The sequence below is a fragment of the Lathamus discolor genome, chromosome 1, assembly GCF_037157495.1.
Source record: "Lathamus discolor isolate bLatDis1 chromosome 1, bLatDis1.hap1, whole genome shotgun sequence".
Classification (NCBI taxonomy): domain Eukaryota; kingdom Metazoa; phylum Chordata; class Aves; order Psittaciformes; family Psittacidae; genus Lathamus; species Lathamus discolor.
This window is the reverse complement of record NC_088884.1, coordinates 36,422,576-36,860,050: the sequence shown is the minus strand read 5'-3', so window position 1 is coordinate 36,860,050 and position 437,475 is coordinate 36,422,576. Positions and strand designations below refer to the sequence as shown.

The window sequence follows — 437,475 nt, the reverse complement described above, 5'->3', positions numbered from 1 at the left end:
TTAGGTGGACCCGTGGGAGAAATGTTGTCCTGCTGCCAGAGCACAGCAGAAGGGAAACGTGCTGTTTAAACCATGTAATTGTAGAATCACAGAATGGGTTGGAAAGGACTTCTAAAGATTATCTAGTTCCAATCCTCTGCCACAGGCAGGGACACCTTCCACTAGAGCAGGTTGCTCCAAGCCCCATCCCACCTGGCCTTGAACACTGCCAGGGATGGGGCATTCACAGCTTCTCTGGGTGACCTGTTCCTGTGTCCCACCACCCTCATTATTGAAAATTTATTCCTTATCTAATCCAAATAATCTATTCAATCTAAATCTACCCTCTTTCATCTTAAAAGACCTCTCAGACCTTCCAGCAGGACTGGTGCAGAGGGGCTGGGGCTTCATCCAGAGGAGTTTGCCTAAGTCCCATCAAGATGCAGGTGGGATGTGCACCACTTCACCACCAACTATGGCCTCGGCTTGGACTCCATTTTGCTTCGGATCCTTTGTTTTTTGAGGTTCCAGGCACTTGCTGATGCTGAACTGAGGTTGGTTGGATGTGGGAGCAAAGCAAGCAGCTCCCAGGGAGAAAAGCAACTGTTCAAGGGGCAAAACAACCTCAGCAACCCAGATTGCTTTGCCTGCTGGGAACCAGAGGGTGGTGATGAGTGCTGCTGCAGCTGCTTCCTTTTCCCCTCCACAGGGTGACACACAGCCCTCCAGGTCTGTCCCTGCCTCTGCTCCTTCTTCTGCCCCAGGAGTATCCACTGATGAATGTCTAGTAAGGATCCATTTAACACGTCTGAATTACTGGTTGCTGAAGTAGAGCTGAATCCCACCCTGGGATCACGCAACCAGGCACCCAAAACTTGAGCTAACAGGAAATAGAGGTTTATACCCCAAATTCCTCCCTTGAGAAACACGCACAATGTCAGCAAAGCACTCTCAGGGCTGCGGGTGAGGTGCCCTGGAAGAGGCCACGTGTCCGATGCAACCGCTTGTCTCTGCAGCGATCACTGCTGTACAATGGTGTCTTTTTCCCTTTGGAAAAGCAAAAGTAAACCAAATCCCTGAGCAGGGGTTCAGTGGTTTGCTCTCCTTGAGGGGCTGAATGTGAGCTTGTTACCATAATAGTCTCACAGGGACCATCAGTGGAGCTGCCAGGAGGTGAGATCTCTCTGATGGGGCTGGATCTCCCACCATGCTGGGACATGTGGATGGATGGATGGATAGATGGATGGATGGATGGATGGATGGATGGATGGATGGATGGATGGATGGATGGATGGATGAAGGCACTGGGGCTCCCTGCAGCCTCTGCACCCCCATATGCAGCCCCGCACTGTGCATTCATGCCCATGTCAGTGAGGAGTGCTGCAACGTGGTGGTGCACATCCTCTTTAAGAGCTTTTTTTCCAGCATTTAGAAGAAAATAACCCACCAAAACACAGAGGGACAGCAATGATCACGCTATTAAATCTTCCTATTTATCCATCCCCTGCATCCCACTGCTTTCCCATCCCCTGCTGCAGCCAATTCCAAATGTTTTTCCCCAGGACTGGCATAAAATAAACTTGCCTTTGCAGGACCTCATGCTTGGGCAGCAGCATAATCCCATGGACAGAGGCGAATGCCCAGGGGCAGCATGGGGATCCCCGTGGATGGATATCCCTCCAGGTGGAGTATTGTCCTATGCAGATGGGAAGGCAAAGCTGGCTGCGGGGCAGTGCTTGGGGGAAAGCAGCAAAGCAAAACCCAGCAAACAGCCCCAGTGCCAAGCTGCTTTGATTTCCAGAAATGCAATTAACACCCGCACTGATGCAACTCCGTGCCTGAGAGCAAAGCAGCGGGAAAGAGCCGCTCTTCCCAAATGCAAAGCATTGCCCCAAGCCCCATCCACCGCTTGCTCGAGTGATGCCTGTGGAGTCCAAGGAGTCACTGCAGAGCCAAGTCTGAGCGTTGTTTTTAACTCAGTTACTGCATTTAATCCAAGCTGTAGAGCCAAACCTTGCTATGACTAATGTTCTTAGCACTATTTGTGTCTATGGTGTAAGTGATGGGTCAGGGAATAGACGTGGGCTCCGAATAAATGGGTCCTCTGCCCTTTTGGGGGGTTGGTTTAATTTAGGTGCTGTGGAAGCTGGAGAGTGAAGATAAGCTGTGGGATGGGTGGATTGCAGCAAAGAAACAGGGGGTTGCTGGCAGGTCTGCTTGTGCCACCTACACTGCCACCAACCACCACTGAAATTGCCACCAGGCATCGGCCTCATGTGCACCTCCTGATACTCAGCAGATAGCACCAGAGACAGAGCAGTGAACCCAACCCAATCTTACCACTTTGGACAAAGACTATAAGCACTGGAATGGCTCTTGCTTATAGAATCACAGAATGGTTTGGGTTGGAAGGGACCTTTAAAGCTCATCTAGTCCAACAGGGACATCTTCAAGGACATGAGGTTGCTCAGAGCCCAGTCCAACCTGGCCTTGAATGTTCCCAGTGATGGGGCATCTACCAACTCCTTGGGCAACCTCTTCTGGTGTTTCGCCACTCTCATCATAGAACATTAATTCCTTAAATCTAGTCTATCATGCCCATGATGATCTTGGTGGTGCGTAACACATGCAGGTCAGGGTGGTCCTGTACAACTGGTGGTGCTGTCCTGAACTGCATCCCCAGCATCCCACCCAGGGGCACCATTGGCATGACTGGGATGGGCACGGTTTGCTCCAAGTGACTCCCCAGTGCCCACAGACCCTGCAGTGCTCACAACATAGAGTCCAAAAGTCCTTGTTGTGTGAGTTGACTGCTATTAGAAGCAAAGATAATACTTTAGAGGTGATCTCCTTGAACGGGCACCAATATTCCGGTGAGTTCTAGACCGAGGAGGCAGAGTTCAGGGTAGAAAATTGCTTTTAAATTCAGCCATTTAAGATATCAGTATTAGTTTCGCTTCTAAAACTTCCCGAGTGTGAGCAAGAATCACCTCGGCCACCCACATCCGCTAAATATTTAGTCATTTTTAACAAGTTAAACAAAGCCCTTTGATTGGATTTATGCTAATGGCTCCTCCGTAGGCATTTCTGATTCATTTCCATTTCATTTTCAAATTGCCTGTGTACACTGCTGATTCTCACCAACACCATTAGCAGATAAAAGGAACACGTAACGGGTCACAGGCGCCACAAGATGGCAATAGTTGAAGAGCAATTTGTTTCTGGAGGAAGAGATCTGGCATTCACCAGCACACTCGGCTCTGGAAGGGCACGACGCTGCCTGTGCATTAACCTTTGCTCTTGCAGAGGGGTTTGTGTCGGACGAAAGCAAAGTAGTTTGTGTGTGTGGGTTCATCTTCCCCACAGAGACAGGGATGGAGGAGGATGGAGATGACAAGAGCTGCTCGAGGTCGGCCCAGCAGCGCTCCTGTTTCTTGGAGTAAAACTTGCAGCCTGAAACACAGCCCGGAGATGGATCTTCTGAGTCCTGGCTGTGGGTGCAAAGGTTGGGCTTTCCTGGGACCGAGCCTCTTGCAAGGCAGGTGTGAAGCTGCATGCACCTACCAACACCTGATGTGTGGGGTCAGGAGAAGAGATCTCAGCCCCACAGCACCCCTAGACCCAACAGGGAGTGGGTTACAGTGGCGTGAAGCACTCCTGACCCCATGACAGGGATAGACAGGGAAAGACAGGTTGCTACCTGATGGCTCTTCAGACAGTGTTAGATCCTACAAACCGCAGTGATGGGGTTCAGGACTTCTGTAAGGCCTCTGATACAGTCACCCCCCAACACTTCTGCTTCTAAATTGGAGAGATACGGGTTTGATGGATGAGCTGTTAGATACATAAAAAATTGGCTGGGTGGCCAGGCCCAAAGAGTTGTAGTCAACATTTCAATGTCCAAGTGGAAACCTGTAACAAGTGGTGACCTTCCATGATTTGTACTGGGACCAGCACTATTTAATATCTTCATCAATGACACAGACAGTATGATTGAGTGGGATTGATTGCACCTTCAGCAAGTTTGCAGACGACACCAAGCTGCGTGGTGCAGTTGATTTGCTAGAGGGAAGGGATGCCATCCAGAGAGACCTTGACACACTTGAGGAGTGCACATAATGTGAACCTGAAGTTCAACAAGGCCAAGTGCAAGGTCCTGCAACTGGGTCATGGCAATCCCCAGCATCAATGCAGACAGGGGGATGAATGGATTGAGAGCAGCCCTGCAGAGAAGGACTTGGGGAGGGATGGACAAAAAACTGGATGTGAGCTTCCTCACCACCCTCACAGTAAAGAATTTCCTCCTTATATCCAATCTAAACTTCCCCTGTTTAAGTTTTAACCCATTACCCCTTGTCCTGTCACTACAGTCCCTGATGAAGAGTCCCTCCCCAGCATCCCTATAGGCCCCCTTCAGATACTGGGAGGCTGCTATGAGGTCTCCACGCAGCCTTCTCTTCTCCAGGCTGAACAGCCCCAACTTCCTCAGCCTATCTTCATACAGGAGGTGCTCCAGTCCCCTGATCATCCTCGTGGCCCTCCTCTGGACTTGTTCCAACAGCTCCATGTCCTTTTGATGTTGAGGACACCAGAACTGCACACAATACTCCAGGTGAGGTCTCACAAGAGCAGAGCAGAGGGGCAGGATCACCTCCTTCGACCTGCTGGTCACACTCCTCTTGATGCAGCCCAGGACATCATCATCCTTGCTGCAAGTCCATCACACCTGCAGACAGAGCTGCATCCTGGGCTTTTCCCTGCCACCCCAAAGGGGCAGCCCATCTGCTGTGGGGAGGGATGGGGAAAGGAAGAATGTTGCCGAAGAGCAGGAGATGGGAATAAAAACCAAGGGAGAGGGGAGACAGCCAGGGGAAGGAGGAGGTCCTCACTGCCTGGCCCTGGCCATGGGGGTGGATGGGCACCCCAGGGATGCCACCCCACTGGGATGGGTGTTGGGAGACCTGTGGTTGAAGCAGGAGTCTCCACTGCTCTAAGGCTTCTCCAAAGGGACATTAAATGAGAGGTGGGAGTGATCCATCACACTCGGTGAAGGGCAGTGAGGGAGCCACGCAGGAGCTCATGGCTGTAATAAACGTTAAATGCAAAATCTATGTTAATGCACTAGGGTTGGCATAATTTATGCTCTCCAGGTGATGAAGGTGGGAAGCTGATGCTCTAGTGAGCAGAGGAGCCAGGAAATGGAAGAGGTCTTGCAGCAGTACCCAACACTCCATCCCTGTGGGATGCAGAACATCCGCTACCATGTCCTGGCTCCCCTCCCTGGGGACTGGCAGCACCCGGGTTATTCAGGGCAGCCACAGGCCATTCACCAGCCTCTGCCTGTGTCCCCGTAGCTCAAGGGAAAGGAGCGAAGGACAACAACATCCCTGAATAGAGCATCTTCCCATGGTGTTGGACCACGTGGTACCCTGAATCAGAGGGACAGAAAGGACACGTGCATTGTGAGTCACCTGGTGTCACCAATGCTGTCCTGTTGCCTGGCCAGACTGTGGTGGTTGGGTGTATTTTATGCAGGCAAAGGGTGTTTCTAACCTGAAGACAAACCCCATTCCCTGCAGTGTCCAGCCCAGCCTGGCTGCCTGTGGCTCTCTCCGCAGCATCAGTAAAGGCAGGGAGGATGGAGATGCAAAATGTGAGTACCCCACCAGCATCAGGCAGGACAATGTGTGCTGCAGGGAGATGGAGAGGTCTGCAGGCTTTGGGCACTGAGCCATCACCAAGCAAGAAGTCAGGAAGACCAAGGGTGTATGGTGTCCCCATTCTCACCAGCCAAACAATGGGTCGGATGCTGCAGGCAGGACCCACCACCCCTGTGTGCAGCTGGGGTCTGAGCACACGTGCAGGAGCTCAGGGAAAGGGAAAGCAGAAGGGAACAGAGGTCCAGCTAAGCGCAGAGCAGTTCACACACGTGCCCTGTGCCATGGTGAATGGAGACATGAGATCCAGTCTGTGAATCCTGAAATCTCTCGGGATTAAATGATTACATTAATCTTTGCTTTCCCTAAGCCGTGGTAATGGCAATAGCCACATGTTGGGTCCTGTCCAGGTCTCTCCCTGCTAACTTCACGTCGGGAAGCTGGCATGGGTTCACAGTATCCTGACACACGAATGTCCCCCTCATCCCCTTCCAGCCTGCATTTGCTGTCACCTGGTGCCTCCAGCACAATGCTGGGCATGGGGTGAAAGCAGAGCAGGGATGCTGTGGGGTGGAAGCGTTGCTGCCAATGAGATGTTTTGGACTGATCTCCTTTGCTGGAGTGCAGTACCACCTCCCAGTGTGTGCATGTGATGTCCATATGATGCTTTGATGATCCAATCCAGGGCAGAGAAGGTCCTCGAGGCCACCTGAGTGCCTGTGGATAGCAGAGCTACACGGGTTGGCCTTTCCCATCCACCCTGACCTGTCCAGGCATCACCTGAAGGTGACATTTCTCTTGGGTGTGGGTGATGGACACAACTAGGGGCATCCCTGGCCATGGTGGTGGTTGCCACCTCAAGCTGCCTCCATGGCCAAGCTCCAGCAGGAGCCATGGGCCACCATGGTCCTTCAGCTGTGATGGCTCTTGCTTGGCAGAGGTAGATGAAGGTCTTCACCCCAGTCTGTTTGGTATCTTAAGGGGCACTGTGGCATTGTGAACACTTTAACACAAAGATGGGCTGGGATGAGCTCCGTGGGAGAGCAGCCATCAGTGGACCATTCACCTCCCCAGACCTTCATGAAAGATTATGGACTAATTTGGCAACACCATCTGCACACTGGTTCTAATCCTTGGCAAAGGTCCTTCCAGAGGATCTCACAGGGCAAGGGTGACCCAAAGCAACTCCTTCTTGGCCTAGGCCCAGTGTTTCCAGCCACAGGGCCTTGACGGCTGAACTTGCTCTCCAAGTGATGCTATTGCCATTTGCCAGTTGCACCTTCCCTGCTCTGCTGGAGAGCCACAGAGTCAGCTTGAGGTGGGCTTGGGGGCAGTTTTGGGGTAACACAGCTCATCTGAGGGCAGCTGGACAGGTCAGATGGGTGCGACGTAGGCAAGCTTGATGTCTGCATCCACTTGAGGGAGTGAGAGGAGCAAAGGGGAGAATGCAGCCTCTTCTCCTCTTACACCCATCCCTCTGGTCAACAGTTACCTGCAATTACAAGCCAGAGTGACATCTTCAGCCCTAATTAGCTGCCTCGCTTGTCCTGATTCCTCTGTACCTCTGAGGATCCGGGTGGAGGAAGGAGCCAGTGCAAACACACACGAGATGCGTCTCCCTGGTTTCTGAGTAACCTCCGTGTTAGCTGTTTTCTGCTTCTGTTGGCAGCAATGGCATCTGCACGGAGAGGAGGGGAAAAAGCTGATGGGATTATTTCATATTTTAAAAGCCCAGAGTCAGTGTTTGCCCACTGGAGCTAAATTATTTATACACATAATGTTATAGGTTTCACTCTGGTGGCTTTTATTAGCATTCAACGGGTGAGAAATCACACCTGACCCGCTTGTACCAACCCCTCTTGCACCCCAGTGTGGTGGGAAGGGTGAAGGTGCTTGCTCCAGCCCTGCTGTGGGATGCTGGAGCAGTGGGAGGCAGTGGAGGGAGAAGGGATGTCTCAGCACCTCCTATGAGGCATTTTGCTGCTTTAGCTTTGGGGGGAACACGCACAGGGGGTTTATTTTTGAGGTGCCTCTGTCTCTCTATGTGCAGGATGTGACCCCACGGGTTTCTCCTAGTACCATCCCTAGTGAAGGAGGGATGCGCTTCCCAGTGAGGCATCACGGCCTCCACAGAGGGTAGGGTTTAGGGGAGAGGGTTTCTCTCCAAGAGGAAGTGGCTGTGTCAGGACACCCATCCGCATCCTTTTGTTTCCCCAGAAGACTCAGCCATCCCTCCTTAAACCAACATGTCACAGGCACTCGAGATGACTTTCTTCTCGTCTCGCAATTAATGCATCTTTTATAAAGCCCAGGCTCCGGTTTCCTTTCATGTTGCAGCAGGATATCCTTTTTCCTCTGAAGCTTCAGAAGGGTTCTTTTTCACCCAAAGCACTAATCTCTAGTGTCCTGTGCACAGCACAGAGGGGTGCAGTGGCTGAATAGCCCCGTGAGGATGCTGGAGCTCAGCTGGAGACCACATGTGGGTGCAGGTGGTGTATAAACCTGTCCCCTGTTTTAAAACCCAAGCCAAACAAAGCCACACTTTTGGGCATGACTTGGAGTGCAGAGCAGGTGAGTCAAAATACTTGTTTAGTAAAGGATGGATTTGTTCCATCCAGCTGGAAGATCCCTCATTGTGTGAGTAATGGGCCACATTCAGATCTGAAGCCAGTCTGTAGGCACATGGAAGGTGCTGGCAATCACTGTTGACCTTGTGAGGCTGAAGGAGCAGGCCCATGTGAACCTCATGAGGTTCAAGAAGGTCAAGTGCAAGGTCCTGCATCCCTGTATCAGTAAAGGCTGGGGGTGAATGGATTGGGAGCAGCCCTGTCAAGAGGCCCAGGCAGCCAAGAAGGCCAAGAGCATCCTGGCCTGTATCAGCACCAGTGCGGCAGCAGGGCCAGGGCAGTGATTGTGCCCCTGCACTGGGCACTGGTGAGGCCGCACCTCGAATCCTGTGTTCAGCTCTGGGCCCTCACTGCAAGAGAGACATTGAGGTGCTGGAGCGGGGCCAGAGAAGGGCAACGGAGCTGGTGCAGGGCCTGGAGCACAAGTGTGATGGGGAACGGCTGAGGGACCTGGGGGGGTCAGTCTGGAGAAGAGAAGGCTCAGGGGGGACCTGATCGCTCCCTACAGCTGCCTACAACCTGGTCTAGAGTGAGGTGTCCCTGCCCATGGCAAGGGGTTGGAACTGGATGAGCTTTAAGCTCCTTTCCAACCCAAACCATTCCATGATCTATGCGTTAGTAGCTCTTTCAGTACTCCCTGAAGGGGATGGCTGTGCTGACTCATGCCATGTCACACCAATACAAGATGTTCAATTGGCTTCAGTAGATTCGTGCAGCCACCAAATTGTAAAGGAAACTCTCACTAGACATTTTACCAGCCATTTATCCCTGGTGCTCTTTACATAGAGCACAGAGGTGTGCCGAGCCGCTCTCACACTTCACTGGCTCCTTGTAATTGATGGAAGATTACCAGGAACATGTTTTTTGGAGGAAGTATTTTCCAGGGCTAAACAGTGTTCGATAAGGGTGTGATAATAAATTACCACACATCCCTCTATGCAGCTACTCCAAATTACGAGTATTGGTTTGTCCTTCCTCTGTGTTGTTTCCATAGAAGCAGAGCTTAACCTTTTAAGTGCAGATTATAAAGACACCTAATTCAATTAAAATTAGACTTCAAGCATATCAGCACTTAATACTCGAGAGTTATTATGCGATTGGATATAGACGTTGCTGTGATTGGCAGGCAGCATGGTTTCCCTCTGAGCCAGCTGGGAAAGTAGTGTTGTGGTGGTAAAGGTTTAGGGTTTTCCACCCACTAATGGGTGGATACTTCCTCTGGAATATGGGGATGCAGCACAGAACACAGGAACCCACGTGCAATTAAAGTTATTTATTGTAGTTTGCTTTCCTTGAACTGACAAAGAGGGTTTCCCAGAGATCCATACCACGCCACGACGTCATACACCATGTCACAACTAGTCCCTTGTCGCTTTATTAAGAACATAGTCATTTAAAAATAGCTAAATATTTACATATTAATAAAACATATATACAGAAGATTGAGACATTTTTACCTAAATATGGAATGATTCTTCTTTTTTTCTCTAATAAACCCTATAAAAAGATTTCTGAAGAAAGTCTCAACAGTAGTCACAGGAAGGAAACACAAACGCAATCTTCCAAAGGTACAAAACGCTGATTCCTTTGCTGAAGGGTTACGATACGGACACAACGGAGCAGTGCCCCCTGCCCAAGACAGGCAACTCCAAGCCACGAAGGAAGGAAAAGACTCAAATCTTAAGGTTTGCAGTGCACATTCAATCTATTCCACAGCTTCAGAGAGAACACAGGTATTCCAAAGAGTCCACAGGAGGTGTGTGGGGAAGGGCTGGGAACCTGGTTTCTCAGGTGCCAAGAGACCAAAGCGCTCCTGTTGGCTTCGGTGTTATTTGTGGGCACTGGGTGACATCTGAGAAGCAGGCTTTAGGATTGCTAAAGAAAGAGATTCAATATTTTGACAACCATCCCACTCTGTAATAGCACTTCTGTTGAGACACTCAAAGGCCAAACAGTTTGAAACCCAAAAAAGATGCAGCTAAAATATCCACAGGGAAATGAAGCACAACGGTGAAGGCTCCAGCAGCTCTCCCTTGAATTCCAGGAAACACGCTCAGACTACCTGGTGATGGATGATGCAGGTTAAGACCTGCCAGACTTTTTCCCAACATCTTTAAAGTGAATTTAGTGCTGATGAAGGTGCAGAAGTGAAGGTTTGCATGGAGGGCACATACGATTTTACCTTAGCCCCAGCCCGAAAGGACTGACCCTTTCAGCGTCTAAGAGGATAGTGCAATGTCTTGATCGATTTACTCATCTTTACTGCTGAGGTATCAATCGAGTGCCAGGGGAAAGGTGACTTGAGCTTCAAAAATGGTCGAACATTGTCACCAAGGGCAGCGGCTGAAAAATCACAGTGTGCAGCCCCTCTTCCTGGAAACCAGCAAACTGATATGGTTTGAGATTGAAGTACAGGTGAGCGAGGGGAGAATGACCACCTCCAGCCATCTGCACTGCAAAGATGCTCAAGAGCCATCCCAATAGGACCACATAGGAGAAATTGTCTGAGGAATAGCTTCTCCTTGCTACAATTAGGAAACTGGGCACTGCTGGGAGGAATCCTGGTCATTGGTAACACAGCAGCCAAGAGAGGAAAAGTGAGTCTGTAAAGAGCTTGGCCACGTCAAATGCTCATTGAGCCCCTGGGGCTCCTGATGGAGAGAGATGCCTGGAGACAGGAAGAATCACAGTGTATGGAACACTGCTGGCAAGCTTTACAACCACGTGGAAAAACACAATCATGGAGGAGAAACAAAGGCAAGAGGATGTCTTCAGAGTGGATGCCCTGCTAATTAAATAGTGCATTGGATGCAGAGGGAAATCATCTTTAATTAAGATGAAGAAGAGTGAAGCGATCTGGTAGCTTTGTGATTTGAGGTTACATGGAAAATGCATGAAACGACACAAGCATGAGATGAAAGCAGTGTGGATTGTCCATGTCTTCTTGTACACTGAAGCTCTCGTGCCGATCTAGTGGGAATGTTATCCAAAGGAGAGGACGCTTTTATCCGCGACAAACACTGATGCGGGATGTGATATTCAAGGGGAAAAATCCAGGTTTGCATCTATCAGATGATCTGTTGTGGTGTCAAAAAGGCAACCTGAGGGGAGAAACAGTGAGGAAATCAGTTAAAAATACCAAAATTTGAAGCAATCAGTCAATTATCCCCCCAAAGGGAAAAATTAAACTGATGGAAATTACGTATTTGAGTTCTAACATGTGCTGGAGCTGAGCAGCTGGTGTGTACACAAGCAATGGCTACTGAATCCCATTTAGAGTAGGGCTCAGTTGGCTAAAGAAAACCAAATTAAATAGTTTTTTGACTCCGTATTTGCCAGCCAAGTTCCTCATGCAACATCCAGTGCCCCCACTTCAGGTGTCAAGCGCTGCATTAGAGTCCAGAACAAACTGCTCTGCGATGCTCACCCCTTTGAAGTTAGGTTCTGAAGAAAGGAAAAGGCACCACATGAATTTTAAACCTCGAGTACGTACTTTGGGATCTTCTTTGCAGCAGTCTAAATGCATATGGGAGAATACATATATATAAATATCTATCTATATTATATAGAGATATGAAAAGGTGCACGGTATGATTATATCCCATCTTTTTTAAAGCACTTTAAGAATGTGCTTTTTCTAAACAGAACAATGAAAGATGGACAGAAGAATTACCAGGAGCTCACTAAGAACACAGGGCAAATAGGAGACAGACATCAATCAGCCTGAGAGGCAAATGCAACCCAATGAAAAGGGAAGACTCACACAGTCATGCACTGAAAGGATAAAGATTTATATTACAATAAAGGATTTGTATTTAAAGTTTCGAAAAGGTTTTTTCATTGTTTGAAGTTTCATTTTCTTGATATTGTATTTCAAGAGAAAAGCAGACAACCTGCATAGAATTGCCTCGTTGCTGTTTTCTTATCATCTGGTTCTTTACCAGGAGATTGCTCTCATCTTCTCACAAAACTGTGTCACCCCTGGCCCTGAGGATTGGGATGACAGTGTTGTGCCTTCTTTTAGGGATATCAGAATTCTCTCTCATCTGGAAATTAACCCCAGTGTGGAGAAACTACACAAGCTCTCAGCACAGCTGTGGCCCAAAGCAGGGGTATAAGGAGAGATCTGGCATGGTCCTGGGCTGCATGTAACTTACAAATCCAATATTCAGGATGAGGATTGCAAGAACAGGGTGGTGCAGCTGCCTTGCATCTGTTTCCACATGCAGAACTTAGGGGTTACACATTACACCTTCCTGTTGTTTCTCTTTTAAAACACAACATCCAGATGCTTTCTGTAAACTGCAGACCAAAGTAAGATGAGCCTTTCTGCAATATCAGCTTCTATAGAAAAGACTCTAAAAGCTGCCACATCTGTGAGATAAAGACCTATCTCCCTATCTCACACCTTGCAGGTGCCTGTATCATAGAACCATAGGATGGTTTAGGTTGGAAAGGACCTTAAGATCATCAAGTTCCAACCCCCTGCCATGGGCACCGAGAAACTAATCAGTCTTTCTACTTAGTGAATGGTATTTACCACTGGAGCTGTCTGACCCATCTCAGCTCTGCTCTGGACACAGCCTTCAGCTTCTGGTAGGTGCTGGGGAAGACCTGAGCTTTGATAACATTTGTTAGAGACAATTCTAGTATTTTCTTAAGATTTATCTGTTGATGCAAGTTTAACTGCCACAGTGTTTCCAATTTCCTTTAAACACCCTTCAATCAATGGCTTTTAAAGCAAAGGCCCTCTCAGCATTGATGGTGATTTTAAAACAGGAGCACGATTTCTGCTCTCAAGTGCTAAAATCTAATTGGGAAAAAATGTCCCCCTTAAGTTTTATGGGGATGAACCAGCTCGGATGTTTTACAAGGCTTTAGAGTTCCAGAAGAGGGTTTAGAAAACAAAACAGCCCCTGTGCTCCTCAAAGCCCAGCACTTTGCTAGCAGTAAGCAGGTTCAGACCCAGCTGTAGGCACCTATTACTGCTCACAGAGCCCAGTCCTGCTGGCACCTCCTAACAAGACCGGAGCAGACCTGACCTCTCTGGAAGCAGCCCTCTTCCCACCAGTGATGAAAAGCGTTAAGAGCAACCACACTTCTGAGTGAGGTGTCTCCAGTGAAGTGTCAGACAGAGTCTGTGATCCAAAAACACAAGGGTTGAGGCATCGCTAGTTCACATACAGCCAGATCTTGTGCACAATGTCACCAGTGTCACAGGCAGCACGGACTGAGCAGCAAAGGCTGATTAAAGGCATCCTTCTTCTTAAGCACCAGCACTTACCACTGATTCAGATCATCCACTTTGGGTGCTTCTGCTTCACAAGTTTGTTCAATTCTTGAAGACCAAGAGAGCAACCATCTGATGTCTGCCACAGACAGCTTCTGTACCCCTCCTTTCCCCCCCCCCCATCCAGCCTCCTGCAAGACCCACCTCCATCAAGCAGCCCAATCTAATCTGGTTTTATTCTACCAATACACCAGGTTAATCACAGATCATGGAATTATAGAATCATTTAGGTTGGAAAAGACCTTTAAATGAAGTCCAATCCAGCACTGCCAAGCCCACCACTAAACCATGTCCCTAAGTGCACATCTGCTCATCTTTTAAACACCTCCAAGGATGGTGCCTCCACCACTTCCCTGGGCAGCCTGTTCCAATGCCTGACAACCTGTTCAGCAAAGGAATTTCTCCTAAAAGCCAATCTAAACCTTCCCTGGTGCAACTTGAGGTTGTGATTTATTTGCTATTAGCTATCACCGGCAACCAAGGCCCACTGCACCAGGCACTGTACAAACACAGTCAGAGAGACTCTTCCCCAAAGATTCTTCAAGCTAAACAAAGAAGACAGCTGAATAAACCACACAAAGGCTCTCTTTAAAGAACTTGCCAGTGACCACCCCTTTACAAAACCAGCTATGCTGACAGGCAGAGACCCCTGTGTAAAAGTTATGTTCCACCTCTTTTGCTACAGTCCTTAATAAAAAGCATCTGTATTTTGGCTATCATAATTCCTGTCATTACACTGTCTGAATATCACTTTAAATCCCTTGCTTCCAAGAACAGTACGATATTACACGGATACGTGCTATAAAGAGGCACTTGCACACATATAATAATGGGTGGGAACCAAACATTTGGCTTACAGCCGGTGAGCATCGCCTCCCCCAGCAGTGCATACTGCAGCGTGGTTTATTTAGGTGTCCTTCCATGGACTGTATGAAGTATACACTGCAAGGAAGCATGTCAGCCCAAAAACTGCATGCATGGATGCTCAGAGTCGTACAGGCAAACAGAACACAGTGGTGATCTGTTGTGAAGCGGAAAGGGAGTTGTCTTCACTACCACAACCACCTCAGCACACCATTAGAAATGTACAACGTGAGTAGTAACTACAGACACCGTGCTCGAACAGCACAACAACCTGGTAATTCTCCTTAACACAGTCACCAGAGCAATGAAAAGATAACGCTGCATCGCATCAGCCACCTTTATTAGGGTCCTCTTGCACCAGAATGGCTTCCCTCCCTGATAAAAACAACGAACAGGATGTCACTTGGAAGAGACCTTTCAAACCAGAGCTTCCTGCATCTATTATCACAGCCGTGCCCTGAAACGCTATTCAGTGCCTGGCCAAGAAAGCAGCACGGCGGCTCCCAGGCAGCGCGTGCTCCCAGCCCCCCCTGGGCCCATGCCAGAACTAGACTATAGCTGCTTGTCCTCCCAACTGCTTCGCTGGTCCTATTCCTTAGTAACTGCACGTGCTCCGACAGCGGGATTGCAACCGGCAGCGCTCCACGGCTGGCAGCTGCTGCTCAGGCACACAGCAGCAGTGTATGAGAGCTCCTTCTCTCCAGCCCCTACGTAAGAGATTAGGAGGCCCTTGCACAAGATGCTGTGACAGTATTACTACTCTCCTGTCCATCCCTGTAGCCTCCAGGTAGCATGGCCTGAGCTCAGCGATGCTGTCCTGCTCTTCACAGCAAGAGCACTGCTGATCTCCAACCACCCTTTGCTGTTATACCTTAGAAACATGATAAGAATGCACCATAATCCATGATATTGTCTGTGCAAGATTCCCCCTCCTTTTAATTTAGCTTTGGGGATAACGTGTAAAGCACAGGGAAATGACTTTGCAATGCAGGGAAATTCCCCACTCACTGTCCCCACACTGCGGCCTCACTGTATCTTCAGAGGACGGCAGCTCAGCTCCTACCATCAGGGCGCCTGTTGATAGACTGACTCTTTAATGAGGCGGTGCTTCAAATTTCAGTCTCAGCCCATCTTGATTTCAACACCATGTGCAACAGCGTGCAAAAACATTCTTTCCCAGCCCGCCCAGCTGCCCAGCTAAGCTGCTGTGCAGCTGCTGTCAGGCTTTTGAGGGTGGCTGCACTTCAAGGAAAAGCAACCCAACACTTAACCAGCACATAACCATCTCTGCAATCCTTCTGTGAACCCAACATGATTGCTAATACCTTGGACAGCTGAGCACATGCTACAAATGATTGTGTTTGTCCCTAGCAAAAACCTCCCAGAAATACCAGGGATGAGCACAAGTCTGGCGTAAGAAGGGTAACTTATTAGCTTAGCTGCTGCCATGAACCTTGAGGTTTTATGGATATGAAATAGAGGGGGGAATGGTAAGATTCTAATGCATTTGTTTTTTAACACAGGCCATTGAAAACTTAAAGACAGCTGGGTCCTGTGTGCAATTACCTGCCTGTATGTGACATGCCAGGAGCACTGAAAACTGCTTCTGTGCCATAAATAAACCGATACATTGGAAGCTGATAAAAATGTGAATGCGTTTTACCTGTTTGTAGGAGAGAAATGTCCGGCTTCTCATCACAGTCAGGTGCCTCTGCTGATTGCAAATATAAACAAGAAATCTCATTACTTTGACTGAATACGAGAAGGCGATTAAAAAGCTGCATATTCTAAAAGTGGTTTTGCATTTTCTATCTACTTTCCTCCACTGCAATTTGCTGTTGCTCTGTTTAAAACCTCACTGCCTGCTCGGAGGAAAAGGTCATATAATAAAAATGCAAACTTAGAAGAGGGGAGCTGGGTATTCAGGAGCAGTTGTGCCAGCAATAGGATGGAGAAACGCTTGTTCTTGTTAAGGTTTCTGGATATCCAGATGATAAAAGGAGTTGGGATCATTTGATAAAGTCATGTCAGGAATGTCACCAGCAGTCCTTGGAAGGCTGGATCTCCACCCTCTGACAGCTGCCATCATGGGGAAAGGCTGAACACCCCCATTCCTGCACCGTGACCACAGATGAGCTCGTTTTATGGGGCACAGATTTACAAGGGCAAAGTGTCTTCAAAGATGCGGTGATTAAAAAAGCACATAAGCAGCCAGAGACACGGGCAGTTACAGTGTGTGCACACACACGTGCTTTCAACCCACAGCTTATGCAAGATCAGTTGGCTTCATTTAGCCCACAGTGAAGGAAGGCTAAAAGCCTAATTTGTTCATCTCATATTTGCCACAGGCCAAGGGTATGCATAAAGATAACTGATTTGGCTCAGTGGATGTGCAGCGACTTGTTAGACTGTAGTACCCTGGAGTGTGCATGTAAACCCCGAGTAAGTTATAGGCGTGTAACAGGAAATCAGTGCCTAATCTACACAAGCCTCATTCAGAATCCTGTTATCTTTGTCTTTTGGCACTTCAGCAATGGTATTTAAGGCCTATAAAACACAATGAGATCTTTGAAAGGACTTCAGCAAACTAGGTGTGGTTATAAAGGACCAGCCCATTACACTGTACAGGGTCAGTGTGATGGATATACACCTACTCACATCCATTATTGCACAATATCTACAGGGATCAAATCTGACCAAGGCTACAGATGCACTGAGCAACTTAGTTCAGCTCCTACTTGGAATGAAGCTAATTGTCCTGGTAATCTTTATCACTGCTCTACACATGAGGATGTTAAGTTGTTGCCTTTTTGATGATATCATAAGGACTAATGCAGCTCCTGATCTATGTTAATTTCCTAATGTAGATCCACCAACCCTGGACCAAGAGGCTGCTCTCTCTTTGACATGCATGGATGTCAGTTGAGTTTTCACCTGTCTGCTCCCTACTCAGTTCAATTAAATGAACTAAAGGAAACAGAAATCACCTAAAACTCCTGATATTAAGCAGCTTTCCTCCCACAGAAGGTTTAAATGGAGAGCACTGAAAAGTACAAGGCACAGACCTGCAGGTGACCCTGTGCCTTGCATTGATACATGCTTCTGCTCTCTGTGAGAAGGTGTCATGCTGGGCAGAAACAAATCAGGTGCTTGGTACAGCTTACTGTGAAAATGTTGAATATTGGAAGGAATGGGTGGCTCAATAAATAGGAAGAGTTTGGCTGGTTTGGACGTGGACTGGACTCCCAGTGATGGAAGGACTGGATGTGCAAGGGAGGAGACAGCACAGTGAAACGAACAGCTGAGAAACAGCCAACAGGACAGACACAGCTTTAAAACTGACAGTCTGAGGCCAACTTCTATGTTATGAAGAACCTGCACCAAGTGATTCTGTGGCACAGCTACTCAGCAGAGACAAAGCTGTAACTGGCCCCTTGGGTTAAAGGGACCCAAGCTATGCAAACGGGGAAGACAGATCTGAGCGCTTGCAATGGGTTGAAAAGTCTCCCCTCTATCAACACCAGGGTTGGAGCCAATCAGGCTGTCCACTCAAGTGATAACTCTCTGCAGCAACCCTTGAAGTAGCTCTAGAGATGGAGTTACCTTTCTGCCTAACTGCTCTTCTGACATATACTGAACTCAGAGAAAAACAGCGATTCAGAAAGAAACAAATGGAAGCTAGGAAAGAAGATAAGGACTTGAGCCTCCAACTTTGCAGGACCAGTTTTGTGCCATTTTAATGTGGCACAAGACTGACAGGTGAGGTCCAGCTCTCCACCAATTGTTCCAGTCCTGTTCCTCATGCCAGCACAAATGTTTATATGGTCACCAAGATGAGATCTCATTAAAAACTGACAACATCACCACGTGAATGCTTGTGCCAGCACCAGAACGCGAGTGGGAGCACAGCAGATGCCCAGAGAAACTACTCTCTTCTCAATAGCTGCCTGAATTTGTTTTATGAACCTGGATGTGTAACTGCAGCTCCAGGTGAAGTACGACACAAAGGCATGACAAACACCTCGACCTCCCAACATGGATGTAAACCACCACCTTTCCATATGTCATTCCAAGCAGGAAAGAAGGTTTGCCTTTGACAACCACACCCAGAGACCGCCAGCCAAGCTCTGCCTGTCTTGAGCCAGGTTGCAAGACAAGGCAAGCAGGAATAGAGCCTGCTGTGAGAATCTGGGGCCTCTTTTCTGTCCTTTGCTTAGATGGAGCTCAGAAGCTCTTGCAAAACAATCCCAATAGTAATTTCCTTAGAACCTTCCCCAAAACAACAGTAAAAATAACAGCTTAGCTTCTGATGTACATGTTTGTTAAGCACAGAGCTGCTGGTTTGCTCCTTGCTCCGTATCTGAGGGCTGGGAAGATGAATGCAGCAGTCACTCAGTTTAATACTGCTGGTTTTGTCTAAGATATCAGCCACAAAAGCACTGTAGCACGTGTTGGACTTGTATCCTCCATCATTCCTGGCCCTGTGTGTACTACTAAGCAAAAAACCATCAACTTGATCTCTTCAACATGTGGATATTGTATTGAAGACACAAACCAGGGAAATCAGAAAGATGAAGAGAAAGCAAAAAAACCCTCATACAAAACAATGGAAGCAGCAGTTTGAACAAAGACGTGCTTATTTCCAGAAAAGAAGGTAAGCATCTTTTCTTCCATCATTCCCACTGTTTTACACTGCAACAAGATGATGTTAATTTTAAACAACAATTCAAGGATGAAGTGGCACAGCATGTAATTTATTTAAATTAATCCTGCCTGGAAAATGTCAGCATGTTTTCTAACATTGCCATATTTTCCTTTATGGACTAGGACAATCAAAATCTTCCAGGTTATGCACAAGGTAATCACTTTGCATGAACAGCTCTTACACTTTGTACTTTGGGCATACTACTCACACAGTATCAGCTTTCCTGTCTATGCAATGGACTATTACTGCTGAGTAACAGCTTGGAGGCTCTTCAGAACATAAAAAGGGAGGAAGAACTTACTGTGAGAGATGTGTGGCCCCTGACCTACTGCTTATTAATGGATGGAGAGTTTAGTAATCAAAAGGCTTGGATGCTATGTCTGGCACAGAGGTGACTGGAACAGCCAGTCAGTTCCTTCTGATTGTACGTTGTTTAAGATCTCTATGCTAATGGTCGACTGTATCCCTCTGTGCTGCCACTGGCAAGGCCACGAGCCACCTACCCATGTGCTCTTCTGCAGGGTGAAAAGACCCCACCATGGGAAACCCACTGCTGTAAATCACGAGGCAATCTGCATTGTAATTCATGCTGCTTTAAGAGAGGAAACCTTCGCACATGCGGTTTCCTTTGACTCCTTCTCTTACAGGGCCACTTTGTATCCCATTCCAGCAGCCACAAAGGTTCAGCTTCTCTGCTGGGAGAAGACAAGATCTGGCACTACGAAGTCATGCCCCCATACCCTGTGCTGTTGGCATGACATGGGACCAGTAGTCAAGGCTGAATATTATCACCCTCTTTAATTTTAAGCATAACATCTGTTTGTAACATTAACCTACAGTCTCTTCCCTCCTTTGTGACAGCCAACTTGTGAAATTCTGAAGAGACTGAACAAGGCCAATAAAAATTTAATGGCAGTGACAGCTTTATTCTCAGATCTAACAAATAAAAACCCTTACCCCAGTCTCAGATCTCAGGCAAAGAACTAACAAAAAACCCCAAAGCAAAATAAAGAAATGAAAAAGAATATTTCCAGCTATGAACAATATTGTCACTGATTTGGAAGTTAAAGGAGTTTTTATTTGGCTTAGGATAACAACATTTCCCAATCTGCACAGGGGAACTATTTGCTAGAAAGCAGCGTTTTTTTGATTAGCTTTCAAGTAGGGAGCTTTTCTGTCCTTAATTCTAGGAGATGAGGCAAACATCATAAATAAGGTTGAAGCTGGGCAGCATCTATGTCCAGCGATCATGATTTCATTTAACCTGGAAACACTGTTGAGTACACCGTATAGAAAGGGGTACAAGAAGCAGATCCACCCCACTCACTAGAATCCTCTGAAATGATGCGTATCACTGAAAGCAAGAGCAGGATTTATGTTATCGGTCTGAAATGATGTTTCACAGGATAAAGCAGAGAGGGCTGCTCATGAATGCAGTGTCTTACTGCCTGGTTTGAGATGAAACACTAATCAGAGGATGTGCTAAGTGGCTCAGGGGAAGGCAAACAGGATGGAAAACCTGCCCCTCCTCTCTTAAAATACTTCTGCCTTTACAATTTAGCCCAGCTCCATGGTGACTAAAATGTTGTCTTGTGGCTTTGGTAAAATAAATGGAGCTCAGATTTGTTCTTTGGGCACCTCAGTCTATACCCACAAACTGAGCCAGCACATTTCAGCGAGCAAGTGGAGACAAAACTAAAAGAGAATGACCTCAAAGTATGCACACGAGGACACTTGTTCAGGAGGACTCAGCCTCTGCCCCATAGTCCACACACAGACTGGAAGAGCTCAGGTGGAAGCGTGCTGAATCCCACATCTCAGTGGCTGCAATTCCCATGGTTTTCAGATTCTCAAAAGCTAAGTTTCGTAACATGGGGTCCTGGGACACCTTTCTCTCCATAGTAGATCTAACCTTGCTCCATGCCTGCCCTCCCCTCCTGTTTTGGTCTCTGTAAGTTACACAAAGCTGTAACAATTTTGGTATGGTTTCACAATGAATAGTTAATATGTGCATAGTTTCCACACCACCACTTTTATATCAGGATAAAGCTGCTGTGGGTTGTGAGACTGTGCTAGCAAACATTCCAACATGCTTCCCTCGGTCCTATAGACTGCCCCAGGCATCTGCTAACATCCATGGCTGGAAACAAAATACAGGACTAAATGGATCTGTCGCTTGATCAGCTCTACATCCCTCATATCAGAAGCTCATGGTTGTAACAGAAGTACTGACAAATCTTATTTCAACAAGATGAAGATGTTACTGTCTGCTCCTGCCTCTCTCTGCTATCACATAGGCTGGGGAAACCTCTCATTTGCTTCAGTGCAAGGGCAGGTTGGGTTGGTTTCGGTCACCAGTGGATATGGCAGTGGAGGATATGGTGCAGATGGCCATTGGGGTGTGTTCAATCACTCCTGCACCACCAAAAAGGACATGTATGCTTGTGGCCTACGTCAGAGAGAAACCAATGCACTTCAAATAATGGCCAATAAACTAAACACAAAAAAGAGATCTTCTACCAATCCAGGTACTACGTACTTTTCAAATAAATAATTATTATAATTATATATAATATTATACATTTTATATCTATTGTATATAATGTGTTATATTTTATATATATAACAATATTATTTATAAATTATTTATTAATTCAAATAAATAAACCCAAGGGGCTGACAGGTTCATTGCTGCTCACTCCTCATCCACTCACAGTGAGTTACCTTCCCTCTGCAGGCAAAGACAGGTATTGGAGCCTATCTTATTCAGTCACCCCATATTCAGCTTCACTTATTTCTTCCTAGTCTTGCTAGCTTAGAAACAATATCCTCAGCTTAACTCTCTCCTCCTGAGAAAGGACCAGAGAGGGAGATGGCCCCGTTTGAAAGGCAAAAGCTGAACATCATTGTCATTTTAATTAATATCCTGCAGAGGCACCAAGAAAAGCAAATAAAAAGGGAGGAAGGAAAATAAAAATCAAAACAAAATTAGGTCAATCCTCTTTCCCTAGGGATCTTCCGCAGTCAGCCCAAGGACCCTCTGCTCCCCACAACTCACACTGCACTTGTACCTTACTGAAGCCTGGCATCCCACTTCCACCCTCCTGCCCTGGGGGAAGAGAGAGCCTTGGAAGGGGCAGAACTCAGTCCTGTTGTACACCACCAGTAATCTGACACTGTCTTTAGAGAGATTATCTCCTATCCCTCTCTCTTCCCTCCCCCTGAACATAAGAAACCCTTTTCAAGGCTAGTGCTGGTTCACTTTTACCCAGGGAAGCTTATGCTACCAAATAATGTGCGCTTTTTTTCTCCCCCACGTTATTTCTGTCTCTGGGTGTTTCCCATTTTCTTCATTCTTATGGTTTTTCCTCCTGGCATTAATAACATGTAGAATGATTTCAGATGCTGGTCTAAGTCTGTGTTTCAGAGGCACAGCTTTGGAAAGAAAACATCATCTCTTGAGACAGGGAGCTGGAGAGGACATCTCCTGTGATCCTGCTCAGTCCTCCCATAGCCACGGGGACCACCAGCATTCCCTGCGGAGCCATCAGGTTCACCATCCCGTCAGCCTGTGGGTGCTAACAGGCACTTAATTGTGGCAATGGGCAGAAGGGAAGAGGGGAAAAGGCAGGCAGTTTTTATATGGTAACAAAGAAGGACCGTGTTTAAGGACACTGGCACACGTGATATGCCTCAGACAACAGTGTCAGATGCTCGAGGGAGAGATGGGCAAGAAATACGACCACAAGACAGCATTAAGAAAACACTAGGATAAGGTAGGGTAAGTGAAGCTTCATATGAAGAAAGTCCCTTGTAGGACAGAAGAGAAGATAGGAATGGACTAGTTAAGGTTTATAAAGTAATTACATGTCTCTTAACCAGTGATACTGCTTTCCCATGAAAGCTACCAGGGATTTTGAGACTACATGTTGCTGTTTGTTGCTGGAGCTGTGTCCTGCTGGGGTGAAAGCTTAGTGCAGAGCCCTCACCACAGGCTGGTCCTGGCCTCAAGCATGCAGGTTACCCCAGCCCAGCTTGAGCAGCTCTGCTGCAACCTCCTACCTACATTATCTGTTACTGGAGCAAGCTCCCTCCTGTGTATTACAGAACTTTGCTGGCACAACCAGGGTGGGCATTTGTGGGTGCTTTTTGCTACAGTGATGTTTCACAAGGAATGTGAGAAAACTCATTCATCCTTCCAGACACACACAGTTTAAAGGGAAAGGGCATTTGGGTTATGCATTTGGGTTATGTCTTAACAGTACAGTGAGGGACTCGTCACAGTCTTTAATTAAGACTTCTACTTGCAAACCTGACTGGATCAGCTAGTTTAGCATTCAGATTTCATAAACACTGAGAAGAAGAGTTTGGGTGCTAATGGAAATGTGTTAGAGACAACATTTGAGAAAGACTCAAAGTTAACTTGCCTGCAAAGACAGTTCCTAAACTTCCTACTATCCCAAACATAAGGAAACACATACTTTACACAGAAACCTGCTCAAATCTTCGAGGTCTTATTTTCATAGAGTGAACATGTGCAACTCCACAGTCAACAAGAAAACACTTGTGTGGGTACAAAGGCTCTAAGCTTTTAACCTTACACTCGCATGTTGCTCTGTATATTTTTACATACCTGAGCCTCTTTTTAACCGTCTTCTTGCAAGTTTAATTTGATCCTGAAGAATCTGGACCCAGTCCCTAGGACCAGGCAGTTTATCCACATGGTTAGCAGTGCAGTATTTTTCTGTAAAGACTGAAATAAAAAGATACCATTTTTTTGAAGTGTTCCACCAGGATGGACGAAAGGAGACTGGAGAGGATTTGAAACAAAATACATCAAATTAACCACTCATCAAAAAGCGTTTAAATGGCCAATCCAGGATTGAAAGAATCAACTCCAACTCAGCGTTTCGTGAGTTCATCATTCAGATGTCATTTGTGTGTATAAATATCACAATAATACCATAGTTACTCCTTACAAAAGCCTATTCCAGAGAAACAGTCTACACCTGAGCTCTTCCATTCATGAGTTTCACACAAAAACATCATAGAAGAATAGCAGTGTACTTCGAAAAGAGTCTCCAGATGTGGCAGGCACTTGTAAATGCTGCCTCCCGTATGGTACAAGGAGGGAGTTGAAGATCTGCTCATTCAATGGCCTCTTGGTCATGTTCCTAAGGCTTCAAGCAAACAGATGACAGATAGAAAACCTACCTCTGTGCAAACCTTTACAGTTTTCATACTGCCAAACTAACAAAATTTTTACAAAGCTACTAAAAAAGCCTTTTTTGGGAAAAAAGAAGTACCCTACAGGTCCAATGTCATATTTGGTAAAAATGATAAACAGGGGCTAAACATTACAGAATCATAGAATCATAGAATAGTTTGGGTTGGAAAGGACCTTACAATCATCCAGTTCCACCCCCCCTGCCACGGGCAGGGACACCTCACACTAGACCATGTCACCCAAGGCTCTGTCCAACCTGGCCTTGAACACTGCCAGGCTTGGAGCATTCACAGCTTCCCTGAGCAACCCATTCCAGTGCCTCACCACCCTTACACCCTTACAGTAAAGAACTTCCTCCTTATATCCAATCTAAACTTCCCCTGTTAAAGTTTGAACCCATTATCTTTAATTCCATATTTATGTCAGCTTCAGCAATGTTATACCCAAAATACAGGATTATAAATGGAGTGAAACTGGTGCAATTGATATTCATCACACAACTGAGAGGTGTGCAAAAACTATGTAAGAGCAGAAACAGAAAAATAATGCATTATTTCTGTTGGCATTGCTATTGTAGTCCTGGTCAGAGGTCTCAGAGCCCAGTGTCCCATTATGGCTGGGAAACAAAGAGAGAAAAGTGGTCCCAGATGAAGGAATGTGTAAACCTTGCGGATGAATGTCACACAAATGGAATGGGGAAGCATGAAACAACAAAAAAGACAATTGCAGTATTTTACACACACCCTCTGAAGCAGTGCCAGCTGGTCAGTGTAAGGGGGCTGAAAATAATCCCACCCTCAAACTCCATGCATGTTAACAGCTTCACAAAACCACTGCATGAAATGCAATAGCAATACTTTCCTCTGTAGACTGATCAGCAAGGATATCAGACCAAATGTGAGTTGACTTCCAGAGAAGTCAATGCAGCTCCACATATTGCCAGTGTCTGATTTGCAACAATTATGGTCTCTCTAAAAGCAGAAATAATGCTTCCCTTCTGAATCAATATGGTACCTGACACAACAGGAACCTGATCATAAGACTTAAAGGCTCCTACTTACTTCAGACATGCAATTGCAGTTCCTGCTTGTGACCAGGGCATGAGGACAATCTGTGACACTAGGCTGTACCCAGTGCTGCAAGTGCCTACAGTGGGAATTACAACTACTGCTTACTCTTGCCTGCATAGGAAGCCAGAGTCTGGCTACGTTAGAGAGGCAATGTGTTAACTTGCTTCTCTAACTTGCTGCTTCTTCTGAATGAAAGTCAAAATATTGCTCAGTGTGTGGTTAGGAAACACCAAGGTAGGCAAAAAGAAATGGGAATGCGCTGGGAAGGAGGCAGGAGAAGTGGGACTTCCACCTTCTAGTCCACCTAACAACCCCTCTGTCATAGAATCCCACACTGGTTTGGGTTGGAAGGGACTTTTAATAATAAATCTCAGACTGGTTTTGGGTTGGAAGGGACCCAACCCCCTGCCATGGGCAGGGACACCTTCCACTAGAGCAGGTTGCTCCCAACCCATTCATCCCCCTGTCTGCATTGATACTGGGGAATGCCCCGACCCAGCAGTAGGACCTTGCACCCAGCCTGTGGAACTTCAGGTTCACATTATGTGTACTCCTCAAGTCAGTTGAGGTCCCTCTGAATGGCATCCCTTCCTTCTAGCAAATAACAGCACCACTCAGCTTGGTGTCATCTGCAAACTTGCTGAACGTGCACTAGAAACCACTGTCTGTGTCACAGATGAAGATACTAAATTGTATTGGTCCCAGTATGGATCCCTGAGGGCCACATCACACCTACATTTGAACACAGCTTACTGAGCTCTGCAGGGAGGGACTTTACTGCCTGGATTTCCAGTCAACCACATAAAGGAAAAATAACAGCTTCTGATATTCCTTTTTCATCTTTTTTTTCCCCCCAGTTCCAAGTGAAAGATAGATGCAGCTCACAAGGGGACCTGACTGCCTGGGAGAAACACTGCAACTGATTCAACAAGTGCCATTGCATCCCCAAGGTCAGAAGAGGATTTCTCCCTGGCTAATCATCCTATTGCAGGAGCCTTAAATTACTTGTAAGGACAGCAGCTAAAATATTTTCAGACAGGAAGAGTGATTTCCAAGCAAACAGATCCCTCCTTTAAGTTCTCTGCTAGGTTTTAGCATGAATGTAGCCTTTTGTATTGCTGTCATGGAAAATGATTCAAAGTGCCACTAAAAGATATCTGGGCACGTGGTAGAGGAATGTCCTAATGATAATAATGCAAACAAGATGATGTTGTTCTTGTGGAGATTTCATACTGGCTCAGTTATTTATTGGAATAAATGAAACCACAGTGTCCTATAGCTCAGCTCTTGGGGGGGAAGAAGGGTTCTATTGGAACCAGGATGAGGAGAGATCCACAGGATGTCAGCCCTTGGCATCTTATTCCATCACAGATTGCAGGCATGGGCTCTCCTATCAGGAATCACTAGCATTTGGGCAATACTGTAAATACCAATAAAGATCACTGTTACTAAAGTGGTACCTAGTAGTACCATCAGAGATGAAATTTATCTGTTGGAACTACAACTCCCCTCTTTCTTCTCCCAAACTCAAGGGAAGAGGTTAAACCAAGCCTCAGAATTTGCTCCATTACAAGCTTAGCTCCTGAGAAACATTGATCTCTGCAGTGGGTGATGATGCTATTTTAATAGTGCTGCTGCATCTACTGAAAAACATTGCTTTTATCACCGTACTGCTCAAATTAGAGTTTGTTGGGTTTTTTTCCTAAGTAATTTTGAACTCCTTTTCCTTCCACTTATTTATGAGAGCTTTTAAGGAAGAATGAGAGAAAGACAGAGGGAACTCACCTTCAGATTTCTGAAGATTATTGAGCTCAAGAAAGGAAAGTATAAGAAAGTGTTTGTTATTTAAACCGAATGATAACTGTAAGAAAGTCTACCAGCAACTCCGTGTTAGGACTATGACACAGCCACAATATAGACTTTATCACACAACTGCACAAGTTGGAAGGATCATCTGGTGGTCTCCATGTCCAGCCTGCCGCTCAGAGCATGGCCAACGAGATCATGATGCTCTGGACTTGGAATATTTCCAAGGGTGGAGATCCTGCAGCCCTGTTCAACCACCCTTACGCTGAAAAAGCTTTTCCTCGTATCACATGGAAATTTTCCATGTGTCCAATGCTTCTTGTGCCTCTGAGAAGAGTCTGACTCCATCTTCTCTACACCATCTACCATCTTCTCTAGGTAGTTGTGGACAGCTGCAAGGTTCCTCCTGAATTGTCTTCTCTTCCAGTTCCCTCTGCCTTTCCTCACATTTCACATAAGTAAGTACTTCATGACTTACCTGCTTCGATACCGTAAGTCTTGGTGGCTCTCCACTGGACTCAAGCCAGTATGTCAGTGTCTTTCTTGCATGGTGAGAGGGGCCCACAGAGGTGGTTGCAAAAGGTTCCCTGCCTCCTTTTGCTGTCAACTGACTTACTTAAGATCTTCTCATTGCTAAGGCAATCCTAGATTGGCAATCTGTATCTCAGGGCAAGTCACAGCCTGTCTTTTGATAACTTGGGTATTTTCCCTGCTATCTCAGATTTCAACAACAGAATCCAGTTCAGAACCTTTGGCCTAATATTAGTTCTTTGCATGTTGTGATCGGAGAGTTTGAAGGTACATGTGTTCTTCTGGAAGTGAGAAACTCTGACTGCTAACAATCCCACCCAGCACAGGGTCCTCACACTGACTTAGGAAATCTGCTTCTACAAGAGGACCACCACCATTCTTATAAGCATCAAACTCATCTCAGTCCCAGTGTTATCTTCCTCCATCTCTCCCCAGTCCAGCCATCAACAGCTCAACTATTTACAGAGCAGACACAATCAGATGCAGTGCAAGCCTCAGAGTTTTGGCTGAAGATGATCAGTTACACTGTCATTATGTTTTCAAGAGTTCTTTGCATCTCTGCTATCCGGAAAAGAAAAATAATTACCTTATAGGAACACTGAGTTTCCAGCCTTAGAGCCTGACTTCACAAACTGGGATCACTGGCTTAAAATTAACACAAGCTCTCCCCGTAGAAGCTATTTTTAACAAGTGAATGAAAGGGAATAAAAATAAGGCTGCATATTTTAATAGATTTAACACACGTCAGAAATTCTAATCCCCTTACACTCTCTGTAGATGAGAATATGTTCTAATTCCACATATGAAAAAAAGCAAAACCCATACCTTTTATTGCACCCACAATATTTTGGTCTAGTCCTTTCCGGTTGTCATTGAGCCCTCTTTTCCTTTTGCCGTTTGGTAAAGAGTTAGCCAAAGTCTTGTCATCAAAAAATGCACAGACCAGCTTCCTAAAGAGCAGACTTCCTGAGCGAGTATAGTTTGATAATATAGAGTCCAGCTGAGATTTCGGCATGAAGACGTCAAAGCCTTCTGCAAGTTGCACTTCTGGCTACCAAAAGAATACAAATGGTTTAATTAAAGGAGCATTCAAAGACGTTATTTTACTTCAATCATGCACTGGTGAGACTTCACAATCACTTAATCAAACCCTGAAGCTTTTGCCAACTATTCAGTACCACAGCAGCCTACTTCATTGAAATCAAACCCCATCAGTGAATAAGCACCTTAAAAGGCAAATCAAATAATCATACTCCTGTCTCGCCACTGTAATAGGTGACAATTACTGACATTATTTCTAAGGGTGCAGCTAACAAAAAGAACAGAGATACCTTTCAATATTGGATAATAATGACAAACCAGAGGATCATCCCAGAGCAATATTCCTATGCAATGATTTTTGGATATTTATCTAACCATTTTATGGACTTGTTTCATTGCCAAATGATGGGAACAAGTGGGCTGTGGGGCAGCCAGGCACTTCCAAGAAGCACAAATGCAGGGTTACTGACTGTTCCACATGGGCTTCCAGCACAGATACAGTCCATAGGAGTAGATTATGAGTTTGAGGTTGCTTTTGGAGTCAGCACCTGCTGATCATCCATGTTTCCCTCCTTTCCACATTCCCAAAATGCAGCCTTAGAAAAGAATGATGTTAGGTAGACAGCTTATTTCAGCACGGTGGGAAATCACAGGGATTACACAACTGCTAGAAAATGAGATGGAAGGGATGAAGAGGAAACAAAACCATTCTGTATTTCACAAGAGTCTCAAGTGCATTGTGGGCCAGAGCAGCCGAAGTCCTGCAAGGAAGTCCCCTTATTAAGAGTCTTTTTGCTGCCCCTGTCTGTACATACCAGAAATTACACAATCAATATTTGCAGTATTTTCTTCTGTGACTACACAAGATGTCTGAATGAAACAATTATGTATCTAGAACGGAGATACATCATGAATAAACTACGCTTTTTCAGGTATTATGGGGAAGCTGGGCGGAAGAGGATAACAGTGGTCATGATGTGAGGAATAAGCTTGCTCCTAATAACTTGCTCTTTTTTTCCCCTTCATGAAAATATATCCATCAGTGGTGGTGCGTTGTCAAAGCTGTTTACAGAGCAAGAGCAAATGCCATCTCCCATCAAATCACCTGCAAATGTCTTGAGTCTAGACAGAAGAAAGGGCTGCCAATCTCTGGAGGATTTGGCTGTGTAACTCTTTTCACATGGATGTTTAAAACCCGGTATCAAGAGAGTTACAGCAAGCAGCATATTTTCAAAGCATGTTCTATGACTGGCTATGGTTCTATGACATGCATGTGTGTTTTGCAATAAAACTGGAGATTACAATGCTTTGGGAAGCCAGGATGAAGGATTTTTAAATATTCAGATAACAATTAAAATCTAAAAAGCATATTTCTCAGCTTGTTCTAGTTGAGAACATTCAAAATGCTGGATCCAGCAAAACAGTTACTCTATTTGACATTTGACAGTCTTCTGATGTAGGTGGGTTTTTAACATATTACTTCTGAAGATTCTAGTGACAGGAATGATTTTCAGAAGTAAAAAACATGGGCCAAGTTTACAACTTGGGGAAGATTCTACTTCATAGTAATCAAAACAGAGAATGTAGTTGTCATGGTGATGAAGGTATCCTGTCCTATTATGCTATTTGGGTCTTGGGTCTCATGATAGCAATCTAAGATAACCTCGACTGTAGAAGATGCCTTGGGCAGAAAAACCATCTTCACAAGTCATAGAAACACAGAATCATAGAATTGTTTAGGTTTAAAAGACCTTTAAGTCCAACCATTAATGCAACATTGCCAAGTCCATGTCCCTGAGCACCACATCTACACGTCTTTTAAACACCTCCAGGGATGATGACTCCACCACTGCCCTGGGCAGCTTGTTCCAACACCTGACTGCCCTCTCAGTGAAGAAATTCTTCCTCATCTCCAATCTAAACCTCCCCTGGTGCAGCTTGAGGCCATTTCCTCTTGTCCCATCCCTTGTTCCTTGGGAGCAGAGCCCAGCCCCCTCCTGGCTCCATCCTCCTCTCAGGCAGCTGTAGGGAGCGATCAGGTCCCCCCTGAGCCTTCTCTTCTCCAGACTGACCCCCCCAGGTCCCTCAGCCGTTCCCCATCACACTTGTGCTCCAGGCCCTGCACCAGCTCCGTTGCCCTTCTCTGGCCCCGCTCCAGCACCTCAATGTCTCTCTTGCAGTGAGGGCCCAGAGCTGAACACAGGATTCGAGGTGCGGCCTCATCAGTGCCCAGTGCAGGGGCACAATCACTGCCCTGGCCCTGCTGCCGCACTGGTGCTGATACAACCACTACGAGCCAATTACCACTGTGGTAACATTTCTGACGCCTCCTGCTTAAAACCCTAAAGCCAGGAGGATCACGAGGCCCTGCTCTCATGGTCTGTATTTTGCCATTATGCTCCATGGGAGGTTACCTTCCTCCCTGAGTTCACCTCAGGAGACCTGTGTTATACTTTGAAGAGGTGTAACCCCCCACCAATACAACTGTAAAATACACTTCAGACCTTACCAGTGAACCAGCACGGAGGAGTCAATATTATTTCAGCTTTGACTATTTTGTTCTTAATATAGGAATCAATTTATATATCAGTGAAATAATTTGAAGGCAAAATACTGATTTATTCGTGCTTTCCTTTAGTAGTAAACTGTTTTCCAATCAAAGACCTAATTGAACTTTATGATCACTTTTGAATACAGTTTCTTAAAAGAAAAAAGCATTTGTTAGCAGATAATGATCATGGCATAAGGAACTAGTGGGTGAACTATTCATGTATAATAAAATAAATAAGACCTGAATGCCAAAGGCTTTTGCCGTGCTAAAATTAACAGGCAGTGAATTAGATTTAATCCTAGACATTTTAGTAGGCTGTACTACCTAGATTAGAAACGATTAGGTTATAAGTGAAATACTGTAACAGTAAAACAAACACAAGAAAGTTTAAGTAACAGATCATTACATCTAAAAAGCAGGTTCTATGATTCATGGCCCAGATCAAGAGCTGATCTCACAAAGACTTTTTACACCTCTGTAAGTAGCAGTATTTCATCTCAGCATCCGAACCGGTTTCTTTGGTTTCGGTAGCCTCAATTTTATACCCATTAAACAGAGATTTTTCTTAAAGTTCAATAAATGTTTTCAAAACAACAGCAGTGCCAGTGCTGTCATATGACACAGCACACACTAGGGACAACCCGTGCAATATTCTCAAGGGAACATTTAGTTATGGTGCTGTGTAAAATGTCTTTCATTTTTTTTCAGGCACACTGGTCGCGAGCACGCTAGAGATGCCTCCGAATAAATAGGAAAAGATAATACTGCCATTCATTGTGAAAGAAGAAGTGACTTTCTTCAGCCTTCTCTCAATGTTTAAGGTCACATTTTATTTTCTCTTTTAAATATATCTATTTTCAGAACTCAACTGTTTTCTTTCCAAAGATGAAACAAAATCAATTTGTTTGTCTCCGGCTTCTGGCTCTGTAAATTCAGTCAAACAACTACTGTGGCAAGCAGGGGCCAAAGCACGGGAGGGCAGATGAGGACCTGATTTATGAGCCACATGTTTTCTCTTCTTTTTTTTTTCTCCTTAGGTCAAATTGGCACCTTCAAAGAATTGTGTCCAGCAATAGAACACATTCATAAAGCCAAATTACATTCCATTGCAAGCACAAAACTCTTTTCAAACCCATGTTTCAAGCTGAAAAGAGTGCCACAAGCAAGGAAAAATTATAAGCACAAATTGTGTACTGGAGATAAATTACCAGTCCCTCCCCAGACCATTCCCTCAAACATTATTAAGCATGATACTACAAAAGGAAAACCTCTGAAAAAGCCTCAAACTAGTTACTCGGTATCACTACACAGACTCTATGGCATGAGACTGCAATCTAATTAGTGGCGTGGCTTGCATCTGTATAACTGAATTAGCATGACTGCTCTCTTTCATTATTAGTTCCCTTTTCCAGAAGGGTAGAATATTATCTGCTGCATTGTTTTCATTTACGCTTATTGATAATGAATTTAATTATGTTTTTCTAGCTCATCGTACTTGGGAAATTGGAAACTGCCTGCTCAAAATTAAAAATATATTAGAGAAATTAATGATCAGCTTACTCAATCAGTGAACTGGTTCAGATAGCATCATTTTGGCCATTAAACAAAGCCTATCAGCTACTGGATACATGAGATTTCTATCAATGTGTATGTATTATATGAACCAAGAGAATATGCTTATTGCAATTTTACATGTAAAAGGTACATATTTTTTTAGAAGGGCAAATGTTGGACCCTTTAATCACAATGACATCACCAACAAAGTCAAGGCCCTCGTCCAGCATCCGCAGTGATGAAGACTAAATAACTGTATTGAGCAAAGACTGAAGTATGAACTTTATAGAGGTGAGGAATCCCCTGAAGCCAGTGGGACCAGCCAGGCATGAGACACAGCATATAAATACACCTTGGCAGGATAAAGGCATACATGTAGACTACATGCACTCATCAGCAAATGACAGGGTTGTGAACGGCTTATACACACAGCACTTTTCACAGCTCCTGATCTCATGGTGGCTCTTGGCATTAAGAGGCATGAAGAACAAGTTTCCACTGCAAGCTCAAACAACAGACAGCCTTGAACTCAAGGGAGAACTACACACTCATGAAAGCAGAAAAACAAACCCCAAACCTTTGTAATCAGCACTTCTCAAGTCAAACCCCACTGTCTAACCCTACCCAAGATTCGCTTGTTTAACACAAAGCAGGAACACCAGCCTGCCTTGAGTACGCATTCTCCTGAATGAGTTTTAAAATCCTGTGATCCCACTTATTAAAATATTAACTTACATCTGATGAAGCTGATTCAAGGATAATGCCAAATCCTGAAACAGGGGTTTCTGGTTTTAAGGGGGTTTCAACTGCTTGTAGACTCGATCGTTCCGAGTTTGCTGATAGTTTCTTTTCGTTCTCTGCAGGGTTGGGTTTCTTATTCATGGTAATTGGTTCAACAGTTTTGAGGGGCAGTTTTTTCTTTTTATTTCTCTTTCTTGATATTGTTGACTTCTGTGCACAAATCAGAGGAGCAGGAGGCTGCTGTCTGTTTTGAGTCCCAACTGAATGAAAGAAAGCAATGAATTAAACTTATAGGCAAAAGTGTATGTACAATCACACAGACACATCATTAAACTACTGACATACTGAACTTATCCTCTGGATATGTGGTACGGTTTTCAGGGCTGTTTGTTCATGTGAAACAGTTACATTTTATCACCTTTGCATAATTTTCCAGTCGGTACAATGGGGAAAATGACACTGAGCTCCACTGTGAGGTTTTCCAAGACACGCTGATGAATAGCACATTAGGAAAACTAAGAATACGTAGTTCTTTTCCTAGTGACCAGCCTAGGGTTGGTGACACAAAGGACTTGAGCAATGATTAATTTGTGTACCTTCTTGAATGACTGAGAATCTCACCATCTTTGAGCATCTTTTCCTGATAACGTCAGATAATACAAGTGCTAATGCAATTACAGTTATTTTTCTGAACGCAGTTACCAAGTTAATTAGCTTAGCAAGAACATTTCAAGTACCATTATGTCAAGAACAAGTGAAAACACTATTAAATAGTTTAATTTCTAGGGAAACAAGTAACCCAAAGTTGCATCAGTTTGTTTCACTCAGACACAGAAACTGACAGGTCATGTGCTACCTCTGCAATCTAAGAGACCAGACTTTATCAGTATCTTGCATTTTCCACAATCATTTGTACAAATGAAGGCACCAATCCTGAACCAGTACTAATACAAACAAGTCCACCAGCAGAATGATCTGCAGATACAATTATATACCTGGATGAATCAGGAAGATGTAGGTCAAAACAAAAATGGCCAAAAGTGCTACACATGCTAATCAAACTGACTCGACTCACTCGAGCTAGGAGTGAACTACAAATAATCCTCATCTATAAAGCATGAGGAGAAACCCAACCCTTGGAATACTGTTTATTAAAAGATTTCTGGGATATTTAATTTCTGGCAAGGATTTACAAGACCGTAATTTGTAGTTTATGATTTAGACAGAAGGGTGTTTGAATACTAAAATAAGTGATTACACTTTCACTTACATGTTTGCATTTTAGGGTTTTTCGCTTTTAGCAACACATGTGCCAAACAGTGTTTTTCTCTCTACAAAACCATCACTTCATGCCTACCAGAAAATATCAATCAAGAGATCCACAAATTAACAAGGTATTTAAACTCTAGCTACATAATAAATAAGAAATATTCCTGCTATTGAGGAGCCAGCTTTTCTGGCATAACCCTCAGTTCTGTACCTCTCACCCCTAAGCTATTTTTAATCATGCTCATAATTTCAATGAGATCAGTGCAACTGTGTAAAGAATTCCTTGTCCCAGCAAAGACTGCAAAACATGTGCTTCTTTGCAAATCAGTGACTTTTAGAAAAGCATTTTTATGCATGTCAACTGATATTACAAAACCTGTCTGATCCTTCCTGTCACTCACTGAAACACTATACACCATGTAGACAAGGAGTTTGGTCAGCCCTTCACTCCACCCATCTGCAGTTAATTACTCAACACTCCCTCTTCTTAGAGGTCTTATCCAGCACTCTAAGAGAAAAACCTCCATGGCTCCACTCCGCATCACTCACACTGGAAATCTCCAACTTCTCATCAGCATTAACACTAATGTTTAGGAAGCCTGTGATGACCTACCTAACTCTTAGCTGCCATGCTCTTGTTATCTTGCTGTCTCTAGTGCTCTGTGCTGTTCTGTTTCAGCTCCTAACCTAGCAGAAAACTTGGACTCAATAGTTTTCCCCAATGAACACATTATTGCTGGTTCAGCCAGTAGAAGGAACTGGTAAACCAGCCTGAAGAAGGGTGGAGGCCGCAACATGCAGCAGCTAGCTCAGTTGAGGCTACCACGGAGCTGTAACTTGAAAGATCTTTGAAGTGCTATACAATAACTTTAAGTGGCCTTCCAAGTTTCTTTCCTTACCCTTAAGATTAATGAACTGGCAAGCAGCTAACAGGTAAGGTAGCATTTTGCACCTCTGTACAAATATACCCTGAGAACAAACTGGGGATAGTTGTAGCATATTGATGTACCCACCCAGTTCCCATTAGGAATAAATTTATTCTCATTAGGAACAAAACACATTACATTTATTTATTTATTTTAGCCTTAAAAGATTCCTACAGGTAATATCCCATGTTACAGGCAAGGATCTGAGAAGTAAAAATGACATTTCCAAGAAGCTTGTGAAAATTTGACTTTGAACAATGTGTCAAGAGACCAGGAAACAGCTCAGGTTTTCCTGGGTCTCCACATAAAGTTCTGTCTTACTAGGCCATTCCTCCTAGCAAGAAGATCATGGAATCATAGAACAGCTTGGGCTGGAAGGGACCTTCAAAGATCATCTAGTCCAAGCCCCTTGCAATGAGCAGGGTCATCTTCATTTGAGATGCTTGTCATGGATAGGCACATCTGGGACTGGCCATTGTACCTGCTTGAATCTGAATCAATTTTCGCATGGTCTTGAGCTCCTGAAGGATAGCCTGCAGGGTTGACTGGCAATTACATGTACAGCAGTTTGGTCCAATTGAGGAATTCGTCATTGGGATTTCTCCTGAAAGAAAGTGGAAAGAAACAGGGGAGAGAGGATGTAACCCACAAAACCCACCCAAACAATGATTATAAGCAGGCATTTGAAACTATTATCAGTACACCAGATCATGAAATTAGATCCAAAGCAAGAAGCAAATGATTTTCAACATGGTCCCTTTTAAGAGAAAGGGACCACTAGATTTTATCCAATTACTAATATGTGCAATTATATACAGTCGGGAATGCAATGTTACATGGGCTGAAGAAGACTGAGCATGAATACAATGCACTCTTCACAGCAGGGCTGTCTATTGTCAGGCTAGTTCATCTTGAATAACAGTAGCACCAAACCTCATTATAAACATACTCACTTTATCACACACACACACAAAAGCCCATCTCCCGGAACAGCCTTACAAAGAATTAAGACAGACGGCATAATAAAGGTTTACGCTGTACATTAAATGAGGGCCTAAGAATTTTAAACTGCTTGAATGTTACCTGTGATACTTTATCATGTGAAGAATTGAGAATGAAAATAAAACACCCTATTCCAAGGGAAAAATACCCACAAAAACCCCAAACAACACCCTCTCAAAACAAACAGGATGGAAAAGAACCACAGCAAGAAAACCTTTCAAATCTGCTCTTCGTCTTCCTAGGCTGGGATTGTTTTCTATGTCACGTTTTCCAGCACTGTGACCTACAAGATGAGCTTTCCATAGTTTCCCTTTGAAAATGAATAGATTCGACAGGTACTTCTTTTCCTGTAATTCTTACAGTGTTTATCTGAATTTACATACTTCTAGTTCTAGCCCTTAGCAATGCTTTTATTACTGCCTTGCTTCCCAGATGCTTTGCATTGTAGGTCCCGAATTAGGACAGGCTGTAACAGCTGGGAGATTTCAAGCTTTACTTGAACAGTTGTATCCTGGATGTTAGTTTAAAATAGTTATATCTTTAGCTTTACTGCTGCAAATAAAACATTCAATATTCAACAGAACACCAAGCAGTATCTGCTTGAATCTGAGGCCAGTTGGCATGCACCCCCCTTCATTTCAAAATGTGCTTACAGTCATTTAAATTGATGGCTGTTTTACTGCTCATCAAAGCATGCAAGAGGAGGGATGATCATTTTATGAAGATAGGTACAAATGAATCCAACAAAAATCATCTTGCTTGGTGTCTCATGTGGTGGACTTCAGAGTGTATTTCCCTTTTTTTCCCATAGCCTAACACTTATCAGGTACCCTTTAATCATTACCTAGCTAAATTTAATACCAGGCAACTCATTTAATCTTCGTTCATAAATCCTCCCATTTTTCATTTGCTTTCCTCTGAAGCCAAACCAGTTTATTAATACCTTTTTAGGTCTGGTCTGTGTTCTTTCTGATGTCACACCCACACAGATCCCCTGACTTCAAACCCCATTTGAAATGGATGAAATATGGCCACTGCTAAATTGCTCTGTCTCTTTCCTAGTTCTTCCAGTGTCTTTCCTCCATCCTCAAATCTCTCTTCCCAGGCACATGTTTTCTATCTCTTTCCATTCAGTCCTTCAGCTTTAAAGAAACATCTATCAGACTTCAGCAAACTGGTGGTTGTTCTCCAAAAAGAAAGCTACTTGTGAAGCCAAACTGATGCATTACTTAAAGGCTATTGGCATCTTCTGGGTGTCTCCTCCTTTCCTGACAGACTTAAGACTGTCCACACTACTACAATTACACATTTTGGTATTTTAAAATAGCACCTATGGACAAAACCTGTTAATACTGCACTAAGATAAATGGAGTAGTTTAAGAATCCCTGCAAGTCTAGCAAATATGAATACAATAGTTCCATTTGTGGCTTTTCACCAAGGTTTCAGCTGTAAATAAAACAACTTTTTCAAAGTAAAAAGTGATCTGGAAAACAGGCTGAGTCTCAAATTAAAACAAAAAGAGGTTACTGACTCAGCAGGACTCTGCCCCGTTTGATCTCACCCTTCCTTTGTGCACTGTCTATTCACTGTAAGTTCCTTGGGGCATGGATGGGATTTTATCTTTTCAATGGTCCATAAAGTGTTCAGCCCATTGTTACAGGTACAGAGGGAAACAAAATATATGTTATCTTTAGCTTTGCAGCAGATTACTCAGAATCCCTCAACTTGGCTCCACCAACACCCTTTACCCTAAAGGGTAAGACAGACTTTAAGGGTTAAAGGTAGGGTATACTTTAAGGTAGAAGTTAAGGGTGCTAAAGGTAGACTTTTAGACAGATGAGGTTCAAGGCTACTTAGAATTTAACAGCATCAGCATAACCCTGTACCTGTCAGTAAGACAAACAGGCACCCCAGAAATGGGGTCCTAGGAAATGAGGAGAGTTTTATTAATCGAAGACAAATACATAGTAAGAATAGAATTCTCTACTGCTTTTTCAGTTGGTTTAGACTAATAAGATCCTCAGGATAAAGCCTGTTCTCTCTCTTGATCAGAATCCAATATTCTAGTGGGCTTTTGGAAATGCTACCTGAAAGAGTACAGCAGGAGACAGGGCTGGTGGGCTTTTGTTTCCTTCTTAATGAAGACTTCACATAGTGCTGAATTGCATCTGAAAACTCAGACAAGTTATAGCAGTAAATACCTGTACATCTTTCCTGTTGCAATATAACATGTTCCTAATGAAAGTACGCAGGCACACAGGCTCCTGATGGAAAACCAAAGGGTCTATTTTCCCATTGAGGCGTAGGGGATTTACATTATGATCCCCATTAGCATTGATAAAAATTACCCATGTAAATCTACCATAGGTACTGGTAATGGGAAAAGAGACCACCAGTATTTCATATCAAAGCAGGATTCTACTGACTTCATACATATTCATGAAGGTTTTTTATTTTCTTTCTTCCTCTGATCAGTTATTGTGTTATAAGAAACATCTTGTAGAGTGTTCTCAGTCATTGTTCCAAGCACTATCTTTATCATTTTTAGAGGACAAAAGCAACCCTTTTCAACTTGTTATAAATCATTTTTTAATTTTAAAAGGAGAACAGACTTATTTTTATGAAGGAGTCTTTAAAGAGCCATCTCCCTCTCTTTGGAAGCTAGCCAGCAGGCAAATTTGATACCAGCTTCCATAGTTGAGAGAAGGAGATGACACAAGTGCAGTAGTTGCTTCCCCAGTGTGAGCAGCAAGTAGCCCAGGACAGTGGTTCTCAGCTGGGTCTGCTGAGAGTGAGTTTACCTAGTGTAACATTGCTACCATGAGTTTGTATTTGAAAAGCATGCAAGCACAGTCCATTGACATAACTTGACACAACTAAAAAGCAATTCAGCTGCTGCATCACTGCCAGATTTGTTATGGAACATGAACTCAAATGCTGCAGACAGGCTCTATGAGTTTGTTGTGTCTTAACAGGGCAGACAGGCTACTCACTATTAGTAGCTCCAAGAGGCTTCCACTAAATGCAGAAGGTCACAGGCTTCTAAGTAATGACTTGTGGAACCATTGACTTAAATCTGGTTCAGAATAAATCACTCTGCTTTTTGAGTATGTTTCTACTCTTCCCTCTGTTGCAGCAATGCCCAGGCTCCCCCCATTCCTCCTTTTCCCTCTCTACTTTTGGCAATACCCTTTTCATAACAGCTTTCTAAACCAGCACCTATTAAACATCCACTCTAGCCTCTCCTTGAACCACCTTTACCATGTGAGTAGATAACTAGTTAGATGGACTTGGCATGCTTGTTACAATCAAATTTGAGTAATTCAGACAGCCTAAACCATATATCTTGGCTTCCTATATTGTATGTATCCACAATGGACAGAAACAGTTTCTGCACTCATCTGTCTGCCAATGCCTGGACATCTCCCAGTGATGACTCAGACCTGACAGCCCTACATAATAAGCTTACACCCCACCGGAACAGCTTTCCCCTGATGAGTTTAAACACCATGGTAAGTACCAAGGAATAGTATCTTCCTTGAAGTACTGTTCAGCATTTCTACACCCAGCTTCTAAGGACTTTGTCCATCCTCTGAATAACATCTAAAATACTGAGTTAGATGCTCAGGCCTCCAATGCAAGGGATGGGGGAATGGCCACCCAGAAAAGCCGCATGCTGGGTGAGGAGCAGTTTCAGAGCTTGCTCATGGCCCAGAAACACATCAAACATTTTCCTTACCCAGAGACCAGGCTTCGGAGCCAAAGCAGCAGAGGTGCCTGGCAGGATCACAACACCGCACTGGAGGCAGACACCTCTAACCAAAGAGCCTTGCAGATCATCTTTGCAAAGGTGGCCAGAGGAGAGGGCTCACACCCATGTTTATGTAATAACCTAAAAGACTGCATTCCTTTCTGCAGCAGGACAGCTGCAGAGGGAGGGGTGGAAGGTGCCTCCTGGTGCACTCCCCCAAGAGCTGGGAGCCTGGGCATTCCTCCTCTCCAGCCCAGGAGGTCACTCAATCCGACTCTTCTCCTTGTCTCTCACAGAGCATTCTAACCTATAAGAGATGGTAGATGAGCCGAACCCTTTCTCTTTGTATGAAAAATCAAAGCACTGACATTTTCTTGCATATGTGGCCAAATCCTGTCAACACGTTTTAGTTCACATGCTGAATCAGGCCCCTGAGGGGACAGAGGTGCTGCTCCACCCACTTTCTAGATGCGAGAACTAGGCATGTGCAGGCTTGGGCACTTCTGTGCATGCAGAGAACTGTCCCTGCCAGTGCCCAGGGACTCTCAGGACAAAGAGAGAGATGTGTGATGAATTTCGGGTCCTTCCACACTTTCAGAAGGACCTGAAATGGGTGGGATTTTGAAAGCACACCTTTTTATTCTGTCAGTAAAACCTCCATACTGTGGAATTTTAAACAAGAGAAAAGCATTTTAAGGGCACACTGCCACCTACTTCATGGCAGAATCCTCTGGCAGCAGAAGATGGACCATGCTCTATACACGCTGTTCATAGGTAGCCTCCATCATCTCTTCTCTCCAACAGTCCCATAGGAAAAAAAGCCTAAGGCTGTGGATGGGACTTTGTACCTGTTATAAGGCTGATGCCATCCCCTTCTGAAAGTCAGTAGGATCCTGCTCCACAAGTGGTGTCACAACAGTGCTACATTACTCATTGCAAAGAGGAGTGGTAGAGGTTGGCATTTAATTAGCTATGAATATAATAACAATGGCAAAAGCTGTTTTAGTAAGTACTGTATAGAAATTAAGCCTGCAACAGCATTGAGTAATTTTGTCCTATCACCAGGAATCCATTTTAAAAGCTAAGACAGATGGTAGCAGAATGCACCGTGCCCACTTTCGCACCGTTTCAAAGTGATAACTATGTGCTCATTTGGTAGACTCTGAACTATAAAGCTGCTCTCAGTGCAGCGGTACAATATATCATCACAACAAAGGCAGAAATTTAGTACAGTACAAGGAGAGAGGGAAAAAAAAAGTAGCATTCTCAGTAACTAATGCAGATCATACCATTGGATGCCACGGTTCGTGTTTGATTTTGGAACGTTTTGGATCGAGTTCCGTATTGCCCTGAAAAATGGCTGGCTTGAGGTGATAATTCATTCCATGCACCGCTCTGTGAAGGATGAAGGCTCGCCTGGGACTCTGCAGGGGAATTCAGGCGCTGGGCCCAGGCTAAGTCTAAATCTTGGGGCTCCTCCTTTAGTTTTTCTCCTTCTTTGCCAACCCGTTGATAGATTCTTCCAGTGCTGTCATTCAGTAATCTTCTCATCCCTGTAATTTGTTTTTTAATTTCCCGGCTTTCATCTCCTAATGAAAACAGAGCCACAGTTATCACTGTAAATTAGCAAAAAGGGTAATGGGTAGAGATTAGAGATTTTAGATGCCAATAAGAGTTGGAGTATAAAAAGAAATAAAGACGAGAAAGAAAAAGAGATGGTTGGGCGGCCGCTGGTATGTACCAGGCTACGCTTTAACACAGTGATGGTTGACATCTCCCACGGCTGAAAGACCTGCTGAACTTGGCTTTCTTGATGCTGTTTCTAAAGCTTTGATGAGTAAGATTATTTTTTCTGCAGAAGGAAATAATAATAGCTACCGCAGTTTCAAATAAACCATCCTTTTAAGAGACTGATCCTATTCAGCTGTTGACATCCGTGGCTATTTTCCCCAAGCGAAGCCTAAAGGATCAGATCTTCTACGTATCAGTTTGCTAGATGCAGAAGGTTAGATCCTACAGAGGAAAAATAAACCACAAAAAGCATCATGCCACACAGACACACGGAACAATGCTGCATCTATTGACTTTAATGAGCAGGATCCGTTCTACAGGCCACAGAATTGAATAATACTGGATTATACAGGAATAAATTAAAAGGCAGCTAATACACATATAACCATATACAGCCTAGCATATACTGCTGGAGGTCTTAAAACTGTAGATTATGAAAACAAAATGAAACTCTAAACAAGAAAAATTTGCCTGTTCCAAGTAAATTCAGGGCATTTAAATAATCACAATTACATACTTTAATACTCCTGGCACCATTTAAGTATTAATTTTACATATGAAACTGCTGATTGCACAACGAATATATGTGTTTTGGGCAGATAGCAGCTATTTGGCTCATTAAAACATACATTACATCTCACTAGTAATGAGGAAGTGACCACAGCCCCTTCTGAAATAGGAAGTTTCTATTTTTTTACTGGTAATAGAAAAATCAAATATCCTAAGCAAATAGAATAAGTAGAAGAAATTGCTGAATCAGCCTTTCTTTATAATGCACTTTATACAGTAATACTTGCTATCCTTTACTGAGTTTACATTTGCACGTCCCAAAGTAAACCTATTTCTGGCAAAGCAATAGTGTAAGGGAAACTTCAGAAGGAAACATCAACCACCCAAAACCCAAGATGCAATGTGCATCATAGACTCATGCAATGGTTTGGGTTGGAAGAGACGTTAAAGCTCATCTAGTTCTAAAGCCCTGCCACAGGCAGGGACACTTTCTACTAAAGCAGGTTGCTCCAAGCCCTGTCCAACTCTGGTTCAACAAGACATTTGACAGTGTGTTAATGCCAGGCACATGAGCAATTTTATCAACTCAACAGCACTATTCAATTGTCTAAACCTAGGAGCACGCTTAGGTAGCTGGCTGAACCAGACAGCTAAAGAGCAGCAACCCCCTCCACAACACAGGCCAAGCTCAGTGTGGTTGGGAATTGCTGTGCAAGCCCAGCATACCCAGGGAGGCACCTTAAAGAGGGAGGTTTTGCTGTAGGAGGTGAAGCAGAAGGGGACGCAAGCTGTACAATCTGCTCCAGCCTCTGCTGAATCAGAGCATCTCCTGCCTGACCCGGTGCACTGGTTCCCTGGGCCAGAGCCAGCTGGCTTCAGCCCACCCTGATCCAGTGGGAAAGTAGGTGGTTTGCAACAAAGCTTCTAGTACAAGCTTAGAGAAATATGTGTCAACCCTGCACACAATACTCTAGCACTGCTTCCACTCCAGCTAGAGCAGCGAGAAACCCCCTTTGCAAGGAAGTTCTGCATTGTGTTTACTTTGTCAGTTTGCCTGTGGATTTGTGTGTGGGTGTGATTTAATTAACAAATCACAGCACCAACTCCTCTAAAATGACACTTTCTGGCCCTGACCCAACTAAGGGTTGACTGTTTGTAGTTCCCAACCTCAAAAGGCCACAGAGTACCACCAGACTCCAATTATTGAGATACTTCACACTGCCTTTCCCCTGTATGTGGCTGTATCTGCCCATATCCACGCTCCAAACGCTGTTTGCTACAGCAAAGCATGAAGCAATCCCTCACCATCACATCATTTAGTAGTACACCAACTTTTATGTTGGCAATTTGGATTTGTATTCAACAGCAAAATGTATCTGAATATCAAACAAGCTTCCCACCCACCTCCTCCTGTCGGGAATAGTGACTGTGCTACGTGGCTGGTCGGGTGACACGTTGTTGGAAAGATTAAATTTCCCTTTCCCAATTACATGAAATATTAATGTTAATTGAGCTTGTTCAGCCTTGATTCTGCTCCCTTGTTCCTCCATATAGAAGTCTTCCCACTCACGAGCACACTTATCTCTAAATAGAAAAAAAACCCTACAACAAACAATGTCACAACAAACCCTGAGCGTGCATCCTACGTAAGCATGTATTTGTGTTTAGGTAGCTCCCTACTTAGAACAGGGAGATTCAACCTTTGTGAATTTATTTGTTAGGTTTTTTTTTTTTTTTGCTGTGTTTTTTTTTTTTTTTTAGGGATTTTTCTGCTTGGGGTTTTGCTGATGGTGGTTTTTATTTGTTTGACTTTTGGGGTTTGTTTTGGGTTTTTGAAATGTCTTCTGTTTTGTAAGGAAGGACATAAAAAACGTGCAGGCTATAACTACAACCTTGACTTAGTCTTCAATGCAAGTTTACAATCCCCCTCTCCCAATTACGACTTTTAATCTGTAACTGGCCGGTGACAGCAGCATCCTTCCTGACACTCTCTAAATCTGCAGGCAGGTAGGTAGTAGTAACAGATTTAACTTCATGCCCCCTGGTTCTCTCATCTGGCTATTAGCTCTAAAGCCCAATGATAGCATTTTGTCATCAGCTATCATCAGCTGATGATTTTCACACATAATAATCATGTAATTTTAAAAAAATTAAATAAGAAAAAGGAAGATGGGGCACAGAAAAAAACCAAAGAGCTCAAGATACTGTGTGTTACAGAGGAACCGGCCTTGCTGTTTAAATGCTGAATAGGATAATCATATCGTTTAATACAGAAAAATCTGCATTACCTATCTCTAAAAGCCCTCCTGAGATGGATGTTGAGGCCTGAGAGGAGTGCTGCTTATTTCAGCTTCTCCCTGTGCCAGGGGTTCTCACCACTTCCGAGGGAATGGGGACACCTCTGAAGGGCAGGCTACAGGATTTGCTACTTGGATTCCCTATGTAAACCCTTTAGTTTTAGCTGAAGCTAATGAAATTACTTGCGAAACACTAAAAGACTTAAAAAATACCGCCCAAAATAGAGAAGCTTGGCAAATGACAGCTCTAAATAGGGAATAGGAATTTATATGTAAAGATGATAATGGTCATAACAAAAACATATGAACCATGTTTTAAAATTACTATTAGAGTTGCTTCTATGATGGCCCCTTATATACAAACTGTTTCTTCCACATGAAGAAGTGCTTCCACATGCTTCTAAAACAAGTAAAAGCAAAACAAAGCCCTTTCATAAATACTACCTTAAATCCTCATAAAAAGCCATTTCCCCAAAATTCATTTCATTCTCTTTCCTTACTGAAAGGGATAAAAACTTCCAGCTTTGGAAGTTGTAAAAATGTTTAGTTACAAGCGCACAACTGTAAACCAGAACTGCCCTAGGATGAAGCAGCATCCAAAGGCTAAGTGTGCACCAGTCTGAAGCAACAGACCTGCAAACAGCTCCATTTAACAAAATGTTCTTGATAATTCCTTAATTCCATGCTTTGGCCCTAAGTGCCTGACCATATTTTCACTATCATGCTTATTAAGTTTGATACAAATGAAGCACACTGCCTGCAAACAAGTCGCTCTACTTTTGCCAAATAATCTGTCTAGTTATCACAGTGCTACAAAGAATTAGCAAACTATATGCAACCATAACAATATGGTAAATATAGATTTTATTCCAGTATTAGAGAGCGGTAACCACATCGTATTTAATGTGTGTGTTTTAAGTGCATAAATGAGCGCATAGGGCTAAGGTTGGACTATTGTGTGTGTTTGAGGTTTTCTTCCTTTGACTTATATAAACAAATATGTTTATATGTTCTCCCGGCCCAATATTTAGCAAATAAGTTCTTTATCTTTTAACATTTATGTTTCTTGTACGTTTTGGGAAATACTAATGAGTAGTTGCCTTTTTTAATGCAGTTTCATTGTCTATGAATTAGTGTCTTCATTTTCTGTTGTGTTTGGGCAGATGAAACTCATGCAGAAAGTTCTCCTTTCTTGGTTGTACAAACAAGGGCTTTTCCTCCCACAGGCTGCCTATGGAAGATACTTTCTATCTCAGAGATCTGTGTCAAACTAAGCTGAAATTGGTGGATGAGATGAGAAGCTATGGGGAGGGTAGGAACAGCAACAGACAGCTAGACAAGCACATGTGAAGCGACAACACTAGCTTGGTTTGTAAGGAAACAAGAAACTCTGAGGTGAGAAACTGGAAGTTGAATGCATAATGCTTGAAAGCTCAACAGAAAATAAATAATGGCAATGGGTTATATAATCAAAGATATTAAATGTCAGTTTATTAGACACCACTTGAATGTTGCCCTTCCTGGACGAGGGCCAGCAAAACTTGGCTGCTGTGTCTGAAGATTTTATAAGGGCTAATTCAGACCAGCTCCAGGAACCAGGAGGCACGTGCATGCAGGGCACGCGTCTCTGCTGCACAGCCAGGCTGAACTCACCAAAACACCTTTCTGAATGTTACACACTGGGTGACGACAGGCTGAAAAGTTGGAGCTGTTCAGCCTGGAGAAGAGAAGGCTGCGTGGAGACCTCATAGCAGCCTTCCAGTATCTGAAGGGGGGCTATAGGGATGCTGGGGATGCACTCTTCATCAGGGACTGTAGTGATAGGACAAGGAGTGATGGGTTCAAACTGACACAGGGGAAGTTCAGGTTAGATATAAGGGTGGTGATGTACTGGAACAGGTTGCTCAAAGAAGTAGTAAATGCTCCATCCCTGGCAGTGTTCAAGGCCAGTTTGGACAGAGCCTTGGGTGACATGATCTAGGTGAGGTGTTCCTGCCCATGGCAGAGGGCTGGAACTGGATGATCTTAAAGTCCATTCCAACACTAACTATTCTATGATTCTATGGTATTCGAGTACTTCCTTCAAAGACAGTTATCCCAAAAGGGAGCTACTACGCATCCGTTCTCAGCCAAAACTATACCCACATCACACTGGAACTTGCAAAGCTCAAGATATTTTTGCCACTGTCATCTTGTATTGCAAGTGGTCCTGAAATAGAAAATTGTGAAGGTCAGTATGGGGAAAATAGAGGAGCCATGTGCATGATTCCTTATCGGATCAAAGGTTTCCTAAATCAGATGGAAACTTGTGACTGCTCTGTGGATAATTTGAATCTGGCATCTGTGTATCTAAATCAGTGGGGTAAGCACACATTTCTCAAATAAGGGATGCCCAGTCCTTGCTGGGGGTCAACCTTGTCAACCTGTATTGATCAAGTAACACAGGCAACAACACGCTTTGCAAATTAAAATCCCAAGTCAGCAGTGAGAGCAGTGGAACAATGTCACAGAATCACACAAGCAACATGAGTTACGCGCTGGGGAGTTTGAGCAGCCCGAGTTAATATATAGGGACATTTAAGCTGTCTTTGTTAAGGCATCTGAGTAGTGCACTAAAACACCATTTAAAAGCACTGACCCATCCCCATGTCACCACCACACAAAGCACAAAGATTGTATCTGCAGGAAAACTGTATTACCCTCAAATTAGACCCCCTACTCCCAAACCAAGCATGGAAGTACATAAATTGTTTGACACCTCTGCCTGTGGAGAGACAAGAAGTTAATAAGCATCGCAAGCACTAATGTAAGCAAAGCAGAATCAGACCCTGGGAACACTGAGAATCTGGAGGGGGGGTATTTCCCTGGAAGCTGGATCAGCCCAGGTGGTCTGGCCACTACCCCTATGAAGTAACTGTTGTGAAGAGTTTGGTGACACAGCGTCAAAACACGCAACAGGAGCAGATACAGAAGCTTCACACCACACTGAAACAGGTAAATCACTCAGGAATGGACAAGTGAGCAACTGTTCAATAAATGTATATATTACTGGGGTCATAATTGAAAAAGTAGTAGTAGATATGCAACAACTTCCCCCAGTTCTCAGAAATATCCCAGGTCAAGATCATGCTTCAGCCCCAAAGGGAAGGTTCACAAAGTGAGATCACTAGACAGCAGAGATACATAAAATAACCTTTTATGCAGTCTTAATTACGGAAGCTACTGGTGCAACAGTCAGACTTGGGATACAATTCTATTAAAAGTAACAAGTAACTTCAGAGACTTGCGTTAAGTCAACTTTTTCTCTGTGAATAACTTGCAAAGGCTATTATTTCTGGGACAGAATAAATTCTTGATATTAGTGAGTAACTTACACATTGCTCCCCTGCTCCAAGAAGACATTATTTATTTTTACCATATCATAGAGAAGTTATTAATCTGCTGCCTTCCATTTCAACAATGCGAAGTGCTGTAAAATGCACAGACACCTGCATTACAGTACATTTCAGTTCCACTTTATATCAGTCATAAACATCTCTGCTTTGGACATCTCTTCAAAACAAATGCTCCAAGCACATTGTGTGTAGCATTGGGTTTTATGAAACTATAAAAGTTCTTCACTGTTAATTACACAGACAAATGTCTCATCACACGTTTGATTACCAGGATAATATAATTAGTTTTCTACATTAACCTTTCCAACACAGAGCCTGAATTTCAAGTTGAAAGCATTGTAAAAACACTCAGGCTGGGGGTATATTATATTTCTGCTTTTTTGTGGTGACAATAAAATACTAAGACTGGAAAAAAAAAAACCAACCTAACCCAGTGTGGTGCATACAAAAGACAGATATATACACACAACCTAGGTTTGATCAGCACTGTCCACAAGACATGGGTTTACAGTCCCCTCACGGGCTTGTATTTCCAAGCCTGGGCTAGCAGCCCTGCAACAGAAGGTTTAAGCTGATAGCTGGTAAAAGCTGAAGTCAGGTCTGCCTTAAATCTTGCCTGTACTTGAGGTTTAAGCACTTCACCCTGGGCTGCTTCCTCCTTTTCAGGCTGAGCAGTCTCTCTTACAATCAGATAACTAAGCCCTTCCCTTCCAAACAAAAAAGATGCCAGTCCTCATCTGCAAAATACAGCAGTGACATTCCTCCCACCCAAAGGCTGTGTTTAGTATGTCCTTTGTCTAGAAAGAAGTTCTTGTTTATCATCTTATCAGAACAGAGAACTGGAGGAGAGGACAAGCTACAACATCTCCCAGTCCAACACTACACCACATGAGCAGACTTCACAAGCTTAACAAGCTCCATTCATCATAACCATCAGAGGTCACATTCAGTACCTTGTCCACTAATTCTGCTGAAGCTTCCTCCAACTTTCAGCCTACAAAGCTGTATTTATGCTGGTGCAAAAAAGACCATCTAGGTTCAACAGGTCTTTGCTGATATTTAAACTTAATTTATCTGCATGTTAAACAAACTGGATTCTTCCTACTTACTCATTCACCCTAGGAGCTCCCCTCTTCTCAACAGTTCGAGTTCATCCTTCTTAACTGTAAGACCAAAACATATGCACGTCCCACTCCTGATAGAGCTTCACTCGTTTATATATTGGCATTAACATTTCACCTTTTCTAAAGCTAATAGTTTCAATGATGTATCTCAGCATCCACCCACATACTAAAGGCTGCATCACACTGAGGTTTCAGCAGCTGACCCCATGAACCAGTTAGAGAACAAACCTGTACTGGAGAACAAACTGAACTCTAAACCAACAAATTGGAGTGAACATCCTTCTGGGATGAATTTTGGCATAAACCAGTGAAAACAAGTGAAAAAGAAATTATACCCTGAAGCTCCTTATTAGTGGACAGGACACTGAGCTGGGGAAAGCGTTGTGATGCCACCATCCATGAAGCACAACGAAATACTACTCCACGCGTTGTGACTTTTTTTATAGGAAAGCTGGAATGCCAAACACCACTCATCCCAGATCCCCACTGAACGGTGGGAACCCAGATTTCAAGTGCTTTCAGCTGAGTTCAGTCCCTGCCACTGCTCTCCCTGCATTTCAGATCAGTGTCTTTGTCACTAGGAATCTCGATGAAAGCGGACACCAAAGTAACCTATTGAAGATAAAGTGAGAAGATTATGTGAGCTCTGAGTAAGTTACTGAATTGAACCCAATCCCCAAGGAGGGGGAGGGAAAAGTCTAGTCTACAAATCTCACACAGTCATTTGTCATTCAGCCTTGTCAAAACCAGCATGCTTTGAGGAAATCTGAAAGTTGGACACTTAGGATATTGCCAGGAAACAGGATCTTTTCATAGCAGCTGAAGGTGGGCCCCCAGGACTGCAACACCATGCTTCAGTACCCGATAAGGAAGATCCTTGATAGGACTTACATTCTTAAAGGTTAAATTCTGACTGGCTCTTGAAATAGGTGAACTTTAGGCACTTAAATGCCAGAGCACATTCAGTCGCAATGAAAAGCTGGGCATACTCAAAACAAACCCCAAACAAAACCCAAAGACAACACAGCCAGAGCAAAATCAAAATCAACTGGTCTAACTCACAGTACAGATGTCAAAACACAGACTCCTGCAGATTCTTAGAAGCATCCTGGCTTAAGCAGATAGATGCCTAACTCCTGCCAAAGCTTTATCATGACTTAGGGTTGGAAGACAAAGCATTCAAAGTAAACTTCTAGTGGAGCTCACTCCATCAGGTTTATCAGGCCCCACCAAAAGTGCTTAGAGAACATGAAATCCAAACACAAAGCACAGCAGCCATATTTGCTGCTCTCTGGCAATGGGTGCAGCAAGAAATGTTTGCTCAAAACCCTAATGGTGAGAAGCTGAGAATTTAACACATCTCTCACCCTCATGGAAATACTCTAGCCATCAGAAGATTCCACACTGCCCAGGACATCCTCCTGTTCTCTCCCCATTTACTTCTGACCTCTAGAAAAGATTGTGGCACTATAAATTAAGGAGACAAAGGCATTTTGCATGTAATGAAGACTGACTTCAGGTGCTGATTCACACACTCCAATGCTTCTTGCTGGCTCCAGGAGGCAACAGCCACAGATTACAGAAACCTTAAATCACCCTTCAAAACATTTAGCCTCCTGGTGCACTTAAGGAGAGGCAGACACCCCTGAATTCCTTGCTGCAAAGGCACTCCAAAACCTGAGCAAAGTGCTCAAGAACTTGCTTTATACAACAAGATTCATTATGGTAGCTCAAAAATCTGGCTCTTGCTCCTCAGAATTTGGCCTGCTAAATTTTTGCCAAGGAGGTGCTTTACCCAGGTGAGGTCCTACATGAGACAGGAAGGGGCTGGAAGCAGGGAAGAAAGAAGCACTCTGCAGCTGGGACAAAAAGAACACAGACAGGAAAGATAAAGGTTTGCTGATGACCAGTCCTACCATGCTGGAGTTGTATCTTTGGTATAGACACCATGCAAAGTATATACACTTTGCACACTGTATACTACTACTTTGTTTTATTTACACATTTTTAACTGTTGATTTAATTTCATTTTGCCATGGCAGGATTAGCAGGCAAGCTACAGAGGTGAAAGGACATTATTACATTAAGACAGCACATTAATCCTTTATCCCACCCAAGGCAGAAGCAAAACCAAACAAATAGCAGCTTCCTGGAAATTGAATTTCTGTTATCCAGATGTCAAAGATGTAATACCCCAATTACACAAACTATTGCCAGTGAACCATGCCAGCGAATATGCAATGTAAATGGGGTGAGCACAGAGCTGCAAAACTGCAGAGTCAGCATCTGGCTCTCTGAGTGAGTGATAATTAGCACTGTGTGTAGACACTAATAAACATTTATGTCTGAAATTACAACTTTTAGCAGTGTTAATAAAGGATATATTGGCAATTCGTAGAATAAAAGGGTCTTGAAAAGAATGTCATATTAAACAATGGCAGGCTCTTCCTGTGCTTGCACAGAGAGTTTTTTCCTCCCTAATTGCAAATGGCCACGCTATGTTGCTCAGAAATTAATCAACACAAGCACATACCCAAAAAAAATGGTTGTGTTTCTTTGGTCTCCCCATTAACATCATTGCTGTAGTCAGAGATCTTATATATCTCAGGGTGGTAATCTGGAATGAAAAACGATAAAAAAAATTAGAACTCAAGTGATCTGGAAAAAATGAACACTGAACACATTGCTACAGTTTTACTACATAATTTATCAATATCTCTGCAGCTGATTTCATGTACATCAAATTAACCACAGAAAATGTGCTCTGTATCAGCACCTCCTAAAAAAAAACTTTGCTCACACTGGAGAGACTCAGCTCCGATATTTCACAGATTTTAGGGAATAGCTATGCCTGCCCTAAATTACTGTGTTCATTTTCACAGCAAATTATCCCACCAGATGCCAATTATCTGGCTTCTTGCTTTACAGATGGAAAGCAGATTTATAACAAAAACTTTATCTTCCCAGAGACCAAGGGGAACTTTCAAACTTCACCTCAATCAGAAAATCAGCAGCGTACATTAGGGCTGCGTCACTCAGCTACACTGATGTGTATTTGTGTCACCGGCCTTTGCATTCTGAAGACAGGAAGATCAGGGACACCTTAGGATATTCACCTAGAGAAACTAAGGATGGCCCTAAGAATAAAGACCAGCATCTCTTATTCAGAGATGTTACACAATTAAATAATAATAATAATAAACTAAAAAATTCACCATTGCATTTCTATTTCAAATGAAAAACAAGAGTATTTTGCTGTGAAGGTGCCTGCTGTAATCCCAGGCAGGTGCTCTGTAAAACCAGAGCTGTGTTTACACGTGTGTACAGAGGGAATAGTAAGTCCAAGGAACAAACCATGTCTAAAGGCAGCTCTCCTGGATGCTATTTCTGCCTCTGCTATTGGCACACACTTTGTCCTTCGGCAAATCACTCAAGACTGAACTATCTATTTGGTGTCTTGAAACAGCCACCTCCCAGCCTCACTCCCTTAATACCCTCTGAGTTCCCAACGCTCTCAGCTACTCCCTCTGTAAACTGGTTTTTATGTTTACCCCACAAAAAGCAAGGCAGAGATTAACTCATGGAAGAGCACTTTGGGGGATTCACTTAAAAGGCACAACAGAAACACAGGGTGGCAGAAGCAGCTCCTCCTCCTGCAAGCAGCACACCTGCACCGCTGAGAAAACAACTACAGGATCAGAAGGGTCTCCTGGAAGCTAAACCTTTTTGTTAGGTGCTGTTTATTTGTGCAGCACGACTGTCTTGAGGTTGCAAGAGGAGGAACAACCCAGTAAGTAAATGAGAATTGAGCCTAACACAGTAATGCAAAACCAGAAAAGGGCCTGGAAAGAAAATGAGGGGGGGGAAAAGCACAACAGGGAGTTGGAGAGCTTAGCAACGAGGTGCTACACCAAGGGCTCCTCTGCCTACTGAGCACACCCAGCAAAGTCAAACGGGTAAAGGTGAAGTTTGAGATACGACACCAAGGAGTAAAGGCTCCTTTCGTAAGGCTGAAACTATGGGATTTATGCTGACTGCCTCCCATGGTCATTAGCTGTCCTGCTGAGGAGGCGAGTGGCTTGGTGGGTACCTGGTGACCAGCCAGGGTCAACCTGCCACATTCAGCATTTTCATCCTCTCAAAGGCCTCCAAGATGTGTTGGGAATGAGTACATGAGAACTAGGAATTACAAGACTTACAGACTCATGAGCCTTAGATCTATAGAGTCCACGTGGTTTCTTCTCTAGCACTTCCCTCTGTACAACCAGCTGCTCACAATATTCTTCTGATCTACAGCTTCTACCTTTAAGTCACCACATTTCACCTCAGAAACAGCTGCATTTCAGTGCAGGAATGGATTTCCTCTCGATCTGGTCATTGATCATCTGGATAAGGTGCTCTGAAGTTTTTTTTGGGCCAGAATAAGCACTATAGGGGCACACATCGTTAACAGATGGTGTGTTACCAGCGAACTGATACAACATACCCTATTCTCTTTGGTTTTCTTCTTCTGCCTCCGACGTCACAGTCCAGGCGCTGTGAAATCTGTATCAATTTCACAACAGTAAACACTAAACTGTGACATTACAGAATGACTCCTGCAAGCGGCAAAGGCCAATTACAAGAGACAACTATTTATACATAATTATCTTTATAATCAACTGTGATAGAAAAAGAATATGTGAGTGCAGACTCACATGCAAGATGTGATTTTTATCTCCTCCATTCTTAAAGTACAAAGGCGTAATTTTCTCTCCAGGATACATTTTAAGTAGAGATTTCTATAAGCCTTTCTACATCCAAAAAGAGACCCCAGATACAATGAGAATTACTAACAACCTACCATCATAACTGAATTTACCTATTAAAACAAGGTTAAATAGATTGCCTTATTCACTGAGGCATACCTAAACCTGTAACAAGTGGCAACTGAGAAATGGCAAAATAGTTATCTGTTTCTGATAGTGCACTTATTCTTTTCACAGGTCTATTAGGGCAGAAATAAAACCATGTCTTCAATTTCAGTTTTACTTTTCCACACATTTCGCTTTCACCCCCCCTGGCTCCTGCGCTAATTCTGCTTCTGAGTCAGGAGCAAGTTTGATATCAAAACCTCACAAACAAAACCTGTTCTCCATAGAAATCAAACCCTAGATAGGTTTGCTAATGCACACAGACCTCCAATACCTTTCAGACAAGTCTGACAGGTCGCTGCCCTTCTAGTTTTAACAGGGAGTAAGTGCAACGCTCCAGACCCCCCTATGAGGATATGACAGTCATTATTTACTATTCCTGCCAAGCGAGCCTATTTCCTTCTTTACATTTCCTTGCATCAGACATGACTATGCCAAGCTCCTGCAAAGACACTGCTCTTCAGACAGCAAGTCTTGACAATCACATGTGTGTGTCCCCCTTCCCAAGTGTGACATTACACCCAAGCAGTCGCCTGCCTTGAACTTGGCATGCAGGACACACACAGCCGTTTCATGGAGATATCCTCATCCAATACTTGGAAACACAAAAGGAAAAACAAGATCTCAAGTCAAACGCACCAGGGCAAAAAGATCTCATTGGCCAGAGAAGGGATGAATCCCCAACCAAAATAAATACCTAGGGCTGGGAAGTCCACCTGTTAAAATGCCCACCAGCGGCTGCATCTTCTCCTATCACTATCATAAGAAACCCCCAACCAAACAAGAAGAAGACTGAAAACAGAGCTGTGCTCCTTCCCTGACATGAATCCAAGTTCCCCCCGCGGTGCCTTTTCAAATAGCTCCTTTGCCAAAAGCAAACACACCCCGAGTGAACAAGTTACACGCCAGCGGCTCTCCCCTGCCCACGTACGATTAATTACCTGCGTGGATTGCTAATAAAGCAACCTCTATTCGGCTTTTCTTTGAAACACGCGGATGTACACAGTCGAGGGGAGGCAAAAAAACCCACCCCAAACACAATAAATCCACAGGAGTTGAATACTAAGAAGGTCCGTTGCTGCTCAAGTGTCATTATTTTTCTGCTCGCTTCCTGATTTTACCTTTCCTCCCCCCCCCCCCCCATTCCAAAAGCAGGATTTACCACGAAACACGATCCAACTTTATTTTGTGCAAGGAAAAAAAAAAAAAAACCAAAACCACGTCCACCTTTCTGGGGTGCTTGGGGGTGTTGCAACAAGACGGAACACACATGCAGGAAAACCCGGTTAAAATAAGGAAAAGAGGGTTAAAAGCAAAGAAAATACAAGGCGTGCAATGGTTTCGGGGAGTTGAAGCACAGGATTGCGGAGTTAAATAACAGAGCCGGGGAAGGGGGGAGCGGCGACTCGGGGCGCGGAGCTCGGGCGTTTCATAACGCCCCGCTCCCCCCCGGTGCAAAACTCCGTCTGCCCCCGGCGAAGGAACAAAGCCCCGGCCGCCCCCGGCCGCCGCCTTACCTTCGTTGATCAGTTTAAAGCTTTGGGATTTCCTGCTTCTCTTCCTCTGCGTGAACTCCATGGTGCGGGCAGGAAGGAGCGGGGCGGCCGGGCGGCCACCCGCCGGTGGCGGCAGGACCGAGGTCCGTGTCTTTTAATCAGCAAAAAACACGCGGGGGTTGGGAGACAGCGGCTCCGGAGGTGAATAAAGGGCTCCGGGACAAGTTGGCTCCGCTCTCTCCCCTCACACCCCCTTTACCTCCCGCCCTAAACTTTGAGGGAAAGCGGGGTGCGGCGGGGGCAGCCCCGAGGGGGCGATGCCGGGCAGCGCCGCCGCCGCCGCCTTCTTCACCCCCCCGCCGGCTGCGCGGCCGCGGCCCGGCGGCGAAGGGCGGCCCGCAATGGCTCGCCGCCGGCTCCGGGACCCCGGTGCCACCTGCTGGGGGAAGGCGGCGCGCAGCCCGGCGCGCCCCGCGGCGGTTCCGCCAGCCCCGGCCGTAAGCCGCCACCCCGAGGCCGGCCCGCCGCCGCACGCCGCACGCCGTGGGGGGGGAAGGCGGCCGGTGCCGCCGGGCCCCGCCGCGGGGGTGGCGGGGAGAGGGGCTGAGGGGGCAGCGCCATTTTGTGTGCCCCCTGCCACCGCCTCCACAGCTCCCCGTCCCCGCACGCCCCATCCGCTCCCGGGCACTTTCGGGCTCCCCCTGCCGTGCCCCGCCGCCGCCACAGCTTCCCCCAGCGCGGCCCCGGCACGGCTCCGCGGCGGGCAGCGGGGGTGCCCGGCCGAGAGGGAGTGGCGGCCTCTCGGTGCGGCCTTGCGCTGCCGCCGGGCGCTCGGGGCCGCGCCGCTGCCCGCGGGCCCCGGCCGTGGCTGTGGGTTCCCTGCGGGGCTGGAGGGGGAACTGTCAGTGTTTAGCGGGGCCGTTCCTGGGACAAGGTCCGGAGGGGATGGGGCTGCGCAAAGTAGGGAAAGCCGAGAAACGGCGCTCGGCTGACGCCAGCAGCGGCTCGTTACCGGGCTCTGCGGTCATTATCGCAGCGGTGTGCCCGCTCGCGTCGCGGACCGAGGCCTGGAGGAACACACCGGGCTGGCGAGTTAAAGGTGGGGTCGCTGTGCCAAGAGGGAAAGAGCCTCGGTCCTCCGGAGGAGTGCGATTTAGTGCTTCTCTGATGGTCACCGGGAGGTCACCGCAGCCATACGGATGGCCCAAAGGCTGCTTGGATTTATTCACCACTTGACACTTCCAGCAATACTTCCAGTTCTAAATTCGTTTCTGGTTAGTGTGTTTGTTTTTACAGTCAAGAATACTTCTGCCTGTTGCCTGTAGTAGAGGAAGGACCCAGGCTTTTACAGTTATGACTACCGATAACTGAAAACACAGCTCCCGATCATCATCTTGTGTTTTACGTGCAGTCAGGCTGTGTTGTGACAGGGAGAAGAGTATGTGATACTTGCAAACGCCTACCCGAACAGATGCAAATGCAGATCTTCCCTTGGTCTCGTCAGAGTACCCAGGAGAATCCCATTGGCTCCAGTAATAGCGACTGACCCTAACACTCGGAATAACAACATAAAATCAGTGTGAGGAAAGCAATTTGAATATTAACAATAGTGCTTTGTATCCTGACTGCGTGCGTGGACACAGCCAGACCTGAATCCTCTTGTGCAAGGTGCTGTCCAGACACCACAGACAGAGCATACCTGGGTCTGAGAAGCAAGGTAGGGAAATAGGCTTCATGGTGAAGCAATATAAGAAAATATGCCTAATGGTGAAATTTATTAGACTCTGGAAAATTAAATTCATGAGGGAGGTTATTGAAACCTCACAGATTGGGTAAGGGTGTAATTTTCTATTAAATTGCTAAGTGGAAAATCCCAGAGGCAATCAATATGCTACTTTTGGAATTTTCCTAAACTTCGTTGTAAGACTTTGTGAAAGGAAACTGGGCTAATGTACTATTTAAAATCCTGCTTTATATATTTTTGGGAAGATGCTGAAGCAGCAAAGGTAGATGGATGTCATATGCTGTTTGCTAAATTGTGTGGGGCCAATTAATCTCACGGTGAAGCTGGGTCTTAAATGCAGCAGCACTGTGTCTATATTTTGTGTACAGAAAGAGTATTTTCTATCTTTTTTTTTTTTTCCCCTCCCCAAGCAGTCTGCTGATTCCTGCCTGCTAACTTTATTTGCAAGACTTAAAGCATTGCTGAAACTGCTATGGTTGACTCTCATCCTTGCTGGGACAATAGGAGAATTTTTGTAAAGCATAAGGCCTTCATTTGCTGTTGGACTCACATGATGGGCTTTACCCTGCATTTGCCAAAGGAATGTGCCACAAAAAGAAAAAGGTCCTTTCTGTTTTGCTCTGTTTTCTTCAATTTTGTGAATTATAAACATATAATTTATGAAAAAGCAATGGCACTGTTCTACCAGCTGCTTTCTCCTTTTAGTTCTTCCTTCTCTAGATTTTTTTGCATAATGGGACACTCATGACATGAAATGACTTTTCATTCTGAACACTGAACGTTCCAGTTTCAAGTAGGGGTTTATGAGAGTTAGCACATCCCCTTTCATTAGTATTTCTCATTTTGCTTCTTGTGAATTAGATTCATTCTTTTCTACATGCAGAATAACCTTGATCCCTCCAAGCAAACCTAATGATGGTTACTTGAGTACATCTTGGGATTTTCATTTATGAAAGTATCAGCCAGTTTGGGTACCTCGGTCCCGATCCTGTCATCTCATCTGTATAAAAGTGAATTAGAAACTGGGACAAGGTGACTTTAGGTCAAAATCTTCTAGTTATCCACATGACATGTAGCAGGATCCGGTGGCTGAAAATCAAGCTTTCCGTCCTGTACTGCTACAGTTTCTCAGCCATCACTTAGAAATGACCGCTTCCAGCACTCAAGGCTCCCATGTACAGTAATTCATGAGCCTGCTGTAGGGCATTTCGGGGTCATCTGTCCATTTGTCAGAGGCCACTGTTGCATTGTTTTAGCTGGGGACACCCAGAAATGAAACTTGTCTTTATCCCATTGGAATGGCTTGCTTTATGTCACCCTGGATAGTCACCGGCTGCATCACTGTGGCAGCTGAGGGGCTTACGATAAAGTGCACTGGTTCCAAGGGGCAGCTAGCTTCTAATTTCATCTTTTATTTCAGTTCGTGTCTCAGTATCCCATTGTTATTATTACATATTAAGAACCCACCGTTCCTTTTTTCTGGTGAAAATACGGACAATTCCGAGTATTTTGTATATATTCATGAAGAGTCGCAAAGAATTTCCTCAATTGAACCATTAATTGAGTAATTGTGTTTTTCGAAATGCCATGAAATTAGCCAACTAAATAAGGGCTTTATCTTGCAACATACCCTAAGTCATTATGATTATCCCTGACTATTTCCTAGTTACCATTTTATTATGCTGCAAGTTACTTTCCCCCATTCTAACTGATTTTCATTTTCCCAACAATCTTCTCGTATGTAAAATGCTTCTTTTTTTTTTTTTCCGTTTCAGCTGCTAGATCCCAAACTTACCAATTAAATATAATTAATCCAGTAATGCCTCAGTATTAACAGTAGCAGTGCTCTCCACATCAGGATGTTACAGACTTTTTCTTTGCTTCCAGACTCACAGATGTGTCCAGTTAATTGCAGTATTTTGATTATTAGTCAGAGAGTAGATGGTGCAGGACAAAGAAGACTGAAGAATCCTGGAGCTGAGGAGAATGATACTGGAAAAAGTTCACAGACTAGATGATTTGATCTGAGGCTTTATGTCTAATGTCAAGGAATCCGTGCAAGATCAGGTGAAGTAAGAGGAGGCTGCTGGCAGTCACATTAATAGCACCATGATTACTACTCATCTTGGGGCCTGGAGAGGTTCCGTGTTAGGAGGCAGAAGAAGGCTGAAGAGGTAAATTGGAGATCAGGAGCTGCCCAGGTGACAGGTTAATCGGTTAGCTATTTTGGTTAGTTATGTGTAATGAATGTCATTGAGGATTTAGGTGCTAAGTGTGGTAGCGCTTTTCCCTTGCAGGTTTTCAGTGCTGTTTTTGTGGTCACATGAAATACATAGGCAGTGTTTTTCTCAGCTCCCAGCATGAAAATAGGTGATGTTGATGCTGTGTCTTACTACAAACCTTCCCTTTCGGGAGGCTTTCATGTTGGCATATCCAAGGACTGGGTCATTACAGAGGTAGGTTTCTGGATGTCCTGAAGCAGTCTGAAGCTAGGAGCGCAGTTTAACTTTTCTGACCACACTTAAGTTTTTCCTGTACCATTCCAGTTACAGTACTCAACATCCTTCCAGTACCTAAAGAGGGACTGCAAGAAAGCTGGAGAGGGCATGTACAAGGGCATGTAGGGCATGTACAAAGGCATGTAGTGACAGGACAAGGGGGAATGGCTTTAAACTAAAAAGAGGGTAGATTTAGATTAGATATTAGGAAGAAGTTCTTCCCTGTGAGGGTGCTGAGGCACTGGCACAGGGTGCCCAGAGAAGCTGTGGCTGCCCAATCCCTGGCAGTGTTCAAGGCCAGGTTGGATGGGGCTTGGAGCAACCTGCTCCAAGGTGTCCCTGCCCATGGCAGGGGTTGGAACTGGATGAGCTCTCAGGTTTTTTCCAACCCAAACCATTCTATAATCTTATTATGTCTCTATAGTTACTCTCTGTTTCCTTCAGGACACTGTATTGAAATGGCTTCTTGTCCATTCTGCTGCTCATTAATCTTCTCCATATAAATATAAAAGAAAAAAACCTACAGGACAATGTTTTCATCTGTTTGCCAACTCAGGGAGACCAAAACATTCCAGAACTGTTTCAACAATAAAAAATATAACTGACTGTATGTACAAAGTGTTCTTTGTGTGTGTGGTTACAAACCCTCTGTATATTTCTGTGTCGGAATGCAAACCCCGCTGTAAGGCTGGGCTTTTCTTCCTTTCTGTCTTTTTATGTGTGGCCTGGACTAAGACTGCAAGGAAGGGCAGCGTAGTCTAAAAGTCAGAGTTTGCTCTGATCAAATACTTGTAGGATAACTGGATATTAAGGTATTAATTCTTCCCTAGGACAAACCAGTTTTCAGGTTTGAATTCTGGGATGAGTGGGTGAGTGGGTGATGAGGCTGAGCTCTAAGCAACAGATGTGGTTGGAGGATAAAGAAGAAAAGGGCTCTCTACGCTTTTATGAAAGCTAATGTGGAAGAGTAAATGAAGTCCACCCATATACATGCATGCCCTGTGCTTCTCTGCAACATGGAAAAGTCATAAGCTGCACAAATTTTGCCTTGCCTCCCACTTACAAGGCAATGTGCTTCAAGGGAACTGAGGGCAACGTGGGTAGGGCTCATTATTTTGCTTGGAACACTTTTTCTGTGCTTTATAAAGAGTAATGGTGCTTAAAATTTTAGTCTGGATGTGTCTTTACACCACTATCACCTGTGTCTAAAGAGATGAAGTATAAAGCCAGGCTGGCATTCCAGGAAGGGGCATGTTCGAGCTGTGGGTAGCTCAGGAGTTAATCACAGTGGCCTGAGCACAGCTAGGGTAAGCAATCCCATTTCTGATGAATTCTACAGGCACACATTGCAGCAAGCTCAGCTCAGGGCCCAGCAGCCCAGTGAGTCCCCTGCTAGGAGGAGTTCAAAGAGGTTATGCTACTAATCTTACCTACATTTTTGTGTCAGTTTGCTTCAATCACAGCAGCTGAAGGCAGATGTAAAAGTGCAGCAGTGGAAAGAGTCAATCACTGGAGCTACGGATGGAAAATGAGTGCAGAATCAGCTTCAGGAACAATAGCATTTAGTAATGTTAGACAGCTCCTTGAGGCTGCAGGATGAAGAAGCCCAGACAACAGCCATATTCCTTTAAGTCCTGACTGAGACTGATGTGGGGACATTATGCTGCGTGTCCCCAGCCCAGCCTTCTTGCTGTTCCCACAGTCTCTGTGTCTCAATTCTGCCTTGATCCTTTTCCATTTCTCTTGCCACACATTAGTAAATGCACTTGCACTAAAATCAATGGGAGTTTGAAAACTAAAAGTAATGCGTGCTTTGGTATGCTACTAATCCACTTATTTGGATCCTCTTATTGCTCCTCTGGGCTGCCCTGATCCTCTCTATCAGCCCACCCAGCTGCTCTGATCTGCTCTCTAAACTTCTGCTGTGGCTATATTAGCATCCCTGTCAACTCACAGGGCTGCCGCCTTGATGCCTTCAATCCCCTCTCCCAATGAGAGTCTCTCTACTAAATTATAATCCTTGTAGCTCAGAATACTGATGTAAGCTAAAATAAATTTATGAAAAGTTGCTACAGTTCCTACTAAGATGTTCTATTTCCCTAAATGTTTTCAAACAGTCCTTACATTTCAGGCTGCAGAAATAGCTTAAGACACGTTCATAACCACCTGCCTGCTCTTCAGGTCTGAAAAAACATGAAATCTCATTGCAAGGTACAATGTAGTTCAAAATCTACTCACACATGCACTTTTTAAAGAGAGATTATGTGAATTTAATATCTGTGTCAGGCTGGAGACTGACAACATCTGAAAATGCTGCTTTTATTCAGCAGTAAGAAATATGCAGCAGCATTTTCATTAATGTGCCCACCCCCGATTTCCCCTCAGAGATGCGTAGATACTGAAGACTCCATCACCCATTCAAACTTTGACCTCTCTGCTGAGGCAGAAGGGGTATTTTCTCTGAGATGGACACATCCTGCAAGGATCAAACTGACAACACAAAGTATGATCATTTAGTAACATCTTTGAGAGATTTCTTGCCTGAGTTGAATAGAAGCTAATGAACTCTTAGAAGTACAATACTTTACACTCAACCATTTATCTTCTGTACACATAAAATTGAAGAATGATAGATGTTTTAATGAGCTTTTCTACCATCCATCGAGATCTGTTTGGCATTGGGGGTGGAGCGGGGTGGGTGTCTCTGTTATGTTTATTCTCCTATAATTTGAATACAACTAAAACGTCTCAAACCCCAATGTTTCTGAAGCGTAGACCTTGCTTTGGGGAAGGCTGAGAAGAGAGACAACTGTATGGATCTAAAACTCGGTGCACAGAATCTGACAAACCTGTGTGCGTTTGCAGGGATCGTCTGTCGTAACTAGAAGTTCAATCATCTCCCACAAATCCCAGTAAGCCTCTTTTTCTCACCTGGAACATCCTAAATGGTGCATGACCAATTACTGATGCTCAGATTAAAAAAATTTCCTTTTTATTTTTATTTATTTATTTATTTTTCCAGTGTAGACAATCTCAAACATAAAAGGCTAGAATGTTTTACAGGTCTCTTACTCATTCTTTGACACTTCAGGGTAGTCTTGTCAGTACTACGGGATTTTATTCCACGGTTTTTCAATGTTTCAAGTCTTTTTAAAGTTACTTTATCAGTATTCTTTACTCCCCTCAAACTCTTCTTTCCAAAGGAAATGATCTTGACTCATCTGAATCTTGGGTATGATTGTTAAATTAATGCAGAAACATCTTGATAGGATGATTTGGATCTTTGGGACCTTCAGTCTTGTTCAACAGGAGGAGGATATTGGATTGGTATTTGGTAATGGACAAGGGAAAGAATGACACTAATACATTTCACTGTCAGCTGTAAAAAAGTTGAACAAACTGTTTTGTCATCTTGCAGGGATTACTCCTGCATCCTTCTCCTAAAGATTTTGCTGTAGTGCAGACTGATGCTGAGAGTAAGTATGTTCACCGCTTAATGTGAACCTACTGCTGCCGTGTTCTAGAAAGAACATCAACAGAAACATCAACAACAACAAAAAGCAGCATGATCATTTTCCTGGAAGGTGTTTTGAATTCTTTAACAGTTACAAATGGCCACTGCTGTCAAAAGAGCACAATCTCCTTAGTGATGGCTTGGGACAGATTCATTGGGTGCTCTAATGACACAGTGCCATAGGCTGAGTTACCAATACAACAGAATTTTCCTAAGGTATCTCCTGTAGCAGCCAGTTTGGTCATAATTAGCTCTTCTTAAATGTAAAGCTTTTTAGAAGCAATAGTGAGGTTTTTATCCCACCTCAGTTTTACAGATAATAAAGCTGCTGGGATGGGAATTGACCCATGCATCCTATAGACAACCTAAACAATTCACCTAAACATCCCTTTATCAAAACCTGCTCTAGTGGAACGTCCCTACCCATGGCAGGGGGTTGGAACTGGATGAGCTTTAAGGTCCCTTCCAACCCAAACTATTCTGTAATTCTATGATTTTATGAAAACCAGAGGATAATTATCATTCAAATTGTTACTTCAAGCATGTTTCTAAAAGCCATACTAGCCTTACTAACCAGTAACATCCATATGGATGTCACTACTTTCCTAAGTCTTTTAGTGGTGCATTACAGAGGTCTCTCCTGGCAGACAGGAACTGTTAAGGGCTGACTTACCATGAGAACTAAGTGATACTTCAAAAGACAAAACACACTGAATTACACAATGCCACCTGCTCCTTTCACCCCTAACAGTACACAGATATCACATACCCTTTTGAAGACTTCTGTTAGAAATCTCAGGAACTTTTTTCTGCCATTGCTTACCCTGTGAGCTTTTCTTGTCTTTGCTAGTGGCTTTTGGACACCCATGGTGGAGTGCTACCTCCTACTTCTTCCTCGGTCTTCCCTCCGACTGAGTGTTTCTCAGCCTGTGACCAGCAGATTGTGTGTTACTGTTTATGCAGCTCTGAAATTCGTGGATGATACCAAGTTGGGTGGGAGTGTTGATCTGCTGGAGGGTAGGGAGGCTCTGCAGAGGGATCTGGACAGGCTGGAACGATGGACTGAGGACAATGGTATGAGGTTGCCTGACAAATGAAGTTGCTAAGCCACTGTCCATCATATTTGAAAAATCATGGCAGTCAGGTGAAGTTCCCGATGACGGCAAAGAGGGAAATATAACCCCCGTTTTCAAGAAGGGGAAAATGGAAGACCCAGGGAACTACAGACCAGTCAGTCTCACCTCTGTGCCTGGCAAAATCTTGGAGCACATTCTCCTGGAAGGCATGCTAAGGCACATGAAAAACAGCAAGGTGCTTGGTGACAGCCAGCATAGCTGTTCTGGTGTCCTCAACAGAAGAAGGACATGGAGCTGTTGGAACAAGTCCAGAGGAGGGCCTCAAGGATGATCAGGGAACTGGAGCACCTCCCGTATGAAGGCAGGCTGAGAAAGTTGGGGCTGTTCAGCCTGGAGACGAGAAGGCTGCGCGGGGACCTAATAGCAGCCTTCCAGTATCTGAAGGGGGCCTATAGGGATGCTGGGGAGGGACTCTTCGCTAGGGACTGTAGTGATAGAACAAGAGATAACAGGTTAAAACTTAAACAGGAGAAGTTTGGATTGGATATAAGGAGGAAATTCTTTCCTGTGAGGGTGGTAAGGCACTGGAATGGGTTGCCCAGGGAAGCTGTGAGTGCTCCATCCCTGGTGGTGTTCAAGGCCAGGTTGGACAGAGCCTTGGGTGACATGGTTTAGTGTGAGGTGTCCCTGCCCATGGCAGGGGTTGGAACTGGATGATCTTAAGGTCCTTTCCAACCCTAACTATTCTATGATTCTATGATTCTATGAAATGCCGGGTCCTGCACTTGGGTCACAACAGCCCCATGCAATGTTACGGGCTTGGAGAAGAGCGGCTGGAAAGCTGCTTGGCAGAAAAGGATCTGGAGGTGCTGACTTATGGAGCTGAACATGAGCAGCTTGTGCCCAGGCAGCCAAGAAGGCCAAGAGCATCGTGACCTGTATCAGCACCAGTGCAGCAGCAGGGCCAGGGCAGTGATTGTGCCCCTGCACTGGGCACTGGTGAGGCCGCACCTCGAATCCTGTGTTCAGCTCTGGGCCCCTCACTGCAAGAAAGACATTGAGGTGCTGGAGCGGGGCCAGAGAAGGGCAACGGAGCTGGTGCAGGGCCTGGAGCACAAGTGTGATGGGGAACGGCTGAGGGACCTGGGGGGGTCAGTCTGGAGAAGAGAAGGCTCAGAGGGACCTTATCGCTCCCTACAACTGCCTGAGAGGAGGATGGAGCCCGGAGGGGGCTGGGCTCTGCTCCCAAGGAACAAGGGATGGGACAAGAGGAAACGGCCTCAAGCTGCACCAGGGCAGGTTTAGATTAGGTATTAAGAAGAATTTCTTCACTGAGAGGGTGCTCAGGCATTGGAACAGGCTGCCCAGGGCAGTGGTGGAGTCACCGTCCCTGGAAGTGTTCAAAAATGTGTAGATGTGGTGCTCGGGGACATGGTTTAGTGGTGGCCTTGGCACTCCTGGGGTAATGTTTGGACTTGATGATCTTAAGGGTCTTTTCCAACCTAGCTGATTCTATGGTTCTATGAAAGGTAATAAGAAATAGCAAGCCTCGTATGAGAGGCTTAAATCCCTAAATGGAAGAGAAGGGAAAAAGTGCTACCATGCCTGCTTAGAGCAAACTGTCATGCATGTGGAGGTGACCTGTGGATGTGACAAGCCATATACCTGTAAACAAAGTAAATATGGGGGTGAAGAATGAGAAACTGGATGGATTAACAACTGCCTTAATAAATGAAGAGTGAGACTGCATGTGGAGCTCCCTTTGCCAAAAGCAGACACATTTAGTCATAGTGTGAAGGCAATTTTATCAAATATCTTTCTTTTTATAGTAGTTTGAAGATGAATAAAAGGACCCATGTACCTATCTGAAAAAGGTTTCCAGGAGTGATCTGTGCCCTGCGTTACCTGAAATGAGTTCTTCTGCAATCTCAGTCAGCTGTAAGGCATCAGTTCTGCCTCCTGTGTACGAGTGAAGGCATATGCTGGCTGAGCTGGGGTTTTCCCGTTTTAATATCAAATAGAAAAGTGAAACTGGATACCCATAAAGTATTGAATACAACCTGAAAACATCTAAATATAAACTGAATGCAACTGAGCACAACCAAAATAATTCTGATAGCTTTACCACTTGGGCAAATAGATGACATCTGGGTTGTTTGACTGAAATGATGTATTTCTGAGCTGCCTTCAATAAACTTCCTGTAAGTTGACAGTTGGCTTGAAGCAGATAAAGCTGAGCAATCACTTAATCATCAAGAAACTGGAATGAAACACTTCATGTATGTTTTAAGCTTGTATTTCTATTACATACAAGGCTCTTATGAATGGTCCAAGATTTTCAGTAACTTCTAGATTTCCCTTTTCAGTCTTGGTTTCATATGGAATGTTGTGAAATGAATTACTTCAAAGTATCGTTGTGGTTAACTTTGTGGGGTTGTTCCAGAGGTCTGCGGAAACCTGGATCTAGGAAAAACATGGGTAACGGTATTGCTTCCAGACCCAAGCTCAGTTGCAGTGCACTCTGAAGACTCTGCAAGTGGTTTTGGGAGAGCTTAACAGCCCTAACAGCAAATATAACATTTATGAATCACATGTGAGACACAAATACGCCAACCAATACCAAACCAGCAGAATAGCCCTGAAAAGCAAAACAGGAGCAGTGGAAAACAAGCTAAGGATTTATAGCAGTGATCTAATGACTCTAATGAATAGAGTAATGCCATCTATGATAAACTGATAGTTTGAAATACAGCTTGGAAAAGCACCCATTTCACTTATTAAAAATATCTTGTGCTTGATATCAGCAAAAGCATCATTGCATGGATGAGGGACTGGCATAGGAGAGGAATTGTCTGCTTTCATAACACACTGCTAAGCAGTTTCCATAGTCTAAGGGCTCCTCGGAGCAATGGAGACTCGGAGTAACCCTATTATGGTGTGGAGGAACAGTTTCCATGGCATGGTCCATGGAGCACAGCTCATAGTGTGAGCTTTCATGGGCACCATGAATTTGTCCAGCAAGTGCTGCTCCAGATATCACCCTACAACCAAGAAGTGTGTGTGAATGGAGACAGTTAAAGGACGAGATCCATAACAATGAAGGCCGGGACCATAACGAATTGCCAGTATATATATATATACCCTCAGAAATATGTTCTGAGGAACAGAGGATGTTTTAACTGAGCCCAGCTGAGACCTGACCGAACCATCTCAACAATTCATGTCCCTCAGAAAATCTTGCCCTGACCCCAGGGCCAAGAGGACTCACACAGATTTGCCAACCTGGAAACCAGAGAGGGGGATCTCCTCATGAGTTGTCAGTGAAAGAAAAAGAAGGTACTACCACTTCTTTTACTTCTTTTGTCTTCAAAAAGAGAAATCTGGAGGATGGATAATGCCAAAGATTTTTTTTTTTCTTTTTTCCCTCTTCAGGGAGATACTGGTGAATACCCTGAGGAAAAACAGAGCAAACATATATATTTTTATATATTAACCCCTTTGGGAGATGTTGTACTTTATAGATTGTCACTTCTCTTCGACAGGACAAGACAACTGTCTTGATTACAGATGGGATTTACATTAAAGGATGCTTTGATGTGGAGGCAAGAGAGAACAGAACCAGGAGTACTGGGCACTAAACCGATCATGGAAGGGTTTGTCATTGTTAGTGAACTTTTAGACACCTTTTAGAGCTACGGTGTGAATTTCAAACCTAGCCAAAGCTGATTTACCAACATAAAGTTTTCATCTGCTTTCCTTGCCCATTCACTCCTCCCTGCCACCTTGCTGGTTTGCTTTGATTTTTATAAACTAGGAGATCTTTGGTCTAGGTGTCACCTCACAGTAACTGCATCATTCTGGTGAATACTGTGGATGAGCTGGCTTTCCTCCTTCATTTTGTACTGTCTCTAATTGAGATATAATGTGTGTTGTGGTTTAACCCCAGTTGGCAAATAAGCCCCACGCAGCCACTTGCTCATTTCTCCCCTAGTGGGATAGGGGAGAGAACTGGAAGAGTAAAAGTGAGAAAACTCATGGGTTGAGATAAAGACAGTTTAATGGGACAGAAAAGGAAGGAAATTATAATAATGATAATGATAATAATAATGGAATTAGAATATACAAAACAAGTGATGCACAGTGCAATTGCTCACCACCTGCTAACTGACACCCAGCCACTTCCCAAGCAGTGGCCCTCATCCAGCTTCCTCCCTAGTTCATATACTGAGCATGATGCCATATGGTATGGAATATCTCTTTGGTCAGTCTGAATCAGCTGTCCTGGCTGTGTCCCCTCCTGGCTTCTTGTGCACCCCCAGCCTCCTCGCTGGGCCATGAGAAGCTGAAAAGTCCTTGACTTAGTATAAACACTGCTTAGCAACAACTGAAAACATCGGTGTGTTATCAACGTTATTCTCATAATAAATCTAAGCCACGGCACTGCACCAGTTACTAGGAAGAAATTTAACTCCATCCCAGCAAAAACCATGCCAAACAGAAGAATAAAATGAAGCAAGGTCTAGGGTAATGTCTACACTACAGTTAACTGAGGGGGGCAGCTGTCACTCAGACACAACCATCCAGATAGATAAAGTTCACTACAGAGTATTCCTACAGCCTCCAAATTTATGCCTTTATCCAAGTGTGGGCACAACCCCCCTGGGTGTCTTTACTGAGACATTCCCAGATCCTTTCACCATCAGATGTGAGATAATTTCCTTTCAGAAGAGCTAGGAAAAAGTGTAGGAGGTCTGTTCCTACTTCCTCATTGCAGAGTGATGGCATTCAAGCCTGAGGTAAAGCAGGGAATGGTTTCTAAATCCATACCCCTCCAGCCTGCGTTTAAACAACACCCTTAATACAACAGGCCACTTTCTGCAAGAAAGAGCCATGGTGCGACCTAGAGATGCAGAAGCTGCTGTGTGCCATATACTATGAAACTAGAAGAGACAGAGGTGCTGCCACCAGCCAGGCTCCTCCTAAGCAAAGCAGAGGAGCTGGTTACAGTGATTTTCACCCTTCACTGTTCAGTGCCTTCATCTCCAGCGAAGGTGTAGCCCTGATGGATTTAAGCATAGTAAGAATTGGTAGTTCTTACTCATTCTTCAAAGCTTTATCTGGACCTCTTGGAGCTTACTAGCCACGGGATGGAAATTGATGGGCAAAACTAGATAAATAAGCAAACCAAGATTTCTTTGTGTTATTACCTTTTACCTTATTACCTTTTGTGTTATTACCTATTACATCACAAATGCTGTATGCCTGGTGACAAGGGCTCCAGCTAACAAAGGCAGTAGATTTTACTTCCAGGATATACATGCTAAGGGGCTCAGTCCCTATCAGCTACCTCAGTCATCCAGGCCTGAAGGAGGCAGAAAACAGGCACTGCAGTTAAATCTCAGCATGGTGTCTCAGGTACACAGGAGACAGGGAGTGCAAATCTCTCCCGTCTCAATCAAACCCTACACAGCGTAGCTTCACCCAGCAGGGCAGCATAAGAAGCTGAAAAGTCCTTGACTTAGTATAAACATTGCTTAGCAACAACTGAAAACATTGGTAAAAACACCTGAACCCGATGACCTAAAAGGTCTTTTCCAACCTAAGCAATTCTATGATATTGTGATTTCCTTTGGGGCCCTTCCCTCCCATGACCAGGCTGTGTACTCCTTGGGTACTCCTTGGGCCAGATATCAGTATAATGGTATCATGTAGGTTGGACAAAAACTTTAGTATCACTGGATCCAACTGTTAACCTGGGCAGCACTGCCAAGTCCACCACCAAACCATGTCCCTAAGTGCACATCTACACATCTTTTAAACACCTTACCATTCGCCCTCTTTAATACACCTCTGGGCCACAGAGTAGGGACATGAAGGGTATGGCCATTCTGTGAGATGAAAAGCAAGCTCAAGAAGGGGTAAACACAATCTCTACATCACTTCTCACTCTTACTACCAGCAGCTGGTAAGCTATAACTAGAGTTCCAAGCCTCCACCCTTAGCTTTATGGAAAGCTGAGTTCTGGTGCCTGTGGTGGATTCAGCAGGATGATCCCATGTCTGTCCACAGCAACACTGAGAGCTACAGCTCCACACTAAAGCTCTGCCCCACACACAGCTCTGGAGCTCTACATCTGATCCCTTTTTAATAAACTCCATAGTGGGTTTCTAGCTGGGCTGAAAAGAAGTGTACAGGAGATCTAGGGTGTCTTCTGTGGGGTGGCATAAAACCATACTGTCATTTTAGGTTGGGAAAGATCTTTAAGATCAATGAGTCCAGCCATTAACCAGCACAGCCAAGTCCGCCACAAAACCATGCCCCTGAGCACCGCATCTTTTAAGCACCTCCAGGGATGGTGACCCCACCACTGCCCTGGGCAGCCTGTGCAGTGCTTGACAACCCTTGTGGGGAAGGCATTTTTCCCAGTATCAAATCTAAACCTCCTCTGGTACAACCTGAGGCCATTTCCTCTGGTCCTGTCACTCGTTCCTGGGAAAAGATCCTGACATCCTGATGCCATCCCTGGGTCCAGCGACCAGCGCTGATCACTCCCCTGTCCCAGTGACCAGCGCCATTCTCTCCCTGGCCCCAGAGCACCCACGCCCACCTCGGAGCATCGCCCCGCCGTGCACAGAAGCACTGTCGCCATGTCGCGCCCTGTCGCACACTATCACCTCCCCGCCACCGCTCCTCCCAGCCACCAGGGGCCGCTGCGCGTGGCCTTGCGGCTCGCCCGGAAGCGACGCTGTTGTTTTGCTGCGGCAGTTCCGGCGGTGGTGGCGGGGCAGCCATGGATATCCTGAAGGGGGAGATCAGCCGAAAGCGGCAGCAGCTGGAGGAGAAGGAGCTCCTGGGGGTGAGAGGGCCGGCACCAGCAGCTGATGGGGTGGGGAGGGCGGCGGGACCGGCCTGAGGTGGGAGCGGCCCGGGAGGGGGCAGGCGCTCGGTTGAGGGGATCCGGAGCTGCGCAGGAACGGATTTGGGGGTGTCAGGAATGGGTCTGGGGGGTCACGAACGGCCCCGGGAGCGGTTTGGGGACAAGGAGCAGGAACGGCCCAGGATGGGGTGGGGAAGGAGTTGGGAGGAGTTTGGGGTGCAGAAGCAGCCTGGCCCTTGCTGTAGGGCCTCATTGTGTGCCTTTGGCTTTCGGAGGTGGTTTAGTTATTTATTTGTGCAGCTCCGTAAAAATGACCCTTAAACACAGGGTGAGTGGCAAAGCATCCGTATGAGTGTTTTCAGAATGTAAGTGGACGTGAAAAGGACACTGCCCCACTGCTGGCAGTGTTCAAGGCCAGGTTGGACGGGGCTTGGAGCAACATGCTCTAGAGGAAGGTGCCCCTGTCTGTAGCAGGGGGTTGGAACTGTGTGAGCTTTAAGGTCCTTTCCAACCCAAACTGTCCTGTGATTTGTTCCATCTCACTGAGAGATGAGAGAAGTCTGCGTGACTTTTGGTGAACAAAGCATGGTTCCCTTTCCTCAGCACTGCTGCGTTCTTGGCATAGCAACAGTCAATAACAGAGGGGTCTGTGTGTGCCAAGTGTGTTAACGGAAAGCACTCATAGTACTGCAGAGTGCTTTCATAGAATCATAGAATGGTTCGGGTTGGAAAGGACCTTAAGATCATCCAGTTCCAACCCCCCTGCCATGGGCAGGGTCTCCTCACACTACACCATGTCACCCAAGGCTCTGTCCAACCTCACCTTGAATACCACCAGGGATGGAGCATTCACAACTTCCTTGGGCAACCCATGCCAGTGCCTCACCACCCTTACAGTAAAGAACTTCCTCCTTATAGCCAATCTAAACTTCTACTGTTTTAGTTTGAACACATTACTCCTTGTCCTGTCACTACAGTACCTAATGAAGAGTCCCTCCACGGCAGCCTTACAGGCTCCCTTCAGATACTGGAAGGCTGCTTTGAAGTCTCCACGCAGCCTTCTCTTCTCCAGGCTGAACAGCCCCAAATTTCTAAGCCTTTCTTCATGGATGTCTTGAGTTTGGCTTTGGTGTTAGTGGTTGAAGTAGGGAGCTGTGGTTGGAGGCTTTTGCAGGCAAAGTGTGAAGGAAGAGCTGGAGCACCTCCCGTATGAAGACAGGCTGAGAAAGTTGGGGCTGTTCAGCCTGGAGAAGAGAAGCCTGCGTGGAGACCTCAGAGCAGCCTTCCAGTATCTGAAGGGGGCCTGTAGGGATGCTGGGGAGGGACTCTTCATTAGGGACTGTAGAGACAGGACAAGGCATGATGGGTTCAAACTGAAACAGGGGAGGTTCAGGTTAGATATAAGGAGGAAGTTCTTTACTGTGAGGGTGTTGAGGCACTGGAATGGATTGCCCAGGGAAGCTGTGAATGCTCCATCCCTGGTGGTGTTTAAGGCCAGGTTGGACAGATCCTTGGGTGACCTGGTCTAGTGTGAGGTGTCCCTGCCCATGGCAGAGGGGCTGGAAGTGGATGATCTTAAGGTCCTTTCCAACCCTAACCATTCTGTGGTTCTATGTCAATCAAGGTAGATGCTTCAGGGTGTCTGGGAGGTCTCCTCAAACACATTTCTGTGTGCTTGGTGCACCATCGAGCTTACAACATGCTTTATACGAAGGTGATTTCTCACACCTCCTTAATTTAGTATAAAACGGCATCTATTTTGTGGTTTATTTCAACAACTTTGCTGTGCTCCAACCTGGGCCTGGCTGTGCACATCAGCTTTGTGCTGGTAAGTACCATGGCCTTACATGGCAAAATACCTGGTTTGTTGAAGTGCTGGTGAACACATTGTGCTTTTAACTCTGCTCATCCACATGTACTACAAAGTCACTATATTGCTGATTTTCAGAGATGCTTCCAACTAGTCCCCTTTAGATGACAATGTAGCCATCTCTCTGAAAGGATGTAGCTGAATTCACCAAATCAAGTAAGGAAGTTCAAGCTGTTTTTCCCCAAGGATGTGAAACTAAATAGTTAACAGCTTTCCTCTCTTTTAGGGAAGTAAGAAATATTTCAAACGCAGTGAGTTAGCTAAAAAAGAAGAGGAGGCCTATTTCCAGAGATGTGGCTACAAGGTATGGCACCTGCTCTTCCAGGAGTTTGCATGTTTACTTTGAAGTCTACATTTGGTTATCAACAGTATAAATGTTGTTAATGATAATTGTTCTTTGTTCAATCTGTTAATGGTATGCATAAGCCAGTAAATGAGAAGCCACCTGGAGAGGTATGAGTTTCCAAACCCATTTTCAATGCAGGAAAAGATATGCATGATATACAGCTACTTAAGTTTGTGTTATGGTTTGGCTGTTGTTTCTTTTCTTTCTTTCTTTATTTTTGTGGAAAGCATGAACTGGCTTAGGATCAAAGCTTGTCTTCCTTTCTTTTTAAGCTGTGCTGTTAGGCATGAACACTGGATCTGATACAGCCACCTTCCCCTCTCTCCCTGCTCCCTTATCAGGAAAAAATGGATATCTTTGGATAGTTCTATCCATTCAGACAATTTTCACAGTCTTGTCAAATGTTCAAAAGAAATCAGTAGAGTGTGGGTGCACACTGAAAAGAGCTGCCAACTTTCCTACTGTGTATTTGGTTTTTGGCCATCAACCATCCAGCACTGAAACTGTGCAACAGCAACTTTTATTGTCTTGCTGGCAAAATATGAGAAAACAATTGGTAACCCAGGGTACACTTTGCAACAAATGAGTGATCTGGAAGGCTTTATCTGCCTTGTGACGGTGTCAGGGCAATACTGTCCTGGACTGGAAAGAATGTTTGTTTTTGTTTACCAGTGTGTGTGTCTGCCTGCTGCCTGATTATCTGTGTATGGGAGGGGGGGATGCATTCCCTTGGGGAAGATAAAGGCTTGTAATCTTGTTTGCTGTTACCAGGCACAAACAGGCGCTTTGTTTTCAGATGAACTTTACTGAGTTAGTGACTTATTCTGAAACCTTGATCTATTTGCATAATATTTGAACATCAAAGCAAAAATTATTCTCGGAATCTGCAGTATATAGTAATGAGAAAGTGTTCTGTGACTCCAGTCGCTCTTCCAAGTGGAAATACTCCATGATGCTTCTGAGCATTGGCTTGAATCCTTCAGAACCTTCCATGGTTGTCCAAATGGTGCTGTCTGTGCTGCTGCAGCACCAGGTTTGGTTTGAAATGTGACCCTGCAAATGGTTTTAAAATAAGTTGCTTTGTTTAGTTTAGTTCCTCTTTAGAGCCTCCCAGATTTCTGCATTTGATCTTTGCAATCTTCATGACGTGTAGAATACAGACTGATTTCTTTTTTAATTCAGGAGCTGTTTTGCTTTGCTTAGACTTAAGGAATTGTAATAATTTGACTTGCTTGAAGAAAGCACTGAAACAAAAATAACTGTGGTAAAGATACCACTTGGAGTCTAGCTGACAGAATGGATCAAATCTTTTCCCTCAATGCTGCTGTCTATGATTTCCAGAGTGTTTGTAAGTTAAACTTTGTATATATCCTTCTGCCATGGGAGTGTACTTCTTTATACCTATATATATTTGCACAGTTCTTCCTTATTTACTCTCCCCCGTCAATTCCTCCTTTCCTGCACTGGTGGAAATTTTCTTTTTGCCCGCCCTTTGTCTTAAGCATTGATTGGATTGTCCTTCCCTTGTTTGGAGAAACAGCCGTGGTTGTAGGATTGTTTCTGTGTTTGCTAGAATAGATTTGAATATAGATTTGTGGCCGCATCTTGTAGCTGGTGCCATGGGGGTGGATCCTTACAGCCACATGGGGTCATGCTGACACCTGAGTGCAAGCTTCTTTAGAACCAAATTATGTCTGATACCTTCATCAAACTGATCAGCCTGAATGCAGACTGGGAGTGACAGGGTGCTGCCCACACAAGGAGAATGCTTCAGAGTGCTGTAGGATTAAGTTTCCCTTTTAGCAAGTATGGAAAGGAAATAAATTCTACTAAGGAATTTAGGAAAAAAACAAGATATGAGTGAGCGCTGGAAGTGCTTCCTTATTAAAGGAATACTACGAACAGCAGTCTGCTCATGCTGTCAGAAGTGTCACACTTGAGCTTATAAAGGGATCTGTAGTTCCATGACAGCTGTCTCAAAGTTCCTTTGATCACAGAGTTAGTTTGCTTTGTTAAAATATGGAGTAATGAAGAAGGAAAGCTCTGTTTGATTCAGGGACCTGCTTTTAGATTAAGAGGAGTTGCTAATGAGATCCTATCCCTATGAGGAGCTATAGGTGTCTTTTTTTCCCTTTTTTTCCTTTAACCCGTAAGAAACTATGACAAGTTTGTTAGAAAGATGTTGTTACTGTATCGAAGCACTTCTCAAAACCTTGAAGAGGCCATGGATCACTGCTAATAGTACTCGCCTCACTGAAGCTATGGATAATATACATTTTAAGCTGCAATTGCCACCAAAAGAAGCAGTCCCATTCTCTTCCTGCCCTTGGATTTTCATTTCTGCCCTTGTGTCTGTGCATGTGCTGTGCCTGGTGAGCTGGATGAGGAGCTAAGTGGGCTGGGAAGGGTCCTTTCTTTGTGTTTGCCAGGTTGTTTTCTGTTTAAATCATTTCCCCCATCTGGCTCATCACACGGCGATGCAGATGCTTTTGCATGGGGAAGTAGGAAAGAGCAGGGGCAGGAATCAACAGGCAAAGGGTGGATTCGCTATTTTTGGCACCAGTGCTGACATCTGCCTGTTAAAGTGGTTGGCAAACTTTAGCAATTACGCTTTTCATTTGCTCTAGAGACTGCTACCTGCAACCTGCAGAAGTGTTAGTTTACTACTGATACTTGTAAAAGCTTTTGTTGTTCTGTGATAGACAACTAAATCTATGAAACTAAAGGTTTATATTGTTATATTGAAATCTGTGTTCCAGAGTTCTGAATCTTCACATTGCTAGTAATATATAGGATTATTTGCATTGACACCTTAGTAACAGTCTGTTGAATGTAGGTACAGGAGGAAGAAGAGGAAGAAAAACCACTGACTTCATCAAATCCAGTGCTGGAGCTCGAACTAGCAGAAGAAAAGTTACCAATGACCCTTTCCAGACAGGAGGTAAAATCAATTGTCACAGACCTCTTGATTTTACAGCAAGTGCATCTGAAATCTTTTGTTAGGGCTGGTTTTCCCAGTGAACTGTACTTCTTATGGCAGCTGTATTAAACAATGTCTCAATTGATTATCATCTTCACTCATCAAGGATCTGCTGTCCCAATTGAATGCATATGGAGGTACAGATGGGTAGAGCCTCTTTGTCATATGGATATGCACAGATGTGCTATAATATTTTACAGCTCTTTCAGATGGCTTCTGGATTAGACCCTAAATATCACTATTTTCTTTGGATAATACTGATACTGAAGATGGCATATCGACTTTTTCCCAGGAATCCCTCCCCACGCCCCCCAGCTTCTTTTTCTTCATTGGTCTGAACCTAAAAGAAACTAAGTTTTGGAAATTCACCTTGATTTCTGGAAGAAACATTCCTGAAGTCAGAGCAGCTGCTGTGTTCTTTGGGGTTTTTTTGTGAGGTTAAAAATACCTATGTGAATGTGAGCTCACAAACACATCTATACCCCAAAGCAGAGGAGAAGCAGGAAGCTCAGAAGCACAGGTTAAGTTCTAATCTTGGAAATACTGAAATTGATATCTGAGATAATCCAGTGATGTCACATGTCCCCTTTATTTTGCTTTTTTTTCCCAGGGGTGTATCACAAGACTTGCAATGTTGGCTGTTGGTTTCATGTTTGCTTTGAGGTTTGGTCTCTTATGTCCTGTGTAGTGCACACTGTCTCCCTGCTGTTGAACTACTTGGGTGGATGAGGTTTAGGTGTTGCTGTGCCAGCAGTCTCCATCCTTGGTTTTGTGATATATCAGTAAGCCTGTTGCCTAATACACTAAATGAATAATGGTGAAGTATAAAGAGGTTTAGCAGCAATGTGTAAAATAAGGAGTCAGGAGAATAAAGTTTAGTTTTTTGGCTCTGCCCATGACTTTGCAAATCAGCTGAGGGAGGCTTTTTCACTTCTCTTATATCTACTTTCAAAGTAATTGTCCCATTGGATTAGGGACTTAATATAGCAGCCTTCCAGTATCTAAAGGAGGCCTATAAGGATGCTGGAGACAGACTCTTCTCTAGGGACTGTAGTGATAGGACAAGGGGTGATGGGTTTAAACTTAAACAGGGGAAGTTTAGGTTAGATATAAGGAAGAAGTTCTTCACTGTGAGGGTAGTGAGGCGTGGAATGGGTTGCCCAAGGAAGTTGTGAATGCTCCATCCCTGGGGATGTGCAAGGCCAGTTTGGATGGAGTTTTGGGTGACTTGCTTTAGTGTGTGGTTTCTCTGCCCATGGCAGGGGGATTGAAACTGGGTGACCTTAAGGCCCTTCCCAACGCAAAGTATTCTATGATTCTATGATAAATCATAGAATGTTTTTGGTTGGAAGGAACCTTAAAGCTCCAGACCCCTACCACAGGCAGGGACACCTTCCACTTGACCAGGTTGCTCCAAGCCCTGTCAAACCTAGCCTTGAACACTGCCAGGGATGGGGCACTCACAGCTTCTCTGCTTAAGAATGAGAACTTTTAGCAAATCATCTTGCAGGTGTGCTGGAACAACCTTCAGCCTGGTAACAGAGTGGTTTTATTGCCCTCTACAAGTAGGTGAGTGAGATTATTGTCAGGCACCTTGGCGATTTTGAGAACAGTTTGTAAGCTGTGCCAGAGGGATGATTTTGTGTATTTGTTTAAACAAGTCAGAGCAGGAAGAAGTTAGGCTATATCAAACAGCCTGGGATTTTAGGCAAAACTGGTAATATTTTGAATGACCTTTCCCTGAAATACTGTGGGAATTTTATATTTAGATTGTAAAGTGTCTGGAACATTTTTCTACTGCTTAAAATATTGCCATTTCCTCTCCAGCCCAGCTCAGCTTGTTATCCTAAGGAAAGTAAATAAATTAGTAATTCTGGATTGTATTTTGCTTCCTCTATGAGTTTGTGTAAGGGAATGTTTTGATTCTTCTCAGGTTATCAGGAGGTTACGAGAGAGAGGTGAGCCCATCAGGCTGTTTGGGGAAACAGACTATGATGCATTTCAGCGCCTGAGGAAGATAGAAATTCTTGCACCTGAAGTGAACAAGGTAAGACTGGCTTGTTATGAATTAGTTACTTATTTGTAGTGGGATAACCAGTGAGGAGCCCTATGAAAGTTACTGAAAATCAGTTTCAGTAACTGACAATTTTCAGGAGGGAGGTGTAGTAAAGAGCAAAGGGAAACATCTGCTCCCTCTCATTTATTGCCTGAGAAAGTATGCTAAATGACATAATTTTGCTCACAGTTGCAATTTCTTCTGTTAAGAGTTCAACCCTCAAAACCTTTTCAGTTGAAAAATTAGCCTCTGGGTGGCAGTAATAGCCCAGCCTGTGCTGTTAACCTGCTTTTAACTAGCCGAGACAGTCATTTACTGTTAAAACTATGCTGTGTTTGTGATTATACGGATCTCTGAGAGGGTACAGGTAAGGAAGAGGAAGAGTGCATCCCATCTTAATTGTATGTGATGATTTTTCCTCAAAAACTTGTTATGGAAACTTCATTTCCTGCCCCTTCCCTTTAAAGTAGCAAACAAATCAAAAAATGACTAAAAGATACCATAGTTAACCTGTTTATTCCTTTTGTCTTAATAGATCAGTTAAATGAGGAGATGCAATTGAGGTTTGCATTCATGGTTAACCAAGTTTGCAACCCAGCTAAGAAAATGACAGTTGGGATTTTCTTCCCTAATTTGTGTCAAACTGAGTTGTTTGAAACATTTTAACTGTGGCTGCCCATAAAAGAAAAGCCTTTTCCTGTTCAAGTCTTAAATAAACAGATCTAAATGTTGAAGTATAAGTACTTGAGCTAATGAAAGCTGCTGCTCCAGTGGCAGCGATGACAGTAGTAGGAGTATTAGGAAACAGTGAGCTCATAAATAGGATTGTGATGGATTTTTGTGTTTATGTGTTTCAGCCACAATGTGTTGCTTAAATGTAGATAGTCACTATAACCGTTTGTGGTTCAGATGTTTTTAGACTTCTAAATGATTAATAAAACCACTCCAGACAGTCAAGTCTGATGACGGAAGAGGGGAAATAACTGTGCAGAGTTATTCCCAGTGGAGTGGCTGAATTTATCTTAGGGTAAGAAATGTCGTACTCCTTTACATTTTATGTCTCGAGATAATAATGCCTGTCCTTTAACTGTGACTAAGCCAAGTCTTACTCTATTTAAAAGCAGCTCTGAACTTTATATATGTGGTTTTAAACTGATTCTATTTTTTAACCACCTAAAAACTAGGGGATTTTAAACACTTAATCTGTATGAACCATCCTGCTATGTTTAAATCATCAGTAGTAAAGGGAAACTACGTAAATGTTTTATGGGATAGTACTGAAGGAGTGTTACCTTATTTGCAGCTTTTTTCAGGGCAGATGGGAAGACTTGTAGAACTGGTGAGGGTTATGGTCTGTTTTCTGTTTGTTTGGGGGTGATTCAATGCATTGCTTCACGTAAATATCTTGAAGAAAGTCCTAGAAGTCGACGCAATCCTCCATGGTTTTCTGGTGAAAGTATGGTTTAAAGTCTTTTTCACAGGTCTGAACATTGCAGAAGTTGATGCACCTGCTTTTTGTGAAGTGCTGAAGCAATCCAGAAGCTGTTCTCTGAACTCAGTTTAAATTCAGACCACAAAGCTAAACCTTTATGCGCATTTTTACAGAATTTGGCTTCTCTTAAACAGAAGTTGAATGCTCACAGTGACAGTACTGAACTGCTTTTATTTACTGAAGGGGTTTGTTGTAAACTAGTCATCTCTCACGTTTTCTAGGGTTTGAGAAATGACCTGAAGGCTGCTTTGGATAAGATCGACCAGCAGTATCTAAATGAAATTGTAGGCGGCCAAGAAGCAGGAGATGATGACTCACAGAATGACTTGAAAGTCCATGAGGAGAACACTACTATTGAAGAACTAGAAGTATGTGATGGGTAGATTTTAATGAAGGGATTTTAGATGTAGTATATTGTTGTGAGAAAGCTGTTTTGCCAGGATTGTTTTGACAAACTTATCTTGTTTTCAGCATCGAACTTGGGCATTCTGAAGTATCCTTAAATATGGTCTTGGGTTGCACCATAGGGGCCTAGAGTATCCAAGTGGTCTTTGTTTACAACAGCTCATCAAAAAGGGGTAGGAGTTGCCTGCAAGGAAAGTAATACAGTTAGGATTCCCTCTGCAGGGGGGTTAGAATTAGAGAATTTGATACAAATACATTACCTGGTCATAAATTCTAAAGCCTTTCCAGTAAATCTCTGAGAGGGTAATAGGCTTAGTACTGCTGAATTTTCCCTATACCAGAAAGATGGGACTCTGAAAAATAGACACACAGAAAGAATGTCTGATATAAAATGATCTAGGACAATAAAAGAAGTGGATATCAGAAGCAGGCAGATCACAGGAAATATCAGAAGTGCAGAGACCATGTGTCCCAGAAATTTCAGTGCAAGTGGCTCCTCTGTTCTGAAGAACACCATGGTATTTGTGAAAATGAGTGGAGAATGAGTGCCATGAAATGCATCCAGTACCTGGGATTTCAGGGTAAAGTTTGGAAAAGCACATTAACTTCAGCTGCATAGTTTTTCCCTTAATCTTTAAAATCCTATGCAGGAGTTAATCTTCATAATGTGCCTCCAAAAGTGTGCTTAGGAAATAATCTGATTTATAACAGAAAACTTAAATGATTGCATTATTATTAGGATATAGTCCTTGGCTTTTTTGTTAGGATACCAGGGGTTCTGGTTTAAAATAACTGTAGTACCAGCACTGATAGCAGTTGTAATGGGACTGCATTTTATCCTTCTGCTGGGTCTCAAAATATCCCCTTTTTGGCATTGTGGGGCAGGCTTGGTTTGAGCCATGGAAGTAATCTTTTGTTTGAATACACTTCAGTCTTAATTTTATACTACTTTAACTACTTACGTAAAGGCTTACACTGAATTGGCTTCCAAATCTATGAGATACTTTAAATAAGACTCACATTGGTATTGTGAGGACAATCGAAATAGATTATAAATCCAACTCTACCGCCTGGAAATGTTTCTCTAAAGGGGTGTTAGTATTAGCAGGTTTGAGGTTTGGCTATTGGAGCATACTACTGGGGGTTTGTGGTGGTTTGTTGTTTTGGGGTTTTATTAGATTTGTTCACTCAATTTCACAGTTGCAATGAAATGAAATGGGAAACGGCCCCGCTACAACAGAGAATTGGAATAGCTGAACAAAATAATTAGGTTAATTGATGGCTTTGGGGATCTCAGCAAATGCAGTGCACCCACAGTTTCCCTTCCTGCAGTGCTGTCAAACAGCTGCTAATGATGCCAATCATTTAGTGGTTAATGAATGAAAAATTGCTGTTGCAGTGACTTTGCAGAAATAATCATATTGGCTTTTTGACTGTAATGTTTTTAATAGATTAATGAATATCAGGAGCATATATCTGTTGTATTCCATTTCATAACCCGTGTTTTGGATTACTGCTGGACTCTGTTATGGCTCACAATGCAGAGAATCGTGCTCTGCTGTGGTGGTGGTGGCAGACTTCTAGACAACTTGGAACTAATTCATAGAATCACAGAATGATTTGGGTTAGAAAGAACCTTAAAATCATCCAGTTCCAACCCCCTGCAATGGGCAGGGACGCCTCACACTAGACTGTGTCACCCAAGGCTCTGTCCAACCTGGCCTTGAACACTGCCACGCATGGAGCATTTACCACTTCTTTGGGCAACCACCCATTGCCTCACCACCCTGACAGTAAAGAACTTCCTTATATCTAACCTGAACTTACCCTATTTAATTACCTCTTTTCTTCTGTTCTAGGCTTTGGGAGAATCCTTAGGACGGGGTGATGATCACTATGACATGGACATCATAACAAAGTTCTTGAAGGTAACAAACTCTAATAGATTAATAATTCTGTAGCTGTGTCATATTTTTTACTATCATGCAGATATATCTCATGAATAGAAGGGATGGTTTTGGCTGCTTGGGGATTAAAACTCTCACATTATGTTTAAGATGTGGGTTTTTTTAAATGCTTTGCACTCCACAGCTTTGGTTAGTCACAATAGTGACTTCTGCTAGAGCTAGGAAAGAGTGTTCTTCAAAATCTGATCCTGCTTTTTCTAGACAAAATAAATATGGTTTTGATTTCCATGTGGTCATTAAAGCAGTTGTATGTAGTTGCTTCTACATACTACCTAGGACATTAAAAGCTTCCAAGGAGTCCCTGCCTCCCTTCCCCAGGAACAGCGCAAGCTGAAATGAAATGTCACGTGGTACTGTAATGTGAAATAAGAGCATTTTAAAGGAAGTCCACTGGTTTTTCTAAGGAAGCAGATTCAACTGAATGGTAGAAAATTGTTTCCTTGTTTCCTGGCAAGAAGCCTGTATTGCCTCTTATTTGAGTCAGCTAGTCCTTGTGATGATCACAAGTCACAGTAAGAGTTGGAGCTTTTGTTTGTATTTGTAAGATACGTCATCATTTTAATGTAGTTTGTGCTGGGCAGGGAAAGCAGGCTCGAAAATTGCTTTCCAGGTGGAGAGAAGGCACATTTGACATGTTTTCCTTCTGGTGCATTGAATTTTCACTGTGATCTTCACCATTCCTTAGGCTCCTGTGCAGAAAAACTGCCCTGAAACGTCTGCATCTTCTGCTTAAGATTTCTGGGCTTCTTATGTATCCCTCCTCCTTCCCAGCACTGATACCTGCAGTGATGTTTCCTTGGGGTTTTTTTTTGTAAACACCTATTTATACATGCTCCCTCCCTCACCCACATCTTTTTGTAATAAGAGGGTTGTTCCTCTCCCTCCTTGTGTATCCTTCTGAAAGAGGCTTCTTGCAGCCTTATTTCAGATTTCTTCAGAGAACCTGTTTTTGCCTCCGTGGCTTCAACTGTTCCCATCTGTTTTGCCGAGGGAGTCAGTAGATGGCACCCTGACATAAATGTGCTTGTTCTTCACGCAGTTTCTTCTTGGCGTTTGGGCTAAGGAGTTGAATGCCAGAGAAGACTATGTGAAACGGGGAGTGCAGGGGAAGCTTAACAGTGCCACGCAGAAGCAGACAGAATCCTACCTGAGGCCGCTCTTCAGAAAGCTTCGGAAAAGGGTGAATCACTTTTAAATGTCACTATCCTGTAAGAGTTTACCTTCTGCTTTCAAATTTAGTGTCCCTTCCTAAGCTAATGTTGTCTTCCCTGAAGAAGAGAGGATAACCGAGTTTGTCAGAGTTTCTGCATCTAGAGCCCACAACTCCCCTGTTCTGACGTTTTTATCTTGATCAGTGAGTTCTGCCTACCCAGTGCTTTTCCAAGTGTTGCTTAATGTCTTACCTGTTCATTGGGTTGCAGACAGGCTAGAATTGGGATTGTATTTTGCACTTTGCCGCAAGCTACTAGGTGTAACCACTTAACCTCTCTTCCTTCAGATCCTTCATCTAAATGTTTTCCTTTGTTAAAGTCCTCAAGCTAAGGGTAGTTGCTAAACTCTGTATAAATGCTGAGTAGGATGATTTTCCTGAGCTGCTATTCTGAAGTAAATGTGTCTTGTCTTCTTCTTTTTCTCCTGTAGACACTTCCTGCAGACATCAAAGAATCAATAACAGATATCATTAAATTCATGTTGCAAAGAGAATATGTGAAGGTACGTTTGTTTGCACTCTTCCAGCATATTCAGACTGCTTGGTTCTAATAGATGGAGTTTATTACTTTCAACATTCCCATTCTTTCTTGCATTTGGAAGATGCATAGCTGGAAATATGCACAGTGTATATCCAAACAAAATGGAAGCTGGCTATGAAGGGTTCGGCTCCCAGTAGTGTTTGATCCACAGCCTGTCAGAAGATCTTTTGAGGTTGGTGAAACTGCAGAGCTTTGAGAAGGGAATTTTTCTCAGAGATGGTTATATTAAGTTGCAGAGAGGAATCCTCTGTGGGAAACCCAATATTGGAAGGGTAAATGAAGGTATTGAATTAATAGGAATAGGGTGTTGAGTAATTAATTAGGAATTAATTGAGTCAAACTGAGTTATTGAATATGAGATGCTGTCCCTTTTTGTGGCGATGCTTACATTAGCCAGCCTGGTATGGTTGAGGTATGGTAATGAAAAGTCTTTTGGACAAAGTCTGCTTACTGGAGGAGGCCGAAGCACTTTGGCACGCAAGATCAAAGGCAGTGTTGGGTTTTGTTTGTAGTTGCCTTCAGAAGTAGAACTCAAATACCAATAGCATTTGCTTAAGCAGCTTGTGTGTACAGAGGAAACCGAGCTGTGTTTTGCCTTTAAATTTCTAGTATTTCATATTATTCTTGTGAGGACTTGGGGTAATTTGTCAAGTAAGCAGTGAGCCTGCTACTGAAAATAACTTCAGATAGCCCAAGGCAAGTTTAATCTAAATCATCTGAAAATAGAACTGAAAGTGTGGGATTTATGATAGTCGGGTTTTGTTTGGGGGCATTTTATTTTCTGTTGGTTGTCATCATTAGGTTGAAATTCCCTTTCCAATACCTCTTCAGACAAAGTAAGGAATGTGTGGGAATGTGGTTTATCTCATGGGTTAGTCAGCTGTGCTCTTCTCTCCTGGGAGTGCTTGGCTTTATGTAAACTTCACGGACTGATTTTGGGGGATTTGAGTGTGCATTTGGAAGTTTCGGGCTTTTCTTATTTGTTTGATTTTTAAGCTAATGAGCCTTTTACTTCTAAAGGTACTCATATCCTCTTCTATTTTGCTTCCTAAGAGACTTGCCTTTTAGTCACTGCTGTCTTCTGTGCTATTTTGCTTTGTGCAGCCTAGTGAATGCTCAGCCATCAATTCTTACAGCTCTGTTAGATGAACAGCTGGAAAGAGTTAAACTTTGAAATCAACACCTAACAGCAGGCAAATGCCAGGATGCAAGTTGCGCACTCAACCTTAATTAACCCTGTTGTGACAGTCCTGGAAGGGTCTTTAATTGCATGTTCACATACTGGGGTTCATCATGTAACTATATTTAAATCAGTGAGTAGTTGTTTGATGAAGACTTCAGATTCTGCTTCATGTCCCTTCTTGAGGTTTACTTTCAGCTGTCTGCAACCCCCTGCTTTGTTCATTATTCACCTCCCAGTGCCAGCTGGGAAGAAACTGCATGCACTGGTCATGATTGCTGCTTCTCACTGTCTAGTCTTTAAATAGGCGATGGTAAACGAACTCTGCATCAGTGAGTCTTGTGGCTGCACGCTAATAGTAGAGGAATGTCCTGCTCCACGTCCTTCCTGGAGCTTCTGTGATTGCATATATGTGTCTGTCCCACTCACTTCCTGATTCTCAGTTGTTGTGAGTTGTTCTAAGCTCTGTATTTCTCTTCCTTTCTCCCTTTCCTTCTGTTAATTTTCCCTTCAAGTTTTATCCCTGGTCTTCCTCAGGGACTTTGTCTGCTACAGCTTTAGAAACTGGGTCTGCTGTCTGGATTGGGATATTTTGGATTGATTTGCTGCTGCTACTGCTCCCTTCATAAATGTTGTCACAACTGCGCTTATTTAACCCAGTTTTGTGGAGTGCTGGTTCTCAGCCTCTTTGGAAGCTCATCTCCCCGAGGGCTGTCAGGCTGCAGTGCACTCCTGAGGTCCATGCACCTGAGGACAACCCTTCAATGGGTTGTGCTTACAGACAGGCTTCCTGGTCTAGTCTGCATCAGCGACAGATCTAAAGGTGATAGCAGAAGAAAAACTCGTGGGAACCTGAGAAAGCTGAGTTGAAAACAGTCCCAGTAAGCTTTCATTTTAATCAAGGTGATTAAACTGTCTTATCCAGTGCTTTCTTTCATCAGGTAAGGTCCATGGTTCTTGCTTCTGTCAGAGTAAACATGATTTGTGTTAGGAAGATGCGTTGTGAAATTGGTTAATATCATGCAGTGAGACCTGATTCAGAGAGACTGGAATAGGTGTTACTGTGTCCAGCAATACAGTGGATGCTTTCTCATGCTCTTTCTGTTTTGCTAAGAGTACCTGCACTGTGTTTCTTCAGGCAAATGATGCCTATCTCCAGATGGCCATTGGAAATGCTCCCTGGCCCATTGGTGTCACCATGGTTGGTATCCATGCTCGAACGGGCCGTGAGAAGATCTTCTCCAAGCACGTAGCCCATGTTCTCAACGATGAAACTCAGAGGAAATACATACAGGTAAGGCTGGCCTGGGGAATCCAACAGATTCCCTTTTGAAGTTAGGGGATCTTTGAGGTGATGTGGTAAAAAGGTCCTGGAAATGGACCTTAGTTTGGGTCAAGCATAACATCCATTTAATAGCTTATCCTGGACCTGAAGGCTCTTCAGTGCTGGGCTGGGAATGGAGTCTAAAGGGCTTTTCTACCTCTTAATTGTTGTGAACCTACATGAACACCAAAGTAGCTGTGAAGACATGCTCCTGAGTTCCTTCACTGCTTAACTGTGCAGAATGTATTAAATTTAATCTCTGAAATACAGTCCTTCTGACTCCTTCTGCAACCAGATAAATGCTTTCATTTTTCAAACATGTCCCTTCAACACCATGGATTTGAAAGTTTCAGGTTCAGTTCCTTCAGTGCGTATTCATACTCATATTGTGAACTTTTGGGTTGGGAATTAGCAGCAGTGGTGTTTTTGTTCTCTGACCTTTCAGTGCAGTAAGTGGGCAGGTCTGAGGAAACAAGTCTTGTTGTATTTTGACATGCATTTGCCTCTTGCCAGCTGCAGTTTCATTGAGATAAAGACCTTCTGGCTTAACTCTGAAGCCTCCAGAGCAGCATCTTGGAGCTCAAAGCTTCTGGCTGGGGAAGCTTATGTAAATGTCTTCCTGCTGCAGCAGCAGAACTCTCTTTGCTCTTTGACTTCTGCAGATGGCTGCAAGCAAATTGCTTGCAAAAAGCAACTTCCCCTTCCAGTTTGAGTCTTTTTGTGTTAGGGTTACAAATACAGCTTCTGGTTTCTCCTCAGCTTTAGTTTTTAATACCATCACCTGAGAAAATAGCATCTCCTCTCATATTGGAGATAACTTGGGACTTTGGAGGAAGAAAGGTTAATAAAACAACCAAACAAGCCCCCCATCCCCACCCCAAAACAGCAGCCTTTTCCTTTTCATTCTTCTTGTTAAGCTTTAAAGCCCTGTGCTCTGTGAGGTTGGTTTAACAGCTGCAGGTTTATCACAGAATTGGCCTTGTGTTGTTAATTCCTAGGGGCTGAAGAGGCTCATGACCATTTGCCAGAAGCACTTCCCAACAGACCCATCCAAGTGTGTGGAGTACAACGCGTTGTGAGGCTCTGCAGTGGTCAAGCCGTAACTCAAGTTTCCATCTCCAGGACCCAGAGAGGGTTGAAGAGACAGCTTGTGCTTTAACACCGACAGAGCATGGGGTGGGCTTTGAGGAAAAGCACGAAGCAGCAGATTTTCCACAGCTTCTTTTTTACAAGCCCCATTTATTTCGATTTCTCTTTAAATGTATGCTTTATCCTGAACACATCCAGTCTACAGCAGAGGGGGGAGGTTTGAAGGGGTTATGGCCAGGGGACAATGAATCCTTGCCTTTATTTCACTTTGTTATTCAGGGAACTGTGCAGACTGAACTGTTTCCCATATCTTAAGAGCTTTGGGTGCGACTCAGCCCTCCAAGGAGCATATGTGGAGCTTTTTTGGCTGCTTTCCCATTGGAGACTGATGGGGGGAGATGATTAGAGGGAAGCAGTTGAAGCTGAATCTTGGTTGTTTCTGTAAATACAAAGACTTTATTGGCTAATCTTTCATGTGGTATTTATCAGGAGGGAAAAATGAAAAGGTTTATGTATTTCTCAGCTCAAAACTGCGGCCAGGCTCAGTGCAAAGGGGTTTTGATCTTGAATGCGTCTGATTTGGCTTTTTCTTCCTTTTGTAACAATGTTTTTAATAGGAAACTTCTGGGCTCCGGGGAAGTCATCTCAAGGCTCTTGAGGCTTTCAAATCCCATTTTTATACATCTGGAGAAAATCCAATTCTGCTGGGCATTGCAGAGAAAATAATTAGGACCTCCCATGACCACAGACAGCATTTCTGGCAGCCACACATCTTTACCATTGTGCATCTTGGTGGTGGAGAAACTCACAGAAAGGATGATGTCTGGTTCAGATGCACAATGAAATACTGACACTTTGGAAGTGGTGCAGGGCAAAAGGCTGCACGTTTATGTGAGGGTGCTGAGGCGCTGGCACAGGGTGCCCAGAGAAGCTGTGGCCGCCCCATTCGTGGCAGTGTTCAAGGCCAGGTTGGACACAGGGGCTTGGAGCAACCTGCTCGAGTGGAAGGTGTCCCTGCCCATGGCAGGGGGGTTGGAACTGGGTGAGCTCTAAGGTCCCTCCCAACCCAAACCATTCCATGGTGAAATATTGTGGTTTTAATTGCAATAGCAGTAGTACCTCTGCAACAGCACTGACAGACAGGTCCTTCTCCTAAGGAGCCTTTTTAGGATCTACAGAGAAGCTCCAAATGGGTTGTTGATCATTTCGGTGCTGCTCATAACTGCAGCTACACACACTTGTGAGCTTCCAGACCTTGCATGTGTCTGGCCCCTCAGATCCAGTCAAGCCAAGTGCACTCCTCTGCCTCTGGAGAACTCTTTCCTGTGCAGTCAGTGGAGGAGAGGGTCTGGGGTTGGGTTCAGGCAGGTATTTGGTATCCTGTTACTGCTCCTGTGAGGCAGCAGGCCTGACACGTCTGGCACGCACAGGCTGTGGATGTGTAACCAGTGAGCTGCTGCAGCCTGGTACGGTGTGAACAGAGCCACTTCTAAACAGATACGTCAATACTGGAGTGTATTGGTTTGTGTGAGTCCTGAGTCCTCACCTTGACTGGACGTGTGGAACAGGAACCAGTGCCCTCTTCTGTGGCACAGGGAGACCTGGTGCTGGGGGATTGGTGCTGGCAGTGAGTTTGAAGCCGTATCGCAAGGCTGGACAGAGCCTTGGGCGACACGGCCTAGTGGGAGGCGTCCCTGCCCATGGCAGGGGTTGGAACTGGATGACACTAAGGGCCTTTCCAACGCAAACCACTCCGTGGTTCTTCCGGAGAGTCTGTGTTCTTTGTGCCTCTTTGGCCGCAGGAGCTTTTCCGTCTGGAGCATGTGACCCCAGAGAGAATGTCAAGAGCTTCAACAGTTTAGAAGTAATAAAACTGAGGCTAATGAGCCCTAACCTGTGCCTGGGGAGGGGCCTTGGGGAATAGGCGGGGAGTTGTGGGGAGAAGCCAGGCAGATGTGGGGAGCATGGAAGAGACTCATTAACTGTGGGGTCTGGTGATGGTTTTGCAGTGCTGTACTCAGGCACTCTTCAGAGGCATGGTTACAACAGGAAACATTTGTAAGGCTGCAACTTTATCCCTCTCCCCACCCAGCTGATTTCCTGAGCTGCTTCTAAGGTCAGGAGGAAGATTTGAACTCCTTCAGTAATGGAGGGACAATCTTGTCCCTTGTTTGGGAGGGCTGTAGTTTCCCTGGGAAGTGCGGCAGGCGAGCAGCCAGGGATGGTTTAAGGAGCGCTGTAACAGCCGTTTGCGATGGAACGGGATTCCTTGGGGCATCTGTAACAGTATTAGATAGATTTTCCCCTCCCAGCAATTAGCTTCAGAGCTAATTATTGAGGAGAGTTTTAGTGGTACCCCGAGTACTGGTTCTGAGTGGGGATGCGCTTCCTGTTGGGATGTGACTTTGGGGTTGGAATGTTTTAATCTGCCCAGGCTTTTGAAAGATTGTCATTTAAACAACGTGCCTCCTTGCTGACAGTCCCTGAAATACAGCCGCTGTGCCTGAATGAATCCCGTGACGGAAGAACTTTATCCCATTGCAATCCGTGGAATGGTGCTGCATGGGGAACCGAGGGACTGCAAAGGACTTTCTCACGGCATATCCATGTAAGAGTTTCCAGCTGTCCGGCACGTGAGAGCCAGCTCCGGTCCCGGGGGGATCGCGGGCGGGGGGACACTGTTACAGCAGCTGCTTTTCATCATCTTTGCAGCTGGATGGCCCCAAATTACAGCTACCAGAGCCTGAGCAAACAGCCAAAACCAACCCCAAGCCCAGCCGGGCCCAGTGTGGGGACGAGCGGGTGTGGAGCCGCTGTCACACGCTGGAAGGGCTTTGTGGGGAGGGGATGTTCCGGTTCAGCCGTTTGGACTTCTCCCTCGGGGCTTCTCCAGATGTTCATTTCTGATAATCCTGGCATTAGGAGGAAATAACTCTGCTGGATGCAAGAGCTGTAGCCTCAGGATGAAGTCATGCATTCGCCAAAGCTGCGTCTGGAGGGGTTTGGGGACTTTAGGGTCCCTCATTGTTCGTCGCAGGCCCTGACCCCTTCCCCAGCCCGCTGGTGGAAGGTGCTCTCCAAGTACTGGTTATCTCCCTTGTACTGGTGTTACCGTGCCCAGTGGTAGTTAAATGCCTTCAATACCTTATTTGCTCTTTGTGCTGCAGGAAAGGCTTTTTGGGTAGGCCTGTGTGGGATCAGTTCATTTTGATTGAGGATCTGGGTTCCTCTCCTGTCAGCTGGCATATAATCATAGAACCATAGAACCGTTTGGGTTGGGAAGGACCTCAAGATCATCCAGTTCCAGCCCTCCTGCCATGGGCAGGGACACCTCCCACCAGAGCAGGTTGCTCCAAGCCCCTGTGTCCAACCTGGCCTTGAACACTGCCAGGGATGGAGCACTCACACCCTCCCTGGGCAACCCATTCCAGTGCCTCACCACCCTCACAGTAAAGAACTTCCTCCTTATATCCAGTCTAAACTCCCCCTGTTTAAGTTTTGACCTATTACTCCACCACAGCTCTGGTTCTGGCCCAAGGAACGAACCTGTTTGAGATGTGAATGTCTGTTTCTCAGGGGCAGGAGTGAGCCCTGATCCTGGACCCAGGGGTGCGCACACGGCATGGTGCCCTCCCAGGGGGCTGGCACCAGGCTCACTGCTGGTACAGAATCTGGAGCAGGCTGTAGGTAAAGCTGCTCCTGATGGGCGGCAGATACTGCAGCAGTATCGGAGCCACTGGCCGTAAATTGGAGACGAACCCCAGGAGCTAGGGAAAAGTCTGTAACATCCCATCATGGTCATTTTGTCCCTTCCCAAACCCTTCGGGGGATTTACTGCACATGACTGGCCCCTGTGCAGTGACGCTGGTGGTGGTCGGGGTGGGCTCCTGGCTCTGCGTTGGTGCCATTGGTGGCTCCCTGGTGTGTGCCTGGGGATTGTATGGGAGATGCTGGGGTGGAACAGAGCTGCTGGGCAGTGGGGATAAATGGAAAGAACAGGAAGTGACTGCACTGGCCATTGGGAAGCATGGACGGGTCCCATGTGGAAAGCGTGTGGCTGTTTGGAACTGCATGGAGGGGTGCTGGGCACTGCTCCATCACCTCTGCCTGTGGAGGGGGAAACAGGATAGCAAGGGTCATCTAACACTGCCTAGGGCAGGGTGCCGGTAGAGCCCCTCCTGAGCTCCAGCCCTGTCTGCTGGGATGGGTTCTCTGTGCTGCTGCCTCCTCCGCAGAGGGTAAACCGGGAGCATGGGGGCTCTTTAGGAGTTTACCCCAAGGAGCCGATGGTTCCTTGGAGCACCAGGGGTGAGTGTGCTGGTGCTCAAGCCTCTCCTGTGGACCTTTGTGTTGCCACAAGCAGCCATGTAGCTCCCGAACATTCAGTTCCTAAAAGTGAGCGTAGTTATTCCAAATGACGTGTGTTGGAAGTAAACGTTAACTCCTATTAATTAACTGTTATGTTTGGTTTGTACTGTGGTGGGACATCAGGCACGCGGTTTCTTACAGCCCAAGGCCTCCTAAGACCAGCAATCAAGAGGACACGTGGTGGAGTGACCACAGATCCACTGAATCCCAGGGCATCTCTAAAGGACAGGCTTTTTGAGGTGAATCATAGAATAGTTAGGGTTGGAAAGGACCTCAAGATCATCCAGTTCCAACCCCCCTGCCATGGGCAGGGATGCCTCACACTAAACCATCCCACCCAAGGCTCTGTCCAACCTGGCCTTGAACACCGCCAGGAATGGAGCATTCACAGCTTCCCTGGGCAACCCATTCCAGTGCCTCACCACCCTCACAGGAAAGAACTTCCTCTTTATATCCAATCTAAACTTCCCCTGTTTAAGTTTTAACCCGTTACCCCTTGTCCTGTCACTACAGTCCCTGATGAAGAGTCCCTCTCCATCATCCTAATGCCCACTGTTTCCTGCATCCAGCAGCAAAGGAGCAGGTGCCATGGAAGCCCTGGCCAGCTGTGTGCACATCTGGAGCAAGGTCTGGCAGAGGTGGTGATCTAAGGAGTGCCCAAGGCGCTGTGCCCCCCGGAATAAGCGCACTGCGAGGTTTCATTTTGAAAATGCTTTAATAAGGAAGTGTTGACAACACCGTTCTGCAAAATGTAAAGGTAACTATACAAATTCTTAATACAAAAAGAATAAATTAAAAGCAGATCTGTTTTAATTCTGCAACTTTTTCTACAACATCCATAGTTTTTTTCCTTGATTACAGTTGAACAGAATCCAGTCAAATCATTTTCCATGCTCTAAAGTCAATTTCAGGAGAGACCTAATGGTTTTTTTTCCTTCTTTTTCCTTCTTTTTTTTTTTTTTTAAACTAGAGAGTCCATTTTACACAACTCGTAATAAAACTATTGACATTAATATATATGTAAAACTTTACATCTAGTTAACTAAGCAGTAACTGGTCATCTGATAGCACCTGAATGGGGATCGGCTATGCCTGAAACTAAAACTAATACAGAGTGAAAACAAATGGGACTGTTTCAACATCTTCAACACTCGACTGCATATAGGATGATGGCAAAATAAACCCTGCCTCCCTCCAGCACGGCCCAGCGCGGGATTAGCTCCCGACCGAGCATCGGACACGTAGACTCGGAACGTGATTGTGGCTTTATGTCAGATGGAGCCTTGGAAAACAAAAAAGGACAGGAGGGGTTAAGTTGGTAGTCAAGTGCTTGTCTATAATAGCTATGTATATACCCCTCCGCGTTATACTTAAATATGTTAATCCCATCTGATTAACATTCTATGTACATTTGTGTTTTAATTGAATTGAGCTAAACAGTAAAACCTGTTTTACTTTAATCTGTCTTTACTACCAGACTGGCTGCTCACGTGTGCCTCGACTGCGGAACAGAAAAGCAGAACACAAAGCAAAACTCAATCCGTTTCTAGGAAGCTTTTTTCTCTACTCGAGCCTCTTTGCAATTCAGGCCAAGCACTGGATTCCTCTTTTTGCCTAAGTTCAGGGCTGCCACCTTTTCACCTTTGCTGCAAAACTGCAGAGCTGGTCTTGGAGGAACTGACGTTTCTTCCTGTAGTGGCCAGAGGCCTCATAGCGCCGCTGTTGTTGGATTCTTTTTAATTAAGGGAAGGTACACGGGGACAACAGAAACCAACCAACCCCAAAGCCACTTACAGGGGAATTAAAAAGAAAACAGACAGTTGCTCAGAGCCCCTAAAAATCCATGGGCTGAATTACTTGCTGCTGCTTAATTTGGTCCTTAGTTAATCCTTTCACTTTAGCTCCCCAATCTGATCAGGAAATGTCACTAATCAGTGCTATCTTGTAGCTAAAAATCCAATTAGGAGCTTGGGATAATTCCCATGTTAAAGACCCCAAAGCACAAAGAGACGGTGGAACTGGATTCTGCACGGCCAGGTGATGGGTGCAACCTCACCGCTGTCTGTCCTTCCACCGATGGGTTCTGAGGCTCCAACTACTGTCATAGGGGGTTCGATGCTCCCCGGAGGTCCAGAAGCTCGAGGCTCACATGGCCACCTTTAAAGCCCCTTGCCAGGATAAAAACTGTTCTGTTTTGTTTTTCCAGAGGGATAATAAATGACGTATGGACACAAGAGTTCCTTTCCTGGCTCTGCTGTGGATTTCCCTGGACAAACATCAGCCCTTCTGCCCATCTGAGGCCACCTCCCTGCCTGGCACAGAGAACAGCACCGATCATTCCTGGTGCGTGCTGCTGTGTGAGCTGCTTGTGTTAATGTATAGAAACCCCATCATCTTTCCAAGCCTAATTATGCAGAACCCATTCTCTTTTCAAGCCTGGAATGCAGTTTTCCAGCAATCTTAATACTAAAAGGTGTGGCAGCCCCCCAAGTCGCGGTGTTTCATTGTCGCCCTACTTTGTCTGGTAGACGCTGTTGTTATTCTTGGAACACACACACACACACTCACACTTTAATTCTTCTTTCCCTTAAACTAAAGCTAACTTCAGTTTCTGCTTTTCACCAAAGTTACCCCCCTCTAGCCATTTCTTTTAATGCCTTTCCCATAGGAAATCATCGCACAAACGGGGGGAAGGCCGGGAGCCTCCCCCCATCTAGTGGCAATAAAAACAGCATAGCACCGCGGTGAAGCCTAGACGTGCCAGCTTCAACATCCACCCAGATTGTGCACTTGTTCGTTACAAAAGTGTCTTTGAGGCCTTTGAAAGTTCCATGGCTTGAACGTGTATAAAGCATTGCTCAAAAGTACGTGTAAACTTGCAGCTCCTTCCGTGACGATTCCTTTTGGTATCAGCAGGCAGCTCTCGCTCGTGTCCAACACCCCGTTGAGTTGCTTCTCTTTCTTGTGGTCGCTTCTTGCACTGGGAGGATCTGCCTCTGCTGCTGGGTGTTGAGCTCTTCCCGACGGACCGGTTCTCCCGCCCGGCAGCACACTGGTGACGAGCCCTTTGCTACACTGGTGCTTAGGAAGGGGAGAGGAGTGGAGCAGATGCGTTAATGCGGCTTCAGGTGTTGGTTTGATTGCTGTGTGCTTTCCCTTTGATTTCACCTTAATGCTTTGTGCAGGTATCAATTAGAATTTCTTGGCTGTATCTGTTTGCAGAAAGGGATTTTTTGGCAATTTTTATATTTATCAGAGTGTTAAAACCCAACCAGCACAACCCAACTTCTCCATGTAGTGGTGTGCAACCGGTGCCAGCCCCAGTACTCGCCTCTGCTTTAGGTAATGCCTCTGTAAACCTTGTTTGTCCAGTTTAAAAGTAGCTTGTGGACAGTGATGCTGTGATACCAGCCCAGACCTCCAGCGGGTCTTCAGCACAATGGGTTATTTTGCACGTAGGTGGGCTCAAAGCGATGAAGGAAATGCTGTTTGACAGGAGGTGGTTGTGTCTGTACTGAGTTAACACAGATGTTCTTGTAGCTGGAACCTGCTGAGTGAGCTCATCCTGCTGATGTTGGCGTGGTGATCTTTGGCAGTGCAGCTCTGACTGCGAGACTGACGCATCTCTGAAGCGACGTGGTTTTGCTGTTTCATAACAGACCCGCTTTCAGGACTGTTATATCCATTTCTCAGCATCTATCCCATTTTATCCCCCCTTTAAATTAACGCTTCAGATCGCAGGTCATGGAAATCTTACTGGTGTTACATGCCGCAGAACGAGACGATTTGATGTAAGCCTTGAAAGGCCTCCATCATTCCAAAGGCAAAGCAGTAGATTGCTGAGTGCCTGTTAGGACGGCTGCTCATCACGTGTACTGCTCTGGCAGCGGGGTGTTGCTGTGGTGGATGTCACCGGACCAGTGTGGTGTGGATGTCGCCTTGAACTGTATCGTGAGGAAAGTGCTTGGAGTGGAAGCTGGTGCTGGGTGACAGTGCATCTGGGTAAGGCAAATGAGAGGCAGTGAGGTGATCTCAGAATGGCATTGATGTGGTTAACTTGAGGTCAGGGGTTCACACTAGAGTCCCAGGCTTGGCTTTTTCCTGCCCATACCACTGGACATCTGCTAATTCTGGATAGAGGGGAGAATCCAGGAAACAGCTATCGTTGTAGCTCCTGCAGGAGAAAGGAAACTTCGTTAGGGCAACGAGGGCTCCTGGAAACTTCAGCCAGGGGCATAAAACATTGTATTACGTGTGGAAGGGAACAGAGGATATTCACAGACCCCACTGCACTCTGCAGGTACCCCCAGAGCTGATGTTTGGGGTGCACTCAGCATGCAAGACCCTGCTTTGCCACAGTTTGCTCTTGCCTGGCAGCCCTGTTCATCCCACAAAGTGCCTGCTGTGAGGAGGCAGGAGGCGGCTGAGCTCCAGCAGCCTCTCTGTGACCAGGATGCCCTGAGTTTTGGCTGCTGGAATGGCAACAGGCAGAGCTGCCGTTGCTTTCAGCCCACCGTTGGTGGGATGCACTACAAGAGAGCCCAGTGTCTGCTGCAAGCGCTTGGGGCCAACCCTACCAGAATCATCATAGAATGGTTCGGGTTAGAAGGGACCTTAAAGCCCGTCCAGTTCCAACCCACTGCCTACAACATAACACCATCCTTTCCACACTGGACCTGGCATGAGTACTTTCTAGCTCATCCCTGGAAAGCCACGTAACTGTGGCATTGCCAGGTGATGCACAAGGCCCTGCCCAGAGCAGAAGAGCTACGGGGAAGCAGCACCACCCTCCTCCTTCCCTGTTCCAACTGGGTAATACTGTCCATGGCCGAGATCACTGCTCTTAGGACTTGTCTTGCTGATTGACAAGCTACTGCTTTCTTCCCTGCGTGGCTTTTTGTTTGCCTGGACTGAGCAGGTGAGGTAGTTTATGAGAATTTTCTGTGCTGTATCTGCATAATAAGGGTCAGAACTGATGTGGCCCCTCACATGTTTTGAACCAGCTTCCAAACTAGAGATTGTTTTGAGGCCAACAGTGAGAGATGCATTTTCACTTTACTGTGGGATTCTCACCTCTCAGCTCCGCAGTTCCTGCTTCCTCTGCCCTGTTTTCCACCTGCTTCCCTGGGACCGTGTTTTGGGGGAACCTGAGCAAGGGCATCACCGTCTGCATGTTAAAGAGCCCTTTGTTTCCCAGCTCTGTGCTGGAGTAGGGAGGTTTATGGGTTATCTCTTTAAAGCTGAGCTTGACATAGGTGACAGATGCCAGCTGTGAATGGTTGTAGATTCAAATCAGGGTGTCAGACAGCCATGCAGTTTAATTAAACTAGAAATACTCTGAGGAGCTTTTTGTTCCCTCTGCCCTTCCTTGTTTTGCCACAGGAACAGGGCCAGGATCACTCCTTGTTCCATGAAACCACGCTGCTGCTTCTAGGCTCTGCTTCACAGCTCTGCTCTCCTCTAGAGAAGGAGGAGAATGGGGTGCTCGGTGCCATGGCTGCAGCACTGCAGGAAGTTCAGTCCAGGTCCCCTGAGCTCCCACACTCTCCCCATAGTACTTTGCCCACGCTGCTTTGAAAGTCCCCAGCCACAAATTGTCACTGTGGCCTGCTCTCTGTGCCCATTCACCTCTGAACAAGGGCAGAGCAGACTGGCCCAAAGTCCTCTTTCAAAGAGCACCACAGCCACAAACTTGCTGAAAAGGCACAGAGAGAGCATGGAGGTGCTTTCAAGTTGTTCTTCCCAGGGCTGAAGGAAGCCTTGTTGCCAAACAAGCAGGGACACAGCCACAAGGGCTGCTCCTCCGGGACAGCGGGATGCCCATTATTCGCATTGCGTTCACGGACTGTAAGGCAGGAGGATGAAAGAACAAAACGTCCCCTTACTATACCTCTATTCATCAGTACTTTGGTGGGTTGGAGACTGAGACTCATCCATAGTGGGTGAGTTGTCTGTTGCTTCTCTGAACAAAGGAGAGCAAAAAAGGAAGGAAAGAGGAGAGAGGAAATGTTAAAGAGAAGAAGTGACACAGACATTGTTACGAGCTTATTAATCCAGTGGGGAAACAAGTCAATGACTCATCTTTAGAAAGAGTTAGTGACACAAAAGCATGTTGGGGAGAAGTGTCAATCTGTCTGGGTCGTGCTGGGAGGGCACAGCCAGCTCCTGCACTTTGTGTTGCGCATCTAACAGCAACCTGGACCTGAATTCATAACTAGGGTATTATGCTCAGGCATGAAGTAAGTGCTGATTTGTCTCCAGCTCTGTTTGCACTGGTTGTTGGTACAAAGCTATAAATCTAGGATAACTTCACTTTCACCAGCTGGGAATTCGGCTTGATGCGTTTTTGCTATGGGAGGCAGGGCGCAGGAGGTTTCTTGAGAGGAAAAACGGGAGTTGGGATTTTTCCAAACAGATTTCTCAGCTGGCTGCTCACCAGGTTTACTGCTGAGCATCGTGGAGATACTTAGAGGAGTTAGGATTGGGATGGAGACTGAGATTTGAGTCTAGACTCAAACCCTTCCTAGTGGAAACTTTAGTGTGCAGCGAAGATAACTGCCATTTGCCTGTCTTGTGATCCCTTGGCCTTTTGTGAAATGGGACCAGGAAAATCCTCCTGTTCTAAAGCTGGAAGCCCATGCAAAGCCCATGTGAAGCTGGATATCAGAATCCAAGGTAGGTCTAAGGGGGTTGTGGTTATGGTGCTCCTCATCTCCATTTTATAGCACAGTCACAAGCAGTGCTGGAGTGAAACCAGAGTTCAAACTCGGTCACAGGTGACCAGAAGAAATTAAGGAGTATGATTTTCCAGTGGCTGCACAGTGAAATGTTTGCAATGTGAACTGGGACTGGTAACAGCTCAGGGAATCGTACCTGGTTTCCTATTCAAGGACGTGGTATTTTGAGGCTGTAGTCTGAAACTTTATAGCTGATCTCACCAAACTCCATTTAGATGCAGAAATCTGGGATGTGCTGAATTAGAGGGGATCTGGGAATGATCTTTATTTCATATGGCAGGCCAGAATTACTGGAGCTTGCTGCAGAATACCCACGGGTGCTTACAGAATGCTCTTTGCTTACACCTGGAACTCACTGGCTTACAAAGAGGTGCCAAAGAACCCAGTTACTGTATTTATGTGAGTAATGGCTACCTGCATGGAATAACTCACTCATGGTAAGTTAGTGGTAGCTGAAAAGAAGTGCACTTTATAGTCATTAAGATGCACTGCTAGGGAAAACGTAGCAGAAAAACTAGACGCAAGTATGGCAGGCACCTAACCCTTCGTTTCCAACAAAGATCCTCCTGGTCAGCACAGCCAGTGGGATGGTTGCTACAGGAAAGATCAGCTATTTCAACATAGGAAGACTGGAGGAAGGAGACTGCCCAAGCAGGAAGAACCTGCAAGGCTTCTTTCCCTGTGGATCTGGCACTGCTTGGAGCAGTGCTGCTGGTGTGGGTGGCATGGTTGTGTCTTGGTCAGCCTGAACTACAGCTCCACCACTCCGGATGGGAACTGGGAATGCTCTGTGCAGATGTGCAGGCTATGGAGGACCTGGAAGATGCTCCCCTTGTGTGTGCTGTCCCTGTGCTAGTGTGGCACTGAGTTAAGTGAGTTGTTTAACCCAATGGCACGGACACTCACCCAGTCTGCCACGCGAGGATGTGGTGCGGGCTGCCCGGCGGCGTGGCTGCTAGCTCACTCGACGGCGTCGAACTCCTCTGGCTGTGAGGTAAGGCAGCTGGAAAACAACCCAAGGGGGCAGGAAAAGAACCAGTGAGGTGAGGGCACGAGGGTCAGCGTAGTCAGAGCAGCAGGAACTTGTCTGGCTGTGAGCAAACACCGCCTGGGAGTCAGACCTCATCCCGAACGCGGCACAGGAGCAGCCAGCCTACTGCTGACACTGCTGTGGGTCATGGCTGGATCCATCCTCAGCTCTGCAGGAATGCTTTGTTTCAGCCTGCGTGCAACCGCCCAGACTCTCCTGAGCCTGCCTGGGAAGCACCACGCTTGTCCCAGCATGAAAGCTAATGGGGTTTGCTGCACATCTCCATGGAAGATGGAGGAGCCCAGCCTGTCCTGCTTCCCTTGGTGGTGGGAGATGCTCTGTGTCCCTGGGAGCCAGGACTGGCAGTGGTGACAGGATGGACAAGAACACTGCTTCATCTACAAAGGAGGGAGTCAGCTCTGAAGACTGCAAAAGCTACAACTACCTTTCACTGTGCATAGAAAACTGAAGTTGGGTTTTGCTGATGCTACTGCTGTGGACCAGAGGAAGGTTCATCTTCAACAAAGATGGAAACAAGCTAGACTAAAAATGTGCCATTGGCAGTGGTTCTTGGAGGAATCCACCTGACCAATCTTTCTTCCTCCTCAAATACATACAGTGTTGACCCTCCAAATTTACTATATGCCCAGAAGTATGACTTGCTGAAGGACAGTGTGCAGTCCAGTAGACTTATTGGCTAGGGCTCATCGACTAAAATTATGGCTGTTTCTACCTGGCAGCCCCTTGTGTGCTGTTAAATTCTTCACCTGCTACCAAATGACACTCAAAGAGAGAACCAAACTTTAATTGCTCCTTGGAGCTGACAGCCCTGGAGGTCAGTATCCTCCCATAGCTCTAACTGGACACTGAATGCAATCTACCTGCCAGCTGGTCACCACAAGCTGTGATTACTGAGCACAGTTCCCACTGTGCTGCCCAGCTATCACATTTAGATTTAAAGACCCAGCTGGGTGGCATAATGGGCTGCTTGACAGCAGCTTTTACATGCTCCCCCCTAAACCCCCCTACATTACCTCATTGAACTGATACAGTTTCCAAAGCTAAGCAAGGCAAAGCTTTCCTATGTTCAGGCATTTTCTGCTGCTGGGTGGAAGAGAAATGCCCATTCATCAAAGGGGGGAAGATAAATTTTCGTATGGAGACACAGGATGGTTACAGCAGCTATTGAACTGTGTCTTGGTCCACATCTGAGCCTCCTACCAGTGTTGGCATCACACATAGATCAGCCTCTTCTCAGGCCCACGAGGAGCCTGGTGTCAAACCTCCTCTCTGAGTGCACCCATGGGGCTGGATTCGGGGTTTTAGCAAGTCCTTGATGTGTCCAAATTGGCTTGTCCAGCAGTGACTGATGGCCAGTAAATATTTAACCTTGGGCTGTTCCACAGCACACAGTGGCCTCCTCAGCTTAATGAATTTGGCTGTTTTCTCACCATTTAATATTAACAGCACAGAGCTGTGCAGAGCTCTGTACCTGCCCAATGGGCACAACACTGCACAAACTAAAGCACTCTGAATTGCAGTATGCTATCAGCAGAGCTGCTGGAACTGCAAGGGAAAGCCAAGTCCCAGCAGTGCACAGAGATGTCATTGCTCAAGCATTTTCACTGGGGGTGGAGGGGCTGGAATGCTCCCCATTTTACCTTCCTCATGCTTTTGGTATTTCACCAAGGACATGCACTCTCCTGGTCTGTGCTGAGCTCTCACTTGCTGCATCGCTGTCCTCACTGTGGTTACTAAGAGACTCCCCACTCATGGTTTCTCCATGTTTGGCTGCTAGTGCCGTCATCCAAAACCCAGCTGCACGCTGAGGAAAGACTTGATAACAACAGGGCTTTGGTCCCTCAGTGTCTTTTGAGCTGATCATTGCAAAGTGATGATTTGCATGGAAAGAATTCCCACCTGATGAGTGTGTTGGACAAGGCTTGCCCCCGGTCTTATGCCTACAGGCTTGGTGAGCAGCATGTGAAGGCCAGATAATGTGCTATGGTCTGGCTTTGCTCTCCAGCATGAACCCATGCAGGATGAATCATAGAATCACAGAATGACTTGGGCTGGAAGGGACCTTGAGATCATCCAGTTCCAACCCCTGCATGGGCATAAACACCTTCCACTAGAGCAGGTTGCTCCAAGTCCCTTCATCTCTGATCTCTGTCCCAAGCAATGCCTGACTGTGGCACCCGCACTGCAGCCCCTTCTGCTGACTGTGCTCCTGGCCGCCGCCTCTGACATGGAGCCTGGGATCATACCCTGCAATTTAGGATGGCAAGGAAAGAAGATGGAAACAAACCATGGTTTAGTCTGGAAGGGACCTTGAACTCATCCAGTTCAAGCCCCCTGCCATGGGCAGGGACACCTTCCACCAGAGCAGGTTGCTCCAAGCCCCATCCAACCTGGCCTTGAACACTGCCAGGGATGGGGCAGCCACAGCTTCTCTGGGCACGCTGTGCCAGGGTCTCAGCACCCTCACCGTAAAGAACTTCCTCCTTATATCTAACCTGAACTTCCCCTGTATCCCTCCACTTTGCCCAGGCTGGGCTCTCACCTGATGTTGCTTTACACATCTGAGGCATTCTCGTGACCCGGCTGTGCGCCACAAAGGTGCTTTGTGAAGATGTGCTGTACTGGGAGCTGCTGTCCGAGGAGGTGGAGCTTGTGTGCGAGAGGCGGCTGTGCTCCTTGTGGGAGGCCGTGGACCGCTGGTACCAGAGCCGCAGCTCGTCCGACACTGCAGTCCTACCCGAGCCTTTATCGTGGCCCTCCCTGCCCAGAGATGGAGTCCTTATGATTTGGGAGCGGGAAGGGGTGAGCCTGACAGAGTCCACTTCATCCCCATGCCAGTTCTCCTTAAACATCCCCCCTGCCGTGTAGGAGTTGGAGGTTTTGAATTGTGCTTTCACGCTGTAGTGTCCCTCCTGGTCGTTCTCCAGGCTCCGCACCACCACGGGTGTGGAGCTGCCCTCAATGTACAGGGGATATTCTTTGATCCTGTACTGGGAGGAGGGCTGGCTCTGGCTGTGCAGGTACACACGGTGGTGTCCCGTCCCGTTCCTCGCAGCCAGGTTGGGCATACTCCCTGAATTGGAAGAGACCAGGTTGCCTGCCGATTTGTGCCTTTGCCTCTGCCGCTCTCTGGCTTTCGATGGGGAATCCTCTGCCAGGGTGGAGTAGTTGGGGTTCATCTGAGCAGGATAGTAGTGCTCAGAGCTGGAATGGCTGGTGCAGGAAGAGCAGTCATCCATGGGGTCAGAGCCGTTACTGCTACGAGTCCTTGGGGTGTAGAAATCGGGGCTCCCTGTCTCATTTTCAGAGCCGAGGAGCTTGCCTTGCGACTCCAAACTAGAGCTCCGGTGTCTAAAGTGCTGAGCTAAGCTGTGCAGTCTGGTTGGGCTGATGTCTACTGACCTGCAGGAAAGAAATCCAGGCTGGTAAGTCACCAGGACAGAGCACTCCCCATCCCCTTCTGCACACAAGACAAGCTTCACAGGCAATGGACTCTGAGGGCACTGAAAACCTGGACACCCCCCCCAGCACTGTGTGGGGCTGCTGCCTGCAGAGCAAGCTACTTCCCTGCTGCAGGGTTTGGAGTGATTAGGTCCTATTCCTGTTCCTCTCCAGTCTCTTTGGTGGCGGCATTCAGTCTGCAGCCCCACATGGGACATACCCTTGACCAGCACAATTCCTCTGTGACTTGCCATCCTGGGGAAGACCCAATCTGAAGGGCAAAACGGGGAACCTCAAACCCCAGCTTTGCTGGTGTGGCCCCGTGGCAGAGCTGTTTGGATCAGCCCCATCCCTGTATACCAGGTTCACCTCACTCCAGCTCTGCAGACCCCAAGACTTTAGCCTCAAAGGTGGGATTCCCTCACAAGTAGCCTTTGAATGCTCTGCACAGGTACAATCCACCTGATGTGAGACAGACAAACAGACAGAGACAGCCCATACTTAGCCCAGAATGCAGTGATTTCTACCCTGGTCACTGAAAAAGTCACCTCTGATGAGCAGTTCGGTTTTACTGGGGCCCAGCCATGGGTAGCATGTGTGGGACTGCTACTGGGTGATGGCCCCTTCAGGCAACCACCCCAAATCACAGCTTACAAGGCTCGATTCATGGCCAAGTCTGGGTGGTCTCTATTCACCCCAGCTGTTTGCAGAGCTTCAGCCATCTGTTCAGGGAGCAGGAACACCCTGCAACGAGCCACACACTGGCGTGATGGATGGCCAAGGCCAGGGCATGCAGCTCATGAACGAGCCACAGAGCAAGCAATGGTTATTTCAAACACCCAAATGGTCCCTACCCGGTCAAGGCTGCTTCTCAAGCCTTGCGCCAGGCTTGTTTCTCATGCAGCTTGGCTGCAGTGTTAACAAACATTGCACTTGTGAAAGGTACTCTCGGCCAAACACTTCTAACACACTTAACCCAGGGTCTTAATGCCTTGTATTGTCTCTGCCCAAGTCTGATGTGTTGGCATGACTCTTGATTTATGCTGAGCTGAATGATGGTAGCACTTCACCTTAAGGCAGGGTACCTAACACAGCTTTGGCTCAGCTCTGCTTCCTGCAGTGTCCATGGGATTTGTCCAAAAGAGAGCAAAATAGCAACGAAGCTGAACACTTTGTAGAAATCCTGATGAAAATTGGACTCAAATTGGGCCATGCACATGAAATCACATCCCTTACACACTTCAGCTCTTTCCTCTGTCAACCCTGGGCTCATTCCAGTGCCACCTGGATCCTTGGGTGGATTGCTTTACATAGGCTCTCTCTCCACACAAGTTCACACGCACGCCAACATTTTATCTATGAGAGAGAACTAACACTACACAACAGTTTGTAGCAGTCAGGAAACAACATGTTCTCTTCAGGGATCCATGGCGGAATTTACTGCAGAGTTTAGCAGTAGCTCCATAACTCTTTTAAAAGTGGGGTTTGGAGCACCTATAAACAGTCCCTGAGATGAAAGGTCCCATTGGAAGAACAGGTTGGTTACTTCTGGGGAAGCGATGAGGGGCAGGATCATGCTGATGTGAAGTGATTTCAGGATCTCAGTTCAGGAAAGATTTCTTACTGGCAACAGCCGTACATGAGCCTTTTACACGAACAGGACTGGTTTATTTCCTTTCCTGAACTGGGAATTAATTCATATCCTAGGGGAAGGATGAAGCCAAGAACATTTATTTCAGGTAAGGTGAGAGAAGACTTACCGCGTGGAGTGGACGTAGTGCGGACTGCGTACCCGTAGATCCGGCGTCGATGGCATGCTGGACTGGGAATTCCAGTGAGGAAGGCTCCGGATGGGGCTGTTCTGCAGCGAGCTGCTCCCTCCTGCCTCAGCACAGCTCCCGGTACTGGGGAACCGCTTGTGACTGCTGCAGAGCAAACACCCTGTGTCAGTTTCCGGGCAGGGATGTCGGGAAAAGGGCTCCCATGCCTCTTTCCAGATCTCAGGCATGTGCCTGTGATCTTGTGGGGGGGAGCGGGAGTTGGGGCAGCTGGTGCTGCATCCCAGACATTGTCTGTGCTTCTGCATTAGCCAGAGGTCAAGGCCAAGCCCTGCCAAAGCCCTCAGAAGATCCACCATTCTTCCTTTCTAAATGGTTTTTACAGTAACACCAAGATATGAAGCAGCTCTTGTGGCTGCAGCCTATTTTTATGACATGCCTATTGTCCAAAACACCTAAAAACCTCCTTTTGGTATGGGACGGCTTCTGGAAGTTTGACAGGGCTCACACCCATCCCTCGTGAAAGCAGAGGATATCTCTGGAATGGAGCCTCAAGGTAACTGGCTCACCTGGAATGACTGTGTGAGGAACGCTTCTTGACCTTCTCATAGGGCTCATCCAAGGATGACTCGCTCCACATCTTGGGTTTGATGGGGGACTTGTCGTAGTCATTGCGGTGGTAATGCATCTGGCGGAGGCCTTCCAGTGACTGCGGGGGGGGCGGCCTGTTGTGCAAGGGGGGCCGGGGAGGGAGTCCTTTGTGTGGGGACTGGAGAGGGGAGATTGTGCTGGTGACCTGAGAGTCCTCTGTGAAGAGAAGAAGGGGGAGAGGTGATGGCTGTGTGACACCTGCATGGCAGCACAACACCTCCTGAACCTGCTTCCTCACCCTGCTTCCCCTGGCTGCGCTCAGGAGCAACCTGAAGACCCAGCTGTTAGTAGTGCACCAGCTGACATTCCCATTTTGGGAAAGGATGCCCAACAAGATTGTGCAATGAATTAAACCAACTGTGACATTAAGAGGAAATAAGGGGGATTCTGGGACTGTCTTCTGAAAGAATTCAGATTCAATTCAGCAGCAATATTCACTGCTCCAGGCCTGGTGTCTGGCTACAAGGTGGAGTCAGGGGAAACCAAGTGTTTTTGATACTGGGATTTTTGCATGGATTGTTACACAGAACAGTTCCTCCTTTTGAGTGTCAATCAGGAGCTCACACATCCCTCCTTTTTAACTTCCTGCCCTCTAGAACATATAGCAGAAACGTACCATCCTCGAGAACAAGGGCATCTGAGAGGGAGCTGTCTTCACTGGCAATGTTTCCTTCTGAAGGGAAGAAAATATAGAGATGGTCACATTAGGAAATATTGGATATTAGATGGTCAGATGAGAGATTGAGATGAGCTCTTAGGCAGAAGCTCTTCCCTGTGAGGGTGCTGAGGTGCTGGCACAGGGTGCCCAGAGAAGCTGTGGCTGCCCCATCCCTGGCAGTGTTCAAGGCCAGGTTGGATACAGGGGCTTGCAGTAACCTGCTCTAGAGGAAGGTGTCCCTGCCCATGGCAAGGCTTGGAACTGGAGGAGCTTTAAGGTCCCTTCCAGCCAAATCCCAAGCCCGAGAATCACTGCGACTACTGAACTGCTCTGTGATCTTTGTCCACTGAGTCTGAACCTTAAGCAGTCACCCACATCTTCCTCCTCCCATAGCTGAGAGGCAAGATTCCTATGAACAACTGACTCAGCACTCTCAGTCCCTGAGAGCAGAGCTGCAGGCCAGGCCTCTCACTAGCAGGCTGCCTTTCAAGGAGCTGCTAACTCTTGTCAATTAATGGAGATTAAGACTGAGTCACAAGGGAGAGCTGAGATCCCCAGAGGATGCAAAACGGCGTGGTGCCATTGGAAAGATTTATATCTCGGGCCTTAAGGACTCTGGGTTTGATCCCCACCTTCTTAAAATGGTCATCCTGTTGCTAACTAAAGGCTCACACTAGGTACCAGTTTTGTGTTATTCAGGGAAATGCTTTCTGAGCATCCTCTGTAGCAGCAGGAGCAGCTCTCATATCCTTGGCATGCACACACTGAGCTGCCTCCCTCATCCTGTGTCCTCCTGGCTGCCTTTTATCCCTGGCTGCAGTGTACCTTGGTACCCAGGTCACAAATGCAGCAGCTCTAATCTCAGTTCCTGCTACAGACGCACAGAGAAAAGCTCTGCAAGTCAAAGGAAAAGGGCAAAATCAGCAAGGGAGAAAGAACCATGGCAGCAAGTTAATGGATTTCATGAAAAAACAATCAACAACCCAGTAATCCATAAAGTGCCCTGAGAATTCCATTGTAAAGAAAAAATTAGAAAGGAAAAAAAAAGCATTTGAACACAGCAATGACACTGCCACACTTTGATCGTACAGATGCCTTTCAGCTAGACAGCTCACCCCAATCTGTGAACATTGATTGTATTTGTACAGCACCACTCTGGAGGAGATGTTAACACAGTGATGTTATAAGTGAACAAAGGGCTCACAGTCTGCTTTCCTGGCAGGCTTGTACTCTGCAGCATGACACTGCTCCTTGTGCTGTGAACCAGCACAGCCCCAGTGCACAGCACGCAGGATGGGAGAGGACAGCACCTGCAGAGTCCTCCAGACAGGATAGGGAAGATGTGGGATGGAGAAGGGCCACGAGGATGATCAGGGGTCTGGAGCACCTCCTGTGTGAAGACAGGCTGAGGAAGTTGGGGCTGTTCAGCCTGGAGAAGAGAAGGCTGCATGGGGACCTAATAGCAGCCTTCCAGTATCTGAAGGGGGGCTACAAGGATGCTGGAGGGGGACTCTTCATTAGGGACTGTAGTGACAGGATAAGGGTGATGGGTTTAAACTTAATCAGGTAAAGTTTAGATTAGATATAAGGAAGAAGTTCTTTACTGTGAGGGCAGTGAGGCACTGGAATGGGTTGCCCAAAGAAGTGGTAAATGCTCCATCCCTGCAGCATTCAAGACAGAATTGGACAGAGCCTTGGGTGACATGGTCTAGTGTGAGGCATCCCTGCCCATGGAAGGGGGTTGGAACTGGATGATCTTAAGGTCCTTTCCAACTCAAACCATTCTGTGATTCTATGATTTGTGCCTCAAAGCAAAGATTTTGCCCCCTGCCCTCCACAGACCCTTCTGTGATGCCATGGGTGCTGTCCCACTGTCCCACTTACCATCTATGATCAGGGAGGCTCTCTGGGTTGGCTTCTTCCCAGACTTGATGCGATACTCATTGATGGCATTCTCGATCTCCTGCAGCTTCTTCAGTGCGTTCAGGTAGGATGTCTTCCTCTGCTTCTTCAGCTTCTTGCTGACGTTTGGGTCACTGGCCAGGCGCCGGGCAGCCTCTGTGATCTGGGACTGAATGGCAAACTCCCTCTCCAGGCGCTCCAGCTCTGCCTCCTGGGGAAAGGCAAGTGGATTCTGGCTGCCATCAAACTCTCCCAGCACAGCTATGGGGTAGCTCCCACTGAACCTTGCCATGGCCTCCAACCAAGGCTCTCCATCAGCAAAGCATCCATGGTCATGCTGCTCCCCTCATCTCAGGGCCTCCCTGAACATGCCCACCTCACCTTCATCTGCTCATATGAATGCCTGGAGCACAGCTGGTGGAAGTGATGACGCATGCAAGGGGAATGTGTGTGCTCCAGCCCTAACCCTAATGTGCTGTTTGGATTTTCATGCAGTTCAATATGGCCTAGCTCTACTGCTGACACATTCATCCTGTTACATCTATCTATGGGTGATCCCTGCCTCCTTATCCACCCCTCCCTGTTTCCCGTCTCCAAATTTGAGCCCCATTTGAAATCAATGCTATGTACTGATGCGAAGCTACAGCTTTAACCTCCTTGACAGGTCTGCTTGGCATCCACCAAAGTCCTTGGGGTGAAAAAGCCAAAGATGGGATAATTCCTCCCTGGCCTATGGCTGTCAAATTCCAGGGGATAATATGAGCTGCTGCAACTCATTGCACCAGAAAATTGTCTCCTCAAGGTACAAGCCAGGAGGGTGATTTCAGAGCGAGCAGTGTGTAACAGTAAGCTTTCTTTATGCCAAACATAACTACTGCCTCCAACATTAGCCCTTGCAGTGTCTCAGCTGAGTTTTTAAGTGCAACCAGGGGTACCCTGGAAGCTACCTACTGGAGTTTAGTTATCCTCCAAAGCCAAGGGATTTAGGCCAATATGTGCCAATGCAGAAGCCAATATAGAGCTTCCTGGTTTGCACAGGGACCTCAAGCTGTGAGCTCCAAAGATCCCTGCTAATCTGTAATGGATTTGGCTGCCTTCCCCTGCTCGATGGAGTTTCTGCTGTTAGTCTGCTGGGAAGGGGAACACAGCACATTGCAAATGAGGGGGAAAAAAGGACAAGCTGTTTCACTGTCAGTGAATGGTGGGAGTTCAGATGGCAAGTGCTGATGGATGTGTATTCATGGAGATCCCGTTATGCAAATTCAGACCCTTTCTCTTTGTCCAGCAGCAGCGTATGCTGCAAGAGCTGTGGGATTTGATCAGACTGAAGTTTTCTCTCAAGTTTTTATTCTGGGCTTTATCCTTTTGCTGTCCGTGGTGAGTCAGCACTGCCTTAAACCCATAATGATCATTTCCCTCACTTTACTGAACACTGAACCCACCCCTCATCATTTTAACAGATCCCTTTTTGCTTTGAGGAGTTTCTAAGCTCTGTTAGTGCCAATTTATTAAAAGTGAATTTAACACCACGGAGTTTTAAGGCCTGAAACCTGATTTGCTGCCTTCTGGTAAAATCCTTCCCAGAACCAGGAATTATGGACCAGGTAGAGGCGATTACCAAGAAATACAATAGGACCCGTTTGTGCAAGTCTTACTCTGCCAAAGCTCTTAGTAAAGGTACGGTGAGCTTGATGTGAGCTGTCATCCCAGACCTTCACAGATTCAGTTCTAAATCATTCAGTATATCTTAGAAAAAACATATTCATTTTCCTCTGGGCCATAACTGTTTATCTTCTTCCAGTGAGGCCCCTATAAATAAAGCCTCTGAAAATGAGAACTATCATCTGCCTTCAGATGGAAGGGCCTTGTCACAGTTGGTAATATCAGTCCTGAATTTACATGCCTGAGGCAGTATTTCACCTTTTGTTTTAAATGGAGTTTCTAATGTTTGCGTTTGCTGAAAAGCACCTGAAAATCACTGCTGGCTCTCAAAGCGGCAGCCAAATAAACAGAGCTCAACGTCATTCCTCAAGAAGAGAAATTTATGGTTTTCAACAGGGTCTTCAAGTTTGACAGATGAAAAGGGAGGCAGAGAAAAGCTGAATCAGCGTGTTTGGATTGCTGCTGCCAAAAGGCAGAGTGCCTGCAGTGGGGAGGAGCTGCTTTACCTGCCTGCTCTCCCCACCTAACCTTGCCACGGGAGCAAGGAGATTCCTCACCTGCTGGCCCCAAAAGCTGCCCTGTAGCAGTAAGATGTGGGGAAGCTGGAGATCAGATTCTAACTGAGCAGACTGCAGGGGTTTCAGGAATAACTCAGCTAAGCTGTGCTTTCCTTTTGAAAAGCTTAATTAAATGTGTTGGTTCATGAATATCTGACTGTTGGAATTCCTCTCCCAGGCTTCATTGAGAACACAACTAAAGAGCTCCAGCTGTTTATTTTTCCAGCAGCAGGAAAATGCCAATGAAACGACAAACAGTTAATTCCCTGCCTGAGCCGAGCCCTAAACCACACAGTCACACAGCTCCAGTCTCTCCTCTTACAAAAATAAAAGGGAAACTCAAGCCTGGAATATACACAAGTGTCTTGAGACAAATGCGTCTCTGCAGACAATAGCTTTTCTGTGGATCCGGTCCCGCCTTACAGCTGCTGCAGGCCTGTTTTCACAGCCATGGTTCAGGGCACTGACCCAGCACGTTGTGGGAGCAAGGGAAGAGAACAAACACTCCCTGGCAAACTTGGGAAAACATAATTCCAGCTCCCCATAGGTAGGGATGAAGGCTCTTTTGTTTAAGGACTGGGGAGCAAAATGCTTTCATCTTGCTGTTGCAGGGCTAAGATGGATAACTGTGATGCTTTTCGCCCTGCTTAGGGGAGACGTGAATTCAGATTGCTGCTGAAGCAGAGAGCAAGTGGCTGTTTGCAATAACTCAGGGCAGCAGCAGGGCTCAGATGGCTTAAGGGTGTTCTCCCTACTCACACAAATCACTGCACTTGGTCACCAGAGCTCTTGGACTGTCATGGTCCTGTTGTTCACCCAGGCTATTTGTTACCTCTAGCAAAGCCAGGGCTGAACCTTAAGGGTTTCACCTTTAAGTCTGAACTAAGGCCACCAACTCTCACTGCTTCCCCTGCTTTATATCTGATTATATATATATAAAGGCATTGTGACCAGCTACAGTCATTTGATGTAACTATGACTATAGGACTGATGCTTCCTACGTGATGCATGGTGGATATCTTAAGAGACCTGAGGTGGGGACATGGGGCTGGAAGGGAAGGGCACAGCCTCACCTCTCCCTTAGGCAGGATCTTCTGCTCATCCAGTTTAAAGGCAGTTCCTATTCTTCTCCTAACAATAGGCGGCTCCTCCCCAGGATCCAGTGGGTATTCTCGTGGCAGCTTTCCTGTGAGCTCCTGTAAGCAGAAAATGCTGTTAGCAGTCTGGGAAGTCCTGCAGCAGAGCAGAGCAGAGAACAACACCGCTCTTCAATCATGACTATAAAATGACAGGCATTCATTAACAACACATCCAGTTCAGCCAGCTGATAAACATAGAAGAGAGCACCCGGCCCTGCAAACTCATCCCAGAACCTGACACTGAGGGTGGGGAGCTTTTCTTTAACCTGTGAGTGAATGAATGAATGCAGATTATTCTTGTGGCCTGCCCAGGGTAGGTCTGTAGGTGGTGCCCATCCTTAGGGCGTTGGGGCCTGAGGCTGAACAGACTGCCTCAGGGTGAGCAGGAAGGAGCTTCTGAGAGGGGAGTGAGCAGATCTAAGAGCCCTCATGCAGGATGCAGGTCTGCTGAGTCAGAAAGCCACAACAGCAACAGCCGTGCAGGTTATGACCTGCACAGCAAAACATTCCCACCTGATTCATGATGTGTCTGAGAGGAATGCATTGAAAACGGTCACTAAAAGCAGTGCCTGGTACCTCATTACCTATCTGATAACACTTCATGTATCAGAGCCCCTTCCAAACCCCAGTGACCTCACGGGTGGCTTTGGAGCAGTATTAGCTGATGCTTTGTCAGACTGATGGAGTTATTTCCAAAGATTTGTTCAAAATGTGAAGCAAACCCCATAGAACTGAGCAATATCTAGAACACAGGAAGCGGGGAGCACCACTACTGATGTTAATGCTGTGGGTTTTTTCCCCTGGACTATACAATACAGCCACACATATCTGAATTGAAGGCATTCAAATGTCTACAGAAAAAGGCAGGAGCCTTCTTGTACTCAAAAGTCTCCCCACGAAGGACAAAAGGCTTTTGTGTTCCTTAGCATCAGCCTTGAGAGGATCCAGCTGGCAGAGTAACCTAAATCATCTGAATCCCGAAGAACAGCAGCTGACCTTAATGCAAGTGCTGCGCAGCTCAGGTCCCTGCCTGCCCCGGCCCCTCCCTGGCTCCCTAATGGGGTTTTTCTTTCTCTTCTTTTCAGGTCACTTGGAAACAAGGACCTGGCCTTTTCAAATCCCTCCTTTCAGCAATTCCCAGCAAAAGTGGGTTTGCAGCACAGCTCTGTGCCGAGGAGTGCAACCCCCTATTGCAGGAGGCACAGTTGCAATGTCTCAGTCCCATTCTGCTTTGCCCCTGTGGGGTTATTTCAGCTTCTCTTCCAAAGTGTGCTCCTTCTAGTGAGATGTGGCTCTAAGCACTGCATCCAGACACAGATTCCTGTATCCTTTCCAGAGGGAAACAAGGCTGTTTTCTTTATAACCCCTAACTTCCTATGAAGCAGTGGGGAAAGAGTTAATGTCTTCTGTAAAATGCCCAAGAGTGGAGCAGAACAAAATGTATGTGGGCTACCATGCTGCCTCCATAAGCTGAAAAGTATTTGCAGGCACGGTCCTGAAATGTAATCTGAATTAATAAGTAACTGGAGTAGTGATGGCCTGGAGTAACCTGATGCCACTGTTAGGAATGGCTCTGGCCATGCTGATTTGATTATACCCCCACTTTTAACTCTTTTCAATCTCCTGGTTTTCAGTCTTCTCCCTCTGCTTTGGCCATTCCCGTGCCAAAGCAGAAAGCACGAAGGGCAGCCTGAGAGGAAATACTTCCAACTACAGGCTGCTGATGGATGAGCTGTAGGGTTGTTAACACAGGGTCAGATTCCACGTGTCCATCAACTCCCTCTCTTGGATCCCCTACAGAAAGCACCAACACTTTCTACCAGCTCTTAAGGTGCTGACAGATGGGCTCTGGCCAGCCTTGCTGCAGCACATGAAGGAGATATTGCTCCTTACCAGCAGCTCCATGCCCCAGTGGGAGCTGTTGCAAAGTGCTTGGGTTTCAAGTGAAGGCACTGGGCTGTGAGCTCCTGCAGCTACAGCAGAAGCACATCTGCATGCTGCTGATGCAAGGCATTAATCATTGGCAGTCAGGCAGTGTTAGCTTAAGGTGGTAAATTCCTCCGGACCAAGCAGAGACCTCGAGACCTTGTCCATCAGCCCCTGAAGAGCACCTGACTGCTTCCTGCAGATGATCTTGGCTCTGTACTCAATGGACTGAGGAGACTGAATCTGTTCCTGTGACCTGTATCAGCATGAGTACTTGCTGAAGTCAACCAGGACTTCCCAGGTGGGAAAGGATTGCCTGTGTGTAGTAATGGATGGGAACAGAGGCAGCAGAAACTTCTGTGGATGTTCTTTGTTGGGAGGTGATTTTTCACAGCTTAATCTTGGTGTTTAAACTATAGAGCAATTGAAACAAAGTGCAATGACAGTTGAATCAGTGACCTACTACCCCCGTTTTTGTCAAAGGCAAGATACACATCACATATTAAGCAACAACTGGAAGATCTCAGTGCCACTGTCTGCAGCCAGGTTCCTCTTGTGTTACACATCACCATTTGTTATTAAAGTCACATTTTCAGGCCTGGTAAACAAGAGAGGACTGACGAATGACCCAAAAGTACACTGCTGCTGATCTCCATGTCCAGCTGCAGCAGCACTGTGACTTCCCCAGACATTAAACTGATGTCTAAGCTGGTCTCCCGTGTACTCCAAGAATGAACTGGCAAGCGAGTGGGAAGGTTATGAGTTCCTGAGCTGTCCTGCACGTCTTGGGATGATCACAGTGGTTCCAGTTCACAAAGTCTGCCACTACGCTGCAATTCCTCTCAGCAGTGCCAGAGCTTATTGGATGAAGGGAGCCTACATGAAGCAGACAAGATCTTGAGTGCTGTATGTAAGAATGTGCTGGGAGAAGAAAACCGTGTAAGGTCAGGCCTGCTTCAAGAAGAAAGTGCATCAGCCTGTTTTGTTGAGTCTTTTTTTGCTGATGAAGCCAAAAGCATTTGAGAAGTGATTACCAGTGTGCAGGCCAGCCTTTCCTATGCCATTTAGGTAGCTGCATGCTCTCACCAAGTCAATAAGAAGCCTGGCTGAATGCATTTAAACATTATTTTAAACAGCAGACATGGAGCACTCTCCTAGCCCCAGTCCAGTGGGGTACTCAGCATGACCCCCCTTCTCTGGGGGGCAAACATCCTGTGCCACTGCAATCTGGAGTTGAAACATCCAGACCTTCCTTAGGTCTTTGTACAATGGGTCTTATAAGAGGTGACTATGGAAGGAATCTCTTTTCCTGACTCCACACCACCTCCAAACAAGGAGCATGCTGTAACAGTGCAAGCGACAAGGTGTTACAGGTATAAAATGTCCATTGCCTACCGCTTCCCGGAGACAGAGCTTCTTCAGCTCTTCCAAGCGTTGGCGCAGTGTCTCTTCCAAAGCTTCTTGCCTGGATTTCAGTGCAGCCAACATGTCTTTCTTGGCAGATTGAGAGCTGTCTGACTCTTGGGAACCTGTCAATAAACAATGATTTCACTAGGCCAGCCGACAGCAGAATACACATCTGGAGCACTTGTAATTTTACCAGAGCCTGGATGCAGTCCTTCCAAGGGGGAATGACTGTGATATGAAGCAGGTGTTACCCAGTCATGTTTGTTTATGGCAAATTCTTAATGTTTAAGCTATCAGACAGGGGTTGGGCAGTGGGGCACACAAAGACACTTGTACTCATTATCTGGAAAAATAAAAGCAACACAGTCATTCATGTCAGGATCCTAGAAAAGAAAATTATACCATTCCCATGCAAGTTCCCAATGGCAAATAACAAAATAACAGCATAGTTTATGGATCCCTGGAGGTGCATTTTTTCGAAATAAAGCTTAGGAGAAACCATTTGACAATAAAGCTACGTCTTAAGAACTGCAGTTTTCCTTGTAGAAAACATTTAATTCAATCCACTTATAGTGCCTGTTCTGTGTGGAAAACATAATGGAACAAAATTACCTACCAAGATTCCCGTAAAACACCAAACAGCAATAACCCACAGGTCCCTCTGGGACAGTAGCTGGTTCTTGTGAAGGCATAGGTCAAAATATTTACCAATAAATGTCCAAATGGCTTGACTTTTCAAGTGGCAATTACCCAGCAACTTCCACTGAAGTAAGTCCACACATTAAGTCAGATTCGGTTCCTCAATGACAGCATTTGTAACTTCAGCTCTTTACGGGAACTTACTGGTGGTGTTTCTCATATTATTTTGGTTTGGGATGGTGCATCAATTGCTATCCCAGATCTAGCATCTCAAAGAAGCAATGTTGCTTGTATCCATTTTTTGGGTCCTCAGCTTGAGCAGCTGATACACCTCTTGGCCACAGATTAAGAACATGAAGGGTATGGCCAATTCTGTGAGATGAAAAGCAAGCTCAAGAAGGGGTAAACACAATCTCTACATCACTTCTCACTCTTATTACCAGCAGCTGGTAAGCTATAACTAGAGTTCCAAGCCTCCACCCTTAGCTTTATGGAAAGCTGAGTTCTGGTGCCTGTGGTGGATTCAGCAGGATGATCCCATGTCTGTCCACAGCAACACTGAGAGCTACAGCTCCACACTAAAGCTCTGGAGCTCTACCTAAGTCTACATCTGATCCCTTTTTAATAAACTCCATAGCAGGTCATTAACTGAAATATACAGGTGATCTAAGGTGTCTGAGATGTCTTCCATGGGGTGGCACAGGATTGCTTTGGCCTCCAAGCGTACATTGAAAACACTGGGGGAGGTTGGTTGCTGGCATTTCACAGAGCTCTGGAAGGAACCTGGGAACAACTCTTTGTTTTGGCACCAAAACAAAGTGAAACTTGTGCTTTCAGCTTCATCTTTCATTGCTGCTATTCCAGCAGACCGTTAAAGATAAACTGAAAGAGGACTGAGGCAAACAGTGCCATGAAACAGTTCTGCACTGGCCCAGAGGGAGCTGAGGATCTCACAGATCTCTTCCACCACTATTTTCTGCAGATTTCATACAGGAAGACAGCTGGCACTTAACTGTGAAACACCACCCCTCTTCCTCACACCTTTTACATGGCTATCCTGAAGAGGAGGATGTGAGCAAAGGGCTTTTGAAAGGTTGAGCATCATCAGACAGAGTCATCATGGTAAGATGCTTCTTTAGCTGTTGTAGTCCTCCTCATTTCATTTGGGTTTACATTCATAGAGCAGCACAACTCAATTCTGCCAACACATCTGTGCTGCAAGAACTTGATGGGATATTCTAGAGAAGCCTTGTGTTTGCACTGGCAAATGCTCTCTAGCATTTAGTATTTCTTAATGGTAACCCTGGTGAGCTGTTACTAGTGAAAGCTGAACCGCTCAATTTCTTTACTGAATTGCCAAAAAACTGCTGAGTCCTGGTAAAAACTTGCTCATGACTCCAACAGATGTTTCACCCCTTCTTCTTTTCATTTATGACAGCTTTAATGACTTACGTTCCCCTTTCAACTGCTGTTCCCCTTCCCTTCCTCTCTGCTCCCTAGCTCCACACCGGCCCCAGGTTTATTTTTAAAAGCTGTTCGTATTTGCACTGTGGGTTGCCACAGCAGCTACAGGGATGCTGAAACATTTAAAAGCATATGAATAGCCCAAACCCTGGCCAGACGCCTGTGCTGAGCTGGGGTATGCTGACAAGAAGGAAACAAATGGCTTCTGGCGGAGCTGGTCCAGACCCAAATCAAGCACAGACAGTTCACAGCATCTGCTCCAGCTGTGCTTATCCTGTGTGAGATCCACATTGGTCTCAACCAGTGTTCGGTGGCAGTGTCCACTGAGAGCACATCTGGCCATCTTTTTACCCCTTCCAGAAAGCAAGGAACTGGGGAGATCTGGAAGCTCATCGTCACATTCTGAGTTAAGCATTGGGATTACTGCTGAAGTCAAACTCAACCCCTCCTTGGCATTAATCATAGAATCAGGTTGGAAAAGACCTTTAAGATCATCAAGTCAAACCATTACCCCAAGACTGCCAGAACCACCACTAAACCAGGTCAAACTGACCTTTTCCGAGTGTGTCTTTGTATCACGAACTCTTCTAGTGTAGTGAGGGTTCAAAGGCACTCAGTTCATGGCTTGTGATCCTGAAGTTTTTTAGCTTGACCATAGCTGACTTGGACAATCTCTTGGGCATACTGCAGGAGTTCTTCAGACTTTCTGAAGTTTCTCCTTCAGAAAACGTCCTGTTCTATCTGTTTGGGGTTTCTTAATATACTACCTTTTCTTTAAAAGCTGAACTATTTTGGGGTGTACTATTTGATTTCTATGTGTTGGATTCTCTGCTTGTTCTCACAGGTGAAAAGCAAATGGGAGACCTGATCAGTCAAAAGACTCACACCACTGTGAGATGCTTGTAAGTGAGCAGAGAATAGTGCTTTATATTGCTGGGCTGCCTACAGCTTCCATTAGAGGCTCTTTAGTTATAAATATGTATTAATCCAGCCTCGAGCAAGGTTGTGACCACAGATCCACTTCTAAAGCTGGTGGCAACTGACCCGAAAATGTCAGAACAAATCAAAAGGCCATAAAAACAACCAGAGAAATAATCAAAGACCAGCACAAACCAAACCAATCAAGCAAATACTACCTTAAATCAGCCTTATTAAATATGATGCTCACTGAGTCATGGCTGCCCAGTGTCTTCCAAAGGGGATCATCAACAGAGGAAAACCAGTCCGGAAAGATCAGTCCTAACATGAGAGACTCCTGCTGCAACAGAGATGGTGGACTGGGAGGCTTTCTCAGGTATTTTATCTCCTACAATTAAGGCTGATTCCTAATGCAGGAGAAATGTTGCTAAAATGTGCAGTTTCTCTGTATGGCTTTTGAACCTTTCTGTGACAATTATTATTGAGCCTCCTTCCCATTTGCTGTGCAAAGATTTACCAAACTGCATTTTAACACAGACTTCTGCAGAACCATTTGATGTCCCTAAAAGAGGACATGGTTTTATAGCTGATGTTACTGGTTTAATTTCAAAGCCAAGTTAATTGTACATTCTCTTTCCTCCTTTCCATACAGGGTGGGACACAGGGCTCAGTGACCTGAACATTCACTTAATACTCTATTAGTTTGCGGATACACTGCTTATCTTCTGATACCCACTTGGCATCTCTGGGCTGTTTCTCCATCCACTGACAGTCAGGAGAACATGAGCTGTGAAATGGAGGGAGAATACGGTCCTCCCTTGTCCAACTCGGCAGAATGAATGGCTGAGCTTCTTCACCAGTGCTAATGTGCTGGTTTCTGATCACTCCAATACTGCTGAGGTCAGGCCAGTCTTGGTGATGTTGATGGGAACATGAAATGAGTCACACTCCCAAAAGATGTGACCAAAGCAATGTGCTGTGCCTGTGCAGATCTGCAGGGGGCCCTGGCTACCAGGTGTCACTTGGTAAAGCTTTGCCTCAAAGCTTGTCAAAGGGATGAGGCCACCAATATGAACCACCATTTGGAGAGGAAAACCCTACCAGTGACTCACTGGTTGTCCCTATTTCCTCCACCTATTGTAGCACAGTGATGTCAGCTTGGAAAAGGTATACATGAGAAGGATGAAAACAAGCAGGGAGGATAGATGGAATGCTGAAGAGCAGAGGGAGCCAAGGCTCTAATATCCAGCCTAAACCTCCCCTGGCACAGCTTGAGGCCGTTTCCTCTTGGTCCTATCAGATGCAACAAGGTGGCTGAGCAGCAGCAAGGCAAAAGCATCCAGGCATCTATTCTATTAGGAAAAGTTTCTTCACTAAAAGGATTGTCAGGCACTGGAACAGGCTGCCCAGGGCAGGGGTGGAATCACCGTCCCTGGAAGTGTTCACAAACTGTGTAGATGAGGCCCTCGGTGACATGGGCTAGCGGCGGCCTTGGTAGTGCTGAGGTAATGGTTGGACTTGATGATCTGAAAGGTCTTTTCCAACCCAGTTGATTCTATGATTCTATTCCTCATTTTATGAGCCTCCCTCTCCAGGAAAAACATATCTAAATATGGCAAACGCTTCACGCAACATCTGGCTGCTGGCTCCAGCTTGCTGGCACTTGGCTGATGTCCCCTGTGCATGGCTGTCCCCTGAGCAGGGAGGAAAGGTCCCCCCACGCTTGCCAGAGCTTGGGCTGACTCACCAAGCCAGGATGTCAGCACACAACAGTCAGTAACCTCAGACAGCCGCTATCTCTCGTCTCATCCCGACACATAGGATATCCTCCAGCTGGAGCTGCTCCACACAGGATGCATTCACATATCCTGTGGGAGACTTGTCTTCATGGCCCCTCGTGCTCACAGGCCATGCGAGTGCTGTTCATCCGCTCTGGCACTAGCCAGGTGATCCAGCTGGGATACAACCCCTCCGGATGGAGAACCGGCTGCCTGGGCTCTGTTGTGGCATTTCACATGTAAACAGGTCCCTGCGCAGGAAACCTCCACGGCTGCTGAAGGAATGGGAGTCACTGAGCCAGAGGATGCTTGAGCATGGCTGCAGAGCTGAAGCAGAGGTGTTCCTCTGTGGCATCTCTGAGATGAAGAAAGTGGTCTGGTGTTCAGAACAACGGCGATAGAGGGGCTCATCACTAGCCAGGAGCCCTGCAGAGTTCTTATGGCACAGACCGCTCCAAAGGAAAAACCCACCTTAGACTTGACTTGATTTTGTTCTGATAATTATCTCTGATGTGGGCTCCTGCCACTGTGAAAGCAGTGCTTTTATTCAGGGGCAAACCTTGCCCCAGATGCTCAGGGATTTCCCAGAGATCCTGAGCAGATCCCTGAACTAAATCACAGCAGCTCACTGTTCTGGGAGATCCCTTCAAAGCCAAAATGAGGACAGAAGTTAAGAAGTCAGCTTGTCAGAAACGGACCTGGGAGCACCAGTTACCACAGTTACAACTCTGCACTGTACAGAGACTGAGACCAAGGGCCTGGGAAACAAAAAGGAGCTCAGGCGTTGGCCCTAAATTGCTGTGACCATGAGGAAGTCACTGTCCCAGTGAAAGACTGCATCTCCCCTGGCTGTGTCTTGAAGCTGTAAGTGATGTGGGGCAGTGAGTGCCTCACACTGCACTGCAGGATCTTCACCAGACAGTGTGACAGCCACAACAGATATTTCCTTGCAGCCTTGCTCCAAACCCATGCCAGTTTCAGCACTCTCCTCATGGTGCTGACAGCCCCTCCAGTGAGGAGGACTGAGATGCTGAGAGGAAATGACTACAAGTAATTTCCAGGAAAAAAGGACTGAGAACAGTAGGGAAGTGGGGGCAAACATTCAGTCCTGTCCTTGTGATTGCAAGTCACTCAGGGTATTTATAGCCTGGAAATCTACTGTGGCCACTTAATCATTTGCACTTATTCTCTCCAGCACGCAGGCTGGACCACGATAACCCATCATTGTTGTGACTGTGTGCCGATAATCTCTGGTACAATGGGAGGAAACGCAAAGGTTGGGATGGAGCCAGTGACTGTGCCCAGTGGGACAGGCAGTGAATGGCCCCTCCCATGCAGTGGGACAGGGCTGGGTTACCTCTGCCAGCTGGGATGAGGGAAGGGGCTTTTGGGGCAGAGGGTGACTGGAAGCAATCCAGGGTCTCCAATTCTATGGTATCTGTCTGGAATCTCTGTCAGATGTCTTTTCTCTCTACTTCCTGGCAGCTGCTCACAGCTGCTGGAAGGCACACAGCAAACCCCACAGCTCTCTTTAATGTTTTGGGGAGAGCCCTGTCCTCACAGCTAGTAGGATATAAAAGGCAGGTCTGAACACAGGGATCTGGAGGGAGCTATGCTCCTGGCCCACCAGCAGCACTGAAACAGAGGTTCACATAGCCCTGCACAGGCCCCCTGGTAGGCAGATCCACCTACCCAGGCCTGAAGAAGACTCACCTGGCGAATGAACTCTGCATGGGTCTAGTCACTACTGCAGCTCTGCTGAGTTTACAAACCCCATGCTCAGACAGAAGGGAGCAAAAAACAATGCAGAAATCAAAGCATGGGCAGCTCCCAGTGTGGGGACATAACCCTGAGAGGTGCTGAAGCTTTCCTGGGCCTAATTTTCTGCTGGCTTTCACCTGGCTAGTGCTCACTCTGGGTGTGAGAGCAGAAGCAGACCCCCATGCTTCTTTCCATAAAGGCAAAAAGTCAGCGTATCCACATGAAAACAGGATTACTACCAAATAGCTCTCACAAACTCAGGAATGGTGCCCAGGAGGCTTCGGTCTTGAAAAGACCTAAAGAACTTCCTTGGGGCACTTCACGCTATTTACTTTCCAGCAGGAGAGCTGGAAAAAATGCCAAACAAATAAAGAGCTCTGACAACCTGACACCAGCCAGGGAGCTCTCAGCTACTGCAGCTCCCTGAGTGATGGGAGGCACAGACGGTGGACTGTGTACTTTGTCAGGAAGACTGAGGAGTAGAAAGGCATCTCTGTTTGCAGGCAAGGCAAGGAATGGCACAGCAGGCTGCTCGGAGCTCCGTAAACACTGCACATTTTAACCCCTTGCTGGGTATTTTCCAAGCAGGAAAGTGTGGGTTTTAAGAGACAGGAAGGATACAGTGGTGCAAAGCTGATCAGCTACACCAGTGTGGGTTCAGTTTTAAAGCACTGGTATTCTTAGATGGACTCTTTCCTTTGTCAAGCATGGTTATTCTCTACTGTTAGACATCTCAACACAGTCAGTTTTGTTAACTTGATGTGATGCTTAACAGAAGGCATTTAATTGAATGAAACTGCTAATTACAGGGATACCAGCAACCTTGCCCTCCTGAAGAGCTGCTCACCTGAGCAGCTTCAAGCTCTTTGCAAACTATCAATCCTTGCTTTGCTCCTGAAGTGATATTTAGCACTGTTTTACACACAGCTTGCCTGGTTCAGGCTGATGTAAGAGTATCGAAGAGATAAAACCTCCTGAATCCCCTTCTCTGATCCTTCTCTGCTTCTATGCACTAGTTCTCCTCTGTATCAACTTCTTTGGGGTTTCTTTCACAGATTATTTCTTCTTCATACAGGAAGGTGCTCTAAGCCACAAAAAGAAACCTACTAGTTTGTTTGGTAGAGAGTGCTAGGGAATAGCTCTTTGGAGCCTAGGACCTCAGCCAAATTTCAGCAATAGAGAAGCAAAGCAGATGTGCACTCTGTGAAGAAAGCACCCTGCCCCAACACTGCTGAGGGACATCAGCAATTTCCAGCTTCGGCTTCCCACTGGCTGGCTGGGGGGTCCTTCACAAACACATCTGCCTAGGGGTGAACTGGGTGCCAAGGGGTGATTATGGTAGAACCTGTGAAGACAGACAAGGTCTCAGCTGGAAAATGAGAGGTTGGAGATGACATCCTGGGGCCAAAGAGGAAATGAGTGGTGGTAATGAGAGAAGGGCAGGCTGCTGCCAGTGCTGTTTGTGGAGCAATGTGCTGAGAGACAGGCACCTGTATAGACAGAAAGGCTGAGGGGAAGTGACTTTCATTTCTGCAGTGCAGCTCCCCATCACACCATGGCCATGGCCCTTCCCACCATATTCTCTCCAGTTACAGGATAAAAGACCTACCTGATGACAGAAGACTCCCGCTGCTGCCACTGATAATCTTGCCTTTACTCCCCATGTTGGCCAGCTTTGAGGTCTTGAGCGTTCCAGTTTCAGTCAGGTCAATCGCAATTTCACTCAGGCTTCTTGCAGCATGAATCTTGGACTGGACATGGACACAGGAGTTAGTAATAAGCTATTAAAAACCGCTTCTCTAAAGCTCGCAGAAGGAAAAAGTCCTTTTGCTGTGGCAGGAAACAGGCCTCCAGAGCAAACTTGGATTCTTTTACAAGAATAGAAGCAATCTGGCATGGGATTCACTGCTGCACTTTTTACATTCTTCAGTGGGTACAATTCTGGCATTGTTTCCTGTTGTTTATTTTCTCTGCTTTGCCATGCACATTTTTCCCTCTTAAACAAGCTAGGTATGGATTCACTGTGTTACCACATACAATAAGAAACCTTCAGAAATGCCAACCTGCAAAGCCCGAAGGCTAAAGACCATTTGTAGCATCTAAAAGAGCACAGGAAGGGCCTTTCCAAATCTGCTTTGGACCAAGACGTGGTGGGGACGTGACTTAAAGGGGCTGTCATGAGAAGATGGAAGAAAATACTGGCAGGAAAATGCGTTCAGGTTATGGTCCAGACTAACAAACTGCCCCTACTGTGAGGACCTTTCCAAAGCATTAACATTACTTCAGCAAGAAACAAGAACCAGTCCCAGCTCAGTAACTGGTCACACTAGGGAAAGGAGTCACTCATGGTACACTACCAACTGTCAACTATCTGGACACCTCCAGGGGAAAGTAAACATGCATAATGTGTAAACGATAAAAGAGAAGAGAAGAGAAGGGAAGGGAAGGGAAGGGAAGGGAAGGGAAGGGAAGAAGAGAGGAGAGGAGAGGAGAGGAGAGGAGAGGAGAGAAAAGGAGAAGAGAAGAGAAGAGAAGAGAAGAGAAGAGAAGAGAAGAAGGAAGAGAGGAGGGGAAGAGCAGAAGAGGAGAGGAGAGGAGAAGAGAGGAGAAAAGAGAGGGGAGGATAGGAGAGGAGAAGAAGAGGAGGAGAGAAGAGGAGAGAAGAGGAGAGAATAGAAGAGAAGAGAAGAAGGAAGGGAGGAGAGGAGAGGAGAAGAAGAGGAGGCGAGAAGAGGAGAGAAGAGGAGAGAATAGAATAGAAGAGAAGAGAAGTGAAGAGAAGAGAAGAGAAGAGAAGAAGGAAGAGAAGAGAGGAAGAGCAGAAGAGGAGAGGAGAAAAGAGAAGAGAGGAGGAGAGGAGAGAAGAGAGGAGAGAAGAAGAGGAGGAGAGGAGAGTAGAAGAAGAGAAGGAGAGGAGAGGAGAGGAAAGGAGAGGAAAGGAGAGGAGAGGAGAGAGGAGAGGAGAGGAGAGGAGAGGAGAGGAGAGGAGAGGAGAGGAGAGGAGAGGAGAGGAGAGGAGAGGAGACGAGAGGAAAGGAGAGGAAAGGAGAGGAGAGGAGAGAGGAGAGGAGAGGAGAGGAGAGGAGAGGAGAGGAGAGGAGAGGAGAGGAGAGGAGAGGAGAGGAGAAGAAGAGAAGAATGGGAGAGGATAGGAGAGGAGAGGAGAAGAGGGAAGAGAAGAGAAGAGAAGAGAAGAGAAGAGAAGAGAAGAGAAGAGAAGAGAAGAGAAGAGAAGAGAAGAGAAGGGAAGGGAAGGGAAGGGAAGGGAAGGGAAGGGAAGGGAAGGGAAGGGAAGGGAAGGGAAGGGAAGGGAAGAGAGAAGAGAGAAGAGAGAAGAGAAGAGAAGAGAAGAGAAGAGAAGAGAAGAGAAGAGAAGAGAAGAGAAGAGAAGAGAAGAGAAGAGAAGAGAAGAGAGAAGAGAAGGGAAGAGAAAAGAGAAGAGAAGAGAAGAGAAGAGAAGAGAAGAGAAGAGAAGAGAAGAGAAGAGGAGAAAAGAGAGGAGAGGAGGAGAGGAGAGAAGAGAAGAGAGGAGAGGAGAAGAGAGGAGAGAAGAAGAGGAGGAGAGGAGAGTAGAAGAAGAGAAGGAGAGGAGAGGAGAAGAAGAGAAGAAGGGGAGAGGATAGGATAGGAGAGGAGAGGAGAAGAGGGAAGAGAAGAGAAGAGAAGAGAAGAGAGAAGAGAAGAGAAGAGAAGAGAAGAGAAGAGAAGAGAAGAGAAGAGAAGAGAAGAGAAGAGAAGAGAAGAGAAGAGAAGAGAAGAGAAGAGAAGAGAAGAGAAGAGAAAAGAGAAGAGGAGAGAAGAGGAGAAGAGATTTCAGCTGGAAGGGACCTCCAGTGATCATCTCATCCTCTTCATATCTTAGGAGGGAATCAGTTGACTTCCTAAGATGTCATCCTTTCTCCATTGGCAATGGAAAGATTTGAGAAAATAAGATGACCAGAAAGTTCACGTGCGATAACTCCAGAACATTCTCTTCACTGAGCAGTGAGCTCAGATGTGTTTATGCACACAGAGCCACCAACGGCAGAAAACATTCACAACATGGGGGTTATAGTGGCACTGAGCAATGAAATGGGCACGGTGGCTGCTTGCAGAGTTGTGGTCACTCAGTCCCAGTGGCTGCCTTGCCTCTGCAATACAAACCCTGCTGTTAGTAGCTCACCATCTATCCGCACTCCATTCTCCAGCCTCTAGCAGGTACTTAACAGACAAAAGGACCAAGAACATTCAGTTATATCCCTAGCACTACTGGGAAGAACCCTACATGTGAGGGTGTCCTGGGTGGCCATGGGTATTTTTCAGTCCTTTTTCTGACCAGTAGAACCTTAGGATCACCTTAAAATAGCAACTGCCACATCAGAACAATCCTCTCCAGTCCTCAATTTCATTTCTCACTGGGGTCATCTCCAAGCACTTCAATTCTGAACTAATGCATATGCTGTGAGCCCTATTTTATGTATTGCTTATTGAATTTGCTTCAGGTAACAAGCCATGCTAACAAGGGGGGAGCTGACAGTCAGGAAGAAGCTCACTGTCTCTAACATGGCACACAAAAATGACTGCTATTTCATCTCCAGCCTGGAAATCAGCTGCTTGTTCGCTGACCCTCATGTGTGCTCCTCAGTCACAAACGCAGGGAGCTTGCAACTCAATCCACTGCCCAAATCTTGCAAGCCCTGTGCTGCTGAGCTTCAATTACCCCGGCCTCACAGGGTCTCACCTGAACGTTCACCTCTGCACCTTCTCAGGCCAGAAGAGACTCTCAGCTCATTCATACAGTTCATCGTTACAGTGCTAACAAATCAGAAGCTGACTGGCATCCTCATACCAGCGTGTGATCTGTTCCCACTGGAACTAACATAAGATGGGACTAGAAGGAATGCTTGCCATGACAGGATTTTCAGTGTTTCACATCTTCAGGAGCAGGAATCATTTTAACAAGAACTAAGGCTGAACTGATGGCTTAATGCTCACCAAACGGAGCTTTGCACTTAGCTTTGTCAATGATCTGTTGTGGTGCTTTGGGTAAGACACTTAAGGTTAAGTTCTTAGTGATCCCCTGCCTCTGTTTGCACATCACTGAAGTAACAAGGAAAGTAAAATGTCTCCCTGTTGCACACTGTATTTTTAAGATTAATTTAAGACTGCAAATGAATACACCACCGGGAAAGCCTTACACTGAAAATACCCTCAGAAGTATTATCATCATTTAATACTCTTGGGTATCTATACGCCCCATCGTTACCATTCAGAGGTACTCAAGTGCCTCACAAGCTTATTTCCACAATAACCCCAAGAACAGCGTGTGTGCACTCACTCATTTGAGTGAAGAGGCTTAACTACTTGCCAAGATGTCAGAGCAGATCAGGCAACCAGTTCTGACCCTCTTACACTAATGCTACAACCAGTTAGTTAGATGCTTCTCATTTCCAACTGCTTCTTCCCAAAATCAGCCCCAGGAGGATAGCACTCTTTTAGCTTCCTGAACCTGATGTTTCTGGTCAGAAACAAGGTCTGTGAAATACGTTCTCCAAATAGCTCTGGAAGGTTAGCGCTAGGTGAAGAGGAAAATCACTGCTTTTTATCATGAGATTTCTTGCTATTCAAGTCTCAGTAAGGAGCCTGAGCATGAACTGCTGTCTTGCTGCAGTGCCACATCTTTGGAAGTAACAAGTCTTCAGAGTGCTGCTGTCCTGCTGATTTATCGCCTGCAGGTGATAAATGCAGGGTTATGCATACCTTGGATAACCCCAGAACAGCCATCACTGATCAAACCCAGTATCTGCCTAACCCAATATACTGAGTCCTTGCAGTGATGTCTAGGAAAGGCACAAATCCCAAGTCTGCACAGACTGATCCTGCAAGGCAGTGGTTTTCCTGTATTTACAGGAAAGTTACAGCAAGAAGCCCTGTAGTTTGTTTCCACTCATATTCAGACTGCAAATTACAGCACGCTCTGGCACTACCTGTTTGACCAGGCACCAGCTAGAAGTGCTGAGCAAAGGCAATGCAGCTCCTGTGGGCCTGGCTGATGAGCCAAGCCAGCACAGCCTGGATGCGTGCCCTACACAGGGCAAATGAAAACATGAAATAACACCATAGCCTGGCTTCGCTGGAGCCAGGAGAGAGGAAAACCAAACCAAAGAGCAGGGATCAGCAGGGCAGAGTGAGATTCCTCCACAGAGGATACAATCCAAAGAGAAGACTCCAGGGAGACCTTATTGTGGCGTTTCAGTACTTAAAAGGGGGCTACAGGAAAAATGGGGAGAGACTTTTTAGCAGTGCCTGTTGCAGTAGGATGAGGCATGATGTTTTAAACTAAAAGAGGGGAGATTCAGGCTGGATGTGAGGAAGAAATTCTTCACAATGAGGGTGGTGAAACACTGGCACAGGTTGCCCCGAGAGGTGGCATCCCTGAAACATTCAAAGCCAGGCTGGATGTTATCCTGGGCAACCTGATGTAGTTGAAGATGTCCCTGCTCATTGCAGGGGACTGGAGCAGGTGAGCTTTGAAGGTCCCTTCCAACCCAAACCATTCTATGATTCTATGAAACCTGCTGCAGCCACAGGAGAAGGTTTTAGATCTAACTGCTGTTGTGCTAACAGTGCCCTGCATTAAACAGTGTGAATGGAAAGTCTCCTGAAAGGAATGGGGTTAATTTCCCATGCTGCTCAGTCCCTGCTGCCTCTGCTCCCTACAGCAATACCCATCAGCATCAGGTGGTCTTGTGCTTTGGACAGCCGCCCATCAGAGGCAGGAATCAGACCAACAGCTCATTTCATACAGGCCACTGAGCAGCAGCCAGCACAAGGCCTCAGCTAGACTCTGTACTGACAGCACAATAGTGGAAAGCTAGATTACATCCCATTAGCGCTCCCTCGGGCCCTGCAGTCCCTCCAGGCTCAGAACCTTTCAAGCACTTAGCACAGACCTGCCAAGTCTCATTTCCATGGAGGGATACAGGCTCATTCATGAGTCATTTCAAAGCATGGGGCCAAACTGATCCCCCGTGTTGTTCTGACAAGGTCAGAGGGTGAAGACAAATCCATCAGTGAAATGCTAGAGTAGATGGTCACTGGAGATGGATTTATAGAATCACAGAATAGTTAGGGTTGGAAAGGACCTTAAGATCATCTGGTTCCAACCAGCCTGCCATGGGCAGGGACACCTCACACGAAACCATGCCACCCAAAAGAAAAACAGGCAACGACAGGGGCAGGAAGGCAGCCAAGACACTGGAGCTGGAAACCTTCCTGGCTCTTTGGCCCTGTCCAGGCTGGGTCTCACTTGCCGGGGTGCCGAGGCTCACCAAGGGCTCACCAAGAGCTCAGTGCCCCTGCTCCCTCCGCAGCTGCAGGAGGATGAGCATTATCCCTCTTGCCTGCAGTGATGGGGCTTTGCTGCAGGTGATTTTTTGAAACCCTTGGCCTGTTCTCTACTGGTTCATTCAGCCAAAAATCCTCGCACTTGGAGGAACGTGCTGTTGGAAATTCCCACAAAATGGGACTTCTCAAGCCTTCTAAGCCAAATGTTTGATTGACTCAATGCAGTCGATGGAGCAAAAACATGCCTTGAAGTCCCGCTGCATCTCTCTTCTGGAAAACAAGGGAAGCTGACAGGAGTTCTGCACACTGACATGTTCACTGTGGGCACCTTCTTAGTCTCCACATTATGCTTTGGTTGCAGGGAGAGACAGATCAGCAGGGAGGAGATGCTGGGAACTGGGTGAGCTGGCAGGAATTCAATGGGAAGTGGGGCTACAAGAAAGGCTGGGACCTCATTTCCTTGCAAAATGGTCAAAATCCAGGCAAAGCTGGTTTTATTTCTTTCTAAAATCACATAAACGGGGTTGTCCAGTGGAGCGGTGCAGATCCAACTGATGCCGTTATGTGAGGAGCACAGAGTTCAAGCTTGCTTTATCACTGTGTTGTATCTCCTGCCATCTAATCTCCATCCCTAGAGTGAAGGGTCAGATGCAGTGAGCTCCAGCAGGCTTTTTCTTCTGTCTGTTTTTATTATTCTTTCTTTTGTCAAAACTGTATGAAATGGCAAGTGTGGACATAAAAGAAAGGAATATCTAAGTTTTGCTTTGAAGTTGGGGATTCGACTGAAGTAAGGGCTGAGATTTAAGGGGATGCAAGCCCATGCAACCTGAAACTCAAATAAACGTTTGTCTTAAACCCTTGAGAGCTGAAACGAAGACATTTCACAACACCCCACTCGGTTTCATGGTTTTCAAAAGCAAAGCACACATGAGTACAGTGTCCTGGAGTGAGCAGCAGGATGAACTGATCAATTCAAATTGATGGATCTATCAATCTCGACAGTGCCACGTCAAAGACAAGGACAACAGAGTAAAATACCAGCTCCCTTAAGAGAAAGGGACACAAATATTTCATAGGCCTTCATTTCAAAGCCTCAGCATGACCACTGGCATTATTGTGACAAAGCACACTGAGACGATCACAGACGTGACAGGCTGACAAATGGGGGCTGGTGGATGGTGCTGTCTGTGGGAGTGTGAGAGAGGGGAGATCAGATTGAAACACAATCTGCCAACAACAAAAGGAGCCACTGATGGGAAGTACTGGGCATTTAAGAGACCCAGTTTCTTAGCAAAGAAGTGGGAGGAGGAGGGAATCTCCTTTTGTTTGTGGGCTGCTTGTGACCTAAATACCTTGCAGCTAGATCAGCAAATCCAGCTGGCTAAAAGCACAGAAAAATATAAAGTTGTGTTTGTTTGCTGAGCTGGTTTTGTTGAGAGCACAACAGAGAGGGCTGTGCACTGCCCTGGTGCAGAGGAGGGGGACAGGAAAGTGGTACTTGGTGTAGGGTGCATTTTGTCCATAGTCACAGCTGGCACTTAAGAGTGGGCCCTAAATTCCATATAGCTCACAGTAACTATGAAGAATCCTGTTTCTTTGCATTAGATGGGATATGGCCAAAGTGAGTGTAACCATGTGTGCTGCCCAAGGCACCCAAAAGTACTATCCGCTCTACAATAAAGTCACAGAGATCATGATGGGAAAGCAATGTCAGAAGGTTTAGAATGAACTGGACTGATAGCACACTGATGGCCCTTCATGTACTTGCAGCAAGCTAAAACATTGAACTGGCAGAAAAATAATGCAGCAAATTAAAAACAGGAAAAAGAAGTATTTTTTTGTCAGCTTAGTGGTCTGAACCGGATCATGGGCTGTGCAAGGGAGGGAGCAGCCCCTGCCTGAAAATGCCGGCAGTGCTTTCAGCAGTAGCATGATGTTAAGACTGTGTCAGCCATTTGGAGGACCTGCCATCTCATAGGGATGGGGAACAATGCAGGCAGCTGTATAAGAAGGTGCTCATTCAATACAGACTCTGTATTGAGTCACATCTCTGTAAAGTTAAACACCAGCAGGCCCATGTGGAGAGGGCTGTCTGCATGAGAAGTCTCTCTTCTGCCTCAAAAGTGTTCTCAAAGTCATCAAAGCAATCTCCTGCTGTTCTGGGTATGCCTAAAGTTACTGCTGATGAAAGGAATTAGAGGAAGAACACACACTCCTCTGGTTTCAAGGTGGTTTCTTTTGTGTATTGACCTGCCCTTTGTGCAGCACCAGATTGAGACAGTTTCTTTTAAGGCCAGGATGTCAGAACCTGCCCCCCTGCGGATGTGATATTCTATGTGGAGAGAGAAATAATACCCTTAGCCCTCATTTCTAGGAAACACAATAGTAGAAAGCAAGGGACAGACTCAGAAACTGGTACAGAGTGTGAAGCTACTTTAAACTCAGTTGTTGGAAGCTGCCCCAACTTTATGACAGACTTCAAGTGCCAGAAGACATGTGGAAACCATCCAGACAGGGATGTGACCCTATCTGCTTGTAAACGTTGTCTCCTCCATTTTGGCCATAGTTCAGTACAACCTTTCCCTCAATCCTCACTCCCATAGACATGGATTTGATACAAATTCCCTCAATCTGGCCAAAGCCAGTAGATATTTTGAGTCAATCTGCCCATTTTTTTGATCTCAAGTGGAATGGGAGGGCAGGAAAGGAGCCACCATCTGGACTTGGCCTTGCTCTGACTGGGAGGAGTTGAGAAGGACTCACCCACCACAACATGCACTTCCCACCTCCACCATGCTTACCTTGCTTTGCTTTCTGTCCAGGTAGAACTGATGTTGACTAATGGCCATAGCCCAGATAGACTTTATTAGTGCTGGACAGGCATACCACGTATGCACAGCAATGCCACTATGCCCAAAAGTCCTCCTGGTCACAGATGCCCTGGATAGAAAAGAATTAACTGGGGTTATACCAAGATTTCTTCAGGTTGTTTTCTACAGCAAAACCTACCACAGGCCTAATAGTAAAGGCTGCTGTCTTTACTGTGCACACCCTTATGCTAATGGAAAAAAAATGCTTAAGAGAATAGCAATAAAGAGCCAATCAGCCAGGAAAGCATTTACCCTAAATAACTCCTCAAGTTAGCAAGCTCCAGAGGACTAACAGTAAAGATCTTCCAGTTTGTCCAGTTCAGACTGTATTCCTGGGTTTGGCTGAGCTGATGCTGACCTGCTATGTGTCCCACGGGAGTCACCAGTGCCAAAGCATGTGTGAATCCTGTGTGTCTCATCAATCGCTGAGACACCCAAGGCAAAGTCCTCACACTCTTCACTACTTCTGGCTTTGGACAGTGGCTCTCATATATTAGGACTCAGGTGACAACTAAAGATCCACTGGATCAATGGCTGCTTTAGGGAATGTGGGAGAAGCTCTTAAAATATCTTTATTTCCTCAGTTGTAAACAGATGTAGCAGGACTTGCAAGGTGTAATGGGAAAGGGGGGTTGTGAGGCTTGGAGAGGGCTGCCTCATGCCCTGGAGAGAAGAATGTGACTCGGCAATTAGCTGAGTGAATAGAAACCCAGGAAAAATGAGAACTAAATGTTTCCTCTCCGTGACTCCCAATTGTCCTCACTCATTAGCAAAAGGAACAGGTTAGGTTTCCTCATGCTTGCACAGCTGTACAGAACTGCTTGAGTATTCCTCCCAACCCTCAGCTTCAGCCCCTGACACCTTCACACACAGTGTCCTGGTTGCAGAACTCCTTCCACTACAGGGATGGAGCACTGGCTGAAGTAAACCAAGCCACTGATCTACAGAGCCCCTAATACATGAGGTCCTCCTCTCTAGTCTGTTAAAAAGAGTTGTGGTGGAGTATAATTATGATGTGAGAATGGGTATAGAGGCTAGCTCAGAGACATGGCACTTCTGTTACAGCTTGTAACACAGGGACATGGATGGTGTAGAGAGGCCAGTGCAGGATGTGCTATGGAGGGGCTGCCACAATCCATAGCCAGCAGCATTCTGTGCAATGCAGATGTGGAGGTGACACTCCAGGACAGCCCAGGAGTTCTACTGTGGACTGCAAAGGATGGCCAGCTCTTTTACCAGCACTTAGAAGTCCTCAAGCCTTGCTAAGACAGTGGTTTCCCTCCTGTACCTACACTGGCCACCTCTCCTCTTGTGCCTGTAGGCTACTGCCTTGCAGGTGAGTATGGGGAGGCCCGTGTTCAAAGAAAGTTGTGAGAAAGGCAAGAGTGAAAGCAAAGCAAAGCTCTGCAGCAAAGTGGGAACTTCAGCCTGGGCGAGGGCTGACAGCTCTTGTGTCAGAGCCTTCTCAGTGCTGCAAAATGTGTTACAGTCCAATTGCAAAGCTACGAATTGGAGTGAAATGTCTCTGAGAAAACAGCCATGGCCAATGCAAACAAGGCCTGAAACCGCTGGGATCTCATGTTTCAGTGTTATCCCATGCTGAGTCCTTTCCATGCAGCTGGAGCAGAAGACCTGGTCCCATTATGAGTAGTGTTCTTGTGAGAAAGCTCTCTACAGATGCAGCAGGATGGCAACTGATGGTCCTAATGAGGACGTGTGCTGGGCTGCTTCACCCTGTCACTGCACAGGGAATGTAGGCAGTGCTCTCGCATTTGAGGCTGGAAAGTGGGTCCAACTGTGGATGCTTTATGCTGGTTTAAGGAACGTAAACTACTGCAGTGTATCGGGCTTTAAGGCATTAAGGCACTTGGACATGAGCTAAAGCCTTAATTCTGGTGTCATCCTATTCAGTTCAAATGCAATTACTAATTTTGAACTCGGAAACATTCTCTGCAAGCCATTCATCTTCTCATCTTAAAAGCAGTAATTTCCAATCATTTTTCTTTTTGGGATCTGTACATGCTTCCTATCAAATCTGCAGCCTCAGTTAGAAAGCCTGCAGACTTAGCTGGTCAGAGCTGTGGACTTGCTTTTCACAGCTATCTTTTGGGGACCTGTGAGACATGGCTCATGGTTCTTCTCCATGACTCCTCTGCATGCCCCTATGGAACTAACCCTGCTGATACTCCCTAAAATGTATCATTTCCCTCTTTTATGGGATAAGCAACCGTGATGCAGAGATGTTAAATGGCTTGTTTGGGACAGGAAGCCACAGGCAGAGGCAGGGCTTACAAACACACATTGTGCTGCCCAGCCCTGGCCACAATCGTGGAGCAGTGCTTGCTCTCCTGTGACTGTGGCTTCGCTCGCTGACTCAGGCTCTGGTTGTGCTACATGGAAAGGAATGTGGAGAGAGCACTGTGTTGGCTACTCCTCCACCTCCACATGCCAAACAGCTCCATGCAGGAGTCCATCCCGCTTGGCCAGGAGGCTACAACCTGAGTTGTGTTCCCACCATGTAACTGCAATGTGCTGCGCTGCTTTACAGAGCACTGTCTTGACCCGGGTGGTGGTACTCTGTGGGTACAAAAACCAGCCACATTCATTTCCTTTCAGTGAGGAAGTACCAGGCTGACAATCTGCAATGGGGTTTTGTCCTCCTGGTGTTGAACACAATGAAATGAAAAACGGAAGCTCTTCTGTGTCAGTAATTCCCATCATTTAAATACAAACAACACACAGGAGGGTCCTCTGTGTGGTCAGATTTCGTGCATGACACTGAGTTGCAAAGATCATGATTCTGAGATCCCAGAGCTATTTGGTTTCTTTCCCTTGCGATTATAACTATTTCCTTGCCTTATAATAGTCTTTCAATACCTAAAGGGGTAAATCTGGAGAGGGATGTTTTACAAGGGCATGTAGGAATAGCACAAAGGGGAATGGCTTTAACTTGCCAGAGGGGAGATTGAGATGAGCTCTTAGGCAGAAGCTCTTCCCTGTGAAGGTGCTGAGGCGCTGGCACAGGGTGCCCAGAGGAGCTGTGGCTGCCCCATCCCTGGCAGTGTTCAAGGCCAGGTTGGACACAGGGGCCTGGAGCAACCTGCTCTAGTGGAAGGTGTCCCTGCCCATGGCAGGGGGTTGGAACTGGATGAGCTTTAAGGTCCCTTCCAACCCAAACCATCTTATGATTCTATTGATTGCTGCTCCCAGGAAAGGGCCAGCCTGGCTGCTGAGGAGCTTCTTGCTGTCTGTAGCTTGCAGCACACATTTCAGATGTTTGGTGGGGAAGGAGTGCAGCACCCTCAGCTCCTGTGGCTGGAAGCTCTCCCAATGTATTCTCAACTTTTCTCTGCTCGGTTTCATGCTGCTATTTACATGCTTAATATTAAGCAGATGCCTCAAGGCTCTGCTGACCTGGAGCTGCACAAGATCCGAGCTGCTCGCTCAGTTACTGCTTTAACAGAATGCACCTATGGAGACAGGCACCGTTGGACTGGTGTGTTGTGTTCATATCAGGGCAAATAAGCATAGAAACTGCATGCAAAATTCTCCTAATAAAAGTACATGCATTAGCAGACAGATAGGCATGGGAAACAGGTGAAACAGGCTCACAGCTGAGCGATTCACACTCATTTTGCAAGTGGGACATTGCTTTTAGTGAGAACAACCTACAAAGCAACACACACACGGGTCACTGCAGTCACTATCCACTAGCACACACAAGCAGAGGGTGCAGAATGCACTTGGTTAGATGTAGGACAGTCACTGGAACTCACTCTCTCCCGCGTTACGTTTGTAAAGCAAGGGAAAAGAAAGGCTCCTGTGCCAAAAAGACTGATGGGCTCCCAGCCAGCCAGCCGGTAAAGCCCTGGTACCGTGCCATTCCTTTCAGTTGCACTACTGAATATTTATTTACAAGGAAACATGTGAGTACGAGATCTGGCGCCCATCTCCGGGCTCCAAGTGCAACACGGGGACAAAGCAACTCCCGCTTGTATGTATGGGGGTGCCGGCAGCCAAAATAGAGGGAAGAGGAAAACAAATTCCGCTGGGAGCCCGGGGGAAACACATCCTGGAAAACACCCACCCGAACCCTTAGTGCCCCGCTGGAAGGAAGCGGCAGACCCCGGCGTGGTGCCCGCTGCTCCTTCATTAGGGGTTCCCCGGTTACTGAGCGCAGCCAGCTCCGCACTGCAGCGCTGGGAGCGCGGCTCGGCACTAGCATAGCTCGGCACGACCCGGCTCCGCACTGCAAGGCCCGGCTCGGAATGGCTCGGCACGATTCAGCCCGGCTCGGCACGGCTCAGCCCGGCTCCGCACTGCAAAGCCCGGCTCAGAATGGCTCGGCAGGGCTTATCCCGCCTCGGCACGGCTCAGTCAGGCTCCGTACCATAAAGCCCTGCTCGGAATGGCTTGGCACGGCTCAGCCCTGCACGGAATAGCTCGAGAGGGCTCATCCTGGCTCGTCATGGCTTAGCTCTTCTGGGGATAGCTCGGCACGTATCAGCCCAGCTCGGAATAGCTCGGCACGGATCAGCCCGGCTCAGGACTGCAAAGCCCGGCTCGGAATGGCTCAGCCCGGTTTAGCCCCGCTCGTCCAGGCTCATTCCGTCTCCGCACAACTTATCCCTTCTCGTCCCGGCTCGGCGCTCACCTGCGCGGGTCGTGCACCTCCACCGAGAACTTCTTCTCGCGGAAATAGAGGTTCTCCAGCTGCCTCCATTGGAAGATCTGCGGGGAGAACAAGCAGGCGGTGAGGCGCCTCCGCGTCAGCCCTCACCCAGCCCCGCTTTCCCCCGGCGCTGCGGCGGCGGCGGCGGCTCCCCGCTCCGCCCCGGCCCGGCCCCGCGGCCCGCCCGTTCCCCCCCCCCTCTCCAGAGCAGCCGGGCAGCCCCGTGGCGAGCGGCTGCGGCCCGCCCGGCCCCGGTGCTGGAGGGGGACGGGGGACGGAGGACGGTCGGGGGAGGGCGCCCCTTTCACTTGGCAGGGTTAGTACGTGTTAGACCCATGCACGGCGAGGGAAAACCGGGATTCGGCTGATTATCCCTCCAGGAGCTGTGCTCTGGCACAGCAGCATTCCCCTCGGGGCTGTGGGCGCACAGAGCGGACCTGGGAGGGGTGAAGGTGGCCTGGGTGGGTGGGGGAGACCCCCACGGGGTGTCCTATGATACCCAGTACTGCTTTTGCCCCGTAGTCAACGTAAAACTCGCAGGAGCAGGGTCAGTTCATCTACCCAAGCACTGGCAGACTCGTGTTGGTGTTGCCCGAGGCTGCAGCGTGCTCTCGGTGATGTGAAACACAGCAATAACAAAGGCAAATTCCTGCCCCTGTTGTACAGGCTGCCCTGTTGGGCACAGCAAAGCTTTGTGCAGACACTGTCACCAAGGGGGGAACTGAGGCATGAAGCAGTCATAGAATAGAAGGGATCTTAAAGCTCATCCAGCTCCAACCCCTGCCAGGGGCAGGGACACCTTCCACCAGAGCAGGTTGCTCCAAGCCCCTGTGTCCAGCCTGGCCTTGAACACTGCCAGGGATGGGGCAGCCACAGCTTTTTTGGGCAATGGGAGAAGCCAGTTTACTCAGTCATGGCAGTGAAATGCAGGTCTCCTGGGTGCTGACTGTATGCCCTGCCCCAGCAGCATCATGGGTCACACTCAGTGTACACTCTGGCTATATACTGAATGTACGCTGAGTGTAGGAGCTCCTGGATGTGCTCACACAGTCCCTGTACCCCACACCTCTGACACGACATAGCCCTCATCTCCCAGGTGGGAGGGAGGACTGACCACAGAAGCAGCATGAAGGATGCGGCGTCAGCTCTGCAAACCACTGCACTTGCAAACCACGTCACTGCAATGGACAGGGCCACCACCACCTCCTCTTTGCAAATCAGCCAAAATCGAAACCCTGGCTTCCAGGCTGCTCATCCACCAGGCGGAGGCAGCCTCCACCCCTTGGGCATCCTGCATTTTGGCTTCCCCCACTACCTTTAGCAAACAGCAGCGTAACCTCGGTGCTGGGGAGCAGAGGGAGCAGAGCCAGCAGAGGTTTCCTGATTTATACTCCTTCTCCCACTACAAGCGGCTTCTGTGGAGTTCCTGTCCTACCCCCAAGGAAGGCGCTGGCTCCTGCCATGATGAGATAAGCTGCTTGCCAGTGTCAGCGCTCTGGAGATAAGTAAACAGGAGGAGTAATTTGATTTGCACTGATTAAGCTGCTGATGGAGGTGCAATCTAGAGAATAAACCAAGCCATGGCGAGGACCCACAATTTCCTCCTTGCTGATATCTCAGGAGCAGCAAAACTGAAAATACTTGTGTTGGGAAAAGTTTCTAACCAACTTATTTATCATTTATTTACTTATTTCTTACTTTCTTTTCTTTCTATAACAGGGTGTTTAGGAGGAAGGCTGAGATAAGGAGGCCACTGAGCTGCTCCATACTCTGGGGCTGTCTGTGTTGCAGGAGGGTAAGGGAGGAAAGGGGCCAGGAGGGATGGGAAGCTTGAAGGGCTGGCTCACACTCTCCTCAGAGGATTATGTTATTCCTCCACTGGAAAAATTAATTGCTGCATAAAAGTTGTCATCATCAAAGGAAGCACAGAAATACCCTGTTTTACCCAAGGAGGGAGGACAGGCACAGGGTGAAAGGGTTAAGCCAGGAGCTGAGGTCTAAACCTGAAGTCTGTCACCCCTGCAAGCCCCCAGCTTCAAAAGCACTGAAAGGAAGTTTGGGGCCTAAACTCCCACTGACAGCTGGGGTCGGGCCTGACACTGTGATGTGGGCGGCCGAAAACATCCCTCCGCACTTCCAGATGCCCGTCCCAAGGCAGGGAGGATAATGTGGCTGCATAGCATGTGCAGAGGACGTGTCTGGGAGGCGCTCAGACATGTGGAACACATCAGAGGCTAAAATCCCAGCAGATCACACCCTTCAGACAGCATCTTGCTGTCCCAGGGTCCCCTGTTGTCATTTATGACTAAACTTCAGCACGGTGCAGAAGGAATTTGAAAGCCTTTTCCAAGCTGCTGGCAGCAGTGCTCCTCCCCATCCTCCCTCAGACTAAGCCAGATTGTTCCCTGTGCTCGGATCCTTTCCTATTCTACCCACTCTGCTACCAAACTTCACTGCAGCTCCGTTTCCCTTCCATGATTAACTCCAACTGTGAAAACACTCGGTGATCCGGGGAGCTGTTCAGATGCCCAAACGTAGGCGTGAGTGCCACATTCCATGCCCCGGGGTATCCTGGGATGGAGCCTGCTGTGGCTCCAGTGCTGTATCTGCCAGCCCTGTGCAGATGTTTTGGATCCCCCAGCAGTGCCTAAAACAGCAATAGACACCTACGTTTTGGGCACTGGAGCCCCAGATCACTGCATTTTTACATTCAGTTTCTTTGTTTTTCCTGGCAGGGTGCAGAAAGAGGCATCTTTTGGAAGGAGGGGGTGAAAGTGACCCCACAACCTGAGGTTGTGCCTCTTGTTCCATAGCTTTGCTCTCCAGAACATGCATGTGTGTCTTATGGGTGCTGTAACTGCCTCCCTTTGCTCCCCAAATGTTATTCTGCAGTCTCCCATACCCTTTGTCCACATTGATCTCAGAAGTCTCAACCTGCCTAAGGGATCCTATCTGCAAAGCTGTGAATACCCACAAGGAAGTATCTGCTTTCCTGTTCTCTGATCACAGCCCCCCAGGAGAAGCAAAGCCCGAAGTCTCCCTTCAGACAGACCTCCTAATGTAAGCAAGCTGTTCCCTTCACCAGTTATGTATGGTTTCAAATTGATGTTAATTCAGTGACAGATGCACAAGGTGCCATTAGTGGGTCTTCTTAAATGGAAGCATAACTTTTACCCATCAAGATCCTTTTACCACTTGCAGCCTTCACTGGGGAATATGAGACACAGCATGGAGCTGGTCATAATTTCAAGAGAGTCTTGTGGGAATGCAGTGACAGCAGATGTGTGCTGGTCTGGGGGCTAGTTTGGGTCAAAGCATCCATGTTCATGGCAGGTTTGCCTCTTCCTGCACCAAGGCTGGGCCTGGGTTTAGGTTATTTGGCTTATGATGGTCTTTGGCTACTTTGCAGCCCTGAATCCAACACCTGCTCTTGTGGATGAGACAATTCATATGCGCTTTAACGGAGTCGTATTAGAAGTGCAGTGATTTTTGCCATACAAAAGGTATCTCACAGCAGGGACTGGGACAGCATCTCCCCAGACACACTGGAAAAGAGGCTCAGGAGAGAGTCACTTGGTAATACAAGCTGAGAGCACAGCTCTCCTGCCCTTTAGTAGCTGCCTTCACTTGGAGCCTGCAGACAAGGGCACAATTAGTGGTGCTCGTGGTGGGCTGAGCTTCTGTGATGTGGTGGTTTGCCCACTGGGATCTCTTCTGAGGTCAGCAGCCAGATTTGGATCAGGGAGCACAGAGCAGCTTTCAGATGGGAACAATTTTTGGTAGCGGCCATCATTACAGGCTGCACATGAGATCATTTAATCTTCAATAGATGCTTAAGGAAGTCTCTTTGAGACTGGCTTTTGAGTGTGGCTGCACACTCAAGTATGTGAAAGGGGCTGCTAGAAGGGGAGAAGAGCATTACCCTTATTCACCTCTTCCCTGGGGTGACTGTCCCCAATGTGGGCCCTCTTTCATTGCACCAATAAAACTGGAACTGACACTATCACTTGAATTAACAAAACTGCTTATCAACCCATGAACACTCAAGGGAATAATTGTTCCCTGTCGGACCATGTGCACCATTTAAAATGCATTGGGGTGGGTGGGGAGGCCATGGAGGGGCAGCCAGTGCCAGAAATGACTTCTCTGCAAAGCTGGCAACTTAGAAGAGGAGCCAGGGGAGAGATCCGAGCGCTGCACGGAGCACTCCAGAGGCTTCAGGTGCAAGCTACAGGAATTTTCTCATTGGAAACCCCTTCCAAGAGGCAAGCGAGCTTGCCAGGCACCAGATGTTTGTGAGTAGTTACAAAGAGCTGCAGTCAAAGCCCTTCAGACGCAAGCTTCTTTTGTGAGTGCACTTGTGGTTTGCTGGCTGCTCCCTAATTAAGCTGAGCCTGGAGGAGAGGAGGCCCCAGGATCTGCATCCACTTCAGCCATGTGAGTCTGAGTTTTACCATGGTTATTGACTGTGTGGCTGGTTCTGTGAAGCTTGCCCACAGCAGCAGGCAGGGTCAGTGGGAGAGCACTGAAAGATGCTCCTGATAAAGAAGGCAGGGTGTTCTGTGAATGAAGCATAGGGGAGTGTTTACGGCTTGGCCACTCCTGTCCTTGGTGAGCTGGACTTTGCTGAGGTGTGGGGAGGTGAGTTCATCTACATTAGCTGTACTTGGGAAAGCCTTGGCTGTGTATCCAGTGGAGGGACCATTTGTGATCCCCCATAAGTAATGAGGCTGTTGCTGGCTCCTGTGTTGCCCTGCAGTCAAGGGTTAGGATGGAGGTTGTTGCTGAAGGGCAACACAGTGCTCTCTGGATTATGGTACCTAGAGAAACATGCCCAAATAGTACCTTTTGTAATAGGTAAAGCTTTTGTAAAGCATCTCTACCCTTGGGTTGGGGTACTAGGTCCTCTTCTCCTTTCTGGACTTGGCACTGGGCAAACGCACTGAGGCTGTATACTGTGTGAACTGTTCTTTATTTGATCTATTAAGAAGCAGATACAAATGCTCAGGTATTTGGTATCCTGTTTTCTTTTCTTTCTCTGTGTGTCTTCCCCTGAAGCACATGAGATGGGGCACAGACAGGACAGGGTTACTTAGAAATGCACATGATCTCAGGGGTCTCAGATACCATGCTTGGTGGCTCTTCAAAATCAAACCATCTACAGAAGTCTACAGAGGATCTACCTGCTCTTTGCCTGCTCTTGTTGGTGACCTGAGGGGGATTTACAAAGGTGATGGAGATAGATAGGCTTTCCTCAGAGGTGCCCACTGAAAGTATAAGAGGCAGTGGGCACAGATTGCAGGGTTGCAGCAAGGGAAATTCTGACTAGATATATAAAACCCCCCAAACCATGTACAAAAAAGCCCCAGTCAATGAAGGTGGTCAAACACTAGGGCTGTGAGTAACCTGATCAAACTCTGAAGCTGGCCCCCAACTTTGAGCAGGAGGTTGGGTTAGAGACCTCCAGAGGCCTTTTTGGCCCAAGTTTTGGTTTGATTCTAAGCATTTAATAAATGACCAACTGTAATTGCTGTTGGACTTACTGACCTATATGGCATCTCCCTGTCCTTCAAGTCTTGCAGCTTCTTAAGATGATTAATGCTTTGTTAAATCATACTATGCAGCAGGAACAATCATCCCTCCAAATGCATGGGCTACCACCCAGACTGAGTGCTCTGAAAGGCTTCTAGGAAAGGCAGGGAAATAGCATGGCACATTTCTAACAGACCAAATGCAATCGCTTCCCTCGCCTACACTACGGGCAAGAGCCAACCCTGGATGACATCCCATTGCTAAAACTGGTACTAAACAATGGAGCTGAACAATGACAGCATTTTCACCCAGCTTCCATGAGTGCAGCTACAAACTCCCCAGTCTTCTGTTTTCCACTTTAAAGACAAAACAAACAGAACAAAAAAGAATTCCTCCTTGGAAATGTAATTCCCTCCACTGAACAAACCAGTAAGCAAAATTCAAGAGGCTGAGTTATGCAGGAGGTCAGGGCGGAGGTTCTGAGCGGTCCCTTTTTGGCCTTAAACTCTATGGAAATCACAGCTCCAGTGAAGTCAATGGCAGTTTTGTTCCAGTGATTTCAGTGGGGCCATGGTTTCCGGGCATGGATTTGTGTTCTGCCTCAAGCCAACCCTGTTTCCATCAATCATACTTCTGTCAGACTAGTTAAAGTGAAGGAGGAAGGATTTGGTCCAGGCAGAACAGCACCATCTTAGCTATGACAAATAGTTTCTTGTTTCAGGGGCAGATTTACCAAGAGATTTCTGTGGGCTGTCACCTGTGAGTTAGTGTGACCCATTGCTGCGGGTGCCCCCAGGTCATGAGATGGCGATGCTGCGCTGTAACATAGTCCTCCATCCTGCCACACTTCCATTCATTCCTGCGTTTCTATTAGTCTGGAGGATTTCTTTTTTCTTTCCCTTCCCAAAACAAAAAAATAGAAGGTTTCCTGTGTGATTTGATGTGGGAAACAACGCTACCAATGATCTTCCCAGAGGCTGTCGTCCTCCCTTCCCCCATGGAATGGGAGCGTCGCTTGGGTAAGCAAGACTTGCAGTGGTCTGTCAGCAGTCCCAGCTCACTATCTAATTACTTCTTCCTTTAAACTTCAGAGCTCTGTTTCTTGCCAAACAGACAAACAATTTCTGGTCCAATTTGAGCTCCCTTTTGCTGTGTGCTGTTGTCATGGGACCACACTGTCCCCAAAAACATCTCTGGCTTGACCAAACAAATTGCATCTAGATCTATATAATCAGCACTCTGCATTCATTTCCATGATGGAGAGACAATTCTCTATTAAATTTCAAAGCGGTTTATTGGCTCAGAGAGACAGCAAAGCATCAGATCACAGAGGGAAGAGCTGCTATTTGGACAAAGCATTATTTGTCTACATAATGCAACTTGATACTTGTGTTGATAACTGTATAAGGACTGGGAGATCAGGCTTTGACTTTATATACAATTAAATCCACCTTCACTGCACATATATATTTGCTATATGCTGTTAGATATTACTTTGCTGTCACTATGCTGGATGTTTCTAAATCAATATATCTACAGGGATTTTCTTTTTTCCCGATTCTTGGAAGTTACATTTTCTCCCTTTTATCCTCCACAAGCAAGTCAAAGTGATTAGATCTTTCTGCATTAAAGATCTTTCCGATATAATTAGATAAAAGGTGGCCAGTCCATAGCTGTGAATCAGCTGTCCATCCTAGAATGATTTATCCTGCCCACAAACCATGTACGTGATAATGGGCTGCAATGCCTGACCTTCTGAGTCTTGTGTCCAGGCCACTGACTTAAAGATCATAGAGTCATGGAATGGTTTGGGTTGGAAGGGACCTCAAAGCTCATCCAGTTCCAACCCTCTGCCACGGGCAGAGAGACCTTCCACTAGAGCAGGTTGCTCCAACCTGGCCTTCAAGGCCACATTGCCAGGGATGGGGCAGCCACAGCTTCTCTGGGCAACCTGTGTGAGGGCCTCAGCACCTTCACAGTGAAGAACTTCAGCCTAAGTGCTCATCTCAATCTACCCTCTGTCAGTTTGAAACCAAACACCCCCCCGGCCCACCATAGTATTCCTACATGCCCTTGTAAAAAGCCCCTCTCCAGATTTCTTGTAGGCTGCCTTTAGGTGTTGAAAGACTACTCTAAGGTCTCCCCTTAAGAAGCCTCCTCTTCTCCAGGCTGACCAAGCCCAGCTCTCTTAGCCTGTCTCCAGAGCAGAGCTGCTCCAGTTCTGTGGTCATCTTTGTAGCTTCCTCTGGACTCACTCGAGCAAGTCCACATCCCTCGCATGTTGGGGCCTCAAAGCTGAATGCAGGACTGCAGGTGGGATCTCACAAGAGCAGAGTGAAGAGGGAGAATCCCCTCCCTCGACCCAATGCCTCATATTCATAGCCAGTAAGTAACTGGGCCCCTGCCTCGCTCCATCTGCTGATAAAAATGCTGGGGCCTTTGGAGCAGGGAGTCCTGCTGGGTAAGAGACAGCATCTGAGAAGGGCGGAACACATGGGGAGCCTCCTACCCCTTCACAGCCAAGCATAAATGATCAAGGAGGTTTCAGTCCTGCTCCAGATCTCCACCCGAACTCCGGGCCACTGAGGTCCAATCTATTTCACTGTGCTGTCGGAGTGATTTGTCTTTGCATCTTGTTGAAGTTCTTGCTGTGCTGCAGAATCATTTAAGACTTGGCTGCTGCTTTTATAGTGAATTACCCTTTAAGACCTGAATACGACAAATCACTTACAACCAGGGAGTTTTACTTTGATGAGACTGCTCCTATAGTTAATGGTAGCCATGGGCTTGACTTGGCTGGATCAGGGATGAGATGTCATGTTGTAGCCTTCATGAATGTAAATTCTCACAGAAGTCTCTGGGGACTGTGTGCCTGATGCTATCACCACAGGACACATAAACTTAACTGCCAAAATACAAACCAGTGCTGGCTTCCTTATAAAACAGCAGGGCCTTAGATTAGTGTTCACAAGCATTGTAGTTGAACAAGCTACTTACTTACTTAGATAACAGAAACTGAGCATGAGTGTTCTATGAGTTTAAAAAGTTGCTTTACCTACCCATCTATTTAGTCCTGTTTGCGAGAGACACTGAAGCAAACTTTTCCTATACGAGAAAGAGTGGTGATAATGACCTATACCAGTTAATCTATCCTAGTTCAACCATGGAAAATTCCATGCAGCCAAATTCCTTCTGTCTTGTGCCAAGCTATGGAACCCTTGTTTCTCTCCACAAAGTTATTTTCTAGGTTAATAGCAGCTTCTTTCTTTGGCTGCCATGATTAATGCATCCTGCACCCAAACCCAGCTCCTAGAGCTCTGCTGTAGGACACTTGTGGGCCAGGTGATGAATAGGATTGGGAACTGATCGAGGTTAAAAGTGACCACTTTTTATGGCTGAGCTCTGATCCCTTCTCTGGAGCAGTTTCCTTCCCAGATACACAATTGTACCAGCGTGACTGAAGAAGGGGCCCAGGGGAGGAAATGAACTGTGGTGGCAGGATTGTGATGGGGGAGGAGGGCTGTGAAGGCCACTTCAACTGATACTGCTGCCAATGTTCACTGAATAGCAGCCCAATGGCATGTTCAGCCAAATCCGGTGGAAACAAGTGTCAGGGACAAAATCCTGCTCTCCAGCCCCATGTGCTCTGATTTATTCACCTCCCAGTGTGCTTGGCAGCTTTGTGGCACAGTGATGTGCAGTGGTAAGGTGTGGGGTAGAGGGTGCTGAAAGAGGGAAGAGCCTGGTGCTGAATGGTAGACGCTTCAAAATGAGGGCAAGCAGCAGCCAAAAAGGTGCAGGTGAGAACATGGTCTCCTGTGTAACAAGGATGGAATAAGACATTTCATCAGGGGAAGGTCTTAAACTGTGGCTGCTTTTCAACAGTCACAGGACTGGGTCTTACATTTTGATATGGAAGGAAATTAGGTGAGCAACCTCTATATGAAGAAACAGCATGGTAAGGAACCTCGCTTTGTCTATCTCTCCCTCTTCCAGTGCTCCACATTTCCCAATACAAACCCAAGACTGAATTACTGCACTATAAAATGAGTTGAACCCGCCGTGACCTGAAGACTGGTTCAGTTTACAGCCAAGTCCATAATCCAAAAAGCATGAAGGATCAGCAAGGGGAAGAGAAATAAAAGCGCTGAGCAGAAGGAGTCAGCAGGTAGTCCTAAGCAGTCAGCTAATCACAGTGAATAATTTATCACTCCTATGCCACTGGGACTCCACTGGCTTTTAAGCCAGTACTTCCTGGAAACGTGTTCTGCTCCTCTTGTATCATTTGTAAATGTGAAGTCTTTTACCCCTGTCTGCAAGGCAAAGATGTTTGCATAGGTCTTAGGAAGTGATCCTGTTCCAAAAACAGAATGGTTAGACGTGAGTCCAGCATGTTGTGTCTGGCCCCAGTTGATTGTGGATGCTCTAGAGAAAGGCCAGCCCTTTCTGACTATACCTTGTGGCTCAGTGCTATGCCAATGAGAGAAGTGTTACACATGCTCCATATGTCTGACAACAGAAACCAGGTAGCTGCCAAATCAAAGACCCTCCTTGAACATGAGGGATTTTAAACTGTCCTCAAATCCTGCTTGAAACCAACCAATTTGGTGTTAAAACTCTGGATGAAAGGTCACATTTTAAGTCCTATCTTCAACCCTTCTAAACTCTTGATCTCTTATATTATGTGGCAAGGAGTTATACAAGTGACTTGGGCTCCCTGTAATGGATTTGAATTTCACGTTTCTTCTGCCTTTTTGACTGTCCTGATGTTCTATGGTCAGGATAGAGACCAATTCGTCAGCTCCCTCCTCCCCATCATTCACTGGTTTCTCTACATTTCACATCAATCCCTACTTAATGTTTTTCTACCTTACTGGTCTGTCATTCCTTCACCACAGGAAGCACAAGTTTAACCACTCCATCAATGCAATTACTGACTTCATTATGCCCTACAGCAGAAAGGATCTCTATTTGTTCTGCAATAAACCAGCTCTTAATTAGGCTGTTGCTCCTCCTGTGTAAATAGCTCATTTTGCCTCTGGAACTGGGAAAGTTCACTCTATCTTTTGTTTGGAAAAGGCCAAGTAACATCACACAATGATCTTTCACTTTCTGGACAGAGAAAGTGCTGATTACTTTGCTCATTCTTTGGACAAGCAGGTGATTTCTCTCTGATCAGACACTTAAAGCTCCTGATTTTACTTTGACTTTGTATTGCTTGGTAAGATGTGTTCAACTCAGCTGCTGGTTTTGCATGTTTACATGGGAAGTCAATCTGTTACTGTTGCTTTGGATTCACAACAAATGAAATTCTTCTGTAAGGAGAATCCATAGAGCATTGTGCAGACCTTATGGGAAGGGACACAGTATTTTCATAGCATGCTTCATTTCATCTCAGAGAAAGGATAACACTGGGAAAAAATGGCAGAAACTGATGTTTGGCTGTTACAGGGAGAATCTTTGTCAAGCCACATTCACAGATGAATTTTGGGATATCTTATTTCCAAAAGTCCAAAAGTCTTTATTCCCCTTGGGTTCTGTTCAGTCACCCAGAGAATGGGAACACTGATAATGTGTATGAGCCTGAGAAAAAAGGCTCATCTTAAGTTTCATTGCCACTAGCCCTCCATGAAGAAAACGGGTATTTCTTGCAAAGCAAATAAACACTATCAGACTCCACTTTAAGGTGATTTTATTTCTGGTGACAAGTTAAACATTTTCTCTGTGTGTTTATTGGCCATATGGAAGTCCTTTGGCTGCCTTTGTTAATCATTCACTCTTCAGCTTGGAGTGAATTGTTTACTAACTGTTAAGCTGTATGCACTAAAAGATGCCTTTGGGCTCTTAAATCAGTGGGAATATCTCACTAGAACGACAGAGATATGCCTGGTGCTACTACAACTGGTTGGGCATACAGGTCTCACAGCTCTCGGCTATGCTGCTTCTACTGCATGTACAGGTCTCTAGGGATGGAGTGGAGTTACATCCCTACCTGCTGGTTAAAATGAGCAGCCACCACTCACAGACAATAGAGTCACTCAGGGGGCTGCTGTGCCTTGCTCTTTCTTTCCAATTGCTCTCCAATTGCAATTCCAAAACAAACCCCAAATGACCCTTCACTGAGAATGATGGGTTTGTTCACTGCAGCCTCAGTAGCTTGTGGGAGAGTGGTGCTGACACAACCTCTCTGAAAACCTGGTTCCAAAGAATTTGCTTTCTTTTATAATGAATATTTGATGGTGCTGATCCAAGGTGGGTAGAACCCAGCAAGATAACTCCTTTTTGTTGGGCTTTTCAAGGCATGCCAAGCCTTGAAGGGCCTTTTCACAGGGAAGTGTTTGTAGAAGCTCTGTTTGACACAGAGGGAGATGGATTCTACCCATCTGGATGCTGTGTGCTGGTGCTACACAAATGACACTGGTTCTACACAAATGACACTGGTTCTACAAGCCACTACTGAACTTCCAGAATGCCTCAGCGTATGGTTAGCAGGACAGCAGCCATCTCTCACTTGACACTCCCTTCTTGTTCAGCTGCAGTGGTGGATTTTGTGGAGTATACCCAAACTCTTTCATTTATTTAACACCTAAGAATGAACAGTTATCAGATCATAACTGATATGGACAGTATCTGGGTTCAAACAGGCAACATGCAAAAGGAAGCCTTTGGCAGGGCTTGCTGAGTCTGTGAGCTAGCCCCTGAACTTATGGAAGAGAGAATGATAAGCTTCAAAGTGATGGCTTTGGGTAGCTCCAGGGCTTCCATGGAATTCAAGCACAGGCAGGAGGAACAGAAAAATAGAAACACTGAGCCACATTAGGCTCTGCAGCCCAGCGCAAGCTGCATTCTAGTTTAATAGCCTTACATTCCCATCTGAACCACCTCAGACTTGGTGCCAGATCCCCATCTCAGCTGCATCCCTTGTAATGCTGGAGGACTTCTGCCTGAGTGCGAACAGCACAAGCAAGATCAGGTTCTGGCCTTGTGTCAGCCTCAATTCTCCTCTCTGGACTCATCCAACTTGCTGACAAACCTAGTTAGGTTTCTAGAGACACATGGCTGATTTACTCCAGCAATTGAATAAAACCATGTTTTTGACTGACTGCTAATGGGATTGCCTGAGATACAGGCTCAGCTGCTTAGTGTGGGTTACAGCTCTTTGCAAACACAATAAGCACGGAAATCTATCTAGGATGACATATAGGAAAACATTACAAACTTCTTTGTAAGACAAGCAAGGTTTTTATGTGCATTTAATGTAAATATATCTTGGTTTAGGTTGGTTTCTTACTACAATTTTCTGCTTGTGTTTCTTCCAAGGAGATTGATTTTTTCCATCGTAATTTTTCAATTTGTTTTTGGCATTGGCAATGTGCAGGAACACCATAATAAAGATCAGAGGAGACATAATCTCCCTCCCTCCCCCATCTGAGCTTTCAGAAAGTTCAGTAAGGTTTACCCCTCCCCTTTGCACAGCAAAGGCTCGAACCAGCCCATGCTGGTGAAGTGAAATGAAGGTACTATGGTAAGCTCCTAGATAGCAGGGTTATCAAGTGCAATTTTACAATCTAATTAGCAGAGGATTAAACCTTGCACCTCGCTGAGGCAGTTGAGCTGCTCTTGCCAGAGGGGTTTTACCACCTGTGTAGGGTAAGAACCCTTTTTATTTGCTCTGCAGAGGGTATAAGCACTCCACGAAGAAATAACGAAGCTTCAGTCACTCTATGCAAGTTCTCTCCCCGATTTAGGCTGCACATTTTGGAATAGCCCTGCCAACAAATGGGGTTTGCAAGCATCATGTAACAGAGAAATGCTCATCTAGGCTGTCTTTGCACTGCTGTGGTCTCTGGATTATGGCAATGGACAAATTCAAGCCCAGAAATTCCTGCTTTCCCTTTCCACACAACCTTCCCTCCCAGATTTATGACCACTACTGCTAAGCCACAGAATTTCTCAGTGGTTTATACATAAGGTGACACCACTGGTTTGGATCTCCTGCATTTCATACATCATTTTCCCCCAATAAAGAGAAAAATTACAATTTTTTTAGGGTTACACTTACAGAAAAAGGGTAGGAGATGCTATAGCTCCTGATTCGAGGGGCAATGTGAAAGCTAGAGGTAGGTTATGGGGACACAGAGACTGGCCAAAATGTTATGAAGCTCTAAAACCTATGCTATGATCACCCCGAATGGCTAAGAGGAAGACAAAATAGAGAAGCTGAAAAGAAGGCTTGAATCTTCTATTGGAAATGCCTGTCTCATGTCATGCAGTCAGAGTACCTGACTGAAAGTACCTTTCTTCTGATGCTCTCCATCAACCTTCTAATCCCATCTAGGTTAATAAAAATGACTATAGCTTGTGAATGGCTGAGTCCTGTCATGGCAAGGCATTATTTTCCTCCACAGAAATGTTTCTATTACTAAGACTTGACTTCTGAAGGCATCTTTTAAGGACATGTCTTCCCTGGGGGGTTGGCACTAATGGAGATATGTGGGTGCAAACACCTCGCCTGGGCATGTCTGAAACTATCACGTGTGAGTGTGGCTTGCCCTGCAGGCAATGATTGATCCCAAATAGGTGTGTCTTTTAGTGTCTTTTAGAGCACAGATACTCTGTGAAGACCTCCTTACTCTCCTTGTCCCTTCCTTCAAAGAATAAATAGCCTTCATTGAATAAAAGGCTAATCTATACACCTATTGTTTCCTGCTGTCTCCTTAGCAGCTGTTTTCTACCAAAACCTTGATTCTAATATATTTTAATAGAAGATGCTATCTGTGAGCACCAGGCAGTGTCCAACTTGAATGTGATCAGAGGAAGTGAAAGAAAGGGAGATCTTGGCACAGAGGCAATGCACAGAGAAATCTAGTACATTAATTCAGTGTGGAAGCATTTGCATCCATAGAATTGCTGCCTAGCTGTTCCCAATCATCCAGTTCTGCAGCCTGCAAGCAAGCCTGAAACCTTGCCTCCTGATGTCTCCATGGGTTTGCAGTACAACAAATTCTGTTGCTAACAGATTGTGCATGCTCACCTGCAGGGCATGTGCTCAGAGAAGAGCTCTTTCTATATTAGATGGCATCCTAGGTAGGAAAATCACAACACATGGGTAGGATGAGTTCAGAGGATCAAAACAGTCCTTCTCCCAAATGAACAGCACATTCCTTAGCTGGATTTCTCAAAGGCAATTTGGAAGGACTGAGAGAAGTTCTGATTTTCAGATGCACTGAAAACTTCACTGAAAATAGGAATAATGAAACCAGACTGACAAGGCATCACTGACCAAGCCCTGGGTTTGTAATCAGATCTCTGCATGCCATGCTTGGATTTGTGAGCTATTTCAAAGGAAATTCCTAAACAAATCAGACACTGGGCACAAACCTTTTCATGCCTTTTTGTTAGGCATATGGTCAAAGTCATCTTTGCCTGCTAGCTTGGCATTAACTCTTCAGTTAGTAAAACAGTTGCTTATCAATGTAATGCTGCTCCTGGGAAAAAAATGCCATTTTTAAAATGGAAAAGTCTTTCCTGTCTCTTCTTCTCTCTCTCAGATCATTGGCTTGATAATACACTATCAAGGGTTGGCTGAGCACCATCAATCCCACCACAGGCAGTGGATGGAAAGCCTCCAGCACCTGAGAGAATCAAACCTTCAGTTCCCATTTATGTCTTATGAACCACGCAAGAAAGAAGTGTAAGTTGCAAGAGTAAGTGACATTTATTTACCCCATACTATATCATTTGATAAATGAAGAACTACTTTTGTCCATTAATTCTTTGCAGACATTCAGGCAAGTCTGGGAGAAAATCAACATCCTTCAAAATCACATCAATCAATGCCAACATTTGTACATCACACCCTCAAATCAAGCTATAACATGTGTGGCAAGCCCAGACCTTGATAGAAAAGTAAACATTTACCTTTCTTGGTTTCACTTTGTCATGGTAGTCATATTGAAAAATCCCCTTGTAGCTAAGTCCTAACCACCAAGGAATTCCCTGCTTGTCCTGGAAGAAAGAACGGAGGGAGTTATATTGAATGGTATGGGGAAATGCTGGAGATTTCCTAGGTTGTTATTCAAGGTGAGGACTTGTTTTTAAGCAGTATCTCTAGTGCTGTCAAATTTATCCCTGCTGAATTTCCTCAAATCACAAAGCTCCCTGGTGTTTAGGAGAGATCTGTTTCAGTTTTAGCCATCATATATATATAAAACCACTTAAAATGCATCAGATGTGACCAGGGTACTCAAAATGCTGCTGAGGGAGGTAAAGAGATTTGACATGGGTCCCTTGTGCTGTGGTGCATCCTCTTTCTCTTCCCTGTAAATTATTCACTTTGAACACTCAGATGGAAGAGAATGGAAAGCAAAGCACCCATCTGACTTGAATTATGTGGAGGGATCTTAGCATGAATCTTGAAAATGCAGCAGTAATGGGATCTGAGAGCTACCAAGTGATAAGGTCTGACAGGCCTGGACTCAACTGCTTTGTGTCTGAGTGTGCAATAAAATGACCTTATGGAGTAATGGCTGATATCTGATACCAGCCTCTTTGCAATTTACTGAACTGGAGTCCTCAATGAAATTACATTTGTTCTGTTTATGTGATAAGAGAATAGCGGGGTGAAATGCAGCAGAAGTAAAACCTCCACATCAGTCAGAGCCAAACCTATTATGGACAATATTTGCTGCCTCATTGCTGCTCACTGGTACCTACTGATCATGGAGAGTTCACTGGAATAGCTCTCAGTTGTTTGCAGGCTTGAACACCCAGCCCAATCCACCAGATTTTTCTTGATCTAGAGTAGTCCAAGAGATCTGGATGCAAAGGGAGCTGGAGGGATCCTGCCCTCTGGCAAAAGATGAGGCTAACACTTTTCACAAAATGAGATACACTTTATCAGGAATAGACTAGAAATGACTCAGGTACTGTCAGATATTTGTGTTTTTATGGTACCCCATGTGTTCAACACATTACGGATGTATGAAAAGACATATAAGTCTGTGCAGAGAGCTAATGACGAAACACATCAAAACTTCAGGGGTGATAAATGAGGGAATATGCTCTGGGGAGTGGATCTAGCTTGCTTTATATATTTATTGATATCTCTACTTAAAAAAGTAACAAACAGCCTTACACAGCTGGGAAGTAATAATAATTATATGAGACTTGAAGATCTGGTGATAAATCATTAGACAAAAGGGAGATTCCATGAATACCTACATTAAATCTACATAGAAGCAGAGAGCTGTTTGGGGAGGGTATGTGTTATCTTTAAGAGTATGGGACAATGATTTGGCATTAAAAAGATTTACTGTATCTGTATCCATCTACCTATATCTCAAGTGAAGGGAGCTTCAGGTCATAGCTGGCCTTAGTTGCTCATGGATCTGCCAGCTGGGAGAGATCTGACCTCCTGAAACTACAAAAAGGAGTGAAGCATTGAGTCTGTCAGTGATGTGGCATCAGCGATGTTGGTGCTGGTTCACTGGTATCCCCAGAGCTTGCTGCTACTTGTGGTCTGAGTAAGTTCAGCACAATAGGACTACAGGAGTTTTTATCTCCAAGAACAGGATTTTCCTCTTTGGAGCTGTATTTACCAAACATTCACTGCACAGTTGAAATAAGTTTACCCTACCACAGGAAGTAAACCGAGACTTTAGTAGCAGTGTATTGTATTCTGAAAGCAGGATGGTTATTTGTACCTCCCTCCAACAACAGTTTAATTCAGTAAATGACCCTTTTTGTGGCACGTACCTTTACTGCGTAATAATGCACTCCATATGTTGGGAGGGATTCTACAATGCTCATGTAACTGCAAAACAACATAAGAGAATAACATGTCTGAGGAACTGAGAGGATGTTCTGAAAAATTCTGAAATAAATTAAATTAATAATTTTTTTAAAAATAATAAATTATTAAAAATAAATAAAGTACAGAAATACATCAAATAAAGCATTAATGAGATGGGAGACATGGTTACATATTGTGTTTACAGCCCTGTATAAATATATCCTGGTAAAACAAAGAAGTCACTCTTATTTCACTTACTTCACAATTGCTTGACCTCTTGTCTGTCCATTTAGTTTCTTGTAATGTTCAATGACTCGATCCTCACTGGAAAGGAAGAAATGAGATGTTTTATATAGTGGCAGACTAAGAATCTTGCCAGAAAGTGTAGAGATACTTCTGTTAATGCAGCTACCGACAGAGAGAATCAAAAGATGCCAAGCAAAAGTGTTAGAGAAGGGGATTTGATGCAGCCCAGGGTAAACAAGGGGGACTCACAGACTGACAAAAAAAGTGGTTTTCTAAGAGCTGGTTTTCTGGAGAACCCTTTTTTACTTACAAACACATTATCTTCTTGTGCAGACTTTCCCCTCTACACATTACTTTCCTTACCTACAAATGATGTCCATGATATTACACTGTGTGACAAACAGATTTGTGCTGGAACTGCTCAAGTTCTGCTTTGTCCTTACTGGTGCAACTTCTTTCCAAGCCCACCACATTGTCTGAAAGCCAGCAAAGCTTTCAGAAACTGGTGGTCAGGAACATCCCTAGGCCTCACAGATTAGTTCCAACTGCAACTGCACAAAGCCATGTACAGAGACACTAGTGGAAGTACTCTGGAGCAATCTCTCAGCAAGGATTTGAATTCCTAGTGTCCACAGGGGCAATGTCTGTACCAGCAGGTTACACAGTGGCAGGGAATGTTTCCAAGGCACTAAAACTTGGGTCCCTTTACTGTTAAAGTACTAATGTGCCTTTGCTTACTTTTGGGTTGTACTAACTTGCATTCCTCTAGGCAACTCCTGGGCATGCACTGGGAAATAGCACGGTTCAGGATCCATTCCTAACACTGCTTTAGAGATAAAGATATCTATACTAAGATATAGATGGAGGCTGTTCCACACCAGTGGGCCTCTGTGTCAGAGAACAGTTCTGGGGGTGTTTGATAAATACATGTTGAGACATTCTCCTACACACAGTAGAGATGTAGCATCCAAGAGCAGATCAGCATGACCCAAAATAAAAGACTAAGAGACATGTGGTAAGTTCATTTTTAAAGAACCTCATTCCTTCTTCTCTCCAGTGAATGGGTAGCAGGAGAGAATGGGGACAGAACTATCTCATGCATAAAATAAGCTGTACAAGGTCACACTAAAAGCCAAGGATCTCCTTTTGAAGGTTCACAGTGCTCTCTGATTTCAATCACATTCCTCTCTTCAGCCATGCAAGTCACTGCAGCCTCCAAGCCTGGTACTTTCAGACTGGTCTGACTTTGGTTCTACTCTAACTTCCAGCAATGTAATGCCCACAGGGCCAGCTCAGTTACACTGACATGACAGAATACTCAAGTCCTCAGGTTTAAACCCGATCTCTTGCTCTTTATGTTGTAACACCAAGGATGGGAAATCTGTTGAGTACACCTAGAGATACTGTACAGACTTTGCCAGACTAAGAGGAAGGAAACTTAAACTACCTTCATGCCACATTTGTGCCCTCCCCACCTGGCACAGCATAAGCTTCCAGTAGCCCCAAGTATCTATCTAATGCCATCATGCTGCATGTGGTTTAGGCCAATGTGAACTGGCATTCCTCCCTCCCTGCATTTCCTAGGTCCAGCTGGAGCCCTTAATGGGCCTTTAAAGGCAGCCACATGGATGTCCACCATGTGGTTATTCCTCCCCCAGGCAAAACTGAAGCTGTTTTTATTGCTAGACAGTGTGAAGAAGCAGCGGAGTGTGGGGTGGTCTGGTGGATGACCTCACTGCAACTGCTCAGAGATGCCCATGGGGACTTTTGTGGCAAATTGCAAAGTGTTTCACTAGCTCTGCTAACATGGCTGTGTGTGCTCGTTGCTGCCTTCCCCATGTGCATCTTTGTGCCAGAGAGATCGGTGTGGAGCCAGAATCTATTTTACAAGAAAGTTCCCCTTCCTCTGCTGGGCACAGCCTTCATAACGCCCTCAGGGATGTTACAGGTAGAGGCCACACAGAGCCTGCTGTGAAATCACAAACAGGATGTTCTGTTCTGTGGCTTCACAAGGACGACAAACTGCACTGTGAGGTGACAAACAAGATGTGCTGACATGGGGCCTGACACAGGGGAGCTGAGGACCGTGCATCCATCCTTGGTGATGCAGGGAGAGGACCAGAAATGTCCGTGTAAACAGCACAGAGCAATTCAAAGTAGATGGTCTGTTGGATTGTCAGCAGAGCAAACTGTTCCCCAACAAGCCTGACATTTGTCTGATAGTAACTGTTGTCCTTACTCACCAAGTGACTTTCCCCACTCATCCTGCAAAAATAAAAGGGCTTCTTTGGGGGTAAGGTGATGTCCCACCAGCAGGCCACAGTAGGTACATGGTGGTGCCTGAGTCAGTGACAAATTACGTGGGGAAAGGAGTGGTCCAGCTCTCCCATCATACCCCTCAGAATAATTTTAATGCTTAGGAAATGGTCTGTAAGCTGTAAATTCAACAGCTATGAAACCATATTCAGACCACTCGTCCAAGCAAGTACCACAGATGTTACGGGCATGCACATGAAGGCAGAGACCACGTCTCCTGCCATGATTGTCATAAACAGGGTTACTTTTGGAGCAATAACTGAATTAAATGAGTGTTCAGTACTGGAAGATCTCCAAAATACATCATTCTTAATAAAAAATATAGAGAGGGCTTACAGTCCTTTGAAATTACCTCTTAAAAACACGATACATGTGGATTCAATTCCTCTGTCTTAGACAGGAACAAATCAGGAGTGACTTCTCAGAAAACGAGTTTCTCCACTGGAAAATGCTCATAACTTTGGTTTCCACTCTGCATTTATTGTACAGATCAAGCTCTAATATTGATGCCATTCAAGAAAAGGATAGATGCACCTACATGCTGTTATCTGATGTGATTCCAGATGTGCTGCTTCCTTCAAAATGATTCTTATAAACTGATGGATATGTTCCCAGACCATATCCCTTGAGCAGGGAAGCCAATTGATGGCCCCTTTCTTTCAAAGGACACATGAGATGTCAGGGATCCTTCCTGAACAGTGGGATGAAAGAAGTTGTGTTCTCAACCCATACTCGAAGATGTGGGATAGTCCAGGTTCTACCCAGTTCTCCTAAACAAATGCAGGCAACCCCATGCTTCCGTTGCTCAGTTAGGATACTCATGATCTCCCTTTCCATTGTATAACGTTTTAAGGTCTACATCCTTGTTTCTTCTTTCTTTGGACAAATAATGTTTGATTTATCAATCAAGCCACCAATATTTAAGGATATGCTGCCTTTCACCTTTCTAGAACACTGGGCTGGCCACGCTTTAGGGACAGAAACAGGTACTCCTGAGCACAATTTATCCAATCTATTTCAGGTGGCTTCCTTGGGAGGAGGTTACTGTTGCTTCTCTCCACTGACAGCAAAGGGAGATGAGGATGCCTAGCTCAGATGGAGAGGTCTACACTGAGAAAACATTCCTGGTCAGATGAATCATAGAATCATGGAATGGTTTGTTTTGGAAAGGACCTTAAGATCATCCAGTTCCAACACCCTGCCATGGGCAGGGTCTCCTCACACTAGACCGTGTTGCCCAAGGCTCTGTCCAACCTGGCCTTGAACACTGCCAGGGATGGAGCATTCACCACTTCTTTGGGCAACCCGCTCCAGTGCCTCACCACCCTCACAGTAAAGAACTTCTTCCTTACATCTAACCTGAACTTCCCCTGTTCAAGTTCTAACCCATCACCCCTTGTCCTACCGCTACAGTTCCTGATGAAGAGAATCCCACCTCAGCTGTGTGACAGTCACTGCTCTAACAGTTCTTTGAACTTCATTTCCTTTCCCCCTGCCCTGTGCAAGAAGGATCATCCAGCACAGAGATCACTTCCTGCCTCCAGCTCTGGGACACAGAGGTGAACCTGGCATGTGTCAGTGAAAACAAGCGAAACCACTCACGGGTCAGAGGAGCATTAGCAGAGCTTATGGAGGTTATCCCCTATCACTTCAGCTGTTCATTTCCAAGCAGCTGCCATGCTGCTACTGACAGCTGGGGGAGTGCTGGGACACCCCTGGACCACCAGCTGACATCCCCTCTCCCCCTGCTCTGCCTTGTTGCTGCAGCAGTGACACAGAAACTCATTCATAGCACAGGGCTGACAGAGGATGCTTACCTAATGTGGAGACACAGAGGCTGCTGGAGCACTACCATCTGTCCGCCAGCTCATAAAACATTCCCCCCAGCACTGCACAAATTAATAGATGGATGATATCCTGCAGCAGACAGCTTGGATAGAGATCTCTACAGCCACCAAGAAATCCCTCCTGCCCCAGCAGCTTACAGAACTGGACAGCAGACAAATTGCAAGCAATTGCAGGGCTAGAGTTTCTCATCGTAAGATCCAGACTTTCAAACATAATTGTTTCCCCCTCTCTCTTTCCAGCACACTGAGCTGTTTTGAGTAGCTGTCTACTCATTGTTGCTACTGTTTTGTTTCTAGCCTGATTTATCCATTTTGATTATATTCATGAACTTACTAAAGTCTTTATCTGCAGTCATACACTGTCGCACTGAAGCCAGCAGAGCATCTCTTGAGCCAAAGGGACCAAGCTCAGGTCTGTGTTGTGTTAGAGAAACTAAAGACTGATTTTCAGAGGTGGATTTTCTGGCAACACTGATGCTTTAGGTTGCTAAAACCAAGCTTGCATTCAAAGTCTGCTAGGAGCTGGGAGAGTTCTATGTTCTCCCTGGTCTGTTGGAAATCCCATCTGCACTATTGCATCTCCTCCTTGCCTTCTGACTAACAACCTACTACTGGGCTGGTAGCTGGAGAGGATCTGAATTGTGATAAAATGGAATGACAGTGGCTGGAAAGGAGCACTGTAAGTTAACACAGTTTCTAAAGGTTCTCTCCAGTCTCTGTGTTTAGTTTTGTGTCTAAAACAATAAACACTGTCAGTTGTTTCCATGCATGGCAAGAGAAATCACAGCTCAGGGCCCTGGCTCCTGGTCTGTGTGGGAGGACCAGAAGCTCAGTTTTCATTTACAAGGTAAAACCCCTAACAAACAGACCTACCAAAAAGCCCCTTCTTGCTTCACCACTAATCAGTGATGCTAAGAAGTGCTTGAGAACAAGCATCTGATTCTTCTTAAATCTGTAGAAATCTGGAAACAGCAACTTAATATGAAAATTACAACCTTACACTTTGTTGTGAAGTCTACAAACATGAAAGAAGGAGTTACAGTGAAGGGTAACACCTGCAGCAAGGGTACACAAACAGGAGACTCAATGAAGGTGGAGCTGGAGGCACCAACCTGGGCTGATTCAGCCCTTGCTGCATCTAGGAATCCAGGACTCATCCCACTGGTCTTACTGTGTTTGATAGGAGCAACTTTTTAATAGCGTGTGATGGAAGCGTTATTTCCTGCAGATCTATCACAGTATTTATTTGATTATTCATTTTATCACCTGCCTTTTAGTCCATTTTAGCTGATACAAATATAGCATAGGGTTCTTTCGGTTGTTTATTTTTAACTAGAGCCATCCCGTTCCTAATGTTTTATATGTTTCTTTGCAGAGTTGGAAATTCACTTGTCACTGCTTTGAGATAATGCTGAAGAACTGCAGTATGAAACTGATTGCACACAGAAAAGAACAGGATGAAATTTCAACAGGATGAAATTGGCACAGAGTATGTTCTATACACAGTTCTAAAAACCTGTCCTCTTAGATCATTGAAGGTTGATCTGTACTTTAGAAGCTTTGTCTGATTCACCAGCAGCCTAGTCTTGAGAGCATTCGGTGTTTCAGAGGGTATTTATGAAAAGGCCACCATTAAAAGGTAATGAACTACTGACATATAAGAGGTCTCAGACCTGGTTACTGAAGTGAAATCACAAGGGAGTCACAGGATGTAGCCACAGGTTTTTTTACCCCGTTGGCAACAACCAGCTTCCCAACTTGCGACCTCTCCTCAGTTACATGAGAACTGCCGCATGAAGTACAGCTGCAAGAAGTGCTGTACCTTGTGTGCTGTAAATACGTTCTCAGCATGAGGTTTTGCATGGCCCTTCGTGCTTCAGGTGACTCAGTGGAGCCCAAGCCCAAGGAGAGTGTCCTACAGGCAGAGACAGTCCCAGACCTCACTGAGATTTCCATCAGAAGTCCGTAATGTTGGCATGTTGAATAACACTTGCCAGGGGTGGGGGCAGGCACCTCAAGTCCACGTTGCTGCTGAAGGGTCAGATTTGCCTTCCCTGCCCATGGCTACTTGTTCCCACCACTCCTCCGGAGGTGGCTTTTAAGGGGAGCTACCAGTGTGTCAATCAGACCAGACTGGAAGTTTACTGCTTGTCAGTGTGCGGATTTGTTTGTGGAGGAAGGAAAGCAATGCTCTGAAGAGGGAGCCCATTCTTCTTCCAGTGAAATGGCAGCCTACATTTATCAATTTTTCATAAAGATTTGGTTTGTTTCTTAAACAGAAACACCAGAAGACTGCGATGATCCACAGCTTTTGTGTCAGTGTTCCTAAACTCAGCTGGGGACCCCGAGTATCTCCTGATGTGCTCAGAAAGTGATTTGGAAACCTCACAGCCCAGCCTGCCTACAGCTTGACACGAGGTACAGCTAATTCTGGTATTGTAGCCATGCTAGGAAAAGCGGATGGCATTCCTAGCAAAGAGAAGAACTGAGATCATAAACTACAAATGGATTTGTTTCTCCTTGCCATCCTCAGATTACCAAGATGCAGAAATTAAGACTAACAGATAAAGAAGTTCACTCCCACCCCCAGGCTTATAGCCTAATACTTTAAAGGGAGACATGAAAGAAGAACAAGCAGAAAATCAAGTGAAAGCATCTCCCCATTAATGAAGTCTTTCCCCAAATTCTTTCCTACTTGCACAGGTAAAAGGCATAGGCAGGGTGGCACAAAGAATCTATGTGTGGGGCATCCCAAACTTAATTGTGACCCTGATCCTACCCTGGATTTAATTTTCAGTATAATAAAGACAGAGCTCCCAAGCATGCACCTCCAAACATCACCTCATTCGTATAAAAGGAGAAATAAATCCCTTTTAGTTCAGCTATGCCATACTTGCAAGATGAAACTCAGTTACTCAACAATAGCACGGAGCTGTGCAAAGTATTGATATTTCAAGGAGACTCTTTGCACAGATGCAAACTGCTGGGAAAGGAAATGGCACATTAAGCCTCTTGATTTCATCAGGACACTTAAAAGTTTAAAATGAATATTCCGGCCAGATATTTCTGCAGCCATTTGGCAGATGGGGAAACTGAGGCCTAGGGTGGGAGCTCTGCTTGTGCTGAATCATGCAATGAGTCAGTGTCAGAGCTAGAAGGCAGGAATCCTTGCATCCCAGTTCTACTCTCAGATCACTTCTTGCCAGAGCCAGAACACCATAAGACACTGCAAAAGCCATTCAGCAGCATGATACGTTACCAGTAAGCAAGGGAGGGATGCTCCTTCAGTGCTGGTGTTGGAAGCGCTGGCAGCTTCTTTAATTCATTCCTTACAACTTCATTGCTGAAAGAGAGTTCAAAAGGAGGATCAGGCTACAAGAAAACAACCACAATATTTGATATGACCTGACCTAGCTGGCAGGCTGCTACAGCCCTACATCTGTTCCTCCTTAATGAAAGGCACTGGGGTTTCCTTTTTCTTCTCTCTTTATTTGTTTTATGGCAGCCCAGTTAACTTCTCCCTCTGTTATAGAATTAGAAAGAAGCTCTCCCAGATGGTTATATTGAAGTGCTTCCTACCAGTGACTGGACACAAAAACCACCACGTCACATTTCATTGAGCAGGGTCCCATGAGCATCTTCATACACAGAAAAAACAAGGTGAAGAGAAGCACAAGTGATGCTTTCAACTACAATAAAGCACCTTAATTTTATGCCTTACAACCTGCTGCAAACAGTAATGATTTGCCTTTTAAGCATCAGAGGTTATTCTTAGCCCCTTGCCTCCATGACCTGGACTTAACTGATAAGGCTCCAGCTTCAATTTGTGTCCTGCTACACAAAGCCCTATGTTGGACCAGGCACAAACACTCCACCAGCCTCTGGTGGCTGCACTGGTCATCTGGAGCAGCCTCACTGCACATGAGAGTAGGGATTACTCATGAAATGGGAGGCAGACTCTCCAAGATGAAAGGAAACCATGGGATTGTCTCTAACCACATAAAGAAATGTATGTGCATGAAAAAAAATCCCTGAAAAGCCTGGGAAGGAAGGCAGTGTTGCTGTTACTTCGAAAGCTGTAGAAATACACAGCCAAGAGGGCCGGACAGGATGCTGAGGAGTACCAAAGAATTAATGTTTATTGGCTTACTTCTTAATAGCAAGTGTTCTTTTCTGCCTTCATGTATCCTGTTCTTTATCCTGCCAAAAAGTGTGGTTGTCCTGGAGCTGTGAATGGAGATGCCTCTTATAGAGCTCCAGATTTCCCAGCCTCTGGATTCTCCTGCAGGGCAGCAGGGCCATTAACCAGGCAGACAGATAGTCTTGGCATCCTGACCAGCCATACTAACATTTGTGAAAGGCCCAAGGAGCCCTTGGATGTTCCAAGTCACCCTGAGTTTTGCTCTTGTCTGTGGGACAGTCTATATGATGGCTTGTAGAGATGTGATACTGCTTCAGCTGTAAAAATCTTCCTACAGCATCCCCCTGTTTGCACATCCTATCAGCAAATCCCAGCACATCCTAGTAAAAACCTAGGTGGGTTGGACTTAACTGGAGTTTGCAGGTTAATTGCTAGGTTGAGCCATAGGGTAAACCACTGCCATAAAATGAATTTTGGCTATGTCCACAGGCATCTATTATCATGGTAGTTCCCTGACAACAAATTAAGTAGTTTTAAACCAGGACCACAACTTCTAATCAAGGCAAATCTATGACAGAGGTGCCCAAGTCTCAGCTAGATTCAAACGTTGCAGAGTGAAGATGTGTAGAGCAGCACTCACAAGAAATGACTGAGGCAATCGTTTCTATGCTAAGCACACAGAAAACCACTCAGCAGCACCTCTTACGCTGAGTCAAATGACTTCAGACAAAGAGTGTTTGAACACCCACTCTGCCTAAATCCCATGGTCATTTGACCACCAGATAGATCTTCCTTTGTATGTGCAAATGCTCAAAACCTATTCAGGTTTTTTCTTCCATGGCAGGTAAATATCTGCACAGGTCTGAACAAGAAGCTGCTCTGTTCCAGGTTATCTGATGATCTGGGTGCTGTGTTCTGTGACTGACAGCCTAGAAAACAAGCTGTTGCTGTTTGCAGAGTTTACTGGGTCTGCCCAGGGAAGGCTCCTCCACAGCATGTGCACACTCAGCTCTTACTGATTTTATTGACAGTTTAAAAGAGACTGGGGGACTAAAACAGAACCCAGCACAGTCAGAGCACAAGCAGCAGCCCCTGCCCTCAAGTGGAGATGTTTTCGAGGCTGGCTGCTCATAGAAGGAAGTTGAGACATTTCCAAATCTCTCTTCTGGGAAAACACAGAGTAATTTCCAAACAGGGACTTTCTGAGTCCAGAAAGCTGACAAAGAGGACAAGACTGGTGGTGGCTAACTATCCTTGAGAGTCTGGGAAAAACCTGCATTAGTAACGGCTCCCATAAAAGAACAGGGTAACGCCAGTCAGGTTGGTCTTTTCTGTCAGCAAGGACTGAAGCTTGTCTGTGCTGCGATAAAGTCTTTTAAGAATGAGAGAAAAAGACATTCTGAGTGATGCTGTTGAATGAGACCAGCATTTCTGCTCAGTACCTAGAAAATACTGTAAAGGTAGTGCCTCACAACATCTAATTTATTGCAGGCAAACACCTCCAGGAACAAAAACCTATTTCATGCTATGGTCCATATATTCACACAGTCTTCTGGCTAGCATTGGCTCAGGACAAATGAATTTAGACTCCCCAAAGGCTGTCAAATTAAGGAAAGGGAGGAAAATAATGATTCAGGTTGCATTTGAACTAGGGGCCGCTTTCCTCTTGGCTCCTAAAGCACCAAACCCCTTCATTTTTAAAATGTTTCCAGCAGGATTACAAGTGGGTTTGTACTTGCAAAATATCTCAGTGTGTTTATTTTATTACTGTCTTTAGAAAATGCTTGTTTAATCAGGTCACTTGTGCTGCATTTATTTTCTATTCCAAAGTGATCAACTTCCAGGGTATATGGAAGGATGCTTTTGATACAGATCTATTAATATATAGGGAAAAGGTTCCAAACACACTTTCTCTGTATCCTCTAGACCACTTTATTTCTACACTATGGTGGAAATTATGATATTTAAAAGACTGAATGACAATGTGAAAACTGAAGTGGAAAAGCCACCTGCATGGGTTCCTGAAAGTTGGTGAGATAGCCTGAAGTAAGGTTGACTGACTAGAGAACAGAGCTTGAAAACAGAACTCCTGAGTGCTGGTCTTAGTTCTGGTACTGCTTGTTTAACGAGTCTTGGCCAAATAGTCATCACATGTCAGCATTTCTATCTACACATGGGGGTAAAAGATCCACCTGGGCACTTCATGAGCTTTTTGTCAAAACCAAGATTTTGGCAAACTGGCTGCAATGATTTTGAGCAAGATAATATATGTAGCTGTTTCAGGAAATCCATACATTTTCCAGCACATGTAATAACAGTGGTCAGGAACAAAACAAACCTGCAGGTTAAAGTTATTGACTCTCTCAGCATGGTCATTCATTCTGGTGAATGTGAGAGGAAATGGAGAGTCTGAGATTCTCAGATTAAATGGTACCGTGCTTAGGATCTTCTCCATTAGGTTGCTGAAAGCAACCTCGGGTTTGTAACCCCTTCATAAGTTCCAACTGGTTAAATGTCACTTGGTTACGCAGAAAGAAAAGTCAGCCTGAAACTATGTCAGATTACCATCTGCCCAAAAGTTGAAATGATTGTGAAATTCTGCTGAACAGGAAACTGGCCATTGCTTTCCACCCTTGTTATTGTCTCAGATGTTGCTGGGGGATACATGGAGTTCACTAGAACTGCTTCCTATTGCTTAACTGGAGAAATCAAGCAATGAGAGCCTGTCTGAGGAACTAGCTGCAGTGGTTCAGGTTTTGGTTTTACTTAGGGTGGTAAGTAGGGTACTTAGGGTAAACTTAGGTTTCCCCTTTCCAAACCAAGTGACGAATGTTCAGTAGATGTTATTTCCAGCTGCTTCAACATAGATGCTGTTTAAGGTTGAAGAGCTGAATTCTGAACACGTAAACCAATGTTGGTGTGAGTTTCCCAAGGATTTTTAGTCCATGTCAGACTGGATTCTAAATATAGTAAGATTAATTTAGGGGAATAATCTCAACTAATTTAACAATATGCTAGCCCCCCCCCCCCGATCAGCCAGGGTGCCCCAGTTCCTTCCTCTACATAAGCCTAAAGAGAGTCACACCTGTAGGATTTTTGTCCATCAAAGGAACTGAAATTTGTCCTGCCCATGCTCTGCCAACCAAGTGTGACTCAGTTCCCAGCTAGAAACAAGATTAGCTTGAGCTAATAACCTTTACATCTGTCTGCAGGATACTAGTTTAGGAGCTTCATACATGTGATTCTGTGCCTTTGAAGTCTAATATCAGAAAGCATAGATCCAATCTTCAGTGTCCTGTTCAACCTGAGAATCAGCTGAACAGGGATACTCAATTGTCCTTAATTCAATGGTATGACCCAGCCTAAATGTAACCCTTTTCCAAGCTTTTCAGCTGAAGCATTTGGGGATTCTCTTAAACAGCATGAAAGCCCACTCTCCTTTAATGCACAGAAGACTTCTTAAGGAGAAAAACTTCCATCTTAAACCTCACTCTGCCTATATCTCTATCAATCAACTAAGAGAGGTGCCTTTTGTACAATTCTGCTTGCAAAACACTGTGTTGGACCAGGCCACTTACAGCAAACACTGAGAAATACTTTTCTTAATTGATCTAAATGGCCTTGGAAGCTTAGGGGTTTTGATGGGCTTGGTTTTAATACAAAACGCACATTAGAAATGTAAAAGGGCTTTGTCAGATTGTTCCCTTAGATGCCAAATGGATCTGTCAGGGCTATTGTGGCATCTTAGCTCAAGACAAACAAGGCTGACTCAGACTATGTGCTCTTCAGGCTTACCAAACACTGGGCAGTCATTGTGATGTCTGAGTTAGATAGTACTCCAAGGTGGCAAGAATCAGTGATAAGATACTTATGTATGATGATATCCTACCAAAGGATGTAGAACGTGTTTGAAACGGTACATTAGCCCCTTCTGGGGAAAGGAAAGAGGGGCACTATGAGCACAGTCATTATTATGAGGCATGGGATGATTCCCTTAAAAGCAGCAGTAGGAACTGCTGTCATTGCACATACATCAGTCCAGAGGTAGAAAACTGACTGCTGGAGTTAGTAAGATCAGCTCTGTTTTTTTAACTCCTGTGAAGACCAAAAAGCAGACTTACAACTGCATTCAGGAGTCCTGAACCAGCTCCTTGTGATGCACCAGTGGGGTTTGGAGGCAATCCCACTCTGGCACCATGGGCAGGTGCCAACCCACAGATGAAATTGTGACAATTTGGCATTGGCGGTGCCAGACCCTGAGGTGCTCAGCAGTGACTCACAGGAAGGATTCCACAGGGAACAGCAATTCTCCCATCACTACCAACAAGCCAGTGCTTATGCACTTTTCTGGATCAAGGCCAAAGGGAAACTTGTAGACTCACAGGCCATATAAATCTGATGGTGGCAGTAGGCAGGGCAGGTATGGGAAACGTGCAGTCTGCATTCCAAGTGTGCAACCCTTAAAAATTAACTGATTTCTTCAAAACCAAAGCAGGAGTTCAGGAGTTCAGCCTTCACACTATGTATGCTGCCATGCACAATATGTCGTCTTTAAATCTCAGCAGCAAAACATTCGCAACTGCAGAGCTTCTCTGTTTCAAAGAGTAGCCACTTCTGTTTTAGACAGCATTTCAACATCAACTAACTTCAAACACTGAAGCTAATTTCAGCCCTAAGAAAAGTCAGAGCATTTGTCTCCATCTGCAGTTACTCTTGCTGGCCCCAGGCTTGATTTGCCTCCCACATTTCATATTGCTGATAAGAATAACCACAAATCTCAGCAGGCAAAATCTTGACCACATTGACCTTGTGGTGACTTCAGTAGCTCCTGGATCTCACCCAGCACATAAACCCATGTCAGTGCACATCAGAGGGGAGCTGCTAAACACACATCCCTGGAGATGCTAAGTCTTCTTCTAGACCATGGAGGGTCACGGTAACATTCTTCTACCTTCCCCTGAGAACAGGCTTTAAACTCCACTAATATGGCAGACTGCTTTGCCACCAAAGCCCATTTATATATTAAGATCCCTGGCAGTGTTAGCAAGTTGTTACTACTACACCACATCTCTGCCTGACTTGGATGTAAAGATTTCCCCTTCCACTTCAAACCATTGAGATCCACAGGTGCAAAGGACTAAGAGCTAACTGTTCTAATGCGGATGGTGATGACAGCCATACTGATGTGGAGGAAAACAGCTAACACTGTGTATTGAGGCGTCTTCTGTGCTCTCAGAGAAGATTCCTCATTTCTCTGTGGCCTAGAAAAATACACTGTGATAAACTCAACCGTTCCTTTTATAAGGAACATCAAACAGATTTTAAGAGATGGATGCTGTCCACTGGCTGTTTCCACTTCTGACCGGGAAACAAGATACTTGAAGATAAAATGCTTTTGGTCGTATGGCTCCAAGCTATCTGATTCCTTTCCATTCTACATTTCAGACTCTGAATATACACTAACTGGGTGTGTTTTTGCAATGTCCAAGATATTCTGAGAAACATTTATGTATTGTCCTTCATAACAAAATCATGTTCTGGAATGCATGGAAGACGTGGTTTATCACAGGTCTGAATGGCAAAACTTTGCTTGGTCTGGCTCTTTGGGTCTGGGCACTTGGCAGTGCATTGAAAACCAGACCGTAAAGTGAAAGAGCCACATTCACTCCAGTGCCCGCTAAAGAAGCACTGCTGATAGCTGAGTTATTCCAAATGAGGTGGAACTGAAAAATGAAGCAAGACTGGGCTTGTGCTTCTGCTGTCAGATGCATTTTGTAAGTTGATTAAGGTTTTGAGAAGTGATAAGGCAGAACTTAAACTTCCTTTTAGTATGGGTTACCTTATGTTGTCTCAGATTCCACAATTTGCAATGCATTGTTCCTTTTCACTGATTTGTCCCAATTTTAGCTGTCTAGAAGTCCCAGTCCACAAGAAAGAGGATCCTGCCTGTTCTTTTCAGCCTCCTATGGTGCACAGAGTATCATTACAGTCTTGTCTTAGTGTATCTCAATGCTGACAATATTAAGACACCTCTTCAGGCTCACTGCCCATCCACATCTTGGTTTCTTCTCCGAAACAAACTTCAATGGGTATTGTGGTCCTCCAGCTGAACTCATGTTCAGGTCAGCAAAACTAATATATGGACTATGTGACATTTTTAGCATTGGGAGTTCTCCTGAGTTTCAGATGAAGAACATCCATGTTTCTCACATGGTGTATGAAACAGCCATCTGATCTTTGGATACTGCTAAAGTGCAACTGATAGATACTGTCAACTTCAACGAAAGTTCTTGGGCATTTCATTAACATCTTCAAGATATGAAGCACAAGTCACCTCTTTGAATTTCTTACAGCAAGTCTGAAGATTTGGCTCAAGGGATAGTGGAAGTTCAACAAAACCCGTTAGCTAAATTGTGATTTTGAGAACTCTGTCCAAATTCAAGCTGAAATATGAATTAGTGATGGAATTTTAATGTTGCCTCTGGCTGGATCTGTGATATCACAGTGACTGTAGAGTCACTTCCTTAGGAATTTCCTTCTGAAGACTAGTCTATTTCCTGAACTTCATGGGCATATAAAGAGATTTGTCAACAACAAAGTCACAAACAATGCTGTTTGCAAGGCATGCTCTGGTCAAAGGCTATGTTTTGTGAAGAAATGATTGCAGGAAACATGATGTCTATGTTAGCAGTGCATTCCTGTTGCTACACAGCTACAACTGAGTCACAGCGCTCACACAGTGATTCTACCAGATTCATTCCCACACCACACAAAGACAAAAACTTTGAAGTTCACCTACCTTGAAAAATCTCCCTTTGCCTCCTGTAAAATGAGGAAGAAAAATTAACAACATAGCATTTAAACCAGAAGAAAAATCAAGAAAACGGCTGCTCAAGAGCTTCCATTTGCAGAATTCATTTAGCAGCAATTTCCTGTTGTAATTGATTCCTTATGCACTTTTTGAAACCAGTCTCGAATGTCAAGTGCCATGATACACGCAGTGAGCTGGGCAGATTAACAAACAAAAGGGTTGTCTGTCTAATACAGGGCCAGATGATTCCTCATTCTGCTAGTGGATACCCAAGAAGCATCAGGAAATAATGCTGGTAAATAAGTAATTTTTGGGGTAAATGTGTTTGTTACACTACTAGAAGATCTCTGAACTTCCAGTGACTTTTCAGCCTCTGAAATTGCAACTCCCCTGACTCTTTTTACAAGTATCCTGGTTATTTTCTAGTGTTCAGACTTTCCAAAAGCTGGCAGATTCTGAGGTGGTGCCAGACACGGGTTTCTCTAACTCCTTGCTGAGCGTTTGGGGGAGTTTTCAGCTCCCTTATTTATATATCTAGATATTTCCATTTATTAGCATCACAGCCTGATGTTAAAGGGCTAGTAATCTTCTACTCCATCAGCTAGATTAGTACCTGAGTCTTACGGCATGAACCCTCAAAATCTGGTGAGTCCCCTCCTCAATAGATGTAATGTGCATTTTGCATTTCCCTCAGGCAATATGAATTTCACATAATACCTGCTAAAGCACCTCATTTGCCATCAGCTACACAGAAAGCACAGTGCAAGTATGTAATTTGTGAGTTTCCACTGCCAAGAGGACAGGGTTTTGCATCCAGGCCTTTTGTCTTTACATCTGCCCATCCACCCACAAAACCTGTCAGCCCACATCCAATGATGTTTCAGTCCTGAGGCTGGAGTAAAGTTCAGAGCTTTGGTGGAACTTCAATTTGTTCTGGTAACACAACAACTTGAAACAAGGCTGCAGATTAAATCACTTGTGTTCTGACAGTCCTTTACTGTCTTCCCATTTCCCTGTGAGTGAACTGAAGGGCAGACAAGCTCTCCTCTGGTTCATAGGAAGGAGTCCTTGAACATATCGTGATTGTAGTTCAATACAGAGCAAAACCCAGAGGATATGCCCTGGCCTGCATAGGGATAAGCATACTGAATTTAAAAACCAATTTTGTTGGGTATATCCTCATCCTTCAGTACTTTGACCTACACACTGCAGTCAGCAGTAGAACAAAATGAAGTATGATCCCTCTTGTTTTGCTTGGATCCTGTTACGAACACAGGTTGTAGTAATTTCTGGATACAGACAGCAGAGGTGTGGCTTGTTTTGACTGTTTCTATTAAGTTACACATCAAACTACTACAGGAATTCACGTAACATCCTGTGTTTGTGACGAGAAACAGCCACAGGGCTACAGTGGCAGATCTGGATCTGGCTGAACAACAGCAAGATGTACACAGTTACTGAGTGCTCCAGTTATTCATTAGGATGAGCAGACAAAGATTCATAACCCCACTGCTGCTTCTCACAATGAGCCTGTTGTTTGATGTGTATTCCCCCAACAGCCAGTATGTGATTTCTATAATGTGTTTTTAATTGAGTCCCCCATCCTGACTGACTCTCTCCATTTTTGTTACATAAAACAATTTAACGAAGATTCAAATCCCTCTGCATTAATTGCTTCTTTAACATGGAAAGTGCTATAGAAGAGCAAGGGATTGTTATTTATTAGTGCAGCCTGATGAGATGGCTCCTCTGCTCATATGGCTCCTCATAGGAGCTGTTTTCCTTCATGGCTGATGGGAAACAAAAGTTAAAATTACACTGTAGGAAAGGGGAACAAGGATCATCTGACAGTTATCTCTGATCTGCTCCCACAGTCATGCTCCAAAAAGAGCTTTCACAAAAAGCACCTCTGCTACCCTGAAAAGATTCCTCTTTGGGAACCACAGTTCCCAAAGGCAGGGTGTAATTTGCTCTCTGACCCTTTCCCTCTTCCTCAAAAGCAGGACTTTCAAAGGCAATTTTTTTCTTTCTTTCTGGAGAAGTTCTTTGGAAACTCTTTAAGCTGTTCTGCCCACATTGTAGAATACAGACAGTTGTATATATAGAAGCTTATGGAGCTCATCAGAGGGCCAAGCTCCACTGGGAAACAAATGCAAGTCACTGGTGAAGAACCCTTTGCATATGGATTTCACCTAGTAAAGCACATTCATCACTTAGATGTCCTCTGGCTTTACATCATACCCCAGGGTTTTGGATAACTATGTCAGCTCAAACATAAAATACATTTATGTATGCAAAGCGTTGGGCAGTGTAACATGCTCCATGCATGCAGAAGTTTGGTTTGAGAGACTTCTGTCCCTATTTTGCACTGGTATGCCTGATGAAAACTATATAAAGACATCTTTCTCTGCAGTTGGGGGAATCCCTGCACTTCTTATTTGGGATTTGGCAAATCAAAAGATATAATGCAACATGAGGAAGCACAAAGTGAGAGAAGGCGAGTGCCTACCTGCAAGATGTATGCAGCCAGTTCAAACACCACTTCACTGTCAACCTCAATGAGTTCCTTGAAAGGTGAAGAAAATAAGAAAGAAAAAGAAGTTGAGTGTGAGCTCCCATAAGAATGAAGTGCATCTCCACCTGGCTACTGCATGGTGAAGCATGCAGTGCCAGTCTGCTCCCCTGGCTGGGCTTCAAAGCATTCCCTGTGCTCCTGGAGACCAAAGTGAGGGCGAACCTGCCCACTCAGGTGTGTTAAAAAACAAATATCCAGTGTAATGGCATGGTAAATGAAGCATAACTGGATGTGGCACGAAGGGATTCCTGGGGAGGAAGGAGGAGAAGGCAGGTGGAAGGGGGAGGATCAGAGTAATAAAAATTTTCTTGTGTGATGTAGTGAAGGGTAGTCTGGGGAATACACTTTTTCTCCCCCAAATGCTTCAGGGGAACTCAGATTGCCCTTGGCTCACAGAAGCAAGGAAATGAGAAAGTTTATCTTCACTGAGTTGTGTTAAAGCCGCTGCAGAACTCATCTGGCTCTTGCCCAGGGTAAAGTCACAGGAAATAGAGCCATATTCCCTCCTGCAGGATGGGAGCTTTGGTTTCAGCCCCTTTATCCCCACGAGCACTGGGACTGAAGGTGCCTTGAGCATGATCTGTGACAGCAAATCTTTTGGTAAATCTTTACTGATTCATTCTAGAGGATCCAGCTCCCAGTGAAAGAAATCTTGGAGGGTCAGGTGAAATGGTGAGCATTCTGCTTGGACACCACAGTCCCATGAAGGACACTGATGGTCCCATCAGATTTTCTCAGTGTCCTTCTGTGCCTCAGATAGCAGCCACAGAACCAAAGAGTCCAAGCACTGCTCTGTCTAAACGTGTGGGATGCAAACTTGGCATCAAAGATGCTTGGGACAGGAGGCATAAGCATTAATCTTGTGGCCGAGTGTGTGTTCCTGAGTCTCTGGCCCCTGATTTTGGGAAGCTAGTGGGCTTTTACAGAGATACTGTTTAGGCCACTATTCTGAAACCAGAGCTCCTGTGTCGGCTTTGACGTACGTGGCCATATAAACTGGGTCACTGTTCAGCTCGCTTCTGTAGTGGCTTTTCTGTTGTATTTATTTAAGCTGCTGTTTTTAATATTCTGCTTCATCTGGCAAGAGACAAGTGATCTAAATATAGATGAGTGCTGTGATCCACGCTCCAGCCAAGTCATGGCCACACCTCATTTACAAGCCACAATCGCTGCGTTGGCTTGTCTCTGGCAAAATCAAAAACAAAAGGAACAAAACAGAGGATGAGATCCAGGTGTCCTTGGCTTTCACCAGTGCCAGCTTTTTAATATAAGCGCTTCCTTCACCTCCTTCATAACAACTCCTTGAGGAGTGAAAATGAGCTCTGCTGGGGGAGATAAACACACCTTCCCCTGTTCAGCTGAGCTGCCTGGTTCACGCAGGCACCTGCACTAATGATGTGTATGTGCCTAGGGAAGCGGCTGGCGTGAGGTGAGGATTCAGCTGCCGGCAGGGCTGTGCTGGGGCAGACAGATATATCCCATGGCAAGGAGCGCTACCAAGTAGAAACAGAGTGCCTGGTGTTCCTCCTGTCTTGAAGCACCGGGCATTGCATGGACAAACCAGCCTCTGCAACCACAAGTCAATATTGTGGCAAGTCTATACGAGTAGGTGAAGTGGGTCAGAGCCCTAAGGGTACATGGCACAGTGCAGTGCATGACTCTTCTTCCCTCCCCCATTTCTGGATAGGATTACCTCCACTGGGTTGCCTCTTGGGAGCAGGTGCTCATCCCTGAACAGTGCCCAAGCAATGCCTGGGACAGGGCTTGTTGGCACAGGCCAAAACCTGTGCCAGAACATGTCAGTAACTAAACAGCCTGAGTGACCGAGGGATGGTGCCTGATGCCAAGCCCTGGTAGTACAAATGTGGCTTGGCCTCTCTGAGCAACAGCGGCTTGCCAGGGTTTGGGTGTCTTGGTCCATGAATGTCTCATCATACAACAGGAGGAGTGGTGAGTACCCAATTCAGAGTCAGTTGGCAACCCAGCGGACCAGCAGCCCCAAACTAAACATGCCTTAGCTTTATTCCTTCCCAACTGGAGCATGGAGCATGGGGACATTTGATGCTGTGTGCTATAAGAACTAACAGGGAAAGTCTTCAGCGGTAGCATAGCATTATGAACCATGCATTTCACACACAGTATGGTCTTTCTGGGATGAAGGTATACATGGTAAGTCCAATGAGAAAACTGGTGCAACAAGGAAGCTTTTAAGGTTTGGGAGCATACACCAATTGCTAGCTGCAGGGATGACAAGCACTGGCTGTCCTTAGGCTCTGAATTCCCCTTTCTACACCTAGAGGAATCTTCCAGGAATGCTAACTGGGTTCTCACACTGCATCCCTGCAGAGACTTTGCACCCAAACTCAACACCTATTTTAATAGCACAGCACGGCTTACTGTGGCTGGAAGTCAAATGGGGAAGGACCTGCATGGGAAACTGGGAAGCCAGCAGGGCTATTTTTGGATAGAGATGACAGTCAGCTCGAATGTGCAAAGTAATGGTTTCAGGAGAGGTCAGACCAAAATAGATCAACCTAGATCTGTAGGCACTTTCCCCCCCCCTTCTTCTTATTAAGTTTTCTCCAAAAAAAGAACAACAGTGTAAGCTTTTCTTGGCAACGCTTCAAAAAGGAACTTTCCCCAGGAACCAAAATGGGATGCTCACTGAGCTCGTTGCTGCAGAGGGCTGACTAAGCACATCTAATTGCAGCCTTGCCAGCTAGCAAAGCTCTGCACAGCTCAGCTCAGCAGCCCTACCTCTTTCCTGGGCACTGGAAAAAAGGCATTTTCTGGCTCCTACCCTGCATTTGATGCAAAGTTAGTCCCTGCACTTTAGGACATGCAGATGTCAGGAAGCAAGGCTCTAGGTTCCGTATAAGGTAGCTGGCTGAGCAGGGCACAAACCTGCTGAGAGCTGTGGGATGGTGGTACAATCACTCCAGCTGTCTTTTCCTACCACTTCCTCCCTGGCAGATGGAGGTGAGTCACCGGGAATGGCCTCTGTCTGCACAGAAGGAGGTGGGAGGAACCCTCTCAGGGAATCCCAGCTGATGAGAAGCCTCTCCCCATGCTACACATCTGCATCTCAGTGGGTTCTGAGCCTGTTTCACTGACTGGGCTCTGCTCTTTTGCTTGTACGTGTGCTTGTGGCATCAGAGGCTTCGTAGCTCTGCAATGAGAATCCAGTGGGGGAGTGAAGGCCATGCCAGGACACCCTTATCTCTGAAACACAATGTGCCTTGCAATGGGCAGCTCTGAGTAGTGTCTGCGACAGCCGACTGGTGTTTTCAGTCATCTACCAGGCAGGGCTATTTCTAGCACAAAGAAACACTTCCTTATGCATGGCTTGCTCCTGTACAAGGTGATCTTCAGGATGTATCCTCAGACACCCTCACCCCTGCTCATGCATATATTCACATATTCCAGCATAGAATCATAGCATCCCAGACTGGGTTGTGTTGGAATGAACCTTAAAGCTCATCCAGTTCCAACCCCTGCCACGGAAAGGGACACCTCCCACCAGAGCAGGTTGCTCCGAGCCCCTGTGTCCAACCTGGCCTTGAACACTGCCAGGGATGGGGCAGCCACAGCTTCTCTGGGCACCCTGTGCCAGCGCCTCAGCACCCTCACAGGGAAGAGCTTCTGCCTAAGAGCTCATCTCCGTCTCCCCTCTGGCAGGTTAAAGCCATTCCCCCTCTTCTTATCCCTACAGGCCCTTGTAAAAAGCCCCTCTCCAGCTTTCCTATCAGCCCTTTAGGTATCAGAAGACTGTTACAGAACTCCCACAACTGACTCGTCCTGTCACAAACACACAGCCATATGCGCCCGGAGCACACTGACACAGGCGCACAGGCTCCCGGTTACACCCAGTCCCACCCCCTCACACGCTCGGCACCGCACACCTACCCCCCTTCCTCCGCTCACACCACCTCCCGCGCCGTCCCCTTTCCCCTGCGCACACACACGGACGTCCACAGCCTCCCCCCTCCCCACGCTAGCCCAGAAGATGGCGCCCGCGCCGCAGACACTGCCGCCCTCTTCGGGCAGGAGCCGCTAACTGAGCCCGGCGCCCCAGCAGCGCCTTCATTTAACGCAAACCCAGACATTTCCTAAGAACAAGCCCGTTTATAACGTTAGCAGCTGCAGATTCCCTCCTGCCAACCACCAGGGTTACTTCCAGGCCTGTTTTACCTCAGAACATCTCTCTGACGTGGAAACTGATGCTAAGTGCAGAGACAGGAGTGAGGGAGGAGGAGGTGGCACCTTGAATTCTGTGTTCAACCCGCATAAACTTGAGGGCAGAAAAAGCAGATTCAGGTGTCTCAGCCCACCCCGGTGACACCCAGAGCTTCCTGAACCCTCACCTTGTAGATGCAGGACTTGGCGTTCAAGAAAAACAGCTCAATGGTGGCATTGTCCTTTAGATAGGAGATGCTTTCAATGTAGAACCTGAAAGGGAAAGGAAGAAAGGTGAGACACGGGAGGACTCATGCGAAACAAGAAAACTCACTCATTGGGTGAAAAATGTGGTCAATGGAGTCATGATGAGTGTACTACCAATGAAGTTTCTTTGCTTATGGTGGTGAAAGGCTTGTGCGTGTTCCAGGATGTGCTCAGTCACCCCTCCCCAAGGGACTGGATCATCAGGTGGGTGATTTAGTTTCTAAATAATCCTTTGTTTCGTTCGAAAGCTTCGAATAATCCTTAATCATTATTTGCTTGTGAACTCCCCTCCGTTCTCCACCACATTTTGGCATTTCTCTTCACTCCTTTACCTGATGCCCATTTCTCTGCTGTTGACCTGCATCTTGTACAAATTCACTGAAAAAAACCCCAGTTTTGGGTTCCTTCCTTGTCCAAATCAGCTCTGCATAAAGCAAGTTTTATAAAGGCTTCTCTACGTGTTTGAGCAGCCAGCACGTAACAGCTATGGCTGCAGAGCACTCAACCAGCAATAGCTAAGGACCATGTGTAATGTACCAGTACTGTGAGTAGTGATGCTGGGGGTGCCAATAACCTGGTTTAGTTTGAGCTGAGATGACTTCTGAGAGCCCAAACCCTCAATGTCAGAGAAACCCACCCTTTTGCATTGGCCCATTACCCAAATATTTGTACTTATGTTGAAAGCCCGTGATATGTATGAATTAATTCAGTACTTCATGTCCTGCCCGCTTTGAAGGTTTGATCCTTTGTCAGTGGACTCCATGAGAGTTTTACCACTGTCTTGAACTGACTCCCAGCTCTTAATTCTGCCTTGAGACCTTCTGGGGGAAAAAAGCTCAGGATACTGTCAGTTAGTGACTGATTCTTACATATAAGTGTGTCGTGAGTTCCAGTAGTAACAGAGAAAGCCTGGATAGGTTCAGTGAGTGATTAAAGTGAATTTTGCTTTGTGTTTTAAGTAGGGAAAAAACCCATCTGTCTGCCCCCCAGTCTTTACAGTGATCTTTAAGTTGCAGTACTGTGGCAGCAATGTTCCTTACATAAATTCCAGTACTACTGTGCCTTGTCAGAGGCAATTAGAATAGGAAGGTGCCAGAGAAATGCCGTCTGCAACTGGAACTTAAAAGAACAAGATGCCTTAGAAACATGGGTTGAGATGCAGGGTCCAATTGCAGGGAAACCTTACTCCCTGACACTGGGAGTGGAGCTCAGAGACCTGCTGGCACTCCTCAGGCTTAACACTAGCACTGGAGGGGTTGCCCATGTTGAGCTATTTGCAGAATCGAGGGCCATAAATATAACCTTCTAAGGGGTAAAGGTCAAAGCTTTGTAGTGCTCCTAAATGTCTTCTGAAGGCTCTTCAGAACAGTCTATTTCCTGACAGATACAACCAACTCCATGCTCACTAGAGTGACAGGAACATTTTGAGCTCATGTTCATCTGCTGAGGAGCTCCTGCTATTGTCATCTCCCTCTTCTCCCCCTCCAGGAGAGTTCAAATGAGACATAAAAATAAACCCCAAATTAAACCCCCACATTTGAATGCAGGGATCATGAAGCACAACAAAGTCTTGCAGTTCTTTCCCTGGTTTCTACTGGGTTTCACCTCTCGTCTTTAAAACCACCTCTCTCTTGTTTTTTGGCAAGTAAAAATACACTGGGTTTTAGAAATGCAAAACCGATGCTGCGTTAAAAACCTTCTTACTAGATCTGCTCTCTTGAGTGCAGCTGGCTTTCCATCTGCTGAATTCGTGGAGGAAAAGGGTAATTTTACACATTCTGTGAGTCTTGAAGAACCTCCTCTGCTTATCACCACTACCAGTGCTCTCCAAGTTGTCACAGTCGGATCTTTAATTCCAGGGTCAGAAGAAAACAAGAACATTTATTCCAATTTTTAATCCCCAAAAGCTTTTTGTTTCCTCAGATCAAACGAGACCCTCCTCACCGTCACTAGAGGGCAATATTGCATTTCTTATGGCTGCTAGGCTCTTTCCTAAGGCTTTCCACATAGACACACATGGCACAGATCATTTTCTGTACAAGACTGAGTCTCTTGGAGCACAGAGCCTGCGCATAATTCTCTCTCTTCACAAAGAAAGCCCAATTCTCAAGTGATCCCCAGAATGAAGAGTGTGCTGGGGAGCTACTGGCTCACACACATGTACCCAGACAAATGCAAACCATGTGCACCAGGGAAATGGTGATACTTAAAAGAAAACAGATTTGCAGAGAACTCCTGTGGGATTTTCTTTGTGGCAAGCTTGGAAAACCCGAACTGGAGCAGGCTCCCCTGAATTCACAGAAAGGGGAAGGGAAAGACACATTCTATGCACTGATCCCAACTGTCTGTCAGACCTCTTCCTGTTAGTTCCCCTTAGGGAAAGGAAACAGCACTTCACAATGGCCAATGTCAGTGACTAAGGAGGCAGGCAGAAGCATCCAGCTGCTAAGGCAATGAAACAAGCAAAAAAATCTGGGTTAAATTCCTGACTCGGACACGGGTTTCCTTGATGACCTTCAGAAAATCATTTAGCTGCTTGGGGCTGTTGGGCTGTGTTTGGGAAATACTCCTCCCTCATCTGCCCTCCTCTGCCTGTTTTGCCTGTTAAGCTTTTAAGCCCTTTCTTACAGCATGTTTCAAGATGATCAGTTTTAAGGGGCAACTCTCAGATTTCTGTTGAGGACTCCCCTGAGAGCAGCATTCCTCCATGTGGTGTGAAGCTGATAAATCCAGGGAATAATGGATGGGCTGGACGGAGAAACAGGCAGTGCAAAGTGTCTGACACTTCAGCTCTGCTAGACCTCGTGCAACACAGCCTCAAGCAGCTCCTACAAGAGGTTCCTTGGTAGTCGGCAACTGCTGCTGTGAGAAATGAGGTACCCTTGAGAAGGGGGAACACCCCACAAGAATTTGTGAGTGTAAAAACCAAAGAAATGACTTTTTAAACAGTGGAAAAGATCAGCCAATGTTAATCTATTTCTGCATTCCCCCTCCTTTCCCACCCCCAGTAACTTCTAATTCATCAAGTACATTTTCTAAGCTTTAATTAAATAGACCAGTGAATATTATGCTGGGTAATGAACACAAAGTGCCTGTCTTGGCTGCTCCCTCTCAGCAGTAGGAAAATAATAATGAGTGCTGCAGAAGGTAGCTTGGAAGCTGCTGCATCTGAAATGTTTAAGGCTTTTTAGCTGCGAGGCCATGCCTCATACTGCTCTATATTAAGCGCTGTTTAACTGACAACTTGCTCTGAGACAGTTTAAGCCCCTCATGCCGTGATGAATAGCAATTCCCATTGTAACCAGCCAAGCACAGACATTTATACAGAGGTGCCTGTGAGAAGCAGCTGTGGAAAATCCCGATCCTTGGGTGATGGGAAGCTGGCACTACTGTAATCTCTCACTTGTGTTATAGGCAGGCCTACTTCTGAATTGCAGCAGGGTAAATGCCTGACTATGCCTTGGACTCACCAGTTTGATAACTGGTTCTTTAGGACATGGAGAATCCCTTGCTGCTACTGCTGGCCCCATATGTAAGCCCAGTTGTGTGCGTGCAGATGGGCAAATTTAGCAGTGTGGTGAAGGTGCTTAATCACCAAAAGAAACTGTCAAATAAAAAATTATGAGTGTTGCTTCTAACACCCAGCCCTGGACATACCTCATCAGCCTGAACTTGGCCATCAATCACCTACCAGGGACCAGGCTCTGAGCAGTCTCATTTCTGACTGTGCAAATATACTGTCGTAGCATTTGAGATCACAACCCATGAGTTTATTTCCAAGCAGAACCTGCCAAATGTTAAAACTATTTCACTGTGGTCTTCAGCATAATGATATTTCGAAACATGACCACAGCAAATGGATGTCTTGTCTACTTCAGGTGTAGATCTTTCCTGGGGCAGTGGTATCATCCTACTTCTTGTGAAGTTTGATTCTGGTAGGAGCCAGCTGGTCCAACAGGCTTTTATCCAACAACAAAACCATTTTTTTCACCAAAAAGAACTCCGAAACTCTCATTCTGGTGGCATGGTGCAAAACAGAGGTGAGCAGTGCCTGGCAGTGATGGAGGGGCCAAGGATGGCACTGAAGGTGTTTGCTGCTGATCAAGGTGACTGTGACTGATAACACTGTGGCAGTGAATTTTTGGGTGAGTTCCTGCCTTTTCCAAAGGGCAGGAGCTAGGGGGCTCAATATTGGCGAGGGGGGTACCTTCCCCCCAGCACTGTGATACTGCTTCCATACAGGGAGGCAAAACAACCCTCTTCAGACTATTAAGACTAGGAAATGAGAAAAATTCCAGAATAACAATCCCAAGAGGCTCTTCTTTCCCCTGGTGAAAACATTATTTTTCCCATGAACATGGAAAATAAAGGGGAAAATCAGATTTCACAGGCAAAGTCAGAATGAAGCAGAAGGATTTTGGTTTGGTGGGGAGTTACATTCCCCAATGTTTTCTCCTTCTTTAGGTAGCAAACACAGACACAGGAGAAAGAATTGAAATGGGCAGGGGTGTCTCCCATGTCCTTCCCAGCTGCCTTTTACTTCGTTATTACAAAGCGATGGATAAGGGAGAAGACCCCTTTTGTGCCTCATCCGTCCTGGGCCCTGGCTCATTATCCCTCACCATGTCATTCAAAACCTCAGAGGATAATTTGAAAAATATGAGGCAATTTGCTAAGAAAAATTACGTGTATCGGCATAATGGACTTAAATGTAGATGTCATTATGTCCAGTGTCTCATGCTAAATGAGTATTCTGAGCAGCTCAGGCTGCAGAGCTCCTTTTATGTTTCAGCTCTGTTTGCTAATAGTCATGGGTGCACACTTTCATGTGCTGACACTTAAAGCAGGCAGTGGTCATCCTAAATAGTTGGCTTGTTAAGTTGTCAGCCAGGAATGAGAATAAGCCACACTAAAAAAGCTCCATTTACCTCACCTGCTACATTCATTTTGATTCTGATCCCATGCCCTGTCCCCTGTACTTGTGCCATGTTCAGGCTGCCCTCACCCAGCACCTGGGATTGGTATACAGGGGACAGGACAAGGAAGAGGGACCTATGCCAACTTTTATCTCATTGCAAAGAAGCCACAAAACTGGAGGTGAATGCAATTCCAGGAAGACAGGGAATTACAGCTAACAATAAAAGAAAAGCTATGGATATAGTTTAACCTGAGCCTGTTCCCTCTCTCTTTCCCATGAACTGTACTATAGTGTACTATATAAAGGTGAAGCTGTAGCTTTATCCACAGCCCATCCATTTTACTCAGTGTTTGTAAGAGGTTGGCCCACAGAACTCCTGGAAACCCATGTGTTTCTATACCTCGGCTTCTCTGTATACAAAATACTAAGCAATCTGCTTAGGAATATATAGAGACCAGCTCTCTTCCTCTCTTCCAGGCTGTACATCCTGAGAGTTTTCACAAACTGCAAACTGCTCCAGTAGCAACACAGAGAAGGGAAGGAATCAAGGTGGTAATGCAGAAACATTCCTCCCTGATGTTTGGTTACAGCATCAAGCGCCATCTGGAAAGGCACTGACCTCAGTGCAGGGAGTCCCCTGTCCTCTCACCAGGTGGGGAACAAGGCCTGACCAAGCCGTAAAAGCATCAAGCCAGGTCAATATATTCCACAAACCACTCCACCCTGAAATGTCCTGTGGAGCTGAGCTTGCCAGAGAAGTGCATCTTTGTACAAAACAACTATTGCAGCTCCTCTTGGCCTGGAGTGCTGTGGTTCTCTGTGCCAAGTGTGAAGCAAGAGCAGTGACCGGATCACAGCAGCATGCTGCCTTCCTCCCCTCCTCTCCCTCCTCAGTCACCAGGAGAATTTCCCCACACCCTCCTGAGCACCAGCTGAGCTTTTTCCTGCTCTTTGCTCCTTACCAAGAGTGACATGTGGTCTGTTAGAGGTAACTCGATGAGTGCAATGTCTTGCCTAACACCATCCCTCAGTATTTGTAGAGCATCTTTCATTTTAGGATCTTAAACCAGTTTAGAAGTCCCTCCATCCATTCCACCGTGTTGTTAGCAGTGCAGGAAGGTATGATTTGGCAGTGAAAGCCATCACGGGGTTTACTTACTCACTGGCTCTACTCCTTTGATGCCACGGTGATGGGACCCCTCATAGACCTTTCTGCTTGCTTCTCTGATACCAGCAAATCACACCCACTGGTGTAAGGTGCAAATGCACAAATTACAGTAAAAATGGAAAGAATGTCTGCATGGCTTTGACCCAGTCAGAGAATTTGTGTGTAGGCACTGACATAGCTAGTGCTGCTTGATCCAAATTAGGTACAAATCCTACACTGACAGCATCCATCATTTCTGCGTAGTACCTATCATGCTGTCTAAATGCTTCCCCAAATTAGATGAGACAATGCTGCCAGCATCAACACGTTCAAAATGTGGTTCAAACCAATACATTTTCAGAATGCTGTGCTTCCTCCCCTCGGGTGGCTGAATGGAAAGCAAAACCAACTTCTCCCCTTCTCTAAGCGCAGCTCGCTTATACAAATACATTCCAAGTTAAGCAGAAAACAGAAATGATGTTATGGGACTCCAGAGCCAGACTGCTATTAAGATGTGTGTGTAATGGATGGCTTAGCTCAGAGCTGTGTGCTAAGTAGCAGAGCCCCATTAGTTCTCTTCATCAAGCAAAGGTCAGTTTTCACACAAGTAAATCTTCCAACTGGACAGAAGTTTCTCATATCTCTAAAGAGACTCTGAGGAGCAAAGCCTCCCCACAGGCAATTTATTACACCTTCTCCCGGGTGAACAGAGCAGGGGGCCACCCTGAGAAGGCTGCAATAAATTGTCTTCCAACACAAACAAGGTCTGAGCGGCTGTATTTATACACTGGGGCTGGATGGGAGGAGGGGGTTTGCAGGGATGCTGGCTTTTGGGATCTTCTTGCTTAGCCTACACCAACCGGCAAAACATATGCTGTACACAGACAGCTGCGTTATGGCACAGTTGTGCCAGATTGTGTTAACCCCTGAAAGCAGCTTGATTGGACTGGGTTGATTAAAACCTAGGTTTAATGTTCTGATTTTCTGTTGTTGTTTCTATTTCTGCAGCACCCCAGCAGTACATGGAGCTGTACAGGTATAATGTGAGTAGCAGATGGCTTTTTGTCTCCCCTTACATGTAGCATACATCGACTGGGAGCTTGGTGTGAGGAGTTACTGGCTCAGTACTGATAAGTGAGAGAGGGTGAGGGAGCTGGAATGAGCTCAGCAAAGAGGTGGCCTGCCACAGGAATGAGGATGGAGCACCCTGAGGTGCTGAAACATCTCAGGTCAGTGCCCTGAGCTTTCCTGGAGTGATCAAGCTCCACTATAAAGTGGGGCTCTCCTTGCAGATCCCCTTTGCAGAGGGGTCTGCAGCTCACAAGAGAAGAGCAGAGCAATTTGTGTATGTATGATTTTCTCTCATCATCTTCTCCTGGGTGCTAGCAGGTGAGATGAAGCATATCCATGGGTGAGAGCAAACTCTGCCACTTCTCTCCCTCTCCCCTGGCTGCAAAATGAATGTATCTGATAATCTCCTTTAGCCTCTCTCCCCATTTCCTGTAAACCCCCATCTCACACCGTGGGCAGAAAGAAGGCTGCTCTTTCTGCCTCCTCAGAGAGAAGAATCAGAAGCTGGCAATTCCTCATTCCCTGCCTAGAGTAAAGCAGTGGAGTGCCACATACCCCTGTCTGGTGGGGAAAGCTGTGGATGGAGAAACACATCCCATTATGTGCGAGACGAATAAATTGCTCTGGTTAATTTAGTGTGGTTCTACTCTGCTCTTCCTGCCACAGCAGGCTGCTGTCATCACCATCCCCTAATCTAATTTCTTGGAGAGAAATGAGGCTGAGTGAAAGTGAGTGGCACACACAAACATGGTGAGCTGGGAGCAGGATGTCATTACTCTACACTCCTTATGTGTCTTCTGGCCAATGTGTATTTCAGCAACAAGTTGTAAGGTCCATCTAGCTCTATCAACAATCCATATTAGGAACCACTGTCTCCCTTCCAGAGTCAGCTGTTTCCAAATGATCTCCTGCTTCTGTTATTTTTAACATTAGACCTTTTCTAATGGAATATTGGTTTAAAGACTGGCTGTAAAGGAGGGCTGGAAAACTAAAATAGCATAAGGCCTCATTAGCAGCTGAAATCTGGTCCAATTCCTTTCAGGTAGTCAGGCAAAGCCTTGGATGGGAAATGCCTCCTCAGCCCTGGCTGTACCAACCCTGTCTGAAATAATAATCTGAATTTATAGGCTGCCTTTGATGTGCGCAGAGGGGATTCATCAGGTGTAAAGAGGTAGCTACAATGTAGATGCCTGCATCTGAGTGGAGGTCTGAGGTCAGAGAAGAGATGCAGATATCTTAGACTGAAACTTACTGAATTCTGAAGCAGTCATCTAAAGTAAGTCATAGAATCATAGAACTGTTTGGGTTGGGAAAGACCTTTAAGAGTCCAACCGTTCCCCCAGCACTGCCAAATCCACCAATAAACCATGTCCCCAAGCACCCCATCTCTATGTCTTTTAAATACCTCTTGGGATGGTGACTCTGCCACTTCCCTGGGCAGCATGTGCTTGACAACCCTTGCAGTGAACACGTTTTTCCTAATATCCAATCTAAACCTTCCCTGGTGCAGGTTGAGGCCATTTCCTCCACTCTTATTGCTTGTTACTTGGGAGAAAAGTCAGGTGAATTGTTTCTGAAGGGTGCCTATTTCTTTCCAGTGGTTATACAGGGAAGCTGCACTAATTAGCCCTGATATAGGACTGTCTATCAGGTGAACATCTCAGGTTTGGTGTGGTCAGTTCCATTTCAAGACATCTGCCTCAGACCTGGAGTACTGCTGGTGCATGAAGAGCCACATTTCTTCAGGTTAAAAGGGGTGATGACGCACATAAGCTTTTCACTCTGTGTTTCAGTGCTGGTCTCTTATTTAAGGCCACTTTGTGTAACTGTGGTAACCTGGCATAATCTCTGGCCTCGGTACTGAGAGTCCTGAGCCCCCATGGCTCTCGCGCTGACTCCATCCTAGCCAGCACGTATGAACACATGCCAGACATTGCTGAACACAGGCATTCCTTTGTGGGAATACTGCAGGGCCATAGATACAAACTCTGCCCCACAGTGTATTTGAGTATTGAGGATTTATTTCACATTTTTTTCCATGCTTTTCTGAAAGAAAAGCCTTTCCACGTGAGAGCTGTTCTGATTTAGTGTGACGACTTCTGCGGTGAGTTGTCACTATTCAGCTGGTGGAGTTACCCTGAGAACACATATATCCATTCCTGGGAAAAGATCCACCAGCAAAGTGAATTTTATTTGCTAAGCTTGTTCATATAAATTAACAGCATGACAAACACCCAGAAGAGAAAGAGATGAGCCCCATGCTGGTGGTTCCCTAGCTAAGGATTGCTAATCCCACAAGGCCATTGTTTGAGGATGAGAATTCACTGCAAAGCAGGGCCAACTTTGCTTTCCATGAACAAACAGCATGTCTATGCTCTGGTCCTCTCTCACCTCAAAGATTTACATGCAGGGAGTAACTTTGTCTTCCTTCTCCTGGATGTGTGAATCAGAGCAAAACGCTTCCCTCCCTGCCAGAAGTATAACAACCCTTATCTGAACCCTTCTGACCTCCTTGCTGTTTGTTTCTCCACACTTTACTTAGGTTCTTGTCCTTTACCAGTACAGTTTTGCTGTCCTCTTTTGGTCTCAAAACACCTCTGTAAAACCAACCGATCAAGCAATCCCTCCTTCCTTCATCCCTGTCCTGTGCTTCTCCTGGGCATTAGCTGTTTCTCGGCAGATGCTGATGAACCTGTTCCACCAACAACCAAGCACCCAGGGCTTTAGAAAGCCATATGCAGAAGCTAGTTGTAAGATGAGAACGAACATCACTCCCATCCAGTTGCCAGACATCCCACCACTCCTGCAAGACACAGGGCACTCCTCTTGCTTTCATGTATTGCTCTAAAGCAATGTAAATGCATATTAGCAGAGTCTTGTAAAATGACATTGCACGACAACAGCCACGGGGGCTGCACGAGCAGTTCTGATTGCTTCCTACATTGCTGCACGAGCAGTTCTGATTGCTTCCTACATTCCTGTTGTTCTCAGCTTCCAGAGGAGCATTAGATGTCAACCTGAAGTTAGAGAGGCTTCTGTTAGCTGTGCAAGGGCAGAAGCAATTTCTTCTGAACTCATGCTAAGAACATCCTAATAGAATCCTCCTTCTTTGACACAGCACTGTGAAATTTTTGGTCTTTGAAGTAAAGACACTAGACATCAATGTACAACCCCAAGGAAATGTGTGTCAAAAGACAAAGCTTCAACAGTACTACAGAGATTTAAGTAAGGGAGGAGATTTCCTTAAAGCCTGCGAAACTTCCTCTTTGAAGCATGATTTTTCCAAGAAGCCTTTACTTAAAAAAACATGCTTCCCTTTAGATGTACTTCTGGAGCAACCTGAAAACTGTGGCATCTTTGGTGGGCATGCTGCCCATCAACATTGCTGCAGGCATGGTAAGGGCAAAAACACTTTGATGGTCACATAAAAGGTGAAAATGGTCCTTCTGTAGCATCTCCTCTTCACAAGCTGCAATTTATTGTTCTTGCCTGAAGCTTCATGTCTCCAGTCATTACCCAGTGTGGTTGAATTGTACATTTACTTCAACTAGAGGGAAAAACCCACGATTACTAAACCCTGATACAGTAAACAGATTTCTCTGTAATGAACATCTGGCACATCCAGTCACTTGTGTTACTATCTCACCAATTAGGACCCCCAGCACCAACTTCATCTTTGTCAGCTGTGATGCTTGAAAGAGGTAATGCAAGAAAGGTATCTGCAAACACAGGCAAGCCTTTAGCAATGATATAATAGGTGTCATGGGCACCCAGCACATTTGTAATGAGGTATGGTACAGCATTAGTTATCTCTGCTTTCCACCTCATGGCAGCAGGGAAGAGGAAACATTCTGTTTATGGTATGCATGTGGACTGCATAATTGGGTCTCTTCACAACTTTTCCTTCAGCCCCTGCTTTAGCTGCCAAGCCAGAACCAAAACTGCTGGGTAACAGATAAGAGGGGCCTTTCCAACTTCAGCCAGCTGTCTGTAATTGCTTTCTTCTCCACTTTCTTCCCCACTGGCAGATCTGGGGATGGACATGGGAACTCTTTACATGCTGGGAAACTTTTTCAACTTCTTGCCAGCGTCTGACATCAACAGGGGAAATACACAGTAGAAAAGCCGTGGTAAGTTAATGCCCATTCGTGATGCTTAAGGCATCTGGCCTTCCCATCCAATTCGGTTTGTAACTCAGTGTAACAATCCACTCATTACTACCACAAATAAGAGCATAATCCCATAATCAGTCTGTTTTTACACACTGACCTTTCAGATGCCGAATACTGACTTTTCCCTTATGGATTTCCCTGTGGATTGCAATTCCGGAACAGGAGAGGTCACTCATTTACTGTTTTATGGATCTGTAGTCCTAATGGACTGTCTCTTGGCTAAGATCCTGAGAGAACTTGTCTCCACTGTGCTGCCAACTCTCATAAAACAATACAGATGGCAATATTTATTCTTGTTGAGTGGTCTTTAAAATGAACACGAGAGTGGCTCAGTAGCACCAGCTTTTACTTGTTCAGCACCCCTAAAATCTGCATTTGGCTCTTCCTCACTCAGAGGTTTTCCTGCTTTTCATGGGATCCCTGCCCTTGCATGGAAAACTTGATCCCTAGGCAGGATGCTTGATAACAGAGCTACGTGTTCTTATGTCCTTAATGAGTTAGTTAGGGTTTTTCTCTTTCAAATTTGCCTAAAATTCTTTTGCACCAGCAGTTTTGTGTAGTTCTAAGCACAGGTGAATCTGGGTTGTATACACTGGAAATGTTCAGTGCATCTCTCTCTGCGTCTACCCTTATGGTTTGAAGAACCCGAAATGTAGACTAAGAGCTGTTCTCCTGGGAGGGAGCAGGCCAGTCCTGCAGTCATGAGGCTTTGTGCACCCTTGATTTATCCTAAGATACCTCCACCACCAAATATGTGGACATAACAGAACAAAGAGTCTCTTCTCTTGAGAGACCTCCCTTGTAATTGAAGTTAAATGAATGACAATCACTACACGGGGAAAAAAAACTTCACTTGGGGGAAGAAACTCAAAACTAGGTCTTCATTTTTTGTGGGTAGGATGGAATGAATGAGAGTGATGTCAGATGTAATATAACACTGGGGTGGAAAAGCTAACTGGAAAAGACACAGTAACACTGCACTGGCTACTTCTAGACATGAGCTTTCCATTAAAAGTAAGTCAAAGCCCTCAACTTAATTCTGTACGTATGCCATCCTAACCCGCAGCCTCTCTCTGGGTGTTTTAAAACTGCAGCAGCACATTTGTCTTCTAAGAATATATCTCCCTTGGAGGCAAAAATGCTTGGAGTATGCAAGAGCAGCTTCTAGCGGATTTCAAATACTAAACAGTTCCTTGGAAAATTCCCACATGGAGAGAAATTCCCCCACACTGCCATGACCTTCATTAAAACCTTTGTAGTCCTATCTGTGAATATGTTCTATGCCCATGCAGAAGCCAACTGGTTGCCATAAATGCCATCATTTGCTATTTGCAGGTAATTCATTATGTGGTTGAGTCCAGGAGGCAAATATGACAGAGCTATACTGCGATTAATTTGGTTGCTGTCATAACCCACACCCTGGGCACAATCTACAGGAGATGGATGGCTCACTGCAAGGAAGTGTTTAAGAGGTCTTTGTTCTGCAGCCCTACACAGCTTGGACATTCCAGCAGTTCAAACCCCACAAATAAAATGTAAACACATGATGTCTGATCTTGCCCACATACAAGGTTTCTCTGTGGGCAACGATGGGTGTGTAGTAGTCACGTAGTAGTGTGGCTGCTACTTATTCACACTTGTGTGAGAAGAATTGTCAAAGCCAAAGAGCTCAAATGAAACCACTTCAGAAGTGTTTGTTTGTTCACGGGTCTTTCTGCAGCATGAGAAACCAACAGCCTCATTTCCTGCCCTCTAGGGAGCAGGTTATCCATAGCTGCATCTCATGGGAAGGGCTTGCACTTACCTGACACAAAAGTACAAAACAACTGGTCCCGACTTCTTGGGGAAGTCATGTTCCAGCACCCGGCGGTCCAGCTGGAGCCAGTTCAAGTGTCCCCTGGCAAGAGAACAGACAGCATTGAGCCCAGCACCAAGGAGGTTTCTCACTACTCATAGCAATGAGGTCTGAGGTGTTACAAAAGATGAACTGGAGTGCATGCTATTTGCCCTTGGCTATTGCCTGGTATTTGAAAACCATACAGCAAATGTTTGAGGAGTGGAGGCGATATCATCCTGGCAACATTTCAGGCTGGGAATCGAACTGCTAAAGTTCAATCTGTCAGGGTGAAAGCGCTGAGCAGGCAGGACAGCCCAAAATGTTATGAGCTTCACCTTTTTATTACAACCCCCCGGAGCACTCGTATCATTAAAAGTCTGTCAAGATTTTCATTAGAAACCCTTGTTGCTGAGAGTTTTCTCAACCCCTGCAATATTTCACTCAAGGCTAAACCTGACTCTACAGCCCCAGACAGTTTATTTACCACCCACAAGCCTGCAATAGCCTCTCTAGCTTTGCCCAGCCTTCGTTTTCCCTCCTTCAGAGAGCTCCTGAAAAACAGCTGCTCCATGAAGCGTTCCAGCTCCAATTACCACATGCTGCTTTTCTCTTGCCTAGATGGTACCTGTCGCTATTATTTTCTCCTATAATTTATCCATACGTGCCTTGCTGCTGGAAGCTTTGCTGGGCAGAAGCTCTGTTCTTTGTCACGCTCCCCACGCTGCAGAGCTCTGGGTGTGCGTGAGAGGTATGTTATAAATACCATTATTTGTATTACAGGGCATCTCACGCCCCAGCTGAGATAAAGGCCCTGTTAAATTAGGCACTGTGGAAATACATAGGGTAAAATTCAGGCCCCACTGAAGCTGATAGGAATTTTGCCATTGCCTTTGGTGGTGCTGGGGCTGCATCCTGTGAGCATTTTGCTATTGATTTCAGTCAGACCAGATTTCACCCAGAGGGAGAGGCAGCCCTTGCCTTCAGTGTTCTGCTGTCTAGACAAGTGAGGGGAGAGAGAACTGAAATGATTTTGGGGAGAATCTTGCAGCAAATAAAGCAGGAAATGGAACTCAGATATCCTGAGCTCTATTCCAGCACCTATTCCCCAGCTAATCCTCAAAAATAATTCTTTATTCCACTAAAAAAAAAAAAAAAAAGTGGAAAAAAGGCTTGTTTCTTAAAAAAAAAAAAAAGCATTAAATTAACTTCTAGAGTTGCCACAAGCCTTAGCAATGTACCCTGTCAGCAAAAACACTCAGCTTTCGCAAGGGTGTGGCCATTATTCCTTAGCGGTGCTTGTGTTTTTGACACCTTTGGAAAGTAAGAAAGAACCTCTATTCAGCAATGCAACTGGATTTGTAGCTCCCCTACCCCATCTTCTCTGGAAAAATAAAGGGGAAAACAGCAGTTTAAGGAGACTTTGAATCACCTGAATTTCTGTACAGCTGCCCTGGCTTATGACGATGCAGAAAAGGATGGGCAGCTCACGGACCCTCCAGCCCTTCCAAACCAAACCTTCCTATGATTCTATGATTCAGTCATTCAAAATTACTTGTGAGCCCCACTGACCACTCCAGTGAGTTCAGAATCATCAGGCATTTAAGTTACATGGAAGCTATCTCATCTCAGATTTTACCGTATAGATGTCAGATGTTCCATTTAAGCAGCCTTTGCATCAATTTTACAAGAGTACCAAGTCTCAGCTAGGTACAAGTGATACATGTGGAGTTTAGGACTTTTCAAGCTCATCCTGGACATCTGTAGGTGTACAAAAAGGATCAAAGCCTTTTTTATCCCCTGCTCTAGACGCCTGTGTGTTTCTTTCCAAGATATTTTAACTTTTCATCTGTTTTTTCTCTAGATACATTTTTGAAGTAGTAATTTCATCTATCTATCTCTCTTGCAGTGTATGGCCTGAGGGCAAGTCTGGGACAGTGCTGTGCAGTGATACTGCCCAAGATCAGATGTAAGGGTGGCTGTGTTAACTGTAATGGGTGTATGGGCTAACTGGTTGTGTTCTGGACGTGCAGCATGATGGGGTCTCCTTCAGTCATTTCTGCTGCTGGGATGCAGTCACCCAGCTCCAGTGTGGGATCTTTGCATCGTGCCCTGTTCACCATAGATGAGGCTTGGTTTTTAGAAGACATATGCTCCAGGCTGTTAGAAAATAAGCCCCACTGAAAGATCCTCAACCTCAGCACCCAAAGATTAGAAATGTCTGTATTCCCCACTGCATTGCCCTTCTTGAAATCTCTCCTTTTTCCTAATTCTTTTTTTGTCCTTCAGTGCTGTTCTATTTCTTTTAACAGGACTCAGGAAGTCTGAAATGAACTGTGAAAGCCAAAGTACGCATGGGGATTGAAACTAGACGTGCTCACCCATTCCTAGCCAACATACAAAATAAGCATTTAACTATATAGGCCAAGGTACAAAGCACTGTCAGAGCAAGGAAAAGCCACACTAAGCCTGACATCCTATCCTGAACCTGTCCAGCTGCATTTATATCACCAAAATAGCAGCCACTAGCAGCTGATGGCATTACACACCGGTTCCCCCCAAGAGTGGTTTGTTGACAATGGACCTACTGTCTACCTCTATGTTTATTCAACAGCAATGTCTGGGTTTCCCTACCAGATACAGCAAAGGGTTGAGAAGCCACTTTGCACAGCACAATAATTCACTTCAGGGTATTTCTTATTTTGAAAATACTTGCTCTTTTCATTCTCCCTGCATTTGAACTTGAGAAACTGGTTGATATAATCAGTAAAGAAGGAATATATGCATACACATATGCATACCAGGTTACACATTTATGTTGCACACATACACGGTTGCGTGTACTGAATAACACAGTTAATTGGCACCGAGTTCTGGGGTTGAAGAGTTTCATTACTCTCATCTGCGTGGAGCTTAAATCTAAAGCTCCTTCAGAGGAGGAAGGTCACTTAAATCACTGCCAGGAGCAAACTGCTCACTGTACTCAATTACCACTTACAATCTTTCATCACTGAGGGCTTCTGCACTGCAGAGTGTCACCTAACTCCTTGTTTCCAAGCCTGCATGTGTGGTATGTAGAGAGCAGCAGCAGCGAGCAGTTGCTGGCATCTGCCTGTGAATGTGGTCTATCAGGGAGCCAAACTCCAATGCCATTACACCACAGAATGCTTTGCTCTGGAAGCTGTCTTTCTGTCTTCAGAACTATTCATGGAGCACAATCCCATGTAAGACAAGGAAAATTATGGGCATATAACCCGAGGCATGTAGTAATCCTAACAGTTTTCATGGACCAATTTAGGCAGCTTGTACTAAACCATTCATACATGCTTATGTCTAGCTGGATTTCCTTCACGGTTCAATTTAGAGACACAAAGCTTTTGTTTCATTATCACCATCGATTTGTTCATTTGGGCCTTTATATCAGTGTATTCACAAATAGTGGTGCAAAGAGTTTTGGGTGACTGCAGAGAGTTTGAACTGGAAGCCAGATCATTTTTCTCTGTTGGTTGTACTCATGCTGGCTGTTAAACTGGTGTGTAGATAGCAAATACATAATTGCTTTTAGAAGAAGAAACTGCATCGATTTAGGTTACAGACTGAGGGTGGGTTTTTGTGCCCGGGGTTCGTGTTGTCGATTACATGCAGTAGTTCAGTTTTCTTTCATCAGGGCTTTCAGTAAAAGGTGGTACATCGATAAATCCTTTGCCTCCAGGTGGTTCTTTACTGTTGAGTGTCCAGTTTTCTGAAAAGTGGATCCACATTGATCTGTGTTTTAAAGGTATTTGGACCAATAAACCGACTCACACCCCTTCAGTCTCGAACTCATGTTGAGTTGAATGGACATTAAGAAAGACCCATTCACATAATAGAAACCATATAAACAACTTTTCATTTCCATCAATCACAACAGAAACTAAAAACCCTTTAAACTCACAGATTTTCTCATTTAAGGTCTTAATCCTTTAACAGAAACACTTTTGAAGGGGCTGCAAAGCTCAAGGAGCCATGAATTTAACTGTACAGCTTTTGCAAAATGGGGGACTTGGTGACAAAGGAACTGGTCTAATGCCAGAGCAGGATGATATTCTGAGAGCTGCACCCTCCATTGGGCTGGCTGTTCAACCAGGACATGGACACCTGGTCCCTTGTTTTGGCTCTGCCACATGGCTGCAGTGTGGAAACAGGCTTCCCCCCAGTTCCCAGATATGAAGGAGTATTCCAGGGAAGAGTGGTACGCTGCTCTTCCCTTGCCATCCCCTTGGCCATAGATCTTGGGCTGAGCAAGGGCACTCTCTGTCGTTACCTTGTTACATTAGTACAGTTTCTAGCACAAGTGTAACACAAAAAGTGTGGCCTCAATGCCTTGCAGTTTTGCCCTATATGTTAGCTAGCTGAAGAAGATGCTCTGCAGGTTCTCCTCTGGCAAGGGAGCCAAAAGCTGACCCACGGAGAGGTGGAGCTGTGGGATGCAAAAGTTGGGAGTTCTTCGTGGAGCAGGTGACTCACATCTAAGGACAAATAAAGGACATGGAAAACCTGCCTGTGGCCCAGACTGGCAGCATTACCCTTCTGCAGTGAATAGAAGGGGAATGCTGACCACTTGCCCTCCGTAATGCTGGAAGAGCTGATGCCAAAGGAAAGGGCAGTTAGTGGAGATTCATAGATTCTAGCTACAACTGTCTGAAAGAAGGATGGAGACAGGAGGTGGCTGGTCTCTTCTCCCAAGAAACAAGTGATAAGACAAGAGGAAATGGCTTCAAGCTGTGCCAGGGGAAATTTAGACTGGATATTAGTGAAAATGTCTTCATTGTGTGGCCAGTCAGTCATTGGAACAGCCTGGCCAGGAAAGTGGTGGAATCACCATCCCTGGAAGTGTTCACAAACTGTGTAGATGAGGCCTTTAGTGACATGGCTTAGCAGCGGATTCGGCAGTCCTGGGGGAATGGTTGGACTTGATGATCTTACAGGTCTTTTCCAACCTAGCTGATTTTGTGTTTCTATGATTCTACAAATAGCTGAACTGAAAAAAGCCACCCTTTCCCCATTCTTTTCCAGTCTTAATCAAGCAGCACATAGCTCTTCTGGCTTTATGTGAAGCTTGGCCCCACGTGCTGTACAGGGACACCCTTTTGACCTGTGCTCTCTGCAGTTAATGGCTCACACCATAAAGTGTTCCTATGATCATTAAAATAGGAGGCGGTATTCTCTCCTCCATAATAGTCCGACAATCTAATTTTAGTCACGCTGAATGCAGTAATGACCTTATATTATCACAAGAAACTATTAAGTTGCCAACGCAAAGGTTGTTCTCATTGATTTTCTTCTTAGGTTGTCATGATACAGCACAACTAATGAATGGAAATCCCCAGTCCAAATAATTTCTAAATAAATTACTCTCTCAAAGCTTTTACTCTTAAATAGAAAAATTGATTTAATACTTCAGTGGCTTTTCTTCTTCCTAAACTTGCAATTTAGCCAACCCCAGACTACATTTATGAACTGGGCTTGTTCTGGTTTAGCTGGTTACGTGTTCCCTTCAAGGAAGCCACACAGAAACTCAGCAAAGGGTGAAGAAAAGGAAATCCCTGAGGGCCTGTACCACAGAATTAAAGGGTTTCTTTTTGTGTCTGTATCAGCTGTAGGGCTGTGTTAGGTGCTCTGCAAACACACATTAGGAGGCTGTTTTTCCCACTTTTTGAAGAAAGGGGTTTTTGTTTAAACTTCCATTTCACATTGCAGGCTAAGTTCACAGACAGCCCATTTAATTTTCTGACGGTGACATGGGACACCCATTTCCAAGTCCACACCCCTCTCCCCCGCCCCAGTATATGTTTTTGGCTGTGTTCAGTCAAATAAAACAGTCACTGCTTGTGCCAACTCTATTCAAAGCTTTTTATAACTGAAGAGGAAATATTTTTGTCAATGATATTTTCACAGCACTGAAGGAGCCTCAGTGCAAAAGTCAGGCTCACTATGGGACAGCAGAAGGGCTGCAGACCAAGCTTTGTATCTGCTAGACCTTACTGGCATGTTTTTGGGTTGCATTTACTAGATTTAATGAGGCCATCCCCAAATCTTTCATCTGGGCTGACTGAGCATCTCCTAAAATGCAGCCTGCTACATCTTGACTGCAGGGCAAGAAGGTGAGCAAGTGAGTAGATGCCATCACCTCACCCTTTGTGACAGTGTGTACCCATCTGCATCTGCTGCACATCTCTTGAGCAGAGCCTTGACAGCCCCTGTCAGCTTCCCGTGCTTCCTCCCATCACTAACCCAGATCTTTGCTCATGCTGCTCCATGCTAAACCTGGAATCCCAGGGGAGGGTGGGCTCTCTCTAATTGCTGACACCTCCTCATTAGCTTCCCTTGCACTCCCAGGGGAGCCCTGTGCCCACTCAGCAGAGCTGAGAGCTGGGGCTGGCTCAGCTGCTGTCTGCTTGCAGTCTGACGTGTGTTTCTTGTTTTGAACCTGTGCTGTTAGGACTGTTAAGGGAACATTTTAATCTCTTATCCTGCTTTAGCTTCCCTGCATGGCTCTCCTGCACCCCTCAGACAGCATCCACTGAGTAACTTGGCTCTCTCCAATCAGAAATAACACTTTGGTGAGGAACCATTTCCTCCTCCTGCTTTTATCAATAGCCACTGCCTCCTGCTGTTCCTTTTGTAAGGACCAGCCCTATTAATCTGAGTTGGGCTGGAGATCTCCTACAAGGCTGAGCTGCTCATGTCAGTGAGATGGGATGGATTCTGGGATCTCCTCTGTTTTGGGTCCTGCTTCTGTGTGTGCCTGATGGCAAGAGCTTCTCCATCCTGGGAGCTGTGTCCTGAGATGCCCTTAGGCTGCCCAAGTCAGGCACTTGCCAAAGGAACTGGCTTTGAGGGGCAGTTGCTGACGAGATGAATGTGGATATGTTTGTGCGATTATCCAACAGCCTCTGACTACCTGGATCATTATTCCAGTGGGAGAATGGAGCAGGCTCATGACAGCAATATTGCTGACTCAGCTGTTCTGGGAACACAGCATTGGCTTGAAAATCTTTTTTTTTTTTTTTAAAGCAATGTAGGTGCAGGAAGCCTCTTTCTGATTAATATATCAAAACTGCCTTATTGCACACCAAGGTGGAGCATGGTGTGTACACAAACAAGACATAGTCCATATGCCCAGGACAGTCTAACTACAAAGAAAACCCAGGCAGCTGGAAAAAAAGCACTGAGAGGTCACAGTCTGGTACTAATGATGGCATTTGGCAGCCTTTCAATGTTTCTTCAGTGCTAATTTTATACTTGCCTTTTAAAGAGGGGCTAGAAATGGCCTGTCTCAATACAAAACCTCAGGTTTTGTGGTAACACTAGAACTCTGGGAGCTGGGGCACAAGGCGAACAACCGGCATTGCCTGGGGTGACTGCAGTGTCAGGGTCTCATCCTTGAGTTCAGCTCAGCCGTAAGGCTGTTGTGGGATTCCTGGTAAGGTCAGATCCTTCCCACATGGATATTTTATGTTTAAAAATGCTTGTCATTCACATTAATTTGGCAATCCCTTCCTTTCCCACACTTTCTTCTTTCCCTTTGAAAAGAAACTTTAATCCGAGACCTAAAACATCAGAAATAACAGAGCAATTCTGTGAGATTGGTTCTGGGTTTTGTTCTTCCCTTGAAATAATCTAGCATTACTTTTAAGGGTGCTTCAGTGAATAAACTGAGTAACACTTTAATTGAACAGTTCCGTCGGTCTGGTAATGATTTTGTATAGTGAGTGGATCTTAAACCCATGAGAGCTCAAGCTAACATTTCGTCAATGCCACATGACACCAGCTCTTTGAACATCGGATTAGGAAGGGATTGGTACCGTCTCTGTACACCTCCGGCCATGCTTAACTAGCTATGAGAGGCTTCCAGCCTTCTGAAGAAGAGGCAATACAGGACAGACTCCCTAGACCTTGGTTTAGGACGCAGATCTACACTGGTCATTTTGATTAGGACAAAACCGCCAAGATTTTTCCAATGACCCAGGAGTTGTCTCTTGGGTCTTTAATTTCTCGCACTTACGTTTCATCTGTGAATGCAATTCCAAAGTACTCCTTCTCCTTCAGGTTGAAATGAGATGCCACCAAATCAAGCAACTCCTTGGCCAAAAGCTTTGGCTGGAAAACAAGAATGAAAGGAAGTGATTAATGAGGAGAACTCAGATAGAACTGCGCTGTGCTTCTGGAGGGAAACACTATCTTTGAAGGTACCCCACTGCTATTGCTTTTATGTTCCTGCTGGTGTTAAGCTGAAGCTGCAAGCAACATTAACTCCTCAAAATGAGCAGTAGTTTTCCTCCTAGGAAATACTAAAAACCTGCTTAATGTTTCTGCAAACAGATGAGCTACCGCCTGCCAGTGCTCAGGCCTACCATGACCAGCTCCCTCATGCCTCTCTGATAATTTTAGTTGTTAAAGCTTTTTATCAAGGACCTCTGCAAACACATTTCAGACACCCACTCTCACACACGCAGCGCAGATACACGGTCATAACACTAAGAAAATACATAGTGCCAAAAGATAGGATGTGACAGGACCAAATGAGAAGTAAATGACAGAACAAAATAGTTTCCCATTCAGTATTGCTTGTCATTTAGAGATAAGGTTATATCCTCAAATTTAGGCACTTGGAAAGGAGGAAAGTAACACACAAAATACTGTTTCTAAGAGCATGAAAGCTCTTACAAGCTCAGGGAAACTATTCACTCCATATGGAGACTGCATTACTACCTTTTCTGCAAAACCTTATTTGACTTTAAAGTCTAATGTTTCCTTCTTCCTCTATGAATTTCTACCAGCTCTGCTGAGCTCCTGCGTTTCCCTCTGGACTACTGAAGTCTTGACCACAACAAAGCTCTTGTTCTGACCTTTACTGGTAGGAAACAGGGGTACAAAAGATCCAGGTATATGCAGCCCATGATGCCCCAGCAACACTGACACACCTGGGGTCAGAGATCCCAGCAATGTCCTTGTGCAGTTGCCAGCGCTGTCCAGACTGCTCCTTTGTGCACCCAATGCAAGAATGGTTTCTAGGTCACACCAGGAAAGAAAGAAGCATTAGCTGTGCCTAAATGCAGCACTAGGTTAAAGCAGCCCCCAAAGAGGAGATAAGTTGCTGTGTAGGAGGAGCAGCTTGGTGGATAACAAAAAGGTGGGATGCAACTAGCTTCATTTTAATCCCCAAATCAGACTTCTCAGGCACAACCATTGGTGTCTCTGCTATGTCTACACTACCTGCTGCAGTGTCTTTCAAGGGCTTCTGAAATAGCTCATGAAGTGTGCTCAGAGCTGAGTAGATCAGGCATGGGGCCACGGTCATGTCCTTTGTCCCCTTGAGTCCCTTCAGGGACCCAAGCAAAGACTACACCAGCTACACCAATGTCTTTGGAGACTCCTCAGATGTTTCACCCATGGGGTGCCCTGGGGTAACTCAGTTACTTGAGAAATGAGAAATAGTGCTGCCAAGGAAGGAAGCGAGCCATCAGCCAGCCTTGTTTGTGAATGCTCCATCCCTGGTGGTGTTCAAGGCCAGGTTGGACAGAGCCTTGGGTGACATGGTCTAGGGTGAGGTGGCCCTGCCCATGGCAGAGGGGTTGGAACTTGAGTGATCTTAATGTTCTTTCCAGCCCAGACCATTCTATGGTTCTATGAGTCTATGATTCAGCCACCTTCCTCACTTCTTTCTTATTTCTGATGAGTGAGACCTGACTGTTGGTGGTCAGCATGGCAATGGCTTTCCTGGACAGTGGTGGCTGCTTCTCTGCCAGTACAACCTCTTCCTGCCAATGGGGCTTGGCAGAGGCACGATCTCCGCTGCATTTCCCCACTGGCCCTGCCATGGCTCTTCCTCCAAAGTAGCAGATAAGGCAGGATAACTCTTTGCCTTGCAAGATAAGGGAAAAGAACAATACAGCACTGGAGCAGTGCCAGGTTAGTTACTGGACCAGAGCCCACCAGCAGTGAAGTTAAGCCCCACTAGTCCCCTCCAAGATTACTTTCTGCTCTTCTCTTAAGCTCTGCAAGGTCACTGTCCTTTCATTTCCTGTGTCCTCCCAGCACAGATGGGCAACCTGAGTCTCAGAAGGGAGAGAAAGAAGGTGTCTTCTTCAGGTAGTGAAGACTCCTCAAAACAGGCCTGCACAGCAGGGATGAGGGCAGGAAAACCCTGCCAGGCACAAACTGAGCTGCAGCCAGTCCGCCATGTCTCAGGGGAGACCCGCGTGCTCGCTGTTAACAGTTAATCTGCTTGCTGTTCGGGATGGGAACGGCTGAGCAATGACCTCCTTTCATGTGAGCCACACCGACAAAGAGCTCATTAGCAATGCCTGTGGCAAGTTGTTTTAATTCATTATTAATTCCTGGACTTCCTTTTCCAGAGGGATATTAATTTTGCATTAATAAAACTTCCATCACAGACACATTGGAGAAGATGGGGACTGCTCTCTGAGAGCTGGGAAATCGATAGAAAGTGGACCCAGGATCTTCTACATCCAATATAAGTGGTCAGCAAGATAGCTGTGAATCCCACAGCCACAGGGATAACCAGGAATAACAAATGTCATTCAGACCAGAGACTGAACTGTGTCCTCAGTGCTTCAGAACTGGACTGTGGTGCACTGTGTGCTGCCTGGGCAGCTGCTGATACCCCTCTTTGGACTTGCAAACATGACACTTTCCATAAAAACTTAGTACCTCAATAGTGGGTCAGTGGATCCACCTGCCAGCCATGATGGCATCAGTGCATCATTCAGTGGATTCCTGGTCATCTGTGAAGCGTGCAACTCCTCTGTGAAGCCAAACCTGACTTGGGGGCACTCTACGGTTTCTCCTTTGCCTCTTGGAGAGGCAGAAGTGCAGATATGGACTTATTAGGGCTACCTCCTTACTGTCAGAATGACCCGGACACCTTTCACTGTGCCCTGGGCCATGTTTGAGAGGCTTGTTTGAAATGCTGCACAATGCAAAGTACTTCTGCCTCAGAAGCGAGGATCATAGCAATCACATGGTCAGGGCTCTTCTGCAACCCCAGCTCCTGCAGCCTTGAAGCAGTTAATTCATCCTCTCCCTCCTCTCCTAAACAACTTGATTCTGTTCAAATAATGACTTAGAGGAAAGGGAGAGCTTTATTAGTGGTGTTGGGATGTGGCAGGGAAAGAGCTGAGCATCACTAGTGGATCTGACTTGAACTCACACCAGGAAAACTTACAAAAAGGAACCAAAGGCAGTGCAAGAAGGCACATATGGTATCACAGCTGGATGACACTCCCAGCACTGTCTTCCTGCATTGCCCCATTGATCAAAGAACCCCATACTCTGGCTGCAGGTACAGGCTGTGCTAGAGAGAACCACACCAAGAAAACTTGAGTGTGTGCAGTGCCCAACCTCTGTCTTTATCTCCTTGGCTCTATTTTAAGGAGCATTCAGCGCCGACAGATTAACCACAGGGGATGAGTCTCTGTTCCTTGTGCTGTGCTTATCTCTGCAGAGACACTCCAAACGGGTGCACCCTATATGGGTGTCTATTCCTAATTAAACATGAAGGCAACTTCCCTGAATAATGCCAGAGCACAGCAAACACTAACATCAAGTAGGGAAGAGGAGATGGAGTCTGCATGAGGGAGGAGTGACACCGATTCAGTGTCAAAACCCTCTGAGTATTGCAGCTCTTCCGTGTATTTATCGGATGAGCTCTCAGATGCATGAGCCCTCTAACATGGACCCACTGAGGGAGCAGGCTGGGATCTGCTCATGGGAGATCTCCCCAGTGCTACACAGAGGAAAAGGAGAAGGTGAGATGCAGGTGATGCAGAGCAAGGTGGTGCTACACAAGGTAACATGCAAACCCCATTTTGATGCCTCCTAACACCAGCCATGGTCATTGTCACACAAGTTTAATGATCATACTGATATGTTATGGGCATGTATTGGCCATAGGATGGGAGAAGGAGGAAGAGGGATTCTGAGGAGAAGAATCTCTTGTAGTCTGGAGAAAGCTGGACTCCAAGCTGTGTGGTGTGGTTGGCACACCTGAGGGATGGGATGCCATTAAGATGGATTTGGACAAGTTTGAGAAGTGATGCCGTGTGAACATCATGAGGTTCAACAAGGCCAGGCGCAAGGTCCTGCACCTGGATTGGAACAACCCCTGGTGTCAATACAGGCTGGGAGGGTGAAGGGATCGAGAGCAGCCTTATGGAGAAGAACTTGGGGGTGCTGGTGGATTATAAACTGGACAAGAGCTGGCAATGTGCCCTCACAGTCCTAAAGGCCAGTGGAATCTGGGGCTGCATCAGAAGAAGAGTGGCCAGCGGGTCGAGGGAGGTGATTCTTTCACTCTACTCTGCTCTCTTATGCAACCTGGAGTCCTGTGTCCAGCTCTGGGGCTCCTAGTACAAGATAGACGTGGACTTTTAGAGTGGGTCTAGACGAGGCCATAAAATGATCAGAGGCTGGAGCACCACTGCTAAGAGGAAAGGCGGAGAGAACTGTAGTTGTCCCGCCTGGGGAAGAGAAGGCTCTGGGGAGACCTTATTACAGCCTTTTAGTACCTAAAGGGGGCTTATAAGATAGATGGGGACAGACATTTTAATAGGGCTTGTAGCAACAGGAGAAGAGGTAATGTTCAAAATAGATATAAGGAAGAAATCGTGTATGATGAAAGTCATGAAACACTCAAACAGGTTTTCTTGAGAGGTGGTAGATCTCTCATTGCTGGAAGCATTCAAGGCCAGGCTGGACAGGACTCTGAGCAACCTGACTGAATTGAAGATGTCTCTGTTCAATGCAGGGGACTTGGACTAGATGAGCTTTAAATGTCCCTGCCTACTCAAACCATAAGCTTCTAGGGGCAACTAATCTCATCCTAAAACCACCCCAAATACAGTCCTGCAAACAGGTATTTCTCTCTACCAGGGCATGGTGATTAGTTCAGCTGAGGATCAGCTCTGTAAATATCCAACCTGACTCGAGCCATGAAAGGGCAGTGCTGCCGTACAGTGAAGGGCTACTTAGGGGCTACAAACCAGGTAGCCCAAGTGCCACCATGGGATTAACTGGGAGCTCACCTCAGTGAGCTATGGGCACCTCAGCTGGCTTAGTGCCTGGGGAGTAAACATCTTCAGATCTCAATCGGCAAAATCGGAGTGCAAGGGTTTCTCCATAGCTTCAGAAGATCATCTGCCAGTCATTGTGGAAAATCCAGCAGAAACACAAGCATTCCACTATTAAATATTCAATCTAATTAAGAGACAATGTTACTGGGATTTGAGCAGCCTGAGGAACTTCGGAGTCACGTGTTTCCCCAGTGGAAAGACAGGCTGCCCACTTTTGGCACAGAAGCATGTTTCTCAGTGACAGCTTCCCATTAAGCTTAGAAATGAGTGAGTTATGGAGAGAGATTATCTATCCACAGTCCAGCAGTGCCATGAATAAAAACCAGATGACATGGTATTAGCAGCTGCTGGCATGTCCCTAGAAACACAGGCACACACAAAGTATATTTTATTGTTTTATTAACTGTCAAACAAGCCTATCCATTCCCCCTCCCCCATTTCATAGCTTTTCCCTAATTCTCCATGGCAGAAGGTTTCTGGGAAATGCATAGTTTCAACATACGGACAGATCTGCACCACCCAAATCCATCCAGCTCAGAGATGTGCTGAACTGTGGGAACCAGGTAATCAGCTCACACTTAGAATGTCTCTTCTCATTAGATTAAAAAGACTGCTGCCATCCACTGTCTCCTTGCTGGAAGGACTCGCGGTGAGATATATCATGAAAATACAGAGATGAGACACTGCTATGCCAAGTGCTACAATACTAAAGACTGTTTGCAGTACAGGTGCTCAGCCTGCGCTGATTTTGTGCTACAACCCTGATGTGGTCAGGCTTCAGGACTCAAATCACTGGTACTTCATAGAATCACAGACTGGTTGGGGTTGGAAGGGACCTTAAAGCTTGTCCAGTTCCACTCCCCTGCCATGGGCAGGGACACCTTCCACCAGAGCAGGTTGCTCCAAGCCCCTGTGTCCAACCTGGCCTTGAACACTGCCAGGGATGCGGCAGACTCAGCTTCTCTGGGCACACTGTGCCAGCACCTCAGCACCCTCACAGGGAAGAATTTCTTCCTAAGGTCTAATCTAAATCTCCCTTCTTTCAGTTTAATTTAACTGTGAGCATGCGCTGGTGCAGGATTTGTACCCTCAAGCCAAAGCCATCAGGGCATAGCCCAGATCAGACACAGTTGCAAGGATGGTAGCCTGGTTTGGGGGGAGAGGAAGTTAACCCCTAGGAACACAAGCCAGGCTGTGCCATGTGGCTTCCAGCCCAGCCAGGGAGATCTAAACTGGTTTATTTATGAGCGCAGACAAAGCAGATGCTGTCCGGCTAGTTCCCAAGCAGGTTTGGTTTCTGCAGACCATGAAGTGTGTCCAGTTCAAACCAACCTCTCAAGTCTTACTGACTTGGTCCAATTTTGCTATGCATTCAAAACTTGAATGCTTGAAAACCATCTCTCAGGTGGCTTGAGTTGAAATATAAGCTGTGGGATGTGTGCAGTGTGGTCAGTCCATCAGCAGGAAAGGTGAGCTAGGAAAAGGAGCTGCTTGCATAAATAGAGAGTAATTCCTGCCCAGCGCTCAGCATTGTACTGCAGGGAACAATGCTCCTTCCTCTCACCCATCTCTAGCCTTGGAGAGTGTAATCAGGAGGAAATAAAAGTGCAAACCAGTGATTTGCACACAATTCTTCCCCTTGAACAACTGTTATCATTTGCTAATGAAGCAAACTCCAGGTGCCCCCTGCTGAATTAGATCATCTGCTGAAACCAGCCACGGAGATGCCCATATAGACTCTTCGTGTTCCCACTCTGTTCCTCCAGGCGTTGGTTATCCAGTGGCCAGCAGCTGGAGGCCAGCACACACTTACACCCATATGCATTAGGCAGTACATTACCCCATAATAGTTACTGACTGTAACTCCCTCCCACCCCTGCTTCCTCGTGCCTGAAACATGGAAATCTCTCATCCAGGGGCCATTGAACTGTCACTCACTAGCAGTTCTCTTCTTGTCAAATCAGCTCTGCTAACAGCTCTGTCATCCCGTAGTTTAACCCTTTGTAAGCACTTTGGAGAAAAGAAAAATCCAGTTGCACCACAGCAATAGAGTCATAGAATCAATGAGATTGGAACAGATCTTTAAGATCATCAAGTCCAACTGTTACCTATAATGACCCTTCCAGCTGTTGTCTCATCCAAATACAATGCAATAACATTGTCCCAGACCACTCAGGCTGAAGGCGTGGGGCTCTAGAGATTGCAATTCTCCTTACAGGATAGATCCACCATTCCTCAGCTCCACATTACTGTGTCAATAGATGGAGTGCACATAATTAAAGCGGCTGGGATGTCGCTAGATGGAACATTATTCCCTGAAATCAAGATGCGTGAGGAAGGAACGCCTTGGTTTTTATCACGAAACAGCAGAACCCATCAGTGCTGGGACTGGCAGTGGGAGCGCTGCTCATATTGGCACATACAGAACCTCTCTCCTAGAGTCAGTAGTTGGCTCTAAAAGTCTCTTCATTTACATAGGAAAATGAGAGAACTTGCCTCCAGCAGCCTCCTCAGGAAGGTGACAGAGTGCCATGGACGTTTTCCTTGGGAAGTCAACACCCGCCAGTTGTGGGAATTAAGATTTATTAGGGTCAGAGAGACAAAGACACAAAAACCTCCCAAGTTTTAGAAGTCTGTTTGGTGAAAGGATTAGAAACACCCCGCTGACAAGTTGCCTTAGAAATATTCACAGATAGCTGCATCTCTGTGTTCGGCTTATACCTGACACTCTGCATCTTAAGTCAGAAGCCATTGCCGACACTCTCTAATTCCCCTACATATTAGCAATGTGAATCTGCTTAAATATTTTTGTACTCGGAGAAAGCAGAGAGCAGGAGCCAGCCAAGTCTGCACGGCAGATTCATGTCAAAGCCAAAATGAGAAGCAGTTGGTGGGAGGAAAAAAGACGTTTTTGGGTCTGTAGCACCCCTCCTCCTCTTCTTGCCTGATGCAGAGGCAGCTGCATGCTTCCCCTGTTCAGACGGGCTCTGCATCGACGCCCAGTGAACCCAATCCTCTCTGATGTCTTCTGTATTGTCCTGCGACTCCAACAGAGTTTTCAGGTGACTACATCCGAAGAGAGCAGCCAGATGCTACTGGTGCTGGGATGGGAAATCTGCCCCTTTTCACTGCTCCATGCTTTGAGCTTTCTGCATGACAAAAGCCTCAGTGCTTCCCGAGCTTCCCTCTTTCCTCCTTTCTCCATCTGCCTGCTCCATCCCTTTTCTGTCTCTGTTGGGAACAGCGAATGTCTCCACATACAGCTTGCAGACCCAGCTGATGCACTGAGGATAGAAGAAGGATGAGCTGAGTTTTGTTGCTGGCCCTTGCTTTGTGTACATGTGGTTTTAAATCCATAGACCTGAAGATTTGGTGGCTGCTCAGAGCACTACATGCTATGTGGGAATCCACATCACTGTCTTCTGCAGGGTTGGGAAGAGGATGCTGTGCCTGGCATTCAGACTGATGTACTGGTCTGCCCTGGCTACTTGGGGTGCCAGCAGGAGCAGCACACTGTAAGGTATTTCTCCCTGGGATCCCCCATGAGTCTGCATCTCTGCACTATGCAGTCTGGATGTGCTGGTTAGATGCACATCACCTTCATGGAGCACCTGGGCCAAGTCCACTGTCTCCCAGCATATCTCCCATATGCCAGAGCACTGATGTGTGCCTGCACAAGCAGCTCTTTTTGCAAGGATTTCCAGAGGCCTGAGAATCAAAGGCAAGTGGTCAAAATCCTGATGTTCCCCTTGGACAACATCTCTGGGCAGTAAAGGAGATGGTGCAGGGTAACCCCCTATGCAGGCACCCTTGAGTCTGTTCCAACTGGGTAGTGGCCAGGAGCATGAACCAAGTGAGTAGATGTGGCCAACTGCAGAAGCAAACCAAGACTGCAAGGGCAAGCAGGCATCTTCTTAGGAGGGATTTGATGGGAAGTATGGAATTCCTTATGCTGACTGATGTAAAAATTGCTTCTGTAGCAGTGCCAAGGTCACTGCCGGCTCATCTAATCAGCCATGAAAACATCACTGTAGCAAGTTAAAAAGTTGCCCCTGGTCAATTTGCGCACACAACTTTTATTACTCTTTATTTAAACTTCCTAGGTTTGTTTTCGGATGGTTGGAGGAAGCAGATTCTTCCTCTATCATCTTTCTTTGGGTTTCTCCCAAAACCTAATACAACATCAAATCTGTTTTGTCCTTTACAAGACAATCCTGAAGACAATCCTGGCTGGCTGCTTACTTTGCTCTGTGCTTACGCTAGCAAACACTGTGTTTTCAGGAGACTACTCTGAACTCCATGGGAGGTTTTATAGTATTCTCAGGAGCTGCATTCCATGATGGATGCAGTTTAATGAAAATATGTCCCACATTTGACAGTTTTGGCTGAGATTTTCTTTGAGCTTTCAGGGAATTTAGGGCAAAGGTATGAGCTGCAGACTCAGAAAGACTGGTACCAAAAAGGCATAAATAAAAAGAATATGCACAAAAGATCAGCAGAGCAGAAGGAATATACCCACATGCAGGAGGACTTTGCCTTAGTTGAAGAGCATAGGTTTCATATAAGCAGAAGACTTACGTTGTAAATATCTGTGCTTCAAAGCAAAACAGTATTCTCAAGGTCACAGTCACTTAAGCATCTCCAAATTCACCTAGTCTCCAGATAACTGGGACTGGGCATATTTCGTGCTTGGATCTTATGGTTTAGCAGCACTGGCTTTTCCAGTACTAGTAACCTGAAGAGGGCCATAGCATGGACTTGAGTGGTCTTCAAACTCCAGCACCACTTGCACAACGGGTTAGCCTGTGGGAGCTAATGTTCACCCAGACAATGCCCAAGCACCATTTGGGGGATAGGCTGGGACAAGAACTACTTCCAAATGTCATTTTGAATCTGTCCACCTTATTCCAGGAGAAGCGTTTAGACAGCTGGTTACAGCAAAGTCTGTGAGTCCTTGAGCAAATTATGACTTATTTCTTCAGTTAGCACTAAGCCATTGATTCTCCTCCCCTATGAGCCAAGGCAAAGAAAGCACGGACCCAAATTGGCTGTCAACAGTCAAATCAGGTAAACCTGATTTGTATCTAAAGAGGCCTACAAGAAAGCTGAAGGGGGACTTTCTGCAAGGAAATGTAATGATAGGACAAGGGTGAATAGCTTTAAACTGAAGGAAGGGAGATTTAGATTAGGTATTTAGGTAGTTCTTTACTATGAAGGTAGTGAGGACCTGGCACAGGGTGCCCAGAGAAGCTGAGGCTGCCCCATCCCTGGCAGTGTTCAAAGCCGGGTTGGACACAGGGGCTTGGAGCAACCTGCTCTGGTGGAAGGTGTCCCTGCCCACGGCAGGGGGTTGGAATTGGATGAGCTTTAGGGTCCCTTCCAACCCAAACCAGTCTGGGATTCTATGGAACAAACCCAGATTTCATATATTGCTAAACCAGAAGATATAGCCCATGTGGTAGCAGGTTTTGTAGCAACATTTTTCACAGATTACAAGACACAGCTCAGATGTGCCATCTTTTCTGTCTGTCATCTAGCTGCAGCCATGGCCAGCCAGCCCCACACAGTGATGTCTTAATTCAACAGCCAGAGCACAAGGCTTTGTCCCCTCCCCTAGGTTTGGTCCCACGGTGAAGGACGCTGCAACCTGGCCAAGCATCAGACCTATGTGTTAGTTTGGGTTCAGTCCCTAGTCGTGGACTCCCCAAATACAAGAGAAACTCACGCTGTTGTCTCTTTTGTCTGATTTGTTTTAGGTGAGGGGAAGGAATGCTGCTCTAGACTTGCTGCGAAGCAGGGATATGATGATCTTCTGAGTTACTTTGGCATAACACAGCTGTCTTTGTTACTGGGCTTGCCAGTTTTCTGCTCTGTATAGCTGTTCTTCTAGCATGCTGCTTCACCCTAATATCTTTGAGTGGCCTGGAAGGAGCCTGTGTAACCAGGTAACCCTTTTTCTTTCCCTTGTCCTTGCAAAGAGTCAAAAAAATCTCATTTTGCCATACAAAAGCATTTAGGAAGTTGCTTCTGCAACAGAGATCCTAACAGAGACACTGGGTGAATTCTCAATTTTGTTACCACTATCTGTAATCAATTTGAGCAAGCAAAGATATTAGCGAGACTCGTATCTCATTCTTTTATCACAGAACTGGAGTCTGCAGAGACTTTTTCACCTTCCTTTGCACGTAAAATACAGCAGTGATGGCTACAGAGATCAGATTAGATGGAGCTCTCCAACTGGAGACTGGTGCTAAATTAATACAAACTGAAGCAGCTCAAGATGCAAATTGCACATGCTGTGGAGTTAAGAAGTTTGTGTACAGGGCTTCGGTTCAAACCCTTGTCTTAAGGCAAAGAGAAAAAGACTCAGATACAGTCTTCTTTGCAGCATGCTGTGTTGAAAGTTATATGGCCTAGTTTAAGAAAGTGCTTCCAGCATGGCAAATTTATGCAGATAATCTCTATCGTAAATGTTTGGCTTAAAGTATTTTGGGTTTTCATGTGCCTTTCAGCTTCTGCAGATCTGTATAATCTTGAAAAAGGGTAGTCAACTGCTGCGAGAAAGTCAATTGTATTTCAAACCATCTGACTGTATCACATGTGGCAAATCAAACTTTGAACATGAAGCAAGCTCCGAAGCCAACTTTCTGTGGCAGGAATCCATTTCACACTCAGCTGACAACAGGGTTTGATAAGAAAGAGCTCGGCCAGTGTGACTAACCAGCTGCCTTCTCTCTCTCTATTTTGATTTGGTAGCATCTGTTGAAGTTTTCTATCACTGAGAGCTTGTTGGTATTCTTTTTAAGCATTAAAGCTACCTTGACAAGGTCAACAACAATTCCTACAGAGGTCAGCATTTTTATCTTGAAATATTTGATCATAATTCTATCAAACATTAAAGAAAGCGTTTGGCCAGGGCACATAATGAAATTGGACAGCTCACACAATCCATTTATCTTTTCAACTGTAAACCTCTGAAGCGCTCTAGTTCATCCAGTTTCAAATCAACTGTAGAAATCTCCATCTCCATCCAGCCTACAGAAATTGGTGCTTGGAAATGCTCTTGATCTCGTGTTGCTGATGTGGAAAAGGAAAAAGAATTTCCCATGACACACTAGCTTAGCTGCATTCTTACATTGTGCTTGCTTTTTAAACATCAGTCCTGAGTGAGGATGTTTATTTCCATCCTGACTTAGTCACTTTTTCATTGCTGAAAATATTTAATAAGTGAAGTGAATGCTTATTTTTATGGCACATTTGCTAAACACATTAAAATCATTGATCAAGGAAACCTCCATGCAAAACCTCCATGACCATCTTATGAGCTGTGAGAAGCTAGTCCAGATTTTAGCAAGTCTAATGTCAATAAAAGTAAATAAAATCAATAACAGTGCTAGGTCTGCTGCATTGAATAGGATCTTCCTGTTTTATCCCACGCACCATTTGTGAGTGCAGAGAAACTAACTAATCTTAATGAGATCTACATCACCATGTGCTGAAACTGGGGAAGTGGGATGCCTTCAGAAGCATAATGGGTGCACTGGCTTTTATGCATTCATTTTCTTTATCCATACTTATACCTAGGGATGCAGTCGGGAGAGCTGACTCCACTGACAGCTTCTCCAAACATACAGCAATATTAGATACTCCCTTCCTTAGAGAGCTTGGAGTTGAAGCATATTGGTCCTCCTGGATGCTCTCATCAGTTTAATTATCTGCACACATACAGTTGCTATATTAAGAACATTCCACAACGATTTGAAGTTTCATGCTTAAAACACTCAAACATAAAGCACACTATGAAAATGCTACACATCAGATGGACAATTCTTCCCTTGGGAAGGTCAGGAGAGAGAGGCTGAGCCCCACTTGCCAGATGTTGGTTATTTTGCTTAATGCCCAGTAGCAAAGCTCAAATGCTGAGCAAACTGCTTTAACCTTGAAACCAAATAAAGGTCCAGCTCCCAAGGCACAGTAAATCAGCACTACTCCACTTACACCCTCATTGATAGTCTGGCATCTAACCTCCTGCATGTAAGTGTGGACCCCAAGTTCACTACAGTGATGGCTAGGACCAGCCCATGACTATCCTGGCCTTAAACACACCTAACACACCTTGTCTTGCAATAGAAAAGGTCCTCTACGCTCTTGGTGAGCAGCCCAAGGAAGTCTTTGCTTCTTGAGTCAGCAGAAGGTGCTGAATGTAATCAAGGCTTAGGCTTGTGATAAAAGCATGGTTATTTCACATGGAATGGAGAAAGTCAACATCTTATCACCTGCAAAAGGATAGAAACTCCCTTTACCTTCAGCTACTCATTGTTGCGAATTAAGTTTAGTTAATTGAATTCCTTTTGGACTCTTGTAACTTTTGACTGTGTGATTTTGCTTTGCATGAGTAGTGGCTTCACATGGGCAGCTGGAGCTGCTGGACCTTTAGGCCACAAGTGCAGAAAACAGAACTAAATTTACAACCTGTACTTCTTTATGTAAACGAAATTGAAGCCATTGCAAATAGGAAGATAGAGAAGTTGCATCTATTAGCAAGGAGCAACAACTGGAGAGATAAGAAGGAATTTATGGCCTGCCTGGAGATAAGGAAAGAGCCCAATGATGAATGAGGAGACCCCAGACCAAAATTCACCATTGGACCAAGAGGCATGTGCAAGGCATGTGAGCAGCATGGTATCAGATGTGTAGAATGTAAGGTTATAAAACCCTACGAATTTCTTTGTTCTGGGTCCCTGCCGGAGGCACCCAGCTTGAGCCTGAGCTCCTAGTCCTGTGCCACTTGATTGTTAAGTTATTTTTGTAGAGAATTGGGTGTCTGAGACTCTGCTGTGGCAAACCCAGGGCAGAGATGAGCAGATTGAGCTACAGTGGAGAAATCCCAAGCACAGGCAAGTCCTGACTCCACTTCTAGATGTTGGTATTTCATAGAATTCCAGACCGGTTTGGATTGGGAAGGACCTTAAAGCTCATCCAGTTCCAACCCCCTGCCACAGGCAGGGGCACCTTCCACTAGAGCAGGTTGCTCCAAGCCCCTGTGTCTAACCTGGCCTTGAACACTGCCAGGGATGGGGCAGCCACAGCTTCTCTGGGCACCCTGTGCCAGCGCCTCAGCACCCTCACAGAGAAGAACTTAAGTTTCTTCTGTGATATCTGCAAGACAAACACAGGGAATGCTGAAACTCAGTGCAGCTGAAATAGACGGACTGTTCTGGTGCACATCAGGACTGCCTGAGGCCGACATGCATCCTACCCCCTCCAAACAGCTCTGCTCGTGACAGCTTTGAAGGCACTTTGAAGGTGGATGAGAAGGGGATAAGGATGCTGTGCTTTGTTCCCTGACTGTAGGATCACCATTGTCATAGAGCAACCCCATAAATAAAGCAGGAGACAATGTAGAGCACTGATATTTGGCCACAGCTCACAAGAAAAGAGAGCAAAATAATACTTGCTTACCACAGGAATTAATAGGGGGATACAAAAGGGTTATTTCCCCTGATGTTTATAAAAAGAAGTGCTGGTGATAAACCAGGCTCATTTAAAAGTAAGACAGTGAAATGTGTGACCAGATGAGATAGTGTGTGTCTTCTATTAAATGACTAAACATTTTTCTTTGAAAAGAAACAACAAAGAAGAAATAAGTGAGAGGGATTAGGGGAGAACTCAGGCAGGGGGAAACTGTTAGCTAGTGAAACAGCTACTAAAACAACAATTGGAAGATGTAAACGCATACAAATGTGGGTGATGACCCATGAATTGGTGATAGCGGAATTAGCCAATAAATATAATGAACCGTGGAAGGAGAAGCTTGGAGACTTTATGGAGAACTGGGGAGGATTCTTCTAAGAAGGAGGGGTAGAAAGCACATAAAGGCAGCCTGGTTTCTGACAGCCCATGGCTGGTGTGATGTCTGTGGGAAGAGAGAAGGAAGATGAGTGTATCAGCTTGAGATAGGGATCTAGAGCTTGAGAAAGGGATTTAGGGAGGGATGTTGATGCCAGATCCACTGCTTCCTGTGCTTGAAGACAGGAGTGCCTCCAAGGCTGGAGGGTGGGGCAGTGATTAGAAATGGCCATACCTGCTTCTCTGCCCATGAGGTTTCGTTTCAGAGAATCCTTGGCTGCCTTATTTCCTTTTTGCAGAATGAAGGTTGAGGGCAGGGTTTGTAACTGGCCCTAGCAGTGTTTACCCACTGGTTTGGGACTGGGACTGACTTCTTTACATAATCTCATTTCTAAACTAAAATGTCATGTACTTACCCACAGGCCTGGTGTCCCAGGGATGGAACTGAGGGCATTTTCTGTTCAGAAGTACTGCAGAAGACCCAAGAGCAGACCAAGCACAGCATGCACTGGCATGGCACAGGGAGCTGCTTCCCCGGACTGAGCCAGCTGCAGTTATGGGTCTGAGACATGCTACTGCAGGGCACAGCCAATCAGTTTAACCCAAGCGCAGCACAGCTCTTTGTCCCTTGAAGTATCCAAAAGCTTGCTCAGCAAAGCCAGGAATGGGAAGATGGCTTTGACCCAAACCCTACACTGCAGCCGACACTCTCTCCATGAGTAAGGACTCACCCAACAGTGCCACCAACCCAAACACATCTCTGTGCAGACACAGGGACCTATGTCCTCCCTCACGACCCATGCTGAGATCACACTTCCCTCTTGGATATGATAGCAGCTGCCTGCCCATAAAAAATGCTGGAGCTCTTTCTCTTCCATAAGGAAGAGTCAAACCCCTGTGCCAGCACCCGGAAAGTCTCTTTCTGCATCTCAGAAGACACCTCACTGCAAAGTGAGACTGAAGTGACTAAGTAACTATATCTGTTCATACTTTCACTAAACCCAAAGGAAAGATGCATCCTAAAGCAGCACTGCAGGCAAGAGAAATCAGTCCATCTCTTCAAGTAACAGAGCCGAAGTTTCATGTGTTGGGCCAGCCCAGAGATCACTCATGCCCCTGGCAGATAATTCTGGAAGCACAAAGGCTTCCAGTAAATGATGCTGTAGATCTTGGTGGCCTTCTGGGAACTGAAGACATCTCTGCTGACTAGCCAGCGGTCACACCGCCTGCGTGACAGATCTTTCTCTCCCTCCTGATGTCCCACCAGATGGCTGTGGATCCACCCCAAAACTTGCTCCTTGGAAAGAGTAAGTGCCTTTATAATTTCTAATGCTGAAAGGATGCAGTTGTGAAAAGAGTTGCACATCATACGTGAGGGTGAAGAGGATAATATTTAATGAGGTTTCTGAAGAACTGAGGGATGCGAATTTTGGTAGAATTTGGGGTTTTGTCCTCTGTGATAAAACAGGAGAGATGTCTGACTTACAGTGGGGAATTAACTTTGACCACTCTGGGGTTCAAGTGCTGCAGTGTCATAATCCTCTCTTCATAGTCCCTTCCACAACAGTGTGGTGGTTTCTACATCTTGCATTTAAAGCATGCCATGGACTCAGTGGGTGTTTGTCTCTGATAAGCATTCAGAGCTTCATTCTTTAAATGGCAGGAGCTTTGTTTCTTATTGATTTTCCTTTCCAAATAACTTAAAGAGCTGTCGATTCAGTGAAAGCTCTGGAAACTAGGTGGCTGTCATCTGAATCTATCCCCACAATTTGGACATTGGTATTAACTGGGAACATTCGGATGACCATGAGCCAGCAATGTGCTCTTGTGGCCAAGAAGGCAAATGGCATCTTAGGGTGCATTAGAAAGGGAGTGGTTAGTAGGTCAAGAGAGGTTCTCCTCCCCCTCTACTCAGCCTTGGTGAGGCCGCATCTGGAATATTGCGTCCAGTTCTGGGCCCCTCTGTTCAAGAAGGACAGGGAATTGCTTGAAGGAGTCCAGCGCAGAGCCACAAAGATGATTAAGGGAGTGGAACATCTCCCTTATGAGGAGAGGCTGAGGGAGCTGGGTCTCTTTAGCTTGCAAAAGAGGAGACTGAGGGGTGACCTCATCAATGTTTACAAATATGTGAAGGGTAGGTGTCAGGATGATGGAGCTAGGCTTTTTTCAGTGATATCCAGTGATAGGACAAGGGGCAATGGGTGTAAACTGGAACATAGGAAGTTCCACGTTAACATCAGGAAGAACTTCTTTACTGTAAGAGTGACAGAGCACTGGAACAGGTTGCCCAGGGGGGTTGTGGAGTCTCCTACACTGGAGATATTCAAGGCCCGCCTGGACAAGTTCCTGTGTGATGTACTGTAGGTTACCCTGCTCTTGCAGGGGGGTTGGACTAGATGATCTTTTTAGGTCCCTTCCAACCCTTGGGATTCTGTGATTCTGTGATTCAGCCATTTTAAACTCTGATTTGGCATCAGGAGAAGAAAAAAGAACTTGCCCCATTCCTCCTTCCCAAAGTGTATAGGTAGCCCTTTTAGAAGCAAAGGATGGGCTGAGTGAAGCTTAGCAGATCCTTGCTTGCAGCACAGGAAACACCAGTATGGGCTGCTGGTCCCTGTGCCTTCAGCTGCAAAGCGGCAATACCCTGTGCCATTAAATCACAACGTAGTCTGCCTGCTTTCTCATGTAGTCCATTTTCCTATTGAATAGACTTCAATAGGAAAATCTTTGTTTCTGCGTATTTCCTTGCCAAATAACTATCCCTCTGTGTAAACAGAGCTTCCATACCAGCCCCTTGGTCACCTTAATGTCTCAGTGGCTGGACTCAGATTACTGAAGACTACAGGAAGCACCATATATCTTTAGAAAGACATTTTCCATTCCACTTGCCATAGGGATCAGGAAAACATTTGCTTGCCTGTCCTCTCTCCCAGGAGACACTGAATTTGTGACTGAAGTTTATCCTAGGAAGAAGATGCCAGTACCTCTTTGAAGAGAAAAGAAACTAAATAGCAAAGGTATTTCACCCTGCAATGGCTGAATCCACACAGGAACTCTTGGTGGTAGGGAAAAGTTATGAAAAAAATGAGAAGAAATCATAAAAAAGCCAAAAGTTCTAAACACAGACTTGGTCTCAGACAGAAAGTGGTTATATGAGAGCAAAGAGATATATTATATCCTTGTAGTGTAAACCACTGCTGTTCAGTAGAGATTCATCCATCAATACCAGAAGAGAAGTTGGCCTATGGCTCTTTGCTGCTTTGCCAGACTTTTATTAAATGCACAAGAATGTGAAGTCTGTAATGTCTAAAAGTGAATTTATTTAACAATGAACTCTTTGAAAAGGGAGTCCCAGATGTGTAATTAATAATGAATCAGTGATTTGAAATCTGATCCAAAGCCTACTGAAGCTGATAGACAGACTCTCTGACTTCAAGGAGTTCGGGATAAGGCTTTCATTAGGCAAAAGAGGGGGGAAAGAAATAATTAAAAGCTGAGCCAGCTAGTTAGTTAGAAAAATATTATAGCTTGGATTGTGCACTAAACAGAGACACACAGTGCTCTGCGCTCACATAAACCCCTCTCTGCTGACAGGGGACTCACACATTGCGGCGTCTGAAGCTGAACTTGAAATCTAGGAGATAAAATAGCATTAAAGAAAGCTGTGAGAGAACCCCAAAAGGAAAACCTCCAGTGGCTGGAACCACAGCTCATTTCCTCTTGGCATGCACTGGGAGATAGCTGTCATGGATGTGTCATTTGGAGGTTCCAGATGCTGTGTGCCGGAGCCCTGCGGGTACCCCCACCCTGCTCCAGCCCCAGCCTCTGCACCCACCTCTGCTCTGCCTCTTCTGGCTTTCTATCAGCTACACACAACACATGGCATGGACATAATCAACCTGAGATCCCTGCCAAGCCCAGCGGAGCGTGGTGTCTGAGGGGGGATGCAGCTTGTCTTCCATCAGTGCAACTTAATTCAATTTGTCAGGGATGCAGATGGTTTGGGGGAGCCCGATCCAGCCACCACCATCCCAACATCAGCCACATCTTGCACTGTGAGACTTGGATGGGGCTGCCCCTGGTTTCCATCTGCCTTGCAGTATGAGCCTAATGGGGAGGTAAAGGAGATGTTTGCTGATAAACATTTTCATTGTTCCATGTCTTTTCCTGGAGACACACAGCACCCACATTAAATCATCCCCTGGAGTCAGATATTTTTAAGTACAGTAACACAGCTCATTTTTAAATAATCAAATAATAATTAAAAGTAATTGTCTCTCATTTCTGCTGAAGAACCAATGTGTCTACATTGAATTTGCCTTTTTAATAGCAAATTGTAACTCAATCTAAATGTAAATTCCTGGAGAATCTGCTATCTAATTCTCATTATTTCCACTTGCTTAATGCAATTAGAAACATCTGTCACTGATCAACTGTCCACACAGTGAAAACAAACAATAATTCATGCTATCTGCCTCCATAGTGCTTTTCAGGGAAGGGACTGCTTTAAAACCATTCACTAAAGCCGAAGAGCTAGAGCTGTGCAAAATGCTTGTGACGAGCTCTGAATCACACTGAATGTGCCTGACCATCGGTGTCTCTGTATCCCAGTGACATTTGCTGAATAAGTTGAGAAAATCTTCGGTACATATAAAAATGACCTGAAAACTGGAGGTCTGAGGTCCCCATCTTCAGGGATTTATTGTGTCCTGTTGGGGTTAGATCTCACCCCATGCTCCCAAAGTCTGGACCCAAAGCTGTGCCAGAGAATGCAGGTGTTTGTATTGACGGAGCTGTGGTTGCAAAGGGGCAGCAGGAGGCCAGTGAGTGGGATATTGGTGCAGAGAGAAAGGACACTGGAGTCGCTGGGGCTTGAGGGTTATCCCAGTTATTGCCTGTGGTCCCAGTTTGGCTCTGCCTATGAGAAGAGTGGAGAAACAGCAGAGTGAGGAGAAATGGGCACCCAGTCCCCATGAGATGAACCAGGTCAGGGGCATGGATGGTGATTCCTTCTCTTTAAAGCACATTATAACCTACCTGTGTAAAGTCTCTGGTTGCTCAAAAGGCAAGACAAATCAAAGAACTAGAGAAGATAAACGTGAACTGAACCTCAAGAAATGAGCTTGTCCATCCCCTGCCTACTAGTGACAGGGATGGAGGAGTAAGGGCAGACTCTAAGTGGAAAGGGATTCTCATTAGGCATCGACTGCTGGAACATCCTCAAAAGAGAAAACTAATTTAATCCAAAACCCAGTCTTCCTAGTAACCAAGAGAAGCTCAATGCCAAAACCCCCAATCTTTATGCCTTTGAACTGCTCAGAAGCTGTAGGCTTGTCCCATGCAACAGCCTGGCTGCTATGTGGGGCTGGTGCATGGGTGCCAGGATGGTCTCCTTCAATAAACGTCAGAGAGACAGTCTAGAGCATGTCTAGAGTCTCACAAGCATGAGCAATGGCATTGCCTACATTGCCGTGTGGGTCAGAACAACTACTCATGAAATGCTCCAAAGAAAGGAGGTGAAATGAAGTGTAAATGGCTTGGCTGGTTGATCTTATTATATTCTCAAAAAGGACAAAGGCAAGTCTGCCCAATTTACTTCTTTCCCAGCAGACAAGTGTAACTTAGAGATGTTATAAGATCCACCATGACAAGTCCAAGTCACTAACACTGTCTGGGCCGCCAAAGCAGGCGGATAGAGATGAGCTGAAAGTTGATGGCCGTCCATCAGGTCACATCTAATCACTGCTGCACCTCCTGCTCCCACCCCCTCTTTGTTTCTCAATCTTCCACCATGACCACAGGGTTATTCACCCAGCAATGGGCCAGAGGCACCTCTGCAGCTTGGCAGCCTTTTGATCCCAATGGCCCAAATGTGCCATCATGTGAGGATGAAGGGATGCTTGTACCCCTCATCCCATGTTATTCCAGTAGGTGAAGGGGATGGCGGTTCCTGAAAGCAGATGTGATGGGGACCGGGCTGCATGACTAACCTGCTCTCTGCTTGCACAGGAAGGATTATTCTCGTTCTGCCAACAGGAATGCTGGAGACAGGCAGCACAGAGGACACTCCTCTCCAAAAATAGAGAGGAATCGCTAACCCAAAATCTATACTAGAAATCAATTTTCTCCAAGATAAAATCCTTCAGTGCTGGCACATTTCACTGGCTCTACCTCCAAGTGTCTGCTTTGACCTGCTACCAAGATAGCGTCATCTTCAAAGTCAGGGCAGAGACTGAAGCTTCCTCCTAGGGTGCATTTAGATTTGTGCTTCCTCCTCCCAAATACGGGCACTTTCCCAGCAAAGGTAATAACGGAAGTTTTCATTCAAACATAATGGTGATGAGGCACCTCTGAGTGCAGACAGATGGGAAAGTAAAAGACATCCTATCTGTATTAACAGCCTCGCATCCAAGAGGATTGCTTCTCTGGGAAAGGTCAGGACAGGGATGTAAGGGGAAAATGAGCACATCTTGCTGCTCACAATGAGGTCATGCAGTGCTTTTTAAAGCTTGACCCAATTATTATCCAAAAGCCATCTCCTCTGTCCTGAAAATTAGAGAAGCTGATAGGTTTTGTGATGACATCTCCTATCGCAGCCAGCCCAAATGCCATCGGCAGCTTTCCTGTGTTTGTTCCTTCTCCAGGCACTGAACTTACAGCATCCTGCCCTGAGCAAGTTACAGCGTCCCTGAGGAGGAGGGGGATTCAGGGAAATAAACCACCAAAGAAAGAGACAAATCCATTTCGACATCAGATCGCCCAAAGCTTCCTCATAAGTAGGAGGGACTGACATGTAATAAAGATGGCCACCAAGCCACACACTGGATATACAGGAAAGGCTGGGGGATGGAGATGTGCTGTATCACTTGGGGATGGCATTTTGCATCATTTCCAAACAGACTGGGCCAAAAACACACTCCAAAGGCAGAGGTGAAGGATGGAGACTGCAACAGGACAAGTGGCAACGGGTTTAATGTGGTGGGGTAATGGGTAATGGGAAGTTCAGGTTAGATATAAGGAAGAAGTTCTTTACTGTGAGGGTGGTGAGGCACTGGAACAGGGTGCCCAAACAAGTGGTAAATGCTCCATCCCTGGCAGTGTTCAAGGCCAGGCTGGACAGAGCCTTGCATGACACGGTTTAGTGCGAGGAGTCCCTGCCTGTGGCAAGGGGGTTGGAACTGCATTGTCTTAAAGTCCTTCCCAACCCAAACCATTCCATGGTTCTATGATTCTATGACTGTAGAGGGAGAGGTGGGGTGGGCAGGGCTGGGGAGCACCCAAGCCTCCCTCCTCACACCCCTGCACTGCCCGTCACCAGCCACCTGCCCATTCTACATGTTGGCGCGTCTCCTTTTCCTTGCATGCCGAGGCACACTAGCTCAGCAACCTTTCCTGGTAGCACTGCGGTGCCAGATCCAGCTCTTCTTTGCTTTGCTCAGTGCCACTGCCGGGTGTGATGCTGAAACCCGTGTCTTTGTGACTAACCAGTCCAAATCATCACTGAGGGCAAACCGTTCCAACCTGACACCACGCAGCCGCAGCCAGCTGCCAGTTTTGGTTACCTGCAGCAAGGGAAAGGGAAACGAAACCTTTTTCTAGTGAGATGTAACAGTTTAAGATCCTTTTTTTCATTGCATACAATACCCCTGAGCCTAGGAGCCTCACCCGTGGCCAAGGCTCTCATTGTGCCATGCTGAAAGAAGAGGCTGTTGGCTGGAAGTTGGAAACTTTTGTCTAAGCTGCATTCGCCTGTGGCTGACAGGAAAGGGAATATAAACCAATTTTCTATAAGCTGAGCAATGCAACTTAGACAATCAAGCTTGGCATCTCTCATTCACTATCAACCTAGTATTTGTACTGTGCAGTCTGATGGAAGCAATAAGGTGAAATGCTCCATCCTGAAATGCTGGCTAGGGTTGGAAATGCACATTTTTCACCTTGGCTTGAAAGCAGATCAGCTCTGCTGCCTTGCTCATAATGTCTTCTGAGCTACAGGCTTCCAGACTGTTCAATATCTCCTGAAATCGTCTGGTACATACGTTATTATTTTCCAAAATTGCTTGCTCAGACCATGCTATAAAAGTAATTTTCTATTTCTGTTTCTGCTGCCTTCCAAGAGACAGCTTCTGCCCTGGGCCACTTTTAGCACTTTCTTACCCAAATTTACCATTTGGGTTTCTTGCCCAGCCTGCAGGACATGAAAGGAGGAGCTGAAGCAGGACTGATCTGACCACACATAACCCTCTGCAATGTGGACACCTACCCAAGAGCTAATTGCAGAGTCCTTTGGCAGTCAAGGAGAGAAAGGGGCACGACTCATCTCAGATGATCTATTTGAGGATGAGCTCAGCTGTGCCCTACAAGTGCCCCCTCTTTCCATTGCCTGTAAAAGCATAGCTCAGGCACAGACACCCACACTGCACATGCCTTGAGTTAAATCAGATGAATCTCACCACTGTCATGGACCAAATCAGGTGAGCGCTCGGGGCAGCCAGGGGTGGAGGTGAAGGATGGGATGTGGCATCAGTGCAAGGGCCGCTCTACCATGAACAAGTAGCAGAGGACAGATGGAGCTCTGTGTATTTCAGCCTCATCATCCTGCTGCTAAATCTCATTTATTTCCATCTTTGTGCTTGGTGGTGCCCCATGGATGAGCCCTGTTGTTGCCTTAGGAAGAGTGACATGAAGCTGGGGGATGTTGGGTTATCCATGGCTGCAGCAGCATCTCATGGATACAACGATGTGTTTCACAGCCACTAGCAGGTTGGTCCAGGCATGAACAAAAGCTCCACTGAGGCCAGGGAGCAGCTGAGCCGGGCAGAAACAATAGTGAATTTCTGAATTTCTCCCAAGTAATTGTGAGTGAGAGGTTTTCTCTGTAACAGAGCCATTAGATGCTGCATGTGCCATTCCTGTACTGGTGTATGTGGTGGGAGGCCACCAGGATGGTTTAAATTGCTGACGCTCTGCAAAACTTTGGGAGTTAACTCATTGGAAAGAGATTTCTCCCATCACCAGATGTTTTACTGGGACTGTGACCAGCTCCCCCCACGAGTTTGAAAAGCTCCATGTGCTCAAAATTAAGGATATTTGACAAATTTTAGCAGAACAAACGGAAACAAGATACTGAATATCTTCACCCACATCTGGCCAGATGTAAAGAATATCCAGCTCTCAGCATAGGAGGTATGAATAAACATTTGTCCTCAGCTTATCTCTCTCCTGAAAGCTCATGGATAGCTCCCTAGCCTCTATTAGTTTAAATGCAATTTATTCAGGAAGACTGATAATAGGGATATTGATTACGCAGGCCCTTGGAAATCACACCTTTGTTTCATTCCATGGAGGAGCATGATTGTCATTCCCTGTTTATTCTCTTAAAAGGCACTTTGCTGTGGTATCCTGTTCCCTGGGGCTCTTAATGCGGCATCTGATAGATGTGAAGGGTTTGGTTACCGGGGTCTTAGGGCACGAAAGGATGAAACCTGCTCTCAGCTCTGTTCAGAATCCAGCAAGGAGTTCAGAAAGAGGGGAATGTGCAGCGGTATCATGCCAGGGAAGCATCCTCCTCTCCAGTTAACTCAGGGCACAGAAACACCTCTCTGCCATAGGCAAGGTCAGCCCTGACCTGACTCATTCTCCAGGGTCACTTTGCTCCTGGCAGCTATTGCCCCCTGCCTCCATCCGTCCCATCTTCTGCTAATGCTCCTCCCATGCCTGTGCTGACCCGCAGGCAGCTGAGGAGCAAATCTGGAGGGACTGAGCTATCCCTGCTGGGTTTCATTAACCTCCAGTCTTGTCTTTCCTTTCTCTAGAGCTGCTTGACCACATCGACCTTCACAGCATAGCAGATCGTTTGGAGGCTCTCCATTCTCCCTGTCCATCTGGGTTGATGGGTGATCTATTCCTGCCCTGGAGCTTTGTGCCTTACTGCACCTCTTCAGATCTTGCTCCTGGTGAATCGCACTGAGAAGCATGACCTGCCACCTTGCTCTACACAGCCTGCCTTGCTGGTATCTGACCTTAGTGTATGTTCTCCTCCAGCAAGTCCATCCCTTGAGTGATGTCTGTAGCTGTGTCTATCCTCACTGAGCATTATGGTCATCAGTGCTGAGCTCAGGGGACCTGGAGCATCCAGCACACCTGAAGTTAGCTTGAATTAACCTCGTAGGGCCAGCACCACCATTTTGGCCTTGATGGAGCCAAGCTAGGGTACACAGCAGAGGCTCTTCCACCCCTAGTTTCTGAGCCCAGCTCAGGATCCCCTTCTGAGATATTCATTTCAACTCCTGTCCCAAATCCCTTCAGTTTTGTCCTCATAACTGAGTGGATCTGTTTTGCCATCTTCACCCTGCCTGACATCCCCCTTGGCTCTTAAGCTGGATTGTACATTCTCTACCTCTGTGCATCAGATTTCTTTCTCTTCTGCCCCCGTGCTCTTCCATCTCCCGGCAAACACTCTCCCTTCCAGGCTTGACTTCTGTGGACTTCTGGGTTTATTGGAGCCCAAGCTGAGAAATGAACCTCCAGCCTGACACCAGATGCTCTGTAGGCCACGGATGGCCAGTGGTGGATGCTTTTTGAGGGGGTTAGTTAGTAAGGCTCTGCAGAGCAGCTCAACAGAGTCATCCATTGCAGGCTGAAAGGCTGGGTTTGGGAGCAGACCTGGCTCTCCTGATCTATTGCTCATTTGTCTTGTCTAAGACAAGAGGTGGGTATTGTGCAGCAGCTTTGTCTTTAGGAGCTATGCTGACTGGGAAAGTCAACAACGCTCCCAGCACCCTATTCCCCTTGGAGCAATGCTAGATGTATTTTCCTAAGGTTGGTAAAGAGCCAACTTTTCAGCAGAGAAGCTCTTGACTCATCGCTCACTGGTTGTTCAGTGAGAGCACAGACAGGGATTGCCATTCTGGGCTCACACCTCCCTTTTTGCTGAGCAATCTCTCCTCCATCTCCTGGTGACCAAACACAGATGTACATCTGTCCCATTTGCACCCATGCTCAAAATGATCAAAATTCTCAAATGGGGACCTGAGGGGCACTAAGAGGCCAGGAGGAGCTTTTCCTGCAGCAGGGAGATGGCTTCACACCATTCATCTGCCAGGAGCCCCAGGCTGTGGAGGGGCAGTTGCATGGTTTGTCCTGGTGATGTAAATCCCACCTCCTATGGCTTCCAAGCTGATCCAAAGCTGTGAATCTGAGTAATCTTTAATGCCAAAGATGTTAAAAGATCTATTTTGCAATTTTCTAAATTCTGCTTTGCTGAGTTGGATTGGTCTCATTCTTGCTGTAGTAAATCAGGGTTTGTTTCTGAAATCAGACTTATATCAGAGCCGTGACATTGCACTTAGGGAAAATAAAGCCTCCTTTCCAGAAGGCAGATCTGAGCACCCCTTCAGCTCCAGCCCATTTTAAATTACAGACCAAGTCCAAGTTTTGCCCATTTTCTCAGTGCAAGGGCCTGGATCCTGACAGATTCCTATCAGAAAACCCACTTGAGCTCAGCCTGGTCTCCAGCTATTTGCCCTACAGAAAACATGCTCTTTGTCTCTTTGGAGAGCAGCAACATACCAACCTACAAAGCCACTCAGAGGACAGTTGCAAGCTAATGCTGAGGCCTTGAATTAAGGTAAAGCTGCTTCATTGCAGATATGGAGAGGCTGGGTGGGAAGAGCAGGGACTCTTCCTTGGGCACTCACTGAGGGCATTGTCACCAGCCCATCCTATAGGGTCATGGGACCTGCCCTATAGGATATGCACTATAAGCAGCCCTGTTAAGGTAGTACTCACCCTTTGCTTGCTTGCTCCCAGCCCAGCACTGGTGGCTGCTGCTGCTGCAAAGATGGTTAAAGTGCTCCTGGAGCAGAGCCTGCAGGCACTGCAGGGAACAGAGCTGCCTCCTCACACGAAAGGACAGCTACGGCACCCAAACATCTCCATTTACGGTCAGGGCTGCCTAGCTTCATGTCTGCATCAGCCCTGGAGCTGGTGCCTTTAAAGGGATCCCCAGTTTTGGCAACGGAGCAGGGCTCAACCCCATTTTTCTGCAAGTTTTGTGACTTCCCAGGGGAGGTTGATTCAATACTAGGGCTTGCTTATCCCCAGCATGGGATATAGTGCTGTGGTCCTGCTGTGGTCCTCATGCAAAACCTGTGTCCAAAGTTAGACAGCTTCTCCCTGATGGCAGGCAGGTGCCATCCTAAGGGGAAACTCTGCAGTTTTTCTACTGTGCTAGCCCAGGTAACCATCCTGTTTATTGGCATAGAAGATGAGGCAGCAAGAAAACACAGGGAAACCCCCACTGAGTATTAGTGGAGTTGCTGCTCTCAAAGGATGCTGTATCATCCCCAGGACAGCGTACTCATCTTGGGCCCAGTGGGGCTGAGCCTGGAGGAGCAAAGGACACTGGTGAGATCTAAACTGAGCACCTCCACCAGGACAGCCACGCTGGTTATAGCCATCCGTGTGGCAGTAAGGCACCAGTCTAGGAAGCACCTCACCAGCTTGGTATCTCCCAGCCTGGCTTGGGGGAGGTTCCTGGGGTGAGATGCTGAAAAATGCCAGACACACTGGAGACAAGTGCTGGGCTCCTGAACTGAAAGAGTCCTGATCCACTCAAAGCAGAGCTGGCGGATGAGGTGAAAGGGTTGAAAAAGGATATTCTGTACATCCCATTCATTTTGGCTGTATGTATACACACATGCACTCCCCTGTAGTGGGCACTGGTGAGGCCACACCTCAAATTCTGTGTTCAGCTCTGGGCCCTCACTGCAAGAGAGACATTGAGGTGCTGGAGCGGGGCCAGAGAAGGGCAACGGAGCTGGTGCAGGGCCTGGAGCACAAGTGTGATGGGGAACGGCTGAGGGACCTGGGGGGGTCAGTCTGGAGAAGAGAAGGCTCAGGGGGGACCTGATCGCTCCCTACAGCTGCCTGAGAGGAGGATGAAGCCAGGAGGGGGCTGGGCTCTGCTCTCAAGGAACAAGGGATGGGACAAGAGGAAACAGCCTCAAGCTGCACCAGGGCAGGTTTAGATTGGGTATTAGGAAAAATGTCTTCACTGAGAGGATGCTCAGGCACTGGAACAGGCTGCCCAGGGCAGGGCTGGAGTCACCGTCCCTGCAAGTGTTCACAAACCATGTAGAGGAAGCCCTCAGTGACATGGTTTGGTGGTGGACTTGGTAATGGCAGTCCTGGGGTAATGGTTGGACTTGATGATCTTAAAGGTCTTTCCCAACCCAGTTTATTCTGTGATTGTGGGCTTGGATGCACTTGCGTGGCAGCTGGGGAATAGAAAGGTTGCAAGTTTACCTAGCTTGCCCTGAGCCACTTGATAGCAAGAGTTGCTTAAGAAGTGGTGACATAGGCATACAGGTGGGTTAACCATCCAAATACAAGTGTGGTGCTGACTCCTCATCTCTCCCAGTCATCTCCAAATTGGACTCGGTGGTCTTCAGGGAGAAGGTTGGAAACAAAAAGCCCAGTTATTTCCTATGATGAAATTTCAGAGCCCTCCAGACCCCACAGGCAGCTCTGCTACGAGCCTCAGATGAGCTCTGTTTCTACAATAACTCTTCCAGAGAGAAGGAATTAGGAGGCTTAACACTTTCGGATGACAGTTGCTGGAGCTGCTGCCAGGTAACAGGCACCAGGAGAGGTCCAGGCCTCCTGATTCAGCCAGCCCGGAAAGAAGCCCTGTTCATAAGAACCCACATGAAAAGGAACGAATTGCCAGTTACGCAAAAGTCTTTAAGTAAAGCAATTCAAATCTTTCATGTGCAGCAGACAAGTGATACAGTGGGAAATAATATAACAGATAGAGAGGCTGAGAGTGGGGAATGTGAGCAAATCCATTTTCCAGAAGCAAGAGAAGGGACTTGCTTGCTGAAAAGGATTAGCTGGATAAAGCCAAACTGTGTTAGAAACTAAACATGCACCAAACAGAAACAGGGAAAAAAAACAGGTTGTAAGAAGATCCAGTTCTGCTCCTGCTCAGAAAGAAAACTCTGTCAAAGGAATATCCTATGTAAACTTGCCATACACCCCAGATAGTCAACAGGCATTTATCAAATGAAACACATACCAAATGCAGCTCTTCTTCTAATCCCAAGTCAAACACGCTTTGGGTTTCAGACCCTCAGGAAGAGATTTCCGTATGATCCTCCTCTGCCTCCATTTATGATTAGTCCTTCTAAATTTCAACATTTATCTGACAAAACACACTGGGGAGGGCTTGCTTTCATCTGCAAAGCCTGAGTTTCTGCTTCTCCTTAGCTGCTGCTCTACCACTCTGCAGTCGCTCAACATGGGAGGAAAAGACTTTAGTCAAGACCCTTTGATTGACTAAACCCAGGATCACTTTCCTGGTGGTGGTAACTCCAAGCCCTTGTGTTATGTGCCAATACCAAAGCAAGCGAGCATTCAAAGGGGTTATAAATGCTGCCTCTGAGCCAAAGTCTTACTTTTAGGGCTCAGTAATGCAAATAAAACACATGTGTGTGTGGGGTCCCACTCGCAATAGCTGTGAGGCCAATCTGAGGGGTCTTTGTAGTTCTGGGAAAGAATTTGTGGTGTCGAAGCATTTCAATCTGGTCTGGTCGAGCTGTTGCACAGAGCCAAGGCTGACTCCTATGAGCAACCACAGGAGCACAGTTACCACTTGCTGTCCTTCTGCAGCCGGAGGTATGGTCCTCATTACCCCGCAATGGATATGTTTCGAACGACATATTCAGAAACCCCTGAGCCTGATCACAGCTAATTTGAAGACAAAAAGGGGAGTGCATTCGCTTAACACACTGCTTTTTGCAAACACCATGATCGTTCCCAGATGCATCTGTTTCTGCCCAGCAGCGCTGGAGGCAGCAGGAGAGGAAATCATTTCAGCTCCCCAGAGTCACTGGCCTAAAGCAGTTTCAAGATGCTCCAGGAGCTCTCCTGCATCCGTTCAAGGCAGCTCTACCCATCTCACTCCTTTGATCAGACCCAGCTTCTTCTGCTGCTCTTTTCCACACCACAGCAGCAGGAGCCCTGAGCCCTTCTTTAAGCAGAGCACTCGATATCACACATGCACAAGAACTGCAAGGCAGCATAAAGCCAGATCCAGGTTAGGATGTTATTTTGATCTCACCCATGGCAGACAAATCAGTTCTACCAGTTCCCAGCAGTCTTTCCTGGAGTGAGAAATCAGCTATGGAAAAGCTTCCAAGAAAGGTTTAGGTTGGTGGGAAAGGTGAAATTTCACATGAGAATTAAAGAGCCCTGCTCCCAGGGGACTCAAGCCAATGCAGGTCTAGATGCTAAGGCCTAACACAGCTATGGAGGAACCTCTTTTATGGCACAAAGCAGCAAATCATCCTTCTATTTCAGCCTGTGGCAAGATACCCACAGGAAAACACAGCTTTGAAGCGACAGCCAGAAGCTCAGAGCTGGATTAACTTTTTATTTACAGCTTCTCATCCAGTCCAGCTATGAGATAAGGCAATAATAAGAATAGCAGTGCTCAGAACTTACAAAGCAACTTTTATCTGAAATCTCACAAGTTACAAACAATACAGGTCACTTGGTGAGACTTCCCCTAGCAAAGTGCACAGTGCTCCTGGAGGGAGCCTGGTTCATTGAGGACCCTGAGCAGAGCAGCCCTAGGATTACCCCAAAGCTGGTGGCTTTGCCCATGCTTTAGATGGGGGCAAAGCAAAGCATTGTGACCAGGTCTACAAAGAGTTTCGATATTGGAGACATACTTGAATCCAAACATCCTCTTCCTTTGTTGGCTGCTCCACCCAAAAGTGATTTATTTACTATTGCCCTGAGCAGAGGCTACCTAACAGTGCTGAAAAGCCTCATTTAACCAGAAAATCATCTGAGATGCCTCAGTGGATGATGCTGTACACATAGGGGCATGGTGGTACTCAGAGATCTAGGTCAAGCTACATGCAAGAGGGGTTACTGCTTTTCCTGGGCATGAATTTTTCATAAGCAGCCCTCCTGCCTTCCCCCATTCATACGTTACTTGCAAACAGCAAAAGCAATTTATTGTACAAATAAAACTCAACTGTGGGTCACTTGCAAACTAAGTGTGATTTACAGAGCAATTCACTGTCTTTACTGATTAGGAGAAATTCCCTTCAAAGGTGTGATCAAACACTTAAACCGACATAATATCACCCGATACTGCTTCTGCCCACTCAGAAGTGGACATGGAGCTTCCCAAACCAGCCTCTTTCACTGTTATCTTCACTGTGGGTTTTTTTTTTTGTGTTGATAAAACCCTAGAGCAAGTGGGTTGGCCAGGGCAGATTTCCTGCAGTATATTTTAAACTGTGATTATTAATACTGTGAGAAGTGCTTTAGCAGAGCTGTTCTCCAACAGCCCATTCATTTTTAATTGAACTAAGAAGAATTAAAAAGGCATTTTATGAAATAGGAACCCAAGTGTTGCATTCTTGCGATGAAGGTGGCTGATCTTTCCCCAGGCAACTGCTGAGCATCAGGGAGCCCGATGCAGGGATACTCACAGTGCAGACACCACTGGGGTGGTGTTCGGTTTTAATTACTCATCTTGATCTAGCTGTTCTCTTTCCAGACCTGGCCTGGCTCATTCATGGCTATCCTGACTGCACTGTCACAAGGAGCTGAGGGATTTCACCTCCTCAGTGACTATGGACATGAAGAAACATTATCATTAACATTTGTTAATGGTGTTTTTAAGCAACTTCCCAGAAAGCAAAGCTGAAAACATGCTTCCGGCAATTGAAGTCGCCTCCAGCAATCCCCATTCAGGTCTGCCTGTGCTGGGCAGGATCCTGCCCCCCTCCCAGCTTATCAGCTGCAGCCGGGGGATTTGGGTGCTATGGGAAGTTTCATTTCCTGCTTCTTGGGCTGCCCGTGGCTGGCCAGCAGCATTAGTAAAAGGAAAGACATTCCTCTCATTCTTGTTATTAACCCTTTGGTGGTCTCAGAGACATGAGCCAAACCCGGCAGAAAACTAGAAAACTGGATGATCTTTAAGGTCCCTTCCAAACGAAACCAGCCTATGGCTCTATCAAGAAAGACACAGACTTATTTCTGCTGTTAAGGGGGCCTATAAGGATGCTTGGGAGGGACTCTTCATTAGGAACTGTAGTGATAGGGCAAGGGGTAACGGGTTAAAACTTAAATAGGGGAAGTTTAGATTGGATATAAGGAAGAAGTTCTTTACCGTGAGGGTGGTGAGGCACTGGAATGGGTTGCCCAGGGAAGCTGTGAATGCTCCATCCCTGGCAGTGTTCAAGGCCGGGTTGGACAGAGCCTTGGGTGGGATGGTTTAATGTGAAGTGTCCCTGCCCATGGCAGGGGGGTTGGAACTGGATGATCTTAAGGTCTTTTCCAACCTTAACTATTCTATGAGTCTATGATTCTATTTTAAGCACATTTGACCCTATCGGGAAAAGCGCAGGGTGGTACAGCTGCATCAGCCCATCATCACACAGCCAGCACAACTCCCATCTCTCGTTGTTTTCCTTTGTGCTTTTCTTTAATAAAAAGCAAGGCGGATGGAGCACAGACTCATGTTAAAGCATATTTGTGTTCGACACACGATTTGTGATCTCTGTCCCAAGCAATGCCTGACTGTGGCACCCACACTGCAGCCCCTTCTGCTGACTGTGCTCCTGGCCACCGCCTCTGAAATGGAGCCTGGCATCATACCCTGCAATTTAGGATGGCAAGGAAAGAAGATGCAAACAAACCATAGAATGGTTTAGTCTGGAAGGGACCTTGAACTCATCCAGTTCGAGCCCCCTGCCATGGGCAGGGACACCTTCCACCAGAGCAGGTTGCTCCAAGCCCCTGTGTCCAACCTGGCCTTGAACACTGCCAGGGATGGGGCAGCCACAGCTTCTCTGGGCACCCTGTGCCAGCGCCTCAGCACCCTCACAGGGAAGAGTTTCTGGTATTTTAAGCAATGCATTTCTCAAAGCTAAGCAACGCTTCAAAAAATAGCTAAGTGATATAGTAACAGTGTCAGAAATGACCAGAACTGCTTTTCTATCCCACTGGCAGTGACTGGGACAGCTTTTGGCACAGAACAAAGTGAAATATGTCCTGAATTAGCCCTTCCCACGGATATATCTTTGCAGCTCCTTCCCACCCAGCACTAGTGCAGCTTTCCTGAGCTCCGCAGGCAATCACAGCGTGAAGTTGCCAAGAAAAGCAGCTGAAAACCCTTTTCTCTCCCCACCCCAGCAAGAACACGCAGCCACAGCAAGCCATTGCATGGAGAAACGTGCAGTTAATACCTGAACGAGCAGCTCCAGCTTCCTGTCATCGAGGAGGTGCACTTGGCATCGGCGGCCCTCCGTCATCTGCAAGAGAGAAGAGACACGTGTGTCAGGGCGCTCAGCTTTCCAGCCCGGCACGTGGAGCCTTTCATTCACCACAGCGCTTTCAGTCTGTGGTTTGTATTCTGATTTTGGGCTTTTTTCCTTTCATTAATCCCCCTTCTTTTGGCCCTGGGGAAAGAAAAGGCTGGAAGGAGGAAAAGGAAAGCCACCCTGATAGCTGTCATGGAGCGGCTGCCAGGCGGAGGCTGTTCCAGTGTGAAAGATGGGGCTCTTTGCAGCATAATGGCCCCAGCATTTTGTACCACAGCCTCTGGCTTCACAGAGCAGCTTGGCCAAGGCCTTGCGCACCCAGGCAAGTGTCCTGAAGCCCCTCAACAGCAGTGATTCAAGGTAGTGCAAAGCAAGCAAGAGCCGCGCTGACAGTGCTCCCTGGGGTTGCACCAGCTGCTCCTTTGGCCTTGAATCCCAAAATGGGCTTGACCTACTTGGGGTGTCCTATTTATCATGATACTGGTGCAAAAGTGCTTCCATACAGGTATAGTTTATTACAAGAGTTAACAAATAATACCTATAAAACTTCTCGGTATGGAAGACTTCTATGAGACTTCCAAGCTCCTGTAGATTGGGTGCTAAGAAATAAATGAGCCATGGCCTGAGGGAGCTCCTCTACAGTTGCTCAAGCCCTTTCTTGGCTCTCTTCTTGCAGAGAGCACCGTAAGGGAAGGAGCAACTTTGCTTTGCAGTTACAGATCCCAACTCAACCCTGCAAAGCCCTTCAGAGTGCACAGGCACAATCCCACTATCTGCTAATGGGATATGGGCTGCCTAAGCCTCTTTGGCTTTTGGAAATCCCTTCTCCAGCATGACTTAGGCAGCACGCAGGCTGCCCCCCTGCTGTGGGCTTGCCCCATGGCATTCACACACGTCTGGACCCACAGCAGAATGGACCCAGCTTAGCCCCACAGTATAGCTCAGCCCCACCACTCTCCAGCCAAGGCACTTTCCTGAGCACTGCAGGGATCCCCAGCTTCATCTAATGGCATTTTTTGCCATGGCAAGTCCTAAAGCATCACCAGAACGGAGCAGAGGGTCCCCAGGAGCCTGGCAGGGGGAGTACAGGCTGCTGGGGATGTGGCTGCCACAGCACTGCATTTCTGCCCTCATCCACCACCTCTCCCCACCAGCGCCAGATGAGCTAAGCCCCCAGTGCAAAGCTGCCTTGCAAAGATGTGGGCTCAGGGGGTTAGCTGAGGACAGCTCAGCTTTCTGCTTTAGTTCTGTGGGTTAAAAATCACCCACTCCTGTGGACTGATGGGGCTGGATGTGCTGGCATCCCTGTGGTGTTTGGTGCCCAGCAACTTCACTCATTCAAGAGCCATTGCCATGGGATCTGCAACATTGACCATCTCCAGCAGCATCGCCCTTGCCCTGTCACCTCTCAACTCTCCTGGGTGCTCCTATCCTCCTTCTTCCCAGCTCTGTCCCACATCCATCTCCCCCTTTCCTGGAACCAGGACAGACTGAGTCTTACCCTGGCCCTGGCCTCTTCCCCATAGCAAAAATTCAGATGTGCCAAAACCTCTGTTGAGCCTCAAGCTGGCCATGTGAGATATGGAGTTTATTATGAGACAACTTCAGTCAAAATGAGCTTTTCCCTTCAACTCACTCCAAAGTTACAATCCTGGAATGCACAATCCCATGCGATCCAAGCAGACTTTATCCCCGTTGTTATTCACACCAGCACGCCGCTGGAGGATAATGCACGCTAAATAACATCGCTTCCCGTCTCGTTTTCCATGAGCACAACTGGAGCCCTGGCCCTGCAGCCGAAGGAAAGCCTTATAAAACAAGGCTTCTCATAAATGTCATCCAGTTACCGCCATGGCAATAAATTATCTTGCTACAAGGGTTTCATCCGGTAAGTAATGTTATGCAAAATATGGTTTCTCATAATGCGTATTGCTTGGTGAGTGAGATTTTTTCCATGAAGTCTGTATTAAACAGCTTTCAGTTCAGCTGTAAAGCTGCTCCAGGGGCTCACGGAAGGGCTTTGCAATGGTTTGACCCACTTGGACTAAGAGTTATATGGCTCGTGATAGCATGGGCACAGGGAACCACAGGCTTGCTGGGCTTCCACAACAGATAAAACTCTGAGTGTCTGAGCTCTGCTTCAGCATCTCTCCATCCTCTTACTGTCACATGTCTGTTGTGTCCCCAAGATGATCATTATACAGTGATATTCCAGTTTTAATATGAGTTTAGTCAAGGCAAGAGACAAAGCAGTGAGTTTATTGTGGTACCACATGATGTCAGGGATGGAAACACAGTCTGGCTCTCACGTATTATGCCCCACCTATTGAAATAAGTTGATATAATATAACAGTTGAAATAAGAATAAAAGAAGGTGAAAAGAGGAAGAGGGAATATTTTCTGAGGTGTTTGGCTTCGTGCTTTAGTGTTTTGGCAAAGCTGTGTGGAGCCTCTTTGGTTTTCCACTCTTTCCCAACCCATAGTTTTGTATCCCCTTAGTGCTTTCAGTGCTTAAAGAAATCCCAGATGCAAACAGCTGGTAACATAACGTATCTGAATAAAGTGAAGCTCTGAAATGCAGCACATGATGGTTGCCTGATTGCAAGACATTTCATGAACATCACCTGCAGAAAAGGAGGAGGGAAAGCACACTGCTTTCACATCCGCTTGTCCCCAGCAGTTCTGCTCATCAGCAACGTGGCTGTCAAAGACCACAGTTGTGTTCATAGTTTGGTGAGGCAGTGTGTGAGCACGCAGCAAGGCATGTACTGCACTTCTTTAGGGCCTCCTTGTTGCTGTGCCTCTCAGTGGTTTGAAGGCTCATGCTACAGGCTAATGACCCCAATTGGTGGCCTGCAGGCTGCTTCTACCTAGGCTTTTCTGCACAAGAGACGGTGAAGAGCTGCTGCAGGAGCTGGAAAGCCTTGGTGGGGAGAAATAGACCCAACACTGGCCCCTGCTCCCAAACCCAGGTAGCAACACAGACAATGAAGGAACTTCTGATTTTGTTTTTGCTGATAGCCAGGAGCTCAGACCACAGTGTATGTGGCTAGAGATGTATGGGACCACAATGTATGGGGCTTTTCACTTCCCTTACAAACAAATGATGCTTTGCAAGAGAAAAGAAGGTAGAAGACAGACTTCCTGCTTGATATAAGCTAAAATATGGATGGTCCTGCCCTCCTTCCTTTCTGTTTTATTATTCCACCAGGTGTCTGCAGCCCACACTACGTGCTTTTTTGCATCATCAGATCAATACAAACTCTACTAGTTTGTCAGAGCAAGAAAGGGGAAGGTTTCAAAGCACAGTGAGAAGGAACTGATTTAGCACAGTCTGTCTGGGTGAAAGTTGCTGCTTTGCACATTGGCTGATCTGCGCTATTTGCTGCTTTGCAATGGATGGGGCTGTGGCCAGCTCTTGGGCAGCGAGTCAGGGAACCCTTCTGCTTCCCTGTGTAACCAGAGAAGGGAAATCAACACCAAAGCACTATAGATGGGAACGTGGGAGCAAAAGGTCACTAAACATGAGCTGAGCAGCACCAGAGGTTGCATGGAGGATGACTACAAGTAATAAATCGAGATTCTCCTCTTCCAAGACTCCTACCCAGAGAAGGATGGGGGGAACTGATAACTAAGAGGCATAAAAACATGGCTTTGCTTCACCATGGAAAAGCAAAATCATAGCAAAGAGACAAGAAGCAATGGTTGAGCAGAGCTGTTGACAGAAGGACACTTGATACGGCAGGAAAGCAAGGGAGTTTGCTCTTGATCAAGTCCTGGGTTTCACTATAAGCTCAATGAGTGAGTTTTCCTGTACAAAACCAGCCTCCCAGTTTCCTTCTGGAGGGCAAGAGCCCTCCACCCTAGCCCCAGAAAGTAAAAAGTCAAGTGTCTATTTCAACCTACCAGTTTAGATGCCCTTGATACTCAAAGCAGAGAGACCGTTCAGACATTTCAAGTTAAGACAGTTCCTAGATGAGCTCTACAGCAAGCCTGCTGCTTGCTCAGCCAGGAGGCTGTATCCACATCAATCCCCCAAATTCCCCATGCTTCTCAGGATGTGCGAAGAGGTGGGACTGTGTTACACGCTCCTGAGTGCTAACAGTTCATCCATATGGCAGGGAGCTGCACACGCCGGGTATGAATACGGGCCACGTGCACTTCATGGGCCAGACTCATCACGAACTCAGATGGAGATTATGCACCAAAATAGAGAACAGATTTTATTCTTTTTTTCCCCAAACAGCTCAGATCCTCACATTTTTCTGACAAATCTGCCACTTCTCTCAGTGCCTGCACATGCAGTGTGACCCTGAGCGCCTGAAGAGCTCAACACAAGTGCTTTCAAACAGCTCGGTCGTTTGTATACATGAGTGTGTAAAGACTATGGATAGTATATCTTCAATACACAAACACCAGCAGTGATTTTAAGGCACACATAGATCTGGAGCAGTGTGTTTGTGTGGACGAGCAAAGCATGCTTGCTTTCTCTGCTCTTTGGCTTTCGAGGGTGGGAAAACTGGTGGTGACCTCCTTTGCAGAACATCAGTGACAAGAAGACATGACATGATTGTTCAATCTAATACAGGGATGCTACAGAAAGCAAACCTCTCTTGTGGTTACTCATGGGATCTTATGAATTGTAAATGTTTTTATCAAGGAAAGGACGTTTTAGTTACCTTTATCACAAAACTAAATCTCTTTGGAGGCTCCTACCCAAATATTTACACAATGGGTTTCCTAGAGAAGGCCTGCTGGCGGTTGTTTTAATCTGTGGCATAACTGCCCTCCTTTCTATCCATCTTTGCTGGAAAATTGTCTCAGAGAATCCTATAAACTCTCCATGACACAGCCCAAAAACCCACTCCCTGCTCAGCTTATCCCCATGTGCCTGTCACTTCATCACTGAATTATCAGCAGCTGCCCACAGAACTGCTCCATCCAACACAAACAGAGAAGGCGATGGGAGGAAACAACTCCGAAGGGAACCTTTCCCTTTCAAAACCAAAAATCCCTCCCAGTGAAAGCACTGTCACACTGAATAACTCAAAGGCATCAAATGCAAATGCTGTTTACAATGACAGTCCTATAAATATCTGCAACACATTTCATTAGCTGGTGGCTGCAGGAATAGAGGACTATGGTGTATTCTTCCATGACTCAAATCAGAAATGGTAATTGGAAGCAGAATATTTCCTAAGTGCTCACTGCCTGTATAGGAGGCAATCAAGTGTGCTGAATGCACAAAAACCTGTGTCGCTTTGCCTGGGTTTGGACAGACCCTCTGAAAGCAGTTAGGGAGAGATAACAGCACACTGATTACAGTGAACTATTAGGTTAAACATCCTGCTCCCACTTGACTGCTTCTTACTGCCTTCTCATCCTGGCAACTCCTAAGCTTGTAGGGGGCACACAGAGGGAAGAAGAGCAGTGTGGGTTTGATGTCTGCAGTTCACTTAGTGCATGCGGTAGTACTACACTTTGCTGAATCGGGGCTGGTCTTGCACTGACCATGCCTCTTTGCATGCCTGCACCCATCTCTCATCTCCTGTCCTACTTTTCAATAGCCTGAAGGAATGGACTATCTTTGTTTCTTATGCCATGTGTTCACATCCGCCCCAGTGGCTGGTCTGCACCTAATAAATTACAGTGAGGGTGACTTTTCACCAGAATGAGCCATATTCAGGCAAGCTGGCTTCCACCTGAGCCTTGGTGGCTTGGACTTCTAAGGATGGGCAGATGCTCAGGATAACCTGTTGTTTCTGAGTACAGTGCTTATTTCTACCATTTATTTCCACGAGTCTTTCCTCAACCAACAATGGGAAGTCTGGTTTGTAATGTTATTCTCAAGAGGGAGAAACATTAATCTGGCACAAGGCTCCAGGCATAGGGAAAAAGGTCTATACAGCCTGCCCTGTCTGTAAAGGTCAGCAGCACAGTACATACCAGGAGCTGAGCTTTCTGGAATAAGCCAAGACTTAAATACCAGTGTTTCTCACTACAATGCAAAGGACCCCATTAGACACCACTTCTGCCATTCAATTTTGTTCATGAGCCGATTTCAGATTGGAAAGGCTATTTGGCGCTCTGGAACAGAAGAGGTTAGCTGCAAGTTTTTTCCCTAGCGAGAGTATCCCACCCATATCCTCAAGCATCTGTCATCTTCTAGCAGCACTTCTGCTGGAGAAGGAAGATGTTGCATATTCAAGGAAACAGGAACATCCTTTTCAGTATTCCCTATCAAAGGAATTTGGTGGCAAGTGGAACTTTGGAGCTGAAAAGACGGACCCAGGAAAGATGCTGTAGGTGTGGATAATAGCAAAGCAAAAAGTAGCTGACGGCTGATGGCTGATGTATAAGCAGACATCGCCTTCTAATGAAGAGTGGGTTTCCTTGTTGTGGAAGTGCTCTGAGGCTCTGTGAAATACATGCACAATCCATAGGTGGATTGAATGGCCAGAAAATAGAGATCAACAGTGATGCAAGCATCTCCCACAGGTTTGGTAGGACTGGAGGAACGTATCATGTGCAAGGCCTCTGGCTTTCCCTGAAAGCCTCTTAATCCCACCCCTTGAAAAATCAGTGTCCTTACCCACGGACTAACGAATGGAGATGAAATAGCTGAAATCATGGTTACAGATACAGCTCTTCACAGCCTCTCCTATCCTGCAGGAAGGGAGCACTGCCGTCCCTTAGAAGAGCTTGATGTTACCCATAGCAAGGGGGTCTGCAGAGGACATGTTTAAGAGGGGCTGCTACAAGTGTTGCGATCACTTCTGCAAATAGTCATTTGTCAGGAGAGGAAGGAATCAGCCTCAGCAATTAGAAAGCAAGAGTCCTCCTTGAGAAAGGGGGTGGGACGGTGTCAGCTGTGGTGTCACACAGTGAAAGACACGACCCAGCCATTGTGTGGATGCCAGTGGGGAGCGATGGGATAGAAATTAAGGCAAACTAAAGGCTGAGTGACCTGGTGACTTCCCTGTTTTGTCTTGAGAGCTGACAAAAGAGTTCCTGGCCTGCCCAGGGGCTCCTCGCTTCCTCCACGCAGCGTTTTCCAGCCTTGCTCAGGCTCCAGCATCACCCGGGGACATCTGCACAGGTTATTTCTCATGCTTCCTCTAAACAGTGCTCAGCACAAGCATTCTGATTCAGCAAAGCACATAGCTGTGTCCATAAATCCCTTTTATTTCAGTGTGACATAAGCAAGTGTTTAAGTGGCTTACTGTATCAGGGCTGAAATGAAAAACCATCTCCTACGGTCCTTAAGTCCATTTACAACATCAAGCAATAACTCTCAGGCGAACTTTAAAGCTGGGAATGCCGCGTCTTAACCTCAAAACACTTGGTGCTTGAGCCATGTACTTAGAATTAAACCTAATTCCAATGCCGGATTTTAAACCAAGCAGGGTATTACCCAGCAGACGCCTAAATCACTGCTCTGAGAGCGGCCAGCCTTGGAGGCCTGATTTCAGTTATATCCTGAGATAAGAAAGTCCTTTCCTGGACAGGCCGGTTTCCTCACTAGGATGGAGGTTGTGCTGGTTCATGTCACGTATTGTTTTCTCTCTTACAAATAATACTGATCTCAATCTTTTCAAATACAAAGGGAAGCAGAACATCTCGCACCCTCCCTGCAGCCTTCTGATGTTGGTGCAGGAGGAAAGGGCATTCCCAGTGCATAGTTTTCACTACATTTAAGTGTTTTGCCCTCATAACTCTTTCTATTCCCTTTCTTGACCAGAAATCAAACCAGTTACCAGCTTAAAAACATATCAGCTTCCAAGCATTATCCCCAATATTATGAGGAGTGAAGAGTTTGGAACTTTGATAGGGTTGGTCAGAGCATCCTTGGAGCCTGGAGCTGAGACTCACCACAGGAAGGTGACATGCTTCCAGTATTATTTGTTATTCTTATTGGCCACAGGTGTCTTAAACCCAACAGATTTACAACCTCTTCTGCAGCAGGAAAAATGTGTCTTGATAAACCTTGACTCAGCTCGTCAGTTGTGCAGGTGGTTCAACACAGACACCAGCTTCGGGCCAATGTTTTTAGGTCAAGAACATGTCAGAGCTCTTAAAACCTTGCTTCAAACTGGGATCCTGTAGCTACTTCATCTACTTTTACCTGAGCATTCTGCAGGAAGTGGAAGGAGAGTGGCTAGGGCAGCCTACAGCCTCATCCCACCTTATGGACCTTAAGAGGATTCACGCATATGCCAAAGTAATGCCCAAAGGCTGAAAATGTGTCACTATCACTTAAAAAACATAGCAAAAAATAAGCCCCCCTCACCCCTATGTTAATAAGACCATGGGTAGACAATCTTCCTTGCTGTCAGCTTCCCAGATAACACTGAAGATAACTTGCCCTGGATGTCAACTGCTCCTGAGCTAACTCAGCTCAGCCAAACTGTGTGAAGAACATCTTCATTTTGTGAGCTTTTCTCTTTTTTCCTGCCAGGGTGAACTGATTTTCTAGATAATAATCACTTTAAGGCAAGTTCTGTAGTTCCATCCCAGGTTTGCACATTATATACAAGGACCGTGACGCAGCTTTTGGGTTGCCCATCCCTAACGCAACCCAAAGGAATAAATATCCGTGACAGAACTGAAACAGGATGCTCAGAGGGAAAGAAGATACAGGATCTCTGGTGTCTTAGCACAAGGAGAAGCAGCGTGGTCTGGGACAAGGTCCTTCATCAACTTTTGGGCATAGATGTGCTTCAGGAAACCCACAATATATACTGGCAGGGTCTCATGTCCCCTTGAAGAGCTCTGTATTTATGCTGTGCAAACATCCATTCGCTTTGCACAAAGGACACTGCATTTTCTAAGGGAAAAGGATCTGGATTATCTGATAAGACAGCCCTTTAGCAATGATGGGCTCCATAGCTTTTTATGTCACATCAGCTTCTCTGTGGGGACTCTTGGTCATCTTCTGGTTCATTCCCTACTATGTATGGCAGTAAGCACCGTAAGTCCATGACAATGACCATGTGGCACTAAGGTACATAGCACTAAATGAACATTATTGTTCTTCCTAAAGATGCTAGCATGCCTGTTAATCTCTCCTACATCTGACCTTTTTATTTCCTTATAAACATACATAAAAGTGTAATTTTTTTGTACAGTTTCACACTTCAAACATGGCATATTTTCAGCAAACTCTTCCAAATATCACTCATTTGTGCATGCAGACAGGGTGGTAATTACATGAGAGCATCCAAATCTTCTGGGAAAACACTTGCAGGAGGTTTGGTTTAGTTATAGAGAAGAGGACAATTTATTTGTTACTGAAACCAGTGTGATTTGCTGGAGGTAAAAAAAAATCAATGTAGGTTCATAAGAAGATGACCAAAGTGACCCAAGGCAGTGGAAGCAGCAGTATGTGTGAAATATTTGTAAAGGACAAATTAAGATATATGGCTCAGTGTTCTTTAAGCACTCATTGAGTGTTTTGTATCTACTGCATCACTAAGCATTTGGAGGTGTGAGCAGTGATTGCCCTGATCAATGGAGCCAAGGCACTGGGCAGTGCATCACTCAGCTATTCCGTAACAGAGCAGTTCAATAGATAGCACTGAGCAGTGGTATATATGACACATAATAGAAAACACACCTGCAGGAGTCATTCCAGATGTAGAAAAAACCCAAAGTAAAATATTAATGTGCACACAGAGTGTGGTTTTGTTTTGGTTTTTTTTTCTTCTTCTTTTAAATAACACTCCAAAAACTTATATGCTTGCAGTGGAAAAGTATGCCACCGGGTTGTTTCCAGTCACCACTAATCAGTGGGTTTGACACACATTAGACATTGAGGGCCAGGGCTGTGGCTGATGCCTGGGCTGGGCAGCAACCAATGGCTCTGCCTGATGACAGTGCTGGTGGGCATCATCCCCAGCTAGGTTTCACAGGGAGGACAGGGTGAGATGCAGAGCACACTCAAATGGCAAGCAGCTGCCTCATCCCAAGAGGTGCAGGTGTTGCCAGAAATGAGCCCTGCCTGCAGAAGTCTGGTTTGGCCATTTCTGTTCCTGCTTCATCCTCATAGAATCACAGAATGGTTTGGGTTGGAAAGGATCATTCAGTTCCAACTCCCTGCCATGGGCAGAGACACCTCACACTAGACCAGGTTGCTCCAAGCCCTGTAAAACCTGGCCTTGAATGCTGTCAGGGATGGAGCATTTACCACTTCTCTGAGCAACCCATTCCAGTGCCTCACCACCTTCACAGTAAAAAACTTCTGCCTAATATCTAACCTGAACTTCCCCTGTTTAAGTTTTAACCCGTTACCCCTTGTCCTATCACTACAGTCCCTGATGAGGAATCCCTCCCCAGCATCCCAGTAGGGCCCCTTCAGATACTGCAAGGCTGCTATGAGGTCTCCATGCAGTTTCTCATCTCCAGGCTGAACAGCTCCAAGTTTCTCAGCCTGTCTTCATATCTGTGCTGAGCAGGGCAGAGCTGGGGCTAGAGGACAGGGGCATGCTCTGCCTGCACACCTAGATAGCTGAGGAGCACGAAGGAGTCCCACCTGCCTGCTCTTGTCCTGATAGCTCCTGATGCAGAGCACTTGTGCATGTGGTGAGGGCTAGAGCTAAGAGTAGCCCCACCCTGGGTGGAAGGAGGGAAAACTGCCTTCAAGACACATAGCCTGTGTCTTTATACTCCCATTCATCTTCTGAGTAATGCCAGGATGTTGCATCACCTGTACTGAGGATGCTTTAGCTACTGGTGCAGCAAAACTGGGTCCTCTCTGCATCAGGGCACCTCAGAACATAATAAATATGGGCATCCTGTAACCTCTGCGCAGGAGGAACTCGGAATAAATGCCTTGACTTGAGCCTGTCTTTGTACCAGATGACTCTGTCTTTTAAAAGCCAGAGAAGGATGTTTCTTTCTGGAAGAAAACACACCAGCTCTTTAGTACTGTGCAGAATCGATGCAGAAGAGTTAAGGATGGGAAGTGAAGAGGGATCAGCTTGATGCAATGTCTGCAAACTCAGCGGCTGGATCCGATACCCCCGAGTCCTAAGCTCCCAGGATTCAATACTCGTTCTGGAGCAGCCTTCAAGTACACAGTTGGCTGTGCCTGTGAGAGAGGACTGAGAAAGTGAAGACACTTCCCAGTGCCTTTAGATCTGCAGATTCCCCCCAGAATTGCCATTGGCATCCCCAGAGCACTTCAGAAGTTCCGAGTTGAAGAACGCAGTGCAAGTTGCCTTCCAAATTGATTTTCCAGCTTGCTTGCATGCTGGGGTATGTGTATGTGTGCACAAAGGAAGCACTGTATCTGACTATATATCCCCTAAATCATCCGTGTCCCCTTGAGTGCCACATTTCACTGGGAAATGAGTGTGTCTGCTGGTACACAAGCACACACATGGCAGCCACGTGTTGATATGATGGGCATCTTCACAATAACCTAGCTGGGGATAGCCAGGGGAGATGCTGAGCAAGGACAAAACTGGTTTTAAAGGTGGAAAGAGCTCCATCCTTGTTCCCCTCTCCAGGACAGGTACCGCATGTCAGCTCCAGTATTGTGCTGCCTTTCCAAGCTGCTCCCTTGATGTGACAGCTTTCCACCCATCTCGTCCTGCATAAACCCTGTGCGAAGGCAGCGGGGTCAGCCTGTGGCTGCTCCTCTGTCTACGCAAAGCACTTCCCGGTGAGAAAAAGCTCAGCTCGGATGGATGGGATGCCAACAGCGCCTGCAGCCTGTGTGGTACAGCTGCAGCCACGCTCGGCCCCATGTGGGCAGGAAACCCAAACAAGGGTGGGTTTATTTTGGTTGGGAGATGTGGGAACCTCTAAGAAGAGAATAAAATACATAATCTAAACACAGAGTGGGCTGGCAAGCCCCAGAGCCGTTGTCAGCATGTTACATGTTACATGCGGACGTGTACACAAAGGATTTCTGTAGCCAAAATGGGAATATCAACCTCTTTTTGGTTTGCAGCTGTCTAGATTTGCAGTGGGCCCTTTTACAGTGTGTTTGGGTTAAAAAAGGGTCACTTGTATCCCTTCTTACTGCCCTCCAGGGCTTTTCCCAAAGATTACTACACTAGTAATCATGTGCATCACAGCACATCCCACCAGTGCAAATAGAGGTTGAAAAGAGCACTTTGCTACACAGTAGTGATCTTTTCTCCAGGGTAGGACACAACAGCTGTTTAACACCACATGAAAACGTCCCACTGAAGCTCAGGACAAGAGCAGAAGGATGGTGGATCTGTTACGAGAAGAACAAGAGGGGGTTCTAAGCAAGCACATAGCGCATTGGAAATCAGGTGGTCCCTGTTCCAGCTTTGCAATTTAAAGCTGGGCAAAGGCTGAAGTCCCACCCCATCCTATGGAGATGCACCAGGGCTATGTGGCACCACACATGGGGCCGCAGAGAAGTATAACACAGCCATGAAGCAGGGATGTATTGGGAAGGGGAGGTACATCAGGCTCTTCTACTTATTCTGGCAGGCAGCCTACTAAAGCCCAACGTAGGCTAGGAATAAACCTTCAAGCTCCATGGACCTGCAAGTAGATGGAGCACAAAGGTGACTTGGAGCAGAGGGAGGCAGGATCAAACCTTACATGTCTGCAATTCATCAACATGAAAGTGCTCCCAGAAGCTTGCAGCTGATCAAATATCTGTCTGGGGTCTCGTCTCAGTGTCAGATCAGAGAGAAAAGCAAAGTCATGGTGGGATTCATCTCCAGGGCAGAAGACAGGGGCTCCAACTCATTGTGCAGCCTCAGAACACTGCTTCCTGGCTTTTTAGGAAATGGCACATGCTGAGGTTCACAGGAAGGATGGGGATTAATTTGTTAAAGTTATAGGAGAAAGAGAAATATTGGAGGCCATGTCGGGCAATCTATTGCTGGCTTAGCGGACTGGAAGCCCGGGAAAGGCTGGGACACACTGGGATATGGAACTGGAGGAGGCTTGCAAACAATTCAGCAACAGTTTAAACTTTTCAGACCTTGCTGCCTGCTGGGCTGCCCTGTTCTGCATGCACCTCCAGCCACTGGAAAAGAGCAAGCCAGTAAGGATGACTGGAGGTTAGCATTGCTGAGTGAGCTTGGGATCCCGCTGTGCACCCAAGCACAGTGCATCCTGCAGTGAAGCATGGGGACCCTGGGGTATACCACTGTCACCTACTTTTACGGCTCACCCCACAGCACTGCCTCCCCCCAGGTCCACAAGAGATGAGGCATTTGTAGGATGGCTCCAAGCTTGATGGAGATTTTGGGTGCAGCCTCAAACCTAGAGTGCTTGAGTGAAATGGTGATCCCAGCATCCAGGCTGCTCCTGTTTAGTTCACAAGAAGTGGGTCATACAGTGCCTTACTGCATATTCAGGGGACATCACTGAGCCCTGACCCAAAATTTGCTTAGTGTTGCATCAACACACTCCTTTTATACCTTCTCTGTGCCTCTTACCCCTCTTGCAATGCATGACCCTTCCTTCTCCCTTGCAGTCCTAGCAGAATGGGGCTTGAGAATCCAGTCCCTCCCCAGCCTCTTTCAAATTCTCTTTAACACAGCTTTTTCTCCCTCACCCATACCATGCAGTTTTACTTTGCCATTGCTCTCTGCTAAGCTGCATTCAAACCTGTTGTTATTCACACAGCAAGCAATAGTAGCAACAAAGGGGATAGTATGACTGTGATTACCTGTAATACTTGGGACTAGACTCTGTGACTTGGGAAGTCTTTCCTAGTCTTACATCCCTACTAACAACACCCACTGCACTAGCCAATGCTTGGCTAAATGGTCTGACATGATCTCTGTGGAAGATGCCCTCTGCACCAAGTGATGCTGCATTGCTGTATGGTCCTGAGTGACACAATGCTCTGAACAGAGGTATCACCAAATACTGACTGGAGTCATTAATGCAATAACCAGTTCAGACACATGGCAATGGGACAATCATAAATCACCTACCAGTAGAAATGGGTAGCTTGCCCCAAAGGGTTGCAAGTGACTCACTGTTGTACTTATGCTCAAATAATGGCAGAGAACCCCTATTTCTAGCCTGGTTTAGAAACAGAATTCATGTAAGAATGAAATACTTACTTTACACGTGCATAAATCCGCATGCTATGCAACACTGGTGAACTTATCCCTACTGTGGGACCGGGCTTGGATGGGGCCACTTGCAATGCAAAGGTTGACCAACGCCAACTCCTTCAGCCTGTTAGGTCCTCCCAGCACCTTCAAAATGCCCACTCTCATGATAAGAAACTATATATCCTTAGCTCCCCATGGCTTCTGTCACAGCCCCTCTTGCTCAGCAGCACAGCTGGGTGCAGGACCTGCCCCATGAGCAGCTCTCCCTCCTGCAGCACAAGGGATGACCCTGGATGACCCTGATACTTAAAACCACCTTAAAAGTACTAATAGCTGGAAGAGGACAAGAAACCAGTAACTACTGTGCTGCGAAGGTCAAGGCAAGCAGCTCTGAGCCACCACACCAAGCTGGTGCCCCATCGCCTGGCCAGCGTTAGCATCGTGGGTTCAAGTCGGTGTGCAGGCAGCAATGCGGGCAGCAGCCCTCCTGCGGGGCCCTCTGCCACCGCCGCAAGGAGAAAGGGGATCAATCGGACAGGTTGAGATCCATCGAGATCTCTCTGGTGCCTGGCAGGCGATTCCAGGCAAGGAAAAAGGCACAGATACCCATGCCGTTAACAGCCACCTCCGTGCATGGACAGGGGATGCTCATCAGACCTCGGGGGCCAATCTAGAGGGAGCTGGGTCCGAGACACCCCGCTATCCGTCAGAGCCATGATTCAGCCGCTCTCGATACCCAAGGCACGGGGAAAGCCCAGCTCAGCCGTGCCCGTGAAGTGCGGCGCGCAGGCACAGCACCACACCCCCTTCCCGGCGCAAAGAGCGAGAGGTGCCGGGGTTTTTGTTCAGGACAACGTCCTAAAATCCCAAACCAAGCCAAGGAGCCGGCAGTTCGGCTTCCCCCTGTGACCTGGCTTGTCCGGGAGAGGAGATCTGCGAGCTCGCTCCCGCATCTGTGTGTGTTGCATTGCTAAACCGCTGCCAGGGCTATTATTAGAATCAATTGTCTCTCCTGGAAATTGTATATAGAGGCTGGAAGCAACTTTTCTCATGCCCTCCCCAGCAGCCAGCGGGCTAACAATGCGGCCAGAAACCCTCCTCACGGGAGCGTGTCTGCAAGGCTTGCAGAGAGATACACCCATACAGGCACAGTTTGGGGCCAGAGAGATTTATTTGTCCTTTCTAGCCCTGAATCTGTAGCAACTTTTCTACCCCTGATTCAGGAGAAGGTGCATAGGGAAAAGGAAAAGCGAGGCAGGGGCTTTACCTTTTGCGAAGCACACCCCCCCCCCCCCCCCAGCTCTGCATTAAACTTGCTGCAGCCATTTGGAAAGGCAAGGAGCAGTCCATCTTAGCAGTCAGTGGGGACAGGCATCCAGATTGCTGGGAGGGAGGGACGGGGGGGGGGTTGGAGAAGGAATCACAGCACCAGCTTCTCTCCCCCACACCCTTTCCTTCCCTCTAGTGCAATAAACCTCAGCCGCCGAGCTCGTCCCCATTCTTCGCCCATCAAATTCGGGATCCTGGGGTTGGGTTTTCCTTTTAGGAAAGGACAAGGGAAGCAGATGCTGCCCACATTTCTGCTGGAGATCAATGGAGGGAGGGGGGCGTGGAGCCTCCCGCACACTGCGGCTGGGCTTCCCCCGCGGGGCCGGCTGGAAGGGGAGCCCCGGCCCGCCTCGCCTCGCCTCCCCTCCGCAGACAAAGACCCCCGTTACCTTCTCCCACTCCTTCGGCGGCTCCTCAGCTCCGAGCCCGGGACGAGCGCATCCCGCTGGATCGCCGGCAGGCCGCGACTCAGCGCACCGCATCCATCGCCCGCCTCTCCGCGGCCCTTCCCTCCGCCCCGCGGCCGGCACGCTCCCCGGGCGGTGCTAGGGCGGGCCCATGCTCCGTGCCGGGATGCCCTCACCCCCCTTTCTTCCCCCTTCTTCCTCCCTTTCCCCGCCTGCCTGCCCCCGGAGCCCGGCTCCGCGGAGCTCCGCAAAGCTGCGAGGCTGGAGCCGGGAAGGGAGGAGGAGAAGGAGGAGGGAGGGAGGAGGAGGAAGGCGGGAGGAGGGCAGCGAGCGGCAGTTGGCGCTGGGTCATGTGAAACAGATGAACCCGGCTCGGGCCTGCCAACATCTGGGCTCCCCTTTGCCTCCGAGGGGAGGATGAAAGGATGGAAGGAGGATTCATTGCCCGCCTCGACCCACACCTTGCGGTGATAAGGGAGAGCAGCGGGGATGCTCCGAGTGCTCGTGCAGCCCTGGCAGGGAGGAAGAAGAGAGCAGCAACGGCCCGGGCACCCTTGGAGCTGAGCAGACAGAGCAGCTCCTGCCAGGCTGTGCCCTGGGAATGGGGACACTTTGCTCCTGGCTGGTAGAAGGGTGCCTGGCCATAAAGCGTCTTTATGTACTGCACTAACAGTAGCCCTTGTACAAGGGTAGTACTATTAAATCAGTCAAGAAGAACAATATATGTGGGCCTCCATAAAGTGCTGAGTTTTTGGTTTAAACAAGCACAGTGTGAAGCACCCACACCACAACACCTGCGCTTAAAGCTCTGACTTGCTGCTGCTGCTGCTTTGCCTCCACACCAGCATTTTCTTTCTGAAACTGGGGTTATTCCCACCAGGTAATGCCCTGAGGTGTCCCTGTGCCATGCTCTGGCCCGGGCTGGCCAGGAAGAGGTCTGCTTTGGCAGGGGAGGTGTGGAGGTAAGCCCTTCCTTCATCTGTTTTCAGTTGGCATTCACGCCACTGTGAGGATGCTTATGGTGAAGATGGAGCTAGGGCTTACATGGGATATAGGAAACATCCTCTTTGCCCTGTAGGAAGTCAGTCCCTCGATCAACACGATGGTAGTGAATGAGCTGGATATCTGACTTTACCTGGGGGTGTTTCTGGGTTTGATCTGCTGTCAGACTGAAAGCCAAGACCATGCCAGCATGCAGATGCCACAAGACTTGATATCCTCTCCTCTGCAACTTGAGAGGCCAATGGACCGCAAAGTGCTTTTGGGTATAATAGCCAAATACTAGAGCACAGTTCCCTACCCTGTCTTTCAGGACACAGCCACAGACAAGCTCACCCATCCAGCTTGCTCCACCCAAGGGGCTGGCTTTGAGTAAGAGGATAAATATAGAGGCAGTTCTGACCTCTGGCTGCTCAGGGTTAAGAGGCAGCAGCTGAGGTGGCTCAGCTCTGCTCTGGAGATGGTCCAAAGGTCAGGACACAGCGGCAAGAGGCTGCAATGTACCCAGGTCTGCTCCAGGAAAAGCAGAGGGACCACAGCTACATTGCTAGGGTAAAGACTGGGGTTTTGTGGATGTGTCTAATCCATGTCTAGATCCGGCCATTGAAGTACCCCTGAGGGGCAAACCACCAGCACACAAACCTCAGAACCTTGTGGAAGTATAAATCCATCATTTCAGAGAGGGGTAAAACTTCAAATTGCCTCCTAAATTCAGGTTTGCACTTTTCCCTCAGCAGATACCACAGCACATCTAAAGCAGGTTCTACCATCTTCAGTGGAGCTGGCAAAGAGGAACGTGTATGCCTGAACCCCAGCAGAAGTCCTGCTGAGAGCTAGCAATGAAACATCACCTTCGCAGGCTGACTTTCACCAAAACAGGAGATGAAGCTGCTTCAAAGGTGCACTCCCCATGCAGGTGCCTGCTTGTTCTGCCTGCTCTGTAAGAATATGCCAAGGTGATGGACTTTGCCTTTGAGGTAGGATGATCCTTCAACTAGCAGAGCCCCAAGGCTATTTCCCCACCCATGGCTGGGTGGCACATGTTGCCCATCCTCTCCTGGCAGGATCTGCCTCCAAACCCAGAGCAGAGCCAGGGTGTGGTGCAGCACTATTCAGCAGGTGGTAAAAGAGCTCACCTGGTGGGTTTAATAAGCAGCAACAGAGGTTGGAAGCCTCTAATTGCAAAGTAATTTGTTTCAGGCATAGGGGTAAAAACTGGAAAGTGAAGCTCTCTCTGCTGAGAATTGGGATTTTCAGCTTTCAGTGCAGGTGTGTGGGTTTCAGTAGATATAGCTTGAAATTATGGGCTTTCTGCAACAGGCCAATCTCCTCCTTTGGCACAAAACAGTGATGGGGTTGGACTGGTCCGGAGACAGCAGGAAAGCATCCTTTATCATGTTCCGTGTTATGGTGGAGTTGTCTACCACAGGTGCCCAAAGAGCATCCCATCACTGTGTGATCCTAATGGTGTCCTTTGGGGCATCAGGTGGTTTATGCCACAGGGAAAAGCTGGAGTCACAGATCAGTTGGCGGATGTGTCATGTCATGGAAGCTGTCTGGGGTAGGAATGGAAAGGAAAATCCTTGATTTCCCATGTGCAATTGTTCAGCACCTCTGCAGCCTTTAAAGACCCATCATGCAGAACAACAGCTGGATCATCGTACCTGGGAAACCGCAAGGTGCATCCTCCTCAGGTCCCTTGTAAGGACATACATTTCCTACCCATCCAGGACTGCATGCACAACACCCGGCCAAAAGGAAGTTCAATAGGATTTGGTACAAAGGCTGAACATTTCCTGCAGTGGTGGGAGATGTTCCTGCTACATTTCCTTAACCCTCCAACTCATGATACAACATTTGTGACAAAAATAAATTACTGGCCTGAGTAATTTATTGCCAGGAGCCTGATGGAGCTAACAAAGAACTCAGAAATGGGGACTGTTTCTTGTAACATGGGAAGCCGAGCATTGTCCCTGTCACGAGGGGATTATGAAAGCTCAACCAGAAAGAGCTCCTTTCCCCCAGAACTGGACAAGGAATTTGCTCCAGATCTTCTGTTCATCACACACTTCCTTCCTATTAAACCCCTGGCCACATCGGGGCTCATTCCCTGGTAGCAGTGTGGCACCCTTGAGCTACAGGCACAGAGAGGTGAAAGAGATGGTCTGTGGAAGGTTCGGACCAGCATTTGCAGACAATTTGGGGTCTGTCAGGAGAGAAGAACAGAAACTCCCAAAATGTCTGCACACCTCAACAATAAGAAAACCTACCCAGGGTGGAAGAGTGGAAAAAGCCTCCAGGAGGAAGATTGTGTTTTTGGGATCCTTCCGTCCTTCCAGCCTTGCCTATTTCAGGTAAATCAGTGAGCTGGGGCAGCGGAGGTTGTTAAAGGGCCTCCTGGATGAAGAGCAGCTGTTGTCTGCAGTAACACAGCATCACTTGCAAAGCTCTGCAGCCACAGTTAACTGAGCCCTGCAGCACTCCCGTGATGCTGGGGAGAGCTGCCAGCCTCATTTCATGGGGAAGCAGAGACATGAGTGCACGATGGCAGTAAGGGTACTCCGGTGTGTGGGAAAGCCAGCTAACAAACTGAGCACGCCAACCTGGGAGGTAGGTACACCCTGCTGGGTGTACAGCCTGGTGTGTCCATAGCTGGGACAGCTTCAGATAGATGCTGGCAGCCAAGAGACCACCAAGACTGGAACCATTAGCCCATGGAGGACACCGAAGCCTGATAAAGCATTGCAATGCATGCAGGGCTCATTACCAGCTCAGCAAAACAGCTGCTGAAGCCCCTATCAGCAGCATTAAAGCCTGCAGAAGGATAGCTGTGTCACAGTACAACCATCAGGAGTTTGCCTCCAGGAGTCTGCTCTCTGCTTCTTTCTCTCCCAGACATACATGCTGTAAGTCAGATTTCCTCAACAGCATCCTTTCAGGAAACAAAAAGCCATTCACCACATGGATATTCCTCTTTAAATTTCCTGGTTATAATTCAACAGCAGCATCCTTCAAGGAGATTCAGTAATTCCACAAGGTCCCTGGAGTTGTCAATACCCAAACAATACAGCCTGGTAACAAACACTTAATCTGGAGGCAGCAAAGCTGCTGTCATTGCAGTGATTAGAAGCAGGCAATAGATGCATTTCTTCCAAGCTGGTTCCTATCATGGCAAGTCCCAAAAAGAGAACAGTAGCCCAAACTTTGACATACGCAGACGGAGGCTTCCAGCAACCAGATGCCTCTGCATCAAAATAACAACACTTTGATTCCTTTATATTGGTTCCTGATAGCAAAGCAGGGAAGAAACGCCATGGCCTTGTGCTGGAGAACTGCTGTTGACAATTCATTTCCACTCTCGTTAGCAGAGATTAAGGTATTAGAATCCTTTACAGAGAACGTGGTGATAGGAGCGTGGGTGCCATCAGAATGTGTGAGCTGTTCCATGCACGTTTGTAGTATCTTCAGAAAAGCTTAATGAATATTGTCTACCCCGGAACTGCATTAATTAGCACTAACGGGTTGGAGGAGATGTCATGTCATGAAGCAGTATTCACACTTACACAATGATTTGCATCCGTAAGCGGTGCAGTGCTTTACAGGAGTCAATGTCATTTCCCCACGTATGGTGCATCTGAAACCCATGGAAGGTGAGGAAAACGCTTTTAAAGAATATTTAGGATTTTCAGGAGGTACCTAACTGCCTACCTGCCTGTGGGAGGTGTTTGGGGGCCTCACTCGCATGGATTGCACAACTCTTAGCTTGTAATATTTAAGTGGCAGTAAAAGATTAAAAAGCCCCCAAACTTTTAAAGTAGCATGGACCCAAGCAACTTGGGAACTGAAATCCATTTTCAGAGATTATATAAGCTGCCAGGCACACGAATCCCACTGTAAATCAGTGCAGCCGGCTTATTCTAACCATGACAAGGATCAGCCAGCCCTAGAGAACGAAGCATAAGGTTACCCTATGGGTTAATCCATGCGGTATATAATTCATGGTATTGTACGGTCATGTACGCTCTGATGTAAGTTGGCTGGAGAAGAAGTAATGGCCTCACCTCTCTTCATCTGGCACAATGTGTATCCTCCATGCACCGATGCTCAGTGCTAGGAAACAGAAAAAGGACTAACGTGACCCAGCTGGTCACCTAAACCACCAAGCTGCCCTCACCCACTCCCATGGACCAAGGCCAGCAAGAGAGAGATGGAAGGTTATGTGGACCATTACCAAACGTGTCCTCATCACCTCATTTTCCCCCTATAACAGGTTGGAATGAATTGTGACCTTGCAAAAATTCATGCTGAGAACTTTGGAAACCAGCTGGAAACCACAGGCATCTCATTCAGAGACGTAAAATGCAATTACTCAAGAGCACGACCTGACTCACATACCTGGATCTGGATCTGCAAACAATTTAGGAGATAAGACATACAATACTCAATGCACTTCAAACTGGGAAGATCTCCAAGTGTACTGAGTGAACCACAGGATGTTTCTAGTTAAGCCTTCCACAGAAACATTTCACTTCTGAGATGAACCGTGGGTGTTATTTCCCATGCCATGCTTTCATTAATTTCCAGGACAATCCCTTAAGTAATTGGGGCACAAAAAGAGGGGGGGAAAGGGAGAAGCAAGACTTCAGCTTTGGACAAAATAAGCCTCCAGGGCGTCTGATTAATTTTCACACAGGCTCTACTTAAAGGATCTCAGGGAGCTGAAGGGGGAAGTAAGAAGACCTCGACGTTCCCAAAGAGCTGGTGCAATAAATCCTCCTTTCATTAGGCAGAGAAAGTGCATGCCAGCAGGATTATTCTGCAGGCAAACAAAGCTTGGTCTTTGCGAGGCAGCTGGAATGGATGGTGGGGACAAGCCAACTCCATCTGGTTGGTGCTATGACCCATGGGCTGGCAAATCCTGCCTGCTGCCTCTAGCTCCAGCCTGGAGCCCATGTGGAAAGGGAAGGAGGCATGTGTAAGTCGCCCGCGTCCCAGTTTAGCTTCGGGTAATCCCAGCATCCAAGAGGCCAAACAAAGCAAACAGTGTATGTAAGGGACTGCAGATGAGCCGGGTTTGCCACTAGCCCTCCCTGGGTGACCCATGGCTCTAGGGAGTGATGCTGGGAAAGTGGATGTTCTTGCACCCGTCTCACCTTTCACCCACTTGGGATTGGGAATGAGGGGAAGAGAGAAGGAAATCTTCCTGATGGAAAGTGCTGAGAGCCATCCTTATCCTTACAGGAGGAATAAGAGGGATGGGGGAGGTTCTCTGTCTGCTGGAGGTCAGGTCCTCACCAATCACTTCTACACTCCCATGAGGCAGAAGGGATACATGGGACCCCGTTGCCCTTCAAAGCTGAACAAAGCTCTACCTCAGGAACTTCTTCCTATTCACACAATATTGCCATTTTCACCTGAAAAGGCCTGGAAGCAGAACAATTGTGGAAGGAGCAGATGTGGCAGAGGCCCCTTTCATCCATAAAGAGGGCTGGGTGGTGGTGGGACGTTTTTCCCCAAGGGATAGGAGGAGCGAGAGCTGGTGGAAGAATGGAGGTAGAGAGGAAACCAGAAAACACTCCTGCTGCTGGCAAAGGGCACTGTTTGGCTGGATGGGACCTGGATTGATGCTTGCAGACCACTGACATGATCACAGTGCAGACAGAAACAAAATGCAGCTAATAAGAGGAGATCTCATTCCTCCAAAAGGAAACGAACCAACCTCATCCGCGCAAGGGAGCTGCTGAGTAAATGGCAAATGACTAAATGGCAAGAACCTGAGAACAAGGCTAGTGAGAGGTGAGATTATTCTTCCCACACCATCCTCAGATGCTGCAGTTGACTGGTGCTGCTGAAGGCCACCCAAAAGCCTTCTTGGATGACAAAAGACAGCACAGGTAATTGTGAAGGACATCAAATGAGTCACCTGAGAGATCCAAGCCCAGAAATGTGCCTCCTGTTAAGCAAGATCTTGCATGGGGCTACATGACGAAATACTTTCTCTTGTACAGAAGAACAAAACAAAGTGATTGCTGTTTGTTTGGCTTTTTGTACTGAAGTAGCCTTTGCACTTTGCACGATGTCAGATTTGAAGACTATTTCTGTAGTTTTACACTGCCTTCTACTGAGGACTCCAGAACTTACACCAGTTGGAAAGCTCTCTATTCCAAAGGGTGTCACGTTCTGCAGAAAGTCCTGAGAACATCCCAAAGTGCCACTGAAATCATTATTAGCAGCTTTTGCCAAATAAATCTAACAAAAATCCAAAGCCGGTTACACAATGTTTCAATCACTGCAACATTAAGAAAAGGATTTACGAATATGAAAGTAACAGCGAAATGACAATTTCAGCAGTTAAAACAACAAAAGAGAGCTTGGTGTAAGCTTGATTTCCATTTTCTGTCATTTTTAGGTCATAGTTCTGTGTTTCTTTAAATGATTTTCTCTACTCCGTTGCTTGCCCATAAAGCCATGTTAGGGAAAGCTCCTGGCTGTAGTAGGAAATAGCTGCTCTAGCCAAAGCTCTTGTAGGTGTGAGTAGGGGGTAGCCTGATTTCAGATGCAGGTGTGGTTTTTCAGGTAACCTTTTCTTATTGAAAGTTTTCACTGTCTCTATGAGGCAAGATCATTACCCAAGTTGAACAGATGGGAAAAGGGAGTCATGGAGAGATCAATTTACCCGGGAGTGATCCCATATCAAATTGGAGAGAGACACCTGGGAATAAACCGCAAGCCTTGTGACACTAAAGCCTTTGTGCTAACTTGAGACCCCTCTTTTTCCCCCAGCTGATGAATCAGTGATTAACAAAGGCTGCTCCGTTTCTGACAGTTTAATCAGTGATTTCTATTTTACACTTTGGTTCACTTGGGCTTTTTTCATCTTTGTGAGGCAACCCGTGCAAATAGAGGAAGCAAACACAAAATACATCTTGGAGCAAGTCTACTGCCACGCCATAGAAGTGCAAAGAACAGATCTTATTTGCCACAAAATATTTATCTGACCAATAATGTTTGTATTTAGGCCCAGTCAGTTGCTTTAATAGCAAATACCTAAATTGCATTTAATGTGAAAACATTTAGAATAGGCTCAGTGTCTTCTAAATAAACATAGCACTGGTCATAATGGTGCTCTGCTGGAGCCAAAGGCTCCATGTTACTCGCTTTATTGTTTAACTCGGGTCTAATTGCTGCGTATTGGACGTCTGTGGGCTTCTATTGCTCGTCTGAACAAAGTTTCCTTCTCATTACTGAAGCACACCAGGAATAAACCCCAGCTCTTCTGATACCCTGCCCAGGGCAGTCACCACAAGACCATTAACCCTCGGCTAAGGAGATTGAAATGCTTGATTAATTTACTCCATAAAGGTTGCTTGTTTCCCCTCTGCGCATGGTGCTGGCCTGGTTTCCAAGCATGCTGTGCTCTGCATGGTGTGTTCCAAGCAATGTGAAGTCCAACTGTGCTGGCATGGGGCCACACAGACCCAGAGCTGCTAGGGACCAACCCTGAGCAGGGCGGAAGGGACTGGAAGTGGCCCACTGATGGGACTTAGCAGTCCTTGGTTGCTGCTGTTTGGGATGGGAGAGTCTTGGGTATCGATGCCTGCTTCGAGGAGTTATCGTGTCTTTCACCTAATGGCTCTAATGGGCCTTGCAGGCACCTGCAAGGCCATAGGATAAGTGGTGATATTTCCACCACAAGAAAGAGATGAGAAGTTCGAATTCGTACATTCTGAGGGAGGTCTCAAGACATGGAGCCTGTGCATGAAAAGGGTGAAGGTTTCACCTATTAGCTGTGCCTTCAAAAATGCTCTCCTTGCTCAAAGGTTCGTCTCTGCCCCAGTTTTGCAGGGAAGGATGGAGGTGCTTGCATCCAAGCAGTGGGCTGATTCACAAAAAGTCAGCGTTGAACATCCAATCCCCACTTTGAGAGTAGCTCTAACCTGTCTGACGTTATCTCAGAGGTGGGATTTGTAGATAAGGTACGGGACTTGCACCATAGTACCTTTTTCTCATGACTTCTGGAAGTAGGAAGCAGGAAATATTTTGTCTCTGAAGACTGATCAACCCCATCAACTGTTCAGCTACCAGCAAACCCAATACCTTTTGCCTATTATCATGCCAGTTTCTGCAGCTCTATAGGGTTGTTGCAGTCTTTGGGCTATGGAAAACTAGGTGCCTGCTTTTAGGACAATGAAGGATGTGTTTATGGTTAAGTTTGTTCTTTCCCACCTATTTCCCAGTGACATTTTGCTTTACACTATCTCTCTATCCTCACCTCTAACCCGAGTCTGATCATAACACACTTTCCTCTCTCTCGGGAAGACTGTGAAATGTAACTCATTAAGGTGAATATAGACTTCAGACATAACACAAAGTCAGCTCTTGCTAATGTGATACTTTCTACAACGACTCCTCGGGTTTGTTTCATTTAAAAAAGGGAGACAAACGATAGATTAGCTGTAATAGCATATGCCACTGGTCAGATAGGATATGGCTGTTGAGTTATACAACAAACTAACAAATGATTGTGGTTTGGCTTTGCGGGAGCACTGTGATGATGACTGCAAACTTTGTTTATAAGATTTTGAGTACATTGAAAACATTTTCAGATTAAGTGTGTCAGAAGGGTGGTTATTAAAGCAATTGAACAGGATAAAATACAATCATGGTTGGTCAAATACATATTTTTAGGCAAAACAAGAATTTCCACAGCAGTTTTCATGGGATGTTGCATGGGCGAAGGAGGGGAAATAAATCCCAAATGCCTCACAGATGTCTGCAGTATCACTGCTTAGCTGCAGGATGCAACTAAACTGCCCCTCCAAAACACGGACAAGCACCTGTGAGGAGTCAACTGCATCCATACATTATCCTTTGCACATTCAAGCTGTAACAAGGGAAACTAATGATAAAAAGCTCCCTGTGCCTTGTCTGCAAGTTGCTTGGGAGCCTCCACCATGGAGAGTGCCAGGGCTGTGCTGCCTCTGCAGACCGTGGCTGGGATGCTCTATCTGATGGGCACGTGAGGGGAGCAGGGTAGCATGTCCCCAGTGGGTTTGGACCATCTCAGAAAGGCAGGGATGCTATTTCCCCACTGCAGCTCAAGATCCTTGTTTAAAGCAATGCTAATTTTCCTGTCCCCTGCCTCAGGGGCAGACATTTCTCCCCCTCCTCCTCATTCCGGAGATGGCTGTCTTCCTGCAGTGACAGTGACCTTAGGATGTGAGAGCACAGGGATGCCAAATCTCATGATAGATGACGTTTGTCTGAAACCCTGCTCCTCTGGGTTGATTCCAGAAGGTGAAGGAGAAGAGAGCCCAACTATGAATTTTGTTAATTCAAATATTTTAAGGCAGCTTTAATATCTTCGAGCCTTAGCAATTTAAAAAACAGAGCATGCTTTAGAATCATAACATCATAGAATAGTTAGGGTTGGAAAGGGCCTTAAGATCATCCAGTTCCAACCCACCTGCCATGGGGAGGGCCACCTCACACCAAACCATGTCATCCAGGGCTCTGTCCAACCTGGCCTTGAACACTGCCAGGGATGGAGCACTCACAACTTCCTTGGGCAACCCATTCCAGTGCCTCACCACCCTCACAGTAAAGAACTTCCTCCTTATAGCCAATCTAAACTTCCCCTGTTTAAGTTTTAACCCGTTACCCCTTGTCCTGTCACTACAGTCCCTAATGAAGAGTCCCTCCCCAGCATCCCTATAGGCCCCCTTCAGGTACTGGAAGGCTGCTATGAGGTCCCCACGCAGCCTTCTCTTCTCCAGGCTGAACAGCCCCAACTTCCTCAGCCTGTCTTCATACGGGAGGTGCTCCAGTCCCTGATCATCCTTGTGGCCCTCCTCTGGACTTGTTCCAACAGTTCCATGTCCTTTTTATGTTGAGGACACCAACATAAACTGCTGGTTACAGTCAAGGAGGTATAAGGATTCTATAAGGAAGAAGTTCTTTACTGTGAGGGTGGTGAGGCACTGGAGGAGTCTTCCCAAAGAAGTGGCAAATGCTCCATCCCTGGCGGTGTTCAAGGCCAGGTTGGACAGAGCCCTGGGTGACATGGTTTAGTGTGAGGTGTCCATGCCCATGACAGAGGGTTGGAAATGGGTGGTCTTGAGGTCCTTTCCAACCCAAACCATTCTATGATTCTATGATTCTGTAAGGTAGCCTGATATATTAGCATAAACTTTTTACTGTCTGGTGATGAACACTTGCATGTGACAGACCCTTTCCTAGTCCATTTTATAACGACAACACCCAGTTTTCATACAGTTTCACTCATCATTGTTTTATGAGGGGCCACTGTGCTTGGAAAGTTCAAAAAGCTCAGCTGCCACCTTTAAGTAAAGACTGAAATAAATGAGAACTAAATGAGAGGAAAATAGACAAAGCCTATAGTTAAAGGGTCACAGTGGCAACTCCTTTGCAGGAGGAAAAACATTTAATTAATGTTCTTTCTTTATAATTTGCTTGGAAACGCAGACTGAAAAGCTGACCTGGGTGGTCTTGTTTCAAAGGAGTTAAAGGAAAGATGTTTTCTTTGTGCAGAGGAGCTTGGAGAAATAGGCACAAGCTTTTCCTGTCCCAAATCGGAGAAAGGAGTCAAGTGTGGGAACAAGTGCTGGGAGGCAGAGGTGGGCAGAAACCAGGAAACTGCTGCTTGTAAAACTGATCCCTGAAATCAGCAGTGATCAGCCAGGAGGGTAAGTGATTAATGGGGGCCAGGAGCAGGTTTTGTATTGCTTATGACATGGTACTGGTTGTGCGTCCCAAGGACTGGGCTGGGAGAACCTTTCTGCTGGAGCAGAGCCATGCAGCCTCACTTGCTGACTCATGAGAACTGGTAAAACACATTCATTAACAAAATGCCACTGCTATTATCATCCTGGAAAATAATTGGGAATGGCGAATCTCCCTGTACCCTCCAGTGCTCTATTTGTACACAGGTCTTCCCCTATTTTGTAATCACTGTTTTCATCTTTCCCCCTTTTTATGGTTATTACTATTATTACAGGAATTATTGCTGTGCAGAGTGTCTTTCTATGTGAAAAGTTGAAGTTACAGTTTCACTCCCAGATGGCAGTATAAATTATTACATGGGCTACCCTATAATATTTGGTCATGTTGTACAGCAAGGTAATTGATTCCCAAGTCACTAAAGCTAACTAACACGACTGTAAATCTAATGCTTGAGCACTGTTTGCTATTAAAAAGTCAACATCTACAATAGTTACTACACTGCAATTACTGGGAAAACGCTGATTTGCTCTAGACTTGGAGCAGGGAATAATTGCAGCCCCTCTTGAGATCTTGAGTGTGATAATTAGTGGTGAATGGTGAGTTTTTACGCTGGTGATCATGTAGGTTGTCTCCCTGCATGCCTATTCCCAGAGCACTCATAGCATCACCATTCTTGCAGCTGCCAGTGCTGGGCTTGATGCTTCTGCCTGCATGTGGCCTAAATAAATGAATCCTCTAGGAAGAGCACTCAGGTTTTGAGCTGGTGCAGACCTTCCATAGAGTCTGAGCATTGTGCCAATACACCCCACAGAAACCTGCACCCTTCCACTTCCCCAGTCAAGTAGGAAATCTTATGACCTCTACATTCAGGCCTCTTGGCTTGAGCCTAGCTAAAAATATGTCATGTCACTAGATTTTTATCTTTCAAAGGTGGTATGTTGGATACGTGTAAAGCGTGCTCCAGCTTTTGATTCTTCAAAGCAATGGGGGCATGCGCAGAAGCCATCTCTTTGCCCTTCAACCCAACAGGAGAAGCTCAGGATGCAGCTGGTCTCTAGCCTGCTGGCTTTCCTTGGTACCATATCCATGGGAACGAGGAGAAGGCTACAAAGCTCCCCTTGAGAAGATGGATGGCATACCTCGAGGTTTCAGATAGTTATTTCAGCTATAATTCAGACAGCACCCGGAACTGGAGAGTGGAGACCCCACAACAGGCCGTTCTGCTCCAGTCAGGGAAGGAAAGCACCAACCCGTGAGAGGAGCTGATTTCAACAGCAGTTTTCCAAACATTTTAGGTAGAGTTGTGTGAAATATCTGGAGGGAAATCTGGAAGTCATCCCCTTTCACTAGAAGATCTTTTTCCTTCTGCCTTCCCCTTGCACAGACACAAGCAAGCCCAAGCAAATAAGCAAGGCACTCCATAGGAGATACCCCATTTCCCTCTCAGCCTTTTATCCTTTTGAAACAAAATCCTTAAACTGGCTGAAGATGCTTTGCTGCTTGTAACAAACAGAACTGAGAAGCTGCCACCACCTGCTTGGATGCAAAATCATCTTTCTTTTTCATTTCCCAAACTAGTGAAGACAAGTGATTTCTGCATTACCAAGTGACCAGGGACATTACCACATAAATGATGGTGCAGCATTGTAAATGTCATTTTTATACACTCCCTGGCAGAAACAGTGAATAATAATAACAGTAGTAGTAGTAGTAACAGTTATAGTAGTGGCTTAGAAAAAATGATTCAATTGACCCTAGAGTTAACACATTCACCAGTCAAACACCAGTGTCCTCCTTGCTGTTAGCTCAACATGGAGAGAGCTCATTGTGGATCGTGCTTTGGCTGTGGATGGTCACCAACATGGCCATGGGCTCCACATGGCAGCTGCCTGCAGGCTGCCTGCACAGGGACACCTTCCCTCCTTGCAGCACTTGCTCCCAAACTGTCATAACTGAAGGTGGATGCTTGAAAATGATCCTAATGAGCAGAAGTAGAAAACCACTGTGGAGGAAAGGCAGAGAAAGAAAAGGCAGAAAAAGAAAACCCAGAAGAGATCCAGATGTAAAAAATACTCTTAAAAATAAGTCTGTTTAGCAGCGACTGTGTTTATATTGCATCTGAGCATCATTGTACTTGTGCGGCTGTTCATACATTACTGTGCTAATGAGGCAGTGAGTAACTAGGTGCCTGTACACTGCAAGATGGTTGATTTCCACCGAACAACCCAAAGCCTCTCAAAATAAGGTTTGAAACCCAAAACCAAACAGCTGGGGTGCTTTGGGAATAGTGGTAAGGGAAGGAAAGCGAGCACTAGGCTCAGCTCTGTACCCTCAGGAGCTGGCTGGGGGTCTGCAAAGCAACTTCCCTTGGCTTTCCTGCACCTACAGACTGACACACGAGCCGTGTTTGCTCTGCTCCCACTGGGTGAATGTGAGAGGAGCAGGAAGAGGCCCCTGCCCTACCCTGGGAAACAAAAGACAAAAGGAGTCTGCATTTATCCCCGATTATCCTGCAGTTGTCTGGGCCCAAGGAGCACCATGACCTGCCCCCTGATCACACTGCCCTGCCACACCATCCCCAAATCCCTCTAAACCTGAGCAATTAAAGCAGCGCAAAACAAGGGGCTGGGGTTTACAACGGGACTGAAATGTTAATGAATGGAATGTCCAGCGTGCTCATTTATTTATGACTTCTTCAGCCTACAGTAACTACAAGCAGTAATTGGATTGTGCTCGGCAGAGCCAGATTGATTTGCTACTTAATAATAAACCGGGGTCTTCTGTTGATAATGAAATCCTTAGAAACAAGGAGCTAGGGTGAGAAACGCATTGGAGGTGCAATGCTGACTTTGAAAGCTCACGTGGCTGTTGGTGCAGAGCAGGATCTTTGCCAGATGAAAATTGGAGACTGTTAAAACATGCCCTCTGCGGCCTCCCGTGCCCTCAGTGGAATATTCACCGACTTTGTCAGGGATGTTATTTGGAGTTTTGACAAAGGGCAGTGAACACAGTGTATTTTGCTATAGTTTTCTGAAGGTCGTGGCTAACCCCTAGTGCAATGTGCAGTGGCCTCTGGTTGCCTCTGAATGAAAAGTGGCATTTCGACTTAATTGCAAAGCAGCACTGGGGAGCTGGACTACCCAAAACCTTCATCTGGAGCCACCAGAGCCTAAAAATAACAAACCAAGCCCTCTGCAGGTGGGTGTTCATGCAGATGGCCCTGTTTCTCTCCTTGGGTCTCACCAACAGCTCTGGCAAAGAGGTGGGAGCAGGTGGCTTGTGCTCTTCTGCTCCCTTCTTCATCTAAATGCTCTGGCTTTACTGGTAGCAGCTTAAGGACCAGAATTATGGCTACAGCATCTTTAAGATGTTTTTAAGGATGCCAGCCCATCCAGAGGCATAAACATAACCTGATTTTCCTTGGGCTTTGCCTTTTTGGGCAGCCATGATGCTCATGCTCTTCCCTCAACCATGAGCTCATGGCCATGGGACGCATTGAAACCTGAAGTCACCTAAGGTTTCCTGAAGGGATGATACCCCTAGGATGGCTGTGCCTCATATCATTCCAAAAAAGTGCTTTGCATCCAGCATTGGCTAGGCTGGAGGAGCTGACCTTGCATTTTGTATGCTATACAAGCACGGAAGATGCTTGTGAAAGGGCGCGTTTGTGCCTGTGCTACAGTGGTCAATGAAACTGCAAGAGCCACAGGCACAGGCATGGGCATAGCCAGGACCCCTGACTCTGAGGGTATCTCCATCTTCGGCACAACAAGAAATGCCCTAACTCAGAACCCACTTTCTCGTCCTTGAATGTCCTTGAACAGAATAAATCCAAAGTTTGCTGTAACAAGGCTGGCAGTTTGCTTCTTTTGTGGACTCCTTCCCATACATATGCATATGCTTATGTGCAAAATTAATGTATGGTTGTTGTTCTAATGATGGATGCATTTCAGCAAGAACCAGGGTTAATGGATGGCTGTGCAGAAGCAATTTCAAAGGCAATCCTGAAGGTGCTGTGCATTGTGTGCCATCAGTTTAATCAGACCTTAGAAGTCCAAGATGACTAGAATTGCCCAGCTGCAACAGATTGTGTTTGGGCGGTTTGAAGTTGTGGGACTGCTCCTTCCCTGCCCTCTACATTGTTAAATGAAGATGAGTTAGGAGAAACAGGCAGTGATGTGGGAGAAGTCCTTCCTGTTGAGCACCGGGTGGAGCTTCCACTGGGATGGATGGGATGCAGTGCCCTCTCTGCTGGAAGTTAATTCTAGAGACAACAGAGCAGGAGAGTGGGATAGGATTCTTCTAGTTCTGCCACCTTCACTGCTCTCCCCTGAAGTGGGTGGGAGGTCCCTAGTCTTCTCCCAGCAGTGTGGGGATTACATGCTGCTCCCTCTTCACTTGGTTCCCCTCAGTATAAAGTCACTGATTCAGAGAGCAGAGTGTCTGTCCCCATCCCTGCCTTGGTTATCCTTAGTACCAAAGGAACAAGGGAGAAATCCCCGAGAGGAAAACTCCAGATTATTCATGGAATGACAGCCTGTCACCAAGTAAATAAACAGAGGAAGAAAACCAGGTCATGCCTGTCATCGCCAGTGCGAATCCCCTCTGATGCTGACAGCCCTCATGTTTCACAGTTTGTGTAGACAGTTGCCTTTCCTTGTGGGATAATTAGAGACCCGGCTGGGCGATGTCTGACCAGGTTTTCTGTCCCAGGGTCACCCACAATGGGTGGCAGGTGTCCTGCCTGTGCCAGAAGAGGGCCCTGCCCTGGGGAAGGGTCCCAAGATGCTGCAGAAATCCTCTGTTTTGCACCACTTTTCCTCTGCTTTATTGGTGAGGGTGGAAGGAGATGGACAGGTCAGGCAAAAACTCTATCGCAGAATTAAAAACACAGGTAAAGGCTTCCGTCTTGATGTCCAAGGCTATGGGTTATGTGCATCTAAACCAGCCCTACCACTAAATCCCTGATTTTGGGAGAATTAAAGTAAGGCCAAACTTATGATGTGACTTTACATCCGAGAGAAGTAAAGTCTTCCGACTCAGCCTTGAGCTCAGTGGGACCCTCCTGAGCACCTATCTTCACCTCGCATTTCACCTTTGGAAATACATCTCTCTTGCTCTGAAAATGAAACCCTCCTGGTTTGCACAAAGCAGATTCTTCCATGGGGAGCAAGTTGAATGGCATAAATCTACTCTCCTTTTTCCATGCGTACCTCTAATGAGCGTGCTGCTGTGGGGATGGACACAGCCATGGTCAGCAGCCATGGTCAGCAGCCACATTTAATACGGTCTGCATGGCCAGACCCTGGGCAAAGGGGCTGTTTTGGTACACTGGAAAAATGTTGCTGAAAGTACTCATGAGAAAGCACTCATGCCAAAATGCCCTGCAAAGTCATGTTATGCTAAAAGTCACACCTGTAGTAAAAAAGTGGGAAAAATCCTAATAATCTATTTTGACTTTCCCTAAAAAATAATAATAAAAAAATTAATTTACATTAAAAAGAAACCACTAAAGAGGAGCACGTACTGTAAATGCTGTCACAGTAAAGACAACGTACTTCAGTTGTCCCAAACATTCGGTGGTGTATTTTAAAATCTGAAATAACTTATTCGAGGCAGGGCCCAGCATAAAAATGAGGCAAGAAACCCTCAGAGAATGAGAATCCCATTTCTGACATCTTTCCTAATCTCAGGAGGGTCAGCTGTGTTTTAGGAAGGCAGCACTGCAATAGCTGTGTCTTTCAATTCTTGATCACAAACTGTCTCACCCTTAGGGTGATGCACAGCTTCCCTACTCACCTCCACTGCTGACTGCCTGGCACAGGGAGATAGAACCTCCCATAGTCTGAGCCAAAAGCAGTTTTGTTCTGCAGCTTTGAATGTTTGAAGTATTTTATACCTCTCTCCCAGTCTGTGCACATTATACATTTCTTATCCTTGCATACTAATATATAATGATAATATATTCTTATTCTTTATATTGAAGACAAACTTAAAACCACAGCTACAGGGCTGGATGTTTCTGCTCAGGTAGCAAATGCAATAATATTGCTGAGGATGACTGATCCAGTGTGTGTGCCGTTGGCTGTGTTGATGGCCATCACAACAGGGGTGCCGGCTGCATCCTTATGATACCCTCTGGCAGCAGATCAGCAGCTGCAAGAGTGTACAGGATTAGTAATAAATCAAATGCATCCTGTGAACGTTGTTGCAGGATATGATTAATTTTCACATATGCCAATAACACAGTGAGCCAGCTCCTCCGTTAGTATAAAGCTGCCCAATTCTCGACTTCAGGATTTGGCTTGGTATGTGCTCATTTAAGACTCGCAGCCAGTTTGCCCATATCAGCATATATTATATTGGCTTCTGTGTTCAAGGTCAGGTCCTGGTAAATTTGCAATTTACAGTGAGGGAAAGCTTGCCTTGCAGCAATGGATGGAGATTAATATGGGTCGCTTTGCATGCTAACTATTGCATTTCAGGAAGACATGTAAGATTAGTGCATGCATTCCAGGCAGCAGGGAAGATCCTAATATCTCTCTGCAGAAACTCATCTTCCTTCTTGCCACCATGGATGTCTGAAAGAAGACAAGAGAGAAAGGGCTGATCCTGGAGACCTATGGGGTAGAAAACCTATTGTTTGAGGTGCAACCCTGCGAGGCAGGCTGTGTTTTCCTCGTGCTTGGAAGGAACTTGTCTTGTAATGACATGACTATATCCCCGCCGAATTGTTGGCCTTTGCAGTGCTTGAATTTCCTGGTGACTCCATTGTGAAAGGCCCTATTCACTCAGGCGTGTTTACCCAGCTGCCGGAGATTCTTCTGTGCTCAGGAGCTGCATGTACCACCATGGATTGTGGGAAAGAGAAAGCTCAAGAAGGATAAGCCTTAGGAAGAAATCCTGCTGGAAATGCCATTATTTACAATGCACAGGGTTGGGATTTGGGCTAACAATCAGTCTTTAGAAGAAGACTCACACTGAAGAAAGGAAAGGATGTTGGTTTGAACTCTCTGAGAACCATCTCAGCTTGCCAGGTGTACTAGCAAGGCGCTGCCTATGTACCAGTGCAGCTTCTAGCTCAGATCTAGGAGAGGGCCTGAACATCCTTTCCCTATGGAGCCTTTCTCTGCGTAATAGGAAGAAAAGGCTAACTTAACCCTAACCTTAACCCTAACCTTAACCCTAACCCTAACCTTAAACTTAACCTTAACCTTAACCCTAACACTAAACTTAACCTTAACCCTAACTCTAACCTTAACCTTAACCTTAACCTTAACCTTAACCTTAACCTTAACCTTAACCTTAACCTTAACCCTAACCCTAACCCTAACCCTAACCCTAACCCTAACCTTGCCCTTAACCCTAACTCTAACCATAACCTTAACCTTACACAGACACCCCTTCTATCTGTTCACGCAAAGCACAGAGAGTAGTGGTAGTCCCAACCCAACTGTAATTCATGCAGACATTTAAGACTGTGTGCAAAAGCATGAAATGTGCATGGGGCTTTGCAGGGAGGTGCAGTACTCTCTTGCTTCCTCCCACAAGGTGCAGGATGGTACCCAGACACCAAGTCACTGCCTCTGCTCACTCACCCACACGCAGAGGCTGAACGGAGCCTTTTGCTCTCACTCAAGAACATGTGTAAAGGGACCTCAATGAGGAAGAGAAATCCAATCCTTTTAAGCCCAGCTGCTTGGATCGTGGGTAAATCTGTGGGCTGGACTATGGGGAAATTCCACAGATCTGGATTTCTTCTAATCCACTTCGCTCTGTGCAATCTCACCGTTGCCAAAAGGTGGCAAATTTCCCATCCTGATGCTGTGCTTGTTTCAGATAGCCACGGAGAGAGGAATGCCACCAATGAACAGTAACTGCTTTCTCTTAAAAGAGAGAGCAAGTGAGAGGAGCAGCAATAGTAATAATAAAAGGACAAAGACACACTCAGCCTCTAAGCAGCTTAGCCTTCAATAAGCAATTCTTTGAAAGGAAATTAATGGAAAAGGTTACAAGCCTTCTCTTGAGCTGAGCATGTCACACTGCTCTGTCACACCATTACTAGGAATGGAACAACTTCGTGGCATTTCTTTTCGTTTCAGATGCCCTGGCAGGCTGCGTTACTCACTGGACCTTGCATTTTCCCTTTCCCTCGTCGTACAATGCACTGAAGAATTCCTTGTGGGTGATTCAGTGGGTGATGCCCAGCCCAACCTGCACACCCACATAGCAATCAAAACAGCATCCTCCTGCTGCATGCAAGAAACCTGCCTATTGCATCCCAAATCTGCTTTGGGAACAGGAAATCACGAAAAGGAGGGGAAAAAACATCAGGGTTGCTTGAACAATGCAGTCCATTTACCTACGGGTTACAAAAGCACATGTGGCACAGTTGGGAAATGGGATTAAAGATTGGGACGGAAAACAGATCTTGAACTTTGCAAACACAAAGTTGCCCTTCTTATATAGCTGGGCTCTGTCACTAGGTGGTACTGTGCATCGCAGCTTCTCCTAATTCCTCACTCCTGTGTTTGTCCACCCCCCCGGTTAGATGTTTTGCTGGTAAATACTGTGCTTTGAGAGAGGGAACCCGTTCAAGTCTTCTCAGGTACTCCTGACTTCACACACCTCTATTGCTGAAGGCAATTAAAGACTTCTGACTTGGCTAACATCCGGTGCTAGTGCCTGATTTCGGTTTCTGCTGTCAAACAGCACGTGCTTAATGCGATCTCGCTGAGCCATTTGGTGATGGGTTATGACATTTCCCATCTACAGAGGCTCAGGCTCGTGAAAGGGAAGGAAGATCCAAGCAAACCAGGGATGGTTCTATAAAAACAGGGAAAGAAAGAAGATCTTTGATTCTCTATTTTTAGTGAAACCCTTGGCTCTTTGACAGATCTTTATCGGTCCTACTGCTGCCTGGGAAAGAACAACAGAAAGGGTTGTTGGATTTTCACTGCACTCCTTTGGCTTTCTGGCAAAAATCCATGTTCAAGGGGTTCAAAAGGATTTGCGAAAAGGGGTATTGCTTGCTTGTGCAATAAAGCCTGGGCAGTCCAAGGGCAGCAGTTCCACACAACACACCTAGCCTTGTTTCCACACCAGGTCCTGCCGTACGCGTTTTATGCAGTGAAAAAGATTGTTAATCCAACTTTGCCTCCCAATGTATGATCTCAGCCCTGCACAGACACTTTCACTTCTACCAGCTCCAGTTGTGAGGCGCTGGCACAGGGTGCCCAGAGAAGCTGTGGCTGCCCCATCCCTGGCAGTGTTCAAGGCCAGGGTGGACACAGGGGCTTGGAGCAACCTGCTCTGGCGGAAGGTGTCCCTGCGCGTGGCAGGAGGGGTAGAACTGGATGAGCTTTAAGGTCAATTCCAACCCGAATCATTCAATGATGATCTTATGATTCTATGGTGTGGAAGCTGTCTCTTGCACCTGTAAGACAAGCCCACAGCACAGACTGTTTTGCCCATATGAACTCAGTGCTGAGCAACAGTGTTGTCTGTCATTAAGATATCTATTTATTAAATACATTGTAGCTTTTACAGGCTGGCTGAAGTCTCTCATGAAGTGCACTATTATAAACTCAGATTGTCCCAAAACAGGTCTGAACAATGGGAGGAGGAAACACAGATGCATAGAAAGCAATGATCATGCAAGATCCCAAAATCCTACTGTCCATGTGGCAAAGCTGATTGTAGAGCCCAGTGTCCTTGTCTCAGGCCAGGAAAACAAGCCCAAGGCAAATTTCACCTGTTAAATTAGCACAGCTAATGTCTGCCTTTTCCCTTTTCCCTCCAAAATGAAGCAGCTTATCCAGCATTTCCCAACATTTGACTACCCCCAAAAAGCCTCCTCCAGTCCCAATCAGCATCAGTAGAAGTGCTGATTTGAGATCCAGACTTGTCCCAGTCTGTCTCCAGATTTATACCGCTGTAATTTAAAACTCCCTTTATTTTCATAGCTGCAAAACTGCCAAAGGATCAGTGATTCTGCAGATTTCCCAAACTGCCAAATGGCCCAGCAAAAGCCTTTCAGAATATTCTGAGTGTGTTTCATTTTCCAGGAAGACCTTCTGGGTAGTGAGGCATAAAAAGGAAGAGCATAAAGAGCGTACTGCTGGGTGATCAGAATTAGGTCGGTGATGACTTAGATAGGAGTCTTCTTGAAATAACTGGTCCTGTGCTCCACAGCTGCTGCTCTACAATGAATGCTCAATCACTCAGCTGCACTCACTCCTGGGGTGCACCGTGGACATGTGAAGCAGCACTTGGCATCCTAAGTGTCATTTGGGTTTTGTCTCAGAGGAGGCTAGAAGCAGTGTCATCTGCAAGTGCTTTGGTTTGCTTATGAACGGGAGATAGGGTGGAAATGGGGGTGCAGCTCCTGGCAAGATAAGAGGAGCAAAAAGTACTGAAAAGCAAGAGGAGAAACAGCAGATGAAAGGGAAAAAAGTCTGCCTGAATACATGAAAGGGCAGATACATGGTATTTCAAGGGCAGGGCAGGTATTTCAAGGCCACAGGCTTCTCATCATAGGCAGGAGCTTGGTTGCACCAAAGCAAATAGAGGCAAAGAATGATAGAGGAACAGCACATCCTAGGAAGAGGTGCAGGTGAACAGAAAGATTTGGAAAAGACATTTCCTTTGAAAAAGCCTTTGGAGGAAATCCCAAGGGGCCATCCAGATACACTCATCCCTAAAACACAACAAACGTGTAAGACGTGGGAGCAAATGCCCCACTGGGAAATCTTACGTCTGAGCTATATTAACAAAAATTAATCTCTGGAGACCTGCAAGGTGTCTGGAGCCCTGTTAGAGGAGGTGGAGACTCTTGGATGACTTCCAGGATAATGAGATCCACTGAGAGTCAGGGTAGTGAAATGAAAAGGGGTGAGGTAAACCAACAGTTATCAGCTCTGACTAAAGTGAGCTCTGCCCATCCTCCAGCGTTCACAAACCATTTCAACACCGAGCATGCTGTATTCCCTCATGCATTTCCCAGTCAGGTTTCATTTACTTGCAACCCTCTCAACTCTGATGCAAGAAGGAGAGCAATTTCTAAGGGCTATCATGCCTTCCCCATCCCCATCTAACAGCTAAGACATTACCTATATGTATTAATAAATGTTGGATGATGGGCCAGCCTGAAGGTGGAATGAGTGGGAGATGGTGCTGAACAATCCTAGACTTCTACAAGGCAGATGTGCTCATCTTTCTTGGTCACCCCCCAGCACTGGCAAGAGAGATTTTACATATGAACTGTAAGATGAAACAAATCACAGGAATGAGTCTGTGTTTGTTAAAGCATCCACAGATAAATACATGATTAGTTTTGTTATTATAAAGTGGTGTGGCTGGGAACCACAGCCTCCCACTCAGGGGGACGGAGGTGGATTACTTCGTGGAGCCAGTGTTGACCACCAACACCCAATGATGAGTCAAGGCTTAATCACTTCTGGCTGGTTTGCTGTTCACAAGGGGGGTTGTCCTCATGGCTTATCACTGTGATGCAACTCCTTGGCAGAGTCAATGGCAGCACTTGAACTTGGGGCTTCCCCCATCAGAACTAACCCCTTATGAGAAGTAGGTATAAACCAGTGGAAGGACATCCTCTTCAGGTGGGGATGACTCTGAAGTGATGTGCCTTTTGCTGGAGCTAGATAACAAAGCCCATAGATGGGAAAGGTTTTGGCCTTGCACAAAGGGCTCCTCAACTGGGCTATCTGTAAGGTCCCTTCTATGATTCACCCATGGCGGGACATCCAGGCGCTGCAGCATGAGATAGAAAGAAAAAGCCCCAGGCTGCAGCGCACCCCTCTCTGGTCACACAGACGATGGCTGTTTACACTGGCTCCCCAGCAGGAATTCAGGATTTCAGTCCTGTGCTATATTTAGGCTGCAACACTACTGATATTTTTTAGGTCATTGGCCCTTGACACACAAGCGTATTTTCTGAGAGGAAAAATTTCGGCTCTCGACTGAGTGGTGGGAAAATACAACCCACAGAATGTTAAGTTTTCTCAGACTGGAGCCAGGAGTTAGGAACTGACAAGGGGAGTTTAGGTTATGAATACAGTCTGTCGGCTGAGCCAAATGTTTAAGGCAGCCCCGTGGTGGGGACCCTTCGTCTGGGCTGGCAGCACTCTGCTGGCTCCTGACACTTAGGAGCCCTGGATATTTACATTACAGCTTTTACCATAAGAGGAAGAAGAGCTGTTAAGAGCCGATTATCTTGGGACAAAGAGGAAAGGGGTTGAAAATGGGCCACAGTCCTTTGCTGAAACATGCTCTCTGCAAAGCAACAACCAGTGTCTAGAAAGAAGAAATCAAAAACCCGGTTCCGCTTCCAGATTCCTGGTCTGAGTGTGTTACAGGAACGGGATCCAAGGGGAAAAGAGTTCTGTGAAAACAGCTTGAATGAAAGAGTCCCTTTGTAGGAGGTTATGACTGATAAATTACGGGAATGTTTGTGATATGCTATAATAGTGGCAATTAAGAGACATTTCAGATGATGAATGCCTGAGAATATGCGGCGCAGCAAACTTCCCAGAACCTCTCCAAGATGAACAGTGACTCTATTCTCACTTTAATTAGAAATTAGCCAACCCTTGTGCGGCTTATTCCCCTTCCTTCTTCACTACCTCCCCATCCCAGTGGCTGCTCCGATACAAGCCGTTCCTCATTTGCAGTCTGGTTTTGCAAAGGCCCTGATCGATCACCTGAGGTTTTGCAAAGCCCAGCTCAGCCACTAGCCCTGCCGGCACTCAAAGTTGCTGCCTCAGCTGTGGCTGCATACATGAAGACCTGCACGACTCTAGGCTCCTGTGGCTGTGGGGCTGTAAAGAGTATTAAAGGAACATTAGAGGAAAGAAAAAAGCAGAGGTCAACTCGAGTACAACTTACAGTAACGTAAAAATTCCCAGCCCTCAAATAGGCCTTTCTATGGTGAGCTGCCTCTTTACCAGCATGGAAATGGCTGTACAAACACGTTAAGCCCCTAAGGACATAGAGATTGAGATTGGGCCCCCTGGAAGTGGAGCAAAATGGGTTTGCAATGACTGTAAACCCCACATTCCTGTTCTCCTGGAGCTTTACGAGACCCCCCTGAGCCCCAGCGGCCGGCGGCTCCAACAGTGCAGTGACCAGTGAAGTTAGAGAGCAATTGTACACAATGGGGTTCGCAAGTTATGCAATGCTGCAGACACGGGGTGACTCCTGCCAGGTGCTGGACAGACACTAATCCCCCCTTGGGGAGCCAGATGGAAGTTCACAGTGTGGAGGAATTTGACCTTGGATAACTCTTTGTATTTGAGTCTGGTTGTCATGCGAAGCTTTCCCCAGGAGTGACGGATAGGACCGTCCCAAAGCTGTGCTTCACCATATGGGTCCTCAGTGGACTCAGACAGTTAAAAAAATACCTCCCAAACTGAAAGGAGAGGAAGGAAAAAAAGCAGGGTTTGAAATTCCATGTCAGTTTTCCTCTGGCTTGGGTCCATAAACTTCCAATTTAGGAAAACCACAACCCTCCTCTGCTGTGAGCTCACATGAATGCATGCAGTGCATGGGAGATTTAAATTAAAAGTGTTACAGATTAGTCAGAATGAATGGACATTAGAAATGACTCTTTTTATTTAAACTTCAGAAGAAATCAATGGGCAGATGTTGATAAAAGAAGAGATAGCGCCTTACTGTAGACACCTGTGGGTGTCAAAGTTGCAAGGGGTTAATATCCTCCTCGTTCCAACCTGGGAGGGACAGAGGGAAGGAAGGAGAGGCAGGACCTACGCCTACTTCAATGCCTTCTGGTACTGAGACCTGGATGGCACTGAACGCCTTTGTTCTGTTCCCTTTTCTTGCTATCACATGAGATTAATCTTTCAGTGCATAATTCGGGATTGTTTTTTCCCCACAGCTTCCATGCCCAAGACCAACTGTTTTTCCCTAAACAATTGGATGCACAAAGCCTTTAGTGGAGTAACAAATTTGTGTTGCAAACAGAGAAGGAAAAAGCAGTTTTTTCCCCTAAAATCATCTTCTTTTATGTAAGGGAAGAAACACATGGAAGCTCAATGGGAGTGGACCTGTACTGGGCCTATTCAGAGCCCTATATCCAGGACAGATTTCTCTTTGAGTGAGAAGAGGTTGAATAGGAGAACGATTCTTCAGGCAAAACTCCCCACTGCTTTCAATTACTTTAGATGACTGAATTGTTCACAAATGTCTCTCTGGGGAAGGCAAATCTCTTCACCAAAAGCAGGTTCCTGGGCGCCTGTCCCATTACAGAGCATGTTGTATCAACTGCAGCGGCTGAAGCTCGATCACTCAAGCTGCAAGGTTACTGGTCACTCTGTCCTGATGGATACCAGCATTCCTGAGGGCTTCCAACATTTTCCACCCTGGCCTTGGATGACATGCATTTAATCAGAACAATATGACTGGCCTCTTCCTCACAGGTCTGTGGGTGTTTAATACTTTGGCATCTAGTTAGATTTACCAGTCTCAGATCTTTGTGCTTTCAGCATGAAAGGGTGGGCATCTCCAGAGAGTGATTTGTACCAAGACACCCATCTTGGAAGAAACCAGCATGGATGAAATGCCTAAATTTTAATAGCTAAAGGAATGTTCAATGCATCTTATATCATGCTTCAAGACACTGAGCAGAAAATAGCTAAGCCTAGGAAGAAGCAGTTTAGACCTGGCTTCTGCAAACCCAGGGGATCAAACAGTATTTCCCTCGCACTGCTGGTAAGTGCATTTCTATTATAAGCTGGGTGAGCTTCTGATCTCAGCTGAGACAGTCTGTATACCTTGAGGAGAGCATGGTTTTCATTCCTTGCCACCCAAAGCAAAGACAGGGGCAGGTACCCCCAAGCCATTGGTGGTGGACTTCAAGAGAGCTCAGGTTTGGGACAGATTCATATTCATCCCAGGGTAGAAACAGCTCAGCATCGCTTGCACTTGCTCCTTGGCTGGTGGCCTGTATAAGCTGCATTGGTAATCCTAACCCATTTATTACTGGGTTAGAATTAACACCATGAAAGCCTTTGCCTATGATCATAATGGGGGCAGCCAGACTCCTCTCTCATGAACTCAGACTGGAGATTGAATGTTTCTCACAAAGAGGCAGATTGGAACAATCCACACAGAGCAGAACAAAGCCAAATGCACCTCCTCTTGCAAGAGGCTACTGTATATCTTGGACAAGAAGCATCTCAGTCATGAGACTTGACCACTCAGTCTCTTCCTATTGTCCCTAATGGTTCATGTAAATACAGATGGGAGGCTCAGTGTGGGTTTAAAGTCTACCTCATTTTCTTGCTACAGCACATGGAAAGTGCTTCAGTGTTGTGCTTGCAAATAGTGAGTGCAAGCCTCAGCCTGCTGCAGCTTCACGTTAGCTTTAACAGCAGCAACCCCCAACGTGATGAAATAGTTCAAGGTTCAGCCACTGCCCAGCGCAGCTCTGATGCCTGTCCCTGCCCTCCAAGAAACCCCTATGCCCCTTGCCCTGACCCACAGCTGCCTTGGGGCAGTGGAAGAAGAGATGAGAAGCAACAAGCTGGTGAAGGACATAGATGTTTGTGACTGTTCAGAAGGAAAAACCATTATTGCCCCAAACTTCCCAAGTGCCTAAGGCCTCTGTGCTCCTCTGGTGAGCTCCACCACCTCATTTCACCTGGAATCCTTGGTCCAGGGCAGGACATCCCAAGTGGCCTTCTAGCTTTACCTGAACCTGACTGCTATTGGTCTACTGCCTGACACAGTGTGGGACAGAGACCAGCCCTGGGCAGGCCGATTTGACATGCCCAGAGTGGAAATAAGCACTCATGTCTAGCTCAATGTTAACACTTTGACTTCCTCTCCACCAACACCAATGCTCTGTGGGCTATGGTGGGGCTGGTGACACTGGGATGGATCCTACCAGATTGCCCCTGTCCTTCCCAGCTCTAGAATGGGGGGAGAAGTCTGTATCAAATGCTGAAGGCAATTTTACAGTGTGTTGTAAAAATATGTAGGGATAGGAACTTATTGAACGCTTCTTGTGCGTTCTCCATAGAGCCTTGAATAGAAATGGGATTTTTTCTGTCTGTTTGGATGCTTTCTGGCGAAGATGAAATTTTAACATTTGTGTGTCCTCCCCCCTCCCCTGCCTGTCTATCCCTCTTTGCTTCTGCCTGTAATGAACACGGGGTGAGTAACTCTGCAAGCCAAAAGTTCCCAAGTGGCTCTCGGAAACATGTGAGGCTCATTAGACCTTCCTGCAGCTCTGGGGCTTTCCGGTGGAGGGTTATTTTCCTCTCTTTTTGATGATCTGTGTTGGTTGCTGTTTGCTTTTATTTATTTATTTGTTTAAAGGGCAGCAGTTCAAGTCTCATAAATGCTTAAATATGGAGCAATCAAGTTGGAGAAGTCTCCAGGGCAGCTCCAGAGCCTGTGGACTTGCTCAGCAAAGAGTGCAGGGGGAAAAAATCAGAGTTGCCCCCAACTAAGAGTGGGAATTAGGCTGCAAGCTCGGCGGGGGGGGGAAGGCTGACCTTGTTACAATAACCCATGGGATGTCTTTAGGGGAACTGCAGCCTCCTTAACACCAGCTATACCCTGGCATCACGGTGCTTTTAGGACAGAGGAGCTGCCAGGAAAGAGCCCTGCAAGTATTGCTCTGCAAGTGGCACTGATACCTCCATCCGCTGTTGTCATGAGTAGAACATCAACAGCCCCACTGAAAAACCTTCTGCCCAAAACCAAAGAGAAAGGATCTGGGTTTGCTGGCTTAGAGGGACTCAGAAACAGCCTCAGCTGCACCCTGAGACCTAAATGAAGGCCAATGCTCTTCTGCACTTTAACTAGTTAGCTAAAGCGAATTTTGTTGTCTCTTTTCTCCTGCCCACCCAACACTCCCACATGCCTAATCCTCCATTTCCACAGCCTTCATCATGCTGGAGCTGACTAGATTAATGGGAAATGCTAATACGCCAGGCCTGAAAAGAAAGCAAAGAGCTGGTTCTGTTTGAATTCCACATTAATCTGCTTAGTGATGAAACTATAAATCAAAACCTGGAAGTTTTACCAATCTGAAATTATGTGTTTAACATTTCAGCCCTTTCCTTCCTCCCTCTTGCCCAACACTGATACGCACAGCCTTTTACAGTAGCAGGGCAAGCTTGCAATGCTGCGCTTGCTCCTGAATTCCTAATTGAGCTTAGCCATAATGAGATGTCTTCAGGAAAACAGGGTGAGGCATGATGCTGGAACAAGAATGGATTTCCTAAATGGCTCCTTTATGAGGAGGAAGACCATGGTCCTGAAAGGGTACACGGGGGTATATATGAGGTCCTCAGTGCCATGGGTTAGTGGTGGACTTGGCAGTCCTGGGGTAAAGGTTGTACTTGATGATCTTAAAGGTCTTTTCCCATCTGGCTGATTCTATGATATGGGAAAATGCAGGACTGGGAAAAATAGAGGTAATGAAGTAGCAGAACAGAAGGCTCAGGGAGGACTCAGTTTGGGGTCTCACATGGCTGAGTACATCTGTGTGTATCAAAATGAAAACCCACCTTCTGGCCTGCAATACCTACCAGCTCTAGAGGAGTGTCAGGGATTTGAAGCACTGCTAGACACCCCCAATACTAAGGGGCCAGGAGTCACAGATGGCTTTCACAGCTGGAAACCAGCTAGTGAGCTGGGATCTGTAACTTGATTCTGCCTTGCAGGGACTGGAGGTGTCCACAGCAGCAGCAAGCTCATTCTCATAGCTAGGGATGCCCAGAGCCCCCAGATATCCCTCATATATCATAATACATCAGCTAAGGACCTTGTTCCTGCCGTTGCTCCTTGGGCCTTTATCTTGCTGCCAGCGTGGCAGAAGCTCTCTTCTCTTCCTCAATTTACATTAACATCCAGCCACTAAATGCTACAGCCCATCTCCTTCCTTAATCTCCTCAGCTAACAGAGTATATAGGGATCAATGAGGTAGCGAAGACAATTCTGCACTTGTTTCGATAGCCTAAAGCAAGTAATTTTGTCTGTCTCTGCCTCAGTTTCTATGGATATTACTTAACCACCTTTCCAAGTACTTGGTAGATAAGAACCAGTGCGTAAAAGGGACACAGCATTACTGTGTAGAGTGTGGGAAGAATTAAATGTGTGTGAATGGTATCACAGCTCCTTGAGAGACTGCTTTGCATCCAGTGGTCCACCTCCAGCTTGGTAGGAGCAGTTGGTGGGATTTTAAACAGACACATAAACACGTTTGTTCTGAGGAGGTAGGTCCTTGCCTGCCTGATGGTCTTGGACGCTGCACAGACATAGCTGGGAAACTAAAACATTTGTTGATGGATTTGGAGATTAAATAAATAGTGAAGTGTCTACAGGATGTTAAAATGCTGAAGTGATGCCTATCCCATAATAAAACAGCCCTCCCCCAGCACTTACTGAAGTGTATGTCTGCCAAAGCAGGCACTGCGCTAGTTCACAAGGCCATTTTTCAGTAGGTCAGAGCAGTTGGACATCTTCTGGGCATTGTTAAAATACATCTGACAAGTCTGTGGCATCTCACACAACTGACTGCCTGAAAGCCTCAACTGGAGACTTATTATTTGATAATCTCCTCATTCAGATGAATTTTGACCATGGAGTCAGAAAGCCACATGGTGGATCGCAAAACCCACTTAAAATACAGCGAGTGCTCATTGCAACTAAAATATAACAAGTGGTGAATATGAGCCCCGCTGAAAACAGCAAGGCAAGTGGTTTGTTCAGACCGTGCAGACAAATGTATCCCAGGGAACCACAGCAGACCTGCAGGAGGATTTACTGGCTAGAAAGAGAAATGAGGTCTGAGGTAGATGGTGGTACCTTGCTTCAGGGTAGAGTACCGAAAGCCTTTAGTTCTCACATGTCCTGAGTACCACAGCACTACTTAGAGAGGAATGGCATTACACAGCATCTCTGAGCCAATCCAGTCTGGAGACCAAGAACGAACAAACAAGTTTTGGTTGCTTTAACTTATTTATAAGAGCTAGTGTTCAGAGCACAGCCTGGGCAGTCCGGACTTCTGATTACTGAATCAGTTTGGATATGAAGACTGAAATCTCAAGTAGTTGGATCACACCTTGACCCACCACAGCTAGCATCACCGCAAAGTTGCTATTCCATCTATCTCCGCTAATGCGTTGCCATTGAATTCCCAAGATCTCACAAAGCAAAGTTTCACTTGTCAGAAATAAGTGGAATTACACTGATTATGCTGATGCCTGGAGCTCCTTTTCTTTTCAAGACCCCATTGCCTGTTGCATTAGCAATAAATCTGGACTCTGTACAGCATTGGCTTTGGTTTTATGTATTTTGTATATGGGACAGCAGAAGGGAATTACCAAACCCATGGATGTTTTTCAGGGTTTGTGTGGTGGAAACAGCAGTCTAGGGAAAGGATACCAAAAAACTCTCCAAGTCAATGTCATACCCAATCAGCCATGGTCGAGGTTGGTGGTGCAAAGGAGGACCTGAGTGCTCCCACTGATGTGTGCGCAGCAGCATGGGTGCTGCTCAGCCAGGAAACTGTGTTGTACCTTGCCATAGTACTCCCAAGCCAGGCTCAGCAATGGTAAGCCAACAGATGGTTCCAGAATGCCGCAAATGCACTGAAATGTGATTAACTCAACAAAAAAAAAAAAAGCATGAAGCATATTTTTTTTGAGTTTGGAATAATTTTGTTTAATTTTAAAAGGTTGATTAATATTTCTTTTTTAAAGGTTTTTTTTTGGTTCTGGTACCATGCAAAGGTCCTATAGATTATCTGCTTTGCTTTTGAGATGCAGTAGCAACAGGGATTAATATATAGCAGCAACAAAAACTAGCGTGGTCAAGAGCTTCTTTGATCATCTAAATAATAAACAGTGGCAGAAGTCTCTGTCTCTGGGAAGCGATCAAACTGGCAGACTTTCTGTCCAAGCAATATTCTACTAAAATACTCAGTCAGCATTTAAATTGGAGGATGCTGGCTACTGGAGAAAATGCTGTTAGGATTAATATATGTAAGTGTAGCGTTAGCTATCATCTCGCGCTGGCCACTAATAAAACTGCTGTTGCTGGTTGTTTGCAATGATGAGCTATGAGATGCCTTCCCCAGTCAAACCTCCACCCAGCAGCAACTCTCCTGGTACCTGACCCACCATTTCAAGCTCTGTCCAAAGAACTGGAAGCTCATCACAAATAAAGTGATGTGGTTTTACTGAGCTTTTGCAGATGTTCACAAATTCTGTCTGAGAAATGACAGCTATTCAAGTCCACCCTGCCCTGTGAGTGTCAGGCTGCATCGATGCTCGTCTGGATGGGAAGGGAGGCACCTTTACAGTCCCATTTCACTGGTGGCTCTAGCAAAAAGGGATAACATGCCAGGAACATGATATAATGCCATAGTGGATGGCTGAGGATGTGCGCGTGCTGTAATGGAAAAAGTGCACTTGTGTATGGGCTCAGTGCTCTCAACAGAGTAAATCTATGAAAAGACCATCAATCCTGGGAGTTATCACAGGCAGTAGCATCCCCTGATGCATAGTGTGTAGGCTGGGATAGGTTATTCATAACTGCAATTTGGACACATCTGAAAACTAACTAGCTCCTTAGTTTTTGAGAGTAGTTTTACATGGGTAGAAGGTAAAAGGGGGTTCAGTACTGAACCCTCCTGTTTCCTCCTCCCTTTTTTCCAGCCCAAACGAATTGGTTTCAGGTTCAGGCTCCTAAAACAAGCTGAAAGAGGGTGGATGGCAGCTTGGTTCACTTGGAACCATCACTGTGGTATTTCTTACAGGGGTTTCAAAACCATGCCCCGGGGCCACCAGGGCAAACAGTGTGACAAAGGGCTCTTCAGAGTAATAGGCTTGTATATTGGCTGCAGGCATCTTCTAGGACAAATACCTAAAATAAACACGCTGACCATGGCTTCTGAATTCCAAAGGCCATAAAATCTATTCCTGAAGTCTGCTGAAACCAAAGAACGATTTGAAGCTGGTTCAAAGTTTGCTGAAATTACTAAGAGCCTTACCCTGGTATCCCTCTAAGCAACACACACAATTTCAACAGGCTTTTAATCTGGCTTCTTCTGTATAACTTGGCTTCAGGCATGGAGACTTCCAAAGCACAGGAAAAGCAAAATGCCAAGCAAATGGGAGTAGCAGAAAATGCCTTTTCCAAATGCAAACGCCGATCAGTCAGTCCAGCGCCCGGCTTTAGCCAATTTGTGAAGCTGATAAATAATTTAATGGGCTTGTCCCTGCAGCAGAGTCTCGTCTCGGTTGTCTAATGTTGATTTAAAAAGCAGACGAGCTGCATACTGATTGGTTTACAGCATCATTTCAACCTGGACTCACCAATGGACTGGAATGAGTTGCTATTCAAACGGGCATCCAGTTCTAGTGTATTCACTGTGATGCTCAGTTTATTTAACCCAGTTTAGCCAGTCTCAGAAGCACACACAGTTTATTAGAGCTGTATTGTTATACCTCAAGCTGCAAACAGCTAGCATAACTCTCAAGAAGCTAGTCAACCAAGCCCCAAACCTCCCTATGCTACACATCAAGTAAAACAAAAGTTTTAGGTGAGCAGATGCCTCAAACTTTGCAAGACTAAGCAGTCAGAAGGCATTGCACAAGTCAAGTAGGGATAACTAGTGCTACCGCAGTTTAAAACACACTGTGTTTGCTCATTTTCCACAGATTAGGTGTCTTTAAGCATGCTTTCCTATGAGTAAGTCATAAATGACTCTTGTGCAGCTGCAGGGACAGCTTGAGCATGCAGAACAGCTAAGGCTGTACTTACAAGTATACGGCTCAAGGAAAGGGGATATAGCAGGGTGACCTTTATTTTGCATCCACTTATTCCCCTCTGCTCTGTGGGAAGGAGAGTTTAGACCCATGTTCACCCAGAGGAGACACCACCACCATCCTCATACCCTGCATTTGTCCTCCCAGACCTCCCCTGCCAATGGTGTCTCCTCTGTCCCGCTGCCTGTGATGAGACCCAAAGCGGTTGGTAGGAACAGGACAGGACCCTGTGCAACTCAGCACTGGGGTTTGAGGGTCTGGCCTGGTGTTTTGTAACCCTACCTGGTAAACGGCTCTGGAAATGCACCATGGCTTCAGCATGAGCTGCAGGACCCTCAGGTTTCCAAAGCGGCAAGTCCTCAGAGCCCGGGATGTCAGGCTCCACACCAGGCTGTCCCAGCTGTAGAGCAGATCCTCAAAGCCAAAGAGCACAGCAGCCATGCCAGCTCCCTGTGTGAAACACCCCGGACTCCCTGCTTGGAGGCAATCAGCTAATCCCAAGGCGCCTTCTGAACTGCCAGGTTAAAAAGTCACTGCAATTTCCATCAAAGAAGGAGAAGGAAAAGAAAGGGGAAAAAAAAAAAAAGCCCTAACCACCAAACCAAACCCGACAACAAAAACCAGCAGCCAAAATAAACTGTTTGGGGATGTGTCTTTCTCCCTTCGCACACGCCCTTCAGGATGTGGTTTCTCCCTCTGTGTATCTTCTCAAAGTGAGTTCTGCTGCACCCATGGAAAAGCAAGGAAGAGGTAAAAAGACCTCTCCTGACTTAGGGAGGCAATTGCACATCCCTTGCAAAGGGCTTCTTCTTTACACTGCATCACTTCCCAGCTCTCCGCTGCAGAACCAAGAAGCAAACTCGCATCCAAAGTCATCACTTTACAAGCTCAGCCCTGGGATTCCATCCAGAGGGAGGAAAAAGCCGCTTGCTCTCCCTCTGCCAACATTCCCAAGACATTCCAATACTGGGCTTAACTCTTTCAAACACTGGAGGAGAACATCTGAGCAGACGACTTTGCCCCATGCAAGGTTTCATCTTCTGTTCCGTGTGTTGACTAGCCATCGCAGAGTTACATTCTGGTCCTTTTTCCAGGAAACTATCTGTTCTGGTGTCTTTGTATGTTTTGGACTTCATGTGAGACTTATGCAACTGTCTGCAGAGCACCTTATTTACCCAAAGGGTGGTATCGTGGAAAGTTGGATGGAATGAACAATGCCCATTTAAAATCAGTCTGATTCAGCTGGTGTAGACATATTTTTAACCCTTGCATTTATAAGATTGTGTCTCATCTTAACAAGCCCAGGATAATGCAATACCTCTGAGCTAGATGCCAAAACACCCTTTTCAGTCTATGGATGCAAAGATAAACCTTCCTAATAAAGGTTTTGAGAAGAGATCAGCCCTTTTCCCCCCAGGAGCAGCTTGTCTGGGTGGAGACTTCAATGCGGTCAGCATCTGTGATGGGATGAGAGAACTGGTCCAGCGAGGGTGAAAATACATTTTCAACACAAGGATTTTGAAGTTTGGTTAAAATCCACCAGAAAATCATGCAGCTAAATTGCAACAGCTTTTCCAACTAAATCTCGTGAGTTCTCCTTCTACCTACGAGCTAAGGTTTAATAACCAAGTGGGGAAACTGAGGTGGAAGTATTCTACCAAACGCACAGCTCAATCCAGTGCTCCTGGAGACAGCTGCCCATTAGTGCTATTTTTCACTTATTTCACCCTCCCTGCACAGGAATGTGCACAAAAAAGGCAGTAGGACTTGGAAAGAGCAGATGGGAGTCAGTTGGGAAGTTGCCTACATGAGGGCACTTCTTAGAGACAGGACAACACCACTTTGAGCTAAAATCATGAGGGACCTGCACGCACTGAGCCCCTAAAGCTGCTGGTTTGATCTCTGGTTGATTCTTTGCAGATATGTCCCACCCTGACCCCATCCATAATTAGATCTTCGAGGACTGGAGGACATGAAGAGAGCAGTGACTCACAGTAATGGCACAAGGATGCTCATCAGCTTATTGACAGGGCAGGTGGAGGGCCAGGAAAATACAGCTGCAAAATGCATATTCTCAGCCTAATTGCTTCTTCAGGACATCGCTTTTAGAGTAGCATCATAAAATATGGTAATAAAATCATAATATTTCCTTCAAACTTGTTAGAAGCTATTTATTCTGCAAAGTGTAGTTTTCTTTCCTCCTCTCTCTGCCCCAGCCTATCTGCTTTCTTTGCTAGTCTCCCTATGCTCCCCATCTCATGGTTATTTCTTTGCCTGCCTGTAAACTAGGTAACACAGTGCTTCTGTTAGCAGTGATGTAGGCAAGGGACCAGGAACGTCTCCATTATAGAGCCTCATTTGGAAGGAAGGTATTTTTTTTTTCTAATATAACTTGACTAGACAATATTTGCTCCAGGCTACAGCCTGGTGTATAAGATCTCTGCCTGGGAGCACAGGAGAAGCAAAGAAAGAAATGTGCTTGATAAAGGAAAACAGAGGGGGGAAAAGAAACCATAGCAAGTGATTGCTCTGGGATGTGACCTAACCCCTTTGGTATTCTGCAAGGGGGAGAGGAGGGGAAATGGAGGATATGCCACAGTTTTAAAATTAGCTACTCCACATGTGCGTCGAGTCTTTCCGTATGCTCGAAAGGAGATTATAGGCCCCCTGTCCCAACTCAGTAATTATTCAACAGATGAAGGAACCTTTTCTACTTTGCTGATGACATAATCAGACTCTCTGAAAACAGTTCCCCTATGTATTTATTTAACTGATGGACCGGAGCAGTCTCCTTAGGACTCACTTGAGTCTATAGGAGGCCCAGTGGGCATTTCGGTGTGTAGATTTACCTTCATGATTAAAGCAGACTGTTTGGTTTCCTGCAGAGGTTTTCCTGCTGATTAGACACACGCTATTTTTTGAGGGGTTAAAAGCTGCCTGTCCCACCTCGCAGCTTCCGAGGGAATTGCGACTGTGGATGTTTCTCAGGCAAAGACAGCCCATTCCCTCCAGATCCAAGGGACACACCGCCAAAGATGCTCTTTTCCATGGAGACACTACAGAAGGTACTCTTGTTTACCCAAAAATGTCAGAAGAGGTCATTGCTATGGGGAATGCCAAAGAGAGGAGAAAAAATCACCAATAATCAGCAGCTTGGCTCTTCTGATGGTGTGCAGTTTGAGCCATTTCTATAAAATCATCATATTTCTATAAAACACACCGAGCTTCACATTGACTAAGGTCAATTAGGAGAAAAAAGTACCTTTTGCTCTTTACATCGATCTGTAGACATTTGCAGGTCTTTTTAGCACAGTCTTTCTAATTATGCACTGATTATTTCCCGATATTTCTGAGAAAATGTCAGGCAAAACATTTACTATGAAGCCTCCCACGTTTTACTGACAGTCCAAAGGCTGTTACTGGGGCACAAAAATAGCTCCTTGCTTCCCATGCAAAAAAAATAGAAGGAACCCCCCCCCAGACTCTTTAGGCTGCTGTGTTGTTTCATGGGACTGTCACCGAGTCTTGAAGGCTGGGGATGGACTTCTCAACCCAACCTCAGCAGACAGCTCCTCCTCACTGCAGACCCTGCAGTCATTGCTGTGCACTGATGTAGGTAGATGCTTGCCTGCCCTGGGAGCTTCAGAGACGGGTCCTTGTTTTGCCTTTAGGCAGATGACTATTTTCTGGCCTCAGAAAGAGAACTCCAGCATCCCTTTCCAGTGCTCTAGAGTAAATCTCTACCCACAACTTTCCGATGGGTGTGGATGCATTTGGGCGCATTGAAGGCGGTTTCCTTTGAGCTTGCTGTAGACATACCAGAAACATCCTGCTTCTGCTCAACATATGGCCTCCAATGGCCCCTGAAGCTCCAGACCGATGTGGTCTTTCAGGTCTTATTTCAAACCTATTACACTTTTTGTTCTTTGTTTCTCTATAATGGAAGAGGATTAATGTGGTTAGGTCTTCTTGTCTGAAGTTCCCTTTCATGTAACAGCTTCATGCTTTCTTATGTTGGAGATGTTTTTTGAGATGTTTAAACAGTTCCATTTTCCTCCTTGTTCCTTAATGGCACATTATTTTCATGGCTGATATGATGGCAACAATTAGGCATGACCCACTGCCAAGTGATCAAACACATGGAGAAGGAGTCACCCTCTTTACTTCACATGTGTCCATAAAGTGCCATCCCCTTAGTGGGGACCTACAGAAGTGACCTCTCTCCTGTAACTGCAATAAACCACAAACTCTGCTGAGATTTCCAAATGGATGTTGGGCATCAAATCCACTTGTGAACGTGAGCCTCTGAGTTCCCTAATCTCACCCCAACCAAGGTGGTGTCTCCACTCACAGTGACCCATTTTGGCTTCTCTGTCTTTTCCCTGACAAGTGGCCTTGCTACCACCCAAGGAGGCACCATGGAGGGATTCTATGTGTCCAGTGGGAGCTTCCCAGAGTGCAAGGACTGGATACTCTTGGCTTTATTTCTTGTACCTTTGCCAGGTTTTATACTTTGTTCATATGAGGAAAGATTTGAGGGAAGGGTTTTAAAGGAGCTGGGAATGGCATTCGAGTTGAAGAAGCAAATCCTCAGACTTCGAGGGCTACAGTTACAACACATACGTTCTAGGTAAAGGAAACTCACCTGAATATAAAAAAAGTGAAAAAGAAGTATGGATGCCCATACTGCGCCTGCTGAGAGCTTTGATCAGCGAAGGGTCTGCTGACCCTGTAACCATTTTGGGTTGCTGAAAGATCGTGACCTTAGTCTGTCTGGGTCACAAGACCTGGACAGGGACCATGCCTGAACCTTCACAGACTTGTAGAGGTGGCACTGACACCCCTAGCTCAGCTCTGTGGAGCTGTGGGTCAAGAACCTGCACTTGGAGCAATGATCTGCTGCCCCATGCAAACGTGATGGCTGTGCTTGCACCCCTTCATTTACAGTCTCACTCTCACCCATCACATTCTACCAAAACCATAGATCCAAACAGGCTCTACCCCTCACCCCCTGGTCTGCCACCACTGACAGCCCTACACCCCTCTGCAGAGAAAATTCAGGAAACCAAAGGCTTCTCTGCTGGTTGCGTTTTAGGATGAACATCAGGAGTCAGGAATACTGGCCAATTTCCTCAAGATGTTCTCATGCATCCATATGGCCTAAAATGTTCCATAATGAAATGAACTGCTGCTTCACAGTAATAATTGCATGAAAATTTGCTATTCCAGTCATCCACCTTGATCATAATGTTTCTAAAGCTCTTTGAAAATGTAAAGTGCTCTAGCAGTGCTAAGTATTATCATTATGTGAACAGCAGCTCCTTCTGTGTAAGGCTGTACGTGTCCTCACTTGAAAGAGATTTTTATTGACTGACACAAGAGACTATGTCATATCCTCAAATCATACGCATTTCATTTCCTAAAGTAAGCTGTGTTAGCAATTTAACAAGGTTTAAAAGTAGGTGAATCCTATAAAGCCGGGCTTGTACTTGTCCCTAATATTCCACTAGCTAAAGTGATTTGCACTTCTACTGTGCGGAAACGTGGAAGAGATTGAGCGGAGATTTGCTATTCAATCCTCTTTCTCCACAAACACTGTGGTGAATGAGTCTGCAGGAGGGGATGTAGGTCATGATAACATATTAAGTAAATAGTGCAGAACAGCCGCAGAAAGTGAATGGCAAGATCTTAAATACGATTATTCACTTTGGAAACCCAAGCTTATGATTAACTCTGATCCCGCTGGGGGCCGTAATGTCCTGTGACCAGGGTGTCCAATTAAAGCAGCACGTGCTAGCACATGCCCATCACCACAAGGTTTATCATCACACTGCTCCCTGCTATTATGTGCAGAAATGCTTGGGAGAACTATTCCTGGCCAAAAGAAAACAGAAAAAAATCACGGCCTACTTAGGAGGCAGGTATGAACAGGGGGCAACCTAAAGCTCATCCAGCAGCTGGGCTGTTTTCCTTCCATGTTATTCAGCTGCCTCTGAAATAGCCTCTGGCAAGGTTCAGGGGTGAAGAAATAGGAATCTGAGACAAGCCTGTGTTTGTGCCCACCAGGTGGGCACTGAGTTTCAGACTGCGGATCAAACATACCTGACTGTTCACAGGAGTCACGCACTTGTTCAGGTACAGTTTTACTGCTTCAAGCTTTTGCTTATTCCTTTGGTGACTGGAGCAAGTATTTGCTTTTATGAGATGTTCTCCTGTACCCCGTGTTCATATAACATTGAATCATTTAGCTTGTGCTTCCCACCCCAAGATGACGGCCAAGCTGTCAAAATGGCCTTGGCTTTGGGACGTGGTCTGAAGGACACATTGCTTCACATTGCAGGTGTCTCTTAACTGCCACTATTTGCTTGGCAGAGAGGACAAATCTGGTGGCTCATATAAAGCCAGTCTGCAGTTTTGACCTATGGCAAGATGGATAACATAATGAAGGGCAGCCTTGCTGTCTATGCAAAACAAGCCAACATGTAGCACAAATGGCCCATTGCAGCAGAACATTTTCTTACAGCTTATCCTGCAGATACATTTAAGTAGTGTGTCTCATTCAGACCCAGTAGTAACACTCACTGCATTCTATGACTAATACAAAGTCCTTTCTGTTCACAGACAAGAGCTGAACATTTCATTAAAAAGGAGGAGGGCAAAGGGAACATATTTAGAAAATCAGTGGCCCAGATTTCTCACATTTGATCTTGCTTATGGGTTGCAAAGGCTGCTCCTGTCCAAGCTAAAGTGCATATATTTGATTTATTCTGAAGATCCTTATAAATGATCATTACAAATAAATATAGTCTTGCTGATTAAGATGTCGTTGTCACTGGACAGAGAGGAAAGACAAAATGCAAGCATGCCAAATATAACCTTCAGATTAGAAATGAGGAGGAATCTAGTCCTGTTGCAGGAAAGTCATCAGTTTTCTGAGCAACATTAGACGAGTCGCATAACTTTATGGGTCTCCATTTCCTCAGTAGATTAATTCATTGACATTTGCCAGGTGCTATGAAATCTCAGGGGAACTGTTTTACATTAAAAGCAAATATGTGTTCAATCTGCTAGAAAGCCAAGTGGTCATATTCCACTGGAGTTATGCAGCAGAAAGAAATACTTAAGATAGCTTGGATCGATAATGTACCCTCTGCATTGAAAACTCCTACACTGATTATCAAAATGAGCATAACTATGGGTAAATAAATGTTCCCTGAGGTGAGGACTGGTTATGTATGCATATGTGCCCTGTGGGAATAGTGTTGTATGCATCCAGGCAGTGCTAAATGCTTGTGCCATGAATGAAGGTTATGGCTAGAGACACCTCAGAGCGTGCCATGCTGAACAGTTAACACCACAAAATGCAGCACACACCCATTCATGGCATCTGCACTGGGGTGTTTTGGTTGTTTCTACTGCCACAGCACAATCAATCTGCAGATGGGAAACTCAGGAGTCAACACAGGGGGATTACTGTACTGCAGCGGATCCTCACGCTGAGAATATCTCCCCAGCTGGGACCAGTTAGACCTTCTCAGTAGAGTGTAAAAGTTGACCTCTACCCCGTTTACTCCCGAAACACAGACCCCTGTGGCTTGTGCTAATGGAAAATCTCCGTTTGCCTTGCAGGACAGCGCTGGATCCATGCCATCTACAGTGATAATGCATGCACAGTTGACAGAAGATGATAACTTGCTCTTCTGTTGCTGTTCAGCTTAAAACCCTGTACAAACATCAGCTTCTATTGCCTCATGGTGCATTGAGAGATCTGTATTGTTGAGCTGCTACTAGAGCTGTGGATAAACAGGGACAAGAAGACTGAAGTGCTGGGACAGACCAGCCAGAGGCTGGCAGACCTGGCTTTCCCTTTCTCTGGCTGTTTTTTATAGCTACTAGTACACCCACATACCCACCAGCATATCCAGACAGGGTGCTGAGCTTCAGGAGGTATAAATAGCAGCCCAGACTCCATCTGCAGAGGTGGAGAGCAGTTAATCAAAGTCCCCCACACTCTGCTTTCCAACCTGATGATTTGCAATGTGGAATTCAAACTCCTTGCCTAGCTTGTTAGCTCCTACCTCCTTAAAAGAGGATAAATGGCTCAAAAGCTGGCTGATTGAAGCAGCAAGTCACTCACTTCATTGTCTCTATGTACAGCAGGCTGAATCCGATCAGAAGTTAAAACAAAGAGGATTTACAGTCTTGATTTAGAAATTTATGACTCATTCCCATTTTGGCTGTTAGAAACGGCTGCCATTTCCCCTGCCCCCAAAGCATCCATGCCATAAAAACTAAAACCCATAAGCTCTTTGCTACCCTTATCTTGATGCACAAAGAATTCAAATGTTCGCTCTTGCTATCTGAAGCTTAACTTCCTGTTATTAAGAAGGACATCCTAGTATTTAACAACATGAGATTTTCACTTTTTTCCCCTTCTTCAAGCCAGGCAGAATGTCTGATGGTTCTGGGGTTTGTTTCCTGCGTGTAATTAAGTAGGTCACAGCTGCAAAGCAAGAGAACAAGAAAATATTCAGATCACACAAAGCCAAGAGCTATTAAATCATTTGCAGCTGAAGGATATGGCAGATTTTCTTTTTTATTTAAAAAAAACAAAGAAGTCTCAAGTCTAAGGAAAATAAATGTAGGAACTTTTAAGAGAATGATGAACTTGGAAGTTCTGCCCAAGCACCACAGTAGCTTGGAAAAAAAAGTGATCAAAACCCAGCTAATGTTGTTCACAAGTTAAATAGCTTTATGTGGTTGGAATAAATTCACTTCTCCATTGCTTAGGGCCCTATATTCTATCCATGCAATTCTCTTTGAACCACATGCAAGACTGCCTTCATTTCTTCTGGGCAGTTCCCACCAGGCTCTCCGTGCCAGCCCGAAATACCATACTATGGCCTCTCCTGTAGGTCCCACACAGCACATACCCTGTGCAACTCCAGATGTGACTCAATCGCAGGCCGGTCTCTACCCAGACATGAAGCTCGATGGGGTTGAAAGTCTTTTGATCTTCACTCATGGCTCTTGATGTTGTGTTGCCCTGATTTGGCTCCCACTCCATCTCTGTTTAGGATGGAGAGCTGTTCTTGGTCCCTGCAACACTCTCTTTACCCCACAGGCAAATACTGGCAGTGCATAGTCCATTCTGCTTAGTAAGCCATGCACACATGGGTTGCAGAATAACGGCTTAAAGGCCTTGACAGTAGGGGCAGAAACTCGGATTCACCTCATTGTGGACAGGTATCAATTGACAAAGCCATGCCACAACCTTGCAAAGCCAGGAAAAACTTCCTCTGTAGAGCCAAGGTATCAGTCTGTGTGAACCAGGCACTTGAAGAAGTGGGATATTGCAGGGTTCAGGAGGAACATAAATGACTGCGCATTTCCATCTAGCTTTTGGTATAAACATTCCTCCAAGCTACTTCTCAGCCAGCAAGAAGGAACATAGAGCAACAGCCCCATCACCCTCACCTTCCCCAGGTACAGTGCCTGGCACTGCTCTGCTCCATCATGAAAAGGAGATGAAACAGGGTATTCAGCTATGAGAACAGGTTTATTGGCTGCCATGGTCTAAGGAGCAATGGAGACACGTCTCAAATACATTGTAGTTGTTACAATACAATAGGGCTTTTTTTTCTGTGCAGTGAGAGAAACAGTCTTTGGAAAGATTTATGTCTGAAGCCCACCAAAATCAACAGTGTACAGGGCAGTGGTCCAGTCTGACAAGAATCACTGCTTTGGCAGGGAACAGCCTCTGTGAATCTGATTTCAAATTAGGGTGTTTGTTTTTGTCAGAAAAGTGATTAAGATATGTGCAGAATAGGAAGAACAAAAGGCTACTGCTGCTTCTATAAAATGTGATCAGGAGAGGCATAAATCTCAGCAATTATAAATTGGTGATGACCTCATATTTACTCAAGCTTTGATTGGGAAACTGTCATGAGAAAGAAAAGCCCACATAGATGGTATTCTTGGCTCTGTCCCTGTCTGACCAGACATGGTCAGTTCATTCCAGGATAAAAGAACACGGACCTTTTCATGCTGGTATTTCTTGGCTTCACAAGCTAGGAACTGGGAGGGAAAGATGGTCAGTGCCTCCCCAATGGGCAATCATTATGAAACACAAACAACAGAAGATTTCTGGGAGGCCAGTGCCCAGGAATCTGAAGCCAGTCCTGCAGTCTTTTCTTGACCTCATAGGAGAGGGGCTGCATGCAAGAGGGTGGTGGTACATACCCTGGACTGCAGAAGATGTCTGATCCATCTTCAAGGGATTCAGGGTATCTGGATTTGTGGGTTTCCACCTGGAATCTCTCTAAAAGGTGCTGACTTTCAGAGACGTTTTGCTCACTTCTCTCCAAATGTTTACTTCTTTCCTCTTGAGCCCCTTAAATAGAGGACTCTTGGGGAATGAAAGGTGCTGACTTCAAAGAAATCACCAGTGTTGGACTCTATAGGGGATATTCAGACACCTCACAGCATCTCTCTGCCTTTGCAGAAAAGCATTCATGCTGCCTATACCCCTGTCCTAAATCTCTCACCAATTTCCCTTCCAGTCTAGGGTGGATAACAGCATCTGTGGATTAGTATACAGCAAAGCTCAGGAATTAAGTTTGCAAAATGCTGCTGCAACCCATAGTCTGGCCAGCTCCACACAGTCTGCTATGACTGATGACTAAGTCATCTGCTGGCATCAGCCTGCTTATCTTTCCCCTAACACCATCCTCCATAAACTGGAGGTTGGTCCCAAGGCTACTTTAACCGCTCTCCGGTGCCTGATTGGATGCATTGGAATGCACTAACATAACTGTGCTTTTAAAAAGCAGTGTCTTCTGGTTTTATGACTCTTCTTGGCCAGGTTCCCACTGGCCCTAACTGAAGCAAACCCTTTTTCATCTGCAGGAAACAGCTCCTATTGGTGCATTTGAAAGTTTACAAGAGGATACGTGATGGCTGCCTTATAGCAAAGTCCGGGATGGAAAAAGGAAGTTTTCCAGCATTTCAGAGTGGAAATTATGAAAATCAGAAAGCCTCCTCCCAGTCTCTGGTGTGGTTTGCCAGCGGGTTGGGTGGAGAGATGCTGGAGAGGGAGGAAGGGATGTGGATGTGCACTTCCAGCTAACAGGAGCCCTGTAGTTTGATCCTGCTTCAAACGCACCCAGATTTGCACTGTGTCACCAGTTCACCTTGGCTTTTACCTTGAAAGCATCCTGGCTGCCAAGTGGGAGCAACAGCACTGGCTAGGTCTTACAGAGCTCTGGAGAGGATCAATGTCTGTGAAGCCTTTGTAATATGTAAAGCCTGATGTATTATAAGGAATCATTTTAAATTGTGACCTAGGATTGCCAAGCTTCCCTTTTGCAATAGCCCATCCATCATATTGCCTTGACAGGTTTTCTTGGATGGTATTTTCAAAAATTGGGAACTCCAGGCTCTGCCCTCAGGCAACAGTAACAGCTTTGAGCTCAGCTCTGAGGAAAGGAGGGACTGTGAAATGCTTGCAACTCACTTTTCTTGGGTTTATGTGAAAATCTGGACCTTTAATGAGGACAAACTACCTGTGGGGTTTTAACCTTGCTCCCCATGCTCCCTGCTGTCTGCTGATGCATTAGGTTTGATTAAGGGAAGTTTGAAAAGCAGAAAGTCACTTGTTGCCATCTCATTCAGGTTCCTAAGATGTTCCATAGCATCGTGGATAATTTTACAACCCATGCAGAACAAGCCTGGTAGTTAGAGAGATACTGTGGTTACTGAATGTACATCAAAAGGATTAATACGAGCAAGATGTCGGAGAGTTTCTTTGGGGTGCTATAGAGTAGGAAAAGGACACTGGCACTCACCTCTCTGAAAAGTGATAATTTCTCATGAATCACACTGGCCAGATGAGTGCACTGATCCTGCGCAATTCCCCTGAGCAGCTCACAGCATTGTTACCCAGCCAGATCTCAGCATCTACTTGAGATGCAGCAAATATAGGCATAATGCAGAGAAACTGGTAAGAGGTACATACTGCATTGGATATCAGATGGTATCTATACTGCAGTGAAAGATGGGTCTCCAAGGACAGACAACTTCCCTTACAAGTCCCACAGCTATTGGAGGTGATAGTGGAGGACTTCCCAGGACAAATCCTGGGCTGATAAACCAGAGATTCATAGGGCCATGTGCAGAGCTAAGGGAGCACACAGTCTTGTGGGTCAGACCTCTGTTGTGGGGATGTTCACATCTGAGCTGGGCTAGTCCAGATGCCTCATCTGGATCTGGTGTCCAGCAGCAAGCATACAGAGCAGATACGGCAGAGGTGTTTATCTCCTCTAACTGGAAGTGCCTTTGTTCCCTCTACAGTTAATGGCAGATGGATGTCAATACAGAGGACAATTCATCCCACCCTATATTATCTTTGAAGATGTTAGGATGAGTTCTCACACACATAACTTTTTCTTCTTTGACTATTGAAGAAGCTTAAAATGGCAGTAAAAATTACTGCAGTTGCATGACAAACTTGTAAATGTAGGCTGGCTGAAAGTACTGGAAGACAGCTGACACGGGAAATGTACACTAGCAGGAACATAATCTACCTTTAATCTCTCTTAGATGTGTTTTGCTAAAACACATCTCATGCCATCACTCTTTGCTGGGAACTGGCAGGGTGGAAACTCCCTTTGGCAGAAACTTTTGAGTTAAGGCTGGTTTGGTTCACTCTTGCAGTGATTTCTATTCTGAACTAAAATGGTAAAGCAGTGAAATGGTTCTTGTTCTGCACATAGATCTCTAAAGAGAAGATATTCAGTGCATCAACATTAATTGCAGGTAATTGGTCCTTAGCTACTGTTTCACATGGAATTTACCTAATAGATGATGATGCAAAACCTGGAGAGAAAATAGGTGTCCACAGTCCCACCCCATCAAGACTTGGTGGCTTTTCTAGAGGTAGTGCTGGAAACTAACATGAATTTCAACCTCAGTTAAGAAACTTGCTCACTTATTCCAAAACATGCACAACCCTAATTGCACCTTCTAAATATATTCCAGAAGTACAGCTGGATTGTAGAGTGTGTGCGGTGACTAAATGGCATCATTTGCAGCCCATTATCTTTTCAAAAGCTTTTCATATGGTATCTTTGGGAAGTGGAGAGTAATTGCGAGCCTTGCCTGTGCAATTTGGAGAGTTTGATACTTTGGTCCCAACAAGAAAAATAAAAGCAGAAGAATTACTCCTATCCATCTGCTGGTAAGATGAAAAGTCACCGTTTCTTTGAAACCATTAGAAATGATTGAGACAATGAGGATAATATATACTTCACCAGGAAATAAGCTAAGCTCAGGCAGAAAGTTTGGAAGCGTGTTTGAAAACTAAACCCAGCTTTCTGAACTGGTGTTAAACCAGACTTGTGTTGGTGGCCTGGGGTGGACCAAAGACTTCTCAAGAGTGAAAATGGAAAAGCCTCTGTGAAGGCTAAGTTTGCTGCTCATCCACTGTTTTCATAGAATCACAGAATAGCCTGGGTTGGAAGGGACCTTAAGATCATCCAGTGGGCAGCGACACTTCACACTAGATCATATCTCCCAAGACTCTGTCTAACCTGGCCTTGAATACTGCCAGGGATGGAGCATTTACCACTTCTTTGGGTGGGTTTTTTATGGTGCTGTTTTTATTTTTCCCCCATATATTTATAGTGTCCCGATCTAAATGGATGAAAAGATTAATCAAGAAATTAAGAAATAAAAAAAGGCATGTTTTATACTTTGCTCTTGATGTCTGACAATGCTGTTAGTTCAGGAAACTGTTGAAGCAACATGTGAGAAGTCCCTTGTATGGATCATGAATTGACAAAGTCTAGAGGCTTTCTATGGCTGGACTTTAAAACCTAGCTGAAGGCATGTGCAAGCCCTTTCAGGGATAAGTCCTGGCTAGGAGCTGAGTTAGAACTAGGTGTTCAGGGTGAGAAGCTTGGAAGACATTTCAAATACCCAAGCTACCAATTTTCGTTATCTATCACTTGCTGAGCTTGCATGAAGCACGGTCTCTGCCCTTCCAGGTAGCTCCTTGTAGGGGTGGTAAGTTCTTGCCTTTCAGACTATAGAGCACTACCTGCAGACAAACTACTCTGGTACTACACCATTATATCTCTTGAGCTTTGGGGTGCTGGTGGGGGTATGATCCGGGCATGGTACTAGCTACCTGAGAAAGCCTTTTGAGCAGGCTTACTAGCTGGAAGACCAAAAGGGTCCATGAACTACAGGAGCCTTTCTACCCTCTCCAGAGCTTTACAACTGGATTCACATGACCCTTCTTTCTCTTTACCCTTGGCTCATTTCTGGTTCCCAGCCTCTGTCCTCTGGCTTGCCCTTGCTCTGTCCCCTGACCTATCATTGCTGTTCCAGGGTCTGGCCAATGCGAAGGCAACAAATGCCAAACTGCAGTGAAGAAAGCTTTTCATTTTCTGATCAAAATAAGAATCTGAAGCACTGGAAATTTCACAGCAGAGCCTCTGCTCGTGAGGTCTCCAGGCCTTGAGAGCTTCCAATAATTCAGTTAAGCTTCAACCATTTGAAAGCCAATTTGAGCAGTATCCTGGCTCTGAACTCTGTGGAGTTCACCAGTCACTATCTGTTAGTTTCTGCCGTGCTCTCATCTCCTGCACTGTTAACCTGAAAGCATTTTGGGGGGATAAAGTCTGGCACAGCTCCTGATCCATTTCACAAGTAAGTCTGTTCTCATTTGTTACACCTTTTAGAAGTGTCACAAAATATTACAACTCCCAGACACCCAAGAGGGTGCACCAAGCATTTATCCGTCTAGGTAGAGTTCAAATTAAACCAATTCCACCAAAATACTTGTGAACAGGTCAGAAGAGATAAAGCTCAGATGAAGTAGATAAAATTGATGTTTCAGTAGTCACAAGTGATTATATCAGGGCATTACACAGGTGACAGTCTTTCTACTTAAGCTTATCCTCTCATTCTTTTCTTTTAATGATAACAATTATTTGTCTACAAGGCTGGTGAATAATTCATTGCAAATGAAGTGTTTTGCAAAATGCTGCTTTTTTTGTTCACTTCTTTAAGTTTGTGTATTTGTTTCATGACCTTGCAACTTGAGTAAGTTCCAGGAAAAAAGCTAAGACAACAGGAGTTCCTTGCTTCAGGGTTTCTGCTCTGTCTTGGACAAATTTTACACTTAAATATAGAATCACGGAATGGTTTGGGTTGGGAAGGACCTTAAGATCATTCATTTCCACCCCCCCTGCTGTGGGCATGGACACCTCACACTAAACCATGCCACCCAAGGCTTTCCCAACCTGGTCTTGAACACCGCCAGGGATGGAGCATTCACAACCTCCCTGGGCAACCCATGCCAGTGCCTCACCACAATCACAGTAAAGAACTTCTTTCTTATGTACAACCTAAACTTCCCCTGTTTAAATCCATTACCCCTTGTCCTGTCACTACAGTCCCTAATGAAGAGTCCCTCTCCAGCATCCTTGTAGAGCCCCTCTGAGATACTGGGAGGCTGCTCTGAGGTCTCCATGCAGCCTTCTCTTCTCCAGGCTGAACAGCCCCAACTTTCTCAGCCTGTCTACTGTTCTTTTGTTATCCACACTATCTGAGTAAGTGTCACTTCAGCAGCGTATCAGATTGGCAGTGATGCTGCCAAGGTAAAAGGCCTGTCCCAGAAAATATCACTGCAGGTGCTAAGCGAAGGTCTGCAGGACCTGAGTGCCGGTGTAGAGTTTGCAAGTAAATAGCGTGAACTGGAAAGATCAACTTTCCCTGAAGCACTCGCTTTGTTGTGGTGTCAGAGTGAGTGCCTGAGCACAGAGGCTCGCACGAGAAGCTTTAACAAATGAGGACCGCTCCACCGTGAACGCCTCAAGGCCTGCCTCGTTCCGCTCTGTTAGACCCTGCACTGCAGTCCTCAGTGTGAGAGGTTCCCAACCACTTTCCTCTTCAATCCATGCTAGAAAAAATGATTAATAACAAGCCAAATGCTGAATTATGCTTTGTCTGGTAGAAAATCAATAACTCAGACTAGTAAAAACCCTGATAGATTTGTGCAACAGCAAGACATACCCGAACTCTTTTGCGGGATTTGCTTGAAGGCAACCTTCTCCTTGCCAAAAGCAAAGGTCGCTATAAGCTGCAGAATAGCGTGGGAAAACCTGCCTCAGACTTGGCCTGCAGAGCAGAAAGACTGACTTTTTTTCTCTGCCCTGGGCTTTCTCTACTCAAGAGAAATTTATTTATAGGAAGAATGACGTTTCCTGCCGCATTCTTAACATGCTTGCAGCTTGGGATAAGAGCATGGGAGCTTTGTCTTCTGCCATCTGTTTTCTATGGCAATAAATATCCATTTACAGATTTATCTCTGCCTGGTGTGTTTTAAAGTCATGATATGAATGAGTGTTCATGGATATCCATTCCGAGAGGAAGTGTCATAGGTAAATACCAGTCCCAGCTCCACGCCGGTGCAGATTTATACTTGCGTAATGGACAGTGGAGTTCTGGCTTGGAGCTCTGGATGAATTTTTAATCTTAGTTTATCTTCTTGAAGGCATAAGAAATAAAAAAGCAATCTGGGCTAAAATCCTGCTGAGCTGCAAGCATCCACTGGCACAACTGGGCACAGGGCCTTTAATTTACTGTAGCTGAGAGCTGGGACCTAAAGCTGGGTTGCAAACTGTAAGACCTAATTTAAAATGGCTTTTCCAGCCATATCTCTCCCAGCTTGATTCGTTCCTTACAGCATTTCATTTAGTCTGGAGGTAGCCTTCCTTTCTATACAGCATCTGTAGTACCATCATTTGAGCCTTGAAGGCAGAAGAGAGGGCAGACTTGTTCTTTTTTAATACAAGAAAGCCCCATGTTTTCCCTCAGCTTTTTTACTCCAAAAAGCAATGCCTTGTGTTTGTGGTGAGAAACATTCCCATGGCTGGAAAATAGCCAGTGAGGTCTTGAGAGAAGGAGTAAATGTGTGTTCTTCTTTACCAGTGCCTTGCAACAGCAGAAAGAGGTCTCTGAATGGAGCTAGGCATTTGTTAGACATTAGCAAGACTATTCATCTTCCTCTCACACATCAGCAGCACATGGATATAATAAAGATAGCTCTCAGGCATAAACCATCTCACATTAATAATGCAAAGAGAGAAAGGACCACGTATTTAACATGCCTGTTTACTGGTGGGAAAAGGAGACCCAGAGAAGGAAGATCTGATGGGGAGGGCTTTGTGTTGAGAAATACTGTGCTAGGGATGGGGTTCATGTCTCTTGGTTTACTGGGAGGGGGGGCCTCTTCTGACCAAGGGGTCCCTCTATATACTGGCTGAAAGAAAGCTGGCTGGGGTTGAAGAGATCGCTTCTGCTACCCCTGCAGAGTATGCTTACTACCTCTGCAGTGATCCCCAAAGCAGCCAGAGGTGCTGGCCAGGGTGGAGATGTCTCATAGACTCCAATATCAGCTTAGATGAGCCGAACACATCTGTCACTCCTGACACTGTTTGCTTGTGTGTCCCATGGCACAAAGCTTGATTCTGACTCAGTGGATATGTCTGGTGTTCTCTGTGCCATAGCAACTAATATTTAGCACTGCCATCTTTTATTTGGACTTTTAAAAGCCTTTGCAAAACCATCTTTTCTGCTAGATATATGCCATGCATTGCACAGATCTCTCATGTCTCAGATTTTACACATAAAACTTGTACACTCAGGACCATATTTTGGGGTCTTTCATTCCTGAAGTGGGATTTTGTTGACTCTGAGCTTAGAAACGCAAGTTCTGTGTGTCTTCAGGACCCCAAGTGCAAGGGACCTGCTCTGCCACCTCTAGCTGGTGGGGACTCTAGGAGAGAGACTATGATAGAATCATAGAATAGTTAGGGTTGGAAAGGACCTTAAGATCATCCAGTTCCAACCCCCCTGCCATGGGCAGGGACACCTCACACTAGACCATGTCACCCAAGGCTCTGTCCAACCTGGCCTTGAACACTGCCAGGGATGGAGCATTCAGAACTTTCTTGGGCAACTGATTCCAGTGCCTCACCACCTTATAGTAAAGAACTTCCTCCTTATATCCAATCTAAGCTTCCCCTGTTTAAGTTTTAACCCATTACCCCTTGTCCTATCACTACAGTCCCTAATGAACCGTCCCTCCCCAGCATCCTTGTAGGTCCCCTTCAGATACTGGAAGGCTGCTATGAGGTCCCCACGCAGCCTTCTCTTCTCCAGGCTGAACAGCCCCAACTTTCTCAGCCTATCTTCATACAGGAATGATGCATGCTTCAACCAGGTTCCCTACAACCTCATGGGCCAGGTGCCTGATAGGGCAGCTCTATGATGGGGCAGAGAGAATAATAGCAAAGATAAGAGATTTAGGACAAAAAAAGCCACTTGCAAAAACCATCCTACCAAATCCTCTGGCAACCGTCATAGCAAGGGTCTAGCATTTGCCTGACAAGAAGCATAAGCCAACCCAGACTTAGGTCAAGAAGTGGGAAGGAGAGAAATAAACTGTGGATATGAGTGAAAATAAAACAACAGAACCCCCCCCCGACAGCAGCTGGTGACTTGGGTTGTAAGTGGGGCTGTTAAGTGTGTACACATGGCTAAGTCCCCTGCAGCGCTGGTCATCCTTATTGTATCTGTTGTTGCCTCCTGTATAAACACTGACCTTCTCCAACACCTTCTGGAAGTATCTCCATGCTCTCCCTTTCTCCCCGCAGCGGGGTTACCTCCTGGAAACCCCCTGTGAGAGTATTGCTGTTTTTTACCCCTCTCCATCACGTGGACTAATACACACAGGAAAGCAAAGACTTGGGCAGCTGTTGCTCAGGTAGAGATAGCAAGTTTGCAAAGGGGATGTGTGTGTGCACGGAGAAGAATGCTCTCCCACTTTCCACACTGTTATATGACTTGTCTCTAGCTGATCAGGCGCAGGTACAGTCTGCGGGAAAGCATGAGCCCTTCCGGATGGGCAAGGGCTTGCTGTGGCCAGCAGCAGCAGACGATGGTGGCCCCACAGCAGCCACAGAGAGCTTGCTCTGACCAGAACATCATCTGCCACCTTGCAGGAAGCTGCCTTTGAAGGAGACACCAGACTTTGCCTCCCCACACTTGCAGTAGCAGCTGCTGTCACAGACCCCTGTGACGGGGCTTAGCAACCGCAGCGCCTCTGTGGAAGGGGGAGCCCTGTCCTGTGTTATAGCGGTGCTGGGCACTGTATATGGGACACAATAAAACCTGCCCCTGGCCGCTCTCAGAAGCAGCATCTTGAAACTCAAAGCTTAAATTTACCAGGAGGGCCATTTCTGACTGCGCTCCAAAGCAACAAACAGCCATCAAACAATGGCAGACCGAAGCTGTGCGAATAATTGATTATCTTTGGTTTGCTTGATGGACTGGAAAGGCAAAGAAAATATGTTCCAGGTTGACACGAAGTTATTCTGCTTTCCCATATGCCAAATGGAGTTGGAAGAAAAGCAAGCAAACAACAATGAAAAAGGGCTTTGTGTTTAGCTGAAGCAGTTTCCGACCTGCATTTAATTTTTGAGGATTTTTTCATATCCATTAATAAAATGAAGGCATTTACTCAAATTAAATTACACTGATTGAAAGAAAAAATGAAGTAAAAAAAAAACCAAAAAGTTTGAAATGTCCAAAGAGAGATTTTGTTTTTTTGAGTGACAGATGCAACAGAGTCACAGTAAATTCACAGGTTGTTTCAGCAGCCACAAACCTGCTTTTCAGCAAAAGAGATGCCTCGAGCAAAGGTTTTGCTCCATCCTGCATGGAGAAACTCTGAACTGCTCTGGGCTTGTAGAACTTCTACACGTGACACCAGACATGCAGCACCCCTTGCCCACCCTACCTATACTCTCTGTGGCTGTGAGCATGCAGAGCATGTCCATTCCATGCTGAGCACAGGGATATCAGCAGTCACAAGCAGAAGGGGTGTGCAAGCTGCAGAGCGCTTTACTGTGTGCATCACCCTCTGAGCTGGGACCTGTGTCCCAGACATCACCTCTTTGTCTGCCTGTCAATACTGCGAAGAGACAGGATCCCCTCTGGTCACCTGGGTGCTGCTGCTAAAGCAATGTGCTTCCAGGGAATTAATGACACAACTGCAGCATCCCTGAATCCCCCTGCTATGCCTGCCATGACAAGGAAGCAACAGCGTCACCTCAGTTAACCAGGGACTGACAGTCCCACAGTGTCACGTTGGCTGGCACTGTGCAGACCAATGCTTCACGCACTGTAGAGCCCATATTGCACTGTGCAACCACAGCTAGGTGTATGTCTCAGCTGCGACAGACACTAGTGGGCATTTGCCTCTGTATTCACTCAGAGAGCCCTTCCCCATCACCCTGAGCTTTCCATAGCCATTAACTATTTGACATTGCTATTATTTACTCCCCACTCTACAGGTTGGTGCTGCCATCACCCTTTCTCAATGAGTGCTGGGTATTAGGAATTACCTTTTTCAGAAATTATTACCTCCAAGCCCTATCACGGAGCCTTTAACTAGGTTTAGTTGCTGCATGCTATCTTACTGTTCCTGCTGGTACCAATTTCTACTCTAAGTTGTCTCACAGGGTCTGACTTCTATTAAATCATATTCATCATCATACAGATCCTACCAGCAGTAATTTCTCCATACCATGCCATACACCAATAGTAATTTTTCCACACTATGCCATGCACCAATAGTAATTTCTCCACACCATGATATAACCCCTATTAGCTCTGACTGCTAATGGGGCAGACAACTGCTATCAAATGGTCCCCTCCTCATCCTCTGGGCATGCATTCAGGACAAAGAAATCATGGCTTACCCTTTCCACACTGCGTCTCCTCAGTGATCCGTATGGTATTTTGAATAAGAGTCTTCGGGTCCTACCCGGAGTCACAGCTGCCTGTATTACCATAGTGCAGAGCTAACTCGGGTGTGTGTGTGAGTGTGTATGTGAGAGAGAGTTCACAGCACACACAGACTTCCTTTGAAATAACTTACAGTCTCATCTAGATTTCCCAACTATCAAATAGCTGAGTGAGGTCTCACATCAGACCGTATGAGTCAAGATGTGGCTTGTTTGAGAGAAGGAGGGGGGAAAAGGGGAAAAGGGAAAAAAAGACAGGAAAGCCCAAGCCTTGTAACCTTAACAACATGCTTCGAGCAGCGTATCTTTAGCTTCCTTCTGTTTCTCGGTGTAGTTTGCTCAGCAGGATTGCTGTGCCACAGAGGTGGAAGAATAGAGCTTCTGGGGAGAATGTTCCAAAAATGTCAAGCTTGCTTCTTGTTGCTACAGATGGTAACCAGGTCAGTTGTCTAATCAAAGCTCTATCAGAGTTATTATACATTTTGCCATGTGACTGCAGACCCCTCTGGTTTGCTGTACAGTAGATCACATGTTCACCTTAAAAAGAATATCTGGTGTATCACCATCTGGTGCAGAGATTATGTTAAATCCTATGTTCAGATATTCCTTTCTCCTAGATGTTGGGAAACACGTACCCCAGAGCACAGGGCTCAGACAGATCCTCTGGCTGCTCAGTGGAACACGAGCACTCACTGATTCAGGCTATGTGGTCTGTATGGCACAGAGCAATGCATGCATAAGTACAAAGAGCAGACATCACCACTCACATATGTATCAGTGAAAGCCTGCTGGGTGATGCCTGCAGCTTCTACGTGCACTTATAAATATTATTATATCAGAGTCTATAATTGTGAAGTGCTGCCTTCACAAAGCCAGCCTCAACATCTATTTCTTTTTTCTCTTAAGAAACCACTTTAGAGACTCATAGACAATGACATTTTCTTTGTCTGGAACACAACTTTGAATCTATATTTGTACTATAAATTGTACACTAGTGTTTTGCAAATGAGAAAAAGACTCTCTTTCCCCTTCCCACAGACTTCCTGCAACACCAGGAGTCCAGGTGTAATATGTCCATATGTCCTGTACATGCCCAGGTATAATTCTCTGCTTTTGTAAATACTTGTTTTGGGTGTTCTGTTAATTTCCATGCTCAGTTACAGGTACTGGTCCAGATGCAGTTTGGAATGAATGTATCCAAAGTGAGAGCTTCTCAATGCACCAGCTCCATAGTGGTACCCTGAATTTGCTTAGCCAAATGGAAAAGACGTTGGCCCACACTCTTTTCCTCAGAGCAGTCTAACTGGGAGAGCAAAATCTGCTGCCCACACTCTTTTCCTTAGAGCAGTCTAACTGGGAGAGCAAAATCTGCTGAGCTGTGGGGCCAATCCCTTCCTCCATGTATTGTTCTCATTTTAATGAAGAACCAAAAATGCTTTGTTTTGATCCTAGTCCAAAAGCCAGGATGAAGGTGTTAAGGACATGACATTAAAGCAGCCGTTTCAAATAAAGAAGAGAAACTCTGTATCTGCTCAGCATATGCACATGCATTAAAACCAGCCAAAGAAAAAAACCCCAGCAGCTTGATGTGGAAAACTCTAAATATTAAAACAATCGGCCTTTGTTCATAATTAGTTCCATATGCCTCTTGCCAAAGAGAGTGAGAGAGGCAGGAAAAGATGGAAATATCTTAAGCATGACTGACCTATATAGGCTCTTTATGTGGAATAGGTGCAGAGTTAGTGTCTGTGCTTCTTGCAGGGTTTTTTTATGATTGCTGACGCCACCCTGCCATCTCACAGCTTGCCTACCTGTTTCTCAAGCTGGCATTTCTGTGGGGAACCCTCACCTATATCAGCAGAGCCAGCAGGGATCTACTGATGGAGAAGGAGGGTGAAGGTGGGTGAAGCCTGCCTTGCTGGGAGCTTTGCTTGAATAAGAACTGAGTCATGTCTGAGTCAGGACCTCAGAGGTGAGGGCTGCACATGAGAGCAGAGTAGCAAAGATCTCCCTGCTCACCCGATTGGAAGCCCTGGGGGGGGGGGGAAGATGCCAGGGCCCTTTCCCATATTCCTGCAAGCAAGGTCTCCTGCAGGTCCAGTTCATAGAATACAAGTCCAGCCTTGTAGATAGGACTTCATCCACTAGAGGGGACAAAGAGCCGTAACACACATCTCCACCTGTGTCTATAAGCTGTCAAGCTATGGGACCAGAGATGAACAGTCTAGTGGTACCAGCAGAAAACACTACAGGAGGTATGAACCTGGGGACAGAAAGCCAAATTGTAATCATCAGAACTGTGAAAACCATCCTGAAGAATAAGATGTTGTCTTCTAATTTTTATAGCTGCTCAAAACACACTGGTAGGCAAGTGTAAGGGGCAATCTATTAGGGTTTACTTGACAAATTGCCTATAGGATAGACAATGCAAATCATGCTCTCATGTGGGTCTTTCTAATTGCTCCCAGAGATGAAGTTTAGGTGTTTGTGGCAGATGTAGGCATGGCCAAGGGTACTTGAGCCCATCAAATTCTGAACTTCCCTATGGAGAGCCCCCTGTATTGTGTAGCTGACTGCAGATGCAGATTAAGATGACCAGACTCGTCACTGAGGCTTCATTCAACTCATTGTCTGCAGAGGCAAACTCCAACCAAAGAGCACAGTAGGAAATAAAAGTCAAACTATTCTAAGGGAACATCTTGGCCTCACCACCACAGACCCTCAAAAGAGACACTCCATATTTACTAACCGCTGAAAGACAAAACTCTTTAAAGCAAGGGATGCTTTTCAGTACTAATAGCAGGCTGCCAGGATCAGTGGTTTGTGGTAACAATGCATCAGAGGAAAGTACATTCCAATAGATTGCTATTTAGACTAGAATTTCTCTTCTGGTCTTTAATGAAAAAGAGAAAGAAATCATTTACTGCTGGAAAGTGTGTCTTATATTTGCAATGGAGGAGCCAAGTTTCAAGTCAGTGTGTGCCCAGTGGAGATCAGTGAGTGGAAACCAGTGACACCAGTGGCGCAGACTGCAATGTGGTATGTGGCATCCTTCTGATCTATCAATAAGACACGGTTTTGTGAAATTAAAAAGTCAACCAGGAAAATCCACTTAAGTTCTGTACTCCGTGAGTATGGAAACACAAGAGGAGAACAAGGATAACTTGCAGCTCCTGACAGTATTTTCTATCCTGGATGATATCTATGGTTTCTATCAGTAGCAAAGCCAAATTCTTCCCTGGAGCCCTGGTGGGTAAACCACTTGCAGTTGAGCTCTTTAGCAGCTCCTATTAATCTTGGTGGAATTTCTTACTTCCCACTGTAAGAAATCCTCCCTAGCTGATTTGTTAGGGCATGGCAAAGCAATAGGAAGACAAGGAGAAGAGGCCAATGCTTTGGGATTGCAGTCCCTACAGTGACTTAACTTATGTTTTATTGCACCCAGAATAAGACTGTAAAGGAAACTGCCTCATTGGGAGTAAAAGATAAGCACAGGTTGTCATTGCAGATCTAGCTTGCCTTAAAGTAAAAACAAAACCAAACAATTTTCCAGTCTTACATGATGTTTTACAGAGAAATGTTATGATCGCTCTAGCCTGGGGAGGGATGAGGAAAACACACGGAGCGGAGTTCCATTCCCATACAAGCCTTTTCCATCAGAGCTGGCAATAACCCAGCAGCTTGCTAGGGTGAGAGAGATCATTCATGGTCCCCAGCCACAGAAAGCCCAGAGGCTTACCTATGTGTGACAAGGCTATGTCACATCTGGGGGCCATGGAGACTGTCACCTCCCTGTCTCCTCTGGGCAAGCAGTGCGTGTGAGTGCCTTTGCTGGGTGCAGCAATCCAGGCTGAATATGAAGGTCAGCCCAGCACTTGAGCAGGGGTTCTTGCTTTGTTTTACTCTGATGCTCTGGGTTATGCAGGCATCAGTGTGGTGTTTGAAGGCATGTGCAGCATGTCCATCACTTGTACTGACAAAGTCGATTGGGAATTTATGCTCCTGTGGTGACTTTGCAGTGTTTGTCTAACCACCTGCAGTTCATAGACATATTAGTAGGTCTGAGTAGCATAAGCCTAAACAGAAAACCAGGATCAAGCGCTTCTGGACTCAGAGAAGTTCATATCTGATGCAAACTGCTGTAAATTAACTCAGAATGTAATGTTACACGTTCCCAAATTTCCCCATTCACTGTTATTCCACCTGCAGTCCTACATTCAGGTCTGGGGCTGACAACACAGGAGGGATGTGAACCTGCTTGAGAGAGTCCAGAGAAGGCCATGGAGATGCTGCGAGGGCTGGAGCAGCTCTGCTCTGGAGCCAGGCTGAGAGAGCTGGGCTGGGTCAGCCTGGACAAGAGAAGGCTCCTGAAGGGGAGACCTTAGAGCAGCTCCAGTGCCTAAAGGGGCTCCAGGAAACCTGGAGAGGGGTTTTGAGCAAGGGCCTGTAAGGACAGACCAAGGGGAATGGCTTTAACCTGCCAGAGGGGAGACTGAGATGAGCTCTTAGGCAGAAGCTCTTCCCTGTGAGGGTGCTGAGGCGCTGGCACAGGGTGCCCAGAGAAGCTGTGGCTGCCCCATCCCTGGCAGTGTTCAAGGCCAGGTTGGACACAGGGGCTTGGAGCAACCTGCTCTGGTGGAAAGTGTCCCTGCCTGTAGCAGGGGGCTAGAACAAGATGACCTCTAAGATCCTTTCCAACCCAAACCATTCTGTGACTCTATGAAATATTCACAGAGCTGCTCATCTGTTGCTTTTGCACTCAGTCTTGGGTTACCTGCTGAGCCTGCACCCAGACAATTGCAAAGATCCATCAGCTGGTATGTCCACCAAGCCAGCAAGTTCTTGGCACAACCTCTAGTGAAAGTCTTGGTACAGATGTAGATGAAAGTCATGACACAGGTCTAGACACCCCGGAAAATGTCTTCAGGAAAGAAGACAGAGCAACTTCCTTTACCCCTACTGCCACCAAGCAGACTCTGCAGATGCAGCCTCCAGTTCTCCTCCTCACCCTCCATCCCGTGTATTGTCCTTCTGCGGAAAGCATCCAAGACTCCTTGCCTCCAGGCAGACAGGCTCCTGGAAAACCCTGCCCAGAAGAACAGCAGCAGATAGCAACTGGGACCTTTGCTAGATGGAAGGACATTTCCCTTGTGTTTTAGTGTGCCGGTAGGTCGCCTCTTTTCCCACATAACTCAGGGAGACAGTAATTAGTGAGGGGGGGAACTCGCCTGACCCCATTGCCCTGGAGACGCCCCTGTAAACATCACGAAGGGATTGCAGAGGCCACCTCTGACTTCCAGGGCTTTTATAAACAAAAGAGGAGATATTTGGCAACAGCACCACATTCCCACGTGGTGGATGTGTAGCGGAGGCTGGATGTGATGCATACAATAGCAGTCACGCAGTCAGCTGGGGTATGACTGTGCACTATTTCTCTCAGGGATCTGGTCTAAAGTCTAATCCCTGTGACTGCAAGAAGCACTCACACACTTGGTGCATCTCAGTATTAAGTCTAAAATGTGAGTGGGCTGCTCCTGTGTAGTGCTTAGCACTGCTGATTGGCTCCAGTTCGTGAAGAAAGGGTTTGCTCAGCATGGCATGGAAGGTACCCAGCCTTGAACTAAGTTTAAGCCTTTAACAGGATATGTGACATATGGACTATGTCAAACACTGGGAAGATTAATGCTTCTTTGTTCTGTGTAATTTTCTCTCTTTTAAAACTTCATCCTTGTTACACTTTGCTCTGATTAATTTTAATATATCGTGGGAAGCATATGTGTCTATGTGAGGGAAGGCGAGAAAGTTTATGTTTCCCTAAGAGAAAGACACATGAATAGAAGAGAGGCCAACAAGTCCCTAAAGAAAGGAAGGGAGTAGAAGACCCCTGAGAGATGTTAGGAGGTTTTTTAAGCCTTGTCAGATGCAGTAAAGAGCCTTTCAGGCAAATTTTGTTTTGCAGTTGAGGTTTCACAGGCATGCAATAATGATGGCTTTTCTATGAGTGAGAAGAAAACTGCGTTTGCACAGTTGAAAGAGAAACTGCTAACATTGGCAAAATACAAACCCAATTTGGTTATGTTCTTTGTGGATTTATATAGACAGATTTAAAAGTGAAAAGTGTGTCTGACCCTGGATCTTCAGCCTTGGAGTCTCTCCCTGTAATTCCTATCAGTCTACATTTTATTCCTTCAGCTCCCCTGTATCCGCTAAGCTGTAGTATCACCCTACTGCAGTTGTGGGAGACATCTGGAGTGGCATTTACCTCTCCAAACTTTGGTTGCTTTTGTGTGAGCTTGTCATCTGGACTCCTTTTGTCATCAGTGAAGAGAAATGGTCACTTAAGGTTTGAGACACGAGGTGCGCTTCAGCTGCCTACTTTACTGGGGTGTGAATGGTACCTGAAAGTGTCTATGCCTCCACGCTGATTATAAAATAAGCTTGATAACTGGCCACAGTTGCCCTTTGTCTCCAGCTATCAGAAGTTCTTCTGTGTCCCTTGGTAGCTGTACTTATTTACCTTGCCCTTGTTATAACATCCCTGTTGGCATTAGTACTCTCAGCTCTTCATTTTCACCGTCTTCTTTTTGTGCTTTGTTCAGCATGGGTGAGCAAGCCTAGACTGCTCCACAAAGCTCTTCTGTTCCACAGAGGCTTTCTGAGGGTCAACAGCATGACCCGACTCTCATGGGAGCAAGGAGTTATCTGTGGTTGATGGCACTGGGTGCAGGGCTGCAGCACACTATGGCTTTTCTTCTGCTCCAGGACTCTTCATGGCAGCTGTGCTGGAAACTTGGGTCCCTGGGGTGAGTTCAAACAATGACTCAACAAATTAATGAAAGAACGTCTACTGTGAGCTGCTAAATTCAAAGACACCAGCTCTGGGTCACGAAACCCCTGAGTGCAAACAACTTGTGGTTGGAAGATAACTGTGGGGACTATGACTATGTACTTGCCCTGTTCTTGCATTTGCCTGTATGTTCCTAATGTCAGCTGATGCCCGAGGCACAACACTGGACTAGGTCATTCATTGGAAAGACTTGACACATAGAATTATAGAATGTTTTGGGCTGGAAAGGACCACAAGATCATCCAGTTCCACATAGCTTTTATTTTCTCATTTTCAGAAGTGTTGAAACAAAACCTGACAAACAGTTACCTGTTTGGATCTCTTTAGTGGCACAAGCATGCTGAGCAACCTCAGTTTTTAGGGCAGGTCAAGGGGCCTGTTTCTGTTTACCTGGCAAAACTCAGGCTGACACCAGTGGTGGAGGATGAGGCTTTAAATCACTTGCAAACTGAATGCTGAGCATAAACTGGAGGATGCTGCTGTTGCCAGAGAGAAACTCATTAAGAGCTGCTTCAAAGAGCTGATTTCACTGATAAATAAACACATGGGATTACCCATTATACTGCAGAGGGTGAGGGTAGCACCCACGCTTTTGCATTATGCATGATTTGTGACTGCTCCAAGCATGAACTTGCTGCTTGCTCTTCCATTAACAAGTCCTGGCAGCCTGGCAAAGCCACACAATTTATTGCCACTAGAGAGGTTAATGGATCACTTTACATATTGATAATGTCTTATTATTGCAATGGTTATTAAGAAAAACGTAACACAGACTCCAGGAGTTGATAGTAACTGCAAGAATGTTTGTTTGATTATGGCAGGGATGGAGACTGCTGTGTGCACGGCTTGCTGTGCAATGGTGGTTGAAGCAAGTTCCTCACATCCATCTTTCTGCACCCCTCCTTTCTGCAGATTCATCTATGAGAATGACTGCTGTTTACCAGTGTTGATGGCATAAGAAAATAGGAAGGTTAACGGTGTAAGTAAGTAAGTGCCCAAAGAATGGACAAATATAATGCCCATCTATGCCAGAGCATGCTAGGACTAGATCCAAAGCACTCTTCATCCTTGGCATTGGAGATCTGTGCCCCACATATTGATGGTTGGATTATTCTGATTGTGGCATAGTGTTATAATCTGTAGGGAAAGAACCAGAAAAGTTGGATTCCAGGGCTCAGACTTCTACTCCTTTTTAAGTGGGAAGGTAGAGGAGAGTGCTGCTCAAATGGCTTAATGCCCCTCTGTTTCAGTTTCCCTACCCATAAAATGACAAGGACATCACTGCTGCTTTTGCCAATATTTTTCTATTATTAATAAAGAGCTATATAATGCACCTCTCTTTGCAGCTTGGTTTTAGGAGCTGGAATATGTGGACATTAGTAGCCACCACTCCAGACCCTTATTAGGGCATGGTGGCTTTGTCCACCTCATGGTGCATCCCCATTGCCAAGATCTCCCAGGGAGCCTGGACTCCTTTGTCACCAATGCCCAAGGGACCTGACCCTCATTTTGGACTCTTTAGTGTTAGGGTTGGATTTCTATTCCTTCAAATATCCAGCTTTATGTCTGGCTGGATACAGGAGTTTGACTCAGACCTTAATTCCTGGTATGAAGAATGCTGGCAGAAGAATGAGCCAGAATACTTGCAGCATCCAAGGTAATTTCCTCTGACTTCCTCTGACTGTTATGGTATTAGCAACAGAGACTAAGTTTCATGTCCTTACTATTTTGGTATTAACTCTGCCAGGACTTGACAACATGGGGAGGGAGAAGAGCAGCTGTTTCTCAGGGTGATGGGGGAAGCTGGAGCATAGCAAATCTGGATTGCTAAATCCACCCAAGGCAAGCAACCACAGCACCTCCTCATGCCAGGAAGCCCCCACGAATGTCACTTTCATCAGATAGTCTCGTATATGCATATGTATATGTATATATATGTATATGCACATACTTTAAAAATAATATTTTAAAAATCATATATGAATATTGTATATTTTCAATATATATATACACACACATACATGCATACATGTAAATTTATCTGTGCAATGTGGTGAAAGGAAGGCTGACGAGCCTGCTGTGGAAATGCTTGTCTGCAGGAATGTAGGAGCAGCAATGGAGTGTATGGTGGATTTGGCAGGCTTGGTTGTGTTGGATGGTGTCTAAGACCCCACAACACAAACCCCTAGAGATAAATTGCTTGTTGTTTCGCAGGTGGTATTTGGAGTGGGCCTGGGATATAGTGTTCATGGCTTAAAGACTTCATCTAGGTCTCTCTTTCTCTCCTGGGATACCACTACAGATCCATCACTCCTGCCTGCAGAAATCAGTACCTTTTTTTGGAGCCAGCTGATGCTTGATTACTTCAGGCTCACTTTTCCACTAGGATTATAATCCTTTTGACTCTTTGCTTGAGAGTCTGTTTCTTCCACGTCTAAAACCACATCCATAATGCAAGGAAAAGCATCCCTCAGCGGGACATGCCTTGGAGCCCACCTCACTCTCTAACCCTCCCATACATCCCATGCAATGTGCCCCAGGAATGCTAAACATGGTGTATCATGAGGCTCACTCTAGCTGTGCCAAAGGCAAGGCTTGGACAGCAGTAAGGTTGGTCCTGAAGTGTACCTCAGAGGCTTCCTTTCACAGACTGCACAAGAATAATTAGCGTGTCCAGAGGCAAGGAGGCTTTGGCTCAGGAATGCTTTTTGCAAGCAGCAAAACAAGGATTCAGAGCCTTATCTGGACTTCCTTTTCCCCTTAGCAGAGCCGAGGGACCTGCTGAGCTTGTCCATGCGTTGCCTCCCTGCTTTGTCCCCTGCATTCCTGTCCGGATTCCTCGAGGCAGCCAAGTCCCAGCTCATCAAGCAGCTCGGTGGCAGCCCGCCGGTGATGACAGCTAATTATGAAATGCCACATTGGAGGCCTCCTTTTAATCTCGCCTTGTAGAGCCCAGCAAAGCTTTCCAATGCCCTTTGGTAACGGGGGAAAGGAAGTGTCGGTGCAGCAACAGCTGCTTCTCCGATAGCAGGATGACAACGCTGCGGGTACACCATGTCCTGGAAGGAAGTGGCAGTTCATGCCATGTAGATGTGATTCTCTGGTCTGAAAAAGCTGTTTTAAAGAGTGTTCTGGTGTAAGATTAGCCTTTCAAAGGCTCTGTGTTAAACATACCTGCTGTCAAGGCTTGCCATCATCCCTGTGAAACTCTGCTGAACACACTCCAGGTGAGTTCCTGCAGGACAACTTAGCTAAAAAACTATTAGAAATGGCACAATTCTGTAGTCTTTCTTCAGTCTGGGTTCCTGGATTAGTCTGAGCAGAGTTAGGGCTCAGTTTAGTTTCTTTTAGAAACTGGTGGTTACTTCTCATGTGCTGTCTACTGTAACCTTTCTACAATGTAAAAAATGGGCTTGCTGGCTGGGCACAAGCTGTTGAAGTGGGCTTTGTCAGGGTCCACTGGTCTGGGAATGAGTTACTGTCCCTCCAGTCCAAGAAGCATTAAAACTAGGCTTTTTCAAAGGAAGAAAAAGACAAGTCAAGGCTCCATAGACCACAGTTTCCAAAGTTTATAGGTAATCACCTGGTTTAGAGCAGTGAAGGGCACTGAAGAACTGGAAGGGGAGCATTATGGTGACAGATGGCTTCACTCCTTCAGCAATAAACGGATGAAGATGCATGGCATGGAACAGACTTCAAGATCATTCCTATAAGAGTCCTGTTACCTGGCAGCCCCCATTCAGCCCTGCTGGCCTGGTCCCATGCTTTTCACCCAAGTACAAGGTTGGTTGGTAACAGCAAACCACTTGGTAATGGATTAATGACCTCGGATGAACCTGACTGCTAGAATGATCTGCAACAGCCATAGATTTATGTTTTGCTCTTCCTTCATACAGAATTTCATGTTAACTTTTCTGTATCCAGTAGGAGAGATTATTTTCAGCATTGCTTAATGGGCAGGTGGTTTAAGATCAAACATAGCCACAAGGCAAGGTGATGAGTAAAGCCTGTACGTCGTGCCTGAGAGTGTCAGACAAAATGATTCTGCATTTGGAATATTTGGGCTAGATTATCCAAAATTCTTCCTGCCATAATTCCTAGGCAGTGTTCAGAAGAGCCCACCTTACTGAAAACATATTTGCTTATCAGGAAAGACTTATTTGCATGCTGGCTAGATTAGATTCACAGTCCTGATAGTCAAAGCAAGATGTGAAGCCTGGACATGCTACCCAGTCTTACAGTCCCAGGCTCTGCAGAAGGACAAAGGGGGTGAAGCAGCGACACTACTACAGTGTGCCCCTGCACAATGCTGCACAGACACACCAGCTCTTCCAGAGCCAGCTGGGGCTCCAGCATGGCACGGCATGGCACTGCATTGACATGTCCCTGCATCATAGTTTCAGCTGTGATTGCAATGTTCCAGCTGGGTTTCTGGAATCACACATTTGAGGGGCCAGTTCCAAACACAACCTGGGAAGAGCTCCGTTGGTTTCACAAACTGAGGGCACCAGCACCTCTAGAGGATTAGGACATACTTATTCTGTCTACTGTCACCCTCTCTGCAAAAAACACCCCAACCCAAATGCAAAACCCATGAAAAAGACACTTGGAATGGAAGCAAGGGGTGGACATAAGATTAGACAAAGCCTAGACACAGCTCCAAACCACTGCTCACGGTGGGACACAAACAGCCAAGAAGAAAAGCTTTGCTACGACCTGTCTTACAGGGCTGGGTGGTTCCTAGCGGGACAAGAGGCTTTTCATGCCCTTCAAACACAATCAGACACAAATAGGACTCTTCAGCCTCAATCAAATCAGTCAACCCTGGCTTTCCAGATCTTGTCAGTCTCAGAGATACTGCTTGGAGCTACCTTGCAACTAAAGGTCTTTAATGACTGACTCTTAATGACACCTGCACATGGGGGCTCTTAGTCTTCCAGGTGTCAAGCACTCACCTCAGTGAAGTGATACTAAGCTGCAAACATACCAAGAGGGATTGTGGTGCCGAGTTTATTCTACAACAACTGCAAATAGTCCAAAGAAAACACCAGTCTCTTCCCGAGCAGAGTAACCTTCACAGCGTGCTGTGGTCATGAGATGCAGATGCTGCATCTTTGCTTCTCATGGGGATTTAAACCCTTAGGAAGTTTCTCTAGCGTTCATGGTACTCAGAGGCAGGGAAAGGAGCTGAACGCAGCGTGACAAATAATCATTAGGTTTGCTCAGATCTCACAACCCAAAAAGTATTCCAACATTTCATTCCTTACATAGAGGCTTTGATAGGGCAGCCTCCAACTGTTTTCCTCTATCCCTTATCTCGGCAACCTGTGGGAAAGGAGACAGGGCATTCCCCAAAACGCTGAGGAAAGATGCCATCCCAGGGAGACTTGAATCCATTTCACAGCACAGATGGACACCTAAGGAACTGGACCACAGGCTAGGAAGCTGGCAAGATCTCCTGTTTTTCACTTTTGTGGTGGATGCTTGAGATTCCTCATCACTAGACCCTAAAATTCAGAGCATTTCATGTAAGAGACGCCAAAAACCTCTCTTGAAAACTGAGAATGGCACTTACCATCTTATTTCCTATAGCCTGAATTCAGAGAGTACAAATCTCCTTGACATGGCTTTTTCTTTGAAGAAGATAAAGGATATGGCAATCCCTCATTGTCTTCCCCACACCACCCAAAAAACTTCCCAAACATGGATATCTCTGACCTTTAGGCAAAACCCATCAAGTTGTGCTGGGAAAAGCAGGAATCTGTTTTGAAATGTTTTGATACTTTTAAGAAACTTTTAAATAGAGATGATGAGACTGATTCATATCTCAGATGTGCAGAAGCAAATCGTATGTTGCTTCACTGAGCTTTGATGATCTGAAGGAAGCAATTACAGATTAATACAGTGTTTGATACATCTAGGAGGAATAAACCTGATTTTCTTGAAAACATGACTACTTTTTCTTATTCCTCCATCTCTTACAAAACTAACCCAGAACTCAAAGTGGTAAAAGACTGCAATCTAATAGCTGTCAAAGTCCTAAAGCCAAGGACTAAGCAATGCACAGTTTAAATCTTTGTCAATGCACTTCTTTGACAGAGTTATTTCTCAAAATGACCAAATTTCTCATCCTTTAAAATACTTTAAAAGAATTACAGATGATACACAAAGCCCATGTAGAATGTACTCTGCCCTGGAATCACACCGTTCCAGTTTTTCATGTTACCACTTGCAGTAGATGCCTTAGCTATACTAAAGCACATTGGTAGTGCTGGACACACAGTTTATCAGGAGATGTAAAGGAATTAAGTCAATGCAACACTTGGATACACCATTAAGTTTGTACTCTGCCTTGTGGATTATTAGCATCTCACTTTAAATAGGAAATTGTAGCTTACTTACGAACACATCCATTAGTAGGTGCTCCAGCGTCACTTCAATATCCTCTAATTTAGCTGCTAAAGTCATTGTGAAGACAAATGTTAGCTCCGGACAGAGAAGAGCCCTCAGGAGTCCCAATCCAAACCGTCTGTGGCCAAGGCTGGTTCTCAAACCGTAGCAAAGGATCTTCTCACAGATAAAGAAGACCCGAGGAATCAAAACTTAACATCTGAGTCCAGATGATGCCTGGACTCCGTGCTGGCTGTCAGTCCTGCTTGTGGGACTGAGGATCATTCCATGTGTGCAAGATGGGAGCAGAAGCTGCACTGCGCGTGCTGCTTTCCTTTCAGAGCTCCCCAGTCAGAAACATGGAGTTACATCTGGGAAACCACAACAGAGGGAGGGAGAGACACACACAGAGGGAGAGAGAGGGAAGGAATGGAATAAACTGCCTTTGACTATGACTGATATTTATAGGACTACTTGTTTTTGACTCCAGTCCATTTCTCTGTTCATTTCTGACCTTTCACAAATGGCTCAGCACACTGGAGCGTATTGTAAAACAGGGGCAGCAGGTCCCACAGAAGTTGGCTGTGACCAGTGCTGGGCCAATTCACACAAGCACACCATCAATAGCTCTTTGTCAGAGCATACCAGGCTCTGCACTGTAGCTAGTGATAGAGGAGAGCACAGACGTGTAAAAAACAAGGAAACAGAAGTTGTTTGGATACTAATTTTTTCCTAAGTGTATTAATAGATTCCCTTACCCACTCCCCAAAGCACTGGACTACAGTGGTGGCTGCTGAGGTTATGTACAAAGGGCAATAACCTCAAATAATCCTACAGGGTTTATCTCTGCAAACACCCTGGCACCCCCTCTGAAATGTCTTCCCACCACTCAACCCCTTCAGCTCTGCAGCATCCCTGTCCAGGATGCTAAGCACTTCTTGGGGCTAAACCCTTCCTTTTATTGCATTTATGGGAAGTTTAAAGCATGATCCTAAGTGCTTGCTGTTGCTCTGCACATCTGCTCCTACTTAAGTCAATGGAGAAAAGGTGACATTTCTGCTTGTGTAACACCATTTGTTTGTAGCTCTAACAGCACCACATGTAGTGGTAAGGTATTGATGGACCCTATCCAACTGAAGCTAAACCCAATGAGGATTCTTCAAAGAATTTGGTTAATGCTAGCTGGGAACCAAACAGAAAGGAAACTGAGGCACAAAAAGGAGAAATACTGAAAGTCTTGGTATAAAGGGGTGCTGGTGAAGCCTCCTGCATCCTAGACAGTGCCAAGTTCACAGAACTGCCTTCTATGATGTCCACATTATTCAGCCAAACTCATTCTATTTATTTAATATGTACTCACACAGTTTGAAAACCGAGTGAAATCTTGCATGTGATGTATTCCAGGCAGTGGAAAAAACATGAGGCTGCCCTAAAGGATTCAGAAACTGAAGTATTATTTATAAAGGTGTGAGATGGATAGAGTTGATGGAGCTTAGAGGGTCCTCTAGTCATAAATTCCAGCTAAACGTCCTCAGAGTTATAGCTGAAATCACATTTTCAGACACCCAGCATCAGCATCCGAACAGGAGCTGCCTCTGATGGCCGAGTTTTACTAGACAACAACATGATAGACCATTTGGGTCATGATATGATGGATAGGTTCAATAGCAAAGAAGGGCATGTAATTCATTTTCCGGATGGACCAACTCTCATTCGCACAAGGCCCTCCATCAGGTAATAAGTTAGCTGCTCCAGAAATAAACCCAGCATGGGAAGCTTGTCTACTGTGGAGAAAGATTGTTCATCATCCACTTGCTGCTCTTTCATTAAAGCTTTGGCAAAGTGTCTGCCTTCACTACCCTGAGTAGAGGGGTGTTCTAATGAGCTTGGATCAAACCCCAAGGAAACATATTTGGAGGGTATTACACTGAAGGTGGCCAAAACTCAAGGAATGGTAATGCAGTGTGCTGATGAGTGAGCTAGCATGCATTCTCACCACTGCAAGAAGCCATGTGGGTACCACTGCAGACAGGATTTCACATGCTCTTCTCTCTAGGAAGTATTTGCAGAAGACCTGCCTGCTGGTAAGTCTTCCTCTCCTTTGGTACACATGGAAATTCAGAGACCCTAGGAAGCTACAGTTTCTACAAGAGCAGACTGAGTACAAGGATGCTTGATTGACCTGTTGCAGGTCTCCATCTCTGATCCACAGCAAACAGTGCTCAGGCTGTGACAGTACGAGCCAACAAAGGTCCACCAGCATTGAATCATGTTTGTCTGCTTCAACTAGCTGATACCACTGTTCAACCGGTCTGACCACAACAAGAACTTTACTGGAACCAAACATGTGATCCCTTGCCCCCCTCTCACTGACCGCACAAAGGCCATGTGTTAAGTACTGGGATATGAAATTAAAGATCCTTTTCTGTAGGATCCCTCTGTGCAATAACATGGGGCAACCACGTCACTTGTGTCCGTTGACAGTCCCAGTAGCTGCATTGTATTGACAATAGAAATAAACAACAGGAGACATCTTCCACGGTCAGAATGCAGTGCCCATGTGACAGCCTCTTTGACTCCAACACAGGCTCATTTTTGTCTTTACAGAGATGAATTTCAAGATCATTTCAAAACTGGTGTCAGGCACAAGCAAACAGCTTAAGGGAACACATAAAGGCTTCCCTGATGCCTGCTGAAGAAACACCTGGCACTCAAACCACCATGTGCACCACCAGCGACAGCAAAGAGGATGAATGGGTTGATGGGTTCTCACCCAGGCTCAGCTTTACATGGCCTGCGCTTCCATTATCACAACAATAAATAGCAGATATATGACATATACCAGCTCTTAGACTCTTGCAGTTGCAATATTCAGCTTAGCAATTTTCCCACTGATCAATATTAACTGTCTTTAGAAACGGTCAGAGGTTTGAGGAAAGTACTGTTGATGTGAACAGTCACTTTGCTGAAGTAAGCCCTGTGGAATTTTCCTAACTCTTAGACTGCAGGGTATTTTGTGCCCAGGGGTATTTCTCTTCAACTTTTCCTTCAAATTGCAGTACAATTTCAGATTCAAAGCAAAGCACAGTAAGAAAAGTTCTAAAATATAGAAAATGTGCAGAAGATGAGAGAAAAATTGTCTCCTTGTTCTAGTGACAACTGAAGCAGTTGGTGTGGCTGTGGTAGAAAAAATACGGATGGTGAAAAACAAAGGTGACCAGAGAGCAGAAAGTAATTTCACTCAACCCCTTGCAAAAAGCAGGTAGCAGAAATCAGTCTCAAAACCAGATCTAAGCAGAAGAACTTCTTCAAACAAACCGAAGCTTGGGGACCTCTGAATCTATCCCACTGGCGTTCACCTAACTCTCACTTCAACTTACTTACCCCATATGACCTCTTTTATAGAAACAGCCTCTCAACTACAATAAACAAGAAACAGAATTTCACTGAGTTCCCCAGGGATTATTCCCAAACCCTCTGCGCATGTATGCATGTATGCATGTATGCATGTATGCATGTATGCATGTATGCATGTGCATTATGCGTACACATGAACATGAGACCACATGTGATAATGAGAAGTTCTAACTTGGCTGATTCTTCAGTGTAGTAAGTCCAAACACTTTCTTTATTAAATCATTACTTCCATCTTTTCTAATTCCTGAGAATTTATTATTTTGGCCTTTGCAAGCATGAGACCTCTTCTATTTAAAGCAGAGCATCCATCTGACAACACACCAGGGTATTTGTGCAGAACAGGATGTTCTCCTACACCCACATTTTCCCCTCACTTCCTTCCTAGTTTTCTTCTACCATTTGGGAATAAGAGCCGAAGAGAGCTGAGGAAAGGAGACTGTTGGAACATTTTTTTTCCAAAATGAGATTTCAGCAAAACATGCTGTTTTTCAAAAGCTGGAATGTTACATGGAAAAACACTAGGTCCCAGGATTGTTCTCTTAGGGGAGTTTCAGGGGTGAAGGTGACTGAAGATGGTAGGAAAAAGTCATCCTGAAAGGGCTGGCTTGCAAAGACAGTGGTGTGAAAACGGAGCATCAAGTTTAGTGAGTAAAGCCAAAAGCTGACAAGAAAGGTTTAAAGAGAAGATCTAAGCCTAATGAGTCCCCTGATGCTATGTTTGGGCCAGCCCAGCTTGCAAAGATGGGAGCTGAGGAGTCTGGGGAGAAGAACAGGCAGATTATTCTTGTATGAAGCAAAATGCATGCTGGCCTCATGGAGCCCATAAGGAAAGGGAGCCTGGCTCACCTCCACCGGTTTAGCCAAGGGGTCAAGTCCACAGTAACTGTGGATTACAAACATGTGTGACAAATATGTGTGAAAACTCACTTAGGACAGTGCCTTTGCCATCCCACAAACTCAGGAGGCGATGGCAACTCAGCTGCAGCAAGCTGGACCATGTTTCTCTAACTAGTAGAGAAATTTTATGACCTTTTCTGCTTTAAATGATTGAAGTGAGGATTTAAATGAGTCTTTTTCATGTCCTGCACAGGTTTTTCTATGCTTTCTCTTTTTGAGAGCAAATAATCTGCTGCAACAAAGTGTGAAGCTGTTCTCTTTGAGGAAGGTGAAGAGGGAGGTCCCATCTTCTTGGTAAACTCAGATGACAGGGAAGCATCAGCCTCCAAAACCCTCTTTCTACCTCCAGCTTTCCTTCCCCCACAAAAACCTGGATGAAGGAACTCACCAACCTGACACCTCCAGGCTGGACTGCAGTAATTCACTCAATATGGGGCTAAGCTTGGAGCATAGCAGGCTCCAGCTGGCTCAGAACACAGCCATCTGCCTTCACCTTGGTTCATGATGCTGTAAGTCAACCCCATCCTGCAGTAGCTTTCAATGTCAGTTGAAGGCCTTGATGATAACTTTCCAATGAATTCAGGAACCCTAATGCTTCATCAGAAACCTGTGGCCCAACCTCAAAGCTATGCTCCAGGTTGCAATGCAACAATTTCATCTGACCTATGACACAACAGGCATCTAGCTATGACACAGTATCTCCAGAGGAGTCCTGTAAACCTCGAATCCGTGCAATCAAGGCAATGAGGAGAAGCCTTTTTAGTTTTCTCCATGGGTATGGGTGAGAACATGCATTACTCAATCTAATCACAGGCAACCTGAGAAAGGTGGCAAGCAGTGAGGAAGCACAGTTTGCAGGTGACACCATGGTATTCAGGGTAGTGAGAACAAGGGCCTGCAGAAAGATGTAATGACACTAGGAGAATGAGCAATAAAGGAGCAAATTAAACTTAATGTAGCCAAATGTGAAGTAATGCTCATGGCAGGAAAAATGTTCTGAACTTCACGTATAAAATTATGGTCTCTGGGCTCACTCAGGAATAAGATATTTGGATTATAATAGTTCTATGAAATACCAGTTCATTGCTCAGTAGTGGTGGAATAAGCCAATAAAATATTAATAATTACCATGGGGCAAGCCAAAGAGAATATTAATACACCACTGAAGCAAATCTAGGTTCACTTACATCTTGCATCCTTGATCCCTTTATCTCCATGATGATGGACAGGATTCAAGAAAAGGCAATAAAAGTGATTAAATGTAAGAAAAATGGCTCATATAAAGAAATGACTAACTAACCGGAGTGGAGTCTTTTGTCTGGAAAAGAAAAAGAAAGATGCTTGAAGGAGAAATTAAGGAGATCTACAGAACAATAATAGGGGTTCATCAAATGAGGCTGTCAGAAGCCAGACTCAGAACAGATCAAAGGAAGAAATTCAAGCACAGCTGATAGTCGGCACTCCTTGCCAAAGGATGCAAGGATGCAAAAGTTTTCCTGGGTTCAGAAAAAGACTGGAAAAATTACAGGATTATAAATGCATAGAGGGATATTGGATGTCTAGAGGCCACATCCAACAGGGTGGTCCCCCGGCTGAAAGCATGTGGAAGGTGGGAGAACATCCAGGGGAAGTATCATGTATTTTTTCCACTGTCCTCTCTCATCACTCATACCTGCTGCTGGAGATGGGACATTGCAAGAGCCCTTGCTCTGATGTGGTACAATTGCCCTTAAATTTCAGTCTCAGAAGCTGCCCCAAATTTATAATGAATTTCCCCAAATGTCCAAGCCAATTCGAGACTCTGTGTCCTGGGCTGAGCAGCGGCAGTCATTTTTGTCCTTCTTAGTAGCTAGTGCAGTGCTGTGTTTTAATTTTTTGGCCTGGGAACAGTGCTGATAACGCCGATGTTTTCAGTTGCTGCTCGAATGTTTGGTCTGGCCAAGGACTTTCTGAGCCTCATGCTCTGCCAGGGAGGAGGGGAGGCTGGGAGGAAGCAGAGACAGGACACCTGACCCAAGCTGACCAAAGAGGTATTCCATACCACAGCATGTCATGCCCAGGATGTAACTGGGAGTGAGCCGGAAGGGGTAGAGGGACTGCAGGGTTGGACGAGGTATCGGTCGGTGCTCGGCTGGGGGGAGTGGGGCGAGTTATTGGTCGGCTGGTGTTGAGGTGTTGTATTCTTTCCTCTTGTTATTTCCTTTATCATTATTATTATTGGTGGTAGCAGCAGTGGTTTGTGTTATACCTTAGTTACTAAACTGTTCTTATCTCAACCTGTGGGAGTTGCATTCTTTTCAATTCTCCTCTCCGTCCCTCCAGGAGCAGGGGGAGGGCAAGAAGGGGGGGAGTGAGTGAACGAGGTTTGTGGTTGGGTTTAAACCACGACACTCTGCAAAAGAAAGTTCTCCATGAAGTGATTGATGCCCCTAAAGACAGATATAGCAAAGACTCTGTGAAGTCACCAGACCTTTAGATATTACTGCTAGATTTGCATGGAAGGTATGTGCATGCTGAAGCCATGGAAGTGGTGTGACACTTGTTGCTGATCAATGGCGTCATCAAGTTGTAGCTCCAACCTACTGAACAGGAGCTGCTTGTTTCCCCCACAGCAGATATGTTTTCTTTTAATTTTATTTATTTTTATAAGAGGGATTTAGGTGTGTTTATTTCCTTTTATTTATAAGTCTCGCCTTTGTCCCAGAGTGATGACACCCTGCGGAGGGGCATCTACTTTGACCTGTAGATATATTGCTGCTGGCAAACCTGACGTGTGAGCCCATCCGTGGAGAAAGGGGCTGAGCATGGCCAATGCAACCTCAGTTACAAATATGCCTTTCCTTCCAGAGCAGCTCCACATCCTCAATGGCGTGGGCCAAGCCTGCAGGTACACAGGGCACTGCCAGGCAAGGCTACAGCACATCTGAGGACTGCTCAACAGGCCAGCCGAGATCCCACGTGTCTGTCCATCCCCAGGCTGGCAATGGGATGGAGAAGTCATTTCTTGCAGCTGATGGGCTTGCCAGGCTGGGGCAGATGAAGAATGAGCGTGGGAGTCCCATTCCTGACCTCTCGCCTGCAATGGGACTAACATAGCTCCATAGTGGAGGAAAAATGCTGCTTCCACACGACAACAAGATAAACGTTTTTATCAGGAAGTCCCCAGCTGGGAAGCGTCAAAAGCCCCGAGGTATTACAGAGACAGGAGTCACATTGCCCTGGCAGGTTTAGCATACAGGCTCACCCCAGCCTTTTCACAGCCTTTAACAGGGATGTTTCTGTTTGTTTTATGAAGCGAGCTTAGCACCAGCAAAATGGAATCATCCTGCCTTTGAAGAGTCCCAGGTGTTGTAGAGAACTCAGCTTTCAAGTTTAAAACTCATGGCTATCATTTCTATTTTATTGTCACTATATCCAACCAACATCCCATCTCCTTCTCAGGCACAGCTGCCGCTGCCTGACTTTTGTTCACTGTCCCCACTGCATTACTCTCTCCTCATAGGTGGTCCCTTTTTCCTTGATGGCCTCACACAGCTCTCTGTAACCAAGACATTGTTTTATTTTCACAATTTAACTGAGAGCCCTGAAAACCTTCCTTTGGATAGAAGACATCTGTCTCCTGTTCTTCTCACATACACTCTCCTTTAAAGGCCACAATGGAAAAGGGAGGGGTAACCTCAAGTTTTCTCTCTTCCAGACTTCCCCCAAGGCCAAACATGCCACCCAAGGATGAAGGAGACATTTCATCTTTGGCACAGGCAAGCTGAGTGGGTGATGCTCAAATGGGTCTTGTCTGTTTCAGCTGGAGAGAGAGGGCTGTGATCATGGTGAACATGAAAGAATCAAGAGTCCCCCAGTCTGGTTAGTCTCTGCGTACCCAAATCTGCCTCCCATGGCAGCAATCTCTGCAACACAATTCACCTACCCAAATCACAGCAATAGAAACACACTTTTATTACTATCAAGAAACCCTCCCCTTTTCTGATCCTATTTGCCACAATTCAATGTCTCACTGGCTTCTCCCTTTGCTTTCCTAAAACATGGATCTCCTATATCTCAAGGTGACCTCTTAAGCAAGGCTTCTGCAGTGATATCATTTCACTGGGAGACAGTTGTGCTGCTCACACTCTCAGAGATGCCCAGATGCCACTGAGCCACACGAGCTTATTATTTAGCATCTGGGTGTGATCCCTCTTCAGCTTCTACCCTTGATGTAGGAAATCAGCTGCAGCAAAGGACTAAAAATAGACTGAGCTTGCCCAAGACTGCATCTCTAATGGATCAATTGCTTTTTATACATTTTTTGGCTTGCTACAGTGCTGCTTTGTCATGTCACTTTCACTTGTTTGGGCGAGATCTTGAAATAATAGGCACATTCAGGAGATATAAATATAGCTAATTGTTGCCTTGAAATGGGTCTGCAGACAAATCACAGTCCCAGCTTCAGGTATTAGGAAGTTAAATCTTCCTCCTCAGTCCTCTCCCTTTTGGACCTGTATCAAACTTTGGGCTTTGCAGCCTGAGGGCTGCTTTATCTTAAGCTATAGGCAAAAGCTCTTCTGCGTAAGATTCAGACCCTCATAGATGTTGATTAAAGCAGCTCTTGATGCTAGTTGGGATTTGATTCCAATCAGAAATAGTGTGGAGTTAACACTGAAAAGCTGCAGCACAGTCAGTAAAAATAAATGCACTCCATTGTGTAGCTTAACGGGGTGCTAATTTCTTGGGAGCACATAAATAGGAGGCACAGAGCACATCTGTTTGCTGGCATTGGGTCGGGAAAGAGCAGGGGAAATTTGGAGCTCTGTCACAGGGACAGGCTGAACTTTGTTCCCATGTCTTGCAGTACTGCACAAAGTCTTCTCTGTAGAATAGCCAGTTAATTAAAAATTATATTTATGGTCCCCTGGTGATGCATGACTGTAATTCCTCTATTAGGATTTCTACAAAGTCTGGCAGAGCAAGAGGGTTGGGGCCTCAGCAATGCAAACAGCAGTCCTCATCCTCGGTGTTACCCGTGTGGCTGGAGTCCATACAAGAGGAGCTTTGGGGAGTCAAGCCCCTCTCCATCACACTGTGTTTACTGAAGGTCTTCCACAGTGAACATGGGACACCCCCTGCTACACTTTGAGATTCCCAGGTATTTTGCAAGCAGAAGTGAATTAACCTGCCTGATGTGGTTGGTATGATGCTCTCAGCCCACGTTATCACTTCCTCACACCGAGACACATGGTGGCACAGAGGAATCCAATGCAGCTAAAAATAGTGACACCATGTCCTGTGCTTGACCCACCAGACTTCACATCCCATTGCCTCCTTCCTCCTCTTGCTCACATCCAACACAGCTCACAGGAATTATCCTCAGGCACCGAGAGGGTATTTCCCTGACACTTTCTGCAAGGCTGGACATTTAGAAACATTTTCAGTGTTTCCTGCTATGTGGTGCATGGGTTTTTGGATAGCAGATGACTTGATGACTTGAGAAGAAGCAATGTCCTGAAACTTTAAAAATGCACATGACAAAACATAGAGGTGATGGGAGGTGGAAAGGAGCAGGGAGATTTCCAGTCATTTTAATCCCTTGTTTACAGAACTCCTCTGCACACCGTCAGCAAGAGGCAGAGGTTTCTCCAGAGGCATATACAAGCAGGAAGACAGCAGATGGGGATCAGGGAGGACATTTTACCAACCTGACCACTCTCAGCAGCCACTGTGGGCTCCCACTTGCTGTTTCAGCCTGAATTTTAAGACATTTAATGCAGTGAAGCAAGCTGTCATTTAACCTGGCCAGAGGATGTCACAGAGTTCTCCACCTCTCAGGGAAGACGTCCTCACTTCCCCGTCCCACTCTATCTCCCCCCCTCCTCCATCTCCAAAAGATTTCAGTTTTGGGAAACTGCTACAGAAGTCCATAATTAAACTCTATCCCATCACTGCCCCATCCCACCCCTCCTCATCTCACATCACCCACCTCCACCCTGGTGCCAGCAGCTCACCTTTGGCAGGGATGTGCAGACCCTGAGCTCGGCGGGTACTCGCGAGGGTCTGCAGAGCCGCGGGAGCTTGCGCCTCATCCTCCTGTACTTTTTCATATCCTTAATTTGTGTTAAAGATAGAGATAAAGCTCCTCTTACGGTACTTATCCAGCTGCCGGCAGCATATATTAATAGCTGTTAATTTGTCCTAATAGCTGGACACTGCAAGTACACTGCAGTGATTTGTTATAAGTGTGGTAAAAACAAGTTTACAGTTGTTAAATGTTTCGCTGATACATAAAGACTCTATCCTGATACCGCTGAAAATAAGACTAAAAACCTCTTTAACATCTTATTAGCAAGCCCTTACCTCTATTCCTTTTTATGCACTGCTAGTCAGTCTGCTCATGGAAAAAAAAAGAGATGATGAAAGCTAGAGAAACTCCTTGACACACTCCTTTTGGCTTTGTGTATTTCACTTTGAATTAGGATGCCAAACCAGGAGAATGACACTGCAGACTTCTGAGGCATTAAAGAAACATGAATCAGTGCTCAGCATGACTTGATTTGCTAAAAAAAAAAAAAGCCTCAAACTAAGGAACTCAAAAGAAGAAAATACTGTTCAGGCTCTTTCTCACTGTCTCCTGGTTTTGTTGTGCATCCCTGTGCTTTAATGCTCTTCCCCAGGATGGTGAAAGGTAAAAAATCTTGTTTTCTGACCGAGTTTGGCATTGGCAGGTAATCACTTGGTTGGAGGATTCAAGGCTTTAGGAAGGGTTCAGGGAATGTGAGACTCCCAGAGGGATGTGCCATTCTCCATGACCTGGCATATGGTCCCCTTGGATTCACTGAGCTCCCTACCGGGGGGTATCTTGGCTAACACAGGCCTCACCTGGCTCTCCGTGGTCAAAGATGACCAACAAGCACTTCCAGGAAGAGGTCATTCATGCTGTGGGCCTTCAGTCTTTCCCTCCAGTGACTCCTGGAGGAAGCCTTGGCAGTTCAGTGGATGAATCCCACTCCTCAAAGCCTGGCAAGGGCCAGCAGCAAATGGGAAGGACCACGTTGGTTGGCTCAGCTACTTCACAGTCCTGCTGCTGCAAGTAGTCCTGGAAACGATGTTTAGTTTAGGAAGAGCCAGAGGAATATCTTCCATGGCCCCATCATCACAAAATCCACAAACACTGTTGCATGTAAGACTGGAAGCCGTGGCAGAAGGCATCAAAGTATTGTCAATACTCCTACACAACCATAAGATGCACTAGCCAATGGTGCTGGATTGTTCCATGGATGGTTCCAGGGAGCAGACTGGAAGGCACAGTGGGTAAAGGCACAACACCCCTGACAATATGATCTGGGGAAATGACTTTCTGATCACATGTCTGGAGTGTGGCTTACCTCTGAAGGTGTTAGATCACACAATTCAGGCACCAGGGAGAGTGTAACACCTGGAGCAGTGCCAGTGCACCCCATCTTACATCCTCTCCCTACACCAGCTCAATCCCCAAACTGGACTGACCCTCATAAACAAATGACTGACCAAAGAGAAATGCATTCTTTTCTCCTTGTCCCAGAAACTGAAGTCTTGCTTATCATGACATAAAAGCGGTCTCCTCTATCATGGTGTTTGGCTGAAATGATCAGCAGAGATTCCTTCCCATGCCTCAGAGATGGAACAGAGATGACAAATCTGTCACTGATTACGCTCCATTACATCCTTGCAAGATTTCTTGTGCTGCCTGCAGAGTAGATGTTCTTGCTTGGGCTCTTAAAGGGTTTTAGGTAAAACAGACAGCCAACATCTCTGGCGGCAGCCAACTGGTGTTCTGGGATTTAACCCTTTCCCAACTGTGCCCTGTGGATGTACAACGGCATTGGGGATGCAGAAATCACTACTTTTCTGAGTCATAAGGGCATTTATCAGGAAAATACCAGTGAAAAGCCCATGCTCTCTGCTTTACAGTCCTTAGCAGGAACCTTGCTGCAAAACCTTACTGCCTCTAGTGCGTACAATGGCAGGACCCAAACCCTGCGGATCAGGGGGTGCCTGCTCAGGATGAAAGTGGCATTGGGAGAGAACAGGGCTGAATCCAGAGATACCGATTCAGTCTTAGCAAAACATAGGGACTGCAGTGGCATGGATGGACTTGCTCAAGTAATCAATTCCCACCCCTGAAGAGCATCTGTGAAGCAGAACTGTCTGAAAATGGTCCACAGTCAGTGCTGGAAAGCAAAAGAGTTGCAGAGAAGAGCCAATACTCGGTGAGTTCAACAGGGGACAAAGGGAAAGTGCTTGCAGGAGATAAGGCTAATGGTTGCTCCAGGGAGTGACAGCTTTTGCTGTCACAGGTTGCTCTGACAGATCCATCAGGAGGCACTTAGCTATAAACCTCCAAGATCTCTGCAAGGGAATCCTTGCCCTGCTTCTGTGTTTATGTTGCTCTGAACTGCCTAGTTAATGCAAGAGCAAAAAATGGCAAAGTAATGGGCCTCTTTAGAAAGGTTTTAGGCACTTAGAGGAAGCAGGAAGCCAAGGCCTGTGTAATTGAATTGCTAATCTCTTATCAGATCTGGCAGGCTACACACACTTGTTAAAAACAAGTTTAAACTCACAGCAATTTTTTGTTTCAACTCTAGGTACAAGCCAGGATCCTTGATTCCTTCAGACCTGAAATGCTTCTAATAGTGACATGCCATTCTTTAGGGAGCTGAACTCTGGCAAAGCCCAGACACCAGACAGCATCAACATGGTCCTCTTCCTCCTTAAAATAAAGTTATTAATAGGTGAAGGTGTTTATTCTCCCTGCTAGTGCACAGTCTTTCCTGAGGCTCCTCTCTTGGTGATGTTCACTCACATCATCTTTGTCTTTCCTCTTTCAAGTCTAAGTCACTTGCATCAGGGACCCCAGATCGCTCAGCAGAATGGTGCGAGGTGTCACACAAACACCTGCAGAAGGGTTTTGTTGCTGTCTCTGTGCCTCTGCATACTTTGCATACCCTAAAATAAGTACCAATTGTCCTGCTGGCTAACCTGATGAAATGGAGGTCTGCGAGGCACTGACCAGTTTTGCAGCTGAAATACATTCCCTGCTGATACATCCCTCTTCCTATATCAATCACATCTAATGCTTGCAGACTACTCTTGCTTTGCTGAGGAAAACAGGCAGATGTAGAGGTATGAGACAGGATTTGGGTTAATTCATCACCCTAAGAAAAGTGACCAGAACAAGATTGAAAGATCCCCATTCATTTCATCATCCTGGTCTCATACCTTGGTGTTTATATTCCCCTACATGATTCTCTCACCTGCTTGGAGGTGAGGAGGGAGAGGGTCTCCCAAGGAGCATTGTTTGCTTGGAGACATGCTTCGCTCCTTAGGTGAAAGAAAGGGGCAGTGCCAGGCTGGAAATCAAGCTGCTCATCACTGTTGATGGGAGAGGTCCCAAACAGTTACATGCAGCCATATCTCCATTGATACTGATGGGTTTGTCAGGGTAAAGTGCCCTCATCAAAGGGCTTCCAGAGGGGAAGATTAGTGGCATGGGGTGGTAAGAGACCTCTAAACATTAAAAACCATACAGCACAGAGATGTTACATGCACTAAAAAGCAAGAGGAAAACACTCAAAGCAGCAGCCTAATGGCTGGGACCACAATCCTAGAGATCCCTGCTGCTCTGGGATTGCATGGCAAAAGCCTTCAATGCCACCTGAGCAATCAGATGAAGTGCCTGAAATCCCACTTAACATCTGCAGAGGATGTTTGCAGCCATGGTGAAACTGCTCAGCCTTTCTGGAAGGTGCATGAGGTACATGAGACCCACCAAGGACAGGATCTGGGATGGGTTTCACCAGCACATCTACTGGACTGGCCCTGAATGTGGCTGGTGGGAGACACTAGGGAGAATTAAACACTTAGGAAAGAAAATCTCTGATTTGTTCTTAGGAGCATCATTCCGACGCCTACAGACATTAAAATATATGGTCTGCTTCATTTCAAAACGGTGTTTTAGAATGCCCTGACCCAAGCACCAAGGACATACAAGTTTTATTCATATCACTACAGCAGTCACCAGTCATTGGCTAAACCAGCATTAAATATTTCGGCATCTCAAGAAAGAGGATGCACTGCAAGAGTTGAAGTTATTGTGGCTTAACAAATTACTAATCATCAGCTTGAAGATATTTGCATGATTCCAGCGCATTATAACAGAAAACATATTGCTTTTAATTACTAGCAATAACTTCCTGATCTGTGCTAATTCAGTCACTTGCAAGCATCCCTATATACCCCTTAGTTTATGTGACCACTCTCGCTGGGTTGAGGGAATAGGGAGACATTCACATACAAAGAGAATTTCCTTTTGTAGATCTATGCTGATGACCAAATCAGCTAGAAGAGTATCTTTATGATGTTCTTGAATACACATATTGCACAGAGAGAAGATTAATAATTTTAGGATGAACCGGCCAATTTTGACAGACTTGCAATGGTTTCTATGACCAGCACAAGACTTCATTTGTCAGAAGAGGAGAGAAATCTGTGCTTCAGCACCCAAGCAGGCAGAGTGCAGGAGGAGAGCAGTGGCAATCAAGTAGGGCTCTCCAACTTCTCTAGGACCTACTTTGTCACTCGTTTCTTTAATGCAACCCATTGCTTGTTCTTGTTCTGTCTACCTTTTTTAGCTGTTGTCTCCTAAAGTTAGGAAAGTCTTATTTTTAGTTATTGCTTTTCCTTCTAGTGTGAAAGACTACTTTGAAAAACTAAAAGGGATGGGAAAAGTCAGCTTGCAGGATTGCCGAAGAAAGCCTTTCTCACCCAATTTTAGAAATCCAGCTTCTGAGAACACCTGAGCACAGGGATGTGAATGAGAAGCACACCCAAACTGTGGATGTGATTGCCAACCTTGAGTTATTTTGACTCTGTCGTGTATATCTGGACTGATCATTGTAAATCCTGAGAAACTACATTTCCTAAGGGCCTCTTTGGGAGCTCTGACCACTAAGCACATCGCGGACTGCAGTCTGAATGCACCAGAGTAGCTTCTGTTCTACATGGCTTCTAAGAAAAGAAGTAAGAACTGTGGCTTCTCCTAAAAGGTTTTGTAGATTTGTGAGTCCCAGAGAAGCAGCATTTCTGTCTCCACAAATGCATGTCCTGAAGACAGTATATTTGAACTGGGTTATTACTTTCTTGCCTCATGAATTTCCTCCACAGTGCAAGGTGAATACAACTCTTTCCATCCACTTCTCTGCTCAGTCCTGGCACTAGGTACAGCTGACTGCCTGCTGTGTGCCATCTCAAAGGTATCTGTGCTTTAGTACTGGGCAATGGGAATGTATCCTCACTGAGTGATGTAGCAACCCATGTTAAGCTTTAATAGTAGGCTCCCTATATAGGCCGGAAACAATGTCTTGTGTAAATAGGTAAGGAGTGTTCAGGCTAGGAAAGAGGACACAGGGAAGGTACAATCAAAGTGTATAAAATCATGAAGGACACAGAGATGGCTGAATATAGAAGGATTTATTCTTGTTTTAAAAATTCTTTGATTCTATAACTCCAGGACTATGCAATGACATGATGAGGCTGCAGATTTAGAATAAGCAAAAGCTCTTATTTGAATAGCTAATTGTGAAAATAGGGAAAGTATCACGAGCGGATGCAGGGGAGGCCAACAGCATAAGTGAGTTGAAAATATAATTAAGCAAATCCTCATAAGAAAAGCCCATAAAGGGTTGTTAAACATGATGAAGTCAGGAAGTGGCTGAACTAGTGACGTCTGGGCAGTGGGAGGATGTACTGGGGAAGCATCCCTCCTGACTTGCCTTGTTTCATGCTTCTCCTCAGTGTTTGTGGCTGGCTGCTGCTGGAGGCTGGGTTTTGGGGCAGAAGAACCTCAGTTTGACCTAGCAGAGCTATAATGTTATGTCACAGGCCACATTATCTCAGAGTCCTTCTAAGCATGATTCAGAGCAGGAGTGTGATGCAGCTTTGCCTTCCCTCCCACACCCTGCATGGACTGCAGAACAATGTGGGGACATTGTAGTCTATTTAAGCACGTGTGCTAGACACTTGAAGTTGGTTAGTTTAAATCTCCCCTTTTCTGAATATGATTTGCAAAAAGCAATAGCAAGTTAAGTGTCTAAACTTCACCACTTTTAATAGGACTTACTACCCTTACTTTGCTTACACATCTTTAATAATCTCTCTAGGCACCACCACAAAATGTCTATGAAAATCAGGCCTAGACTGATTTCTTCCCTTTTATCTTCTGATGCTCAGATAATACTTGCAAAATGCCTTGTGACCCATAGGTAGAAGCTATGGTTTCTCCACACTTCGCAACCATCATTAATGAGGCTTTTCAAAAATTAGATTGCTTGGAAAAGGCATATTTTGTCTGTTTGCAAGAACTCTATCAACAAGTTTTCTTTCCACAGATTACAGACAGCGAATGCATTCAATGCAGCAAAACCCAATGATGCCTCCATTAATCTCTGACTTTTAAAGCTGGTTCTTACACCTCTTATCTTCCCCACCTCATAGGAGCAAGGTGAGAAAAGAGGAGCTTTCAAGCTTGGCTGGGCAGATTGCATGCAGCCATGGCAGGCTCCAAACAGAACCACAAGTGCTAGAAACATAAATCAGGTCTGTAACGTGAGGCTGCTGGAGGAGAACTCTATTTTATGTACTTGACCTGTATCGAGGGTTCACTTCAACATGACTCTGGTGTAAGTCGCTTTATCAGCAGTAAAGACAAGCTCAGCAGCTGTACATTATGTTCACACTCCAGAGCCACTGGAAAAAGCAAAGCCCCAGAGCCGACCTGTGGGAACAGACCAAGGAAGTCCCTTCTAAATCATTTGTTTCCCTGCTATAAAGCTGAAAGAGCTTACCTGGGATGGACCCAAAATAAAATTAAATTCGTTCAATCTGGGGATATGATTTTTAAAATAAACAAATATCAAGCTCAATTCTAAGATGAAGGGTTTTATTAAGTAAATAATTTCAATGTTTCATGTTGAAATGTTAGAACAGAGCTTCTTTGGTTTGTCAGGAAAAATAATGTCCCTCTTTTGGCAGCAGAAAGCATTACTTGATCAGCCTGAGTCTGTGGATAGTTTCAGTCAGCCTGAAACTGCATTTATTAGCAAATAAACTATTCATCTGAAAAATGTTATCTTGTTCTACCCCAAATGTTCTTCCCATTGCTTAAAAATATCCTATTTGTAGAGAGAGCTATTGTTAAGCATAGATTTAAGCTATCGTGGTTCATTGTCTGGTGCAATATCTCCTTGGGAAAGCAAACCAATTATGCTGTTCTATTTTGGATCCTCGGTGCCTGTTTGTGCAGTTATTACATCTCAGAAGGGACTATAGACTTACAACCTTCGAAAGATAGGACTGCACTTGCTATAAACAAATACCCAAGTTTCAGTACCTTTGAGGTATAAATGGTCACAACACAACTTAAGAAGGCAGGAACAGCTGAAATCAGTGGAATATCCTGTATCCAGGTCCCCTGCACCAAAAGTAAGCCCCAAAGTAAAAGCATTGCTCCTAACCAACAAACATTTCATTATAGAGCCAAAAAAGGGAGAAAAAAGGTAAATGGAGGAAAAAAGCCTTAAATCTGCTGCTTGTAACAGTGATGCTTTTCATTATTTTGAGGATCTTCTAAAAGCCTGGTTGCTTGCTTTGGCATTTGAAGATTTCTGTCTTTGTGAAATGGGTACAGCATGGATAAAATGAATCACGCCTGTCTTGCCAAGGTGTCCTGGCCTTCTGTTGCAGGAGGCAAGAAATCTGTGCAATGTGTGGCTTTTGGGATAGGGTGGAGGAAGCAGGGCTGGCTGGAGATGCACTTTTTACTGTGACGATGACCGAGCACTGGCACAGGTTGACCAGAGAAGGTATGGAGTCTCCATCCTTGGGGATATTCAGAACCCAGCTGGACATGGCCCTAAGCAATCTGCTGTATGTAGGTGACCATGCCTTGAGCAGGTGGTTGGATGAGATGATCTCCAGAGGTCTCTTCCAGCCTTCTGGTATGAGCACATATCTTGAGCACGGCTCTTTCTATAAGCACACTCTCTGACCACACTACCCCCAGAACAATTACTGGGCAGTGTGTGCAGGTGCCTTAACACATGCCTACTCATAGACCTGCACTTACCCTCACAGGGTCCACAGCTTTCATTTCACAGACAACAGGCTAAATCCATCCACTCATATTTATTTTATCAAGCAGACAAAAACGTGCTTCTCAGTTTTACTGAATCATTGCTTTTGCTTTGCCCAGCTGGGCAGGTGGACAAGGTTCCCAAGTGCCTTGTGCCTCTGGGTGACCAAAATCAGCCTTCTTACCAGCATCTGTTTGCTGCTACTAACTCAGATAGGATAAAGCCTGATGACCTAAACAGCAGAAACCTCTCACTTTCTTACCAGTCTGCTGTCAGTTTTGCTTTGGATTTTTATTGCTGCATATAGTCTTTGCTTTTCCTTTAAAATGCAGCATGATTTAGTTTTAGGTAGTCCTGAGAGGAGCAGGGAGCTGGACTTGATGATCCTCATGGGTCCCTTCCAACTTGAGATATTCTATTCTATCTCATGGTTATTTTCCAGCCATCAGCTCAGGAATGGGGTTAAAAAGGCAGACAAGAGCACAGATTTGTAAATATTACATTTGCATATAAATTACTTGGTTAGCTGTGATGGGAAAGGGCTGTTGGTCAGTTGGACTTCCTGGCTCTGGGACTAGCAGGTGGCTTTTGGGGAGTTACCACTGTTTATCATCCACACATTATTTATGGAGCTCATCTTTTCCCAGCTCTCTGAGACCCAGAACACGCAACCTGTGGCTCTGAAGCCATGTGAGGTTTGTAGCATGCTGTTAAAGGGAGGCAAGTGGTTTGGCTCTATCTGAGAACATGGTTCATGTCCCAGCACATCTGCAACGTGCTTGCTAGTAAGTTAAGAGCCTTCAGAACACGATTTGCTGAAAAAAACCCATTGTTACTGAAAACATCCAAACCCTCCTCAAAAAAGACGTGCTGCAGAGACCCCACAAACAGAAACCAGCAAAGGTGGTCTATGTTTAGGCAGGAGACTGGACAGGAGGCTGTGGATGGTCCCAGCTGGTCTGTAGTGGGGTTAACTGCATCAGACTGGAGTGATGGGGTAGCACACACAGACACGGTGCAGCTATAGCCAGGCTTAAGAGCATGAGGTGGCACTACTTGCAAAGCCATTTCCCTCCACACTGGTGGTTTAACAATGCCATGGCCTTGTGTTGGTCAGGTGCAGGAGCAATACAGAATGGTCTTTGAAGTGCCACAGCAGCTGCAACAGCTCCCCGCTAAACTAAAGGAAAATGCTTAAAGCTCCTGTGTGCTGCTCACACAGCAATGCATTTTACAGAGCTCAAAATCCCCGCACTGATTTCATGTATTCATTTAAAAGCCTTAGGGGGGCCACAAGCCACAGTTTAACAGCGGCAACACAAAGAAACTCTTCTTTGGGAGCAGAGAGTTTTCTTTACTATTCGAGGGAAACAAAGCCAATACACCACTCATTTGAGCTATTTCCCTACTGAGAACCAGGATTACTTTGCTGCAGTTTTCTAAGTGCTCAGCCTTAAGGTAGCCTGAGTTCAAGTATTCAACACACTTAAAGCAATACAATAGACTCAGAGCTGCCTCCTTCCCAGCCCAGATGGCATTCATTTGTACACGCAGTTGAGCTCGTATCCTAAGAGAATTCCCACTTTATTTCCCCTTTTTTTTTGATGTGAATAGCAAGAAGAATAACTAAAGCCTCTGAGCTGTTGCTGTTGTTCGTTATTCCTTCCCTATAATATAAGCAGCATTATCTCATGTCTGAACTCAGGAGCTCTGGTTCCTTATAATGACCTGCCCTGCACCTTTCCCTCTGTGCTCAAACCATTTCAGGCAGCAAATGCAATTGATTTCCTAGCAAGAACACCCAAAGAGTGTAATCAAAGTTCTCTGCTAACCCACAGCAGAAACCCCCTCAGTCCCCCTGAGAAATGTGCAATCCAGCCCCAGCACCGCTGTACAACATCTTGGGGAAACAGCACGACCTAGTGTTCCCTCTGCTTCTCACTGCCTCTCGAAGATCGGTGCTTCGTGGGCACGTCTTCATAAATGCTACCCCTGCCAAGCTCCCACAAAACCAGGATTTCCTTCTGTAACCCTAGTTTCTTTTCTTCTTCCTTCTAGAGGTTTATGCCTCTGCCTTGGGCATGTCTTGCTTCTTTGCCCAAAGAAGGAGGATCTTACAGAATCCTCTACAGCATGAGTGCATTCAAAAACAGTGTGCACTTAGGGAGGAGTATGCTTCACGTGCACACTGCAAGGGATTTGGGTAGGTTTTCATTTCTCTCTGTGAACACTTAGCAGGAGGTGTCTGTGAACATCACTCACTGCAGGAGATGCAGGGAATGGGAAGGTGCTGGTGCTGCTTGTCCTTTCTGCACCTGATTTGTGCAGTCCATGCACCTTGGATGATCAGTTCTGATCTGAAACACAGTACTAGGCATGTCACTACACAGCATATGAAACAGATCTATAAAATGTCTTCTTAAGTCGGTTTAGTTTGTCATCCTTTCAACTATAGCCCAGCTTCTTCTACACTGCTGGTGCGGTAATACGTGTCTGTAATGGCAGGGTTGCCCACATACCCTATCAGCATGATCCATAAAGAAAGGCTCCATCACAAGCACCTTACTGTGAACACACAAGACTGTCTGGATCTGCTCTGCTCAGCCATCATTAATACATATAGAAATAGTCTGGGTAGCTTAGTGGGCAGCTTCTGACTACTGTGACCCAGACAGACTTTATGACAGGCATCTTCTGACCAACCCTGTTATTCATCCTTTTGCAAAGATCTGTCCTTAAGGCACATCTCCACACTGGAAAAGCCTACCTATTGCTGGAGGCTTAGGACAGTGTGCTTTGAAAGAAAGCACTGGAATTGCAAAGCAGCCCTAGCTGTGCAATGCTGCCTTAAGGAACAGTGTTTTGGCTTGACTTCAGGGTTGATCACCTTATTCCCTGGAGGCCTGAGGTGCCTAAAAGATAATTTCTGCAGTCAGTGTAAATGTTAGTGCTATTCAGGTAAACTCAAAAGCAGAGGAAGGTCCTCCTACATGCTCCTCAACAAAGATTCTGATGAGATGCACCATTAGACCAAAGCCAGATCTCCTGCACAAAACCAGATACTTAGGGAACCATAAAAGACTATTTGTGTCTTTCTATGTGGACAAATAACAACTCGTGTGTGGACACTGGCTGACCTGGGAAGGAAAGGCAGATTGGTTTGCAGATCATCATGGCTGTGGTGGGATGACCACTGTGTTTATTATGTGACAAACGTGCAAATAAGGATGGAGTTAGTCTTTGAGCAGAGCTTCCGCAAGCCCCAGACAATATCACAGCTTTGGCAAAAGCCACCCCTGCTACATCTGGTGTTACACAGTGTTGTATGATAGTCATGTATGATGCAGCCTGGTTGTCTACCCTCCAGCTCACAGCTGCTAGCCCTCTAGAAAGGGGTGTTAACCCATCTTCACTCTGGTAAGAGTTTCTCTCTTCTCCATTGTATAAACACAAAAGTAAACAACCAGACCTCAGAGCAAGACACAGCTTGCCTAACCTTAATCCAGGCAGGAAGCAGCACTGCCCTGACAGCTCCACCAGCACCGAGCCCCGCATGAGATCTGAGTCAGGCACAGAACTGGATGAACGGATGGCCTGGCAGCAGATAAAAAGGACGACTCCTTATCTATCACCCGCACCATCTGGGAACCTCACTTCATGCCTCCCCGGCCCTAATTATTCTTACTGCTTGATCTCAAGAGCTGTTTGTGGCACTACCCGTAACCAAGCGAGCCTGCTGTTTCTTGCCCTCTCCCTGGCAGTTGGCTTTTCAGCCACTTTATTACCATCTTCACCTGCGGATCAGATAATTGCTCATGTGATCCCAGAGTATTAGTCCCGCTTGCGTCGTTGCAAGGGTTTGGACATTCCAATTTTCAGGGGATTATATGCAAAGCAGAAAAGACATCAACCGTGCCTTTCATGCTTTCCTCCGGTCTCTCTTTTCCCTGAGGACAAGTCTTTTATCTCAGAAAGCCTTACAGAGAAATCAGCAATTCAATTGCACTATTTTCTTGGCCTTTAATTTCAGATACTTATTCCTGTTTGATCACGTCACGCAGCAGCTCACAGGAAAAGAATGAAATTGTTCCTAGTTGCAGATGCCAGTTGCTTGCTAAAGCAACAGCAGATTGCAGTCTTTTGTCTCCTCTGCTTGTATTTTATGCAGTCTTTCAACCTGCCAGTCTTGAGGCCTGTTTCTGTGAAATACAGACTTTGACCCCCTTTAGGTGTGAGTTCACCACACCTGACCTGGCTTGGCTTTAAGCTCATACTGGAATCCTGATTATGAACTTCAGTGAAAGGAAAAGACAGGTCTATGAAGAAACTCCAACCTGGCTCCAAAAACCCCGAGCAGAAGAGATCATAGCATCAGCATTACACCGCAGAGCAAGAGGCTGCTCCTGTGAAAGAGCATCTTCCTAAAACATCAGGATTTATTTACAGTTAATGTCTCTTCAGCCTCTGTGAATGCTGTGATTGTCATAGAATCACAGAATGGTTTGGGTTGGAAAGGACCTTAAGATCATCCAGTTCCACCCCCCTGCCATGGGCAGGGACACCTCACACTACACCATGTCACCCAAGGTTCTGTCCAACCTGGCCTTGAACACTGCCAGGGATGGCGCATTCACAGCTTCCTTGGGCAACCCATTCCAGTGCCTCAGCACCCTCACAGGAGAGAGCTTCCTCCTTATCTCCAACCTGAACTTCCCCTGTTTCAGTTTGAACCCATCACCCCTTGCACTGTTTCTACAGTCCCTAATGAGGAGTCTTTCTCCAGCATCCAATAGGATTGGGAGCTGGTGGGGCAGGAGTGAGGCTGCAGGTCTGTGTCGTGCTGCAGGGCATATTAGCTGGTCATAATGATCCCTCTTGAACACTTCATCTGTAGTTAATCAACGTGGTATATTAGATACCTTGAACTTGCCTCTGGCCCAAGATGCTAACAAGCATGGATCTCAGTCATCTGCCATACAACCCTCAGCGATGTGGACCTGCAAATACTGTCACTGTGTCCACAGCATCACTGTGAGGTGACAAGGTGGCTTCAAACCCTCCTATGTGGGTCTATGTGTGTGAAATAAGGGTTGAGATGTGAGTGACTGATCTCATGGGGCACTGCCTAGGGTGAAGGCTGCAGAGCAGAGGCAGATGAGAGCACTCTACAAGATCGGGATGATGCTTGTGACCTGTTCTCTGTCATGTGAGGGAAGCTCAGCCAAGAACAAACCTCACCAAAACCCTGTGCTGAATCAGGGTCTTGATAGTAAAAGGCAGAACAACTTTGTTAATTGCTGCTCTTACTGATAAATCTCTAACTGAACTGAAAATTGTAAGGCAAGTAATTTATTTTATGCACAGATTGTATCTATTTTAATGAGATCCAAAAATAGAGCTTTTAAAGTGGTGGATTTAAGCTCTGACGTTACACAAGGGTCTTTTTCACGTGAAATTTTCCAGGGTGTTTAATGAAGCTGTTCTTTCCTACAGATAAAAAATCTCTTTTTGTGTCACAGCTCACCAAAGGGACCCATGGACTGAATCTTGCCTGACTGGTAAGTCAAGGACTTGGGTTGGTTTTCATGGCTCCTCTGATTCAGGCCCTAACCCTGCATTGCTGGGCTCAAGGTGCAGAGGTAACTTCATGGTCTGAGGCAATTCCAGCTCCATCATGAGTTTTCGTTCTCCTGTGTGTGAAAAATCCCTGCCTCAATTCCCCATCCAAAGTAAGATATCACAGAATTACAGAATAGTTAGGGTTGGAAAGGACCTCAAGATCATCCAGTTCCAACCCCCCTGCCATGGGCAGGGACACCTCACACTAAACCATGTCACCCAAGGCTCTGTCCAACCTGGCCTTGAACACCACCAGGGATGGAGCATTCACAGCTTCCCTGGGCAATCCATTCCAGTGCCTCAGCACCCTCACAGTAAAGAACTTCCTCCTTACATCTGACCTGAACTTCTCCTGTCTAAGCTTGAACCCATCACCCCTTCTCTTATCACTATAGTCCCTGATGAAGAGTCCCTCTCCGGCACCCTTGTAGCCTCCTTCAGATACAGAAAGGCTGCTATTAGGTCTCCACACAGTTTTTCTTCTCCCAGCCCCAATTTTCTCAGCCTGTTTTTGTACGGCAGGTGCTCCAGTCCCTGATCCCCGATGGATGGTAAAACACAGGACTGTGCTCCTTGGAGATGTCCTCTGAGACAGTGACGTGCCCCTTGGCTGTACCAGCGATGCCCTGGCAGTTGGCAAGAGTTTGCCCAGGACTTGTAGGAGACTCCCATTAACATTGCCACCCTGCACCTTATACAAGGGGCCACAGAAGTATGCTTAACCTCATTGACAAAGCCACTGCACCAAGACCCACCAGACAAGACTAAGATGAACTGTTGGGATGTTGCTTCAGCTTCTCTTGGAGGAGGCTCCCAGAAGGTTCAGGCCCCAGGAGCTGAAGTAACCCTTCTGTTATGAAAGCCATGGTCACTGGCAAAGGGACTGTCAGGGATTTCCTTGGGGCAGGGGAAGGGGAAGGGATGCTGTGAGCACACAGCCTGCTCTATCAGCATGGTGTCTGGGGATTTCTGGATGGCATTCCCCACACAGCTTCGTTAATATAATCAAGGCCAGGACTTATTTAGTACTCATCCAGCCAGCCTCTGTGAAAGGACTGATTACAGGCTGCTCTCCTGGGGCACTATTTCAGTCTGGGACTTGATGGGGAGGGGGTATAAATAGCATGGCAGGCTGCACTGAGGAGGTATTCCGATGTGACAGAGAAGCTAAAGCCCATGTCAAGGCCTTGCTAATTGCTCAAATTATTGCTGCTGTTAACAGGGCAGCAAATTATGTCAGGGAGCCTTTTAGTAGTCACATTACTCCACCTAGAAATGATATACACTCCTGAATTAATCCTGACAAACAATAATAAAAAGGGGTTGAATTAATAAAATCTGAACGCTGGGAATAAACGTCAAATTAAAAGCAAACAACACCTAAAATATTGACTTTGACAAAATAAAGTGATACTGAGAGAAAGAGGAAAATGTTATGGAGATAAAATTAAGAGCACAATTACTCTCAGGGTAAGTTTTACCAAGCATTTTGGAAACAGAGGTCGGACGGCCCATCTGCAACCAAGTTCTGGTCTGCACTGATTCAGCTGCAAATGTCTTCTCCTGACAAAGGCTATGAGAACTGGAGGAGTAACCCCAAGAACAGCACCACAAGGCTTTAGTGCTGGAAGTACCCTCTCTTCTTATGTTCCTGGAATATTAAATATCACCAGTTCTTCTACTTCTTTTTGGATGGAACTCTTCCACGTTATGACGTCAACAGACCCAACAGGTCAGGGGTGTATAGTCCAAGTAATACAGTCATTCTCCTTTGGAAGAGCAGAATGGTTCCCCCCATTTTATTATTGGGTAACTGAAGCTGAGAGATGTGGAGCTTTGCCTGGGATAACTGAAGATGTCAGAGACAGTAACAGGAATTGGATCTGTCAAATCCTACCTTTTCTTTCCTCATGGGACAGTCTCCTGCTCCTCTAAGTTCAAATAATGACAAATTTAGACTAGTGCAACCACTATGGATACAAAGGACCTGGCTGATCTCTCATTTACAGCATTAAAAAGCAGGACTAAGTTACCCAAACCACTGACTTACATTGTTTTAGATCCAATCCAGGAGGAGACCCAGCTCTACATTTGCAGCTGCCTGTCCCTTAAAGATGGAAGGTCTTCGGGTCTCATTCTTGTCAAGTCTGACCTGAGAGATGAACCCTCTCCTTCAATTTCCCATTGTTACAGCTGCCATAAGCAATGCAGTTCACCATAAGCTTTTCTTTTAATAACACTCTGCGCTATCTTCTTGCTTATGCTATCAGAGGTTGTCAATGTAAAAGATACCAACAGTATCTTCCTCCCCCCACGTATAGAAATGTGCAGATGTCACAGTACTTTGAGCAACCTGCTAAAACTCCTTGGTTTCATAGTATTGTAGAAATCATGATCTTACACTGGACCACATCTAGCTTGACTATCTGTATGTATGAAATAAATACAGCTGAACAAACATGGACTCAAAAGACGTTCCCTTTGCAAACACTGGAAGCTCCAGCACAAGCTGAATTGGACTTTCCTCTTCAGTGATGCTTGGGGTAAGTGTGTGTTGAGACAGATTGAACTGATCTGCAGAACAGGCACAGCAGAAGCAGGTCTTTAGCATCAGTTGCTGAAGGCGAGACGCTCCCACACATTACTGTAGTATCACAGCAGGGATAAATAAGAGCCTCAACCATCGTGTTGTACTGAATCCCACTGCCAAATCAAGGCTGAGATTCTCCTTTCACTAAGCAGTGCCATTACTGGCATTAATTGGGTAGCAAACCTGTCATTATCTGTTCTGTGTTATCAAAAGGCTTGGATCTGGGCTGCCAAACGTATAGGAACATCCTGCCCTAAAGCGGCTAAGACCCAGAGCATGTGGCACAAGGGATGAAGAAGGGACTCCAGGGGCCAGGGACTTTCTACTGTTTTTGTCATAAACTTAATTCTTTGAAGATTTTTAAAGGAGCTTTTCTTGGGGTTTTTGGAGAGGGATCTGAGAGTAGGGACTTCTGAGTCTGATTTATTCAAAATCTAGACTAAAATCCAGCATAGTGCCATGGGCCATATGCTCCCCTCCTCCACTGAATGATGTCATCCCATGAAACCAGTGGCAATTGATATATTCTCAAGAGCATGTATGAGTAAATCAATGTGGTTGGCCACAGTGGAATGAGGGACTTTGCAGGCATCCTTTGGTGTATGCGGTAGGTTATCCCTGCGGGGGTATAGGCACCACTGTGACCATGCTGTGTGAGAGCTCACCTTTAACCATCCGCCCTGTTTTCTAAATCCTGTGCTGAATTGGGATTTTGGGTCTCTCTTGAGGGCATTAGAGTCCATAATCTCATTAGCAAGTAGCAGGCTGTATTTCCATCTTCCTACATGGCAACCTAAGAGGTTTTTGTAAACAGCGGCTTGTAAGGACAACACCTATGAACAGAGGGAAATGATGATGTTGTCCATTTCTCAGCTGTATTCTCGGTTCCCTGCTAGTTTTCCATGGACTCCTTTTTGCCTGTGGTATTAAAATGTACCACAAGCTTCTTTGCTTCCTAAACCAGTGTAATCAAAGGCTGAAACAATCCTCGCAGCAGAGACCAATGGCTTTGCAATAATTAGCAGCAGTCTTGCAGAAGATGCAGGAGTCCATCACTTGCAGTAACCTCACTTTAACATATTTAATCTTCTTAGTGAGGTGTGAGTTACATCACCTCAAACCAACTTTGAAAGCTCCTGATCAGCCACATCAATAGCACAAGCATTGCAGGCAATTCCATGATCTGGTCTTTGCTGAGCTCTGTAGTAGCAAATTAACACGGCACAGCTGGTGCTTTCAAAAGCTTCATGTTCAAAGTAACTGATGCAGATTTGGAGTCCCTGATGGGTTATGAGCAGAAGATGGTTGTTCATGCCCAGCACTGAGGAGTCTGATATTATCAACATCAGTGTTATTGCTGAACGTTCATTTTTGCCTCTCCAGACAAATCCAAGTACTGGTGTTGCTTGATCATAGTAATTTTAAGAGGTTAATAGCAATGAGATTGAAAGATTGCTGAGGCTTCATGGGGCAACAACTCATGGCTTCATGACAAGTGCACATAAAGAATAGCTCAGTTTAACATATTTATTTCATTATAGCAACTTCATTCTAAGTGGGCATAAAGGACAAAAGAGAGTAATTTCCTACTCTCAGTACTTGCCCTGGAAAGCCATGGGAGTGTCATCATCAGTGTCAGTGAGGCTGATAGAATCTTGCACAACCAACCCCCAGGAATAGCCAAGATACATTTCAGGGGATGTTACCTCCCATTAAACTAAGGTCAATTTTGCACAACTGAAAATGACAATGTTTTGTTCATCTGTATGACACTCCAATGTCCTGCAGGAAGGGAAGGGTATTGAAGGGTGAGATATCTCCACAGTGTTAACTAACCTGTAAATCTATCTAAGCCGCAAATATTTCACTTGAAGCCAGGCTTTAGAGATGAAATTCAACTAATAATAAATTCTGAGGGTTATAATGAAGCCAGGGAGGATTTGGCCTTGCAGAGCTACTTCTGTTTATAAGGGAGATCGATACGAGACATACAACTTTGGGCTTTGGGTCCATTCTGTCTGGTTCATGCATTATATCACTGAAATGTGAAATAACTAGCCTTCAGCAGGCTATCCAGACCTCCTAGAATAAGAGTCTAATTTCCCCCAAAAGCCAACAGAGAAAGTGGCCCATCCAGAGACCTTCACCTCCCAGGTAGCACTAACTAACTCAATCTCATGATTTTAACCACTGGCATCTCTCATTAGAGACAAAGGTTGTGAGATTGGGTTTCCAGGGCTTCTCTGAGGAACGTTGCAGTTGGTGTCCATGAGGAACGCTCTCACCACCAGATTCCTGGGCTTTCTAGGTGCAGACACCCTCTCCAATCCTATGGAAGGTGGATCTTCACTTGACCATGAAAAAAGAGCCACAGATCCAACAAGACAGACAGTGAGAGGGACTCTTGCCTTTAATTTGGAAATGCTGGGGACAACCAAGAACTGCTGCTGTATTGCAGGGCTTGGTACTCTGAATCTGTATTAGGTCATGTTTAAATCTGATATAAATGACAGCAGATGGTTCTCTGTAGCTCAGAATTCCTCCTTGCCCACTGCTCCAGTGAGCTCCGTGTTGACACAGTCTTAGCTCATTGCAAAAGTGATATTCAAGCTTTGTATTTGCACAAAGGCACCCTGCTGTGTTCCCTGGGTCTGACATGGAGCTGGGTGCTTTGCGTCTTCATGGCACAGAGGGTCTGGGTGGTTTGCTCCTTTGTGGGGCCCGGGATGAGAGATGGCCAGAAAAGAAAAAAAGACAGAAAATTCCCTTCTGAGCAGAAAGATGAGGTTTTAAATGTGGGTTTTCTCGTATCTCTGCAAGAAACAAAGCTTGAGAGACTTCTGTCCCTTTCCTCAGGTGCCTGGGGAGGAGTCCCTAGGTCAGCATTGCAATCCCTGCCTGGACTGGGATGGGAGCTTGAGGACGCTCTCTTTCTGACTAGTTACCCTGCCACACTCCTTCCCACTACTGGCCTGGGAAGTCTCCTGTGGTGAGCTTTGTTAAAACAAAGCTATTTTGACAATTTCAGGTTTGACAATCTGTCATTTCTGACAGCGCATCCCACAGCGACTCCTGCCTGGCTCTCTGCAGCCTGCTTTGACAATGTCCATGGGGAACCTGCAGGGAAAAGTCTCCTGGCAGCAATTAGCACCTTCTAGTCCAACACAGTGAGCGGTTGGATTAATCTCAGATATCCCTGCACACCATCTGACACAGTGCTGCAACTCCCAGACAGCACACATGGTGCAGAGCAGGGCACTGCCACCAGCCATCCAGACAACAAGGATGGAGAGGGGCAAGCCAGGTGCCCAGCTTCACATTAAAGGGTTACAGCCACGACTGAGCTTTCCCATTCCAACCAAATGGCAGATGCTGAGCATCTGATGGGCAGTTGGGGCTGTTCAGCCTGGAGAAGAGAAACTATGTGGAGACCTCGGAGCAGCCTTCCAGTATCTGAAGGGGGCTACAAGGATGCCGGAGAGGCACTCTTCATCAGGGACTGTAGTGATAGGACAAGGGGTGATGGGTTCAAGCTTAAACAGGGGAAATTTAGATTGGATATAAGGAAGAACTTTACTGTGAGGGCGGTGAGGCACTGGAACAGGGTGCTCAAGGAAGCTGTGGCTGCCCCACCCCTGTTAGTGTTCAAGGCCAGGTTGGACAGAGCCATGGGTGACATGGTTCAGTGTGAGGTGTCCCTGCCCGTGGCAGGGGAGTTGGAACTGATAGATCTTATGGTCCTTTCCAACCCAAACTATTCTGCAATGCTATGATTCTATGAAAGACAAACTACTCTGCTGGCACTGAAAATGCTGCTATGGGGCCCATGCACCCAATGCCCTGGGAATGACAAAGGGGGTTCCCAGGGAACTGAGCATAAAATATCCCTGCACTTTGGAGACCCTCTGAGGTTATTTTGGGGTTACAGCAAAACTGGACCCCAAAAGAAAAATTAAATAAGAGCAACGAACTGTCAAACCAAGTCTGCAGATGGAGAATCTGGGAGGCAAGCTTCTGCATCCCTGCAGAAGAGCTGGTGAAGGCAGGAGTTTTCCATCTCAGAGGCCAGGTTGGATGGAGTCTTGGGTGACATGGTTTAGTGAGAAGTGTCCCTGCCCGTGGCAGGGGGGGGTGGAACTGAATAATCTTAGTGCCCTTTCCAGCCCTAACTATTCTATGATTCTATGGCAATCACAGCCTTCACAGAGGCTGAAGAGACATTAACTGTAAATAAATCCCAATGTCTTAGGAAGATGTTCTTTCACAGGAGCAGCCTGTTGCTCGGGGATGCAATGCTGGAGTAAGCAGCTGGTCTCAAGTTTACTGAGTCCTAAAATGGGGTTTCTAGTACATTTGCCTCTGCTTACTGCCATCTAGTGAAGCTCGCTGGGAAGACTATTGAGCCCTCCCCCTTGCCCCCCCCCCCAACACATTAAAATGAGTAGGACATCCTTTCAGGCAACAGTTGTTCCAGGCAAGCCAGTGTGCAGCAGCAGATGAGAGACAGAGACAGGAAGATGCTTTGTACTTGATCCCATTTCCAAAAGGTTTACTGACTCAGGAGAGAAGATTTCGGATCAAAGAGCAGTTTAACCAGCCGCCCTGAATGGCTTTTGCTCATGTGATGATCCCTGTGGATTCCTCTGACATAGGTAAAGCTATGGATCGTTTAACTGAGCCACGCACAGAGCCTGGCGGGGGGATGTGATGGCGAAGGGGAGCTGCCAAAGTACTTTGTTTTCTTAAAACAGGTTAGGAAGATGGAGCTCTTTTTTCCCTGTTTTTAAGCTCTAGAATACTATTATGGATGCTGGTGTGGTCAGAAGATGGGGATCTGGGTGAGGGCTGTGGGCAGCTAGGAGCACAGCTGTTGCCTGCTGAGCTAAGGTTTGCAACAGCCAGACCTAAACCAAGGAATGCAGGCTGAGAGCAAGAGTCCAGTGTGAAGGGAGGAGGGATTCCACCCTGCTGAAGGCTAGAAGATACCAACTTTAACTTCTGAGCACAGAAAGAGAAGTTTATTATGCTCCTAATCATAAAACTTTTATTATAAATAAAGCTACATTAAATCGTGAAAGTCAACATGCTTTGTTTCTGATATAAAAATACTTATTTATTTACCACACCAAATAAGAAATATCTAGATGTTAAAGAAACAAAAGAAATGTGGCCTTTTAACCATCACTTGCGCTGAATTTAAAGCATCCCGAAATTTAAGCCACACATGTGTCAATTCTCCTCTCCTTGTGTGCTCCATGAAAAGCACTGGGGCATCTCAGATTCCATCTTGCCTCCAAGCAAGGAAACAACAGGGGCATTATCTGCTTGAGAAATATACAGCCAGGGATACTATTCCACAAATACTGATCAGGTTTATGTCCTTCATAATGCACAACCGTCCTGACTGCAGGAATTATGTGATGTATTAGCCCAAAGCCACGGAACAGATGGACTTCAGGTAGATGAAAAAGCCAAACAGGAACAAGCTAACCCCAAAAAGTCAAGAGAGTATTGAGGGTACTGAGGACCTTCCTGTGGCTAGATCCTGTCAGACCTGGTTAGGAGTCAGGTAAGAGCTGCATATGAGGAAGGGATAAGGGAGGAGATGAGGTCTCCACTCAGATCTCAGCTTAGAAGAAATGTCCAAGTCTGGAGGTCTTGGTATTGAAGGTTTTGGAGCAAAATGTTCTCTTTTATAGAGTTAAGTCCAAGCTGGCCTCAAGTTGAAGTTGTCACCAGTGAGGTGGAGGGGTTAAAAGACTTGTTGTGGATGTTCTACCTATCAGGGCATGTTGGGCTGGAGGTCTCTCAAGTTTTTGTTGCCTATTTTGCATTTTTTTGGGCTATTTTAAGCAATGTCAAGGATGCTCAGAAGCAGGCTGTCAGAGTAGATGAATACGTAGATAAATGTGGTCAGTGTGCCATTTTCAGTGCTGAGTTTCTAGGAAGCATGAAGGGTAAAATTTTTCCAAGTCTAGCACCTGTGAAAGCCATCACCAGGTGCTGGAAGGGTTCTACAAGCTCACTCTACACTAAGATGCACACAAAGCCCAGCTGTAGCCAAAGGCCTATGACATTGCCAGGCCCCATAAGTTGATCTTGTTACAACCCACTCTCACTGGGGGGTACTTTGCAGGTTGTAGAATCACTCCTGATATCTGAAGGGGATTGATAAGGATGCTGGAGAGGCACTCCTCATCAGATACTGTAGCAATAAGACAAGGGATGATGGGTTTGAGCTGAAACAGGGAAACTTCAGGTTAGATATATGGAAGAATTTCTTTACTGTGAGGGAGATTAGGCACTGGAATGGGTTGCTCAAGAAGTGGTAAATGTTCCATCCCTGGCAGCGTCCAAGGCCAGATTGGACAGAGCCTTGGGTGACACAGCCTAGGGTGAGATGTCCCTGCCCATGGGTTGGAACTAGGTTATCTTAAGGTCATTTCCATCCCAAACCATTCTGTGATTCTATGACTGTTCAGTCATAGAGCTTTGTTTTAGTACCAGACCAAACATTTACAGTCCCATTCTGTATAAAGAAAAACCCTTTGGCATGCGCGTGCACTGAGCTTGCTATCTAGTTAAGTACATATAGTGGTCTCCAGCACACTGACTTGTATGTCAGGTCCTTCATTACACCAGACTTTATTCCAGTGGTTGACGATATTGCCCTTCAGCGAGGCCTAAAAGCACCAAGGGAGGTGCTGGAGCAAGTGCTTCATCCAGATCAATATAGAGGAGAAGGGTAATATGATCACCGGTGGATTAAATTGGGCACAATAGTAATATCGTGATGTATTGGGAATGTGGAGCATTTCATCATGAGGAAGAGGGGGGGAAAAACCAAATATGTTAAAATTGCCTTTGAAAGAGGAAGAATGGCTGCATTCCTGGGACACCTTAAGGATGTTGCTATAGGTTCTCAAGGCTACCATTTGACAATTTTCATTATACAGCCTGACATGTACACATCATCTCATAGAATTTTGCCTCATCATCCCAGCTTTCAAAGACTATTTCCATTTGTACATTAATTCAGTGGCAGAACCACAGACAAGAATTTCCTATTCCCACTGAACCATTTTGAAATCTTCTGTAGGAGATATTTTCTAGAAGCTTTCCAAGACATTTTATATTCAACCTACGACCTTTTTACAAAGCCCTGTCCTGGAAATAAAGTAACAACACATATTGATTAAGCATTTCCGAAAAGTAACCAAAACTATCTGCAATTTTGAATAGAAAACTATCTGCAGTTTTGGATAGAGCTCAATGAGTTGGTTTACCTAAAAGAAAGGAGAAAAACTAGTAAATATGCTAGAATGTTTTGCCATTTCATTTGGAATTGTGGTATATAATTAGGAAATGTTCCAAGGGAATAAACCATTTTTGAACTAGGAGCTGAGATCTGACTGCAATTTAGCATAACTGGTATGCATGCCTGACATGGTCCCGGAAGCCAAGTATTTACTTCAGGTTTTATTTATAGGCAATAGTTTGGGGTTTTGATTCACTGCTGCCTCTGCCAAACAGATATTTTAATAACTTCATAGTGTTTCATTGCATGAAAGGTATTATAATATTTGGAATCACCAGCTTTATTTAAATTGAAGGCCATTAGATTTTCCAATCTGCCAAAAGTTTTTCAAACTATCCCCTTTTAAGGCCAGCATAGCATGTTTCCTTCGACCTGAGCAGACCTTTACATGGCATTCTTCAAGGGTTGATGCCATCAGTGGACTTAAGGGTGCTTAAGAGCAAACTGTTCATAAATACATCTATGAAGAAACAGGCTGTCTTCACATCTTTGCCTCTTGAAGCTTCACCTCTGGTATTCTCAACAGGTATTTCTGCGGTGGTGTTACACCTCTAAAAGCAATGCCCATAATGATTTTACAGGTTTTATATTGTTTGGTGCTATTCTGGAAGCATTTCTATTTTTAATAGTCTGAAGGCATTTCATCTCTGCCTCTGCCTTGTCTCAACCTCTTTTTGGAAAGACACAGCATTTTTGACAGAAAGACCTGACCCCACTAACCTCTGTGGATCTGCTGGGGGCTTGGGCAATGCGAGAAAGACACTATTTCATAGATCACAAGGAGGCAAATGGCTTTATCAATGCTATGGTCATCTTCTATCATTTGCTTTTGGAAACACTGCTGTGGAGTGCAAAAACCTGACGTCTTGTATTGCAGCTCATCTCATCACGTCTGCTCTTCATCCTCCCCTGGGAACAACTTCTTGTCTCTACTAACCTTGAAAAAGCCTACTCAGCACAAATTGTCCATGTTCATTTCACTGAGAATCAGGCAATGCTGAATACAGATAATAGCCCATTTATGTGGACTCTTGTTTTTCCCACATTGTAAACACCCTCTGAATTTATATTCCCATTGTTCTTGCTATAATACTGTTCCTTAAGCCATAAAAAGAACAATTCTAAGCTTCTTGACAGCTAATATTTCTGTTGAGAGATATTAATGCATTGTAAGTCTGACCTTAATACTGGTGCATCGCAGCCTGATCCTACTCAGTACTGAGTTCACACTGTGCCTCTAAATGTGCCCTGATGTTTGTGGAAGGTGAAGGTGCTCAGCAATCTGCAGGATTGGACTCCAAAGTGGTGGTAACAGCACAAAACAGAACTAAGATGTTAACTGTCACTCTCGTGTAAATGTGAGATATGAGACTGCAGGAGCTAAACTGTACTGGGAACAATTCCTATAAGATAGAGCATTCCCTTGGGATACATATCAGCAAGAAAATAAGCTTTACATCTTTATGCTGCAGTGGGCAAAAGCAATATGCAAGTGAGGTCTTTGTAACATGTAATTCTAACTAAACATCAATGGTTCACATGCACAGCACGTTCGTGTGAGCAAAGTTTAGCTTTGGGTTTCTTCAGGTCTACAATTCATTTTTATGTTCTTAATAGCTTTTCAGTGTTCACGCTACATGAAAGCCATGATGACATTTTGAATCACAGTTTGTCTAAAGAGCAACAGGCATCTATTAAAGGAACAATTATTATGAGCTCTAAACACACACGCACCTCCGCATGTCCTGCATTGCATCCATTTCTCCCACATATACAAGAGCCATTTTGTACCTGAAAGTAATTTACACACAAAGACATTTCAGCTTGGTTTCATCGCAGTGGCCTTTAGACTAAAGGGGGCAAAACCCTTGAGAAATAAAACCAGAGAGCTCACTTGACTGACCTGATGGACAAAATTAAGCTCTGATGCTAGCTTCATTCATTTCTGTGCAAAGACATTTCTAAGTACTTCTTGTGTTCTAGTATTTTTCTATCCTTCCCCCTGCCTAGCCTCCCTTTTTTGGGGATGGGAGTTAAATTTTAGAGCTCTTTAAGCCCTGAGAACTTCATTGGCAATTTCCCCTTCCTTCTAAAGGACCTTAATGCAGTCAGAGCTGTTTGAAGTTAAATTTGTTTTCTGGCTACTCCTGCACTGATTGATAAAGTCATTGGGATAATGAGAAGCTTGGCTAAATAAGAATTAAGGTTTCAAAAATTAAGGTTTCCCAACTGTATGCTGGGAAGGTTGGCTCTGCTCTGCATGCTGCAAAGCTTTCCTACACTGGTCACCAACGCTGGGAAAGCAGAAGTAGCTTTCCCCAGGCCAGCTCCCTTCCTGATCAGCTGCTCATTGTATCCCAAATCCTGTAGGTGGGGAAGGTGACAATGAAGATTAAAACCTGTGTTTTCTGCAATAAGCTTCTTGGTTGCTTTCCTCATCTTGTCATCTCACATTTGAAGCAACACCCAAACTCGGTCCCTGGACAATTTATTAGAAGCTGAAAGCTGCAGCCAAAGGCTGAGACATTTGGGTACTTTGGAGGAATTAATGGATTAACTCCCAGTCAGAAGCACTTTAGCATTCTCCCTTCATAGTCTGCAAAGTTAAATTACTCTAGGCAGCGAGGTAGAGCTCTGCCAGCTCAGCCAGAAATTCATCTATAGTTTTCTCAAGCATCCAGTAGAGAGTGGTAACAGTTTTTGCTCCTATAGCACTTTGCAGTGGCATCTTTCTAAGCTATGCAGCAGGCACGAGGAGTTGAGGAACATGGTGCCTGTGTCAGGAGCCAGCACAACCATGAGTCACTGGTCTTCAGGGAGGAAAAGTTCGGGATAGTGCAGGGCTGAAAGAAGAGATCCAAGAGCTGGGTATGGCAGGCACACAGAATCGGACTGGGAATGTGGCACTCGTTTCTGACTGGCAGGGATGCTGGCTGTGCGGATGGATCTCCCAAGGTTGTAGCAAGGATCTGCCAGCACCTGAGGCTTCATTTTCAGTTCTTGTTTTTAACGGAGATCAATGTGGCCTCTCCAAGAGAAAAGAGCACGAACTCTGGATGGAGATGCTTGTTCCTCAGCTACACAGGGATGCAGATCAAAGTCTTCACTGGCCTAAATCTGACTTTAGCGAGCAAGTAACACACTGAGGAAATGCACTCATCTCTCTCTCCATTAACCAGGCCACAGAGACGCTTTCTGCCGCAAACCAAAGGGCCACTCAGCTTTATTTTCAAAACAGACCTTTCAGCATTAAAAATCTGTGCCTCCATGGTGGGAAACACAACAGCAAAGGGAAGGGCTGGATGAAACATCTGCCGTCACACCTATGACAGCTTCATGTGGCTTTTCATGCAGCAGTGCCACTTTCGCATGCTACCCTGGGCATTATCACATGCAGGTCACCAAAAGCAAGTCAAAGCAAGAAGTGAATGAACTGCAGTCTCATTCATTTTGTCACAGACACCCCCTCACACATGCAGAAAATAAGGTTCATGTTTGCAGCCCATGGGTGTTTTAGGCTAGAAACTTACATGCATCAGCAACCATTTGACTGGCAAATGTTTGCACACCCATGGTTTAGGTGCAAAAAAATGACGCCCACATTCAGAATTGCTTCCTGAGCATCTGTCTTATGCAAAAGACTTTCTTTAACATCTCTCAAGTACTTTGGGATGCCTGCCCGTGGTCTGCTGAGTCTGGAGGCTCCTGCTTGGATTTCCTTTTTTCCCTCGAGTGTTCTGGATCCCAGCAGCTACATTTTGCTGTAACACTATGTGCTGTCAATGCTTATTCACTGGGGTCCCCCGCTGAGACATACAGTTCATGTTATTATTGTAGTAGGTAAAATTTTAAGTGCTGCGATGTCAACTGCTGTAAGTCAATGTAAGGTAACTGCTATACTGAACATGTCCAGATCTCTGGGTTTTGCCCCTCTAGGAACTGTGCAAGACTTTGCTGCCCCAAAACAATGTACGGTAGTTGGGTGTCTACCTTGTACCTTGAGCCATCCGTGCCCTGTGTTAGATGGTGTGATCCTTAGATCTCTCACTCTCCCAGGACCAAGAAGAGGTATCCCATTTATTCTCTACTTTACAAGAACAAGGATGTCAATGCTGACTCGACTTGTACATCCTGGATATGAAAATTAGCTGTGTTTTCTAATGCTAAGATAACTCCACTATAGCATCTTATTTGCATGTAGGCTAAAGCAGTTTTGCATCATTTTTCCCAACTAGAAACAGTCATAAGTGTAACACTGAAACCCAGAATTCAGGTCCTGAAGGTTTTTGTTGTAAATGAAACATCTAAGGATATCCCTAGCCGCACTATGCCATTGTCAAGCCATTAGAGAGAGACAGAAATGCTCTCTTCAGCAGTTACATCTGGAAATGCATCTTGCTGAAAGAAAGAGACAGAGTAAGGAAGCTGCAGAGCAGTGAGAGGAGGGAGATGGCTGAAAGCCTTCATTAAACACATCGAGGAGACACACTCCGTGCCTTGCACTTAACTGAAAAGCTCGTTTCAAGTTTCCCATGTACCATGTTAGAAAATTAAGCTGCCAGATCTGCTTATGGGCAACATGCTAACCTATGAAACAGATTTTCTCTGTTCACTAGGATGGTGCATCAGAGCAAATTTTCCTTCTATTATTCCCTCAACATTAGTGTCATTCCTAGAACGAAAGTCATCTTTGTTGAGTGGGGTGTTGCAGTCTGACGCCCAAGGTACTCAGAGTCAGTAAGTAGTGATAGTGGTGTAAGTTTGAAAGCTGCCAAGGACCTACATCAGTTTCACACCAGCTCTCAGTCTCAAATTGAGTAGAAATATACTGAAAAAGGAAGCACTTGTGGTATGCAGCTTGACTTCTTCTCCCTTCCCTGGTACTCTCTTCATGGAGTATAGAAGGTGCCTGGGGCAGACAGCACTTCTCAGTTATGTGTTTCAGATAATAACAGCTGTGATAAATCCAGAATACAGCTTCCTGATGCTCTGCATGTGCTGAGCACAGAAGTTTATCCCACTCTCCCTACCCTAGGGGGTGGCTGTAGCCACAGGAGGACAGAAACCACCAAGCAATGGCCTGTCTCTATTAGCTGTAGAGTAGCCTGATTTCAAATAGCCCTACATTTGTATGAGGCAGGAAAAGGTCCGATTTTTGTGTAAGTGTACAACACTAGAATACATTTAGCTCAGTACGTGTTCCTGCAGGTATGATTTTGTTTCAGCTCAACAACCTGCACTAGAAATCCTTCTGGAGCTGTATTTAATCATTCCAAAGAAATTGAAACTACTGTGCCAGTGTCCTCCTTCTTATGAGCAAGTTAATGGAATAGGACAACCCAAGCTGTAATGAGCAAAGTGGTGTCAATGAAGAATATAAAAGACAGTTTGGCTGAAAAGATTTTGATGCCAAAGGGATTAGCTCAGGGAGCAGACCGGGTTGCAGGAGGGTAAACTGAAAGATTCATCATCAGATTACTCTTTGTGTTCCAAGAGCTATAAAATGTTTGTGAAGGTACTGAATATCTAAGAGATTTGAAGAAGTTTACCGTGGGTAATTCTGCATGTTCCTTTGGTTTTGTTACTCTCCTTTTCAAAAGGAGGAAATACAAAGGCCATTGCAGGAAATCAGGGATATCAGCATTTTCAGGGTAGGTTCTCCGATAGTGTAAAATAGCTGCATCTCTTTTCATCAAAATGGAATCTGTGATGGCAGTGAGATGACTTAGAAACAACTGACCAACTGAGGTTTGTCAGCATAAACCAGTGAATAATAGGGCATAAGTAATGCGTTACTGCAGGGAAGAGCAGCCGATGGTGCCCTGGCCACGGCCAGCATCCACCTGGCAGAGGATGAACAGAGATCTCTCCGAGAGGTCTGGCACCAGGAGCAGTGTTGGAAGCGATGGACAGCACTTGGTTTTGGTCAGTGGTCTCCTTAGCCCCATACACTCGGCTTGAGTAGATCACCACAATAAGAAGATGCTGCTGCCCCTGATAATAGGCAGAACTGTAAAGAAGGGTTCGCCTACTTTGTTCTTTCACCATAAATGCTTATCTTTAGTAATGACTTCAATAAGCACTGGCACTGAGAACTTCAGATACCTCTTGCTCCTCATGTGACTTTTCAACTGGCCAAATATTGTCACCAGCACCAGGCAGCATAAACTCAGAGAGGGAAGAGCTGGGACCTGCTGGACCATTTTGCTATTAAGTATAATTCCTGCAGGAAACTGTTTCAATACCCTACATTAGAAATGGGCAGATCAGTTTATGAACAACCTGTGGACTTGGAAGAACTGTAATTTCCACACTGACCTGAAGAGCATTATTTTCAAAAGTGGTGAGTTTGATTTTCTTAATAGGAAAATAATATTGATAAGAAATAACATTTTTATTAAACACACTTCTGTCTTGCCCTTTTTTTTGGTCTCAAATAGCACTGACAGAGCTGCTAAAATGTAGCTTGCAGAGAAGTGTGTAATGAATCAGAGGGACTATGGATGTGTAATGAATTGGATTGACTATGGGCTAATTTTTAATGTCTGCAGGTTCATGGACACCCATGAACTCCAGGCTTTTACTCTTACCTGTAATCCTTTGCAGAGCAGTCTCTGCCAAGAAGTACAGTGTGTTGGTGATACGTGAGCAGTTAATAAAAGGGGAAAAAATTAAATTAAATATTAATTTGGGGGGAGTAAGCAGTAGATTTTAATTTCCACTGACTCAGCCAGAGGATAACTTTGCTTACAGTTCCTGTTGCCCATGTACTCAGTCCAAAGCTTTCTGCAGTCAGGGTGAATAATCCCAGTATTCAAGTGGCTTGTGGACGAGGAGAAGAGTCAGTCCTTGGAAGGGCCTCACAAGAGCTTTGTTTCCATGTGTGGTTGAGCACTGCATGGTTGCACAACCTGGTAGCCTATACCTGGACTCTCCCAGCCAAATCCGGGGAAGGAATTGGTTAAAATCCATGTGGTTCTGCCTCACAAGGACATCCTGTCGGATACTCTAGTTCTGCTTTCAGTCACTGGCATAATTATAATCATTACGTGGAACACACAGAGGGGTTATTAAATAGCTGTACTGTTTGAGTATGCACTAATTACATAAAGCGCAGTACAAGGACAGCACAGAATGTCTTCTAATAAGAGTAGCCTGCATCTCTGGCATCCATCTAAATTAAAAACCTTCTCAAAATGATAACCTTAAGTAACTACGCACTTCAGAGGCAGCTGTGAAAGAGTTAGAACTAACTGAATCAACTAAATTATGTGTAAATGGCTCCATTTTTATTAGTGGTCTCCAAAGTATACAAATTTCAGTGGTAAAACAGTCACCACTAATAGATTACTCCATTATCTATTATCATCTCTTTCTGTCAAAACATTTCTCCAACCCTAAGGACTAGCTTATAAATAAAAAACCCCGAACAACAACAGTAGCAACAAAAATCCAAACAGAAAAAAAAATATCCCTGCTTAAAATTCCAGCTCTTGGTTGGTTTTCCTGAGGATAAAATATGCACTGTGCACTGGGATATTTGAAAATGCTGTGGAGGGAAAGCAAGAAGCCATTTTTACTAGGCACACTTTGATAAAAGCATTTCAGACAATGGTGATACTTGTAAATGCAATCTCCTCCAAGCAGTACTTGTATAAGAAATACAGGGGAAATAGAAATTCCTCATCAGCTTCTCTTTTCTCTCTCTAAATAGAGGCTGCCATGCCTCCTAGCAGGAAAAAAGGATCGGTATGAAAGAGATTCTCATTGATCCACAGCAAGGATGGGACTTCAACTGCTTGCACATAGCTGCCACACCAGGTACTATGTAATCTGGGCAAGGACAGGGAACTACAAGGTTCATTGCCCAGGTGGTGACTATGTATAATGAAAGGGATTGGATGCACTCTGAAGACATGTATGCTATTACGAGAGGCAGAATATCAAACAGAATAAATGCATGATAGGTCCAAGCAATTTTTAATTGAGATAGGGAAGAAAGATGTCTGCCAAACTCGGTACCAAAATTTTGCCTAAATTTGATTATCAGTTTCCTGAAACAGAAGAATAATGGTGTGGAAGAGATTGCCTTTAGTTGGTGAGGGTTTTCAAGGCCAGCCAAATAGATGACCTGTGTTAAGCCGTAGTAATGGGGCAGTGTTTCTTTTCACACCTTATGTCTGAAACGCCTAATGCAACTCCAGAAGACTCACATGTGTGTCCCACTATGAGGGGATGCATTGGCACAGCCATGGTTTTTAACCTGTGGATATTTTATGGTTGCAAGGGAAGCTCATTTTGGATGTCCCATAGATGAGGCTGTGATGCAGAAAAGCAGCCATGGTTTAGTTCTGTGGGCACATGTATGCTTGTAATAGAAGATGCCTTAAACATCCTTGAATAAATTAATGTCTTAAGCTCATGCTGCAGCTCATGAGTGGGTTCCAGGATCTCTGTATGGAAAAACATCTTTGCATACATGGAAGTATATTCATAGCTGTTTCCTCCACAACTTCCTGGCCAACTAATGTCAAAGGATTAAAGTTGTAAATGAAGACAGCCTGGGAAAAGCCAGAGCAGAAAATAGGCTCCAGTCCTTGGTAGACTTGATATGCTGCATTTGCAAGTGCTTCATTCTTATTTATTTTCATAACACATCACTCCCTCGAAGTTGCTCACTATTCAACCCAACAAAAATGTGCCAGGAGTAAAGCAAAGAAAAAGCTACTATTTAGTTCAAGAAGACAAAGCAGGCAGAAAAAGAGAGAACTGGTCATGTTTCACAGGTGGGGCATGGAAGGATGAGGGACAAAGAAAACCAAAGAGACAGAAAATCTCACATTGGGGATGAGGCCCAGTTTTGCTATGTACCAATATAGCATCTAGGGTCATATGTTTTGCAGTTGTATTTCTAAACCTTGCGAGTAGATGTACTTCTCAAGCCTGTCAAGGTCCCTCTGGATGGCATCCCTCTGCATGTCATCCCTTCCCTCCAGCGTGTCATCACAGCTTGACGTCATCAGCAGAATTGCTGAGGGTGCATTCAATGCCACTGTCCATGATATCAACAAAGGTGTTAAACAGTGTTGGTCCCAGTGCCAACCCCTGAGGAACATCACTCATCACTGGTCTCCACTTGGACATTGAGCCTTTAACCACAACTGTTTGAGTGTGACCATCCAGCCAATTCCTTATCATTGAGTGGTCCTTCCACCAAATCCATGTATCTCCAGTTCAGAGACAAGGATGTTGTGCAGGACAGTGCCAAATGTGTCCACAGGGATCTCTCAAGGTTGACCTATAAAGGTCATTACATAGCAGAGAGGGGATGACCTCCAAAGTTTGGGGTAAATGACAGGAAGTGAAGTAACATGACTGCCTCTATCAGCTTTTCCAAAGACCTGCTGTGTGATCTCCACCTGTAAAATACAGATAATAACTCTTCCTGTACATCATAGGGTTGTTGTGGTGCTTAATTAAAGCATCTACAAAGGCTTTCAGGAGCCTCAGTCTATAACTGTTAAGCGAGGCTCTTATTCTTCTTCTCCATAGTTACTGTCAATTGTTTTATTGATCTAGTCCATTATAGACTCAGGAAAAGAGTTGTTTTACAGTGAGAACTTGCAATTGAAATGCTTCTTTTCTCCTCACTAGACTCAAAACTTGCTCCCACAGATGTTTTTAATCATCAAACATGTTAACTTCAGTCTACAAAAGGGGTCAGGATTGACACTGGGTATCGTTCTCTACTAGCTAAAAGCCTTTTTTCTGGTCTTTCTGTAAGAACTGACATGCTCAGTTTACTGGCATCTATTGGAGCTTTCATACAAAATAACAACAGCAAAAATATTTCTGTCTTCAATTACAGCTGGATGAAAAACTTGTTGAGAATAATAGGAGGCTTCCCACTGTTACACAAGGCTTTAAATCAGATTATTAATGTCCTGCAAGCTGATGGTACATAAAAACCTCAAATGATTTCACCAAGAGTTTTCCATGCAAAGAAATTGCAACATCAGTCCTCAGTATTTCAATGCTTTTAGGACAAGTGAATTGATGCCAGTGTAAAGAAACGATTAATAGAAAACATAATTTAGCTACAAACAGTTAAATTTAATTTCTCACTGCTATGACTGTATATACATGCTAAAAATCACAAACATTTACTAGCTCCATGCAGAAGCACCATTTCTAAAGTGTCAAAGTATCTTGTCAGTCCAATTATTACATACAGAATCCCTAAGAATTCTACCTACTTACATTATTCAAAGAGCTATTTTGAATTAGTTCACTAGTTAGGCAGCAGTGGATAACATAACGTTTAACATAACATTTCAGAGAAAGCTGAGCAATAAACAGGTGCTTTTTTACTGCACTCCTTTCTTTTTCAATTTCAGGGAAAATAATGTTTTTACAAGGAAACAACCAAAGGTTAATTTGCAATTAGAGCTTTATAATGGGAAGAGGCTCTGTTGGTGAGTCCTATGACTCAGAAGTCCATCATTGAGACACAAAAAGGAAAAGGAGGTTAATAAATACTCCACATACATATTCTGATGCTTGTCCATTGGTTGGCAGTTGCTAGCTCAATTTAGGTCCTATTAATGAGGCATTAAGCATGTACATCAGAGATGGACTCTGGAGACTGAAGATGAAAATTTACCTGCATGAAATAGAGATTACGAGAAAAAGTGTTATTACCCCTTGACATGAATGGGAAACTGTGAAATTAGGTGGTTTGCCAAAAAGTGCAGCAGGAATAGGAAGAAAACCCCTACCTGGTTCCTAGATTGTTGTATCTATAAGGTAAATTCTGATTCTTTGTTCTTTCTTCTATGGTCCTACACAAATCACTATGGACTAGGTGAGGGTTTGAATTTACAGGGTGGCAGCAGATCTGCAGAAATAGTCCATAGCCACTTACAGTCATGTACTGGAAGGAATGGGGAGGAGGTGTGAACCTGTATTCAGCTGTCTGAATATAGCTGAATGTGGGAGACCCACTCTTGTCTGTCCGTACCTGTAGAAGCTATACCTTTTCCTGCATGGCATCTTAAGAGTGCTGTGCATTTTGCTTGGGTTCTGAGAGACACTTGGTTACCTGTAGTGAAATAACTCTGCAATAATGACTAACGCCCAGTCATTCCCAAAACTAGGACGTGTGCAGAAGAAGGAAGATTCTCCTTAGAAAGCAAAGTCTAAAATTTAATAAGGTGCAGTTAAGCCCTAAGAATCATTTGCAATAGGATTCTGTGGTCTACAGTGTCCTTGGCTGACATCAGCAGCCCTTCCCTGATCATTATGATAGGAGGACACCTCACTCGCTGTCAGTGCACTAATCAAAGGTGATCTTTAACCCTCCTTAGAATGGAAAATCATCCTTGTTCCTCCTGACAGACAGGATGCACATCCTTCTGCTGCTGGTGTTATGGGTCTGTTTAATGTGTAGAATACTGCTATGGCTAACAAGTCTGAGGCTTTTGTCTTTCCTCCAGTAACAGCAACCTGTGTGTGAGATGGCAGAGTAGGTGTGTTTGAGACTGGAGCTGTGTCTGTGTTCTGCCACCAAGGGCGCTGGGAAAATTATTACAACTCAAATCAGTCACCAATTTCCTTATTCTAAAATAAAGACCGAATAGATCTGTAAGCCTTCTTTGTTACCCAGCTAAACTTTTTAAACAGTGCCGTTTAGGCAAATTTCTAACCAGCTCTTGAAATGGCTGAATGCGAATGATTACCAGAGGTTGGCAAAACCAATGCCAGGTATGGCCACACAGTGGCAAACAAAGCAATTATGCAGCATAAGGATATACAACCTCAGCAATGGGAAGCTCCTGCCACGAAAAAGGAGTGTGCAACTGCTACAGTTACCTCGGCTCAATGGTCTATGAATATTTCTGCATAACTTAAGACATTGATGTTCATCATAAATCAGGAAAAAATAGTAATGAAAAATACAATTTAAAGTTTGTATATGCTATCTGACCTTTAAGCCTGCAATAATCCTCAGGGTTTTACTGTTAAGCTTCTTCTAACAATCACAGAGCTAAATTGTGCTTTAAAACTAAATCTGGGAGACAACTTCCAGTATAACTTGACTCTGGGAGCTAAGGATCTAAAAACATTTCCAATAGCATAAGGTTCATTCTAAAATTATTCTAAAATTCTGGGAGCTGGCAACTGCAATCCCATAAACTGGCACTTTCCAAGTCCTTAACAGAAGGTGGGGAGTGAAAAAAAGGAAAAACTAGTCTGCATGCAGGTTGGAGCTAACATCCACCTACTTCTTCCTCACACCCTCATTCAGCTAGAGAAGAGTATAATGACAAAGTAAGAAGCTTTATTATCAATGCATGCCTATTCTTCCTCCTCCTGAACCCCAGACCTGGGTCTTGTGTAGGAGTTTAAAGAAGGTAGGAAAATGACTTCTGCTGTGTACTCAGGAGCTGAGCAGGTATGAGCAGCCTTGTGGCAGCATGACAAATTACCGAGCATCTCCTGAGTGACTGCGTGCATGTTGGAAACTTGAATGCACTTCTTGAAGATAATGAACCATCATGGAGCAGGGTTAAGCTAAGGCATCATCTAGCACTCCTGAAAGTTTGCACCACCTCAGAAGATGGTTCCAGAAGAGGAACCCTTGATAGGTATCATCTGAAGTGGAGCAACTTCTCTTCAGCCACCCTAAGTCAATGCTGTTTCTAGACCCTTACTCGTTATCTAGCTTGTGATTTCACTTGAGTCTGTGGCAGGTTTCAAACTTAATGATGAAATTTAGAGAAGAAGCCCAGAGGAGCTTGAAACAAATCATGGAATGGCACAAACGCTGGGGGCTCATGGGCAGGAGGCAGGCTCATCCCTTGCTGTGATTGATGGTCAATCATGGAGGTTGGGCAGTGTGCACACTGCCACACAACACCTGAAATCGGCCTGTCTTCCTTTACATTTAGAACTTCCCTTGATTAATGGTGCTGAAAGTCTGATAAATGAGAATCAGCTGAGTTGTGCATACAGATATCTATGCAGATTAAATAATTAATCATCCTGTAATTAATAAAGACAGATACTGGCTTTTTCTGAACTTTCCCTCCTCCTCTCCATGCACAGACTTTCAAAAGGTTTTTGACAAAAATAACTACAGACATCAACAGCTAATCCTGCTTTCTGGGGGAAGGGGGCCCCGCTGCTTTATTAATGTGGCAAAATCAGCACATACATTTGAGGAATAATGAGATCTCCAGGGCAAAGTACAGCATCTGCTCCAGAACTTCTAAAATACAGGTTAATTTACACCAGCCAAACTTCTTTGAAGCCAGGCGGTTTGATTTTTACATATGCACTTAATGTAGTAGCATCTGACAAGCATCCAGCCCTCAAAGGCCTTACCATTGCTTAGCTCCCAGTAAACGAGCCTATCAAAGCACTTTAGAGATAATACAACCAAATAATCCATTGGCAAAGGAGCAGCTGAGTGCTTGGGCATCATCATGCAAGTGGTCACTTGCCCCAGAGGTGGCCATGTCTACAGAGATGGACCAAATGCCCAAATTACCGTTATTTCTACTGTGATCAAGAAAATCAAGCATGTGATGGCTAAATAAGAAATGACATAAGGAGGATCTAATAGAGCTGGGAATTAAAAAAAAGGTAAAACTGGAAGCTGGAATTGTCTTCCTTCAGGGCAGACTGAGATACTTATTCCCCTTACTTTCCTGGTTAAAAATGTGTGTCCCTTTTCTTCTTTTTTTAAAAAAGGAAGAAAATAACAAAGGTATTACAAAAGAATTATCAAATTAGTTAAATACCTTTGATACGTTTAGAAGGCAGATTAAGCCAGAAAGTTTGCATCAGCAGGGATCACTTGTGGTGAGTGATGGCTGAACTGGGCTATTGGTTCAAGTGCTCTAATGGAATGCTTCTAAATCCATTCCTGATGGTCCTTTCACTGCTTTGCTCCTTCTTGGCAGAGTACACTTGTTGGGTCCCTGCAGTTCAGGTCATTGTGGGACTAGAAATGGTCCTTAAGTGAAACACAGTGAATGCAAAGCGGTAGTCTAAAAGCTAATATGAATTCAGACACCTGCACCGCAGCAAAACTTTTCAACTTTGTTAAACCAATTTATCTCGAGTAGTTTGTCCTTGGGAAGGCAAAGAGTGAATTCAGTTGCAACTTATTAACACACTCAAAACCAACCTATTAACATTTGCATGAGGAAATTTCGTACCCGGCTCAGCTCTTCAAGCTGAAGTAAGATTCATCATGAGCTCTAAGAAACAACAGTTGAGGCTGGGCGAATTTGGATGGCAAATAAGAAACTCAGGTTTTTCCTTGTTTCCTTTTGTTGTTGTTTTCTTCTCTTGTTTTGTTTAAGAAGACTGGTTACAAGTATCTAGAACAACTTAGTAGATATAGCATCTTACTGACCATCTGCAAACCCCCAAACTGCTTATTCTGAAAACATATGCCACTGCCCTTTCAAAAGTTATGGACTCGATACCAAAATTACTGGATGATTTTCTGATGTGGAAGGATAAAGGCTCATAATTGCTTTCTGGCCTTTAAAAGCCATGAACTCACAAACTTGAATGAGCTAAAGCAATTGAAAAATGCAGGCTACTAGGACAAAAATGAAGAATGAGTCATGTCCAGATGTGTTTTGGATGAATCAATTTATTTCCCCGTGTCTGCAAAGCCCTTCCAACAAATTATTTAATGAGATTATTCTAAATCTTTTTCACAAAAGTCAGTCTCAAATCTGATTTCAGAGATTACCTGTTGTAATAATCCAGCCATAATTCCTAAAATGCGCCCAGGAATGCTGGGTCAAGTATAGCACGTATCTAGGCTACAGAAGGGCTTGTATAGGACAAACCTAGGTTACAGAAGAAGAGCTACAGGACCACAAGAGGTCCTGCTCACTGGGGTTCTATGGGAAAAGGTGCTGTTATTTGACACACTTGCCAAACAGAAATGAAATTGTTTTTTAAAAGAAGCAAAATTAATGGAGCAATACAGGCACTATTAGGAATGCAGCAGGAAGTAATCAAGTACAAGATCACGTTGTTCCGTGACTGTTGCCATGACATTCAAAAAGCACTTACTATTATCATAGACTATGAATATTCTGTTGGCTGATTGATAGTCTGTGGCTTTTTTTTCCTTGTAAGCAAATGCAATGACAATATTAAGCAATTACCGATAATGTCACACAGCTGCTTTCCTTCTGCCTGGTTGAAGGGATTTCTGAACTGCAGAAATAACAACAAATATATTAAAGCACAGGGCATCCCACTCTGCTTGCGGGCATTGCATTTGTCCAGTTACAGCACAGCAGAAGGTTTCGTTATAGCAAATGAAAGAAACACATCATCAGTAAACTTTACTATGGGAAGTACCATGGGTCTTATTTAGCTTTGATTAGATCAATGAGACTCTCTAAACACAGCAATTAAAAATACAATTGGTAGCAACGTAGCCTGATTTAAGGCATCTGCGTGCCTAAGAAGTTTGTACAGGAATAAACTTCCGAAAGTACTCTTCCTGATTAGTAAGTAATCTATATGCAAGGTACTTGGTAGATTCACACAGAACAATGGTGAGGGCCAGATTTTCCTCAGCTAAGTGTCACACTAGCAACCTGCCAAGAGCCATTGTGTTGGGCTTAATTTATGGGTGATTTACCAAATTGTGTCCATTTTTTCCTATAATTATCCAGCAAGGACTATACATCCCATGCAATGCCTTACCATGAGCCAAGCAGTTTGGGCTTGGATCAAAGACTGAATGTTGGCTCCTGTTGTTGCTGGGTGCAATGGAGCCACTGGAAGCATAATGAGAAGGTCTGCAACCAGCCTTGGTGGGCGATTTGGAGTTGTTTTTTGGCTAGAAGCTAGACCTGGATCTACTGGTCAGCACTGAAGTATCAGCATCTCGTGTAACTACCTACAGTGCTGAGGACCTGGAAAATACCTCTGTTATTTTGTGCTTGAAAAAGAGCAAGTTTTATCTACATTTGTGTGCAGATTTATTACTTGTTCTTGAAAAGAGAAGTCCAGGTCACACTTCAGAGATGCAAAGAGGCTATCTCCTCCCATCACTTAAGCTGCTCCCTCCTTGCACACATGAGGCTCACAAGGTGTGAGAAGATCAGGTCCAAAGTGTACAGTTCTTAGCCCTGATAAGCACAGTTCCTGTGGCAAGCAGTAGAGATAAGAGGCTGGCTCCTCGCTTGCTGTGAATTAGTATGGCTATAATGAAGTCTAATAGGATACAAGTTACACAAGCTAAAGATTTAGCCCTAAATTGATAGGGGTTTGTCTGAGTCACTCTAAACCCCTATAAAATGTAACAGAGATAAATATTCTGCTCATGGGATTGCAAAGCATTTTATAGCAGGATTTTATTCTATATTAATTTTTATAGGATGGTTAAAGTAAACCTGGAACAATAATTGCATTTTCTCTTAAATTTTACACACTTTGCCAATAAAAATTGTCATGTGGATATGTGTGGAGAGAAAAATATTGGAGGTTGGCAAATTAGAAAAGACGTGAAAGGTTTGACAACAGTGAAAGGTAACAGCTTAGTAGTAGGGTAAACCTCCATGACATACAGAATATAATTTATATTGTAGTGTTTAAAATCTCAAACTTCTGGAAGAGGGCAATGGGAATGATTAGAGTTTAGAAAACGTGACCATTCAAGAAAGGTTAAAGGATGTAGGTTTCTGTGGTCCAGAAAACGGAAGCCTGAGGGTTGTGAAACAGTTTGTCATAGAAAGGTGGTAGACAGGGCAAGGATTAATTGCAATGTCTTACTCTGCAGGGAGAAAAGAAATGGGCATTAGGAATCCCTCTTTAACCTTAAGGCTATTTAAGCACTGGGAGAGGAGATGGTTACCTGGGAGTCAAATCTCCCACGATAGAAGCATTGAGAACAGTTTGGGCAGACTCCTGCTGTGAATTGTTTTGTGCCTATTTTGTCTATGAGCCCGAGTGCCTTCTAGACCTATTTTTAAAGTAGATTTTGCTATATGCAGAGAGAGTTTGGAACATTCTATTTCCTGAACAGTTTACAAACAGACAGAGCTTTAGAATATTCCTCTGATAGGTGAGTAAGTGGGCAGGTATTACAACTTCAGTTTAGAAAACTGGGGGAGGTTAAAACAGATTTAAAGTAGCTTCCCTAAGAGTAGGGAAGCAGCAAGCATGTCAAGAGAGGTTCAACTACAAGTGATTCTGAATCCATCAATGTTTGGGAGCTCACACACACCCTTTCCTTCTCAGAGAACCAATCTTTTGGAGCTCACTTTTCATCTGGCTCTATTTTCATGCAATTGCCTGGCAGCTTCCTTGTTCTTTCCTCCTTAGCGCTTTGCTAATCACCACATTAATAATGGCATACCTTAACTTTGTAGCTGCCTAATTACTGATGAATACAGCTGCTAACCAGCCTTCCAACCCTATTATCAAAGCTCTGCTGAGCTGCATAAAGCATAGGAGTGACCCATGCTTTTGCCTCAGTAGGCAGAAGGCTGCCACCAATGATATCACCAAAGCTTTGGTACCAAAAGCTTCAGCCCATGAGCTGGTTGGGACTGGAGAAGAGGTGGTTTTCTCACCTGGAAGATGGTCTGGCCAGCACATGTCAAAAGCATACGTATCAGTGCTCATTGCTTTTCTGACCCGTTCTCTTAAACAAACACCTAGAAGAAAACCCTTCCAGCCAGCTTACCAGTTTCAAAGGGGAAAAAACAATCTCTAGAATCATAGAATCATAGGTATGGGATGGAAGAGACCTTAAATTTCATCTAGTTCAACCCCTTGCCATGGGCAGGGAGACATTCCACTTGACTAGGTTGCTCAAAGCCCCCTCCAACCTGGCTTTGTGACGACTTTAGGACTTAATTGAATTTCATTACAGCACTGGGATAAGGTGAGGGCTGGTCCCTTGTGAGTTTTTGGTGAAGGAGTTTGCTTGCTCAAAGCGTGCCATGAACACTTCTAAAATAAAAGCCCTGCCCACTGAAGCAGCAAGCACAATGGCATCACTTCAGATTGACTGTCATTGTCTTTATTCTTTATTCCCTTCATTGTTTTCCAATTCATTTATAGGATATCCATGGTCTTGGGGGACTAGGAACAATAACATTAAGAAATAAGACAGATGTAATTCAATACTTTTGACCCATTCCTCACTAACACTTGCTCATTCACCAAAATATTCTTTTACTTTCTTCTGACTTTCTACATAAGGTATGGAATATACTCATGTTTTGTTAGGTTTTAATTAATCTCTCATAATCAGCTGGCTGGAGGACCCTATTATTACCATGGTTTCTTTTACATTACAATCAAGCCAGAAAATCCTTATGCCTTGTGCCTGAGGATTCATAGCAAGCCATGGCTGACTTCTCTATGGAATTACCTCTTGTATTTGTGTTAATACCAGAGGAGTTCTTCCCAAGCAGCATTACCACCGTGCACACCAGCAATTGCAGCTAATTTGTACATATGCTTCCATTGGACAGGCGCCATGCAATTAGGAGGACGCCCTCGAGGCATTAACATTTCTCGTCTCTTAGTAAGTGCAGTGGGAGAACACAGCAGAAGTTTATAGGGTGTTATCCATGGGAGTGTGTTATTTCAACAGTATTTCTATGAATCTGTGAGGACTACTCAGAGCTGGGCAGGGAGCCAATACAAACAGGTTTCTAAGGCCACAGTGGAAATCTGCTGGGAGAAGAAGACAAGGCAGAATGGGGCACTGGTAGTGCTGGACTGGAATACTTTCTGTACTGGCCTATTCCCTCTGGGACCTGGATACCAGGACCTTACTCACTCTCTTCAGGGTGTTTGTAAACCATAACCCTAGCAAAAGGCTTATCCCTGTGAAGTACTGGGTACAGAAAGGATATCAAGGTCTTCATCCCTCTTGGAGAGGAACCGTGATACTTAACAGCAAGGCCACTAGTGTGCTTCAAGGCCTTAGTACCAAACCAAAGGGTCTGCAAGCTCCAAAGGGCCAGAGCCAAGACCTTGCCATGCTTGGTCCTTTCCACCAGAGAACTTGTGGGATGCAAGGTGCCAGTGGATGAGCTTACTTGAGCCCCTAGTCCCAGGGAATCCACCATGTGCTCTAGGATACTACTGAAACCTTGATGTAGGCTGTAAGAAAGTCTGCAGCTAACATGTTTTGAACAAGACATCTTGGAAGCAAGCAATCTGGAAAACCTTTGACAGGAAAATTTTAAGCCTGATTTCCACTCTGTGTGGCTCTTAGAGACTCAGTGAATCCCATTACTCTCTGGCAGAAGGATCTTGGCGTCATGGTCCATCCCAAGCTGTGTCCAGACAATTCATCTCTAGGGCCACCTGTGAATGGTAAAAGGCTTTGACTTTGCAAGTCTGGCATTGGCAGGACTTTGTCTGTCCTCTTTATCACTGTATTATAAGGAGGAAAACACTTGAACACACTCCCTTCTCCCCATCTCACTCCTACACTTTTCAAAACACCAAACATATGGAATAAATTAGTTCAAATACTGCACTTTCAGCTGCACTGGCTTTGAGAGAATAACATTCACCCCCCACTATCAGTGCATTTGTCTCCCAGGTGCTAAAATGATGTATATTGAGGCCTCAGTGCTACTAGCTAATTTAAGAGTGTTGTCATCATCATAAAAGGAAGGAAATCAATGCAAATTAAAAGCCCACAAACAAACTATGACCTTACTCAAATCATTAAAATACCCCAATCCCAACCTCTGACAGCTATGGTAGGATGCCAGAGAGGCTGAGAAGCCACACAAGATGCACACTATTGATTACTGCGTAATAATGATTTCCCTTCAGCCCACAGACTCCACCATATACTTCATTCTGCATTCCAGAGCATGTCCCTGAGCACCGCTGGGGCTGGGAAGTAACACACACCAGACATCGCTGGGGGTTGCAGGTTAAGTACTGCACTTAGGTTTTATGGAGCAGAAGAGTAGATAAATTCTGTCAAATGAATGTTAATGCTCAGCATTAATTTTTGCCCCTGAGACTCTTTAACCATTTCCTTAGCTTTTTGGGAAATGTTTCTCAGATTTCTCATTTTGTGAATGGCCATGAATCTCCCCTTGGTTCCGGCTTTCAGTTTGGTTTGATTTTGGTTTTGTTTGTTGATACCAGCACAAATATTCTCTAGAAGTGAAGGTTTAAGAGAATTCCTAATTTTTGGTCCTTACACTGTGCTGCCTGGAGCATCACATAGACAAAGGAGTGGCCACATTCCCGGGTGAACACAAACTGGCACAGTTCCTTCAAGGTTGGTGGTATAACACAAGTTTGCTTTGCTCGGTCTCTGCCCTGTGTTTCTTTCCCTTTGGGTTTGGTCTTTTCTCCGCTGACATTAATTCTTTTGCAACATGCGTAATAGGCAACGTAGCTTTATTTCATCTCCCTGTTTGTACTGTGGGTGATATCTCCTGGGAAAGATTAATGGCTTAAGCTGATTTAATGGTGTACTTGTTTTTCACAGTAGAAGAAAAAAAAAATTGTAAAGAAATATTTTCTGTTTTTCAGTCCAGATTGAAAAATGTTATATTTTCTTCATACTTTCCTTTGATATTAGTGGTTTTCCAGCCTTTGATGCCCTCCCAGACAACTTCACCATCTTTCTGTGCATCTGTGATGTTCCCATACTAATGTGAGTCATTCTCACAAACAAGCCTGTGGGACTCAGTTGCGTGTATGAGAAACTAGTTTATCTCTACTGAGTTTCAGGAGCTGTGCCAGCAGAGACTCTGACCCTACGCAATGTAATCTCAGTCACCTGCTTGTTCTGCCACCTGTCCCTTCTCTTTTCGCTGTGTTCAGGAGAAACGCTGTCTCACTTGGCAAGGGAGGTTTGTGATGCCTATGGGAGTGGTTTGAAACATTTGGCTGTCATTTCCCCTTGTGCTTGCTGAAGCACCAGAACACTGTTATCACCCGTGTAAGAGAATCTTAGAGAAACCCCTTGAACCCAGACATATGTGACAAAACTGTGGTGTAAGCAGAAAAAAGTATTTAGAAGCTGGAAAGAACTGGTTGGAAGTTAAATAAATAAGTTTTGCTTAATGCTTTCTTCTTAATCTACCTGACAATCTACTTTAATAATACTGTGTTTACTAATCAGAAAAGCTACACTCAACAAGGTTGCAAATACCATCACTGAGTGATTTAAAATAGAGTAACTACTGGCATATGCAGACACATATTTCTAAAAATGAGTTGCAACGCATTGTTAAAGTCACTCCCATTTCAAAGAGCTTTTTTTACTATCCTATCAAATGAGGACAAAGAATCAGATGTAGCTTTTCTTGTGGACAAAGACATCTATTCCAGGCAAAGACGGTATACAGAGAGATGCAAGTGGAAGGACACAAATTTACTCCCCACCATCAGCATATGGTTTTGCCACAGTGCTGTGTTTTGATTTGCACATTCAAAAGCTGCCTGGCCTTTTCATACAGTCAGTTCAGCTCTGCTCTCATCTACTCCCACGACTATCTATCTGTTTTGTCAGTCTGAGTTACTCCAAGAAGGTGCAAGGAGGAATGATTGACTGTAGTGAATTTGCTTGAAATCTTAGAATTAATAACATGAGGTTAAGTAAAAAATAGCCACATGACAGTAGTCATGTGGCTGTTGGTATTATACATGTGGAATCTGCACAGGGTGAATATCAGGGTGAAATGTTAGAAAATGCCAGGCATAAGTGGATGTTTTATGATGCTGGTTTTAATTGCATGATGATATACTCCCTTCACCCTAACCTCTGCCTCTGTGGTTTCCTTCTTCCTTGTGTAGGGTGGAGCTGTCTTAAGGATGAATCAGTGAAGGCATCTGCTTTCTAAAGGGCTCTTTGGCATTTGTGGCAGGCAGAAGGTACACAGGGAGCTGCAGAAGATGAAATAGTCTTTGGGTGAAGACAGTTGGTGATGAGTGATTCACATATCCCCAGATTTTGCTAATGACCCCAGACATCTAAGTTTTATTCTCAGGTCTGTGAGCGACACCCCTGGCATGTGACTTGAAGAAAGCCTGGGCTTTGCCAGAGGCAAATGGTGAGGGGCACAATGAGCACAGAAAGCACTGAATAATGTTAAGGATGCAGAGAAGTCAGAAATGGTTCAAAACTGGTGGAGATCTTTAAGATTCCTTCATGGCTCAATTCTGCATCAGTTAAAAAGGGACAAATGACAGGACAAGAGGTAACGGGTTAAAACTTAAACAGGGGAAGTTTAGATTGGATATAAGGCAGAAATTCTTTCCTGTTAGGGTGGTGAGGCACTGGAATCGGTTGCCCAGGGAGGTTGTGAGTGCTCCATCCCTGACAGTGTTCAAGGCCAGGTTGGATGAAGCCTTGGGTGACATGGTTTAGTGTGAGGTGTCCCTGCCCATGGCAGGGGGGTTGGAACTAGATGATCTTGAGGTCCTTTCCAACCCTAACTATTCTGTGATTCTATGATTCTAAATCCAGAGTCTGATTACAGGTTTTTATGAACTTTTTACGGTTACAATTAGTGCTACAGAAAAAAGTATATGAGAAAATGAATAATTCTGTTTTCAGGGCAGTATTCAGTAAAGAAGACCTAGGGTTACTTACTGAGAAATGAGGAGAATACAAAATCAGGAATAGCTGCTCATTATCTGAGCACTGTCCATTTTGTGCACCAGATGAAAAGAAACCTATGGGAAAATGGTATAGGACTACATAATTGGATGGGACAGGGCTGCAGGGTTGTCCCTTGCTCCGATATTTCCCAGCTTTGCATCTCGATGGTGTTCTCTCTTTACAAAACAGCTTTACACGTGCATTTTACCACCCACCTCAAGCTGGAACACAGGGTCTGGGCTGAAGGAGGTTTCCATGCAACAGACACAAGTCCTCCACCTCGTCTTTGACCTCCACTGCTCACTTGTCCTCTCCAGACCTCATCTATTTAGTCCTGGTTGCTGCTTCTCAGACTCATTCTTCTAGCCATAATCAGCTCTCCAGGACCTCACCTGTCTCCTTGACTGTTTATTCCAGCTTGGATTTTGTTTCTGCTGCACTAATGCCTTATTTTCCATGCTGCTGCGGGTGTCAGCAGGGATCCCAGGGGATGTATCACAGGCTTCACGCCCCATGTGTTGGGAGTCACTGGTCTAATAGAGACAGGGACAGATCTCTGCTTAAAGCTCAGTTGAGCTAGCTTTGACCCAGATGTTTCTCAGGAATCACTACCCCAGTAGACACCTACTGGTATCCTTACCAATAGGTATCTACCAAACTACCAGCAAAGGTGTGAGGAAGAACATTGAGGCACTGGTGCCATGGAGAGGTATCTGATGTTATGAAGACATGTTTAACCTCTCATCTCATTTATCTTTCTTTAAAACCACAATACATCATGGGAGAGTTTGTGGCAGCTGCTATGAGGCTGATTATTGCCCTATTTGTAGCATATAGTTCCTGGGCTTGAGCATGGAATATTTACTGAAAAGATTAGTCCTGTAAGTAATTAGTCTTGCTGGAAAAGAGTTTCACTGGCTGCAGATAATACTCCAATTCCCTGTATCCAAAATAATTTAATCTCTTCTAAATGAATTCAATTTTTCTAAAGAAAAAATGACTTCCACAGTGTTACTCCAAACCTGACTGTGGAGAGATCCAGCTTTAGATGAAGCAGTAATGATTTCACCTAACTTCGCTTTCAGCTCCTAAGCTACTGGAATTAATTGAGCGTGTAATTAAGGAAGGGTTTTCTTACCAATATGATCATGCCTATAATTAAAATCTCACACAAATGTGTATGTGGAAGAAGAATAGGGCAGGGCAGAGCAGGAGAGAGACCAAAGAGTCTGACAGGTTTACATCAAAGGACCTGAGCTCCTGCAGCTCTAAGCCAGAGGGAGGGGAGGAAAGGAAGACAGAGCTGGCTGATAACTGACTTGATATATTGTTTTTGACCTCCTGTCTTCAAAGCCCCATGTGGTTTAAGTGCTGTCTATGCAGCAGATTGCTTCTACCTTTCATGTTACTTCAGCAGAGTCAAGCTTTGACAGCATTTGTGGTACCAATCCCGGAGGAGCAGAAAAGAGATGATATCTGCCTGTTTTCAGAGAGGGTGGAAAGGGTTTGGCTGCTGCTTTGGGCTGTGCCTCTCCAGTGCTGCAGCCCAGGGGACCCCATGTCATGTCACAAGAGCCACTGCTTTCCTCTGGGTATTGTTGCATGGGAGACCCATGAACAAGATTTCATAAAAGGAGTGGTGATGTTTATTACTGTTATTTATACTGCCTTTACTATTAAATCAGCCTTTAATAGAGGTGTTCAGCAGGTGATGTTTGACCCAGGTCAATGGTTCTGACCAGGGACAGCAGCATTTTGCGAGGTTTTGCTGCAACGCAGCACCTCCACAGGAGCAAAGGGACAAGGAAGGGACAAAGTCTTTCCCTAAAAATACCAAATGGGGACCTGAAGCTTGAAGAGAAGAAGAGATTAACTCCCTTAGCTGGTCTGCCATATGCTATCATTGCTATCATATACTATCATATGCTATCATATCCCCTATGACAATGTTAGGGAGGGGAAAAATCCTCTCTCATAGTATAACCAAGCAAAGGGCCAAGGCACCAAGGAAAACCATAGGTAAGGATGGGTGTTGCATGAAAGAAGGCACCTTGAGCAGAACACTGTCCTCTTGTTTGTTGGATACCCGCTGTGCGCAGGGAAAACAGGACTTTGTATGGTTGTTGACATTATTGTATGTTTATAAATAGCATCAAAAAGGCACCTGTATCTGTCCCCATGTTTCCTCTGAACTGGTACAACCTGTAGGGCCTTGGATTTTTGTCTTGCTGGTTAAATTCCAAATAGGGTCAGACTTCTGGTCTCATAGATTTGGTGGGGTTTATATCGCAGTGTAGAAAAAAGAGGAATGGAGGGAAAGTTAAAGTACATTAGGTGTGCATTCTCAGGAAGAAAGCCTGTATGCCCAGCTGCAGGCATATTTTTACATTCATCATAAACCAGTAGAATATTATAAGAAACAACTGATCACTACTGAAGTGTGGGCTGAGGTGCTTAAAGTTATGCTGGTATGCACTGCTCATGGATCACACTGTATGTGAAATACTCAGTGTGCAAGTACTTTATTGCATTCCCTATAGTCCCAAACATAAACACAGAGTCCCTACCAGTAACTGCTTCCAGAATGACCTAATAGATCAAATAGCCATGCAGGAGAGCTGTTTTCCTCCACAGATAACTACTATGCCGGCATTTTGAGACAACCATCACTTTTATTTCATAATCATCCTCTCAACTTTCCCATTTTTTCAGCTTTCCCTTTTTTATCGCAGTGAAGACTTTATGACTTTCCCCAGTGGATACAAGCTGTGATTCACAGCTATCATCGGGCAGCTCTGTCTGAGTTCTGCTTTTGAAAGGATCGCCAATTGCCTCCCCAACAACTGCCCATTAAGCAAACTGCTTGATGAAATGACTAGGAAGATGGGTGCTCACCAGTGCGTTTTCTCTGCACTTATTAAAACCTCCTGAAGCCTGTAATCCACACACCAAGCTAGTGAGCATTATACTCATAATGCCTTGTCCGAACGCATTTTAAATCTCACTATTATCATTATTTATTATTATGCTATTATTTATATGTTTCTATTATTAATTTAAATTTTATATTACTGTGGTCTTTACATAGGCCCCCAGTGTGCTTTTCTGTGAGGTCCCATGTGAGCCAAGAGAAGATCCTTGGGCATTTCCAGGCAATCTCAGCTGCAGGAAGGATTTGGGGACTTGAGATGTTCCTGGGAACCTCTGCGACAGCCAGGGCTTTGCAGAGGCTGAGTGAGACGTGGAGAATCTAGGCCAGGATGCAGGCTGGCTTGAGCTGGGACATGGTGTCTGGACAGTGGGAGGTGAGTGGGGCACTTCAGAGAAGTTCCTGTTTCCATCCCCTGAAAGGACCCAAGTGGTATTTGATACATGAGAGCTTTGGTCATCAAGGTATGCTGTGATCATTCCAGGCTCCAATACAATGGAGGTACCAAGCCTATTTACATCTCCCAGTGATGTGGATCCTTCAGCTGGTGATGGCAGAAGGGGGATCCCAACCAGGTGACCATACTCTCTGTGAAAGGCAAAGCAATCCCAGTGCTGTGGTCACCCTGGTCCATCTTAAGGGTTGTCATCATGCGAGTGCTCAGCAAGAGATGAACCAGCTTAATGTGGTGTGAACCCAAGGGTGCCTCATGCTATGATGGGATAGTCTGGACTCAGCTGTGCTGCTGAGGATGCTGAGAAAGAACAGCATCACCTTGCCATTGAGTTGTAGGTGTGATATCAGAATCTGCACTGCAATCTTTCCTCCGTAAACAACAGAGGCAGAATGCCCTCATTTCCTCTCAACCTTCAGAAGGGAACCTTTGGGGACAGGGATTGTCTCCTCATCATATGCTTGGCCTGCACTAAGCATGAATCCCCATGCTGGACCTTAACCTCCTGGTGCTACCACATTGCAATTCTCATTAAAGGTGCAGTGTCCAACACCTGCCCAGGAGGATATGGAAGGATGGGAGGATGCTTTCCCCCTGTACAATAAACAACCACCCTTGCTGCAACTGTGTGTGAGGGCAGGGCCCGGTCAGGCATGGTGTCTCACTGCACTGATACAAAGCACAGCTGGGGAGGAAAAATAACCTTTCAGAGTTATGTTCAGTGATATATTGCTTGTAAATCTGAATGGGTTTGGGAAATGTTACAGAACAGAAAGAGCTCTGCTTTTCCAGAGGCATAACGATATGGTAGAGTTATTTCAAAGCCAAAGTGTGCTCTGAGTTATGCCCTTAATCCTCTCTCTCAGGTATTTATAAAGTTATGATTAAGAGTAGCAGACACAGGACTTCATTATTTCTTGAATTGCCTTTCTTTTTAACGGTCTACAAGCTCAGAGAATTACATATGGCCTCATTAACCCCTGTGTCAAACTGCTAATAAGGCAAGGGAAGAGGCTGCCCCTCAACTGCTTGGCAGATAATGTGCATGCCCCATGGAAGGGCTGCCAAAGGAGCCCTGGCACTTCCCACACCACACTATGGACTTCACATGGCTGTGTCAGGAACCTGCAAAGTTTTGGTGCTCACTGTCCATGTGAAGTCACTCCAGCTGAGAGGTCTGAATCACCAAAATGACTTAGGGAATCCCAGCCTCTGAGCATCATCACCACCTGTATGAGTTTATCTCAATGGGATATTCCAGACTGGGGGTTAAAGACACAGTGGTATTGAAACAGGGACCTGAGGTTCCAGAGAAGGAATGTGTGTGCTTCTTGGAGGACAGGTGCCCCATTTTGCCATTTTGTCTTTTGTCTTTGTTAAAAAGGCCATCAACATTTTCACAACATATACAAAGGACGTTGCATCTCGCTTTGTACAAGAGTGCTGTAGGGTGAATTGAAGATGTGTAGCTCTCCATAAAGTGCAGGATCCTACCTTCAACTTTTACAGGACAGTTTGAGAACGTAAAGTTAAGAATCTGTTCAAATGTTTTTCTAGACGTGCCCTCACACCATGATAAAAAGATGGCACATGTAAACCTCTTTCAGTTACAATCCAAGAGGGTTAAGGACTACAGCAAACCTTTCCATAGGTGTAATGCAGACTCCAGACTTCCCTTTCTCTGGGGTAACTTTCCCCTTCAGATTTCATCCCCTGGTGATCTCAAAAGCCAGCTGCCACAACCCTCTGCTCTTTAAGATTCACAGGGGATGTGGTATCTCCCACAGTTTCTCAGCTTCAAGCTGTTTTGAACTTCTCTAAGTAAGGCACAAGGACAACTTAACCACTCTTTTTGAGAGACTTTGTGGTCAAAACTAAACTGCTTTGAAAGCAGAACCAACAGGGTTTAATGAGTGAACAGTAACACCATGGGAGTGTACTAATCCCCCAAATCTATAATGAACAGATAAAGTTAATAAGATTCAATAAGAGAGAACAGCCCCATTAACGTTTTAAGAGCGCTGTCTAAACATTACACACGTTATTTACCGAGTTCCCAAGCTGAATTCTCTACACAGGAACGCTCCAAATTCATTATCTTTGGATGCAAAGCTGAGTAAATTCAACGGTAATTAATCTCCATTTACCCTCTGTGTGTGTTTCTGAACAGACGAAAAGTTCATTGAAAAAGTCCTTTCAGCCAGTCTGAAAGAAAAGCAATGCTTTGATAAACAAAAAGGCACCAAACACGGGCCTCTCAAAGGGAAACAGAGCAGCTAGCCAGTTTCTGCGTGGTTCAAGCCAGGTGCTCATTGCAAATTCAGTAGCATGCACTGGCAAGTGTCAGCGGCAGAGGAACTGAAATGACTGAAATTCTTATGCCAGTGTAATTTGCTGAAGGCGATGAACTGAGGGTTAAGGCAAATTGTGCATGTGTTGAGGATTATAAAACAAATTAAAATGGAGGCTAACAAAAAGAGTGCAATATTTATGCATTTCTTCATGCTTTTCACTCTGTGGTACTCAATCAACTTCACAGGCTCTTAAGGTGGCATGGGGACATTGCTATTATGTACATTCATTTGCTCCTGAAAAGGGAGCTCAGCTGTAGTAGGCTATAGAATGCAGCTGATTCTGGTAATATTCATCAGTATCACCGTTAACTCACCAAATATTTACAACCCACAATTATTTTTAGTCATGTGATATTTAATCAACACCAAAAATGCAGGGAGTTTTCTGTGCAACGCATTCCATTTAACTGTTTCGATTTTGATACGCCAGCCCATTTTACCATGTATTCCTCCACTTTCCCTTAAATTCCTGCATTCATGGATCCCAGCTATACAAAAGTATAAGTGCATTAATCACCCATGACTTACTGCAGTGGAGTCTATTACATGGTGTAATGCACTTAATGTTTGATACGTAATTTACTTCAACTTTCTAAGTTATTAAGCACCCCACTGTATGATCACCCAGCACGGCCCAGTAACCGAATAGGTTACCACTTTGTGGAATGGGAAACAAGTCCCCTATGAAATACGCTTTTAGTTATGTATTCCCAGCCCTCTGCTGGCAAGACCTGCCATGAAGCTGAATGGAGATGTGAGGACATGTGCCCATGTCTCTGCCCTGCATGGGCATGTGCCCATGTCTAGCCCTTCTGCACCATAAATTGGGGTTTTGAAATCAAGATGTGCCACTTGTCCCTTTTCCAGTGCTGATGTGGGGTGGAAACCTCTACAAGCAAAGGGGACCAAAGAGGTGACAGGAATTGTATTTCCATTTGCCACCACAATATTCATCCAAGACCAGCTGCAGGGATTTGGGCCTTCTTTTAATTACAGAGACCTTTGCATGTTTGGCTAAGAGAGGCAGAGGCACATTGTCCTCACCCTTTGGTGACAGACTGTCAGAGGTGCCTGCAAGAGTCAACCCTTACTCCTACCCAAGGAAACAAAGCAAACTGGGTGGTTTTTCATTTTCTGTCTACATTTGAGCAGACTGAATACCACTACCTGAGACACTAAAGATAGATAAAACAGAGTTTATTTGCATTTCACTGTAACATGGAGATATTTTCACACTGGTTAACGTCTTGGAGCTCACAGATGCTCCAGGCTCGCTCTAAGCAGCACTGCTAGAGATGACCAGAAGCCCACCATCCTTCATCTCACCATACAAACCAAAGGACAAAAAAACTTCCAACTGGCCTCCAACAGTTGCAGTCTAAGTGTAAAACAAGTGACAACAGATGGGACCAGACAGACGGGGGAGGAGAGGGGGAAAGATGAGGTAATATTAAGGAGTGTGACAGGCAGGGGTCTCTGCACATCGGCAGCCTTGCTGTTGTCAAGCGTTTTTTTTGTAGGCATCACATATTAAGGTTGTATTTGGAGAATTATAGATTTTACGCTTGATTTTCTGGAAGGGAAACAGGGAGCTGCTGCCAGCTACGAGGCATCTTGGAAATGAGATTAGTTTTCGAACCTGTTCAAGTGATCTTCTCATTGTTATTTCTTTGTAAGGACCAAATCCTGATCTTAGGTACACAAAGTTTACTTGAATATCTCCATCAGCTGCCATGGAGCTACTCCAGTTTAACAGAAACGTAACATCAATGTCAGTACCTGGATTTTCAACAGAAGCATGTCAGTCTTACATTATTGCAATCAATGGTCAAAAAGTCGCATTGCTTTGGCAATTGAGAAGATTTTCCCATACACAAAGCAGGTCAGAATCTGCTCCATTCTTTGGTATTAGAACAGATTAGGATCCAAAGGATCAAGTCTACATATGCAGATTCTTCTATAGCATTGATAAATAATGCAATAGTGGTAATTGAGGTTACACTTTATGAACAGCATTATTAGGATTTACATTCCATACAAAGCAAGTCAGATGAACAAACATAATACCCAGTCCCGGTCCACTTCCCTTACTCTGTCATTTCTACAGCTGCCCGCATGCTGCAGGTGCTGATAGTACACACATCTGACTGTAATCCACGCGTCAGCCTGATAGCACACCAGTTCTGGGAGAGACTGCCTCCAGCAATCATTTCAAGCCCGGTTAAAGCAGCAGAATGGAATCATCAACTCAGATGTTGAAAGTTACATGTTCTAATAATGGAAATGAGATCTGTTGGGCAGTTTTTCTGTTTCCTATTCTTTGACAGAAAAAATAAATGAGAAATGCCTTACAAAGACTAACAGTAATGTATGTATGCCTCAGTAATGAGAGGTATGAATGGCTGGGTCTATAACCCCTTATAAATCTTTCATTCTATAAACTGCCCGTTAGCATTATTCTTGGCAATGGAGATCTATATGTAGTTGGTAGGTTCTTTTTTTAATCCCCAACTTACTAAGCAAGACAAAAAAGAGCTGAATTACAGTGGAAAAAAATTACTCCCCTGGAGAATTACAGTACAGCCACTTGCTGACAAATTGTTATTATTTAAATCACTTTTCTAGCTTTTAATATTGAAAATACTTTCAATCACTGAAAAGCCTTTAATTTAGGATAGTGAATGGCAGGGATGTCACCGAAGAGACCAGACTAGCTCATCTGCCTCAGCACAAGGACTGGACCAGATGATTTCTCAGGATTTTTTCTAGTCTGACATTTATATGAAACAACTCTGGTGTGACTACACCTTCCAAACTGCATGTAAGATGCATGAAGATACCCTGTTGCCAGCAAGAATTGTCACTGAATTCCAGTTCTCCCAGTCCTGAGACACAATAACACAGGGTTGGACTGCATGTGGGGATGGACCAAAATCAGAAAGATTTACCCAAGGCAGTTACCACACGGGATGAAGGCAGTGGCTAAATAAATAAAATACAATCAGGATTCAGTCTATCCCCCTGGACCACACAGCTATAGTAGGATGGAAGGTGATTTTACAAAACAAATCATCACTGTATTTGTCTCTGGCTTTTCCCTGCTGGAATTCAAGTTTCTTTAACACCAAGGATTAATGGCAAACCTTTAAAGAGAGTTGAGAGCACAAGAAAGCAGCAGACAAGTGCAGCAATTCCCTAGGTCTGCACACTCACTTTCTCTTTTACAGCTTTGGGTCCACATCAAGAGGTCTCCCACCCTGGCAGGGTATTGAGGCACAAAATCACCCTCTTTGCTTGTCCGGGCGTCCCTTGCTGGTGAATACCCTGTACTGGGGTAGCCCACTGGCAGCATCCCTCCCCGCCCCGCAGGTAGCTTTCCCATACAGCCCCCGGGGGAGCACACACAGACACACAGACACAATGAGAGCCTCCGACTGGAAATTCAAACAAAAATATGGCTGTCTACTCCAAAAGGCAAACTCATTTACAAAGGTCATCTCTGTTGAGGAAGAGTGATGGGTTACTCCCCTCTTGGAGGCGACTGCTGTCTCTCCTCCACCGAGTTACATTCATGAGCATAGTTTTGAAAAGGAAGAAAGAAAAAAAGAGAGAGAAAAGAAAAGAGACAAAAGCTCGGCAAGCCCCCTATTCACAGAGCTAGTCCCACACCTCTCCTTCCCCTCCTCGGGTAAAAACAGCTTCAAATGATATTAACATCTTCCCCTACCTTCGTTCTCATCGGAGACAGAAGCCCTTCCATTTTGGTCCGATCCTCATGCCAATCCTCGTGCCCCAACTTAGTCTCTCATCCCTGTCTCAAGCATCCCACACAAACAAGAGCATGTCAGGGACCGCCAGCGACACCCTCACGGAAGCTCGGCCAGCAGCCAACGTGCCAACTTGCAATCCTCAGTTACGTGGAGCACCGTTCCTGGAGGGAGAGACCTTCCTCCCTCTCCCTCCTCTCTCTCTCTCTCTGCATAATCTGCCTGCAGCTATGTTTGTACCATCGCGGCTGACAAACGATCCCTGCCTTACGTAATGCATTCAGCACAGGACAAGCGATCCCAGCCCAGCCACGGGGATCCGGTCGGCAGCGGTGATGGGAAGGTGTGGGACTTTGCCCTGCCTATTGTGCCACTGGGTTTAATCTGGCAACATCCCCCGACACGGGGCTGGCGCTCACTGGCTCTCCGTGCTAGCTAAGAAAGCACTGAGCAAACTTCGTCATCGTGGGAAGACTGCGGGTTCCCTGGGATTGACTTAAAGAGGGGTAATCCTGATCCCAGGCTTTGGTTTTCCCCGCTCGGGAAATACCAACAGTTGGAGCATTTTCTGCTGGGCGCGTTCGCTGTCAGCGAGTGACCGAACCCACGCTTGAAAGGGAGTTCCTGTCAATTGTTAGCCAGGAATTGAGAGAGAGAAAGGAAGAAAAGAGAGTGAAACAAAAGGAGTGTAGTCCTGCGAAGTTGGTCAGCAAAAGATACTCGCTGTATGTGTTTCTATTAGCATTTTAATTCAGATCAGAAAACGCTTTTGTGGAAAATTCCCTAATTGCTCCCATTGTCCTCATTTTGGTTTTGCATCAGGGTGATGCTGGTATTGAGAAAATTCCAACAGGAAAATAGGCTTCAGACCTGCAAACACCGCAGCGTTTGGTCCACAGGGTCACAGCAGCTCAGTCCAAACCCCTCTGAAATACCATCCAGTGAGCACCAGCTGCCAATCACTGCTCCAAAGGTCACTGGTTCCTCCTGGGGCCACCCCATTTCTATTAAGAAACAGCCACAAACAAGGCTCCCCTTCCCCTGCCCAGGGGATAATCTTCCACATACCAGTACCCAACTGCTGTCCAAGGATCAAATTAAAAACCCTGTTACACCACCAGAACCTGATTTGCAGTGTTAGAAAATCGCTGTCAGGCTGGTTGGAGCATACCACAGGTGGAAATTTCTAACGCCCTTTAACATCAGCTCTTCTTTGATGCCCCAAAGCTACACACTCAGGGAGAGTCACTGTCTGAAAAAGGCATTGAGCTGGGACATGGTTAAACTGCCAGAATTACCACATGTTCCCTGGATGACCATGGGGATTCACCTCATTTAGCTTTCATCCGCAGAAACTCTGCCCTCTGGTCCGAGACAGCCACTAAGGCTCCTGCAAAGCCAATGAGAGAGACAGGCTCCTTCCTAAAGTGATTCACCCCAAATGTCCAAAGCCAAAGAGAATCATGTCCTCAGGTCCTCTGTGGCTCCTCACTCCTTCATGCTGTGGTTTCATGCTTTGGCTGCTTAGGCCAGGAACCATCTCTGCCCATGTACATCCTTTATGTACATGTACACCTCTGCCCATGTAGCTCCTGGATAGCTACACTGAGATGGAGAAGGTGAGAGGGAATATGTTCATGGTGGTGTATGAGGATACACAGTGCAAAGCCTGGGATGAACCCAGGGATAGACATGACTCCTGCCCTGGCAAGCCTCAGCAAGTGACACAGATGAGGGTGTTCGATCCCACACATCCCTTTTCCTCTCTATCTCTCCTGATCCTTTCAACCCTGTAGATAGTGCAGTTTCAGGGCATTTTTCTTTTTATTTCTTATGGGGTGAAAACAGGGAGGGGAGGTGCCCCCCTACAGTGTTTAATATTAATTTCAAAGCTAATTAACTGTTCTCAGTCAAACTCAGGCCCTTATTAAATGTGAACAAATCTGATCATATCATACTGAAGGCAGAGATAGGTTTTCCAGAGCTAAAGAGGCACTGTACAATGCTGGCAGCCTCATCTCTTTCTTCCTGGGTGTATAGAAATACGCTTTGTTGCTGGTATTTGCAAGACTTTAATAAGACCTTGAATAAACGGCAGCAGGAATTCCAGGTTCCAACAAAACGTGACCGTTGTGATTTTTCTGCTCTACAACACCATGTCAGACTCTGACGTGAAGTTTACACATCTGTGCATCTGTAAAACATCGTCTCCATACCATCCAGGGAATTTGACTTTCCAAAGTGTCAAGAGGAACCCAAGGAGACACGAGCATTTGGGAATTTTGGAGATCTCAGGCCACGTGGTCAAGCTCTGATGCAGTATGATGATGTGGATGGCACACTCAAGGTAGCATAAGAAAACCCAGTTCTCTTTTAAATTTTGGTTTTGCTTTGAACTAGAATAAACCACGGCCTCATGAGGTTTCCTGTGTTATCTCTGTTTACAAGTGAAAAAAAAAGTAGTTTTCCTAAAGGCCAAAAGAGTAATTCAGTCTGGGACCAGACAAGCAAGCCAAGGCCTTTCCGGTTCAGCAGCACTCAAAGCCTCTCTGATGTGAACGGACTGGGGAATTGTGCTGATACTGCATGAGTCAGAGCAGAGCCCAGCTCAGCAGGATGAGCAGGGAAAGAGGATGGTGCTGTTTGAGCAGCACCCGTGCTTGTGAGCCGGCAGCAAGCCTGCCCATCCTGGGAGCAAGGACTGCGACCCCCAGCTGCATCCCGGAAGATGCTCTGTCCCCCTGGGTTTGTTGTGAGCCCCCACATAGCATTACTGTGAGCCACAGCTGAAGTGGTGTGTGACAGAGGGGTCTGTCCACATCTGCCTTCGCCAGCGTGGGCAGAAAACCCAACTGGATTTGCCTGGGCAAATTTCAGCATGGTTGAAAGTGTTGGGGCTGGCAATGTCCAGCAAATGTGAGAGATGGAGCAGCAGTGGATGGATGGGGATTGTGTTTCACACAACATCCTCCCCTCAATCTCCAGGCACCAAGTAGGACTTGAGCTCTACTAGTATCTGGGCATATACTCTGCTTTAGCCTATGCAGCCACCAACCTGTCCTTCATGTGCTGCAGGAGCAGGATAACCACGTTCTGCATTCATCCAGCCTGTTTGCCAAGTCCTTTCACAGCAGAAAAATGACTTTACAACTGTGGGGGCCACAGAAGTTTATTCTCATTTCAAAATGAAAGTTTAAATTGCTGTAGCCAGGAGAGCAGTGCCACGATAGTGTGGCCCATGGTCTGACACCTTGCTCCTCCCCTAGGCTGCAACTCATGGCAGTGCTCACATTACCACAGACTTGTTCAACAGCCTCCACTCCTGTGATTTTCAGATCAAAGGTACTACAGAGGCAAAAGGAGCATGTGAACACTTGCTTTATCATTCTCTTTCTGGGGAGGGGAGCAGCATTTGACTCAGAGCTTGGTCAGCTACACCCAGCATATCTCAGGTTCTCTATCTGGAGAAGAGGGGACCCACTTGTCTTTTACTCAGAGATGTTGCAGAGGTTCATCCGGCCCTGGATTCAACCCACCTCATTTTAGAAGTGTTTAATCTGGGAATATAATTACTCTTGGCTCCTTAACTAATCATGGGAGCAAGACACATACCTTGAAACCCCTTGTATTGTCATAATCTAAATATCTCCTTGATCTAGACAGAGGATGAAGGTAAATGTCTTTCTGGAGCCAGGTAGAACTTACCTGGATTCAGTCTTACAGACAAATATCTTTCTAGGTTCTGCTGACTGCATTGACAGCCTTCCATGGACCAGAATGAGAGCAAAGATATCTGCTGACATTTAGCCAAGTTGATATAAATGGCCAAATTTAGGTGACTGACTCTGGAGCTGAATCTAGTAGTGAGGAAAATAGCCAAAAAAAAAAATCCTTATATTCACTGTTAGCTATTGGCTGAGTGTCCTAGAAGCAGCCAAACAATATGGTATATATTTGAACCCTCAGCTTTCCTCTTATTCACTCAATGTGGGTGCATCCAAGCTGATATAAAACTTCTTTAAATCAAAACCCTTCTTAAACTCTGAGGTGGGGATCCCAACACAGAGCCAAGTTGTGCCACCTGTACCAGTCCTGGAAAGTGGAAGAAGTCTGGATTTGGACTCAGTCTCCATTGCCCTCTGCTGCAAAGAGCTGCCACCACTTCCTGCATGCGTACCCCTGAGCTGCTGGTGGCCAGGACAATGGCATGGGTGCTGCTGAGCCTGGCTGTATCATGAATGCATGCTGCTGGCCGACCTCACAACTGGTCATCTCATCCAGCAAACAAAAGGTAGCATCACAGTGTTGCCATGGCGACATCCCTCCATCCGGATGGCTACGGCATCATATAAAGGAGAGGGAAACATCCCAGTCACATACCGGAGCTGGCTGAAACATATATTTAGAACAGGCAGCACGGGGAATACTAATGAATATTTAACACCCGGAGCGCCCTTCCTGCTTACTTTTTTATTTTTGTTGCATACTTTCCATAAGCACAACATTTACCCCCAAATGGCTTGAATAATATTGCTGCCATGCTTCTCTTGTCACTGCTCCTCCACGTTTCCCCTTGCTTTTCACTTCTCTTCTGTGAACAAAAGTGGAAACCAGCACACAGCACTCACAAAAGTAGCCTTTGCTACTACAGGACTGATGCCTCTGGTAGGTCAGGGTGTTGCGGAGGGAACTGGGGTGTTTGTGTGTTCCAGTTTCCCAGCCTGGCTGTGCTGTGTTTAGGTTGTGATTTTTACTACAAGTCTACTGACAGGAGTTTCATGGGCTACCTGAAAATGGGCAAGATTTGCTTATGTATGTCCTACAAGAACCAGCCCATATTAGAGCCCTTTTTTAATTATTGTTACTTTTTAAGAACAGCTGTTTCCAACAATTAAATATCTGTGTTGTGCATAAAAATAAGTTTAACTTTGTTTCACTCATCCAGGAAAAACACACACTAGAAAATATCCTGAAATTACTTTCATGGGTTGTGCTGATGGCTGGGTGAATCCTTTCAGGGATGGCACTACCTCTCCAGTCTTCTTTTCAGCTATAGATTAAGTTATAAACAGGGTTAAAAAAAGTGGTATTTCAGATCTAGTTCTGAAGTCACCTCCTGGCATATATAAAGCTTTGTTCTTAAAGAGGCCAGATTCTCAGCAGTGATTTTGAGAGTGAAATGTGCGCTTTTTACTAGACACTGGCAGGGCATTGGGGTCTTTGTTGATCCTAGAAGCTGTGTAAAAGCTGCTGGGTTCCTGAAGGCTTATCTATGTGTTTCCTGCTTGGTATCACTCCAAGGCACCAAGGATACAGGCACAATTCAGCTGGCAGCTTTGTCAGTGATGCAAGGGGAGGAACTGTGCTGTACTGGGTGTGTTGCTTTGGCAGCACTGAGAAACTGGAGCTATGTTTATTTGCTGCTGGTGTAGGGTGTATTTACAAAATGGAGAAGGGTTTTTATCTCCAAGATTGCTGGTGCAGTCCTTTGCCCCATGGCTTCAGAGGGAGAGGGACTTGCCTCTGGGGCAGTAAACAAGGGGCAAACCCATGCTCTTTGCAAGCTGTTCCACTGATGCAGCATTTGCACAAGTAAATGCTGTCAAAATCATTTGCCAACTTATCCTTGTATGGCACCAGTTCTAGTGCGGGCTGGAAACACCAGTTAATTCTCTGGCGTTGATCTTTAAAGCTCTGCTCTTTCCAGAACAGTTATGCTTTTTGCACAAAATCAAAGCAATTTGATGAATATTAAAGTCTCAATGTATTAATAAGATTGATTCAGCTGCCTTCCTGATTTAGAAGGCAGCCATAAAAGAGTCAGATCTGAAGATCATAGGGGTCTGTGCAAGTCTGAGAGACTGACCTACAGCTAAGCCAATTTAGTGTCTTGCCCTGCTTAGCACAGCCATCAGGGTCTGTCCATCATCCCGCAACAACTGAAAGCTATTTATCTCTATAAAACATCAATGATCTCAGCCATTACTACCATGATTCCTGCTAAGTCAGTGTGGTAGTTCAGGAAGGAAAAGCTGCATGCATCCAGTCTGTTTGCAAACCTCTCTTGACCATGCAAATAAACCACCCCAGTGGAGACGGGGACCACTGTATTTGAAGAAGAGCTCATCCAGCTCAGCAGGGTCCCCAGGACCAGGCTCCATGAACTGGCTAAGGCTATGACTGCCTTGTTTCTCTTTGCCTTTGTCCCAGCTCACCAGGAGGATCTATAGATGCTTTGAAGATCTATAGATGAAAATGGGAGCTATAGATGAAAAATGGGAGCCGTAGATGAAGCTTACAGATTCAAAATAATAGCTGCTGTCCAGAGTCTGCCCCAGCAGAGAAAATAGCCTTGGGCTGTCCTAGCTCCCAGCAGGTGCAGCCACAAGGCTTGAGCATCCTGCTTAGTCTTCTGACAAAGCATGTGCTGGAAATAAGATGGGCCTTTCTTCCTTAAATATTAACTGGAGCTGTATCTTCCTTTCTCTGCTTGGTATATTTGCCATTCTGGATGTTAATAGTCATAACATACAAAAAACCTTTTACTACAGCATTAGGTCTATGTATGCGTTTTCAAGTTAGATAGGTGATTTATTCATCCACTTCAGTAACCAAACAGGGCACAATGTTCACTACAGTGTAGAAAGCAACAAACACTGAGTGTGTTTGGTTTGCAAGAATAAATCAACAGAACAGGGTAACAGAAGCTCTTTTTCCAATGCAAAGGACTCCACTGCCATCCCCATTAATATCTCTGTCAAATTAAACACTGTTTCCCAAAGCTACAACTCCGTTAAAGCATGGCTATTAAGCTCTCAGTTAGAAACCTGATTATAGCCACTTTATGTCTGTAAAAACACAACCTCTGACGGAAGGTGACTCCCAGATGCTCTGCAAATGCTCATAAAAGCACTTGATGCTCTATAGACACGTCTCTGTGTGTGCTGGGGGAGGAGGCCCTGCTCTCTCAGGGCAGACAAGTGAGAAATTGTGATTTCTCTGAAGTGTAATGTCATTGCAACAGTGCAAATCCTGGACTGTGGTCATTTTGGCCTGGGGAAGAGGAGTGAGGAGGGAATGAATAGAAGTGCTTAGGATAAAGCAGAAATAGAATGCAGAGGTGGGGGAAGGAAAGGGGTTGACAAAGTACAAAAGAATAATAATAATAATCTGGGGTTGTCCAAGAGCAGTCCTATAAAATACCATTTCGTGCCGAGATTCGTCAAAGATTTGGTTAGTTTCGAAGCAAATTAGAACCAGAAATGAAAAGCAGAGACCATCTCTGCTCCAAAACATCCCTGCAATTTAAGGGTGAAGGCTGGGAGAGAATCTTAGAGCTACCCAGCTCTCAGAAGAAAGACCCCTGTATGCAGGAGGATCACCTGTACAACAGTCTCAGGTAGATCCTCCAAGCCTCTTATTTGATGGAGGCAGGCTGCCTCACAAGACACCTCCAGATGCTTGAAAACAGGACTCAGGGAAACAAATGGTCACTTTTTTTTCTTCACAATGATCCTACAGATTTTCACTTTACATATTTATTGTGGTTCGTTCAGCCCTAATGAATCCCACCCTCGAGCACTCATGAACTGTTTGTAAACTCAGAGTCATCTCTATCTCTGTTAGATTTACCTTCTGACATAGGGGACAGACACCCCTCACTTTCAGTTCAACTGAGGCCCCTCTCACTCTCCCAGATAAAGGCTGTGTTCAGCTGATGCCAGTAGCATGTCGCTGCCTTATGCTGTAATGGATATTTCTAGCTATACACAGGCACCTGCTTCAGCAGCTGCATGTGAATTCCTCCTTGGGTCACCATCCCCTGTGAGCTCCTTAGTGATGCCTTTGATTGTCCAGTGCCTCGGCCACTTCATATCCCAGTGTAATGGTTTCTGAGCAAGCTTTCACTGCTGCTGGAAAGATGAAAGGTAAGGTGACCTGGAGGTTGGAAAGCACCTCTTTCTTCCTTGATCATCTACTTTTCTGAGGCCATTCAGCTCATTTAAACCCTTGGTCCTCGCAACCCCTTTCACTGTCTGGATTCAATTCTCTCAGGCAGGGTCTTTAAGTGTCTGCAGAGGTGCCAGCCCCTTTTGGATGCTTGTTTCTGCACAAACCACAGTCATATAGATATTCTTTTAAGAATATTTCCAATCCTAGGTCTCCCTATGGTCTCATTTCTTCATCTTTACCAGCTAATGGGACATTTATTCATCTCCCAGAATGTCAATAAAGATGTAAAATAATGATGCTGGCACGGCATGCCCAGCAAGGCACAGGAGAGCTTCTACATATAATGAATACATATCATCAGCCTGTTTTCAGCCTAAGCAACAATCCCCACTTACATCAAAGCCTCATCTGAATTAATATTTGATGCTGGAATTCATGCTACCATTAGAGACTGTTAAAATTCAGAGACCCCAATCTTTCTTCATCTGGAAACAACAACAGAACTCACTGAGCCGGGTCCATCTTCAGAAGTGGGATTCATCTCAGCTGACTTCAAATGTCTTTGGTGTGACTGGCTCCAGCTCAGCTCTTCATTACTGTTTCTTTATAGTAAGTGGAGTGAACTGGCACTTCTAAGGCTTAATTTCCTCGACCTGTGTTAGGATAAGGTGACACATGTCCTAGCTGCTTAACAGAATGCATGTTTTGTGTTTCCCATACCACAGTTCTGGCAGAAATAAGGATGACAAGACCTCATTAAGGTTTCTCCTCATTATCCTAACACCTTGATTGCCCATCTGAGTTATCTTGCATGCAGTAAGAAAGGTAGCCATGTGCTGGTGGAGCTCAGCTTCTAAAAATACTGGTAGTTGATCTGGGGTGTGGGACAAAAGCCAGAAATTGTGGTTGGAGGAGAGGGGGTCAGATTTTATCAGTTGCCTGAAACCTGCCTGTTGTGCATCATATTTGCAAAGCAGTTCAGTGAGTTAATCAGCTAATTCACACTAAAGTCTTACCATCACCTTGAATTAATGACTGCCGGACACCCTATTTTTATGAGTGCTTCCTCACCCACTTTTTATCTGGTACTACATTTGCAGTGTCACCACCACTTCTTAACTATCCATCCCTCTTTGATTCACTTTGGTGATTAAAACAATTTAAAAGGCAGCATAATTCTAGAAACACACAACTGAAGCTCTAAGGAAGGATTCCATCTAAACAAAGAAAGAAATCTGTTTCAGGGGAGTTGTCTCCTATTGATTCAAAGGAGGCCAATGCTTGTCTCATATTAGCCCTTACATTAGTTACATAGACATAACCCCAAGTATGTATCATGTGTCTCCCTCTGACTCATAACAGGTAAAAGTCTCCCATACCTTCCGGGGGGGGGTGAAGTTCAGCCTTACAACTGGAGGACTGAGCTTTGATCCACCCGAAGAACTTTATCCAGGGCTGTTGCATTTATCTCTAAAACATCAACAAGATCAATACAGCTGGTGCTGTGGTGCAGTTATTGATGCTGGGATAACTGAAAATGAAAGCTAACTGCATAGAATCACAGAATGGTTTGGGTTGGAAAGGACCTTAAGATCATCCAGTTCCAACCCCCTGCCATGGGCAGGGACACCTCACACCCAAGGCTCTGTCCAGCCTGGCCTTGAGCACTGCTAGGGGTGGAGCATTCACCACTTCTTTGGACAACCTGTTCCAGTGCCTCACGACCCTCACAGTAAAGAACTTCCTTACATCTAACCTGAACTTACCCTGTTTAGGTTTTAACCCGTTACCCCTTGTCCTATCACGACAGTCCCTAATGAAGAGTCCCTCCCCAGCATCCTTATAGGCCCCCTTCAGATACTAGAGGGATGCTCTGAGGTCCCTGTTTTTCCTATAAGCCCCTTTTTAAGAGCTGAAAGGGTGCAATAAGATCTCCCTGTAGCTTTCTTTTCCCCAGGCTGACCAACCAATGCATGATGGTGGCTGTAGCACTTCTCCATGAGCACTGGCCTGACTTGTGCCTCAGAGCTGATATGCATGGCACAAGAGAAGCTCCATGCTACATGCTCTGGCCAGACCCAGAAAGTCCTTGCTGAACATTTGGGGCATTGCTGCCTTCCACATGGTGCAGCACGAGCTCTTACCCACATGAAGCACCATTTCTTGTGTGTCTCCATAGGAAGAGGGAGCCCACTATGGGGGTGCAGAGCAGGGACCCAGGTCTACTGTGTCCTCCACCTTGTAATCCCTTGAGGGTTTAGAGCAAGTTACGTCAAAAACCCCTACACATGCATTTTTATCACTCTGAAAGTGGAAATAATCTATACCTCAGAGGAACATTGCATGGATAAGTCAATTAACCATGAAATCACAGATGGAAGATGCAAAATAAATGCAAAGGATTAGTTCTGCAGAGCAACCCTGCCAGGCACAAGTACATTTTTAGATCCTTTATTTTTTCCCCTAACTAAAAATCACCAGCAAGCTGCTTCTTATAGTCCTGCTTAACCTGTTAATGGGACATCCATACTGATCACAGCTACATTTCAAGCCGACTGTGGAAAGGTGGGAGTGAAGCCACCTGAGCTCAGCACAGTTATCTGGGCAGTCCAGCCTGTCCTGGCATCAGGTTACCAGTTTGCCTGGCTAGTACTGCATGTCAAATAGAGCAGCAACCTCATGTGATAGACAGGGACCTAAACCAGGCAGAAACCTGTATCAGGAGGCAGAAAACTCACTGCTGGTGTTCAAAGGCGGGATGAGCTGAAGGGGACTCCACATTATGGACTTCGGCTCTTGTGGGGTCCCCGATAAGGTCAGGTATGGGCAGGGTCTTGCTAAGAAGACAGGTACTGCTGCTGGGTTGTCTTTTATGCTGACCAGATAAATGATAGGAAATATTATCAACAATAAGTTGTCGATAGTAATGAAATAGCAATAGCAATGGAGAAGCTACTGAACCATTCTTGCCTGTAATCACCACTAACACTTTCTTCACATTTGTGGACTCCATGTTCTTTTGCATGGCAGTGGTCTCCAGCAAGGTCAGCTCTGATGCTGCAGCACTGACACCCAACTGGTGCCGTCCCATTGCTATTATTAATCACTGCTATTGCATGGATCTGCTCTTGGAGAGCCAGAACTGTGGGTTTGTTCCTGTCCTTGTCTCCCTTTTCCCTAAAATTAATCTCTTCTTCCCTTGGAGCTACTCTTCCTCAAGCCAATGGTCCTCTGAAGTAACCTCGCTGTGTTCTCCCCAGAGAGTCTCCAGGACCTTGCTATGGCTGGGCTTGGAAACACCCCCTTGAGGCTGTTGCACCATGGCCTTCATCCTCACCTTCAGGGTGTGTTTTCCTGCAAGAGCTGACCACTGCTGAATAGCTATAGTTCCTCCTCAAGATGCTTTTTATGCCTGCAGGACCTCACATAAGTAATCTGGAAAGCTATTAAAGGATTTTTTTTTTTTTAATTATTATTTTAGTGCAGTTTAAGAACATCTTTAACATCTCAGATGTTGAAAAATCTGTACCGACTATATAGGTCTGCTCTAAATCAGTGTCTTGGAGGTAATTAAGTAGCCCTCATTTGAAAAGGTCACTTAGAAACACCACTGAATTTATTGCCCACTATTGATAACCACCTGGGAGGTAAAATTATCTCACCCAAGGAAGACTCAGCCTGTTGCACTGCAGTCTGTAAACACTACTGTCAGACATGGAGACTATGGTTTTGCGGGGTGATTTATCTAGCAGCAGTAAGTGAAGGGGCTTCTGTCCTATCTCAGCCTCCCTGAACCTAAATACATTCCCCAGTCACAGAGCTGGTGTGCATATTTGTCTGGGAGATATTGGATTACAAAAATAATCTCAGCTAAGAGAAAAAGATGCAAAGGAAAAAAAAACAGAAATTAATAAATGAGGGTTATATTATATTTATATTATTCTGCTGTAACAGTAAGTTACAGCAGAAGGAGAAAGCAGCCGTGAGAGGGGGAAGGCTTTCATCTGCTGCTAAAGTCTAACTCAGGACTCCTATTTCTACTCGCAATGTTGTCATTTTTTTCAGATCATTGGTGAGAAGCAGCTTACTGTATTTTGTTGTTTTTATTGGTTTTTTTTAAATCATTTTTTTCTTATATAGGCAAAGTCCTTGGGCACACTTGCACTGGCTTTTGCTGGTAATCTATTTCGATAGAAAACTTCAGTAAACTACAGCAGACAAAGACCTCTCTTGCCTTGGGCTGCCCAACCCAGGAGGGTTGGGCTGTAGATCAAACCTTTACCAACAAGCCTTTAATAATGTGGAATAGGCTATTGTGCAGATTAGCTGAGTTTCACATAGAAAAGAAAAACAGTTTAGAGTCCTTATGGTAGCCTCGGGTATCTAAAACTTCAGTATCACTACATCTTTTAAAATAGGGAGGCCAAATACTCAGTTAGATGTTGAAACAGTCTGCAGTGATTCAGTACTCAGTGTGTATCTCATAAACATGGTTGCAATAGGAAAACAGGAAAACACTCCAAAGTGAGCAGTCTGCAGGCTGCTTTCATACCTACTTGTCTGTCTGAGTTTGCTGGCAACATTTCCAGCTGCTGTGAATAGCCCACTCTTATACAAATGACATTAGCTTGGACCTGATAATGACATTTCCAGAGCAAATGTGCATTCTCTCTGCATAAACATAATGATTTCTTTGTCAAAGATGTTTTGTTAGAGAGACAGGAGAGTGACTGTGGTCCAGAGAAGAGACCATCCTCTTGCTTCTTAGTGCTGGAGTGATGCTTAGCAAAGCTCAGTTTGGGATCTGATGGATTTAGAGCAGTCGGCCAAGGGCTTTCTGGCCCCCAGGTTATCCCTCCCACAGGAGGGCTTGCTGAGCTGGATGGGTGATGACTTCCCATTCATCTTGATTGAAGTGCAGCCTCCCAACATAAACCATTGACAACACTGCAGCCCAAGCAACTCTGTGAAAAGGAACTTGGTTTGCATGCTATAACTATTGGTAGGAAATGCAAATATGAGTACATTTGCAAATATAATCTTCCCTCCTGAAGACACTGCTTCCTGCTTCTTGTCGTATCCCTTTTCCTTATGCTCTCTTCCTCAGACTGCAAACAAAGAAATGAACCAAGTAACGGCCATACACAGCCTGGACTAATGCTGTGTATGGCCATGACTTTATCCTATCTCATGATTTAGCATACTTGGCCCTCTTTGCACAATGAAACCCTCAGTACTGTCTTCACAGGGCCAGGCTGTGAAATGCTTCCTTCCACTGAAAGAGAGCAAATTCGAGCAGAAATGACAACACACTGAGTTCTGAAAGCCAGAGAGATCTGTCTCTCCCACCGCATGTGCTCATCCTCCAGGATAGCTGTGAGGCTGGCACCAATTTTCGGGCAGTTCCATCTTGGTTTTCTAAGCATTTGCTTACAACATTGAACACTATTTGGTTTCAGAGCAGAGGCTTCTACTGAAGCATCCCATCCTTCCAAGTAGTGTTGCTACCCATTTCTCTCCTGTTGTGGTACTACTTCAGTTATGCCAATAGATATTCTCTAAAACCATGCCCCCCTCATGCCAAGGGAGAGTTTCTTTACACAAAAAAATGCTTATCAGGACAAAAAAAAGTAGATAATCAACAGCCTAGTCTCTCAAGGCATTTACCAGAAGCCAAATAATCAAGCACATACATTAATCCTAATTGTGTGTCACCATCTTTTGAAAAGCACCTATGGCCCAACTCTGCATATTTCAGCTCTTTTCTGTTCTCTTGTCTCCTGTGGATAAATAAGGTTTGGCTTCAATTATGTGTTACAGCAAACTGAAGAAAGCACCCATCTTTCTAAGGAAATACATCATTAGCGTGTGATCATGGCAGGACTGTTATTATTTAAAAGCAACATCTTTCTACCTGTATTTTTTTTCCCTACAATTACATTTTTAATGACCAAATTAAAACCTGCGTATTTTCCTACATCCAGGTATTGCTGAACATGTCACACCTAATAAGAGCACGAAAAGACAGATGAAAGCACTGTACTAATTTCTGAGCAGCTGGGAACCTCACTGAGAAAAGCACAACAATTGAGATAAAGAGAGAGCCTTCACAGTGCAAGATAACCCAGCTGCTTGGAAAATCAAATCTATTGAACATACAGATTTCATGCAACAAAACAATGCTTCGCTAATAAAGGAAAATAACAATGCTCACGCAGAGCTGTATAGACTTCGATTCAATTTGGAGATAAATGGTCAGTCCTATATTTTTCTTCTTTAGAAAAAGTCAGAGTTAGCTTTCCAATTGTGCCTGTTCATTGCCTCTTTTTGCCAACTTTGAAAGATAAGGTCAGAGCTTTTCATCTGATAGCACCATACCACACAATTTACTGGAAAGGGCACTCGCATAGGGAGGCAGGATGTGCAGGTTCCCTTCCAGGGTTTCACACTGGCTTTAGGTACCTCCTTCAGCTCTCCTTCTCCTCAGTCTTCCTATGCTAGAGAGACATCAGTGCCTTTGTGAAATGTTTTGACATCTCTAGAAGAAAAGTGGTGTACCACTATCCCATCATTTCTGTGCTCCTAGAAAATTCATGCCAAGAAGCCAGGAATAATAATAGGGTATACAAAGCTGATGGGAAAACGTTTTTCCCTCTGATGTAAGCTGTGTACATCATAGGGTGCTACAATTTTATCTGAAAACCACTATCTTGGCCCAAATGTTTTTACTGTACCTAAGTGAATTTCTGGTCCAGGTATAAAGTGTTGATCATTCCCACCCATTCTCCATTCTTTTTTTCCCATGTGGAAACTATGAACACAAAAGCACTTTTCCAACAGCAAGACCCAGTCTTCCTTCCCAGACTCGAGAAACACATCAAACCCCGAACAGGGAATTGTAAAACTCACCTTTTTTTTTTTTTTTACTTCAGGAGACCCTATTTTCAGTAGCCTTCTAATAACCTAGGAATGTGTGTAATATTAACTGAGAAAAATAATACTTCTGGAGTTTTAGCTGGATATTGAAGAAATAGAATAGTCTTAATTCCTCTAAATGAAGCCTTTCTTATAAGCATGAAAAGACACCTAATATGTTCCCTCTGATAGCCTTTTGTTAGGTGTTTGGCATTGTAATAACTAACTAGTCATTCCTGCTCTGTTTTAATACCCTGGCCAGTTTTTTAATCAATGACACAATAGTTTACCTTTCACCAAACATCTCTGGTTTCCTGACAGCCTTTGTAAGAAACTTCATCAAAGAGTTTGCAAAGTCCAAAGAAATTATTGTTGACCACTTTTCTTTCAAGTCATAATTGCATTGGTGCTAAAGACTTCAGATAGGCTGGGGGAAAGACTATCACGCTCCCTAGAGTAGGCTGTTCAAGTTACAGGTAGAGCCCCCTGCAAAAAGCTGTTGAAGGTGCCACAGTCGGAGTTCCTCCCTGCTGTTGCTTAGACCAGCAATAATAAATATTACAACTTGTATCCCTGAAATTACCCTCTTGGGATGAATTCCTAGCACCATGAGTCCTTTCCTCAAGGGTACAATTAACAATGTTTTGATTCTCCATCCTTTCTTCCTGGCAAATCTGGACTCTGGCCTTTACATCTTTGCCTTGGTATCCTCCAGCCCTTGTGAAAATGATGTGAGTTTTGGCCTTAATAACAAGCTATGTAAAACCTACATAATTGACCCCTTTTCTGAAAATATTTCAAAGCTTTCTCTTTAATCTTTGCATATGCATGTGCAGAATGAATGCCCTCATTTTAGTAGACCCCTGTTGCATATAGCAGCCTCCTTGGTAGCATACAGAAAAAACAACTAGAGAGTTGTAAGAAATAAGGGGGTTTGCCTCCCAGATGCCCTACTTATGCTTTCTGTGTGATTTTATGCAAAGGAGTTCAATCTCTTTATTTCTGTCAACGCATCAGTAACATTACTGCACATATAATCCATACACCCATGGGATATTAGGGCGACAGGGTCCCATATTGAGATCTATGGGCCACTGGTGATCTCTGGGGCTTGAGTGAGTTTCCGTAGTTATTTTACAGCACCACCCGGGATCACAGGCGACAGGTTTACGCCCATGTTTTCTGCCCATTCATTATCTAAAGACATCTATAAACATTGACTCCATGTCCCTTTTCCAGGAATGCTGTCACCATGGGAATCTTGTGCAACTGATTGTGCAAACTGATGGCACGTGCCATTGTGAATATAAAAGAGAAGATTGCTGCACTGTAAATGGGAAGAAAGGGAAACTGTTGTAGAAATTCTGGTACGGGGCATCCAGACTGCTCTATCCAGATATGGCTCATGGCTGGGGATTCATCCACAAGCCATAAATCTACAGGGGATGCTTTGCAAACCATGAATGGAAAATCACACTCCTAAGTTTTCACCGATTGTCTTTCCCAGCTTCTCACAGCTTTGTTTCACCAAAACCTTTCTTCTGTTTCCCTTTAACATTTCAGTGTCATTCAGAAGTCAACCTCTTCTCAAGCACCAGATCATGGTTCACTTATCAATTGCTTACACTGCTCTGTTCATTGGCCCCCTTCTTTTATCATTGCATCTAAATCACTTCCTTCGTTCTTCATTCAGTTACAAAGCCCTGTGCATGTATGCCTTTATGTGACAACAGGACTGAGAAAAAAGATGCTGGAAGCAGGCTGTGCTTTCATATCTGTGACTAAAACCTGTCTTACCCAGTTCCAGAAAGGAACTTCCACTAATCCATCCTTTGTAGCCAGTCAGTCCTTCTACTTGTTAAGAGACAGCTTCTCCAAGTCAATACTACTCACGTGTTTATTCAAAATCAATACTGCTTATTACAGCTTCTGCAATTGTGTCTCACTATCGCTGTCACCTAGTTAGCTCACAACCTTCCCAACAGTCTACCAGCTTGCTGTGAAGAGATGGAGTTGCAATATTGAGAAAAAGAGATCATGAAGTCAGAGAAAGATAGGGATCTGCTAATGGGGGATGTCCCATAAGACAGGGTTGACAGAATTCCCTATCTGATTCTCATTCTCACTGTTCAGATGCATATGGCCAGAATGAGAGACAGTCATGATCTTTGAAATCTCTGCATTAGTAACAGCTTCTGTTCTCCCTCCTGAAAAACAGAATGCCATAAAAATGCTTTGGGGGCTGGAGCACCTCTGCTATGGTGACAGACTGAGAGAGCTGGGTTTGTATAGCCTGGAGAAGAGAAGGCTCCTTAAGGAGAGACCTTAGAGCAGCTTCCAGTGTCTAAAGGGGCTGACAAGAAATTTGGAGAGGGGCTTTGGACAAGGGCCTGTAGGGACAGGCCAAGGGGAATGGCTTTAACCTGCCAGAGGGGAGACTGAGATGAGCTCTTAGGCAGAAGCTCTTCCCTGTGAGGGTGCTGAGGCGCTGGCACAGGGTGCCCAGAGAAGCTGTGGCTGCCCCATCCCTGGCAGTGTTCAAGGCCAGGTTGGACACAGGGGCTTGGAGCGGAAGGTGTCCCTGCCTGTGGCAGGGGGTTGGGACTAGGTGAACTTTAACGTCTCTTCCAACTCAAACTATTCTGTGATTCTAAGTGATAACTTGTACCTAGTTCAGGGGTTGTGACAAGGATCAGATATCTCAGGAAAAAGCACTATCTGAACAGTATGTAATACTTTTATACCTTGAGGTTGCCCCTGCTGAAGCAGATGGCAAGCTCCCATTGACTCTAATGAGGCCGTAAAAAGCCCATTATGTGCATGCAATATGTAACAGCTCCTCTTGCAGCCCACACGCTGTGAGTGCTCCTTTTCCTTTTGTTGTCTCCACAGATTGAGCCCCTCCATTGACCCCCTGCAGAAATCCAGCCTCCTGTATAGAGAGCTGGAGAAGACCAGAGACCAAATTCACAACAATGGCAGTGTCTGCTCTTCCAGCTCTGCTATTTCCCCCTTCTCTTAAACAACCCCAGAAAGGACACAAGTACCACAGCTTGCAGGTGGCACAAATCATTCAGGAGAGTCAACTCCATAGCCAGTTTTAAGGGGCTACAAGAGTATCTTGGAGCACTGAATTATACAGCACTAAAATGGCAGATGAAATTCAGCATCAATTAGTGTAAAAAGAGTCATGGGAGGAAAAATAAACCTACCTACATGTACACGATGGTGTTCTTAAAGTGCTGATATCAGTCATGAAAGAGATGCTGGAGACATCATTGGCTCATACTGAGTGGTGATGAGAAGGGCAAAGTGAACATTAGGGAACCTAAGAGAAGGGTTTGAGGATAAAATGCAGACTTCATCACAGCCCTGCGGAAATCTCTGTGTGCCTGTATTTTGAAGATTCTGTGCTGTTCTGTTGACTTCATCTTGAAAAACCAGAGAAGACAGAGATGAGAGGCAGAGATGATCAAAGGTGTAGAAGGGCTTTCACAAAGGTGGAAACTGAACAGAAAACTTTGGGGCTTGGAAAAGTGATGAAGAGGAGCTAAAGACAGAGGTCTGTAAAATCACAAACAGCGTAGCAAAGAGGAATAGAAAAAATAGTACTGGTTTGTTTCTCATAATATAGGAACTAGGAGGCACGCAGCAATATCATCAAGCGTTAGTTTAAAATGAACCTAAGAGAGCGCTTTTCATACAGTATGTCATTAAAATGGAATCTGTTGCTCTCACCTTGTGGAGCCCAAGGTGTAAGTGATTCAAAAGGAAATAGGCGAAAGAAACAGCTAATTCTGGAGTGCTTAACTCCTTTCATGGCTGTTAAACACGAGGATCTGCCTGCATCTTTTATCTTAGGAAGAAACCATATTACTGTGAAGCAGTATGATGTACATGCTTATTTGTCTCTGCAAGCACCATTTGTGCACACTGTATGATGGGCTTGACTGCTATTTTGCCCCACAATTGTGGGGTGCCTCATATATTTGCACATATTATAAGCCCTATTGTATGGAAGTAGCATAACTGCAAAGCAGAATTCTCTGTGATGGCAAAATAAAGAGACAGCTCTCTTGTCACCAACAGAGCTGCTGCGGTCTTGGCTCATGGGCAGCCCATGAAACAAATGTTTCGTGTGAATGTTTCCAGTGAAGACCCCTGCCCCTTGTGCTGGCAAAAGGCAGGAGTAAATACATTTATTTGTAACCTTTCAGACTTTGAGCCTCATTTTTCCATTGATTACCTTAAAAAACAAGGGATATTTATACACATTACGGTCTATAACTGTCAACCTTGTGACAAATCACCCACCCAGTGCCTTGTCAATGATGTGGAAAATAGTGGCCATATAAACAGATCAAATGAAGTGGAAGTTAGACTGTACAATGGTGTCAGACGGGAGCCTTTGATCTTTCAATGCCAGAGGTCAAACTTGTCTGCACCGAGGAGTAAAAATGACTTGGGGAGTTCACCCTAGCACACTGAGAGCTATGAACCAACATCTCTTCTTGGGAGAGGGACAGGGGTAAAGTCCGGGGTGCATATGAAGTTTTGCGTGGGGATTGGAGGAGCTCTAGTTAGAGAAGAGTAACTCCAGTGTTGTTACCAGACTGCATGGACAGGAAGGTAAGTACTATGAGAAATCTGAATATCTTGGAGAAGTCATATAGGGCTAATAAGGCGTTTGCGGAAAAAGGATGCTGCTGTGTGTGTCATGTTTCAATCAGGGGACAACGGGCAACAGCATCCAGAATGCAACCAGGAGGGTCTCTTCTACTGTTTTGTAGCAGTTCAGTTTTATGCAGTTACCGTGGGGCACTGGACAAGGAGCAGTATCAGTAAATCACTGCTGCTTCAGCTGTGTTTTAATATGTAATGAAATATCCTTGACTACTGAGGGAGAAATACATAATTTTCAGACAAAAGCACTGGCTTTTCTGTGCCACCCATGGGACCATCCCTCTTATTTGTTTTTATTGACCCACTCTCATTTTCCCATCTGATTTACAATGCAACAATAGCTACTAACTGCACCTTTAGCAGTTTCTCCTGGTAGCTTTCAACACATGAAAGTTACATACTGGGACAAAAGCTACATTACAATTTTAAACACTAGCAAGCCTACCTGCCCTCAACCTTAACATTTTCACCTATATTTCCTCTTGCATTTGACAAAAGTTTATTAACTTGGATGCTGTACAGTGCTTGCTGTACAGAGGGGAGAGGCAGGACAGACAGCACAGCCCTCTTCCACGCTTGCTGCTGCCATTTCCACCTTTTGGACAACAGTGACCCCTGGTTGTATTCTGCATTGGATGAAGCATCACAGGTGCAAAGGATCACTCTAGTCCCTCATTCCGATCTTCCCAAGGAGCTTAGAAAACCCTTCACTCTGTTGGAGCAGCCAAAGACAAGGAAATGTGTTTTCTTGGATTCCAGCCTCTGGGGGGGTAAAGCACTTGTCCTTCTGTTTGACAGCAGACCACCTGCTCTGCTACACACAGTGAATAATCAGCTCCATGCAATGTGCCATGGGACTTGTCTGGCATTAATTCTCTTGCAGTCACGTGTGTCAGAGTTAGCAGTCAGGTACAGCTGCTGCCTCACCTAGGTTGTCATTGCTGCTTATCAGGTAGGAAGTTCATGGCCCAGGGGCTCCCAGCAAACTGCTTTTTCAGTGATGGTGAAGTTGATCTAGTGTGCCAACGCAGAGCAGCCTGAAGCCATCTGGCTCTACAGATGCGGTGTGGCAGAAAGGAGCTTCTCACAGCACTGAGGGACCTAACATTTTGCCTGGGGGAGGGCTCTACCTTCCTTATGGGACACTGACAGACCTCCCAGACCCTCACCTCTGTGATCTACCACTGCACTGGGACAAAGGGACAGGTCTCCAAACTTTCTCCTCCCTTTACTCCATCCAAAATAAGGGACAGTCATCATCTGGCTCTGAGAAAAACTCTAATATGCTCTGGAAAGACTCCAGACATTCAAGACAGAGCTTTCCCAAGTCCAGCCTGGAGGTGTGAGTTAGGCTTACTCCAAGTAAAAATAGTCATTAAGGAAAGGATTTCTCTCATTTGAACTCCGACACGTCAAAGTCAGATGCCTAATTTTAAGTTAGTCACCCCACACTATGCTTACCTCTAGCCACAGGTAATCAGAGGCTACTCATCTGGTCTTAGATGCCAATTTTAGAATGAGATGAGCCTCCTGTTGGAGGCACCTACTACTTTCCATTGACTATAGGGAGACAGTAGGGTGAATAGCTCAGAATTAGATGTCTTATTCTGAGATGTCCTGAACTAGGTCAGAAAAATCTCTGGCCCTTGATGGCAGGGCTGAAATGCTTGGGCCAATGCTCAAGGGATGTGAGCACAACCAAAGTGGATGGTGGCATCAGGAGACTGGATGAATGGAAGGACAAGATTGTCGTGTGCTCTGTATGAGGTGAAGGGGAGTCAAACCTGAATGACCTCTGGTGATGGATCCAGACTATGTAATCAGATATATACAATATATAATCAAACGGGGGTGCACTAGTCTGGGCATCTAACAAATGAATGCAATCTCAAGATGCAGAGCACCAAGAACAGACAATGCAGCAGAGGAGAAGCTGCTAGGGTTAATCTAAGTGCAGGGTTATGATCTTTTCTTTCTTTTCATATATTCTTACCAGCTCTTCACCTGTGTTTTCTGCTTCTGGTTTTATCTGTTTGAAATTTAACAAATAGGGTGTTCAAGGCATTTTAAGGAAAATGGGTAAACATTGTGGTGGAATAGCATAAACGATATTCAGGCTCTGGATTGAGGCATGACTTCTCTTTAGTATACTGTGTTTTATATAAAAAAATAAAGATATATATTTCAACCTCATGGTCTGCACCTTGGTGACTAGTTATGATAGACATATGGAGAGCAGTGTTCTCCGGTGAGCAGTGTCAGCCTGGAAAGCACTCCAGTTTGTGGGAAGAGAGTCAGAAACAATCCTTAACAACCACAGTCTCGAAAGGGCTTGGCCACAGCCATGGAGCAAGTGGCTGTATCATGAGCCAAAGCAAAGTGGGGCTCATGGGGTTACATTAATCTATTCTTTCCCAATCAATTGCTTCAGTGAGATTATTGCAAACATGATGGATTGGATCACTTAATCCAGTTAGACGGCAGCTCAAGCGGATGGGTAAATAAGGGGAGCACGGAGTCTGCTGGCCTCTACTGACCTGGAGCAGCTAACAGTCGAGGTGGCAGCTTTCAGTGCTTATCTTGACCTGTGTCTTGGCATTGACATTGCTAACAAAATAAATGCAAGTGACACAAGAGGTGTACAATTTCAGGCAAAGTATTTATCATCAGAAGTCCAGAGGATGGAAAAGCCAGTGGTAGCTCTTTCTTCCTTACCTCATGCACTTTTAAGAGCAAGTGAAATATTTCTCATTCACCAAATCAGCATCAACAAAGAGAAAGAAGGATAAAGCCTGACAACCCATTTAGCTACTCCTGCGCAAGATAGAGGACAGTGCTTTGAATACAGGGCTGGAAATGGTGATTGCACGACTGGTTTTTGGAAGGTAATGCAGCACAGCTGAGCTACATTTAATGAGGGTGTTCTGACACCACTAGATCCACACAGCAGTCAGTTCCTCGTGAGCAAAATGCAGTCACTCCTGCTTTGTGTTATTTGGTATTAATCAGCACAGTCGCTTAAAATTTAGCACCTGAATTAGAAAGATTCTGATCATTAATGACTGCATGTGATGCCGCACTCAGCATGAACCATCAGATAAGCATTTTCATTTTGTGTATGCAAATCCTGCAGCTGGAAAAGGCAGCATTGGGGTTGGTTTCTTCTTAACTGAAATAATTCCACTCCTTACACTTGGTAACACCAATGAAAAGTGTGCTACATTTTGTCCTCCTTTCTAACAGAATAAAGAAAGATGCTCACGGTGAAATTAAAGCACGAGTATGTTAATATAACATATGCGACTCATTATGGTCTGATCAACGATTAGATGTGGCATTCAACTGCCCTCTTACAAAGTTTTATTACATGGAAGAATTAGTGTCTTGGCTGGCAAAAAGGGGAGGGTTGAGATCCAGAATCCTGTATATTTATACTGAGTAAGAGGACATCAAAGCACTTTTCAAGTAGGTTTTGGGTGAGGATTTTGTTTTGGGAGGGTGAGAGCAAATCTTCCTTCAAAAGACCAAAAATTCAGGGAAAGAATATGCATTTCGCTGACACAAAGTATTTAACTGCCGCGGTCAGAAAATATAACCAGAGCCAAATGAAAAGGAGAAATAGGAGAAATGACTAGCAGGAATCCATTCTCCTTGAATAATCACCACATACATGGGCATGTAACTGTATAAATACGCAGTCAAATATATATTAGCTTACAGATGTTTTCAAACCTTTAAAAATAAATAAGAGGGTTTTATAGTCTGGCAAACCCTGCATTTTGGGATAATTAAGGCTGATTGCTTTCAGAGCAGCCTATTAATAGGCTTTCCTTATTTATCAGGGGTCATTTAACACTCGCAGTGTACAAAACATTCCCCCAAATCATCAAGCCACTTTCCATGAACAAGCCTGCTTAAATAAATGACATGATGGGTCTGCATTGGACGTCTCTGTGGCTCACAATGCCTGATGCAACTGCTCAATTTATACAGCAGTTTCCACTCTGAGCACAGGAGAAACTCCTCATTACGGGTACCTTGAGCTGCCTTGCCCTTAAAGCTGCCCATGTGGGGATTTCTCATCTCTGTGGACTTCAAAGTTTGCTCAAGGCTGTTGACCTACCTCCTTATAGTAGGGGCTATGACTGTGGTGGCCTTGGGTAATATAGGCAAAAAGCTCAGAGTCACTTCCAGTAGCATGAGATGAAAACTTCCTATGTAAGGTTTGCCTCCAAGTCAGCCAGAGGAGCAATGCCACCCCTTCAGGGTCAGAAGGAGGAGCCAGCAACCCACTGGGTCCACGCTGAGTACATCATGGACCTCAGAGGCCATCCTTGGAAGGTTTGCAAGAGGAAATTGCTGGCCACTGGTGGGGCAGAAAGGATGATCTGAACGTGCAGGGTTTCAAAATGTCCTGATCTTCAGGGTGGTGAGGGACAGAGCTGTGCTCAGATCCATGGGTGCCACATGACTAAAAGGGGCTGTTCTCAAAAGCTGCCATTCCCAAGAGCAGCCAGCCTGCAGGAAATAGGTAGCAGCTGTTTTATGCAATTATTTCTTCATAATACGAGTATTGTAGGAGAGGGCATGAAGATGTGTGTTTCCACTAAGAACCTCTCTTGTGAATAGGTAATCAGCAATAATTAAGTAACTCCAGACTGTTTCTTGAGGGGGAAATCCAAATCATACAATGACAGGAATATGAGCGCAACAATTTGCTTCCTCTCCCGCAAGTACAGCTTTTCTCTAACGATCTGGCAAAGTCACGCAGGCAATTCAATGGGTTTTGTCTGAAAACCACACAAAATTCTGCCTGTTTTCTGAAATCAGCTCTTGTCTTAATTTATCAGCTCTGCTCTGCTCTATAGTTGGATTGCATTTGCCAAGTGGAGAGCAAAAGTGTTAGAGGAACACTAGAAAAAACACAGATAATACTTGACTGTAAGGGAGGGTGGTAGAAGACTAAGAGATACACAAGAATAAGACTAAACCAAAATCATTTCATCCTATTTGAGAACTGCCAGTTTCCATCATTGTACTGCAGATCTTACAGCATTTCATATTTCTTTTTCTGAAAGCCCCAGAGAATACAAGGCTCAGTTTTACAGACATAATGTCTTGTTGTTACAAGGAAGACGATGAAAATAACTGCACGAATCTAAACCCCAAACAAATAGAAAGCGGCAAATAAACAGACCTAACCCTCTCCAACTTTATTTCTTACCCACTCTCCTACTCCCTTAGGACTCTGATGTGGAATTTGGCAGCTTGAAATACAAGATAGCAGAATTAAAATGGTAGCTTCAACCTCTGTGGAAAGATGAGCTTTATGGCAAATTTAACTTTTCCAGTGATTTTGCATATGAGTTTAGGAAAATTTGAGAATGTTTATCTGGTTTGGTTAAAATGCCAGAGCCTGAAAGCCAAACCAACTGGTGAAAGATACTCAGCTTCAAAGTATGCAAAACCAATCCAAAAGAAACATAATCGTGTTTTATTTAAAAACACATACATACACACTCTCTGACAAATAATATACGCTGAGTGAAAATCATTTCCTCTCACTACAACAAAGACTGAAGTCATAGACTTCGCGACACAGTTGCCAATCCCTCATTCTCATAGATGACCATACGCTCCTGAGTCTCAGCTTGGGAGCTCACAGACATGTTTTTAGCATTTTTGAACATGTGCATGTCCTGCCATTTCCCTAACAGCCCCAGAATGGTTGTATTTCTCTCTTTTAAAGGACAGGTAACAATTAAAGTGTCATTAAGTTTCAGGGTTAAAATCCCCCTGAGTTAAAGGGGTCAGAATGCCTCTTCCATGATTCTGTCTCTCTAGATGCAGGAACATGCAAGATCAAATCTCATCTAGAAGGTTTTCTTCATGAGCAGACAGACATGACATCTTTTAAAGAAAGATAATTCTGAGAGGACTGATGGGGTCACTAAAGAAATACTGACACGGTGCATTAGCAAGGGCCAGTCTGATGTGACCTCTGCCTGTACCGTTGAACATGGTGGGATTGCTTTTAATATCGACTGTTCTTCAGGGAGCAGGAGGTCACGAGCTACATTTTTCATGTGGCATGTGAGTGGTTTGCAGATGACTGATGCCTGCTGCTGGTTGGGGCTGCATGGATCACTTGTGGTGAGAGGCACCACTTGAGATTAAAAATAACACTCAGCTAAGTCAGGATTGCTATGTGGCAAAAGGTTATTAAACCTGGCTGAGTTCATACTGAGATGGTCTAGGGGCATTCACATGAGCTGTTAAGGCAACTGAGGTTTGGTTGTTGGCCCAACAACAGCAGGGACATCATAAAATTTCTCAGATTGCATCTGAGAGAGTACATCCACCTTCAAATTAGCAAAGCAGTCATGCCGTAATCGGTCTTCTTTTATTCTGAAAAATCACTGCCAAACTCTGAATATCTGTTTCATATGACTATTAGTTTGTCCCATTGCTGTATCTTGTAGGGCTTACCTTGCCAAACCTATGTCTTGAACAAACTTTAACGTCCATAACTTTAAGATCCATATCCTATAAAGTACCGACAGAGGTCCTTTCATGTCTGAAGTCTGATTGGTTGAAGTAACGTGTTTGAAAGCTAGATTACAATAAACCTATCTCCTCCAGCCTGTAAATTTGACTCAGGAAAGCAAAAAGCCTAAGAAAACTCTTGAAATCCTACCTCTTGCAGGACCATAATGGCTGTTAAAAAAATGTATGGTGGTGCTAAGACCTGTACTAACATGTGGAGTAGATATAGGAAGGATGCTCCTCCATACCCAGGTCAGTTGAAGGATCACAGCAGCCTGAAGGTGTTACCAATGAATCAAGTCACCCTCGGTGACCTGGGTCTTTAACAGTCCAGATGAACCTTATCCTGTTTTATACCTGCTAGCATACTACATGGCCAACATCACAACTAGAGAAGAGGATGGAGCTCATGGGCGTTTCTCAATAAGGATGACTGACAAACATGGTTTCTCCTCTCTTTGGTTTGACTCTCTGTCTATTTCTAGCCCATTCTGATATTTTTCTAAGTACCTGAGTACTTTAATTCTCACTGAGAGAATTGTCCCACTGTGTGGGACAGTCCCTGCTGATCAGTAACGCTCTGCTCTAGCAGCTCTCATCTGTGAAGCTAGGAACCATCCAACTCATGACAGACCCCAATGAGGAAACAACAGCCTTTCTAAGCATCGTGAGGACCAGCAACACAGGTATTGCCAAATGAAAGAGCAGAACCCTTGCAGCTCTGCCAGAGAGCACAAGCATGGAGCCAGCCCTCTCTGCCCAGACTGACCACTGCACCTTGCCAACAAGAAGTGTGTGTAAAGTCATGTTTTGTTTTACACAGGGAATGCTCTTCTGGAGTGAATCTTCTGGTTGTCTCCCCTTACTGCCATGTGGTTGAGCTCACAGAGTGGTTTTGGAGCAAATTATCTGGATTTCTTCCAGGTGAACCTCAACTGCAAGATGCTGCAGAAGCATTGCAGGAACACACATAATGTGCTCCAAACACTGATGGACCAGATGGTTAATGGGATGTGGCTAGCTGTAGTCCGGAGTAAATGCCTTGAAATGATTCTAGCATAACAAAGGGGTCCTCAGCACCAACCATGATAGACTTGCTGCTAGTGGGTCACACTACTTGCTAGGGACACATGGCCAAGGGCTTCAAATACTGCCACTGTGCCAAAAGATACATTATTTGTATGATAGAGTGATATTATGGTCTGATTACAAGACAACTTTCCCCTAGTACAGAGAAAAGGATCCCAGCTCTTCCAACTCAAAACACAGATGCAGTAATATAAAACAATGAATCTGTACTAGCTCAACCTCATTGGCACATGAGAGATGCTCATGAGCTTATCATGGCAAAGACCCCAGATTCATATGCTGACAAACAATAAACCGCTTGTCACTGCATCTTCTCTGCTCTTTTTTTACCCCACTTATCATAGAAGTAGGGCACGCTTGCCTCTTTTTTTTGCTTTATGCGTATTTGAAGTTGTCAAGGACTTTCCAAAGTTTTCAAAGGTTGCATTAAACGATCAGGTCTGGATGCCAACAGATTGAAGTGCTCTTGACTGATGAATATGATAGAAAATGCTGGTTTCAGTAACCAAAGAACTAAGGGAAGGACGGGCTGGTGAATAAGGGCTTGGGCTAAAACATGTGATAGGTGAAAGTTCATGAAGGACCAGAGAGCCCTGCTGTCCTGACACAGATGCGATAGCTCCATACATTACATAATGGAACAGAGTAGCATAAACAAAGCAGGGGGGTTGGAACTAGATGATCCTTTCCAACCCTAACTATTCTGTAATTCTATGACCATATACAGCGTATGTGAGGCATTTTCTTTGCTGAAATGCACAGCAGTATGGAATTGCCTGTATATTGAACCCATTGTTTGGGCCCTTCAGCTTTGTGCCTGATCCTTTTTTTAAAAGCCAAGCTCTGGGAGACATGAGATTAAAGTTCCCAACATTTGTTCCTGAGGAATAAGCCTTCAAATGGGAAATTCCTAAATGCAGGTGACAAAAATAGAATAGAAACGAAAACACAGCAAACCACAACCTTTCTGCTAATGTACTTTTTCAACCGATACCATTAGGGAAGGAAAATGACTCATGATTTGGAGTGTATGGATCTGGCACTCCATTATAGCACAGAATTTAAATGAGCCCTTTCTCATACGATGGTTCATCTGTCTGCAAGCGGAAGTACAGTCAATGTACACGCGGTATTAGACTCTGTATGACACTTGGTAGGAGCACAACTTGAACGCAATCGAGACCTGCAGAAAAAATAAGAAAGGGGGAGTTCAGGAGGAAAAATTCAATTTCACTCTGCCCGTGGTTCAGCTCTGACCCGAGGTGTCAAACAGGCTGCGTAACACAACCCACACCAATTCCACAGACCGTCTATAGCCAGAAGGGGCCCACAGTGGAGACTGAAAAATTAATTCCATCCGCCCGTAAGAAAGAGGCAAATGTCACTGAGTTAGGAATAACAGAGAAGGGTCATTGCTGGGGTCTCTCTGTACACGGTCTAACCCAAGCACATTAGGATAAGAATCACAGATAGAGATGCACCAAGACCTTTCCTTTTCCCTGAGTAAGAATGTGTTTTATAAACAACCGCACAGCTCCCTGTATATACTGTTTAATTTAGATCCTGTTTTCTTATCATAAAACCCTGCTTTCTTGTGGCTTTTAACGATGTCTTATGTAAGCTGCTAGGACGCCCTATCCCAGCCTGAGCAGCTGCGCAGGTTGGTTGACTTCCTGCACCCAAGAATTGGGAAACAGGAGATGTACTTGCATGGGGAGAGCATAACCCATGTGGGATTTCAGAGAGCCTTTGAGCAGCGCATCACCAGCAGTCCCAACCCAGCTCTGGAAATGTGCATTTCCAGGAGTGTGGAATCAATGTCCAAACCAAAGCCCCATCCAGGGACCCCAAAGAGCAATGTGCCCGGAGCAAAATCAGATATTAAATTCAGGACAAGGAGCCTGAGTCAACTCCACCACCAGCCTACCACAGGCACCCAATCTCCTTCTGGAGGCACTTACCTCTCCCTGCTGATCACACACAGATTTTCTGCCCTCCCTCCCAGGGCTGGGTTGCTAGGTGCTTAAATTATAGATACAAATTGGGAGCTGAAATTAGGCAGGCTTAATCCCACACCTGGTACTTATGCATTGTGAAAGAGTCTTTCATTACACGATCACCTTTGTTTTTTCCTCCCTGGAGGATTCATTTAGTAGTATATGCTGTATAGTCAATCACTGAGGATGAATTATGGGTGAGTAACTGAGGAGGGTGGTGTCCATGACCAGCTGAGTCTGGGAAGTGTGCAAAGAGTGTGGCAGAAAGGTATGGGAATTAAGTGGTTTAGGCTTAGTGAGAGTGCCTGCAGGCTTATAGAGAGCTAATCAAGGGCTCCTATCTTGTACAAGGTAAAAAATTGGATTGTGTTTGTTTCCATCCCATACCAGAATGGTGAGATGAGTTCCTAAAGAGTGTTTGGTCTTTCAAGCACTCCTTCCTTCCCCATAATGCATCAATCACTATTTTAGTATTAACTTGGATTTTAGCTTCACCAGAAATGAAGAAACTTTTCCACGCAAAAATATCAGTTCACAATGAAAAAGAAACTTCTCATCTGAAAATGTCACAAGTGGCCATTTCAATCTTTCACATATTTTTTTCCCTGCTATGTGAAGATATGTTAACATTGCCTTTTTTCTACAGGGAAAGTCCATTTTAGCTAACCATCGTTTTCCTGACCATGACACACTTTGACACCTCTGTTAAGTGTTCCTTATTAGATCTTGCTGAACACCCTGGGGGAGACCAGAGCTCTGCCCCTTCCCCTGCCCCTTCCTCTGCCACTGGCTTCCTGCATGGCACTGGGCACCTCACTTACTTAATCTGCAGCTCTCCCATATCTTGTGCTTTCCTCTTTCTCCAGGCTGAAATCAAGAGGAAATCCAATCTGGAATTCAATCTGGAATGACACTGAGTACTGAAGTCAATCTTAGTGGTGCTTCGAGTTTATATTGCATTGTATAATGCTTTGAAAAATCAAGTTCTAGGTGTTTCCAATAATGTAGCTAAATTGAGTGGACATTTTTTGACCTTAAACTCCCTTGTACTGCAGCTCCTTATCTGTAAAATGGTGGTAATAGCATATTCCCTTCTCAGAGAAGTGTTTATAAAGCTGACATTTGTGAAGTTTTCTGATAATACACAGAAAGGGTATGTTAAAAGCACCCATGAGGCAATTTATAATCCTGCCTTCAAAGCAGCATTTCAATAGCACTCAGTAATAGTGTGCATCGTTTTATACCTTTTTCTGTTGCAAGTCATATCTGATTTTTCAGTGTCAGTCAAACAAGAAAGTAGAAAAGTTTTTCTAAGTGATATTTTTCTATATTCCAATGAGATCCAAACTACCAAGGAAATGACTTGGTCCTAATTACGCGTTGTGCATATAAATCATCTGTGAAATAATTTGGAACTCTAGTGTGTTTAGGATCTTTATCAATGAGGCAGAATAATTATCAACAAGCCCCCATTAAGCCTCACTTTAAAAAGAACTCATTATTAAATATGAACACAATTCTGCACTTCAAAGTCAGAATGACTCCCCAGTGGACTGCACAAATACCAAGGCCTGTGTGAACCAGTGTGCATATCTCAAAATAAAAATTAAATTGTAATTATTTTGTGTTTAAAAGAGGAAATTCCCTCCCTTACCTTTTATCAGGACAAGAGATGCTGTGACCTAGAAACAAAGTTAAGCTTGGTCAAACGCAACACAGCAGTCAACCAGCCAGTCGAAATGTAATGTCAATAAGCATAAAACAAGCATTGATACAATTCCCAATAATGCAGATTCTCAATAAACATGGAATATTTTATCTTCCTAGGCAGCAAACCGTGTATAGGTCAAGCGATAAAAGACATCAGTTTCACTCTTCTCTCTGGTCCAGTGAACAGTGATAATAGATTTTGCAAGACAGGCTGAAAAAGGTCTATTACTGAACATCAGCAATGAAATGTTAAATTAAAAGTTCCTATAAACAGATCCAGTAGACAAATAACAACCTCACACACAGCTCAACAGAACCCTCACCACCCTTTTCAGAGAAGGTAAATAACCTTCCCCTGATTTTATGGTTGATGAAACAGGCACCCGGGGATGAAGACTCCTGCCCCAGTGTGGTCAGAAAGCTCCTTCACTGCCTCATATCCCCATGTGCTGGCCATAATCCCCTTCTGTGTGACCCACAGTGCTCCCCACATTTGCCATCTGCAATATAGGGGCCCATCAGTGCTAGGAGGTACTGCAAGAGCTGCTCCCATAGACTACGGATACAAGCAGAATCCCAGATTCCATCCTAACTTTTTAGAACTCGTCACCCATTTCACAGGGAAGCAACAGAGACCCCCAAAGGCAGTGCAGCCAGGGAGGCACCTGCAACTCAAGGCCAAATCTTGCTCCTGCCTTTGTCCCTGTTGTCTCCCTGTGTGTCCCACCTAAGTCTGGCTGTCCCCCCAGGCAGGCTGTCCCCATGCCTGTAATGCCCATGCACAGCAAGGGATGCCGGGCTCTGCATAGGACTTTGCAGACTGGAGCTTTTCCATCCTGAGAAGACAATGCTGCAGGCACAGGGCACACATCGCTTGTGCAGGAACAGTAAAGGGGGGACCTGGATGTGCTCCTGGCTCAGACAGCTGGGCAACCCTCTGAGAAAGCCTGTGCCGCAGCTCCCTCTGCGGGCCCTTCCTCTGGATGGTTAAAGCATCCTCCCTTCACACCCTCCACTGTCCAAACACAGAGGCTGAGGGGTGGAGGGGGTGCTGCCAACCCTGCCCATGACACATGGTGAGGGGACGTGGAGCTTCATAGGCAGATATATGCTTGCAGATCCTTATGATATCTCTGGTATAACAAGTGAGGTAGTAGGACAATAACAGTTGCTCCTGTGAGTTTTAAGGATTTATCACTTGGTGAGGAAGAAGCAGCCCCCTTTCAGGATGGAGCCCACATTTATAGATAGCAGAGAATTTTGACTTAAAAAACGTTTAACCTTTCCACTGGACTTCTCCCCCAAATCAGTGTTGTCTTTCTCCTCGTTAAGGCAGCTTCATCTTTCTTAATCAGCCTGGGAGAGTGTTGTGTCTCAGCATGGGAAGCCTTGGGACAAATCCAGCTCTCCTTCCAAACACAAGCTATGTTGCACATGTAGAAATCAGTATTTCACAGCACACCTGTGGGCTCCCCAGCAAACCTAAGTAATTGCATTACCTTACTATGCCCTTCTCTGTGCCTCAGCCACCTCCTGCTCTCATTTGCAAAGGTGAGATTCAGCTAAGCTCCTGTTTGGCAGAGGATGGATGTCTGCTCCGGCTCCCAGCTGGGCAGGGTCTCCCCAAACACACCTTGGGGTGCTTTCAGAGACAGCACACATGGCTGCTAACAGAGTTTCTCACCAGAACTGGCTTGGTGTTAGAAGGGAGATTATAGCAGTAGATCTTGCCTTTTTTCATGAGATTATTGCTTCGCTCTGACAATAAAAATACTCCTGATTGCCCACAGAGGAGTTGTTCTCACACAAAACATCATTCTCATGCTTTCTACAGAAAAGAACATGAATAACTATCATAAAGGTGAAAAATGAAAGCGGTTATAAATGGGTATTTGGAATCAAATACAGGTACACGTTAACACTTCCTTATTGATAAACTCCACTTCGTATTCCCCAGTCATACTTTTGTGTTCACATAAGGGATGGGAGAAGGACAGGATACATTGCCAAGCTAAAGCCACCGGATCCAGGATGCCATCTCTCTGCTGCAACAGCAAAACCTCTTTATTCAAGCAGTATTTTGTGTGCATTGAAGGAAGCCAGGCTAGTTCCATTCTCCTCTTTAGATCCCACTGTTCCCCACCAGTGTAGAGGTAAACCTACTGTGCAGACATGCTCCACAGCCTCACGCAGCTCTGACAGCCCTGTTACTGCCTGTCACCCCACTACTGTGACACACAACAGCTCCCCAGCCAGCTCAACAGACAAAAGGGATTCCATATTCCTCTAAACCAGTCTCTTGCCCCAGGCACCCTCACCCGATTTAATGATGCTGGGTCTCCCAAGGACAAGCATGCTAGCTCAGCCTCTCCTGAGGCTGCTGTGTCCTGCTGTGACACCCATCGACCTGACACAGGGCTTCCTTCAAAGCCCACATATGATCGTGCAACCGCTGCGCAGTTAAGCTTTAAAGGCTTTAAGTCTAGAGGCATTTCAACACTCCTATTGCAAAGGTCTCGCTGCTATAGCAGCCGCAAAACTTACATTTCAAGCACATAATTTCATTACTGAACCTAGGCCAAGGGTCTCCTCTTCTGTGGTCTCTGCCTTGCAAGTATTGATTTGAGATCTACCTTCCTATCCTTGAGTAAATGTAATTGAGATCTGAAACAACCAGGTCTAGCCTATTTAGAAGCATTAATGTTCTGTGAGGATGGAAGCTCCATTACTTTAACATCCCACAGCTGAAATTCCCTTGTAGCTGTTTATTGACCTATAAAGATGTGACATAAATGCATCCTTGACATGAAGAAAATGGTGAGGCAGGTATGACATTTCTCCCCGAGGCAGCTACTGCAGCTTCAATTATCTTATCTGCAGGAAAAGTGGCTACAGAAACCTAATCACTGCTTAATTTACTTATAGCCGGCCAAAACCAGAGCACTCAGAAACTGTTCTTGGCTCTCTGTCCCTGTACACTGGGAAGTGATTATCAGATGTGCTAACAATCATTGAACAACTAAAAAGGGAATAATTGGGTTGTACAGTCATTTCTGACAAGTTGACATAATTTTCTAACCAAGATGCTGCTACAAAATAGGACATTCAGGGGGAAAAAACCCACCTCACCATCATGAGAAACCCATTGTCCCTAAAAGGCCAATAATGGTTCATTTGGTCCTGAATTAACATAAAGTTTAACACACTGTATGAGCCCTGACATGAATGCACAGACTATATTGATTAGCCAAATCGGAAAGGGTAATAGGAAGAGGGGAATTAACTTTCAGGCAGTGGTTAAAGAAAAGAGCCATAGGAGAAAGTAGAGACATAGAGGCACGCTCCCTCCCCCTTACATATCCCTCTTCTAATTACATTTAGCTAATCCGTTCAATTAACATTGATGAATTTTATGATGAAAAGCATAATGAATCCATTAAATACAAAACAAGTATTGGCATAAATCCTTTTCACCCCAGGAAGTGAATTATATCAGAAGAGCTACAGTAATTTACTAATAAAATGATATAATGATGAAAAGAAGACATTCATTTTGTGGCCAGTTATGATCTAGGCTGGCAGAGGCTGGATCCTCCAGATCAGATGCTGATGCTGAGGGACTCACTCCTCACCCAAGCTGCAGCAACTGGCAGCAGAATTGGGCCAACATGATATGTCACTCGCAGCTACCTAATAATAATGTTACTCCGACGCTGTCAGTATTTTTCATCCCCCTGCTCCTGTTAGACCCTTCTATAAAAAGCCAATTTGTTAAAGCAGTTAGGCACTGCTTTATAATTCAGAGACTCTCCCAAAAGTTTAAATGAGAAACCACCAAAGGAGGGAAGTACAGGCTGAGATGAGTATTTATATGCCAGCTAATATCCTGCTACAACAGTCTCCTCTTGTGACGTGTGCGTTACATTTCTGTCATGTGCGGTACTAAATTTATATGTCATGCATTCCCTTAACAAGACTATTCATACAACTATGATAAATAGGGCCATAATCTGCAGTGATTTCAATCCTTCTGTATGCCAGCAGAAGTCTCTTAGCAACGGTTGTCAGGGGCAACACCAGCATCCAGCATCTTTTGTCAGATTCAGCAGCAACTGAGCTTCCACCAGCTTACGATGGAGGCTCCAGCTATACCTCAGAGAAAAGGGAGCCTCCCTCCCCCTTCCACACAGCCATGCTACCAAGAGAGACTCGTGCACAGTGCGTAAGGCTCAGCAATTATTAAAAACGATCAGCTTAGCACAATCCAAGCGGCCATTCTGGACGTGACGTGTATCCCGTGTCCTATGGCACTAGAGGGCTATTAGCTTGTTTTGTGTGATCACAACAGCCTTGTCCTCTCCCCAGCCTGCTTAAAATTCATTACATTATCTTTAAACTGGGCTAGGGAACCTCTGTAATGTGGTACAAAGAAAGCCCTTTACTAGTTCCCTGCTGGGATATGTCACCGATGCACTACCAGAGCTGTGGCGTGATGTGTGTGCCTGTAAAGTGCAGCCATGATCTTAATGTTCCTTTAATTTTTTATTCCAACTGTAGCCTAATGCCATTCCCTAATTGCGGAGCGTCCCCCACAAGAGGAGTTGCTACAGTTCTTCTGGTTTTACAGGATGCCATTTTTTATTCAGTGGGAACAGAGCCAGCGTTTCTGAAGCAGGACTTCGCAGATCATGCCACAAAACCAAACAGTTGTCTGGATTAAAGGAGAAAAAAATAAAATCTGGTAAAACCCAACCAAAAAAGTGAAGGGAATCCTATGCCAATCAAACCGAAGTGTCTATTGAGCAACATCAGCTTTAATGATGACATCTGTGATATGGGCTGAGAAGGGTATTGGGCTACCTCTTCCCTGGGGATTATATGAATATTTCATCTTAAATCAATTACTGACTTGCTATTCCCACTGCTGTCCTTAAGGCTGTCAGCCAGCTCACTCTAAAACCACCGCTTCGAGGCAGTTGACATCTCAGCCTCAAAATGAACCCAAAAGCCACACACACAAACCCTACTCTGGCCTGAAATTTGGTATCAGAAGAGTTTATCCTGGAATCACAGCCCACTGTTGGGATGAATGGCAACCTTTTCTTCTTTTAAAGAACTCCCAGTAATTTTCAAATACCTTTTTCTTCATTTGCATTTAAATTACTTCATTAGGGAACGTGCTATTTTCCTTATGTTGTATTTGTCTTCTAGGAACAATTTCTTTCCTCTCTTTTAAACTTGCAAATTTTGCAAGTTAAACCCAAGCCCAATGTTGGAGCAATATTTAGATTCAAACCAAAAAGAGCAAGACACGTCAAAGTTGTGGGTGACACTGTCTTCATTGTAAGCAGTTGCACAGCTGTCAGATCAGTGTAGGAGATGAAATACTATTTGCCATAATACTTTGGCATTGCTGGTTGATTTATGGATCTTATGTCAGACTTAGATTTTAATTTCCTTGTTTATCCTAGAGTTGAATCATGAGTGTCTTGTTGCTCCCTCCCACCAGAGCTAGTCAGGTATTTCAAGCTTCTAATTGCTGGACAAGGAATCATTCTGCTCTGCTTAGAATTAGCATCACTTGCTCAACCTTAGTTTATTAAACATCTTTCCGTATCTCTCAGCCTTCAGTCCTCATCAGACCTTCAGGATACAGCAATGAACATAAAATCCCCTCTTCACACCTTTCAGAAACTTTTAGGCAAGGAATTTTCTCAGCTGAAATTCAGAGCCCTATGACATAGATGTTACAACCTAACCCTGATCCAGTCCCTCAACCTTTTCTCAGAGTGGGTTGGAAGGAGTGAGACCCAGCAGCTCACCCTTGGGATGAGTGGGATATAAAAGGGGATGATAGGGCCTTTTGGCATTCAGGTGTAAAAATTTAGGCAAAACTCTCTGCCTTTATCACTTAATGGAAAAGCAGGATTATGAAGTAGAAGATAAAAAGTTAAATCTCAGCTGTAGTGTGACATTCTCCAAGAAATTTAGGGTTAGACACAGTCTTTCCCATCTGGAAAATGGGAAAGTCCTTCTTTTCTCCCAGTGTTTGTCTTGCCTTTAAAAATCTGAGCTCTTTTGGGAGGTGCTTTGGGTGTCTTTGTACAACCCCCAGCTCTCCACATCCTCCTCCTGGAAAGGATTTCTGCATGCTCTTCCAACGAGGCCCTTGGGCTGAACTCAGCCCCCTGCAGTGACATAGACCCCTGTGCAAATGAGGGTGAGAATTACCCAAGAAAAAACTTCTTGCTTCAGGAATAGCTATTCTATGATTCTAGGATACTAAGAAAAAACAAAGTGTGGAGGTGATGGGAGCAGCAGAAGCAGTGATTAACCCCTTTCCCCCTGAACATCATAAGCAACTGAAAGAAGCAGGGAAAGACATGATCTTCACTTCCAAGAGATCACAGTCTCCTGATTATTTATAGGGTGATCACGGATTTGTTCATCCTTAACTGCAAAGCAATTTAAGTCCTGGGGAAAGAAGGGAGTGGAAAGAAGGAGGGAAGAAAGCAAGGGACAGGGGAAAGAAAAATAAATAAATAGGAGGAAGAAAGAGTATACTTCATAAAAAAACCCACAACCCTCTCATAAACACAAAGATAACTTGTCTCTACATGCTATCAGGATTCTCAGGTGGGTTATTCTTTTTGTTTCTTTATTTTTAATTACCCTTCTCAGTTAAGCACACCTACAGATTGAATTAGACCTTAAGGATGCTTTTTCTAAAGTTTCTAGATACAAAGAAGTTTTAGAAAGCAATGATTAATATAGCGCACGTTAGACTGACTAGTACTCTCAGTGCTAACTGGTACCATCTCTTTGGAATCTTTAATGTGGAAGTTCTTTCTATAAGGCTGTGCATGCTCCCAGATGTATTTGATTTCTTGCATTTTACATGAAAAAGCAGCCTTCAGGAAAATTGGAGCTGTAGGTTTGCATTAGCTGTAGAACAGATACAATTTCTTTTGTGACTAGAACTAACGCAATCTGCAAGAAAATCAATGTAAGTTCATGAGGAAATAACCAGACAGTTCTGAGAGTGTACTGAAGTCTAACAGAGACATGGTCTGCTAACACTGAAAAATGCTCACTAGCCATGCTTTTGATCTTGCCTCCCCCATGTGCCAAGCCTTCCAGACTATCAGGAGTGCATCACGCAGCTTCCAAACATATAAATCTTTCACTCATTTTTATTGTGTTCTCTGGTATTTGCGCTGTGAAGTGATCTGATTATTCAGTGCTCAATCCAGGAGTGTTCTCCACGTCCACCTGGGTTATCAATGTGAAAACCATACTGGAAGGGTTAGAGACTAATTATTTTAAGCTTCTCCTTTACAAAGGTGCTGGCTCTAATTGCTCCACACCTCTGCCAAACACACTAAAGCATCTCTTCCTATCTGCAAATGAGAACTTTGTTCAGGCATGGTGTTTGCGTGTAAGTCCTAGAGATTCTTTTTATGTTCATCTTAAATTCAACATTGAGTTGGGTGGTTTCTAAGTTTAAAAAGGCTCTAAAGCAAAGATATTACAATGTCAAATCTGTATGGAATGAGGGAAAAGTAACTGGTCCTAAATCCTCAGGGCAATGCTGGAAGAAATGCATGACCCAGAAGGGGATAAAAGGAAAGTGAAAGCAAATGCTGTAATTCATGCAGAGCTGAACATGGTCCTGGAAAGATGGAAAAGGGGGTGCAATACATAGAGAGGAAGCTTGATTGTATTCAGGAAAAGAAAGTATAGCTGACACAAGCGGATTCCTTTTGCATATGGGACCACAAGACTGTTGGTGTGAAAAGCCCAGAGGCAGAAAATACATCACTGCTCTTTGAAAATACCTGTATTTGTGTTAACCTGTAACACACGACATGTAAAAACCTGCTGCTGTATTTGGTGAATGAAGAAGGAGCAGCAAACGTTTGGTATAAGTGGATACTTGCAGGTCAGTAATAACTTGCCGAGGACCACTATGGAGATAATATATTATTGAGGGTGTGTGTCCCTCCTGAGCTGGAAAACTCTTTCCAGCTTGCTAATGATTTTCTTAGGTTTAATAATTCAGGCTGAAATTTCCATTCTGGATGATTATTCCCTCCTCCCCCTACATTCAGGCAGATGTTACACTTGTTTATGAGAGTAGGAAGTGAGGGCAATGAAGGGGGTGTAGTGAAGGCATTTTTCAGTATTCCCAGTGATGTGTGGAATTGTACAAACCTCAGGCCACGCAGCAACCACCTGAAAGTTGTTAGGCATGATCTGTGCACCATAATCACACCGAAGAGTTCTGCTATTCCATGGAAATCTGCCCCCTCAGTTAAACTGTGAATCTTGGCAAATAAAAGCAGTTTGCATTTGTTTGGTAACAACGATGTAGGTTCAGTGTGGGTCCCTCATGCGGTCACAAGTCCCACAGCAAACCAGCTCCAGTGTGGGCTCCTCTCTCCATGGGGCCACAGGTCCTGCCAGGAGCCTGCTCCAGTGAGAGCTGCCCACAGGGTCAGAGCCTCCTCTGAGCATCCCCCTGCTCCACTGTGGGCCTCCATGGGCTGCAGGGCACATCCTGCCTCACTATCGTCTGCACCACAGGCTGCACGGGGATCTCTGCTCTAGTGCCTGGAGCACCTCCTGCCCTCCTTCTGCACAGACCTTGGTGTCTGCAGAGCTGTTTCTCTCACATATTCTCACTCCTTTCTTCTCTGGCTGCAGTTTCTTCTGTGCAGTAACTTTTCCCCCTTCTTCACTGTGTTCTCCCAGAAGTGCTACCGCCGTCACTTGTAGACTCAGTGGTGGATCCATCTTGGAGCTGCTGGCATTGGCCCTATTGGACATAGGGGACATAGCGGAAGCTTCTGGCAGCTTTCAACAGAAGCCACCTCTTTAGCCCTCCCACTAGCAAAACCTTGCCATGCAAACCCAGTACAGGAGCATACACTGGCAGGGCAGGGCAACAGCAGGACACAACTGTGTAAGTCATCTGCACTTGCTAGAAGCATTTCCTAACTTTCAAGTGCATGACTGCGCTGCTTAATATTACTTATTCCATCCATTTCTAATTACTGTATTAAAAGCCAAAGAACAAGAGAGTTTCTTGAGGCAACAGCAAAATCTCTCTCAGAAATCTCTTGGGATTTGTTGCAGGAAGCTGTATTTAATACTGTGATTACTGATGCGCGATGATGGGTCAACAGCAGGGCAAGAATCAGCGCACACAGGGTATGGCACAAAGGCCTTTCTGCCATATACCAGTGCATCACCTTTGGTATCTAGGACAGCTAATAGCAGCAGACTCATAAGCAGGCTTTTGGAGATGTGGATGTATCACAGTGTTCACTAAACTCAAATCTTCCTGGCTCAGTAAGACAAAGCCACAATAACACAGGCTGTTCAAAAGGGGCTTCATGTTAGGTTCTCAACAGTCAAGTCCCTATAGTACAGAGTGATGGGTCTGGTTGGACTTCTTGGAAACACTAGGCACAAGAATTTCCTTCAACAGAACAAGTGGAGAAATACTTGCTGTGATTTGTACAAAACACAAGAGGAGGCTAACCCACAAACCCAACTGCCCTTATCCCCTGTGGGGCTCAGTACCAAGGCACTGAGCAGAGGAGACCTTATCTTGCAAGAACAGAATGTGACAGGCTGATCAATTCCCTGCAGCAGTTCCAAGAACTACAGTGAAGATGAAGCTGACATTGAACACTGCAATAGCACACTAAAAAAGAGTAATTTTTGCTTCCAGTTGGAACAGCAGTTGAATAAGCAGTTTTTAAGATAAAATAAGAACTGAGGTCCATCAGACCTCACCAGGGCAGCTTGCTCCAGGATATATGGTTTATAGACACTGTATACAGCAGGTCCACTATCACTATCAGCTTGGCATCCGCTCAGGCTTGATATGGATATGAGCACGTGGTCTGTGTGCAGACACCTTCTGGCATCTTTCTGGTTTTAGGCACTAAGCAGGATCAATAGTGATGTATTGAGAGAAATTCTAACACCTCGAAAAGGATCTGAAAACTAGGCAAAGATTATTAATTGCTGAATATGGATTTCAGTTCTGAGAGGATCAATTAAGCAGTATAGGCTTTCCTGCGAGCGCAGAAGTGCCAGAGTCTGAATTGAATCCCAATCAGGATAAATTTACTCTCACAAAATTACCCGAGAAAACCTTAAACTAGGTACAGATGAAAGATGATATCAGCAAGGGCAGCTGCATAAACATCTACCAGCTCTCTACCAGAGGGATTTATGTCTCCCATAAGATCCCACTATTTCATTATTATCAGTACAAAACTGGTTAGCTTCAAGCCAGTCAAGCTTTGGTTTTGATCTATAGCTACACCTTGCACAGCAGAACGGTCATAAACTCCACCAATAATACCTGGTTTTATATGAAACGCCAAAGGAACTGGTTTTAGTTCTTAGCCATAGGGAGAACAAGCAGGTGCACTTAAGCAGATCGAAACCTCCAGCTCAGTATGGAAACAGATACAGGAGCAAGCAGATACAGACTTCCTTATATTTAAAGTAAACTCATTTGCAAAGCTAAAACTTCAGACTGAAGATGGTAGCAGCTCCTGATTTGGGATCCAGCCACCATATTGAAAGTCTTCATACCCAAGGAAAGCATCAAAAGTTTTGTCACATACAGCCATAGTCTCCAAGCCAACGGCATGGACCAGGCAGTGGGGTTGTTCTGAAGCATCTCATGCTGTTGGTCACTGCAGCAGGTTGCCTTATTGCTCGGTGACAGCCTGCATGGGGACAAGGGCAGCTCCTGCCATTAGAGGAGCCCCCAAATCACTCCTTGTATGAGGTTGTAAATTCTGTCATGAAGTACAGATGACCTTTAACAAACATGTCTTCTCCATATACACAGTGTCAGTCACAGTAAAACCCTGTTGGGCTAGGGGATTATGTTGGTCTACAGCTATTACAGCAATAAATGTGATTAACTGCAGCTATAAAAAGCAATTTCACTCTGACTGCTAACCTCACAAAAGAAAAAAAGGTAAGTAAACCAAAGAAGAGGGTGCAATATGACTTTTTTATATCCACATTAGTTTATTGTCCACCTTTGGATTGTGAATCTGATGGCTCATGGTGGGAACAATGGCTGCTCTTGCATGGTCGGCCTTTGCTGTCAATGCTCTGTGGGATGGAGGTGCCACAGGTAAGTTCCATTATAAGAAGAAGGGATACAGCAGTTCTCCAAGACTGTTGTAGCCATCAGCAAATGCTGGTGACAATCATTTTGTTCTGATGTACCAAAGCAACAAGGGTCTTTTGCCAAAACAACTAAGTCAATCTTGCAACGTCAGGTGACAAGTAACCTCTGCTGAATGAATGGAGTTGCAAAGGGCAGGGCTGAAATTAATCCTGGATTTACTGCATCTAAAATACAGGCTCTTTAAAGGAGTCTGTTGCTGAGGCTCAGAGTATATAATGTCATGAACACGCATCCAATAGAAACTGCATGGAGAATACAGCCCTGTGTAATGTAGCTCCATTTTCAGAAAACTTCAACCAAACTGAACTTCAAACTGGTATTTGATATTTTCTTTTCTTTGTAGCCTTTCACCAGACCACGCACCCAACAACAGACCATGATTTATCTCTTTGATCATCTTGAAGAATTCGAGTAACATGAATGACTTTATTTGAGAGGGTTATTTTAAATTTAGCAGAAATTGCAGCAACAATATCCAGTGGCTGAAAGCTGAGGCTTGCAATATGAATTGAGATGCATATTTTTAACAAGAATAATTATTGGAACAATTCACCCTAGGATGAGTTTCTCTGTCAGTTATGGCCTTTAAATCATATTAGATTTTTTCTGCAGGATCGGAGATGTCAATGTCAAGTGTTTGGAGTGAAGATAGGAGCAAAGACCTAATGTGCATGGGCTATGCTGGAGTAATTTCCTATGACCTACACGTCTTCACTGAAGATGAGATTTTTCCGGTGCTTTTTTGTAAGTTTTATAGCCCCATTTACCAAACTCTGTACACCATTCTCTTAACTTTGCTAACAAAGCTGCATTTATCATGTCCTAAATTAAAGGGAAACTTGAATAGGCACTTCATACAAAATATTCACAGCTGCATAAATTGACTCAAAGAGAAAATTAGGTGTTTATCAACAAGAAAACATAAGCTGTAAGAGCATGCTTTGTACCTTCATTTCTTTGTGTTTCTCTTGTAAAACATTAAGGATGTCCTAGGATACGAGGTAATTAGACAGATAGCGTATAACAGCCAAATAAATGCCACAATACTTCCTCCTCTCTGGACAGCTTGTAACTCACTGTTTATTTCCTCACTATGATACAGGGTTCTCTGCAAAGGCTGCACTGCCCTGATATTGTGCAATTATTATTTGTTGTAAAAAGAAGTTGTAAAAATATTTAAATATCAGAATTTATTCTGTGAAGACCATTGAAATGCACGTGAAGGGATGCAATCAGCTTTTAAGATGTACGGGAAACAAGCAAAATCTGAAATGTGAACCAGACAAATGTGTCTTCCTTAAGCATGCCTTCATCCTGCCAGCTTAAAAGCAATAGAAAATAACCACACATGGCAGCATGAGGTTCACCCTCTGCACCAAGCTGATAGAAGGGGAACATAGAATCATAGAATGGTTTGGGTTGGAAAGGACCTTAAGATCATCCGGTTCCAACACCCCTGATTACAATATGAGATTGCTCCTTAGGTTTTCTGAGTCAGGGGAGTTGAAACCAGCATTGGCACTCATCTCCTATGAGAGGGATCCCGCAGTCTTGTTCCCTCCCACTGCCATCCCTTTTCTCTCTCTCATCCTTCTCTTGGTAGTCCTGAAGGGTTTTAAGGGGAATGTGCCATAGCTGAAGTCTTGGTGAAAGGTTTCACTTAGATGCATCCAGATCAGCCTCAGTGAACAGACAGCAGACCCCTGCCAAGGGATTTATGTTGTCAAGGCAATGTTTTACCTGAAAAACTGGACAAGAGAGACCTTTTATCATATAATGGGATTATATTTCCTCAAGTGACCTTCTGTCATTACTTCTGTACTTAAGAAATGGAGTGCTGAACATCTGCAGATGGACTTCAATTGCTCACCTGGGCTCTTTCTTATGGTTTCCACACTTTCAGCCAGGACAACTTCTCATAGTGGGCATTTGCTCCTCAGCAGAGGTTTCAGCTTTCATTGCTTCTCCCATCCAACCAGACTGGCTAGAGAGACCAGAGATGCTTGGAGAGAAGCAGGGAGGGCAATGGGTCAGTGACCCCTTTGGATATCCAGCAAACCCCCTTTTTGATAGATCACAGGGCTGTTAGACCAACCTGGAGGCTAAAAGAACCCAGGGAGGGTCAGCAGCTACATAGCTAAACTAGACCAGGTAGCCTGGGAGAAAAACCTAAAGATAGACTTGACTTCACAACTAAACTTGAGTTTATCCATTAATGCACTCAGGTATTCAAGGCAATTCCAGACACTCAATGTATCAGTGTGGGTTCATTGATTAAAAGGGATTCATATCTAAACCCCTTCCCTTTTATTTTATATCAGGTTATATCAGGACAATCTGGATTCCAAGTATGGCTATGGCAGAGAATTTCAACGAACACTTCTAAATTCATTGCATGCTGGTCTCATGAACAGTGGCGTAGCACTGCACGCTAGAGGCTGCACCCAGGGCCTCCTCACATGTGTGGAAGAATGGAGAAACCACTGTACTATCAGGGGTCCATGTACGTTTAAGGATTTTAAGGCCAGAAAGCAGTAACTTAATCATCGAGGAGGTCTCATGACAGAAAGAAGTCATCACCCTTTCTCAGTCAAGAGCTTCTCAGACCAAACCTTTCTTTCAAGTGCTGAAAGCACATGTGTATTGCAGCTGTATTTCCAGACAAGCTGCTCTGTTTTCAGTCCATGGCAGATATAACCCCACTATTATATTCTGTGTGATCAGAGCCATGTCTGAAGTCCAGCAGTAACTGATGGAAAACCAGAAACCACATCACATATGTAAGACCACTGGGTCTCCTTCTTGGGTGGATCTTGGCCTCCGCCTTCCAACTGGAAGAATTAATAATTTATGTTATTAACCTCTACAGGGTCCTTCTGATGACAGGGGGCTCCAGGCAAATACCCCAGGCTCTCACCCCAGAGCCTTCAGGAATGTCACTTCCTTTCACCCAAACAGCTCAAAGTCTCTTGGAACAATGAATTGTTCCCACAGGAAATTTATTGAGCAATAATTTGTCCCCATAAAAAAAGAAAAAGAAAAACAAAGGACTATTTCAAAGGTTCTGTCAAAGGACGGTAACCAAGATGTCTTTTTTATGTACACCTTCCTATTTTGTATCCCTTAGTACTCAAATATTAAAACCCAATGTGCTAAGGGGTTTCTGATGTTTTCTCACATCCCCCCAAAAGGAATCAGTTTCCAGGCTGTGCTGCCATGAGACTTTCTTTAGCATTTACTTATGTTTGTCAGCTTGTGAGCATTAAAAATTCAACTCTAAACACAGAATGACCCCTTCTTCCCAAGCTATGACAACTAATGCATTATGTCCATACAGTAAACCAGCCTTATTATAACAGTTGCATTGTGTGGTTTGTCCTTTTCTCTCTCACAGTCTCTGCAGGGTAATAAAGAAGCAAAGCCAGTTAAGACACAGGGCTAAGACAGATGCTGATTTTGGCCCCCATTTATATCACAGTGACACCACACTTCAATTATTTATCTGTGTTATCACAGTCTTTAGGAGCAGCTGCCATGTTGTTATGACACTAGAAAGACATTATTTTCCAAATGTTTCCTCACTTAAAGGATTTAGAGCCTGAGACACTACGAGGGCAGACAGACAGACAGAATGGAGGAACCAAGAGACAAACAGATAAGCCATTTGCCAGCAGTGAGCTGCTAGAGTTGCCAGCTGTGCTGTGTCAGCCCACAGCACAAGTCCCTCTTCACCCAGCACTGGCTGCTCAGACCCAAAGGTACGCTAAGTCTGTGCATCACATCTTCATCAGGCACAGCCGCTTCTTCCAACCAAGTTCCTTGTTTGGACATGATGAACTGCTATGGAGTTTTTGTCAGTGAAATCAGAGCTGTGGAAATGTGAGCCCTGAAGGCTGCTGTTTCTGTTAGGAAGGGCAGGGACATTGCTTCCTAAAGGTTGTGCCTCCAGCATCACTGGAGGTTCTCTTACAGGAGCGTGATGAGAGGGCTGTTCTTGACCTCCTGCCATGGATTGTACCACTGCCACATCCTCTCTTATGCCAGCAGCAAGGTCTATGGAGCAATCACCTGAGCATCAGAGAGCACCAGTAGCGATGGAAAGGACATCTGGGACAGAGCAGTGACTCCTGCGATCAACCTTGCTCTACAGGCAGCAAGGAAAATGAGGTCAGGCTCATCCTTACCCTCAACTACCCAGGTGAAGCTGGAAGGGGCAGCCAAGATGTGATTATTCCAAACTCAGCTTTCAGGCATTGACAAGGCTTCAGAAGGAAGCACATTTGGTCATGCTCATTTGATGGGTGATACACCTGAAACATATGCAGTAGTTTATATACGAAGATGTCTCCCCAGCTCTCCAGGCAGCTGAAGTGAAACGCACCAAGAATTGCAGTGCTAAAGCCTCAGTGCCAATCATTACCTGTGAAAGGTCACTGTAACTGATGCAGTTGGTTGGACACCCTGTGTGGCTGGGCTGTTTACTCTGCAGGGACAGAATGACCTGCCACAGAGAAGGAATTTCACTTCCCAAGGCCTTTCGATGCAGAATTGCTCGTCATTTTCCTCATCGATATCTGCCTTTGCAATTTACTCCACGCAGGATCACTGTCAGCCTCATTTTCTTCGCTTTTACATCCATGCAACTGGGATAACAACTTCAGTACAAAAGGTCAACTGTGTAAAGAACAGAAAGGCCACTAAAGGCAAGAGCAGGCTTTGAATAGGCTCTGCCTTGGAAACCTTTCCAGCTGTATTTCAGGCTGACCCGGCATTTATTTTTTCACAGATTTCTTTTTTTGTCCACTCAGTTTATTCCACCTGAATTCTGAACAGGTTGTGCTTGCCCTCATGCAAACTAATAAGGAGGATTTCAGTCTCTGTGGCAGAACAATTTGGCAGGAGAGGACAGGCCAGGTTTCTCTGACAGATGCAAATATTTACACCAGATAGCAAACATGTCACAGGGTCGAGTAACAGAGCAGCTGCAGTACCAGCATAAAGCACCTAATGTTCTCTTTGGCTCTAGGTTCACATAATTGATTGAATCAGCAGATAATCAGTTACATTAAACACCTACTAAATCTTTTCTTTGTCAGCGAAGATGCAGCTTCTTATAGAGAGAGACGTTTAAAGGATGAGATAAAGCTATTTCCTGGAGTCAAGTGTAAGTACAAATGTCATTATTTAAAGCACGCATTGCACACACTTAAACCGGTCTCTGTGACCTACGGTACAAGGCAGTATACTCATAACCCGATTTTCTCTGTAAATTTTATTGCATAAGGAAAAGACAATTTCATAACCCAAGTCTGGAAAGGGATGTTCCCAGCTGATCCAAGCCGGCTGCCTGAGCTCCCTGTTCTCTTAATGGAAACAGGAGTGTTTAGGTCATGAACTGTCTTGTCCTATTTTAGCTAAATTGGGATGAAATGAGTCAGGTCCTTGAAACATCTGTTTCTCTCCTCTGATAATACAAGGTGTTGAGACAAATAACTCACATGTAAGCATATATATTGTAGAGACTGCACTGGGTCATGATTTCCCTGCTCAGCATCCAAATGAGCCCTGCTAAGCACTGGCAATAAAAAACTAGCAGAGAAGTCACTGGGCTGCCAGCTTTGGTCAGAATACTGAAGTTCTATAGAAATCTGTCTTCCTACTTGACTTATTTCCCAAGTCTCATTCCATCTGGTTGTCTGGATTTCTGCTCTTGTCTACCCCAACTTTCTGCTAAAAAGCACCACCTCTGTGCTAAATCCCAAATGCATTTGGTAAGCCTTCATCCTGGCTTATACATCTCAAGAACTCATTCCTGCCATGCTGTTCATAGCAACACTGGTCTATTTGCTCAGAAAAAAACCCTCTTGTACTTGTTGTTTCTCTTTCCTGATTACTGCCAGGCAGCAGGCGCCTCGTGGTCCTAAGGTATGATATTCCTAGGGCACACACCACCATTTAAGAGACACCTAGAAGGCTTCCAACATCTCTACAGCACACAAGTTTCATACGTTAACAACCAGATCAAGACTTATTGAAACACTAGTGAATCTGGGCCAGTTTATAGAAGTACAGTAGTATATAGTCTGTACTGCTATAGAAGGTAATACAGACACCTGGCTTGAGCTGTTCTGCTCTGATGATTTTCAGGACATACATCTTCAGAAGAAAGTTTTGACTCAAATGGTACCTTCGGGGCACTCCCAGACAAGCCCACTACATTTCTTATGTCTCCGGAGCACAGTTAAATCCTGGGATTTCTTTTCACCTCCTGAAACACTTCTGCCCAAATTGAAAAATTTAACACAAAAAAAGAAATCCTTCAAAATGAGCTGATTCCTGAGAGGGGAGGGCTGGTGGGAAGATTTATAGGACTCTGCTTGGCTTGAGAAGTATGCTGAAATTGGACTTTACACGCACATCAAGGAGATCACATCCATGCAAAGCCATGCACTTGTACCCTAAAGCCTTTACTTATATTCGTACGTATCCCCCAATCTTCACTCCTCTTCAATATTTATGTGGCTCTTTCTCTTGCAGAGAAATATTTCTCTGTAAGCCAATAACTATGTGAGGTTAGACGGAAGGAAAAAGAGATGAAAGATTCCCACTTTGCAAATGCATAGATAAGAGGAGGCTTAAATGTTGCTTTGAACCTGTATCTGTGTCTCCACAACTGTTTCCCTTACCTGCAAAATCCACTCTAGTAAGAAAAACACATTCTGAGATCAGCTGAGGGAATTTCAGTGATGCTAGGACAGATCTGTGGTTAGAGTTTTGAGGACAGCTTTGCAGGATGCTGCTCCCCTTACAACCTTTCCGTTAATGATGAAAGTTTCCTCTTTGGAGAGCTAAGGAATAAAGAGAAATCCAAACCATGGAGTCGTTTTGTTGTGCTTAAGTGGGAGAATGGAAAGTGTCAGCTGATGCTGTCCCACAGTGTTTCCCTTTTGCTGGCTAATCATTTGAGCATTTACAGGAGAAACAATAGTGTAAAAGGACATGATGTTTAAAAAAAGGAAACCCCAGAGTTTAAATGTATGGCTCAACATAAATAAGTCATGAGCAGAGGAGCTCATTTCAAATTCATAGAGAAGTAAATGAAAGGAAGTCGGGAAAAAATCTGCCTTTATGCAATAAGCTTCACATCTCTCAGGTATAAAACCCCGTTGACTTCAATGGAATTGCAACAAGGATGGATTTGGTCCCATATATTTGCCTTAAAGAGTTTATCTGCCCAAAGCAATAGGCTGTCCCTGAGGATGTGGTAACAGCTCTGATGTGCTTAATGGGGGAGGGTTGGTACCTTGCTGGCTGAATTAACAAAGCAACATGATGCATTAGTGATACAGGAGAGGACTCTGGAGGAGACAGGTTTGCAGGGGATGCTCCATTTTATAAGAGCAATTTGTATTCAACAGCAACCATCAGCTACACACATTGCTTGTCTCATTATTCCCTTTGCACCTGGAGATGAAATGAGGACACCTAAAACTGAACAGTCTGCAAAACCAAGTTTGGCCCTCAAGTAATTCCTGCTTCTGCCCCAGGTCTGCTTCAGGTGTGAAGCTGAGGCCCCACCGGGAACCACAAAGCTGGCGGAGCCACCCAGTAAGGCCAGATCCAATCTGTTTTTCAGAGCATTTTGACCAATCTCTGTGTGGTTCTCCCACCTTTCACATGCTCATCTTTTACTGCAGCATTTCAGTTTGTCAAAGCCCCCCTTATTTGTGCTTTTGTTGTTTTGTGTTGTTTTTTCCCCTTTGGGGTGTATAAGACATAGAAGTTCAGGCCATCTTGGACTTCAGCTTTAGTCCTTGCAGTTCAACAATTTGCTGGGAGTTTTAGTTATAAGTGGCCAAAGCATTTTAGGGGAAATAGTAAAGGCAAATCAGAATCCATCATTTGTAGAACCCGCAGATGAGACTTTGGTGTACAAGGTATTCACAGAGGACTAAGCAAATGTTTCTCTAATAGGTTTATAATATAAACAGAACAATGTCAATTAATATCAACAAATGCTGAGAAAAAGGAAATAGCTAATGTAAGTTTGCCAAAGACCATACGGGCACTGGATGGCAGAAACAGGAATTCTTGCAAACCCCCTCCCAACATCCTCAGCGCAAGATCATTCCTTTGTCAGCAGGATCTACATTTATAACATCATTATTTTGTAGCACTGTCTGAAACTGCTAGTCCAGAAACAAGCCACATAGAATCATAGAATGGTACGGGTTCCAAAAGGGCTTAACATCATCCAGTCCCAACCACCTGCCATGGGCAAAGACACTTCATACTAGACTACATCGCCCAAGGCTCTGTCCAACCTGGCCTTGAACACTGCCAGGGATGGAGCATTTACCACTTCTCTGGGCACTCTGAGCCAGTGCCTTACCACCCTTACAGTAAAGAACTTCTGCCTTAGATCTAACCTGAACTTCCCCTGTTTAAGTTTTAACCCGTTACCCCTTGTCCTGTCATTACAGTCCCTAATGAAAAGTCCCTCCCCAGCATCCCTATAGGCCCCCTTCAGGTACTGGAAGGCTGCTATGAGGTCCCCACGCAGCCTTCTCTTCTCCAAGGCTGAACAGCCCCAACTTCCTCAGCCTGTCTTCATATGGGAGGTGCTCCAGTCCCCTGATCATCCTCGTGGCCTCCTCTGGACTTACAAACAACTGTATAGAGAATGCGATCTTCTCATGAGTCTAGGTCTTAAGTTCATCAGATGGTATGACACAACAAAAAGAAAAAGCTACTTCTTGATGGAAGAAAAACCCCCAACTTTAGACTTTGGACAAGCACAGACCTTTTGTATACCGGAAGGAAGACTTTGAGACTGAGCTTGGGCTCTGAATGAATGAAATTGTTTGCCAAAAGAATCAAAGCTGGTGTGTCTTTTCCCACTTCATGTTCTAAGACTCCTCAGACTCTATTACACTACTTGGAAAGAGAGTAAGTTAAGTCATTACTTACCTCATAGTCAAAACCATGGGTGAAAGATAGGGAAAAAATGTTTTTTTTGTTAGTTATTTGCCTGCTATATTAAAGAGAGAAAGATTTCTTTAGAGTGATGCCTCTCGATCAGCCTGTGAAGAAGAATCAGAGACCACAAAAAGAAAGGTGAGAGGATAGATGCAGCACTGGTAAAATAGAAAATGGTTTGTACAGTGAAAACACAGCAAGTTTAATGAAATCTGTCACTGCCCTGCTAAAGAATGCCTTTGTATCCATAAAAGCATTGAACTACTTTAATGGTATTGATTTAGGTCAAAGTGTACAAGCCCTCCAACTTGGGGATGCTTATGTTGTTATAAAGAGGCTTTATTTCAAATGCAGGTATCTGGAAAGGCAAGTAACTTTCCTGTATTGCTCTATTCAGTCTGGAGATTATCTTGGTATCAAGATTTAGGTTAAGCTTTTCTTACTTGAGAAAAAAAAAAAAGAAAGACAAAAGAAAAAGCTGAACTAAAGTAGCTAAAACACTACCTAAAGTGTTAAAAAGCACTGCAGAACTAGGACTAAATACAGATTTTTTTTCTAGTTCTTGAATTGTTAATTCTACTCACGTTAACACAAAAGGTTTTAAAGTATGGTAGTTCAAAAGGGAATATATCTTCTGTTTAGTTGTTCCAATTGGAGGCTCACGACTGCTGAGAAAAGAACCTGCCAACGTAGCAGCCGCACGGACCATCCAAGTTGCATCCACTCATATGAGAGTGGGACCCTTCAGTTTAGTATTGTCATTCATAGGAGATGCTAAAGATTTATTTCAAGAGGGAGGGTATATGTTGCCTTGCAGATGAACAGATTAACCATCCCCATTGTATCTCAGTCTTTTCCTCTGTGTTTGTCCTATATCTCTTACTCACACAAAGGGGGGTGTTCCATAAGCCATGAAGACTACTTGCTTGCAGAAGTGAGAGCTATCTGTAAGGGAGCAGCAGCTGGGTCAGGCCCCAGCACATTTACAGAAGGAGATTAGTGCTTAATGGGTAAGAGTGTATCTTTGAGACCTGGGAAGCATAAGATAAATAATATATCCCCAAACCAAAATCCCCTTTTCAGCCCAAGAACCACTAAATTGTTTCATAAGACTCTCTAGGATTATAACAAATATGATTCAGAATACAACTCAGGGACTCTTCCTTGCAAATAAATAAGCCAGATGAACATGCTGTGCCACACTCCAGTTCATAAAGAGAACCAGAGGGCAAACTGTAAACAGAAGGAAATTGCAAGAAGGCCGATAAAATGCAATTCTGATCTGATGCCATTAGACGGACTAGGCAACAGGGATAAATAAAGTCACAGACTTTTGCTGTATTTATGATTCCTTGTTGTTGTGGAGCTCTCCTCAGAACAAAAATGAGTGCGGAAGGGAAGCGGTCATACTCCTTTCAAATGGCAACGTTTAAGAAAGGAGAACCATATGGTTTTGAGTTGGCTCAATTGTGGCAGCCGGGAAACTAATCCACAGATTTATTAGAGCTGGCATATGTAACAGAGTGGCAATGCTGCTTTCATTTGCTGCCAGCAAACCCTCTGTGGTACAGAGCTTTACCTTGAGCAGCAACTGCTTACTGGGCATATGGGCCTTGTTTCTGCAAATGGGAGCGGAAGAGAGTCAATTTGCAAATCAAATTGGAATTCTCTTCCTCCTGCCACTCCAATTTACTACACAGACTTTATTTGTAGTTGAAGGAGCCTGGTTTTCTGCCTCTTTTTTCTCTAATGGTCTTGTTCTCTTTATTTAGCACATCCAAATGAGAGGAATATGATGAAGAGAGAAGAATCCATTTAAATCATTGTCACTGACCACATAAAAGTTATTGCGATAAGCACTTTACCTAATAGCTTATTACATTGTGCCCACATGCTGGAAGACCCCTACCTATTATCATTAGAGTTCCTGACATCCTGTTTTTCCTTGAAAAGGTCATATGAAAATGGGGAACGGCAGATCAGAGTCGCTAATCTGTCTAAGGTGTATATGAGCATCTTTAGGTGGCTTTTTCATCTGCGATATAAAGTGCAATAAAATTCTCAAGTATCCTTTGGGCATATCCAGAGAAGGGTTTTCAGAGTTCCCACAGGCTTACCTGGAAAGAGGTATCAAAGGCTTGACTTCTGAAGAGAGACAAGGTGGCAGGGGGTGATTGATAGATGAACTGCCACATTAGAAGTGCAAATGGAAATATGATCGGGGTTTGGAATCAGCCCCATTCACCTGGGGAACACGCAATGCTGCACTGAGGTTTGCAGCAAGGCAGGGAGAGTTCCAGGGGAAGACAGATGATACAGCAACATTAAATTTGTTTCAAAGATTTCCTATAAGCAACAACTAGAGACAGCAAGAAATGTATGTAATTTCTGAGGGAAGCTATACCTGAAAACCATGTTGATCTATTTTACAGAAGGTACAGCATTATTGCCTTTTCTTCAGCAAAAGAAGAGAATAACAAAAGAAACTGGAAGCACTTTGCTTGCTAAGATCAATCATTGATCATAATGTAAACCTATTGTGTTCAATGTGCAAGATACCAGACACATCAGAGAAAGGCAGGAATGACCATGCATAGAGAGTTCTTAATATACCTCTGCCAAACTTATCTTCATGCCCATTCCCCAGGGGTTTATGTCTAGAAACATCAGGGTATCCAGTAACAGCAATAATCTATGAATATAACAGCTCCATCAGCCGCTGGTGCTAATCAGCAGTAGTCTGCAATGAAGTAGGGGAATAAATCATTATGCTTTTAAAAGTTAATATTTGCCATCTCTCTCTGCAAAATGATTCCTTTGTGAAGCTAAGCATTGCTCTCAACACAAAAATATTATTGAAGAAGTTAAATGGTCTTCCGAAGACTATGTTAAAACTGAAGATGGCATTCAAATCAATACAGTATGAGGTTCAAAGCAGTCAGCAAAGACAGTCCAATCTACAGGGACTCCCATAGGCCACCCAAGCCTGCTGTGACCTTATTTCGAAGCATCCCTTATAAAATGGGTCAGAACAACATTTCTCTATAGCAATTAATGCAGGTATTCAGAGTTCTCTCCATTCATTACTTCCTACAGGTAAAAAGCCAGAAATATATCATCTGACGTGAACACAAAGGAATGAAAAATAGATTGTATTTGTAAATTGTCATATCTATATATATGTCAAAGTATAAAAGAGATGCTTGAGTCTAGTATTCAAGCAGGTGTAAAAGGATGCTTTGATTTTTTTTGTCTGTCAAAGCTGCATCTTTCAACACAGGTAACAATAGAGAGCTAACTGCAGGCAAACACCATGGTTTTCATTCTCCCCTCATGAAGAACAGGCTTTGGGTCAGCACCTCAGCTGGAGTCAGTTCTCATTCATGCAACAGGGAGTGAGAACGAAGTGAGACGCATTTTCATACCTGAAAAGTCTCATTACTATGTTGAATTGCCCATAGGTAAAACTGCGCATATTTTTTCTTCTGCCTACCAAAGAGGCAATAAAGCACACATATGCACATACAGACAATGAAAAATTAATTACATGGGATTAATTTCCTATTTTACAACCTTATCACTTTGGTACAGATGGCAGTAAAAATTCTTCATTTTGAAATAAGTATCTACACATACATAAATATATTAGTCTATATATTTGTGCCACTGAACTGAAGTGCCATAAAGGAAGATTTCTATCATCCACCTCATGAAATTAATGTTTCTTTGACCATATAAATGATTTTATTTTAAGAGGTGTTTTTTGAAAGCAAGTGTCTGTAACAGTTATAAGCCACATATGCCAGAATTTGTCTGCAATTTCTGTTATGAACATTATGAACAATGAGTGATAAAAAAAAATCAGCTGTCACAATGACTGCTCACTGTGCAGAAAAAGGGAAGCAGAAAACAATATCTTACACCTGCACCACATTGCTGAAAAGCAGCACATGAGCTAACATTGGTCCATGGTATCTCTAATACCAGGTCCTCATCTGAAAGATGGAGAAGAAAATCAGTCTGGTAAATTCACAAGAAAAAAAACATCTATTCACCAATGAGAGGAGATACAGACACTGATGTGTATCCCTTGACACTGCTTGCAAGAGGATGTGAGCAGACCAGAAACCTTCACATTCCCAGGCATCAGTTAATGTGCCTTCCCTCTCTGAACTAGCAAATTTAATAATTTGGAATTCAGAATAAGATCACCATCCAATGAAAGGAACAAATTGCCTTGCACATGCACATGGTAGGGGTCCCATTCCTTCTGCTATAGAATACTCTTTAAAGAAGAGACTGTCCTGACCCTTCCTAGCCTAATCCTAGGGTGAACAGTCCTCTTCCATTTATACGATGTAATCAAGGAATGGTCCTTTACTGCCCATGCCTGGCCACTGGCTCTAATGGGACTTCTTGCTGTTCACAGCGCTTCACTGTACCTATTGAGGAGTTAATCAGACAGGGCAAGCACTGAGGTGGTGGGAATGCCCTGCCCTGGTCCCCAAGAGAGCTGACCTGGGGTTTATACATAGACAGTGTCACCATGGATCTCCACTGGGGCTAGGAGCTAGCGAGATGAAGGGGAGGGTGAATGCCTGTCTGCCCAGCTCCACCACTGCTTTCTGCAATGATAATCACTCAGGGAATTCTCATTTAAGCAGGCATAACATTATTCCAGCATATATAATTTGGTTAACTATGAAGCACAGCTTTTGCAAGCAGATAAGCAAGAAATATTTAGTGTCAGAGACACTACATACATTATTTTAATTGCAACCTTTTGAACTCACCAAACATGTCAAGTGTTGGTCTTGCAGAAGTTAAAGCAAGCAGTTTGGTCTGCAGCATGGAGAAATAATTTAGGCATTTCGTGTAAACAGGCCTTTTATTAAAAAGGGATCATGTTTCATCTAGTTTCAATCTTTTAAATGTAATGTTTGCTTGCAAAAAATAAAGTAAAAGAAATCCCAAAGCCTTGAAGCTTCCAAATGATTCTCCACTCCATGTTTAAAATAAAAGAGCTTATTTCAGTCCACAGAGTCTGCATTTCACCCTGGCAGTAAAAGAAAACCTTCCAAAGATGTATTCTACTGCTGGTTGTAATCCATAATCAAAACGAATGACAGAATACGGCAGGATTTTTGTTTGCAGATCTCTGAAATCAGTGAACATATCTTAACACCTCTCATCTGTATCACTTTGTCCCCGAACATATTTGCTTGTTACAAACAGGCCTGAACGCCCTGATTTAACAGATTGCTGAGCTCTCCCGCTCACTTCTCTGCTCATTAATCTTCATAAAAGAATATGGCAGTGAGAATTGCAAGAGTTCTCTCTATACCACCTGCTGCACTCTGAGCTCTAGTGAATAAATGGAGAGTATCTAATACATGGAGAAAAAGGTTTAAGTCAGTATTGTTTTATGCATTGGAATGTCTGCAGCCTCTGTCCCTGTGGAAATGGAAAGCTTTGTACAGACTGATCTGCTATGCAATGCACATTCAGCAGGACCCGCTGAAGGCATGTTGCAGAGGAGTTAAAACAATGAAATAAGTTACAGGTAACACAG

The 437,475-nt window shown here is 45.3% G+C and overlaps 3 protein-coding genes and 1 long non-coding RNA gene across 17 annotated transcripts; 2 read left to right on the top strand and 2 right to left on the bottom strand.

Moving 5' to 3' along the window:
- Positions 1-9,521: 9,521 nt before the first annotated feature.
- BEND7 (BEN domain containing 7) lies at positions 9,522-56,514 on the bottom strand. Of its 5 annotated transcripts, none has more exons than XM_065667714.1 (9): positions 56,140-56,514; positions 52,243-52,326; positions 41,882-42,181; positions 36,320-36,442; positions 33,638-33,903; positions 28,582-28,807; positions 23,756-23,875; positions 16,081-16,131; positions 9,522-11,364 (listed from the first exon to the last, which is right to left on the bottom strand). In XM_065667714.1, exons 1-9 carry the CDS (start codon positions 56,198-56,200, stop codon positions 11,303-11,305), a joined length of 1,293 nt encoding a protein of 430 aa, XP_065523786.1. In that variant the 5' UTR covers positions 56,201-56,514; the 3' UTR covers positions 9,522-11,302. The 5 variants fall into 5 exon arrangements, with proteins under 5 accessions (XP_065523786.1, XP_065523796.1, XP_065523815.1 ...); XM_065667724.1 differs by having other exon boundaries at positions 16,081-16,128; XM_065667743.1 differs by lacking the exon at positions 23,756-23,875.
- Positions 56,515-71,698: 15,184 nt separating this feature from the next.
- On the top strand, positions 71,699-88,754 carry PRPF18 (pre-mRNA processing factor 18). The gene is made up of 10 exons (XM_065667699.1): positions 71,699-71,806; positions 73,924-74,001; positions 76,880-76,984; positions 78,957-79,070; positions 80,793-80,939; positions 82,836-82,904; positions 83,983-84,123; positions 84,585-84,656; positions 87,013-87,168; positions 88,197-88,754. The coding sequence occupies exons 1-10, from the start codon at positions 71,741-71,743 to the stop codon at positions 88,275-88,277; spliced, it is 1,029 nt and encodes a 342-aa protein (XP_065523771.1). The 5' UTR covers positions 71,699-71,740; the 3' UTR covers positions 88,278-88,754.
- A 1,491-nt stretch (positions 88,755-90,245) lies between these two features.
- LOC136008421 (uncharacterized) lies at positions 90,246-95,522 on the top strand. Of its 4 annotated transcripts, none has more exons than XR_010610089.1 (3): positions 90,246-90,895; positions 92,797-92,894; positions 93,228-95,522. It is a non-coding gene; the product is annotated as an uncharacterized LOC136008421 (long non-coding RNA). The 4 variants fall into 4 exon arrangements; XR_010610088.1 differs by lacking the exon at positions 90,246-90,895 and having other exon boundaries at positions 91,442-92,894; positions 93,228-93,412; positions 94,862-95,522; XR_010610086.1 differs by lacking the exon at positions 90,246-90,895 and having other exon boundaries at positions 91,442-92,894.
- FRMD4A (FERM domain containing 4A) lies at positions 93,352-380,788 on the bottom strand. 7 transcript variants are annotated; one of them, XM_065667616.1, is made up of 24 exons: positions 280,819-280,998; positions 231,097-231,162; positions 197,887-197,981; positions 189,810-189,902; positions 176,619-176,703; positions 172,189-172,245; positions 169,668-169,690; positions 161,987-162,070; positions 154,577-154,642; positions 154,282-154,339; positions 152,446-152,532; positions 136,975-137,051; positions 132,252-132,390; positions 123,734-123,875; positions 115,553-115,686; positions 112,166-112,288; positions 108,856-109,084; positions 106,930-106,986; positions 106,232-106,469; positions 105,645-105,809; positions 102,986-103,845; positions 100,299-100,395; positions 98,546-98,617; positions 96,754-96,829 (listed from the first exon to the last, which is right to left on the bottom strand). In XM_065667616.1, exons 1-23 carry the CDS (start codon positions 280,975-280,977, stop codon positions 98,548-98,550), a joined length of 3,204 nt encoding a protein of 1,067 aa, XP_065523688.1. In that variant the 5' UTR covers positions 280,978-280,998; the 3' UTR covers positions 96,754-96,829; positions 98,546-98,547. The 7 variants fall into 7 exon arrangements, with proteins under 7 accessions (XP_065523735.1, XP_065523714.1, XP_065523676.1 ...); XM_065667653.1 differs by lacking the exon at positions 280,819-280,998 and adding an exon at positions 301,371-301,463 and having other exon boundaries at positions 96,755-96,829; XM_065667625.1 differs by lacking the exon at positions 96,754-96,829 and adding an exon at positions 97,932-98,115.
- Between the last annotated feature and the right edge of the window lie 56,687 nt (positions 380,789-437,475).

Coding starts and splice junctions, on each gene's coding strand:
- PRPF18 (XM_065667699.1), top strand. CDS start 71,741: ATGGATATCCTGAAGGGGGAGATCAGCCGAAAGCGGCAGCAGCTGGAG. Junction 80,940..82,835: donor CTACTATTGAAGAACTAGAA/GTATGTGATGGG, acceptor CTTCTGTTCTAG/GCTTTGGGAGAATCCTTAGG. Junction 82,905..83,982: donor TCATAACAAAGTTCTTGAAG/GTAACAAACTCT, acceptor TTCTTCACGCAG/TTTCTTCTTGGCGTTTGGGC.
- FRMD4A (XM_065667604.1), bottom strand. CDS start 280,977: ATGGCTGCTGTGCTCTTTGGCTTTGAGGATCTGCTCTACAGCTGGGAC. Junction 106,987..108,855: donor AGCCTCCCTGATCATAGATG/GTAAGTGGGACA, acceptor TCTTCCCTTCAG/AAGGAAACATTGCCAGTGAA. Junction 100,396..102,985: donor GATGTGTAAAGCAACATCAG/GTGAGAGCCCAG, acceptor GTTGTTTTCCAG/CTGCCTTACCTCACAGCCAG.
- BEND7 (XM_065667714.1), bottom strand. CDS start 56,200: ATGGAGTTCACGCAGAGGAAGAGAAGCAGGAAATCCCAAAGCTTTAAA. Junction 28,808..33,637: donor TTGAATCAGCTTCATCAGAT/GTAAGTTAATAT, acceptor TTCTTTTGGTAG/CCAGAAGTGCAACTTGCAGA. Junction 11,365..16,080: donor CATTTCTCTCCTACAAACAG/GTAAAACGCATT, acceptor TTCTCCCCTCAG/GTTGCCTTTTTGACACCACA.